Source organism: Rousettus aegyptiacus, unplaced genomic scaffold (genome assembly GCF_014176215.1).
Source record: "Rousettus aegyptiacus isolate mRouAeg1 unplaced genomic scaffold, mRouAeg1.p scaffold_m13_p_10, whole genome shotgun sequence".
Classification (NCBI taxonomy): Eukaryota; Metazoa; Chordata; class Mammalia; order Chiroptera; family Pteropodidae; genus Rousettus; species Rousettus aegyptiacus.
Genome location: NW_023416285.1, coordinates 44,068,002 through 44,644,717, shown reverse-complemented (window position 1 = coordinate 44,644,717; position 576,716 = coordinate 44,068,002). Strand labels below are relative to the sequence as shown.

General features: G+C 38.3%; 9 protein-coding genes, 2 long non-coding RNA genes and 10 pseudogenes across 64 annotated transcripts; 8 read left to right on the top strand and 13 right to left on the bottom strand.

Moving 5' to 3' along the window:
- Window positions 1–701: 701 nt before the first annotated feature.
- LOC118609248 lies at window positions 702–819 on the bottom strand (annotated as a pseudogene).
- Window positions 820–5,908: 5,089 nt separating this feature from the next.
- HNRNPDL (heterogeneous nuclear ribonucleoprotein D like) lies at window positions 5,909–11,651 on the bottom strand. 2 transcript variants are annotated; one of them, XR_004953085.1, is made up of 9 exons: window positions 10,415–11,651; window positions 9,511–9,679; window positions 9,248–9,409; window positions 8,671–8,802; window positions 8,420–8,534; window positions 7,741–7,911; window positions 7,311–7,405; window positions 6,834–6,938; window positions 5,909–6,174 (listed from the first exon to the last, which is right to left on the bottom strand). XR_004953085.1 is itself a non-coding variant. In XM_016156185.2 (8 exons), exons 1-7 carry the CDS (start codon window positions 10,855–10,857, stop codon window positions 7,335–7,337), a joined length of 1,263 nt encoding a protein of 420 aa, XP_016011671.1. In that variant the 5' UTR covers window positions 10,858–11,032; the 3' UTR covers window positions 5,909–6,174; window positions 7,311–7,334. The 2 variants fall into 2 exon arrangements, 1 of the variants encoding a protein (XP_016011671.1); XM_016156185.2 differs by lacking the exon at window positions 6,834–6,938 and having other exon boundaries at window positions 10,415–11,032.
- Window positions 11,330–36,294, top strand: ENOPH1 (enolase-phosphatase 1). Its single transcript, XM_016156186.2, has 6 exons — window positions 11,330–11,461; window positions 24,355–24,456; window positions 25,916–26,118; window positions 27,910–28,042; window positions 29,940–30,063; window positions 35,231–36,294. The coding sequence occupies exons 1-6, from the start codon at window positions 11,360–11,362 to the stop codon at window positions 35,368–35,370; spliced, it is 804 nt and encodes a 267-aa protein (XP_016011672.1). The 5' UTR covers window positions 11,330–11,359; the 3' UTR covers window positions 35,371–36,294.
- Window positions 36,295–39,843: 3,549 nt separating this feature from the next.
- Window positions 39,844–39,962, bottom strand: LOC118609130 (annotated as a pseudogene).
- Window positions 39,963–45,173: 5,211 nt separating this feature from the next.
- On the bottom strand, window positions 45,174–113,839 carry TMEM150C (transmembrane protein 150C). Of its 4 annotated transcripts, none has more exons than XM_016156249.2 (9): window positions 113,551–113,839; window positions 77,387–77,639; window positions 63,252–63,341; window positions 62,313–62,366; window positions 62,153–62,185; window positions 60,321–60,388; window positions 54,601–54,728; window positions 51,812–51,989; window positions 45,175–49,323 (listed from the first exon to the last, which is right to left on the bottom strand). In XM_016156249.2, exons 2-9 carry the CDS (start codon window positions 77,410–77,412, stop codon window positions 49,115–49,117), a joined length of 786 nt encoding a protein of 261 aa, XP_016011735.1. In that variant the 5' UTR covers window positions 77,413–77,639; window positions 113,551–113,839; the 3' UTR covers window positions 45,175–49,114. The 4 variants fall into 4 exon arrangements, with proteins under 4 accessions (XP_016011737.1, XP_016011735.1, XP_016011736.1 ...); XM_016156250.2 differs by lacking the exon at window positions 113,551–113,839 and adding an exon at window positions 113,319–113,366; XM_016156251.2 differs by lacking the exon at window positions 77,387–77,639 and having other exon boundaries at window positions 45,174–49,323; window positions 113,551–113,665.
- A 49,881-nt stretch (window positions 113,840–163,720) lies between these two features.
- Window positions 163,721–291,014, bottom strand: SCD5 (stearoyl-CoA desaturase 5). Its single transcript, XM_016156212.2, has 5 exons — window positions 290,439–291,014; window positions 210,785–210,915; window positions 194,239–194,444; window positions 168,600–168,832; window positions 163,721–165,226 (listed from the first exon to the last, which is right to left on the bottom strand). Exons 1-5 carry the CDS (start codon window positions 290,668–290,670, stop codon window positions 165,036–165,038), a joined length of 993 nt encoding a protein of 330 aa, XP_016011698.1. The 5' UTR covers window positions 290,671–291,014; the 3' UTR covers window positions 163,721–165,035.
- On the top strand, window positions 197,978–198,096 carry LOC118608878 (annotated as a pseudogene).
- Window positions 238,918–239,245, top strand: LOC118608553 (annotated as a pseudogene).
- On the bottom strand, window positions 244,100–244,219 carry LOC118609032 (annotated as a pseudogene).
- On the bottom strand, window positions 251,388–261,895 carry LOC118608667. Its single transcript, XR_004953084.1, has 2 exons — window positions 260,910–261,895; window positions 251,388–257,264 (listed from the first exon to the last, which is right to left on the bottom strand). It is a non-coding gene; the product is annotated as an uncharacterized LOC118608667 (long non-coding RNA).
- Window positions 291,015–302,287: 11,273 nt separating the features above from the next.
- Window positions 302,288–362,220, bottom strand: SEC31A (SEC31 homolog A, COPII coat complex component). 40 transcript variants are annotated; one of them, XM_036227786.1, is made up of 29 exons: window positions 362,005–362,178; window positions 352,663–352,745; window positions 351,805–351,928; window positions 350,326–350,524; window positions 348,809–348,904; window positions 347,891–348,031; window positions 346,546–346,688; window positions 343,137–343,236; window positions 340,975–341,136; window positions 340,625–340,777; window positions 335,986–336,222; window positions 335,082–335,156; window positions 333,972–334,010; window positions 333,405–333,482; window positions 331,031–331,106; window positions 330,418–330,596; window positions 329,031–329,157; window positions 328,339–328,484; window positions 326,889–327,062; window positions 324,657–324,830; window positions 321,802–321,894; window positions 321,001–321,127; window positions 318,839–319,177; window positions 311,731–311,769; window positions 310,175–310,233; window positions 308,903–309,163; window positions 306,476–306,595; window positions 303,961–304,032; window positions 302,288–303,141 (listed from the first exon to the last, which is right to left on the bottom strand). In XM_036227786.1, exons 1-29 carry the CDS (start codon window positions 362,118–362,120, stop codon window positions 302,962–302,964), a joined length of 3,912 nt encoding a protein of 1,303 aa, XP_036083679.1. In that variant the 5' UTR covers window positions 362,121–362,178; the 3' UTR covers window positions 302,288–302,961. The 40 variants fall into 40 exon arrangements, with proteins under 40 accessions (XP_036083679.1, XP_036083683.1, XP_036083685.1 ...); XM_036227790.1 differs by having other exon boundaries at window positions 318,884–319,177; window positions 362,005–362,177; XM_036227795.1 differs by having other exon boundaries at window positions 302,962–303,141; window positions 362,057–362,196.
- On the top strand, window positions 340,050–340,168 carry LOC118608883 (annotated as a pseudogene).
- Window positions 362,221–366,323: 4,103 nt separating the features above from the next.
- LOC107516467 lies at window positions 366,324–374,546 on the bottom strand. 2 transcript variants are annotated; one of them, XR_004953083.1, is made up of 6 exons: window positions 374,043–374,546; window positions 370,841–370,911; window positions 369,874–370,094; window positions 368,986–369,135; window positions 368,547–368,627; window positions 366,324–367,502 (listed from the first exon to the last, which is right to left on the bottom strand). It is a non-coding gene; the product is annotated as an uncharacterized LOC107516467 (long non-coding RNA). The 2 variants fall into 2 exon arrangements; XR_001598309.2 differs by lacking the exon at window positions 369,874–370,094 and having other exon boundaries at window positions 374,043–374,541.
- Window positions 374,547–374,681: 135 nt separating this feature from the next.
- THAP9 (THAP domain containing 9) lies at window positions 374,682–394,607 on the top strand. Of its 3 annotated transcripts, none has more exons than XM_016156198.2 (5): window positions 374,682–374,854; window positions 382,044–382,239; window positions 383,612–383,915; window positions 385,130–385,280; window positions 388,892–394,607. In XM_016156198.2, the coding sequence occupies exons 1-5, from the start codon at window positions 374,775–374,777 to the stop codon at window positions 390,870–390,872; spliced, it is 2,712 nt and encodes a 903-aa protein (XP_016011684.1). In that variant the 5' UTR covers window positions 374,682–374,774; the 3' UTR covers window positions 390,873–394,607. The 3 variants fall into 3 exon arrangements, with proteins under 3 accessions (XP_016011684.1, XP_016011686.1, XP_016011685.1); XM_016156200.2 differs by lacking the exon at window positions 374,682–374,854 and adding an exon at window positions 374,863–375,215; XM_016156199.2 differs by lacking the exon at window positions 374,682–374,854 and adding an exon at window positions 375,224–377,184.
- Window positions 394,608–394,688: 81 nt separating this feature from the next.
- Window positions 394,689–453,140, bottom strand: LIN54 (lin-54 DREAM MuvB core complex component). Of its 5 annotated transcripts, none has more exons than XM_016156203.2 (13): window positions 452,988–453,140; window positions 440,106–440,821; window positions 436,088–436,211; window positions 430,782–430,924; window positions 410,253–410,469; window positions 405,631–405,704; window positions 405,286–405,483; window positions 404,156–404,247; window positions 403,271–403,342; window positions 402,420–402,522; window positions 402,124–402,261; window positions 399,178–399,380; window positions 394,689–397,768 (listed from the first exon to the last, which is right to left on the bottom strand). In XM_016156203.2, the coding sequence occupies exons 2-13, from the start codon at window positions 440,787–440,789 to the stop codon at window positions 397,567–397,569; spliced, it is 2,250 nt and encodes a 749-aa protein (XP_016011689.1). In that variant the 5' UTR covers window positions 440,790–440,821; window positions 452,988–453,140; the 3' UTR covers window positions 394,689–397,566. The 5 variants fall into 5 exon arrangements, with proteins under 5 accessions (XP_016011689.1, XP_016011692.1, XP_016011690.1 ...); XM_016156206.2 differs by having other exon boundaries at window positions 440,769–440,821; window positions 452,988–453,138; XM_016156204.2 differs by lacking the exon at window positions 452,988–453,140 and adding an exon at window positions 452,242–452,378.
- On the top strand, window positions 411,187–411,303 carry LOC118608950 (annotated as a pseudogene).
- Window positions 448,448–448,566, bottom strand: LOC118608899 (annotated as a pseudogene).
- Window positions 453,141–463,815: 10,675 nt separating the features above from the next.
- On the top strand, window positions 463,816–500,259 carry COPS4 (COP9 signalosome subunit 4). Of its 3 annotated transcripts, XM_016156208.2 has the most exons (10): window positions 463,816–464,436; window positions 472,361–472,440; window positions 474,466–474,617; window positions 475,152–475,255; window positions 479,854–480,007; window positions 480,177–480,327; window positions 488,615–488,785; window positions 492,766–492,881; window positions 494,398–494,482; window positions 499,735–500,259. In XM_016156208.2, the coding sequence occupies exons 1-10, from the start codon at window positions 464,363–464,365 to the stop codon at window positions 499,866–499,868; spliced, it is 1,221 nt and encodes a 406-aa protein (XP_016011694.1). In that variant the 5' UTR covers window positions 463,816–464,362; the 3' UTR covers window positions 499,869–500,259. The 3 variants fall into 3 exon arrangements, with proteins under 3 accessions (XP_016011694.1, XP_016011696.1, XP_036083678.1); XM_016156210.2 differs by lacking the exon at window positions 494,398–494,482 and having other exon boundaries at window positions 499,735–500,255; XM_036227785.1 differs by lacking the exons at window positions 492,766–492,881; window positions 494,398–494,482 and having other exon boundaries at window positions 464,223–464,436; window positions 499,735–500,255.
- Window positions 469,659–469,777, bottom strand: LOC118608962 (annotated as a pseudogene).
- A 31,443-nt stretch (window positions 500,260–531,702) lies between the features above and the next one.
- On the top strand, window positions 531,703–531,821 carry LOC118608738 (annotated as a pseudogene).
- A 2,539-nt stretch (window positions 531,822–534,360) lies between these two features.
- Window positions 534,361–544,904, bottom strand: PLAC8 (placenta associated 8). Of its 2 annotated transcripts, XM_016156257.2 has the most exons (6): window positions 544,877–544,904; window positions 544,718–544,759; window positions 542,782–542,910; window positions 541,115–541,239; window positions 536,366–536,482; window positions 534,361–534,755 (listed from the first exon to the last, which is right to left on the bottom strand). In XM_016156257.2, the coding sequence occupies exons 1-5, from the start codon at window positions 544,887–544,889 to the stop codon at window positions 536,378–536,380; spliced, it is 414 nt and encodes a 137-aa protein (XP_016011743.1). In that variant the 5' UTR covers window positions 544,890–544,904; the 3' UTR covers window positions 534,361–534,755; window positions 536,366–536,377. The 2 variants fall into 2 exon arrangements, with proteins under 2 accessions (XP_016011743.1, XP_016011742.1); XM_016156256.2 differs by lacking the exon at window positions 544,877–544,904 and having other exon boundaries at window positions 544,718–544,829.
- Window positions 544,905–576,716: the final 31,812 nt, after the last annotated feature.

The following is a 576,716-nucleotide window of genomic DNA, read 5'->3' as shown; positions in this document are numbered from 1 at the left end:
GCAGTAAGGGAGCCTGGGATAGTGATTTTTAAATTTCTGTATATTAGAAAACAATATTTGTAGAAACAATCAGAAATCAAGAATGAAGAAATGATTTTCATTTGTTTCTTTCAAGGCACTTGAGGCCCTTGCCTTGCTAGGACTATCTTAAATTCTGAGATCGAGGTTCCCTTACTCTGGGTTATCTTGTTTTGAGAGCTCCTTAATGGAGTAATTGGGTCATCAAAATCTCCACTTGGGGTTGGACCTAAGCTTTTGACTTCCATGTCCTTATTTCCGTAAGATCATCAAAACCCAGCTTTAAGTGCTAGGCTTACTTTTTTAGGTTTCACTTTTCTCTTAGATTTTAGCCCAGCGGATTTCTCATCTTTTAAGGCTCTTTTAGTTGTTTTTTAAGAAAATTAAAAAAATCTTTTTCGTCCTGCATTGTCTTCAGGATTGGTTTGAATTACTCAAGCCATATTTGCTGAAAGCAGAAGCAAGTAAATACTTTTTGAAAAAGTACATATATACCTTTACACAGGTATAGGTATACACCTGAGTATATACTCTAACACTATATGTAGGACTGTGCTAATACATGGAAATGTGAATATATAATGTGAAATACAAAAATAGGATATAATTTTAGGAGTAATTCATGGAATAATCTGAGAAACCCTTGGTTGACCTCACAGATTGCAATCTTTTTTTATTTTTTACACCTACAGCACCTGGTCTCCTAGGTGGTCTCCCATCCAAGTACTAACCAGGCCCAACTCTGCTTAGCAGCCAAGATCAGACAGGATTGGGCTTGTTCAGGGTAGCATGGCCAGACATCCCTTGGTGTTCTAAATGAAGAAGTGATTTCATTTCATCAAGGAGCAAATTTTACACACAGGAGAATTTTTAAAAACTCACATTAAAAAAAGGATTCTAGCCTAGTAACACTGTGGATCTTGACCATAGGTCAATGGCAAATCTCTGTACCTGCCAACACCAAGACGACCTTCCTCTCTTAGGATCGAAGATTATATATATATATTCCCACCATCGGCAGAGAATCAAGTGGAACGGTATGTCTGAATTTGTCATCTGCATCTTGGTGTTCCATAGAAACTGAAGTAACTTTAAATTGAAATACAGGAAGACCTAGACCATAGTAAAGTTTCTCTTAGTTTTGACAGGCTCTAAGTCCTAATGTTTACATCCATTTTTAACTAAAAAATAAATATATGAAAAAAATAGAACTATGTGTTTTAAATGAGACCAAAGGTACAATTTGGGGGTCTTTTTACCTCTGAAGTCATTTAACTGCATCATTTTTAAAAATTATAATTGTATCCATTCCATAAGTATTTGAAAATACTTTTTCCAGATTATGAAAGTAATGCATACTCTAAAATGTCTTTTCTTTTCCTTAACTTCGATGATATGCTACGTATAGTTCTAAGGTCCTAGAAGTTCTCCCTTTTCTGAGGATACATTCCAAGACCCCAGTGGATGCCTGAAACCGTGGATAGTACCTAACCTGATATTTACTGTTTTTCTATACATACAAACCTATAAAATGAGGCACAATAAGAGATTAACAGTAACTAATTATCAAATAGAACAATTATCACAATATACTGTCATAAAAGTTAATGGGAATGTAATGTTTCTCTCTGGCAAAAAATTTTTTCCTTCACAATTTCACGGATTACTGTAGATCTTAGCAACTTCAGCATAAATTTTTTTTTTTTTTTGAGAACTTACACCTTTTCACTTAAAGTACTAAGTGACTAAAGCTTCTCTTTGGCATATCTGAACTGCCAGTACTGCTACTCTGAGTTTTCGGGCCATTATTAAGAGTCACTGGAACACAAGCATTGCAATACTGTGACGGTAAATCTAATAACTGAGACAGGTACTGATTAACAGGATGGGAGTGTATACTGTGTGGACACGCTGGACAGAGATGATTCACGCCCCAGGTGGGACAGCACAAGATTTTATCACGCTACTCAAAACGGTGCACAATTTAAAACTTATGAATTGTTTATTTCTGGAATTTTCCATTTAATATTTTTAGACCACGGTCGACTGTGGGTAACTGAAACTGTGGAAAGTGAAACCGCAGATAAGGGCCTATTGTAGTAGTGAACAATTCTTGGGACTTATTTTCAACATTTTGAAAGTCTGGTAAAGATCACATATTTAAAAAATCACAACTTAACAAAATCGTTTTTGATTTTAACTGGTATTATAGTAACTTGGTGGCACGATACTAACACATACTGTAGAAGTTCTGACTGACAGCTATATGCCTTTAATCAAAATATCATTACATAATGAGCAATATATTTGACAAGTACAGCCATTCAAAACACATAGTCCATGGGGAGAAAATATTTAAAGGTTTCCTGGTATTAAAAAATGTTGGAACTACCCTAATACCACAGAACCCCCACTACAACACCCCCTCATTTCATCCCTCTGCTTGCATGATCTATGAAAAACCTGTGTTAATGTCTCATAGTTTAAATAATCAATCAATTCAATAGAGCATTTTTCTCATGGAAACAAGTAGTTGCTCTAGATAATCGAGGCTTCATTTTCATCAGAGGAACACGAATTAATCAATTGTAGTAAAATCTTACTTTCCTGCAAAAGATATCAGCACTCAAATTGTATTAAAGACTGCTAACCAGTCTTAATGCTTAAAATTCATTCCCTGAACAAATACTTTCATTCAAAATCTAGGCCTCAGAGATGCTTGATAGTAGCAGCTTTATAGAAATTTAATAGTATCCAAAATGTAATAAGTTGGTATTTTCAATTAGCGGACTTCCTCAACTTGAAAAATCGGGGACAGATCAAGGTTTTTCGCATAGCACCGTTTGTGGGATTGGCCATTACTGTCTCACCAATAGAACAATCACCCTACATAAGTATTCTGCAGCCAACACACACATAAATACAAGTACCATATGAAGAAACTCCCTTTGTGCAACCTCAACGCCAGCAAATTCAATAAATTTTAGTCAGTTACCATAAAAACAATTTCGAGCCTTTAAATGGCTTTTAAAGAAGTCTATAATTTCCTAGAAATTACATTTAAAAGACATTTTTTGTCTGAAGAGAATCTTTTGGTATTTCACAAGATTACCATTGAAACATGAGAAAACTTGCCAGCAGGATAGTTTCTCACATAACTTGTGCTGGTTTTTGATAAACTATTCCTACATTGCTTTTTGAAATTCCTAAATTTTAAGTAACAGATTACTTTGACTACCTTTTTTCAAACAGCCCCACCACCTTGAGATTGATCTCTCTCCTCTTAAATGAGAGGAATCAAACCAGAGATTAAACTGCCACTATCAAGTTAACCTCAACTAAATCTTCAGAAAGTTCAGCATTACTCTATGATCCCCAGAACATCACTATATTCTTTCCTAGTTTATAAAAAGCAGTGGTTGAGCTGTCAACCAAAACTTGCCAGAATTCCACATCCAATTTTACTAGGTACAAAAACCCAAAACTTTCCCCACAATTCTACAACAGCCCATATTTTTATGGACACATTTTTTTAGTTTATAGGTTTCAAGTTTTAATGCATCGTCTCTTAACAGTCAAACTCATTAAGTCAGTTAAGAATCGACACCACCTTGACTGGAATCCTGGCTAATACGCTTAAACGACTAGTCCCACTGATTTTGCTCAGTAAATTGAAACCACAGATGGCACTTCTATCACGTTGGAAAGTTTGAGTAATTTTTGGAGAATATTTCCCAGTTTTACTCAATGGTAGGATCAATTCAAATGATATACATTTATCTGTAACTAAAAATTATAGATACCTCTAGCGTCCTTGAATCACCTTTTTAATCAGTAAGTTTACCATTTGTGGTTGACTTACCAAATCTTGGCAATGGGAAGTGAAATTTTTCAGATGTCTCTATTAAAATTTATGAAAATTAGCATAGGGCCCACGGTTGACACTATGGAATTACTAAGGTTTCTGTTAGGATGAATACCACCACACAGAACTTGGCTAAAACAATTCAGGAATACTCAAGACATATAAGCTAGTTAGAATGTTTGTTACTACAGATTTTCTACCTCCACCCCTCCTTCAATTGTCTAATAGCTTAGTGCTTGAATACTTCGGAATGAAACCTTGACGCTAACTTTTTTGTTCATTCAGATTGAAGTGTCTACAGCACTTAGCCTTGGCATATTTATTTCTAATTTATTTCAGTTGACATTTAATATGCCTAAAATCTAGTTGTCTCCAAAGCCCCTGGGTGTGTGTGTGTGTGTGTGTGTGGGGGGGAATACCTTCTCACTTCCCTTTCAATTCTTTGTAAGAGAACTAAATCATCTCTAGATGTAGTGTATTTCTTAAAAGTCATATATATCAAGACTTGATTGAAAAGTTTGGATTTTGTTTAAAAAGCCTTTATTCATTTTTGATCAGGGAAAGGACAATCTCAATGTCAACTTGTCACCTAATCATAAACTTCAACTTACAGGATTCACTGCCCTAAAGACACTGTACCTACTGACTTTGACAACATAACCTAATATGGAAAGTATCCCTTCTGTCCCTTAGGGTTAGGTTGAAAAGAATAGAGAATCCCTTGCAATAGCCAACATTGATACTTGGCCTAGATTAAGATGAAAACAGCAAAACAGGAGCAAAACAAGGCCAAGAGTATTTTAACTTGATAGTCCAGGGAGTACAAACATCATTAACAAAGAAAAGTTGCAGGCACCCAATAAAACAAAAAAGGCAGGTTCATCAGCATAAGTTTACACTTGGTTGAAAAGTGCAGATCAACTACCCCACATATGAACATGTAAGCCAATCCTAGTGACTAAAAGAACCAGAGGCAAACTTAAAAACCTTATTAAATCCAGTTAACTACACTGAATACAAAATTCAAAGCTTGGATTTACCCAGGAAATCCTCCAAAATCTATAGCTAAAACTGCTTTTTAATGCACCAGGAAGAACTGCTTTAATGACAGGACTTGGTCACATCTAGATTTGCATTAACATATTTAAGATTTAAAGCATATCTTTTCCTACTACTCCTATGTCTGATTATGGATATGCTTAGCTACTTGGCTCATGCACTAACTGCATTAATAATGATGAAATCTACTATGGCTTCTTCTAAAAGCTCACACCACACAACAGTTAATATCCAACATAGCTTCCTAAGAACACCCCAAAAGAAAACACTATTGAGTTTGGTGCTTGCTGTGCCATACCAAGAATATAACAAATTTACTCAGCCAGTACCTCAAATATCTCAATCTAATAACTCATATCCACCTGCCAAAATCCTTAACTATTTTTCATACTTTCAAACTGTAGCTCCTACACGTTTAACAGTGCCTTTTCCCTGGGTATATCTGAACCTTTTAATCTAGATTTAAAATCATGGTATTATAAATACACAAGGGTGTTTTTAGCCTACCAGTAAGAAATATTTATCAAATCATAACAAATGGCTTCCCAAAGACCAGAACAAAGCAGGATCTTTCTGTTCATTAAAAGGAGCTACCAACATGCTTTGTGCCATTAATGAGGGTACTTCTCTTCAGAACGTAATTCAGAAGACTTGTGGTCTACTAGAAAGCTTCCATTATCACAACACTATGACTATAACATGGAGACTTTCATGACAAAGACTCTAGATATACAGAGGAAAGCACATTTTAAGTATGGTGAAAGCCTCAGTTAACAGGGAAATGAAAACTGAGAGCATAGAATACATCTAACAAAAATGGGGAACAGGGTGATACTGTAAAGCTGGCTATTCACAAGGACCAGTTTCTCCCTAAAGACCAATACCCCTTACAAAATAAACTGTGCCTTAATTATTGCTTATTTAAAATTACACTTTTACAGAGCTATTTAGTACCTGACGCAGAAAAACAATTACATAAGGAAGCATTTATTTGAGGTTTAACATGAAATCATACAAATAAAATTTGTATAAACACAAATCCACATTGAGTCGTAACACAGATAGCAAAAGACAAAAAGTAAAAACAAAGAAAACTAATTGGCGGCTATATACAGTTGGACACAGTTGTGTCTTGTACACTAGAAAGTCTTTTACAAAATAATCATCTTAGATCAACAGAAGACCAATCTTCAACGTCGTCCTGCAAGATGGGTTACTTTAGCAATTTCCTCCTAAAAACAAAAACAAAATAGCAATTAGATTTGTACAACTCTGACAAGCTTTCAAAGGTCCATTTTCATGAATTGTTTTAAGTCCTCAATTTATTCTTTTCTTCAATAATTAAAGATCACATGCATATCCATTGGCAAAATGCAATTTGGGTAATCAATAAATTCACCCTGGGGTTCCCAAATGATAGAAAAGAACCTGGGAATTGAATCTTCCCATTGAATTATGGCTAGATTAAGGGCTACAATAAGCATCTCTGGTAAACCAAGCAAAAATGCTTTTATAAATATGAATTTATAATGGCTTATTATAGTGCAAGAAAACAAATTGCTCTGTGCATATGATCTTTAATTTTTGTCCCAGATTTTAAAGTTCTTGTTTTGGTTTGTAGATTTCACTATTAGCTATAAAAAGAAAAAGCAAGCATTAAATCTTAAAGAATGAACACTTAAAATGAGGCTCCACAATTGAAATACAACACTAAACAGAAGACCAAAATGATTAAGCTGTAAAAAGGCATTTATGTACTTTAACTCCTGTAAAAAACCATTTAAGTTAAGTTTAGACACTTAATCTTCAAAAAAGATTAAAAAAGAAGCCAAAGTCTGAAGTTTTCCACTTTAATCTTTACGCTGGTACATGAAGTTGGAAGAGACCATACCACAGGACAGCGTTTTCTGGTGTATGCCTTGCGCTCTGCCCGCAACGTGCGACCCCCAGAGATAGACGTGGTCAGGGTGACACACGGCCTGCAATGAAGTTCCCGCTGGCGGGTACAAACAAGGTATAATGTCAGAGTTAGAAGACAACATTCGTGTTTTCCTTAAGTTGTACCCATTTCAGTACTTTACCTGTTAATAGTTCTAAAAAAGTTTAATTATTCCTCTAGACCACCTGGTACACAAAGCAAACAGAAAAACTTGTAAGTTTTTCTGTAATACTAAAGAAAGTGAGGTAAAACTTTAAAGTTAAAGATCTATAGACACTTTAGGCAAAACAGGCTTATAAAGCAATTAAAAATTAACAATTTAGTAAAAACAGGCTACATAATATTTTGTTTTTACTTGTTTTTCATTTGTCTATTGATCTTTAAATTAAATTAGACAGTTCCACTGGTGTCTCGTACTCTTATACACACCTGTTTTCTCCCCAATGTCCTCCTTTAGTATGGCTGATAATTGTTTTGGTGATTGCCACCCCCTCGAGATGCCTTGCCATAAGTGCTCTGTTGGCCTATTTTATAAAACAAAAGTTTTTATTAAAATTAATTTTCTATGAAATGGTTTCACTATATAAATATACCCAGAAACTATGAAATGCATAAAACAGCATGCCAACTATAAAAACATTTTAATAGCCATTATAAACTAGCCATATCACAAATTCTTGAATATTTGTAAACAGTTTCTCTATATTAGTATAATCACCCTACCAAATGCCTCAAAAACTTAACTCTAAACACTTCAAAACATAGAAAATCCACAGACATAATCAATTTTTGAATGGGATTGTAATTTAACACTGAATTTTAATATCATTGGTTATAAAATTAAGTTAAATATTCTTACCACTGTAGTCTGTATATCCCTGTCCATATCCATAGTTCCCATAGTTATACCCAGTATAGTCATAGCCGCCATAGCCACTATAGTTTTGATCACCACCATAGGCACTATTGTAATTTCCGTATCCTTGATCATAATAGTTATTAAATCCTTGGTTCCAGTTTTGGCCCTGACCTGAAACAATGCACAATGATTGTTAGGAAACAACTTCTGACCTCCAAACCTGACATTAAATGATGCCTTCCTGTCTTTCACTCTGTGTATTTTAAAAAGGCAGAATGGAACTCTATACTGACATCTGAGTGTTTTAAAAAAGGGGGCAGATAGTTCATTTGTGCCAGAATCAGGCTTCCTAAATTTAATGGAAAATCAAGACAAAGGTAAAGACAAGATAGACTGTCTAGCTTTATAACAAGGACTCATGCCCAAGAAAACTCAACACACCAGAATGTATCATGTAATCGTAACTATATTTAATGCAATTATTTTCCCATCAGTGATGACACTGTCACAGTGGTCATTCTTTGGAAAGGCAAAATCAGTAAACTCAGTATCAATGCTAACAATTAGCATTTTCCATGTTGCAACAATTTAAATTTGGCTATACTTTCTTATGGGCTTATTCATATTTAGCAATTTACAGCTTAAACCACTGAGTCATTTCCCAAGTATTAAATCTCACCTCGGCCTCGACCCCTAGTACCACCTCGTCCACCAGCTGCAGCACCTCTTCCTCCTTTTTGTTGTTGCTGTTGCTGCCTATATACCTCTTTGGGTTGTGCAACTTTGATTTCACACTATAGACAAATTTTTAAGAGTAAACAAAATTGTTACTGAAGTTCAAGTGTTAAGCCATTTTATCCTCAAAACGGATTGAGAAATTCACTAATAAAACCCCAAAATTTCCACTTAATATAACTTAAATAGCTTTACCTTCCCAGAACCAATTTGATGATATCTGCTTTCTAATAATTTCTTTACTGGCTCTTCATCTGTGTATGTGATAAAACAAAATCCTCTTCTTTCATTTGTTTTTGTATCCATGGGAAGTTCAATATTTTCAATCTGAAATCAAGATGAACACTCATCTAGTAACGGTAAAAAGCTACCAAAAGGTTTTAAATACCACAGGTCCTTTTCAAGCTTCAACATAATCACATGACGTTTGTATAGGAACTGCTTTAATAACTGATCTAATTTGTTTCTTCTGTTAAGCATTTAGAGGGAAGAGGAAAACCTCATTATCACTATGTACCCAATAAATGCCACACTAGTTAATAAGTCCAAACACCGACTACACCAAAGCACCCATGTTTTAGCCAAAATAAACTAGACACTGGTTTCTATTACAGCACAGAAAGCAGTGATTAAAGCATGGTGACTGGAAGGAACCTGAGCAGTTATTTAATCCCACCCTCACCTGACACGTGAATGTTTTTTAACATGTGGGCCATGGATGAACGGAACAAAAACACATCAAATATAAAATACACATAAACACAGAGCGCACCTCTCCAAAGGCTCCAAAATATTCTTTAATTTGTTCTTCGGAAGTATCTGGGCTCAATCCACCCACAAAAACCTTTTTGGGGGGTTCCTTCCCCTTTAAAGCTTTAGCCCTTTTGGGGTCTATCAATTTGCCATCCAGTTTGTGTTCCTTCAATTCCAAAACCTAGAAGAGATTTTTATTTAGGCTGACAGCAATATACAACCAATCCTCTGAACAATTTGCAAAATGCACACAAAGCAGCACAAAGCAAAACACAGTCATACCTTATCAACACTAGCAGCATCTTTGAAAAGCACAAATCCAAATCCTCTTGATCTTCCGGTGACTGGATCTGTTTTAATTGTGCAGTCTACAACTTCCCCAAACCGAGACAAATATTCAGTCAGATCTTTCTTGCTTGTATCCCAGCTCAAGCCTCCAATAAACATTTTACTAAAAATAAAAGTTATTTTTTTAAAAGGTTAGCTACAGCTCAAACGATTACTTCGATCCTGATTACATTTAACTATTAAGTAAACACGCAAGTTTAACCTCTATACTCATGTAATTTAATCCATGTTTTCAACAGGCCACAAAAATCCCAAAATTCCATCGAGATCACTTATTCAAAACAGTGAACAGCTTGCTCTTCACACTGCCTAACGCAAAATTTAAACGAGACCAACATGTTAAAACATTATCTTAGTTTTGAAAGTCCAACCTAAATAATCTCTCCACAATTTAGGACCACCCTCTTCCTCTGTCAAGCCAACGTTCCATCTAAATAACTCATCATAACGCTTTCTGGATTCTGGGTATTTGGTGCCCAAACCATGAGTTGTAAACACTTTCCAAGAAAACTGCGTTGAGCTCTAAGAGACACAATGAAGAGGCGGCGGCAGCTGCAGCATGTGGCGCAGCGAGGCCGGCCCCTCCCCCCTCGGCGCCTGCGCATTCGGGCCACCGACGCCGCCGCCCTCCGCCTCCAACTCCTCCGCCCTTCCCCCACCTTCCGCGGGCCTCTCTAGTCACCCCGTCTACTTTCCTCTTTCCTCCAAGCTAGTGGGGCTCAGCGGGCACGCGAGGAATCGACTCCGGGCAGGAATGTGGGCAGCGCGCGGCTCTCGAGGGACCAAGGGCGCGCATGGCGCGCTGGGGGACGAAGGGGAGAAGAAAAGCGTGCGGTACCCGTCATCCTGCTGGTTTTTGCTCGCGTTGATCTTGGATCCCTCTGCGAATTCCTCTATGTTGCTGTACTCGTTCATGTCCTCCATGGTGGCGGAGTTGTCGGCCGGGGTGTGCTGGCGCGCAGTCCGAGTCCCGGCAGCAGCAGCGGCGGAGCGTTGTATGGAGCTGGATTTAAAATGGCGGCGGAAGAGATCCGGGCGCCGCCTGCGCCCTCCCTTTATAGCCGCCCCGCCCGCCAATCGGGAGGGCTGCTGGGCGGTGACGTGGCGTTGGGCCCGGCGCGCCCCCTGCCGGGCAGAGCTGGGAGCGAGCGAAGGGAGGAGTGGGGCGAGCTGCCTCGGCGCCCGCGGCCGCCAATGGGAAAGGCTGCGGGAGGCTAAAGTAGCGGGAGCGGAGGGGAACAATGGCGGCGGCACATGGGAAAGCCGGGGCGGGACCTCCATCGCGGCCCTCCGGTGAGGAACGAGGTCGCGGGTGAAAGGGACGCGGGCTTGGGATGAGAGAAGCGTCAGAAGAGAAAAACGAAGGGGAGAAAAGTCCTGGGGTCAAAAATCCCGAGCAACGCCGTCGCAGGGCCAAGTCCCTCTTGCCTTGAGAGCCTTTGTCTCTGGCGTCCGGTCCAGCCCACTTCTAGCAAAGAGCCGTCAACCCCGCCTTTTTCCGCCCTTGGTCCACCAGTGCGGAGCTGCTGCAGCGGCTGCTATCGATTAGCACCGTGGCCGGGCTGCTCCGGAAAAAGGCGGACTGCACTCAGCACCGGCAGCTGAGGCGGCGAGCGCGCCTGCCCATCCGCCGCGCGCACGCGTGTTTTGTCCTAGAGCTAGCTGGAACCAGCCGAACAGGAAGCGGGCGCGCGGCAGCCCCTCCGGGCAGCGGCGCTGCGCGGGCGCCTCTTCCGCTATCGCCGCAGGCGCGCAGAACGAGGGGGAGCGAGTTTCCTGGGCGATGAGCCGGAGTCAGGCCAACGCAGTCAAGCCAACCAGGATCCCGCACGGCCGCTTTTGCGGGCTGAGAATGGGAGGAGGGGCGCGGGCCGATCAAATTACTGTAAATATGCAAAAGCGGAAGCATTGGGCGGGGAGGGGGCTAGGTGTCGTAGGGGGCAAGGGGCACTCACATCCCCGGCGCGCCACTCGCGGGGCTCCCGTCTGCACGTGCCCCAGGCCTCTCCCGCTCGCTCAACCAGTCTGCGGAGAGCGCGCGCCCGCCCGCGCACCCGGCTCCCGCGTTCGCTTCTTTGTTCCCGCCCACGCGAGGCCCATTTTGACGGATCGGGTTCGAAGCCCGCTGGCGGCCAATCACTGTCGGCGCTTTTACCTCCTCCCACCCCCTCGGAGCCCCACCAGGGCCGCCCCTTTTCCTACCCACGTGGTCTCGGCCTCCAGCCCTGGGCAGGCTCTTCAGCTGAGGTCGCTCGCTCGTGTGGCCGCCTTCTCCAACTTTAGGGGCGTGGAGGTGGCCTTTTCCCCTTGTGCTTCCGGCCGCACGCGGTTGTCGGCTCCGAGATTGTTGCCGAGCTGTCGCAAGCCCGGGACCGTGCTGGGGGCGCAGTCGGCTCCGCCCTCCGCCCTCTCTACTAGTAGGCCGATTCGCGTAGTAGCGTCCGGTAGGGAAATGGTCGTGCTTTCGGTGCCCGCCGAAGTCACTGTGATCCTGTTAGATATCGAAGGTACCACAATCCCGGTTGCTTTCGTGAAGGTGAGGGACGGAAGGGAGCGGGGAAGTTACTTATGCTTAAAAGCAAAGAAATTTTTTAAGTATTGCAGACCTTGCAGTAGAAACACGCGGGGTAAAAGGGGTGGTGTGGCTTTGTATCCGCTGTGGAATGGAAGGAAGTAGAAAGGCTGCGGCGGATTGCAGGAATGTTTTTCCTCACGGCACCATCTTCACCCTCCCCATCCCTGTCTTTGGTTAGAGATAAATGGGTAAGAAAGGATGGAGGCGGTGGCAAAAAAAAAAAAAAAAAAAGCGAAAGAGAGATGGTTGGCCGTGGCAGAGTGATGCAAAGTGGGCGCCTCCCGCCAGGCAGGTGTGCGCCGGGTAGCCCCCCTAGGTGAGCATTCACTTTGTGCTTGGTCTGACCTGGCCAGGCGGTCGCCGCGATCTAGTTAGTGGTCCTTGAGACGCCTAGTTTCGCAAAAATGGAAGACTGAAGTGTTATGATGACTTTTCAGATAGCCCTGGTTTCTTGTGCCTTGTCCTATAATCTATTAATTATTTTTATTAATGTTAACTATTAACCTAATACAATATTAACTTGTTATTTTATTGTATTAACTTATCAAAGCAGTGTTACTAAGAGTGTGTTCATCTAAAAGTATGTTCAGAAAAGCATTAGATCGGATCTGTGTGGATGTCTATAGTAATTATACAAAAAAGGATTCCATTAGTATGCACTTTTGGGAAATGTTCTGTACATGTTTAACCAGATTTATTTATTGCACTCCTCAGAGCCATGAAATTATACACACACGCACACATATCCTCGTGAGTCTTCAAGAGAGTAGCCTTTTACAAATTTATTTGAACATAAAAATGAGTATCTTTTGATCACCTTTTAAAGAGATGTTAAGTTACATTCTTGAATCTCTGAGCATGGAGCTGGGAATTGGAAATTAGTCACATTAGGTGTGTGAACTTGTAGCCTCATTTCCTCTTGAACAATGAAACTGAGTACATGCATGCGACTTGAGTCATCCTCAAAATCTGAGTATGCATTGTTTGCATTTTGCTGTTAGGAAACCAAGGCTCTGAAAAATTGAACAATATGTCTGGGTTTGAACTCAAATTGTCTTACTCTTTCTATTTATTTTACTTCATCTTGTAAATGAGAACCACAGTGCTTGTTCTGTCTTTGCGTCGCTGCTGTGTATGTTAAATGACACAGGTAATGAGAGCACTTTAATATGAAGTATATGGTAACAAAATTCACTTTATACTACTTCTTAGTGATAGGAGTTAAGTACAATTGAGCCTGTATTTTGGAGATTTGGTTCTACAGTCAGTGTGAAAATTGAATATTGTCCAAAATTGTCCTTGAAATACCCTTAGGAAGTCAGTCCTCTTTAGATGCTGATTTCCATCTTTCTGTAAATCACATTAAGTCATTTTTCCTTTAGGATTGAGACAATACCTGCTTCTTTCCTTGAGCACCAGAAGAAGTAGCTTATGATTAAATGAGGTACATGAAAAACCTGTCAAACATTAGCCTCACACTGAGCCACTTATCCCAAGAGACACAGGGGGAACTGAGACTGTCCCAGGGAATAGAACACCTTCATTTAATGGACTGGCAGGCAGATTGCCAGCACTGGTTATGGTTATTTTTTTCCATTTCTCCCTCTTGCTTGCTTGTTGAGAACTTTCAGTTGAATGTGTATATGATGTAGCTTAACTATATAGCACTAACAGTCTAGGATCTCTTCAAAGATTCCCCTACCTCATCTGAGAAGTTTTATTCTTAGACTCCAGGCAATAACACACCATGGTTTTACTTACCAGTTATTCTGTCTTTTTCTGAGTTATAGAATTGTCAGATTTCTAGAGCAGGAAAGGCTCCTAGCTCTGGTAGTCTAGTGAATGTTGCAGCCAGCTAATTAATTTCTCCCATGAGTTAGTTGATACCTGGAGGGATGTCCTCTGTGAGGGTAGTCACAAATTGTTGGGGGCAGAGCAACAGTAGAACCCAGATTTTCTTAGATGTTCTCATTCATCTGAGTCTTCAGGGCCAAGGCTCCTGTCTCTCATTGCAGGATACATGCCCCTGGAGTTTTTCTTTTTTGGTATTGACTCTGATTCTCTGCAGTGGTGCTCTCCCAACATTTTTTGGTTATGTATACTATGAGCAGAATTGCAGCAGGCACTACCAGTAGAATTTATAAATTATGTACACATATTATTGTGCTATTATTAAGTTATAAAGTAAATTGGAATTTAAATGTGAGATTAAAATAAGTGTAGATGAATGTTATTATATCCTCTTCTCTTACCCCACTGATTCTTTTGCTTGTCCCTGGTGTATATGAACTTATGGAGCCACCTATTGATCTTTGTCTCTGGTGATGTAATATTCATTTTATGATTTTGTACATTGTATTTTAATGTGTTTAGTCTGTAAGCTATGAAATAACACCATCAGTCCCTGTGGTTATCCTGTCAGGAACCTTCAACTGCTGTTTCTGAGTTTGGGGAAAATGATCTCTTGTTCCTGAAAATGCTTTAAAATTTGGTGGCTTTCCTGTTGTTATGTGTCCAGTTGTTACCTGTAACAGCAGTTGCAGTAATATTCTGTAAAGTCACTGAGAACAACACCACATTAGCAAATACTGAATCATTGTCCATACAGGGATAGATTCCTGTGAGCCTGTGGTTACATTTTCATCAGGTGATCAATACATAACCCTGTTTTATGTGTGTTTCTATTGTCTTATTTAATATATATATTCTTGATTCATTAACATTGAACTCACAGCCAATGACGCTGTAACTCATTCTTTAACAAACCTTATTTAACACATTTTCTCCATAAGGCACATCAGAGCTTCCTTAAGCTTTAGTAACACTAGACAGTGTGACAGCACTTTGCTTGGCCAATTTTAAACTGCAAAATCGACGAAAAGCATAAATGTGAAAAATGTGGCACTAAATAGAATCTGAAAAGGACATTTGTTTAAAATATGAGAGTACAAGCATCACCTTGTACTGGCAATGTATATATCTGGTGTTTCAAGTTTTTTGCCACTCTGCACATGTACCTGACCTTGAATGATCAGCAAAGTGCAGCAAGTATTGATTTTGGGGTTACAAATTAATTTTAGTGAGTAGAATTTGAAAATACAGAATCTGCAAATAACGATGATTGTATAGAGTGATATTTACAAGGATGGTCTGGAGATTGCAGGTCTGGATTAGCATTCTGGTTCTTCCCTGCATGATTTACAGCAAGTTAGTTAATATCTCTGAGTCTAGGTCCTTTTTTCCTCAGCTATACTGTGAGAATCTCTACCTCATAATGCTACCTTGAACATTTAATGAATGCTTAGCTCTTGAAAAAGCTTTGTAAAATAAATGAATATACTTACCTATTTTATCAACCTTCCCTACAAATATTGTCAGGTAGTAGTGTATGTGTGTGTGTGTGTGTGGGGGGGGGGAAGGGGCGGGTGTTTCATGCTTGAGATAAACCCTTTGCAATAATTAAGAAGCTTCCATTAACTAAATATAAATCTGATGAGACTGTTTGTTCCTAAAATATATTAAGTGAGGCATGGTGGGTACTCTTGCCAGTGGCTCTTTATAGCTGTGTTTCTCAGATTTTAATGAGTATACAGATCTTCTAGGGATCTTACTGAAAAGTGGTTTCTGATTCAGAAGACGTAATATGGAACTTGATATCTAACAGGTTTTCCTTGAATTTCTAAAAGGTTCCCAGGTGATGCTGATGCCACTGGTCCACGGACTACACTTTGAGTAGTTAAGCTTTACACAAATTTGTAAGTTCTGCTTATGCCTGTTAGTGTTGCTCTTTTCTAGTGGCTTGTGGAGGTGATAAGGCAGATCAAGCAAGAGGGGTAGATGAATTAGAGGTCTGTCATCAATAACAGAACCAAGACCTCTCAGAAGTCAAGTAAATTGATTATGGAGCAGAGAGGCTCTATACAAAAGAAAGCAAAGTATTGAAATAAGCCTGGTAGACAACCAAAATTAAGCAAGTGGTCATTTCCCCGGATTTTGTAAATTATCTTCTAGCAATGAACTGTAAAGCAGAACATCTTTCTTAAAGGACAAATTGAAAAGAGTTAGGTATATTTGTAGGAAAGCAGGATAAGAGGCCTAAAAATTTTTGACAGATCTGTCAAAATTCCTTTGTGGATCTTTCCACTCCCTAACTACCACCATCTTATATTGATTACTAGATATCTGTGAAATAGAGAACCACGTAATAAGCCTTGCTTTTTCAAATTTCCTCAAAATGGTACATTTGGACAGCATGCAATTTAACTGAAGTATTTCTAGAGTGGCAGAGAATTTTCATTGGCCTGACATTTCTAAAACCTATGCATTTTAGAGAAGTTAGCTAATAATGGAAATTTAAAACCATAAGAGATAGAAATTTCATTAATTGAAATTAAGTTGAAAAGTTAATTCAATGTAAATATATTCTGTTAATGTGAAGATAGAAGAGTGGTTTTTTTAATCGAAAATTAATTTACACTTGTTACAGAATTGCAGACATAGAAGAGCATAATATGAAAGTGAACCCCCACGCCCCCATATGCTCCTACCATGCAGAGATAACCATTAAGAGTTTGGTGGATATTCCTTTTGATTTTTTTCCTATGCACAAAGCTTATTTTTCATATAAAACTTGATTTTCACATTTATTAACTAATTTCCACATTAGTTTGATGGAGGTAGGAGTCTGAAGAGGGGTAGAAAGCAACCTGCCCTGACCCATCACCTTTCTAAAGAATCACTTGGAAAGTTAGTAACCCTGTCCTTAAAGGCCTTCCTGGGACTTCTCTGGACCCTTCTTGGATTTCTTTTCAAATACAGACGTCTTAACTACAGAAAAAGTGTTTTTGTCTTCTAAGTGAGGAGTTTATTTCTTTGATTTTCTTTTCAGTGTTTCACTATGTGACCTAACAAGTTCCTTTTCTTAAGCCTTAAAAGAGTGGTGCTATCACTCTTCACTGAGTTAAGAGAGACTAAGACACACGGTTTGGAAACTAGTGGTAATCCCAGTGAGTAGGACTTTGGAAAGGAGCTCCTCCTGGTCACACCATTGTTTGGCAGTTAAGCTGGTGTGCTCAAGAGGCTGGCCAGCTCCCGGACTGTGCCTTGTGTTGGTCAAGCCATCGTAAGTTCAGTAAACTAATTAGATCTCTTCATTGGGGATGATCAGACATTGGGGACCTACCTGACTCTTCAAATTAATAAAAGACCTGATAAACTGTAATCACTGCTTATTAATTTATACTTTACGTCTATGGAGAAAATAATAGCACTTTTTTTATAGGGTTTTTAAGAGAATTGAAAATCCATCATTCAGGTTATTTGTGTCTCAATTCATTGAATAAATTCGGAGTCCTTGGTAGCAGTGGCAATGGTGAGAAGTGTTAGATTTTGAAGGTAGGACTGATGAGGTAAATTGATTGGATGTGGAGTGTGACAGAGAGGAGTCAAAGGTGACTAAGGCTTTTGGCCTGAGTATCTGGAAAGATGGAGCTGCCACTTACTGAAGTGGGGAGATGTGGGAGGAGTGTGATTACGGGGTAGAAGCTGGAGTTCGGTTTCAGATATCCACGTAGAGATTTGGGGTAGACAATTGGAGAAAATCAGTTTGGAGTTAAGTGAAGAAGTCCAGGCTAAAGCTATGGATTTTGAGGTCATTAGCAATAGATGGCATTTAAAATCATGGAATTAGGTGAGATCATGAAGGAGTGTGTCTGTAGATAGAGAAGTGCCTAGATTAATAAGGGCTGAATAAATGTTGGTAGTTACTCCCACTATGACTACAACTACTACTATTATTATTATTGGAAGTATTACAGAACTGCCAAGTGAACCCAGATCTCTCATTTTCTTAGTACAAATCTGAGAAATCAAAGCTGTATTAGAAATGTCTATAGAGAATATAGTATCAGGATCCAGGGAGTTGGGTGATTCTAGTAAGTTGTGCTCCCCAGAGTCATCCACCCACAGAGCTGGATGGGTTCTGGCATTGGGATTTGATAAGCCTGGGTTTGAATCCTGGCTTTACTTTGTACCAGCAGTGAAACCTTTTTGAACTTAACCTTCTCCATCTGTTTAAAGGGGTCACCTTGCAGGGATGGTGGGCGGATTCAAGGATATAAATGTCAGTTCTTTTCCTTTCCCTGCCACTGTTTGGGACAAGAATTCTGGGCCAGTCAGGATCCCCTCTCTGGAACTCATGAGAGAGATTCATATTCTGTCTCTTCTCTGCCTTTTTTTTTTTTTTTTTTAAGTCTTATCTCAACTACTAGCTCCTTATAATGATAACTTCCCCTGTGCAACACCATTCATTGCAGTTAATTAATTAGATTACAGTTTATCTTTACAGTTTAGTGTCCTTAATGGGATTTAGAAGACACTTTTGTCTTATCAACAACACATTTATTAATTCATTTTGAATGCAAATGATGAAGTCTAATTTTTTTTCTTAAGGGCTTCAGCTTTCAGAAGAGAATGGTTATATCCCTACTTCCCCCATGAAGATAGGAACAGTGAAGTTATAATTTCTGAGTCCTTGTAGCCTTATGTAGTAGCCAGAGCACTGGCACTTCTCTTAGTAGTTTCTAATATAGTCTTCAGGAAGGATATTTAAAGAGCTACCACAACTGCTGGAGCTATCTGACAGATGGCATGGACCACTTACTCCAAGAAGTAGTAAGTTCCTATCATTAGGAATCTTCAAGCAGGTTTAAACTTCCATTTATAAATAAGCCCTGGGGATGTAATGTACAGCATGGTGACTATAGTTAGTAATACTGTATTGTATATTTGAAAGTTGTTGAGAGTAGATCTTAAAAGTTCTTATCACAAGAAAAATATTTTAACTATGGTAACAGACGTTAAATTTCTAGTGATCGTTTCACATTATATACAGATGTCAACTCATGTTGTAGAACAGAAACTAATGTAATGTTATTATCAATTAAGTCTCAAATTAAAAAAGGATTATATAGTAGATATGCTGAAAAAAAGGGTTTTTTTCCTTGTAATCTCATGACCCAGAGAGAACCTTTATAAACATTTACATCCACATTCTCCTAGATTTTGTTGTATGCATTAGATATTCCCCCCAATAGGATTATGCTTTATGTGCTATTCGTAACCTGTTTTAATACTTATTTAGAGAATGTGATTTAAGACCCATCAAGCCACTTAATTTTTCTTTGCTTTGTTTTTTTTTTTTCATCCTCTGAGATGAATAGAGAAATAGTAGCCCACCCAAAATTGCTTCTGTGTTAATTTTATGGCTTAAAAAATTTTAAGTTCTCAGATGCTATAATTCATTTGCAATATGTGGTTCTTTTGGAAGATTTTAAAAATTGTTTCTTTTAAAAGCTATACCCTATTACCCATTACCTTTTTATTACCTATTTTCTTTAAAAGGAGAAATATTATAACATTTTATTTTAGTAAATATTATAACAATTTTATTTTTAATGATTCTGTGACCTTTCCATTAAAACAACCACTTAACCATAAAGTATTTATGAGGCAACTTCTTTAATTAAATCTTTAGAAATTTCGTGGCCCTTACTGGAGCTCTTTCAGAAAGCTGCCATTGAGCCAGATAGAGTAATATACACTGCTGCTTGCATAGTATCCCCTCCAGCATTTAGCAGAATTTAATCATAGCCCCCTGAAAGACAAATACTCTTTATTTTACTTCTATTGCCTTTTGTTGTATGTACTAAACTGTAACAACTCCTTAGGTACCTGGCGGACTAAAAACTTTCACACATCTGTAGAATCCTGGGTTTATTTCTACATTTTTTTATCCTATAGTATTCTGAAATGATCTATAAATAGATTATAACTGAAGGTAAAACATTTTTATCACAGTTATTTCTGGAATTACTTTTAAAGCCTGAAATCTTTTTAATGGGCAAGGTTGGGCAATAAGCACTAGTTTTAAAAAGTGTACTTTTAGAGCTTTCTTATATGGTATTATAGCACGTGTCAGGCTATGATATAATTACTGGCTTTTTAAAATAAGCAATTTGAGGAATTTTATTTATTTTACATAATAGATGCCTAATAAGTATGTTGAAAGAGATAAAATCTTCACAATGTAGTTACTATACTTTTATGTTATGCAGTAACACTTTTGCACCACAACATCAGTCTGCTAACCTGCCACCCCCAGGTAATATTGTTATTCCAGGTGTTCTAGCTTCATTGCTTAATTTTGTGTGTTTACTCGGTGCAGAGGGGAGTTTTGTGTGTAGGGGGTGTGGCTAATTGAACGGTTAAGAATTCTAAAGTAATCTCTAACTCCTAAAGCTTTTCTTAAAAGTTTAGAAATGTTAGAAACCTCGCATGTTTTATTTCTGTGAGTTCTCTGAGAAGTATCATAACTTTGTTATCAGAAGTATCTGGCATTCAGTAGGTTTTTAGTAAATGTTGACTAAGTGAGTTGGTCGTGCTTATGATTTATCCTCTGATAACTTTTCTGTTTATCACTAAATTGCGTCAAAGGTGATCTTTGCCCAGTTTAAATATTTGTGCTAGAGAATATAAGTGGTAAGGTAACTGTGTTGCCTTTGCTTGGTAATAGTTTTGTATACCAGATGAGAAAACTGAGGCTCAGAGACGATAAGTTACTTGAACATAGCTAATAAAAAGCAGAAGTAGGACCCCAGCCTGGCATGTTGCCCAGACTCTGTATTCATCTCCTCTCCCACCAAGGTCAAGGACCTGGGCTCTCAGTATTCACAGCTCTTCGTGAATTGTTCTTGGTACCAGTAAAGCTGGATATAGGAAACTGGACTTTTTGAAACACAAAGTGGTATAGCGCCACATGAATTTTTATGACTTTTGAGTACTTCAACTTTTCAGTTACTGAGAGACCCTGAATCTAACCAACAGGTTTTTCCTGGGATGTTTCTAGCTGCTTGGGAGCTGGGAAATAATAGAGGCAGGACAGTGGTGGAGGATGACCAAAAGGGAAAGAAGCAGGTGTAGGATAGGGGATCAAAGTTGGCTTGCTTGTTTTTTAATTGTGAAACATTTACAATAAATAAGAAAGTTTAATGTAATGATCATGCACACACCACAAAACTGATTAAATTTCAATGTTATGTTTGCTTTAGATCTTAAATAAAACATTACAGATATAACTGAGGCCCTGAGTACATCCCATTTTGTATTAGACTTTTATTTGTACTTTGGCGTTTATATTCACATTGATAAATATAATTTTAGTACATTCATGTCTAACTGCTTTATAATGTTTTATAATATGAATATACCCCAGTTTATCTGTTCTCTAGCGGATAAGATTTAGGTTGTTGCCAGTGATTTTGTGTTATGCCCAGTGCTACAATAAACGTTTTTCACTTCCCTCTTTGTGCACGTGTGTTAGAGCTTCTCTATGGTATATGTCTAGGAGACGAATGGCTGGTGCACCTTCAGTTTTACTATATCTTCTCAGGGAGCATTCTCAAATGGGGGGCGAGTTTGCATTCCTACCTCTGTGTATGAGTGGGGAGGAATGTTAATTAGAAGAAAGGAAGGAATAAGAGGGGCACAATATAGGGCATAATGGGAAAACTAAGTATTTAAAGAAAATCAGAAGTATATCAGTAGGGTAAGAGGAATCTCTTGCAAAAAAGAAAGCTGTCAGTCTGAGCTCTTCATTTTCCTTCTCTTAGATCAAGAATGAGTTTTTATTGAGCTTAAACAAGGCTTTTCTGTTAAGTATGCTGAAAAATTTGCCAGATCACACTGTATGCTTCTAAATCTGCTGAACGAGACTTATTGGAATGCCACAGGAGAACAAGCAAAATTGAATGGCTTCTTTATTTTTTTCTAGGGCAGGTGAAATTTGAATAATGTATTATGAAGACAGATAAACACTTCAGTTCTACCATTTAAAAAAAAGGCCACAATAACTTTCTTGTGTATTTTCATTTGGGAGTGCACTTTAAGGTGAACTTAGACTTGGGTCTTCTGAAATATTTAAAAAATTCTAATTATGTAGCCAAACCTTTGTATCAGTCAGGGAAGCACACTAAAAAAACATAGTTTTGTTCCAATCAATCTATTAACTATGTCCTAACCGTACCACGCCTCAGGGCTGTTAGTGAAAAATAAAAAATTTTCTGCCAGCTTCTTTCTCCTCTTTTTGCTCTTGTTTACTCTATTGTAATAGTATTTAACAAAAGGTCATGGTCCAGAAGCTTGTAATAAAGAGGAGTCCAAAAGAGGAAAGAGAAAGCATGTATCAGTGGATTTCAGATGTTGCCTACACCCCACAAAGCTGAGCTGAGAGCCGGTTCTGGTTAGTACTGATCAGAAGAGGCGGGTACTCTGTTTGGCACACATGACCCTGTGATAGCACATGCTGGTGCTTCATGAATTGGAGCCTATTATTACATTTAGTGAGCCCTCTTTGCAGGGAATAAGATTGCTTATCTTCAGGTACTTTTTGCACACCTTGTGATGGTATGGAAACATTTGAAAACCTGCAGCTTATGTCTCTGGCTTATACGCTCCATAAATCAGATGACCCTACCGAGAACCTTTCCCTGTCCACACCATTCTCTCTGGAACATTCTCTCTGGTCTCCAGGTGACTCCTCTTGATCCATGGTGGTTCTCGGACTCTTTGTTCTCAGGATCCCTTTACACTCTTAAAAATTACTGAAGAACCAAAGAGCTTTTCTTTATGTGAATTAAATTCATTCAATAGTTACTAGAAATTAAACAGAAATTTAGAAATATTAATTGACTTCAAGCAATAAATCCCCTTTATTAACTAACATAAATAAGATATTTTTACAAATAATTTTGTTTTGGAGAACATGTTAGAAGAGTGGCATTTTTTACTTTTTTGCATGCTTCTTCAATGTATGGATATTAAAGACAGCTAGATTGTCTTATTTGCATTGGGACTCTTGTGATATCATGCATCAGTAAGAAGCCTCTGGAAAACTCTTCATTGTTCAGTCCTGAAGGGGTGAAAGTGAAAAAGGCAAATAACATTTTCGTATTTTTATGAAAGTAGATTGACCTCAAGGTTCCCCTAAAAGAGTCTGTTTCTACTCATTGTTACTGCTCTCAGTTATATCTTGAGCTCTTAGCAAGGGCCTTCCCTGTACTGAACATTCAGGAAATACTTGAATAAGTAAATGAGTGACTGAATTTGAATAAATAGACTTCTCACATTTAACTTAAAATGTAAGTCCTCCTCTGAAATGTGTACTTGGGGTCTACACTCCCAACATGTTATTTTGGACTCTGGTTATTCCTAAAACTGTTGGAGAGCCGTTAGACATTCACACAGCAGTCTACTCATACTCTTCTGGTCTTACCCACTGTACTGCATTACAATTCTGTTAACCTCCCACCACCACCCCTAATAGATTCTTAAGCTATTGAGAATAGGGACTGTGACTTATTTATCTTTTCAGTCCCCTTTTCCATGCCCCACTCAGTGTCTAGCATATCTTGTTTTAGAGTAGACAGTAAAAAAAAAAAAAAAAAAAAAATGTTGAAAAGATACGTGCAATTGCAAGTAAATGTAAAAATTTTGACCTAAAAGAAATCATGTTTCCATTGCATAGATTACTGACCTATTATTTTATTTCTGAATTGTTTTACATACTTTCTTCTAGGGCATTCTATAGGTAGTCTGATTACCAAGAATAAATCATGGTGCTCAGGTGTGTTTTTAAAAACATTTGCCATGCATGGACACCATTCTTTCAGCAGATATTGAGTTAAGTACATGTGCCAAGTAGTGTGCTGTGCATCGGGGATACAGCTGGGAACAACCTATACTTGATCCCTGACCTCAAGGACCTATAGTCTAGCAGTCTAGTTCAGGAATCTACAGACTTTTTCTGTAAAGCTCTGAATAGTAAATGTTTAGATTTTGCGGGCCATACTCAGTGCTGCCTTTGTAGACATAGACACTCTGTAAACCTGAGTGTGGCTGTGTTCCAGTAAAACTTTATTAGCAAAAACAGGAGGTAGAACAGATTTGGCCTGGGGGTTATAGTTTGCTGCTTCTTAATGTAGTTCATTTATTGCTTGGTCTCTGTCACTGTCTCACTCATTTATCCATAGCCGAAATTTTCCGCGGCTTATTTGCTACAATTAGCTTAGGTGACATTGTTGAAGAACTTGATCTCTTGCGAATGACTAAAGCTAATTCCTGTTTTTTCTTTTACAACTTTTATCCAGGACATTTTATTTCCTTATATCAAAGAAAATGTTAAAGAGTATCTGCAGACACACTGGGAAGAAGAGGAATGCCAGCAGGATGTCAATCTTTTAAGGAAACAGGTTGGGACATTTCTCTCCCATTGCTTCCACATTCCCAAGAGTCTTAGAAATGAGGATGCCTAGAGACTTAGACTACGCTCTGAGCAAATTGTAAAATAAGCGCTCTGGATTCACAGGACATAGAAATTGCAGTGACTTGCCTGCTTTGGAATTTACAGTACATAATTAAATGGCCAGACCATGACAGTTTATTGTCTCTACAATTGCCTCTTTCTGGAGCTATTTCAATTGTGTAAAGATATCACATATTTATAAAACTGAGCTCTTTCTGGGTGGAATACAAAGGTTTCATGCCCTCTTTTCATGTTTTTCATTAATGTTTCCAAATGAGAGCACCTCATCATCTTGGTCTCCACTCTCTTCTGCCTTCTGGCACGAACCCCAACTGACCTGTGCATGTGCTCCTGGACCCTCACGTCCACATACTGCCCCCACACCTCTTATCTCAGCTCACATTTGGCTCAGCGCTCATATCAGCCTTAGTCTCATGTGCTCTGTTCTCTGTTCTCCCCAGCTTTCAGTCTTTTTTTTTTTTTTTTTTCCACATGGGTTCTCTGGACCTCCTATTCTGTTGTTTTTCTTATTAAAATTGCTTTAGTCGCAAACTTCTTAAATGCACAGAGCCAACTTTTTGGCAGTTATTTTCTAATTAGTTTTCTAAATTTTCTACATTGAATAATGTGGAATGCTCTCTGAATTTTTTAATGTTAGGAATTAGGATTAGAAATATAGTTACATCCTTTGGGGCATGGGTTTGTTGAATTTTTTGGGGTGATTCATGGTTAGTCTAAACTACTCTCCTCCTTGCCTTTTTCGTTGTCTCAGCTCTTCTTGAAACATGTTCACATATTCCCTCATTGTAGGATATAAATCATTGAGTCTATAAAGCTTTAGAGCTTGGATTTGAATAAACAGATAATATGCATTGTCACAGGGTCATTGTTCCAAATAGTTGCTTTTGCAAGATGTGGGAGATGGCGGGAAACTGAATATGAACTAACCCTAGACATTACTTCACTCGCATCTTTTCATTGAATTCCAGGCATAAAATAATTTAAGAGGGTTTCGTTGTTTTTCCCTCAGTTATAGTACAGAGAAAATGATCAGATTTCATTGAAGTCCTAGTTTGTTGATCCTAATAAATGAATCAACAAACCAGGTCTTACTATATCATTTTATCATTCATTATGTAATCCCTCTGTTTTCACATACAACATGCCTTAGTTTAAATATCAGCCTTAGCAATATATGAAAGGTAATGTAAATTTATTAATTATAATCCTGTTTCTTTAAAGAATCATTCAAATCAGCCCCAAAGTGTAGGATACTTTAATTTATAACAGTGCTCGATTTAATGATAGTTGGAGAAAGTTAGTCTGCTTGGTTTTCAGGTCTCATTTTAAGTGTTCTTTTTTAAAAGTATGTAAGAAACAAACTTCATGTTGTTTGTGACTTGCAGGCTGAAGAGGACTCCCACCTGGATGGGGCTGTTCCAATCCCCGCTGCATCTGGGAATGGGGCGGATGACCTGCATCAGATGATCCAGGCTGTGGTAGATAACGTATGCTGGCAGATGTCTCTGGACCGAAAGACCGTGGCATTGAAACAGCTGCAGGGCCACATGTGGAGGGCAGCATTCACAGCTGGACGCATGAAAGGAGAGTATGTAGCTGCTCAAGTGACTCTGAACCTGAATATTTCACTAGCTTCAAAACCAAATTCATTTTCCACTAGTCCTCCTCCAATGTTGTATGATTAGTAAAATAGATAAAATCAACATTTCATTTATTTGAACAAGTGAGTGTTTTATTTCAAAGCTGGGATAAAGCATTTCACTCAGCTGAATTTCCCAAACCTGATGTTTGGCTTTGTGAGATGGTTGAAGGACTGTTAATCCCAATTTTAAAATAGCTTCCTAGAAAATGATGACTGCCTTGAACCGAGTCTTATTTGACCCTTTGCATATAGGTGATAACACTGTTGGACTTCTTCCTAGGACTATTAGATTACTTCCTTTCTCCTCTGTTAGAGAAGTAAGAACACTATGAAATTATGCACCCTGTCACTTAGAGCATCAGCAGTGCCACTCTGTTCTTTGCTCTTGAGCAACTTCTACAGACCCTTTGAGTCTTGGTTGCTGAAAGAGATTCATGAGTCCTGTGTTGCTAAGAAATTCTAAGTAGGACACTGCCACTGAGGATTTTTGGTCATTGCCTGATGTAAGTCCTAAGATCCAAGACCTATTTCCAGCTGTCTATATATATATATTTTTTCGTAAATGAGATCCCATTCCTTATTAATGTACTTTACAAGGGGCTTCTACCTTTTAAAGGCTGCATTGGAATTTCAGAATGGACCAATAGTGTGGGAATATCAGCTAGATCACTTTATAAAACACTTCAAAGAGTGGAGCCAGGAGACTATGCTCAAAGTACTTAGCCTTTCCTTCTCTTAGTGTTAGTTCCTTAATCATAAAACCAGGACTTGAAATAACTTATCTTGGACTTCTGAGCCTTGCTTTGGAGCCAAAACAATCTACACATTCAACGCGGAAAAGTCCTGTCTCCATGAGTGCAAAGCAACACACAGGCAACTCATAATTTGTGTGCTGTTTTTGAACTAGTGGATCTCTTTCATTCAGTTAGTGCAACATATTAAACTGTTTTACCTAGTAGAGAACTTTTGATGTTTTTCAGTTAATCTTTTAAAGATGATTGGCTCTACATCTCAAGTTCCTTGTGCTTCTCTTTTCACCCATCTCCTGTGATATTTCCACCACTGAATATAGAAGATACCGTAGAACTGGTATGCAAGACTGAGCATCAGGAATCAGACAACTAGAAACTTTGCTGATTAGCAAGTGTGAGATGGTACAAGTCTCCTAACTGATTTGTTACATAATTTTTTTTCTGTATAGTAAAACTTTAGGTTTTCTTAGTTCTCAAGAAATATAATTCTGTTTTCTAGGTAATCAGTGATTAATAGCATTGAGCCCCCAAACATTTTTTTCTTTTAATTGTGTGGGTGCAGATCTTTTTAAAAACATTTCCATGCTTTCTTAAGGCACAGTGGACATAATTTAACCTTTTCTTGTCATGAATTACATCAAAGATTATGTAATAGTACAATATGGTCATTTACATTTCAGAGTTCCTTGGGAATTTAAAAAATCACTTTCTTATTTCATCCCTTTATTTGTAATCACTTTTGTCTGTCATTAGTAGAGCTGTCAAAAACTGTTCACTCCACATAAATTGTTGCTTTTAATCTTCTTTGATCCAGGAACTCCAGTGACACATGTACTAGATTTACAGAAGTTCACAGTCTTATGGAGTTGCTTCTTGTGGAGACCATTCGAGCACAAATAGAGAAACTTGTGGCAACTGTTTTGACTGGTTTTCATCTGGCTAGATTATGTGTTCCTGCATTTTAACTTGGTAATCTTTCCTCTAGGGTTTTCGAAGATGTAGTTCCAGCAGTCAGGAAGTGGAGAGAGGCTGGAATGAAGGTGTATGTCTATTCTTCAGGGAGCGTAGAGGCACAGAAACTAATATTTGGGCATTCTACAGAGGGAGATATTCTTGAGGTAGGTTACCTGATTACTATCTTTTTTGACATGATCAAAGCATGAAATAATGAATGTTACAGGAACATACAACAGTTATAAGTTAAATCAGCATTCAGGTCATTGCATTTATTTTATATATTCTAAGCACACTGTAAAGGGAAATGGAAAAACAGTAGAGGTGGGGCACAGTATAGGCAAGGGTGAAATATTTCTGTGGTACTAATCTTTGCATCAAAGGTTCTTAAACTTTGTTATGCATAAGGATCACCTGAGGAGTTTGTTAAAAATGTAGGTCCCTGGGCCCTGCTTCCTAGCAAATCTGAATAGTCAGGTCTGGGGTGGGGAGGCAGGTATCTGCACTTTAAAACATCTACCCTAAGTTATTCTGATCACAATAGTACTAGAACCGTATATAAAATACAAGTAACAAGATAGAGCAAACTTGTAAATCAGCTATTTTGCCAATATTAGAAAATCGTCAACCCAGAGGAAACTAATGGCATGCTGCTTTGGTTGTTTGAAGTAGCAGGTAAATGTAAAATAGTGACAGGCCACTATTCCCCCCAAAATAACAAGACTTTTTGAATGTGGCAGAGTACAAGGTGAATTGTTAGTTTCTGGTACTTTAGAGAGAGACAGATTTTATTTTAGCAGAACCAGTATTATTTAAGAGAACTGGGGACATTATTATACAGTGATAAGTTAAGGCCACTTGTTATGTTTCTTGTATATGAAAAAATTGCTGCTAACCCCTCTGTCCTCCCAACCCTATGCCCCCTGGAAGACAGAGTGGTCATTGGCAAGAGGGAATACATTTAGGGCTTCAAAAACTCAATTCAGGCTGAACTTAGACACATACAACAGTTCACTCAGCCAGCCGTTACTTAAAATAAATATTTATCGATTCTCTACTATGTACAGAGAACATTTTGGCTTTGGAGAGTGTAATCTCATTTTAGTACTTTTCTGCTTCTCATCTTAGTTTTAAATCACATATTGAGTAAGTAATAAAGTCCTCCAATTACTGGTAACTGTTGTCCTCTGAATATAGCTGTAAGCTGCTTTTTTGCTCTTTGCTGTAACAGACAATAAGGTGAATACAGGTATGATTATTACCTACTGAATTAAATAATAAAAAGTTTATTCTCTAGTTACTGAGGCAGATTTGACAAAAAGAGTATACAAGACCAATCTTTTTAAAAGTTAAAAATATCATTAATATTACCTTAATTTGTCTTTGAATGATTATTAGGCTTTCAGTTTGTGAAAAGTTCTGAAAATATTACAGAGATCACATTGTAAAAGTTGATCCTTAATGTGGACTTACTTTAATCACCGTTTGATAAAATATCAAGTTATTCATTTGACCCCAATTATTTCTAAGACAGCAAGGATATATACTAGCTCTTGGGTAGAATTTCAAAATGTTTTAATCAGAAAATGAAAGTTTCTTAAAAGGAAAGTAATAACTTACTAATTAGGCAGGTTAGAGAAATCCGTTCATTCTGGTATTAAAAGGACAATGTTCAGAACCTTTCAACAGGCATGAAACTTTCAGTCCAATAAGTAGTTTGAGTGCAAATAGTGTTTCAAGGATAGAAAGTAGGACATTTATATTTTAAAAGATTTTGGATATAAAATTAATGGTAATGAAAGAAAAGTAGATTGTAAAATGATCTTAATATATGTTGAATTGGTAGTTTTCTTTTTTCAAATATTTATTGCTATAAAATCTTTATATTTACTGTTTGTAGCCTCCATAAAGTTCTCTATTAAACAGATTTTCAGTTATTACATATTGAGTGGGTAAAGTCACTATGATTGTCATATGTTTCAGAGATAAGGGGTGAGAGAAAAAGGGGTCCAGGTTGCAAGTGTGTTTGTAATGTCATACTTTCTCCTTCTCTGTATTCAGCTTATTGACGGTCACTTTGATACCAAGATTGGGTACAAAGTAGAGAGTGAGAGTTATCGAAAGATTGCAGACAGCATTGGGTGCTCAACCAACAACATCTTGTTTCTGACAGACGTTACTCTAGGTGAGTGATCTGACTTCTTACTCCAGATGAGTGCTGAGCCTGGCACTGCAAACACGTTGGGTCTTTAAAGAAAGTTTTTGTGTGGACCCTTGAAAAATAAAACATTTTTATAAAAAGGAATAGTGAACAGCCAGCCCACCTCCCTCTCCATTTATCCATCCTTGGGGGTTGTGTGTGGGGAATTGGCTTTGGAAAAACAAATTATTCTCATTTTTACTCCTTGTCCTTGGTTCCTGACCCATCCCTCTGTACACACACACACACACACACACACAGGTGAAATGGGAAAATAAGAAAAGATAACTTAAGGGGTATCATTGTGGAGAGGAGCATGCAGGCAAGAATTTGAGGGTAGGTGCATGGCTAGCTAAGAACAATAAAGTCACAGACCTGCATGAGAGAGAGAGAGAAAGAAAAGACAGAGAGACAGAGAGACTCTGTAGTTTGAACAATTTTGCCTCGTCATTCAGATTGGCGAGCACTGTGAACCTCAGACCTCTGTGTGCATGATTCAGTTGTTTAAATATAGACGTCTTTTTTATCCAGCATGGCCCTCTTTATTTTCTAAGGTACATTAGCAGATGCATTATCACTTTAAGGATTAAATGCACAGAACATATATACTGTACTTTATTGACAATTTAAATGATTTCAAGTTTAGTTTCGATTGATAAATTGTGGTTCATATATATAGTGGAATATTACTCAACCATTAAAAAAGTGAAATCCTACCATTTGCAACAACATGGAGGGACCTAGAGGTTATTATGCTAAGTGAAATAAGTCAGAGAAAGATAAATACCGTATGATTTCACTTATATGCTGAATCTAAGGAACAAAAAGAACAAACTAATCAAAAACAGATTCACAAATACAGTGGATGTTTTGAGGAAGGACAGAGGGGAGGGGGATTAGGAGGCTGGGAGAATGGGGTGAAAGGTTAAAGAAGTACAAATTAGTAATTGATAGTTGGCCACGGGGATCGGCATGGCATCGGGAACGCAGTTAGCGTTAATATGATGGCTATGTGGAGGGCCAGGGGTGAGAGGGAGCAATTGTGGGGATCATTTTATGAACTATATAGATATCTAACGAATGTATTGTATACTTGAAACTAATTTAAATAAATAAATTTTTAAAAAGAGTAGTTTTGATCAAAGGTAAAACACTCAAGTGCTTGGGCAAGAATATAAATCCTCTGGAGAATTGCAGAGGGAAATGTTAGCGAGTGAAGACACAGGCAGGGGCAGGTGAAGAAGGTGCTGGGGGAAAGTGGTCTCTGTTATTCTTATCTGAAAGCCACTGGTTGGTGAGGCTGTCCCACATTGCCCTACCTGGCCCTGGCTTTTGATTGTGTGGTCATTCTCCTTAGAGATATGCATCTCAGGAGGCCTATTTTTGGTGTGTTTTTGTAATTGTACCTGTATTTGAGGGCAGTTGCACACATTTGTGTTTCTTCCGCTTCTCTTGGATTGTAAGTTTCACCTTCCATTTACCCCCAAAACAGGGCTTTGTGTACTGTGCAGGGGCTCTAGCACACTCTGTGCCAAAGGGCTGGGCAAGGGCGTTGGGGGAAAAGAGGCAGAGGGCAGGGGGTGCTCTCTTGCCTAGTTGACTCCATGTGGCTCCTGGGCCCCTCGGAGGCAGCTTTAGCATCTACAGGAGATACTTCTCTCTCCAGCCCTTCTGGCTGTTATTACAGAACTAGAGTCACCCCTGTTCACTAGGACTTTCAGATATGGGGCCCAAGGGCAAATCCAGGCTGCTGGAAAACACGTCTTACCTGTGGTAGTACGTATAAGTACTATATTTTTTCTACCGTCGGCCCTTGAGATTTTGTCTGTCATGCTAGGCAAGAGTTGTAGGTATATAAGCTCATACTGATATGCTAAGCAATTTTGAATAAAACCTTAACCAGCATAGATCATCTAATGCTTTCAAGAAGTTATAATACATTATCCAGAGAAAGAGATAAAACAGACTTAATTTCACCTACATACAGTAGATGTTCAGTAATTGTTAATATATTTGTTAAATTTCAGGAGTTGGTGAAACTCGACTGGAAAGTATTTAGTGGGGTTCAGCCTCTGCCCTTCAAGTTCTGGCTTGGCTCAGTTCGAGTCCAAGGTTTTCTACAAACTGGCATCGCAGTTTTTCTACATCTCAGAAAGCTTTACATTCGCATGTCTGAGTGTACTGAAGATGAGACAGACACTGCTTCACTGTAACTAGGTAGCCAGGCCACTTAAATAAATGTACCATCATCAGACGTTAGCCTTAACAACACATGTTTGCATAGCCTCTACTTTGAACTTTAAATGTACTATAAATGTTTGCCTATTGTATTTCTGTGTAGAAGCCTCTTACTGATTCAAAGCGACAATATACCCTCTTCCTAGAATGGCTTTCGGGGGTTAAGAGTGATGGGGTGAGAAGGGTACTTTACTGTCTACGTAAGTCAAGACAGGCCTTGTTCTGGTGAGTGTCTGGTTTAATCTGAATTGCTTTTCTTTGACCATTCGCATAAAGGGAGCTATTAGAGATAAAAATCTGTGGTTTGCTCTATATTTAATTTCCTTAGCATTTTGCATTTTGAATGGTACATTTCTACAGGCTTAGAATTATAGATCTGTTTTGTGTCTGGAGTCCCCACGAAGCCAACCTGTCTGAGCATTTTGTGAGACCCAGATCCTTGCCTTATCTCTCCCATTTTGGTTACTATTAATAATTATATCTACCCACTTACAGTTTCTTCGTAGTCTTGTCTTGAGCCACATTTTTTTTTTCTTTTTCACTTAAGCCATTTCCTTAGGTTCCAGTCCCAGAAGTTATTCCTGTTCTTTTTAGAGACTAGAGATAATCCCCAAGTTGGCCTCATAACAAAATTGGCTCCCTCAGAGGCCTCCACAAAGAAGTTTTATTCCTGCCGCTCATCTTCTACCAGTCCTACACCCAGCAGTAGAGCCAGAACTGGTTTTATCAGTAGCTTTCTCTTTGTCTCGTTCTTGTATATTATCTCTGATCCTGTGTTTTGGTACCATAAGCCCAGACTTCCATTGCCAAGGCAGAGTGGAAAACTTAAGTGATACCCATATAATACCCAAGTATAAAAGAGGGAACTGAAGGACTTTTTTCTTTTGGAGGAAAGGAAAGTGTCCAGAGTTTTAAGTCAATAAATATTGTTTCAGTATTATACAAATAGAGTAAAAAGATGCTTAGGGACAAATCTTGCCCTTCGGTGATCTTAGTGAGAGGCTGAATGTAGAACAGTCACTAGCTAGTGTCAAGTCCCACTCATGGGACAAGTGACTCAGTTTGATGGAGATCCTGGATTGCTTGTTAAGAGGAAAGATTTACATGAGGCAGTCATGCTGGGAACCAGGGTGGAGAAATGGAAGCCAGCTAGCTGCCTCTTCGCTAGAATGAATGGTATCTGTAGAGTTTGCCTGAGGAAGGGATTGTTTTGCACTTTTTTTGCTCGGAGACTGTCAAAGCCCTTTCAAAGGAAGAGCAGAAGATAGACATTTGAGGAGGTGGGTATGAGGAAGAGACAGCTCTGCTCCACTTACTCTCTCTGGAAACTCCTTATCTCTGAGCACTGCTGCCCTTAAATTAATCCATTCAGATGCTGCGACTTCTTTTCTAAAGTTGAGACACTACTGAGGTTTCTTACACCAAATCTAAATACCATAGAATGTGTTTCAAGTTCTTCCCCAGTTTCTATCTGTCCAAGTATGCCCCACCTCTGACCTCTATCCTGCCTCCCATACTCACTTGCTCCTTTCTTCCAATATTTTCATAAGTATTTTATGTTTGCTTAGACCACCTCTTCTCTTGCCAATTTTCTTTCCTTGAAATTTTAAAAAATCAATTTCTCCCTCTGTCCAGGAGTCTTTTATAAATATCGGATCCTAATTCAGTAATTTTACACTAGGGACCTGAGATTCTGCATTTTTAACAAGCTTCCAGGTGATTTCCACACTGCTGGTCCATAGACCACACTCAGAGTAGTGGTACTCTGTGGTAGGTTTTGACAAACTTGTTCTGTAAAGGGCCAGATAGTAAATACTTTAGTCTCTGTCACAACTATTCAGTTCTGTCCTTATAGTGCCAAAGCAGCTACAGATAATACACAGATGAACAGGCGTGGCTGTGTTCCAGTAAAACTGTGTTTACAGAAACAAGTGGTGGGCCATAATTTTCTGACTCTTGGAGTACAGACCACAGAGTCAGACTGACAATTTCAAACTTTAGCTCTACCACTTGCCAGCTCTGAGAATAGAGATAATAATAATACCTCAAGGTTGTTGTGAAAATTTAGATGCGAACAGGAGTTTCATGAAAGCAGAAGTTTTGTTCTCTTCCTCGAACAGTACCTGGCATATAGTAGGTGCTAAATTAATATAAAACATTAGCTGTTAGCTTTCAGATGGAAGCAATGGAGAGAGGAATATAGCCAAAGACATTTTAGAGATATTCCCTAAGATAACCTAGTCCTGTTTTTACTTCTACGCACCATGCAGTCACTGATCTTAAGGCACTCGCAGTCTAATGAGAGAGACAAGTAATAGAGTATCAGTTCATATTGTTGTGATATAGCTAAATACAGGCTATTAAAGTAGAGCACAGGGTGCTCTAGTACATGGTAGTGGTTTGGGGAGATACTTGAGCTGAATTCCAAAGAGTAGGAATTTTCCAGGCAAAAAAAGATAGTCTAGCCAAGGATTGTGACATGTTTGGGCTCTGGATCTGAGAGCAGGTATTTTGTCCTGAGTAGATCCTAGGTTTCCATTTGTCCCATATATCCTCAATTGGTGGTATTATTGACAACCTGGCTGTTGGGAAATAGCTCATTTCTCTGTAGGACTCATGCATGGGAATGAAGGAAAGTTGTGGACAGAGCATAGCTCTGTCTTGCATTTATAAGTACTTAATAAAGTTCAGACACCTAAGATACACTGTCATTCTAGTCTGTTAGGTACAATTATGTATTTACATTTTTTATAACAAAAATTAAAAGCTGTGACAATAATATAGTGAACTATCTTCCAGCTCCAACAATGACCAAATCCAGGCCAGACTTGTTTCTTACGTTCCCACGTGATTACTTTGAAGCAAACCTCAGACATCATCTTTTGACATTTCTGATACATGTTTTGGTTTTCAGAGGCCAGTGCTGCTGAGGAAGCGGACGTGCACGTGGCTGTGGTGGTGAGACCCGGCAATGCGGGACTAACAGATGATGAGAAGACTTATTACAGCCTCATCACATCCTTCAGTGAACTGTACCTGCCTTCCTCAACCTAGAGGAGGATTTCTAAGAAAGCCCCAACTGTCTTCACAGAGCTGTCCCTGTAGTCTAGTTTTATTCTAATGGTAAAAGTAATTTACTTAAAAAATATACATAAACACATACATGTATGCAAGTATATATATGTGTGTGTGTTCACATTACCTTTCACAGGCACATAAGTGGGAAAAAATTTCAGTTCAGTGAAAAGGAAACTTATTTAAAGATGCTTTATATGTAGAAATTGTTTGAAACCACAGCTCTAACCCATATTGCAGGTAAAATGTAATTGATAGAAGAATCTACAATACAGGTCAACTGTATTATGTTTATCAAGTTGTGTACCAAAATGGAAAGGTAGGTTCAAGATGTTATTCAGAAGCCTTGTTATTTTAAAAACTGGAAGTATTCCAAAGACTTACTCCCTTTTCATTGTAAGTTAGAAGATTACAACAGTTGAATTTCAAAATATTAGCCTCCCTACATACAAAAGACAAAGCTATTTCTGCTCCAAAAGAGAGCAAAATTGGGAAAGGAGCTTATTTGTTACTTAAAAAATTTGCTAATCATTGTGGCACCCTCAACAAGCAGTTGCCTTACCAGTAAAAAAGGTGTACTGATATAACAGTAGATATATCAGTGTGGTTCTTAACATCTTAACATTCTTAACAAAGCAGTCCGAATCCTGCCAGCTGTTATCATTACAGATTTTACAGTTGCCTTTCTAACTCAGCACAGTTTGAAAGTATATGTTCATTGCTATTTACTGTTTTAAAAACGGTTTACCGATAGCAGTTTATAAGACCCAGAAGACCCCTAATATGTACTATTTTCCTCTGAAATGGATGTGAGAAATGTAAATTTTATTTATCCTGGTTAAATTCTAATGGAATGTTATGTTAATTTCATGTTACGATTAATAAAAACATTTTCTTCACTCATTTTGTGTGGGTCCCTCAACTATACCACATAACTGCCGTAAATCCAAAGAAAAACTGTAGAAATTGAAAAAGTAAGAATTTTAATTTTTGCCTTAATCATTTATGTATGTTTTAATGGAATGCCATTGGAAAAACATTGACTATTATTTGAGTTCTGTATACAATGCTTATTGGTTATTTCATCTGGATAGTAAACATTCAGGATATGAGTAGGCTTTTTTAGATTTTTGGGACTCTTACACTTCAGGGAAGCAATTCTTCTAATTAAGAAAAACTAATGAATACTGGGGGAATAATTTTGAGAATACTTTGAACAAGGAAATGAAGTAGCCTTGCAAATATGAGAGGACAGGGAATATAAAAGATTTTTTTGTTGATAATTATCTTCTAGTAGCTAATTAAGAAATCTAAGTACTATGAAAATACAGAAGAGTAGTAAGAAGGAAATTAAGTAAATCTTAGGGAAGTAATTTATAAATGATGGTGAAACCACAGATTGTAATAAAAGGTTGAACTCCATATAATTTCTGAAAAAGCTCATGAGAAGATAACAGAAAAGGATGTCTCTTAATGATAGTAAAGGGATAATTGGAAAAGTAAGAAAGAAATGAGAGAAAAATTATGCACCAAGGTCTAGATTGGAAAGGAAAAGGAGGGTGGGTGCTCATTGTCCAGCCAGCAGAGAATTGAGGTGGAGAGGTGTCTTAGTCCATTCAGGTGGCTATAACAAAATATCAGAGATCAGGTAGATTGTAAACAAAATTTTATTTCTTACAGTTGTGAAGGCTGAGAAGTCCAAGATCATGGTACTGGCAAATTCATTGGGCACTAATCCTATTCATGAGGGTTCTGCCAAGCCTTCCCACTTTCAAATACATTACTTTGAGGGTTAGATTTCAATATGTGCATTTGTGGGGGACACAAACATTTCAGTCTATACAACAGGATGTATTTACTGTCCATGATAAAAAGGGTACCAGAAAAACTAGTTAATTATTTTGAATAGTTGAGGACAAATAGATTATAGGAAAGAGGAAGTTGCAGTGTCATTCAGTTTGTCAAAAGGGGTGCAAAAGTGAGGGAAAAGGTGAGTATAGTATTTCTTAGATTCTAAGAAATTCACACAGTGTGATAGAAAAGGGTCTTAGGAACAACTTGTAGTGTAAAGTAGACTGGTCATGAAGGAGGAAAATGCCTAGAAAGTGGGTAGTGAGCTAGGAAGTAAGGTTTTTTCAGCATCCTGTTAGAGAATACAGGGAACAAATATCTCTTGAAGTTGTGGCCGTTTTAATTCCTGTTTGTTAATCCAGAACTACCTCAGTTGTGTTCTCCCACAATGGCACTCATTTTCAATCTTGGGTCAAAACCCAAGTTGGTTTCTTAGAAAAGAAGCCTCAGACACTTTTAATCTTATTAGCAATTCTGGAATTGCAGGGCTTCCTGTTTGGCTTTCTGGAAGGCTGGCGTTAGTTGCTAAGCCTACTGGTCTCCAGTTGCAGAAGGAAAGGTTGAGAGCCACTGGTCCCTATTGCCAGTACAGGCGCACAGCCCCCTTTGTCCAGCAGATGGTGCTGTTTCTCCAGCGACCTCATCAAGTGTGAGGCCACCAGATACAGCAGATGGAGCAAAGAGGTAGCATTAAGAGAAAAATGCATTTAATTCATTTATCCTTAAAGGGCAATAGCATATTGTAAGGATCAGAGTAGTTTGGGAAAAAATGGTTGTAATCCTGAGTGAAATCTACCCACTAATCTTTCTCTTCCCCCTTGGCCCCCGAGTCACATTTTAAAAAGTAGGTGATTTTTGGATGGCCAGTTTTTTTTAGCTGCGATGTTAATAAAAAGGACTTGTTTCAGGTTTTAAGAATTCTAATCAGTGCACAAAGTTGAATTAATATGTGCCCAAACAATTTATTACCCATGCCCAGATGGTAAAATGCTATTATTTTTAACCTAATTTAAGAATAATTTGTTGTTTTTGGTAACACAATGGAGTAATTCTAACAGAAGTAGAATTTACCTTCCTTTCAGATTTAAACCAGACCGTTCATTCAAATATTGACTAAGCATCTATAATGTGCCCTGGATCTGCTGTAAGGGGCACGGTCCCTCCCCTCTTTTATGGTACACACATTCTTAGAGGAGGCAGCCAACAAACAACAAAAAATTAGCAGTAAGTGCTATATAGAGAAAATAGAGTGGCTTTTTACAGTGGGATACTAAGAAGGTAACATCTAAACAACATGAAAATGTAAGAAGCTAGAAGAAAGAGAATTTTATGAAGATGGAACAGTATATTGTAAAGATCTAGGTCAAAGCTTGAACTATTCTAGGAACCGAGAGAAGGCCAATGGCTAGATGCCATCAGAGAAGACACCAGAGTGTTAGAGCATGGTACCACAGTAGAGTTTGAGTTGTATTCTAAGTATGGTGGGAAGCCATTGGAGAATTTTGAACAGAAGATGACATAATATAATTTACATTGAGAGTTCTCTCTCTGGAGAATGGGTTATAGGCAGGTAAGAGTAGATGCAGGAAAACCAGTTAGGTATATCAGGGTTGAGTGCCAAGTCAGAAACCAGTTGAAGTATTTACAAAGTTAATGGCAAGCACTGGAGTAGTATTTGCGGGGACTGCTGCTGGACTGTGGAGTTGAAGGGTACCCGTAGTAGTTGAAATCCAGAGTTCAGGAAGGCTGCCGCCCCTGACACTACTACTCAGTCCAGGAAGCTAGCCAGACACCGGAATATGGAGTCCAACCACTACAACTTCCTCTAAACACTTGCACTCTCTGACCATGCTTCTCAACACCAATATCACTGGGAAGATTGTCTCCCTTGCTTCTCTTTATAAACTTTATACTAGTGCATTTAATTGGCAGTATCTAATTCCAACCCACATCTCTACATGGGAGGGTCTCTGGGACAAGTTTTTAGGTTTCCAACTTCTTCAATTAGCAGATAAAATGGTTCTCGAGGGAGCCAATCTGCTAAATCTAAGAAGGCTATTACAGTTATAAAAGTAAAGAACGGTGGTGGCTTGCCTTAGGATGGCAGTATTGGAAACATGGAAGTGGACACATTCAAAATACATTTTTAGAGGTGACAATAGTAGCACTCATTTATTGGATTCGGAAGGGTTAACTCCTGGATTTTTTGCTTGAGCAACTGGATAGGTGGTGCCACTGGAAAAACAGTGATACCATCGACATAGCGTGTAAAGGGTCAAATTGCCAGTGTACATGCCAGTATAGACATGACCAAAATGCAGTTGTCTTTAAGTCTAGAGTTCAAGGCCTAGATTTGGGAGTTCATTTGTCTAGCAATGCTATTAAAAGCTGTGGGATGTTTTCACATAAGAAGAGTCTGTTGATAGTCTCGACAGAGCCCTCGGTCCAACATTAGAGATCAAACTAAGGAGAGAAGCCAGCAAAGGAGATGGAGAAGGATTGGGCATCGAGGAAGGAAAACTGGGAGGGTGGCAGGAGATCCAGATGAAGAGAGTGCTCAAATGTGTCAAGTGCTGATAAGAATTTTTTTTTTTGTATACATGCCTACAGCACCTGGTATTTCTAGGTGGTCTCCCATTCAAGTACTAATGAGGCCTGACCCTGCTTAGCTTCCGGGATCAGACGAGATCGGGCACATTCAGGGTGGCATGGCCAGAGACTCACTGACAAGAATTTAAATTGAGATTAGCAGTGGCCCTTGGATTAAACAAGTGCAATCTCAGTGGAGTGGTGGGAACAAAAGTAAGATTACTTTGAATCTGAGGTCTAGCTAAAGGTTTATCGATTTCGTTGATCTTTTCAAAAAAACAACTTCTGGTTTTTTTTGATTCTCTATTCTATTTATCTTCACATTATTTCCTTCCTTTTGCTTGCTTTGGGTTTAGTTTCCTCTTCTTTTTATAGTTCCTTAAGGTGAAAGCTTATTGCTTTGAGATCTTTTTGAATGTAGTCATCTATAGCTCCAAAGTTCCCTCCGAGCACAGCTTTCACTGCATCCCATAGACTTTGGTATCTTGTGCTTTTGTTTTCATTCAGCTCAAAGTATTTTCTGATTTCCCTTGTGATTTCTTCTTTGATCCATTGGTTATTTAAGAGTGTATTGTTTTGTTTCCACATATTTGTGAATTTTCTAAACTTCCTTCTGTTATTGATTTCTAAGTTCACTTCATTGTACTTAGAGAACATATTTTGTATGACTTTTATCTTTTAAAATTACTGATACTTGTTTTGTGTCCTAACATATGGTCTATTTTGGAGAGCGATCTTTGTGTACTGGAAAATGTGTATTCTGCTGTTGTTGGGTGGAATGTCCTATAGATGTTTGCTAGGTCTAGTTGATTTGTAGTGTTGAGTATTCTGTTCCGTTGTTGATCTTGTAGTTGTTTTATCTGCTATTGAATGCAGAATATTGATTTCTCCATCGATTATTGTTGAATTATTTCTCTCTTCAATTCTGTCTGTTTTTGCTTCATTTATTTTGCTGCTCTGTTTTAGGTGTATACATTTTTATAATTCTTATGTCTTTTTGATGGATCAGCCCTTTAACATTATAATGAATGTCTGTCTTTGTGTCTTTTAACAGTTTTTTGTCTTAAAGTATATTTTGTCTAATATTAGTAGAGCTACTCCAGCCCTCTTGGTTATTATTTACATGGCATATCTTTTTTCATCCTTTTACTTTCAACCTAATTTTGTCTTTGAATCTAAAATGCGTCTTGTATAGACAGTGTGTAGTAGATTATGTTTTTAAGTCCATTCTGCCAGTCTCTGTCTTTTAACTGAAGAGTTTACTCCATTGCATTTAATGTAATTACTGATAAGGACTTCCTTCTGTCATTTTGCTACTGGGTACACACTTGAAACTAGCAAGTGAAGAGGTTCTGGAGATCCGATGCACAGCATAGTGAATATAGTCAACAATATTGTTTTATATACTTCAAAACTGATTTTATATCTTTTTTTTATCTAGTCCTCTGTTACTGCTTTCTTTTGTGTTAAATGTATATTTTCTACTATACCATTTTAATTCTTTTGTTGCTTATTTTAGTATATATTTGAGTTATTTTCCTATTGGTTACTCTGGGAATTATAAATTATCTTAATTTATAATGATCTAGCTCTAATTAATACTACCTAAGTTTTAACAGGATATAAAACTTTGATCTCCCTACTCATATTGTCATAAATTACATTTTTATACATTGTATGCCAATTGACATAGATTTATAATTATAGCTTTATGTAGTTGTCTTTTAAATCAGATTGAAGGGGGAAAAAAGGAGTTATAAACAATACATATATTTATATTTTCTTTTACTATTTACCTTTTATATTGGTTTCCTAGGTTTGCAGAGTACTACCAACTGGGTGGGTTAAAGCAACAGAAATTTATTCTCTCACAGTTCTGGATGCCAGGTCTGAAATCAAGGTGTTAGCAGAGATGGTTCCTTCTGGAGGAATTGAAGGAGAATCTATTCCAAGCCTCTTAGCTTCTGGTGACAGCTGACCATCCTTAGTGTTATTTGGCCTGTAAAGGCATTTCTTCAATCTCTACCTCCATCTTCACATGGCAATATCCTTGTATGTCTGTGTCTTCACATGGCTATCTTCTGAGAGGCATACGAGTAGTATTAGGTTTTGGGCCTAGCCTACTCTAGCACCACCTAATCTTAACTAATTCCGTCTACGATGATTCTATTTCCAAATAAAGTCTCCTTCTGAGATTCTAGGTAGGAGCTTATGATAGCTCCAACCGAAGAAGGGCAACAGAGGTGATGCTTTGTGACTTTCCAGGCTGCGTTACAAAAAGGATACAGCTTCTACGTCCTCTTCTGGGATCTGGGTGTTGGACACTTGCTCTCGGGAAGCCATCTACCATGCCGTGAGGGAGCCCATATTAGCCCAGGTGGAGAGGAACGGAGGCCCCAAACTGAAGGCTAGCCTCAATCTCCAGATATATGAATAAACTAGCCTTCAGATGCCTCCAGCCTCCAGCTCTTAAGTCTTGCAGCTAAGACCTCAGGTGCAGAATAGAAATAAGCTTTCTCCGCCATGCCCTCTCCAAATTCTTGACCCATAGAATCTGTGAGCATAATAGTTTTATGCCACTACATTTTGTGGTAATTTGTTAGGTAGCCACAGTAACTGGAACAGTAACCAAGCAAATTAAATGGTACCAAGCAGTGGATAGATTTTTCACCCCTCTCAGCACAGCTAGGCTTTTTGGGGGCCTGTGCTGGACTTTCCAGATAAGAGCATCAAGATTGTCTCATTATTCTCTCCATCCCTCCAAACAGTCTCCCTAGATTTTGCAAGTGTCGCATTTTCCCAATGACCCAGGCTTCCTCAGAATATCTAATTTCCCCTCCTTATATAGCCAACAAGTGACACTCATTGTCTTTTTCATAGTGCCTCACTCATTCTTCCCATTCCTAACAACCTGTGCTTGAACTTTAGCTCATTATTATCTACAGAATAAAATGCAATGGAGTAGAAAAAGTCTACCAATAATAGGCATAGTGCTTTCAGGTTTCATAGTAGAAAGAGGTTATACTTAAAGCTTTCCAAGGGCAAGCAATGATAATGTTTATAGATATGATGTGGACGTCCACTGAAAGATATCTTCCTCCTACTAGGGCAATGCAAACAGCAAGTCGCTGGCTAGTCTCAGGATTATACCTAGTCCCTGAATTGACTTTGCTCTGTGTTTAGTCAAAGCCCTTTCTTTCTTCCTCTTAATTATACCCCTGGCTACAAATCTAAATTTGGTTTACAAAAATTCAGAAGTATTAAATGTTATTCTAATATTGAGTGTTGAATGAATCCCTTAGTTCTTCTTTCTACAGAAGTATTCATTCGACAGCCTACATCCTTTTCTTCATCCTGACCAAAACAGCATTTGTAGGGAGAGTTTATGATGAGTTAAATTTAAGAATCTGAGTATAACCTGTAGGGTCGGCTCAGCATCTTGTCTTAAACACATGAAATACATGCAATTTTCCTTGGGTAAGGACACAGTTATCTCCATAATTTATTTTTGGAGCTACATTAGAGGAAATCAGGTACTGACACAGTTTGCATAAGGATCATTTCAGGTCCTATTTAGAACTCGGGTACATAATGTGTACTAGTTGCTGCAGATACCATTAAGAAATAACTGTTTGCTATAAGAGCAAGAGGACAATTGTATCCTCTGAAATCTGACATTACCATTGTTTCTTAAATGACTTTTTTGAGCAGCTCATATTTAAGAGACTAAATCTTTTAAAACAAGAGGAAGAAGAAAGAAAAAGAGGGGGCCAGTTACCTGTCATTCATTTATTTAAAAAATATTTATTAAGCACTTAACTATGTGTCAGGCACTGTTCTAGGTGCCAAGTGCATGGCAGACAAAAATCCCTGCCCTCAGGGAATTTGCATTTTAGAGGTGGAGAGAATAAGATAATAAAATCATTAAAGTAAAATGTGTTAGACTGTTATGCATGTTAGAATTTTAATCACAGGACCATGTTTAGAAAATGCTGTAAAGTGAAATAAAGCTGGAAAGAGTAATAGTGCTGGGATGGGCCTGAAGGAGTTAAATTTTAGAGATTGAGGAGGTCTCAGAAGGTAACATTTGAGTAGATAAGGAAGGTGAGTGTTTTAAATTTTGGGAGAAGATGGACCAGGCCAGTAGTTTCAAAAAGTACAAAGGTCCTGAGATGCAGAGTATACCTTGCTGTTGGAGCAATGCAGGGAGGCAGAGAGACTGGAACAGAGGGAATGAAAGGTAGACAGGCAGGTCTAGTTGGGCCTTGTAGGGCATTTCTGGGATTGGGGTTTTTAGTTTAAGTACAATAGAAGCCAGAGTTTTGAGCAGAGGAGTGATGATGGTCTAATAACTTAACGGGGTCATTTTGACTGCTGTGTTGAGGACAATTTGAAGGGAGCAGATAATGGAAGCAAAGAGACCAGTTTTGTAGGAGAGATGGAAGTGGCTTGACCAAGTGGTAGCAGTGGATAAATTCTAGTATAATTTGAAGATAGAGCAAACAGGGTTTGCTTACAAGTATGAGGTGGGAGTGAAAGAAGAGATAAGGATTACTTCAAGGTTTCAGTTTGAGCAACTGAAAAATGAGTTGTACTTAGATGGGAAGACTTCTCAGGATGTGTTAAATTTGAGATGCTCTTCAAGTGGAGATGTCACAAAGTAGTTGAATATACAGGGCTGGCATTTAGGATAGAGGTCTGAGCTGGAGAAGCTGGGAGAGATCAGCACATGGCAATATTTAGAACTAGAAGACTGGATGAGGTCGCCAAGAGGGTGGGTATAGATAGGAGGGGAGAGTTCTAAGGAACTGAATCATCCGGCACTCCAATATTAGGATGTCAGGGAGAAGGTGGCCCTGGCAAAGGAGACTGAGGAGAGGACAGTGAAGCAGGAGGCAACTTAAGAAGGCACAATGTTCTAAAAGCCAAGTGAAGGTGTTTTAAGCGGGGAGGTGGAGAGGGGGATGATGTTGTGGTGTTGCGTATGGGTCTAGGTGAGGTATTAAAAGAACCACTTGTATTTAACATTACAAGGTCTTTAGAGAACTTGAGTAAAACGGTTCCAGTGGAGAGATAGGAGCAAGTGATTGGAGTCAGTTCAGGAGAAAATTAGGAGAGAGGGATTGGAGACAGCAAATATGGACTTTTTGTATTAAAGATAGAAGAAAGTATATTTTATGTTGACAGAAAGATCTTTGCTTTCCAGTGATGGACGTAGCCTTCTCACCCACATTCCCTTCTTTGGATTTCAAATTTGGATATTTGCTATTTCTTGGGACCCTCACTTTGAGAGTGTTAATAGGAAATCTGAACTGATATGAAGCTGAGGATTATGAAAATCAACTTATTTTATGTGTAGAATTCTTCTTTCCCCCTAAATTGCTGGTTCCCACTCTTCTGGGGGAATATAACATATTTTAAATGTGGCCAAGAGTCCTTAGGCTTAGAGGAATTGCATTGTTCTTGCCATTATTTGGATTGTTTTTCATATTTGTAATTTGGTGCTCTATCCCAGCTTTATTGACAAACCTTTTCCTCTACTTCTGTGTGATGATGGGTTTTTTACTGATTCTTTGGAACTCCCACTTCAAAGGAATGACAATGACCAAAAAGTCTGAAAAACTTAATATGAAGCCTTTGGTGGTGACCAGGCTGTTCACAAATGTTTCTCCCATTCTGGGCACGTTAGGAGTGCCGCTCTCAGAAATGGCCATGTGAATTGCCCTAGCCAGTGAAATGTAACCTAAGTGATGTCTGTCACTTCCCAGCAGAAGCTTTAATGACCAGTGCACAGTCTCACATTTTCTTGGCTGTCAGCAATTGTGGAAGTGTATGTTGAGATGCCTCTATCAGCCAGGGTCTGAAGCATAGCAATGAGCAGAGACCCCTTGCTAATCCTGGAGAGACATCTAGTGTGAGAAATGAACTTTAATTTTATTAGTTTTATCTTGGGATGGCAAAACCCAATCTATCTTGACTGATACAATACCCAAGGACAAAAATAAACAGTGGTGTTCCAGCTCCATTATAACCAATGGATTACAAATTTTAGGATACAAAGGTTTTACTTTCCCATGCCAGGGGCACGCAAAAAAACAAAACAAACAAAAAAAAAACTCAATTAATAACACAGGTAATAAAACTTTACCTCACTGTCAGTTCTCCATTAAATACAAAACTACAAAACCTTTAAAATGTTAACATTAAAAATATGTTTCTCTTAACCAGGAGGGGAACTTTTCTTTGACAGCTGGACTACCAAAAACATAGGTTAGTGTATTTCAAACTTTGTTCTCTAGGTCATCCACATTAGGTCCTCCACGGCTGGTCATTATAAATGCAGAGTCCCTAGTCTTGGCCTCTTACAAGAAGGCTGTGGTTCTTAACTCCTAGGAGGTTCTGTAGTCTTTATCTTTATTTATATGTGTGGTGTAATACAAAAATATATTTGGCCTTTGTCCTTACTTCCTGCTATAGAGCTGCTAAAACTCTTGGAATTTCCTGAGTGATAGAAGTGTATTTTGCTCTTCATAATGAGCCCCTAAGTTTATGCTAATGAGGTCACTTAGGGTGGGGTTCCTAGATGGCCTTAGGATGGAGCTGGTCAACGGAAAGACCAAGTGATTAGACTTCCTGACCAGCCTCCAGGAAATGGGTGGGGAAAGGTGCTAGAAATTGAGCTCTATAAACTCCTGAACGATTTAGAGAGCTTCTGGGTTGATAAACACATCAAAATGCTGGGCAGATGTCATGACTCTGCATCCATCCCTCCCCTTCCCTGCCCGATGCAGCTCTTCCATTTGGTTGTTCTTGAGTTATACCCTCTATAATAAACAGGCAAATGGAAGTATGGGTTTTCTTGGGTTCTGTGAGCCACTCTAGCAAATTGTTGACCTTAAAAGGGAAGGGAGTAGTGTGAACTCCCCAATTTTATAGCCACGTTGGATAGAAGTGTGGATAACACTTGAAGCTGGCATCTGAAGTGAGGGCAGTCTTGTGGGACTCCCTTAAACCTGTGGAGTCTGATAATAACTCTGGGTAGTTAGTATCAGAATTGGATAAAACTGTAGGCCATCTAGTTGGTGTCCAGAGAATCGGTTGTTGGTATTGGAAAACACCCTAGAAATATGTTACCAACACAACGCTGAAGTTCATTTTCAACATAGTATCTCATTGAGTTTACCTATGCTTCAATATTAGAGAAGAGATGTTAGTGTACGAGACAAATCACAATTCTGCATAAAAGAATTTTATTTAGTGGTCAGATCCCAATGAATAATGCCAGTCACTGCTAGATTCTGCTGTAATGTGCTATTAGGTATGCTCTTAAGAAAGTGTATAGTGCATCACCAAAAGCTGTTTAATTTGGAGTGTGTAGAGTAAAAGAAAATTTCATAAATCTGTCTGTCCTCTGATAAAAATTTTAAAATATAAAAATGAAAAAAAATCCAAAAGCAGTATTCCAAAATAATAAATGTTACCTTAGACTATTTACAATTAAGATGCCTTTTAATAGAATATGCTCTGCTTGATTTTTCCCCCCACATTTTACTTAACATTTATAAGTATTCTCACTCCTCTATCTGACCCTTATTCATGATTTCTTCCATTCTTGTCTTCCTTAAAATAGTCATCTTCTATTCTCTCACTCACCTTTGAGTCTTTCTCTGATACTCCTCTTTCCTACTCTTAAATCACCAATAATTCTGTTCAACAGCGTTTGTTGAGCACCTATGATGTGCCAGGCACTGTGCTAGGAGGTGGAGATAAATACGGAGATAAAAAGTCATTGATACCTGCCCCCAAAGAAGCTGAGTTTAGGTTGAATTTAAAAACAATGTTTTTTCACATTATATTCCATGAAATCCCAGTCCCCTGTAAAGTAAATTTGGGAATTTCTTGAAACACAGTGTACTCATGGAGTCTGTCAACTGACCTACTCCAACACACGTTGAATTTAGGATTCTGTTCTTTTCTGTGAAGCATAGCCTCAAAAGCCCAGGTCTACAGTTTGAGTTCTAAACTCTTAGCAGGTGGGAACTATGTGTTAGGCAGTAGGGGACAGCTATGCCAATTCGTTTTTTGGGGAGGGTAATCTTTTGATTGGCTTCTAAAAATTCCAAATATGAAAAGCCCTTAACCTCCCCCAAAATACTAAATTTGAGCTGCAGACATATATTAAGAAACTCTCCTCTGATTTGGACTTGTAACAAGATGCTCTAAAACTCCTATATTTTATAAATGTCAAGCAGGAGCTCTTTTTATTACATCCACATGTTTCTTTGTGCTTTTTCTGTGAACATTTAGCTTCAGACATAAAAGCAGCAAATTAAGCCTGCAGGTCACCTTTTTTTTCTCTTCTATCATGGTTGAACTTAAAACAAGCTCATCTCTCACATGTGGCCTACATCTTCTTTGTCCATGAAGCCTTAAGAGACCCTTGGTAGTTACTTCCAAAAAGGCAAGCCATGAAACATAAAATGAAAGCTATAGATAGCATACTATAAAAGCAAAAACGAAATGACACCCTCGCTGACCCATCTGTTCCATGCCTGGTAGGCCAGGTCCCTACAAATACTCACATTTGGAAATATTTCTGTCACAGTAAAGTCCAAACCATGGTGGTGGGCTCCACTCTCACAGTTTGTAGCATATTCTTTTCACTGAATCCTCACAGCCAACCACTGAACAATGATGGAGTTTTTGTGGAAAAGTGCTATCCTTGGTCCCCTACCTTTCTACGGGTTACACAGGGTCACATTATACAGTTTATATCCAATTAGATGATACTCTATACATTCAAGAGTATTAGTGCCAGATTCAGAACTTCCTCATGAGCTGCTTCCAAGCCCTTTGGATCTGAAGGCACCTTTGGGAGTTGGCGTTATTCTCATGTGACATTTAGCCTGCCCTACCCTATGGCAGGATGATCACGATGTCTGAAATATGTGAAGAGCATGAGAAGAGCAGGGAGTATTGTGGAAGGGAGGGAAAACAGGTGATCACGCACAAGCTTTTTGCTCTGTCGTGCATACATTTTCAGTGTAACAGGGTGTATTTCAACACATTAGGGCTTGTGCTTTTTTGTTAAAAGAAATAACTCGCCCTGAAAAGCTCATTTGGCAAATGTGGCCATGAACGTGTGTGTGTGTGTGTGTGTGTGTGTGTGTGTGTGTGTGTGTAAAATGTGTCATGAGGTTATATGTCAAGTCCTATGAGTGTGTCCTCCTGGCCCCCTCCCTCACTGTCACACCCGCCTCCCCAGTGAGGAAAAACTGGTCGGTTACACCTGGTCAGTTTGATATTCAGAAGCTTCAGACAGGCTTTCTGAGAAGCTTAGAAAATTCTCCTGGTACTCAGAACAAACAATCTCGTAACGGTAATGCCGGAACTCCACAGCAAACGTGCCAAAGTATGACAGAAAGCACATGACCAGGCCCCACTGGACCCTGGCTGCATACATGTGGATGCCTTGGGCCATGAGGATGAAGTCTGGGGAGGAGCGGTCAAGGAAAGAATTGGGTTCTCCTCTGGGCAGACAGGTTATAGGAAAAGTTTGGCTCTCCCCCTCACTAGATAACATTATCTAACTCTTACGTTGTTCCAGACATGCTTCTAGGTGCTTTCACAGAAAATGTAACTTAATCTTCATGACAGTCCTATTATCATTATCGGTTCATTTAAAAATAGGAAAACTGAGGCCAAATAGATAAGCAACCTGTCTGTAGTCACACAGGTGTTAACTGATGGAACTGGGATTCAAACACAAGCATTCTGTCCCAAGCCATGCACTCAACCACTCCACAGCCACCTAATAATCTGTGAGATTAGCAAGAGAATTACAATTCCAAAGTAAGTAGTTGGACAGAAAAATAAAGTTATCTGTTTAAAAACCACTGCAAATGACTATGGAGTCATAGTCATCACTCTATCCTAGAAACAATTTTGAACATATCAATTCTCTAACAACCTCCATATAAGCTGCATTTGTCCCTGTAGTGCTACCAATAATGTCTGAAGTGGTCCCTCTTCCACTTCGGTCTAGTTTTCAACACTGTCTTTCAGACAATACTTCACGGGCTAGTTTCATTCCTAGTGTCACATTTAAAATTGTGCCCAAATGAAAAAATGCATTAAAAAAAAAAAGCAAATAAGACTCCTACACCTAATTATATGTGTAGTGTGTGTGTTGAGAAAGGTTCATGGCATGCTTTAGTGAAAAGATCAAGAGGCCAAGGACTAAATACACTTATTTAGAAAAATCTGAAATGCCCCCTTAGAATGTTCTATCTTCAGAACATAGATTTAAAATCTTGGGAAATTTTCAGAGAGAATGTGAAACTACTTCAGCCAAACTTTGCTCTCTGGACTAGGCCTGGACCCATTCACCTGGAAACCAAGAAATGGTTCCAAATGTTCAGAAATAAAATGGCAGAATAGTTCGGTATAAGCTCAAAGCTCAGAACAATTTAAAGTCTGTACATACTCTTCTGAGGGTTCGAAATACTGCCAAAGCAATATTATCACTTAAGATAATGGGGAAGAGATGAATCTTTAAATCTCATACTGGCAGAATTTTGAGCTTTTCACTCATAAAATATTTTATCAGGTTGCTAGCAACGAGAAATTTTTCTGGCTTGATTTTCAAGTCCTAAAGTGTGACAGCAGAACTTGAAAAAAATAAAACAATAAAATGATTGCATGGCAGTTGTGAGGGAAGAAATAACAGACTCCAAATACTTTACTAACTAGAGACTATTTCCGAGTGCCAAATCTTTTCATATTTTTAAGCCACGTTCTCTACAGAAAGACCATGTACTGTTAAAAGTGCAAGAACTGAGCCTGAGTTTAAATCGAGATCACATACTGTGTGTGATATGGGGTAAATTAACCTCTGTGCTTCTCTGTTCTTACCTAAGGAAGCTGATACAACTAAAGTGCTTAGGATAATGCCTCGCACATGTAAGTGCCCCATAAATACTGGCTATTACATGACCGAAGATGTGTGATTATGTTAGCTACGCAGTCTACCATCTAGGGACATGATCTCCTCTTGTTTCCTGAGAAGGACCTACGAGAGTGACCATTTATGATCGCTCTGTCCATCGGGACGAATGAGCAATCTGATTGGTGGGGCTGGAAATGGCTGGCTTCCGCGGCCATACCACCAGCAGGTGGAGTCCCTGCGCTCCATCCTAGACTACCCTATGCGATATCTGAAGGGTAAAGCTGAGCGAAGCGCTCTCCTCTTCCTTTCCCTGGTTTCTCTACTTGTTACTGAGTGGGTAAGTTTAATTCCAGGGTGTGAGTGAGATAGGACGCCTGTGGCATTTTCCTTTCCAAATTTAGCAGGAATAAAGGCTGATTTCTTTATCCCCATGTGGTTCCTTGTTCTCCATTGGTTTAAACTGGAGGGTGGAAGGGAAATAGGAGCGCTTCTAAACCTCAAAAATATTTGTTTAGGACAACTATATATGCAGCAATACCTAATTGTTGAATTTTTTTTCCAGAAAAGCTTATTTTCCTGAATGTTATAAATGTATTTGTCCCTTGAAATTAATTTTAGAGTTAATAAATTAAATGAAATAATAGGATGATTAATAAAGTCACAATGAATATATTTTTTTAAGATGGAGGGAAAAATCATAATTCTCTTGGTTATGCATTGCATATGTGCTTCATAAAGGGGAACTTTTACATTATCAGTGATAAGGAGAATGCATAACATCATTTCTACAACTGAAACAATCTTGAGAAGGCAGAGCTTGTTTTATTTTTAGTTCTCTATCTTCTCTTTGACGTGAAAAATGAGTCTGAGAGTTTTTATTTTTATACCGATTTACTTTTCTGTTTTGTCTAAGATCAGGAGATGGTCTGAACTATCCTAATTGAGAAATGGCAATTTTCTCATCTTCTATATACATAAGTTACCTGTGTTTTAATTTCACTGGTAAAGAACCCATTCACATTCAAAGGATACAGAGGACTACACAGAGAGTGACAGATCCTGAGAGAATAACTCGTGGAATTCCAACTTTCCGTCCTTCATTCTTGATGTTGACTTTGAGTGTCAATGCAGCCTGGATCCAGCAGGTCAAGGTGCCAAATCCAAATGTCAAGGAGGTTCCAACGTTATGGATTTCTTCATCATTTGTGAGCTAAGGGATGAACAGATAATGAAGTGTGGAGGCCCATTTAGAAAAGACATAAAAGCCAATGGAGTATGTGAGGGAGAAAAAATAGGTCAAAAACCAGATATCCCAATAATGGGATGATAGATTTTAGGAAGATTAGCCCTTCATCTCCACTGGCTTATTGTGTCGGTTTGCAGTTGGTTTGAACTCTGAGGGGAAGAAGGGAAATAAAGAGTACCCCCAAACCTCAAAACAGTTGTTTAGAAAAGCCATACAAGCAGTAATAATCTGTTCCTTGAATTTATTTTCCAGAAAAGCTTTGTGGAAAAGTAGAAGAAAAACAAACAACTAGGAAAGTTACACAAAAAAATGTCAAAGATTCTACAAACATACACTCCAAATTTTACTTTTCAGACTAAGATGAGACCTGGGATCTGGCTGTGCATTTACTGATTGAGGAGGACCAGTTCTAAGCAGTTTAAGAATTTATTGGCATAGACAACTAATAAAACTGTTCTTTACTCCTACAAAACTGGCTCGTCTCTGTAGTGTGACCAATTCATTGTTAAGGGATTTTGTTTTGTTTTCCTATTATAATAAAACTGCCACCTATGAGCTTTTGCCATATCTGTAGACCCATTAGAAGTGTTTGAAGATTTCTGGTCACAGTGTTTAGAGAGTGAATGGGTCAAAGGAGACCCATCTGGGTTATTTCAATTGGGGGTTGGAAATGTAAACACCCCCAAATCATTATCCACTGATTTAAAAAAAATTCATCACTTAAAACACCTTCAGTAATTACACATATTTTAAAATACCAATATAGGAAAATAAAATCTATTTTGAGGAGATGGCTTTTAAAACATGGTGAAAATATATTTTTTGAATTGTCATTGCCTGCAGATGTTTTATTGTTTGACATTATTGTGAATAATGGTTGTATTAAATCAATATTACTTTCCTTTTACATTTGCTCTGGTTTTTTTTTTTTTTACTGTGGGATCCCCACCCCACATCTTCTTTGGAAAGAAGAGTGCCAGATACATTTTTCTCTTATAGTTCAAAAGACATATTTCCAAGCGTATTTTAATTAATGATTCCTCAATTCAAATTTTACTTCTAGGAAACTGGTTTTCTAAACCTTATTCATTTATTATTTTTTAACCTAATTAAAAACATAGATAATAAGTTACATGGTTCAAACTTATAAAAATTATAAAAGGAGTATACAGATTGGAAAGTCTGTCTGCCATGCCAGATACTAGCCACCTGGTTTCTCCACAGGCAACTAATTTGTTATTTGTTTCTTGTATACTCTCTGTGGACAGTCCAGAAAATGTCCTTCAGATATCATTCACGGCTTCGACCAAAGTGACCCAATCTCTGAGTTTCTCCTGGGACTTTAGTAAAGAGTACAGCGCCTATTTACTGACTTCCATCTACATCTGAGTAGAGAGAAATGATAGTTATTGAGTACTTTACGACATGCCAGCACCTGCAGCAAAGACAGGTGAGGGAAAGACTCCCACCAAAATCTCAATAAAAATGCTCACTGCCCTAACATTTTGGAGTTTAATAGGATAAACTCTCAAATATTCTGATAATTTACTGTCCTAGTCAATATGATCTATGAATGCAGCTTCCTTGTTGTCTATATGGGATGAGACCTAGAATAGTTAGAGGAATTGGTGGGATTGCCTCTGTCAAACAACTGATCAAGTCAAAAATGCTTACTTAATTGCTACTCTGTACCAGGGACAGTGTTGGGGAATGAGTTAGCATGTTTTTATGAATTATCAGGACTGAGGGTTAGGACAAGAAACAGTCTTAGAAAATCTACTATCATATTTTCTTGAATGTCTTTGCCATATGGATTTCACTCAACAGAAGGAAGAGAGGTGTCAGGATCAGCGTTTGATTATAAAAAGGAAGTTTCTAGCAGCAGTGTAAAGCATAGTTTAGGGGATGCTGGGGAAGGGAGGGAGGCAGGGACATCAGACAAATACTGCAGGGGTCTCCTTGTCTGTTTTACAAAGGAAGTCATTCAGGTCTAGAGTTGAGCGATGGTATTGGCAAGAGAAATTTTTCTTAAATGTTGTAACCTTAGGCTTCTAAATCTCTGGGAAGAAGAGTCAGTACTAGTGTATCTTTGTACAAGTCACGGTGTTCCAGAGAAGTTCTGTGTTTTCATACTTAACTCCCACGTGAGCTTGCTACTCTGAAGTGCAAGCTTTCATCCAGAAAAAATGTTTAATTATAGTAAGGCCATAATGATTCTATTAGTATTCTAGAAAGGTACGTTAGGATACAATTTATTAGGAAAAAAGTATAAAGCACTTTGAAATCCTTTGCAGAAAATATACAGCTGTTTTGGTAGCTACTTTTCCTAATAACCATGCTGTAATTCTAATGCCTAGTGAACATCCTCATGTGTGTAATGCAAACTTAGGTAGACCAGGCTGAGAGACTAGAAAGGCTGATGCCTGGAGAACCTGTGCATGTTAGGAACCACTATTAGCAGTTGCTTTTAAGATTTATGCAGAATTATATGGGTCATACAGTGACTATCTCTCAGTAGCTATGATAATGTACAGGTAAAGTGTGAGATGGAGGTGAAAAAGGCCAAATGAAGTACCTGAAAATTACCGAGTAAGGTCATTCCAAAGGAAGCCAGACACAGCGCAACCAATCCACTAATATTCAGCCAAGGATTTAAAACCTTTGGTTTCAGTTGTATGAAGCGCAGAACAGCTACCACAAGAGCTGGGGAAAAAACAAAATGTTACAGTAAAAGCATTTAAATCATATATCCAGACTATAAGACAGAGTTCTAAAGCCACAATGTACAAAATCAAACTTTTCACCGCAGTGCACTTTTAAATCTCTGAAATGACAATTTTAAAAAGAAAATTTCCATGCGATGCTTAAGATTATTTAGTTGTTTTATTACATCTAACCTGGGGGGAAGCAGAGCAGAGTTGAAGCAGCAGTGCTGTATGTTATCTGGAGTGATGCAAAGATGACAGAACAGTTAATAGAGTTGTTCTCAAGGAGTTTTCAAAACCCAGGTCAGCACAGGGCAGACTAGCTTAGGAGAACACAGCAGAGGCTTGACACACAACAAATAAAATAGGGATAAAGACAGTCCATGATATGGAAAGTCACCGGTTCAATCATCCTTTAGCTTAGAACAGTGTTAGAACAGAGAGGGCAGGAAAACACGGGGGAGAAGACAAGGTTCCACGTCTAGACAAACCTGTTGGTCCCTGTGCCAGAAATCATTCCTGGGGCTAGGAAGGAAGATAAAGGCAAGTGTACAAATCCTTTTATTACTGGTTCACGCCCACTTCCCTCTGATTCCACCTGGAGGTGTGTTCTTATCAAGGACAATGATAGTTAATTCAAATTAGAGCACTTACAATGACCTAATTATGAAATCTGGATTTTTAACAGCAGATTTTGGGGTCTGGTATATATTAAAAATCAAGCTGATTATATTAAGGAAGCTCAATTCTTCCAAATGATGTTAATTACTTATTTTAAAAGAACCACTCTATCTTTTGAAGCAAATTGTCATCAGAGAATGTGACGAGAGAGTGAAGTTACCTAGATTTCAAACCTGACTTCTAACGGTAACCTTGAGGATAGTCCATATGCAAGCCACTAACCTAAGAATCCCCTTTTATTAACTGCCTAGTCTAGGGATAATTTCATATTTATACAAAAAGCTGAGGAAGTTGGGTTACAAATGACAAAAAAGGTACTTGCAATTAATATAAACTATATCTACATAAAAGGAAATGCACTTATACTACTTCCTAAGACAATTTATTTTGACATTCAAGTTTAGCAGAGAAGACAATTGGAAATTCAAAAATTACCCTATTTATACAGCAATTAAAAGCAGGTAATTATTTGCTAAAGGTTTTACCTTGATCGCAGGCCATTATTACTAACCATTAATAAAGAAAACCCAACCATAAATTTGCATTTCCCGAGTATGCTGAATTTCATAGTTTCAAACTATGAAAATAATAAGCTCAGTGAGTTGACATCCAGGTCCAAGTACCTCTGTTCAAAGAGTGATATACAACTTGGTTAATATTTAAATTTTGGAAACAAAAGAGAAATAAATCATAACTTACAAAATTGCAAGTTATTCAGTTCAAATTTAGCTTTTGGTATATTTACGGTTCAGCTAATGCCCACTACTGATCATAAAATTAATAAATTATACTTGAATTGACAAGAGTTTCCCAACCTACTGGTTTGAGGAACTTAGAAGTTATAGTATGTCAGAAGTCCATTAATAATGACAGTAACTACCCTAAAGGATGAAAAAATCTGTGTGACTTATTAATTTTTAGGATGGGAATAGGAGAGGAAGTGGGGAGAGAAGAAATTCAATATAAGTATTGTATACAAAGTGACCATCAGATAAAGAAGCCAGTAGATTAAAACCAGAAACCTCAACATAGGGCACCATGGGAGACATGTGCTAACTAACAGTGTATGGACATTAGGGCATAATAACAAAACACCAAGACAGCATATTTCATTTCTTCTAAAAATAACTAGTGAAAAGTATTACTCTGGGAGCTCTGTGGTTGTCACGTAGTATGGAGGATCCTGCTGGAACCTTGGCCTAAGCACTGAGCTGCTGCTGAAACAGACACTGAAATGGCTCTTGATGTCTTTTTGCACCATTTGCCCAGGAGGAGAGAATCAGTTGATGGTCACTCTCTGCGTTATCTATTTCTCTCCAATAAAAATGGGACATGTATCATTCTCTTTGTCCTAGTATTGCTAGCCTTCCCATTTGTAATAGCAATGATAAAAATCATTTTTTTCATGAGCAGATGATGAAATTAAGCAGGTAGCAAACCTACTTGATGAAAGAAATTCAACCAAACACTCTGAACTTCCAGAATTACATTTGAAACACTACGATTTGCCCTTTAACCTATTAACTCTATTATTAATCAGCTCAGACTAGGCATGCTTTCCTTTTAAAATAGATTCTAGTTGAATTTTTAGGGTGGTGGAAATAGTAAAGATTTTGGTCCTTTAACAGTTTTGTTAGAAGTAGGTTTAAATAGAGGCAGATTCAGACTATCTGTTACAAAGACCATTTTCAACCAAGCAGTGGTTTAATTATATGTCCTTGAAAAAGACTTTCAGGCAGTACGGCAAATTCAAAGCCATCTTTATATATGCTAACCAATTTTTACCATATTAATGTTCTGCTCAATAGATATAACTTTTAGGTTCACTAAAAATTTTAGATTTTATTAACAGTTTTAGAAAACATTTTTTAAAACCACCTTTTTTTTTGGTATTTAGAATAGTTCTTTTGCTCTATAGGTATCCCTTTTTAATTTACCTATTTTAAGAGGACACAAAATATTAAAACAATTGCTTATTGCTTTATTACATTTTTTACTTTGAGGTTGACTTCGTTTTTAGAGTTCAAACTCAAAAACAAAACAAAACAAAACAAAACAGCTCTTAATTGCAGTTCTAAACTGGTGCCTGGCCAAATTCCCTTTGTTTAGTTTAGTTTTATAGTTTATGCATCAATAATTCCTATTTATGACTGCAGTAGAACACGACAATCAATATGTTTTGGCTGAAGGAGGGAGAATGGCTGCTTTTAGGTGACTGAAATCATTCAGCTATTAGCTTTTATCCTCGCCATCACCCAGGGCAAAAAATAATATTCCCTTCAAAAAATTTGTCTTAGATCTTCACCCTTATCCTCCAAGGAGAAATAAAGTGTTGACTCTGGACAAAGAGCATAACTAATTCTGTAAAAAGAATAATTGAGCATTCAATTTTTGATTAGTCCATCAGAAAGGTAAAAGGTCTTTGGTAACTAATTTTAATAAATGCTACACAAATTCATTTATAGATTGTAAATTACAATCTATACATAGGCTGTCAAAAAGCAGTGACTTATAGGCAGTGCAGGTTGTTTCTGAAAGTCAGTTATGCCATCTAAAGTAAGAGTCTGGGGCAAAAAAAATTAAAATAAAGTAAGAGTCTGAGGCTAGACAGGACAGGCCTGGGGAGATAAAAACATCCACAGTTCAGAGCGAGAATCATTAGTAAACTAACTTTCCTTGCAGAGTAGACAAATAATTGTTGGTTTGCTCCCATTGAACAGTAATCTTAATCAGTTTTGTGTCCACCAGATGGCACCAAAAATGATAAAAGATGATAAAGAATCAACACTGGATGCTGCAGTATTTTAGGGCAGGAAAGCTAATAAAAACTTAATTGCTTCTTGGTGGAGCAGGGAAGGACTGGAGTGTAAAATGATGACACGCGTCGTCTGGAAGAGGGGAACTTGTTTTCATTTGTTTGGGGAAATGTTTTTATAATTAATTAATCATAAGCTCTATAAGTGGATAAATTTGTGAGCTGTGCAAACTGGTATTTTTTAGATTATACACTAAAGACTACTTGGAAATACTGATTTTTCTTAAGGATATGAAGGAAACAGTATGCAGCTTCCAACATGTTAATTGGTTTCTTTAAAGCCCAATGGAGGGCAGATAGCTCGTGACAGCTTTTTTATAAAAAGGGCAATCTCCTCTGTATTGTGATTAGATGGGGTAGCATTTGCAAAGCACTTAGCATTGTGCCTGGAATATAAATGACTGTCATTAATTATTGTTATTATTGCTCCTGCGGGGATGATCTTATGAGTAGGTATCAACCCGCAGGCATACGTGGTGTGACTGCAGAGGGGCCGGGGATGGTCTCTGACCCTGCAATTTCAGATTCACTCTCGGGACTTTGTGCTCCATTAAATGCAAATATCTCCTTAGCAGTCATTTATGCCTTGGTATGAATAAGTTTATTAGATCTTTTCAGAAGAGTGGTGTCAAGAGTAGAAAAAAAGTTTAAGTATAAAGTTCCTGGCAGCTCTGAGGGTGAAGGCCGGGAGGACAAAACCTGAGTGACTAGGACTGGCCTTGCTGCCCACATGTGCACCAGCTGCTGAAAGTACTACCTTTCTCAGAATTTGGGACTATCTGGGACATGAAAATACTACCTGCCAGGGGCATGAAGAGAAGAGCTTCATTAAAGAGTCAGCAACCCCAATATGGAACCTGCTCTTTAGTGCTAGTGTAGCAGTCCATTCCTTCCAGAAACTTCCTGCTTAGGTGAACTGGAATATGCTTTGGGGAAGCTTGGGCAAGGAAAGTTAGCTCCAGGGAGCAATCTTACTAACTATAGAGAAGTCCCCAGTGTGCTTCTCTTAGAGGCCTCTTGGGCCTCACAGGGAGCGTTCTCTGTTTCTCACTTTTTGAGCTTTCTGAACCAGTTAAGACTCTGCCCGTGTGGCATGCTGGACCAACCATCTCCCTTGATTTTCCAGTGAGGTTTACAGGTCTTCCCTTTTCTTATAGGAAATATTTAAAAATAAGAGTGAATAGAAACTTTGTGTGTGTGTGTGTGGGGGGGGGATTATACATAGATGAAATAACAGGTCTCCTCTTGGGGGGGTAGATGCTATGAAAACCATTTACTCCCTCAGTAATAACATCGTCTTTATCTCTTACTTTATCTCTCACTTCCAGAAAACCACTGCTGAAACAATTAGTTGTCACTGGCCAGTTCCCCACAGCATGGCAACAATGATGGTTGGTTGACCCTCTGAAAGTCAATGGGGAGGCCGGGCCATGAGGAGATGGTACAGAAGGCTGACTGGAAAAGGATAGAGAGCATGGCTGGTTCCCGTGACCCCCGGAGGACCACCAGGTCATGGAGGCACTCACAGAATACAGGGCACAGGATATTAAATGAGGGCCTTGGGCCCTGAAGAAAAAGTGGGGGATTTAGGGCCAAACATGAGTATGAAAGTTGTTTAATGTTTTTTTTTTTTTTTTTTTTTAAACCTATATCTCTACTTGCCAGCTCGATATGTGCATTGGCACAGGGGAGAGAGTCACCCTAATGCTAATGCTGACCTTTAGATGTAAAAATGATATCCACACACATCAACAGTTATCACAGAACCCATGCATTTTTTTCATCTTTTCCACTGAAGGAATAAATAAGGCTTTCTTTTTAAAGCAAACATATTGTACAATATTATGTTCTCAAGCTGGGTTTTATGGTATGTGATATATATTATTTCATGCAGCAAAAGAAATAAAGTCAAGAATACACTGAACTGATAAAGATGATAAAGGGAAGACAAATTGTAAGATAACACTCCAGAGTGTGGTCTCCTCTCAGAGGCAGAGAGTGAGAGGGACCCCACCATGCTTTTGATATGGGTTTGGGAGAACTGAAAATATATAGAAAAATACCAAAGCACATAAAAAATTATTATTGTCTTACCTAGGAATGCTGCCATGTTCATAACTTGACTAAACACACAGCTTGCAGGAGGTTCATCACCTGCAATACTTGAAAAATATGAAATGTTTTATCATTACTATATTAATATCTATAACCCTCCATAGTGGAATGAATGTTTGCCCCCTCAAAATTCATATTTTGAAATCTTAACCTCCAGTATGATAGCATTAGGAGGTGTGACCTTTGGGAGGAGATTAGGTCATGAGGGTAGAGCCCTAATGAATGGCGTTAGTGACCTTATAAAAGGGGCCTCTCTCCATCCCCTTTCCATCAGGTAAGGAGGATACAGTAAGAAGTTGGCAAACCAGAAGAGGGCTCTCAACAGAACCCAACCATGCTGGCACCTTTCATCCTCCAGACAGTGAGAAATAAATTTCTTTTGTTTATAAGCCACCCTGTCTATGGTACGTTTATTTAGCAGCTCACATTGGCTGAAACAGAAATGGAGGTACTGCTGTAACAAATACATAAATATGTGGAAGTGGCTTTGGAACTGGGTAAAAGGTAGAGGCTGGAAGAGTTTTGAGGTACATGCTAGAAAAGCCTATATTACCATGAATTGACTTTTAAAGGCAATTCTGGTGAGAACTCAGAAAGAGGAGCACTGTAGAGAAAGATTTTGTCTTCTTAGAGAATATCTAAGTAATCCTAAACAGAACTTGGTAGAAAAATGGGCAGTAAAGGCCATTCTGGTGAAGTCTCAGATGGAAATGAAGAGCACACTACTGGAAACTAGAGTAAAGGCAGTGCTTGTACAAAGCGGCAAAGCCCTTGGCTGAATTGCATCCGTGTTCTCATGTTTTGTGGGAGGTAGAACTTGGGAGTGAGGACATTAGATATTTAGCTGACGATTTCTAAGCGAAATGTTGAAGGAGCAGCTTGGTTCCTCCAGACTTACAGTAAAATGTGAGAAGAGAAAAATGATCTGAACATGAGATCGTAAAGCAAAAAGGAGCCAGGTCTTAAAGATTGGGAAAATTTTCAGTCTACTCATATTGCAAAAAAGTGAGAAAATCAGAGTGGCTCCATAGTGTAGTGGTTAGCATGTCTGCTTTACACGCAGCAGGTCCTGGGTTTACGCCCCAGGTGGAGTCGCGGTCCATAACCCCCGGATGCACACCACGAGCGTGTAGGAGATGCTCCCCCTTCAGAGATCCAGTTCAAAGCATGTTTGGAAGAGAACAACACTGAAGGCGTGGCCAAGCAACTCTTTGATAAGGAGATTAACATGTTTGTAAAACAAGGATTTAACCAACCATCTTTAGAAAACTAAGAATAGAGATGGGGTTGCTCATCTAGGCAGTGCTAGCTAGGACTGAAGGAAACAAAAAATGGGGCAAAATGAAGGAAGACTGTTGGATTTCTTAGACCTCACTGGACAGGACCATCACCATTCTGGCTGCGATCACACACTATTCTTTAAGACAAGGAAAGAAGGATCCCCAAAGCTGATTCAGCGATGGCCAGGGCTGCCACTCCCACCTAAGGACCAGAGGCCCAGACCTTGGGAGAAGGGCTACCTCCACCTCCATTTCAAAGGGTGAGATCAATGCCTGACAGAGACCTGGTGCCCCAGAGAGCTCTCTGTCTCTCTCTGCCTTGTGAGGATACAATGAGAAGATGGCGGTCTCACCAGACCTCCACCCTGCCAGCACCCTGATCTTGGACTTCCAGCTTCCAGAGATGTGTGAAATAAATTTCTATTATTCATAAGCCGCCCAGTCTATGCTACTGTGTTAAATAGCCCTAACTAAGACACCCTCCTAACTTTTCCTAAGATCTAACAGATTGGAAGAAAATTATCAAATTACCTTATATATGGTGCATGCTTCACACCAGGTTTCCTGGATAAAAGAAGACATAGAAGCTCAGGTTAAAGCACAGTCATTTGTGCACAGTTTAACCTCACCAGTGACAAAGTTTTTGTTAGGCCTATTGATGAACAATTAATTACCCAGAGATAAACTTTACCTTTCAGCTGAATTTAATGGGAAAATTTTGTCATCTTCCACAGCTATAAAGTATCTATAAAGAAATAACAACAAAAGTTTATAAAACAAAGAAATTTTTTAAAAAAGAATTATTTGTTTCCCAGTTTTATTAGACTAATCACATTAAATCATATTCGTTTTCTTCCCAAAAAGGAAAATGCTCTTTTACTGCAGTGCTTTATCTATAGATAATTCAGCTTTTTGAAGCTCAAATGTCATTATTAATAATATTTCTTCAGTTTTCAAAACATCCCTCAAATTAATGACAATCTTTATAATCTAAAAACTAGAAAACAAAGAAATAAGACCTTAGAACTTTGGGCAAATTGAAATCTGAATTAAAAATCTCTAATTTCTCAAGAACATGTGCCCACCTTTCTTAATGAACTACAAGGAACTAAAATAATTTTCTACAAGTACATAGTACTTGAAATAAGCAAATATGAGAATGTTTTGTGATGAGCCAAGACTTCCAGTGTAATGATATCCATTTTATAAACACAGCAGACCCAGTCATGCACACGAGAGAAAAAACCTGGACTATGAATGGAATCCTTAGCATGTTGGTGTCAAATTAGCAAATCTTGCAAATAATGAACCCATACCACCAGTTTATAGAATGTTCATTACTGAAAGAACACAGGAACACAAAATAAATCTAGTATTCTTCACTATCTGCTTTGCATAATTTATTACTCACTCTTGTTATTTACTTTGGGTAATAGAAGAAGAGAAGAAATGGGGACTTTAGCAAGGCTGAATTCATAAACATTATTTTAAAGGACTTATAAATACAGACATGCCAGGTACTATCAAAACTTAACATTTTTATCTACAGTGAACCTCCCTCCTTAAATAAGTAAATAAGTAAATAAGTAAGTAAGTAAGTAAGTAAATAAATAAATAAAAGCATACTCACACTATCCACAATCCGGCTGAAGTAAACAGAGTAAACACAAGAGGTAAAAACATCCATACGCTGCATTTCTTCCCATCCATGCCTGTACCCCTGAAATAAAACGAACAGGTATTGGTGACAAAGGCAGAAATGAGGATTAGCTGAAAAAGATTACATTTTATGAAACCATGATTCAAATCAGTATCATTACTGCCACCTACACATGTGGGAAATCCTTGAGCAGGTAACATGGACGACTGCCATCTAGCATTAGCTCAAATATTCCAGAATCCTAATTAAGAACTGATGGAAAATTTCTCATAATGACATTTAGTCTAATACAAGCATTGACGTATTTAAGAAAGGACAAAAGGGTTTGGGTTAGAATTTTGAGAAGAGCTAGATTACAGAGGCAAATGCCAAACTACTTTTAGTGCTTTTATAAATATTTATAGATTTATGGATCTATGGATCCAGCATGTACCTATGTCTACAGCTTGGCAGACAAGAATGTTAGAAACAAATGGTTACTAAATAAATTAGCAATGCAGGAGGAAATGACAAACGCTTGGCAGATCTGAACTTTTCTCATGACATGTTATTGAGCAACTATCTCAGAAGACTCTAAAATGAATGCCCTGGAAAACAATGTGTCATGTATACCTTTAAATTAGCTCCAACAAAAGCACAATGAAAAAAAAAAAAACAGATGTCAAGTATTTTGGATGTTATATGTGAAAGCGAAAATACATAGATAAAAAATTTTCCACCAAACTAAAGTGAAAAGCAGAAACTTCAGAAGTGAAAAATTATTGGTACAGAAAGAAATAACTATCACTTTACTTTTTTGTCCCAAACCATCATATGAAATCTTTTTGAGACACTGGATGCCAACAATCCTTAAGGCAAAAAAAACACCTGTTCCATCCATGAAAATAAAGTGCTGTGGTGACCTCCACGGGTGACCTGACAAGTAGAAGAATATGGGATTAAATGGCACCACGAGGGAGAAAGTGCTGCTCGTTAATTTGAGTTTTATAATTAACTGCAAAAAGTTGTTTACTGCATTTGAACCAGCACTGTCACATTTCTGAGCACCTCCGTGATATCTGCTTTCATATTGCTGACATTCCTTGGGCCTTCCAAAAATTGAGAACAGAGAGAACAGGCCCTTCCTTTAGCATGGTAGCCTGCAAGGTTATCAGGAAGGTCTCAGTTCCCTGATTAGGTAGATCTTTCAGGTCTGGGGACAGACACTTTGACCTAATAATGTGTCTTAGAAAAGTCGTGCTATAGTCTAAACTCCTATCTGGGTAGGGGTATTAAATAAATGACAGACTCTGGAAGTTGAAAGATATTAGAGACACTTTAAATAAATTTAATCCAATCTAACCCAATTGAATCCAATCCAGTTCAAAAGTATTGACACCCACTTGTGCCAGGTACTATACCAGGTGGTAGAAATATCGAGGTGAGGTCTAATCAATAAAACTATCTTTATGTAACAGTTTATACAAAATATAAAAACTATTGTGTGAACCAGTGGTACATGCTCATTCAGCTTATATAGTATGGGAGAATGATGCGTATTTTAAGCATACAGAATTTGTTTAGTCAGTGTCCATTTATTTATGTCCAGAAAACTGTGAGCTCATAATAAAGCTATCAATTATGCTAACAAAAATAATTGCATTAGCAGTTAAGTTGTAGAAGGAGTACAAAAAATAAAATAGGGATATTGAGCATGTAAATCAGATTATGCTAGCTCTGCCCCTGAAGCAGGCTGCAGGATGAGCATAACCGAAATGGTTTCACTGGAATAAGAGTCAGGAGACCTAGTTCTCAACCTTAGCTTTGCCAATAACTGACTCCATGGGCTTGGGCCAGTTACTTAAAGCTATAACACCATTCTCCTATCTTGCTATGTGAAGATTGCTGAATTCGAAGAGAAGGAGAAGGACATCAAAGACTGAGGCCCTACAGGATGGTAGTACCTCGGAGGTTAAACCAGCTCAGAATTACCAGTCCCAGAAGCACTCAGGACTATTAGCCATTTTAAAAATAGACTGGTGAATAAGTCATAATGCCAACTTATTCATGTACACAGAGAAACACAACTCCCCTTTTAGAAATGTCTACATGGGAAATCAAAATTTGGAAGCAGGAAAGTAGAGTGAAAAGAGTTAACAGGATAATTCTAAGACCATGCCCTCAAGCTACAATAGCTTTATGTGCTAATATCCTTTAAAGAAAGGTAGTTAATGGAAACAGTATGGCAAATAGTAATGGAAATAGTATGGCAATGCATAGGACTGAAACCCAGTTCTGCCATTCACCAAGCTGGCTGATGTCTGGCAAGTTATTTCATGTCTTAAGCCTTAGTGTAATTATGGAGGTAACTTCTATTCTGTAGGGTTGTGTTAAGGATTAATGATGATGCAGGTAAAGCACATCACACATAATACATGTTCTGTAAGTGGCAGCTGTGCCAATGAGATCAATGCTTGTGCTAGAACAATGTACTCTCCCTCCAAAGCAGGGCTCAGGACAGCTTAACTCTTTCTTCTCAGGGCTCCTGCGTTTCTAGAAGGATGCAGATGCCCTTCCTGATAGGAATAGTTTCTTTCTTCAGATGGCTCTCCAAAAGCAATAATTAATACCTTAACCATGCACACATATTGAAGGCCTACGTTCCTGAGATTCCAGTCTTTGGTTATCTTTCACTACGTATTGCTCTTCTTATTTTGTTGTGGAAGCATCTAAGGTGGCTAACGGCTATTCTCCTAAATTATTTTATTTTTACTAGTTTAATTCTCATAGGGCAATCCAAATTCTGGGAAAATCATACTATATTCCTTGACTAATGATAGATGAAATTGCCTTTTCTTAACTCAAAGAGATGCCTTGCGAAGTGAAAAGAACAAGTCTATAGATAGTTGTATTATTAGCTTCCAGTGGAACTACTTTGGTGCTTCTTCAGGGTTTTTACATTGGTTAAGCCCTTTTCAGGGGGACAAAATCACAAATTCACGTGCTGTTGTAGGAAATAATACAGATGTCCTTCGGTCCATCTCCCCACAGGTAACATCCTGTATAACTGTAGTATAATGTCAACGGGACACTGACATTGATACAATCCTTTGACTTCGTTCCGATTTCATCAGTTTTACATGCACTCCTTTCTGTGTGTGCATTTAGTTTTATGCAGTTTTACCACATGTGTAGATTTGTGTGATCACTACCACAGTCAAGGCACAGAACACACAGACGTTCCCAAAAGGGGAACCCATGGGAGGTGAGTTCCACCACCACGGAGGTCTCCCATGTGGCCCTTTCAAAACCACACCTACTTCCCACTCCCGAACCCTCCTTTCTAACCTCTGGCGACCACTAATCCTTTCTTCAGTTCTATAATTGTGTCATCTCGAGAATGTTACACAAATGGAATCATAGAGTACGTAACCTTTGGGGTTGACTTTTTTATGAAGCATTCATCTAAGAATTCCTTGGAGATTCATCACAGGTTCGTGTTCATCAGTAGTATGATTCCTTTTATTCTTGGGTGGCATTCCATGGTATGGATGTACCCAGTTGGTTTATTTACCGATTACAGGATATCTAAATTGTTCCAAGTTTTTGGCTATTGCAAATAAAGAAGCTATGAATATTAGTGTACAGATGTTTGTGTGGACATAGTTTTTATTTCTCTGGAATAAATTCCCAAGATTGCAATCGCTGGGTCATATGGTAATTGCATGTTTAGTTATGAAAGAACCAGATGAGCTGTTTTTTCTGAGTAGCTGTACCATTTTACATTCCTGCCAGTAAGGTAGGATTGATTCAGTTTCTTCACATCTATTATCACTATTGGTGATATCGCTATTTGGTGTTATCGCTAAGTAATTGGTGTTAATTGGTGATAATTGGTGTTATCATTATTTGTTATGTTAGCCATTCTGATAGGTATGTAGTGATACAACATCTGATATAATTTAATTTGCATTGCCCTGATGGCTAGTGATACTGAATATCTTTTCATGTGCTTATTTGCCATCTGTATATCCTCTTCAGTAAAGTGTCTGTATATGTCTTTTACTCATTTTCAATTCAATTTTGTTTTCATGGTTGAGAACAAAATGCAGTTTGAGAGTGTTTCATATATTCTAGATAGTAGTCCTTTTTCAGATGTGTGGTTTGCAAATATTTCCCCAAGTCTGTAGCTTTATCCTCTTAAGAAGGTCTTTTTAAACAAAATTATTTTTATTTATTTTCGTGTGAGGTATAGTATATATAACATAAAATTTTTACCATTTTAACCATTGCAAGTGTACAATTCACTAGTATTAAGTACATTCATATCATTGTGTGACCATCACAAGTATCCATCTCCAGAACTTTTCATCATTCCAAACTGTGCTCATTAAACAGTAACTCTCCATCCCCTTCTCCCCTTAGCCCCTGGCAACCGCCGTTCTACTTTCTATATCTATGAATTTGACTATTCTAGGTACCTTAAATAAGTGTAGTCATACAGTATATGTCTTTTTGTGTCTGGCTTATTTCACTAAGCATAATGTCTTCAAGTTTCATCCATGATGTATTGTATGTCAGAGTTTCATTTCTTTTTAAGGCTGAATAATAATAGTCCATTGTATGTATACACCACATTTTGTGTATCCATTCATTGGTCGATGGATGATGATTGTGTTGTTTTTACTTTTTGGCTATTGTGCATAATGCTGCTATGAACACAGGTGTGCAAGTATCTGTTCAAGTACCTGCTTTCAATTCTTTTGGGTATATTCCTAGGAGTGCAATTGCTAGTATTTGGTGGTCACATGGTCATTTTACGTTTGCTCTTCTGAAGAACCATTATGGCAGCTGCACCATTTTACATTCCCATCAGCAGCGCACAAGAGTTCCAGCTGCTCCATATCCTCATGAACACTTGCTTTTAAAAACTTTTTTATTTATTTTTATTTATTTATTTATTTTTATAGTAGCCATCCTAATGGGTATAAAGTGGTATCTCATTTTGAGTTTGATTTACATTTCCCTAATGACTAGTGATGCTGCATATCTTTTCATGTGTTTATTAGTCATTTTTATATAGTCGTTGGAGAAATGTCTTTTGCACAATTTAAAATTGGGTTGTTTGTTTTTTATTACTATTGAGTTGTAGGAGTTCTTTATATATTCTGGATATAAATCTCTTATCAGGTATATGATTTACAAAATTTTCTCCCACTAGGTGAACAGCCTTTTCAGTCTATTGATAGTATCTTTTGATGCACAAAAGTTTAGTTTTGATGAAGTCCAATGTATATATTTTCTTTTGTTGCTCATGCTTTTGGTGTTCTATCCAAATAATTATTGCCAAATCCAATCCACGAGGCTTTAATTCTTATGTTTTATCCTACACATCTTGTACTTTTAGCTCCTCCCATTTAGGTCTTTGATCCATTTTGAGTTAAATTTTATATATGGTGCTAGGTAACTTTGCTTGCATGTTCATAACCAGAACCATTCATTTAAAAGACTCTCTTCCCCACTGAATAGTCTTGGTACTTAACACGGTTTTTTGTAGAGCAAAAGTTTTAAATTTTGATAAAATCCAACTTACCAGGTTTTCCTTTTATAAACTGTGTTTTTTGATGTCAAGCCTAAGAACGCTTTGCCGAGCCCTTGATCTTGAAGATTTTCTCCTAAAAGAATTTTCTCTAAAAGAGTTATAATTTTACTTTTGACATTTACATTTGTCATCTGGTTATGCCTTTTTAAACTACAGGTCTCTATTGTCTTATTGGTTTAGACCATAAATAGTTTATAAATTATTTTGACAAGGATCAGGAAATTTATGGTGCTCTAAAGTTAGTCTTCTGAAGTGGTAAAAGAAGAGTCTATAATGAAGAACATATCTTTCTCCATAATATACCCTCCCATGCCAGGTTCTTTTGGTATCTGACAAGTATGAGCCTAAGAAAGAACAACGAAGGGGGTGTGTGTGTGTGTGTGTAAGTGCATGTGTGTAGATGGGGAAAGCTTCCTTACCTTTACCTACTTCACATTCCTATCCACATTTGAGTTATCATGGAAAAGAGAAGATTACAGCGAAAAGTTCCTTCAGGACCAGTTTCTGGTTTATGTGCACCAGTGCACCAACTGATATATCTTGGTCTTTTTACTTTGTTCTCCCTCCATGGTAGGACTGAGTTAACCAAAGAAGGGACTCTGTTACACATACTTTTCTTGTCCAAAATAACCTATTTGTCCTTCTTTTACACATACTCAGCTTATAATGTGACCACAGAAGGTGCAGTAGAGAAATGACATTGGTGTGCTTCCACTCTTTGTGCTGGAGGAGGATTCCTGGAGGTGCCAGGAGATGAACGTATGATTTAGGTTTGGTTTCATAAGACTCTCTCAGCTTTCTGACTTGACAAATTCAGATATTCGACCGGAAGTACTTCTGCAAAGAATAAATGAATAATCTATTATATTAACTCTCGACTGCCTCAGAGTTATCTGAGAATTAAAAATTAAAAGTGAGAAATAGTTCTCTCTCTTCCATCCTTTCAGATACCACTAAAATAAAGTGGTCCATAGCTTCCTGTTACATTAGAAAGTGTCATCCAAATTTTACTTAAATTTCCTAGTAAGGACAAGTTCCACTTTTTCCCTTATCAGCATGGTACCTACAAGCTAGGAGACTACATTTACCTTTTCAAGGAAAAGGGGAGAAGGAAGGAATATTCTATACTCCCAAACAGTTTTACCTTTGCATTCTGAGTTACATTTCTTTTTTATTCTGTGTAATATTTACTCCATTGTTGTTAATCCTTCAATAATATTTCACAATAAAATACTTAAGATAATTGTTCTCCTGTCCCAAATGGTAAACTATATCTAAAACAATATTACCTAGTGAGTTTCTGACAGAAGAAGGAAAAGAGCCAGAATTGCATAAACCTACTTGAAAGGGTTAAGGCATTTAGATGTTGTTTGGAAGACTCTCATCCAAATGTTATCATTTATCCAAACGATCTGCAAAGCTGTTATCCAGATGCTTAAATCCTCCTAGACAGCCAATACTGCTAACTCTTTGTAGATTTCTATCTTGTGTTCTTCACTTTTAATAAATATCAAAGTTTGAGGAATTTTCACTCTCTTTTACCCAATATGTGGTAGGAGTGAGACTGCATAGTGAGGACCCCTCAACACTGAGTCAGAGGCTGAAAATCCCAGTCTTCACCTTGCTCCCTTTGTGGCCTACATTCCTGAGGCTCTCATTCCTCCTCTGAGAGAAAATGAACTGTATCAAAGGTTTGCAGTGGCTCCCACTGTTGACATTTGTTTCTCTGGGAATGCCCTAGAGAATACCTGGATGCTTGGAAATTTACAATCTCATAGAAGCAAATGAAGTGTTACAATGAGCCCACATTAGCTTGAGGTCATATAATTATTTATAATTTCATCTTCAAGTGTCAAACAGATGGTTCTTATAGTAGAAGCTAATGAAGCTACTGAAGTCAAGGAATATAGCATATTGTTATCAACGATAATCCTTAAAAACAAACTTTCTATTCTATTAGGCAATGGTAAAACTCCTTTAATTTATAAATAGAAAGAAAAAGACTATTTGATCATCTTCATATACAGTTTCAAAAACTTTATTAGTGAGAAATTACTTATAATAATGACTGTGAAAAGTCACAAAGATTAAGATAATATTTTCTGGGGCTGGAAAGGCTTTGCTTGTTAGGAATTAGTAGGAGTTTGTACTCCCTACGGTAACGGTGAGAGGCAGCTAGAGTTCCTAAACTCTGGAGCCAGATTACCAGGGTCTGGAACCCTAGCTCTGCCACTTGCTAGCTGTGTGATCTTGGTTACATCCTCTTTGTGCCTCAGTTTCTTTATCAGTAAAATGGGAATAATAATGGTAACCACCTCAGAGGGTTTTATGAAGGTCGAAATACATTTAAACTGCTTACAGTGCCTAGCATTTGATGGCTTTTCAATAAATGTTAACTATATTCCACTGCAAGTGACATTTGGGGTCTTTAGTTATCTTTTTTCATTTTGCAATTTGTTAGGAAATGAGCTGCCTGCCACAGCAATTTTTCATTCTGCTCTCAGGGCCAGCTGGAATGGAGTCACTCACTAATGATCATGATTGTCACAGTGTCTGTGAACCAACAGCATTCTTGATTTTTTTTTTTTAACCTTCTGGGAATCTTAAGTTATTTTCCATGTGTGTCATGGGCAAATACGAATGGGTTGTATTATTCTGTAATTCATTTACAATTATAAGTAGTAATGACGAGAACTATTTGTTTTGTTTTGTTCCTAAAATGTTTATAGGCTCTCAGATATAAACCATCATGGAGACATCTGCAATACAACAAACTCATTATGCTGATAGTTAAAATTTTGCTTTCATTGAATGCTAAGATTGGGAAAGCATGATGATTTGAGTGACCTGATATCACCCTAAGACTATATGGCTTCCTCTAATAATATAAACAATATTATTTAATCCATGAGGCCAATGTTGCCCCAAAATAATTTTCATGAGCACTATGAAGATACAATGTATTAATTAATAAAAGATTCTGTAAAATATCACCATCTCTAAAAAATATGATGATGAACCAATAGTGACTGGGTTTTTCCTAATATTTTCCTGATTTCTAAAATCAATCACCTTCATTCAATTGACAGGTGACTTAGAGGGATACTTTCAAGCTAGTGGCCCAAAGGATTCTTTTTCTCAGAAATAGATGGAACACACTGTCCTAACATCATTCATGGAGTAATCTCAGAGGGAAGTCCCTTCTACCAGGACTTCAAAATTTGCTATCTTCTTAGAGTTTCTATGCCAAGGTCCTCCTAAATAATATTAAAAAATGTTCCCCACATGTGGCAGATATAATTGCCAATCTAATAGTCATTTTTCCTCTTCTTCTTAGCTAACAGAGTCTAGTTTTATTCAAGGCAGCAGTGTGTTAAGCCTAAGGGCACACATGTCATGACTAGTGTAAGTCAGTCATGGCCATCTCATTTTCCTTTGTTGAGCATCTTTCCAGACTCTTTTGCATCTGGCCAATGAGACACAAGGGGAAGTCTACTAAGTAACAAGGGGAAGAATTTACATCCCTAATAACAGAAAACCTCTTTTCTGCCCACTCTCCTCCTTTTCACTTGGAATACTGTTGTGAAAATCTGATACCCAGTATTATGGTAGCCATTATATAACCACAAGACAGTATACATGAGGACCCAAAGCCAACATACTGAGGATGGAGGAGCAGAAGGTAGAAAGAATAGACTCCTTGAAAACATCATTGAGAAACTATACCAAATTCCTGATACTGCCAGCCCCAAACTTCTTGTAATGTGAATCAATTAAATATTTATCGCTTTAATATTGTAGGTTGGTACAGCATCAAAATCCATTCTCCTTTCTTCCATTATAACTAGGCAAGTGGTTACTTAACCATACTATAATTAGCAGCCTCCCTTTCAAGTATCTGTGGTATTGTGCATAAGTTCTCTTCACTGGAATGTGACTGAAGGCTCACATGATAATAGTATTGTATATTATTAGGAAAAGGTCTGTATTTTCTAGAGATGCATACTGAAGTATTTAGGGGTTAACTGTCATAATGCCTAACTTCCTGTTAAAAACTTCATCAATAGGGTAATGAAAAGGTTTTAGAAATAGAGTGGTGATGGTTACATAACACTGTGAATATAATTGTACACTGAATTGTACACTTAAAAACGATTAAAATGGCAAATTTTGTGTTATATATATTTTCCCATAATAAAAAGTAAATTTAAAAACTCATCCAAAAAAGATGAAGTATCACATCACACACATTAGGATTTCTATTATCAAAACAAAACAAAATAAACAAAAAATAACAAGTGCTTGTGATGATGTAGAAAATTGGAACTCTTGTGCACTGTTGCTGGGAATGTAAAATGGTACAGTTGCTGTGGAAAACAGGATGGCGGTACTTCAAAAAATTAAACATAGAATTACCACATGATCCAGTAATTCCATTACTGGATATACACTCAGAAGAACTGAAAATGGAGATTCATAGAGATTTCTGCAGACCCATATTCATAGCAGCTTTTTTCACAGTGACCAAAAGGCAGAAGCAACCCAAACGTCCATTGATGGATGAATGGATAAATAAAACATGTAGTATCGACATACATGGAATATTATTCAGCCTTAAAGAGGAAAGAAATTCTGACACATGACATAACATAGATGACCTCTGAGGACATTATGAGAAATGAAGCAAACCAGTCACAAAAGGACAAAAACAGTATGATTCCACTTATGTAAGATACCTAGAGTAGTCAAATTCAGAGAGACAGAAAGTAGAATGGTGGTTGCTAGGGACTTGGAGGAGGTAGAATATGGAGTTATTTTTTACTGGGTACAAAGTTTCAGTTTTGCAAGATGAAAAGAGTTCTGAAGATGGATGGTGGTGATGGTTGCAAAACAATGTGAATATATTTAATGCCACTGAATTTCACTTAAAATCACTAAAATTATCCATTTTAAGTTATGTTATTTTACCACAATGTAAAAAAAAAAGCATAAACACAAGGAAAATGTCTTATGCAAATCTGGTCTGTGCTAAGAAAGACTCCTGATTCTTTAAAAAAGAAATAAAGAAAGAAAGGAAGAAAGAAAAAGAAAGAAGAGAGAGAGAAAAGAAAGGAAAGAAAGAAAGAAAGAAAGAAAGAAAGAAAGAAAGAAAGAAAGAAAGAAAGAAAGAAAGAAAGAAAGAAGAAAGAAAGAGAGAGAGAATAAAAGAAAAGAAAGAGGAAGAAAGAGAAAAGGAAAACTGTCACCTGATATATCTGACTTAGAAGGTGGACCACATTTCTATCGAGCCTCTAATTTTAGGAGAAATGATCAAAAGAGGCTGTATGTTAATATGAATTGGCTGTATTTGCTGTTTTTATCAAGGTGTTATAAGAAAGAGACTAGCCCAGGTCTAAATAGGCTGATCTGCAAAGAGAGGTGCAAAAAAAGAAGAGTTTAGAAATTTGGGGCCTTGAAGGTTTGGAAAAGCTAATGGCTTCTATACCTCAAACAGCACAAGATCAGAGGCCTCAACACAGCCAACATCACATTGAGAGAGAGAAGCACTGCGGGCAAGGAAGCAAAGAAACAAAGCAGGCTCAAGACACATGTCTTGGAAAGGACTTTGGGAGAGACTGCTAGCCTGTGAACTGTCTGGAAGTTAATAGATCAGAAGCCAGCTGAGTTTCTGAGGGAATTGCATTAGTAAAACCAAGCCAATAAAACCTTGTGACTGTTATGGGCTTAGGCATATTCCCAAGGTCCCCTTCAGATTTGGCTAAAGAGGAAATAGAACAGGAAGACCCCACCCCCACCTCCTTCCCACAAGGGCAAGGCTAAGGGACACACAGAGGCATGGACGAGGGGGCACTCCTGAAGAGCAGAACCTGGATCCAATGAGGAAATGTCCTCCTCTGCCAGGCCTTCTCACTCTCCCAGGATTCCAGCATCGCTATGGGCCATGAGCTGCTGTGTGCATTTCTTTCTCCTCTTTTTTGAATGGGAGTTTCAATTGTGACTTTCTACTCCCTCTTCCACCACTGTATAGCAAATGTGAGTAGGAATGTAGAAGGAGAGAGAATTTGCCTTTCAGTTCACAGATTGCTATACCATTAGGAACCACATCCAAACCTGATGGAAAAGACTGTGCACACCCAGAAGTCATGGACTTACAGGTGGTACATTTGCTGGATGGGCTTTTGTCTATCTTCCCTTTTTCCATTACGTTAGAAGGATGGCTAGGTACCTGGCTGCCCATTCTCCTCTGCACTGTGAAGTAGCCATAAACTCCTGCCAATGAATGTGAGCAGAAGAGTTGCGTGCCACTTCCTGGCCTGGCACACACATCTATAAAATATTCATTTCCTATGGGCTGAGGTGGTGATGATCAGAAGAAAGAAGCTGTGTTAAGCATGCCTGGCTGTCATGAACCCCTCCTCTCCCACTGATACGGGACACCTACCCTGGACTATCACATGAAAAAAAAATTAGTTTTTAAGCCACATTATTGTTGGGTTTCTTGTTACAGCAGCTGAACCTTTTACCCTAGCTAATAGATTCAGATACTCAGTCGGTTGCAGCCAAAACATCTCTGATACCTCACATTATTCCCTAAAAAAGGGACAAAGTTGCTCTGTCCATGAGCTACTTGAGAGGTACTTGGATGCTTAGGTGACAATAAGTTACAGAATCCTGTCCTAGTTCATCAGATAATAATACCTAAGAATACCAAGTGACAAGGTGTTTTCTCTAAGTGTGTGGAAGAATTATGGCCAGGAAATGGCTTCCTCACTTAGCAGTGACCAATCTTTTATATATAATTTTTACAAAATTTATATATATATATATGCACATAACTTTTCCCTAAAGAGTTAGCCTTATTTTACTTCACAGCATCCTGAGAAGTATAAAAAAACTGGGTAATATGACTAATTTTATTTTATAGATGAGAATTGTTATTCTCAACATGCCCGATTCAGCAGCTCTAAAGAATCTTTTCTGGATCCTTTGCCATATGCAATTTTTTAATGTGCCTTCCTATCCCTAAGGCCAAAACAAACACACATAAAACCTTGTAAAGCAGCCTGACTGGGAGCTCATTGAAAATGAAATCCTTGTACGTGGAAGTCTCTGGTCTACAGCTTTGAAATTGCATCACACAACCTTTTTTGGCTGACAATCCCAGCAATAAGTGCCAAAACAAATGATGACTCCTCATAATGCTGACTCTCCCTTGCTAGATCCTGACACCAACACCTCAGGCCTCGTTCCATGAAGGGAAACAACCAAACATGAAAACAATCAGAGCAAACAAGAAATTCTCAAGGGACAGATAAGTCCAGTAAGTTCAAGAGGTGGGGATCTGAGAAGGGAATTCAGGTAGAATCTTATGTGACAAGTGCTAGAACACTAAAGCTGAGAAAAGTTAGGCTAAAGTACATGATCCAAACTCTGAACCTGGATCTCCTCATCCCACAAACTGGCAGTTGCTCAGTGGATGTGTTATACCAGAGACGATGGCCAAAATAGGAATTTTTCCATTCTCCATTATAATGGGAACACAGAATGGAGCTGGAACCATGAGCACATGTCTTAGATCCAGAGTCTGTTTCAAACCCAGGCTCTGCCATTTAGTTGCTGGATGACACTGTGTAAACTGCTTACCCTCTCTAAGCCTCAATTTTCGTATCTACACAATGGAGACCATAGTATCTAGTCCCTAGGGCTTCCATGAGGATTAAGGAAATTAATACATAAGGCTTTTTGATAAGCATAATGGCAAGTGCTCAAAAATTGGAAGTCCATCATTATAAATGACTGTCTTAATATCACTGATCCCTGCTCATTTGTGGTCCTCAAAAAGAAAGCAGAAATGCAGATTTATTCCAGGTTAATGGTGACTGCTTAGGAATTAAGTGAGGAACCCGAAAGAGAATGCAGACTAGACTTTTAATGTTCTCTCGGTGAAGCAGGATATGACCTTGTACGGAAATCCTTCAGTCTCTTAGAAATTATGCTGATGACTTCTTTGGAAGGACAAAAAAAAGTCATGATGTATATCAGACCAGAGGTTTCTTTGTGGAGTCCAGACTAGCACTGAAGAAGGTCGTACATCAGCCTGCATCCTTCCCATGGCCGGAAGAACCAATCCACAACTCAGAACCCAAACCCCCTGAACACCCAGAAATACTACATCACAAGAATGAAAACCACAGAAACCGGGGACTTGTAAATGTAGTTAACTGCCTTCTGCACACCTGGTGAAAGGTGACCTAATGCAGTTTCTCATTTCATACAGCATCCTGTGCAAAAACCATATGGAACAGACCTCATAGATTATCAATTTTCTCTACCTTCCTCGACCCCTTGTTCCCACAGTTGACATCACTTGATGGTAATTTTAAGCACTTAGAAGGCTGTAGGGCATTAATAAGAGTGTGCCTGCAGAATTAGAAGCAAACTTAGGAAAATTACCAATAAAGGTGGCCGTAAGTTAACCAATAAAATTAAGCATGCAGAACTGTAATGCATCTGAATGACTTACAAGTATGCTGCTAAGAGGACTGGCATGTTTCCCAAGTCTCAGAAAGTAGTGACTGGCGGGAACTCTAAACTGCTCAGTGTGCTGTCCCCAGGCCGTCGTGCCCCTCGGTGGCTCTCGAAAGGCTCCAGTGTCTTTCAACAGACCAAGGGTGCTTTGGCTTTGGTCCTGGGTTACCTCTTCAGGGCACTGTTCTCCCAACTCTCCCTTTCACAGCTCAGATGCCAGCTCCCTTCTGTGGCCCATCTCTACTTCCCTGTGAAGATGGATCAGATGTTGACACCCAATTCCCGAGGGTGGAAGGGAGGGGCAGGATGGAGGAGGGGGAAATCATTCCTTATGACACACATGTCGTCTCTCCCAAGTGCCTCCTTCTCATTCCCATTACCACACCTAGACCAGCAGTCCCTTCCTCACCGGAATCTGGCTGCCCGGTTTCTGCACACTGAGTGCTGTTCTGCCTTTCAGGACTTACCACCTGCCGACGCTCCTTCTCCCTTCCAACTATGGTACCTATAATTCTCCTTCACAGTTCTTGGTCCCTTACAAAGAACAGACTGAGAAAATAGTTTTCTTTTAGAAATAGCTCATCTGCAGATAATGAGGTTATAGCATATTATTTGAAGTTTCAAATCAGTTGCACTCCCCCTAATATCTTGAATTGTTCCTTGCCTGGTGTGAATTAAAAGCAGATTCACTGACTGAGAAAGTTGAACCATTAGAATTCTTAATGTGTCTGCATAGTGCTGGACAGGGTAAAAGTTGCTTTGATTCTGAGGATGAGTGTTAGTTTTCTGGAAAGAAACAATACAATAGCAAAGAACAGCAATTCATCAAACTAGTCTTGCTTGACAGAAATATCCTCACTTGTAGCCTTCTAAATCTATATTGGCCAGGTCACTTTTGGCCTATAATATGGATTTCTGAATGAAGTTACTTACAAGAAAGGATTTCCCTAAGCAGATAATTAATGTTATTTTAACTCCATTGTGAATACATTTCTATTTTATTTTAGAAATGTCTTATGAAGTTGTTATTATGAGTTAGCACCTTCTGGTGAATGATGAGAGAAATCTGCAAAGCCGAGAGCTTAGACGTTGAATCTGGATAGACTCACTGGGTGCGACCGCCTTACCCTAACCAGCTATGCTCTTTGCCTTCTTACACACACGGGAGGCGAGGCCAAGTCTTATGCATTTTCATTCCCCTCATGTCACTTGGACTTATGAATTGTATACACGTGGAACTAAAAATTGGAAAGTGGAAGGTGAAAGTCCCCAGTGATGCCGCACCCTAAACGGTTAACTGTCAGCAGTTAGATGCATGTCTTCCCAGACTCCCTCCACATATGCACAAGTGTGAAATTTTTACTTAATATTTGTGAGTCTCTTTAAATGTCAGCGGACACGGATACCCTCTTGATCTTGTTCCTTCAAACCTGCATCTCTACTTCTCCATTAACTGAAGCTCCATCCTTCCTGTTTCTTAGGCCAAAAGCCGACCTTAGACACCTCAATTTCTTGCATACCCTACATTCAATGTGCTAGGAAATCCCGATCCAAAAATGATCTTAAACCTAGCCATTTCTCAGCACAGAGGCCAGGGACAGCCTTTTAAAGCACAGATCAGATCATGGCATTCTTTAGCTCAGCTCCCTGCTAAAGGTAACCACCCAGGCCCCCACTGCAGAGCACTTGACTCTGTCCACAACTCCTCCCTGATTCTAGCCACTCTGGACCTTGATACACCTGGCACCTCCCTTTGCTCTCCCCCGGAATGCACATGACTGCTCCTTTACCCCCACAAATCTGCCTTCCCTGAAAACCCATTTTATTTTATTTTTACTTTTTATTTATTTATTTTTTTAGGCGAGGCAACCTTGGTTGACTTCACAGATTGCAAGGACCTTGTCAGCTTACAATCCTTTATTTTTAAATTTTTTTTTGCCTATAGCATGAAAACTCATTTTAAATCACCTTCACCTCTTATCTCCAGAATTCCCTGCACCGTCCTAGTACTATATTTTACCTGTTTATTTCATTAGCAGACTTTCTTCTTTCATGAAATGATGGTAGGGATTTTTATCTTTTGTTTCCTGTTTTATCCCAGTGTCTAGAACAAGGCCTGGCCTATAGCAGGGTGCTCAATGAATATATGGTGAAGAATGAAAAGCACTGAGCTAGGAAATGGGAGATATAAGAAGTAAAAAAGCAAGGCCAAAGCAGGAATCTTGGCTCAAGGGAACATAAATGTGGACACATATAACTACAGTACAAGAAATAACCCTGATGATTGCTACACATAAATTGAAAACAAAGCTCTATGTCTATACTATAGTAAGAGTGATTAATTCTGACCCTAGGAAGTAATTAGGACAGGGTCCATGGAGAGGGTGGTATTTAAGTGTGGTATTAAGGGGTCTTAGATGATGAACAGAATTGCAAGATGCTGAGAGGAAAGGAAGGCTATCAAGCAAGAGAACCTGCCTAAAAAGGAAATAAAAAATATCTGTGGAGAACCGTCCCTGAGGCAGCGGGGCTGAGGCAGCAGGGCTGATGCACGGGGCATTTATTCGATTGCAGAAATGTGAGGTGGGAGGTGACACTGGGGAGGTGTCTGCAGCCAGGCTGTGTGGGGTCTGGACTGCACACTCAGAAAGGGGAATGTAGGGGACTACACTCTTGGGTAATGGGGAAACACTTTATTAGTGATAACGTATAGATGATACTTTAGGAGGATTAAATTTGTTATTTGTTTATAGTATTCTCCAGAAATGTAAGACACAGAAGGACATGAAACAGGTAGGTGGCCACAGGAGGGGCCACCATCCTCACATTCTTATCATACTCCCCTTTGTGAGTTCTCTCATCGGGAATGGTGAGCCGGCCTGGGGAGCCCTGCCCTTGTGATCTCACTAAAATCCACAACTGACCAAGGCCAAACAATGGGGAGAGACCACAATGTTGAATGTTCTTAAAATGGCTGACATGATGGCAGTAAGCTTCAATAAAACACCACAGGACATATTCTGGGAATCGGTCATGGGTCAGTAGCACTTAGTATTTTATTTCCTGATGAGTTAAATGATAGATTTACAAAGCCAAAGAGGCACTTCTAGGTTTATTTGGGGTACAAAGAAAATTTGGTATCTTACTGCATGAAAACAAAATGTGTACTGTCTGGAGAGGCATCAGATAGTCAATTGAGTGGTCCTGAAGCAGTCTACACGATGTTAAAGGAATGAAAGGAAAGAGTGTGTCGGATCAAAATGACCTACTTTATTAAATACAACAACTGAAAACATGACTATAATTCAAAATTAGGTTGCAAAAGCTAAGGTTATCTCAGAAGTACCACTTTATTCTTTGCTCCACACACACACACATATCAAAGATGATGTACGTATGGTGTGTGTGTGTATGTGTGTGTGTGTGTATCTCAAAGAAAAAAATTTGTCTTTGACATGCATTGTACATTTAGGTAGACACAATACATTTCTAAAATGAGAGAAGTGTATCTTGGGAGGCCTGCATTTCATCCTCTAGCTGTGAATAAATAGCCCATTTCTTTTAAATTGCACACAAGTTACTTGCAGCCTTCTCTAGTTTCTTCAGAAAAATATCCAAGTAATTGTCTTCTTTATTATGTCTTTCCTTCTTATTTATATACCTACCTTTAAAAAGAATATTGTATTTGCATTCACTCAACAAGTATTTACAAAGTGCGTTCCCTAGTCAGCTATTATAGTGTGTGGTGGGGAAGGTACAACTGTGAAGAAGGCAGGGATTCTGCCCTCAAGTTGTCTAGAGGAGGAGACAGACACAATGAAATAATTACAAACGCCTATGTAATAACTTTCATAATAAAAACAAGCTCTACCCAGGCCAAAGTAAGGAGTGAATAATCCCACATGAGGAAACTGGGAAGAGATTAATAGAGGAGGTGACATTTAAGATGGTCTTGAAGGAAGCCACCGGGCAGACAAAGCTAAAGACCATTCCAGGTGGAGGGACAGCGTGAACAAAGTTATGGAAATATGATGGATGATGAACTTCGTTTACCAGTGAAAAGGATTTCAGTATGGTGGTGGTACTGGGGGGAGTGGGAAGCTACTGCAATGTTCCTGGAGAGACACACTGGTATCCTGAGCCAAAATGGTAACAGCTGGGACATCATGAAACAGATGAACTCAAGAAATATTTTGAGGGTGGGAGGTGAAAGCAGAAAGAATGCTTGATACATCTCATTCTTGAAAACATAGCTGAGGTAGGGTCTGCAGTTCACATCTTTCAACAAACAGAAACCCTTTAAGCTATTCCAATGAGGGAATTTTTGTATTTGGAATAGCCAGTTTGAGTTTGGTAAAGGAGAAAAGAATTATTGCATTGATAGGATCCATAGATTTTGTTTTAAAAGAGGGGTATGTCAATGAAAGTACGTCTGGGGATCTAATCAATACTGAAATTGAGTAATAAAACCAGAAGGGACTACATTATTTCCAAATTCTACTTCGGTGATTTTTCTCCAGTTAAAGTGGCCACAAACCAGAAAACCTAATTAAAGATGGAGAGAGAGAGAATGAAACTGAAGATTTATAGGAGATAAAGATTTATGAAAACTCAATGATAATCAGGATAAAGAAAGAGGTTAGATTGGCTCATTAATGAAAGGATAACATTCTGTTCTTTTTTTTTTTATTGTTTAACAAATATAAAGAAATATCCAGTCCTTTTTCTCAGGCAGTAAAATGCTCAACAGCTTTGGATTATGGTTACAAAATGACTCACATGGCTGTGGGTGGTCATCAGTCTGTTTTGTCATGGCTCCACAAAACAAGTCCCTAAACTCTACCATGGGAAAGCCATACGTTCACTTTCACCTCATCCCATTCCTTCCTGCTAGGACCTGAGAGTGGGCCAAGCGACCACCTCACGAACAGGTACAGTGTCTGGGGCTCCAGCCATTGCACCCTGAGCTCTAAAATCACCTTTGCTCAAGGCCTGGTAGAGCAGATAGTAGAAAAAAGCTGCAGAGCCCGCTTCTTAGACAAATGAAAGAGAACTTTTACAGGAAATGTGCAGGAATGTATTTGGGGTTGGTCTGAGGAGACAAGGGATTAAAAACAAGTAGGGCAAAGTTCTTCTGACAATCACTGCTAGATCCTAGCTGCTACACTGGTCTGCTGCTTTGAGTGGTCAAAGGTAGTAATGAGCCTTTGGAATCAACTTGCCAGGAAAGTATTTCCTAGGAAAATAATAATAATAATAATAATAATAATAATAATAATAGCAACAATGGTAATAACCATGATGAGATATTGGCAACAGTTAACTACTATTGCTTAGTATTTTGGTGAATACTCTACATGAATTCTCTGATAAAGTCTTACAACAACTCTATGCAATAAAGAGTATTATTGCCAATCTGCAAATGAGAACACAAAAGCTTACAGAGATTTAATATCTTGCTCAAGGTCACACAGCTCGTAAGTGGTCGAGCCCAAGCTCTTGCCTACCACATTCCACTAAACTCCATTATTTTATATTACACTCACTACATACAAAACTCCTCAACAATAATGCATGGATGATGCTCTAATTAATTACATTTAGATGGCTTTGCTTTTTAATTGTTGCAAATAATTCTTCTAAAATCTATCTTACCTCAGTAAAGACAATATACTCAGCATAATTATGCCTCTCACTGGTGATTGAGGGTCTTCTGTTGAGAATCATGATTTTGCTTCCCCTGGGATGTCTTAGTGTCCCGCATGTAATTCTTATCCATCTTTCTGGAACCAATTCCATTGCCAGCCAAGCTATGAAGGGGTTTCTCTCAACTTCTAGCCCACGGGGGGTTTTGTTTGTTTGTTTTTGCAAAATATTGTCCATATCTCAGATTTTTGAGTTCAGAGAATAAATCTTAGGTATCTCAGAATTAGATACATGGATATTGTGGTGGCTTCATAATGTGTCAACATGGCTAGCCTAAACTAAGTTCACCAGAATTTCTTTCTCTGTATGTTTCTGGTGAGATGAACCGTAAGAGACATTTTCACATGAGATTTGGAGGTGAAAGTGAAGCAGCAGCCACTTAAAAAGAAAAAACAAAAAACGTCTGTTTTGAAATAATTTTAGATGCTCGGAGCTGTTTTGTTTTACACTCAGAAGGCTGGGGCAGGCGCTTCTGTAGCTCCCACACATGGTTGTTTATCTGCTGGCTCCTCCGTCAGTGTGGGGCAGCGCTGGGTCTGCAGCTGCTCCCCCTTCCCCAGATCTTCCTTCAGCTCCTCCAACTGCTGGGTCAGGAGAGTGTTTAGCTCCATGATGGAGGCACCTGCTTCTCTGGTGGGACTTCTACTTCATCAAGGTTGGTGACAGAACTGACTTGGTTCCAGTTTGTCCTCGTGGGTTCCAGTTCATGCTCGTGAGTTCCACTGTGTGCTTGTGGGATCTAGTTTTCCTTTACTAACCCCTCACGCCCCCTTTTCATCTATCTTTCCCTTCCCAAATGTCTTCCTGGTGGACTTCGAGTTCTAGCATAGCAGTGAAGACAACAGCTTTGCGCGGATGGTTTAGCCAGTTTTACAACTACATAAGTTTAAATCTCCATAATCAGTTATATATATATATATTCCTCTTCTCTCTTTTAACCCTGAGTGATAGATATGAAGAGGCTGAAAGCTTGAATCCAATGAAAACATTGCTTTTGGATGGTAAGATCTCATTCTGATGATTTATTCATACCCAGAAGCCAGGTTCAAGGGAGAAAAAGAAAGGGTACGTAACGGGTGAAAAGGGGTCATGGGATCAGAAAAAAAAAAGTAATTTGTGATAATGTAACATGTCTACTTCATGCCAGGCACTGGAAACACAAAGATCAATAATAACCCTAGACCTTATAATCTATGGGGGAGGAAGGACTTTGAAAGAGCTAGCTATAATAGAATAAGTGCTATATAATTGGCATGAATAAAGTACTATGGAAACACAGACGAGGAAGTCATTAATTTTGTCTGAGGAAATTGGGGAAGGCTCTGCAGATGAGGTAACATTGGCGCTGGGCCGTGAAGAATGAATAGGAAACTCACTAGTGCAGGGATTCTCAAACTTTAGCAGGCGTCAGACTCACCTGGAGGGCTTATTAAACCACAGATCGTTGGGTGTCACCTCCTAGTTTTTGCTTCGGTAGGTCTGGGGTGGGGGCTGAGAATCTGAGTGTCAAACAAGCCCTCAAGTGATGCTGATGCTATTGACCTGGGGAACCACAGTCTGAGAACCACAGCTCTAGTAAAGAAAAGTGGGGATGGAGGTGGCAAGTGTCCTAGACACAGCTGGGGCAAGGCGAGAGAGGCATAAAAATTCATTAACAATTGTTTTTTCCCTTCTCAAGACCCGCCTCCCCTCGCTTGTTCTCCTTTCTCTCTTACTATTTCTACTTCCTTTGCCGTCTTTGCCCATCTTGGACGAATCAAGTTTTAAGGTGCCTTGGAGGCACAAAAGTGGGGATGCTTAGAAGGCAGGAAACTATCCAGGACTGGAGTTCAGGAAAACAGTCAGCCTGAGCATATTGATTGGGGAGCATATTGAGTGGTGATAGAGGGAGCCATGAAAGTGCAGGGGAGACATCACTTAAGGAGAGTGTGCAAAGAGAGGAGATGAGCAAGCAGGAAAGAAAGAGAACAGAGCAGAGCAGAGGTCAGCAGGGCCAAAGACAGAGGACTGAGGAACACAGGAGTAGGGGAACAAAGGAAATGCCACAAAGGAGATTGAGTAGGAATAATCATCCAGACAGGAGGAGAATAAGACAGTTTTATTATAGAAGCCAGGGAAGGGTTTTGAGAAAAAGGGAATGGTCAACCATCTCAAAGATTGCAGGGAGGTCTAGTTGAGGGCTGAAGAGAAGCCACAGAATTAGACAATTAGTAGATCTGTGGTGGCCTTTATCAGAGCAGTTTCAGCGAAATTGTGGAGGTAGAGATGCCACTGCGATGATGTAGACTGGATGGGTGGTGAAGAAGTAGAAAAAGTGAATGTGAACTACTTTCAAGAGAAGCTTGGCTACAGCAGAAAGGAAAGATAGGAAGTCATAGGGAAAGGGAGAGCTAGATAAAGGTCAAGAGGGAAGTATGTTTTTCAAAAAATGGAGAGTCAAGTCAATGGGAAAGAAGTGAGAGGTTGAAAACACGGTGAGAGGGAGGAAGTACACAACGGCTCCAGATAGTGCAGGAGGCAGAGGGAACTGGCTCAAGAGTGTGGTGAGCGTTATCCACCACAGGAGGGAGGAGGCGAAGACAGGAGAGTGAAAATTTCAGTTCATGCTTAATAACCTCTTCTTCTGTGAAAGGAAAAACAAGAGCAAAGAGAGAAAGAGAGAGAGAGAGAGAGAGAGAGAGAGGAGAGAGGAGAGAAGAGAGAGGAGAGAGGAGAGAGGAGAGAGAGAGAAACAGAGAAACAGAGAGAGAGGGAGAAAGAAGGGGGATATAAGGGGCTTGAAGAGAGTAATCACTTTGAGGTTTGGGGAGAGTAAGCAGACTTATCCAAAACCATCCTGCTCCATGCTAACAGCCTAAATTAGGCTGGAGATCCTAAATTTGTTTCCAAAGAGTTGTCTCTAGCAGTGATCAACAGCCAATATACAAGAGCATACAAGAATGATGGCTGATGGATCCAAGGCAGGGCAGATGCAGTGGAACTTGAGGGAGCAGAGATAAAGACTTAGTAACAAGTAGGGCTTTATTGAGATAGGAATAGCAAAAGGAAAACCAAGATACTCAAGGAAACAAACAAGTTTGACAGTCTGGATACACTGCATTTGAGATATCTTTGGGACATTTTGAAGAGAAGTGCACAGTGAGAAATGTAACTGGTAGCTCTAAATAGAGGGTGAAGTTAAACAGAAGTTTCGGAGTCAGATGCATAGTGGTTTAAGCCAAGATTCAACATTCAACATTCAACATTCAAGCCAACGTAGCCATTGCAATACCCCAGATCAATTGTGTAGGATGTGAAGAAAAGATGGAGCCAAGAAAACAGTCGTGTTTAGAGGGCAATGGAGGGAGGAAGGTTGAAAAAATGGAAAAGGAGGAAAGAATACTGTCATGCAAGCCAAGGAAAGAGTTCTAAGACAAAAGAGATAATGAACAATATCAAATGTTTTGAGGGTTCAACAAAGACCAGAAATGAGATAAGATCATTGGATCTGGCAACTTGGATGTCATCAGTGACAGTGGTATAAACAGTTTTTGTAGAGTACTGGGTCAGAAGCCAGAGTTCAACTGGGTTGAGAAAAGGATGGGAGGTACTTATGCAAGAGCTTTGGCTGTAAACAGAGAGACGGAGCAATAGTTTGAAGAAGAGTCAGGACCCAAGAAAGATCTTGTGTGGGAATGATGGCAAAATTGAATGCAGTGGTATGTACAAGCTGATGAAAAGAAGCCAGTGGAGAACCTATAAGAGTATGAATAAAACAATAACATGTTTGCTTATCAATTCAGCAAAAATTTGACTAAAAATGACAATACTCAGTGTAGGTGATAATGCATATTGGTATAATCTTTCTGGATTTGTCAAATACGTAGGAAGATGCAGCCCAACCTATATTTGTGGTCTTAAAAATTTTCATTATAATAAAGGGAGGAAAGAGGGAAGGGAAATAAAGCATTCTTTTTGCGAATTTAGAAAAAAAGACGACTATAAGAAAACTAAGAAGGAAGAAATAATAAAGTTAAAAGTAACAATAAATTTTTAAAAAGAGCAGATTAACATAAAGGAATTCAAAAGCTAGTTTTTAAGCCACTCTACCACAGAAAATTTGGCTAACCAAATGTCTTCAAAATAAAAATCTACAAAAAATACTGTTAGAAATTATCTATATTATGTATTTACACTGATTGGTATGTATATGTGAGTATGTGTATCTATATACTGATATACACATAAAACAATATATGACTACATACACACACACATAAAACAAATAGTAGTTACTTGGGAAGAGTGAGAATTAAGCAGATGAGGAAAAGATAGATGTATATTTCACTAAATAACAATGATTTTTGATATTGGAATTACAGGAATGCAAAAACAGTTTAAAAGAATGTTCTAGGAAACACATATATTTTTTAAATCATAAAAGAACATTATAAGCAATTGAATATTATAAGCTAATACATTTGAAAATCTCAATGAAATAGACTATATTCTGAGAAAATGTGAATATCTAAAATTGATGTTAAATGTAGGCAGTCAAAATGGTTCAAATTAAGAAGAAATTGAAACTTACTTAGCACTGAATAGAAATCCAAACTTTTATTTGCATGAATGAATGATTTCTTTAGCTTTACTAATATATCATTTCTGTAGGAAAAAAGTTGTATTCAATTAAAACTATGCTTCACCTAGAGACAGTCTTCCAAGTTATTTGATTCTGAGGGAGCTATTTTACAACTGTAAGATATAGGTAACTGAGAGCAATGCAAAAGAATTCTTGTCTACAGAGGTGGCAAATTCTGTTCCATCTGGAAGAAGTTCTATTGATTCCCTCCCTTCCCTGTGAAAAGACTATTTTGCTTCCATTTGCACATTTATTTATTCATTTCAATACTGATTTTCTATAATTCAATACCTATAAATGTGTCAATTTTTAAAAATTCTCTTTCAACTGATTATAACATCTGCCTGTTTCCCTCACCGATTGATGAATACAATAAAGTCTAAAACGTATGTCCATTTTTATATTTGTTTGAGATTCATCAATTTACCTTTTTCTGAATATTTTCCTTTAACAGTTTCAAACTTTTAATGAAAAATTAATTTCAAAGATACATATACTAGACCATGAAAAAATACGGGAAGCTTCTAAATTTTTTTGAAAATAGAATATTTCTGATACCAAAACCTAATATGCATATTTCCAAAAAATGAAAACTACAGACCAATTTTATTTCTGAACAAAAGATGCCAACTCTCATAGTTTCCTTACCAAAAATTACAAATTTTTGATTTCTTTTATATATACATAGTTTATACCCTTAAACAAAAACAAGAGGACAAGTATTGCTGTTCTTAGATCTTGAGGGTAGGTCCACTGAGTGGTTCAGAAAGGTCTCTTTTGGCTCCATCTTCTCAATATGAAGTAATCATCAGGCAGTCTCCCAAAACATGCTAGCAAATATTTTGATGATTTTTCTTAAATGACCATAGTTTAAGGGGTATTTGGTCAAAATGTAAAAACAAACAAGGGAGGTTTTGAATCCCAAGGGAGGTTTCAAGCCCAAACAACATTCGGTCTCTCAATGAATTATAAAACCACAGAAATATTTTCTGGTCAAATAAAGAATGTGAATCAGGGAAATAGTTTCCTATCACAGGTTTTAATATCGACAAATCTGATTTGTTTTGGAAGAGGTTAGGACCACCTAGAACTGTCTCTTTACTAAATTTAGTTACATGTTCCAAACTGATATCATTGCATTACCCCAATCTCCTTTAAAAAACTTGGTTTTGACAACTGTAGTTTTGCCAGGCAAGCTACTTTTTAGAACTAAAGCTCTCACGTTTGGTGATAGATTGTTATTATAGGGAATAAAGTTCAAAATATGTGAAAAGAATAGGCTATAATTAAGTACATATGAGTTATTTCAGGAAGGCAAGGCTGGGTTAGGAATTTTATTAATATACATATTTTATTTTAAAAAAGGAAAATACTGTCACTTAAATAGACACTGAAAAGGCACTGGGTAAAATTTTCAGGAAATAAGGATATGCCACCCCAAAATATGTTTCTTTGATATGAAAGTTATTTTGAGGTGAAGGCATTAGAATTCCTGAAACCCCTTATCTGGCTATGAGAAGAGCCTCCCAAAAGATCTCGATTGTCATAAATACTCTCCCCAGGGGCAATTCTAGTCTACTCAGAGAAGAAAAGTCAGCACCATGCCTATATAGACATTGTTACACACTAACTTCCTGTCCATTCTCCTAAGGGCCTATTCAGTTTTTCAAAAAGTCATTTGCTGGGGGTATAGCTCAGTGGTAGAGCATTTGACTACAAAAAGTCATTTGCTTTTCCATAAATGCTCTTTCTCTCCTTCACCTAGGAAGTTAGATATATAGATCTCAAATTCTTTCTCTTTTCAAATGAGGTATAGTTGAAATACAACACTATATTAGACCCCAAATTCTAACTACCCTTTTGAGTTACTCATCTCTGAATGCTCCCAGGTGTAAGTGAGATGCACTTACTAATAAACTTGTTTTCCCTTGTTCATCTATCTTTGCCAGTCCAATTTACAGGGTACCAGCAGAGAACCTAGGAGGGTAGAAGAGAAAAGAACATTTCTTCTCTACAGATTCCACACTCATTCCTTTTTTTAAAGCAGCTTTAAGAAGACTATGAATAGAAAACTATTTTCTTAACATATTTTTTAAAAGGTCTACCTAAAATCAATAGCCAGAACCAGTTAACCATGAAACCATAATAAAGGCATTCCCTTTAAAATCTGGAACAAATTAAGGGCGGAGCCTATGAATGTTTACTTAGCAACATTCTGGAAGCTTTGGGCAATGCATTGACATATAAACTAGACATAAAATGTATAACGTTGTAAAAGAGGGGGCAAAAATCAAGGGTTCCTATCGCTAGACTGGTTTACCAATCTCCTTACCTCATCCATGCAGAAGGTTTAACTGAAAAACTATTAAATTTAAAATAGAACTCAGTAAAGTGTCTGGAAAAAACAAACATCTAAAAATCAATAGCTGTCTTGTGTACTAGCAATAACAATTACAAGATAGAATAGAAAAAACCCCACAATGTACAAGATGCAACATATGGAGGGAAAACTTTCCTAAAGGATAAAAATAAGACCTAAATAAATGGAGACACAGTAAAAAGTTGTCAATTCTGGGCAAATTATTCATAGCAGTGTATCTCTAAATGGGGTCTAGGGATTACTGCCTTAAAATCCTTTGGATACTTGTTAAAATGCAGATTCCTGAGCTGAGCCCAGGCTTATGGGAATCACAGAGGGGAAGGGTAAGTTTGCAAGAAAATCATCCTCTTACCAAGCTTCTCAAGTTAATTCTAATATATACACATTAAAGTTTAGCAACCACAGCTTTATATAGATTTCATAAAACTTCAATAAGATTCCAACTTCATCACGAATGAGAGCCAAGAAGGAGGTGGCCTTAACATATTTTTAAGTAGATCATAAAGTATATACATAATGTCTATCACAAATGTCAGTAGTAAAAATAATGTGGTCTTTTGCAAAAACTAATAAATTATCCCAACAGAATAGTACTAAGACAAATCACCACATTAGGTTGCAGAAGTAAAACTGTTTCTGTGTGTCCATTCCTGCATCTCCAGAAAACTGCTGCATCTTTTTCTTACGCGATTTGGAGGGTTTGTTTGGAAAGATCTGATGCTACACGCAGTTGGAGCAATTTGGTTGGGGAGGCCACAGGTATATATTGTAAAGAATAATTATGTTACTTAAAAATTTTTTTTTGATCAGTCTGGTGGGGACCCAGCATAATACCATGGACAGGTATATGAAAGTGAGAGAGATTGATTACACTCCCAGGTCCCAGAAGAGGGAGGCATGCATGACATACCACTCAGGGGGCCACAGGAGGTGGGCTCAACCAAGCAAGTGAGGAGGGAGGGAGGGAGACAGACAGACAGACAGACAGACAGACAGACAGACATGCCCTGGGCTAGGGCACAAGAAAAAAGTGCAAGGAGATTGCATTAGTACTTTCGAATGTCACAGGGTCACAGCCAGGGGAGGGCAAGAAAACTTGTGTTGTAAACCAGCCTTATCACACTAACCTGGTCACCTGGGCAGGGAGCTCACAGCCTGTTTGTGGGGATGTTGAGGCCGCAGGAAAATATGAAGTTTTTAAACTCTGTCATGCAATCAACCCTGCAATGCCTCAACATCAGTAACAATGCTAATTGGGACCTTGCCACCTGGAGTGTGGAGATGTTAAAGGTGAGTGGGACACTTTGACTTAGCCACTGGACGGTAAACTTTGATAAAGGTGACAGCTAGTAAGAGTCCTAGTAGGCCTATGACAGGAATATGCACAACCAGGCACCCCACTTTGTGGGCAATAGCTAAGACAGCAGGCCAGGCTTTCTGATTTAAGGGACTCTGTTGGAAGATGTTATGTTGGAGACATCTTTACCTCTTGGCCCACTCTTTAGAGTTTGGCCTGTACTTGTCCTGAGTTAACAGCAGAAGGGACCCTGAATGGACAAACCTCTCCTTCTCTGGCTTGTAAGTAGTCAAGAGCCAATCTGCTGTCCATTACAATCTGGGCTAGAGACTCGTGGGTTTGTTGCATAAAAAACAATGTTTTGCGCAGCCTCCGAATGATCTCAAAGGGCCACGGAAAGGTGCTGGTTAGCAACTACGACTTGATTTTGTTGTATAAAAACCACTATACTGGTGCCAACACTGGCTGCTCTTGTGGTTATGGCAAGTCCTAATATGATAGGAATATTTTCTGTTTTGCCTGGCATCCTTGGCTCAATGGAAACAGGGAAGTACCTGGTGGATAAAGAACTATGGGAATCCCCAGTGTCACCACTGCACACTGGGGTATGGTTACACTAGGGAAAACATGTGGGAGTCAACAAAAAGAAATACATGAGGTGCTATGCCTATGAATGTGGGCCACAATAGTACTTGAAGGTGCCACTATTTCAAACATAATGAATCTGTGAGAATGTGGTGTTGTGTTTAGCCAAGAGGAAAGAGTGGTTACATGGTTATGGTCATGGACACAAAGCAGAAGATGGTGGTGGAGAGCTGGGGAGGGGGTCTAGGAAAAACTATCAGGGAATGGGTGGTCCTCTCCCCAAGAGGTCGAAGGGTTAACCAACACGAGAAGGTGCCTCTTGAGGGAAGCAATAATCTCCATTAATTTTAGTAACCTCTACCAGATTTCCCTTCAGGCATGGGAGTGTAGGGTGTAAGTTTTAGCAGAGAGCAAGGAGTATACTGATCATGGGCTAAGCAAACAACAACTCAGGAATAAAAGCAAAAAAAGTCTTGTGTGCACTTTGTGCCACGGGAGAGGTGATCCATGGCTTTCCTAGGAGTGGAGATTTTAATGTAAGTGGTGAATTTATGTCCAACGGTGAGGTCTTGGGTTGAAATGATGCTTCTGAGTCTAAGTCATCTCCAGCCATGAGATTTTGGGGCAGGGCAAGGTTGTCTCAGATGTGGGATTGGAGTATCCTTTCCCAGAGGATACTCACTTAGCTGCTGTAAGCCTCCAGGTTAAAAACCAGTGAAAGCTCCCAGACCAGTAGTAATAAGGCCATGCCAACAAGTCAACAGAATGGCGTGTGGCCGCACCTGACTGGGTTTTTGTTTTAGATTTTGGTGGAAATCTAGGTTCAAATGGGTCCCACATCAGATGAGCAGCTACAGGCCTGTGGGACAGCCTGAGGTTAATAAGTCCTGAGAAAGTAGGTGCCCTTAATCTGGTCTCCAGCTCTACAGCATTGGGGGTGGAGGGCGGGTAAGATTGAAAATTTATAAAAATAAGGCTTGGGGCAAGATAGAGAACTTTAGTTTGTTATACCATAATTTGAAAATGAGTTGTTTTAAATGACTACGTCTCTCAAATGGATTAGTTATCTGGGACTTACCAGGGACATGAAGGTTCTACCTACTGTGTACCTCTTCCAAGAGCCCAGCATTGAGCATTTTGAAAAGTTTTGGAGCTTGAACTAATTACGGAGGGACCCTGGCCAGTGCCTTAACTAAGACACTGGCCAGGGTTCCTCCCTAATTAGTCCAAGCTCCAAAACTGTACTCGACATGACAGCCAAGGTGCCCAGTGGAGATGACTTTCCTCCTGTTTCCAGGCTCACGCTGGAAAACAGGGTCCTGGGACGTTCTATTAGGGTTGGGCAGGGCGTGCACTTTAGGATGGGGAGCCCGGGCAGCGCTCCCAGTGGCAAGGCAAGCAGCGCAGGTTAACCGGACATTGCTTTCCAAACACTGGAGCCACAGGCAGCTTGTCAGCCATGAGCAGTCCAAGGGCATTTCTGTGGGGTTTTCTGTAACTTGGATCATCCCATCATCCTCTTCAACTACATTGCAAAGAATAATTATATTACTGAAATTAGGTCTTTCCTTCCTTCCTTCCTTCCTTCCTTCCTTCCTTCCTTCCTTCCTTCCTTCCTTCCTTCCTTCCTTCCTTCCTTCCTTCCTTTTTCTGGATGATCAGTCTGGTCCGGACACAGAGTATCACCAGGAAGAGACATGAAAGTGAAAGAGATTGATTATACGCTCAGATCCTAAAAGAGGGAGACGCTCAGGACACACAAAGACCACACCGGGAGGAGCGCCCAGCGAGTGGCCAAACCGAGCACGTCGGAGCAGAGAGAGTGAGGACCCGGGCAAGCACCTCGACTGGAGTGAAGCGGGTGGGGCGCAAGCCAAAGGTAAGAGGAGATTTCAGTGCTGCGTTTGAATGTCACTAGGTCACAGTCAGGGGAGTGTGAGAGGAGGACTTGTGGCAGGGACCAGCCTTATCGCACTAAGCTGGCTGACCCGGCAGCAGTGCTCACAGACTGTTCGTGGGATGTCGAGGAAGCAGGAAAATAGTGAACATTAAAAAACTTACAATACCATACACCTCAGAAGTACCATGAAAAACAGAATAAGGTCAGGCCATGCAATTCCCAGTCAGGAGATGCGTTCCAGATGTAAAAGGATGTAAACATCAAAAAGGGCCCCCACCTTGTGAGGGAGGGGAGAAAGGCCAAGGAAATGTCGGCCATCGCCCACATGGACAGCTAGGTCTATGTAGTAGGTTCTAGAGTGAGTAACAGCAGCAGCAGCTTATGTATTTCACTACATATAACATGGGGAAGGTCTGCCAGTCTAAGATAAACTTTACAATAGTGTTTCTCAAAAAATAAATAAATAATAAATAAAATAAAATAAAATAAAATAAAATAAAATAAAATAGGGTTTCTTCACAGCGGCAGCATTGATATTTTGAGCTGAATAACTGTTGTTGGGGGACGGACCTATTGTTAAGATGTTTAGCATCATCCCTGCCTCTACACATTAGATACCCATTATATGCCCATGACTCTCCCATACCTGTTATGACAACCAAAAGGTCTACTAACATTGTCAAATGTCCCTACTGCCAAAAATCATCTCCAGTTGAGAACCATTGCTTTAAAGGAATCAATGAGGAATACAGAAATTATTTAATAAATGTGCCAGGAAAATCAATTTTAAAATGTGGGGGAACCATCTATTAAGATCCTTATATCATACACATAAATAAATTCCTGGTTAATAAAGAATAAAATGTAAAATTTGAAACTAAAACATGACTAGGAAATTTAGGTAAATATTTAGCTAATGTTGGATAGGGAAGCATTTCCCGAAGTTTATAAAGGAAGCAATCATGAAGGAACTACTGATAGCTTTGACCACATAAGGCTAAACTTGTGTAAAATTAAAAGATATGAGACAAACTGGGAAAATATTTACAAACAATATGACAAAGAGCTAATGTTCTTCGTGTATAATAACAGTATCAATAAGAAAATGACTAACGCATTAAAAGAAAAATGGGAAAAAGATGCAAATATTTTACAACAGAATAACTACGGATGTTCATACTAAATACACAATAATTTTGTCAACTTCACCAACAATTAATGAAATGAAAATTTTTAAAATAATGAGTTTTCATTCTTGCCCTATCCGAAAGACAAAAGTTTATTTTAAATAGTAATACTTAATGCAAGTGAAGCTATAGATAATGGGTATTCTCTATACCACTACCAGTAGATGGGCCCTCTTACACATTTTGGAAAACAATTTAGTGATAATTAACAAGAGCCTTAAGAAGGATCCTATCTTTTGACTTCGTATTTCTACTCACAGAACTTATAGACTTACAGTGGGTTGAATTGTGTCCCCCTTCAAAAAAGATATGTACAAGTCCTAACCCTGGTTACCTGTGGACCTGACCTCATTTGGAAATAGGGCCTTTGCAGATACAATGAGTAAGGTATCTTAAGAAGAAATCATCATGGATTTAGGGTGGGTCCTAAATCCAATGGCTGATGCCCTTATAAGAAAAGGAGAGGACACAGAAAGGCACACATGGAGAAGGCCATGTGAAGACAGAGACACAGATTGGAGTTATGCTGCTACAAGCCAAGGAATGCCAGGAGCCACCAGAATCTGGAAGAGGCAAGGAAAGATTTTCCTCCTTGAGCCTCCAAAAGGAACATGGTCCTGTCGACAACTTGGTTTAGAATTTCTGGCCTTCGAATTGTGAGAGAATAAATTCCTGATGTTTTAAACCATTAAGTTTGTGGTAATTTTTAGTAATTAAAGTTGTGGCGGCCCTTGGAAACTAATGTTATGGAAACAATCAGTGTATGAACAAAGGGTTAGATATAAAGATGTTCATCTTTGCATTATTTGTGACAGCAAAAAATTAGGGAAAATTTAAAGTAATGAAAAATAGAAGATGGGTTAAGTTATAATGTATACGAATATACAGCATAGCCATTAAAAATACGTTTTGAAAATAATACCATAGGAAAATGCTTATGATACAGAAAGTAGAAAATTTAGGATATGAAAAAGTGTATTTACAATGTAACCCCCAAATGCAACTATATATAATACACATACTTATTGCCCTGATGAATAACATGAGTAAAAATGTCCCAAACAGAAAATAGCACATAAAGCCAACAGTGTACTGAAAGAGAAATAAGCCATGACCTAGGAGAATTTATCCTAGGAAATATATAATTATTATTATGAATATAATGTAATACATTAATAAGTCAATTAAATGAGAAACCCTAAGAGCATGCTGAAAAGACATTTGATAAAATTCGGTGCTCATCCCTTACAAAATATGTAAGAAAACTAGAAACAAATTCTGTAATGAGTGTCTCCTGCAAACCACCAACCAATATTATTTTTTGGTGTGAATAGCTTTCCTATAAAACAAAATCAGGTGAATGAATACTAATGCCATGATTATTAACACTGTTCTGGCAGTTTTTACCAATTCAATTAGACAAGAAACAGAAACAAGGGGTCGAGTTATAAGAAATAAATTTATCATCTGCAACATTAAGACCAGAGGATTAAAATATTATTGAAACTAATGAGTGTTCATATAAAGGGTTGAATAAAAGATAAAAATGCAGAAAAAATGGAACATAAAAGCCTTACAATAGCAAGAAAATCCATAAAATATCTAGGATTATCTGTAATATGAAATGTACATTACAAAAAAACCCCATAAAACTCTGAGAGACAGAAACTTGAATAAATATTCCTAGAGGGTTAATTAAAATACTGTGAAGAAGAAAGCCACTCTTGCCAAATTAACTTAGAGATAGAAAAGAATTAAAAAAGAAAAAAAACCTCAAAGGGATTAATTTGGGATTTGACAGTGTTTCTAATATTCATTTGGAATAACTGTTGAAACACACAACTACATACAAATATTTGTGTCTAAGTCGGCTCTTTACAACCTACTTAATTCTAAAGAAAGTTAGTTTTATTTGGAGATTCACAAAGTAAGTCATTCAATGTCTCTACCTGTTCTTTTAGCAGTTAAATTAATAAAAAAAATTTAGCATTTATTACTTGGGAGGCTTCAAAACTGAAGAATGTTTTCTTAAAAAGTTTTTTTCCCCTGCGTATTATTTCTTTTGTACGTTATTACTTTTTATCCTGGATAACTTCCTCTAGAGAAATGTGAATCCCTGCAAAGCTCTGTGTTTTTTTTTAAAGTACCCACTGAAACCTTTCATTTACATATGAAACTAATTTTTGTACTGGCATAAAGATAGATTGGTATAATAAAAGAGTGGTAAATATTTGAATCCCAGTTCTGCTTCTTTCAGTGTTCTAATTTTTTTTTTAAGTAGATTAATATACCTACCTCAAACATTTGTTGTGAGGATAGTCACATAATTATTACCTAGCACAGAGCTTGGCACATACTAGAAACTTAATAGGTATGATTTCTTGTAAGTTATATTATGTCCCCAGCTTCTTCTTTCTCTTTATTTTCCCCGTTTATTTGTATAACCATTTACCTTTTTTAAATTCATTCTTTATTATGGTTAGAATATAGTTGTTCATATGTGAGTCTCCTGTGCTAGGCTGTGGTTTCTGAGAAGGAAATGTTCCACTCATCCACAAGTCTGCACAGCAACTAGTCCGATGCTCTCCTCATTTTTATCCCACTGATGCGAAAGAAAAGAAAAAGAAGGAGGAGAGGGAGGGAGACAGGAAAGGATGATGCTGATTCTCATGATGCATGTAATATGTCTGTACTCCAGAAACAAATTTTATTTCATTATATCTTAAGTTTAATAAAATCTAAGTACAGAGAGGTCCATTGACATGTACAAATCAGACTAAATCGGTGAGGAGCCAAAAATGAGCCACAAACTCATCTGTCCACAACATTTATTGAATTCCCACTATGTACTTAAATAATTTCAGGTTTCTGGTTCTTAATTCTATAGTCCATTCACAGTTTAATAGTGAAGAAATGTTGATATACTGGAGCAGCTGAAGTCTCATGTATTATAAAAGTCAAAAATAGACTTATGAGTCCCATAATAGCAATAGCAGCTTTGCCTTGCTCTACAATATTATTTTGTTTTACCGCATATGGTCTGGACTCCAGGGCTTTATTTATGTGCAGTGTGGTGGAATTATAGCTGCCAAGAGGACAATGTTATTATTATTATTTTTTACTCATACATATTAAACAAGTACAATTTTCTTGAATACCTAACTGGTCACTTATAGTAATTTTAATATCAATTTAACAATCTGAGTCTTCGATGAGAAGATATTAATTTTTAAAATGGTACTTGATAAAACTCTAAATTAAATATAACAAATGCAAAAATATAGGAAGAAGCCAGTCAGGAAGAGGTAGGATTTATGAAAAAGGTGGACCTTAAAGCTATGGGCAAATGTAAAGAAATAGAATGGGCCAGGAAGGGCATTTCACTGTGGGAACCATGAAAATGAAAGTAAGAAGACAAGACTGGATCCAGGTGAGTGAGCATTAAACATCTACATCAGAGAGGAATTGGAAGAAAAATGTGGATAGATAAAATGGGTTCAGATTATTCATGGCCTTGAATGCCAAGACCAGTAGCTTGGATTTGGTCCTGCAGATAAGATACAATCCCAGGGGTGTTCCTGGGTCAGGGAGGCCTTATGAAAGTGAAATGCTGGGGAGATGAGCAGACAGCACTGTGCACCCAAGTGGCCAAGAGGCAGAAGGCAGGGAAACCAGTATGGAAACTACTTCAGTGTTTTTGCATATGAAATCACTGTGATTTAATATAATCTTAAAAATGTGTCATGTCTGAGAATTGACCAGAGTTATTTCCATACAACAAACAATGGAGAAAAAGAGTAGGCAGCAGTTCCAGGCTGAGGCAGCCCAAAGTCAGCTTTTTTGAACTTACACTCTGCATCAAGGTGATCATGGGGGTCAGTAAAAAGGGTCCAGGTAAAAGATACCCTAACTAGGCTTTGGAAAATATGAAACAGAATGGAATCACCACTAGACGAGACAGGGAAATACACAGTTCTGAAAGTATTTCACAGTGTGTCCAATACTTGGCAAAACCTTATCTTATAAATATTACCTTTTTGTGAATAGCACTGTGCAAAGCCCTTTCACATGTGATATCAATAACTGGTATGTAAACTGCACTTACTATGTGCCAGGCACAGCTAATACTCACAATACTCACAACAAGATAGGAACAGTCATTCACTTTGACAGATGCACAAAGGATAGTAACCTACCCAATGTCATGTTGCTGGGACTGTTAAAGCTGAGATTGGGACCCAAGGGGCTAGCACCAGAGCCTGTGCTCTGAACACTACACTTGACTGCTTCTCATTCTACCTGCTCTTCAAGACAACTGCTGAACCAGTAAGATGAATCTGATTTGTTTGGCAAATCTTTACAGAATTCTTACCTGCTGGGCCCATCCTATGTATTAAATTTCCAATGATAAACTCCTATTCTGAAGAAGCTTATAGTCCAGTAAGCAAGACAGACAAATCAATCCACATTTTACTGATGAACAACAGAAACTCTAAGCTTTCATGAATTAAAAAACTTTATCCAACCACACAGCCAGAGGGTAGTTAGGCCAGGACTTAAATGCTGACTTTACATCTTCAAGTCTCATGCTTATTCCAAGTGATGTTGTTACTTCCTTTTTGGCCTATTGGGCAAAACCAAAAGAAAACAAAACAACAATATCATAACCAGGTCTATCTAGTCTAGCCAAACTTCTACAAATAGAACCTGATCTTGGTAAGAAGAAAACATTAAATGAAGTCATTGTGATTCTAAAGCAAACAGCACAGTTGATTTAAACTGATATACCACATGTTGGTTCAAAAGTTGAAAAATGTACCATTTCAAACATCAAGTGTTCTGCCATCAATTTTCACTAAAATTATTTCTGATGCTTTGAGTGAATCACTCACGCTGGGACCTTTTTCTCAAGGAAAACCAAGATAAATCCTTGTATGCTGAGAATCTAAAGATGGCCTCAACCAATTAAGTTCACAGTAATCAAAAACTATTTTCTTCTTTTCTTCATGCCTCCTTAATGCCCCCTAACAGAGACCTAGAATCCTCCTCGAATATGTAAGAGAATTGTCCCAAACTACCTAAGTATACCAGCCTGTGAAATTTGTTTTATCAAATTTGTATGGTCCATTACAGCTCTTCAGTGTGAACTACGATTCCTCACAAGGTGATGTTAAGCCCCTCTCAGTCCAAGGTGTAGCTGGCAACATCAAGGGCACCAAGGGTTCCTAAGGTGCTTTACCTACCAGGTGCTTCAATGCGCCACTCAAAGCCACGCCAGTGGTACATCTTTTTACTTCTTTTGTATTTTTCAAAAAGTCCTAATTGGGATCTATCATATATGTAGTGCAGGCAGCTAGCTAGTCACTATCATATGATGTGGAGGGTGATAATGAAGGCCTCTAGTGCCCCTATAAATCTTGTCCCACCCTGTCAAAGTAGCTGAATTTAAGGAAGAGAAGTTTGATCATACACAGTGATACCAGGGTTGTTAAGCAGGTTAACAGGTATTTATCAAACATACGTTATGAGCCCAGGCATGCCCCACGTAACCAAGGATAGGGGCGAGAGTTCACCAGTATCATTAAGATAGAAATGTAATCTTTCTTGATTAATTTAATATCTAATACATTTTCAGTAAAATGTAAAATATTTTTGAATTTTTACACAGCATATTGCAAGGGGCAGCAGGGTGTGGTGGAATGAAGGAATCAGGGTAAGTCTGCCATCTACTTTTCCAGCTTCATTTCTGAGCATCCAGTGATCCAGCCTCTCTGAAGTACCAGCAGCTCCCCAAGCTGCCCAGCTCTCTGCTAAGTGCTGTGAACACAAAGTCGAAGGCACAGTTCTGGTCCCCAAGCAGCTCACAGATAATGAGGAGACAAGTGCAGCAACAGAGGTCGGAAGAGGAAATGAGCGAGCTCCAAAAAGATGAAATCGAGCTAGCACTGAGGGTAGGTGGAGGGCACGCAAGGAGGAAATGACCCTGGGCTGTCTTCAGGGGTGTGGAGGCTTCCCAGGAAGCTGGGGATGTGGCACGGGCAGGGGCTCCATGGTATCCAGCCATTGTGTGTTGGAACCATCTTTTATGGTGCTCAGAGCATAATGGGTAAGGCAGAGTGTGGAAAAGGGTGAGGAGAGCAGGGGCCCGATCATGAGGGTGACTAGACCGTAGCAGATGAGGAGCCACTGGAGGTTTTTCTCCTCAGGTTTTTATGACGGGAAAGTGTGCTCATTGTAAATACGTCAGGAGATCAAGCAAAAGAAGATGACAAGTATTTAAATCCCACAATTTAGAGATAATCACTGTTAATACTGTGATGTATAGTCTTTTATATGTGTACATTTATATATTTTATATATATCTACATATACTATTTACATATACTAACATATTTTTCTTCAAAAATGAAATCATTTAAAATGTGGTACTATTTACATACAAAGGGATATTATTTAGCTTTAAAGGGGAAGGAAATTCTGATTACGATGTTAAGTTTCATGTTATATGTCTTTGGGCAATTAAAATAAAAAAATACAAATAAAAATTGGAAAAGAAAATCACTTAATAAAGATGTTTTAATACTTTTTTCACTTATTTCTGTGATCATCTTTCCATGTGAGACACATATACCTCCATCAATATTTCAGATAACTGCATGGTCTTCTATTGAAGAGCTCTACCTAAATTTATTTAACCTAGGAGAATTATTTTCTAGAATGGAAGAAATTCGCAAATACTTAGCTGATGGGAAGGAGCTAGTAAAGAGGAGAGAGAGATACAAGACCACCAAAGAGAGAGGAATAATAAAAGGTTCTGAAAGGAGGCATAAGGAGACGACATTCAGGGTTCAAGTAACGGGCCAGCCTTAAATGGAGAAAATGGATACCACATTCTCTGAGGAAAGGAGATGAAGACGTATGTGAATATATTTGCATGTGTAAAGGGAGAGTTTGGGCAGTTGAAGGAGGTGAAGAGACCGGACATCTCAGTAAAGTTAAAGAGGTAGGGGAAGTAGGGTATGAAAGACTTGGAAGGGTAAACAGCTATGTTTAGAGAATGGGGCACTTGGGTTAAGATTTCTGAGGTGAAGAAGTACCAGCTGGTCAAGAATTCGGTGGAGGATGGGGAATGAGTAGCTGTGGTTTAGTGGAGGTGAACTCATTAATTAAGAGGGTCCAATGAATTCTGATAATCTAGGATGGTGCTGTTGCCCAGGAAATAAACGGAAGTGACTGGGAACTGGAGGGAGGGTGGAGCTGAAAAGGGCAACAGGCAGTTTACCACAGTTAGCCTTGAAGTTGGGGGTGACAAGCTTTTCATACGACGACCCATAGAGGAGGGTGAGACAGCAATCACAAAAGGCCGAGAACTTTATTAACCATGGATTCCCTGTGGTGAAGAAGAAAAGAATGTGGGAAATCAACAGAGGACTAGAAGTAAAAACGTTAAGAGGGTGTGAAAATACAAGATATGATACATGGGGGTAGGAAGGTGGGTATGAGAGGTCGTGTTGGCACAAAGTCCTGCAGGAGGTGGGAGGACATGGGGTTATGGACACAGGTGGATGGCTAGGCTTGACTAAAGGAAAGAAAATGACCACTGGACCCAGGTCTAATCTCAGAAAAGTAGTAAGAACTGTTAGTAAGTTTGCAAAGAGACAGCAGTAAAACTTCTAGTTCTCAGAGTACATTTCCTAGGACCTCCAAATTCTTTTATCATGATTTATTTTTCTCCACAGCCCATTAGCCACATACTATACTATTTCCTTGTTTATTTCTGGTCATTCTTCCCCACTAGAATATAAAGCTCCCCGAGGACAAAAACACTGTTTCGTCCACTGCTCTATCACCAGCACCTAGATCATGTCTGCATATAGTAATGCCTCAATAAATTACACCTGTGGAATGAATGCATGAGTGAATGAATAAATAACGAAGGCCAGCTAGGATAAGGATATGTTGGCCAGGGCCTCCTCCCGCGTGGTACCTTTTGTTTTTTCCATTTCTCCTTCTTCATGGGACTTCTCCTTCCGATCCTACGAAACTCAGCTTGGGTGTCACCATTGCTGGGAAGTCCCCCTGATGTCTCTCCCTCTATCTAGGACAGCTGCCTCCTCTTGGGTGCTCTCATGGCACCCTCGGATTCTTCCCTCTATTATTATGCTTACTTGGCTTTGTGATAACTGTTTACATGTCAGTCTCCTCCACTAGACTGAGCAAGAACAGCATATCTCAAACACACAGTAGGAACTCCATGAATGTTTGCCGAAGATATAAATGGAAATCATTGGACATGTGAGTTGGTCAATAAGAGCCAATATTTTCACTTCTTTGAAGCTTAAATCTACCACACAGAAATTTACATTTGGCCCCACTGAGCAAGGCGGACCCTGTTGCCAAGGCAAACAGGTGGGAAAACAGCTCGGCTCCTGACAACCTATGATAAGCTGGAGACCTTCTGTTTAAGATACAGTAGGGGCTCACTGTCTTTCACACGCCCACTCCCCTGCCTATCTGCCTGCAGGCTTGCCTGTGATGCCATGATGGAGCATCAGAGGACATGGGAGGCCTTGTCCACCTGTGATGCTGCGCAGCCTACAGAGTGTGGCAGAACACCTGGAGAGCTTTTAAAAAGTGTCTGATTATTGTGGTCTGGGGTGCAGCTTACACTTTTATAGCTCTTCAGATTCTATTGCACAGCCAGGGTTGAGAACCTCTGTCCCTTGGCCTCTTGCCATTTTCTCCTGGCTTGTGGCACTGTCCAAGGTAGTAACTCGTCAAGCACTTCTTTACCCCAATGTCTGCCCAAGCCGACCATGGGCAAGAGTCAACGGTTGTTTGAACAACTCAGTGGAAGGATGCTACACCTTAGGGTATTACCAGAAGCCAAACTATAATTGTACTGGAGGAAATCGCACCTTTGTGTTCAATGTAAATCTGCACTGTCCAATAGCCAAACATGGCTATTTTAATTTAAATTAATCCAAATTAAAATTTTTTTTAATTAAAAATTCAGTTCCTAAATTGTGCATTCAAATGCTCAATAGCTAGTGGCCACTGTAGTGGATAGTGCAGAAATAGAACATTTTCATTACCACAGAAAGTTCTATTGAATAGTGCTTATAAAAAATAATCTTTCTTCAGAAAATAATCTGGAGTGGTTATATTCGTTTTCGGCTAATCATGGGCAAAATGAGCTACATGGTATGCAGAAAGTAAACAAACTGATTCTCTGGTCATTTTTTCTTAGCAGTCACACCTAGATGAGTGAGAATGGCCCATTATACCCCTCTGCATGAAGGAGAATAAGAAAGGAATTCTGTACTCCCATGCACAATTTTTTTCTGAATAGTATACAGATGTACATGCATATAACTGAAACTAAAAGTTTTACAAATCAAAATTTAAGCTGACTATATATTTTGTACTTGGATATTTTCTTTATTATTCTATTATTTTGTTTCATTAAAAAAAATAAACCTACTTAATTGCATTCAAAGCCCTGGTGAAAAATCAGTTTGAAAAATCAGTTGTCCACACAAAACTGGGACTTAACTTCACACTGCAGAGTTAATAACCAGCTAGATAATAATTAATAGTCAGCACTTATTGGGTACTTACTATATGCCAGGCACTGTGTTAAATACTTTGTATTTATTACTTATCCAAGTCTCATAATAAGTGTATAGGATAGGTATCCTAGAACTGTGAAAGGTCTGAGATTTTATGCTATTTGCACGAGTTAGCCCGCCATAGTTTCCTGAATGCTGGCAGAAGACACAAGACTCCTGGGTCAGAGACAAAAGATTTTATTACTCACAGCAATAGCAATAGCATATTCATATCAGCATGTTCTTGCACCAGTCCCCCAGCTCCCATACCCACAAGGTATCACAAAGAGGACTACGTAACACCTGCACATGCAGTGAGTAGCCTAACTGAAAAGGAACTCTGACCTGGGGAAACTCAAATCTATTATACTGGATATAAGCACGCTTGCCCTTTACTTCTGAGGGCAATACTGTCTCTATCATTCAAGGCCGTTCACTACAAACATCCTTGAAAAGACAATCCAGAACAAAAGGGCAATTAGTGCCTCTCTTTGCAAGGTCTGTCAAAATGCATGGAACGCATGGAGAACTTTCTCCTAATTAGTAGGCATCATACTTATCCTCGTTTTGTATATGAGGAAGCAATACCTTAAAAAGCATTAACTAATATATTCAAGGTTACACAATTAGTGACCCAGATCTATATGACACCTAAGCCTATACTGATGACACTTTCTTTCCCAACCAACAGACAGTGCAACAGGAAGAAGACATTTATCATTCATTTTGTCATTCAGATGTGAAATCTGTCCCTATAGAAAGCAATTAGCTAGACATAATTTGCAACAGGCCATTTTTTTTCCACATTTTTTTCAAGGACCCTAAAAGAAGAGTGTCATAGGAACAGAGGTCAACAAACTTTTCCTATAAAGGGACAGATAGCAGAGATTTTCAGCCTTACCAGCCAGTTGGGCTCTGTTTCAACTACTCAACTTTGTGGTGGTAGTGCAGAAGCAGTCACAGGGAATGGGTACCAATGGGCACAGCTGTGCTCCAATAAAACTTCATTTACAAAATAGTTTGCCAACCCCTGTCCTCAGATAATCCGGCGAAATACAAAAAAAAATTACATAATATAATTTCTACACACAAAGAAACGACGATTTAATTGGAGAGACAAGGTAAATATACTGCAAAGCAAGCAAACCAGGAGATGTATGAAAATGAGGGGAACCTAGGTTCAACTTCAGAGTCTTATTAAGTCAGTCTAGATAAACGAAATGCCAAGAACTAATGTAAAATATTCATAGGCTAAAAGTAGAATGCAGTCTTCACAACATCTTTCTGTGATGACTGTGGTCATGCCAAGACTCTAAGAAATAAATGATGTGACTTTCAAAGGCTTTTTCTAGCCCTTAGATGTTCAAGAGTGGAGCCCTTATTCTTATCTTTAATTTCCCGTGATAAAATGAGCTAAATCCTGTGTGATGAATAAGGAAAGAGTAACAGTGAAAAAAAAAAAGTTACTCTGGCCAGGGACTATGCTAGGGGTTTCACAAATATTGCCCTATGGCTAATATAAACACAATTTCTGAATTGTCAAATTTATGGTAAGTGAACATTCACTGGGTTCAATGGCTTGATCTTAAAAAAGCACAATATGCCACTATTTGATTACAACAGTAGCCTTTTACCAAATCGGTTAATGGAAAAATTTTCTTTACTTTTATACCCATATGTATAAAAAATAAAAATAAAAACTTTTGTATACAAATGGTAACCCATTCCTTCTCATATAAATCAATTTTTATTCCACATGCAAGCTCAAATTAAAATGGAAAAACACCAATCAAAATGTCATGGGAAAGGCAATCAGCTTTCTCAAGAAAAATTCTATTAGCTGCTAAAATTACAAGGAGATAATACGGTTCTTGTGAACACCAAGCTGTCATTGAAAAGACTGGAAAAATTTAAAAATGGCATATTTTTGAAGTCTACGCTGTGTGGGAACAAAACACTGCATGGAAGAAAATCTGTCACTGTAAGTTAATATTCCTGCTATTACATGTAGGCATATTTTAGTTACTAGTGTTTCTATGTAAATATACTTTAAGTTTTAGTGAAAAGAAGAATTCAGAAATTTCAGGACAATTACTTTAAAAAATTCTAAGTCTAATTTAAACACGCCAAGTTCAGTAAAAATTACATTTTTATTTGGAATGCTTTTCAATGGTATTAACATTTCTTAATTAATACCATTTCACTCATGAAGCAACAAAATAAAAAATAATTTGAAAGGCTATGTTATTAAGCAGCCCAGTTAAAAAATATAACACCCTTTTAGCTATGTACGGTTTTTATTTATGCTTTAAAACCCAATTATTACCATTTAAAATATTTTTCTGGCAGCTAAGTCATCGTAAGTGTTAAAAAATACCAGGAAGTCTACTTTGTTAATAAATAAAATGTCTGATGTGTAGTAAGGCTATGCTATTTTTGGAGACATTTATGTTTATATTTAGTTGAAAACCATTATTTTATTCATTATAATTGCTTCAGAGTTAAATTATACCATTTAAACTACAGGCTAGTTTCCTCTACTGCCATAGTTAATCACAATTACTTCTTAAGCTTTGTCTACATTTGCCTAAAAGTATTACATGATTTTCAATGTTTTTTCAAAGACATTGTCACTCCTTTGTAGTCCACAGATAGTCTATATCACTGTCCTCTGAGATGACAATTCTGCAGCCTAGAATAAAATCTGAATATCTTAAGGATTTTTAGTATGGTAGACACAGCCTCTGTACTTTTTAAAGAAGAAAAGTAAACAAGATGACAAGCTGTTGCCTCTTCTATTCTATCTCACAAAAACTATGGGCAAGTGATGGTTTATATTTAGTTTGACCTTTAAGGAAAACTGAAATCTACTTCCACTTCCAAAATGAAATTAGTTTTACTTTCTAGATTGCACTGAAGGAAAAAAAAAAAAAAAAGGATTTCTAGCCTGAATTCAAAGACATTTCCTTTTATATCAATTCTTAAAAACAACAGTGCTTTCCACTTCTTAAAATTTAAATTAAAAGGTATAAGTTTCCCATTATAAAATAAAAGTCTTAGGGATATTATGTATGCATGGTGACTATAGTTAGTAATACTGTATTGTATTACTAAAGTTGTTAAGAGAATAAATCTTAAAAGTTCTCAACTCAAGAAAAAAATTTGTAACTATGTGGTGATGGATGTTAACTGGACTTATTGTGGTGATCATTTTACAACATATACAAATATTGAATAATTATGTTGTACATCTGAAACTAATATAATTATATTGTCAAATATATATGTGTGTGTGTGTATATATATATTTCATTATATATACATACATACATATATATAATCTCGTGAAGCACTTAGAGGCAAGCAGTAATTTTGGAAAAAAAAATTTAGAATGTAGTAAAAAAAAAAAAGTGGAGGATTTAGAGGATGGACATCTGTTTAGACCATTTGTCACTATTTGCTACAAACCAGTATGCAGACATTAGTAGTGGTTAGGAGGGAGAGACTGAGCTCTAGAGACACAATTTGTTGATAGTCTGGGATATTAGGGTTTTCTCTGGGCATCAGGCTGCCTATCTAAGGGCATTAACCTTCAGAGGCCACAGGCTGGCAGCAGTGAGGTCTCTTCCAGCCTAAATACGCAAGACATCTCTCTCATTCATAAAGCCTCATCTCACACAGAAAACAACTATCATCACCTCATTTCTGTACTTGTGCCATGCTGTGCAATGTTTGAGTCTTACAGGTCTGCAGATGTCCATCTATGTATCGCTATCACATTGCAATACGGGAGGGGAGATAGTTGAACTCACAGGCTCTGTCAGCAGACTGCGGGAGTTCAGATTCCGCTCTATGACTTACTGGGATGTAGGTACTATGGCCATGATCATGGCAGTGCCTATCCCTACATCAAAGGACTGCTGTGAAAAACAAACAAGATAATACATGTAAAGCATGGGGTCCTCTGTAAGTACTTAATAATGCTACATGTTGTTATTAACTATTACATGTCTCGGATCAGTGTTTGCCATGTTGGGTCCCAAGCCTAGCTTCAGAGGCAGTATTTTACATCATGATCCAGTATACAAACACACATTTTATAATAATAATACAAAAAATGACCATGCTTATATAGGGCTCACTATAAACAGACTCGGCAGCGTTGAGTCAGGATTTGAACACAGGGGTTCTATTTCTGTAGCGCTCTTAACTACCATTCTCTACTACCTTGTGGCCTTGTACTTGCTACACATGGGAGAACTAGGAGTTTCATCAAATACTAGCAACCTTTACCAAGAGGGATGCACAGTGATAATCCCTATTCTACTATATATCCCATTTCATTAAAAAAAAAAAGTTGATCCTAACCTGTTAAATTGATTTCATATCCAAGACACATAGTTTGAAAAATACTATGTTATATAAAAAATTTTAGAAAAATTAATAAAAAAGTAAAAGAAGTATATGTATCTCATTCTACCATGTATCGTACATTGTAAATCTCCACATACACATACAAAAGAATTGTGTGGGAGCATTTCCTAAATTTATTCAAGTATCCCCATCCCCTTGTGGGATGGATACTAATTTGGGAAATGTTCTCCTAGGGTGTTAACACCTTTAGTGCAGAGACAATTTGGAGGTGAATTTAATTTATATTTTAGTATGCACAAATGCATTTGACAGATTTCTAAATAACTGATTGAGGGAGAGTCCCTCCCAAAGAAGGAAGACCCCCCACCCCAAACCCCGAGACCTTAGCTCTAGCCTAAGGAGAGGTATCCGACATACTTAGGCTGAATGAGGGACAGTCACATGAAATATGAGAGTCAGTATCTTGTGAAAAAGCCTAATTAAAACTGTGTCCTTCTCAATGGTCAAAATAATGGATTTAACCAAAACAAATTAGTTTAAAAACTGAAACAACTTGGTACATGCTAAAGAAAATCCCCTATTAATGATTTTATCAAAAGTAATGGTAGGTTATTTTTTAAGTGGACTTGCTCATCCACAGGGTCTAGGCTGAATGAGAGGATCTGGGTTTGAAGCCCAAGGGAAAGAAACCAGACAAGAAGGGCCCAGAGGAGGCAGAGGTTTTAGCCACTCCTTGGAGCAGGGGCACTCACAGTGACAGGAGAGGAGGGAGTAAATGGTTGTGCATTACAATGATTTCTACTTCTCTCTCTCCCTCCCTTCATAAAATTAAAAAGTGCAGAAACTGACTCTAAGAATAAATGATGCTATAATGTGCAAGAGAGTGAATTCAAGCAAGTTCAAGAACAGAAACACATGGGGCCAAGCATCTAAACAACTCTAGGTGATGCTTGTTTTTGTGGCTAGCAGATATATGGAATTCAAAAAAGGGAAACTTTATTTTTAGAGTTGGACTTCAGCATAAAGCACCTTCTTCAGAGTAAATGAAGTTTTTTGGTTTTTTTGTTTTGTTTTTTATAAGAACAGCATTAGGGTCAGATCTTCATTCCTGGTTCTATCACCACCAATTTCTACTTTCTTCTAACTAAAGAAATATTGCCATCAAGCATTACCTCTGCAGGAAATGGGTGGAGAAAATTTAGAACTGCACTGTCCAGTATGGTAGCCACTAGCCCCATGTGGCCATTTAAATTAATTAAAATTAAATAAAAATGAAAATTCAGTTCCTCACTTGCACTAGATACTTTTCAAGTTCTCAATAGCCCCATGTGGTTCTTGGCTATCACATTGGGCAGCTTATAGAACATTTCCATCACTGCAGAAAGTTTTATTGGACAGCACTGATCTAGAAAAAGGCCATTTACAAGTGCTAAAGTAAAAACTGTTTATTTCTCATTTGGTAAAAGAGTTCCAAATCCTACTCAGTAGAGCTGGCTTGACTTAGAATATTGTGGGGTTGAATTTAAAGGCTAGTGCCAAAGATTCCATTATTATCTCAAAATATCCTTCCATCTGGCCTGTCTAAAATCTCTTTGCATTGACTTTCTACTGCGACAAGCTGTCTTTCAAAATCCAAATATACCAGGAAATGATATTTGGTGATCACAATAACTTGTTAAAGTTGCACTAACTTATGAGCTAGTTTGAAAGTGCTTAGAGCACTTTATCAAAAAACATAAAGATACATGGTACCATCAGCTCCAGGAATAAAAGTTTATGATTAAAGTAGGGACCCAATTCTGTTGTTATCATTAGGATAAGGAAAATATCTCTTATACGCCTGGGTCTGTCCCTAGCCTTTTCATGAACTTAGATTCAGTAACACCTGGTCTTTGCATCACATTTTGAGGACTTCCGGACATATCTCATTCGAGTGTCACAGAACCTAATCACCACTGTAGTGTGAATTCTGAGCATTACAGATCCTTCTGAAGGGGAAGACTAAGAGGGAATACATTATCTTGTCTGTGTCTGTCTTGCTTAATTGGTTACTGAACTAATCCCTTGTGGCCAGATTATAGTGAAACGAAGTGATTAGGATTGCCAAAGCCAGCTAGCTTTCCCTCTATCATGAATCCAGGTGCCCAGCTAATCTGGACACTGTTCTCTAGTGGTGTGTCTAGGCTGCAAGGGAAACAAAGCGGGAGGACAGACAAGAGTGTAAAGCAAAGTGATCACAAAGCAGGTAAAGTGAGCAAAGCAAGCAAGCAAACAAACAAAAAACCCTGCAAGGTAGTTGTAACCATGATTGTGGTAGTTCTATAACAAAGCCTAAACAAAAGGCATTATTGTGTTCATGCAAAAAAAAAAAATTATTACACAGAGCAAATCTCTGCAAGGAAACCTGTAAAAGGTTATTGATGTGAAATACGTGAATTAAGCTATTGTCATAAAGACACTTTAATGTTCATTTAAATAATCCAAACAGATTGCATTTTCCAAGTACTTTGCTCAATGTCAAAACATCTGCCATCTAGTTATTATTGTTAGCAAAACTTCTTCATCTTTTGTCCAGTTTCTGAGCTTCCAAATTGGGGAGCTTGCAAAACATTTATTGAATAATGCATAAATAAAGGATATGCTATTAAAATTCCTAAGTTTATGCCTTGAAGATTAAACTCACATTTCTAGTTCATTAAGATATGACAGCTATAGCCAATCTTGGAAACATGGTATCTCTAGGACATGTAGAAGAAAAAGTTTGGGATTTAATGCATGAGAGCTGAGACTGTTAGATTCTTTGATCTGTAAACATCACATATACGAGCCTAACAATTTTTCTTTGAAAACTTTAAGTAGGTCAACTTATTAACTGCTACCATGGAGTTTATACATCCACATTCACCTATCATTTTGATGAACTGCAGCCCAGAATGGCATTACAACCCAGCATTATTAAAAATCTGTCTTTGATTCAAGCAGAGAAATGAAGAAGCAGAAACTAACATTATCGTTTAGGCTTTGTTATTGTAATACATCCAAGAGCTGTGTGTGTTTTTTCAATATACATCATTAGTCTATTTGGTTTTCTAACAGGACCTCTAATGTAGGAAGTGGGAATGTGTCCATTCAAGGAGAGGGGTTTCCATCCTAACTAGGCTGTGTTCTTACATTGATAGTTACGATCCTGGCTCAACTGTGAAAGACAGAACAAACCTGACAAAGGAATAAAAGGAAGGAAGGAAGGAAGGAAGGAAGGAAGGAAGGAAGGAAGGAAGGAAGGAGGGAGGGAGGGAGGGAGGGAGGGAGGGAAGGAAGGAAGGAAGGAAGGAAGGAAGGAAGGAAGGAAGGAAGGAAGGAAGGAAGGAAGAGAAAGGAAATCAGTGAAGTGTTTGGAATATAAAAAAGTGCAGTGGAGGTGAGGGATGAGCCGAGAGAAAAGGAATATGAATTTAAAACGGGAAAACCCTCTCATTCTCGATTTATTTAAGGAGGAGAAAATCACCAAACAGGAGCTCTTTCCATAACCCAAGCTAATCACTTTTTTATCGTAACGTATGACCAAAAACAGCCTCGGTAACCCACCACCGCCACCTCCCCAAATAAAAAGAAAATCCCATTTCCTCCCCAGTGTGCGCTCTGGAAAGGAAAGCAAGACTGTGCATTTAGAGTGGAGGGCAGCGCAGACGGCGAGGCAAGTTGGTGCCTCCTTCCCCATCCCCAGCTCCCCCAGCCAACCTGACTCGACTAACGGAAAAGTGAACGGCGAATGGCAGTGACACTAGGAGGCCAAACTTGGGGTCGCTTCCGACCAGAGTCCACCCGACAACAAAAGGCCCGAGGTGTCCAGCTAGGCAGGCGGGTGGGGACACCTGTCAAAGGACGGGACCGGCCCGGCAGCCGGCGGGCGGCGCAGGGGCTCGGCGGCCAGCACTGCGGCGGCGGCGGCGGCGGCGGGCACTGGGGCGGCCGCCTCGGCGCTCCGGGAGCCGCGGGGCGCGGGCAGGGACTCAGGACGCTGCCTCGCACCCGCGCCGCGCTCGGGGCGGGCTGCCCAGCGCCCGGAGCGCTCAGGGGAAGGAGCCGGAGCCGAGCAGCGGCCGGAGCCGAGCAGGGGCCCGCGGCCGGGAAGCCCCCGCCGAGCCCCGCTGCGGCGCGCGCCGCCTCGCTCTCCGCCGCCGGGCGGGGCGCGGAGCCCGGCCCGACGCCCCCTGGCTGCGCGGCGGGCCCGGGCGGAGGCGGGGGCGCCGCCGGCGCTGCGCCTACCTGCTCCGGTGCGGCGGGGCCGCGGTCGCCTTGCGGGGCGGTGACCTGCGGCGAAGGCGGCAGCGGTCTCCGCGAAGAGGGCGCTTCTTTCAGGAAGGGGTGGGATCTGCCTGCCCGCCGCGCCGCGGCCCGCCCCCGACTTATTCTGGGGTCCCCGCTGCGAGGCCGCCCAGCGAGCGCTGCTCTGCCCGGGCCTCGGCTTCTCCCGCCCCTCGGGGCCCCGCATAGTTACCTGGGGCTGGAGCCGAGTGTGGACGGTCGAACCGCTTCTTTCCAAAGCCTTTGTGGATGCGATTGCCTGGCGCTCCTCACCCCGCAAAAGGAAGGACGGAATCGGATCCTCCGCCTGGTGGTTATTTATTCCTGACCTGTTGTAACCTTCTGGCTGGCTCCCTTCTGTCCGTACACCTAGGATTTTTGCACATAACAGCTAAAATTCATTTTCATGCCCATTGGCTGAATGCAGTTCTCCGCCACTCGGCAGTCTCCCGCGGTTTTCTTTCACCGTAAAGAACAAACACAAGGCCAACTTCTGACCCTGGCAATAAATAGCGGACTCCAAGGCCGCCCTCCCAGCGCCGGCTTGTTTTCTTCCACCCAACGTCTCCTAAGGGTCTGTTACAAAACTGTATTCATCAGCATTTTAATGGTTTCCCTCACCCCAGACCCCAACCTACCAGTGGCACCCTGTCAATGACCTCTAGCAGCGACTGGATAGGGGCCATTTTTATCACACGCTCGCCACTAACTTCTATTCCAAACATAGCCTTAGGGGGTCCTCCTTTATCAACCTGTCTTAGGCTGACCTTTATTCTTGGGGGGTGGGGCTGGGTTTGGGGGGGGGCCTCCGTACCTGTCTCTATTAATCTGTTGCCTCTCAAAGCACACGTTTCAATTTCTCCAGTTTAAGGTTCCGGAACTCTCCTTTCCCTGATAACTCTTGTGATTATTGTCACTTATGTATAATATTAATTTGTTGTTACTGTTTTTTTCCTGGTTACTAGACTGTGACCTTTTTGAGACTAGGAATCTGACCTCTTCTATTGTCCTTACCTTAACAAAGGGACTGTTATCTATCCAGTTAAAAAAAAAAAAATGAAAACTTAACTCTGATCTAGAATCCCCTAAATTTTGTGAGGGTTAGCCCATGTGTATTTTTCTGAGAAGAGTAACTATAGCTTCCATCAGACTCAAAGTGATCTGCGATTTTCTCTAAGTTAAGAATTGCTTAAGGCCTGTGCATGAATGAACACAGCTCTGATGTGACACCCTCCCACCCACACCACTCCCCATCTCTTCTATGCCATTAATTTCTCTATGCACTGACTGAAGAAGCCCTCCAGCTGGGCCTTCCTTCAATCCGTTCTTTTAAAACTTCTGGATCCATCCAAACAATTAGTGGTCCCTCTCAACTGTCTGCACATCAAAATCACCAGTGAGGGCTTTAAAAGAATACAAGTGCCTGGTTCTACCCCAGAACCCTGAGTCAGAACTTAGAGTAGGGGGTGAGGGGAGAGGTGGGGCCAGTACCTGGGTATTTTTTACCAAGAGCTACAGGTGATTCTGACATGCCCATGACTAAGACACAGCCTCTGTGGGGAAAAGATTCCCTGATCTGTAAAATGCCCTTACTTCTCCTTTTCTCTATGGAAGGGCTGAGAATCCTTGCAAGATGTTTAATTTATTTGAACATTTTCATTTTCACTTAGAGCTAGGCTCACTTTGGCTTAAGAAGCCAAGCTGAATTTGTGAGGATAGCAAGCTCAGTGCCATTTGTCAGCAGCACTAAATCGCTGCCACTTTCACCTCCAAAATGTCTATCCAAATAAACCCAAAGACTGAACTAAATCACATTCCTGACAGTGATAGTGACAGCTAAAATATTATATTAAAATGAAGGACAGTTGGTTGCTCTAAAGAGATTCTGTTAATGTCATGAGAGTTCTGGTGAAGTTTCAAGAGAACTTAAGACAAAAAAATCATAAATTCAACTGTGCTTTAGTTTTTCTTTTTATAGGTCTTAGTATTTCACCCATTAAAATTTGTTCATCATGTATTCGATATGACCTTAGCTAGTTTAAATCATGTTTGGGTGTAAAATTGAAATACTATCCCAGCTCTGGTTGTCTTTTTTAAAAGTGTATATAAAGAGTCATCCTATATTCTTAAATGATCTGTTGATAGTGTTTCAAAATGCTTCAGCCTTTGAGGAAAGGGCCAACTATTGAACAAACAGAGTTTAAGGCCTGGAGATAGATGCTAGGCATAAATTTTCTGGGGTAGGAGGGAAACCAATACACTATATAGGGATATAATCATTCCACAGGAGCCCAACGAGGCACTAGGATTTTGACAACCATGTTGCCCTACCAACTGTGCTGACCTGAGTCTGGTGAATAGCACAGGCGTCCATCCATCTGAGTAGGGGCAATAGGTTTTCTGATATGTGAACTTGTTACCTAACCAAAACAACTAGACCATTTAGAATTACAAAGAAATTCTATATTCATGCTTGTTTTCTTTCTCCTAGGCAGCTAATTTGTTGTTGTTTATGATTCAAATCACTTTATTCAGTTGGAAAAACAGACTTGAGAAGCACCACTCAAATAACCCTTTTAGGATTCTGGGAGTCCCTGCCACCGGTCAAATTGTGATGAATCTCATTACAATAAAAATCTCTGTATAAGAAGTAGTCGCCTAACCTTCTCCAACCACCAACAATTCAAGTCTTCTCTGATAAACAACAAAACCATACAAAGTTCTGTGAAATGACATTTGATTTTTACTTATTAAAGAAAACCTTATAGATGTAATTGGAAAGAGAACAAAAATACATTGAGTAACAGGTTATTAAATGTGAGCTATTATTTTATTTCCATTTCATCAGAGGCTCTATTTAATAGTTGTCCACCATTCTTATATTCCGAGCAAGGTGCATGGCCACCATAAAGGACTTACAAAAGAGTGTTCTCTAAACTTTTCACTTACCTTGAAGGTATAAGAGAGTTGAAGTGGAGGCTGAGGAGACTGCTGTGGATTAGAGAATGGTTTCTCTAGAGGACTTGTAGGTGTTCTAAGAGGTCCCTCCTCTGCACCTTTCCCCCGCCCCCAAAGGAGGAGGGAATGGCAAAGAGGGCTTTTCTCTCACCTTAAGTCTTGATGAGAAGGACTTCAGGCAGACTTCTCAGAGAGCTCAGGATGTCCCCTGCAGTTTGGGAACACCATGGACTGGTGTCTGCCTCATGCTTGAGAAATCTAAAGGGCCAGGGTTGGCAAAAGTAGCCTGAATACAGGGTAGGAATTATGGTGGGAAAGTAATTTACTCCCACGGAAGACAAGTTTGAGAGCGTGAGACGGTGTGGGTTTGATTTTGATCCTACCCAGGAGGACGGCTTAGAAAGGCAAAGAGACCTCAGCAGGAAGAAGCCAGAGGTTTCATTCAGATGCCCAAGGCCCCCAGTGGGGAAAAGCCAAGGCAACCAGTCAGAGGCAAATGAACTTGCCTGTGCCAAGGAAATGGGTGGTGAGAGATTCCCTAGCAGGGTGCTGGTGGTGAGGACTGTTCTGACGAACCCATAAAAGTACACATGAGAGGAAGTGTCCGCTGGAAATGTCCTCCATGGCCAGAGGAAGAATGCAGCTAGAGCTCCCCAGAGCCTGTCTGCCTCTCTTTCTTTCCCACTTTAATCCTAGAGGACTAGGGCAACCCAGTGAGTGTGGAAGAAGGAGAAAAACACCAACCAGGGAGAAATGCAGAGGAAGCCCACCATTACTCCCCTTTGCCACTGAAGTACGGAGTACTTAATTATTGCATTATTCCACACATATTAATGCCTGATGTAAGACTGTATTACTACTGATACAAGACTACATTTTTGACTAAAAGTAACCAAGGCCTTTTATTATTTGAGAGTGACCCAGAAAGTCATAGGGCCTATGCATTAATTCATCTGAGCAGCAGAAAACAGCCCCACAAAGCAGGTTTGAACAGACATGAGATAAGAGAATAAAGCTGTTTTCTGATTGTACTGTGAGTCCTACTTGGTCAATGTATCAGCTATACATTAAAATATAATGCATTCCATTTTATACCTTACAACCTCTGAAGATGTCTCATTCTGGCACCTTATCCGATTTACAAATAAGTGATATGTATCAAGAACCCCCTTTCATATGTATATAAATTATAACATAAGTTTTCCAGTAATAAAGTCAGAAGCAAGGATACTAGATTAAAAACCCAAATGAATCTAAACGTTGGCTTAAACTTCTATTAAATAGCTGGTTGCCATGGTTTCCTCATCTCTAAAGGGCTGAGATTAGATAGAAGTCCTCACTCAGTCAGTAAATTCTGTTTTGCAAAAGCTACAGCCACATATAACATGTTCTAGATTGATGACCTCTTAATCTTTCAGAGTCTGCTCCGCTGGGCCAGCACGCATCACAGCATATCTGGTGCTAGAGTACTGCACTGATGAGGCTTTGGAGTGATGAGGAAGAAATATTTCCAACATGTGAAATGCCAAGTACAGGGGTGCCTTCCTTTGCTGGCAAACATGTGGCTGAGGTTGATATGATCACCTTGGTGACAGTTTCCATATCATGCACTTGGCAATTGTGATCTGGGAATCCCTAAGCACTTTCCTGTATTCTCTTGAGTGCTAGGCATGATGAGCTCACTCTCCTCCTCTAGTGGGGAGAGCAGAGTTGCAAAGAGGTCCGTGACTGGTGCTCAGAGGGAGAACCTCAAATAAACACCAGATTCCGTGTTCTGACACTCACTGGAACCCCATTGTTCCTATTTGAACTACAAGAATGTTGTTTGCTGCAAGACAGTAGGATGAAAGAGTGCGAACAGATTTGATTTTAGTCCCCTCCTCTTTGGACCCTTGCCAACATGCATTAGGCTTATGGAAGGTATTCATTATTTATTTAATTTTAAAAATACCTTTTAAAAAGGAGAGCTAAAGATGAATATAGTATAATTTTCTTTTTGTCACAAATGACTGTTTTTGAGGAATTCAGATTACTCTTTTTCAGTCTTTTAAAGTTCTAGCTACGAGACGTTGCTTCAGCCCTATAGTTTTGTTGCCGCACTCTGCTGTCTGCCCTTCAGCCGCCCTTCAGCTGTCCTGCCTTCACCTGGTCCCCGCTTTGCACTGGTTGTTAAGTATTTTAAATATCACTCCTGGATGGAGGCTTAAATTCTCTCCACCAAAAATATCTAAATATCTTTTTATCTTCTGTAATTCATTCTCTCTCTCTCTCTTTCTCTCTCTCTCTCTCTCTCTCTCTCTCTCTCTCTCTCTCTCTCTCTCTCTCCTCTCTCTCCCTTTCCAATGTCACTCTTAGCGGTTGAGGATCTTCACTTTATTTTTCAACCTCTTAACTCTACCAGTTATTATGCTTCATTCTTCTGTCCTCTCCCAAGACTCTTTCTCAGAATATCTAATCCTTACCTCTCAAGTGGCTCTTCCCCTTAGCCTATTAACATGGGCACATTTCCTTCATCCTGAAAACATCTTTTATAGCTTCTGTTTCATTACTTCCCTTCCTTTCGTTGAGAAATTTCTCAAAAACATATTTTTCATTCACTAACCTTCTTTATTCTGGTCTTTGGTTTACCTTCGGGCCCCGGCAATCAGATTCCATACCTACTCTGTCAAAAATATTCCCTTGCAGATCCACAAGGAATCACCTTCCAGGCACCGAGTTCCACCGACTGCATTATGGACTTTTACTCCACCTTCCTGTTCTCCTCGAAACTTTCTGGTCCTTCTCTTCCTGGGATGTCATCATAATCTCCTGAATTTCCTTTTTCCTCTCTGACTGCTTCCTCTTACATTCCTTCACAAGAATGTGGTCCTCAATATCCTACCCCTGGTCTCTCCCTCTGTGTAATGTTATCTCTTTCCAGATGACTCCCCAGACCCACTCATCCATCAGCAGTCTTTATCTGATGAACCAGCCAGTATGCCCAATTCAAAGCCAAATTCTAAGAATGTCTTTTTGTAGATGAGCCTGAAATCTTGGATTAGCAACAGCTTTTTTTCTCTTCAAGTGATCTCATCTTCACTTAGTAACTAAGTTTTATTTCTTGCTCCTACTTTTACTTTGTCTTAGGAGTCTGTCTCCTTTTCATTTTTACTGCTTTAGGGCAAGCCCTCTTCTACAGCAAACCTGATTATCTCGTTTCCTTTTCTCTGCCTTCAGTCTCTTTCCTACTCTAATTCCCTTTATTGCCCAGTCTTTTTAAAATAATTTTCTCTTCCTTTTTAAATTATTATTATTATTTAAGATACATGGTCCTATATGCACAATTAAAAAGTAAAAAAAAAATATATCAAACTATGTATAAAGAAAAAGTTAGTAGTTTCTCGCTGGCTCTAACCCCTTCCTTCCTATCTCCCAATGTTAACAGTCAGGTATATATCTTTTGGAAAATTTTTTATGCTCACACAAACATATATTCACATTTTTAACATCAAAATGGAGTCGTAGTACATATATTACTTTAAAATCTCTATTCTCACTTCAAAATATATCATAGACATCTCTCCAAGTCAATAGATATAAAGCTAACTCACTTTTTTAAAAAAAATCATAGCTCTATTTCACGACTTTATTGAAATATAATTTATACGCCATATAATGCATCCATTTACAGTATTCAATGATTTTTAGTATAGCCACAATTATGTGATTATCACCATAATCAATTGTAGAACATTTTCATAATGTCACAAAAAAATGTCATACCCAATTAACAGTCATTCCTGCTTTCCCCAAGACCTCTCCCAGGCCTTTGCAAACACTGACCTGCTTTCTGTCTCCTTTGGTTTGTTCATTTTGGATATTTCATATAAATGGAATTATACAATATATGGTCTTTTTTGCCTGGATTCTTTCACTTAGCATGTTTTCCATGTCATAGCATGTATCAGTACTTAATTCCTTTTTTTTTTTTGCCTAAATAATATTCCATTGAATGAATATATCACATTTTATTTATCCATTCATCTGTTGATAGACATTTGGATTGTTACCACATTTCTGCTATGATAAAAAAAATAGCTACTATAAATATTTGTGTACAAGTTTTTGTGTGAATATATATATTTTTTATTTCTCTAGGATATATACCTAGGATTGATTTTTTTTTTTTTGATTATGGTAACTCTATATTTAATCTTTTGAGGAACTTCCAGACTGTTTGTAAAGTGACTGTACCATTTTACATTACCACCAGTAATATGTGAGGGCTCTAACTTTTCTACATCCTCGTCAACATTTGTTATTTTCTAGGCTTTTTTTTTAATTGCTTTTTAAATTATAGCTATCTTAGTGAGTGAAGTGAAGTATTATCTTATGGTTTTGATTTGCATTTCTCTGATGGCTAATGATGTTAAACAACTTTTCATGTGCTCATTAGCTCTTTGAATATCTTCTTAGGAGAAATGTCTATTCATCTCCTTTGCCTGTTTTTATTAAACTGATAAGAACAGATACTTGATTTTAGCCAAAAGTCTGAGAAGCGAAATCTTTGCCTGTTTCTAAATCGGGCTCTTTGTCTTTTAACTATTGAGTCTTAAGGGTTATTTATATGTTCTAGATCAGCCCTCCCCAATCTTTTTGGCACCAGTGCTCCTATGAGAATCTAATGCCTGATGATCTGAGGTGGAGCTGAGGAGGTGATGCTAGCTAGCACTGGGGAGTGGCTGCAAATATAGATGAAGCTTGGTTGTCCACCAGCTGCTCACCTCCTGCGGTGTAACTCGGTTCCTAACAGGCCATGAACTGGTACTGGTCAGTGGCCCGGGGGTTGGAGATCCCTGTCCTAGATACAGGTCCCTTAGCAGATACATAATTTGCAAATATTTTCCTCCATTCCATTGGTTATCTTTTCACTTTTTTTTTTTCACGAAGGTATCCTCTGAAGCACAAAAGTTGTAAATTTTAATGAAGTCCAAATTATCTAATTTTTTCTTTTGTTGCTTGTGCTTTTAGTGTTACATAAAAGACTGCCTACCTAAGCCCACAAGATTTGCTCCTATATTTTTTTTTCCCAAGAGTTTTATAGTTTCAGCTCTTATATGTAGGTCTTTAATCCATTTTGAGTTACTTTTTATGTATAGTGTGAAAAAAGATCCAACTTCATTCTTTTGATTGTAGGTATCTAGGCATCCCAGAATCATTTGTTGAAAAGACTGTTCTTTCCCCCATTGAATTGTCTTGGCATCCTTGGTGAAAATTGATTGACTGTAAATGTGAGGATTTATTTCTGGACTTTCAGTTCCATCCCATTAATCTATATGTCTACCCTTATGCCAGTACAACACTTTCTTGATTACTGTAGTAAATTTTGAAATCAGGATGTGTGAACCTTCTAACTTTGTTCTTTTTCAGAATGGTTTTGGATATTCTGAGTCCCTTCTATTTCTATAGAAATTTTGGATCAGCTCGTCAATTTCTGTAAAGAAGCTAGCTGCTATAATAATAGACATTGCATTGAATCTATAGAGCAATCTGGGGAATGATTGCCGTATTAATAATATTTGGTCTTCCAACCCATGACCATTGGATGTTTTCCCACTTATATTTTCATTTATCTAAGTCTTCTTTAATTTCTTTCAACAGAGTATAAGTTTTACATTTCTTTTCTTTATTCCTAAATATTATATTCTTTTGATGCTATTTTAAATGGATTGTTTTCTTAATTTTATTTTCTCTTCCCCTTTCATCCTTTCTGTTACCATACCACGTGTTTCTGTGAGCCAGGGCCAGTCCAGCAAATTCCATCACTGACACCAAAATGTAAAGGAAAAGCACAATCCATCTGTGTGTGTCCTCTGCTTTCAATACCCTGCTATAACACTACTTTGCTTGAGACACCAGATGTGTGGGTTTTGCACAATCAGACAAGTCTCTGACACCAGCGGGGTATCCTACAATTTAACTCAATTCTGACAGGTTAATATACCTGGACCTAGCATCAGATCCCACAGGTTAAGGGTTTAATCTTGTAAAACTGCCCCAGACCCTCATTTTCACTCACAAGCCCAAGTTGTTACCTGTGCTTCTAGCTGTAGCTTGGAGGTTCCAACAATTCTCTTCTCAGATTTAATTTGCTAGAGCAGCTCTCAGACCTCGGGAAGAGAATTTACTTACTAGATTATCAGTTTATTATTAAAGGTTATAACTCAGGAATGGTCAGATGGAAGAGATGCACAGAGCGAGGTGAGGAGGGGCGTGGAGCTTCCGCACCCTCTCCAGGCACCCTACTCTACCAGCACCTTCATCTGATCACCAGCCTGGAAGCTCTTGAAATCCTATCCTTTTGGGATGTTCCTTCACAGGCATGATTGATTATATCATTGGCCATTGGTGATTGAGTCAACCTCCAGCCCCTTTTTCCTCTCCAGAGGTCAAGGAGATAGGACTGAAAGTTCCAACCCTAAAGTCACTTGGTTGGTTCCCCTGGTAGTCGGCTCTCATCCTTAAGGGCTTTCCAAAAGTCATCTCATTAACAAAACTAAGGTGTAGTTGAAAGGGACTTGTAACAAATACATCTCTATCACTCTTAAAACTTGGGAAATTCCAATGATTTTAGAATCTGTGTTCCAGGAATAGTGGATGAAGACCAATTATATATATATATTTCTTATTATAAATCACAATATCACTGCTAATGTATAGAAACACAATTGATTTGTATATTAATCTCGTTACCTGCAACCTTGCTAAATTTATATATTAGTGCTAACATTTGGAGATTTTTTGTTTTTGTTTTTGTGGATCCTTAGTATTTTCTATATATAAGATTATGTCATCTGCAAATCGAGATATTTTTCACATCTTCCTTTCCAATACGAATGACTTTTATTTATTTCTTTTTATTGCCTAAATAGCCTGGCTGGAACCTACAGTACAGTGTCGAATAGAAGTGGCGAGACAACCTTATCTTGCTCTTGATGTTAAGGGGAAAGAGTTCAGTCTTTCATCATTGAATATGATATTAGCTGTTGGATTTTTGTAGATGGCCTTTATCAGATTGAGGTTTTCTTCTGTTCCTAGTTTGTTAAGTGCTTTTGTCATGGAGGGGTGTTGAATTTTGTCAAATCTTTCTTCTCTATTGAAATAATCACATCAGTTTTATCTTTTATTTTATTAATATGATATGTTAATTGATTCGGGGGTGCCAAATCAACCTTGCATTCCTGGAATAAATCTCACATGGTCATGGTGTATAATCTTTTGAATATGTTGCTGGATTCAGTTCGTTAGGATGCCGTTGAACATTTTTAGCTGTATTCACAAGAAAGATTGGTCTGTAGCTTTCTTGTGATGTCTTTGTCTGGTTTTGGTATCAGAGTAATACTGGACTCAAAAAAATGAGTTAAGACACTTTTAACAGCTTATAAAATATTATTAAAATTACTAAATATTTCATAATTTGGATTGTCAACTAAAGAAGTATATTAATATTTGGTCTTCCAATCCATGCAATAGAATTTTTATGAGTTTATTTGAGCCAAATTGATGACAATTGCTGGGAAGCAAAACCTCAACAGACTGAGAAAATGCTCTAGAGAATGGCAGTTTTGCAGCTTATTTTATACATTAGAATACAATGAGATATAGGGAGGATTACATTAAATCCATTGATGGTAGATTAAGGGAGCAGGAGAAAGCAAAGCGGAGAAATCGCTGAGATTGCACAGAAAGTAAAATGGAGAGACACATACTTCTTTTTACATTGGTGGATACAGGATAGTTAATAATTAATATTTACAGCACATAGAGATGGTATGCGGGTACAAGATAACAATGAATGGTTGTGTGATCTCGTGCTCTGGTGGGTGGTTGTGCTCTGATGGGTCTGGAAAAGATTACTCTGACATTTTAAAGGTAGTTATCTTAGATGCAAAAATATAATAGACAGGTTCACTTAAGGTAAAGATTGACCTATGTCAAGGCAGCTACAGGCCTAGGATGTTAACTAACAGCCATGACCCACTTTTAGTTAGGAATTTTTATGTTCAGACCATCCTATGTAGTTACTTTTGGTCTCTAAGTTTGTAAGGACTGCCATGCTGGCCTTCCTTGAGCTCGTCAGATTTAGTATATGGCCCCTTTTTCGTTCACAGGATATATCACAATTTATTTATTTATTTTTATTTTTAATTTATTTTTAAAAATAGTTTTTATTTTTCAATTAGCGTTGACATACAATATTACATTAGTTTCAGGCGTACGACACAGTGATTAGATGTTTATATAATTTACGAAGTGATCACCCCGATAAATCTAGTACTCATATGACATTATACATGGTTACTACAATCCCCCTACATCCCCATGACTCTTCTGTAACTACCAATCTTTACCTCTTAATCCTCTCCCCTTCACCAGTCTCCTTAACTTCCCCTCAATCCAGTAACCACCAAAATGCTCTCTGCATCCATGAGCCTGTCTCTGCCCTGTCTATTTATCCATCCTGTTCTCTAGATTCCACATATAAGTGAAATCATGTGACATTTGTCTTCCTCTGTCTGACTTAACTCAGCACCATCCATGGATGGATTTACTTCAGGTCCACCCATGTTGTTGCAAATCACAAAATTTCATTCTTTCTTGTGGCTGAGTAATATTCTATTGTATATATATGGTGCCTCTTCTTTATGTATTCATGTATTGATTGACACCCAAGTTGCCTCCATATCTTGGCTCTTGTAAATAATGCTGCCACAAACATATGAATGCACATATCCCTTTGAAGTAGTGTTTTGAATTTTCAGATAAATACCCAGATTTATCCGAAGTCCTTCTTTGTCTTTTGTTATAGCTCAGACGTGCATTGGATGTCCACCCCCATGGAATGGCCTGTGCAAAGTGGTGGGGATACAAACACGAGTGGGAGACGAATGCTACCTTAAAGGAACTACTGTGTGGAGCAGAAGTGAGACTCGCAAAAAGGTCATTTCGATGTGATGAATGCTCTCATAGAGACCTGTATAAAGTCTTGTTTATACTAATGATGAATAATAAGTATTTATTAAACAAAAGGAGATTGAAAGTCACATTACCACAAACATGGATTCTAGATCCATAAAGTTATATATATGTGAAATAAACTACTGTGAGAAAAGAAGAAGTAAACATGTGAATTTAACAAGGCTTTTTAACGAAGTCTAGTCATTTACAGATCTATTGTGGCATCTTTGATTTGGGTATCAGGGCAATACTGGCCTCAAGAAAAGGAGACTTGTGCTAACTTATGTGTAACAGTTTTGTAACATTCCATAATTTATCAGCACAACCTCCCATGTACCCACATACACTGGGGGCCATGGCAGGCCCCAGGCTGCTGAAGATTGAAGGAGAGGATGAGTAGAACAAGTTGGTACTAAGAGCAAGCTTCAGACACACATACCCAGAAGGGAGTGAGGTGAAAGGGGGGCCTCTGCCTTACCTTAGTGACCCCAGTCACCTTAGATACATTAGTACTTTAGCATCATTCCTGGCACACAAGACTGGCACTCAATTTTTGCTTACTGAGTTGCAAAAGCAATCACCACTTTCCCACTCAAGAAGCTAGGGCGGCCTCCTTGCTAACAGAGCCCAATCTTATCTCCTGGCTATTTGTTTCATTTTCCAACACCTTTTCCCATCCTTTCCTTAGCCTCCACCTTTTTTTGAACCACAGTGACCTATGAAAGAAGGTAAGCTGGTCAGCACAGGATCTGATCCATCTTGGATTCTAAACTCACCTGGAGCCCACCTCCCAGGACAAAGTTACTAACAAACTTTCAGTTATTCATTTCTAAAGAACAGGTTCCTGATAGCCAGGCCCTGCAGTCTCAGACCACAGCTGCCACTGTGTGAATCTATCAAATTTTTATATGCAGCTCAGTACTGCATATGCACACTTAGTTATCTACCTCACTTTTTGCTTCTTCAAATGCACGAATTGAAATGTAAGCATCCAACACCACCGTCTGGCAGTCCTGGCCCCTGGCCTCTGCAGATCCTCTGCCCACAGTGCCAGCCCTTCAAGCTCCCCTCAAGCAGCCCTTTCAAACCCACAGAGCTCTGAGTCCTGAGGAGGCAGGCTGGCTCCACTTTCTCTGGGGATGCTTGCTGAACCCTCTCCTTGACTGTTCTTTGTTAATAATTTTTGTCATTATAGGAACAGTATTAGAAAATGATAGAACAATCTTTGTTTTAAAGCCTTCTGTAATGCTTTTACTGGCTCGATCTGCTCTCCCCACAATTGTGAGTTGACGAGACTAAATTTAAGCTCAGAACTTCACTAGCACAACTTTATAAGAGGCCATTTTGTATTACAAATAGGCATGACAGGCCCCCAAATACTGGGTGAGGAGAAAGTTCCTGTAGGAGTCAAGTCAAACCAATTCAATTAAACTCCACCCAACAACTACCTGTTGGGGAACTAAGTTAGTCCAAGATGGTTCTTGGGCCATTAACTGGTTATGTCACCTTGAGCCAGCCAAATTCTCTGAGCTTCAGCTGTGAAATTCAAGTCCCCGACCTTAGATGACCTTCCAGCTCTCATAGCCTAGGATTTTAGATGCAGGGTCACCTGTGCAGGGCAAATCACCATGGGATCCGCAGTCCTTCCTCATTAATAGTTTTACACAGATGAAACTTGATTAGAAATAACATTAAGAGCAGTTTGGTTGATGAATTAAAGCTTCTAAAACTAAAAGAGGAGGGAGCAACATGGTTGCTAGACAACTAGTCATGGTCTTTTTGGACAGAGGGGTGGGGCTGGTTTGGATCATTTTAAAGATGCAATTGGCAGGAGTGTCCTATGACCTTCTTCCCAACCATTTAATACTCTAAAGCTCCACACAAACCATCCTCATGGGAGATTAGGAAGAATCCTTCCCCCTCCCCGTTCCCAAAGTTTGCAGACTAGGACAACAAAACCATTTTCTTCTATAAGAGCAGTACTACCCAGATTCCTATAGTACATACATGCATGTATCTGCTTAATATTTGAAAAAATTAATGAAACCCTCCCCATCTTAAGGAATTTTCTCTCATTTGCCTCCGAGGACCTGGCACTACCCTATACAGAGACAAGAGCACTCACTTCAGAAACGAAAAACCAAGATTGCAAATGCTCAGTTATTAAGTCCTCTATAAAACAGAGATATTCAGGTGAATATTTGTAGAGCAAGTTTTTTCTCGCTACTGTGAGGCTGGAGGAGAGGAGGAGAGGAAAAGGACAATGAGGACAGAAGATTTTTAGTCTGAGACATGTCAAGCTTCTTCCAGAGGAAATGTCATTTCTCTCAGCACCAGTGGGCCTTCAAGTCAGTGCCCAGTCACTGAGGTCCACTAACATAGTGATCAGCACGTGCCTGTCCATCCTTCAGCCTATGACACTTGCCTCTCCTCTAACCTCCTCATGTGGACACCAGCCCCAGACCCTTTCTCACCACTCAGAAGAACGACCTAGAGATGAAGTCGCTACCTCAAGGAATGCTGGTGGAACGGAATGGCAGCCTGTGCCCCTCACAAAGTGAGAAGACATAAAGCAATTTGCAATTTCTCATCGCACCAGTGCAGTGGTGGAACACATGGCCCTTATTAAGCACACACACATATATGCACACACACACACAGAGATTGTTTCCCGGACTCCTCTTCATTTCCTTTGTATTACTCTCATTAACTTATTATTGTTTACAATTGGCCTCTCTGCATCTACTCTTGTCTCCCTTCTATCCACACAACAGCCAGAGTGGTTAAAATAAACACATCATACAGACCACTTCTCTCTTCAGGGGCTTCTCATTACACTAAAAATAAAACCCAAGCACCTTCCCACTGCCTACAAGGTGCTTAAAATCTTGAGTTTGGACACCTGCTCGGGCTTACCCAGGCTCCATCCCCCTTGCTTACCTTGTTCCAGTGACACTGACCTTCTCCACCAGTCTAGAACAGGCCAAACTCTTTCTTCTCCCAGGGTCTTTGCTTTAACTATTCTCACTCCTTGGAAAGTTCTTCCCTTGGCTGTTCATGGGACTACTCTTTTTCACTGGTCAAGTCTCAGCTTAATTATTCCGACTGCCCTATCTAAGACAGTTGCTTGCTCTTTCTATTCTTTATCTCAGCACTGTTAATTTCCTTCACAGCACTTAACATAATCTGTAGTTATTTTGTTTATATATTTGTTGACAGATTTATTATTGGTTTCTCTCAACAGAATACAAGATCAGGAGGCAGCCTATCTTGTTTATAATTTTATCCAAGTGTCCAGCTTACTGCTTGGTACATAGTAAATATTCAATAAATATTTATTGAATAAAAGAACAACAATGAATAAAGGAGGTACCAAGATGACACATTTACTACATATAACCACACACATATATCCTAACATCACTCACACAGTACTTATTATATGCCAGACATTGTTCTAAGCACTTTACATGTGTCAATTCATTTAGTTCTCACATAACTCTAAGAAGTAGGTATTATTATTATCCACGGTTTACAGTGAAGGAGACAGAGGGACAAAGTGGTTAATGAACTCCTCTATGATCTTATAGTGACCTGGAAGGGCCTGGGAGTGAAACCCAGCAGTCTCTCTCCAGATTCTGTGTGCTCTTAATCATGCTATAAAATCTCTGAACAAATGATAACACATTTCGCACATTTTAAATTTCCTGGTGTGGGAGACACTTTTAGCTGCCCAGTCAATATTCATCTCACCCTCTCACCCCTTTTACTTGCCGACAGAACCTCACTTTGGTTCAGGGAGGCAATGTAATCAGCCCCAGCACTAAGCTAGTCTTGATAAGTCCACTCCATTTGCTATTTGCTCACATTCTCAGCCTTTTTTGGTTATTGGGGTGGCATATGACCTGGTTCTGCCCAATGAGAGACTAGGAAAAGTCAATTGAAGGACTTCCTCTTATAAAGGAGACTGGCAGGAGCTGAGAACTCACTGACACCCTTTTCCATTTTGTTGTGTGTATGGGCTTGATCCTGAAGCTGCACCAGCCATCTTGGGACTGTGGGAGCATGAGCGTGAGAACAGAGGTCCACATGCTCGGGGTGAAAACACAGCAAGGACATGAGCCTGATGACACTGTGGAACTGCTGAACCGAGCTGGGAATCACCTACCTCGAACATCTGTTGTAAGAGATAATTAAATATCTGAATGCAACTGTGTTTTAAAACAGCTTTATTGAGGTATAATTTAATTTAGGCACCATAAAAAGCACCCACGTTGAGTGTATAATTTTAGAACATTTACAGAGTTGTGCAATCACTACTACAATCTGGCTTTAGAACATTTTCATCACCCTAGAAAGATTCCTTTTGCCAGTTTGCAGTCAATCTCCATTCTGAGTTACTTTCTGTCTCTATAGAGTTGTGTTTTTTGGACATTTCATAAAATGCTCTTTTTTTGGTAGCTGAAAGTGTTCCTAACTGCTTTTCATGGCATATGGATATTCAGCTGGTAATGGAAGCTACATTCGGGCGACAGCAAAATGAAGGGGAAAGGATGGCCAATAATATAATGCGGTGAAAAAGGTGTTACGACCAGGAGACCCGGTTCTGGTCTCAGCTTTTCTCCTAACCAGCTGTGTGCCTTTGATGAGTTTTTAAACTTTTCTGAGTTGATTTTTCTCATCCATGAAATGAGAGGATCCAAGTGAATAGCTTTTAAGCTCTCTTACATACCTAAGATTCTAAACTATTTTCTTAAGAAATAAAGGCAACATTTGAATTATTTCAACTCTCCATCATTCAACTAAAACTGTGAGACCATTCCATGCTTCTATACATCTAAATGGTTAGTCATGTTAAGGTGGATAATTCTACTAATTGAGAGAACTGAGGTTGTTAAGAAATATCTATCAAAGAAAGAGCAGCAAGGTTATTGTTTATTGGCAGCAAATAAATGCATTGTTACAAAAAGGGTCATGTTTGTTTGGCCTTCTTGTCAGAAAGAAAGGTGAAGGATACTTAGAACATGTTCTATTCATTGCACATCTGAATGCCTAGAAACGAGCATTTCTTTTGTAAAAGGGACACTGTGAATTGGACTGTGTTGTCTCACATTGTAGAGAAATAGGATCATATTTGTCTTTAAAAGTCTTTGTTCTCGTCAATTTTTAAAAGATGTGGTAATGGTATTGAGCCCTCTCAGGTGATTCTGTGTCATGATTGTTATGACAATTACATGAATCTATAATGTGTTAAAGCTCATGAAACTATAGATACCATAAAAAAGCAGTTTTACTGCATATTAATTTAAAAATTAAAATGAAAGAATCTTTACCTTTTAGAGGCACATATTGAAATATTCATGGACAAAATGATACAATATTTAGTATTTGCTTCAAAATAATGTGGGAGGGAAGGAAATGGTGGAGTATAGATAAAATAATATTGGCCATGAATTGTTGATTGTTGAAACGGGGTTCATTTTACTCTCCAGAAATTCATTGTACTCTCTTCTCTCCTTCTGTATATGTTCAAAGATTTTCATTATAAAAAATAAAAAGTGCTGGTGAGCAAGAATACAGTTTCTTTCTGCTTGCATGCTTAAAAGAAGCTTATTTTGGATTTTAAGACTAATGGCTCTCTCTAAGGAAGAGTTGTCCACGCAGGTGAAATGATATGAAAAATATATCATTTCTCCATATAACATGCATATTTCATGGTATGAGAAAGGATTTTTTATGCATATGATCCAGCTCAGCTGACTGCATTTTTAAAATTGTCAGAATATCAAACCCAAATTAATAGCTACCATTGATTGAGCACCTGCTTATGCTAGTCATCAAAATAATCCTGCAAATGAAATATCTTAAATCTTTACACCTCTCCCAGAAGATATTATTCCCATTTTACAAAGGCAAAAACCAAGGCTTAGAGTCAGGCTATATATCTAGCATAGTCAAGTTGGAATGCAAAGTCAGATCTACTTCTAGAGACTCTGCTTTTACCCACTGGACAATAGGAAATTTAGGAGTGGCACTGTTCCCAGCAGGATTCCTTTACAGGTACCGCGTGCCTATCCCCCACTTCTACCTGCTTCTCCTCCAGCATCTCACATCTGCGACCTTCTTCAGAAGATTCCTGAGGGCTACTGGGATGGCCTTGCCCAAGCCCACAGAGCCAAAAGTGCACAGACTTCACATGTCCATAAACTGGCCCAAGACCAGTGATCCACTGCTTTGACTGAGACAAACTCTGAAGTATAATTAACACTCCAGAGCTCCCCTGGAGATCAAGTAGAAGCAGATCCTTCACCTAAAATGCACCCTGGCCCAGCGCCTCCCACTTCCCTGTCCTACTCCCTCCACTCTCGCTGGCTTCATTTGGGAGTGCTTCCTTAATAAATCACTTGCTCGTGAACCTCTGTCTCAAGGGCTGTTTCTTGGGATCCCAATCAAAGCCAACTTCTTATTCTTATTTGGATGCAAGTTTGTTACTAATAATTCCTTACCTAGGAAACATAATGAGAATGTTTATGTGTTTCTATATAGGTAAGTTCATATATACTTATATATTTATTTATGCAATTACTGCAGTGACTGGGAATAGAAATGTTAGAGAAGGAGGCACAGGTAGTACCTTCTATGAAGATCACCTTGACCTAAAATAAAAAGCTAAAGAATGTGCTCTTCCCTGCCACAGCATCCACGTAAGTACTCTAATAACAGAATGTATCAGAATGGGCTTCCAAATGATTATCCAAATATTCTCTGCTCAACCAATATGACTTTAAACCATAAGGTCGGCAGGAGAGTTGAAAAGAGGGCCTGAAAGTATGGGTTGAGGAAAGAGAGACTACTTTGAATAGACTTAAAAACTGGGTTCTCAGGGCTTCAAGAACAACTCGGGGCTTTCCAGTTAGCCCCTTGCTGGAAAGCAGGCATTGCATTTACAGAGACTAGAACCTAACCATGCATCATCCCTGGTGAGAAAGGCATTACAGTTCGAAAAGGATTCTCCCAGCCATGGTGTTGTGTTATCCATAGGAGAGTATATGATTCAGAGTGTGATTCGGTATCTAAACTGGGTAAATTCACAGACAGGCTCCATGACTTTCTAGTTGAGAGAAAGTAATTAGCTGGCAAGTTGCTTCACGTTTTTAAGCCTCTATTTCCTATTTTGTAAAATGGGAAAATAATAATAACTACCTCATATTGTTGTCAAGGGAATTTTATTCAATCTATACATTGTATTGAATACCTAAATCACTGGTACATAATAAGAATTCAATAAATGATCATTATTACTATTAGGGGAGCTACAAATTTCCTTCTCTAAATGTTTTTGGTAATGATGCTGGGGATAGAGAGATTGCAAGGCACACATGCCCTGCGGGGTCAGAGACCACATGCATCCTTCAGAAGAAAGACAGCAAGTCAAGGGACCCCCTGCTCTAGATAAAGTCACTCCAGGCTTCCGCAGCCATTTGTTCTTATCTATGCTATAGTGTTTTACTGTGGTGAATTCTAATTCTTCTGTTACTATGTCTCTCTTGATCACCAGGGAGAAGACCCTTTGAGGGCCAGGACATCGTTTTCATCATTCTGTCTTCAGCATCTAGCAGCTGAAGCAGTAGATGCTCAGTAAATGTTTGTCGTTGAATGAAAGCAGAGCCTTATACCGGTAACTCAGCTTTGGGCTGAATTATCCTAAAAGTATCAAGCTAAAATGAGAAAAGGATTTACGCAAAGATGTCCAATGCAACTGTATTTATAATAACAAAAGGAATGGAAGGAAAGAATAAAAGAAGGAAGGAAGGAAGGAAGGAAGGAAGGAAGGAAGGAAGGAAGGAAGGAAGGAAAGAAGGAAGGAAAGAAGGAAGGAAAGAAGGGAGGAAGGAAGGAAAAAGGGGAAGAAAGAAAAAAAGAGAATGAAAGAAAGAAAAAGAAAATATGGATGGCCATAGTAGAATTTAAATAATTTAACAAATATCTAATCAATTAAGGTATTATGGAGTTATTAAAACTTAGAAAATCTCTGTAGCAACACAGAAAAATAATTATGTTGAACTATTACGTGAAAAGGAGAACATTTTTTATCAGAATGATGAATACAATCATGTAAAAGTTATATAATGCATACAAACAAGGACTAGCAGGAGATATGAACATATCAAAACAGGTTATTTTATTGTAATAATGACATTATAGATGATTTTTTAAATTTAGCTTTCCATCAGTATTACTACAATATTTGTGTGTGTGAAGTTAAATAACGTTTTTAAATAAAAGAGAGTGGCCAATCTTTCACTGCAGAACTATCTCAGGTTTTCATAGAATAATATTCTATAAAAGATTCCCTCCAGCCCAGGAACCTAGTATTTTCCAGCTCCTGGTACCACATTTCGAGACTCCCAGAACAGCCCAGAAGATGTCCCTTGTGTGTAACATCTATGATCTCAAAACCTAGTGAAAAAATTGAGTTACAATAAAGACAGAATCAATACAATTTGTGAAAGGGTTGACCCCTAACAAAGTATTCTTTAAAAATTTACTGCATATCTGTTATTTGCCAGTCACTCCCCTAAGTGCTGGGGGTATGAAGGGCGAATAGGACAAAGTTCTTGCTCTCAAAGGAGCTCAAAGCCCAGGAAAGGGAAACAGCAAATAAACAGCTGCAGTATAATATGGTAAGTGCTAAGGCAGAGCATGGGGCAAGGAATAGGAATGATGTCACTGGCTGAAATCAAGGAGGGCTCATTATAAGGATGTAGAGAAATGTCATGGAACCCAAGGAGGAAGTGCGCCCTGTTCCCTCCAGATCCAGGAACCATAGTTCCTAGATCTGAAATACATCTGGAACCAGGGTAGCTAGTAGTCTTGCCACCTCTCTCCCTCTCCCTCTTCATTTCCCTCTTACCCCTTTCCCTCTCCCACCCCCTCCTTCCCCTCTTCTCTTCCTCTCATTCCTTCTGAGGTAATGGGGACTTTCATTTCTATTTCCTTGGGTACATTTATTCCTCTCTCTCTCCAGAATAATTTCATTGCTCTGTTTCATGTGGTTCACTGTGGGGTCCTTCAAAAGGTGCCAAGCTCCAGAGTCTATACAGTCTTCAGATCCAACACATAACTAATTGGAGTCATTGGGTCTCAATTCCAAATTCCTGAGAAAGAGAATATGATAGGTGAGTCTCGATTCAGGTCCAAATGTGGTTGAGGACAGGGTCACAAGGCTTGATTTCTGTCCGCTCAGAGAGTAAGGTCCATGGGGATAAGCTTGCTGGAAAGGAGGCATCATGAAGGCAAACAAATCGACCAATGTATTCCCTCCGCGGGAAACCAAGAGATCTAATTCTGACCAATGACACTGTGGTCAGGAAGTGGTTTTGAGTTGAGTTTTGGGGTGACAGTGAGGGGTTAGACTAGAATAGCATACAAATTTCAAATATAATTAGGAAATAGAATCAATAGACTTGATTGAATGATAAAAGGAGCGTTGTAAATTGAATCTGTCAATCACATAATCGCCTTAGCTCATTCTACTTGTTAAGGAACATTTTAATTTCACTGTACTTGGAATTGTCAAAGTCTTTTCCAGACAAACCCAGCGAACTCTCACCAACTTGGGCAACAGTCACTTGTATTCACCACCAACTCCAACTGCAGTAGGAGCAGAGTTATGGGGAACAGTTTGACTCCTCAGAGGAATTTGAGAACTTCATCTATAGCTTAAGCTTTTTGCTGCATACTGCGTTCCATGTCCACAAGCTCACACACATGCATTCACACACACTCCAAGCATTTTCATAGAATGATGCAGAGCATTTTTGCCTGACTTTATTTATTTGATTTGTTTTGCATACTGTGTAGAATAAATTCACCACTTTATTAATTGGAGAGAATTACAGCCAGCATTGTGTGTTGTACTCTGTACATATATAAACACAGCCCATTTATAAACACAGTGATTGTGTGCATATGCATGTTTAAAAATCTTTTTAACAGAGGAGGCGTCAGTTTGCAGATTCTTATTTATGTTTTGCACATAGTTCTTTTCCGTTCCCACTGGCATCAGTGTAATTCAGGACATTATCAACTTATCTTAAGTTATTGCAGCAGCCTCCTAACTAACCATTCTGTCCATAGCCACTAGATTTAGCATCTTAGAGCATCACATGCATGATGACACTCCCTGTTCATAAACTGGTGTTTCCCTATCACCTATACAAATAAAGTCCAAAGTCTATCTCCTAGTATGAAACACCAGTAGAATTTAGCACCCACCAACCTTCCGAGCTCCTTTGCTACTCCTCCATGCTTCAGCTTCTTTGAACTACTTTACTTTTAGATTCCTAAATACACATGGATCTTTTCAATCAGTATATCCTTTTCTTTCTGCCTGAAATACCCTTTTCCTTCCTCTTCTCTAACGATTAAACTGATTCCATTTCTTCCACTTCATCTTTGCTAACCCAGCAGCAAGCGCTTATGTCTTCCTCTGCACCTCAAAATATTTATCATGCACTTTCCCCCGCCCCCTGCTATCGCATATATATCTGAGTATATCTTGTCTCTTTTTCTAGATGGTACCACAGGCTTGTACTACAGGCAGGCTTTCAGGACTCTCTGTCTTTGCATGTGCTATGATTCTGTTACACCACTCCCCTGCCCAGACAACTCCTTTCTCAGTTTGTTATTTCAAACAACAGAACCCAAGCTTGGCTCTCCTTAAGGAATTTGTCAGAAGGGTTTGGGGGACTCGCAGAATAATAGGAGACCAGAGAACCAAGATTAGGACACAGACAGGAACAGGGAACCACGACAAAGAAATACAGCTGTTTCTAGCAGGACGCTTCCACCACTGCTGTTGGGCGCTGTTGTCTTTAGCTGCCGCTATCACCACACCGCACCCCTCCAGTTTTGCTGTAGATGAATTCTACCCATCCTGTCTTTGCTCTTCTAGCACAAGATTCAATACCCTGGTCGGGGAGACTGATAGACTGAACTTAGGTCTTGTACTCATTCCCTGGATTTCAGGAAGGAAACAAATGCTGTCTCTTATCTCTCTGACTTCCCTTGAGGGAACAAAGCTCTCCAGATCCAACAGGACCACACACAATAATTTCCCCTAGATAAGAGGGTTCAGTAAGGCTATACCACCTCCACCAAAAGACAAATATCAACCACAACTTCTATTCATCCTTTAAATCATGATTGATATCACCTCTTCTAAGAAGCTGATGTGAACTTCTCTCTTCTCCTTCCAGAAGGAGCTCGAGACCCCCTTTCAGCTCTCAGAACAATATGCACATTTCTCTACTAAAATGCCATATTGCACTTAAAAATAATATATATTATTTTTTCTATCTTAAAAGTAATTCATTTTTGAAAATATTAAAGTATAAAAGAAAAAAAGCACACCCATAATCCCATCATTAACATTTTAGATTACGTATTTTCATTTTTTCTTCTATAATACACATGTATAATTTATCATTTACAGAGCCTGGGTCATTGATATCACATGACATTGTAATATTTATGTCCGTATGTCTCTCCCTCATTGGATGATGAACTCCATGAAGGCAGAGGCAGTGGTGCTTTCTGTCTCGACAGCCACCAGCTGGAAGCACCTAGCACAGTGTTTGGCACATGTTTGTCTAATGCTACGTCAACTGAAAAGCTTCTTGAGGACAGAAGCCATGTTTTGTAAAACTTTATAAGTAATATAAGACCGGTTATATTGTCTGATACATAGTAAATAGTTTAACTTAATATTTTTGAATTGAATAATTTGTCATATGTCATTCTTAACTTATGAAGCTTTTAGCTGTAGATATCTATTTTTTGTCCCCCCAGCTGCCCAAATTTAGGAGTAAGATTAGTAGCATGAATTACAGTAGCAATGAAAACGAAAGTGGCCTTTATATTTTCTTCCTCCCAGCAAAGCACTAGGAATATTTAACTTCCAAAATTTATTTTTCTTTCCTTCTCACAGGATCAGAATACTTCCTCATTGATAACCTAGAAGTTCTACTTTGATAGCCATTTGTTCTGACATTTTATGGCTAGCCTTTTCCATTATCCAGGGAGTATATTGAAGATGGCAGCAAATTCTTTTTCACTTTAGCTACCAAGAGATAGGATCTATTTCTCCACCTCTCTTCATATGTACTGGGCCTACAAATTCACTGAGCAACAGAATATATAGAGAGTTCCAGTTCTGAGCCTTGCCTTTATATAAGACTGTCAGCTTCCTCTTTGTTCCTCTTGAATCCAGGTTCCATGCTGTGGGAGAACCTAAGCAGCTACTTGGAGACGTCCATGTGGAAGAGAATCAAGGCCCTGGCTGCCAACCAGCCCTAACTTGACAGCTATGGGTGGAGGATACCTTGAAGGTAGGTCCTCAGTCCCACTGAGGCCGTCCCAGCAGATGCTACATGGAGCAAAGATGAACCATGTCAGCCTAATCCTGACCTGATATCAAAATTACAAGCAAATAAATGATTCTTGTTTAAACCACTAAGTTCTGAGATAGTTTGTTATACAGCAATGTGTAACCAAAACAATTCCCAAAGTAGACCCTGTTTTTCTCCTAGAGGGATAGGAGAGATCTCTGGCCTCTGGGGTAACAGCAAGAAACTTGCTCTTCCAATTTCTAATTCCTTCTTCAGTTGTGCAGAGAACTCAGGCATTTAAGTGGAAACTTCAAGTCTTTCTAAACATCTAAGGCATTGCACGAGAAAGCAAGGGTAGAGTGAATGACCCTTTCCTCAAGGGCATCCTGAATGATCCCTTCCTGTTTAGAAGTCTTCATTACAGCTTCCTGGAGCCCAACTAGCAGTCCTCCAAATCTTTATTTTTCCCCCAAGAGAGTCATCATATCTCTGTGAAATTAGGATTCCACTTGGCTGCCCTGGTTGGCCTTGGCTAGGCTGCTTTCATACCCACATTTTAGCTACTTGCATGATATTCAGAGTGCCATGCTAATCCCAAGCAAGCTTCCATAACCTTCATTAACTCATAGTAAAGCGACTCAATGTCTTTCCCTTGGTTTTTGTTTTCCCTGCCTTTCAATTTCTTCTTCTCGATGCTTCAGCTATCTGATTCGAATGCCACTTCAGATGCTCACATAAAGGCTCTCTTATCCTTTGGCAGCCCCTATGGTGTAATTTCCTCTTCCTATTCCACAGGGCATTATCAGAGAAGCCTGGGGTTGGGGAAATCCTTGGGGGAATCACTTAGATCATGTCTACAGGTGACCATCACTATTTAAAATGTTCTTCAAACACTTTCACACACAGCTCAGCCACAGGATCCTCCAGAGGGGACATAAGAATGTGGTATAATGCAAATACAAAATAAAAGCTGAACGGGATATTGTTGGAGAAGTACTATTTATGACATGTGGGGTGAGAAGGGAGGAAGGGATCAATGTATACAGTATCGTTATGGCCAGAAGAGGAAGAAATACTTAAATTGGGGGAAGTTAAAGCCAGAAGGAGACCCAGAGAGTTTATGTCAAAAGATGCCCTGGCAGGAGAAGTTTGGGAAGTAGATTGCTATTGCTTAATATCTCTCAGGCTTACAAAGCGTTCACTGCACATGATGGCATTTTCTCTGATTCCTAGAAGCTGATCTGTCAAAACACAGATGCTGGATTAGGCTGCTTTGCCATTTAGAGGGCAGCTTGGCACCTTATGTTAAAGACTTCAATTACTTGGGAAGTCTTTGCAGAGGAGAAGATGAGAAATTAAGAAGTGCGTGAAGCTGCGATTTTTTTTTCTGTTGAATCATTTTGGAAATGATTAACTTAGTTCTTTAAAAATGTGTGTATTGCTTATTTCCCTCCCCACTCCATCCCTTCTTTAGAAACTTTGCTCCAGTCTGAGTTGTTTCTTCATGTTCTTGGTGTAGGAGTAATGATATGTTAGAGAATTTTGAAATCCAGACGATGAAACAAAAATATTCTGTGGTTAAACCACAGTGCCAATGGGATAGTGTCATTGAGGGTGCCACCAACCAAACAGCTACACATACCAGTATTTACTTTCTGAGTATACCTTGTTCTGCTATCTCGACATTCCAACTTACAGTGGGAATAATAAACCTGGACAAACAATTCAGTGGTGAGATCCAGAGTTAAGCAACTGATACATTCTTGGTAGACATGTACAAATAAACAGGATCACTCTTGGGTAAAATTACAAAGAGGACAATATCCCCTTTGGAGCCATCCAGTTTTCTTGTGTATGTCTCTATTCTCTGCTTCCTTTCTCTTCTGTTGATGAGATAATAAGAGTGCTCCACTTCTAGCATCCTGGAGTTCTCCTCCCCTCCCACTCCTCTTTCCCCCCCCCCCCTGCCTGTTCCAAAATTATCACACGCATTCTATCCCCCTTCCTCAACCCTCAGGACATTCTAGTTCAGCATGGTGGATCCACATCGGGTGTTAGTATAGAGTAATTAGTAAATCAACTTACTTTAAAGCATGATGACTAAAGATATTTACCATTTAAATGAGATGATTTTAACCCAAATGAATCTGTGATTGGTGGAATTTTAGGCAGTGACTAATTGCAGTAAAAGTGAAGACTTTCAGGCAGTGGCAAAGAGAAGAGAGCTGTAGAGTTCTAGCGATGTCTTTGATATTATGTACCTAAGCCACAACAAACTCAGCCTACTTAACTAACGTCAGCTGTGGAATCACCTCCCATCTGGGAGAGAAGTGGAAAAGGAAAGCACAGAGAAGGTATTCTTCCAAAGTCATGAGGTACCTCCCTTTTTGCCTTGGATTTTGCCTCCTACTCCCTCTTTTTAGGTCAGCCAGTCATGGATGTCTCTGAGTCCTTAGTCGACTCAGGAGCAATTCTTCTAAGATACCTAACTTTGGACCAATCTGTTCACAAGGTTCTAGTCGCTTAGGCAGTTTTAAAACAAGCAAACCCAGACAAAACTGATAAAAAGTGACAATGGTAATTATACATCTGTGGGCTCTAATTTTCAGGTCCCTGGGGATTCCCTGATGAGAAGACTCCAAAAGAAAGGATAAATTTTTTACGTTAAGCCTGATGAACTTCTTCCTGAAGTAAATGTCAAAAATGAGTAAGGAATGACAGCGCTGAACAAAACAAGGAACTAAGAAGTTCTCCTACTGACTGTTTCTCTCACAACATATGCACAAAAATAAAGCTTTGTCTGTAATAGCAAAAAACTGGGGAGGGGGAATCTATTATTTTCTTTCTTTCTTTTTGTTTTTTAAACACCTACAGCACTCAGTCTTCTTAGGTGGTCTCCCATCCAAGTACAAACCAGGCCTGACCCTGCCTAGCTTCCAAGATCAGACCAGATCCGGCATGTTTAGGATGGCATGGCTATAGATAAGAGGGAGAATCTAATATCTGTCAATTGGGAACTTGTTAGATAAATGGTAGTGCATCTACAAAATCAAGTACTAGATATCTATTTGCAGGCAGAGGAATAACTTCCACAGAGATCAAACTGCTACTTTTCATGTAAGAAGAGGGAACAGAGGAATGTACATATTCACATTTGCTTATTTGCATAAATAAATAATAATTAGATGCTTACTTGTACAGAAAAAGTGAATAGGGGCATGAGATAAATGGAAACAAGAGTGTGAGCCAGCCTCTTCACTACTTTATATTGTTTGGATTTTTGAATCATGAAAATATATTACCTATTTAAAGGCTTTCATGACTGGCATTTGCAATATTTTCAGAGTTGTTTGTTGAGCCTTTAATATACTATTCCCCAGTGAACAAGGTTGAATTTGGATAATAGACACCATGTGACAGAGGAAGAAATGGGAGCCTCGAGGTAATTTGAATAAGATCCTACCTCTGCCATTCTTTGATCCTGGGCAAGTTGCTTAACTTTTCTAATCCTATCTGTAAAATGAGAATAATAATAGAATTGAAACAATGAATGCAGAGTAGCAAGTAAAGACTCAGTAAAAGTTAGTTGTGATCATTTTTATTATCATGTAGCTGATCAGTGGCTGAGGTACTAGAGAACCCAGGTTCCCTGACTCTGAGTCCAGTTAGTGCTTCCCCAGAAGCTACATGGGAAAGTGGCTGTTCAAATACTTAAAGTTTTTTGGAAGGAAGGCATCTTCTAAGAGGTAAGAGCAGCTTGGTATTAATAAAAGAAAATCTCCTGAAATGAACAGATATTTCCCTCTAAAAATTGTTCTGTCCTCTGTTCATCATAGCACTTTAAAACTTATCATTAATGGAAGAATTAAGATGAGGTTTGATTTAAAATAATATAGGGCTAGAGGAAATGGATAGGGAGTAGAGATGAAACAAACCAGTCATGAATTGAAAACTGTTAAAGCTGGATGATAGGTTTATATAGTATTTTCTCTACTTTAATATACATCTAACATTTTTCATAATAAAAGTTAAAATATATATATATATATATATATATACTGTAATAGATCAAAGATCAAATTCTCTGACATCCCTCCTATTTGGGGGGGGTGTCTATGTCACCTCCCCTTAATCTGGTCGTCTCTGTGACTGTTCTGATCAATAGAGTACAGTGGTGGTGACCCTGTGCTAGTTTGCTGGCTTTGTCCTTATGAGACTGGCAGTTTCTAGCCCTTGTCCCTTGGGACATATGCCTGGAGTCCTGAGATGCCATGTAAGAAGTATGACTGTCCTGCTGAAGAGCCATGAGGAAGGGCCTTGAGACTATATGGAGAGGGGAGGGGACACGGCTTCCTAGTCATCCCCTCCAAGGAGCTAAATATGTGAGGCTCTCTTGGATACCACTTAGTGACCTATTTGTTGTTCCATAAAGCACAAGAACTGCCCAGTCAAATCTTGCCTAAATTCTTGACCCACAGGGAGTAAGTATAGTGAAATGATTGCAGTTTTAAGCCACCAGGTTTTGGAGTTGTTTGTTACACAGCCTAAATTGATAACCAGAACACACACATACGCACGCGCGAGCGCGCGCGCGCACACACACACACACACACACATTAAAACTCAAGTTCAGGACATCTGGCTTCTAAAATGTTGCAGCATGAAGTATGGGATAGTGATGAGCTTGGTTTTCAGAGTGACAAACATAATTAGGTATTTGAAATTTAGGACAATATTTTAAAGGCAACTCACTCTTTTTAGTAAGTAAATTGTGATGATGGGGTGTGAAAAAGTCTGAGTAGTTTGCCAATTTTCATTTGGTACCAATTTTGATGACAAAACTTTGAGGGGCAAAAAATTGTCAGATCTCTGAAAACAAAAAAAACACGTTACAAATAGATTCAGTTGTATCTTAACTGAAAGTGATTTGGTGGCCACTTTTTATAGTTTTCGATGTTGCTCTTTCAGTTTAGTAATACATATTTCATGGAGTAGATATAACATTAATCGTAATTTTTTGAGCAGCCATTGATTTTTTAATCTAGTTTATTCATCATCTGCTCCTGCAAATTGCACTTATGTTGATTTAAGTGATAATGTCGCTTCATGGAGAGATCTTCATTTTATTTATATTCATATGTGATATAATTAGTGAACAAACAATAAAGACAAAAAAGACAAAACTTCATGTGAGTGCTGTATGCTTTATAAAGAACCTCTCCAGCCTACCATGTTGGGCAGGTTTGTAACAAACCTCTGCTTTTCAGTTAGGCCCCTCTCACTCGTTGCCCTAGAATGGGAACCTCTGTTACTCTATCACCTTGCTCTGCTTTCTTTAATTCATTGTAATTATGAAGGTATTATATTTTACATTTGCTTGTTTGCTGTCCTCCTTCATCTCTAAAATGTAAGCTCTTTGAGAACAAGACCTTTAGACCCCTTGAGCCTAGAACGTTGACTAATATCTACTGAATACATAATGAATATTTGTTAAGTGAATGGGGGTTTTAAATCCCACTTAATTCATGATGGGAAACACCTAAATGTATTAAAATATGGGAACAGTTAAACAAGTTATAGTCTAGCCCTGTGACAGGATAGTATGCAAATCTTGATGCAATGCTAAGTTTCAAAAGAAGCCCCCACTGGGGGAAACTTAAAAGGATGCCTGAGACCCCCAGTTCTGTAGGAGGAGACCCCGAGCCTCCTGACACACACTTTTCTTCTTGAGACAAACATTACTTAATAGCCATTAACTTGTTCTGAACCATATGAAGGCAGTTAAGCATCTGTTGCCTGAGGGAAGGACAGTATATTTTCTGCGGTTGAGCCAAGGTGTCCTCCCAGTGCTTCCTAGTGCCAGTTGTCCCAGGGAGGATGAGCTCTCATTTGCATAAGGAGCCTAGGGGCCTTCTGAGGGGAAAGTGACCCAAACTCTAATAATTTATTCCTGAAACCCAAATTTAGACTACTCTTTAGGGGTGGATTGGGAAGGCTCTGACTAAGGCTCATGGTCAGGATAAGGCAAGTGGTCTTTCAAAATAAAATTACTTTGAGGGTGGAAAGAGATAGGACTGGTAGTCTATTGTATCTTGAGACAATAAGTGTCAGTGATAGCCTAGGCCCATGGCCATGAAAACATGAGTTTATGCTAGGGTAGCACCTTGGAGACAGGTATGTGCTCTGGGACATGGCTGTGTAAATGCTGACTTTACAAAATGGTCAATACAATGGCTAACTCCCTTCATCCTGGATGATGTCTAAAGTACTCCACCCATACCCCAGTAAGTAAGCAGATATTCTGCAGGGCAAGTATGGAAGGAAGCTAGATTGAACTACCTGTGAATCTTGATTCAAATATTTCACTTTGGGACACCATGGGTTGGAGAGATAGTATTGTATCTTACACTGTAAAGTCAGATATTTTCATTACATGCTGTATTGGGTCGAAAGGTGTCAAATATTCATGTTCACCTGGAACCACAGAATGTGACTTTATTGGAAAATAGGATATTCGCAGATATAATTAGTTTAGATAAGGTCATACTGGACTAGGTTAGGCTGTAAATTGAGTGACTGGTATTATAAGAAAGCTATGTGAACATACAGAGACAGAAATACATAGGGAAAATTTGGCCACATGAAGAAGACAGGCAGAGATCAGAGTGATGCTGCCACAAGCAGAGGAACGCCAAGATTGCTGGCAATGACCAGAAGTTAGAAGGAGCAAGGAAGGCTCCTCCTCTAGAGTCTTCAGAGGGAGCATGGCCCTGCCAAGATCTCAAGTTCAGACTTCTAGCCTCCAGAACCGTGTGAGAATAACGTTCTGCTGTTTTAAGACACCCAGTTACTGGTACTTTGTTATGGCAGCCATGAGAAACTAATACACATGCACTTGTAGAATGATCTTAATTTTGAAAAGATAGATAAATAAATAGATAGACATATAAATGTGTGCACACAGGAGAAAACATACAAAAAAAGTGGCATATCGCATATAAGAGCATGTAGCAAAATGTTAGTGGTGGTTATTTTTAGTGGTATGAGTATGAATAACTTTCATTTCCTTTGTTTTTCATCTTCAGTTTTTTATAACCAGCAGTTATTACTTTAATAATCAGAACTAAATTAAGTTCTCATCTAATTGATGTTCTGATGGATTAACACCCAAAGCTGTAGGTCAGATAGTTTTAAACCCCATTTTACAAAGTATTTATGTTGTTGTATTTGACCTGTATTGCCCACCAAAAGAATTTGTCTCTCTAAGCATAGTTCTGGTTTGACTTTATTTAGTTTTTTATTTCTTTGTTTAAATTTTTGTCAAAAGATAATTCTCTTCAAGTTAAAATACTTTCGAGTCTGCCACAGTACAATGTGGTTTTGAATCTTTTTCAATTCTCCCTTTCAACCACTTTGGCATTTAAAATCAGTTGGTGGTTCTAGTCTTCTTAGGAACAAATGAAAGCATCTCAATAATATTAATAACCAGTGTGCCAGTCACATTCTAAGTACTTTGTACACATTGACTTAGGCTAATACTCCCTTTGTCTCTAAAATGTCCATTTGAATTAATTATGTGGTCACCCTGTCTATGAGATCCTATTATTATCCCCTATTTTATAAATGAGGAAACCAAGGTGCAGAGAAATTAGGTTACCTGCCCAAGTTCACATATGAAAGTGGCAGTGCTGGGATTTGAACCCGAGCTCCAGAATCCATGCTTTTCTGAATACTATACAATTCTGCTTACACGACTCTAGTAGGAGAATATGGAAGAGTATAGAGAGCTACACGTGACATATAACCTTTTTTTCCCTAAGTAATTACTGATTAGTTTCTTGAGGTGTTATTTAAAATCTATTTTATATCTTACAAATAAGTGCGAACGAGAATAAAACAGATTTAATGAGTTCCCTTAAAAGTCCTGGAAAATGAATCTGGAATGATTCTTACATAACAGCATAGCAATTAATTAGTCAAGGACATGGTCAGAAAATCAAAAGCCTGCAGAAATCGACTGACCACAGGGCACAGATCAAACTGACCCCTGACTTAAACCCTTCACTGCCTTCCTTTGCCCTTAGGATCAAGTCCAACTGTCTCCACACCCCAACCGACTCTGAGACAGTATCTACCTTTCCAGTCTTATGAGTTTTCTTTCTGCTTCTGGAACATTTTATCCTTCGTGACACTTCGGCTCTTTCTCTGCACACACTGTTCCCTCTGCCTGAAGAGTCCTCCTTCTCCACTGCCTTTGCCAAAAAAACTCAGAGTGTAGCCCCACTTCTCAGAGAGCTGTTTCTTGGCGCTTGCCCCAACCCCAGGGACCCTCTGCAAGGTTAGGTCCTCCAGTCACATGCCATGGGCTCGCTCTGCTTGCTTTCACAACACTCGGGGCTCCTGTCCAAACTCTGTCTTCTCCATCATGCTGGAGGCCCTTGTTCAGCTTGCCCAATGATGTGTCCTCAGCATCAACACACAGGGAGCCATCTGGAAATGATTCTGGACTGAATTCCTGACTGCCACACAGGCTAAGGGAAATAGAAGATTCGCCCCCCTCCACACACCCATAAGCTTTGGCCTTGAGAAGTTTATAATTAACGAAAGCAATAAACAAGACTACATAAATTATAATACTGTAAAATTAACGGAATGGGATTACTGCTGTGGCTGAAGCCGTACTGGTTAGTTATCCAGGAAATAGTTTAATTCATTAAATAGGATTTTGAGAAGATGCCTTGCCTGTCTTAAATTAATTAATTATAGTATGTTTTAATTTGCACATAAGAATTACATTTCCTACATCCCACCTTGTACAGCAAGACCCAGTGTCCATCTGTCACTGAGTTATGATCCCCATCAGTAAGACATAGAAGACCTTGAACTAACAAATGATTATCTTTCATAGTGGCTAATTGTTTCTCCCTTCTGGAGATATTAGCATGACATAGATAAATATCAATTATAGCTATTTATGGAGAGAGTGGTAACTAGAAAGCAAGAGAATTGATTTATTAATGACATTCATGAATTCTTTAATTAGTTTATATAATTCAGAGATCAACTGCCTGGGTACTCCCCAGGCATTCCAGAGTTATGGGGATTTTTCTTTTACACGATATTTAAATAAAAATCATCAGCTAGTACATAGGGTATAAGATAGTGATAGGTCTAGAAATGCTATGGAGAAAAGTTCAACCGGAAAGAGGAATAGGAAGTGAGGGAACATTGCGATGTTAAATAGAACAGACTAAGAAAACCTCACCGAGAAGATGGCTTTTGAGAAAAGACTTGGAGTTGGTGAAAGAAGGGTGGAAGTGGGACAGAGAAGTGCAAGCCTTTCCAGGTGAGGAGAACAGCAAGTACAAAGGCCCAGAGGCAGGAGCACGCCTGGCGGGCTCAGGAACAGCCCGGAGGCTGATCCGGCTGGAGTGCAACCGGCAAGGAGGAGAGAAGTTGAAGATGAAGTCTGACAGAATGGGGCAGGAACGGGAGGAGGGGGCCTCGAAAGGCTGTTTGTAAAGCTTTTGTCCTAATGAAATGGGAAGTCATTGGAGGGTGTGACAAGAGGTGTGATACAATCCAACTGCTTGTTGAGTATAGGCTGAAGGGTCAGGGTGGAAGCTTACTGGGCAATCTGGAGGCTTTTACAGCAAAAAGGTGATGGTGGCCTGGACCAGAGAGGTGACAGTGACAGTGGGTGATGGGAAATGTCAGATTATAGATATATTTTGTCTGGTTACTTCCTTTTAAATGTTGATACACATAACCAGATTTTCTTCCAGAAAGTTTGTATCAATTCACACTCCCCACTGATGATTAGGCAACAATCATTTCTCCATACCTTCACCAACAATGAATTAATTTGTTGCTTAAAAATATTTAAGCAAAAATAATTCAAATTATTTTTCTTTGGAGGCAATCAATCATTTCCTGAAATGGCCAAACTGCAAGAAATGCCTTTAGAGTTGAGTTCTTTTCTTAGAAGGCAAAGGTTGTGAGCTGTGCCGTTACTATATACTCATATTCAGACAGGGAGTGAGCGCCTCTGGCTGAGATGTGATGGCATGATGGCCAAACAGCCAGGCTGACCGAGGTTATTGCATGCAGACACATCTCTGGCCTCTCCAGCCATATGAGAGAGGCATCAAATCACACAACTCAAGTGGCTCCTACTAGGACGTTTACACTTGGCCGTCCTGCAGTGAAAGGACTGTAACTTCTCATGGATTTGCTGTTGTTGAGAAAAAGTGGTCTTCTTTAACATAAAATAATTCAAAGTGCTTTTCTTAGGCTCAGTGTTTGAAGGACCTGTTGAATTTTCTGCATTATAGGCCACACAGGTGACTGGGAAAGCGGGCGTCTAGCTACTGTCTTTCAGCCCTTGATTTCTGTATCTGCTCTCATCCATTGCAAAACGTGTGCACCGCAACTTCATATTTTATTTCTTTCTGCTGAGATAATTGCACATTTGGGGAAAGACATCTAAAATATCAGTAAGAAAACAAGAAAAAAGAAAGGCAATTTCTTAGGGTATTTCTGTTCATTTAAATCTTTATTTTGGTTTGCTTTCCCTCTGGCTTCTTATTTTATATATTCACTCCTAAAGGTTGGAGTAATTGCATTTCTGGTCTCTCTTATTTGGGTGACCAGAATTGGCTTAGTAATGCCATTATGCCACCTCGAGGGTTTCTTTTGCTCCAAAGCATTGAGGTTCTTCGTGTTGTTTATCCTCACAGTCATTCGTGGCATCTCTGTCTCCACCCCTTTCCAAAGTCTCTACTGTGTGCATGCGGGTTTTTCTCTGCACTTGGAATTGCTTGCTGAGATGTCTCTGTTCTGTGAGCCAATGAGAAAGAGGCCGATAGGAGAACTGTCACCTTCTCTTCCTCAGAGTATGCTCGTGTTTTTGTGACAGTTTGTGCTTTGGACTAATTTCCTGGTGCTTTGGCAGTACACCAGGATTGCTGAGGTATCCATCACACCCGCACACACAAGGAGATTTTTAAGAGTATTGGTGAAATCCCTCAAAACCACCTCCCACTTGCCGCTCACTTTTGCCCAGCTTACCTGCTGACCCTTGGGTGGGACTGTTGGTTTTGAATGAGAAATAATGATTTTCTAGGTTAGATTTTTCCAAGATAGCAATTTAACTGTGGTTGTTATCCTTTTTATAAAGGAGTTTCTGATTTTGGAACTGAGAAAGACAGGGGAACTCCACGAAAAAATAACAGTGAAGGAAGAGAAGTGAGATTTACAACACATATCCACCTACGTTTCCATTTAAATTCAGGAATAGTTCACACAATATCATCAAATCTCAATGCTGTCTTAGATATGGGAGCCCGATCATCAATTAGTTTTCTTCGGTGCTTTGCTGGAACCTATCTTTGAACACTGGTTCTTTGGGAGCGGTTGTCAAGGAAACCTGGACTGCAAGGCTCTTCTCCAAGTTCATTCTGCCACCACCATTCTGAGAGCACGAGGCCACGGCGGGGACTTTTGTCTGTAGCTTATTATAGTTTTATCTCAATTAATCTGAATAATCACTTGGTGACTCGGGGAAATTCCTTACTTCTTGTGATGGGGTATTGAAAAAACGATGCTGTCATTTTGTTCACCAGCTGAGTTTTAACTGATGTGCCACATAACAAGTCACTAGTATTATGTACAATTTACCACCCCCAAATACTTTTATATGTGGATTTAAAATGGTGTCTTAATAAAAATATGAGTCATGAAAACTACCCAGATTTTCAATTCTGCAGAAATGAAAATTGTGGTCTAAATATTATTCGTGGTCTTCATTTCTCCACTGATGTCAATATAAGACTCATGGATTAAGAGAATCTTCACCCTCTTGGTATGAATCTTGAAATGTTTCTTTTAGCACAGCTTTTAAATTTTCCTTTGCTTAAGTCATTGTCTTCTAATGTAAGGGGTTTTAAACAGATAATTTCTCTTTGTTTTGTTAAGGGAAAATCCATAATACTCTATAATTTGGCTCTATTCTGAATTTAGCTATTCCCTAAAGTCATCTTTTAAATGAAATGAGGAACTTAGAAAAAGGCTTTTGTTTCTAATACAGTAAGAAATTAGTAGATCATATTTCCTAGCTGTCTTAGTCCATTTGGGCTGCTATTACAAAATACCACAGGCTGGGTAGCTTATAAACAACCGAAATTTATTTCCCACAGTTCTGAAGACTGAAAGTCCAAGATCAAGGGACCGCATGGTTGGGTAATGGGCCCTCTTCCTGGTTCATAGTCCAAAGACTTTCTGTCTCCTCAGATGGTGGAAGGGATCCTATTTCTGAGGGCTCCACCCTGACTAAGTACCTCCCAATGGCCCCACCTCCTAATAACATCATCTTTGGTTGCGGGGGGCGTGGGGGGGGAGTGTCAGGATTTTAAATATAAATTTTGGGGGAACACAGTATTCAGACCATAGCACTAGCTCTTTAAATTTGTACTAATACCTGCGAGCTTTTAAGTTCAAAGTCAAAATTAGATAGCTAATATTTATTCACTCACTCTTCATTGATGCATCTATCCATTCAACATTGACTTTGAGGAAGCTTCTGTGACAATGAACTAATGAAAGACTATGTGGTATAGCAGGTTAATGACCCAGTGTTGTGAAGAAGTTACATTTTTCTGGATACCTGTGCTTGTGTACATACACTTATGTACACATAACTTTGTTAGTAGATATTCATTCAGCTATCCACACAGCTGGCCTTGTGGTGACAGCTTGAAAGAACCTTTATCCAGATAGCGTTATGCCATAGGAAAGGCTGGCTGAGTACCTGCCTACCAAGAGGCCTCTGTGGTTAGCATTTTTACAATGCCATTCTTAGGTGTTGCTCTCAGGTCTAGGCTCAGAAAGTTGACTCTGTCAGTAATCCTGGAGGTAATACTCACCGTAGCTTAATTCACAAAAAACTGAGGAGAGAATCAAAAGGCTGGGGTATTAATGACAATGAGAAAGGCAATTGACGGATGGAGTATAATACTCAATGGGTTTTCATCCTATAGGAGAAATCAAACTACAATTAGAAGGGCATGTGCTAAGCATGAATCAGAGCAAAGGAATTAGAGATCATATGGCATCAGGCTCTGACAGTCTAATCACTCTTGTCTACTGTAGAGATATACTGGCCCCTGGGACTGCACGGGTTAACAATGGACCAGGGTACCCACAATCAGGGCAGACAATACAGGATCCTCACGGCAGACCCTCTGATTTATGTTGTTCACCATCTTTTGATATATACCCCCTCTTTTTTTTTTCTTTTTAGATACACAAATGCCTTGCAGAGTGTCTGTATCAATTTTACACATGAATACAACCTGATTTCACCCAAGGTGATGCCGTGACATTTTGACAGAAAGAAACTCTCAGTTCCACCCTTACAAGATGCATTTCTATGGTTCTGTTCTTAAAACTGTTCCTTATTTCTAAGTTCAAGGGAGGACTCCTGACGATGGCCCCCCGTTTACTGCTCGCTCACCCCTGAAGTCTCGATTGTTTTCTAGATAATGCGTTGTGCTTTCGCCTGCAGCAAAGATCTAAGTCTTTGTCCATAGTTTGGATCTCTACCAGTTCCTGCAGCTTCTTTCTATAGGTGCCCAGAGCCCTGGACTCTGAAAATCAACAACTGAAGAGAGAGAGAGAGACACTACGATCTGATAGCATGCACCTCTGTAATATCCTGTTGGTTATAATTAGTCCTGAGAGCAGCACAGTGTATTCATAGGCTAGATAACATTGTTGGATCTGTCAGAGGTAGGGAAGTAGTTTAGGTTGATAAATCATCACTTTCCCCTTTGCATTTCCCTTTGTCCAGTGCTGTTAATATGCATGTGATACCCAGAGAGCTGAAAGGTTCATTTCCAATTAATTAAACAGGCATTTATCAAACACTTATTGTGTGACAGGTTCCTTACTAGGCATAAATGAAATGAGAAACTTGGAAAAGTAATTTTGTTTCCAATACAGTAAGAAGTTAGTAGATCAACTTTCCTAGCTCAGTAACTTTGAAAAACTACCTGCAAGTTATTAGGGAGAATAAAGAGATAAATGTGACAGAATAGACAAAATAGGTATTTATTTACACAATAAATAATTATTGAGCATTTATTATGTGTACCAGGAATTATTCTAAGTCCTGGAGATGCATTAGAGAAACAAAATATTCATGACCCCTGCCTTTGTGGTTGGGAGGAGTAATTATAACACAAGGTAAAATGAGCAGAAGTATAAAAAAGACTTCAGAAAGAGAATCTGAAAATGGCAGGTTTTTAAGAAAAAATGAGAGTGCACTAGGATTGTAAGGAAGATAGGGACGCTGGAGATAGAGAGCTGAGCATATGAAAAGAATGAAGCTGTGAGGAACAACACAGGTATTCTGTCACTAGAGCACAGCACTGCAGGCAAGAGGAGTGGGCTAGAATCTCCAGGGGCGTTCTGCAGCACGGCGGCGGGAGGTCTTACGTGTAAGAACAGAGCTTGGTTGTTTTTCTTGTAGCAAAAGAAAGCCGTTGAAAGATTGAAATCAGGGGAATGGCATACAGGCATACCTTGTTTTATTGCTCTTCGTTTTAATTATGCTTTGCAAACGTTGTGTTTTCATCAACATCAAGGCGAGACCTCCACCAGCAAAAGGATTATGATGCGCTGAAGGCTCAGGTGATGGTTATATTTTTTAATTAAGTTATATACAGTGGTTTTTTTTTTTTTTTTACATAATGCTATTGCACACTCGATAGACTATAGTATAGTGTAAAAATAATTTTGCATGTACTGAGGAACCAAAATAATTCGTACAACTCACTTTACTGTGGTATTTGCTTTATTGCAGTGGTCTGGAACCGAAACCACAGCATCTTCCAAGTATGCCTGTAAGCCATTCATAGCAATGTGGAGGATGAATTGGAGGTGGAAGAGTAGAGGCCGGGAGACCACGGAGCAGTGTACCATAGTGGTCCAGCCAAGTCAGATCTAAGGACAGAACAATCAGGGTGGGGACGAGGAATATGCTTTAGAGATGTTTATCAGGTAGAATTGATTGATTACCCCGGAGGTACAAAGTGGGGTGGAGCTGACTTTGACATCCAAGCAATAGAGAATATTGGAGGAGATAAAATTGTCCATTTGGGAGGTGCTGGATGTGAGCTGCCTGAGGGGAAGCGAAGAAAAATTCTGCAAAAGCTGAGCCCGACTTTCAGGACATCTAAAACACATCCTAGTGTCCACTTCCCATTTTCACTTTTGTTTGCAGGTCTCTTCTTTACAATCTTTATTCTCACTTTCCCAGGCCCACTGTGCCGATCTGTTAATGGGTCTTCTCCAGGCCTTGGCCCAATTTCTGCTCTATGAAATTCTCTCTTATTGCTGCCCCCAGGCAGCGTGATGCAACTGAAATGCTAATCTGTCATTTCCTGATTAATTCCTTTCAGTGGCACACACCTCCCTGTCATGTGATAACGGTCCAGCTATTTGGCGGAGCCCACAAGCCCTCTTGCCTACAGCGTGAAGCATTCCCTACCTCGCACATTTTGCTCCAGCCTTAACAAACTCCTTGCAGTTTCCAGCCCCCACTGTGCTGTTTTACAATACTGCTGTTCCTTCTTACTGGTAGGGTAAAGAAGCAAGAACAAATGGACTAATTAATGAGGCAAGGACCTGGAGGAAATAGAAAGCAAATAATAAAGGATACGGGAAGGAAGGCAGAGAGTTTCTGCAGAGATTCCAGGAGAGGCATATGCATTGAAGGGCATGAAGATAAAAGTGTGGGTGGTCAAAAAGGGAAGTAGAGCCCAGAGGGAACACTGGATCTGGGCTGTTTCTCCCAGCACGGGATCCATCTCATGGGCAATGCTGGCTCAGGGACTTTCCAATGACCTGACTGAGATTTTCTCAAAACTGTGCTGCAGTCAGAGGCTCTGCCTTTTCACGCCACTTCCCTCTCTCCTTGTACAGGTGTAAGACCTATATCATGGTTCCGAGGCTCTCCCTGCTTATTCCTGCTCCCTCCTCCTTTTACCTCCACAGAATTTCCCTCAGTAAGCTTCTTGTACATCTAATTTCATCTTGGTGTCTGGCTCTTGGAAAACCTAAACTGATATAACATTTTATCAGTGGTGAAGAGGAAAATAGAAGGATCAAGGGACTTGATTTGATGTCTCCATGGGATAAAACGACAGACGTTGCAAGGTAGGTGGTGAAAGTCAGAGAGCAGAATGTTAGAACTTAATAAATAGATCAGAACATGAAGGGTTTCAGGGTAACAAAGTTCATAGAATAGCCAAGGGAATAAGTTGCTGAAGTCGAGTAGAAATGAAGGTCAATGATATTGGACAGGAGTCACAGGGCAAGAATGTTAGCTGCCATACAATACTAATATTACCTTGACTTTACTCAGAAGAGCAATGAGACCAGTTAAAAGACTAAAATTCTCAGCTTTCTTTACAATTATGGTGGCCAAGATTATATGTTAGTAGATGTCATTGAGTGGGGGCGGGATCTAGGGAAAATTTTGAAGCAAGCAATCACCTGGAGGATACACCTGTGTGCCATTTCTTTTCCTCTCTTTTTCTTTCAGTGAGTTTGGACCATGAGACCATTTTAAGGATGAAAACCAAGGCCAGGATGGTGGAGCAGAAAAACAGAAGATGTCTCCAGCAACACAGACTCACCATTCCTGTCCTGAATTTCCTAGTTTCTAGGCTTATTTTAAGTGAGAGGACTCTATTATTTAAGCCACTTATCTGGGTATTTTATGTACAGCCAAACCAAGTCTAACTAATACGCATGAGTTTTTCACATGGACATAACGATAACTTCTCCTGGGAGTTGGTATAGAGAGAAAGTACATAAGCAAGATGAAAAAGTACTTCATGTATAAGAGGGAAAACTTGGAGACTATAGAAGAAGGAACAAGAGGGAGGTGGTGGTTATGGGAATGTGTGCGCATTACAGGAGGGGGAGCAAAAGAGTGGACATTTTTCGAATGAGACTGGAGGAGTAATGGATTGGAGGTATCGGTGGGAGGTAGTCAGTAGAAGAATATCCACCTCCCCTGCCAAGCCCCAGTAATTGTGGGGTGATGGAGAAGAGCAGCTTCCACACTAGAAGGCCAAAATGGAAGAGTCTGTTTCCAATGGGAGTTTTGGAAAATAATTGAAATAGATAGGGGAACTCTACCAAGTGAAGGGGAAAGTCTGAGGAAATAAATCACAAAAGAATATTGAGGGGAGAGGAGAGGATGAGGGGAAGAGTAGAGAGCTGCCTTCGAGGAGGTGTCTAAGGATTTCAGAAATAGAAGCATGGAGAGAACGACTCGCACCAGTGTTTCAACCACTGAGAGAGTCTCCTGTGGGGTTGGACCCAGGTCTCGTGGGAGAGGGATGGGGAGGGAGGGCAGCAGGGCCATTCGGGCTTGACCTGGAGCCTGAAGAAATCTTACATTTTTGCCACTATTCAGGGACCAATTTGTGCAAGGCAGCAAGAATGAGTCCTGATCACAAATCTTGATCTTGACTCAAGTATAGTACATGTGACAGCTCAGTCCAAAGGTGGAAGCAAGCTCCCAGGTGAAGGGATTCAGAATCGGAAAGCTGCCTGAGGCTTAAATGCTTGGGAATTAGGGTTACCAACCTGCTATTTAGTGATTGGCAATTTTTCTTCCTTAGTTGGCATTTCCCTAGGCCCCATTGCCCCCAAAATCACAAATCCAAGGAAATAATCACAACTCCAAGGATTTGGAGGAAGGGACACTAGTGGAGAGCAATTTGACTTCATTTATTACGTGAAAGAACCAATTTATTACATGAAAGAACCAGTCCTTACATGATATGATAGGAATGAATCTTACCATTTTGAAGTTCAAGAATATTACAGCCATACGTGTCCTTTCTCCATCTCTTTTCCTCTCTTGAAAATGCTGCATGAGCAATAGGACAAAATTTCTGAAGCTCAGAAAAGATACACAATCTGATCATAAATGTGTTTTTGTTAGCCGGCCAGAATTCTTAAAATTAGAAGTGTCCCAGAAAATGTAGGCTGTATGTTCAGACTCTCTACAACATATTCACTGTTTATAGCTAAGCTAATTTTGTGGTACTCATCCCATCTTGAGAGAATTAAAAAATATGCAGAGTGTTGCAAAAATAAGAGTAGGAATTACTAACCTAGATATTTCCCACAAAGCGCGTTGGCATCCCACAACCTAACCTAAGCATTCAGAGTCATCCTGCCCACAAAGAACCCCTATTTCTTAATCTCTTCTTTATAGCACAGATCAGGCCCAGAAAGGCCAACTAGCCCACTCCCAGTTAGTAACCCGTTTGTGTTCCGGGGCTAATGAATGGGCTATAGACCTTGCTGATATTATTTTCACCTGGCTACTTCAATGACTTTGGATGTTTTCTGCCAATTGGTTAGGATTAAACGCACTTTTCTAAGGTTCTGTTGAGGAAAGTCAGAGACCTGCACTTCTTGGTACTGTCTCTGCTTATTTCCCACAGTCCAGCAGGTTCTCCCCTTGTCTCCAGCCTTCCTGTTACATCTTAGGCTCCCACGCACAGGTCTGGATGAGTCCGGGCGGGAGCGCGAATGTGGATGATGAAGAAGCACTGGTGGGAGGCGGGGAGGCGAGCAGAGGGCAGGGTGGAGGGGCGAACAAAATGTGTGGAGCATACAAGGGCCGCCACAGAGGAGAAACAAAGTCCCTAAGAGAGAGATAATCCAGCCTCGGAGAAGGCATGAGTCAGGGAGAAGCATGGCCTCCTGCGCCTCTCCCGGGCTGCTCACACCCCAGAGTCACTGCCCAGCCTCTAGACAGCTGGTCTTCAAGCCTCAGCAGCTCTCACTTGTCAAAACAAGAGCCTTAGGAAGAAGTGACAAAGCTATTTCTTGGAGGTGGAGGAAGGGAGAGGAGAGACTGAGAGTACTCACTCGCTCACACATACCACCCATGCACACACACCCTGTTCTATTTCCCTAGATCTTACACCTGAGTGTGAGAGGGGACCAGAATCTGCAGTGAGTGACACTCCCTAGACTACACGTAAACCTGTCTATGCGGTCCACATTCCCCAGATCTGACCATCTTTTGAAGGTCTTGGTGTCTTGCAGAGTGGCCTGTGACCGACCATCTGTACACTTGGCCACTTAGGTCTTTATCACTTCCTGCAGAGGGCTCCTCTCTGTTATCAGCTCGCTGTCTCCAGCTGCCTGTAAGCATTTATCTTGTGATGTTATTTCACAGACATTCACAGTTGCAGGAAACATTAGTTCTGCTTCCGAGGAGCGGACAATGCTAAGCAAATTACTTTTGGCAGTGAACAGTTAAGATAATTTTTTAATGATACAAACAGGCTTCAGCCAATGGTGTTCAAAACAGGCTTGATGGAGCTGGACTGGGAGCTGACAGATGGTTTCTCCCCTAACTTAGTTTGATTGAGTGAGACATTTGATTTGAGCCTCTATGAAAGGGAACCAATGTTTTTAATTGTTTGATGATGCTTAGCCTATTTTAAGTGAAAGAATGTAATTTTTTGTCTATAACATTGACCAACCCCCCACCCCCTGGCCCTGCCACCCCTTAATATATCCTGGACAATGGGATGGCAGATGGGGAAGGTTTGATTCCTCCCCTTCCAGGTGAATTTACATCCTTTTCTAGAGTCAGAAACAATGCCCACCTTCCTTTCCACTAAGCTCAGTACTATGTCTTACCCACAGTAGGAACAAAGTAAATTCCTGCTGGTTGTTTAAAAAAGGGGAAACATTTTCCAGTGCTCTTTTCTGTTAGGAAGTGGATGTGATGCTGGCTCCGTAAGGCAGCCCTGTCTGTGCGATCACTGCTTCACCCCTGGGGAGACGATGGTCTTCGTGCGAAACGCAGAGAAAGACCCAGCCGAAATGCTTCCCTTGGTCACCTATTCAAAGACTCAGTCTCCAAACAGTCACATTCTGAGGTGCCGGGGGTTGGGACTTCCACAAATTTACAGGGACAAAGTTCAGCCCGTAAAACAGTCTTTGCCTGTTCCCCTTCCCAGCACAATCTTATTCTTATGGCTTAGTGGGTGACCTTAAAGAGGGGAAGCGCAGCTTTCTGTCACAAAGTGACCTTGTGATTGGACAGGCCTCATAAGTTGAGGTGTGTCTTGCATCCCACACCACATGTGCTTCTTAAAGGGTGGTGAAGACTTTTACAAGTTGAGGTTTGTTTTTAAGTTCTGCTTATGAAAGCAAACCCTGTAATAAACACTTCTGCAAAATTAAGAATTATCTTCTAATTTATTTACCTTCTTTAAGTTTGGATTTCTGGGTCAATTGTTCCTGAAAGTACGGTTTAGTTGTATTCATAAACAGTGTCAGCTCGACAAAAATTTTCAAGGCCCTGCTACATGGTAAGCTTACTGCTGGGAGCTTAAGGGGCAACTGCACAAGACAGACATGGGCCTGTCTGCTTGGGGTTTCACATGTAACAGGGCAAATGAAGAAAAGAGTAACAAAGATGAGACATGGTAATGCTAAATAGAGTTTCTTTCCGCACTGTAGTACATTGCATCCATCCAACCATCCATCCATCCAGTCGGTCCAGTGACATTTATCAAGCACCTCTCCTCTCTGAGGCCCTGTTCTGTGGGGCTGGGAAACAATGGTGACTGAGATCAGCATGGTCTGTTTGGCTCTCAAATGGGAGTAGTGAATTATTTGCCTGTCATTTTACAGATGCGGCTGTAACAGAGTCAGAAAATTGAGCCGGATGTGGTCAAAACTATGTGGAGTTTGGGAAAACAACTTTCTAGTGAAGATTTCGCTCTCCTTTTTTTTTTTTCTTTTTTGAGTCATTATTTTTTCTAGAGGTGGTGTGCTGAACAAAATTTCAGGGATCCGAGAGGTCATTTTTAGACTGGTTTTCTAAGTTTTTGCCGTGCCGCCAGTGGTCTTTGAAGCCTAATGTGTTTTCATTTGATTTCCCTCTTGATGTAAAAGAAAAAAATTTTTAGTGGACTACAATCAGTGGCCTAGAAATTGTAAAAAGGATGTTTTTATCAATTAGAAGTAACCCATAAGTGCTGTATATCCGCAAGCAAGGAGCATTCATCTAGTTAGGGCTGGAAAGAAAAGCAAAGTGGGGGTAGCAAAACACAGAAAGATAGATATGCATACTTCGAAAAGAGTAATTGTATGTTTACACCTATTCAAGTTTTTCTATTTTCTCTTTCTCATGTGTCAGTGCTAGCTTTAAAGTAAATGGAAAAACAACAGAATGTTATCATAAAAGACATTGTATCAATCAGATTAAGGAAGACGAGTGTGTTGGGGAGGTTTAAGTCACCTCTCTGAGCTCAGTGCACACTCGGCCTGGCTCTAACGTGGTGTGTGGGACTTTGGCAGCCAAATTATATGACATTTGATGATTAGTGACTTTATTTTGAAGCATGTTATTGCTGCCAAGTATTATAATTCTGCAATTTCCTGGACACGGCAATACTCACTTTAAGGACATCTCTTAGCTGCAAACATGAAAAAATCAAACAATACAAAGCATAACAAAAATGAAAATATGAGATTGTTTAGAAATATCTAGCCTTTGCAATGATGGCCTGTGAATATCAAACAGCCTTATGATTCTTTCTCCACTGACAGCTGTTTACATAAATGTCAACAGAGAGTCAGTTTTCTGGCCTTGAGCCTCTTCCCTTTTTTTTTTTTTTTCTTTTTTTTGTAGAGGGATACACGACTAGAATGGCTACCAATCACATTTTTTGCTTGGGGAAAGTAGAACCTAGTATTTTCTAAGCTTGCTTGCTATTCATTCCTGTAGTTTTTGATTAAGAGGGCACCTAAGCAATTGTTTGTTCTAGTCTTTATATTATAGGTGAAGAAGCAGAGGTTTTGCATATTTTTCCTTAAGCTGTTTGTCTTTAGTAACACTCTAACCATCCCTGAGTCAAGGAATGTTTAAACAAAATCACATCAAAATGGCTTCCATTTTAGTGTCTTAAAACTGATCTATGCCCTGGCTTCAAACTGACTAAGAAGGTGGTTGCAAGGGTCCAACACATCATTGCTTAAAAATTTCCACATAGAGACAAAATCAAGATCTTCACTTTTAAAATAGTGTCCACTTTGAGATCATTTTTCAGTTTTGTCTTGGTTGCATATATTGCAACAGTGTACATATTCTAACAAGCTCACTCTAAGCTTTTGGGTTTAGCGTGTTACAAATGGTTCAGTCCCACAGGAGCTGCAGAGAGCAGTGCTCATTGGTTGGCTCATCTGGAACAAACACTTCATGATGCCATGCACTTAAGCGCCTTTTCCTTTAGAGAAGGGTGTGGAGGAAGCCCACTCAGCTCTAACAGAGCCTTTCTTATGTCCATGGGCAGGAATTTCAGGGCCAGGAAGAAACTGAAATGGGTCTTCCCTATCCATCTACCACAGGTGCGAGGAGCCTGTTTGCTGTCATCACCTACACTGATCACTTACTCTTGCTTTGAGACACTGGATATCCCTGTCGGCAGCACAGTTCATCCATCTTCCACCAATGATCACGGGGATCACAACATGTACCCAGTAGGGGCCCTGGCCTCTCACCCTGACCCTCACATGGAGTTGTCATACAGCCCAGAATAAAGAGCAGCCTCTACATGCAGCTCCTATGTTTGCAATCCACACACTGTGAGCTCAGGCTTATGTGAAATCTGATTATGAAAATACAAGCATACTGCGCGCAGTGGGTCCCAGTTACTTTGTCCACAAAAACATGGGGAATAGTGGCACTGCACACAGTTCGTGCATCTTTCAGAAAAGCAACTTTGGAGATTTCTCTCAATGACATGAAAAGTAGCCTTGTAGAGGATTGGGACATCGATGTAGTAAATCCTCGGTTGTAAGGATTTGGACAGGTGGTTGAAGGCAAAGTCACCTTCTTTTTCCATAATAACCATAGATCAAGAAGGGTGCTTTTTCAGTAAGAACTGCAGGGAAGGGTACCTCCTCAGGGCAAAGCCCTTACAGCCCTAGCCAGCTCAATGCTGTGAGCGGGTCTTTTCCTTTTGGATCTCGTGGGAAGTCGCAGCAGGATGCAGCTGGCTGGTCTTCCAGATGAGGAGGCAGAGGTGCCACGGGCGGGTGAAAGGCTGCCACAGAGCCCACAGTAGCTGCTCGGATGCAGGCTTGTTGCATTGCAGGTACATTGCAGACAGTACTTCCCTTCCTCTTGCTTCCGATGCTGCAAATTTAGAATTCAGGAACATTCCTCGGGTGGGGCGGGTGGTTATGAACCTTACATCCCACAAGGAAAACAAGGAGAGGCGTTTCCGGGTCATTTATAGTACTTCCTTGACGTGGAGGAAAGGGAAGGAGAGTATTTAGACTAATACCCTGAACTAAAAATGGAGAAATTAAAAAAAGGATTAAAAGGTTAAGGTAGGGTATTCCTTTTGTTTCTTGTTTTTCACGTGAGCAGCTTCTGAGAACACAACTGGCTTTCAGCATCTTCTGTTACTGTGGACAGGATCGAAATGGATAAATGAACCTCACAGATAATCCCCTCAGCTTATTCTTACCCATTAGCTTCAACCTCTTCCCTCCATGCATCTATCCCAGCTCCTGATGAAGGAAAAGAATGAGCTGAGTGAAGCCTGAACGACCTTGCGGGGCAGACTCGCCCTCTGATGGAGGTGTGAAGGCACAGGAAGGAGGCGGAGGTTCAGAGCACTGGATGGAGCCGCAGGGCTGCAAACGCTCTGCCACCATGCGGGGGGCTTCTCAAGGGGGAAAGACTTCTAAACTGCCAGGGCTGGGCAGGATAACCCAATCTGGCAGGTTCCTGTGCAGAAGGGGATACCAAAGCTCTGAGAGGCTAGGGCCATCACAGGGAAGGCAAGACTTTCCCTAAACCACTTTATGGTCTTTGGCTGTGCCTGAAAATTAAGTTGACCTAAGACAGATAAACAGAAAAGCATACAAATCTTATTATTACATGTATCACCAAAAAATGAAGACCTTAAAAATCATCTGGGCCTAAATGCTTATATGTTAGAATGACCAAAAAGTAATAATTGTGAAAAAGTAACAAAAATATACGGGAAGGCCTAAAGGAAGACAACATTCTCTAATGAGGTTTATTTGTACTGATTTCTCTCCGCCCCTCCTGCCCATCTCCAGTAAATGGTTTTTTTCCTCTTACAGAGAAGGTATCTTTCCATTCATGTGGGAGTTTCTTTTGCCTTTAGGAGGAAAAGGGAAGTCGGAGTTCCTTCTTGCATGTAGTGTTTTTCGAATGCCTCTAATAAAATAATCCTTATGTCAAAGTGGTGTATTTGGGGCATATTCTGCTACCCTTCACCATCCAGTTAGTTGCAAATGAGAATGAGAAACTGGTCCTTCTCGCTCATGTCTGCGGTTATTTAACCACCATTTTCCGTCTTGTGTCTGGGGCACACCGACGTCTCCTGCGGATCTGTGCACCAGGCTCTGTGTTCGAGGTCTCCAGATTTATTTGCATCACACAGGCATTACTGTTCCTATTTTGTGGGTGAGGACACTGAGGTTCAGAGAGGCTCAGCAGGTTGGTAAATGGCCCTTTGATATAGGGTGGTCTGAACACATGTCCTAAGTAACACAGCAATTTAGATCAAGAGTCTGGTTTCATCCATCCTTTGCAGATGAAAAAACTGGCTCCAGAATGACTGGTTTTCTCAAGGCCGCACAGGTGGACGGGGGGGGGGGGGCACAGCTGGACAGGGGGCACAGCTGGACGGGGGGGGGGCACAGCTGGGGACTGGAAGCGCCCTTGCGCTGGCACCGCCAGCCCAGGCTCGCTCCGCGTAGCTGCCATGACACACGTGGGATAAGCACTGCGGGAACGGCTTCCCCTTGGCCCCGCTCACCTAGAAGCAGGGGTTGGTGTTCCGGAAATAAGCCTTGTAGGACACAGGAGACTCAAGACAGGACGTTCCCTTATTTTAAACTGAATCTTTCAAAAAATGTACCAACCTTTCCAGGGCTACCTTGGGAGATGCCTCCCAGGGCTGCTTCTTCCCTGAGGCGCTGCTGAGACATGCAGGGAACATTAATATGAAAAACTCTAGAGTGATCTAGCCTTCACCCACTGCCTCATCAAAACCATCCCGATCCTTACGTCACTCATGGCGCTGCCGCAGGTAAAGACGTGGTACCCGGGTTCGGAGGAGCGCGGTTTTAAATTTTTTTGGACTAGCTGGGAAATACCCTCCTTTCGATTCTAAATAGCCATTCCAAATGTAATTTTTCTATTATTGGACAAAAAAGTAAGTTAAGTACTTTTAGGGGTCGAACTTTCTCAATCAGGGCCACTTTAGGTCATGCTGATACAAACTCATGTCCGAATACAGCTACACTCTACCAATACCTCATACAAGGTCTTAGCAATATGTGACTGGAATATGAAGCCACTACGGTCGTATCCAGAGGGTCCTTGCTAGATTAGATCTGGTCGGGCACCCATAGTGGAATCCCACTCAGCCGCGGGCAGGTTCAGAAGTCTTTATCTACCAACAGTGTCACAGATGCTTCTGGGCAAAAATGGACAGAAGCTGAGGTAGCACAAGGTCAAAGCTGAGAGACTGGGTTCATTGAGTTCACCTCCCCCAGCTCTGGTCACCACCGGTGGGGCTGGCAGGGCTCAGGGAAGAAAATGTCCTTCACGCTCTTTTGAGTGACACGTAGGAGTAGAGTTCCTATTTATCAGCTGGAAGTAGTATAAAGTGACAGTGTTAGCGAGTGAGAAGTGGGGAATGGCACCAGTGGGGGGTCTGCATGCAAATGAAACTTGCTGACCTTCCCTCTGGTTATGCCTATGGCAGATGGGACCTGAGAGGCCTGGTATTAGGGGCTGCTGTTAGCTCAGAGCCCAAATCACATGCGAAACATACGGTCATCATGAAGCATCAGGCACCTTTGAGAGGACATTCTCTAAACAACGCTTAGGTATTTGGTCAAGAACACCAATGAATTCATAATCATTTATTGTAAATCACTCATAGTTTACACATTATTAATGACAAAATAACACTGTTAAACACCTGCTGGATGAAGAACTTCATTATGACAATTTCCTATTGTCTTCACTTCTTTTTCAAAAATTAAAAGTTTAATTTTTAAATCTTACATCTTTTCTAAAAAGATCTATCTTCGAAGGGCTCCACTGCCAACACTACAAGCCTTTCTCTTGCTCTAACATCTAACACTAAGGGTACACTGTCCCATTAATTCAACATGCTCTTTACAAAGCAACTTAATACACAAAATTTTTTTAATCCAGAAGCTACATAATGATCACTTTATATTTTGCTGCAAAATCAATGAAGGCCTCATGCAAGTGAAACATTAGTAGAAACTGAGTTCTAGATAACTGTTAGTTATTAAGATCTGATGGACTGGTGTGGAAAATTAATATGCTTATTTAGCAAAAGCAGCTAAAGTACATGCATCACTGGCTGGGTCAATTAGAATATAAATTAGTATATAAATATTGAAATGAGAGCTTAATTTGAGCTTAATTTGATGTCTGGTATGTCTGAGTTAATATACCTTTAAAATGACAATAGCAAAGAGAACAAAATCAAACACCTAAACAGGCACTGACTTATAGGGTTAACTGGGAGTAGAGCTCAGGACACACAAGTAGCCGGGCAGCGAACAGATCTCTTTTGAAACAAACACCATGTAGCATTAATAAGCTGTAAACAGGGGGGGAAAAAAAACAACCAAAAAAACCCACAAGAGACCCATTTTCTATATTCTCATTCTAATAAATGTTCAATTTTCTAATTTAAAAACAACAAAACACACAATAACTACGAAACAGAAACATTCTTTAGTTACTACTTAGACCACTGCTTCTGTCTTCTACCTGACTCTCTGCTCCTTCAGATAGTGTGTTTAAAAATAATGCCGGGTTAGTTGGTAGAAAAAAAAGAAATGCTCTTCTGAATCACACTGAAAGAATATTAAATTCCTTCATCCTGTCAGGGTTAACATTATGTACAAGCATATGAGGATGTACATTTGACATATTGTAGCTACAGCGATTAAATCACATGTCCACATTCTAATGTTAAACTATAGTTACATTGACTTAAAAATTTTTTTTTCAATGATAGTTGTATCTTGGCTTTGAGAGAAACAAAAAATTCCCATCCCACAGACTCTATTCCCTTCTATCCTCTACCCCTTCCCACCATCCAATGGATAAGAGAATTATAATAACAGAAGGCATGAACCAAGGTGTCAAGGGCAGACATGTTGGATGGCGGTTCCAGGTTCAAGCACTGCCATCTCCAGTCCTGGCTTTCCGGGCCTCGATCATTGGCTTGGTTGCCCGTTTGCGGTCAGTGGCCAGCCCCAGCCAGCACATGATGTCAATGAACCATGTAGTTGGGTTGAAATTTAAGCCAAATTCACTTGCAGAATAGTCAAAGGGAAAGGTGTGATGGTAATTGTGGAAGCCTTCTCCTGGAATACAAAATGAACATTGAAATATATCACGTGCCGTCTCTCTGCATAGATTTTTTAATTACTCTTTTATTGAGGGTCTACCACGTGCAAAACACTATCAGGCTCTTTGGAGAGCAAAAGACTTGTTTCTTGCCTTAAGGAAGTGTTTTCTTAGTTGGCTAGTAAAACTAGATGTGAACAGAAAATAACAAAAAGGTTATCGGCAGAAAGTCACAAGATAATTTTCCTGTATGAACTGGAGACATGGTACCATAACTTCAGCGCTGTACTTCCTGAGCTAAATGCTAAATGGCTGGTAACATATCGTCATTTTGATGTAAGTTCACAAAAGGAAAATAGTCTCTGTGGACTGGAGTGATTAGAGCAAGACTTCCTGGGAGAGCTTGAAAGAAATGAGAATTACTCAGATAGGTAAGTAAGTTAAGGAGTTAGATAGTGAAATATCCAAAGTCTGCCTATATTTTACTCTGTCCCTTCCAGTGAACAGCTTTTCCTTTTTTAAAAAAGGTGTTTTCAGGAAGGAGAGGGTCGTATCTCAAGACTTTTTTCATTTGGTTTTTAAAAACAGCTTTATGGAGATATAACCCACCATATAATTTACCCATTTAAAGTGTACAATTTAATGGCTTTTAGAATATCCAGAGTTGTGCATCCATCACCACAATGATTTATAATATTTTCATTCTCCGAAAGGAAACCTCACACCGCTTAGAATTCACCCCCACCCCATCCCCTATCTCTTCCAGCCATACTTGCTATCTCTGTGATGATTAATCCTATGTCAACCTGACTGGCCGAGGGGTGCCCATTAAATATTATTCTGGGTATGCCTGTGAGGGTCTTGCTAGATGAGAGTGACATTTAAATCAGCCGTCTCGGTAAAGTCGATTGCCCTCCCCAATGTGGGTAGGTTTCATCCAGTCTACTAAGGGCCTGCATAGAACAAACAGTGGAAGAAGGAGACACTTTTTTCCTGACTCTCTGATCGCACTGGGACAACTCTTGTCTCCTGCCCTCGGACCAGGACTTACACCACCGGCTCCCCTGCTGCTCCAGCCTTTGGACTTAATCACACCACTGACTTCCCCAGGTCTCTGGCTCACAGTCAGCAGATCATGGGACTCCTCCCTAACGGTGTGAGCCAATTCCTCACAATAAACCAGTCATTCTATTTATCTACAGAAACAAGAGAATATATCTATGTTTGTACAGATATCCAACTATTTCTATATATGTGAAAATTTATTATGAGGAATATATGTAATATGTAACAGTATACATACTGAGACACACAGTTTCTGTTTCTCTGGAGAACCCTAGTATTATCTCTATTTGCCTATTACGAACATTTCATGTAAACGAAATCATGAAATATGTAATCTTATGTAACTGGTTTCTTTCACTTAGCATAATGTTTTCAAGGTGTAGCAGGCATCAGGATTTCATTTCTTTTTACTGCTGAATGGTATTCTATTATATAGATATACCATCACTTACTATGCCATTGTATTTTTACAATTGTGTTTATCCATTCATCAGCTGATGCACTTTTGGTTTATTTCCATTTGTTAGCTATTATGAAAAACGTTGCTTTTTGTGTGGACATACATTTTCATTTCTCTTGGGTATAAACTTAGGAGTAGAACTGCTGGATCATATATAACTATTTTTAACCATTTGAAGAACTAACTGCCAGATTCTCCCTTAAGTGGCAACATGTCATGATATAGTTCTTTTATTGACCACATTTGAAGGATTCTGCTCTACAATGAGTACATCAGATGGATTGATCTGTGGTCTGCAATTTTCTTACTTTAAGTCTTCTCTACTCTGCCCCTCCACCCTCATCATTTTTAGTGTTTTTTCTTAAACTAAGGTACAGTAAAGAGAAGTTTCCCCCCTATTTTCTAAGAACTCTATCTGTATCCACCATCTACTTACTGCACAGTTGGTTGAAACAGAGCCCTCTAAGGACCTTCATGAAGAAGACTGACTGGGAGTCCAGTGCTGACCTGAAAAGACTTAAAACCAGCACCCCGCTCTTCAGGGCCTGTGCATGGTCACACTCTTTGGGTTTCCTGGATCTCCATCCAGGAATGGTAACAGTCCGTCCTCTCCCCACACCAGTCTGCTCTCAGAGTCAACACTAAATGTGGTTCCCCTCACTAGAGTTCTAGAAGATGAAGGGTGAGAGGAGGAGAAAGCAATTGGTGGGTCAGGAAGCTCTTTCTTCTGTCTTCCAAGGCACCGTTCTCTCTGCTTATCACATTATCCCAAAGCTAAACTTAGTGTTTATTCCACCTTACACTGCTCTTGTCGACAAAAGATCCCTGGGGTCTCAATAAATGGGAAACCCTAATGAAGTGGTGGCAGAAACTCATTGTTGAGTGACACAGAGGCCATTTCTACTTAAGGTAGAAACTTCTCTTCCTGGGTTTGATCTCTGTGCTCAAGGTTCAGCTTACCAAGAAGCCTGAATTGCTTTTATAAAGCTATAGTTACTATTTATTAATTTCTTACTATGTGTCAGCCACACTGCTAAGTGCTTTAATGAGAATGAACTCCTATAATCCTCACACCTCTGAGCTATGATTATCCCCATTTAAAAATGAGAATGTAAATTCACAGAAGGGACAAGTAACTTGCCTAACACCATATGGCTAGTAATAAAAACAACATCACTGAAGGCTTATTTTGTGCTAATTACTGCTGCAGACACTACGTATTAACTCATCTACCTCTCCAAAACCAGAATGAGGTAAATGTCACTATTATCTCCACCTTGCAGATGAGGGCACAAAGTATGGAGAAGCCAGATAACTTGCCTAGAGAGTAATTAAAGGTACCAGGGCTCTACCAAACTTGTCAGACTCTAGAGGTCTTGCTCTTAGCCATTTTGTGGTACCATGAGATGCCGCCATCTCGTTTCTTCCCATCTCTTTGTTTGAAGGCCTGTTTTCCTACAGTCAGCCAAATGATTGGACAGCTGAGGCTAGAGTGGTCAGGACAGTTGGAGAGACAAATCAACTGCTACTCTCCTTTAGAAAAATTTCCATGGCAAAAATAAATAGCTACTAATTATGTATCACCTACTATGTGGCAGGTCCTATACCAAGCGATCTACATATACTAGTATTTTACTTAATCCTCACAACATCCCTATGAAACAGGCATTGCCATTCCCATTTTACAGATAAGAAGACTGTAAATCAGAGATTAAGTGACTTGCCTGAGAGCCGAATTTCTAACACCAAAGGCCAAGTTCACTCTGTTCCACTCCACTGCCTCTTTTTATAGATTCTACAAAACCACAAGAAGCCAAGAAAATCGAGCTGCCATTCTCTCCACTGACTCTCATACCCCTACTCACCAATGGCACCCAGAGTGACCAGTGGGTTCTGCCGAGGGCTGATGTGCTTGTCATAGGGTCGGTTTCCATACATGTGGGCGGCACTGTTGACCAGCCAGGTGACATTGAGAGAGATGGTATAGCGGAGGATGGAGGCCAAGAAGTAGGAATTCCACAGACTCTCTCCCCAGATGCACCAGGGCACCAGCGTGGGGACCACGAAGCACATGAGCACCACGGTGATCTTATAGTACCTGGAAGGAAGGATAATATGCTATCATTGGGCACCTGTTGATGACGGTGGGAAAAGGCTGACAAAGCTATAGGAAAAGTCAGGAATTGTGCTGGTCAGCAACTCTTTCTGTATAAGGAATACCCTGTTGCATGTCACTCTCTGAAGGGGTCATAAACGCATTTACCCACAAGGGCTAGGCAGGTAACACAAATTGGGGAATTAGGACAGATAGCATGTTATAGAAAGTAGTAGGGTCTGCAGCATATTTCAGAGGAATTTTTATATAAAATGATTAATATTGTGCTGGTGTCTTAGAGCTGCATTCGTCCTACGAGCCACCAGTGCGACAGGTCCTAGCTTTCTTTAATCAGTCAACCAACCTGCTAATCAGGTTTTCTTGAATAATTTCAAGAAATATTCAGTATTTCTGGAATAATTTTCAGGCACACAATTCTGTGCTTACTTAGCTTAGTAAAAAAGGAAATGACCCACTTTCAAAAATGTTATTTGTTCATTAAAGTTTACATTCTAAACCAGCATAAAAAATAAACACTAAGTACAGGAACAAGCATGGCCACATAAAAAGTAATTGTTAAAAAGAAACCATTATTGTTTGATTTCTGGACTTGTGTATCCAGCAAACATTTACACAGCGCCTACTATATGCCAGGCCCTGAGTGCTGGTGATACTAGGACAAATTTGACCCACTCCCTCCTCCCAGCTTCAGTAAAGGAACCACTGTTCACCGCCCTCTGCTGTGTAGGAGTAGCTTTATGCGGAGACAGGAGAGGAGCTGTGACATGTATGTGTCCAAAGCCACCTGTTCATAGCAATTTTGTCTCTGGCTTCCCATTGGCTAATCAAGCTTCCAGGCCTCTGTTAAAGTGCGTAGGTATCAACCGGGAGGTGGCCCAGTGTGAAGGCATGAGAGTCCCAGGCAGAAGGCTTTGATTCGAGTCCAGATCTGATTCTGGATGTTGAACAGGGCTTTTAAAATCCTTTCACGTGCACAGTTAGATCATGCCCCCAAAAGCAGAGCATGAGGCAAGAGCTTGTGTATGGGTGTTATATTTTGGGAAGTGAGATCATACTACGAGATTGGGAAATTGAGAAGAATGAAACAGGGAAGGAGGCAGAGCCAAGCCAGGGGTGCCTGCTGCTGTGGGCAACTGAAGTTGGGCCTTGAGGAGGCAGGTTCTACCTCAGAATTATTCTCTCGAGAGATCAAAGAAGGGACTATAGGGATGCCCCGCGAGATACTACCTCCCTCACACCTCCACGTTTGCTTGGGTCTGAAAGGCTGAGTGCATTCTATAGGCATCTCAGGCAGAAGTGGCAAAGAAGCCAGGGCAGGAAGTAAGAAATAAACAGTAGGGCTGAGGAAGGTGCTGTTGGGTTACACTCATGTCAGCAGGCGGCTGTAGCAACGGCTGGAATGAAAAAGTGGGCCGAGAGTATGAGGCGGGACACTAGAGGTATCCAACTCAAGCAAATAATTATACCTCACGGGGTTCTTGTGAAGATCAAATACTAATAATATATACTATGTATTTACTGTGTGTCATGACTATTCTGAGACCTTTATTATACTGATTCATTTCATTCTAACAAAAACTCTAGGCCGAAGGGGCCATTACAAGCCCCATTTTACAGATGGGGAAGTTGAGCAACAGAGAGATTATATAGTTGGCCCAAGGTCACAAGACTAATTAGTAGGACCAAGATTCAAATCCAGGCAGAATCACTTCAGAGACCATAGTGCTATTCTGCTTGGCAAATGAAATCAGGTATGCAAGCGTGCTTTGTAGATTGCTAGGGGCACATAAGTATCAGTCCCTATAATAACTATTTTTATTTATTAGACAGCATATTAACCCACCAGCACTTGTTTTCCAGTCATTGGGCAACCAGATGGCTGTATTTTAGTGGAAAGAGGGTTCCTGGGAGATCAGATGAGTGGCTGTAGTTGGAGAGGCGAAGACAACAGACAACTGATGGTCTTAGAGTGGGCTCCCCAGAGTCACAAGCAGAAGGCTCTGGGGGTGCTCTTGAGAGATACCTTTGGGAAAGGGAGGAAGGCAGGATTGGGCTGAGGGAGAAGCTCACCCACAATGAGTTTCAGCAGATCCAGTCAGGAGCTCTGAGGCTGGATGACCCTGTACCGTTGTCCCAAACAAAAAGGTATCTGGCATCGTGCAGCCACTGGCCTCAGAGTGCCCGATGGGAAGTGTGAACCTTCGGGCAAAGCAGTTCTCTGTGGGCATGGGCAGTTCCCAATAAGGACAGAAGCTGGAGGGTAGAAGCAGCAGCTGAAGGGGGGATCTGGGCGAAGCACGCAGGCCCTCGCTGAGGGCCCTGGGACCGCTGCAGGGCATGTCAAGAGGCAGGATGCTCTAACGGGAAAACAGGCCCGGAGCCCAAGATTGCTACTGCTGCTGCTCCCGGTTTGCACCTCTGAGGGGGACAGCAAGCGGCTGAGCACTGCCAGCAGAAGGCATTTTACAACTTAAGCAGCTTTGTCCCTTCCTCCACTTTCTAGGGAGGAACCAACCCCTCATTTTGCTCCTAAAAAAAAAAAAAGAAAACACGTATTGAGGACTTGCTCTGTGCTAGGCACCAGGCTAGGCATGTCAGAGGCCTTCTCTCACTTCTCATAGCGGGCTCGGGATGGACACATTCTGCCAGTGAGGACCCCTTGCTCCGCCTGGTCCTATGGAATCTGCCTTTTCAGTCTGACCTGCCCACAGGACTAACCTTTTAGGAAAGCCACCTGCCTACCTGGGCTCTGGTTCCAGAAACTCCACTCCCGCGGGGGGCTGGGTTCCTGTGGCGGGACGGCGCCAACAATGTGGCTTCCCAAGTGGGAAGGAAAAAAAGCCTGGACTTCACCTCCTGGCACACCACTGTCCAGCCAAATTTCCTCTTCTTCAAAAAAAGATGCTCCTTAAAAACCACTGGCCTCATACTAACAAAGCGTTAGCAGAGCTAATCATGGGGCTGTTATCTGATTGCTCTTCCTATATTTTGCTAGGATTCCTCTTTGTGTGTTCAGTGCAGTGGATGAAAGAGGAATTTTTAGGAGGCATGGCGAGTCAGGATGGGATTGCTAGTGAAACAGGTATTGATGCTGATAAACGTAAAAATTCTCCCCAACCGTTTCCAACAGACTCAGCATATCCTCCTGTGTAGCTGATTACCCCTTCCTTCCCCCCACCACTAACCTTGAACAGCTGGTCTGCATATAATCACAGTCACTGGCCTTCTTGCCTCAAAACAAGTGCTGAGATGGCTTCCCTTCCTCCATGCTTAGAAACATTAAAATCTGAATGCCCTAGTCAAGGGTCCACAGAGCGACGCCAAAAAGCCTCCAGCACCTAATCCCTACTCATTTAAAAGATTTCTTTTCTTCACCCAGTGGTAGAGAGGAAGACTGGAGAGGAGCCACTGATATTGCACTTTTTGATATTGTCTCTTTGCTAAATGGATTTTTTATGTCGTAAAGCATCATAGAATATTTAATTACCCAGCTCTGCCACTTCTTCCTAGCTGTGTGATGTTGAGTAAGTTATGTAATTGCACTGAGCCTCAGGTTTCTCTTCTGTAAACCGCTAATAAATTTACTGAATGCCAACTATGAGCCAGGTACTGTCCTAGCACTGGAGATATAAAATGAACAAAACAGACAAAAATCCCTGTGGAGAGGTATTCTCATAGGGAGGCTGTATTTATATATTTTTTTCTGGCAGGGAAGACAGCTAACAAACAATATACATGAGCAAAATATGGAGCATCTTAGTGGTAAATGCTAAGAAAAAAAGCAGAGAATGAGAATATGAAGTAAGGGTAGGGTATCTAGGGAAGGCCTTAGTGACACAATAGCTTTTGAGTAAAGACTTGAAGGAAGTGAGAAGTTAGTCATAGGGCTAAATGCAGCAGCGGATTCCAGTCAAAGGAAACCATAGGCACAAGACCCTGAGGCAAGAGTCTCCCGTGTCTGTAACTGTCTTCCCCAGCCTGGCTGACCCGACTTTTCCAAATATCAGTCTAAACATCATTTCTTGGAGAATTTCCTTTGTCTTCTTGGACCAGGCAAGGTGCCCCAGCACAGTGGTCCTGTAGCATTTTGTACTTCTCCACTCTCAGCAGCCATATCTGCTAGATCAGTGGTCTCAACCCTGACAGCATATTAGCATCAACTGGGCAAACACTTAAAAATGACTGATGTTGGGAACCCACTGCAGACTAATTGAATCCAATAGAATGAGAATTTCTGGTCTGGGCACTGACATTTTTAAAGCTTCTCCATTGCAAACATTGGTGGTAGCCTCCCTAAACCCACCCCATCCTTTCTTTCTTTCTTTTTGTTCAGATATCTATCCGTCCTCCTTGCATCCATGTTTTTCAGGGAAATGCATCCTACCCAGGACATGGGTCCTGACTGGTTTGAGGCAATCATGGTGATCTCATTCACTTTACCCATAATTAATGTACAATTTGGCCAATAGTGGCCAATAGATATGAGGAAAAAAATGGTTATAATTTTTAAAAAGTGAAAAAAATGTTGGTGAAGGTATAGAGAATTGCTGATGGGAATGTAAAATGGTTCAGCTGCTGCAGAAAACAGTTTGGCAGCTTTTCAAAAGGTTAAACATCAAATTACCATATGACCCAGCAATTCCACTCTTAGGTATGTATTCAAAAAAGAAAGAAAGAAAGAAAGAAAGAAAGAAAGAAAGAAAGAAAGAAAGAAAGAAAGAAAGAAAGAAAGAAAGAAAGAAAGAAAGAAAGAAAAGCAGAGACTTGGACAAATATTTGTACACAAATGTTTGTAGAAACATTATTCACAATAGCCAAAAGGCAGAAGCAATCCAAGTGCCCATCAATAGATGAATGGATAAAAAAGTGTTGTCTATAATACATACAATGGAATATTATTCAGCCATAAAAAGGGATAAAATTTTGATACATGTTACAACATAGAAAAACCTTGGAAATGTGCTTTGTGAAATAAACCAGACACAGAAAGACAAATATTTTTATGATTCCACTTATATGCAGCACCTAAAATAGGCAAATTCATAGAGACAGAGTAGAATAGAGATTACTAGGAGCTAGAGGGAAGGGAAAGGAGAAAAGGAAGTTATTGTTTAATGGACAGAGTTTTTGTTGGGAATGATGAAAAAGCTTTGTGTGTAGATAGTGGTGATGGTGTACAACACTGTGGATGTACTTAATGCTACAGAACTGTACACTTAAGGACGGCAAAATGATAAATATTGTGTTGTATATACTCTACCTTAATAAAAAGAGAAAGGGGGAGAGAGAGAGAGAAGAGAATATTTTCCTCAACAACAGAAGGGCACACAGAGATGGCTTCTCCTCTTTCACAGTGACATCCAGACCTGCTACAGTCATCTTGTAACTGTGACAGGATGAAGGCTGAGAAACAAAGCCAATCCCTGAGGCCGGCAGAGCAGAAAGATGGAAAGGTCCTTGATTATGCTGTTGAGCTGTTGAATTAACCAACCCTAGATTTGTTTATCCATGATGCTCTACTCTGGGACAAGCTAGTCGAGTCAAGATCTTCTGTGGAGCAGCTGAAAGCATTCAAATATACCCAGTGGACACACTACAATGTGCCATCTGGATTTCCTCAGTACCAGAGGACTTAATCTCCCAGTTGCTGTCAGTGCTGCCTCTGCTAGAGGGAGGTGCCTTGCCCTAGGGCATGCCCTCTTCTAATAACTGCATCCAGTGGCTGACCAATAAGGGGAGCTGTCCATTGTCAAGGCCTGGTCCCATTGCTCCAACTCTCAAAGACTCTGAAAAGTCATCCCAGTTTCAGCATCCAACGTAGGGTTGGCTGAGGCCTCCACTAAGACGCATCAAAGACCACATTCATCCCTTGCCTAGTCCTGTTTCTGTCCCTTCTTTCACAGTGTCAACCCCAAGGAGTCCCCAGTAGACATCCTACAATGTAATGTCCATCTCAGAACCAGCTTCTGGGGTAACCTGACCTGGGACATGGATATACTGCTGGGCCAGCTGAGTCCAGCAGAAAGCCAGACTCTCTAGCATCTAGCAGAAACTTGCACCTAGTAGGCATTCTTAACTATGTGTAGAATTATTAAATGAATGATATTTTGGTTAAAAAATTATGAGTTCTCAGCTTCTCAGGAAAATAAAGTGACTTTAGTAGAGCAAAGAATATGAGAGAAAAAAATGCCAAGGTTTTCAAAAAACACAAACCACACAATAAGTGTGCAGCCTACTTTTGGGTTCTTCATTAGATGCTCATTGCTTGGATTGATGCCAAAGCAGGGTTGTGGCTAGAAAGCCAACAACTTGACTAAAGACATTCTTGCTCATCAGGACCTAACCCCTGTGAGGCCTCCTATCTCTAGTTTAAATAAATGATTTCTGATCATGAGCATCTAGGTCATTTTTTGACCTGCCAAACATAGTTAAAAATTTGGCAGTCTTTCAGATTTACAGCCACTCTAACAGGTTTGGTCTTGGTTTGGAATGTGAGGGACTTTCTCACTAGACTCCAGGAATGGAGAAGACTCCTAAAATCATCAAGATGCAAAAAGAAAAGGTGTAAGGACTAGAGAAAAGTGGTGGTATGAATCCAAGAACGACCCAAAGAAGAGTAGCTCTCCTCTACACACTGGAAAACAGAGGCCCATATTAAGCCAAAAACACAAAAGCCAAAGCACTCAAGCTCACTTTACAAGTAACTTGAGAGCACGTTTCTATAGTTCTAAGGTGATAGCTTATATGAACAAGTCCAAGACAGATGCTGGAAACCTTTCCACACAGTTCTTCATCATACCAATACCACGACCAGGAAGATGCTTTTCAGCATTTAACTAATGACAAAGAGTCCATTTCATACAATCGAATGCCATCATATACCACGGTGCCCCAGCCAAGTAGCTTCGTCTATAGGACACAAATATAGATATGGGCCCTAACCTTCCATCGTCTTCAATGATTTGAAGAATATCCTCATTCCTATAAACTGGATCACGATAAAGAGAACTGAAACATTAAAAATAGTCTTGAGACCAAAAATTTGTTCTACGGAGAAGAAAAGATTTGGTATTTCATATATATTTTTTTTAAAAATATGGGTGTGATAAGCATCTCAAAACTCTCATTTTTCTTTAGATGAAAAAGAAATTGTTGTTCTCTGTAAGTATTTTCCTTTGCTTGACTAACCATAAGCACAGCGGTCCAGAGCTGGTGGTGTGTGAGATGTCGAGAGTAAAATCTATTAGAGCATGAAGCAAGGGGAAATGACCTGCTGACTTTGAAGGCGGGGGCAGCCTCAGGAAATGTGAAAGAAGCAAATACCACAACGGGTGAGAGAGAAATCGCAGCTCCATAAATGTATCGTAATGATGAGCAATGAGCTGTCACTGGCATCTTGATTAAACATGTTTGATTTTATGATTTCATTTAAAGCCTAGCCAGAAATTTATTTTCCTTTCAATTTTTGCATCTTGGAGGGGATCAGGCAAAATCATCTGGATGCCTACTCTAAACATTTATTTAGGGGACAGATGACATGCTCCGGCAGTTTGTAAATGCATGGAACATTTTCTCCTCCTTCCTTTGTCCCATCTGGTACTGCCTACAAGGAGGTGGACTATGTGGTTCGTTCGGATGCAGATGTGAAGATGGAAGCCCACTGATGGAATGAGTAGCTCTTTGGAGTTTTTTAGAAAATCTTCCGGACTCTTTAAACTGTTTAAGTTGAAAATGGGTTTTGCTGTCGTGCTCTTGGTTTTGCCTCTCTGGTGCTGCAGTGTCTTTATGTGAAAGCGGTCATGTTTCCTGCATTAGAAGTATTTTCTGAAACTCTTAATCACTCCAGATTTGTCTTTGACCCTCAATTAGTCTTGACATCACTTCCCCTGTGCTACTTCATGGTAAGCATTCCCGTAGAAGAAAATCTATTAATTGGACCATCTAGATGCATAATCTTCATCTTTTGGATGTTTCTTCTCCCCCACGAAGGAAGCGGACGGCAAAAGGCTGCTCCATGACAGCAACTCCTTCGGAAGCTTGTAATGCGGGGGGAAAAAGACATTTTAATTTTCTCTCCAGATTCTGCTTTATTTGCTGTGGAGGTCTGAGTGTGGAGGTCAGTTGCATCCATCCACTTGAATTTAATTTCTCTTTGTACAAACAGCTTGCATTGATTCAGTAAGCAGTGGTTCAAAAGATAAACACAATCATTTCAGAATTTCAGCACAAAGTACATTATTTCTACCTCATTAACAGTGAAGTGCTTAAAGAATATACCCAGGCATGCTGATGGCTATGACCATGTAAGGAAGTTTAAAAGTCCCTTTTCCTTTTTCAAAGCTTTGATTTCATCAGAGTAAGCAAGGGCAAGTTTTTTGAGGGCAGGATTTATCTTAATCCAATTCACATCATTCACAGTTCCTTGAACACAAAATGCTGGTTAGCACAGTAGGTGCCCAGTAAGCAGCAGAATTGTTGATGTGCACTAGAAGGACTAGAGGGTGAGGATCTATCTGCCTTTGGCAAAAGCAATTATGCCCGTTAACCCTTATAAATGATACTTAGAGCTTCTCTAGCCCTCTCAATAGAAATTAAAGTTGATTAGACCAATGTCATCCTAGGTGTCTCTCGAGGATTCTGTCTTTGTCTGTCTCTATCCTTCTTCCCTCCCTTACTGATTAGTTATCAATTGTTCCAAATAAGTAATGGGAACAACAGACTAACTCCTGATGGTTTGTAGAATAGCATAACAAAATGAACAATTAAAATCATTTATAAAATAATTTTTAAAACAAAGTTGCTGCATTTCCACTTTCTTGCACCCTTAAAGCTGTGTTTCACTGTCACCCTTGCTATGAGAGATAAACCAAACATTGCAGGAGAAAACATAACCATTTGTCTTAACCTGAGACCCATGAAATTGTATGCAGACTCTTGTGTGTTCCCATTTTTTCTGGGGTTCAAAGTCCACAGTTTTCATCGCACTCTCAAAGAGCTATTCAATTCCCAAAGAAATGAAAGGCCAATATATTTGAAAGGTAACTACATTTTTCTTTGATGATGCTGTTGTTATTTAACTTTGATTTTCTGTGTTTACTTTAGGATCTAGGCTAAGATTTAAGTAAGAAAATGTAACTCAATTTAAAGTGGTCTTTTTAAAAATAAGATTGTCTGCCCTACATTTTTTGGCAGTAAAAATTTTAAAGGAATTACCATGACACTAGATAGCAGTGTGTGTGTGTGTGTGTGTGTGTGCGCGCACACACACACACACACACGCACACACACGCACACACACACACATTCTTTTGCTAATTCTAGCTTACATACATGTGGACCTTGTGCTAAAAGGGCAATCGCCAATGACAGAGTACAACCTCCACCCTACAAGAGAACAAATTTAATTCCAAAATTCTATCAATGGTAAACTATTCATCAGCAGCCAATCTGTGCAGGAAAGGAGCCAAGGGAGTCATTTAAACCACCTTCATGATCAAAGCAACTGCTGCAGCTGAACTGATTAGGTAGGCTGACCATTTCGCACAGCACGTGCTTTCTAGCCGAGGGTTTCTATTCCTAAATTAAAGGTTCACTACCTTTCCAGAGCTCCTCAGGCCTGCAAAACTCAGCTCAAAATTGAATTCCTCCAGAAAGCCTACCTTGATAAATCTCTCAACTGTGGTTATTGTGTTATTCAATACCCCTTCAGTACAACTGTGCTGTAAAGACCCAAGAAGACAACCGTTTTAGATAGCTGAGTTTTCCTGCCAGCTGGGATACCATGTTCAATTACCCCAACTTTTTAAAAAATTGTCTGTGGAAATCATTACTCATTTTTGTCTTTTTTTTTCTGTCTTCTTAATGAGAGTTCATGGAAAAAAACTTGACCATCTTTGATAGTGATGGGTGTCTTAGTCTGGGCTTCTCAGAAGGCAGGGCTTTAGGCAAAGCTTACATGCTACTATTTTATAAAGGGAGTTCAGTCTAGGGAAATGGAATGTGGGAGGCAGGAGAGGTATGGGGGCCAGTGAAGGGGTGTTACTGAGCTGGCCAATGCTTCATATCTCAGTCTAGTGGGATCATCTTCCAAGAGGCCATATGAATGCTTAAGTTTTGGAACATTTCTGCTGGGAGGAGGATGGGGAAAGAATGTCTCTCTCAACTTTCCCCTTCATTGCCACCCTCCCCAGAAATCTGGATTATGATTATGAGTGTTGAGAGGTGTCTCAGGCTCTAGAGCCGACAGAGGCACCCCCAGGCAGGAGGCACACGCAGTGTAGGCATGAGGAAGGTGCTGTCAGAATAAACCTACCCAAAGGCAGCTGGAGCACAGAGGGCTGCGCAGGACGAGCGGCCAAAGGTCCCAGGACACAGGAGGTCCAGAGTCTGCAGTGGTGTCTAACGGGTGTCTGATACGATGAGAGTAAGTTTAGAAACCTCAGTGGGTGCTCTGTGTTTTGCCCACGGTGTCTGCTGAGGTGTGAAGAGCTCTTGGTCTAGACTGACTGAGTCACTGTGACTCATACTGAGAACTGAGTTCCTATATTTACTTTTTTTGAGGTAAGAGTGGTACATATCATAAATTTCAGGTGTACGGCATTATAATTTGATATCTGTATACACTACGAAGTGGTCACCTCTAATTACTAATTAAATCTTGCTGATCCCTCCCTTATTTTCAGGTATGCCGAGAAGCTATTACAACTATTTGTCGGTGTTCCCACATGCAGTAACTTCTAATTTTTTTTTTCTTAATCTTTGAAGGGATTGAAAACCAAAGAGCCGAGCTTGTTCAATTTGTGTGCAAATGAAGAACACACAGGCTCTGGGTGAGAGCTAATAAGCCTTTCCTGTGCTGAGATTCAAAATTCAAAATTATTAGGATTATGACATTTATTCAAATATCTCTGTGCTGGTAGAGAGTGGAATGTGCACTTTGGAGTTTAGAGGATTCTGTGGAATAATGTGGATCTGGCACTGAGCATCTCTGTGATGACTCTCTTTGTTTATGTACAGGTTCTTGGCTTTATTCCAGTGAAAAGAAATTATCGAATACCTGAATTTCAGAGAAGTGAGACAATATTCTATTTAGTGTTCACTACACTGTGTATTTGAACTTAATGATATTGTTAAACTTCCTGTAATTTGCTTGAATATACTGTAGTATAAACAGTGTTGTGAAGTAGGGTGTGTGTGAGTGTGTGTTATTTTATGGACAGTTCATTAACATTGAAGTACCCTAATAAAGAATCTGAACTTCACACATGCTTAGTTAGCATATGACAAATTCCAATATTTCATAAAACAGATGTCTGTTACAGGTTTCAACTATTTTTATCTCCAATGAGCCCTAAAGGGTTTGTAATAAGAATAAGGGAAATGAATCTTCACTAGTAAAACAAGTGGTTGAAATATGTGAATTGGCTAGAAATCCTACACAGGTACCTCCCAGCAGCATATATTCCTCAGAGTGGCAGCACCTAAGGCTTTGCTCCATCCTGTGCCCAACCACCGGCAGAAGCCAACTGCTGGATTCTGATGAGATGATACTCCTACATTGTGTCTTCCATGCAGGAGGCTTATTGGGGTGTCCAAAAGGGCAGGAGGCAGGGCTTCATCAAGTTTACAGATATGTTCACAGCTGTTTTTGTCTCTAATTGCTAATTGTGGTAGAATTTGGTCTGATACGGGATCATGTTGTATGAAACACCCGTCACCTTCCTCCTCCTCTCACACTGGTCTTGGACGAGGTCAGTTCCCAGCAGTCTTGGCCAAACGTCTTTTGTTGCACCATCTGTTTTTGTCGTCCTCTCATCGTACCTTTGAGAGTCTGAAGCACCATGAGATCACTGTTGATGTTAATGATACTGTGCATGACTGGGCAGTGGGCTCCTTGCCTCACCCCAGGAGGTAGGACTCCAGGCCGCTGAAACGTACTTGGGGAAAGTGGAACCCCACTAGTGCTGGTGGTGGTGTCTGTGTGCTGCTTACTTCAGCAACTGAGGGGGTTAAAGCATCATACACAATTCATTACCCCTAAAGCTGGTTCTCAGGTGCAGGTTGTCTAGTGTTCTCTATAAACAGGGTAGTTAACACGCTGCTCCATTCCAAAAGTATTTGGGGAGGTGCTAGGTGTTTCATTAATTTCAATAAGTAGAAAGATGACTAGGACATAGGCACAGCCCTCGGGGAGCTTCTGTTCTAATGAGAAAGATTTAATACAACACGATAAGCATGAAAGCAAGGTAAGCCCACGAGGAGAGACACTTAGCTCACCTATTACAATGAATCCCACACTCTTTGGTCTCAGGACACTTCTACATTTTAAAAATATTCTTGAGAACTCCAAAGACTTTTGTTTATGTGGATGATATCCATCGGTATTTACCATAAAGAAAACTAAAACTGAGAAGTGTTTTATTAATTCATTAATTATTAAATGCTAATAAATGTTAATATAAAACTACCTGTATTATATAGAAAATGTATTTGTTAATACCATAAAATATTAAATAAATTTATTTTTTAAAATACCAATAATAAACCTATTTCATGTTAACATAAATAACATCATTTTATGAAAAATAACTGTATTTTCCAAAACAAAAAAACGTTTTTATGTGAAGAATGGCATCATTTTACATAATTGCAGGTCTCTAATGTCTGGCTTAATAGGAGCAGCTGGACTGACACATCTGCTTCTGCAGTCTGTAGCAATATATACTGCTCAGGTTGAAGTCTTTGAAAAAAATTTGCTGCACACAGATGTGCAGCTGGAAAAGGAGGACCTCAAAGACCCCCTAAAAGGCAAAAGCTTATATGCTATTTATAGTACATAGAAAGCTTATATGCTTCGGGACTTCACACTCAGAAGGTCTTTGAATTGCTGGCTTCAGCTTCCTGGAGGTGAGTTTTAAAGAATAACTAAGAGGTGTCTAGGTAAAAACATGACAAGAACATTCTAGGTCAGTGCTTCTCAAACAACCACTGCGCATCTGTTTCACCTGGGGTCTGGGGTGAGGCTTGAGTTCTGCATTTCTAACAAGCCCCAGGTGATACTGATGCTGCTGGTCCCAGAACCACACTTTGAGCAGCAAGGCTCTAGGCCAGAGAACTAGCAGAAGCAAAGGCACAGTGGCATGGAACAACCTAAAGCATGAAGGGAATGGCATGACTAGAGAGTGAAGTACAAGACGGTAAGTACCAGTAGAGAAAGTACTCCATGCCAGGTCATGGAGGTAACAGTTATCACTTTTCTCCAGGAGACGTTATGAAAAAGTGTTAAATAGGAAACAGCTCTGGCTCACCGGAAAGCAAATTTCTAATTCTGAAAAACCCCGAATGGCAATAAATATAAAAGATACAAGCAAAGTAAGTGGGCGATAGAATGATATGGAGGAGGAAGAAAGATAATATTCTCTATGAATATTATTACAACATAGCTTAGTAGAAAGAGTAGGTGCTTTGGATTAGGACAGAATTTGCCAAAACTCTAGCTCTGCCATTTATAAGATGTCACTGAGTCAACTTCTCAGAGCCTCAAATTTTATCACATGTACGGATATGATAGACGAATTATACGCACAGAAAACAAGTGTGGTGCATAGTAGGTACTCAAAACACTCAAATCAATATGATAAAAAATGCGATAGACATAACGACTGGAAACTATTATTATTATTCTAAAATTAGATGTGGGCTTGAAACGAGATAACCGAGCTTATTAAAATTTTGCATTTTCAAGATCAAGAAGACCTTGGGTGAGGGGAATCACCTAAAAGTAAGTATTTTGCCTGTTCATATGCTAGACAGTGTCAGCTCATAGCTGTCCACGGTAATGGAAGAGAAGGGATGTGTTAGAGGCTGACAATGATTAGAAGAGAAGAACCTCAGGCCTCATGTCAACCATCCTTCTTCCAAGACAACTTGAACCCAAATTTTCAATACAAAATTTGAACGGCTTAAGCCTGTTTCTCGAGCCCCCTTCTCTTTTCCTGATAGTTAACACAGATAATAATGAGCAAAGGCACTAAGAGCACAGAGGATAAAAATTATGTTTACATGTTAAATTGAGCCATCATAGTTTTTCTATCTCTCTGTGCCTGAGCACCTACATTAGGTCTTTCCTAATTTCTATTCTTCTTCTCTGGAAACACTTGAGTTTCAGGATCCAGAAGTTTCACCACCACCACCAGAGATTCTAAGACTCGTCATAGCCCATTCTCGCCTGAAGTGTTGGTTAGTACAGCCACGCATGATGTGCTGCTTCTCAATACACCAGAACAAATATTGGCTCTGATTGTTTGTAAATGAAAGTTTTTATTATCCAAAAAATCCTGGTTCTTAGTTGGGCAGAATTCAAAAGGCTATTTATCTTAAAAAAAAAAAAGCGTGTGCGTGTATGTGTGTGCGTGTGTATGATTTCTCTAAATCTCTTGATAGTTAAGACGCCTGAGTAATTGCTTTTCTCTACCCTAAAATGAAAGACAAGATAAGAGTAGGTTTATAAAAGAACACCAATGTCAGAAGAGACAGTACACTTCAGCTGAGTCCACGGGCATGTTGTGACAAATCACATTATCTCAGCACTAAGATTCTTAGTATTTGTGTGACAGATTTGTCATTGTTTTACATGAAAATAGGCAATGTGGGAAGTAAGTGTCTTGGACAGGGAGACAGTTCAAAGCCGATTTCTGACAAAGATTTCTTCAACCAGTGGGCTAAGCGATTTCTTTGGTCTCTCCTTCACTAAGAATTCATCCCTTTTAATCTTTGTGATTTCAGTATTTTAGATTGAGAATTTGAGGATTAGAACACGCTTGGCAATCAGGTCCTTTCCTCTGGAACAGAACATTAGCCTATGCTCTCACTCACTCATGCATGCATTTAAAGAATTTTCTAAATCCATGAAAGCATTTCTTTAAGAAAAGCAAGGAAAGAAGAGGGTGAATTTTTAATTTCTAAAGCTGACTGAGCCAGCTATCTCCACGGTAGCTCTGTGTTGAGAGCCTTCTGCCTCCTGCCAGCTGGCCTTTGGGCAACAATCTTGATGATATCACCTCCAGGTGTGGTTCCCAGTGGCATCCTGTGAAAAGTCTGGGCAACTTGACAGATCTTGCTGTTCACCTGGGATATCTAGGGAGGTAAAACAAGGTGCCTGAGCAAGGTGACCTCTCTCACCGGGATTAAAAATTCAGTGATTCCTATTAACAATAATAAAAATTATAGAATGTCTAGAAATAAACTGAATTAAGAAACATGTCAGACCTACATTTAGACAACTATAAATATTTACCAAAGGATGTAAAAGAAGTAACAGAGGGATAGACTGTTCTAGGAGAATGACAGTATGAGAAGGCTCTTGTCTTGGCACTTACCAAGAACCATCACTTCCATGCAGACTTCAAGGACCTTGTTCTGCCCTTCTCTCCTTTACTGTGAATTCCCTCAGCTCTTAATATAATCGTCTATAGCAGTGTTACTTTCATAAGTAGTGTTACCTTTATAAGTATATGTCTTTTCTTCCTTTTAAGTATAATAAAAGCAAGTACTAGCTCTTTTCTTCCCTTTAGTATGCCTCTACTTACAAATTTTCCATTTAAGAAAGTTTGCAGGTATGAAAAAAGTAGGATGGAAAAGGGGCATGAGCTCTGCCCACGTCCAACAGATGGTATGAGCAGCCAGAAGCAATCATTCTGCCACACACTGTTCCAAGGCAGGGGAATGTCAGCTGGGTTTGTGCTCAGTTCTAAGATATTTTATGAATATAAGTTATACCATCCGTTTGAAAAGTATAAAAGCAGTGACTACTTTTTAAATGCTGCAAAAAGAGACTCAGTTATGATGGAAATGAAAGTTGAAGTAATTTTTCAAACCTGGAAGTGGTGAGAGAATGCCAAATGTTGCAGAGAGCTCATGGCAGGAAGAATTCGTAAGGCCAAAGTCCAAATAATGATCAAAAAGGAAAGAGCAGGGATTAGTGAAATGAAAAAGGTAACTTTTTTAGGTTATGGCTAAATGTTAACAGCAATGAACAATGGCCCTTGGCCTAAACTTTGTTAAACTTTGTGAAGGCCAGGAGTTTATAAGTGAACTTAAGCCTAGCATGGTGAAGAGCTATTGATGAGTCTGCTGTAGACAGGGTGGCTCCATAGGTTCAAAGTCACTGGGTTCAGGGCTTACCCAAATCAGCAAAACACCAAAAGGCTGGAGAGGTAACAAATAAGGGTCCTTATAGACGTAATAGGTTCATATTTGGGGGAAGACAGTCAACAGAATATATGAAAGAGTACTCCTGGTTTTAAAGCTTTGAAAGACCCACCTATATTTTTATTTGTGGAGATGCATCTGGAAACTGGTAGCTAAACTTCTTAGTCACTTTGAACTCATGAAAGAAAGGGACACCTGAACACACTTTTAGAACCTAAGGTCTTCATAAATGGAATGGCTTCCATATAGTGCTGCACATCTCCTCTGTGATGGACACTTTCACATAAGTTAACTCATTTTTTCACCCAATAATTTTGTAAAATAGACATCATCCCTATTACCCCTTTATGGATGTGGAAATAAAATCTCAGAGAATGGCAAAAGTAGAATCTTTTGATTCCAAGACTGTATTTTACCTCTCCATTGCTGCCTCATTGCATTGAATGAATAAAAAAAAAAACATAACCCAATGCTAACAGAGACTATAATTCTGCCTCTGCTTCAGAGTTAAAAAAAGTGGCTTCATTTCTGAGTGCATGTCTGTTACTTTATATAATGTCATCAATGCACATAATACATACAGTAGTCCCCCCCTTATCCATGAGGGATAGTTTCAAGACATGGATGCTTGAAACTTCAGATTGTATTAAACCTTATATATACTATGCCTTTTCCTATATGTATATCCTATAATGAAGTTTAATTTATAAATTAGGCACAGTAAGAGACTGACAGCAATATCTAATAATCAAATAAACCACAATGAAAGGGTTACTTGAACATATGTACTGCAATGCCATGATAGTCGATCTGATGACCCAGATGGCTCCTAAATGACTAACAGGTGGGGTGGGGAGCATCTATAGCTTGGAGATGCTAGGCAAAGGGATGATTCACTTCCCAGGTGGGATGGAGCAGGACGGGGCAAGAGTTCATCACACTACTTGGAACAGTGCACAATTTAAAACTTATAAATTGTTTATTTTTGGAATTTTTCATTTAACATTTCCAGACCATGGTGGACTGCCGGTAACTGAAACCACAGAAAGTGAAACTGCGGATAAGAGGGGGGAATGCTGTATAATATATATATATAACCCTACCACTGCTGTGTGTCTCTCTTCTGAACTTCAAAATACCTCCAAGGACATAAAAGGGGGACGGGGCCTCAAGAAGCACTTTGTGGAGTGGTTTTAGTGAGTACATAACAAAGCCAAACAGCATGCTCCAGGAAGGGTGCTTTTCAGTATGCATCCTTGGTGGCGATTCACAAAGCATCTTGTAGTGCAGCCTCATGGTTGAGGGCCCTTCCTTGTCTCTGGACATCCTTTCTACTGATAAAGAATAGAGAGAATGGCTGAGAATTCTACCGAGGTTAGTTCAGCAAGGTTTAATTCCTCCAGCACTGCCGTGTAGATCGTGCCAACAACAAAACCTCATATCTCTCACACTAATCATTCCAAGACACGTTCAAGAGGACATAACGCGGTGAGGTGGGGCCTGGGGGATTTGAATAAATTATGTCAAAGGAAGAGCTCACTGGTAGTGCTGACATGACAGCCTGCACATGACGAATCTAAATATTCATTTTGGGTAATGAAACAGCTATCAACAAATTCATGACTTAAGACAATATTTTCACTTCAGATATCAAGTGACAAAGGGTCTCCATAACACATTGCCATCAGCAGTCTGTATCAGTAAGACAGAAAATATACTTGGATTTCATAAATATGTATGAATCACAATCTTTCTATTTTAAAAAGAGACTTAGCCTCATTCAGAATTTTCACAAAATAGTTATCATAAGGACGTTAACCTCACAAATCATTTCACGGTGAGAACTACCTATTGGGTAGTAAGTAATGAATCTGTTTTCAGTCAGCTGGTCTACTTCTTACTTTCCATATATGCATCTGTGGCTTCAGATGTTTAGACAACTTCTATATTACTCTCTTGCTAGCTTAGTAGTTGCTGGATAAATCTAGAGAGTCTCTGGAGTAGTAGCTGAAGAGTCTTGCATGAATCAAACCAGCACTAAAAATGACCATTATTACCTATGGAGTAATATATCCCAGCTCAGGGCACTGGGAAAGAGTGAAAAAAAGAAATATGTAATATATCCTATGTCTCCATTTGCCTGTTTATATATTAGATTCATCTTTTACTGTTCTACCTTCTTATTCCATGAGTGGCAGGAGGATTCTGGGTAGGAAAGTGGGCTTTGTCATCTCACGTTGTCAGATCTTTCTCTTCAACCAAAAAGGGAGAGGGAGATGAAGAGACTGTATCTTTGTCCTTATCCAATGGTAGATTTAGAGTTGTGAGGACAATAACTGTATGTCTCCTTTAGAAGGCAAATGGCCAAAAACATATGAACCTATGTTTAGCCTTGCTAGGAATCAAAGATTTGTAAATTAATTGTTACAATGAGTCACAAAAGCTGAGAGTGTTACATATTATTTGACTCAGCAATTCTGACTTTAGCCAAAAGAAAGTATCATTACTATGATCAAAGATTTATGTACAAAGTTGTTCATCACAGCATTGTTATGATTTTTAAAAAGGGATGAAAATCCTTTGATGTTCATCAGAAATAATTGTAATACATCTTCACAATGAAATATTAACCAGGCATTAAAACTGGAAAGATTTCACAGTACTCTGTTAACTGAAAGTGGAAGGTAATAAAATAAGATGTAGAGTTCTGCTCCTACTTAGGACGTAGAAAGTCATAAGAGAATGTTTTCCCTGTCTGAACAATGAGAAAAAGCTGGACAATACACAAAATAAAAACCTTTCTTGAGCCCACCAGAGAGTTGAGGTCACAAGGCAACTAAGTAAATTGAATTCCAAAGAGTTGATAAGCCCATTCATGAACTTTTAGCAGAGCACAAGAGAAAGAGGTGGCCACCATAAAAGTAGATAAGAAGAAATTAAATCCTTAAAGGCCAAGTGTGGGTTAGTGTGTCAGTATGGGATAGCTTAGAGCCTCAGACACAAGGAAGTTTGCATTCACCCTCCAACTCTTTTCCAGTTACCTCTACTAGGTGTTCACAAGAAAGGTTAGAGGCAAAGTAGGAGACTGGAGAGAGCCTCCCCATGGCATAGACATGCAGGAGGTGACCAGCTGCTGCTGAGTGACAAGCAAAAATCCTTGTCTTCTTCCCCAGAGCCTTCTCTCATGAAGCAAAAGTCTTAAGCTACTAGGGGAGCACAGGAAACTTTTTGCCTCTAGGACCAGGCAAAAATCCATTTCTTCTAGGAGAGGAATAGAAGTAAAACCTACCTGTCTCTGAGGGAGGGGTAGAGAACTCTTCTTGCCTCCAGACGCAGGCAAAGAGCCATTGTTGCTGAGGGAAGGGCAGAAGCAAAAACCTTCTTCTCCCTGGCTTGGGCCCAGGATCCTGCACTGTTCCAAAGCAGAGGCCTCCTATTTCTGGGGGAAAGCCTTAGCTCCAAGGCTCAGGTACACAGGGTTTGCCTAAGACTGATATAGGACCAGGACAACAAAGAAACCCCAAACCCCCACAACAAGCCAGAGAAACAAGGACTAGAAGCACTTCCTACCCCCACCTTGGGAGCTTAGGGAGAGATCCACTTTGTGGTGCAGGTGTGCAAAGACAGCTGAAAGCTTGGCGTAAAGCATTAACACTCAGAAATCCCCTTTGTCACCCCAGGCTCCGCTCTCAGCACACATAGTAACAGCAGCCATTGCTGAAGTCTGTGGTGCCCTAAATGTAACCACAGTAACAACAAAACCCAAATCCAGCTCAGCTCCTGATTCCCTGACTCATCCTCTTCCCTCTCCCACACTACCCCACACTAATGACACTAATGATGGCTACTGAAGTGTATCAAAGATGTATGAAGATGCCTTCATCGCCATCAACGATGAAGCTAAGACAGAAGTTCCAGAATCCACTAATACCTGTTAATTAATATGTCTAATATGCTAGTAAGTGAAATATTCAGGTTCCAGACATTTGAGAAACTGTCTCTTTATCCTGCCAGGGGAATTTTGTACATAGAAAAGGATGGTTAGTGTGGAGGAAGAAAAATGACTACTGATGCAGCTGAGGTATTTTATACCCACACACAGACAAAGACACACAGAAAGGCATAGCTTCCCGAAGTTCTGCTAAGAAAAGTACCTCTTCAGAGGCAAACAAATGACATTTTGACTTGGAAATTTTTAAAAAGTCAAAACAAACGGTTGAATTTTTATGTCACTCTGGTTTCTCCCCTGCTCAGATTTTTAACTTACTAAAGTAGGGAAATTTGGGTGTTGATGATGCAACTTCAAAACTGATTCATCTCTGTCCTGTACTCCAGGGAATAGATCAGCTGTTTGGCTATAGCAATCGAAGTTTCTTTAGAACTTTGAGTAAGAGTATTTTAAAGGTATTTTACCTCTTCTAGTGATTTTTAACAAAAGGAATCTAATTAAACATAGTTCATACCTCTTTAGTTGATTTTTATCACATCCTTTGAACTTAGAGTTTCACATTTTTTAATTTCTAACAACAGCAGCTGGATGCAGGGGAAACTATTCAAAGAAAAAAAGTATTTCATTCTCAAAATTTTTATGGAGCTAAGATAAGATGCGACAATTCGAGGGGAAGGCAGAACGGAGAGAAGATTCCAGGGCTCAAGCTGTTGGCCAAAGATAGACTACCCCCTCAAAAATAAAAGAGAAGATTCAAACGGAGAGAATATTTACATATACAAAGAGCATGTGAAAAAAAGTAAATCAGAACAAGACGATGAAGTGAGGAGAGACTATAAGACAACAAAACTCATATCCCCATCAAAAAAAAAAAAGTCTGCCTGAGTAGTAGGCTAAATGGCTTTTGTTCTCTAATAAAGGTGGGCGAGAGGAAGAACACCCTGGCACTGAGAACACGGTGTGACAGATGAGGGAAAATGTCCCCGTGCATGGAAGGCATAAAGGAAGGAACAAAGCCTTCTGGCAAGTGAACAGACAAAGACCGTGGGGAAAGAGGCAAATAGACAAGAGGAAGTGAACCAAAAACAGATTCATGAGACAGGGACTGTGTAACAGGAGAGATGGAAGGGGGAGCAGCAAAGGCATCTGTGGAGAGAGAGGCCCTGTCAGGCAGGGGACAGATGTGTGGTGGGGTGTCCTTCCTCTCATTCCCAAACCTAAACAGGGGAGCTCCAGAAAGAGCGAGTGCCTCCAGAATCTGGTTCTCCTGCTCACTGTCCAATCTCCTGCACCTAGAACAATGCTTGGTATATAGAAGGTGCTCGAAACATAGATGGTAAATGAAAAGTGGTACAACATAAAAGAGAAAGAAGCTGAATCCCCTGAGAAATGGCATGTGCCTTGTGGCTTCCATTACTGAGGTATGAGGTCACAGAGAAGATATCCAAGAGCTGGGCTCTGGTTACAGCATGGCCAAGTGATACTCACCTGGGGCCAGTTTGGTCTTGCTTTTACAGCACCATCAAGGACCCAAGTGAAAGAGGCAGTGGTCAAAACAAGAGTAATTGATGAGCAAGGGAGTGGCAGAGGGTGGTCACATGTAAAAGGCACTGCCTCCACGTCTGTCCCCAAATCTCACTCACATGTTTAGATGTCTAGATGTCTCATCATCCAGGGCCACTCTTTTGGGGATTGTTTCTCCAGAATTTTCCATAAAATACAACTAAAACACCAAGGCCTATATGGCCTCAAACGTTCAAAGTCACTGATATCTAGACTAGAATTGTTCTATCAACTTAGCAACATGTAGGGTAGGGGCCCAAGGAAAATGGACTCAAGACAGAGAGACTCCCAAGAGTCCAACCTAGAAGACTGATCAAAGAGGCTGGGTCAAGGGAGATGGGGTCACTCCGGTTGTGAATCCCCAGATGACTCATCCTACTTTCCAGGGGATCTCCCAAGTGGAAGATGAAGCTGAGGGTGGTGTGTAGACAAATGAAGATGAGTCAATTGCAGACATGACTGATGACAGGATGCACCCTCCAGCTTACACGCCTAAGTGCAAGGACTCATTCCTTCAGGAATCTGTTTCCTTCAGATGGCCTTACTGGCAGGACCGGTAAAGCTGGCTTCGGGAACATGAAAATACTCAAACCACTGCTGTACCTTCTTTGTGTATCTTGGACACTCCCTTCCTTTAGTTCAGTGACTCCAAGCTTTGTTTTGAATTAAAGATCTCTATGTTCTCTGGGCTGGATAATTACTAAAAGATTTGAGTGCTCACCCGCACTTCAGAGAACTGGTATAACCCTTTTCGACCAGCAAAATATAATCGAAAGAACAGTCACCAAATAATCTGCGATGTAAGTATTTGCTACAGACTGAATGTTTGTGTCCACCCCAAATTCATATGTTGAAACCTAATCCCCAATGCAGTGGTATCAGGAGGTGGGGCCATTGGGAGGTGATTAGATCTGAGAGGAGAGGCCTCATGAATAGGATTAGTACCCATAAGAAAGAGACTCCAGAGAGCTCCCTTGGCTCTCCTGCCCTGTGAAGACACAGCAAGAACGTGGTCATCTGTAACCGGGAAGAGAGCTCCCACCAGACATCAAATAATGCTGGCATTTTGATCTTGGACTTCCCAACCTCTGAAACTGTGAGAAATAACTGTTTGTTGTGCAAACCACCCAGTCTATGGTATGTTTGTTACAGCAGCCCAAACAAAGAAAGTCCTTCTGTCCCCAACTTTCGACCTACATTTGTATATTAGTTTTCCCATAGGAAAAATGGAAGGTATGGGCTAAATGATTTCTAAGGTCCCTCCTAGCTCTACAGTTCAATGGCTCTATGTAGCCCTATGAAGTGACAAATCTTTAACTATCCTTTCCCTAATCCTCATCTACCTTCTTCTCAGCTTTCCGGTCTTGGGTGAGAAGTTAGTTCCTTCCACAGGCCTTCTTTCACCCTCCTCAGCCCGCAGCGTGGGCTAGGAGACCCCTCTCTGTGTTCCCATGGTGCCCAGACTACTATTATAGCACTCCTTTCCCTAGGGTATAATTGTCTAAAAATTACTTTGTGGGTTCCCTGTTAGCCTGTAAATTCTGGGGGAGACAGAGACCAATCTTTAATTCTTAGCAGGAGCTCAATGACGTATATGAAATAATAATACAAGTGGAAGGTTTCTGATAGTCACAACCCGCTTCGGACACTGGACTGGGGATGAGAGATGTTCTCAGATAACTATTCAGGGAACATGCTGAACAAATAGTCTTTGTTCTTCTGCCTGCATTTAGAAAAATTTCTTTGGATATATGTACCATGAACACACACCTAATGAATCAGGTTACCACAGTTTTTTTAAGGGAAAGAAGAAAAAAAACTTCCAATTTTATGGTCAGAGAAACCCAGACTATTATATTCAGCTCAGTTCTCACTAATAAAATGGAAGATCCTTTGCCTTCTCATCTTGGCTCTTCAAATTAATATAAGGTCTGATTGCCCCAAAGCATTATTAATTGTATAGTAACATCATTTATACCATGAATTGGAAATGACATACATATCCAGTCACAGAATGGTGGCTAAATAAATGATGACACTCAACCGGTAAACTCATGCAGCACTTGACAATGTACTTACAATATAATCTAAAGTTAAAGGTGAGACACAAATTACATGTGCGGTAGGACTGCCATCATGTAAAATACATTAAATACAGGCATAAAACATAGAAAGAATTACTACAGAATATTAATAGTGGCTGTGTTTATGTGTTAGGACTGTGGATGATTTCTTTCTGTTTCTGAATTTTGCAGGTTTTCTTTGATGACCTTTAGTATTTTACTCTCATAGTGAAAAATCTAAATAAATCATTCAGCTGTTCATTGAAAATATCTTGTTATTTTCTCTTATAAAACTTTTGGCTGTTGATACTGGGTGTGTCCACCTGAAAGAGAGAAGACCCTGTGACGCAGCAGGTAGAAGCCGGGGATGGAAACACACGGAGCCCTCTGGAGGAGCAGCCACCTGGGTAATCATAGTAATCACTGATCTAAGCCCTTGCTGTGTGCCAGGCAGTTCCCAGACTTTTTCTTCATTATGTCCTCATAAAAACTGTAGGCGACAGGTGCTGCCATTACTCCCATTTTACAGCTGAAACTGAGCCTCAGCGTGGCCAATTCTTTCGCTAGTGTGTGGAGGAGCCAGAGTTTGACTCTGGGTGGTCTGTCTCCATGGTCTGCCACTTTCTCACTATGCTCTGCTGTCCCTTCCGATGCAAAAGGAGAGGCTGAGGGGGAAACAAGCATATTTCTAAGCCATACTTCACTTCATGCAAGGATCTCTTGTGTTGGCCTCCATTTTCATTTTTAGGAGATTCTATTTAGATAAGTCCTCAAACGACTCTTGCTTGTCAGTGGAAATGGTCTCTAGTAACCACTTATTCACCATATTATCTCAAGGCTTTAACCAAAAAGTGATCCATTAATTGTCCCTCTTCGGAATACACTCAGCTTTGAATAGAAAACATAAATTCATTGCTTTAGGGCAACAGGCCCATTTATAAATGCTCTCATGGTGGCCAACTTTACAGACCCAGACCAGCACAGACACAGTCCGTGCCAGCTTCCTAGTTACAAGGTGAACAATGGTATGGTTGCTATCTCCTTGCCAGCACAATTAGAGGCAAATGACGGAATATGCCCCGCTGACGACCGTCAGTGCACATAAGCACTTTGAGGCTCTCTGTTACATGGTCACATTTTCTCTGCACAGAAACCTACTGATGTAACATCTCTAGGAGTGAAGGGAGAAGAAACTTCACTGCAAACGAATCCCAAGAGAACAGTGCAGGATACCCGGGGAGAGTCCAGTCTTGTTGGAGTCAGGTGTTTCACTAGAATAGCGCACGTCCCGAGCTCCCAGCCACCCCAGGGAAGCGTGAATGAGGGAGCGGGAACTACAGAAACAGATTCCATGAAATCAGCCATGCAGATTGAGCCAAAGGAAATGACACGGCTTGAAGGAAATCCATTTCCAATTCAAATCAAATTCAAACCAAATGTGTGAACAGAAATCAAAAGGAAATGAATAAACAGAAATCTTAACAGTAAAACCAAATCACCAGGGTAAGTGCTGTAAGGAGAACTACTTGGGGATGTGCCCATCATGCTCTCTGTCTCGTGGTCCTGTCCCCTGAGGGACAATTCTGTGGTGTCCATTCACTTACTTTCTCTGGAACCGGACCACAGGATCAGCCAGCAGGTCAGTGAAATCAAGCTTTCTCCCCTTCTCGATAACATCTCGATGCTTGCGAACAAATAGCCACCCGATGTGGGAGAAGAAGAAGCCTCGGCGGGCATTGTGGGGGTCAGCGTCGGTCTCTGAGTACTTGTGATGGACCCTGTGGTCCCTAGACCACTCGAAGATGTCATTCTGCAGAGAGAATGCAGACCCTGAGTGAAGACACAAAGCACCCTGGCACCTTCTTGGAAGCTTCTCAGCCTCCCCTGCCCTCCAACCCCCATCCTCGCCATTGGCTTCCACTTTGTCCCCACCCTCAACCCACAATCTTTCACCCTCGAGTTTAATCCTTGGAGTTGGTCTCAGGTGATTTACACCAGAACAAGAGGAAATCCTCACTTAGTAGGGATCTTGGCTTGTGTCTGGGACGAGCCCACTGCAAGGAGGCTCAGGCTTATTGAGTGAACTTGTGGGGAAACCTGAAAAAAAGTTCTGGTGGAGGTTCTTGAAGTCTCCTGGGAAATCATTCATGTCAAGAAAGGAGAGATCCAGTCTCAGGACAAAGGTGATTGTCAGAATGAAGGGGGGATCCTTGAGTATGAAAGGGGGTTGGTTCTTGGACTGAATCTCCCTGCCATCCTTTCCCACTCAGTGGCCTTCATGTCCAACTGATGGAGAGCAGGAAGCCAGACAGTAAAAACCCAAAGAGCAGCTTCACCAAATGTCTGCAAAATACCAAGTCACAAATAACACTGTTTGAGGACTGCTCTGTGTCACAGAAAGGGAGGGGAGGCAACTTCAGCTCCTTGGGGAATCTGGTGTACTTGGCTGTGTCCACCAGTGAAGAAGTAGCATTGCCTGAAGGGCAGGCAGCACTCTCTGGATACCAAGAAATATGGCTGCCCAGGGAGGGAGAAGCATCAGAGTCCAGCAGGTTCTGCCAAAGCCACAGGCAGGGTGGGGCTCAGGCACACATGGGGAACACAGCCTGTTGACCCTCTTTCGTGGCAGGAGATCTGGGAGGGCGTCAGGGGTCTGAAGGTCCTGGATGAATTATCAAGGGCAAGAATCAATGGCATTTAGGCCGTTATTATTAATGAAACCTTATCTATAGCCATGGGCCAGTGAAATCTATAGACTTCCAATTTATGCTGTTTTGTTTGCATCTGATAATGTTTTTAAAACATTGAGAAGGAGAATTAGAAGTAATGCTTTTGATAGGAAGATTAACCTGAAAAAAAAATAAATTTATATAGTATATAAGATCTTTTAAAAAATAGTAATGATTTTTTTTATACCATACTATTCAGTACTTAGTCATGTTTTCATTAGGAATCTGCCCTTTCACAGATACCGGCTTCATTCTGCTGATGAGAAGAGAGGGAACTGTTTTATTATAAAAGTTCTAACAGTTCTTTTAATCAAAATGGGGTTTGTTGAGTTTTTGGTTTCTCTGGCTCACCCAATGCTACCCCACCTTGTTTATTTGTTTAACCCCTGGAAAATGGGACAGAGAAGGGAGAAGTAAGAAGACCTTAAGAAATATAAGCTCAGCTTGACTGTAAAGGGAAAAGCGATGCTTAGCAGATCGTGTAAGGCAAAAATTATAGCCTGGCTTACTGTAATAAGAAAGAGGTCTTTAGATTTTACCAGTATATTTAAACACAGTAGTTGGAAACAGTAAAAGCATTTATTATTTATAATCACAGAATCTGGAGGTGGGAAGGAATTTCAAATGTCAGTCAAGACCATTGCAGGCCGGAATAATTGGTGCCTTTTGCATTAGTTTGCTGCTTTTACTGCAATGCCTATCTGACGTTGGAAGAAAGGGAAACTCTCTCTTCTCAATTCACAGATGGCAACATTAAGACTTAGAAGACATTTACTCAAGTTCATCTAAGTCAAAACAGTAATGGAACAAAGATGGCACACCTTCAGTTCTTAGTTCACACTCCTTTCAATGAGATAATTACCTTACTCTACAAACTTTTTGATGGGGGGCAGGGTGTTTTACAGAGAACTCTCATTTTTCCTGTGAAAAGGTTGTACTGACTCTTTAATTTATCACAGTACAATTTTATTAAGAAACTCTTGGAGAGCTCCAAAGGGCTAGAAACATTAGTCTCACGAAATTAAGCATAATACAACAACAAAAGAATGATGAAGACAAGCTGGAACCGAGATATTTATTTATTTTAATTCCTCTTACCTGGCTACCTTCCCAGCGGCAGCCACTGTGACTGCAACAGTGGAATGAAGCAAGGGTTTGGCCACATTCCAAAAAATCGAGCACTCAATAGAGCCCCAAATACTTTGCTTTGTATTATTTAATCTTTCGTTATTGTCGTTTTTAACTCTAAAGCTGAATCCCATGAAAAAGTGACTCAGAACAAGATGTGAGCCAGAAAAAGGGAACAAGTTTCATATGCTCCCCCGGGGGCATTTTCTTTCTATTTATCTGCATTTTGCTTCTATCGTGCAGTGATTGGGAGTGAGAGCCAATCTGTGCAAAGCATTTGATGAAAACCTGTGTGTACCTAGGGTGTGTGTGGTATAGTCAGTATATGCGGAAGGGAAAGCCGAGGGCTAATGAGGAGGGAGAGATGGCCAAGCCAACATCTCGAGGCGGGGGAGTGAGAGAAAACAGCCTGTAGCTGCTGTCACAGCCCCAGCAACATCCTGGTCTTCGAGCTTCCTCCCCGTGTTTACACAGTGCTGATTGCTCCTGTCTGGAGCTATGTGCACCACTCCATCATCCTCGCTTCATAGAACATTAAAAAAATATATATGAAGCACAGAGAGATGGTGAACTTTCATCAACGAGCCGGCTTTCAAGTATGTGTGTTCTATCTGTTCGTGCTCGGTGTGCATATTTTGACAGCGGCCATGGTGCTGAATTCAGCAGCAACTCCTGAAGCCTAAAGACTTACACATTCTGACAAATCAATTAACAAATGGTTCAATTTGCAACCTAGAGTTTAAACGTAACAGTCGATTCTGATACATCACAGTCTTAATGTGCAACCCCATTACCTTCAACAGTGGACACTCACCACATGTTTATTGATTATTCCTGACAAAGAATTGGGGTGGTGAAAGGAACTATATTAGTTCTAAGAGCACTTGGTATAACTGAGGCACAGGCAGGTGGGGGAGCAGAGGAGAAAGAGGAAGAAAGCAGATTAGGAGTGTACAGCTCGGGTGGTAGGTTTTATTACCTGAGGAGGCACACCATGTCCTACTCTGCGCTGTCCAAGAGAAATATATGCCACACGTGTAATTAAAATGTCCCTAGTAACCACATTAAATAAGTGAAAAGGAACATGTAAAATTAATTTTAATAACTATTTTACTTAATATATCCAAAATATCATTTTAACACATAATTATCATAAATTATAAATGAGATATTTTACATTATTTTTTTTTGTGCCAATTCTTCAAAACTGGATGTGTAGTTTACACTTCTAGCACACCTCGATTTGGACTGGCCACATTTCGAGTGCTCAGTAGCTACATATGGCCAGTGGCTACCATACTGGACAGTGCAGGTCTAACTCATGACTTATACACTTTTTTCATGCGCTTTATACTTTTTAAAGTTTTTAAAAATTCAATGTTGCTTACTAGTGAGAGCGTGAAATTGGCACAAACTAATGAAAGGGCAAATAGGCTGCATATATCAAAAGCATTAAAACTGCGCGTATCTAAAACCTAGCAATTTGGTCAATGGCCATGCCACCCTGAACAAGCCCGACCCTGTCTGATCTCGGAAGCTAAGCAGGGTCGGGTCTGGTTAGTACTTGGATGGGAGATCACCTAGGAAGACCAGGTGCTGTAGGCGTAAAAAATTAAAAAATAAGAGATTGTAAGCTGACAAGGTTCTTGCAATCTGTGAGGTCGACCAAGGGTTGCCTCGCCTAAAAAAAATTTTAAAAATAATAAAATAAAATAAAATCTAGCAATTTGTTTTCTTCATCTTAAGGAAATTTATCTTAAGGTAAGTTAAAATAAAAGGAATTTATCGTGGTTGTGTGCAAAGATTTAACCCAAAGGATGTTCACTGCAGTGAAAATGTGGAAAAACCCAAAATTTCCACACAACAGGATGTGATTGAGTACTTTGCTATATATTAATTAATTGAATACTATCCCTGTGTGTGCGCACATGTATATAGAAAGCTTTGGGAGGTAGGAGAACAGAAATACTTTAACATTTTATCTTATACTCTGAAAATTTTAACAAAAGCATTTGTTAGTTTTGTATTTAAAAACTAATTATAAAGGATATTGTAGTATTGATATGAAGAGATGAGATGGAAAGTAGTTAAGTAAGAAGTAGTTCTAAAAATAATATATAGTATGAACTTATTTTTAATAAAAATATGTATTTGAGTATAGGAAAAATGAAGTATATAAGTCAACCCTATATGAAGTATTTAAGTCAGTTTACAGTGTTTCTCTGTAGGAAGTGAGATGGTGGCGATTTGTTTTTTCTTTTAGTTTATCTGTATTTTCTAAACGTTTATAATAAACAAGTTTTTCTTTTGGATGTAGGGGAAACAAAACTTTTTTAAAGTTTCTATACTCCCAAATCAAAACAGCCTAGCTTCTGCCATCAGCCCCATATCAGGAAAAACTCTATGAAACAGTAAGATTCATCTAATAATCTAGTTAGTTAGTTACATATATATTTACGTCACCCTTCTTCCATCTTTGTGTTTACTAGCACTAATCAACCAATCATACCTCAACTTGGGTGACAGTGCCCTTGCTTAAACCTACCCCGTATCTGTCCTTTATTACTTCATAGATAATCTCCCTAAAGAGTGTTCCTGCTGAGACTGTAGAAATTGAAATTGATCATGTGGTGATTTTTCTCCATAAGCACAGCCTTTGAGTATTATCTGGGACTTGAGCAAAACTAATCAATCGCAAAAACTCCACTGAAGCAGATTATGAAGCCACCTGTTCTGTCAGTAAATTTCCCCTGCGTCCTTTTATGTTCAAAAGAAATTCGTGAGTCTAATGGCCATAGGGAAAACTGTCTTTTAAGGCCACATAATTTCCACTAGTTAGCAAGATGAAGGCTAAATGTAAACAGCATTTAGCTTGTCGCATTCAACAGATCTGAGACCAGAATCATTGATCGGCTTTTCTCCAGCCCAGCTGCAAACAGATGCTTCTTTCTGACCAGACACCAGTGTGCTTCTTATCTCTCCTAATTCAATGGTGTGGCTACTTGAGGTTCCAAAAGAGGAAATTTACCAGGTGGCCTCAAAGCCAAAGGGATTTCCACTTGAATTCATAATACATCTTTGTCTCTAGTCAATAGCGAAAAAGAAACTAGGAGCAGGAATGACAAGTCAGCTTGAACAGACAGGTTTTAGGGTAGAACGTGTGCGTGCGTGTGTGCGTGCGTGCGTGTGTGTGTGTGTTGTGAGTGAATCCTGTCAGGGAAAGAGCCATTCCATTAAGGGTGTCAGAAGAAAAGACACTGCTGCTCCCACTCCGTAGGGACTGTAAGACTCATGTGAAATAGACCTGATCTCAGTCTCGTAGGTCTGAGTATCGTCTCCAGTTCATATGCCAACACTGTGCTATTCAAACAGTGAAGAACATTCGGTGCTTTCTCCACTGTCACTACTGGGTCAGCACTGATTTCCCTCCAGATAACACTGACAATCTGTGAGAAGAACCCAGAAAGTCCCCCAAAAGGGCCTGGCAAATTGTAGCTTCAGAACAAGTCCCCACCTGCTGCCTAGTCTTCATGTGGCCCTTGGCCTCAGGAGGTTTCAGGTGGGCAAGTGTTGAAAAGCCAACTTTAGTGGTTTAAAAAGGATTACTGACTACACGTAAAGACTTCAAAGAAGGAAAGGGGTGTTTCATATTTTCTTTCATACTCAATTGTTTAAATATCTTACGATGAAAATGTATTTGAATAAGACTTTTATAAAACATATTTTTAACACATATTTTAAAAATGGCTTAGGTAGTCCTCTTGGTAGACAAGTTAGCCTTCTGTAAATCTTCCCAGTTTGGGTTTTGGAGGGTTTTTTTGGTTAGTGATGCGATCATGGTTCTAGTCTCCTGAGCTAGGTTTCCTTCAATTAATGAGTCAAAATTTTGGGGAAGAAAGGGCCTGGAAAACAATGACAGCCCAGTAATGGACCCACTGCACTCCCAGACCTTGGTTTTTAAATACCATTCCCCACTAAAAGGAGTCAGAACTCTTTGGTTAAAAGGCTGAGGCCAGGACTAGGGCAGAAAAAAACACAAGAGGAACTTGATATATTTTGTGCCAGAAACTAAAGAACTGCTCTTAAAATGATGGCAACTTGTCAAAAAAGACATTTGTATTGCCTTCTATAGACAAACTGAGGTAATTTGATTAAAAATTGGGGGCATTAAGATGGATAATAGCAGTAATAGACTAAAATCCATTTAATAAAATGAGAATCCATGAACCCATAATAAACAAACAAAAAAAATGCCAACCAACAAATGTAGAAGAAATTATGGAGTTAGGAAATCATTATTTTGTGGGTGTCATGGCAATAACTGATTCAGGCAAGAATCACCAATGTAGGCTAAAACTACTGTGTAAAAGGCTGGTGAAGAAAAAATACATAGGAATATAACATCTCAGCATAAATCACTCTTAATTACAAAAGGAAAAACAGTTGCCTTACAGTGAGGAAACTGAGTAGATACCACCTGAACCAAGTGATCAAAGTTCATGTCACCAATAACATGACAAAGTAATATCGTGAGTCTCTTGTTTGATGCTCAGGACACAAGATCATGAATGTAAGCATTTCTGCCCAAAATGCACAATCTTAGCATAGTTGTGAGAAAATGCAAGCAAACCAAAAATGAGGAGCATTTGACAAAATAACTGGTCTGTACATTTAAGAAAAAAATGCCAATGTTATAAAATCAAAGAACAACTTAGGAACTATTCCAGATGCAAGGAGACTAAAGAGATATTACGGTTCATTGTAAGGCAGGATCCTGAACTGGGTCCTGGACTATGATGCTGAATATAGTACTGTATCAACATTAGATATTTTGATTTTGGTACGTGTATTGTGTTTATGTTTCTAATTTGGAAATACACACTGAAGTGATCAAGAGGTATGATGTTTATCACTCTCAAATGAATCAGAAAAAAATAACATAGATGAATGCATATACACACATATGGAGAGAAAAAAAATAAAGTAAATGAGGCAATGTTAACAATTAGTGGATCTGGGAGCAAGTATACAGTTCTTCATGGTATTTTTGCAACTTTTTGTAAATTTGAAATTATTTTAAAATAGTTAAAACTAAAAAGAAAAAAGTCAAGGATATCTTTCCTTAAAAATCTCAGATTTTCCCTTCCACTCCATTTCTAACCCCATTACTCTTGTTCGGGCTTTCATCAGTTGACCTGGATTCCTAAAATAGCTTTCTAAAGCTTCCTGCTTCTAGTATTGTCCCTTCCACATTACATTTGCTACACTGAGACCATACTCACACTTCCCAAATATCCATCACTCCTTGCTTATTATCTGACAAACTTTCCATACTACTTTTCTCATCATGTCTAAACACTTCTTGGCAATTGGAGAGCTTCAGCTGGCCTGATTATGCCCACTTTGTTCTTTAATTTAACAAATATTTTGCTGACTGTTGGTATGTGCTAGGAGATAAAAAAGAAACAGAATGGTCAAGGTTAGATCCTCAAGAAATTTACATGTTACAGAGGAGACAAACATGAAGTAAATGAAGTCAACATCATTTCATACTGGGATTAGTGCTATGAAGTACATAAGTATATGGAATAACAAGGGGGACACTGAGCAAGGCAAAGACTGTCTAATCAGGTCATCGGGTTACAAGGAGTCTGGTGGGAGTGTGGGAGGAAGACAGGAGTTGTCTCCGGTAGAGGGATGCACTTGCCACAGTCCAAGAGCTAAGAAAAGTCCAGTGTGTCGGGTATGTGGAGCTAGGGCAGGAGGATGCAAGGTGCGGTCTGAGCAGTATTACGGGACAGTAAAGACTACATCTGGTCTTTGTCCCTGGTAGTTCCTGGCACAGAACTTCAAAGAACATTGGAACTTCCTGAGTGACAAGAGTGTCTTTATTATGCTCATGAGGTCAGTTTCAGGATCAGAAAGACCAACCAGGTGAACAGAAGGTTGGCACTTTGGGAGGGGAAGGGGAATGGAGACTGAGTTCAATCAGATGACCAGTCGTTTAATCAATCATGCCTAGGTGAAAAATCTCCAGTAAAATCTCTGCACACTGATGTGCAGGGAGGATAACCCACCCTGACTCCACGGGGAAAAGGCGAGGAAGATCTGCCCGAGGGATCCTCACATCTTGCCCTATGTGTCTCTTCCGTTTGGTTGGCTCTGATCTGTATCCTTTATAATACAACTGTGATAGTAAGTATAACTTCTTGGGTTCTTTGAGTTGTTCTAGAAAATTATGCACCCCGAGGGAATTGTGGGGACCCCTGGTTGATCAACAGTACAGGTGGCATGGAGACCCTATTTGTGGCTGGCATGTGAAGCAGGGGTGGTTATGCAAGGACAGCAAGGACTGAGGCTCTAACTTGCAGGATCTGACAGTAACTTGGGTGGTTAGCATCAGAACTGTATTGAAGGACATCTACTTGTGAGAACAGCAAAGCCTGATCAATCAAGGCCTTCGAGGTCATGATACCAAGGCTAGATTTCATTCCAAATGCAACGCTAAGCAGCTGAAAAATTTTCTTCTTGCTAGACAGTGGTTTAATTTTCAATAAGTTCTGTCTGGCTGCAGTCTGGAGAGGGGCAAGTGTTAAAGGAGGAAGACCGGTCTATGAGGCTTTTTCAGTAATCCAGGCAAGAAATGATCATGGCTTGGATTAGAGGATGGCAGAGATGGCAGGCATGCAGATTCAAGATATAACTTAGCAGCAGAAGAGCTTGGTTAAAAGACTGAATGAGGGGTGATTAGAGACAGAGAAACTGTAGATGACACCCAGATTTCTGGTGGGGAAAAGAAGGAGAGAAATAGTTTTGGGTGAGTGGGTAGAGTCACAACTGTGGGGCACACTGAGATCCAGTGAGAGACGTCATGCAGGTACTTGGATCTGCACCACGACACTCCATCAATATCCTTCTTCAGTCAGACTGATTCTCCGCTATGCAGGTTCCCTACACAGTATGCCATGAGCATTCTTCTCTCTCCACCTGTGCTCAAGTGCTTCCCCCAGCTTCTCCCCTTCTTCCTTGCCCATGCAAATCCTTTTCACATTTCAAGTCTCAGCTCAAAACTCTTACTGCAATAAGCTTCATCTTCTCTAGCCCATATTCATATTTCTGCAGCGCTAAAAGGCAGTATGAAGCTTTTGAGCAATTTAATTTCCCATTGTATCGTAAGAGTCCTTTATTGTACATAAGTCTGGCCAGCTCTATTGGACCATAAGCCCCCCATGACAAGGGTCATTTTTAATATGTCACTTGTGTTCCTCATGAGCATTAGTGGCTTATGCACCTTTACATTCAAGAGGAATTAACTAGCAGATTTATGCAAAAGCTGTAGAAGAGTCAATAGGAGAAGATGAAGATAATAAAATGTATCTGCCTTTTAAAAGAATTTTTATAAGCAGGGCTAGAAATTACCTCTGGCATATGAAACTCTGTAAATTTTACCATTAATTAAAATAGTTGTTTCAATGACTCCTGGAGCTGTTGTATCTTTGGAGCTTAATTAAGTATCTAAAATAGCATCCCTGAAATATTCCTGTGACAAGACCTCTGGTTAGCACTAGTAGGAATTAGGACAGGATGATTGAAAAGCCTAAACTTTGATAAATAGGGATCAGGAATGAAAAACAGCTCAATATCTAGTGAGGGGGCTGGGGCGGAGGAGGCAGCCAATGGAAGGCCCCACCCTATCTGTTAGATCTAGTAGTTTTATTTAGCATCTTCATTAATGACTGAGAACAAGGCGTACACATTTTGTTAATAACACTGTTGGTACCAAATTAAGAGGTGCTGCAGACATCTTTGAGAACAGAGAAATAACACAGATGGATCTAAAGAGATTAGAAATATGAATAGAAATTACCACAATGTGGTTTGATTTAGGAAAAATGCAAATGAAGGCAGCTGGGAGAGAAATCATCCAAATGCAAAATAATCGGTGGGCTGGGAAACCTAGAAAGCAGCAACATAAGAGTATCTGGCAGGAGAGCAATGAAATAAAGAATGAGCAGTGACAACATGCTATCTCAGCCCGAATAGTTGGTGGCAGGTACAGGAAGAAATAGCTTGTCAGAACATTGCATTGAGACAGTCTCCTTCAACACCTATATACATTTTTGGAGACATTGTGGGAAAATGAACAAAAATAAGCATAAGCTCAGACATTTGGGCCTCAGTTTCTTTAGTTGTGAGAAAAAGAATGACACTTGGCTTCTAAAGTTCCCCAGCTCCAACCTTCTGCGGTCCTAGGAAAGGAAGAGATGGACAGGGGAGAGGGCAAGGGGAGAGAGCAAGGTCAGAGAGGTGGCCTGCCTGAGCACTTCTACAGACTTTTTTATGAAAAGAAGACAGAATGAAACATCTACCTTAAAAATATGCTGCAAAATAGCTTCCAAAGTGACAGGACCGAATGTGGAATTCATCTTAAACAGCGTTATCTTTCTTTCAATATAGATGAGGGGCCAAATTAACATATAAAATCTAGTAGCTATTTATTTACAAAAATACCCCCTACTAAGTATTTCTTTAAATAAAAACTCTGTGTGCCTGCACAGTATATGTTTTTTGCTTAGAAAAATTTAATTGCTTTACAATGCTAAGGATACATCTGTCTTGCAGAGCGTAACACTTGCATGTTTCTGCAGTGTTTGTGGAGGGTGACGTGAGAGGCAGACCACCCTCCTGGCTGCTGTGTCCATCTATAGAATTACTCTCTTTTCCCAGGCCACCCCAGGCTATCACCTTTTCATTCCTTTGAGGTGATTTCACTCATCTCATCTGCTTTCACTGACCTAGATCCACTACAAAGAAGGAAGTAAGGCATGTTAGGGAGGTGGGGCCATTTAAATCTCCATCAGACAGGAAAATACTGTGCCTCCTGCAGCAGCCTCAGGAGAATTTCCTCTCTCTCTCTCTCTCCCTCTCTCTCTCCACCCTCATCTCGCTCTCTCTCTCTCTCTCTCTCTCTCTCTCTCACACACACACACACACACACACACACACACACACACACACACCCCTCCCACTTCCACGCTATCATCTATCAGATACTGCCAATACTGGAGTTAAAAAGAAGTAAGCATATAACATCAATGCTTGAATAAATCCATAAATCACCACTGTCACAAGCAGAGAAATTGCTCAAAGATGGCCCAGCCATTTGCCCTTTCCAGTTGACTTCCAAATGTGCCAGGAGGGTAAAATGCTGTGGGAAGAGACATTATGAGGCATGGCATGCAAGCTACCTTCCAAAACCACACTGGGAGGGCATGATGGTCGGGACCACTTCTGCTGTGGCCTGTTTACACAGGAGGAGGAAACCAGTAACATCCATCCATCCTAAAAAGAGGAAGGCAAACCCGTCTCTGACATGCAGAAGGAAGACTGTACATCTGAAACCTAGGCTTGCGGTGAGAAAAGGTGGCAAACACTGAAACAGGATGTCTGCAGTGAGTCGGAACCTGCAGAGGGCCACCGAAGGTTAAGGATTCTCGAGCCTGCAGTAGTGTTCCAGTGTTTCGTTCTCCTTCTAACCAAATGCTACCACATGCTGCTGCTAACACCCTGAGCCGTCTTCAAGAGCACCACCTCATATCCCAGTCTCCCTCCTCGACGTGCACACCCACAGGACCCCGTTTTGGGGGCTGGTCCAGGATGCTGAATCTGGCCCCAAATCTCCTGGGTCTCACGACTGTGGTCTGAGTCTTCCTTGTGCCACTGAAATGTATGAGGCCATGGTGCGCCCCTGCCTAAAATCTTGCAGTGCTTTCCCATGGCTTTTAGAAGAATACCCGAACTCCTCGCTATGCTTGACAGAGACCTGCACTGGTGTGGCCCCTGTCCCCCTCTCCGGCCTCTTCCGCGACCACCTCGCACACGCACGTGGACCAGCCACGCTGGCCATCCTCCTCCTCCCTGAACACGTACTCACTCCCACTTTGCTCCGGCTCCTCCTTGTGTCTGGAACGTGCTTCCCCCACCTGTTCCCCCCCGCAGGTCTCAGCAGTGATGTTCCCTCCTCGGCGATGTCTTCTTCTCAGATCCCCTCTCTACAGAAGCCGCCCCCTGTCTCTCTTTCTCACGTTCTTCACATTCTTTTGTTCACTTATTTATTGCTCTCTCTCTCACTGTAATATACACGTTCTGAGGACAGAGACCTTGTCTGTCTTGTTCTTCAGTGATGGGAACAATGCTTAGCAAATGTATTTGCAAAATGAAAGGATAAATATACACTTTGATCCTGGGAGAGGCATTAAGCATCAGTGAGAAGGTAACCTTTGGAGTCAAGCTGCCTGCACTCGAATCCCCTTTCTGTCCCTTAAATCTGTATATTCTCGGCCAGGTTACTTACATAGCTTCTTTATTTCAATTTTCTTACCTATTGAAAGAAGAAGATAACAGTACCGACTTTGTAGGGGTATTGTCAGATGGCTAATGTACTTAATGAAATGCCAGTGTGTGGTTAGCACTCAAAAATCATTGTGGTTTTTCTTGTGATATACCTGTCAAAGTTCACGGGCCATGGCCATGTGATTTACTTGACATATTTACAAATCGTACTGTCATCTCCACTTTCTGGTCTGACACATAAAGAGCTCGGAAGAAGTCATTCCTACCCTCATGATAAGAAATAAAAACTAAACAAACTGAAAATCAACATCTCTTCTTAGATCCGTCAGAGAATCGAGGTCACAGGCAAACTCCTGCCCTGAAAACCAGAGAGAGAAACAGGCAGTTACAGAGAATCACAGCCTGCTGGACACAGAGGCCCAGGAGCAGAGCCTGCAGCTGGCCCCAGGATGAAGAGGACACTTTAAACTGTAACTGATGAACTGCTGGAGGTTTGATTTGGACCAGCTTGAGAATTAAAAATTTCTAGAGGGCCCAGTCCTAGGGGGCTGCACATTTTCATGAATTTTACCTCTAGGAGCCCTACCAGGTTCTTGCCATGAACAAATGAGAAAACCCCCCTTACTCTCCCAGAAGCAAAAGGAGAGAAGTAACCATTTTTGAAATGTAAGCTCTGCACAAAGCTCTCATTCTCCTTAGCAAGATCTGTCCTCGAGAGAAACTATTAGTGGTTACCAGAGGGAAGAGGGGAAAAAGGAGGTAGAGGAATAAAGGTAGTCAATTATACGGTGACAGAAGGAAATTTAACTTTGGCTGGAGAACACACAACGCAATATACATATGATGTATTATTGAACTGTACACTTGAAATCTATATGATTTTATTAACTAATGTCACCCCAATAATTTTAATTAAAAAAAAAAGAAAAATATTTTACCAGAGTCTAATCAACTGGATTTTACCAAAGCCTAAGTAACTTAGGCTTTGGGAACAATGCTTAGCGCATGTATTTGTAAAATGTATGTGCAAAATACTCAACTCAGACTCGCCAGAAGGCTGAGACCTAATCACAGGACTACAGAATGCTCCCCTCTTATCTCCATGTCAGCAGGGGATTTCAACAGAAAAAATCAAAGGTCTTAATCCCCATTTAAGAAGCAGTCTCTAGGAAAACCTAAAGACAACAGCAGAGAAACATCTTTTCAGACTACCTCCATCTCACCCTGCACAGTACATACATCCTCTACAGAAGAAAGGAAAAAGGAAGTTGCAAATATTTAAGTCTCAATTTTAAGAAAATTGTTTTTGATGACTGAGATCTTACTTGCAGCATCTAGCAAAAGCCCTTGCTGATCTTCAAATCAAGATAACTAAGCATGATTTGTTCATTTTGGCCAAAGGCATGACCATTCTGATGGAAGAGAGCAGAAGAGAACCCTTGAAACTATCTTTAAAAATCCTGGGGGACATCAGAAGGAAACTAAATCAATGGCTCTATATTAAGTCAGGGCTGTAGGTCAATACCCTAGACTGGCAGATCACAGCACATTTTTTACTTTCCCAGGTGGTTCTCTTCCTACAGTTAAGTGGTCTGGATTGACTGCATTCTTTCCCTCTGACACAGATATGCATTGTATGGAAGCTGGCCCTATGCTGATCTTGTAGATACCTCTCACCTAGGTCTAAGTGAGATTGTTATAAAACCTCAGACTCATGAAGCACCTGACATTTCCAGTGGGAAACTGTGGGAATTCTAATACTCCATTAGATGAAGGCAAGGACTGAGATTGTGTTTGTTAATCATTAAACTCACTGTGCTTAGCTTAGTGCCTGCCACATAGTAGGTGCTCAATAAATATTTGTTGGATGAATAAAAAAAAAATCCACCACAAATGTGGGCCTGGAAGAAGTATGCATAGTTCAAATTTGATGACTTCTAAAAATGCTTTTTAAAACTATTAATTAATTTAACAATCATTGAGTGTTTTCTATATGATGGGCACTAAAATACAAAAATGAATGAGATTGTGTGCCAATTCTCATAAAGAAGAGGGGGAAGGATATTCACTGAGTGCTACTATAACATGGGCACTTTGTATTCATTATTTCATCCTCCCAACAAGTGTGTAAGGTAAGTACTATTATCACCTCCCTTCGCAGATAAAGGAGCAGAAACTTGCACAAAGGCCCAAACCTAGCAAAAGGCAGAGCCAAGAATTTATTGCAGGACCTGGATCTACAATGTACTTTCTCCCCAAAGTAAATTTGAAATCACAGTGTGATGTTCTGTTATGTGAGGTTTTGTTAAGGAAACTTAGGTCCTCAAAAATTGAGTTACAAACAAATAGTTTCACTAGGCTCTAAATCTCAAGTTATTTATGTTAAAAAAAAAATTCCAATAACAGAAGTGCTCTAAAACTACATGAATGCATAATTGGAAGCTAAAAATAATAATTTGCTTAACAAAATACATGGAAATTACCAAGTTAAGTTCAAAACAGCATCTAAGAGCCAAGTCAATGGGTTTCTAAATTATCATTATCATAACTCATTGTTATGATAAACAAAGCACAACACTGAACTAACATGGCTGAAGTCAAAATAAAGCGCTGCACAATTCACACTGCCAACTGTGGCAAAACATGAAACCAAGAAGCTGCTGACTCTTCTGTGCATAAAAACTTCTTCCCTAGGACCCTGTCACTAATCCCCGACTATGCTGGAATCATAACCAGTAGGTATTCAGAATATGAATTGTGCTGCATAAAAATCTATTGTGTTAGATCCTATTTGCTTTACTGATGCTCAAACGGTAGGAGGGAAGCCTGAAATAGGCATCTGAATTTGTACAAAAGAGCAACTTAGAGAAATGCACACAGTCAGGCTGTCTTGTAGGGATGGGAGCCCCATTGTAGAGGTGGCCACGTGATGTCTGAGGGTCATAAAGGGGCTACTGAGTCACTTCTTTCTCTGGACCCTAAAGCAGTTTTGGGAATCACCATTTCTTCCCAATGGGTGAAAATACACAGAGCCTGGAATCATCTGCATTTATAAACGGGCAGAAACTTTGAAAACAAGTTGTTCTCATTTAGCCTGCCTGGATCAGATGAGGAATTGGAAAAGCCAAGATCCATGATTAAGCCAAAATTCTGGCAGCTCAGAAAGTGCCCAAGTGGTGGGAAATGGTCTGGACTGGAATAGTCCTAAAGGATGCAGTCCAATCCTAGTGTAATAATGGTGTTCTCTTACATTTTTATACCTCCTTGCAATTTTCAATGAATTCATAACAACTCTGGAGTGAAGTCACATTCATATTTTTATAGATAAAGATGTTGGAGATGAGTAAGTGATTCACAGCTAGCAACCATCAGAGTAAGATTCGAACACTGAGTCTTCTAGCTCCATATTAGATTTTCCACCACAAACTTATAAGGTGCCCTCAGGAAAATGTTTTATGGGAGCAATGACTTTGTATCAGACCTGCATTTGCCTACTCTAAATGGTCCACTTTTAGTTATATAATTTGGGTAAGTTCTATAACTTCATTAAGCATTAATTTCCTCATCTGGGGACACATATAACACATAGCATGTAGGGGGATCAAAAGCAATATGTATGTAGCATGTTTGGCATAGAACTTGGCCCTCATTAGAGCTAGAAGGATGTTGAGGGTTTCAGGGCATACTAAGGGCATGAATTCTGGAGGGAGGAATCTCCTTTCTTCCTTTGTAGCTCAGCATGCTTTGGGCCACAAAATCCCCAGGTGACATTTTACAGTATGAAAAATTACAAGAAAATACAACTTGGATCAGGCAGGGAGTGCTTGGGGTCTGAGCACTGAGCCTAGAATGAGTGTAGAGGAAAGACCATTCCGCAGGGAGCATGTCTGTGCCTCCTCCCACGGTGCCACCTGAGGCAGAGAGGGCCCTCCATCCCCACCTGGAAAGCCATGGAGTTGGCAGCAGCCAGAAATATCCTCAGAGGCAGCTTGGCCTTGTAGGACCTGTGGCTCCACAAGCGATGGGCACCAGCTGTCACACCCAGAGCAGTCAGGAGGAAGCAGAAGTAGGCTGCAAGACACAAGGAGAATGTCAACAGATGTCACAGAGTTTCTAAACATCTCCCATCCTTCTTTTCTCTCCTGAATACGGACCTGTGTGAAATGGTGTCAAGGGAAGAATCTGCAATGTGAAGAATCAGTAACTTGAGCAAATGCAGCCTTTTTATTGATTTATAGCTTTCTAATACCAGGCAGAAGCAGGGAGAACTTTCCTCAAGAAACTTTGACCTTCAAACATTACTTTTTCTATATCAAACAAATCTCCTATTTGCTAATGTTTCTTGCTAGTCTTGATGCAAAGTTACAACCATATTCCTGTACATTTATAATTCAGCCTTACACGTCCACTCACTCTCAGTGGGGCTGAGTTTGAGCTCTATGTTGCCTCTTAATTGGCAACCATGCCAGGATGAGTTATAAGAAGAGCATATTTCTAAGTGGTAGTGCCCATTATCATGGCTCCACAGACCTTGGTTTGAAAAAAATTAGGCCAGACCTAAAAGCAATGAAGTCTGGCTAGGATAAACTGACATCAGGGACCACTGATACTTGTCTTCTGGCAATCTTCACTTATACCATCACTATGACCTGGGCTGGCAAAGATGGCCAGATGAGGAACATTAAAGAGCTAACCTACAGTGAAGCTTATTATCTGCCACACATTTAAATATATTAATCTAAACCTTAAAACATGTGTTACTGTCTCTTTTTTCAGTTGAGGAACTGGATCTCTGAAAGTCGAATCTTCCACATAAACTCAACTCAGCCTGGTTTTAAAGTCTGCCAGAGCCCCATGCCACCCCCAGGTAGTGGTGGTAATTTGCTCTGTGTATGGAAACTGCATGGTAGAAAGGGGACACACGTGAACCAAAAATATCATGATTCCTGAGATTATTACAACTATCAGAGTGGTTTTAAAGCAATGTGCCCACATAATGCTAAATGTCTTACTTGGAATATCTTGTTAAAACATATCAAACAATACCATTGGGTTTGTATTATTATTAACCCCATTTTACAAATGAGGAAACAGAGGCTTAAAGAAGTAAATTAATTTCCCAGTGCCACAAAGTCAGGAGGGGTCTTTGCTAAGAGTCTGAACCAAGAACTGAGTTCCTGCCCTCCATATGCCCCTTGGCATTTCCGAAGCATCAGGTAAGTTTAATCTTCACTTCTCCAGACCCCACTGTCATCCGTAATATTGGATCCCAACCTAAAAATAAAAGTGAGCTGCTTCCTTAATTGGGGGTAGAGCCCTAACCCAGGCTATAAGTAGGTAGGATCAGGCAGATTATCTGACAAAATTGCTTCTAGCACTTAGCACATGCAAGGCCACCCATTAAAAACTGCTGAAGAGCAAGTGATCAGCTGTGAGTACATTCCCAAGCAATTGTGAATAGTCCCAGACCAAGACAATTTCTTAGTATTTCCTGTAGAACTTCATTGGAAGAACCTCAGTGACAATACATATATTTAAAGGGAGTGAAATATTGTATTTTCCAAAAAAGTCTGACTGATCTTGATCTCAATCCAAGATCAAGATCCAAGATCCTTTGGGTCTACAAACAGGACTTGCCCTTGGCACTAAGATTAATGAGTCTCTGAATACATGAATTTGACAAATCATTCCTTACCCGAAAGATTCAAAACAAAAATCAATAATCTGCCCAAAAGTCACAGAAAGTGGCAGTAAATAAAAAGTTTTGGCTTCTTATTTTATTGTAATGTAACTTTGGTCATGAGTCCGTGAAATGGACAGCTATTTTCCATGTCATCCCTGACCTTCACATCTCTATCAATAATTTTCCTCCAACTGTCAAGTAGTTAGGGAACAAAGGAAATCTATACAGGAAAAATTCAGTGTGACCCCATTTTGCCAGCAGGCTGAGACATTGGACCTTAGATGCAATGAAAGGAATTCTGAGACTCCGTGAAAAACACTGGCCAAGAAAGGAGCTCTCTAGTCCACAGTTCCCAGGCAGGGTCTTAACACAGACTATGGCACTATCTTGTCCTTTTGGGATCTCAGGTATTTCAGGGGTCACTTACATGGTTAGTCCATTCATGCCTGGGTGGGGGTGGGATGGTGGGCACTGACAGTGGGCTCGAGTCAAAGCCTGTACTGGGTAGTAATTTTTCATGGTCCTATTTCTGGCAATAAGAACATGGCCATATGGCCAAGGCCTGGCCTAGCATAGCATCCTATCTTCCTGGCATTGGGAACGAAAACCTGACCCAACCCTTCTCCTCTTCTGCCTGGAAGAGACTAATGGTCACATACCAAGGCATGATTGCAGTGATGAAGACCGAGACTGAGAAAGGGAGACACAAAGATGATGGAGATGTCAACGCGAGCTCGAGAGAGAGCTGCCTGCACGGAGCCACTGGTCACAGGACCTGAAGCTCTATAGTTCTTCCGAACCTGTGAGCCTCCCCACTACTGCTCTGAGTTATATGAAACAACAAATTCCTTTTTCTTGCATAAGCTAGTTTGCACTGGATTTCTGATACTAAAATTCTGCAAAACCTCTAGGGCAGAAAGTAACCTTCTGGTCATAGCCCAAATGAGAAAAAAACTACAAAAACCCTGGGCTGGATATGTAAATTCATGGGCTGTTCCATTAACAGGACTCAGTTTTCCTGTTTTGATAAGGCTAATTTGAGAGGTTCTTAACCTCTCTTCTATAATTGTTGTGGAGATTAATATCCAAATTAGTTTTTGATGGATGCTGGCTAGCTAGCTCTCAGGTAGTAAAGTATTCAGAAAAAGAATTGATAAGTTTGCAAAAAAAAAAAAAAACAACACAGAGTAATTAGCAGTGTTAATAACTCACAGAGAAAGGAGCTATATTAATAGACACCAGATTCACAAAATTACAGAACAGTAAGCTAGTATAGACAGTCCCTGACAGACAATGTTTTGACCTATGATTTTTAGACTTTACGATGGAGCGAGAGCGGTATATATTCAATAGAAACTGTACTTTAGGTTTTGAAGTTTGGTCTTTTCCCCGGCTGGCGACATGCAGTAAGACGCTCTCTCCGGCCGCATCTCCCAGTCAGCCGTGGAGTCGCAAGGGTAAACCAATACAGTGTACTGTGTTGCCAGCAGTTTTTGGATATTGTTTTTTAGTGTGTTTTTGCATCTCGTCATGTCTACAAAATGCCCATCTATGTCTCCTACTTCTGGTCAGTAGAAGGTGAGGAAGGCAATTACTTTTGAGATGAAATTCAAGTTGCCCAACTGTAGGCTAAGCTATGACACTGAGTTGGTTAGGTATAGTAAATGCATTTTCAACTTATAATTACTTTCCACTTATGATGGACTTAACCCCATTGTATGTCGATGAACATCTGTATATTGGTCTGAACACAAACAAGCGTCACCAATTCTGGTTAGCTCAAGCCAAAAAGAAATGTTTTATGAAAATACTGAGTAGCAGACAGAACTCATGGAAGGGTTGCAAAATAGATTTGGTACACAGCCTCTAAGATGGCCCAGTGCTCCCTGTCTCCTGGTATTCACGGCCTTGCATAATGTCCTCCCCTTGAGTAACTTGCTTCTAACCAAGAGCATACAGCAACACTGAGGAAATGTCATTTCCATGATTAGATTACAAAAGATTGTGACTTCTGTTTTGCTGGCAGATTCTCATATTGGCTCTGATGAAGTAGGCTGCCATGCTGGGAAGGCCCATGGGGCAAGGAACCGAGGACGGCCTCCAGACAACAGCCAGCACAGAAATGAGGCCCTCGGTCCAACGGTCCTCAAGCAACAGTGTAAGTGAGTTTGAAAGCAGATCTTTCCCCACTTGAGCCTCCAGGTAAGACCACAGCCCCGAGTAACACACTACTGCTGCCTCATGAGAGGTCCTGACGCAGAGGACCCAGCTTAGCAGTACCTGGATCCCTGCTCCATAAAACCTATGAAAACATAATGTATGTTGTTTTAAGCTGCTAAATTTGGGGGTAATTTGTTCTGCAGCAATAGGTAACGAATGCAAGCCTAAAGTAGGAATCTTTCCCCAAAGGAAGGAAGGTACATCATCCCTGAACACTCACATCACACCACGGACCCTTGAACTGGCCACAGCTACCAAGAAAAGTCTCTATTGGAAGCTACGCCTATCCATGAATCTCTCAAGACCCAAGATTCCAAAGCAGAAACACCTAATTGCCCATGTTTGGCTCACAAGCCCAGCTGTAGCTGCCTATAACAGAAGAGGGATAATCCACAGGCCCTTTGGCTTCCGAGGGGGAAGGCAGAGCTTCCCATCTATTTTGAGTCCCCTATTGGAACACTATTTGGAGAATAACTGTAGTGACCACCTCTGGACTACACAACCAGAGAACATTTTTGGAGAAATGCTAAGAACCCAAATTTAAAACTCCCTTAATCCTGGACCTGATCAGAGAGAGAGAGAGAGAGAGAGAGATGGACAGCTCCCTTCAAGCCCCATCTCTGAGCTCTAGACAGAGAAAGCAATTGGCAGGGCTCTTTAACCCTTTCTTATTACCTACGTCTCTGTAGCATCAGAATGAAAAGTAATGAATACTAATAATAGCTACTGTTGACCGAGACCTTTCTATTACTTTATATGTCAGGCTGTTCTGAGCACTTTATACATAATAACATTAAATATTCACCTCAAGTCTAGGGGGTAGATAATATTATGATCTCCATTTTACAGATGAAGGAAACGAAACAGAAAGTGACACAGCTAGGACACAATCTAAGGCCTGGAGAGCCCATCCCCTGAATACCCCTGCTGGCTGCTGGACCACCTAGAGGCTGCCTTAATTCTAATGGGAGGAGCATGAGTCCATCATGCTCTAAACGCAAGCTGAAGGTCAAACGCAAGCTGAAGGTCAAAATCCTTGCTTTGTGTTTTGCCTTTCCCAGATGGCAAGTTTACTTATAATAATACCTTTCCATTATTCTACATCCAATTCAGCCTCAGCATGTCATAAACATGAGCACCAGGCAAGCCAATGCTTCAGTTTGTTGAGCTCCCATTATGGACCAGGCACTGAACTCAGAACTAGGTTCACAAGGTGGCCACACAAACATGGCCCCTTCCCCCCTGGAGTTTGAAAAAAGATAATTTACTATATAATTACAAGGTATGGCAAGAACTGTGAACGAAATGAACAGAGTAATATAAGAGAGATTAAAGGGGGGACACTTTAGCTTGCAGGAGCAGAGATGACTGCAGAGGAAGTGAGAATTAAACTAACCTCTAAAGAATGAGGAGGAGGCAAGACTCAGATAGAAGGACCAACAGATGCAAAGCCCTGCACTGGAGAAGAGAACTGGATTTAAAAAAAATAAAAATAAAAAGCCTGTATCTGACCACCTCGACCACCTCACACCCACTAAGACAGCTACTATAATGAAATAAAAACAAATAGAAAATAACAAGTGTTGGTGAGGATGTGGAGAAATTGGAACCCTTGTGCACTGCTAGTGGGAAAGTAAAATGATACAGATGCCACCAAAAAGTGTGGTGGTTCCTCAAAAGTTAAATAGAGAATTACCAGTTAATCCATCAATTCCACCTCTAGGTGTACACCCTGCAGGGGTTCAGAAGGAGTCTCCCCAGAATGTGTCACCTGGCATGCGAATTCTTTTGAGCTGAAGACAATTGAGGCCTAAAAGTCTCAAGAACAGCTTTTTGTCTCCCGCTTAACTGCCTAAAAGAATTTAGACAAAGAGCCTGGTCCAGGAAAAACACTATCATCAGAGATATCTACAAAGAGCATGGGTTAGGTGTGGTGAGGGAACTTGGCAGGGCGTGGAGGCCAGAGTCCTCTCTGTGCCCCACTGTCTCTGCATCACGTGGCAGACACTCGTTTTTCCATCTCTTTGTGAGTGGCCTTTCTCCCCTTTGAAGCCCCAGACCCCTGACCCCTCTCCTTTGTCCAGAATGGCATATAAGCCCCAATTGCCAAACTGCCTGCAGGTCTTCATGTATCTACAAAATTAATTTTTTTCTCCTGTTAATCTGTCTTATGTTAATTTGATTATTATACCAGCCAAAGAACCTAAGAGGGTAGAAGTAAAATATTTCCTCCCCAACCGCCCCAAAGAATTGAAAGCAGAGACTCAAATAGACTCTCATTCACCCATGTTCACGGCAGCATTATCCATAACAGCCAAAGGGTGAAAACAACCCAACTGTCCATCAACAGATGAGTGGACAAACAAAATGCAGCATAAACGTACAATGGAATATTACGACCTTCAAGTGGAATGGAATTCTGACACACAATACAGAACATGGATGAACTCTGAAAACATTATGCTAAGCAAAATTAACCAGACACAGAAAGACAAATATTGTATAATACCACTTACATGTGGTACCTAGAATAGGCAAAATCACAGGTACAGAAGGTAGAATAGAAGTGACCAGGGGATGGAGGGAGGGGGAAATGGGGAGCTGTTCGATGGGTACAGAGCTTTTGTTTGGGAAGGTGGAGAGTTCTGGAAATGGATGGTGGTGATGGTAGTACAGCATTGTGTATGTACTTGAAGCCACTCAACTGTGCACTTAAAAAACAGTTAAAATAATATGTTATGTCTATTTTACCATAATTTTTTAAAAATTGTGTTTTTGAAGCCCAGGAGGAGGGAGGAGGATCAAGAAAAGGTTCAAAGGGCTTCCACGTAGGGCTGGTCAAGCAGGTTTGGGAACCCACTGAGACAAATGGATGCTGTGCTCGGCCATGGGAAGCCGTTAAAGGATGTTAAGCATGGAAGGATTTAGAAAATTTACGGAAAGTAGAGAGTAGGAAAACAATCACCACCCCAAATCAATCCCTGTTAATATTTTGCTATAAATCCTACTAATACCTCTTAAAACAATATTCTTTTGTCCACTTTCAAATAGGTTGCATACATAAGATCATTACAACCCTTATTACGTATGTGATAAGATGAAAAGATCGATACTAATGAGGAGTACAAAAGGAAGTTGGATCCCTTGATTTCTTAACCAATGCACAGTAAAATTCCTCTTAAAAACAAAACAAAACAAAACAAAAAGCACAGCACTACTTGACGGAATGTCAGAAGAGAGGCTGGGGAAGGGAGCCTACCCTCACTGAACACCTGTCATGGGCTGTCACTTTACCAATGTACCTAATTTTATTGTTTTACTCCTAGGAGGTAGGTATCATAATCCCCATTTTACAGATGTGCAAAACTGAGGCCCAGAATCCTTAAGTAAAATGCCTTGAAATCTCACAGTGACAAGGCTGGGGCCCAAACAGCAGATCAGTCCAGCCCCGAGCCCTTTCCCCCGGTACAGCAATTCTTAGCCCTGGCTGAGCACCTGGCGGTCACCTGGGATCTGAAACAGAGGCTGGGGCTTGCAGAGTGGACTGGATCGGAGGTGAGGACCTGGAGAGCAGGCAACCTTCTCCACAGGTGATTCTGATGCACAGCCAGGCCCTGGAAACCACTGCCCTATAAGGTATACCCTCTTTTAGAGACCATCTGGTCCCATCCCCTCAATTTACAAATGGAGAAACTGAGGTCCAGAGAGCACTGTGCTTTCTCCAGCCCAGCCAGACCAGGACCTTTTGCTGCGCTCCAGGCACCTGGGGCTCAGGGTCAGAGAGACCAGGCCGCCCTTTTGTGTCAAGTCTCGGTCCTATTGGCAGTCCCCTCCCAGCAGCTCCTTTTGATGATGCCAGCTGCTCTCCAGGCGCTGGACAGTGGAGCGTTTGATATCCAGGCACCAGTGTGTGGTGCATGTTATTGTCCGAGTTTCTCTTTACTATTAAAACCTTCTAAATTCTATTATACTTAACAATAATCCTTGGCCCTCCTTGCAATCTCCCCTCCTTCCACTAAGCCACTTTCTATTGTGCTGCATAGGGGCTGTAAGAAGATGTGTTCTCTCCTCCCACGGTATGACTCTTCAAGCAACTGCCCCGTCCTCTAGGAAGATTCAGTGGAAAAGGAATGGAATGAGAAAGAGAAGATATATTTCATGCATTGTACACTTACTGCCTATCTTCCTCAAGCGTCCTTCCTGCTTTCAGTTAGGTCCCCTCACACAGCTCTGAAGTCCTGGACAAATGCTACTTTTTCTGGTTGAATTACAGCTTCTATGACAATTAGAATGAAAGTCACAGCAGATCACAAAGATACACAAAATTATACATAATTTGTTACTACTCTGCTATTGCAACACACTGTTTGTAATTCAAACAAAAAAGGAGGCAAGAATTCGGGTCTTTTCCAGGACCCCATTTGGTACAGACAAGGCTCACTTCAGGCACTCAGGCTTGACCAGGCCCCCCTCTTAGATGCTCACTAGTCCTCTGTGTTTTCCAAGATGGCAATATCCACATTGTATTTAAATAAGAAATTATTGGTCTAATTCCAGATTCGCTTCTAAACCATAATCTCCAGGGGGGCAGGGATCATGTCTGTCTTTACATGTATTCTCTGCTGATACCTGTGCAACTAATTAAGCTAGCAAAAAATACGCAACCATGTTGATTTGTCTCACTTTAAAATTCATGACCGCTAACCTCAGTTGAGCGTTAATGTTATTCAGCAATCATATTACATTTCTCTGGTCCATAGGCACTCCCTCTCTTCTAAACTTCTGTTTCATAGCTGCTCCAATTGTCTCACCCAAAACATCTCCTTCTCCCCTCATCTGATAACTTTGCTTCTGATCTCATTGAGAATAGCAGGACCTCCTCAGGCTCCTCCACCTCTACCCACCCTCCAGCATCTGAGCCTGTATACCCTATGACTTCTCCATTACTACAGATGGCCAATCTGCACACGCTTTAAGGCTGGTCCTTCCTTGAGCATCCCATCCACTCCATCCTACTCAACTGCTCTGCCATTTTCCCTTCCTCTCCATATCATTAGTACCCTCCCTCCATATTATTCCCACAGCCTAAAAACACACTATTATTTCTCTCATGTGAAACAACAAAATTTAAAAACCTCTCCTGAGCCACTTCCTCATCTAGATCCTGTTCCATTTCTCTGCTCCCCTTTATATCAAAACGTCGTGAATGGATTGTCTCTTAACTGCACATTATAGTTCTTCACTTCCCATTCTCTTTTAAGCCCACTCGATCAGGTTTTTGCCCTTCTTCTCTCATTCCCCACCTCAAACAAAACTGCCCTTATCCAGGACTGGACAAGACAGAGGTCCCTTTACTAGTGGGCAGTCTCTAGGTGCATGTTAAACAAACCTTTATGTGGGTGATGGGAACAATGAAGGAGAGGCCCAGGTGCTACAGGAGCACCTGAAAGATGCGCTCATGAAGGAGGAATGGCATTCTGATAGAGGGAACAGAGTGAACAAAGGCAAGGAGGTGTGGAGGCTTTGTGTGTTCAAGCAGTGGCAAGTGATTTGGTGTGGCTCCTGGGAGGGGGTGTGGGGTAAGTGAACTGAGAAAAACAGGCAGGGGCCTGACCAGGAGGGACTTATGATACTAAGATATAAGATATACTTGACCTTGAGGACAATAGGATACCACTAAAAATTTTCATATGATCAGATTTAGAATGACAGGCGTGAAAACAGATTCAGTGGGCAAAACTGAAGTTGTGCTGGATGTTCGCTATGTGCCCCTGTGGACACACGAGCCCCCTCCTCGTGCTGCTCAGTGCCCCAGACACCAGCCTCTGGGGACAGCATCAGCCAGTGCTTCTGGTGCTGGGCTAGCTGCACCAGAATAACTTAAGGAGCTTTAAAAGCTATGCACATATTCTAGAACCTTATGCTGAAAAGGCAGGGGTTTGCGACTCTGGGACCCTGGGTGACTCGGTTACTCAGTCTGTATGGGAGTGAGTGATGGACAAAAACCGTGCTTCTCAAATGAATGTCTCCACAAATCACCTAAGAACATTGGAAAACTGCAGACACAATCCTGTAAGTCTGAGCAGGGCCAGAGATCCTGCATTCCCAAGGGGCTCCCAGGTGACTACACAGCCGCTGTCCCACAGACCACACCTGGAGTTGCAAGGCAGTTAGACTCATTAGGACCAGGGAAACCTAACTTCTCTTGGTCTGTGATGTGGGCAAAGGATTTTTGGTGACAGAGCCCAGGATGGAAGTTCCATCTCCCTACACGCAGCGCTGTGGTTGTCCTTCCTCCCTTCTTCCTTCCTTCCCTCCCTCCCTCCCTCCCTCCCTCCCTCCCTCCCTCCCTCCCTTCCATCCTTCCCCGCTTTCTTTCTTCAGGTATGAAGTGAAAAAGTTTATTTCACATAGATTTTAAAATTTAGAAGATGAGACAAGGGCTTCCTTCAAAGCATCACGGAACCAATTCCAGAATATAATCACACAAGAACTGCCAACAGAACCACCACCGAAGATCATCTGTGCCTGGCAGGTGGTACCACCTTCACACCTCGGCAGTAAAAGATCCCTTGACAGGAACAGAATTTGACATAATTGCAAAGAGCTCTTAATCGTCACAGAATGGTGTTGACAGCCTTTCTCCTGAGGGCAAGTATGTAAAACAAGTTGACAGAACTGAATGATTGGGGGCCAGGAGAAGAGTTTTCTTTAGACTAATACTGTACTGCTTTCAGTCCACTTTTGAAAATACTTGTCATCTGCTGGGAGGGGCCATGCGTGTAAGAAGAGCTGTATTTGGAGCTGCCAATCACTTAACATTTTACCAAAAATGCAAAAAAAAAATGGTCAAAGTTATCTTATTACTTTATTATCTATCAATATTTGTTCAGTATGACACCAAAGCAAATCCTTGAGAGAGAACTGTTCTAGAGCATAAACTCGTTCAGACTGGGCTCTTTCCGCCTTGGCTTCCCGCTGCCTCTGGGCCTCTTGCTTTCTTCTTCAAAGACTCTTCCTCTCCCTCAAGACACACAAGGCTTCTCTTGGGGAATGGGGAGAAACCATTTATTAGGTGTGGGAATCAGAGCTCCCTGGAACAACCCACGGAGAACACAGGCTCCTTACACGGAAAAGAGAGGGGTGCACAGGGTACCTGCCTGCCATATCCCAGCTGGGGGTGGGTGTGGTGTTGCCATTTTACTCTTTCTTGGTCTCAGTTCTCCTATCTGTGAAACAAACATAAGACTATCTCAAACGGCTGTTGTGAGACAAATGAAAATGTATATAAGGTATTTAGCAAACAGCACTCTCTCCATAAGCATTACTGAAAACATCATTATTCTCATCACTAGGCAGCCACTGCTAGGCCAAGGCTGGGTGACCAGGAAGCAGGGCCTTCAGGCGAGAGGATGCCCCAGGTCGCGAAGGCGGCTTTTTCTTACCCTGATCCTCAGCCCTCTCAGCTTCTCTTAGGTGAATTTGGGAAGAGCAAGCACAGAGGTCATGATTCAGGAATAGTTCCACCATCCATCTCTCTCTCCAACTATCAAAATCTAAACACAACTACCAAAATTAGAATTAGAAATAATTGAGTACAAAGAGAATAATTTCCTGCACTATGGGTACACTAAATTTCCTTTTCCATTCAGTATTCAGTTTTGATTTTTCTCTTGGTCAGTGTATGTGTGGGGTGTATGTGTGGGGTGTGTGTGTGAGATGTGCGTGCACATGCATTTTATATTGCTAGCTATGTATGTCTCATTAATGTCTCTGACCATAAATGGAAAACTCTTATTTCAAAAATACTGGTCTCTCTGAAGGAAAACTGATTAAAAACAGCACCCAAACTGGTCAATTTGGGGAAGTGAGAAAAAAAGAATAATTTTGGTCCTTATCATCTGAATTATCTGAGCAATTATGGGTCATCATTTCTCTCTCCCTCCCTCCCTCTCTTTTTTTAAACAAGCAAGTTCCTCTAACAGACTCCAGACAGCTAGTGGCTGAAGCCGGACCCGGAGGTTAAGCAGGGGCTGGCAGGCACCTCAGCAGCAGTGAAGCATGAAAGCTTTTGGATACTCAGATCTCAGAGGGCTGAGCGCTGAGCCCTGAAGGGGCATCATGAGGAAAAGTTCTGACAAGGGAAGCCCTAGGGACCACTGTCACTTTTATGGCTGAGACAAAAGAGCTGGGAATTATTGGGATAAGTCAAGGGAAAGCCTCTGGGAAGGCACTGCTTTCTCTCTCTCTGTCCCCCTTCCTCCCCAAAGATCTCCCCATCCTCCTCGCCCTCTCCTCTGGCTGGGGGCTCGGCACAAACTCAGTGGGTTCTGACCCCACCTTCCATCTAGTAACCAAAGGCCAAGGACACAATAAAAATATGTGAACGTCTGGCAATGAGGTATACTTGGTTTCCCCAAGGGGAAAAAAAAATGACAATATGCAGTCTTTGCAAGGATGATTTTTAATATAATAATGTTTCTGCCTTAAATTTTAAAGAAGTAAAAAATACAGTAACACTGCATTCTATCAAGATACCATAAAATCCCCTTTGATTCTCTGAATGGTGACAGTTTGACCTAGTTCACAAACTCTGGTTTCAAGGGTTTCCTTCACATATTTTTATTCCTGCCAAGTCTCTGTAAATTGCTATGAATAATCCAAAGCAGGTTTTTTTTTGTTTGTTTGGGTTTTTTGTTTTGTTTTGTTCTCTTTTCTTTTTTACAGCACAATCCAGGGCCTAGTTTTTAAGCCTTCACTGATTTTGATGTTTTAAATCTAACCTAATTTTAATAAATTGCCTATTCATTCATTCTTTCCTCAGCAAACATGTACGAGCACCTTCCACGTGCCTGGTTTTCTGCAAGGTACTGAGTATGAGAATGGCCAAACAATCCTCCCCTGGAAGACTCACGACCTCCAAACCCTCAGGCCGTAATCAGCCCACAGATTTTTTTATTTTGAAACTGTGGATTAAAAATAGAGGATTTCAAATTTTAAAATCTCTGTCTGGATTATTCTGAAAAATGAAAACATCATGCAATACCTGGCCATCTTCCTTTTCTGCATGGTAACTGTCTGCTGAAGCTGAATGTCCCTTTAGACAGTCACCCACTCACCTCTTACGCATATACACACTCGGAATCAACCCTCTTCGTTTATCGCCTGCCTGGCCCCTCATCTGGAGCATAACTAGGGCTGACTTCTCCATTAAACACTGTACACGCAACACCAAAAGCCCACAGTATATTTTCTTCAGAAGAAAACAAATAAGTAAACATATAATAATCCAATCTAAGCTATATTTATCTTTATACCTACACAGTTGTAAAATATAATATCTAATTTTTTTACAGAAGGCACTCATGATGGCAAAAGTAATAATGTGACCCTGAGTATGGCTGCATAATACCAACTCCTTACTTGGAAAATTGGTGGAAGGAAAAGATTTAAACATTGTCTTTTTAGAAAGAACTATAATTCATTCCAGTTGATGAGGAAAAACTTTTCCTTTTGAAAGTGTGGCAACTAATATTTGGGGGGGAATCACCCTTCTGCAATCCTCAGGTGTCCAAATGGTGTGGTGCCGCCCCACCCCTCCCTTCAGGACCCAGGCATTCATTCCCACAACTGCTGGCACTGTTGGTGCCTAACAGCTCACATCTGAGTCTCTCCCCAGACATTGCTCTCCACAGAAGCATGCTGCCAGGCCCAAGGTCTTGCCTGCTGCCTAGGAGCAGCCTGTATCCAATGCAACTCGATAAACGGGTTACAAAGGCCTGGCCCTTTGCCTCCATTTGTAATGTCTCTGAAGGACCATCCAGTTCCAGAGCCGCCTGCAGGGTGGGCCAAGGCCTGTTACAAGTGCATCGCAGTTCGATCTCTCTTTCTGCCCAATCCTACTTCTCTTAGTCACTCACGGATATTACCAAGCACAGTCCCTGATAAACCAGCACACAAATCTGTACCTCGGAATCTGTTTTCCAGAGAACCAAACTAAGACCCTGATAAACAATGGGTTCTGGCAAGAATCATCAATGGATGCTGTTACAGGTTGAATTGTGTCCCCCCAAAATCCAAATTTTGAAGTCCTAACTGCCAGTGCCTCAGAATATCACCTTATGTGAAGAAAGGGTCTTTATAGTTAGAAGGAGGTAATTAGGGTGGGCCCTAATCCAGTATGATTGGTGTCCTTATAAGAGGAAACTTGACAGGCAATGTAAAGTGACACAGGGAGATAGACATCCACACTCCAAGGAGACAGGCCTAGAACAGATCCTTCCTTCACAACCCTCAGAAGGAACCAACACTGCCAACACCTTGATTTGGGGGCTTCTGGCCTCTACAACTGTGAGACAATCAATTTCTGCTGCTGAAGTTACCCAGTCTGTAGTACGTTGTTACTGCAGCCCAAGCAAACTAATACAGATGCTAAAATCATAGGTCAAAGGATTGTTGGGAAGCAGGATATCCCCATGGTGTCAAAGCATCACCCATGGAGGCATCCAGCACTTAACCAAGAGATGAAACTTAGCATCAGTAATAGTAAGTGGAAGATCTTGATATTAGTTGCATAGCATCACCCTTGAGTCATTCTTGCCAAACATGATTAACTTTAATCTAAATATGCTTTTAGACTCAGCTCCCAGTTTACAGAAAATAGAGGAAAAAAGGAAACAATCAGACAATTCAAAACACGGGATGTTCTACAGAAAACTGGCCTGGTCTCTTCAAAAAGTCAATGTTAAAGGCGAGAGTCTGTTCTAAAGACAGTACAAATAAATAATAATCAAATGCAATGCAATGAGCTTGAGTAAATCCTGGTTCCAAATAAGTCAACTATAAAAGGTATTTTGAGGACAACTGGAGAAAATCTGAATGTAAACTAGACTTTAGATTATTATTAAGTCATGATAATGTCTTTATTTTTAGGGGATGCATATGGAATTATTTAGGGATAAAGGGCCATAACATGTGCAATTTATTTTTAAGTGACTGAGAAAAAAAGTTATAGATAGATAAAACAAATATGGTAAAAGGTCAATAATTGTTGAATCTCGGCGGTAAGTAGATACACAGGTGTTTAAATATTATCCTTTAAAATATTCTGTGTTTGAAAATATTCATATTAAAAGTCTGGGGACAATAAATGTCACGGAGAATCAATACACAAATACTAAATTTCATCTTTCTTCTTTTGCATCACACATGAACACATCAACCAAACTTAGAATCAGGATGCAAAGGCCCGACACAAGACAACGTGGATTAGGTCATGCCTTGTGCTGGCTTTATGACACTACAGTGGTTAAAGTTAAACATGTGCATACTTCTCCTTCCTGCCTACCAATAAGTAGGCCCTAAAACAAGTTGGAGAAAAAAGGTCAGACAAAAACTAATGTAAAAAGATATACATGCGGCTTTGCATGGCTCATCTCTGACCCTGAGTCTCACCTTCCTCAGCTAGGAAATGGGGAGAACAAAACAAATCTGGAAGGACTATTCTTAGAATTAAAGATGAGGAATGTCAAGGCCTGACACTCCGTGGATAGATGATAAATGCCCTTCTATAGGCTGTCATTGTGACCATGAGCGGTGGGAGTAGCCAGTGGCAGCAGGAAGATAAGAACCCTGAGCCTGTCCTGCCCCTGTGGCATTTTTTTCCCCCAATGAGCACAAAAATGAAAACTGAGAGGGAATTTTTGCCCTCTCCCTTACAAAGAAATCGATGGACACATTTTGTTCACATGTCAATTGTGCACTCGTATTTAGGATAATAATCAGGAAGAATTCAAGAGGGGTTTCTTGAAGGCCTAAGACAAAAAAAAGAAAAAATCAAGTCAGAATAGTTCCACAATAAAGAGGCCAAATTTTTCCTGTAATCCATGTCAAGACCTAGGCATATTTTACTGCTTAAAAAAAATAACTTCCCGGAGCTTTAGAAATAAATAAATCCTTCCATTTCACATGCAATGTAGTTGACATTGGGCTTTCTTCCAAGGTAAAGGGACTCAAGGGCAAAGGCTTTTTTGAAGTTTAGAATAGAACCTTGAATGCAATTCAAACCCCAAGAAAGCTATCGCTCCTGTCAGCCAATGTGAACTTTCTGAAGATAAAATCCGTACTTGGGTTTTATTTTCATTTCATCATCAACTACTCACAGTGCCTCAATGGCATCTTTTTGTCTCACCAAACGAACAAAAATGACAGTGTTGGGTGGCATGAGTGTATATTTTTTTTCCCATTTGTTTTTGTGATGCTCATCCATGGAAAATTTAAGACATGATACCTCATGAAAGTAAAGCACTTGATTTTGGCCCACACCTAAGGGAAGTAGCAATTCCAGTGACAAAGTGAGTCACAGGAAAGATGTGAGGGTGTCTGGGCTTCTGAGTCCCCAGACGCCCTGAATGAGTCCAGGGGATACAGTGTCCTTTCTGAAGGCTCTTAGACAAGCACATGCAACTACTTCCTGCTACCAGCACATTTGTCACTAAAAAATAACCTTGAATTTTTACAGCCAGGCTACTAGGATTCTCCCAACTGGGTAAACGAGTTACCTGGTCATGGAGATGGAAAAGACTATCTGTTTTTACCCTGCTTGTTAGGGAGGCAGCCGTTTTGGTTTTTTTTGTTTTTTAAAGAGAGACTTGCAATAAAATATATTACACATAGCAACCTCAAACACACACAAATATAACAAAAATTTCAGAAAACAATCTTTAATCTTTACTATATACAGCACTTTGAAATTTTCTGCTCTATTTTATTTTTTTTTTTAAATGTTGGTCACAATCTAAACTAAACTATTGCATACCCACTAATAGGTTACAATCTGTAGTTTGAAACATGCTGGGCTAGAGGAAGCCTTCATTTCTTGGCACATTCTAGTCACGTACATAACCCTCCTCATTCTGTTCCTTTACCTAGAAACCGCCACAAATCAATCTTGATTGGTCAAGAAAAATGGATAGCTTTTCTTTTTCTCTCATTATCAAAGTTCTGAAGGGCACCCATCATTGCTGCCAGGTTCGTCCTACAGGGTGAAGGTTGTCCCAACCCTAATGGAACGGGGTCTGTTTACTTATACAATCATCACAGGATAAAAGAGGGATGTGTTAGGGGCACCCCATCTCACACCTTGAGGCTCCTGGATTCACATTCAAGTGAGGAGAAATTTTCCCATACTCATCTGATTCTGAACTCATCAGCCTTAGATTCAAGTGAACCCTGAACCTGTGTGGGTGTGGGGATTTGCATGCAACAGTGATATTCAGTGGGCAATGCTGCAGTGCTGCTCAACTGCAGAGGGTACAGCCTGCATTGCCGCTGGAACAGTCCACAAAGGGATGCCATCCACCCAGAGCACAGGAAGAGTGGCGCCCTTGGACTTGTGCACCCTGGCCCACCAGCCACAGTGTTGAATATATTCCAAATGCTCAGAGAGGCACTCGTCCTCACCCTCTTTGAATGTGCAGGCCCCACCCCTGGATTATGGTCTCCCCAAATCAGAAGTTACAGCCCACTCACACACTCCCATGCGAACATTCTTTTTTGCGTCTCCCAGGGGCAGATCTGCTCTGGGCTTTGGTTCCTCTGAGAACAGTCTGTCCTGCCTGCCCCCTGCACGCCCCCACTGATAGTCGAAACTGTTCTGACTCCACAGGTAAGTCCCTTACCAGCCAGTGTTTCCCTGGGTCTGGGAAGGTCCAGCTTTCCTCTGCCTCCCCTCTCTGGCCTCGAGCTTTTCAGTGAGTAAGACTATCTCTCTTGTCATCTCTGCATCTTTATCCTGTCCTCGGCTAGTCCACTAAGTTAGGCCATTTAAAAATCATCACCCCGAATTTACTTGTGCAGGTCTTGTTTTTGCTACCTGTCCTTTTCTTTTCCCCCTTTAACGAGCATATTTTAGTTCTCATAATTCTTTCCTGGCACTGCCTACCCCTGGAGTTACCAATCAGGGGTCTCCTCCTTCCTGCAGATAGTCATCAGGCAGCTCCTCTGAGCGTGTTCTCAACCTGGGTGGCACATTTGAAGCACGTAGGGGGCTTTCAACAGTCTGGAGCCCAGGCTGCATCCCAGACCAGTTAAATCAGGACCTCTGAGGGCAGGGCCCAGCCATTGGTATTTTTAAAGCTCTCCAGATGATTACAAAGTATAGGCAAGGTTGAGAACCATTATTTATTATTACCACTTAAAGCACCTGTCCATGTTTAAGACACCTCTCCAACCAGTAGAGAGCAGAAGCTTCAACTTCCTCAGTGAAGACTATTCCCGTCCCCTTTGCCCAGGATGCTCCCTTGCAAAATTCACAATTCAAGCCAGGACTCGTATCTCTGAGAAAGTCTTTTAAATCAAAATAAAACCAGTCATTCGCCAGCGCAATGCAAGTATGAGGATCTCAAAGGAGCCCTAAATTGCACACCAGCACTAAAAGCTCTGACCCTGGGAAGAAATACTGAGGGGGATTTTGTCTCTGATGGTAAGACCCTCAGATGTCAAACCAAAAGCGATGAAGACCTACAGGCAGTAGTGACTGCATCTGTCTGGAGGAGTCAGGAAGGCTACAAAGAGGATGTGGTTTCTGACCTCAGTGTTTGAGAAAGAATGCAAATTTTTCAGAGAGGAGGGAGAAAAGCATGGAGCGCTTGGAGAAGGGCTGGAAGCTCTATGTGGCTGAGGTAACCAGGGACAGCTCTTTTCATCCCAATCTCACCAATCTACCTCGTAAGTGAAGAAGCCAGCTCTGAGCCTCCAAAAGCTGAAACAGCACCACTAAAGTGAAAGAATCCAAAGCCACGAAGAGGTATCCGATGAGTTGCCAGGTCTGTGAAGATGAGTAGGTTGCCATTCAGAAGGCAGAGGGATCTGTTTGGGGCTGGGAGGGTGAGGTAGGGGGTCCCAGAAGAGAGCAGCTGTGTACTGCAGGTGGCGAGGGGGGGAACACGGAGGCCAAGCCAGAGGTGGAGGTTGGGCGGGTGGCTGTTGAGCACCAGGTTAGGATTGCAGGGGGTCCCAATCAGTTACCTTCTCTGGTATTTATACCTTATCTGATAAACTCCACTGTAGGCTCCCTGAGAGCAGCAATCAGCCCTGCATTCCACCCCGCCTCGAGAGCACCAGCCCACAGCTCTGCAACCGATGGGTCTGGGTACAGAAAACTTTGTTAAAGGAACAGGAAACATCTTTGGAGTTATCAGGATGGGGAGGGCGGAAGGGATAAGGCTGGGTCGTCAAAGTGAGTCTAACTGGTGGAAGGCTAGAGCCATCGACTGCCAGAGTGCGGGTGCTCCACCCCATTAGGATGTCTTAGTGCTTTTCAATTCCTCTCATTTCATGACCATTTTCAACTCTGTGACTTATATGCAGACGACCGACCAAGTCTGCCGTTCCTGAAAGCGGAAAGCTGGAGAAAGCAGAATTATCCGTGGTGACTTCTCCGGGCAGCCAGCTGGTTGTAGCTGGAAACAGCAATTATTTTGCCTTTGTCAGGAATCCCAGGTGCGGACCGCAGCTGCTGGGCCAAGGCCTGGCGTGGCTGCAGCTTGGCTGCGGGAGCTCTGAGAGCCCGCAGGGCCTGTAGCTCAGAGCAGGCCGCCAGGAGAGAGCACCAGCTCCCTCCTTCTCCGTCTCCCTCTCCCTCTCCCACTCCAGAGGTAACTCTCTGGCAGCCCTCCTGCCTCAGGGCAATGAGACTTGCTGTGAACCACCCCAGGACAGGGCTTGGGTCTGTGAGGCCCCCCACGTACAGCCACCAGCACAGTTGCAGTAACCAAGAGCACATAGCATACACCGGCCACAAGTCCCCGAACTTGGGGTCATATCTCTGCTCTCGCAGCCTAGAAGTGGAACCCTTATTTTCGAAGCCTATCTGCATCCTGCGAGGAGCCTCTCCAGCTGCTAGGAGGCATTGCAGCTCGGATGAGGGTGGAGGGTATGGTTTAGGGTCCTGGAACGGGAGCATCATCACACTCTGCTCGCTAGGACAGAGAGTGAGCTGGACAGAATTCAGACCTCGCAGCCATGCAAATCCAAAAACCCAAAACAGCCCCATCTCCTCCTCACTCCCTTCCCTCCCCAGAGGTGGGAAAATGACAGCAACTGCCACACATTTACACGATATCACCATTCACTTTGGGAAAGGCAGGTCACCATCCCCCGCACCAGCCCCATGTGCCGCCTCCAGCTTTCGCTCCTTACAAACCCAGTTCCAGCCACGAACGCTGCGATTACGGCCCCTCTTCCTCTCCTCACGCTCCTTCACTGCCTGTCGCTGCTCAAAACACATAGGAAGAGAGAAGATTCTTTTTCTCTCTTCCTAGTACTTCCAAAACCCTCTGCTGTTTTATTCATGAAGCCACGCAGTCAGGTGGGTTTCTGGGCCTACCCCATGTTTAGCATTTGCTGGGGCTGGTCTTCTCAATGGCTTGAGTCTCCCTGTGGCTGAAACTGCATTCTCAGAGCCCGCTGACACCCAGGTCCCTGGCTAGGTTCTGAGATGGCTTCTCTCACTGATAACTGATGGCCCTACAAGCGGGGGCACAGTCCCTGGGTCTTCTCACAGCAAGTAATGACAGGAAGTACAAATACTCCAGGGAGAGAGTTCAGGGGAGGAACCGAAACCTGGGCTGCTGAGAGAGGGAGAGCCTCCCGATCATCTTCTTCATCGGTCTCAGAGTGTAGTTCCAAGACTAGAAGCAGCTGTGGGTCCCGGGAACTCGTCAGAAATGCTATTTTCATCACCACCTGTCTAGGAGAAAGAGGTGGGCCATGGTCCTCAAATGCTGGTGTGGATGACGATAACAATGATGATGATGATGATGATGATGATGACGGCTGGTACATAATAACTATTCACCAGCCACTGATTGTCCTAAGGACTTTATTATCACGTTTAATCATCAAAACAAACCTCTAAGGAATTAAGCACCTTTAATGTTCTTGCAATTTTACAAGTAAGAAAACTGAGAAATGGAGAGGGTAGTAAGCAGATGGGTATAAACACAGAGTAAATGACAGAACAATCAGTCAGGGGCCACACACACACACACACACACACACACACACTCTGGCTTTGGTCTTCTCTTCCCAGAGTGTGGGCGAACTCGGTCTGGTTCACTGTCATGTGGTAGTGTAGCTCAACGGCCAAGAACCTGCACTTTGCGCCAGTGGCTTGGGTTTGCAGCTTGGTTCTACCATGCTGTGAACTTAGACGAGCTACTTTGGCTTTTCGTGCCCATTTCCTCAGCCATCGAGTGGGGATAATAACTTTGCCCATCTACCACATACTGTGGTTGTAAAGATTAAATAGGTTAACATATGTAAGCATGTCTGATGCATAGCACATATTCGAGAAATGTTACCTTATTATCTTGAAGGCTTCTAATTTGTGGAGGAGAAAAAGGAAGAACACGGGAAAGGGAAGAAAAAATTTGGAAACCCCAACCTGAAAATTCTGTGACAACTTCTCAGGTGAAAACTCAGGAAGGTCCCTGCCCATTCTCCCCTCTGCTGACAGCACTGCTAATGATGCATTGTTGGGCTCCCCTGAGGGTGAAAATGTGACTCTCTCCATTCTGGGTCTTAGGCACATATTCTTATGGTATTGACAGGCCCACCACCCTCTGACTTTGAGAACCACCTGATGTAGGCAGAATTCTGTGTCTTATTCACAAAGAAGCAAATAAGGGTGGGACCCATGAGGCTTAGTGCCCTGCTTCCACAGGCACAAGGGTAAAAAGAAAAATGGCCACTATTAAATAAAATGAAGTCGGTGTTTAAACCCTTAAGGACATCTAGCTACTTGAAGGAAATGTGTGGCTCTATTTTATTAGGATGATTGTTGCTGTTAGAGGTGGATAAAATAGCAAAAATAACCCCTAGGGTGCCAAGCTTGTGCAGCAAGAAGGAACAGACCAGAAGGAAAAGGAGGCCTATGGTGCGAAATGCGGTCCTGGCTTAATGAAGGAGGAAAGTTCTTATGAATGGAGAAAGAAGCCCCCCTTTGGTCCCCTTCCTCTCTCCCATGGCCTCCCTCACTTCTGAAAAAAAAAAAAAAAAAGAACTAAAACAATGCAAGCACCAGATCCAAGTAGATAAAGCTCTGGCATCAGATGAGACGACCAGACAGCTAACCCAACATGCTTTTCTCCCACAGCCACTGAAGGCTCCTTGTGACCACACAGTCCCTCTCGGTATGACCAGCAGACAATTTGTGCAGCTCTGAGATGCTGCTTCTACGCTATTCCAGCTCACGTTTAAGTAGTGTGCAGCTGTCAGACACCACGTGATGAAATGTAGGGTTTACCTCTTTTCTGTCCTTGACGAATTACAATAGACAGTCTTTAAAATCATGTTTTCAACCAATTTTGTATTGAGAGATGAACACAAACAACAAAGCAACAGAAAAATCAAATTCTCTTCTTACTCTGCCATGTAACAAAACTGAATAATCTCTTTTAGCTTTATTATTACTTAGGCTTTTGTTGTTGTTGTTGTTAACATACCTATAGTCAATATTTACAAAATTTGAGCTCAGCTATTTTTCACTTAGTATTATAGATCAACATTTCCATTGGTTTTCACAATACACAAACTTATTATTCTTAATAGTAATATATTTCATTTTACACTCACAGTATGTTCTATTTTATCATTTTAAGTATTTTTTCCATTTTTCTTCCCCCCAGCCCTAATTTTCTTTTATTTTTCCAGGATATGGTCTCAAACGTATGTTTTGAAGCCCAAAGGATGTGATATATCATGGCTCATTACACTTTGCCACGTTGCTTTCCAGAAACTTTGTACTAATTTACATCGGTATGAGAATACAGCTTCCTCAAAAATCTTGCCAGATTTTTATTTTGTAATTGTAATTTACTTTTATCAGTTTAACTGGCACTGCATGATTTTGTGTTTTAAGTTCTTATAATTACTAGGGAGGCTGAATCCTTTTTCAAGGGTTTGTTTTCTATTTGTGTGGCCTCATGCGAACGATGCGTTCAGAATTTTTGACCATGAAGGCAGTAGAAATAGTATTGCCTTTGCAGATTTCGTTTCATTGCCTAGGGATTCTGGTTGTTCATTTCTTTCATTCATTCTATTTATCACAAGCAATTCCCCCCCTAAGTCACTTTGACTCTAGAAAGTTTGGCTCAGTCCACGCAGGGCCCCCTCAGGAGGCAGATCATCCATTCAGCCCAAGTTCCTGGAGTCCTCCTTGCTGGTGGTGGCTGCACACAGTAATCCCCTCATCAATTTTCCTGAAGGCAGCCCGATTTTTAAGTTCCCCAGCTCCCTAAAGAACTCTATTCTCAATTTGTCAAATATACCTAGCAATTATTCAATGTTGTATCATGTGCTACTGAAAAAAAAAAAAATCAGGGGCACTATTTTCATGCTTGCCTTTCTAGCCTTCTCTGATTTATAGTGTGTCTTTCTGTTAAGGCAGCATTTACATATTGTGGTCTCAAAATATAAAAAACCAAAGTCAAGATGTTAGCGATGGCATAATGCGGTAGGAGAGATGGGTAGGAAAACAAGGTCATGGACAAGACAGGATAAATTAAATCAACTGAAACAAAACTTAAGCATTTAAGAGTTAAGTTAGTTATGGTTAATACTGAATTGTGTATTTGAAAGTTACTAAGAGAGTAGATCTTAAAAGTTCTCATCGCAAGAAAAAATAGCCATGTGAGGTGATGAATGTTAACTAGACTTATTGTGGTGATCATTCTGCAATACATGCATATATCAGATCATTATGATGTACACCTGAAACTAATTCAATATTATATGTCAATTATATCTCAACAAAACCCTAAATAGTTGAAACGTTTACAGAATGGACATAAGGCCACTTTGATTACCCCAAAGAATAACCACCACCTAGAAATATATCTCCCTTTTGCAAGCATCACCCAAAATTGTAAAACAACAGCGAAAACTAAGAACCGTAAAAGAAATGCTAAACATTGCACAAATTACTTGATTAAAAAAACGGCCAAAATTTTTCTTTTTAAAAAATGTTATTGTTGTCCATTTCCTGGCTTTTTTTTTTTTTTTTCCTATAAGAAGGACTCCAAGTTGGGGGAGAATGCATGCTTCATCTCTCACTCAATTCTTTCTTACTCACAAGCTTAGACCACGTAGCCACTCACTCACCCTTTCCACCCCTCCACACCCACGCCCCATTCCCTAACCCCAGCGACCTCCTGGTCACAGCTTTGGTCTCTGGAGAGGCTACTGGTAGAGGGTAGTTACTCTGAAGAGCTACATATCCAATGAGTGAGAAGTGGCATTTCTCCACTGTGCTCAACACAACAATATCTGCAGTTCCAAGTTATAGATGCCAAACAGCTGCTACTGCTATTATTATTAGTGGTGGTGGTGGTGGTACTTATTGAGCACTTAGAATATGCCATCACGTAAGATAAGCACTTTAATGCCTCATCTCATTTGATCTTCACCAACACTATTATCTCATTTTACAGATGAAGCAAAGTGAAGTTTAGAAACTTGGCCAAGACCACCCAGCTAATAACAGAACTGAGGACTGACCCTATATGACAGTATACTGCCTCTAGCAGTATTGTAACTTTCTGGTGATTTGTAATCAAGTATAATGTTTCCCACAGTGTGTTATTTTTAACTATAATAATTTTTTTAAAACACATTTAAATCTCATCCCTACTAGTTATGAGTTGACCTTTCCTATGAGGCCAAATGCGAAAAGCCCCAAACTCTGATTTCCCAGGCAAATAGCAGTAAGCACCTTTCCATCTTCTGTTCTTTTCTAATAGCTCCGCATGCAAGTCAACACGTGTTGCATGTGAGTATTTGGGATTATACAAGGGGATGGGGTGGGGGAGCGCTGAGGGCAATGGGAGGGTGGAGAGCCCAGCCTGGAAGTCAGGAGGCCTGGCTGGGTTTTAGTCCATTTTCACCACTAAGTTCCCTCTCTGGACCACAGGCTTTTCATGAGCAAAAGGGTGATATGGTCTCTAACATTCCCATCCTGCTTTAAATTTCTAACAATCCATGAAGCCTGGTAGGGTCATCATACTGGTGCCTCAGGTGTGGATGCAACGCCCCCTACCGGCAGCTCTCGGCAGTGCGGTCGTGGTCCCTAGCTCAGCACTGCCACCTGCTGGTGCTGCTGCTAAGGTGGCCCAGCTGTGGGGACTGGGAAAGGGGGAAGCGTGATTCAGGCGTGCTCCAGACTCAACCCATTCCTGCTCTATGGTGTATGTGCCATGTTTCTGCTGAAAGAAACGTGCTTAGGATTCAGAAGGGCAAACGTTTTAAACAGGACAAAAGGATTACAGAATGATTTAGGAGGAAGCCGGATAGTGGAGCAGTCTGTAAATGCTTGTGCTTAGCCTAGTTGATAATGAAAAGCCACAATTTTAAAAATGCTTTTTTTCCCTTAGCATGGAATATCCTCGTAAAGGCCAGCATATACCTATTCTGTGAAAGTAAAAAATAAATTCTTCTATGGCTTTTGTGTGTTTCTAAGCGTCCCCCTCCAAGAGTGCTTCTCAGCTTCAACAACCTGCTGTTTGAGTCTGCTCACCTTTGCCAGCTGAAAAAAAGCCCCAGGCACTTCATTTCTCAGCAACTTGACCTGCCCTTCCCATGTCACCAGCCTCCACTCCCTTCCCCCAAAGGGCATTTGATGTGGTACACAGGTCCTTTCAACTTAGACTCTAGATAAACACACATAAAACATTCACACTTTAAAAAGCCCATTTAAAGCCATTTCTAAAGGCTTTAGAAAGGGTTTAAAATGAAAACCCCTGAGCCTCGAATCAATCTACAGCCCACAGCTGAGCAGAGCCACTTTGCTTCTCTCACTCACCTCTTCCTGAGACCTCACACCCAAAGACAGGGTTGTTCGGCCAGTACACTCTGCACCTCTCCTGTGTCACTTACCTTCCCTGCACAAAGTCAGAGGAGAAGGAGGATGGAAGCAGGAGACTGGGGGGTGGGGGGGGGGCGGGGGCAGACTGCAGGGGTGAAAAGGCCCCCTGTGCTGGGCCTGGGCATTAAGGAGTAAATATCAGGATAACATCCCACAGTGTCCGCTTAAGCCAGGCCCCCAACAGAAATCTAAGTTATGGTACAGTCCATTTTCACAATAAGCTCCTAAAGATCCCATCCCCCCAATTCACGCAAAGATTGACCTGCTCAAACCTTCATGAATGGAAGACCCAGTGGGGCCTATTCTCTAAACCAAGGGCTCTCAGTTCCTCACCTGTGGTCCATAACCCAGGATGCTTGCCCAGAGACAGACACAGCTGGCTTGGTTTTTCTTCTCCCTTCTCACCCTTCTGGGTCTTTTCTTTTCCTTTCTATCCTTCCAAGTGTAAGCCAGTCAAAAAATATAGACTCATTTTAGTTACTCTCCTAATCTTTTACTCCAGATCTGTCCAGAAGGAGTCTAGAATCAGGGTGGCCCAGGCAGAATTCTCGTAGTGAACTGGGGACAGCCAGGCTGAAATGTTAAAGGTGGAGTCTTTTTTTCCCCCCACCTCCTGAATTCAGGTTGGTCACGTCATTTTGCGGTAGCCAACAGAATGTAGGAAAGTGACGCTGTGCACAGAGCTTAGGCCTCAAGAAGCCTTATGGGTTCTGCTTCAGTCTCTTGAAATGCTGCCTGGATCACCACGAAGGGTAGCTGGTTTAACCTCCCAGAGAATGAGAACCATGAAAATGAGAACCGAGGCGCCCAGCCCGCAGTCAGAGCCAGCTGCCAGCCGTGTGAGTGATGGCTGCGTGCAGCTGCAGGAATGAGCCCCGGTGAAATCAGCAGAGGAGCGGCCCGGCCCAGCCAACCGCAGAACCAGGAGAAATGATGTATCAGTGTTGTTTTAAGCTACTCAGCTCTGGGGTGTTAGGCAGCAAAAGAAAACGGAAATACATGCTTTTTCCTTTTTTTCTATTGTTTTTGAAATAAGATACTAGAATGGAATTTTTTCTGCCTCTACTTTGACAGAATAGAGGCATCAATATGATAGATATCAGATTCCCACATGACTGCGAAACAAACCCCCTCATGCAGTATTCACAAAGGAAATTATGGGGACCCGGCTCCACTACCCTTGGACGCCTCGTCCAGATTAAGGACATGAAAGGGATCCAAGGGCAGTGTGTGGGGGGAGGGGAAGGTAGGTAGAGAGCTTTTTTTTTTGGAAAGCTGTTCGTGAGTTAACACCTATAATGGAATAGGAACTAGAGGTGTATCTTCTTCATCTCAAATCCAGTGAAGAAGGTTTACGTGGATCCCTTGGAGAATTTGGAAATACTGCCAGGAAACAGCCCATACAATGGATCTGTATCCTTGCCTCAACACCCTGAATGGGCTGTGACGACAGAATGTAGGGGCATATGAGGATTGGTCTGCTCTTGTGGGGTTTCTTGGGTCAAGTGTGTCCTGTGGACCAAATGTAGTCATTCAGGAGAGAGAGCTGATGTGGGGTTAGCTTGAGTCCTGTCTCATAGGACATGTAGAAGGGGAGAGAGACCCTAGGAGCAAGAAGCTAGAGGTGGACACTGGATTGCTAGGGTCTTAGAAAAAAATCCAAAGGGACCTCCTGGCATGAAGATGCATCTCCTTATGCCCAGAGGATTGTAGGAGAGAGATAGCCAACAATGGGCACCATCTGAAGAACCCACCGCAGTGCAAGGAAGGAGTCCACATCCAACACTGGCTTGGCTCGCAGAGTGGGAAACTGGCCTTTCTAATTCCCTTGTCCCTAACTTCCTACCCAATCTTCGAGGTTCCGAAAATAGCTAGGAAACTGAGACTTGCGGGCAGGAAAAAAGCATTAAGCAGAGACCACAGAGAGGCCACCATCTACCCACCAACTGTCCCAGGGCTGACTCCCAGCCTGGTGCAGGTTTGAGATGGGGGAGAGGAGGAGGGTCAGCAGTAAATCAGGTTCAAAGGTTTGATTTTCGTCTTGGGCTGCACGTTCTCATTTCCGAATTAAGACAGTGCAACTTAGGATGACATGAGGACAAGACAATGAAATACCTTTCTTAAGGAACTAAATGTCACAGGATTCAGCATGAGCGGAAAACAGTCATAGGCTGAGTTTTTACATCAACCTACCCCTCTTGGACAAAATTCAGTCCTCTTTCGGCGACAGTGTTTGCAGGTGTTCAGAATGGTCCAGGGTGTGACCTGCCATCAAAGGCTGTCCTACAGTACGGTCTCTAACAGAACTCTAGGCTGTCCCAAACCCCTGGTGATAGAATTGTTTACCTTTATACCAAGAAGGATGGGAAAGCACTAAAATCTGTGTGTGGCGTGTGCCCAGGCCGACTTTGCAGGGCTCGTGCTGCGAGACCTGCAGCGCTAAGGAAGTCAGCAGGGCCGGCGGTGGGTCCGTGTGCGTTGCCTGCGCCCAGGCCCGTGCCCAGCGCACTTTCCTCACCGCAGAGCAGAAAGCTGTGCTGAAAGCACTGAAGGTGGAAGCACGGTCAGAGAGCTAAATCAAAACGTGAAGCTTGTTTTGAGTAACAAAACAATTACAAGGCAAAAAAATATATTTTAAAGGGCAACAAGGAAAATAAATACCATTTCGATTGTATCGCGTATTAATTATGTTTGTCGGACTTGACAGTTACGTTTATTTTGTTTATTCACTATTTTTCCTAATATACTTTCAAAAGACAAGAAAGTTCTCTTTGTGCGGTCTCTTTCCTCAGACAGTTACCCATATTTCTCCTTGCTCACATTATCCTCCCACTCATACAAACTAGGTGGGCTTGTAACTTATCACATGATTACATTTATCCAGGTCCAGAAAGTCCCTAGCTGTTTATCATTTAGGACACGGCAGCTCTTGAGGCTATAAACTAATAGGTTTCCCCAGGTGCTTAAGGCCTTGGCAAGCTTTACCCAAAGTGACTGTGGGAGGAGGTCAGTACAAGTGTCTATTGGCTTAAGGCCAGTCTCACTTGCCTGGAAGACAGGATTTCATCTGCTCACCTGCCTAAGAGCTTTCAGAGATTGAAATCTGTAGGCAGGTTTTAGGACTTCATGCTGGGAAGTTGAAATCTAATAGGGAAGATGGGCTGGCAGAACCTTTGTCTGAACTTCCAGCAAGTAAATTTTTATAAATAAAAGATGCAATCAATTATTTAGCATAACCAAACATGCTTGAAGAATATTGGTATCACTTGCTAGTTCTCAAGAATCTAATGCGTAATCATAGAGATACATAATGCATGAAGACACAGACCCACTGGATACCATCTTAAGAGAGAGAGAATGGCTGGAGTGGGAGGGAAAGGCATTGCATTTCAATTATTTGCAGGTGACGTGTTGCAGTTATTCATGCAGTAAAAAATAAAAGATCAGGTGGAAAAGTGGCACCAATGTCTTCTCTGCGGAAAGATGGGCACGTTGATGAGGACTCGTACTAGATGAAGAACAAGGGCGCTGAGTGGTTTCTGACTGTGGAACAAATGACACTCGGTACCGTGCAAGTTTAAATCGTGCTCCCACAGTCACTCCTCAGTGTCGGAATCGGCGCCCCAGGAAGACGTCTTGCTGGCTGTCCTACAAAGACATCACAGGGTGGACCTTGGAGATCTTGTCACGGTCCAAGGCATGACCCTCAGCAACACTGGCTTTAAAGACTGATTCAGAGACTCCATTTCCCCAAGGGACCCATTTTTTTTGGAGACAGAGTTACATGACCCAGCCTCCCACCCTAAATCAGAGAGAGTTTACTAATTCACTGGGAACTCCAAGTCCGAGTAACCAACGCATTCCTTCGCAGCAGGCAGACCTCTGTGGGAGGCCAAACTCAAAGTACTGGGTTGCTGGGGCAGCGTGGCATCACAACAAGGAGCGATGTGAGCAGCACGTTTCGGGCAGCAGGCTAAGGCAGCCTGAGGTGTCCATCTCACGAGAGAGAGGGTCTAGCCAGTGGTGTTCGAATTTCATGTCTATACACATAAGAATTGTGAAATCGTTTTGCAAGTCACCCTCAGACACTAATTTAAAATAAAATAATAAAATACAGAGTAGAATAGAAAGCATCGAAGAGTACTGCATGTAACAGGTAGGTAAGAGGCAGTACAGAGTGATGGTTAAGAGAACAGAAACTAAATGCAGTTTCTGTAGGATCAAATGCCAGCCATCCAACGTGGGCAGGTTACTGAATCTGTTCCTCAGTTTCTTCTTTTGCAACCTATTCCATAAGGTTCTTGTGAAAATTAAATGTCTTAATACCTATAAAGGGCATATAACCGTGTCTGGCTATAATAAGTGCTATATGAGCTTTCATTATTAGTAAGAACTGGTTTGTGAAACTATTGCTCCCAACCCAAAATACCAGAATTGAGTTTCTATGACAACTTGGAGTCAGATATGCTGAGCAGGACATGAGAGAAATTGGGGGACTGAGTGGTTTCCATTATATTTGAGTTAGAAAACTATGGAAACAATATCAGATTATGGGAAAATGAGAACCAGAGAAAATTATCCAAAAGAACATCCCAGATGACCAGGCAAGAGCTCTCCAAAGCTGAGGAGTGTTTTTTAGTGAATTAAGATGAAAGTGCTTTTGTTGAGATGAGATGCCATAAATATCTCTTCTCATTCTCTGATGTGCACTTTGCCTTTTTTTTTTCTTTTTGGCTTTCATCTGAGACCATGATGACATATTTTGATCCACTAGAATGGATCATCAAGTTTAAATTTAAACTTGAACTTGAATTTCCTCTCTTCAGATCAGTCAGGTTCTTATCTCAATCTTTAAGAGTATCAGCCATACTGATCGATTATCCCACCCCACACCACAAAGTCCTTCTTTCATATATTTTTCCAAGTCAAGAAGAAGATATATCTTTGGAGAAGATATGACAGAGCAAATGAGGGAGAGTTAGAAATATTAAAGCAGAAATAAGAATAATTATAATATTTACCGTAGACTGAGTATCTACTTTGTGCCAGGCACAGTGCTAAGCACTTCAAAACCATTAATCATACTTTTCATAATGACTTTGAAAAGTAAATGATGAAAAGTTGTTATTTACAACTACAAGTAAGGAAACTAGCCCCTGAGAATGTAAAGGCCTGCCTGCGATTCACTGCCAGTAAATGTGCGAGCCAGCACTCAAACCTGGATTCTCTCACTCCAAAGCATATGCCTTTCACTTACATACTGCTACAGGGGTTTTGGAACTAGACCCATTGGATCTAAATTCCAGCTGTACCATTTACAAGCTATTTAATTTCTCCAAACATCACTTAATTTCCTTACATAAAATGGGGGTGGCAACAGTAACTTCCCCCACAGGATTTTGTGAAAATTAAATTAGATGTTTATTAAAGGATTTAACATTGTGGCTGGCTCATCGTAAATGTTCAAATAGATGCCAACTACCATTATTGTTATGTCAGTCCTTGGAAGGCTGGCTATAAGTGCAAACATTACATATGGATAATCAGTGGACCAGGCTGGCCAATAATGTGTCATTTGGCCAACTGTCTTTGGACCCCTTTCTCTATAAAGGCATTTCTCATGGTACCTCATTCCTGCCACTGGCACAAGGAGAAAACAAGACATCACTGAAGACAAAAGGATAGAGTACCGAGGTAAAATAAGGAAACTGCACCCACCTGAAAGGTTTTGGTTCAGGCCTATGGAATCAGGAAGCGAGAAAGGAAGAGCTGATGTTTGAGACCACAGTTGAGCTAGTCTCACAAAGCACAAATGCAGTACACTGTGGAAGGCAGAAAGACCACCACAGGAGAGAAAATGAATTACCTCTAGGGGTTGGAATGGAGGTTTTTGCTCATGTAACTGTGTAAAGAAATACTCTCATTGAAGAGCGAAAGATTTTAGGCTGAAAAGAATTTAATCAGTTTCTCCAGCCCATTTAAACTTAAAAGAGAAGAATTTAACTTCCAGGTCTTAAATGGGAACCAGAATTTAGACAGTTAAATTAAGGGAAGAGAGAAAGTGGGGAGAAGGACCCATCCACTGTCCAGAAAGTAGAAGGAAAGCGCCTGCCCGTGGAAGGATTGACCAGGCTCAGATTTAAGGGCTAATTTGACTCCGCATGGGGAGTTTGACTCAGTAGAGGGAGTGAGGTGGAGGACACAAAAATTAACCTTTGTTATTTCCACTCGTATTTTTTGTGTTTTTGTTTTTTGTTTTGGATCAGCTAGATGAGGACATCAAATTCAGCTGTGTTCATTTCTACTTGGACAGGCCAAGGATGCCAGGACTTATTTAAATTTAAGTTTAAATAATCAATAGGCAATGACATTTATTTTTAACAACTTCCCCGTTGAGAATTGCATCTGCTGCAATTCCTGAGGTGCATGGGCAAAAACGTTGTAAAGCACCTTTGTTGTTCCAGCAAAATGGAATTTAAAAATGTTATTAAATCTGCAGGTGGTTGGAGAAAGTATATAGTACAGATCCTACTACAGAAGGCCCCAAACAACTTCGAGACTGAAGAAACAGTATGAGTGAATTTACAGAGGTTGGTGGAAGAAGAAAACCAAATGTGAAGAAACAAAGAGAATTCGGTGTGCTAAATTTATCATCAGACTGCGGAACTGGGCTGAGTTAGGGGGCTGCTAGTCACATACTCGGTAAACAATTCTCTTCAGTGGAAAAGGCCAGGGGGAGGAGACAGCAGTGGCTTCTGTTTTTATCACCACTGTCGTCAATAAGAATTATTCACTACAAGTGAAGGACATTTTTCTCACGAAGTTTACAGTCTATTTAAGAAAACAAAATGTGTACATCAACAGAAAAGTAAATAACAATAAAAGCTATGCCAAATGGGCAATGTTTCATCCTTAGAAACTGCTGAGTGTCTTTGTAAAAACCTATATCCATCTTGCTGTGTTGAAGTCACATCATGATGCTAGACTGAGAGATAGAGCTCCATAGGCCAACATCATACAATTTCGCTCTAAATTATCCAACAATTAAAGGACAGCTATGACTTAACGTCTGAGGAATCACTGCTCTAGAAGTCATTAATAAACTGCCTATGTGCTGTTTGAAATTGTCAATTTTAACCACATGCTGATTTGGAATTTATTCATATGAAATGACTTTAGGCTTTATACCCTAAGTATGTATGTATATATGTATGTATGTATGTATGTGTATGTGTATATGTGTGTATGTGTGTATACATATATATGTATATATACACATACATGTGTGTGTATATATACACACATACACACATACACACACACACACATACACACACACTTTTTTTTTTTTTAGGCAAGGCAACCCTTGGTTGACTTCACAGATTGCAAGGACCTTGTCAGCTTACTATTCCTTATTTTTTAATTTTTTACGCCTACAACATCTGGTCTTCCTAGGTGGTCTCCTATCCAAGTACTAACCAGGCCTGACCTTGCTTAGCTTCCGAGATCAGAAGGGATTGGGTTTGTTCAGGGTAGTATGGCCCGTAGACCCCTAAGCATATTTTATATTTATTTTGGAAGGCAATATAAATGTGGCAGCTAAGAGTAAGGATTCTGGAATCAGACTTCCTGGGTTCAAATCCCAGTTCTACCCATATCAGCTGTACAACTGTGGCAAGTTATTAAACTTCTCTAAGCCTTGGTTTCCTCATCTGCAAGTGGAAATAATAGGACTTGCCTGACATAATCATAGTGAGGATCATATAAAATAGTGCATAAGATAACGCAGCTCAATGGAGAGCACGTAGTCAGACTACAAAACTGTTTGCTTTCATTGCTATTAACACCATGGAGACTGAGAGAGCCTGAGCTGGTGTGAGTTGGCCATCAGAAGGGGCCAGGAAGCTGCATCACCATGATCTCCCACACAGACATGTTTAAGATCTATTCTTTAATGGTAGGGGAGTGCACAGGAAGAGGTGTCTAACAGTCTGAGAGAGCAACGCATGAGGAAATATCATATCCAACAAGTCTGTTTAAAAATAACTGGGTCACGTGCACAAGTGGGGATAAAAAGAGATTCGAAATTAGAAGCAAATAAGCACACCTTGTGAAGATTAAGGATGCAACGGGACAATGGGCAAGAGTGTTCACTGAGGCTAAGAAAATTACTTGCATAAAAATGTTCCTCAAGCTCCAGAGAAGTCATGAAGGCCCTTTTAGGTCCAGAGAATACAGCTTTATTTCTGCCTAGCACCAGAGAGCTGTTTGTAGCAAAAAAAAAGAAAAAAGAAAAGAAAAGGAAAGGAAAGGAAAGGAAAGGAAAGGAAAGGAAAGGAAAGGAAAGGAAAGGAAAGGAAAGGAAAGGAAAGGAAAGGAAAGAAAGAAAGAAAGAAAGAAAGAAAGAAAGAAAGAAAGAAGAGAGAGAGAGAAGAAGGAAGGAGGGAAGGAAGGAAGGAAGGAAGGAAGGAAGGAAGGAAGGAAGGAAGGAAGGAAGGAAGGAAGAAGGAAGAAAGAGAAAGAAAGAGAGAGAAAGAAAGAAATTATGGGATCAAAAGGAGCTTAATTATGTCTGTTTTAAGGGGAAGCATTGCAGTTGAAAAAGAAGATGTTCTGATAAAAAAATCTGGGGGTGGACAGGGAGAGAGGGTTCAGAAGCCCATTTTACATGCAGTGTTAATCTCATGTTAAAGGCTCAAGTGCAGTTGTTTGCCAAGGGCTTTGGGGTACAAAGCTTCGTAGCAAATACCAGAGAAAGTGTCTTCCCCAAAGGTCCAGACTGTAGTAAGACAGTCACAGAGGGCAGGCTTCGCTCTGTGTCGGTGTCTTTGTTCTGCGCTTAGATCTGTGCTCCTTCCTATCGTACTTACAGTTGTCTTATCACTATTTATCTCCCTCACCAGTCTTCGAGCTTCATGAGAACAGGGACCAGGCCTGTTTTTGTTTTCCACTGTATCTTAAGCACTTAGCAAAGAGCTGTATAAGCACAGCATTAAGCATACAGCAAACCCACAATAAATGTGTGTGAAATAAATGCACGAGCAGATGAACAAATGTGTGCGAGAGAAGAGCAGCCTGCGGACTGAATACTTGCATTCTACATTGTACAGGGACATTTACGCTGGGTCTGATTATTAGTATTGCTTTAAATATTTTCTCTCATAGAACTGAGAAAAGCCAGACCCTACAAACACTAGTCAGGGAGGTAACTTTCCCTATAATGCAATTTGCAAGTTACAAATGATTGTCTCAGGGTGCAAAACCAAGTAAATCTTTTGAAAGTTGTACCTTCTAAAAGGAAATCAGCTATATTAGCCTAAAAAGTATCTTTCAAAACCAATTTAGTAGGTTAAGATGTTTTAAACTCTATCATTAGCAAATAATAATAACTATATATGCTTTTCATTATAATGAGGTTCTTTGTTAATGGAAAAACTGTAATAAAGGATGTGTGTATCTGTGTGTGTATGTGTACATGTATGTGTACACACACACCCCCTCCCATCTCCTGGGGTTAGTCACAACTGAGAAAGCATTGCCTTTTGGCTCATTCAGTTAATAACCAGGGATTACAATTCACCTGCTGGAAGCTACTGTTATTGCTCGCATAGCGCTTTTATTCCACAGGGATGGCAAATACACAGACCCTGCGACCTATGCCCCTGCTGAAAGTCCATGACAAACACTGCTAATCCATATGGCACTTTCTCTCTGGGTCTACATACCACCCCTGAACTGTTTTCAATACAGTACTCCAGCCGACCACTACAAATCAATTAAAGTTGGATACAAGACAAAGTATCTTTGCCTTCTTGGCCTGTGGCCATACAATCTAAAGTATTTCCAATTCTCTTTCCATGATCCATAGTAAAAAAGGATATTTGTATTGAGTACACACACAAGGTTTCACTAAATAATGCTAACCCTCATTTGTGTAATATGTTTTGATTTTCTATTCTATTTTTTATTTTATTTATTATTATTATTATTTATGCCTACAGCATCTGGCCTTCCTAAGTGGTCTCCCATCCAAGTACTAACCAGGCCCGACCCTACTTAGCTCTTGAGATCAGACATCAGGCTTGTTCAGGGTGGCATGGTCATAGACCATGGACTGTGGCTCCACTGGGACGTGAACCTAGGACCTTCTGCGTGTAAAGGAGACGTGCTAACCGCTACACTATGGAACCATGTCCTCTGATTTTTAAAATGCTATTTGCAACCTACTGACTTTATAAGCTATATAAAATATGGGTTGTGATCTGCAACTTGAAAAATCATGTTATAAAGGAGTACCTTCACAGACTCCAAATTCTAAGGTCATGGCAAACAGCAGGAGGAACCTGTGTTAGCTTTCTCAGAGCATTGGGCTAATGGAACCACGGTCAGAGGCTCAGTCTCCACCGAGGCCCATTAGCTCTGATGTTCTCAGCCATCGGCGAATGCCTAACTCTGAACATCTCACCAGAGCACATCCTGGGCTATGGCTAGGAGGTAAATCTCTTACTCTCACATAAAGAATAATTGAGAATAACCATCCTGCCACAGTGAGTCAGAAAAATCACTCATACCATATGAAAGACAAACTCAAAACTCCTGCGAGGATTCTCATTATTGACTGCTTGGTTCCCACAAGAGCCAGCCAAACTATCTTCAGTTTGCTGAGATCACACGTCTGCTCACTCCTGTGTTTCCATGCTTCTTCTGTCTGGCTAATTCCCACTCGTCGTTCATCTCCGTAAGGTCCCCTGACTGCACCACGATCCACATCCCACCTCCTTCATCCATGCTGAGGCTGTTAGGTGCCTCTCCTCTACTATCTCATTCACTACTATATTTAATTTACTGACCATCTCCCCATACATCTTCCTGGGGGCAAAGATGGTCTTTCAACTCCATGCTCAGTGCGTAGCAAAAGCCTGGCCTCACAAGTACTCAGAAAATGTTTCTTAAATGATCTAATGCCTGATTCAAGTGCCAAGGAGGACAGTAGTTATTGTATTTGAGGAAGAGAAAGAAACCAGAATTAAAGGAAGGGAAAGAGAAGGAGAAGACATATGAATAACGCTCTATGCCTTAGCATCAGTTTCAGAACTCTTACCTCACCTGAACCTCACAACAGGTGAGGCAGAATTCATACTTCCACTCTACAGGTGAGTACATTGAGGCTATGAGGAATCCTTCTTTATAGAGAGGAAAAGGTTAAAACAAAACTATGGAGAGAAAAAAAATTTTCTCTAGATTTGGAAAACGTCTTTATTAGAAAAATATTCTTCTCCCCTTAACCACAAGTTGGAGAAATCCCTGAAAATAGGACTGTGAAAATTCTCAGATCGTGGATTTTAACAAAAAATACTGCTTTGTTAGAGATCTGTTCTAAAGCAAAAGAAATCCCCATAATTATGTGGGCAGGAGAATCACTATCGCAAGGCCTGAAGTGTTGAAATTTAATTAAATATAATTTTAAACCAAGAGAATTTGTTCACATATGGAAATTTGTCATTCCATGAAGATTAGAAAAAAACAGAAGGCAAACTGCAGGCAACCCCTCTCTAAGGCTGACCTCCGCTTTAAAATCTATACTTAATTGTGCAGCGATCAGGCAGAACCTTGACACTCCACGACAGCGTCCGCGGGTAACAGCAAGCGGATGGGTGAGGGAGATGGGAAGAAGTGGGAAGGAGCGAGCCTTTTAAAAGCAGCCAGCCGAAATGTTCTGACCAAGAAAGGCACAATTCTACTTCTGCGCCTAAATTCAGAGGATTTGAAGCCCTGCATAAACCAAAATCTGTCACTATAATTCGAGAATAATTGGAGCTAATGGCTGCTTAGCACAGAAAAAAAGATAGGGCTGAGGAGATGGAACCTGCCAGCCTTTAAGCTGCTCTGGGAAGCAAGATCTCTTTAAATCCCAGCGAGGAAACTCTGCCCCCTCTTTTCATCCCCTCACCATAACTGGACCTAGAGAAACCCAGACATTTGTTGTCCTTTGATCTTCCCAACCCTAAGATTCATTAACATAGAATATTCACCCCATGAGCACTTATATATTCATACATTCTCCCTCATTCTTGCCCTCGCGTGCTCGCTCGCGCTCTCTTTTCCTCCTCAAATAAACCTACTTCTGTGTTGAAAATAGATACAAATTGAACCCTACCTACCAAATACTGTATCGCATTTTCCCAGATGATGAAAGGAAGCTCATCCTCACTACCATCAAAATGTCTCTTCGACTTATTCCCTGCTCTCTCCCTGCGAAAAATAATTAAGAAACCCTATAATATCAGAACTACCAAGACTGAACAAGATCCCACGTGATTCACGTGCACACTCCAATTTGAGAGATACTGGTCTAGACAGCGCTTCCCAGCCCTGGCTGGATCATCTAGAGAGCTTTAACAGCTACCCAAGCCAGACCTTCCTCACCCAAGAGCACATAAATCAGGAACCTCGAGATGCTGGTGGGTTCAAGGCTCCCCAGTGACTCTGTTGTGCAGCCAGAGTTGAGCAGCACTGCTCCTGCCCAACTCTCACGCCTCACAGATGAAGACAGGAGCTGCATGGGGGCCAAGTGACTTGCCCAAGGTCACAGAATAAGCGGTGGGAAGGCTGAACCTACAGAATGATGCACCCTAAGGCTCCTGAGGAGGACGGACTCCAGCAGTGGGAGAGTCTCCTTCCTGCGCCCTCAGAATTCTGACTCTTCTTGGGCCAAGTGATGGGTGGAGAAGGCTCTGTTCATGTTCACAGAGGGTCATCATCTCACTGTTTTTTGAGTCCTCCTCTACTCTCAAAAGAAATCATTTAATTTGGCCTGCAGTATAGCTGGCTCATGTAACTCATTTCTGTTTGACCCACCAAATGCGTATCAAATGTACTGGTATTTGCCCATCCCCCTCTCAGCTGTCTTCCTCTCCCCACCCCGCCACTCCTGTTTAGAGGAAAAGCGGCCAGCGCACACCACCCAGACAGAAATCTCTGAGAAAATCCAACTCAGAAGGATGAAAAGACAAGACAAGGTTCATTCCATTTCCTTGGACCCTTGGAAAATGCTTACATTGGAGACTGACTGGGACCTGCCAACTTGGACAGTAAAAGCAACGTTCGGTACCAGCTGTGGAAGGAAGGCAAAAGCTGGTTTTGAGATTTACCCGGGCATTGCAAAGATGGCTTATAAAAAGCCCAAACGTCAGTCTCCTTGCTCCTTCGGGTCCTAGCACAGACAATGCAGTTCCTGTCAAGCACAGACCAGCCTGAAAAATGAGACTGGAGAATTGGGCGGGGCGGGGGGGGGGGGGCGGATCTATTCAAAGACCCGAATTGCCAGAGGCCCATGACTTTTACGTGAAGGATAACTTATCTTCTAGTTTTGCAGGAGTAAAAAGAGCTAAAAAGGAATGAAGGCAAAATGACATAAATGGGGAAATCAGAATAGAAGGAGAAAGAGAAGGAAGAGGGAAAATAAGAATAAAGAATACAAGAGCAGAGAAATGTGTAGTTATTACAAGTAACTTTAAAAGCTCTGTGTTTTGCTTCCTGAATTTCAGTATCACAGGAAAAGGGTTGAATCTTCTGAGATAGCTCAAATGCAAGGACTAGGAGTGAGAAAGGTGAGACTGGAGGTCCTTTCATCAAAATTTTGAGGAACTGCACTGCCTGGTCCCTTGGCTGCCACAGGAGAGGCGTGCTGGGTGGTCCATGAAGACAGAGGAACCCCTCCCAGGCTCCATTCCTGGCTCACTTTTATAGAAAATAGGACAAAACCTCCTTCCCCCCTTACCAGCAGCCAGCACTTTTCACGCCACAACTGGAAGGAAATCTGCTCAGTGCTTCTGTTTACAATTTCCATTCAGGCAACCATCACATTTTGGAATGGAGTCTGCCGAGAGAGATAATTTCAGCTCTTCTTCTATTTTCAGGTTTCCTTTTAGTTGGAGGGTGGCATCAACTAAGCTCCAAGAAGCAATTTAAAAGTGGGGGTTGATGAAAGGGGAGAACCCATGCCAATCTACAAACCTGCAGAGCCTGGGGAAGAAGCTTTTATTTTTAACACTGGGATCTGTGAGGCTGACCTATATTTCACTTCTTATATTGACAAAAATGACAAGCCTCGAAGGCCAGGGCACAGAACTGAGGAGATGCCCTTTGAAGGCTTTGCACAGAGTAGCAGCCACAGTCAGACACCAAACTTCCCCCTTGGACAGAGACACGGACTAACACAAAGGTGCTGGAGTGTGTCTGAGTAAATGATGCACTCAGGTAGAGGGGAGGGGAAGAACCTGATCTTAGTTTTACCATCAGATCTCAGAAATTAGTCCACAGCCAGGCTGAACTATGCAGCCAACAAGAAAAATACGGGTGGAGGGGGGCCAACTGCAGGTTCAGGAAAGGAGAGAGTGGGTGTTAAATTTCTGGATTTCAGTGGAAAACCCGTCCAACACATCAGAATCCCTTGGTCAAGTTGTCAAAAGAGGAGGTGATTTTAAACAATGTGACCAAACAGGTCTCCTTAACACCTTTGGATATGTGTGTTGTTGTTGTTTTTTTAATATGTCATCTCTACTGCTATTTTATTCTATATTTTATTTCTCCTATTTTTCAAAACCTAACCCTCTAAAACCTATTTGTCTGGCTAGCCTTATGATGACAACTCTTCAAATGTGTAATACAATGTTAAATTTAATTTTATGCCTGAGACACCAAAAGTTGACAGCTACATTTTTTTTTTTTTTTTTTGTCAAACCATCACATTTTAATCTGCCATCCAGCCAATGGACTGGAAACAGAGTAGAATCACTTCAGATTATGAGATATTTTAGACCTTGTACCACCAATCTTTTTTTCTTGTCAATCTGTCATCTAAATGGAAAGCAGCATAATAATTTAATGTAGGTGCAGAAGCCCCATAGCTCAGTGACAGGAGCCTCCAGGAGGAAGGGCACAGGCCTGAGCTGGATTTTCCTGCACGTGGTGTTCCACAAACGGCTCACTCTATACACTATAATGCAGAGCCCAATATCGTCCTCTGCTCCCTTCCAGAATCCATGATCAATGGCACCACCATCCACTTGTCACCCCACAGCGGAAGCAGTGATGGTGGGGGTAGTCATTAGATGCCTTCCTTTGCCCCCCTAGGCTCACTCGGGAGAGGCACAGCACGATGATGAAGAGAGGACGTGACAGAGCCAGAGTCCCAGTTTGTCACTTGCAAGGTACAAGAGTGCTCCTGGGCCAAGTCACTACGTCTCTCTGTGCCTCAAATTCCTCACCTGTAAAACATCTTATAGTTGCCCCGAAAGTAAATGAGTTATAATATGTCATACACTTAGAACCATGCCTAGTACATAGTAAGGGCTCAGTGTTGGGTAAGACTTCCTGTCCCTAACCACATGTCCACACGGTATCAGGACCTGTCAAATTCAAAATCCTCTCCAAACCCTTAATCTTTTCTATTTGTTTGCAGCCCTCACCACCTCTCACCTGGACTAAGAGCATCCTCTTCGGTCTCCTCATCTGCACTTGTCTGTATTCTCATCGCACCTTCCCACCCCGACAGCCCTCAACCGTTCTCCACAGAAACACCGCACTGATCTTTCTAAAACATGAACCCGAACATATCGTTCTTATTCTCAGGTCCTGCAGTGGCACCTCGCCCTGCACGGGGGGTGGGGGGGGGACACCTGGACTGCGTGCGTCACACGTGCCCTGCTCCGCCTTCTCTCCATCTCAGTTTGCAGCCATCCTCACCTATCTCCTTTCGCTGCCGTTCGCCCCCCGCCCCCGGCTTGCTGTCTAAAGCCTCCATGCCTGTGTGACTGACTCCTCTGTGGAAAAGTCCGACAGGGCCCAATTTAGTCATCGTGTCCTCCAGACAGCCCTCCCAGAACCCAACCCTGGGCGAACTCCTCCTTCTGGGCTCCCAAAGCCCTGAGCATTTCCTGCCCCACCCTCCCAGGTTACACCGGAGTTCTCTGGAATTGGAGGGTGGGACGTAGCCCAAGCACCTTTATGGCCCCGGCACAGGTGTTCAAGCCCAACTTGATGACTCCGTGGTGCAGTGGTTAAGAGCATGGACTCCGAAGTCAGAGTGCTGGGCACGTATCCTGATTCCAACATTTATTGGCTATGGGACCTTCATCAAGTCATGACCTGGTAGAGCCTCATCTGTAAAGTGGGGATGACTGCAGTACCTCCATCACAGAGATATTGTGAAGAATGAACTAAATTAACATATCATCTTTAGCTTGGTGTCCGGCATGTAGTAAGCACATTATATATACTTCAGGGGAGGAAAGTCCTAATAAATGAAAAGTACTAACAGGATGAAAATTAAAAGTATATGCACGAGCTTCAAACTCTTTTGTAGGCAGAACTCATAGTGGATGGATATGCCAAGATAATCATGGATATGGTAGTCATTTGGCTGCTTCTGAGACTTTAGGAAAGTAAACAAGAAAATAGTTGAACCAACTGGTAATTGTGCCCCATTCCCGAGAGACTGGGTTAGTGAGAGCCACCCTGTCAGGAGCAAGTGGATACGTTCTGGAGGATTCCGGAGGATGACGCTGAATCCAGAGCAAGCTGTTCCCCACCCCACCCCTGCAGAAGCAAAGGAGTGGAGGAAGAAGGGAGCCAACAGAACCCTAGATCGCCCTGCCGGTCCCTACAGGAGATCGATGCCTCACAGCTAAGCTTTGCCAAAATTCTTTCTAACAACAGGTTATTGATCCACACTTTGCCCAGATGACATGCTTAACTAATCTCTGTTTCCATGACTTCCTTGCCCCTCAGCGCCAGCAGAATCAGCTGCTGCTGATGGTAATCAAAAATGATCCTCTGCCCTTCTCGTCAGGAATTTGAGTGAAAACCCTCTCAGCTCATTAAAATGCTGTATAACCTTGTAAATCCTACCAAACGCCACCATAAACACAGGCTGAAATTTTCTTCTTTAACTGACCTCGCAAATCTAACACTTGTCCAGTAGGGCATATCCAGAGACTTGACTTCTTTTAGTAACGAGAATCCTCAGAAAAATAAATGGAGTTGAAAAAGATGGACACACACATAGATTGACTGTTTCTCCAAAGGAACTGAGCGCCAGTCAGTCACAGTTTAACTTATGACTGAGGCGCTCAAGAGCATGTACCCATAACACTGATTTTGACAGCACCCGGAAGGGACCTGCCTATGACAGTGTGGCCGAGGGCAACATTGGAACAACCCCAAAGGCTCCTGATTTAAATGACTTCACAGTTACTGACTCACAGAATTAGTTTGCTAGGGCTGCCATAACGAAGACCACAGACTGGGTGCCTTAAACAAGAAAAATTTATTGTCTCAGTTCCGGAGGCTAGAAGCCCAAAATCAAGGTTTGGCAGTGTTGATTCCTGTTGAAGACTCTACAGGAGACTCTGTTCCGGGCCTCTCTCCTCGGCTTCTGGTTTGCTGGTGATCTCTTCCATTCTTTAGCTTGGAAAAGCATAATCTCAATCTTTACCTTCTCTTCACATGGCATTCTCCACATGTGTGGGTCTACTTCCAAATTTCTTCTTTTGATAAGGACACCTGTTATGTTTGATTAGGTCCACCCTAATAACTTCATTTTAATTTGATTACCTTGTAAAGACCTTATTTCAAATACAGTCATATTCTGAGGTATAAATTTGTGGAGGACATACAAACATGTCATATAAATTTGTGGAGGACACAATTTAACCCATAACACCCACTCTCTCTCCAAAGATCACTCTGTAACACCAGTAATTAAGCCTTGGATCAGTGTGACCGGATTTGAGTACTGATGGCAGGGACACAGGTTCTACAAGTATGAGCCTGAGGCAGGAGAATGCACAGCTCACTGGGTTGTGGTGGCTCCATCGGCATTTGAGGAACACGCAGTGAGAAGCAGCAGCACTTGCAAGAGCCCAGAAAAGAAGACTAGCAGACTGGCTCCACTGAGAGGAAGCCCTAGCAAGCATAAAACACACAGGCCACACCTGCCTGGCTTTAGCTGTCACGGCTGCAAAGATGCCTCCCCAGTGATCACAAGCATGTCACTTCACAATCACTTCACAGTCACGAGGCGCACACGGACGTCTGAACTCATCCCGCAGTCTGACTTGACCCTTCGCTCCAGCTCCCGGCTAACATCTCCCACTGCTGTTTACCGAGGCTGCCAGCCAGCCAGTCCCCTCACACTTCCTGAAAGCACAGACCTCCCCAGTACCGTCCAGTCAGAACCCACCGTTCCTTTTCTCTACACCTACAGCACTTTCCCTGAACCTGTATTTTTTCCCCCACTTAGCCTAATTCTGCCTCTTTAAGTTCTTAACTAGAATGTGACCTCCATGAGACTAGAGAATTTAGTCCATTATGCTCACTCCTTCATTCCCAGCACCCGAGGTAGCACCTGGTGAGCAGGAAGCAAAACGCATATCCTTGGATGCTTGGATGAATGCTGTCTGTCCCCCCAATGAGAGAGAGGGGGCTCCTCAAAAGCAAGGAGTGAGCCCTGTTCACCTCTTTAGAGTTCTTCCCCCTGGAGGCATATAGAGGTCTCTGCATAAGAATGAATCGAATGAATGGATGCTTCCCACTTAGATGTTTTGCTTCACCTCAAACTAAACTCTGAAGTCAAATAGAACCCTTAACTTACCACATTTCTTCTCAAACAAGCTCCTTCTCAACACTCAAGATGCTCTCCTACAAAGACAACCCCCCTCCTTCCTCCTCCCAGAAGTGACCACTCCTTCCTGTGAGCCCCTCACGCGCTGTACATGCCTCTGTCCTCGTATCTATAATCTCACTTGTTTTCTCCTACTAGGCTATGAGCTAGCCAAGGGGAAGGATTTTCCTCTTATCTTTTTAACACAGGGCTTTGTAAGCCTCGTTTCTTGTAAAGGAATAAATTACTTTCCTGTTGACACAAACCCAAGCCTGACACTCTTCCTTGCCTCCTCTGCTAGACCAGATCCATTACCTTCTCAGTATCTCTGGGGTCTGTCCATTCCATCTGTCCATCCATCCCATCATGCATCCACTCACCCCTTTCTTTACATTCCTCCAACCGCCACCCATTCTAACCCCATTCAATCTTTCTGGCTCTTTCTTCCCTCCTTCGAACCAGCCTATACAGGGCTGCCAAATTAAGAATTTGAAAAAAAAAAATCCCAGCTCCTTAGCTCTAACACCTTTGATAACCCTTCACTGCTACATTATAAAGTCTAAACTCCCATGCCCTTCGGAATCCTGATAACCTGAGTCCCCAACTCTCCCGTGCCAATTTTATTTTCCACTCTCCATGTCATGAACCCCTCTTCTCAAAACATTTGCTCCTTTCCCCTGAACAACTGCCCACACTCGCTCCTGTCTCAATACTTATGCTGCTTTCCTTGCTTATTTAGTTTCAAAATCCTTCCTGTTACCCAAGTCCTGCGTTTATTCAAGCCCAGTTCAAGTCTCACCTCCTCCATGACCCTGTCCCTGATCACCCCAGCCCTAGGAGACTTGCCGTCCTTTGAATTTCTATGGAGCTTATTGTCTACACCATTAATTTGCAGCACATGCCACCTTGCACTATCATTTATTCTTGCCATGCCAATGCACATCCCAACCTATCCTATAAGCCTCTTGAGGGCAGGACCTGTGCCTGGCTTTTTCATAACCTTAGTACCTAACATAGTACTAAGCACAGCATACACACAAGAGTGTGGGTGAAAAGCAACTGGCCATTTGGAGGTTTTGGAATATTAGCCTCTACTGCTGCATATCCATCACTGGCGATGTAAGCAATTGACATTCATTGTGATGGGCATGCATTTCACCAGTATGATGGATTCTTTTGGCAGAATTCAATGCTAGATATTCTATATTTTATCAAGTGAATGAATTACAGGATGGCAAATGTCTTCTGGTTATCAAAGCCTAGAGGCAGGAAGGAAGGTGCCATAGCCATTCTAACCAAAAACTGCTGCCGCCACTCTCATAAAAATCATTAGACAGGCAACTTCTGACACCTGTCCTGGTGACATTAGGCCTGACTCTCAGGAGACTCTTCTTAAGGCCCTAATCGCTACCCCAAATTGTATCTTCTCCCTTCTGGGTTAGTCTGATTTATTCTGTCTTGGGTCCTCTATCTCTAGTTGACACCAAGATTCTGTCCACATAGAGAGGAGAACATTTTATAGCAACTGAGAGTCAGTTGAGGTGTTGCCATGGAAACACAGTGGTGATTTCAGGAAATCCATCTGTTTTTAAATTGCTCCATAGACTTCTTTCACAGATCGTGTGGCTCAGAGTTCTTGAAACCTTCACTCCCGCAGGACCTTTCTGCAGCTTCCTTCTTTTCCTCCCTTCCAAATTTCAAAACTCACCTAGAAATCTTGCACCTTAGGGGCTAAATTGATGAACTAGGTCTTAACATTCAACAAACTGAAGCTAGAACTAGTACCTCCACTTTAGATGAAAATCAATGTTGTCATGGCCACAAAGGCAGCTTGTGGTGGGTGGGGAGAGTTGGTGGGCTTCTGGAAGGATCAGCATTTCGACTGGTTATTCTGGACGTAGAAGAAGCAATGCTGTTTACTTGAAGGTTTCCTTTCATTAATTCCAAAGAAAAAAATATACAGTGATACTTCAATTAACAACAACAAAAAAATGCATCAAGAGGCAAACTTGTTGTCAGAAAGTTCAACAGAAACATAGAGGCAACACAAGATTCTGGTTAGACAGCATTGCCCTCCTCCCCATTCGATCTTCCTCCACTCTCTCTTGAGAGGTGGACAACTGCCCAACAATCTAGGCCCTGCCTCTCCTGGGTTGGTCCTGGCCCCGCAGTCATCACAAGGTAGTTATACTGAACTATGGAAGCCCAGGGACACGCTCTTTGGGAGGAGAGTTGTAGTAAATAATGTCCCTGATGGCTGAATTGTGTTCCCTCCCCCAAATTTACATGATGAAATTCTTAACCCCTAGTACCTCAAAATATGGCTATACTTGGAGACAGGGCCTTTGAAGTGGTGACTAAGTTAAATGAGGCTGTTACGGTATCTTTAAAATAAGAGGAAATTTGGACACACCAAAAGATGTCAGGGGTGCACGTGCATAGAGTGATGAGCATGTGAGGAGGCAGCAGGAGAGTGGCTTCCTGCAAGCCAAGGAGAGAGGCCTCAGGAGGAACCAAGTCTGCTGGCACCTTGATCTTGCACATGAAGCTTCCAGAACTGTGAGAAAATTTGTTATTTAAGACACTCGGTCTAGAGCATTTTGCTATGACAGCCTTGGCAGACTAATGCACTGCCCTTCCCTCAGCTGCCCCACCATCAGCAAGTTAATACCAAGGACGACCAAACAAAAATGTTTGTTTTCAGGAGAGTTACATCCTCTTGATATCTACTTTGATTAATCTTTGTATGATATATCTTTTTCCATCTTACTTTTAATCTACTTGTGTTTATATTTAAAGAGAGTTTCTGCTGCCAGCATATAGTTAGGCCTTGTTTTTTAGCCAGTCTGACAATTTTTGCCTTCTAATTGAGGTATTTAGAATTGTGCTGTCCAATAGATCACTAACCACATGTGGCTATTTTAATTCAAATTAACCAAAATTTAATAAAATTTAAAATTCAGTTCGTGAGCTACATTTCAGATGTGTGATGGCCATGCGTAACTAGGTATTAGCACAGATGAAGAACACTGCCTTCATCACAGAATGTTCAACTGGGCTGTTTACGTTTGGTGCTATTATTAAAATGGCTGGTTAAATCTACAACTTTCCTATTTATTTTCTATTTCTCCAACTGTTCTTCGTTTTCTTAATCTTCTCTGCCTGCTTAGAATTAATCGAATATTTTACCTCATTCCATTTTATCTCCTTTGTTAGCTTATTAATGATAACCGTCTTACTTTGTTTAGTGGTTGTTTTAGTGTTGTTCATAGTACACGTTGTCTGCCTTCAAGTAATATTATACCACTTTACATATAAGAATTTAGAATGATCTATTTCATTTCCCCTTTCTAGCCTTTGTGCAATGATTTTCATATATTTTATTTCTACGTATGCTTTAAATCCCAAAATAGTTATTTTTGCTTTAAACTACCTTTATCTTTTAAAAATATTTTTAAAATAAGAAAAAAGCCTATTATATTTATCTATATTTTTCCCATTTCTGATGCTGTTTACTTTTATGTTGATCAAGACTTCCGGCTGGTAGATTTTCCATCTAACTAAAGAACTTCCTTTAACACTTATTGTAGTGCAGGTCTGCTGGCAATGAATTCTCTGGATTTTTGTATGTTGGAAAAAGTATTTTATCCTCATTTTGAAGGATATTTTTGTTGGATATTGAATTCTCAATTGATATATATTTTTTTATTTAAGTGCTTTCAAGGTGTTGCCCCCACTGCCTTTGGTCTTGCTTTGTTTCCAACAATGAAGTTTGCCATCATCTTTGTCTGTTCCTCTGCAGGTGATATTTGCTTTTCTTCCTCTGAATGTTTTTTAAGATTTTTACTTTTTAAGATTATTACTGGTTTTAAGAAATTTTATTTTGCTGTTTGTAGGTTTTTTTTTTTTTTTCATATTTCTTGAACTTGGGCTATGTTCAGCTTCTTGAATTGGTGGATTTTCATTTTGATCAAATTTGAAAAATTTTGGCCAGTATTTCCTTAAATATTTTTCTCCTATCCCTACTTTTTGGACTCCAATTACATTTATATTATGCCACTTTAAATTGTCTCACAGCTCAAATATTTGTTCTTTTTTTCTTCAGTTTTTCCCTTTGCTTGCTTTATTTTGAATAATTTCTATTGCTACATCTTCGAATTCACTAATCTTTTCTTCTACAGTGTCTAGTCTGCCATAAATCCCACCTAGTGTATTTTTCATCTCAGATATTGTATTTTCCATCTCTAAAAGTCTGATTTAGGTCTTTTTTTATATCTCCCATGTCTCTACTTTTCATGTTCGACCTTTCCTTTTCTTCTTGAACATATGGGATATAGTTTCAGCATTCTTATTAAATTCTGTCATAGGTGTTATTTTGAGGTCTGTTTCCTCTGATTGACTTTTTGCTCATTATGGCTTGTGTCTTCTTTCTTCTGGCTTATCTTGTAATTTTCAATTAGATGTCAAGCATTGTGAATATTGCCTTGTCGGGTGCTGGATATTTTTGTGTTCCTATATGCTTGAGTTACTTGGAAACAGTTGGGGTTTTTTTAGGCTTCCTTATTTTTGTATGCTATTTTATTTTTCATTATAGTGAAACACACATAACATAAAACCTACCATCTTAAGAAGAATGCAGTAGTGTTAAGAACATTCACATGGTTGGGCAACCAATCTCCAGGACTCTTTTCATTTTGTGAAACTGAAACTCTGTATGTCAAGCCTTCCTTTCTTTAAAAAAAATTTTTTTTGGTGGGACTAGAGCAGCCTTTAGGCTAGATCTACTTTGACCCCACTAATAGGGTAATATCCCTCTAAGAATTCTACCCAACACCCCATGAATTGCATGGTTTCCCACCATGGCTCGTGGGAACACAAACTATTCTCAGCCCTGTGTAAGCTCTCCGGATTGTTTCTTCTCCTTTTAAGTCTTCCTCTGACCTTGGGTAGTTTCCTCAAATATATGCACTGATCAGTACTTTGCTAGGACACTTCGGGAGGATTCCCTGCACATTCCCAGAGCTCCCACTCCCTCTGTGCAGCTCTCTTCTCTCTGGTACTCTTCTGTACAAACTCTAGCTACATTGACCTTCCTGAACTCCCAGCTCCATATCCTCAACTCAGAAGATAGCTACACTTCACCTGGGTTCCCACTCCCTGCTCTGCAGCCTGAAAATTCTCTTTAAGCGGCAAGCAATTATAGGGCTCAGGGCTCACCTCATTTGTGTATCCTTTTTCAGGGACCTCTGTCCTGTACTGCCTGATGTTCAGTCTCTGAAAACTGCTCTTTCATATATTTTGTCTGTTTTTTCAGTTGTTTCAATCAAACAGGTAAATCCAGTTCCATCTTGACTGGAAATAGAAGTCTTACTATATTCTCTCCAGAAGATTTGCTAGGGAGAGTGTTTCTACTTTTTTTTTTTTTTGGTCAAGTGTCTGGCTTTCTCTTTTCCTTACCCCTCCCCATTTTTGTAAAAATAGTCTTTGGCACATTATCTTTTCCTCTCTGTTCTAAAGATACATGGAAGAAGGCATCAATCTAAAAACTCACATCACTAGATAATGATGGAATTTACCAGAAAAAAACGTGAGCAGCAATGATCGGTCTGCCAAGTCCACACGCACAGTTACAGAAGATCCTCTTGTTCCATCAGGTTACTCACAGCAGCTGCATAAACATTCTCCCATATGTCTACTTTTTGAAGAGAAAAATAATTCTAAGTATATTATAGGATTCAAATACCAAACTTACAAGGAAAAAAAAGCCCTAGATTTTAAAGATGAGATCTTTCTCATTTATTTGACTGAGATTAACCCAAATTTGCTTTTATAAAAAATAAAAAATATTCATTACATACAAGATACTCTTCTTGATACTTTGCATAAATTGTAACATAGCAAAAACTATATAGTATAATTATCACTCCATTTATAAATGAGAAAACTAAAATTTAAGATTTGCCAGGGACATGTGCTAGTTTATGGCAGAGCTGGAAACCTAAGTCTATTTGACACTAAAACCCTTATCATATGGGAGTGGTTTGGCAAGACTCTATTGCCTGACTGAGGAAAAATAACATTGGCTAAAATATTGATTAGGATAACAATTCAAATAAAGGATAATATTCTCTATTAAGTAAAAACAAAAAAGTCTAACCAATAAATAGGAAAAGGTACTGAAAAATAAAGGTAGTTGGTGAAAGGTGAAGGTAAGCCTCCCAAAGATCAATGGTTTGGCATTATGAATCAGAGAAGTAGTTATGTGAAGTATCTGTAATGAAATGTCTTAGTATAAAAACACCGTGATAGAGAAAAAAAAATGGCGTGGATGATAGAGGCTCTCTTCATCCCTCTGTGACGGAAACAAGGAGCAGCAGCAAGGAAAAATCTCTGGGATCTAGAGGAATAAGCCATACAACTAAGGAGAAATCCAAGAAATCGTCCGGCAATGGCAGAACATAGGATGGGAGAACCCGTCTCAGGACTGTGCCACTGGACACCTACTTCACAAAGCCACACTAATAAGACCAGGAGACTTAAGAGCTTTGCTTAGTACCTAGAAAGAGACATGGAAAGGCAGCCAAAATGGAAAGACAAAGAAGCAGAAACCATATGAGAGAACGGAACAGAGATCCAGATATAATGGAGTCAAGTAATCTAACAGATGCAGAGTTCAAAACACTGGTTATAAAGATGCTCAATGAACTTTTGGGAAGTGTAGATAAATTCAGTGAGAATTTCACCAAAGAGATCGAAAACATAAAAATGGAAATGGAAATTATAAAAGGGAACCAGTCTGAAATGAAGAACACATTATCTAAGATGAGAAGTATATTAAATGGAATAAACAAAGTGAATAAGAAGAGGATCAAATGCCCTATTTAGAGGACAGGAAAGCCAATCAGGACACTCAATCAGAATGGCAAGAGATAAGATGCCAAGACCATAAAAATAATTTAAGGACAATATGGGACACTTTGAAGGGTCCAAATTTCCATCTGATCGACATAACTGAAGAAAATCGAGATGCTAAACAGCTGTTTGAAAAAATAATGATGGAAAACTTCCCTAACCTGGTGAAGGAAATGGACATAAAACCCCAGGAAGCTCAGAGAATTCCAAAATTCAGGGATCCAAAGAGGCCCACACCAAGACACATCATAATTAAAATGCCAAAGGTTAAATACAAAGAAAGAATATTAAAAGCAGCAAGAGGAAAACAGATAGTTACTTATAAGGGAACACCCATAAGACTGGCAGCTGATTTCTCAAAAGAAACTGTGCAGGACAGAAGAGCTTGACAAAAAATATTTGACAGGATGAAGACCCAGCATCTACAATCAAGAATACTTTATCCAGCAAAGTTATCTTTTAAAGTTGAAGGACAGATAAAGAGCTTCCCAGACAAAAATAAGCTAAAAGAATTTATCGCCACCAAGCCAGAATTACGGGAAATGTTGAAGGGACTTCTTTAAGAAGAAAAAACATGTATCAAAAACAGAATAAAGAATGATAACAACTACATTCCTATCAATAAGTACCTTAATATGCAAAGAATTAAGTGCTCCAACCAAAAGATAGAGTGGCTGAAAGGATAAGAAAACAAGACTCCTACATATGAAAAGGAAGGGAACGGAAAAAGATATTGCTTTGATGGACCTAGAAGGTATTTAAGTCAGATAGAGAAAGACAAATACTGTATGATTTCACCTATATGCAGAATCTAAGGAAAAAAGAACAAACTAGTCAAAAACAGACTTACAAATACAATGGATAATTTGGTGACAAACAGAGGGGATGGGGGTTTGGGGGACTGAGAGAATGGGGTGAAGGGCTAAAGGAGTACAAATCAGTAGCAGATGGATGGTCACGGGGATGGGGAGCACGGCATAGGGAATGCAGTTAGCATTAATATGTTGGCTACGTGGAGGATCAGGGGAGGGAGGAAGCAATTTGGGAGACCATTTAATGAAATATATAGATGTCTAACCAATGTACTGTATACTTGAAACTAAATTTAAAAATTAAATTTAATTAAAAAAAAAAAAAAACTACTGTGATAATATGGGGGGCGGGGGAGAGTAAGATTAGTGTCCTGTCTCCAGAAGCATGTCATGAGAGTCCTGGTACCTCTGAGTAAAGGTACATGTGGAAGAAGAATGAATGGCAGACAGAAGGTTTAGAAAAATGAAGTCATCTTTTAATAATATAAATCCTTTTTTTAAAATGAGTTTTGTTTCTTGATCTGCAAGGGTAATGATTTTTCCTTTGAAAAGAAGAGGTAAAGCAAAATTGTGATGTAGAGGTAAAACTGGACATGTACTAAACAGAAGTGGAAGGCTCAGGTCCTGGCCCCAGCTCTGGTATCAATGTGCTAGGTAATACTGAGCCCATCTTTAAACCTTTCTAGGTTTAATTTGCTTTTAAGTAGCAAGGCCCTTAAAAATCTAATGCAGAAGCTTAGTACAAAAACAGAGGAGAAAACAGGGCTATCTGATGGGAGCTGTAAGTTGTAGGCTGGGGTCTCAACTGTCTGTACCCTCTCTGGATCCTGGTTGGTCCCAAAGAGCCCCTGGGCTCTCCTCACACATACTGGACTGATTCTCTCTGAAGGGCCTTTCAATTCCAGAGTCAACATCTTTGTGTTTCAGTCCCAACCACTGCCCTGAAATTGTCAAGGCAATGCCCTTCTAGTCCCCAGTCTGCTTAACTGTAAAGTGGGGCTAGCAGAACCTCTAAGGTCCATTCCAGCTCTAATACTGTCTCTTAATAGAAATATGATGGTTAATAAATTAGTAAAATACCATCGCATTGAAGCAGACTATTAAGGGAAAAGGATATTAGCCAAGTAGGCAGTGTTTCCACAGCCCATAAATGTTTCACCACTTCACGAAGGATTCAATTTTTGTTTTAGATTGCAATAAAAATCAATAGCATTTGGAAGCTCTGTGAGCCTTAACCTGTATTTCAGCATCCCACTAGGTAAAGCTTGACAAGCACACCAATTCAACCCATTTCGACACTTTTTATTTATTTATTTTTTTAGCAAAGGATTTTTTGTGGTAGAAATTGCTTTAAATACTGCAAAAGCAACTTAAAATGCTCAGATATAATTGAGAATATCCTTGTTCTTAGGAAATACACATGAAAGTATTTAATGGTAAAGGGGCCTAATGTCTCCAGTTTATTCCTGAATGGTTTTAAAAATGTGTATTTATACCTATGTATTATAGAAGGAGAGAAAGGAGGGGGGCACAATGTAAACATATGGTTAATCTCGGTAAAGCGTATACAGGAATTCCTTGTACTATTCTTACAACTTTTCAGTACGTTTGAAATTATACCAAAATAAAAAGTTACAAAAACAAAAATATACTCAGAAAAATACCTAACTGAAATGGATTTGTTTTTCCCTCCAATACCCTTACTGTCATTTTCAAATATAAAAGAGAATATACGTGAAATTTTCCTCCACATAATTTTCTCTTGCCCTGCTCCCTTTCTCCTTGCCAACCCTGTTTGTTGGAGCAAGGGCGCCTAAAAGCCCTAAGGGCGAAAGAGTTGCAGCTGAGAGTCTGTTTAACCACTGTTCACAGTTCTTAAGCCGCTCTTACTGTATTTCCAGGGTACAGTAAGAAAGCTATTGAATTTCTAGAGTTCTCGCCCACCTATACTAATCATAGAATGCGATCTACTTGTATTTTATCCCCAATCCTCCTTATTCAGTAAAATATTTTCTAAGTACAAACAATTATGAGAATAACTATGGGAATTCAAAATACTCTTTCAGTGAAAAGGCAGTAAAGCCAGCACCTTCAGTGAACTGCATGTCCCCTTGGCTCTCACCATTCACATATGTATCAAAGGCTTCTTACTGCAAACCGCTCTGATTCTCTGCCAGAGCTTTTCCATGTGTAGGAGGCAGAAGAGAAGTGCTGGGTGTTAATGACTGAGAGCTTCCCTCAGCCAATGATAGACAGAGTTTGGCGGATTAATACCCACTACTTCCTCACCCTCTAAGGCATGTTCTAATCTACACATTCTCCCAGATGTCCCCAGAGAGAATTATCCAAGTCATCGATTTAACAAACACTGGATTAATTTCTTTCTCACTCCTATCTCACTTCTCTCTTTCCTGAGATCACTTCCCAAATAAACCACTTGCATGCAAATCTTTCTCTCGGGATTAGCTTCTGGAGGAACCCACTCCAAGTCAGGAAGTATTTCAAGAATGAAAGAAAAGAAACTAATGTATAACGTATATATAGCTCTGTGTTGGATGCTATCATACCTATATGGTCAACTTTTACAACAATCCCACTAGAAAGACAGAACTACCCTATTTTTGCAGAGGACCAGTGACTCAGAAAAGTAAACAATTTGCTCAAGATCACACTGACTGGGGATGTTGGGGAAGAACTAGCTTTCAAACCTACACTCATCAGACTGCAAGGCTCTGTGCCTGCCTCTGCATCATGCTTCCTGAATCTCTTCATTAATCTCAGCCAGCCACTACTGACCAGCTTTTCCCCAAGTCCCTTGGAAGCAAAAGGCTTTGAGTCCATTCTTTCCGGAGTCTAAGTTGATAAGGGAAAAAAACAGCATTGGAGGAGTTTGGTTCAGTTCTGCACACCAGTGTTGCATGATCACTACGACATCCTGCCACATTCTGTGAGCAGGACACAGTCCCTGCCCTCAGGGAGCTTCCAGTCCAGAAGGAGTTAAGACATAAGGCACCAATGTGCACTCAGGAAGGTTATTTAACCCAATTAGGGGTTTCGGGAAAGTTTCCTGTGAAGGTAAAGTCTAGGCTGAGTCTGGAAGGATGCAAGAATATCCAGAGACATAATCAAAAGACATTTTGGTGGTAAAATCAGCAGAATGTAGTGACTGAATGTGGAAGCTGAGGGCAGGAAAGGAGTCTAAGGTGATACCCAGACTTTCGGCTCGAGAGCCTGGTTGGCAGGTGGAGCCATTAACCACGACTGAGCACACAGGTAAAGAGCAGGTTGGAACGGGCTACACCATTTCTGTCGAGGCCGCTCTAGAGTGTCCAGCAGCAGGTAACCTTTAGGTCTGCTGGGCAAGTTTGGATCTGCCAATCCAAGCCCAACTAACTGTAGCAGCCCACACCATTGTCAATAATACTTGGGCAGGTACATCACCTGAAATCATTAGCTTTGGCTGAATAACAAACCACCCTCCTCAAAACTCGGTGGCTTAAAGCAACAACAATTTATCATTTCTCACAGTTCTGCAGATTGTGTGAGTGGGTTTAGGATGATCTAGGATGGCATCGCCCATGTCTGGGTCCTCAGCTGGGATGGCCAGGTGTGTTTCTCCATACGATCTCTCATCTTCCTACAGGCTAGCCTGGGCTTCCTCACGTGGAAGCAGAACGGTATCCAGCAACGGAAGCATAATTCTCATGCACAAGCATTTTTCAAACTTCTACTTGTGTCACATTACCAATTGGCCAAAGCAAGTCATCTGGCTGTGCCAAGAGATTGTCCCTCAACAGGATGAGTGCCACATGATGTGGACAGCTCTTTCATTCTACCACATGACCCTAAAAGGGCAATCGGAGTCCTTTCCTGGGAATAAAACTAATTCTGGGAGAATGACTTCTCTTTCTGCTTCGGTCGCTAAGCTGAGAAGATGCAAATTGGGGCTACCAAGGGCCATTCTCCCCACCACACAGAGTACCTGTCTGCAGGATAAAATCAAGCAGAAATAGCTGAAGCTGAGAGATGTTAGGGAGCTCTGATGGCCTCAAGGCTGAATCCCAGGGTCTGAAATCTTGGTTCCTGAAGCACTTCCATCTGTCCTGTGAGACCTTCCCAGCTACTTGAGCTGATACGCACCTTTCTGCTAAAATTGGTTTGTTTTGGTTTCTGTTACTCAACATGGAAAGAGACTAATTCAACCACCTTCCCTCCTTTCCTTATGATGAAAGGAGGGGCCTTCCCCCCCCCACCCCCCCACCACCCGGCTCTGTAATGCCATGCCCCATAGGCAGGTCCTTTGTAACACCATCTCAGGGCTCCTGGAATTCCTCTCAGCACTTGTCAAATGAGGCCCAGCAAAGGTAGACTGGTCTAGATGCAGCCTTGATAAAAATTGCTGTACAGACCTTGGCTTCAGACTGTAAAGTTGAATGTCCTCACAGCTCATGGATGGAACAGGGACTATGAGGCTAATGTTTCCTCCTCCCTGATGGTAAAACCCATACCATGCAAGGCAGCCCTGCCTAGGCAATCCACTCGGACTTACAGTAGAAGAGCAGTAATGCTGGACAACGAGTCCGGCTCTGAGGACAGTGCGGCCTCTGTCACGCAGCCTGTGGTTAGGGCACACTGCCGGTTTGGCAGCAGGCAAACCCAAGTGCGAGACAGCAGGAGCTCAAAGGCCGCCTACCCCAAATTCTCTGACCTCAAGGGAATTTTCTGGGCCTCCTCTTGAGGTTGGATCAATTCTGCCGGAGTCAAAACCATCCCCTCGTGGCAGGATGTCTCAAAGGCACCTTCCACTTAGGCTGAAGCTCTTATCATCATCACAAGCCAAACCACAGCCTCCAGACCAACGCTCTTCCTTCTTCTGTAGTTTTCTTCTCAGTTCATGGCATGAGTATCCTCCAAATGCCTAAATTAAGAACCTCAGATGCATCTTTTCTTCTATCGTTTCTGCACAGGTCGGACAAGTGGAGAGATGAAGAGTGCAGAGCCAATCTGCCATTTTAACCCCAGGCAACGTACTCGGCCTCTCTAGGTCTCAGTGACCTCACCTATAAAATGGTAACTAACATCAAAGCCATTATGCAAGGGTTAGAGTGAATGTGTAAAGCACTTAAAACAGATTGTAAATGGTCAACAAAAAGATGCTGTTCTGAAATCATCTTCACGACTTTTTCCTCTTCTCCACTCTCATCACAATTGCATCTCATCTGGTTCTATTGATCTCCTTCTTGGATTATTGAATCATATTTGTTATCATTCAGGGTTACAGCAAGAAACGGATGGTAGAGTTAAAATGGTGACCAAGAAGACAAAGGTGTGGGCAGGGCCAAGAGAGTCAAGAGGGGGTGCTACAGTATCATGAGGGTCAGCGAGGTGGGCAGCCATTGCACCCCAGTCACAAGGGGCTACTGTAGCCCAAGAGAGGAGCTGCCTAATGAGCTGTGGCCTTACATGGGAGCCATGGCTTTGGTCATATTGCAGTCCAGCAGAGAGGGAGCCATAGGACTAAATACCCTGACTTCTCTCTCTTCTTTCTAGGGCTCTGTAATCATACCAGAAGCCCAAGGAAAAGGAAACCTTTGCTGTAGTCCACCCAAGTCAGTCTCCAGGGCTTAAAGCTGGATGGGTAAGGATGGAGAATGGGTCTAGAAAGACAAACAGAAGATATCCAGGATGACTCCCAACTACTCTTCCTTCTTCCACTTTTCATCCCCTACAGTCTATTGTCCACATTACTACCATATCTATTTTTGTAAATCTGATCATATGGTTCTACTGCTTAAATTTCTTTAATGGCTCTCATTCTTCCTGGCTTCAATGATTCCATCCCAAAGACCAAATCCAAACTCTTTAGCATGATGTGCTCTTTGTGGTCTGGCCCCTGCTTTTTCTTTTGGTTTTACTTTACCCTATACTCCCTCCCTGAAACCAGAACAAACTACTCGCTGCTGCTTAACGCACACAAAGCCTTCACATCTCTATGAGTCTGCTCACACTATTCCCCATTCCTGGAATGCCAGTGCCTCCTTCGTGAGCACGTCCTTCAGGCGCTCCCTGTACCCCTCCCACACTCTCCCCATCACCCTGGGAACGATTTGTTGAATGTCCTCATAGAGACTGCTCACGTCTATGTTGTTCACTGCTTATCCTCAGGACTTGGCATAGGGTCTGGGTCAAAGTAGATACTCAATAAGTATCTGTTAAATGAATTTTTGGACCATCTATGAATGTATCATTAATTTCCTCAGCACTTAATTTTCTACAGCACTTAGTAGGTCACTCAACTACAGTACTTACAAATACCTTTATTATAGGTATTTGTGTGTCTGCTTCTCTCCCCAGAGAGTTAGCTGCTCAAGGTCAAGGACCTATCTTGACTGCTTCTAAGTTCCCAGGTCCTAGCATGATCAAAGTTGGTCGAATGAAGAAATAAATGGATGACAAAGCTGGGTGTTGGGTCTGAGAATTCATTCATTCAGCAAATATTTACTGAACACGTATTGTGTGCTAAGCACTCTTCTAGAACTCGAATGTGAACAAAAGAGAGAAATCCTTGCCCTCATGGAGCTTATATTCTTAAGGGTGGAGGGCATGGGAGACAATAAACAAAATAAGTAAAATATACATTCATGTTCACTGGTGATAAGTACTAAAGAGAATAATCAAGCAAAGAGAGAGGACAGGGAATACGAGAGTACAGACTGGGGTACAATTTTAAATACAGTGGTCACATTAGCTTCCTATTGCTGCCACAAACATAGTAGCTTAAAACAACACAAACTTATTATCTTACATTGCTGTAGGTTTGAAGAAGTCCAGTATGGTCTCTCTGACCTAAAATCAACGTGCTGGGAGGACTGTGTTCCTCCTGGTGGTTCTAGGGGAAGAATCTGTGTCCTTGCCTTTTCCAGCTCTTGGACACTGTCCATATCTATTCCTTGTCTGTGGTCCCCTTCCTCCACCTTCAAAGCCAGCACCAGTGGGTTGAATACTTCTCATACCAAGTCTTTCTGACCCTTCTGTCTCCCTCTTTCACTTATAAAGACCCATGTGATCACACTGGGCCCGCCTTCGCGATCTGGAATGGTCTCCCCATCTCAGAATCCTCAACTTACTCACATCTGCAAAGTCCCTGTTGCCACATATGGGAACACATTCATAGGTTCTGGAGATTAAAATGTGGACATTTTGGGGAGGACCCTTTGTCTGCTTACCAACATGGTCTTCAAGAAAGACCTCACTCAGAAGGTGACATCTGAGTCGAGACCACAGACTAGGGGGTGAAGCAAGTCTAGTGGTTATCTGGGAGGGGAGTGTCCCAGGCAGAAGAACAGCCTCTAATGGGACTGTGCCTGGCAGCTTGTGAAACTGCAAGAAGGTCAGTGGGATAAAGTAAAAACGAGCTCAGAGTGGTCGCAGGGCAGGGAGGGGTATCATGTAACACTAGCACATAGACAGAGATGAGAGCAGTAGGAGGACTTTGAGCAGAGAAGAGAAATGCTCAGAGCTACATTTTAACAGGACCACTCTGGATGTAGTATTACAAATGGATTAACAAGGGCAAGGGCAGCAGCTGGGAGACTGCAAGAATCATTCAGGGTGTCTTGGACCAGGGTGGTAGCAACAAAGGTGTTGGCTATATTATTCCATTTCACCTTTCTATATGATGGAAATATTCATGACAAAAACAAAAAGAACGATGTACAGCTAAAACTTAATGGATTTCGTTAGCCAATGTCACCATAAAAATAGATAGATAGATAGATAGATAGAAAGATAGACAGATAGATAAATAAATAAATAAATAAATAAATAAATAAATAAATAAATAAATAAGATGAATGAAAGGAACTTGATTTTTAAAGGCACATTTAGTCCAACTGTGTTCCTTCAGAAAGGACCACATTGAAATGGTCTTGGGGAGACCAGAACCTTTTGTATTTTCAAAGACTTATAGAGAAAAGTCTAGGCTTTTCTGCTTCGGATGAACTCCAACTGGTCCTTTAGTTCTTGATGTAGACATCCTTTTAATGAGAAGTTGTCCTGACACCAACCTCTCTCCCCTGGTGGGGTGCTCCCGCTTTGTGCTCCACAGTACTCTGTACATCCCTCTTCATGGCGTTTATTCTGCTTGATGCATTGTTGGAGATTCTATGCTCCATGGAGGCAGGGACTGTGTCTGTTTTATTCATTGCCTCTCAGGGTGTCTTAGTAGGTACTTGGTAAGTATTTGGGTTATGAAAAATAGCTATACCACATTCAAAGATGAATAAATGAAGTAGGCAGTTTCAATGAGTGTCATTGTTTTTCCTAAGAAGGAGCCTTCATGGATAGAATAACATTTTGGATCTCACAGCACTGTAATATATGGTGTGGAGAACACTGCTATTTTTCATTCCCATTGGGTAGGCTTTGGCCAGAACCCTAGGACACAGGACTTCACACTCCCTATGCCAGCTTCAGGGGAGACAATAGAGGCTTTCTGATCTGCGGCCTCCTGCATTCTGCAACCGCATGCATTCTCCCCGCCCGGGTCCTCAGTGCCCGGAACTGGCCTTCAGGTCCCTAAAGAATACATACAATCCTCTTTTCATTGCAACAAGGATTGCATTGTCCAGCACTGCCCTGCCCCCATTCCTTCTCTCTCTGCCCCCCTCTCTCTTCTGTACCTCCTCCCAGGGCATCCTGCCCTTCTTTCTCTCCTGGATGCAAGGACAGGCTCCAAGTAGCTCACATTAGCCATTTCCCTACTCCAAAACAGCGTGGGCAATCGAGTCCTTCTGCAAGTAGAGGACAAGATGGGACTGGGTTGGTTTTGGTTGAGCACCAGTTAAACTGAATGCCCTGACCTCGTTTTCCTCAGAGACTTAGAAACTCCAGCATCACAAATGTCACCGAGAATAAAAATAGCACATGTATGTGAGTGTGTGTGCACGTGCACATCATGGAATATTATCTAGCCATGAAAAAGAATGAAATCTTGCCGTTTGTGACAACTTGGATGACACTTGAGAGCATTATACTAAGTGAAATATGTCAGACAGAGAAAGTCAAATACTGTATGATATCACCTATATGTAGAATCTAAAAATGTCAGGCAAAGGAACAAAGATTAGAGTGGTGGTTACCAGGGACTAGGGGGGTCGGGGTGGTGGTGGTGGGGGCTGGAATGAGGAGACGTCGGGCAAAGGTGCAAACTTCCAGTTACAAGATTAACAAGTTCTGGGAAACTAACGTGCAGCATGGTGATTATAGTTAATTAATATTGTGTTGTGTACTTGAAAGTTGCTAAAAGAGTAGATCTTGACTCTTCTCACCACAAAAAAGAAATGGTAACTCCGTGAGGGGATGGAGGCGGCAGCTTATGCTGCGGGGGTCATCATTCTGTAACCTAAAAATGTATCAAATCAACACATTGTACTCCTTAACCGGACACAACATGTGTGTCGATTAAATCTCAATAAAGCTGAGGCAGGGGAGAGTCCATAAGCAGTTTCTCAGCCTGGGAGCCAATTAACATTTTGGACTTGATAATTCTTTGATGTGGGGGGCTTGGCTGTAATTGTAGGATGTTTAGTAGCACTCTGGTTTTTATCCACTAGATACTCCTCACCAAGATAAACCTCCCCTCCAGCTGCGACACCCAAAAATGTCTCCAAACGTTGCCAACTGCCCCTTGCTGAGGGGTGTCACCCTTTGCTGAGAACCACTGGTCGAAAGCCTTCAAAATGCATATGGAAAGGTACCCTATGAAAATGCGTCTAGAAATTCATTCTGAGGAAACAATTAAGGATGTGCATGAAGAGGAAGCCAGTAGGATGTAGAACGGTTGAAAAGAGTGACAACTGCAACGAAGAACCACCTCAATTTCCAACAATAGGGAGTTAAGTACATCCAAACTTTGGAATACTGTGCTGCCATTAAAAAAAACTGTGATCCACATTTATGGACGTGAAAAGAAGTCTATGATGCACCAACAAGTGCGAAAAAGCTGACGACAAAACAGTATTCTATTACAATTGCAGACGGTGAGACAATGGCTATGCATAGAGAAAAAAGTCAAAGAAGATATAGTCCAGAATGTTAACAATAGGTATCTCTAAAATGGGGAGACACAAGTAATTTTTTTCCTTTCCACGGTTATGTTTTCTAGGCTGTCTATAATGAACAAGGATTATTTAATTTATAAGCTGTAAAAGAAAATTCTTCAGAAAATTGAGAGTGGCCCCAGGTCTCCGATGCTCCATCCACCCTTTGCAGTCTTCGATTCTGTTTCTCCCCCCACACTGCCCACTTCTCTACTCGCTCTGTCCTCCCAGGATTCCAACTAAAATCGAGAATATCAGCTTTGAGAAGGGAGGAATTTGCTGTTCAACCATCAGCGAGGCTTTAGAGGCAGCGCCCTGGGTAGGGCTGGAACTGTCCCTAAAGTCTTGGGCTCTAACTACTCCTGGCCAGGCCTGACTGCCCTGGGCTGTCCATGAGCCCCTCTCTGCAGCAGCTGATATTTCCTCTGGCACATTCCACATTCTCTAGGCCTCCCTCCCTCCCACAGCCTGCCACTTCACTGCTAATTAGCACCTCAGGCTCAGCCAGGGCAGGGTGGGCAGAAGAGACGGACACAAAGCCATTCCTTCCGCTTCTTGCCAGCAGTGCCAGTGAACTAACTGCTGGGAAGGCAGTGGCAAATACTGATCAGGATGAGTTTGTGGCTGTCCCCAGAGTTCACCAGGCCACAACTGTCTATATTCCCTCCCACATGGCTTCTTCCCTCCACATACCTCTTTCTCTCCCTTAGTCCTGGCTGGAAGCCGCCTGAAGGGATGGATTCTGGGTAAGTTGGTCTTGTGAAAGCTCAGGTCTCTGGCTCAGTGGCTCTGGGGTCCTGCAGGGGACAGCTTCTCCAGAAGTGTGGGTGTGGGTGTGGGTGTGCTGAGGGCAGATAATGCAAAGTAGGAGGACGAGCCATACTGACCTGGGTTGGTCCTCAGCAGCTATGCCCCATGCTCCTCTGTGGGCTTCAGGACAATTAGTTCTGGCCAGAGACCTGAAGGGAGTGTGGGGCCAGAGAGTCCTCCTTTTAACTCCTACATGCCAGGTACAGTCTTGGCTCTCTCTCAGAGCACCTGGACCAGTAAGCCTCACGATGCCTCTCTGGCATCAGTGGCATGCTCTCTAGTGCACAGATGAAGAACTGAGGTGAGCAAAATCTAAATTGCTTGTCTGAGGTTACAGAGCTGGAAGAAAAGGTAAGGCTCTGAGAAAGCCCTAAGTTTCTCCTCCTTAGCCTCGTCTCCATTCCTGCCCCTAAAATGCAGGTTTCCCCCAAAATAAAGCAAAGTACCTTTCAAGCGGCCTCAAATATCCAGTGCAATCAAGACACGCACGTTCTGTGACAAGAAAGCGAGTCCTCAGGACCAAGGCCTATGGTCTTGGCAATTTCCTGGGAAACAGGTGTCAAATATTATTCATGATATCCAGGAGTGAGCAGGACACACACAGAGTACACTATTCTGGGCAGGGCAGCTTTGGGCGTATATAACCAGTTCAAGAACACAAGGCCTCATGCTTAGAAGAGGCCCATGCTTGATTAAATACTCTGCTATCACCATCTTGAAATGTTTAATAACTGTTAAACAAGGGCTTGTATTTTCATTTTGCACTGGGCCCTGTAAATTATGTGGCTGGTCCTGCTTCTGGGAAAGTTTCTTGGACACCGTCTCCCTACCTTCCCCTCCCCCGTCTCAGAGCCATGACTCTACACAGTCACAAAAAGGGTGACTGAAACCAAAACAAAACCAACAAAGGCTTCAAACCTTTGCAATTAGCCAATAAAGTCTATTCATCAAGACAAAGCCCCTCTCCTTCGAAAGCTGATGCTGCCCCCGAGATCCATTTTCCCCCATAAGTCTTAACCCTCCCAGGGTCTTGCTGCCATTTCGATGTGACTCACTAGTCACACGACTGGGGCTCTTTTCCTCTGCGTATTTTCTTGCATAAACTTGCACCTGTTTATGTTGCTATTGTCATTGTTAGGTGTTCTGTTTCCCCGTCTCTTGTTTTCTCATCTCCGCTCACATGCTGCACACACACATTCATAAGGAATATTCTGGGCAAGCCAAGGATCTCTCCTCACCCCATACCAAATAAAGTGCTTATCTGATGGTTTCAAGACCCTAAGCTGCCTCCAGCCATTTTTTGCTAACGTATGTCATCCCAGGACTGGGCAGAGGTGGGCAGTCAAACATTAGCACCAACAAACATCCTTTTGGAAGGTCCTCAGGAGAATGGCTATTCCTGGCAAATGAGCCACAACCTGTGAGGCCAAACCGTCCCCCCAGGAAGGAGAGGATGATCCTTTGATATCCCCTTCAGAAGGATAAGTTCTCCTCAAAGGAAGGTTATACATAACTGAACATTTCTGTCCAGCTGGTACCAGAGGAATTAATGCAGGTTAGTTTTCTTTGGGGTCTGGGTGTGTTAGGCAGAATGATGGCCTACCAAAGATGTCCACGCCCTAGTCCCTGGTACCTGTGAATACATTACATTACAAAGCAAAGTGGAAGTAAGGTTGCAGATGGAATTAAGGTTGCTGATCAGATGACTTTAAAGATGATGAGATTATATCAGATTAGCCAAGTGGTACCAATAAAATCACAGTGGAAGAGTAGCAGAAGAGGAGGTCAGGGTGATGCAAGAAGAATTTGACTAGCTGTTGCTGGCTTTGAAGATGGAGGAAGGGGCCATTAGCCAAAGAATGCAGAAGCTGGAAAAAGCGAGGAAACAGATTCTCCTCCTGAAGGGAATGTAACCCTATTAGTGCTTTGATTTTAGCCCAGTGAGAACTATGTCAGATTTCTAACCTACAGAACTGATAAATTTGTGTTGCTGTAAGTCACTAGCTTTGTGATAATTTGTTACAACAGCAACAGAAAACTAATGCACTGGGTCCTTACCAGTGCTTTTAACAATCAGAGCTAAGCAGATGCAGGGAAAGGCCCTCCGGGTACCACCACTACTCCCCTCGTGATGAAGAGACTATGAAAAAAGTGTGAATTAAGTAAAAAAGATGAAAAACGCCCTTTGTTTGTTGTCCTGTGGTTATCCTGTAATCCAAGGGGATCCCTCATTTGAGGGGCTCCATGAAGAAAGGCCTATTGAATCCAGAAGCTCCCAAGTTTTCCCTTTATCCTATCAAAGCTTAATTATCCTATCTATGAATAAATTCTGAAAGTGACTATACTGGCTATAGATACACTAAAAGATAATAGATGGTAATATATAAATGAATATTCACCCGTTGTTTATTCTATTAGGAAATGCTAGCCTGTTTAAGGTGGCTTCTTCCAGACCAGCAGTGCTTAACCTTTTTAAAGACACAGCCTCAACTAAGAATTTGATGCAAGAAATATATCAATATACACAAAATCAATTTCAGGGGGCTCATGAACCCCTGAAGCATCCACTCCAGCCCAGAACCCCTGCTGCCAGCGCTAAAACAATTGAATAAGGTAATTTGAGGGCTGGTAGAGGCCGGTGTCCTTAAAATCACTTCTCGCTGTTGGATGCTTACTTCCTGCCTCCATGTAGGCTGACCCTGGCTCCAATCTACAAAACTCAAGAATTATTTATAAGCACATCTTTCCCACTGGTTTAGGAGACCTTAGGGGTTGCAGATCCACAGTCAGTGATGAGGATAAGATGTGAGGAGAATGAAAAATAGGGAAAAGGAGCAGTGAGAAATGACCCAAGGGGGCGGTTTTTTGACAAGGCAACAGATCTTGTAGGTTGAGAGGAACAAAATCATCATTTCCTATTAAATAGAACCTGACAACCGTAACAGTAAGAGTGCTGAACCCAGGCCAAGGAAAGAGATTGACACCGTATCCCTGTCGCTGTCTACCAGGAGAGTGGATCTTGGCACCGGGGGCGCGTCCGGGAGCAGTGCTCTCTCAGTCCATCCCCACTACAGAGCTGCTCACATGTCTAGTGCCAAAATCACTGCTGTGTAGGGACTCAGTGCCTCTCGAGGTACTATTATCTGAGGGGGCCCATCAGAAGGACGTTTATAAAAGCCCTGACTTATTCTGGGCAAATGTGCCCTCTCTGCACCCTGCTTCCACAAATGCAAAATGCAGATGATATCAGGACAGGTCCTCAACCCCCTGTCAAAACCTTATGGTCAGATGTGCTCTGAAATTCAGAACTTTTTAGATTTTAGAAAGGTAACAGAATGCCTACGCACTGTGCTGATGTCTGTCATCAAACACATTCATATGAATAGTCAGACTAAATAGGAAAAATAGTTCAGGTCAGATTTGCCACCCAATGAATTCACTGGGTCAAGTTTCCCACCAAATTAGTTGTGAAATAATTCTGTTTTCAAAGTTTTGTTGTTCAGAACTGCAGTTGAGACACACGGTCCTGTAATCACTTCATTGGGTTACTGTTATGCACATTACAAGAATTACGACGTTCCTTCCTCTAGCCATCCGCCCCTCAAGCCTCCTTCTGTCCAGTCATTTGTCACACTGAATTATAACTGGCCTACGCTTATCTCCCCTTCGAGACTACGAGCGTCTTGTGGGCAGGAATGCTAGCTTGTTCACAAAGGTGCGGAAAATGGAATTTCACCAGACATCTAAATCCCTCAGCCAGACTCTAAGCAGCTGGGATCAGCGCTTCCCAGAAACGCTCCCTCGCTGCGCCTGAACCTGAGCAGAGACCAAAACTCGAAGCCGCCTGTTCAGTGCGGGCACGGTGGGGCCTGGAGAACTCCTTTTCCACTTCAAAATACCTCCTTTTCAAAAACCTGATTACTATCCACTAGCTAATCAGCAAAAATTTACGAGTCCAAAATCTTCCCTCCTGCTTTTAGACTGAAGAAGCTCCCAGCAGCCCGAGGGGGCCCTGGGAGGCCAGTCTGAACCTCTGCTTCTCCAGAGGCTGCTCCCACACATTGGGGCCGTCTGAGCACAGGGCCACAGGAGACTCTGCTTTCAGTGCTTTGCATCTCTTCCTCCTTGCTAGGGTTCTGTCTGGCCGGGTTTGGAAGGTTCTCTGCCCTGCCCCTTCTTCTCTGTACTGGTCATCACTGAATGGGAGAAACCCAGCAGGACTCCCCTCAGGCCAGAGATCTAAACACACACCAGCTATGGCTTGCCAGCCACTGAGGCTAAAAGAAAAAAGGACTTAGAAAGTGAATCTCTCTTCCAAGGAACAGAAGGGGGAGATTCAATAGCGGGAGGAACTGAAATATCCACTTGGAGTACTGTCAGAAGTGAGGGTGGTTACTAACCCGTCAGCCCTCGGGCCAGTACGGCCCCTTATGTCAAGCCGCTGCGTTGACAGAGTGCAGGCTAGGGTTAGCCCTTCTGCTGCATCTCCGACACACAGTTAATTCTTAGAACCTCATGTCTTCCCATGCGTCATCACTGTTGGTGAGTCAAAAACATTTATAAAGGGCCCTTGTGTTTCTGGTGGCAGAGAAGCCTGGTCCAGGATGCCCTCTAAAACGTGTTTTGTCCCAAGAAGAGCTGCACTGTGTCCCCACCAGCCCAAGAAGCTGGAGACATGACTGATCTGAGAAGTGTCTGCTCTTCAGAAAATGAAGATGATTATAGAGCCATCGACCCCGAGATGAAAGAGTCCTTAGAGCAAGACCCCCTCAACCTCCATATTTAGAATGAACACATTTACTGGACTCAAACATATCTCCATTCGGTGGATGTAGGGCAGAAAGGCACGGGGGTCTGCCTCTGGAAGTGATAATAATGACACTGTGTCAGGCTGGTCCTTCCTTGGAGGGGGTGGGGTTTGCTGGCGCTGGGCCCGGGCTGCTGCACCTAAGTCAGTCCTCACCCCAGTCCTAGGAAAGGTTTCAGGGCTCTCTCCAGGGTGGTGAAAGGAGGTTTCTGCCTAGGGCTATTCTAGGCTTTCTCGGAGGTTTTGTTTCACCAATTCTGAACAGCTTTACCTCCAGGCATGGAAGGAGTGATATAATCACCTTTCTGCACCCCTCCCCCCCCAGAAAACAAGCACTGCTCCATCTCCCCATCCCCCTTCCCCCCCCCCTCATCCCCAAAGCATTCCAAGTCTGTTACCCTCCTTCCTCCAGTGAAACCCCCCACTCCTTCAGGTATCAGCCTGTGTTAGAAGGGAATGTCTGCCGAAAGCAATTCACACCAACGTGTGGATTCCTATTAAGGGCAGCCCCCTGCAGCTATTCACTTGCCAAAAATACTGCCTCTGTCAACCCCAAGGAACCTTGGGCTGCTGGAATTTCAGGCAACTTAACAGAGTCAAACGATAAATCTGAGACACCTGCAGGGGTGGGTGGTGGAGAGGCATGATGTTAAGCTGCTGGGGAGACAGCCTCACTCCCAGGCCACCTGCCTGCCCCCCCCACCCCCATCCCACGACAGCCACAGCGCCTCCAACTCACAGGATGTAAGAGCCTCCTGCGGTGCCTGTTAAACACGGATTCCCGGGTCTAGCTTCAGGAGGTTCTCAGTGTGTGGTCTGGTAAGGTTCTCAAATCTGCTGAATCTGAAGGCTCCAGGAATAACAACTCGATGACCCTAAAGCAGTGAGTGCGTGGACACACTGAGGGGTACTGATTCCCATCACCTCTGCCTCCTCCTCGGTTTTGACCCCTTTTCTCTTTTGAAAACAGCCTCTCAGTTATTTTCCCCAAAGAGTTGGAGTCAGTAGGTAGGGGAAAGGTGGCCCCTATGGTTTTCCATGTGGAGGATGTAGCCAAAATTACCCCCGCCGATACTCAATACTTAGCTATTTACAGATGCGACTATCTGGAATTTGCTTCAACCTAAGACGGAGGAGAGGAGGAAGCTATAAAGGACATTACTAGAATATCTGATGACATTTGACTATCCACTGTGGAGTAGATAATACCAAGATTAAATTCCTGGTTTTGGTAACTCCACAGAGGTTATATTCTTATTCTTAGGAAATACATACTGAAGTATTTAGCGACAAAAGGCCATGATGTCTCCGACTTATTCTCAAACGGGCTCAGAGAAAAATAATACATACATATGTGTATACATATACATAGAGAACGTGATAAAGAAAGTGGGATGAGATAAAAATCGTTGAATAAGGGTAGAGCATGGGAGCTCTGTATACTGACTACTATTCAACTGTCCTAATGTGTCTGAAATTATGTAACAAAGTAAAAAGTTACAAAAAAAAAATCTCCGGTGAGTAGAGGGTATGAGAGTCTATAAACTCCACCATTCTCTTCTTTACCTTTGTGTACATTTGAAATTTTCTACCACTGAAACAATTCCATGTAGCAAGCTTCAGGTATGGCTTGGGTGGCACTGACTTCGGGCTAGCACAGAGCCTAGTCAACGCTTACATTAGGGGCCATGTGGTGTGAGCAAAGAGTCCCACCTGACTCTGTGGTGCCGTCCTCCACATCTTGGCCTCCCAGCTCCAAACACCAAAAGGAAATAACTTTTTACGATCTTATTTTTATGGTGCTGGTGTTTTTTTCCCGATGGTAAGATTAATAACAATTCTTTCAGGGGGAAAAAAAATCTTATATAAAGGCAATTATAAACCAGAAAATTAAAATTGCCTTTCAGACATACGTTGCTTCTATCACAAAAGGAGCTTTTAATAGAACAGGTGAGTTACCCACAATCTCAGAATTTAGAATAGGCTCTAATACTTTTCCTTACGTGGTTTTGGGGATATAAATTTAAGCCAGAAAGGTAGATTGATTTTTTAAAAAAGTTCTCATTCAATTTGAATGAAATTATGAAAGAGAAGGCGAAGATTATATGGATTAGATAGATAACAAGGGGAAGCATATGCAGAGGTGATATTAAAAATATCTGACAACCCACAGGGCACCAACCAATCAAAACCAATCAGAACGGACAGGGATTTAAGCCCTGCAGCTGATGGACCCTTTAGCTCCTGGACTGTCAGGAATTCCAGAAGTACCTGGGAAGGCAACAGCTATTCAATATTTTAACAACTGATAGTCACAGTGGTATACACTGACTGAATACCAGCTCTGTGCATGAGGGAATATTAGCTCTAATAACTGTGGTTTATTCCAACCCTCAGGGGAGCTATGCCAAGTTTAGGTTCATATCCAGTCTATACCCAGAGGGTAGTGACTTAATTCTCCCCAGAGCTCCAGATGGTGTCAAGACTTGAGAGTAATTTAAATGTAGCTCAAAACTGTTAATGACTCACCCATTTTTCAAGAGCTACTGAGTGAAACACAATGGATTTGGGGGGTGGGATGGAAGGGGGAATTATCCACACTGGCTAATAAATACCGCCTTTTGCTTATAGAGACTTCAGGGTAAAACATGCATTGGGGACACTTGACTGAGTCATAGAGATGGGCTTCATTTTAACCATCTGTAAAGGCTTCTTAGGAACATATTTATTAGACAAGCAGCTCGACAAACTTCTCCACAAAATAGTTAAATTTTAGAACTTCATTTCTAATTTCATGCATGTAACTTTTAAAGAAGAGCATTTTCCATTGTCTACCCATGCCAAGAGAACACTGTTGGTTACAGTACTGAGGGCACAACACAGCTGTTCCTTTGAGTTATAAAAGGTAGGAGGATAGAGAGTGGGTCTTTGTTTTTTTGACATAGTGCCTGACTCAGGACATAAGTAATTAATTGCTTGCTTGATATGCGTTTTTTGATGAGGAGAAGGAGGATGCTATGGGAGATGGGCTTGTCCATTTAGGTCGCAGGCTGCATTTATAAGCCATTGTCTCTTTAAGGAACCAAGCTGAAACTAACAGAGTCAAAATGCAAGTATGTGATGATACCCATACAACAGACAGTGATATAGGAAGAAAATAAATTTAAACCTGAGTTCTAAATTCTATTCTAGTCTTGCTTCATTTCTAAGTCCATTAGTATTTGATTCCCGCCCCTGCCCCTGCCACTTCAAGGGCACTCTCAGGAAATTTCCCTAACCCTGAAGACCTTGATTATCACATCAATATCACCTATGAATATGGAGAGTAATGACCAGCCCTAATACAAGCTACCCAATAACCACCCAGAACAATATCTTTGACCACTTAAGCAGGCACTTCAGATGCAGTATTTGACTCCAAGACTTTACACAAATGGCTATGCTGCAATCCTGCTCTACACATTTCCCCCATGTCTAAACTTTAAAATACGGTTTTCCAGAATCTCTAGCCAAAATCTATTGTTTTGTTTCCCTGATCACACAGTTAACAACTTCTTCCTAAGGAAGTTACTGCTTCCTAGGTTGTTTGTGCGAAAACAAAAATACCTGCTTGAGGTTAAGTGGACTTTTAAATGCCCCACAAAGCAAAATTTGAGGCAAGAGAACAGAAATTTGCCATGACTTCATCACTGAGTTTCTGTGTCACCTGAAAAGATGAAGAAAATGACCAACCAAGAAAACTATCCGTCCGAGGAAAGTACATCACCACAGAGAGCTTTGTGGAAAAGGCAGACAATTATTGCTCACTGTAGAGACATCAGGATAAGAGACAAGCATGGGAGTAGGGAGGAGAGAAGAGCACACTAAACATGAAACCAGTCTTTCCAGGGAATGGAGGGAAGGTCGTGGGAGCAGATGAAGGACGCCCCTGGAGCAGTGGTGTGCGCTGTCTCAGCAGCCATGCCCACCCGCTTCTTCCTTGGAGCAGAGCCTAGGTTTTGTTTGGCTCTTCACCCTGTCCCCACACTCACCTCAGGCGACTCGGCAGCCAACCCTGATTAGGCTGAATTCCTTGCCAATGAGTGCTTTAACAAGGGACTTGGGACACAATCCTGCAAGTGAGACTTGAGAAGACATCAGCTATGGGGTAACCAGGAAAGGTTTTGCTCTGATAAAATGAGACTCCAAGGGCAGCCCCTTCCTTCTTCTGTAGGACACGGTTGTCATTCCATGTGCTGCCTGGCACTGGCCACCATCTTATAACCAGGAGGAAAACTAAATTCAACAAGACCACCATGGCGGAAATGAAACACACTCTTTGATAACATAGTTGAGTCATCCCAGAAGTGCCCTACCTCGGAATTTCTTATCAGTGACATCAGAAATTTTACCTATCATTTAAGCCATCTGAACTTGAGTTTTGCGGCCAAAAGCATCCTAACTGATAAAATTTGCTTCACAATTCTGTGAAAGACGGGTCTCCCCTGAGACTTCCTCACCTTCACCAGTTTATCTATTAAACAGACAAGCTGAATTCTCAAGGGCCATGCACAGAGCCTCTCTGTTATTTTTTCATAGCTCTTTTTATGAAAACAAAATTAATTTTCTAGCCCATGAATTAAATATTGCTGCTCTGGCTGAAATATTTTAGCAACAGTCTTTTGTAGGCAAGAGAAGCAGATCTCAACATGTTCTAAATAAGCTACAAGGAAGCAGAAAGGTAGGAAGGGAGGCAAAGGGGAGGTGGCCGTTAAAAGGAAAAAGGGATCGTTGCCAAATCTTACTCAAGTCCAGCTTCCCTGTCGGCCTGTGGCTGGATGTCAGGCTGGGGAGTGCGTCTCTAATTTTAGCATGCAGATGCATCATCTAGAGATCTTATTAAATTCAGGTAATGATTCAATAGGTCCAGGATGGACTCTGAGAGTCTTTATTTCTAACGAGTTCCCAAGTGATGCTGATGCTACTGGTCCGTGGACCACAGCCTGCTGGACCCACAGAGCCCTCCAACCTTTCCTAGCAAGCACCAGACCTGCAGTGACCCCAACAGCTACAGAAATGGGGAGAGGTGACCATCACTGAAATGTGGGCTAGTGAGAACTAGTTGTTTAAACTCAGGCTCATGGGAGGAAATGAGGTGAGAACAACCCCCCTATACATATACCTTTTAGAAACACAGGAAAGAGCAGAGAATAGGAAAACTGTGGAAGAGCAGTCTGGGTTTGGTACGGGTACTGTTACTCTTGGGTGGTTTTAGTAATTTAGTCCCGGAACAGTAGGTCTGTGTCTGTGACATCAAGTGCCCTACTGCGACATTATTCCTAGCCTCCCCTCAGCTCCCACCAGCCTGATGGCCTCTCCTGAAACCTTTAGACTCACTCACCCCTCCAGCAAGTGTCTGCTCTAGAAACTGGGCTCCAGACCTTTCTACCATTGTAGAAATCATTGGTGCATGTAATGGGCTGAGAGGAAGAGGTGAGTCGGGCAGAGGCTGAAGGGCAGCCTCTCCATAAGCCTGATCTCGTCCCTGTCCTGCTGGTCCTGCTGAATTCCTGGCCCAGGATCTGGGCCCTGGTCACCTCCAGCCTTGCTGAACCATCAGGTCCTTGAACTGCCCTGCTCTCTGCACTGTCTCTCTCTCCTCAGGAGCTTTGCTCATGCTGTTGCCCAAGGCTGCAATGCTGTCTCTCCCAAACCCCTGGGCCGGCTGGTCGGCCATGGGCCTCCTGCCAGGTTCAGTCCGGCTGCCGCCTCCTCTGGGGAGCTGCCCCAATTCCCCAAGCTGGCACTCTGTAACTAATACTGCTTTGGCAGTTATCACCTGTGCACCTGTCTATCTAAATGGCACCTAAGTGCCATGAAGTCAGGAATGGTGCCAGTACCTGGCAGGTAATAGTTGAGTAATAAGTATTATTGAATAAGAAAATTAAATCACGGTTCTTAACTAGCTGTGCATCAGAAACACCTGAATGGCTGGGGCGGGGCGGGGCGGAGGGGAACCAGGATATCACTCATGAATTCCAATTCAGTACATCTGAATATGGGCCCAGTCTTCTGAAAATTTTAAAGGCTCCCCAAGTGATTCCAATGTGCAGCCACTTTTGACAATCATTGGAATGAAAGAAATGAAAGAATTAGTGGATGAATGAATATGCGACTACACTCATCCTCACAGTTGTGAGGGTCTCTCTCGTGGCCACTCATGCACATAATGAACAAACGACAGGCATGCATAAGGGAGGACGGCTGGTACCTGTTGTGATGGCCAATTCATTCCTAGGAGAAACGAAATCGGGGACAAACTGCCTCGACCCCTGGCCAGGGCTTTCTGACAACCAGGGATCAGGCTGGAACGAATCTCAGCCTCCAAGGGATGAGCCGAACGGAGGGACGGCACAAAGGGAAGCATCGAGGGGACACGTGACTGGGACACGAAAGCTAACAAACACTGTGCTAGCTTCCAGGCCAACTTCTTTACTGTATTGTTTAGTTTCCCTCCAGTTGCTGGCTGTATCGTTGTCCTCATAGTGCAGCTTGGGACGCTGACGTTAGGAAGGGAGAGTGATGTGCAGAAGGCTGACCCTGGGCTTTGGAACCTAGACCCTCTGACTCCAAAGCCCACACTCCTAATCCCAAAGTTTGTGGCACTTCCATAGAAACATGACATGTTGCAGCAGAGGGACGGACAGACTGCATGCCAGAGACAAAAGAATGTCAAAATAAATGCTCAACGAGAATGCCACCCAAAAATGATGTTGCCTTTTGTAAAACCTTAAAGAAATCACCATGGTTTTGCCATTCTTTCGTAAACATAGCAATGGTTTTTCCAAACGATTAGTATAATTTTATACAATACATAAAACCAGATAAGGTGAGGACTAAAATGTTAAAACAAAGTCATGATCAAATATTTGGGATTAATGGCTGTGCCTTCTACTTGAACCCCAAGTGCTACAAGTCACAGCCAATAAAGCCAGTGCAGGTTTCCTGACGCACACTTCCATCACGGGAGGTGATACCAGCAGACAGCACTGAGCATCTGCTCTCTGGCAGCCCCTTTGTTATATGCCTCAGTTCTTAACACAACTTTCGGTTCAGTGTTACTGTCCCTATCACAGAAGAGGAAACTGAGGCTGACAAACCGGAAAGGGACATGAAGGCGAAGTGAGTGGCGATGCCGGCATTCCAGCCCTGGTTTCTACTCCGCAGCACTGTTTCTCATTTCACAATCACAGTGCAGTCTGCAGTGACTCTGACCAGTTTTAGGAAAAAACTGAAAGAATAATGTTAACCTCAGCCTACATTTATACATGTTGAAACTATAAAGCCTGTAGAAGCACACTGTTCTCTTGGTTTTGCTGCATTCCAGCCTTGGGTAAGGCTCTTAGTGCTTGCCCATTTATTAAAAATGCAAAAGTTGTAACAACAATAGGCTAGAAACACAGGATTTAAAAGGAAGATTCACTTACATTTTTCAGTTCTTTAGTAGTTTAATTGAGCATTAAAGATTTAAAAAAAAAAAAAAGATGATTCAAGGAGACAGGGAGGGGAGAAAAATCAAAACTGAGACCCTAAGAGCTTTAGAGAAATTATCTGGCCCTGTTTCTACAGCAATTGTCCCCAAAGAGAAATGCTAAAGACCAGGTGAGTTGTCAGATGAACAAAAAGATTATTATCTACAAAATAGTGGCCTTTTAGAGGAAAATAGAATGAGAGAAGGGACTGGGGGAGGGAGAAAGGATTGTGTTCATTTCTCTTTGGGGACTTTGAGAGAGAACGCTTGTTTCCGAAGCCAATGCAATATTCTCCATGCAAGAGAGGCAAGGAAGTCACACACTGTGCCAGCGCTGTCGAATGCACTGTGCGGCAAGACGGCTGCTCTTCCATCCACTTAAGAAAAACAGCCAGTATCAGAACGAGTGATAATGATGGCAGCTAACAATTACTGAACACGCACTGAGGGCCAGGCGCTGTCCTAAGTGACTTACACATATTATCTCATTTAATTCTCATAACTTCATGCGTAAGTAGCATTAAATACCCATTTTACAGTTTAGAAAGCTGGGGTTTATAGATATTCATTTGTCCAAGGCCATTCAGTTGATAAGTAGGAGATCTGTCTCTCTCGAGCCTAGCTCACCCCAGAAAACCTGGAGGCAAGAGAGAAGTCCACAGCCACACATTCTTGGAGCTCCTCGACAACCTTATGGACTTGATGGAAAAGGCAGCAGAACCCAACAAAGACATTGGGGCCATCCTGAGTGGAGGATGCAAGTTATCCAATGCTTGGCAAAAGATAGCACATCTTAGGGCAACTCTCAGAATTGGACAGAATTTGGTGGATCAGCACTTTTCAAACCCCAGCCTATCCCTAGACTCTCTTGTTAATCCTTGCCACCTCTCAGATTCAGTAGTCTGAATCCTACTCATAATGGTGCAGATGCTCCAGCAACCAGAAGGACACCAGAGAATCCTGTATCGGTTTAACAATGGGTCATGTTTTCCCTGGGATAGGATGGATGAAGGGAGCAGGGCAAATTACTGCTTTTCATGCCTGGTACTATCACTGAAATTGTCCCGGGAAGGAAATAAAAACCCATATCATCACCATGGGAGACATTGAAGGGACTCAGATGACATTTCAAGAGAAACCAGAAAGGTCTCTGACATTTCTGAAAACGCCTGGAGACGGTCAAGGCAAAGCTTTCTGGAAAGGAGCTCCAGAAATTCTACTTTGACCTCATGACTACTTATTCCCTTGTTCTACTCATCTTGGGATCCAGGGCATGGGCTAACTTTCCTTTGGCCAAAACCCCTCAAAGCAAGCACTTGTGTAAGCTCAAGCCTTCAGATGAAGATTTTTCTTCCAGCTGGGGTTTGTATTCTGTCCTTGAAACTCATAAACTCATCACTTAGGATCTGTGGGCACCAAGAGCATTCCGTTCTAAGCCTGCCCACTCAGAACATTGCAAGGATAAGAAGGAAAAACAAACTGCTCTGGCCCCAAGGGCAGTCACGAAAAGGCGAGGGCTTAGGTACTGGAGGAGGCTAGACTGAACAACTTGATGGATCTTTCATGGATGACATTTTACCACCATGCAAATTACTGTGCACACCGCACACCTAACACATCCTCTGCTGGGCACACAGCATGGATGCCTCTTGTTTCCAGGGCAACCTCGCCTAGAGTGGAGGGCAGCAAGCAATGGACAGACAAAGCCTAGTATTTCTAAAAACTCAGGTCCCAGAAGTGAATGAACAGTCCACTGGTACATGAACTCAGCCCTACAGCTAGATCAAGCCGGTGAGGGTGAGGTACCAGTGGGGGGAAATTTGTGGGTTAAGGCACTAGAGCTTTCACTGAGTTATGGTGCCCTAGCCTTCCAATTGCCCTAAATATCCTACTCACAGCACAACGAAACTTAGCTAGTCTCTGTTCCTCATTTCTTCTCTCACAAGATATCTATTATATAAAATTCATTTGTTTTAAATGTTTCTAAGCCACAAGTTTGGATCTTGAAACTACAACATCCATCATTACCTGCTCTCGCTCTCGCTCGCGCGCGCGCGCTCTCTCTCTCTTTCTTTCTTTATGGAGGCATGGAAGCACCCATAGGGAAAGAATCAAGATTCAGAGAATGGAGTTGGTGAAAAGTCGCTAAAGCAGAAGACTATGCAGGGGGGTACAAGAACAAGGTTTGGCAACATCACCCATAAAGAGGAAACCAGATTCCTGCAGTGTGTGTACTTTTCCTGGGGAGCTGGAGGAGTTTGGGGCCGAGGGAGGTATCCTCTGACCAAGGTCTTTCAGAACAAAGATTTTTTCTTCACCACAGAGAGCAGCCTGGATAGGGCAGAGGTGACTTGGCAAACCTGAAGAGGAGGCCTTGTCCTTGTGGCTCCTGGTGGGGTGCCAGGGTCAGTAGGGTTTGATGGCTGTAAGGAGTAGAGCCTGTGGGCCCTGTGAAGCTCCAGACATGTAAGATAACATTGTAAGTGTTCAGTTCTCCCTGAGCTCTCTCTGCCACTGCAGCTACTAAGGCTAAGCCCCAATCCTCCAGAGGCAGGTGGGCTCTCAAGTCCAATGGTGCAGTCCTCCACTAGAGTGGGAGGGAGAAGCTCTATGGAGACTCTGGGGCAATGACTTTGGCTGTCAGGGTAAAAGTGTGTTCATGAATTAATGGCTGGACATCTTCAATGTATTCCTTTGGAGATAAGAAGGAAGGCAGACCAAAATTAAACTAACACATAATGAAGACCATGCTGAAAAGGACATAGAATTGAGGAGGGAAGGGTTACTAAGCAGGGAGGTTAACCAAAAAACTTTTAGGGGAATTTAAAAGACTTCATGATTCTCAAAGACCCCTGTCCCCACATCATTTTTCAACTCCACAGTCCCTCCCTCAGCCACACCCCACTAAATGGTACCCACGGTCTTTATGGGTTTGCTTCAAAGAGCAGGGACTTCAGGATTTCAAGGAAAGGCTAGGAACCCAAGCGGCCCCATTACCAACCTAGGCATTTGAAGCTGGCACTATGTCAAATAAAAGGCTTTGTAGAAAGAGGTCTTATTTTCTTCCTTCCTCTTCTGGAAATAAAAGTAGGTTGTATTTCTCCTACCCTGTTCCTTGGTGATCTCAAAAAAGGCACTGAAAGAGCTTCTTGGATCACCTTGTCAAATTCTCAGCCTAGGATACCAATGCCTGTGCCTTCTGTCCTGGCTACTGCTGCTATGGTGACTGAGGCCAAAATCAGTTACTGGGGCCAGGGGGTCTTCCAAGGTGGTTCAGAAGTCAGCGACCGGAGTCCTGCAGGGAAGACACTGAGCCCCTGGGGCCAGGGGAGTGAAAGGGACTGGGGTGGTCGACTCCTGGGCCCCAGCAGGGGTGGGGGTGCTAGGAAGGAGAGTGGCGGGAACGCCACAGGTGCAGCAACAGACCCGCACAGGTTAGAAGGGGAGAAGGCCTGGAGGGGGCTCCGCATGGCCAAAATCAGAGCTTTGTGTTGAGGGCAGAGCACCCTCAACGTGAACTTGGTGTGCTCGCCAAGAAACTTCTGGGATCATAAAAGTACCACTGGGCATAGAAGATCACAGAGGGTTCAGGAACAGGGGGACTTTGCAGGGGTGGTTTCTTCCACCTCGTGCGCGAAAATCAAGACTGTTCCTGGGCCAGGTGTCTCGACCCCTCTCCATTTCCTTTCTTGTCCTTTAGTTGGCCCCAGCGTCCGAGGCCCGCGAAAGGACACCGAGAAGCTGAAAGGCGGCAGACAGAATCCCCGGGACCCGCACGGGCAACACAACAACCCACCTGTCTTCCATTCCCCCAAGCCCGATTCGGCCAGTACCCAGCGTCTCCCCTCGCGCGCCTCTGCGCACAGCAGTGGCGCCGCAGGACTCAGGGTCCCTCCAGCTCTCCGTCAGGGAGCTGGCAAATGCGCCTGCTCCGGCAGACTGAGGGGAAGGCAGGAGTTGAAAATATGTGGACAGAAATACCTGCTCGTCCCAAAGGGCAGGGAACTGCAGGCCAAGGAGGCCGGGGAGAACCGGGGGAGACGAGCGGAGAACAGAGGCGGCTCCGCACACGCGGCAGCGGACCCGCGACCCCGCTCGCCCAAGCGCGGACTCACCACGGCGCCCAGTGCGCAGGCGGCGCCGGCGGGACTTACCCCAGAGCAGAGTGAGCGGCTTGGCTTTGGGGATGAGCACCAGGGAGTACACGGCCGCCAAGTGGAGCAGGCTCATCAGGACGACGTTCCTCCAGACGATGTCCTGCCGCTGCCCGCGTGCGCCCGGCCTCTCCAGGCCGCCGCCGCCCGGCGAGCCCTCGACCCCCGCACGGATTCCCTCTGTGGCGGGGCGGAAGGGGACTTCGCCCCCGTCCGCGGCCCGGCCTGGCATGGCTGGGGAGAGGTGGGCGCGGGCGGCAGCGACAGCGAGCAAGCTGAGCTCTGCTGGCGCGGAGCTCTCCGGTGGGGGCGGGGGCTTCTGCCTTTTAGGGGGGATCTCAGCACCTCCCGTCCCGCCTTCCCGGCGCTCTTCTGGTTCCTTCTCTATTCCGCAGGCGTTCAGCGTGGCCTAAGGATGCACATCTGGGAGCCCGGCATCTGTTGCTGGCGTGTCGCCCATGCCGCTGCCGCGCTGAACTCGGCTGCAAGGAAGAGGGGGCGAGCGCGAGAGGAGGGAGGGGCGCGGAGGAGCTGGGGGAGAGGGCGTGGAAGCAGAGCCGGTAGAGCGGCGGGGGAGGCAGCCCTCGGAGGGAGCCCGGAAGAAAGACCTGCATAGCTAACAGCCAATCACGATCGCCTGTGGAGCTCTTAAAGAGAAAGGCGCCCCCTTGGCCTCCGCTACCCGGGCTCCCCAGGGCTGTACAACCGAGCCACCTGGGCAAGCAAGCGGTTGGCAGCTGGGCCCGGCGATGAATGAGACGGGGCTCCCCACACAGGGAGCCCGCTGAGCGGCTCACAGCACTTCTGCTGTTGTCGTGTGTTTCCGTTCCAAAAAAATACCTTTCCCTTTTGAAAAGCTTTTTCTTTCTTTTTTTCTTTTTTTTTAACCTTTGAAGTCATAGGCCAACCATGCTAAAGAATTTAAAACACTTGCCCGGAGTCGCAACACAAGTTAAGGCCGGATACAAGATGAAAATCAGGAGTCCCTGTGTCTGCCAGTTCGTTGGGCCTGTGGAGGGATGGAGAGCAGCCGCACAACTCGTAGGCGGCTGTAGCGAGACACACAGTAGGTGCTCAGTTAGTGTCTATTAGATGGTACATAAATGATTTGGGCGGCTAGTTAGTAGCCAACAATTGCCCTTCCCACCGTGCAACCTATAAGCCTGTCAGCTTTGTTCACGGCAAATTATCAGCTAACCCCACACTTGTGGACTCTCTTTAGCAAGCATCATTGAGAATGGGGCTTTAGAAAAAAAAATCACCCAGAATGTCCCAAGGAAAATTAACCTGTGAAAAAATCATGTCTGTTTATTCTTCTCCTCTTAACGCAGATAATTTAGAGCTATACAGAGGGAGCCCTAATTGCATAGAATGCAGAGAAGGGTGCCCTAGATGTGTGGCAAGCAGATGTGGCTGCACCTGCAGGCAGGTAACAGGAAAAAAGGGGCTCAGGACTGGAAGCCAGAGGCTCTGAGTGCTAGTTCTAACTCACTGTGATCCAACTCAGCTATCTAGGCACACATTTCCTTACCAGGGAAACAGAATTAATCTTTATTCTTCCTTCCAGCTTGTAAATTCTATAAATATGAGCTTTAAGGGGTACCATTATGTCGATAAATAGAGCTAATTTTTTGGATTACCCATTCCAGGATTCCAGGAGAGGGGGTAAAAATTACAAAGAACTGTCTGCGTGGAAGGGGCATATATAAGCATCTTATTGTTAGCAGACTTTAACCAGTCCAATTAGCCAGAGAAAATAATCTCTAATTTAAAACTGAAACAAGGTATATGGCTGTGGAATTGTGGCCACTAAGCCAGTGTTATGGTAGTGCTTCAGATAGAGCTGAAATTTTAGAATGAAAGGAAATTTGCCTGGGGACCAGACAAATGTCGGCACAGAATAATGACCAGTGAGATAACAGAACGTGAAACTGGAGGGTATAAATTCCAACAGCCTGCTCAGCCTGGGCTTTATAATGAACCAGTTTTTCTTCTCATGCTCCCACTGTTGCCCCTACCACCTGACCCACATACTCTCTGTGGCCCTCAAGTTTAGACTGTCCTTTCTTTCTGGAGTAGACTAGTTGCTTGGCCAAGACCTCTCTCTGGGTTATTGTAATGACTCATCCCATCCTCACTCTAACCATTCAATCATTTGTTTGGCATTTATGGGGCATCTGCTATGTGCCAGGAGTAGTGGACACTGAGGATACAAGGATGAAAAGGTATGGCCCTTGCCCTCAAGGAGGGAAGACAGGTCAAACAAATGTAACCTCTTTGCTATGACATTGGAAGGGCAAGAAGGTCCAGTCCATTACCGGGGGCGGGGAGGCGGGGGGGATATTCTTACTAGGTATCAAGAATATATACAGAGTTTAGAGAAGGCAGAAAAATAGTTCTTTACTTGGGCCCTGGGTACTTTATTAGATAAGCTACTATGTCTTGAATTTATCTTAAATGAACGTCCTCCTCTTGTCCCTTCCCTGGGTCACACTGGGTTGGGCCAATCACTTCAGCTGATTGGACTAAGGGTGGAGATTGAGATGTTATTTTGTGGGTGGGGGAGAAGGGAAATGTTCTTTAGGTCTTTCAGACCCTACCTACAAAAAGATAACTGAAAGAAAACAGCCCTTCCAGATGTCCCCTCAGAGTGAAACCTCTACAGATATAAGATATACTCTTGCTAATAATGACTGTTCACTGTAGTGTATTATGCTGTCAGGGCTACTGTTTCTTTTCTCATCTAGGGTCTTTGCCAAAGACCTTAGTATATTTTCTTAGCTTCTGGTCAAGACCCCAGAAGTGGATGAGTGTTCATCTCTCCCCCTGATGGGGCAAATGTAATAGTAATCCTTAACCTGTCAACCAAATAATGACCAAAAACGTGAAAAGAGCCCTAATATTGGTATGTGGAAGACAAAGTGGAGGCATAAAGGAGGGAGTAGTTAATTTGCACTAGAGGGGGAGGAAGAGAGGTAACGTCTGGGTAAGATTTTTTTTTTAACTTGATTTAAAATTGTAAATTGTGGTAAAATATACATAATTTTAACCAACTTACCTATTTTTAAGTGTTCAGTTCAATAGTACATTCACATTGTTGGGAACAAATCTCCAGAACTCCTTTTGCAAAATTGAAACTATACACATTAAACAACAATTCCCCATTTCTCCCTCTCCCTAACCCCTGGCAACCACCATTGTACTTTCTGTTTCTCCAGGTTTGACTACTTTAGATATCTCATGTAAATGAAATCATATTATTAGTATTTGTCTTTTTGCATGACTAGCTTATTTCAGTTAGCATGTCTTCAAGGTTCATCCATGTTGTAGCATGTGTTAGAATTTCCTTCCTTTACAAGGCTAAATGTTTCATTGTATGCATAGAACACATTTTGCTTATCCATTCATATCACAATGGACACTGGGTATTTTCTACCTTTTTGCTATTGTGAATGCTGCTGCTGTGAACATAAGTTAACAACTATCTCTTTGAGACCTTGCTTTTAGTTTTTTTTGGATATGTATCCAGAAGTGGTATTACTGGAGTTTATAATAATTCTACTTTTGATTTTTTTATAACTTCCATACTGTTGCCCATAGCAGCTGCACAATTTACATTCCTAGCAACAGTACACAAGGGGTCCAACTTCTCCACATCCTAACTCTTCTTATTTTCTGGTTTGTGTGTGTGTGTGGGGGGGGTGTTTTTTGCTTTGATTTGGCTTATAGCCATTCTAATAGATAGATATGAGATGATATCTCATTGTGATTTTGATTTGCATTTCCTTAATGGTTATTGATGTTGAGCAACTTTTTCATGTGCTTGTTGGCCTTCTATATGTCATATTTGGAGAAATGTCTATTCTAGTCTGTCTTTTAATCAGGTCGTTTTTGTTTTTGAGTTCCAGGAGTTTTTTTATATCCTTTGAATATTAGTTCCTTATTTGATATGTGGGTTACAAATATTTTCTCCAACTCCATAGGTTGCTTTTTCACTGTTGATTATCTTAATATAGCTTTAATTTTTACATAGTCCAATTTATCTATTTTTACTTTTGTTACCTGTGCTTTTGGTGTCATGTCCAAGAAATCTTTGCTAAATCCAATGTTATGAAGCTTTTCCCTTATGTTTTCTTTTAAGAGTTTTATAGTTTCAATAATTACATTTAGGTTTTTGATTCATTTTGAATTGATTTTTGGATGTGGTATAAGGTAAGAATCCAACTTCATTTTTTTTTGTATGGGGTATCTAGTTTTCCAAACACCATCTGTTAAAAAAACAAACAAACAAACAAACAAAAAAAAAACAAAAAAAAAAACCCTCTCCTTTCCCCATTGAATGGTCTTGACATCCTTGTTGAAGAGCATTTGATCATATACTCCAGGGTTTATTTCTGGACTCTATCTATTCCATTGGTCTATATGTCTATCTTTATGCTAGTACCACATTTTTTTTGAGTACTGTAGCTTTGTAATAAATTTCAAAATCAAGAAGTAGGAGACCTCCAACTTTGTTCTTTTTCAAGATTGTTTTAGCCATGCAGATCATTAAGATTCGATATGAATTTTAAGATGGATTTTTCTATTTCTGCAAAAATGTCACTGGGATTTTGCTAGGGATTGCATTAAATCTGGAGATTACTTTGGTTGGTATTGGCATCTTAACAATTTTAAGTCTCCAATCCATGGATATGGGATGTCTTTCCATTTATTTGTGTCTTCTTTAATTTCTCTCAGCAATATTTTGTAGTTTTCAGTGTATAAATCTTTTGCCTCCTTGGTTAAGTTTACCAGATAATGATTGCTCTGAGATATACTAAGAGAAAACCATCACAGCAAGAATGCCTAGGTTCTGGCCATCAGTATGTGCCTTGGAGAAGAAGTTGCTTCAGCTAAAGAGGATACAATGAAGACAGAAGATAAAATGTTAGATGGTAATACCACCTACAAAAACTGTGTGTGAGAGATGCTTGGTGAGGTATGTGGTCTGCCATGGTCAGGAGGCTTCATGGAGGTCACAGTAAAAAAAAGCCCTGAAGAAGGAATGACCTGGCAGAGACTCTTGGATAATTGTGTAAGAAAAGACTCAGAGATGGGAGTGAGCCTGGCAAACTATCTAGCTAAGGCTGTAGTCCTTCAAAGGATGAATATCAAGATTTTAAAAAATCGTATAAAAATATTTATGGAGAATATGCTGGTAATAGAGATGAAATAAAGAGGAAGAAAATATCCATTCTCAAAGTTAGAGATTTACAGTGATTCTCACATCTATGTTTTTCTTAAGGAAATTTAGATTTTGGTTACAGGGGCTACATGTGAAATGACCCTGGTTTGGCATCTGACAACCTGGGTTTGAGTGTGGCCCCACCATCTGATTTAGCAAGTCTCTGTGATTTGGAAACAATGACAGTCTCTTAGATCTTTATTTCCATTCTGTGTAATCTAAGAATTCAGACAGCTCTATGCTGGGAATCCTCTCCATGCAATTTGCCTAATAATCTAATTTCAGTTTTTTTCATGTATGAAATGGAGATGATACTGCCTCCCTCACAGGAATAGAGCTTGGTACAGGATTTGGTACCTAGTAACTACTGAATAATGTGGGTATTTTAGATTGTTTTTTAATCATCCTAGAGAGATGGACTCAATGCAATTATAAAACATGCCTGGCCAGGAAGCCAGAGTGCATCCCAGATTGGGAAAACAACTGGGTGGGCTGGAGAGATTCAGACCTTGAAAGAACGAATTCTAGCGGCACCAGGAAACTGGGAAATAAAATCACTTGCTCTGCTTTATTAGCGGTAATCATCTAAAACAACTCCTTTGGCACAAGGAGGGGATGTGCTCTGTAGCTCTAAGGTATTTAAGGGAGGAGGGAAGAGAGGTTGCCACTTGGATGAAGTGTAGGGACAATTATTTCAAATGTAATTATTTCAAATTATTTCAAATGTAAACAATCTTTGTGCTCCTAGAGTGAGAAAACTACTCACAGGAAGATTAGTTTTGAGATAGAGCAACTCCATGGCTTAACAGAAAGTTCCTCCAGTCACAGGAAGGTTGGTTTCCCCTTTTCTGTACTAAATAGATTGGAAAATTTTCCAGTTGAGATTTTAAAACAATGAAAGGGTGACCTCTTCTTCTGAAATGAATGCTTCTATTGCTTTGGGTGTGAAGAGAGCGAGGGGTTTTCTTTTAACAAAATCCCAACCTTATTGCTTACGACCCGTCCCATATTTCCTGACCATTCTTAATAGAGTGCTGCAGTTTGGCAGCAGGAAACTGGGCATAGGAGATGGCCAGATTTGCAGACCCTTTCTTCCTAATTCATAGATAAGAGGATCTACTTAATGAAAAACCCACTAAAGTACTATAGCCAACCCAACCTATCTCTTCTGTCAGTGATATGCTGGCCTTTGCGTGTTACCAGGTTACCTTTGGTTTGAATCAATGAACAATCTTTCATTCAACACCTATGTATTGAGTGTTTTCTAGAAGCCAAGCATGAGCTCAGCTCCATGCACAGAAGTATATGACTGTGTTCATGGGACTCACCGTCTAGGAGGGGAGGCAGAACGTAATCAAATAATCACTATGAGAAGTGTGTACCACAAACTCTAGCAAGTGCTGTGAAGGAATCGCTAACCATTTCTTTTAAAGACCCAGTCAGGCACGTTAACATTTGTTTGTACCTATACCACATCCTTGACCAACATCTGGCTAGAATAAGGTCCACCAGCCACACTCCTCCCCTCTCTCCCTACTCTTAGTTTCCTGCCTCTCTGAAATAAATGAACAATCCCTATTATTGTTGCAGAAGAAAGAAGAGTATTGACATGGTTTTCACCCACATCTCTTCCAGCTCTCTAGTTCCCCTCCCCCCACAACACCCACCCCACTTTCTTTTAGGATGGTTATTTTGGTTTCCAAGGGCAGATAAACGGATAGCTTTCTCAGCATTAGCTGCTGTTATTGTTTCTGTTTCAACGACCTCTTTCTCTTTCTGCTGTGTCAATTACCACAGGCTGCTCTTAAAAGGCAAAGGCCCCTATTGCTCTCTAGCTGGGAGGGAGCATTTGTAAATAGAGTTCAGGAATGTCAAAAGGGTGACCTAGATTTGCAGCACCAGAGGAAAAACTAGTTCATTTGAGTACCCATGTAATCAAATGTAGCCTATTCGTGAGATGTAGGGAACAGGTGTGTAGAAAAGTTAATTTCATGGAAATGTGTCATTCCTGAGGGGACGCATTCCTTAAGGACCTCAAGACCAAGCAGATATTTATTCCTAAGTCCTCATATCACAAACTGTTTCTTTAATGCCTGCCTACTCATTTTTAATCAAGGAAAGTGCTGCATTGGTTTTTTTCCAGATTAGAAATGAAATTAACTCCACAAAAGGTATCCAAATATAAACAGGCCTCAGTGGTTTCTGTCATTTTTCCAAAGCTCTGGTGCTTACCCAAATGTTTTGGATTCCTTCTAAAGACTTGTAGGCATATATACAAAGATGCTGTGGGAAAGAGAGATGGGTTACAGAGCTAAAAGTGAAATTCGAACCATCTAGTCATACCCGCCTCTCCTCATTCTATAGATAGGGAAATGGGAGACAGAAAGAGGAGACATGATTTGACTAACAGTAAGTGGCAGAGAAAACACTAAAACCCAGTTCCTTGACTCAGATAGGTGCTCTATTACACGGTCTCCCATGAAGACATAATTTACAGCAATTGGGAGAGAGTGGGCTCCCCAGAGGCATCTTATTGTTACTACCCAGGAGTCTGGCCTCCTGGACTGTTCCCTATTGCGATCTACAATACAGGAGGTACTGGGTTGCTCCGGCCCACTCTTTTCTCCCTTCTTCTCTAAACTGCACCCTTTTCATTTGGGGAACCATTCCATGTGGTTCTGGTGGGGCTTAAAAATCACTGTGTTGGCATCAGGTAGGGTGGGCACATGAGCTGGGCCAGCCAGTTCCAGCACCCTACCTCTCTGGGAACAAAACTCAATCAGGTAGTGGGCATGGGACTCAAACAGAAGCAATCAGAGTTGTCTGTGAGCCACATGTGGATATTGTGAGAGGTTTTCTCTTCCCTTTGTATATCGCAAACAGTGGAGACAGAGGCTTTGGGCTGCCAGGGCCTATCTTTCCCACCATGTAAAGAGAACCTGCCTGAAAAGAAGCCAACACATAATGCTCAATAAATTTACCCATTAATAGTAACTGCATTCCTCTTTTGTGGGAAATACCAGGTCTCTGAAAGCTATTAAGATGCGGGAAGTCAGAAAGCAAAACTCAGATTTTTGTTGTTTCAGCAGTCATCCTTACTTTGCGAAAAATACAGTTTTGTGGGGGAAAAAAATGTGCTCACTAGGCTGAGATGTGAGTTCGAATCCAGATTCTACTGCTAACCAACTGCGCCAGGCAACTAGAATTAATAGCTTGGCTCCCTGGGTCAGCGTGAGGACTGAGGGTGCAGGCACTCGGTACCTAGCTCAGTGCCCAACTGGAGTAAAAGTCAGATCTCCTCAGTGTGTCCAAGAAGTAGGTCTCTGTGGACTCGACTTTGGACTGTTAAAACTCACTTGTTCTCTCCCAAAGACTCCTTCAGGCAAAAAAGGCTGTCAGAGGAGGTCATCTGTTATTTGGAGATACATCCAGAGAGCAAAGAAATTACTTTTAGGTCACTGTTAGCAGATGGTTGCTTTCCTTTTTTACTATTGAAATCTGTGATATTTAATTCCATTGCACTTGGAGTGGGAAGTTCCTTAATTAGACAAGGTATAAGATGAAACGATTTTTCATCATTAACCAAATCATACTCACTGGTCATCCTTAATGACTTCCTTAAATTATATATTATAATCACCATTCTTTTGCTATTCAGAAAAAAGGTCTGAAACTTCTCTAATCAAATTTGAATCCATTCTCCTATGATAAGATCCCTACTGAACCATTTTACATTGCCTACTGGAAGCACATCTGTTTTGACATGAGGTCTCTACTGAACTGCATAAAGCACTTTATATTTACTGACTTAAACCAAGTTAGTAACAACTCTTGGATGCTACTATCTAGAGCTGGGAAATGTTATAGCCTTTAAAGGTATAAAGAGATAATGGTAGATGTGTTTGAAATACAGGTTTCGTAAGGTTTAACTGAACATGTAAGAACTAAAGCCAATAAGCTTGTATATCTTTTTGAAATAGGAAGGCTTCTTTGTACTACCCCTTTCTATTTGCACAATGTGAACCCAGTGATATACAAAAGGTGGTTTTAGAAAGGTCACAATTGGGAAATTATAAGGCACCAGTAACAAAGCAGAGATGGGCCTACCTGATGAACAATAGGCTTCTAGGCCTATGAAATGAAAGCCCAAAATCAAATTCAGATTTAACAGGGAATGCAGCTCCATTAAAAAATGCAGACATTACAGAGTAATGATGTTTGTACAAAGTCATTCTAGGTGTTTCATTCATAACATTAACACTGTTTGTTAAATAAATACATTAGCAGATCTCTGGAAACATAAATCCAGAGTGCAAACAATATACGACACAATTAAATCAAAGTCTATTTCCTTTTGTTTGATTTTATTAGCTGTTTCAAGATCTACTCCAACCACTTGAAACCCACACATCCCCTACCTCCCAAAGGGGAAAAAAGGCAAACAGATGGAAATTGAAGAATGTTACAGTTTGATGTCAATCCGGTTTATATGCACACTAAGCAACCTGGGTCCAAAAGACTTGTATGAATACCAAAGCACTGAGCAGAATAGATCCTACAGAAATGTAGATAAAACAAATAGTATACCAGTAGAAGTAGAAATATAAAGCTGAATTTGATTGCTTTTTCTTTGCAATCTAGATTTGTTGGGGGTTAAATTTAAGACTGCTGCCACCACAGCAATGGAACAAAATACAGAGGGGAGCACACGTACATGTGTTATGTATGCATACAGAGATGGCATACTATTTGCTGAATCTTCCTGAGGTCTCCACCATGGCAGAGGGATGGAGTTGCATGCAGTCATTCTCAGGCACACTCATATCTGGTTCAGGAGACAAGTGGTTATCAGAAAAGTATCAACCAATCACCAACCCTCTCTTTACCTTCAGGCAAGGTACCTCTGGCTGTTAGGAATCCCCTTGCATCTTTCTGTCCCCTAGGGTACATGGAATTTTCTGAATCCAAAGGACTAAATAGTAAATAGGCTCATTCAAGTCTCAACAGTTAGGTGCACAGTAGTTATTTTCAACTTTTTCCTGATGCCACACTAGTCAAATGAACTACCTTCATCAGCTATGTATCCCATTACACATAAAGATTCTCAAATGGAGGTTATGGGTGCATCCAGCCCACCCAGCCCACCCATCCCACAGGGTAGTATAAAGAATGGAGGAGAGGAGCAGGTGCAGTATGAAAAAGTGCCACTCCCAGAGATATGGTATGTCTCCTGGCCCACACCCGACCCCACCTGCCAGTTTCCCTTATGCCCCTTTTCCTTGTTTTAAAGTTAAGTAGGTTAAAGCAATAAGATGAATACAGGAATCATGGAAAGGGGTACAGCTATAACTTTCCAAACCAAACAGCAATCAGTTCTATCATCCCTTAGATCTTTACATAATAGCCTAATACAGGGGTGCCTGAACTGTGCAGGTGTACAATGTAAATGTCTTCAGAGTTGAAAACATTAACAACAGACTCATTTACAAAATGATGTTAAAATTTTTTTCTACTTGTAAAAAAACTTTCTGAAAGTTGTTTTACTTTTCTTCAGGAAAACAAACTACTCTCTTTCTATAATCTCCTATTGTCTTCATACCTCAGAGACAAAAAAAATATTTTGGGTTCAGCTCTTCTTATCTCCATCTTTACACGAAACAACTCCAAGGTTATAAGCCATTTGGAGAAATGTCTCCACGGTGGGAAAAAAAAATCACAATGCTGTATTGAAAAGAGATAACAGGTGCCCAGATGTGAGCAACAAACAGTTTTTACACTCATGCTTGTAAAATCTTTGGAGCTGGCCAGAGCTCTACTGCCACCTACTCTTATTTTTCATCTTTTGAGAATCGGCATTTTGTTGTTGTTATTGTTAAATGCTAATTATACCACTGTTACATCAGGATATATATGCAGCCATAATACAAATCCTAACTATAAGATGATGAATGAAAAAAATTATGAAAGGCCAGCCTGTTGCTCTGATGGGGTCTTAAGCTGATACTACACTTGAGGTCATGAGGTCAAGTTGCCACTTAAATGAGTCACAGAAGTGACTCAGACTAACAAACTTGTAGGAGGCTGATGGCAGGGTGCTGAGACATCACCCATCCCTAAGGCTCCAATGCTCATACATGCTATCATCCTTTTTCTAGTTAAAAATTGAGCTAAATATTGAGTTTGCTAATTTTTAAAAAGGGGTTTAATTTGGTGAATAAGGAATCTCAGCAAAGGAAATTCAGAGGTTCTTGCAAACTTTTTTCCTCGGGCTGCAAAAAACCTGACAAACTACTCTTAATTCCTTGGAACAGCACTTCTATCTCCACAATTGTTACAGTGTTTATTTTCTAGTTTTCCAACCCATTTAGGTGAAATTGCATAGATAAAGAAAAAATATTAGTATATGATTCTCAAGAGTCTATGGGGGCCATTATCTTTTATTTACCACACTGTAAGACAGACTGTAATAAAATCACTTGACAGAAAAACTGGCTGAAAAATACCTGTATGATTCAGGGGATTGACAGAAATTAAAGTTTTCTTTCTGAACCTAAACCTCAGAGCCATAGATAACTTTTTCAAAATGGATAAATGAATTTCTAAATATAAAATGGAGACGATTCGATTTTAAAATTCAAACAGAATACTGAAAACATTTATTAATAAAGTTCAATGCATTCTACAGAATGAAAATGCTCAGTCTTTTCTTATAGATACGTAAAGCTAACAATCTCACTTTTCATTAATATGGCTAAAATCTATGCAGCATCCTCTAAATTTAATTATTTGTTCAGGACCAGAGTGAAGCCAAAGACATAAAAAATAAGGACTGAACTAAACTGTGAACAGCTTTTTGGAAAAAAAAAAAAAAAGACTACATACACTTAAAATAGGATTATACACTTTAATCTGATTGACATAAAAGAAATAGAGAGGACATGAAAGAAATTTAGTTTTAGCTCTGCTTTATGCATAACCAGATGCTCCTTTTCCAAAAAGTACACAACGGTTTTAAAAACCACATTTTATCAGAATTCTTGAGGAAAACATACTATGTGTAGTCCAAGAAATACATTATTTGCAGAATAGGAAAATCACTGTGAGCAATAAAAGATTAAAACAAAAGAAAGCACCAGGGTTTAGAGCAGTTCTAAGATGAGTGTATCTGCAGAAATAGTGTAAATGCTCTTGACTGGCTGCTATGGAAACATGCTAATGAGAATTGGTCCATATCTTATCATTTTTAAAAACATGTTTCTTTTGGAAAATGGCAATACGGCTGGGAGAAAACCTGTCCTTTTAGACACCCAGCTTATTGGCCTGGGTGAGAACAACTTTGAGAACTGGCATGAAAGCAGAGGTCTCGCTGAAGTTGCTGGTACTAACTATGTGGGTATGGGTGGCCAATCCTTCTGAGTAGTTTCGCGTTTCAATGCTCCTTGCAATGTTGTGTAAACCACTGATGATTGTGGGTGAAAGCTGAAATAAAGGTGGAACCAAGAGAAAGAATTAAATTAAGGGAAAATTTCCCATGAGACCCTCTATATACATTAAACCTCAATATTTAAAAGGAGCTTGAAATAAACATTACAAAAAAGTATAAATTATTTAGCATTTCTAGAAATAGTTTGACTAAGCAACACTTAAGTTATAAAACAAAACTATGACAAAATGTTAGGTAAGAAAATTATTTATGAATTAAACATGCATAATAAGCCAGATATTTTCTTGATTTCCTCCCCCAAGCTGAAATGATAATGTCTCTCACCACTTAAGAACTTTAATTCTGTCATCTCTTAAAACCATAAAACCTATAGTTTTCCATGTCATTATTTGGTTTATATTGCCCATACTTTTGAGGGAAAACTTTATTTTGGATCAGTCCCCGAACCATACCACTTCCACTGTTATATCAACTTCCTTTGGTTTGGTTCTCATGAGATAAAATCGTTATTTTTATCTGATGGGACCGACGTGGGGAATGGGGAAAAGTAATGTTGAAATGCGAAAATATAAAAAGTCCCAGTTTTTATTCTCCTATCCTAGTACTTTCATTAATAAAGCAAAAACTCTGCTAGAAAGAAACCTCCTTCACTCCCTCTCTTCCCCCAGCCCCAGAGGCTCTCCTCATCCCCGAAAAATGAAATTTAAGATTCAGTTAGCGCAAAACCCATTCTATAACTATCATGACAGTTTGGCCTCCAACCACACTACACTTGAATGCTGATGGAATGCTTATTTTATTAGCAACTAGGAACAAATGTTTATCATAAATCCTTCTTTGTCCCACAAACTTACTGTCTGTTCCCGAAGTTTATCATATAGAAACTCCAAGCGTTTGCTGGCATCATCTAGTTTCCTCTTGGTTTGCTGCAGGAGAGGAAAATAGATACACTGTATTTGAACCTAAACTTTTATCCAAAGAATTTTTCCTATCTCATTTCACTAACCTTACACTCATGATGATGAACAACTGCATTTTATAAAAAAACGGAGGCAACTATGGCCAAGAAACTTGAACAGATTATTAGGACAGAGATCAGTAATCTAATAACAGGGAGAGAGCAAGATAATGAGACTCTTTCCTTCCACTGTGCAAATGGAGTACTGGTTAGATTTCATGTGGAATGCAATCTCACTTGACAAGGTATGCACATGTACAGGTGTACAATATCCCTAAGCAACAGGCAGTGCCATCTGGAGGCAGCAATGAGTCAGTGTACTACAGGAAAGAAATTCTAAGTACAGTTATAAATCATGGGTAGGTGTCAGAGGTAAACATATAGGTGAACTGGAATTTTGTTTTACCCTTTCAAAAATATTACTTACACACTTAGTCTATTTGGTTTGTTTAATTCTGCCCCTTTCTGAGCCTTTAAAACGCCTAGGAAAAAGGTGTTTCTGGTGACTTAAGACTAAGAGGAAAGTAGTAAAATGAATTCTTAAATTAAAGAGATCTCCCCACCCCATCCTAGTTCTTTAGGTATAGTGAGGGAACACTATTCTAAAACCAAAATGAAAGGTTTGAAATTACAATGTGATTAACATAATGATCTACATTATGCAACAGCTTTAGAAGTGACGGTGTTCTTTAATATTTATTGAGTGCCTACTATGTGCCACGCTGGGGATACTGTTTGTGTCACATGGAGCTCATATTGGGTAGGAAAAAGATCTAACTAAACAATATGTTCTATGTCAGATGGTAATGAATGCCACGAAGAAAAGTTAACAGGGTAAGAGGGCTAGAGGTGTTGGAAGTGAGAGTGGTAAAAAAAGGCCCGATGGCTAATGGGACATTTGAGCAGAAGGCTGGAGCAAGTGAGGAGTGAGCAACACAGCTATGCGGGGGAAGAGTGCCAGGCAGAAGGAACAGCAAGTACAAGTCCCTGATGCTGATGAGCTCTTGGTATGTTTAGGGAAGAAATGTAGGTATTTCAGAAAAGAGAGGAAGAAATAAAGCTACCAAGGATAACATTATGAACTGAGTTGTGCTGCAAAAGTACTTTGTGTTGTTTGGCCCTAATTAAAGTGAAAATAGAAATAAAGCCATACTATAAAAGTGACTGCATCTATTGATTAAATGGACCATTTGAAGCTAATATCACATAGCTACCAACAGGAGCTCTACTCCAAGAGGCAACTGGGCAGGAGAAGATATTAGAACTTCTCCGCCAACGAGTTACAGGAATTAGAGGACCAGTTTGTCTTTTGTGATTCTCTGCTGACTCCTGTGGACCCAGAAGGTAAATGGTATGGTGACCTAGAGGTGTTACACTCAACAAAAATTTATTGAGCTGGACAATGACTTATGTGTCCTCCCGGCCTCTCTGTACTAACTCATCATGCCTGAAGGACTGGAGTTTTCCCACATTTCTATTGGGACTCCTCTATTTCTGAATGACGGTGGCCTGTCTATTTAAAGGTGTGCATAGGAAATGGTGTTTACTGGGCTATCAGCTTCATTTGCTCTCTACCCAAGACTGGTCTTTCCATCACCCCCAGAATGTCAGGCGCTAAGGTTTACGTTAACCTTTCCCTGGCCCTGCTTTCTCGACACTTTTGGTACAGGGAACTGCTTTCCAGAGACCAGCAGAAGGCTGCACATATTAATACTCAATGTTGATGAAACAACAAATTCCAAGAGTAGTTTTTCAAGCAGACAAGTAGCCAGTGGGTAAATAAGTCTATTCAATGTTTGCTGGCAGAAACTGAAATTTCATCTAAAACAAAACCAGCTTTGTGGAATTTTTCTTGTTGCCAATACACAGACATCCTCTAAGTAAACTAAGTAAAATAAGTTGCCTTAATTATGAATATGACTCTGATATCTAAAACATTTAACTGTTTTTAAGATCTTTGCATATGATTCCTACTTTTAAAAGCTTCCATGTAAGCTCAGAAAAAAACACCAAGTCTGGATTTCTTGCATACCACTATTCTGTTCTATTTATGTGCCAAACATGAGGTTGGCTGATAAGAAATGCACACAGTGGTTGAGAGCATGAATTCTGGAGCCAGACTGGGTTTGAATGGTGCTCTGACCCTAGGTGTTACTTAATTGCTTTATGCCTTAATTTCCTCATGTGTAAAATAAAGATGACAACTTCTGTGGGATTATTGTGAAGATTAAACAAATTTATATATAAAAAGTAATTAAATATTTTTGTATGTACAGCAAATTACGTAAGTGCTAGCTTTATTACTTTTGTACAAATTTTTAAAATATATCTTGTAGGGCTTCAAACAATAATTATAGAAGAACTTCATAAAAATTATTTTAAATAAGCAAAATATGAGAAAAAATACATACAGGATCTGTGGCTGAAGAGAGGCAGCGCTGAATAAGATCTTCAAATGTGGTCTTCAGAATGAGGTGTTCATCTGGAATAGGTTTCTTGGTAATTTTTTCTGTTGGCAAAGACTGCACATGCTGGAAGAAACAGTACCATAAAATGAACAGAAATGACCAGAAGCTACCTATACACGGAGACTTAAACTCTGTGACACGGAGAAACTAACTACCTTGTACCGGCTATTCAAAACCGAATGAAAAATAAACATAAGAAATCACTTGAGATAAGTAAAAACGAAAATCAGATATCCAGTAGAAGGTACAGCTTGTATTCCACAGCTTGTATTCTCAATAACAGGATAAGATATCATGTATTTAATTAATTATGAAACATATGTTGATCCCTCTTGTATATAACTGATGGGAAAGAGACCTGTGCCAGTAGGAAATAAAAAGAACAAGGCATTTATAAGCTGGCTGGTTAGAGGGGCTGCTCACTCTGCTTTTTGCCCATTTTTGTTTATCCTGGCACTCTTCTATTCTTTGATTTACCTTGGAGGTTGTTAACTGGGCTATTACCAAAGGTTAGGGTAGAAGAGACCATGATGTTACCGTGTGTAAAGATGGAAAAACAAAAAAGGAATGTTTAAATTTTTTAAAGTTTTGATTTATTAGTTCATTCATTTAAAAATATTAGGCAATTATGGACCACGCACTGGCTATGTACTGGTTAGCCAATACAGGAATAACCTCTTCCCTCAGGGATTTTACAGGCTAATGGAAGAGAAGGAAATATTTTAAATGGAATAAATGCACATAAAATAACTCTGGTAAGGCCCTCTTAAGGAAAGTATCAGAAGGATAAGGAGGAGTTGAGCAGTTAAATGGGAAAGGAAAAGTATTTCAGATGGAAGAAGAACATACAAAGGAAGGATCGTGATATAAGGGGACTAAAAGAAAGCCAGTGAGTCTGGAGCAGAGAGCAGTAGGAGTGAGCTGAAGCCTTCCAGGCAATGTGAAATATTTTGTTCTTTAATCTGAGAACAATGGGAAGTTGTAATGGTTTAAGTAAACAGAAGACAAGACCATATTAGAGATGGATCAAAGTAGATGCTAGCAGAACAATTAGAGACTCTTGTACTGCTGAAGACTGCAGAGGAATGAAGCATGGACCAGAGTAGAAATGTAAAGAAGGGATCTGAGAGAGATTTAAAGTAACAGCAACAAAATTTAAGGATAGAAATGAAAAACAAGGTTAAAGGAAAAGGAGTATAAAGATGTTCCCAGGTTTTTGGCTGGATTGAATAGAAAGGATTATGGTACCATTCACTGATACAAGAAACACGAAAAGACTAGGTTTGAGTGGAAGATTATGAATTAGGTTTTGAGCATGTTGAGTGTGAGGTGCCTCAGAGACATCCAAGTGGGCTAGTAGCCGAATATTATGGCCGAGCTGAACACATACATCTATGCAGCTCTCCCTTTCGATGTTAACTGAGGTTCTGGTTTAGATGAGTATAGCATGAGCAGCCAGGTCTAAACCAAAGTGAGTGGTTGGGTAACTTTCCAAACTAATATAAACTTGTAATCATTAAAACAAAAAAAAAGTTAACAACACATCTTTATCATTTATATTCTTGTGGAAAGAAGCAATTCACCCTATCTCCATCAAAACTGTTTTTTATAATGCAACTTAATATTTAGAACTTCCTTAGGCAGAACTATCTCTTAACAACAAAGCATACTCTTGTGATAGATACAATCATCACAAATTTGAACTCAATGAGTCAAAAACAGAGAACTATTTTTATATTTGGGCAGGAAACTGCTTCATCTTATGGTAAACTGTGGCCCAGCTCTTTACTTTTCATGAATAGATCAAAATGTTTACCTGTGTATATCTAAGTCAGTTATATGGAAATGTAATAGATTTTTCATCATCTAGAACCTTTCCAACTAGCAGTTTGTACGTAAAAAGCAAGAACAAATTTATATATCTGAAGATAAGGTTATATGTTATTAGCAAATACATGTACACAAGAAAAAATATAACTCATTACATTTTTATTTTACATTTTAAAAGGAAAAACCTCTGGAAGCAGCTTCTGCTTAGCAACCCTGGAAGCAAATATCGGATTTAATTAATCTTAAATTGTGACTGCCAATTAAGCCAAGTGAAATACTACGATTGCCAAGTTACTGTAAACACATACTAGCAAATATGTGAGCCTCTTCTAGAAAGTTTGTATGTGACCATGTAATTAAAAAATAATATGCATACATGACCAATCTTTAAAAAAGGGTTACTATCTTTTATTCAGTTTGTCTAAACTGAAACCAAGTTTAGATATTTGTTAATTAAGGTATAACCATAAAAGTTAACACATTAAAAATTTACTGAAATAGAGCCATCTCCCCATTTCACTTCCACAGATTTACTGTTACCTGGATGGTATTTCCAATAGGAGCCCCTGGGGCACCTTCAATATTGGGCTTTGAGAAAGATGGTGGCATGCTTGGTTGACCAAGGGGTATGCCATGGAAGGAAGGCTGGCCACCTGGAAGATGTGGCTGTGGGAATGAAGCTTGGCTGGACAGTGGTACTGGAGCTGAAGGCTGTTGCTGCAGCATCTGTGACTGGGGGTCACCCAAGGGGTTCATGATTGGTGATGTGATGGGAACAGGTGGCATATAGTTTTCAGGCATCTTTTAAAAGAAAATAAGAGTAAGAAAAAAATGATAGCGACGTTTCCTCAGCTTTAACTAAAGGAGTTAGGCTATTCTATGGTTAAAAAAAAATTGTTTTTTAATACTAATACTTTTCCAATGAAATTTTATGAATGCCAAAGTAAAACATAAAAATAGAGCTAACCTGGCTAAGAGGGATGGAGAAACTCAAACTAGACTTCCCAGTTTCCCCTTTGCTTTACACACTTACTCCCATAATGAGAAGCCCAAACTGTGATGTTTCCGAAAGATGTCATGGTCTGGAGAATTTTATATCTAGCAATATTAAAATCAGATATGGTGAATGTGTGCTTGTGTGTTTAATATGATCACTATACAATACCCATTTCCTAGATCATTAAGTAGATGTTACCCATGAATTGAATCATTAGTAGATTACGTTTCTCATTATTACTAATCTAAATTTTGGGTTTTCTTGCTCATTTAGTGTCTCTCAATTTTATGTTATGGCCTCTCATTACTATATTTGGGGGAAGGAGATCACTAGGAGTAGAAAAAAAAAGTAGACAATAGCTTGGGAGAAAAAAAGAATCTTATCTTGAGCTTTAAAAGCTCTTTCAACAGTTATGACATCTAAACAATACTCTGCTACAAGGCTATTTCTTCATTCATATTATATGTGATAGACAAAAATAGTCTAAAATATAATGATCAAATTCATGATTACCACAGTAACTCAAAAAAAAAAAATTCATTTGAGAAGCCTACTCTTTGAGTTTCTTACTCTTTAAAAGAGATCTAGAGAGAATTTACATCTTGTCTTCTAAAAGAGGTTTAATTCATACTACCATACTGTTTTCTACTTTTTTTTCTTCATTTCATGGACTAGAAGATTTAAGTTGAAATACATTTTAAATATATCAGTCAATAAGCTTTGCCTTTAAAAGGATCAGTGAAGTATGTGCGCCAGGTGGCTACATGATTAAAAGAACACCCGTGGGCAATTGGATGGATATCTTTTTCCAGTACCTTCTTCTTCTTGGGTACTCTGTTCAAAGCTGGAGGATCATTCCAACCATTCTGAGGACCTGTAACAGATAAGAGAGGGAATTTTCCTTTAGAATCATGAAAAGAAGAAAACTAAATTGTATTTATCAGAGAACACCTTCAAATTCTGCCCTAACCTTGAGATAACTGTCACAAGAGTTCTACCAGTTGAGCTGTGGGAATCACTCTGTAGGTCGCCCTGGATTCTCAACTTATTACCCTTAATAAAGGCCTTGGCTTAGTAGGCAAGATACCTTGATATTAAGGTGAAAGAACTGTGCTAAATTTAAGGATAGTGCAGTTTTTATGTCTGTATTGGTATATAGCCTTCCTAATAAAATAATAAATCTCTTAAGTCTGCTTTAAAATAGGCTTCTGACAGTCAACACACAGAAAAAGAATAAAAGCGGCAATCTATTTCCCAAGAGAAAAATTTAACATAAGCAATTCAACTAAGTAAACATGGTAGAAACATTGCTTAAAAAAAAAAAAAAAAAAAAAGAGCCCAACTACTTAACATAAGTAATTTCTTTCATCTTTGCCTTAGAAATTACTTATAAAATATAAAAGAGCATTCAAATATTAGTGATGATTTTTTTTTATGCCATACAACAAATTCCAGGCTGGGAGCAAATATAAAATTAACTACTGTCAACTTTTATAACTTTCTCTAAAAAAACAAAAACAAAAACAAAAATCCTGTCATCCCAAAGTGAGAAATGGACATAAGAAGCAGAACTCATTAAGGACCCTAATGCCAGTATCTTTAAAGAAAAAAAGGAATAAAACACGCCAGAAAGAAGACAGAATAATTTTTAAATCACAATATAATCATATTACATTTCACTGAGTTTTGTATATGTGTATATGAAAAGACAAAAACTTACTCCTCTTTCAATAAATTAAATATCCTTTTAGTATTTTACCTTTTACTTGTTTTGATATCCACGATATTAAATCACAAAATTGCTTAGCAAACCAAAGTATCTGTGACTCATTTATAATGTCACAGAAATTTTTTTAAAACAAGTTCTTCTAACCAGCATGGAGTAATTTTCCTTGATTTTAAAGATAAAACTAATTTTCTGCAAGTTTGCTAGAAGATGGAAAGCCAAATGACCTTCAAGACACTCAAGAGCGAATCACAAAATATTAAACCACATGCTGCTATTTGCTTAACAAATTCTTAAAGTTCTGGTCATATATTGATTAAGCATTCAAATCTCTCTCACCGAGAAGAAAAAAAAAAAAAAGAAAAAAACAAAACTCTCCCATCACCTTGCAATCTTATTCGTAAGAGAATCTTGGTATAGTCATCTTTGTGTTTAGATGACTTTTATGATTTACAGCTATTTTTGTCACCATGTTAATTCAATCAGTTCTAAGATCCAATTCATTAAGCCAAATAAAAAAATGATACTGATCAGATTTAGGATATCATCAGCTTTGAAGTTCACATGCATTATTGTGAATGTCCAATCATTAATTGCATTCAGTGATTCAGTGATTCCCAGAGGTATATTTTGTAACTAATTCACCTTCCAACATAGGTGCCTGGTCTTGCATAGACTGATTTTCTGTAGACAAAATGTAAAAGTCACTTATACAGTATTATTATCAAAGACATTCTAAACTCTACTTTTCATTTTATAATTGTTTCTTCTCCCTCTGTTAACTCTCAGAAAGAACAAACTAATTTTATAAGGGAATAAAACTTACTTTTTAATCAAATCATGTGAAATGTCTTTTATCTAATTAAGAAACAGTTGAAGGGTAAAGCAAATTCATTTGTGTCAGTTCAATTAACTCTTAAATATTTTTTTCTCTTATTGTGTGCTGTCCCTTTTCAAATTTTGTTTCTTCCTATTTAAAATAATTTTTTCCCTGTTTGCATGAATTGTTCTTCTACTATTTGATCAACGAAGCTTGGAAATATCACTGGAAGGAGAGCACTTTCTAACATGTTGTAACTAATGTGACCATTTTAGTGTTATCTAAAATTGTGAAACCAAATCAACTGACGATCTATTTATAATGCAGACTCTAATTCACAAGTATAGTGTAGGGCCTGAGATTCTACCAATCCAGCCAGCTCAGGTAATGCCAATGCTGCTGGTCAAAATCCTTTTTTATTATTAGCAATTTAAAATAAAATGGGAGGATTTCTACACTGGCCCACAGACTTCAGCACTGCACTTGTTAAAGATAAACATGTCAGACAATCTTTACAAGGTGGTGCCACCTCACTGCTGGATTTTGTAGTCCTCAAGTGTCTGCATTCTGGAAAAACTGTAATTTCTGGGGTCATACCATGAATATGAGCATACATGAGAAAAGGCCCAGGAAATATTTAACCACCTCATATGGTCTTTTCTATAAGAATATACAGAATTGCAGACTGTTTAGCACAAGTCTTCTGATATCACTACTTCTCTTAAGAGAACTTGTTTCTAGCTGTGGACAAGAGGAAAGAAGGCTGAAAAATAATACAGCAATTCAAAAATTGTCAGATATTCAGGGCCAGGCTAGGTCAGGCCCAATCTCAAATTAAAAGCATGTGGTGGAGGTATATCACAAAGAACTTACGAGAATTCCACTATCTTCACTTGGAAAGAGAAGAATCAAGAAAACTGAGCAATTATTAGTGAGTTCAATCTGTTTGAGCTCTACTCAAGCACATGCCTCAGAAAAACTGTAAGGTGGGAGAGGTAATCCCATAACTTGAAATCTCATTGTATAGAGTTTATGAATAGATGCTTTTCTATCCAATATGATTCTTAAACACAAACCAACTTCTTCAACAAGGCCTTAACTGAAAAGAAGAGTGATCAATAATAACTGACTGTGATTTCCCATTTTTGCTTTAAATGATTACTTTACAATTTAACGTCCCCTGCAAACATGACCTCACAGCAGTATAGTTAATAAACCCCTGGGAGTCGTATGTGTATTATAACAGAGGATTGACCTGATTTGTAACTACTGATGTACTCTCTGGCACCAGACTTCTGCTTCTGGACAGAGGGGTTGCCATATTACAAACTTAAAGTAATGAAAATACCTTGGCCTTGACCCTTTTTTTTTCTAGGTAGTGCTCCCAAAAGCATGCCCTCTTTCCTTGCCCCATGAGAGGCAATATCAGAAGATGAGAGCTATTTTCCCTCGCGCCTCTCATGGCAGTGACTTAAACCTGAAACAGTATCCTGATTTCAAAAACTATCAGCAGCATAAAAAAATGTGTGGAGCAATTTCTTATGTCCCTTTGGCAAAATGATAATGAAGTTATAATTTGCATCACATCAAGTTCAAAGTTATGACTGAAACTAAATCAAATCAGAAACAAAAAGAACCTCAACGGAACACAGAGCCAGTGGTTAGCCTGCATAACTTGAGGGTGGGAATGTCTGTTGAATAGAAAATAACAGTTGTACAATAATCAAAGTTCTCCCCAAAATACATGCCTGACTCCTTCTAACCTCAAACCATGCAAAAGATTTAGACCATGTTTTATTTCAGCCAAATATTACTTGTTCAAATCTCTTACCAATTTAATGCAGTTTTGTCTCTGCTATAATTCTAACCCCTTTCAATCTTTTTGCTTTTCTGTCTTTAAATTGTTTAAATATGATTTTTTAAAAACAAACTGACTTCTCATTTATAGGGATACACTTCAATAGCAACATCAGGTAAAGCAAGCTCCATGAAGAACACAAATATCTACAGAAGAAAGTATCACGAACGTTCATTAGAGAAGTACACAATGATATTCCTGGTCAACGCTGAAAAAATCAACACAACACAGTCTAATCTGGAGCATTAATTCTCTCATAAAATTATGAAGAGGAAATAATCTCTTTATTCTTTCAAAAAAACTATAAAATGGTGATACGTCTCTTTCATAACTCTTTAAATGATGGCATGACTAACTGGCAAAAGAATGGTTCATGGTGTAACATTAAGAACAAAAAGATGTAAAATGATGTGTGTGTTATGATCTCAATCCTTTAAAAACACATGCACATTTCACAGCTATTAGAATACTATTTCTAATACTATTGCACGGCTATTAGAATAGCCAGAATCAAAAAAGAAAAAAGAAAATATGGCATTGCTAGTGGGAGTGTAAAGTGGTGTAGCCGCTATGGAAAACAGTCTGGTAGTTCCTCAAAAAATGAAATATTTAATTACTATTTGATCTAGCAATTCCACTTCTGAGTATATGTCCAAAAGAACTGAAAGCAGAAACTTGAACAGATATTTGTATATCCATGTTCACCCCAGCTTTATTGACAATAGCCAAAATGCCCATGTGCAGATGAATGGATAAACAAAATGTGGTATAAAAATACAGTGAAATATTACTCAGCCTTAAAAAAGGAAAGAATTATGACATATACCACAACACTGATGAATCTTGAAGACAGTGAAAACAGCCAGTTACAAAAGGAGAAATATTCTATGATCCTTATATGATGCAGTCAAAGACACATAGATAGATAGAAAGTAGAACAGTGATTACCGGGGGCTCGGGGAGGGGGCAGTTATAATTTCACTAAGGGATGATGAAAAAGTTCTGTAGATAAGCAGTGGTTATGGCTGTATAATAACGTAAATGTACTTAACATTATCGAACTATACTCTTAAAAAAAATTAAAATGATAAATTGTATGTTATGTATATTTTAACATTAAAAATTTTTATTACATGCATATACACATGTATATGTGTGTGTATATATGTATATAAAGAGAATATATAAACCTAAATTATTAGTGGTTATATTTGGGTGGTAGAATTACAGATAATTTTAATTTTATTGTCTAGAGTCTCTCAAAATCCTACAGTGAAAAATTAATAAAAATCAAGAGAAAGGTAATTTAAAATCTGAGTATGGCATGTCACTGGAGCCCCTTATCCATGTTAACATAGGCATCAGTCCTCCACAGGTCTTTGGGGGAAGGAAGAGGAAACTGCTAGGCCTTACATGCAGGAGAGGAGCTGCATGCCATCTTTACTTGAATCCCACTTCTCACTGGGAACCTTCCTAGGTATTCTGGCAGAAACATAATGATAGGATCTATGTACTGGCTGAGATACTTTTCAGTGGATTCACAAAATATTAGCACTGGTGGTATAGAGAACTTTGGCTAGAAGGTAATTTGAAATGAAGAGAATAGAGTATCCTAGTCAACAATATGTATCTCCTTTCCACTAAAGGCCTAACATGTCACATAAAAAAAAAGGTGACAAAATTAAAAATTAAAATTTAGAAAGACATGAACCTTTGAGGTCATTTCTAATGACATAAAACAGAACTTTCCAAAACAATTTTTAAAAAGGAAGGCTATTATGCTTCTTTATTTAAAAGGTTAGATATAAAATATAAAAGACCCTTATAATTTGACTAAGAAATATTTGTGAAAATTTACAAAAAAATTTCAAAATACTGTTTCATAAATATATGCAATATTATGTCCCTTCAAGACTCCTCTATGTAAAGAAGTCCAAGATTATACACCTAAATTATCCATTGTTAAATGAAATCAACAAGGTTGACCCAAAGACAGTTTCATGATAGCTCGAAGGTCATTTTATCAGAAAATAATCTGAGTAAAATTCTAGGGCCTTCAAATTGAAAGTGCTCACCTTTATTAACAAGCTTACATTAAACCAGGGACGCACACACACAAAAGTGACAGGTAGTATCCTACTTAACCCAGCAAGTAAAACGAGGAAAACTTCCTGCTTTTTGTGCTGCCACCACTAAACCAGTATCTCACTACCCTAACTGTTAGCACATTATACCTAGAACTGGGAGACAGTCTGTTTTCCTTGTCTAATTCTGCCATGCTGCCCACAATCTCTTTTGTAGGATCACCTTCAGATTAACTTCTCAAGTATCGACTCGACCATGCTTCTGATCAGTTCAACTTCTTCACTAGAACTTTTCTTCTTACCATATGAAGTATAAAATTCTTGGCCTGGTATTTAAGGCTTTCCAAAATTTGGCCCAACTGTAAATTTTATGTTCCAATTGATAACAAAGCTACATGCTGTTCGCTAGAAATATAGTGTTTTTCAGCCTCCCTACCTCTACTTAAATTGTGATTATAGACTGAATACTCATTAAAGAATTTACCTAATTTAAAAAAATTACTGAATGAATATCTTGATGATTATAACATTAGTTTCTCTGAGTTTGGGCACAGGATTTTGTGGTCTCCTAATAGTTAGAGGGCTTGAAAATTCTAGTGTCCGTCAAGAATCATCCACTGCACAAGCAGAATTTCCAAGTCCTACAGAAAAACCATGATATGATCTAAGACACATTAGAACAAAGATAAAATTTTCAGTCACAATTATTTGTATAACCTAAGCAAAATTTACAGGAAATTAAAAAATAGAATATGATAAAAGCTACAACTGTTAATTAAAATATAAGGAAGTATTAACATGCAAGAAGTAACAAAGCAGCTAGCTTAGTGCATGCTAAATACTGAAAATGTTTGGCTGCTTCTTCCTATTAGCCGCTCTGTTTCTCAGCCAGGTTAGAACATTGTTACTTTGTATAAAAGCAAAGACTGTTATCTCATGGCCAGCTGCAGTTTTGCTTAAGAAGAAAAAGATACCCATGCAAATATTTAACTTAGATGATGTAACAAATGCCTAAAACAATGTTGCTAAATTATTTTTCTAATTCCAACACTGATAGCTACTTTTATCACATCAAAATAAAACTATACATAGTAAAGAAGAATGAACATGGGCTCTGAGTTTGTATCTCAACTTGGAGATTGTCACAATGTAAATGTAAAAATCATGAGAATATAATAAAACTCCTAGGAAACTCAGGTTTCCTCATGTCAATTTTTAAAGAAATAATTATTCCTATTTTTTATGGTTTAAGATTTAAATAAGAAAATACTTGTCAAATATTAGCACATGGCCAATATATGTTCAATAAATGACAATTCACTTTCCAACTTCCCTGTATCGCCTTTCAAGTGGGGAGTTACTCAAATCCATCTTTCAGTCAGGAACTCTAGTATCCAACTATTCACTGAAACAATGTTGATACTGTCCTCACCCAGGTTTTAAATTCTACAACTTAATTAGCACTCCTCTCTAAAATATCAACCTATTGAAGTATTTGTATTGAAAATTCAAGAAATTTTATTTATGCAGCAAATGATGATACATACATAATGCGTGTGTGTGTGTGTGTGTGTGTGTGTGTGTGTGTGAGAGAGAGAGATTTTTGGTATTCTGGGCTTTAATACTGTATATTAAGGAGGAGGAAATATGTCTATAATTCTGGATCCATAAGTCTTTATTAGAAAAGACTATTTCCTTAACAGATCCAAGTTTTTGATATTTTTAGCAATTAAAGCTTCTGCTGAGGACAAAAAAGGATAAAAATATATACTGGACTCCCCAGGAGCAACTTCAGTATTAGGAGAAAAGCAAAACTCACTCATCTTTATGTCCCTATAATTCAAAATCTTCAGTTATAATCTGAAAAAGAAATTATTTTCAAATACTAAAATGCACAGAACTCTGAGTGAGGTTTTGTGTAATCAGAGATAATTTTGCAGTCATTATCTCTAAATGCTTTTAATGAGCTAATGCATTCAATCCTTTTTGTAAGTCATGAGTAGGTACTATTATTATCTTGAGGAAACTGAGGCTTACAGAAGTAACTTACTTAAGGGTCACATAATACTCAAGGGTCACGGATAGTAGTGAAGCAGGGATAAAAAAAACCAGGAAATATAATTTCAAAGCCTACATTCTTAACCACTACATTAGTGGTTTTTAACCCTGATTCATTGATCCCTTTTTATAGTGCATGCTTCTGAGGCCCCTTTTACTATCCTAAAATGAAAATCAGATAATATAACCTAACAAATAAAAAATTAATATATTGCTCTAATTGTAACATGAGAAATAAAAAATTTATAAAACATGTATTTCATGATAAAATTTTAAATGATGATTTTAATTAGAAAATCTCAGGCACAACTACACTACCAGACAAAAAAACAAACGCACCACACATCTAGAAATTTCCAAAATGTTTGAGAGGGTAGTATAGCCCTAATGGAGAACCAATACACTATTGTATACTGATTTCTACTGTTAGAGATTCTGTTTGTTGTGTTCTCTCACTTTTTTCCTTTAGGTAAGCATTCGAGATCCCTCCTCACCTTTATGAGCAAATGTAATTAAAAAATTTGTACAGCCTCACTAAGATCCTGTACTGTTTAATCTTCATGAATGAGTTTAAGGCATAAATAATTTTAAAAATTTAAAATTTCTCAGTGAGAACAAAGAGTATAGTTTTGCTCTAGTAAAGAAATTGATGTCAATTAAATCTGGTTCCAACCACCACTTATCTTGCAGATTAATTTCTAACCACTTTAAGTTCAATGTAGACCACACACTCTTACTCTTTTGAAGCTCTAAAGCTTTCATTTAGCAACTAAAGCTCATTATGGGAGCATCATACTTTTAGAAATAGTTTTAGAATTTATTGTAAAAATTCAATACCTCACATTACCCAGGATACAAAGTTAGAAATATCCACCCACGTGTTCATGAAAAAATAAAGAAGGGAGCCAAACCAAATCCCTTTCAAGCTCAGACCTGTTTTTTGGGACGCAGGCAGCTCACTGGCAGCAGGCAGTATACCTGTTGTTCCAGGAGGCAGTGCATAAGCTGAAGATGGTGGAGCTCCTGGTCCGCCATGCTGGAAGGATGCTCCAGAGGAAGGGGAAGGGGGAAAAGAAGCAGTAGGACTGGAGGCAGGTGGAGAAACCTGGTGCTGTGCTGCGTACAGTTGAGACTGCCCAGAATAGGAAGAAGCAGAAGATATGTAAGGGGTGTTAGGGTAAGCATTTGAAGTAGAAGGAGCAACAGGTTGCTGAGGTCGGTATGTTGCTGACCCCCCTGTTCCGAAGGAATACTGCTGGGCTGGTTGATAAGCTATACCAAGGAGAAGAAACAAAAAGTTTAATTAGTTACAAGTTCATTCAGACAGCAACAGAAAACCAAAGTTACCTCATCTCATAGCAACTGTTTTCATCATTCTTTTAACAAGAAGTTATGACCAAACATGGTATGCTTTTGATAGCTTAGATGCCCGAAATATACTAAAAGTCATTGGATACTGTATTTGAAACCTGTCATCTCCAGATACTGTGGACTATGAAAACCTTTGAATCGTCAGACCCCAAAACTGCCAAGACTAACTCTTTTCTGCACTAGACTTTCCAGAGATCACTTCATTAGGTATATAAATGTCTAATCACTACGTTGTATTCTTGGAACTAATACAAAATTGTATGCCTACTATAATCGAAAAGTAAATTTTACAAAAAGAATGAACCTTTTTTGAGACTTCCTATTTCCGTGAAAAGACTGCAGTGACAGCCACTAGCCACCAGGTGGAACCATGGAGGAATTACATATACAAAGAGGTATCACACATCCTTTACAATAAAAGTTATAGGGAGTTTGGTGGCAGCTCAAGATCTTCCCTACCATAAGAACTATAGAATGAGTACTACTGTTATGAATCAAATCTTCTCTCACATCTAGTAAAATCATCAGCTATTCAAATTCTAAGTCAAATTCTAAGTACAGTTCCAAATTAATAGTCAACTCTCTCTGATTCCTGACAAAACAATTACCATATAATATTTAGTATGCTGCACATAGTTGGTTAGTAAGCAATCAGGCAGCCACCTAATATTTTAATGCAAAGACCTGAACTCATAACAAAGATCTTAATATCACCACATTCTGAGTGACCAGGGGTATGAACTTCTACAGAGTAAATCAAGTAGAATGGTTCTTCTTGAGACAGTACTTTCACATTGAGCATTTGAGTGAAAAGTTGTATCAAGTTTGTATTTATGTTAAGAATATCCATTATGGCATAGAGCGTGCTCATAAAGACTAGTTCCTACTAGATAATGGCCTCTTGTTTTTATAATAGTTGTTTAGACATATAGTTTGCCCCTTTGAGATTTTTATTTTTTGCTTTTCATTTAATTTTAAAATAGTGGTGATATTTTGCTAAGTACAAATATTTTCTGGAAAAAAACAAAAGCCAATGGTGGATATATGTCATTATCATACATTTGTCAAAATTCACAGAAGGTGCAACATGGAGAAAGAACCCAAGTATGGCCTTTGGATGATAATGAAGTAGGGGTGTAGGCTCATTGACAGTAACAGGTGTACCACTGTGGTGCAGGGTGTCAACACTTGGGGAGGTTTGCAGGGAGGGCAGGAGGTATATTAGAAATTCCAGTACTTTCCATTTTGCTATAAACCTAAAACTACTCTTTAAAAAAAAAAAAAAAAAAAAAGCCTGTATCTTAAAGAAATAAAATAAATGGAAAACAACAAGAAATATCCCTTGGAAACAGTTTTTCAAAAATAGTTTGTGTCATGCTGCCAGAAGGAAAAGAATATGTACCAAATAATTTCTAAAATTCTATTGTTTTATAACCAAATCATGGGACAACTTACTCTCTTTAATAGGTCTTAGTAAAGGCGCAGGAACAGGAGCCAAGTGTTCTGAATGGATCGACATAGGAGCTGTTTGTTAGCATGCTGACTCAAGATGCTTCCCAAGGAAACCATGTCTCTGAATAGCAAGGACTCGGGCTCTACACACCTTGGCTCTTTCTTTACTTGTTAAAACTGATTTAATCATGGCTTTGGAGCTTCAAAGTAAATAGTTACTACACTAGATAAGACATGCTGCTGTGAAAAGACTTCACGGTCACACTACTTACGCTGTGGCTGTGGATAAGGTGGTACCTGGGTGTGCATATGACCTGGAGATGTGGGAAGCTGAGCTGCAGCAATGTTTGGATTAACATTTCCATGCACTAAGAAACCTGGAGGTGGAGGATTTTCTCCCTAGGAAATAAGAATATGGTAAAAGGAGGATTATTTGGAATCAAGAATCTTACCTGATGGATTTATAATATTCGAAGAGGAATTCTATTAAAAAAAAATTATTATGTAAGAAACATTGCATTTTGCACATTCTATCTTCTCCAGAGTGCGTTTTCTGAGCAACTATTCTTAGTGATTTAAAGATCAGACAGGTTCAAGGTAATAACTGCAATGAATGACAACAGATGCTAATAGCCTCATGAAACAGTGTCAATGGTATTTATAGTAAATCACCAGGATTTTCCATCTTTACTAAATTCCATCCACACTTTGGAAATATAGGTATAAATGCTACAAGGGAAGTTTGCTTCTCTTCAATTTCTACAATGCTCAAAAAAAAAAAAGAAAAAGAAAATCTCTAGTGAAATCAGATTTAAACCATTGCTAGAACCTTGGCTGATGTTTTTCTAGCTCAAGTCAATTTAGAACTGCAAAGGATGAGAGAGGGATAAGAAAACAAATTAACTATGTTAAAAACTGCTTCTTGCATCCTAAAATCATTCAAATGCAATAAGCAGGCAGACAGATGGGTGGATGGGAGAAAGGGAACTTGAGAAGGAGGATAGAGAATACACAACTACATATATATTTAAGTGAGCAAAATTCTGCTCGAAGAGGAATAATGAAGGATATACCTGTGTGTCAGAGGGAGAGGCTGCAGGTGGATGGCTGGGAAGGGCGGTAGGAGTTTTGTTACTCCAGGTAGTGACAGTAGGGGCAATTCTAACCTGAATCGAACAAAGAAACACCAATCACAGAAAATAAAAGATGAAAATGTTAAAAGAAGGAAAAACCCAAAAAGGAATCAATGGCTGTAAGCAAAGCAAAAAGTGAGAGCAGCAAGACACACAGGCAATTGCTTTCAAGGTAACTGGAAATTTCAAAAGAAAAACACATTCACAATAAAACAAAGGGAGAGAGGCAGTAAGAAAATTAATATGAAAACCTGATCAAAGCACAAAGAACAATGCCATTCAAATGTCAAGAATAAGGGAGTGGGGTGGAGTGGAGCTAGGTACTGTAAGTAGGGAAGGAAAAACATTCAGAGAAAAAAAGGTAACTGCATAAAAAAGTGATTTTTAAAGCATTAATAGTATTCATGCTATTAGAAAGATAAACATATTGCTTTAAGTTCCCTTTTCTGGATTTCATTACAGCCATAAATATCAAATTAGTCTTATATGAGGCTTAGAATCATACAGAGAATATTAAAGAACATCCAGTCTAATCCCGCCCTTTACCATGGAGAAAACCAAAGCCCAAAGAAATAAAGAGGTTTACTAAGATCCATAAACTCTGTGGTAAAGGAACTAGAAATAATTTCAGGTCTCCTAATTCCCAGGCCAGTGTCTGTACTCTACACCATGTTGCCTACCCTGGAGTTCAGAGGCTTTCAATTTTTTTTTCTAAGCCATCAAAGTCCTATCTGTAGAACTCCAATATATAAACAAGTAATAGCAAAGATGTGCTGGTCAAAGTAGAAGTGGAACAAATCTGGCCTCCCTTTCATTCCCTTTACTCCTGCTTGTAAACATTCCTTTAAAACCACAAGTCACTGTCCTCATTCAACATATCATAATCTTTAATCAAGAAAATCACTGCCACATAAACACAGGGTTTCAGCTCCTGGATAACTCAAAAACTGCTGAATCACCTACAGATATCTGACTCTTCAATGGTCATCTTAAGTCACACTGTGGTTCCCAAAGAAGGACCCCCAAGACAAAAAGTTCTAGGGTGCATGTGGTAATTCCTAGACTCTTGGCTAGGCAGTTGTTTTGTTCCTTTCTCTTTTCTTCTAATTTTTTTTTCCCTTATGAATGCCAAGAACCGCCCCCCCCATAGAATATTTACGGATTTAAGCTCTTACAATCTAAAACTGTGGGCACAGAATATCTCTGACTCTGAATCCTCATTACCAAAAGAGATTAAGATTTCAAATCCATGTTGAAATAAATATGTGTTAATCTTTAAATAGTAGCAGTAAGGAAAGATGTCTGATTTCTTGCCACTGTTGCCCTAAGAAAAGATGCAGCATGGCCTAATGACAGCCATGCTAAGTTGCAGAAACTTCACTAAAAGCTGGGAATAGGGGAAAAAAAGTAAAAGAAAATCACTGTTTAATTTATGGTTGAATTTGTTTTCCTTTTCTTAAAAGTATGAGATTGTTAAATCAAAGATGTTTTTGCTTTCTCAGAAAGACAGATAAACCCAAGGACATAAAGAGCAAATACTCTCTTCTCCCAATGCAGAGAATGCTTTACTACTTTAGTACCAACTCAAGATGCTCTAAAGTTCTAGCCCCAAAATGCCAATTAACTAACCACACAATGTTTAAAATTCCAAGCTCTATGTCTTAAAACTCTGGTTGGTTGCTTGTACACTCTACGTCTCAGTTTCCCCAGCCATTACCTATGTCATAGACTTCTAAATCTCTACAGGATTTGGGAATTTAATGTTTTCTCTACCAATATACCCCAATCATGTAGGATAAAGACAGGCACTCACAGCAGGCTCTCAATAAAAATTTGTGAAATGAATGAAAAAACGAAACAGAGTGTTCTCTTAGAATGTTAAAGTTATATTCAAATGCAATCTATCCTGATTCATTACTAACCAAAAGAATAGATAAAAAGTATGATTTGATTTTTTTTAAGTTTTTCGTGATTTTATATTTACTTTGTTAGAATGAAATATAAGAAAGATCCTGTCAATTGTATCAGCAATTTGTTCTGTATTAAAATGGGCAGAGGACCTGTTAAACTGTTTTTAATCAAGACCATTTATTACTTATAAAAAAATATGTACTTTCCCTTTAAAAACAGGAAGGTTATCTGCTGGTCTAGAAACATAGTTTCCACATGAAATAGTAAAAGACAACAAGGGCCACATTTTATGCCACTACATATTTTAAAAATTGAATTAATAAAAATTAGTTAATCATCTTCACATTCTCTTTGACCTGCAATTTTATAAACCTTTGATTATTCACTTTTCTCTAATATCCAAGTTGTCTCCCCAAAAAGTTTGTATTCTCGATACTCTTTATGGTATGGATAATGAAGATATAGTAAACCTACACTAATTATTCAGAAAAAATTATTCAAAAAAAGACTATTTTTAAAAAATATTTTATAAAATTAATCAAATAACCCACAAAATTGTTCCCGTTGCTTTACTTCGTTTGTTAGATGAATCAAATCTAAAAGTTTCAAGAACAGATATACATGCGTAAGGGAAGCTTAAGTGATGATGAAATCTCCTTGGAGAGCTTAAATGAATTTACATCTAAAACATAATCTATTTAACAAGATTAAAGGGATGATGTTTAAAAACAGATCTTAAATACCACTTTGAAAAATATAAAAAGTACAACTATTAAAACAATGTTGTCTAGACATCATAGCAGATGTCTCTAACTGAACAAATTAAAACTAATTTGAACAGAAATACATAAATGTTCCTACTTAATCTGGACCATATTACTCACATGGGGATAATATTGTTGAGTTGGAACTCTCGGCATCTGCGTGTGGCCAGCAACTGGTCCAGGCCTGCCCTTGGGCAGCTGCTGCCTCTCATAAGGAACTTTAGTTGATTCCTGTCCTGGTACAGGCTCTCCTTGTGCTTTATAAAGTCTGTCACGAAGCTGCACAATATTTGGCTATAAGAAACAATGGATTAGACAAAGTAAGCTGTTACGAGTTCACCCAAATATATGACAGCATGTTGACTTTCTTCAAGTAAGCTTGATCATTCATATATTTGTGCGTATACAATTGACTCTGGCACATTAGGGTTTGACATGGTTTCTGACACCAAAGGTCCATAATATATAATGTAACTTGTAATTTAACTGAGGCAGGGATTTGAATTATGCCCACTACATGGTAGCATGCAAGATCAATGTCACTTCTCAACACTGCTCTTTTGTTTTCTTGTAGAGTAATTCTCACAAATCATAAAAAGGTAGTTAAGAAATATATAACATTTTTTGTAGGGAAAAAAGGCCCTAAAAGAGAATTAAATGCTAAAGACGGTGATGGAAGAAAATGGTGATCTAAGAGAGAGATAAACTCAAAGAAGCTTATATAGATCTATAATTATATAGATATATAGTGAGAGTTGACTATATGCATGTTCCAGGTATTCACAATAACAAAAAAGCAATGTTGAAATGTTTTAGCAAGAATTCATTTTAATATCTTTAAAATTTATATATTTCTACAAATTCATTAAGGATTGAAGATGTCATTTAAACTTTTTAGGTATACTTTATTGTCTTTCATGGAGGAGAATTATATACCAGAATGATATCACAAAGTCTCAGGACATATTTCCCAGAAAATACTAAGCGTCTACTGAGACATACAGGAGAAAGTAACATCAAAATCATGGTATTTTTGTAAAGAATATTCTTTAAAGTCCAAAAAAAAGCATGAAGAATAATGTATAAAAATATATGTGGTTATAAGTGGTATTGAAAAGAGTTTAATTCTAAGGCTGGATCTAAAGGTCTTAGATTAAGTTAGTCTTAAAATAAAGTTTTATACATCAATGTAAAAATGAGACCTTATTAAGTAAAAATTCATATAAAACTATTATGCCAAAGTGATCATAAAGACTAAGTTTCTATTCTACCTTTTATTCTCAGTAACAGTTTAGAAAGATATGAGCTGGATCCTGCATGTAAGTATATACAAAACCACCCAGAGTCATACTATGCTCTCCAGTCCTGGTACACAGATGTATTTTTACTCGATGAAATTTACTGATACTTCTCGAACAAACAAGATGCGGAAAAAAACTTTAAAAAAAAAAAATCCATCCAAAAACAGAAGAAACTTTACAATAAAAAGTATAGAAATAATGCAAGGCTAAAAATTAAGCTCTGTCAGACACACACTGTAGACATAAATACCCTACTTGTGGAAAACTTTCCTAAAATGCCACACCGACTTCCACCTGTACTTCCCTGTGGGTTTTAGGTTTCCCTCTTCTGTGCTCCCACAGCACTACCTCTTATCAGTATTTTGCACTTCTGGAATCCCATGTTTACTCATCTACAGTCATTTTGAGTTTGGAAACTCCCTCAGGGAAAGGATCTTGGCCATCTCGTTCATCACTGTATACTCAGCACTTAGTGAACTGAAACCAATACCATGAAAATGCCTGAGTTTTACTGCACACCAAATAAAGATACGATACTAAGAATGTAATGTGGTTCCTTCGGCCTTAAATACTTTAAAAATATACTTGCCCAAAGACGGCATCAGACTGAAATGTTATATAGGATGAGCTTCTTCACTAATATCTGGGATGGCACTTGTGGGAATTATAAAATTATAACCCAATAGTTTAAGTATTAACATTTATAGTTTTTCAACATCGAGGATTCCTACAAAGGACCTTGTAAACAAATTAGCATTTGGCTTAAGTAATAAAAAGTTGGTCCTTTTTCCAATTATTTTCCTCATTTCCTCAAGTACTATGTCTCTCTGTACAAAGGGATCTATCATACTACAAGAGAATACATACAGCGTGAGTACACCTAAAATGATCCTGAAGAATTATCAATAACATTCACTTATAGTCAGGTGATAAAAATTCAAGACTCCAAAACATTCCACTTACTAGTATGTTTAAGTTTAATACTGAATGCTATCTACTGAACTCACCTTACTCATATGTTAAAAGAAGAAAAATGGCCAGTTCTAATTACCTGGTTGGTACATTCAGGAAGAAAAGCCAAGGCTGCAGCAATACTGCCCTGGGCTGCCAACAAGTTGGCATACTGACTCATCTTCTCAGCCAAAAGAAATCCTACAGCATTAGTGTCCACAGCTTGTGTAAGTTGTACAGCTTTTCGTAGGATGACAACTTTCTCAATCAGATCCTAAAAGAAAAAAAGAAGGGACAGTAAAGGAAAAACAGACAAAGATACCAAGATATGTATGAGAAGAAGCAGGAAAAGATAAAGAGTTACTAAGATTTCTAAAACCTACTAAAAGTATAGTACCTATTATTAATTCTCTTAGAAAGGTCTAGAATAGTTGACTACCATTCAGGTAACTGAAAAAGTAAGGAGGAAGAAGATCTCTTACCCATGGACAGGGCATAGGTTACCACTTTCTCCTAAACATCCTTAAACTGCCAGATACTTGTGAGCTAAAATATGCAAATATCCAAAGTGAAAATAGGCAGATGTCTGAAGGCAGAAACCTGAGTTCCAGCAGGTGCAGGAAAAACTATGAGTGAAAACATCATACTATCATTATAAAAATAGTACTACTGTGAGCTGACCTCCAAATAGGTTTACTATTCCAACCTAAAGATTTTCATGTTGCTCTTCAATACCAATTCTTTCAATAATGGGAAGCTATGCTTTAGGTATAAAGCATATAAAGAATATCCTACCCACCTGCCCTTCATAAGTACACAAATCCAGAAGCAAAACAAGTATGTTTTCTCTCAAAAGCACTTAGAAGGGGGAAACCTTGATTTCCTATCAAATTTTCAATTTCAACAGAGTGATCAAACAAGCAACTACCCCACTGAGAAAACCTCTTTCCAGGGAGAAAAAAAAAAAATGAGACTGAAATATCATGAGAGTCTTGATTAAATGCTTAGGAAAAAAACTTAAATATATAGTTACTCAGTGCCTGAGAAATGTCCCATTTTTTACTTCCTTTCTTGCCTGAGTATTGGTGCTACATGGGATTCCAATGACCTTACTTTCATTTCCCCTTAACGATGAAGATTCTCTATTGCTATAGGGATGCCTCCCACTCCTTACCCCACATTGCTTTTTTTCTGTCCCCAAGGCAGACAGGATCGCTGGAGGCAGAGAGGAGCAAGAGGAAGAAGTAAAGCCAAAGGCTGTATTTATACTCTGGCCTCCTACGTCCTGGCCTCCTATGTCCCCTAGTCAACTACCAAATCACAACCTGATCTTACAAACAGCTGCAACCCCATTTAACTATCCTATCATCTCAAACTTTGTCCTTCCAAATATAGCAATAAATACATATAATTATCCAGCAAAAGAACTTCTAAAATGTAGAGTAAGGCTGAAAGCAATGAACTTCTAGAACAAATCAATTCTAGAATATAAACAGAGTGAAAGACAACAACACTATGGAGAAAGCACCCTTTGTTTCAAAGATACTAACCTGAAGGGATAAAGGGTTGCTCCCATCTTGAGCTTTAGTCCAACATGCAACTAATTTCTCTACATTCCCTGCACAAATATAGCAGAGACAGGCCTGAGTCTGCAAGAGGCTATCACCTTCACTTTCAAGCCTGGTTCCCAAAAGATCTACAGATAAAGAGGAAAACAAAATAAGATTATACCCAACACAATCTGTATATGAGGTTGTAAGCAACCCAATGATATTTTCAGAAGGATAGATTAAACTTCACAACCAATGAGTAGCAGGTGGAAACAAAATCACTCTGTCATGTGGCAGAGACAAGATTCCTAAGTCCATGTCAAAACCAAAATCATTAAACAGTATTATTAAAAATAATAACTAGGTATGAAGAAGTAATATAGTTAATAATTCTAAGAGAAGTAGTCAAATAAGTACTTTTTCTTTTTTAATTTTTAATTTTTTTTCCAATTACAGTTGACATTTAATATTATTTCATATTACTTTCAGGTATATAGCATAGTGGTTAGACATTTATATAATTTACAAAGTGATCCCTCCAATTAGCCTAGTACCCACCTGACACTTCATAGTTATTAAGAGAATTCCTTTATCTTATTTGAGACTAGTAGGTTTACAAAAATTTCTAATATCTGTCAATTTTATTTACAACATACCATGCCATATACATAATATAAAGTTCATTTTCTTACCACAAAGGGCTGAAAACTCATCAAGTTTAGCATAAGTCAATACTGCAGCTAAAGCCTCTTTCCAATTTCTAAGGTCACAAGACTCAACAATCTCTTTCCAGTTCTTCATCACCACTGCAGTGATTAGCTTGGAAAAGGGAAAGAAAGGGAGAATTAAAAGGCTTTGGTATATTAATAAAAATTAACTCTGGCTAATGAATCATATCTTTCAAACTACCATTATTCACACTAGTTTCATGTAGAATAAAGCAATGGCAAAGTGAAGTTTTTCCTTGAACCAAGTGACACAGAAGATTGTATTATTTTTCCTCAAAATTAACATAGGCTCAAATAAACTCTTATAAAAATTCTGAAGTAAAAATTATACAAACATACTTTATAAAATGCTGAGAAAGGAAAGTATGGAGTATTATCAAAACATTTAACAGGAAGACATAATGGATCTAATAGATCAGAAAAAACTTTCTGAGCACATATACAACTGAGCTATGAAGCCGGAAACAACTTCATCAAGAAGGAAAAATACATTCCAGACAAAAGGAATACTATGTGCAAAGTCCTGAAGGAGAAAGGCACATGGAGTTTGTGAGGAACTGAAAGGCAACCAAGTGTGACTAAAAGATAACAGGGGAGGAGGTGATGAGACAAGGCTGGGATGAATGATAGCAACCAATGCTGGAAAAACTGGGATAACTTTTATGAAAAGAAATTTAATAACATCAAAATGTTCAGACCTTCTGCACCAGAAATTTCTTTCCTAGGACTACAGCCTCATTAAACAATTAGAAATTCGAACAAGTCTTCATCAGGCATGAGGAGAATGTTTATCACTAACTTATCTATATTAGGAAAATATTGGAAATACCTAAACACTCCAAAAGAAGGGAAATAATATATCCTTGCTATAGATTATAGAGCAATTAAAAATTTTTGTAAGAATCTTTAAAGATATGGAAAAATGTTTGCAATATGTGGCAATATCTATAAGCAAAACCACACATGTATGATTTTGATTGTTTTTAAAAGTTCTACAAATACATAGAAAGAGATATGAAAAAATGGAACCAATCTCAGGTTAAGAAGTACCAATCTGTCTGATGAAAGAGCTAGGGGGTGCTAAATTTTCTCCTTAAAATTTTCTATATTCTAACTTTTCTACAATAAAAACACAGAAAGTATTTTTTGCTTAAAAAATTATATATGCAAAAAACAAGAACTGGAACAATCATACCACAAGCTATTAACAATAACTATTTCCGAGTCAAGGAATCATGGGTGGAGTTTTTTCACTGTTTGCTATTTCGGCATTTCAATGATCTATAAGAGTGTGTTGCTTTTATAATCAGATAAATGTTGGGTTTGTTTACCTATTTTTAAAATAACATACCCTGGTAATTTTGCTTTGGGATTTTGCAAAGTATTTTTTCTGGGTTCGAGCCAAGAGTTCTTGTCCACCTGCTATTGCCAATATAATGGCATCAGCCATGCGGTTATCATGTAAACAAAGGTCAACAGCACTCTCAAAGTTACCCGTCAGCAAAGCCTGAGTGATTAAACCATCAATATCTGCAATAAGAAAATAATACACTCAAGTTACATAAAGCTTTTTCTTACAAGAAAAAATACTTCATGTACCAATTTTTACATGTACACACAAAGGGGGGGATGCTAATTTCTGAAAATTACTAGTGATTAATTTCTAACACAAACTTTTGAGATCTACGGAAATATACTGAGATGTACACAAGTAAAATAAGGCAAGATAACACATTTTCCAGATTGCCGCAACTAGAATAATAAAGATTATATAGTTTCTATCATATCGGTGTCAGAACATTCCACCATTTCCAAGGCACTGATGACATATACTAAATGATAACTGAGTACTTCTTTACAACCCACTACCATCTGTGGCAATACATTTTCAAATGAAACTTAGGGACTATTTGCTTTCAAATGGTTAAAAAAAAAATTCAAAATCAAAACCAACAGATACTTACCCCCACTGATGGAGATGTTAAATGTTCCTCTAGCTGAAGGGAGAAATTCCGACTCTTGTTTTTCCTCTTTAATACGCTAAAGAAATAGATAGGGCAATGACTTAGCCAGAATGAAACTGTGAAATAATTTACTGGCAAAACAAAATGTATATATGATTATTCGCCTAGTGACTAGATGACATGCCAAATTATTCCAGAAAAGTTCTCAGATCCAAGTTTACACTAAGATCTACAACTTCCCTAAGAATTAACTTCTATTATACAACCATAAATAAAATCAAGATTACTAGGAATAATGTCAAACAAATATAATTCATTACTGGTAGCTCAGAAATTATTGAAGCTGAAGAATCTTAGTTTTCTTAGATACCTCAACTAAGTGTAGCCTGAAACATGCAAAAAGTTTTTAATCATATTCTAGGTATTAAAACAACCCTGCTTCTACATATCTAAAAATTTCTGTCTACTGGGGTTAGTTACATAGTTTTTCTGGTTTTGATTGAATTAATCATGAAAAAAAAAAATCACTTGGTATCCTTAAATGCAAAATAAACAGACTGTTTATGAACAAACTATGATTATAGATTTTGTGCTCTATTCAACTTAGGCATAACTGGAACAGTCGATTAGTCTGGTAAAAATATATATAGTTCTGCTATAAATTTCTGAAACTACCTATAAGACTGAGTAAAAATAAATTCAATATTTTCTTTCTTTAGAAGGAAATATACTAGAGGCATATTGCTAACAAATGCTTTAAATGGCTTCTCTTCCATGCATAAAAATTCAAAAGAAGACAAAAAATAAATTTCTGCACTTGTTACCTGCACATCTGAATGTAAAAAGCACCCTAGTATTCAAAGTCAGGGGCATTTTTTGGATTGAATAATCTAAATGCACAGCAGAGCATAGCATCATACGTAAATAATGCTCATTAGTTAATGCTGACTATTACAGGAGACTAATTATAACTTTAATTCTTTCCCCAACTAAACAGAAGCATTTTAGAATTTAAAACTCTAACAAAAGACTTCAGAACTTAAGTTATTCACATTAAGGAATAAACAAGAGATGCAACTGATTAGAGTCACTAACAAACTTACCAAAAAAACCTCTTTATTTAACTCAAATTTTTCAAATTTGCTTTCTAAAAACTATTGATATACTTTTATTTATGGACTTTTGAAATATACATAGAACAAAAGATGCATAATTTATTACATGCTGAGTACCTTCAATGTGTAATCTACTATGTTTGAAAAACAAATAGCATCAGCAAGATAAAGGGGAAGATTATACCTCCTCAAAGTTTTTTCAAATTCTCTGAAAGTATCCATTGATGACTACTGTTTTGTTAAAGACGTATTATTACCTATTAATTCATGATTGTATTTCCAAATGGTCCTCTACTGGGTAACGTCTAGTTATGAATAAGTGAAAGTACATTTCTTTAATGCATCCTACAATTTTGTCTGGGTATTCCCGAAATTAGTTCAAAATTTTTGTAAGATTTCACACTCATAACCCTTTATTCTCAAGTTAAATAATGGCTAAAAGACCCACTTCTAAGAAAAATGTTTTTTTCATAATCATCTTCTAGTAGTCTAAATTTATTGATGAATTATGTTTATAGTTTAGTAAAAAGTTGTAAGAAACAATCTATAGTCAGAATATCCCCATATCACAAAGAACAATGAAAAAGTCAAAGATGAGATGAGAAACAGTAACTTATTGATTAATTTTCTAAGATGAAATATAATTAGAAAGAAAAGTAATCACAGAATTATTAGTGGTTAAAAAAAAAAAACAACAGAAAATTCAAAGGAAAAAGTTAATGATACAACTCTGTGTTCAAGGACTCTTTTAAACCAGTTATAAAAATTGTCAACTACAATTTGGAATATGTTTCCAGTAAATCACGACAATCAGTTTATTAAATGAAATATTCTTTACTTGGACTCAAAGTTCAAAAGACTAATTCAGAAGCCTACACCACTGATTGTGGAACCTAAATATTAATGTGCCAAAAAACATTAACTTTAGATGTGATGCAATGCAATGTGGATTTCCAAATAAAATCTCTTTTCAGTTTGACATCATGATATCCATTGGACCAAATGAAGTTAATCTCACATCAATTGTTAATTTTAAACCATATAATCCGGAAGCTAGCTCATAAAACTAAAGATTTCAGAGATGATACCTCTGTCAAACTAATAAACAGACTCCTACTTTTATCATCTCTAAGAAAACAATGCCCTCCAACTTTACTCTGGAACAAGTAGTCAAGAAAATTTTCCATATTTCAATGTGAAATAAACAAGTATCACATAACTTCCCACTGTAATTAAAAAATGAAAAAAAAAATAAGTACCTCTCCCAAGAGCTGCTCTTCAGCAGCAGGGCTCTCTTCCCCATCACTCTGTGCTACTTGGTCAGAGTCTTTAAGAGCCTTTGGTACACAAAACAATTACAGAGGAAGTTGAAGAATACAGCATTAAAAGGTTAATAGTGAACAAGGAAGATAAAAGAACCAATAAACAACATTCAGAGCTAGTTTAATCACAAGAAGGAACACTAAGTAAATTTATTTGAGAAACACCATTAGAGGAAAAGCAAAGAGCCATTATTGCTGAGACTTTCCCTTTCTTTTCTACCATATGTCCCTCAGCAACAACAACCTTAATTTTAAGCATCTGAATAGTCATTCATTTCATTTTTCTTATTTTGGGAAATTCAAATACCATCAAGAAAAATGAATACTGTACCAGTTAAATTTATACTAATTTAAAATGAGGATTTATTCACATATTAAAATATCTACAACCAGCATTTGCTTTTACACCATAAAGCAATAAAACAAATTTCTTAGATTACATTGCCTTCCTTGTTATCACCTAAACTAAAATTTTAGAAGGTAGCTATTTAAAGGCCTTCTTACCACATCGGGTCCATCCACTTTGTTCAAGGCCAAAGCAATCTGAAATAAAAACAATAACTCGCCTACTAAATGGAATTCTATTTCAAGGTATTTAGCAAAATACCTCTTATTCCATTTTCATTGACAAAATCCACAAAAGGTTAGATTAGGGATAGTATGTTTAAGAAAAGAACAAAATCTGTGTAGAACTAATTCTCAGTGGTTCTAGTGTCAATCACAAGGAGTTCCACTGCTCATGTGTCATCTCACAAAACTAACCTCAAAACAAGCATGTTTTCTTCTACTTTGTTTCAAACAAAATAACCATAATTAATTTTTAAGAATATTTCTTCAGGTACTCATTATAGAAAAGAACTGCTATTAGAAGTAGTTTGACAATCAAATTCTATTTCCTCATTTTTTTGCTATCTGGTAGGCAGTAAAAAAACTTTCACATTAATCTCTTGCAAATCTAAAGAAGTTATAACATCAAGAAATTTAGACTAATAAAGTTAAATATAAAAAAATCTGATGGAGTGATCAAAGACATATAGCCAGTAAACAGTGGGGCTGTAACGTGACCCCATGTCTGACCTCAAAGGAGCACCAACTTTGATATGCTCAGTACACCTGGAGTGTGCAGTATACAACCTGTACCACACATGCAGCAACATTACAATGCTACAGGAAATTTGAGTCATTTTCAAAAAATGGTAAGGGCTAATATAAATTATACAATATTTCTTTCAAAGTCTCCAAAGTCACTGAGTTTTTACTGGCATTCATGTCAACACTGTAGAATAATAAAGCCCATTTTTGAGAAGAAAACTATAAAACTGGAATATAATTTAAAAAGGAATCTTGTGTTAAGATGTTAAGCAAATCATTTAGATTTTTTGTTTATTCAGGTTCAGTGCAATAAATCGTCCTTGTTTCAAAATATTTCCTAGTTACTTGTTAGCTACACCAACTCAACACACAGTTTGGGAATTGTGGGCTAAAGGCATAAATACCTAGGATAGAAAACTGTGATAACTTGAAATAGTACCTTATTTTTCATTATTTAAGCTGTAGTGAACATGGATGATCTTACTTGTATAAGCACAACCTTTAACTTTTATAGAAGTTTACCTTCTTTCCCAGGTCTTCTTTTCTGTATCCTAGAAGTTCAAGGTATTTTCCACGAGAATCATCCTCAAAGTTTACCTTAAAAAAAATACATATTCTTGATACAAAGACCTGATTATAAAGGCCTAATCTTTAATTGATCAAATTTCGAGTAGAATTATTAAAAATGTCTAAAGTCTACTATATCAACTAGAAGGTTCACTACAAGAATCCAAAGAATAGTTTTTTTAAAAAAAATAAGTTAAAACCATAATTTTTGCAAATACGAACTCATGTCTAAAGGTTATATGAACGCAAAATTCACACTATATGGAACGTTCAGTGTCTTAAAGCTCTTACCCAAACTAATACTTAATTATATAACTCTTGTAATTTTACAATTTAACCTAAGTATATTTGAGATCTATTTTCTTTGGAAAATTCAGTATCAAGAAATAGACATTCCAGTGGAGGCAAATGACCAACCAGATAATTCTGCTTGTTATTCTACTGTCATAAATGCAGCTCAGTAAAAGGGATGAGAAATGCCTCTGACCTCTCTCCCCTCTACTTCTTCATTTTTTCCTATTTTCCTTAACTGGATCTACTACAGAAATTTAATATTCTATTTTGTATTATACTTTTTTATTATACTAAGCTCTACATTCTAATTTTAAAATAGGTCTAGCAAATATTATCTCTCTTAAATACATTTATTATATTGTTTTTTAGTGATTAAAAAAGTGCTTCATATTAGCCTTTTCAAAACAGAAATAACTTCGGGCACAAACAGTTAGATCTGCTTTTCATAAGGTGTAATTTCATCCTGAGGTTCCTGATATCACATTCTTCTAAACGTTTCTTTAATAGGAAGACAAATTTAGAATATAAGGGAACAGCTAAATTTGTAGATAAAATAAAACTTTACCTTCAAAAAGGACCACACATTTTTTTCAAACTCTGTCTGAGAAGCATCAATTTTCTTCTGACAATAACTGACAAATCCTTGTGACTGTACGACCTGCTGAAGCTGGTCCGATCGACTGAGAAATTCCTTTTCTGTTACAACCTGACTAATGAACACGTGTTGCTGTTGCTGCTGCTGCTCAGCTCCCTGCTGAGACTGCATTTTGACATTCTCAAAGGTAACCAGTTTGCCTCCAAACTATAAAAGAAATAAACAAAATCAGTTTGAACTACAAGGATGTGGCCAAAGAAAGTGCTTATTGTAAACCTGCTAATGGAAACAATTGTGGCCTAAACATATACCACTTTGGATAAAATTAGCTGATACTCTCCCATACTCCACAGTCTGACCCTAGTCTTCAATTATCATTCCTCTTCACACCACTCACTTCCTAGATAAAACTTACTATTTACTGTACTCCACAAGTTCTCAGTTACTTGATTTTACTAACTTCCACATACTCAATACTCAAGGCCCAGGCAAATGTCACCTTTTCTATCCCAGATGCCTCGTTTCCTGTTCTAGGCTCTAAGTTTTAAAGGATGGCAGAAAATGCCATTCTTTCAAATTATGCCATCTGACATAATGATTATTTTGAGCTAAAGATTACTTGAAAACTAGCAGAAGCAACCAAGTCATTCTGAACTCTTTTCTTCCTGAAAGCAGGAGCTATAACTCTCATGTGAGAGCTGCTCTGCTATACCAGGTGGAAAGAAATATTCTTATCACAAGAAATGGAAGTCAAAGCCAGAGAACTCTGTACAAATGAACTGGTTAAATAACAATTATCTCCCTTTAGTTCCTCTATATATTTTATTTACTTTTCTACAATTCCCATTTGTTCAACTTAGTATATAAGCGCTTAGGTTTTGCTACTTCCTTGGGTCTTTGTTTTCCCACGAGAGCTCTTATATACATGTAAAAATCTGTATACTCTTCTCCTGCTCATCTGACTCACGTTAATTTAATTCTCAGGCCAGATGAAAACCTAGAAAGGTAGATGTAAAGCGCTGCCTCTGCTACACTTAAAATGAAGGCTCTGTATCTACTTTATTCTTCTATCTCCTACAGTACCCAATATCTGCCCTGCAATAGCAAGTAGACAGTTATATATATATTAATAAAAAATAAATATAGGTAAAGAAACACAGGACCAAATTTGGCTCTTTATAATCAGTAATTTTCGTACAAGGATTATGGTCTTTACATAAACATATCTTATTGTCTAATATATTCAAAGTGTTGATTATGTCAGGCATTGTAAGAAATACCAAGACATAAGAATATACAAATCACTATACTTAAGAAACTTAACCTGAAAATAAAACTGGATATAACAGGCAAATGCAGTGCAGATAATACCATGCATGATATGAAACTTTATCGAAGGGCAAAACCACTGGATTTCTCCAAGTTCTAGAGAAGTATGGGAAAACTGCACCCAGAAGAAAGACCTAAATTGAGTTTCACAAGATGATTAAGTTGATTTATTTACTGAGTTCTAGTAATATTAATGTCACAATGTTACATAATTAAAATAATGTAAATGCTGTTTATTAATCATTTCTTAAATCAATCAAAGTAATGAAAAACTTAAATAATGCTAGTGAACACAGTAAAAACATTGTTTAAATCTTAGTAACATATCCTGGAAGCTAAGCACGGTCGGGTCTGGTTAGTACTTGGATGGGAGACCACCTAAGAATACCAGGTGCTGTAGGCAGAAAAAAAAAAAAAACACTTAGCAATGTAAAGACAATAATGTAATTTTAAAAATTAGAAAAAACGGTATGGTCCGTGGCTCCACCTGGGGCGCAAACCCAGGACCTTCTGCATGTAAAGCAGACGTGCTAATAACCTCTATACTATAGAACCACCCCCAGAAGGAAGTTTAAATGCAACTAATTTAATATTGCATTGAAGAGTTTCAACTAATAATATGTAAAGTTGATGAAGCTACACATGGACATTTAGGTAAATCATTTACATTTCTAAAGATAATTACAAAAAGAACCAAAATCTAAAATGTCAGTAATTGTAGCCCAAAGATATTTGAGGAAGACGTTGACATTCTACCCCTCAGCCATAGAGCGGGTATTTTCATTGTACTTTATAGGAGGGAAGAGCAGAACAACACTTCTGGCCTCTCCCTGTCTTTCATACTCTCTCAGGAGAAGACTGATTGACATTGCTTTTCAGGGAAAAAAATGTAGCAAGCTTGCATGAACTCTTAAGAGCTTCTTTTCGTATTTGTCTTCCTGCACTGAGTAATAGTCCACATAGACAAGTTGCCTGCACCTTCAAAGGAAGCCCCACAGTACTGAGATCTGCCTGTAACTATGTTGATAAGGCTTCCCGATACAGGGGTGAAGCTAAAAAAAAAAAATGTTTATTGAATAATATTATGGACATAGATGCAAACAAAGCAGACTAAAGCGCCTCTCATAGAGCTCTATTCTAGATCCACTATATTAGGATATTTAAACTATAGCCTCCAATCTAGCTTTTGGCAGCACTAAAGTTGACATTTTGATTTTCCATCTCTTAGTTCCAAACTCACACGGGAAAGAAAGGAGTATTTATTGTCTTTATAATACTCCAATACTAGTGAGTGGAGGTGGGAAAATGGTGAGAGAAAGATGTTCACTTTTCATTACAAAGATAAATATATACTAAACATCTTCTATTTGTCAGCCACCATTCTAATCAATGGAAACATACCTGTGAACTAGACAGTCTCTGTCCTCAAGTAGCTTATATTTGGGGGCAGGGAGGGTACTTTTCTGCACATTTTGATTTTCTTTTAAATCTTATACATATATAATTTTATAATAACAAATGTTTTAATTACTTAAGGAAGGAAAGAACTAACTAGATGGTTGGTTAAAATTCAAAGTGGAAAGTCACAAACAAAAGCATAAATTTCAAAGAAGGAGTACAGATAGAGAAGACCAGATAGGAAAGATGAGAAGACTAAATCAAAAGAATGGATTTATGAGGTACATAGTCAAAAGTCTACTCTAGGAAGATTAATCAAGAGTATGTAGTACAAATTAGAGGAGTGAAAGACAAGCAATAGATGGAATCATAAAACAATTCAGTGTGAAAAGATAAAAAAAATGCCAGGATAACAGCAATATAAATGGAAGAAAGAAATCCGAAAGATACATAGAGAGACCAATCCCGGAACCTGGGAAATAAATATGAATGGGTAAAGAAAAAGTTCTGAGCCTGGTTAGTAGAAAAATGATAGCAAGAGCTCAACAGTATCTACAGAAGAGATGATTCATCGGTTTGGAGAAAAGTGAGTAGACAGAATTCTATGATGTGTATAATTCTGTTATGATGATAAAAAATGTGATAGGGAACAAAGTAATAAGTTTACTATCTTAATTTTAGGCATTATTACTAAGAGTCACTTTCATCATTATATACAATAGGCATTTGATTAGACTGGCAGTAGAATACATAATAGCTTCATAACTGTAAGATCAGACAAGTTATTTAATTTCTCTGTGACTTTTTTACCTGCAAAATGAAGAGTAGCTATTTTATAAGGTGGTTGTGAGAATTAAATGAGTTACTATATGTGGTATAAATATATTTATTATTAATATTACTATTAATAAAGTCTTACTATACCTGTAGGTTGTAGGAAGAGAGTAACTTAACACTAAACAAATGAACTGCTTTATAAAGATTTTTAAAAACAGAAGTGAAATAAGAATATTTAGAAAAAGACTTTCTTCTTTCTACAGAGATTGACAGCATTTTTGCATCTGAAGCTTGACATTAATTTGGTAATAATTTCTTGGATATAATAGCAAAAGCATAGGTGACAAAAGCAAAAATAGAAAAATGAAGCTTATGTGTAGCAAAGGAAACAATTAATGGAGTAAAAAAGCAACATACAAAATGGGAGAAAACATTTGCAAATCATTTATAAGGAGTTAATATCCAAAATATATAGACTCCTACAACTCAACGACAAAAAATAAAAAATCTGATTAAAAAATGGGCAAAGAGTATATGGCCATGTCACCTTGAATGTGCCTGATCTTCTCTGATCTCAGAAGCTAAGCAGGGTTGGGCCTGGTTAGTACTTGGATGGGAGACCACCTAGGAATACCAGGTGTTATAGGTGTTAAAAAAAATTAAAAAATGGGCAAAGAATTTGAATAAACATTTCTCCAAAAATGACATACAAATGACCAATAAATACATAAAAATATGTTCCACATCATCAATCATTAGGGATATGCAAGTCAAAACCACAATGAGATTATTACCTCATACAATTACCATCTTAATAAGGTGGGGTGGGAGGGTGGATGATGTGAAGATTACACAATGTCAACATACTTAATCCCACTGAGCTGGATGTTTTAAAACTGTCAAAATACTAAATTTTGTGTTATGTATATTTTACCACAATTTTTTTAAAAGGGGGGTAGGTCCCATTTTTCCTGAGAAACCATTTTAAGTGATAAAAAGCCACAGACACATCTCAAATTCAATCTTATTCCATCCGAGTGATCCTATAACAACACGTTACTTCGTAAATCCTTTGTGATTATGGACCAGAAAACAATCCACCTACTGAAAAAGAAGCACCAACAGGCCTTCGGATCCACTTAGGTGGCTTCTTAAGAGGCAATACTATGCTATGCTGAGCAGTCTGCTGAGGAATTTGTAATGGAGGAAGGGGCTGTCCTGTGCCAAAGGGATCGAGATTCCCAAAAGATGATGAAAGCTAAAAGAGAGAGAGAATTTGTAACTTATATAAGACAGACTATATGACACGTTTTCAAGTCATATTCAAGAAATTTGTTCATCATAATTATCTAATTGATCAGTATATTGATCGGTAATGTCACTCTCAAAATAATTACACAATAAGATGATTTTTTTTCAGTTGTTATAATAAAAAACTTTAACATTTCCTATTACCTTGTCAACTTGTTTCTGCCTTAAACCATCTGTGCTCCCTCCCATGATAGAATAAACACTGATACGCCCATCAAAGGAAGCAGCTGATAAGACAGCAGGATTTCTAGGACACCACTGAATATCAAAGCACCACTGTGTATTGGTGGGAAGTTCATATAACACCTAGGCAAAAAAAAAAAAAGTCAGAAAACAGTATAGCCACTTTATACTCAAAACACCTGAATGGATACAATCAACAAGTAGAGCTTAAACATTTTCTTTTAGAAAGTATCTCTAGCCAGAAAAAAACAATTATAAAAATTTCTTGAATTAACTTAAACTCTAAAAGATCAATTGGGTCCTATCCAACTGCTTTTCCTTGCCAAGATCCAAACACCTATACTTTGACTATTTGAAGACCAAACTTAAAAAATTATCTTGAGGAGGAAGAATTCACTGAGAAATTTGGATTTTAGTCCAGAAATAAAACAGGTATACCTACATCATTCTTAATACTACAGAATCGAAACATAATTTGGCAAAGAAATTTTCATTAGAAGGAAAATATGAAAAAACTAAGAATAGCTGATATAAAAACTTTACAGTGTAATAATTATTGCTAACTCAAAGTTAGAGTGATGGCAATTGATGCTCATAGGAGCACAGGTTTTGTGGCTTTAAGAAATTAGTCAATATTACATTGGGGGAAATCACTTTATAAATTATATAAATTTCTAACCACTATGCTGTATACCCGAAACCAATGTAAAATAATACTGAATGTCAACTGTAATTGAAAAAAAAAACTTAGTGGTTAAAAATAAATAAAATATAAAAGATTGTGGTAATGGTTGCAAATATCTGTGAATATACTAAAAACCATTAAATTGTACACTTTAGATGGCTGAATTGGATAGTATATAGATCATACATCAATAAAGCTGTTTTTTAGCTTTACTTTTGCTTCATGTGACATTTACAATCATGTTTTACTTTATTGGAAAAACAGAATTAAGCAAAAAGGTATTTCGCCTGCTTATTTCTGATGTTTACACATTGATTAAGAGTCAAAGCTTCATATCTGAATCACTTGTCTATTCTTAATTTGCACTTGAATAAAAGTTTATTAAATTTTTTTAGTTGCACTAAAAAAAATCCAAGCATACAAAACTAATCATATGAAACAATTCATTCTATTAAATTACATAACTGAGACTATTAGAACTATAATTTTCATAAATTTTGAACTCACCTGGGAGGGCACAGTGTAAAATGCAAGACTTATTATTTGGTTTACAAATCATGTGAGGCAAAGCTTAATAATTTTTTCTCATCTCCTATAACTTTAATGTTTCTAAATTCTTATAGACATCACTGTATCTGAAGACTTGAAATCACAAATCAAATAACAAAAGTATTTTTATTTTAATATTATAGATTAAAACCTATTGAAGACATTTTATTTTTATGAACATTCCATCATGGTAACTAGCAAAACACTTTCATTAATCTAAAAATTTAGAAAAGGTAAATATTTAAATGCTATAACTAAAATCGGTGGTCTCTTGTTCAATACTAAGAGAGGAAAATCATTCAACTACTAAAAATAATAAAAATAGTTAAAATCAATTCCACAACCCAAAGCAAATAAAATTATGTTTATCTAACATTTATATTTAATAAGGTAAAATTTCCTACATCCAAATTTCTATGTGTGGAACATGAGAAATATATTATAAAGCATTACATTCTTGCTAAGTGGTTTAGAAGAGAGAGTAAAAACCTACATGTACTGATCTCCAAAAGTCAAAGAGGATTTTTAAGAATAGTAAAACAGGAAAAAGACTCAAACTTTGAACACTTCTACTCTGAAGGCACCAGTTTCCAAAAACCATATGTTAAATAAATCAAACTAAGTATTTCTGAATGTAGGTAAACACCTTATGGGGTGATTACTAGTTTCAAATATACTATTTCAATGACTGATTTTCCAAGATGAAACAGCTGAGCTTAGATTTTTCTGATAAAAGTACTGCTAGATTAACATTTCACACATACCTCCATCTAGGGCATCTAAGGATGTACTTAACTGTAAAAATGCACTAAAGAACCCATATGAAAAATTTTTTATTCCGCTAAAATATTATGATAGCTGTAGTCTGAAGACCATTTCCTCCCCATACCTCTCCTGTGTTTGGGTTGGAGCAGAGAATCTTAGCATCTTTTCCACAGCTGAGCAACAATTCAGGGTCTGCCATGCTCCAAGCAATTGCCAAAATTCCCCTTTTAAAAAACACAAAGAGATGGAGAAATTTTTAATCTTGAAAACACCAAATCTCCAAATTATTTCTGTCTAAACTTTAGAGACTGCTAATAGAAGAATAATTGCATGTAATCTTTCCGTAAGCAACTGAGTAATGTGTATGCTCTTTGATCATTACAAAGATATCCTGTATAATGTGCAGTGTTTGATAGTAAAAACTAAAAACAAATGCCCAACAACATGAACTATGTAATAATAAATTACAGGTCATCTTCAGATGAGAAAATGTGTAATTAAAAATTATGTTATAGACAAACAAAAACTAATAAGCTCATAGACACAGACAACAGTACGCTGGTTACCAGAGGGGAAGGGAAGTGAGGAGGATGGAGAGGGTTAAGGGGGCCAACTATGTAGTGATGAGACTTTGGGTGGTAAGCATACAATGCAATATACAGATGATGTATTATAGAATTGTACACTTTAAACACATTAATCAGTGTCACACGAATAACAATTTAATTTAAAAAATATTTTGTAGACATCTATTTCTTACTGGTACATGGTGTTTACAATTCATAAAAAATGGTCAACTGGATTAATTCGCATAAAAATATATAATCAAACATTTGTATAAGTGGGGCTGTGTGTATATAAAGATATGCACAATAAAATGTTTTACCTATGACTTTGTAAATTAAACAAATGTCTAACCACTATGCTTGCATATCTGAATCTAAAATAATATTAAAAATTAACTTCAATTGAAAATAAAAAATTGTTTATCTCTGGATGGGTAGGAAATTTAACTTTCATATTTTCTACTTTTTGTTTACATTTTCTAGCTTTTGTTATAAGAGATCTAGCATATGAAATATATGAAAAATCTGATTTTACAGTTCTTTTTGTGTTTTAATAACTTTTGATTTCTCTAAGTATTACAAAAGCAACATTTTTGGTAAATGTTCTGAAAATTCATATTAGAATAAAGAAAATAAAAATCCCCTGTATCCCACCATCCAGAAAAAAATATTAACAGTTTGTCTTTTCTGTATCATGCCTTTGTTGTTTAGAGATAGAAAGTTAACACTCCATGTACAATGAAGAAAAGTACTAGAAACTAGCATTTAAATACCAGATACTAGAAATACTACCACAAAATACTGGATACTAGAAAAAGCTAGAGATTAGAAAAATACTAAAAATCAGAATTATGTTTGCATATTTCTTAAAAAACATACAAATCACTATACCTCAATTCTCCTGAAAATGTTACAGTAGTTCTAAGATAGTTATTTTTAATTTCCAAAATAAAGATAAGCCTCATTATCAGTGTATATTTAATGGTGTTTTTCTTTCCCCAAAAAGCTGTTTTTGATATTTCTTAACATCTAAATCATCTCAGAATTAGGAAATTATGGTATAGGAAAATGACCCAAATTGTTTAAGAATGACTTTCATTTCCCACAGTTTATTTTTAAAAAGTTAAAATATTATAAGGCAGTTTGATTGATGTATATACCCTTATACTCCTCACTTAGATTCATCAATTTGACCACATTTACTTTACTGTCTCTTTCTTCATCTCTCTCTCTCTAATTATACACTGACTGACCATTTGAGAATTTATTGCTGATATCATGACATATCACCCACGTACTCAGCTCCAGGGAAAAGAACATTCTCTTATATTACCATAATAATGTACTAAATATACTTATTATTTACATGCAATACTTTAAGATACACAGTCCATATTTAAATTTCCTCAATTGCATCAATAACATACTTTTTATAACTGCCTTTCCCCTTGGGGATCCAATCATGCATGTCAAGAATTTCAAGGCATATCAAGAATGCCTTTTTAAAAATCTGTATCATATTTAATATCACATTTTAAAGAACATTTCGATTCTGAGTATTAAAAAACAAATCACGGAATTGCAGAATTGGAAGGAACTTTTTTTTGGAAGGGACCTTAAAGGTCATATAATCCAACTCTTGCATTTATTAGAGGAAGAAAATTGAGAATAAAAAGTTGGTCTGCTCCTGGCACCCTGTATAGTTTTGTCTTGCCAAATTATGACCATTCTTCAAACTGGCAGTAGAATATAGTTTTAAGAGTACAGACTCTGAGATCAGAATGTTTGGACTAGAAGTCAGCACCTGACTAGTTATGTGATCCAGGCCAAGTTTAACCTTGCTGAGCTTCAATTTCCAATCTGTAAAGGGGATAACAGTATCTACACCACAGGCTATAAGGATTAATCAAGCTAACATTTAAAGTGCTTGTACACTTTACATGTTATATAAGTGTTGGTTATCTTCCCACTACAATGTAAGGTCCCTCGGGGCATGGATTTTTGTCTATTACATTACTGAATCCTAGTACAGTACTTGATGGAGAAATGTTCAATAAGTATGTGTTGAATGAATAAATAAAACCTTATCTAACATGAGAAAAATATTAAAACTTCTCAGAATCACCCTTTCTTTACTGGAAAGCTGACTGAAGCATGTCATCTGAATAGGATTACATTTTGACCAGACTTTTTTCTCCTTTATAAGAAGCTCAAGGAGAGGTCACAACTTTAAGACTTCTTAGTGTGTAAATCCACTACACAAGGGAAAAGGGTATCTAAACTTTTAGTTTATATATCCCTAATTAGAAAAAAGAAAAAAAAAGCCCAATATTACTTTAAAAATACTATAACATTATAAAGAGTTTGTTTCTTGTTTAAAAACATTGGAAGAATATATATATAAACTCCCTGGGTATATGAATATCAATGATAGGAAATCTGCTAAATTACTAATTAAATTTAATACTACTAAAACTAACATGAGAAAACTCTTAACATTTGAGAGCATCCTCACATTTATTAAAATTGAAAGCAGAATGAACCACCTAGTTTCTCAAAAATGTTTGCTTTTAAATTGAAATAAAAACTTAGAAATAAAACAAACTTTTCAACTGCTGCTTAACATTGAATGTTATGGAAGACTCTAAGTATGATGACCGTAATAAAAAGCAAATTGTATAATGTCAAAATTTGTCCCAAAGTGTTGTGACATACTGAAATTTTGATCTATTAATTATTACTTGAAATAAGTAGTGAAAAATCTGCTACACATTTTCATGTTGTTATGATATGATCTGGCTAGAGAACATCAGATGACTAGTACTTTAAATAAAAACCAACCATTTATACAAGATAGAGACAAAGTAGATTCCCCAACTGAATAAAAATCATCTGATAATTCAAGTAGTAAGTAAATATGTTTTAAAAAATAAACAAATCAAGTTCCTTGGAAGAACAACATGATACCTGGCATGGTTTTCCAGGACATGAAGTGGAGAGGAGGCAAAGCGAAGATCCCACATCTGGACCACTGGTAACCTATCATCTTCAGATGCAAGGACCATCTGAGTAGCAACATCAGGATGCCATGCCAACCCAGAGCAATGCATCTGCAGATAGTTAAGGCTCACATTTTATCAATCATATTACCTTACAAAATGCCAAAATGACCGTAAGAAATACGCTTTTGTTGAAACAAACAGTAGAACACATCAGCGCAGGCTTTAGTTTATTTAAAAATCAACCTTCTAAAACCATTAAATTTTATTAAACAGTATTAAACAGTAGTCTTTAAAGTGAAAAATTTAAATGTTTTCAATTCATCCAGCTATTTGATGTATAAAATCTTTCTGAGCCAAAATAATTCTATGCCAAAAATACGTTTTCCTGTCAAAATTGTAACAAGGAGGAAAGTTTTATATGCTTAAAATTTAACACTTTCAAAAAAATGAAAATAAAGATTTTGATAACAAAGAAAATCCATACCTTCTATTTTTATGAAAAAAATCAAGAGAGACTGTCTAAATCAACAACTACCAATTAAATTTGCACTGGGGGGTAAATTAACATTGAGAATTATCTAGAAGTATTCTAGAAGATGACTAAAATGCTTATTGTATGCTTTATTCCACTGAAACTTATTTTAAAACTCCTGAGTCACTGAAAAATAATACCCTGAAGAAATGTTTCTAAATAGCTTTTTGTAGTTATTATTATTTTAAAATTATATATGACTCTGATTTATGCAAACTTGTTTGTGAAAATGTAAAACTATATCATGTACTTAAAAACTAACAAAAATAAGACCTTAAATGTGTCTAAATTACCTTATAGCAAATGATGAAACAATATTAAGAAATTTGTAAGTTCAAAACTTAATGTGCACTGGGCAAGTGAGAGAAGAATATTAGCTCACTTTACAGTATTTAATCAGAAGAGATGAAGCCAAGAGTTTGGAAACTACATGTCCACAGCCATAAAATTACTAGCAGGAAAAATCTGTACTTCTAAAAAAAGCCAAAGATGAACTAAAAAATTGCTGTAATGCTTTGAAACAATGAGCAAAGCAAAATCACCAGTGCATCATGGAATAAACCCCTTGATTAACCAACCTCTCATCATTAATAATATTCAATATAGTTTATTGAGAATTTTATTATTTTCCTCAAGGAAAAATCCTCTCATTCCAACATGTTTGGTCCAAGACAGGATTTGACTTTTTAGAAATCTGATTTGTTGCCAAGTCTGACAAACAATATAGGAATACCTACAGCAGAAATACGTGTTCATCACAAATCAATCACATACTTACCCTGTTACTATGATCACTGACTTTAATGATAGGTTCATTTTTTCTAAGATCCCATACAGTGGCCCGGCCACTGGGACTGGCTGATGCTAAAATATGCTGAACTTGTCTGTTCCATGCAATGCAGCTGATATCTTCTGGGGGCTATAAGGAATAAACCATTAAAATCCATTTCTTAATTATAATCAAGTTTAATTACAAAATCTGATCTTTTTTTTTAAAAATGGAGTACTTAAAAATTTGATCTATTCATTCACAAATTTGCTTTACATTCCTAAATTCTCAACATATCTAAGAAAATCTATCTGTTTTATTCACTACTACATATCTAGTACATCAGTCTCTGGCAGATGGCAGGCACTGAATAAAAATTTGATGTTGAAGGACTTCAACTGATACTTTGAAAAAACATATTTATTAAGACTTTACTACACTGAAGGAAAATCAATGACATCTAAACATTGATTTTACCTTTTTCACCCAACTCCCCTCAATCCTCCTCCCATCTGTTAACCATCAGTTTGTTCTCTGTATCTAAGAGTCTGTTTTTGTTTTTATTTTGTTTTTTTTTTTTCATTCCATACGTAAGTGAGATCATATGGTATTTATCTCCCTCTGTCTGAAAAAAGGTGAAGAGATTAAGAAGTATAAATTGGTAGTTACAAAATAGTCATGGGGATGTAAGTACAGCATAGGAAATATAGTCAATAATATTGTAATAGCTAAGTATAGTACCAGGTGGGTACTATAGGTCTAGTAGACTTATTGAGAGGATCGCCTCATAAATTATGAAAAAAAATACAAATAAATATTGATTTTTAAAAAGTATTTTGTGTGAAAGAATATTTTGTGTGAAAAACTGAAATAATATAAGTGTAGAACTGATTTTGCTCTTTTGATTATATCAAAATCAAGTAATACCTGTGTTTTGGCTCCTGGTGTCATTGGAGCTGCAAAATTGTTTAGATCCCAAATGTAGATTTCAGATTCATTAGCACCAGAGGCTACCAGATTAGTCTGCAATAAGAAATAATTAATAACTAAACAGCACTTACAAAAGACCTGTCAGTTTTAGGACATACAATTTTTCTATTTAATTAAAAAAGCAAAATGTAAGAATTCCTACATAATACACATAACAATCTAAAATTTAAATGGTTTTTTAGAGAAACGTATTATTAAATTCTATTCTACTTAAAAAGATAATATGTGTACTGACATTTTAATACAAGACATTAAAAAATAATTACATGGATAAATTCTTAAACAATCATGCAACCATTCGGGGATTATCATTAGTGATTTTGCATCTCTGGAAAGAGATCTGACTGTGAGAGAAAGAAAGAGGTCAGCAATTATTGCTTTCAGACAAATAAATGAATCCTAAAATAACAGCATCTATCTCAGGATACTGCAAAGCCAGTTTCTAGAGCCAGATCAAGATAGGACTAGTAAAATCTCTTGTCTTAAATCCTTATGTAATTCTACCCCATTTATACTCAATCTTGTTTCAGGTAGCAATATTTATAAGTTATCTCTGTTGCATACTTTTACAGACAAAAAGATCCTAAAATGAGCTTTGTGTATTAACTTTCATCCTTTATTGTTCACTCTCATAAATTCCTCTTTGATCAACATACAACTATGAAAACGGAGGAATTCTATGGTAATAGCCACTTATAATCTACAAGACACTAACCGAAATATAAGTAGCTGTTTAATCTGATTAACAAAGGAACTAGTTTTCTATAGAAGAGATACCATAACATGTAGAAATTAAGAAGTTTGGGTTTTATATTTTTATACCGTAAGTATCTATTTGTAATGCAAGAAAAATAACTAAACTTTCTTAAGATAATATTCATTTTTTGGTTGTTATACTCTAGTATCCTATTAATTAATTCAAGATATTTATTAACCTACACATTTATATAATTAACATTTAGTAATATTTATGATGGCAACAGTAGACTTTAATTGCCCATTAATTAAATTTGCACTATATCTGTGTATATTTCTAATTATTTGATAGAACCGTAATCTCTCTGTCACAAAACTACAAAACTTCTCAATTAGCAAAACAGTGGATTAACCCAAACACTACTGCACCAATCTAATGCTGAACAAGCACAAATTTTTAAAAGGCAAGGTTTCCAACCTTTGGGGTTCCTAACGCTTAAAAAATGTCCAGTCAGATGTGGTAATATAACCAGGCTTCTTGAAATTAAACACATCAGCCGGATCATGGCGTTAATATTACCTATTCTGAACCCAACTATGAATCTTTCATTCCTCAAACAAATAGATTTACTCATCAACCTACACAGGCACATATTTTTAGCTTTTGGTTCCAAGACGTAGGCATAGTAGGTTCATATACTTATTTCACATAAGCAGCACATGTCTCAAGAATTATGAATAAATGTCAAAAGTCTAACCTGGAAAATGTTCACATCCAAGGCTCTTACTGGGCCGGTATGTTTGTCATTCTGGGCAATCACTACTTCCTTATCTCCGGCTAAAATTTTAGAAGGATCATAAAGAATAATATTTCCATTTTCACCACCTGCAATCAGAACTCCAGAGATATTTCCCTTGGAATCCATCTTATGAGGCCCCCAAATCAACTTGTGGTACCTGTAAGAGAAAATAGGTAAAATAACTCATTTTGAAATCAAATAAATGTAGAAAAGAATTTGAAATTAAAACATTGCTTCTCCTCTATTCTTGGTAACTACAAAATTTAGTGAAATGGCATTTTAGTTATTTATACTTGTATGTGCATATTTGATTTTGTAATCTTAAACGAATAAAAAAACTCTTTTGTATAGGTAATATAGTGTGATTACACATACTTGATTTGTGTGTCAAAAGATATGGGCTTTTAAATGGCTTTACCATTTAGAAACTGTGAGACCCTGATGAAGTTACTTAATCTTCCTAAGCAGCTTTTGGTTCATCTGAAAAATAGAGCTCCTTCCTTAACCATTTCCTTAACTCTATTTGATTACAGAAGTACTCACCAACAAGTGGTCTGTCATTTTGTAAGAAAAAATAATGTATTCTGACAGTAGAAAAGTGACATCAAAATTACGACCAGTACCTCTACTAGTGGAGAATAAAAGATTATGATTTGACATAGAGACGAAATATGAAGGTGGCATGGAGGTATCTGATGACAGACAATGAGATGGTGGTGAATAGAAAAACTGCTAGACAAAAAGTATCTGGGATTCACATCACAGTGGAAGGGCTCTGAAGAATATGAGTGGACCCTTAAGATTCCACATTTTAGCTGTATTATGTTAGCTAAAGCACAATCTCTTCACCAAAATCTGCCAAGCTATTGAGGCAATAAAGCAATGTTACTACTCAAATGAAAGTGTATTTTCTCTGCATTACAAGGAGTAAATAGTGATTGGAAAGGTGATCCTGATACAGGAATCATGTTAGTAAAATTCTCTGTGAAATGTATTTTCATATCTAGGTTAAGTTCAAAAAAAAAAAAATTAAAATAACCTACCATTTTGAGATAACCACTATTAACATCTTAATGTTCATATCCAACTAACTACTTTTTTCTAGTCATACCTCTTTTTTGGTAAACAGGAAAGATAAAGGAGTTAAAAGAAAGTAACTCTACTATATGCATCATGAGGAAAAAAATACTAGAAACTAGAGCCTTTCCTTCCTGTCCTACACATAACAACCAGCAATAAAAATAAAATAAAATAAAATAAATTAGTTGACATAGACTCTTCTTCCATAGAAATTCACTCATATATTTTTTCATGAAATATTTCATATCACTGATGGTATTCTTTGCAGTTTCTAATGGCATATTTTTAGACAAACTAAGCATCAAACACAACATATAATTAAATATCATTATGTAAATTTAAGGTTGAATCTCATACCTGTGAGAAGAAGAGAAAGTGGCACAAGATTTCATATCCAAGGATGGATCAGAAAGATCTAATTCAAATATCTCAAGAGAAGCATTAGTACTAAATGTTGCATCCAACTGCTGAGCAGATGTTCCTACAGAAAATACATTTATGGTAACTATGCATGCAAAAATAAAGACTCAAGAGAAAACTGTACAAAATAGAAATTAAATGCATGTTTTTCAATTATCTCACTCATGAGTGCTGTATTAGTGGCTGATATCTCAGCACATATGCCACTGAGATGTTTAAATTACTACAGCAATGAGATCCTAACACGGGGCTCAGAGATGGTATCTGTTAAGAGCAGGTAGTGCAGACAATTTTTTAAGCCTGTAGATATTTTTGAAACTTTCTGCAAAAACAGTGCCATGATTTACTATATCTGTTCACAGTCACTAATGATATAACTCTAACTTTATATATATCACTTTATATATGTATATATATTTATATATATAATATATATAAATGCTAGCATAACAATTGTTCATTCATTCAAATTGACATTTATTTTATTAACTATTTTTATATGTTATCTATTGTGCTTAATACTGGAGGAATAAAGATAAAAAAAAGATAAAATAAAATTCTTACTAAGTGGTGAAGATACTCTATCATGATTAATGCTATGATGTACAGGTGCTATGGGAACACAGAGGAAGGTCTCTGAACTCAAATGGCAGGAAGAAGGGAAGTATCCTGCCAGGGAAAGAGATGCTTTCTAGAGATGAAGATTTAACTGAATCTTAAAAAAATAGGTATGAATAAGTCAGATGCGGAAAAGAAGAAATTTGGTGACTGTCCTATTTTCTCTGTTAACCTTACCTGTAGCTAAGTAAATGGGATGATTCTGGGCAGGGCTCCACGCCTGCATGGCTGTAAGATCTACTTCCTTTAACTTCATCCTGCTAAAGAGAATACTTTACATAGACATATATTGAACATGTATATGTAACAGAGAAATATAATGGACAAACCACTACATCATTAGTAATGTCTGAATACCAATAACTCAAATTAGGTATCGTGTGTTGAGAATGTTCAATATTAGAAGAGAAATGTGTTAAATTATTTTGAGACAAATATAAGGCTATTCTAATTGTTCACAGATTATAGTCCTTCATCTAAAAAATCGGTCTGGAAAAAACTTGCTTCACTCTATGCTTCTCAGAAGTGTATGAGGAGTAAGAGAAGGCACATAATAAAGTGCATCTTCCTGGAGCAGGATCACTCAATGACAAGTTTTTAAAATTAATTTCACATTAAAAATAGACTTTACTACAGAAGAATATAGTAAGCCCACAGGTTTTAAAGATAAAGTAGAAATTTTTAAAAAACTGGTTACTACAATCCTCTATATTCCTAGTTTATATATTCTTTCTGTTAAAGTTACTTTGGTAAAAAAAAACTCAGTAAGTATTGTGCTACAGGTTAAAAAAAAAAAACCTGTTATTTTACATAAATGCATTCACATGACATAGTATTCTACTGTGAAATGTACCATAATCCATAATTTAATTACTTAGTCCACTATGGATGAACACCTGAGTTGTTTCTAATCTTTGCAAACCGTGCTGAAATAAATGGCTATTTGTACATATTGTTTCATTCATGGGCAAGAACGGTTATGAATTTCTAGAAGTAAAACTGCTGGGTTAAAAGATAAACGCAACTTTACTTTTGGGGGATACTGTCATGTTTCCCTCCACAGCAATGTACCTTTTCACATTTCCAAGAGTAATTAATTAATAATTCATGAGCAGCTGCTGCCCTAAGGCCTTACCAGAGACTTTTTTCGGTAACATTTTTAGATTTTTACCAACATAATTGGTAAGTGAAAAAATGTTGCCTTTGTTAGGTAATTTGCATTTCTCATACTATGAATAACATTGATCATCTTTTTAAAATGGTTACGAGTCATCCATATGTCCTTCTCTGTCACCTTTTCTGTCTATTCTTGTATCGCTTGTCTATTTTTCTATTAGGTTACCAAACTACCTCTTGATTTTGCTTATATACTTTTACCTTTCACAAGCTTTTTATTTTCATTGTGATTCTCTAACAAAAGGGATTTTTATTTTTTAAAAAAGATTTTATTAGAATAGTTTTAGGTTCACAAAAAATTGAGTTAAAAGCATATAAATTTCCCACATACATCCCTCCCACCCCCTCAACCACAACCTCTCCTACCATCAAAATCCTGCGCCACAGAGGTACATTTGTTATAATTGATGAAATCAACACTAACACATTATCACCCAAAACCCATAGTTCACATGGGGTTCACTCTTTGTGTTGTACATTCAGTGGGTTTTGACAAATGTATAATGACATGTATCCACCATCACAGCATCATTCACAAGTTACCCTGCCCTAAAAATTCTGTGTTCCACCTAGTCATCCCTTTCTTCCTCTTTCTCCTATCTCCTTCTGAGGAACCACTGCTTTTTCACTGTCTCCATAGTTTTGTCTTTTCCAAAATGTCAGTTATAATCATACAATATGTAACTTTTTCAGATTGGCTTCTTTCACTTATCAATAGGCATTTAAGGTCTTTTTTGTGACTTCATAGTTCATGTCTTTTTAGCACTGAAAAACATTCCATTGTATGAATGTACCATGATTTTTATTTTTCAGTCAAATTTACCACTTTTAAAAAAATGGACTCTAAATTTTGATTAATTAGAAAGGCTTTCCGCATGTCAAGATTATGAAGAAATTCACCTGTTTTCTTCTAGTGAATTCATTTATGGCTTAGTCTTTAAATTTTAACTCATGTGGATTATGTCCTAGTATACAATGAATATTCAAAGTTTATTCTTTTATTACTCCAAAGCCGTTTATCATTTTCCTACTAATTTCAAATATCCCCTTATTAATGTACTAAATTCCTATATTTAGCTTTATTTCTAGATTTACTATTTAGGTTTATATTCCTGTAGGTATTAAGATGTAAGTTAGGATTTCCATTCCTATATATATTTAGGCTTATTTCTAGATTTCTATTGGTTATTTATTTACATACTAGACACCACACTGTTTTAAATACTGAGGCTTGTCTATGGATATGCCACTGTGAATGTGCCCAATCCTGTCTGATCTCAAAAGTTAAGCAGGATCAGGTCTGGTTAGTACTTGGATGGGAGACTACCTAGGAATACCAGGTGCTGCAGGTGTAAAAAAAATTATAGCTAGTAAATAAATAAATAAATAAATAAATAAATAAATAATAAACATTGAGGCTTTATGTGAGTATAATTTCAATAACCCCTATCCGCTGCTTTCCTCTTAACCTGTTTTCCTTGTTATTATTGTTTATTTTACTAAATTAGAATAGTTTTTATGGTCAATTCTAGAAAAAAAAATTATGTATTTTTATTAAATCTGCATCAAATAATTTACGGAGAATTCAACATTAATGCTGAAACTTCCTATTGAGACCATAGCATCTTTTAAATCTTTTTTTTAAATCTTTCAGTATTTTTTTTGACATATTGGGTTTGCTTATTCCTAAGTATTTTATCTTTCAGTTTGCTTGTAAATGTTACTTTTTTTTCTTCTGCGATATTCCCCATCTTCTTATTGTTGTATGAAGGCTAATGATTTAATATTAATTTTGTATCCTACTATCTAATTGAATTCTCTTTTTGGAGTAATTTTTCCGTAGATTCTGTTGGGTCTTCCATATATTCACTCATATCACATGCTAACAGTGGCAGTTACCTTCTTGTTTCAAACTTATTATTTCTCTAAAATTTTCCTCTTGTCTAACTGAATTGGCTAGTATTTGTAGCACCATGTTAAAGTTAACAGTGACATGTCTTGCTTTCTTCCTTTCTTTGGTGGGAAAGACTAGTCTATCACCATTAAGCATGACTTTGGGATTTGAGATACACATATGTATATACAGATATGTATACATAATGTAAGGAAATAGCCATTGATTACTGTTTTATTGAATGCTATTTATAAAAATTCAGTGTTGAATTTTGTCAAACACTTTTCGTTAGATAACTGAAGATGCTCATATAATTTTTCACCTTTGGTCTATCAATAAAACAAATTATACTAATAGATTTCCTAATAGTGAACCATCTTCTCATACTCTCAATTAATTTCTTTTGATCATGATGTATTATCCTAATGTGCTGCTAGATCCCATTTGTTTAAAAGAGTTTTGCTTTATAGTCATAAGTGAGATTTATTCTTTTGTGTTTTCTTTTGTGCAATCTTTGTCAGGTTTTGATATCAATGTTTTACTTGCTTCACGAAAAAAAAATGTGGGAGTTTTCTTTCTTTTTCTATGTTCTGGTACTTTTGGGGTGAGTTTATTCTTTGGTAATTTTCTCCATTTCTTCCATGGAAACTAATCTACTTCAAAGGTCATTTTTGGTAAGTTATAATTCCCTAGTGTTTTCATTACTATGGTCGTCTATACAGTCTACAATTTCCATTTATATTCTCCACTGATCCCAAGAATTGTTTGAATATTCAAGTAAAGCAGCCTTTATTTTTACTACATTGTGATTTTTCTATAATATTTTTCCTTTATGAGAGTTATTGAAGTTTTCTTTGGGGCATATATAGGTGTTTCTGTGAATGTTCCATGAGACTTAATAAAAGGGGTGCTCTGTTTTCAGGGTCAAGTTCAATATATATTCATCAAATCTATCCTATTACTTATTTTAGGTCTTCCATATCCCTATTTTTTTTACCCTCATTTGCTTTGTCTTGAACCAAGAATTAAAATTCTTTTATCACTAATGCATTTATGCCTATTTCTCCTGGTATCTCCTAAAACTTGCTTTATGAAAGTTACTTTGTTATTTAATACATATTTATTTAGTAGAAAGATATTCATAATGTTAAATGTTCACTTTCAAATACACATTTCAGCTTTATGAAGTATTTTTCTTGGTCTTAAATAATGCCTTTGGGCCTGAATTCCACTTTGTCTCATGTTAAGACTAACATCCTAGTTTTCTTTTTATTTGCCTTTATGTATATACTTGTGCGTTTTCAACTTTTGAAGCACTGTTTTCACTGGCTGCCTTGAATACAGCAAAAAAAGAAAAAAAGGAAAAAATATCAGACTTTGGTGATTCAATCTGAAAATCTTTTCAATAGGCTAATAAGGCCATTTAAAATTTATTGATATGACAGATATGGTTGCTCCTAGTTCTATCTTACTTTGCTATGTTTGGTTTTATACTTAAAAATACTTTCACTATTGATTTTTTGTGTATTTATAATTTTTCAGATAATTAGGATGATTTGCATTTTTGTTCTGTTTCTGATTCTATCTTATAACCATAATTTTAAATAGTTCTGTTTAATACCATTAACCCTCTATTTTACACAATAACAATGAGCACTGAAGAAAATTAGCTTGTGTAATCGTACTGACCCCCTTGCACTACACAACTACAGTCAATAGTATTATCTTTCTGTGTTTACCTTTGTACTGTTAAGTATGCTTATACTTTGACTAATGTTAGCTTTAAATGATGTCCTTTGATTTCCAGCCATTACAGATGAGGCAATTTGCAAACTTATTCTACCTCCAATTTTATACTTTCCAGTTCTTTTAATTTTTAAAAGTTTTATAACCAATTCCTACATTGTCAGATATTTAACGTGTACATTTTATTCTTCCATCCTAATTCCTTTTGTTTCGTTTAGCTATAAATACACTCAATGCTCTGCCACAGTACTTTTGCCAGTTCTCTTACTCAGCTCTAAATGAAGTTCGTCCTCTACTAGTCTCCTTAAGAGGATCTTAGACTAACAATATGTCCTGAGTCATAGGTTCAAACTGTTTATACTTAAACATTTTATAGATGATAAAATTAAGGCATAGAAAGATTAAATAATTTAAACATGCCAGCAAGAGGCAGAGGCAAGATTTGAACTCAGAAGTTTAGCTCGAGGACATGGTTCTATTGTGCAGCGGTTAGCATGTCTGTTTTATACGTAGAAGGTCCTGGGTTCGCACCCCAGTAGAGCCACAGTTCATGGTCTATGGCCATGCCACCCTTAACAAGCCTGATGTCTGATCTTGGAGCTAAGCAGGGTCGGGCCTGGTTAGACTTGGATGGGAGACCACCTAGGAAGACCAAGTACTGTACACATAAATTAAAAAACAAAAAGTTTAGCTCAAATCCAAGCTCGTACTTACTTCAATAAGTTCAGACATTCATTTTGATCATCGAAGAAATATTAACATTAAGAAGAAATAATGGTAAAAACTATGATGCATAATGAAATTATGAGATGAATGTATTTCATAAACTGCTAGGTTAAGTAAAAGTGGATTACATTGAATCGCTCGTGATTAAAAGCAGGGCCTCTAAATTCAATCTTCAATTTGAAAATTGGCTCTTCTACTACTTATGATACCTTGGACACATTATTTAACCTCTGAGACCCAATTTCTACATTTGTAAAATGGGAATAAGAGTGACTACCTCATGGGATGGTGAGAGATTTAAATGAGATAATGTATTTTATAGAGGGCAAAACGCAATGCTTAACACATACATTATCAAGTGTTTTAACATGCTAACTACTTTTTAAAATTATTACTATCATGAGCTTAATCAAGAAAACTATACATCTAATTTCCTAAGATTATTCTGAAGAAAAAACTCCCAATTTTCGAAGTGAAATAGCCTATTTTCTTTACATGAAATGCCTTCTTCCTCTCAGCCAACTGTCAAGTCCAAGTTCTAGCTCCTTCATGAAAACTGCCCTAAGGACCCAATCCATGATGATATAAATAAAGTCTTACTGTTTATATTTGTCTGTACCACACTTTAAGCATTTTATAATAAAGTGTTTTATTGTATCTTAATAAAACTTTAAAACATTCTATTAGTACATATTGTTTACATATTTTCCCACTCCCTTTTTACCAATAGTTTTATATATTATCTTGTCTCACTAACTAGACAGTTTTTTTTCAATCAAATGTTACAGGTTTTACCCTTTTGGGACTCAAAATTACTTAGCACAGGGTGAGCCACACAGAAGTTTTGTTTGTTTGATTTTGAATATTTATATTTAGAGGAATTCAAATAGACTGATGTGTTAGAAAAGCCAATTCCAGTCAAAACATTAAAGTTTTAAATTCTTTACTGTTTTGAAAGATTTTTTCTTATTTAAAAAATAGAAGTCTATGGCCATGCTACACTGAATAAGCTGATACAGGGTCAGGCCTGGTTAGTACTTTGATGGGAGACCACCTAGGAAGACCAGATGCTGTAGGTGTAAAAAATTTTTAAAAATCAAATAAAAAATAAGGGATTGTAAGCTGACAAGGTCCTTGCAATCTGTGAGATCAACCAAGGGTTGCCTCGCCTACAAAAAATAAATAAATACATATATATACACACACACACACACATATACACACACACATATATAAAACTACACACACACATATACATAAATAAAAGTGAAAACAAAAGAGCTATATATTTTCTTTTAAAAACCCCAAATGAATTACAGTATCTCTAAGAGCAAAGGTATATCAACAGCTACCAAATTCATGAACACTTAGTTAATGTGTAACATTTAATGAAAAAGATATGAACTTGCAAGAACATAAAATGGTTAAGTGGGAATTCAAAGGATTTATAAAAGTCTATTTTTTGTCTTAGTACTCAATGTTCCATCAGAAGCAGTTCCACTTATTAACCTGTACTGAACTCAAGGCATCAATACCATCTGTAAACACAAAACAAATCAAAAAAGAAAAAAAAAAAAACCCTATACAACAATGGCCTGAAACTATATTGTGTGGTCTAAATCTAATTAAACAAGACTACCATAATCTACCTATTGTAATTATTCTCAAAACTACTAAGAATGCTATGGAAATACTGTTTCATCAGGATGTATGTATCTTTCTTTCTCTTATAAATGATCATTCATTAGCTGTAACTAATATTCTTGAAAATACAAACAAGTCTTAAATCATGTGTTCTTCCCAAGTAAAACTTGCTTTAAAATCTGCCAGTAATTTTTTTTCAATATTATGTGTAATTAGAATTCACATTATGCAGACTTTTTCATTCAATTAATTCAAGACTATTTTACATGGAACATAGTCATTCTGAAAATATAAAAAGGTGTGAGGACAGTGGCTTGTTCCATATGCCATCTACAGGACAATATCTATACCACAGCAGTTAAGAGCATGGAATTCAGAGTCAACACCCTCAGTTTAAATCCCAGCCCCACCATATCCTATGACTTTAGGCATGTAACATTACCTATGTGTATTTTGGCTACTCACTTGGTAAAATATGTATAACAAAATTATAGATACCATAGGGTTGTTGAAAAAAATTAAATGTGGTATAACACATAGTGCTTGCTGAGAATAGTACCTGGCAGGTAGAAAATAAATACACATAGATGAGTTGTTACAAAAGTAACAATTTAAAATGTTTATCCCAGCAAATCTTTAAGAATACATCTACTGAAGAGAATTTATGTTCTAGACTAGAACTTATTTTTTCATCCAACTTTCTCTCCATAAACGCATGCAGTTAAGCGGAAACTTTTTCTTTCTGCTCATTTTCTAAATGATAATTTTGTGACACAATTGTACAACCCAATAGTACTATTTTCTAAAAAAAACGAACAACCTTATTACAATGCTATATACAGAGCCATACCTCAGAAACTAAAACGTGAAGGAAGTTAACCGAATTGGAAATTTTGATTCCCAAACTAAAAATACAGTCCCTAACTATTAATGCCTTGAGCAAAAATTCATCTTGTGAGAGCAATATATCTCACTATCGATGGGCACATCTGCTTTACAGGACTTATTTAGTGTTATCAATGTTCTATGCTCATCTCACTCAACCGTAACCAAATCAAAGAGCAACTGTGCTCTGGTTACGGAACTAAATGTTGTCATACCTATCTGGAGTCTAATAAATAAAACTTTTTGAGCTGAAATTAACCTACGAATGACGTTTCTAAAAACAATGCAAAAAAACAATTTTATAATCTCATCTTACAAGAGTTTTTAACTTAGGACTGGTAAACTTCATGAAATTATATAGAAAATCCTATACGTGTGTGCATTTTTTTAGGGAGATGATTCAGTACTTTCATCAGGTCCTCAAAAGGGAGTGGAATTCCAAAAGGTTAAGAATCACTGCTCTTTACAGTTTACGGATTTCTTTGTATTGTTATTAGTTTTAGAGACGACTCTATATAAAATTAAGCAGTATAGTTCTAAATCCATTCCAAATCTCAAATAAATGTTTAGAGTCTACAAACCTTTCCTAGAGCTGTAATTATGAGACAATTAGAAACAAGGAGCACAGAAGAACCACTAATAAAAGATGGGTATATTTTAGCCAACTCTAGAACAATCGGTCTATACAGAAAACGTAGGATAGTAGGATACAAGGATGAAGTTCTAATTATCAATTAGTTACAGTTACCAACAAAGACAATCAATTTCAGTTTTCTAAACTTAGAAAAGGCAGTTTAGGAGGAAAAATTTAATCACAGATCATCAATGTAACTTCAGAGAAACCTATGAGTAGACATAAAAGTTTACAATGCCCACAAGCCCAGAAAACATATGATTTTACACCTGCCCCGTAATTTATCATCGTATAATTTATTAGGAAAAACACACAACAACTAATGAGACTTCTTTCGAAGCATAGGCTGAAACTGGCTATCACTGCCTTTAAAATAATCTAATCCTGGTTAAACGACAGTAGCCTTTAGTTAAAATCTAGGAACCTTTCAACGTGGCAATAGTTAAAATACAAACAAAAACTCCTAACCAAACTAAAGTCAACCAAAGTAATCCTGAGGTTTGTTTCCTTCCCTCGCCCTCAGAGACCGCACCTCTTTGTGCACAAGGAAGGGTGCGAAGGTCTCCTAACCTCAGACCCCGGTTACCGGCCCAGGCAGGACAACCCGTCGCAAGCCTCAGGGGAACTCCTGCTCAGCAGTGGAAACGACGGCAGATTTGAACCAGCGCGATATCCAAAGCAGCCGTGACGCCAAGCGTTGTCCCGCTGGGCCCGAAACCAAGACAGGGGCGCGCCGCCACCGGAGGCCGGGCCGCAGGCTGGCGGAGACGAGCGAAGACCGAGGCCAGGGTCCCAACTTTGGCCTGTACTCTACCTCAAGGCCTGAGGGCTGGCGAAGAGGACAGGAAGGAACAGAGTGGACACACCTTGCGGGGACCCCAGGCTACCGGTTCCTGCGTTAGCTCGGCGCCCGTCAGGCTCTTCCAGCATTCGCAGCCGCCCCTCCTCCCGGCCCAGGGCCACCTCCACGTTCCGCTTCAACGTGGCAGCCGCAGCCCCGCCCAGCCGGCCGGCGAGCTTCCGGGAGCGATGCCTGGCTCCACCCACTCCAGCCAGCGACCTTTACGGCACTTCCGGAAGCGATCCCTGGCTCCACCCACTCCAGACAGCGACCCTCACGGCACTTCCGGGAGCGGTGGCTGGCAGAGTCGGGCAGGGCAGGGCTGGTAAAAGAGTGGGTACGCTTCTCCCCTCTGTTTAGGAGGTTAGGGCGCCTTCTGAGAGGCGGTTCGCAGGAACGACACGTAGCAGTAGTCCTGAGACGTCAACAACCCCCGCGACTGTCAACACCAGAGAAATCACGTGAAAACGGGGCTGCCAGGGCCTTATTGTAGTAATAGTAATTTGTGACTGGGTCCTTAAAATTACTTACTTGCTTTTACAGTATTGCGTTTTGGAACTTCTTTATAATTAACCCATCTGGTACCGCCCAGAGGCTGTTGTAGACACACTTGATTTGATTTGTTTGTTCCTCCAAAGAGGCATTGTGTGTAAGGTATTCCAGTTAGTGTCCTATGGTACTATTTGAGAACTATTAGCATTTGCCTTCAGTTAGTGAAACTTTATTAAATTTTCTCCAGAGCCTGGTATCTAAGTTGGTTACTTGGATGTTGTTTTTAGGTTAGGAGGCAGTTGTTTTCCAGTGAAGAAAGTAAATAAAGCCTGGGAAAAATCACTAAAGTACCAGAACCTGTATTCAACCTAGGTCTGCCAACTTATAGACCAGTTCTCTTCCTACTGCACAGAGGAGTCAACTAGCTCCTTCCTAATGCCTTTTCTAAGTGCCTTCATTGGAAGTAATGTTTGTTGTTCACAAAAAGTAAAATATGGCTGTCGACATAAGAAATGTCTGAACCTGTAGAGAATTTTTATATGTTTACTTGAGCCAAACTGATGACCTATGCCAGGGAGCAAGATTTCAAATGCCCCACAGAATAACAGTTTTGCAGCTTCCTTTATGCATTTGAAAGGAAGACAAAGAGCAAGGTGGGGATTGGATTACAGGATAGTTAACAAGATTATGTGCTTTCTTGAAGGTGGTTAAGATTTATTTCAAAAGTATGTTAACTTAGATGCATAAGAACAATGGATAAGGCTTGCTTATGGGAAAGATACTTTACTAACAAAGTCATATGCCGGGGTCAGGACCACCCACCACGACCTACCCAGTTAGGAATTTAGATCTGAACGCTCTGTGAGGTTACTTTCCATAGCACCCCTTCTTTTGTCAGTGTGGCACACACTCCTATGTAAGTGCTAGAGGGTAGGCACATTTTTTGTACTCTCACTGCACTCTTTCCAATACCCTTTTAGTGTCTTATGCTTTAATCTAAAAAGCAAGTTTATTTCTGTGGGACTGAACTAGACCATCTTAAGCAGATTACTTAGGCTACAAGAGCTAATTTCCAGTGTTCTAAAAAAGTCTTGCACTTTTATATCTCCAAGGACTAGTTTTACCTAAAGAGATGCCAATAACTAGACATAAAAGAGACAATCATTTGAGTCAACAGAAAACACTGAACTTCCTACTACCTAGAAGTGTGCATTGGTGTGAAAAAATGGCTCATAAGAACAACTTTCCCAAAATTTAGTGACTCCAGCAGTGGTTACATTCTTTGATATCACTTAATACAATCCTGAGAGGCAGACTTCCAGTGGCGCAGGTAGGCAGTGGGGCATATGAAGAGAGAGCCAGGCCATAGACCCGGGCTGGTGAGAGGGCAGCTGGCTGAAGCCAGGGGTGGCGCCAGGGGTGGGGGATGCCCATGGAAAACCGGGCTTAGAGCCCCCCCCCCCCCCCGAGCCCATCTGCAGACGGCTATCACTGGTTTCCATGGACCCATCCCTGGTTCTACTATACTCAGTGTCGCCAGGCCTGTCGAGTGGCAGATTGACCAAGTTCAACCTACAAGCTACTCTCCCCACTGCAGCACCAACCTGCTGTGGCCCCCAGACAACCTGGAAGCGGAAGCAGCGGGCTGGGTCGTGCTAGAGGAGACAGACCTGCCGTGAATTTGACATGTGATTACATGGGGGGAAGAACTGGTTCCTCAAATTGTCTAACACCAAGAATGTTGCCGTGAAGATGAAGTATCCATCCCCTCAATCTAGCAGAACAGGAGTTGATGAGTCTGGAAGAACAATTTGGGGAGGGATGCTCATGTCCGGTGACTGAATTTGGTGGTGGATCTCATGATCAGCAGGCCTCAGCCTACCAGAAAGAGAATGAGAGCAGTAGCAGCGTCGTGTGGCTAATATCATGGGACTCAGAAGCACCTGCCACTGGAGCTTCCTAATGATCCAGCTGTTCTTCTCCGAGGTCTGATGGCATTTGTAGTCTGAACTTTGGCTACCACCACTGAGATTGACCAAACGCCTTCTGTGTGCCAGTGCTGTAGACTTAGCAGTGAGCCAAAGGAGGGACCCCAGTGCTCAGAGCCAGACTGGCTTCTCAGTTAAAGCTTGCATTTATTAAGCACTTTGTGCCAGGCGGGGCTTTGGGCACTGTACATTCTCATGTGAGGGAGATTCTCGTATCCCTATTAAGAGTTCCTACAAGAGAAGTTTTGGAACCATGTCCAACACATTAGAAGGAATCTGCAAAAATTAGTGGTTATTGCCATTATGATTCTACAGGTAAGGAAACAGACTTAAAGAGCTAGAGGAAAATTGGGGTAGTGATAGAAGAGCTGGGGTTGGAAGAATTGCTGTCTGGCTCCAGAGGCCACACTTGTAACCACTGGGTGGTTTTGCCACCCGCCCCCACCCCCTCCCCAGCATACAAGGGCAGGTGGTGTGAGTGAGTCCTCCCCTGAACTAGGCTTTGGGAGGCTTGCTGTGTCCATTCTTGGGTGGAGTCTCCTCTGGGGTTTGCAAAGTGAGGATATAGATGTGTAAGGATGGACTGAGGCAATGCCTGTTGTGCTCAGAAGTGATTGGCACAGCCAGTGCTCTTCAAATGTTAGCTCTTGGAGGTGTGATTCCAATTTTACTATTTTATCAAAATCACGTTTTCTGATAATAGAACTGACAAGGGAGCTGGATCCTGTAACTTTAAAAAGCAATCTTTCTTCCTGTATCAAAGGTAATCCTATTACAGCATGTGCCTTTGCAGTGGAAAAAGAAGCATACGATAAACCACTTGTTCCTACTACATAAATTAAGCTACAAACCTTCCTATTCCCAACCCTTTTGTAAGGCCCTGTGAGCTCAGAAATACAATTTGTGAAGGAAAAATTTGTGAACAAAAGCATTTCATGACATGAGAAAGTTATGAAATCCAAATTTAAGTGTCCATCAAGTTTTAGTGTAACCATGAAGATTAATCTACCTACCCCTCATAGTCAATTACTCCAAACAGGAAGAGAGGTACTTTCCAACAAGATGTGTTTTTACTCTACTGCGCCAGATGAAGTAGGATCTCCTCCTCCCCAGCACTCAGCTAATAAAAAGCCACTATACTGCAAATTCTGCTTTGTTTAGAACAGCCCCTATGAACTCTTCCCCACCCTCCTCTATATTCTTCTCCTTTGTTCTCTGGATTTGCGCACTGTTCGGGTTCGCCATTACGTTGGAATGTCTCAAACTGCAATTCTTGGTAGTTCCCAAATAAACTCATTTTGCTGGAGAAACTTCTGGCTCTTTAAAGTCAATAGAACACAGCCATGCTCAATTATTTATATATCAATTACGGCCATTTTGGTGCTATAATGGCAAAGTTGAGTGGTTCCTACAGAGATCAGATGGCTTGCAAAACCTAAAATATTTACTATACGGTCCTTTACTGGATTTGGTCCTTTGCCAAATCCTGTTCTATTACACAGGATTGGCCTACCAATGGAGTCAAAATTTGAGACATTCAGTATTATAAATTATTTTAAAGCCTTGAAGCAATATACAAAGGCAATATGAAAAATGTCAACTATAACTGGTTATTGTAAGGCTCAAATATAGCTATTTCTAGACTTAATGCAAGCAGTTCTCCCTTTGACTAAGCAAGCTCAAACTGTGTAAAGTAATCTTAATCTATGGGATTAACAATCCACTATTGTGACCTTAAAATTTGTCAAAATATTAAAAACTCTCAATGTGGGTTATAAGTGTAAAAAAATAGTAAAACATCTACAACATTAAAAACTTTGAAAATTATAGTGTTTTATTTCTTTATAAAATGTATCAAGAGTAGTTGGAATAAGGCTTGCTTTCTTCTCATATAATTTACCATAAAGAGTGAGCATCTTTTCTATGCCTTGGCAAATCGTCATACTCCTAAATTTAGATCATCTTCCAAAATTTTATCCTTTGTGCTTTCAACAGCATGCAATATCTCTTGAGTTCCTTTAATGTGAAGTTTTCATTTGTATGACTTCTTCCGAGAGTTCATCCTTTATGACACAACCACTTTCTTCACTTATGACTATGTTTGCCTTCATTAAATTTCTCTGGCTGTATATCTAGAACTACTTCTTGAATCAAGGCAATGTTGACATTCCCATGGTCATTGACATCTTCTATAATTACATTTACATTCCATCCAAATCCTGCAAAGTTTTTGCACTGTTGTACAAAGCCAGGACTGCTGAGAATTCCTATAATTCTTGGAATCTGGCTGCAGATTTCACAGTAGCCTCCTTACCTGAGCTTGCAGTTTCACCAGATAATGTTGATGAGTTCATGCAGACTTCTAAAATGATGAAACTGACCTTTACTAGCAGTAAAATATTCTCTTCGGTTTCCCTGAATTTACTATTGCCTTCAATGCAGCACCTAACTTCGATGCATTGGCCTAAATACTAGCCAAACTGATGGGAATTATTTTTGATTACAGTCCTTAATCCAAAGTAGAAGTAAATCTTCCATTTTACCCATAAGTACCTTTCTGTTTCTAGTACAATTTAACTTATAGCTTCATATAGGCCTTGGTCTCGTTCTATCTTTGCTTTGCTGTCACCATTTTCAAATCTAACCATATCCAATTTCATTTTCAGTTTTATCACTTTTTGTTTCTTTGCTGCTGTCATCTTTGTTAACAAATGTTGCATACACTATTCTATGTGTGAACCAATAGATATATTCAGTGACCAATCACCAACAGAGTTTGAAAGAAGTGATATAACTGGTTAATGATCATGATGCACACCTTTGATTTGCGGTATGATTTGTACAATAAAGAACTAGCAAAAAAGTTTATGCAACAATTCAGTTAATATTGTGGTAACTAAAATTTCAACCATGTTCTTGAATTGGCGTTCTTTACACTGAAAACTGATATTCTTGCATGTTGGAATGATACAAAGTAAGGATTACCTGTATCTGAAAAGAAAAACATGTATTAGTTCACAAATAGTCAATTTTTAATCCAATTTAGTTAACTATTAGCCAAGCCTAATCCTAGATCAAAAAAACTGAAACTTCTCAAAGGAATGGTAATTCCAAGACTGCATTACTCACTGAAGCTGGAAAAATGTTTGGGAATAGTGTGATACAGAATTATTCCTATTAGAATTTGCAGACAGTCCAAAGGTATTCTTTTGAGAATTTAGGCCTCTTCTCCTCATTTAAATAATCTTGAGGCTTGCAAAAGGATTAAAATCTGGACAACTTTAGTGTTGCCTAGATTGCAAAACTTTACAATCATCACCAAGACTATGTTTTTACAATGCATTCCATAGCAACCAGGACCATGTTTACTGCTGTAAAACAGTAGATTCATCTCACTAATGTTTTAGTTTTGTTTTTAAATGTATTTATTTTGTAAATATTTTCATTAAGAGCCATAAACAAAGTTTATATCAATGTTTATGTTTGTAGAAATTTAATAGAAAAATAACTTAAATCAACATTAAGTAGCCATAATTTTTTTCCCCTTCATATTACTCAAATTTGAGAAACATCCCAAGACAACATGCCTAATTAACGACAGATTAATCTGGTTTAAGTTTGAGATTCCCGGCTTCCAACCACCTGCCTATCTACTATTTATGAACAAAACTTAAGTTAAAGGATGGTCACCTACTGGCATATCGAAGGGTATTTACAGAATATCCAACAGTTCAGCCGATTTAAATCTGGAACATATGATCTCTAAGAATTTCAGAGGCTGAAAGGATTATGCCATTATTTTTTTAAAACAATGACTTTTAAAGTTAAAAGTTCTTCTCCCAACCCAACCAATGGCCTATTCTTAATTCAATCTATTGATTCAGAAAATTATATTACCTTTGAAATCACATTTATGTTATCTTTGAAAGCTGACAAAGGAAAAAACTGAGTATAGAATCCAAATTATGCTCAAATATCAATTTTTTGCTCAGTTTTTGCATTTTATCAAGACTAATAAATTTGTAAACCTCTTACCTTATTATACACATCTTTGAATTCTTGATCAAATAAATCAGATAAATTATTTTCTAAGAAAAACACCCTTCGATTTTACACCTAAAAGGAAAAACATTTACAGGTAAATTAATATACAAAAACTACCTATCTGTAAGCCTCGCGATTTTTTCCCCATTATGTCCTCATCCACATACATTAATCACAACAAATCATGATGTGAACAGCAGTGGAAAAAGTTTAATCATTGGACATTTATAAATTCTTATTTTCAACTTATGCTTTAGTTATTAAGGTTTTCATTGCATAGTCCCTCTTAAAAACACATAAACATGCACATTTCTATTCATTTCGATTCTTTCATGTAGAATAGATTACACCTCCAAATTTATTAGGATTGGAAAAAACCCAAAACAAAGATAATTTCAAGGATATTGTTTATCTACTTTGCACAGATTACCTTATGCTAACTTCCAGATGTCTTCTCACCATCAGGTGATATGGAAAGGGTAATACCTTAATATATTCCAAAACTGGTTATGCCATGCTTGGTATGTAATGCTTTTGTTATTAGACAAGGCTTCCAAAGATCAGAAGTACTCTAATAAATCTAAAAGACAAGGGGGAGAGTTGTTTGTGTCAACAAAGAACTTTTAAGTAGTGATAAAGGGAAAAAAGATTACAAATTTCAGAACTAATTAGAATTCTTATTAAGTTGCTTATTAAGAAGGGCAACAGCAGAAAGAAAAGGAAGTATACTAACCATATTGGATAAAAATCAAGCTTTGGGAGAAGAGGGCAAACTGCTCTAGTGCTGCTTCTGTATAATTGCATCTTTACTCATCCTATGTCAAATATTTGTGTAACTGTCTAGAAGTAATTGGACTATCTATATTCCTTAAAAAACTCTAAACAGAAATTTTAAACTTTCTGCACCCCAAACAAAATACTAGGAGTAGGAGTACTCAAATTTCCATCTATAGTATAGTTCCAACCAGCTTTTCTCACCGCCTCTACCTAGGAGGAACTGGGAAAGGGGAAACAGGTCCAAGAATATTTATGATCAAGGTAGTATTCTCTGACTATAAAATGAACTTTCTTATAAACTCCCTAGAAATTTTCCAAAGGAATGTAGCATCACTTAAGCAGTTTATATACATAGGCAAGAAAGAAACTGTGCACCTTAGAAGAGAGAGCATTTATTTGGATATGTAGATACTCAGATGTTTAATTATCTGACTTGAGGGTCAAATATTATATCTCTTGATTAAATAAATTTAGAGTTAAAAAAAAAAGCACTTGAAGTGTCAGCCTCCAAGATGGTCCCTAATAATCTTATAGTGCCCACCTAAGCCATACCAGGATTAGTCTCAGTGACCAATAGAAAGGGACAGTCACTTAAAGATTAACTTTTAAAAGACAAGCTTCCATCTTGGCCTTTCTCTCTTGGATCATCCCTCTGGGAGAAGTCAGCTATCATGTTGTGAGGACACTCAGACAGCCCATGGTTAGGGAGAAGTTCACATGGTGAAGAAGTACTGAAGTCTTCAGCCAATAGCCACCAAGAAACTGAGGAATGCCAAAAGAGAGTTTGGAAGCTGATGCCACCCACCTCACCCAACCATAAATGTTTGTTGTTTTAAACTACTAAGTTTTGGGTAATTTGTTACATAGTAATAAATAAGTAATATAGAGGATCACAATCCATATTCAAAAAGTAAAATATACGACTTATGAATTAGTTGAAAAGATCTGAAATTTTGGGGGAAGGATCAGATCTAGAATTGTCTTTATATTTGGTCACAAATAATCTCAAAACCCCAAGGCTTTCTAAAGCAAACATGTCCAGAGAATTGAAAGGATGAAAAATTCACCAAGAATATAAATTGGTTACTAGATTTATTATCAAGACAACAAAATAAAGGTTCTAGTAGAACTAAGTAAGAATCTGACAAAAGGATAAATGATATGTGTTCAACAAGGAAGATACTAGTCCTATAAAGCAAAAAGTCTATTTGCTTTCATAGAGTTGTTATGAGAAATAGATATTGTTTAAAAAAAATTAGTGTGTGTGTGTGTGTGTGTGTGTAAAATGCTTAGCACAATGTCTGGCATATAACCATTCAACAAGCATTAGCTGTTACTATTTTTCCCCCAAGTGACCAATTAATGAGCTTCTATACCATAAAACAGGCTATTAGATTTCACCAAAGCCTTTATAAATCCATTTTTTACTTGGACAAGCCTCCATTTCCAATTCAGTGCTATTGTTCCAGGAACACTCAATACATTTAACACAGAAAGACATACTCTACCTCCTCTGCATATTTTGAGTCATGTTCCAAGACCCAGGAATCTTTTCCCAATATCTCCAAGAATGTAATTCCTGAAAAAAGATATTTTCTCTTAAATTACTTTGTGCAACAGTCAATGCCTTTTGCAAATAACATCTTTAATAGTTACATATCCTCATTAACATATTCAATAATCACAATGGTTCATTATGTGAACAGCAGTGAAAAGGTTTAATCATTGGATATGAAATTATTAGAGGAAGCAAAGATCTAATTAAATGATCAAAATGAGAATTTCACCAATAAAACAGTAAAAAATAGCAACAATAAAGCATATAAAAGTTATAAAGCAATGTAAAGATACATAAATACAACTCAAAATAATTCCACTTATAAGGGAGGGAGGGCACACTTCCTTACCCAAAAGTATACTAAGACTACCTAAAGTGGTGACCCCTTGTGACTTCTGTACAGTGACTTATTTTCATTTAAGCAGTCTATAACATTTAAGTAAATCTGTTCTGCAGCATAGCAGTTTTCAGTAACTCACTTGTAATTAGTAATTAGTAGATGTGTCAAAATAATGTGAGAGCCACATTGTTTCATCTTTCTTAGGAGAACCCCAACATTAAGCAGAAAAAAAGCCTTTTCTCTGTGTTCTGATGCTGAATGGTAGCATGTGTACTTTTTCCTTTTTTGCTTTCAAAGTTAATTCCAAACATTTTTTTCCTTTCAGCAAATAATCTCTGCAGTATTAGCCAAAAATTTTTATCTACTAATATCAGAAAATAAAACCAGCTATTAAGACGCAACTTGAAGTTAAGAGGTAGCAGCAGCGTTAGTCCCTTCAGGGGCCTCTATTTGCTTTGGAAATTGTTTCGCGCAAGACTCTCTAGCCTCCCCCTGTAAAGATGTATAAAGCCAAGGGCAATTTCCAGCTTGGGTTAAGGAGGATGGAAAAAAACCCAAAACATCCCATTCTATAGAAGTGACAGCTGAATCAAGAATCTGCTCCTAATACTTTTGGGTTAGGCACCAGGAGCTTTTTACCAAATGGTGGCAGCTTGATTGCACATATTTTATGTATGTTTTAGGGAGAAGATCCTCAAACACAGGGCTTCTAGCAGGTTATATTACTTCTGAACCCATTTTAACAACAGCCTATTATTCACCTATTTGTAAAGTCTTTCACCCACCAGCCCTGCTCTTTTGATACATCTTAGGGCTGCCTCCATTTAAAGTTACCATTAATGGAGTGGGAAGGAGTAAGTACTCCCATCACGAATCATTGCTAACTTTAGAAATTTTCGAATTGCATAGGTTTTGAGTAGTCACACAACTATTTTTCTCACATACTCTGCTTCTTTCAAATGCACAATTTTGCTGAACATGAAGTTTTTTCCAGGAACACATATGACATTAGAACAAAAACATTTACCTATTTGTATGCCAGAGACTAAAAAAGACAAATTCAATTTAGACATTGTCTCTACACTCCAGGAGCATCCTCTAGTGCAGCAGTCCCCAACCTTTTGGCACCAGGTACTGGTGCTCCTATGAGACTAATGCCTGATGATCTGAGGTGGAGCTGACAAGATGATGCTAGTGCTGGGAGCAGCTACAAATACAGATGAAGCTTCGCTGGCTCACCTGCCACTCATTTGCTGTATGGCCCAGTTCATAACAGGCAACGGACCAATACCAGTCCCCGTGGCCCTGCTTATGAAATTCCTTACAAATTTTAAGTGCTTAAAAATAGGGCAAGCACCACAGTGAGATACCACTTCACACCTAGGAGAATTTGGAGAAATTGGAATCTTCATCTACTGCTAGTGGCAATGTAAAATGGTACAACCATTTTGGAAAAAGTCTGGCATTTTCTCAAGAGATTAAACAGAAGATTTAGCATATGACCTAGCAATTCCAATACCGTAGGTATATGTACTCAAGAGAAAAACATATTTCCGCACAAAAAATTGTACACTCATGTTCATAACAGCATTATTCACAATAGCCCCCAAAGTGGAAACAACCCAAATGTCCACCAATTGATGAATGGATAAATAAAATGTGGTATATCTATACAATACATTATCTTTTGGTAATAAAAAAAAATGAATTATCTATATATGCCATGAAAATGGATGAACCTTAAAAATATTCTAAGTGAAAAAAGCCAGTCAGCAAGACCATGTATTAGTTTGATTCCATTTATATGAAGTGTCCAGAATAGGCAAATCTACACAGATAAAAAGATTAGTTGTTACCAGGGGCTGAGGATAGGGAAGATAGAAGTGATTGCTAATGAGGACTTTTTTTAAATTTTTTTTTTTGGGGGGGTGGGTTTGTTGAAATCGTTCTAAAACTGTGATGATGGTTGCACAACTCATGAATATACTGAAAACCACTAAATTGTACACTTTAAGTAGGTTAATTGTATGGTATATGAGTTAAATATTATAGCTCAATAAAATTTACAAAAACAATAAGTCAGACAATTTTTTCCTTAAAGATAATAAAAAACTGTTATTTCTATTTAGCCTCACTCAGGTATGTCTCAATTGGCTGAGTACTAGAAAAGTTTCTAATAGTCTTATTAACTGACAGGGATTTAAATTCAGGTCCTACATCTGACAGCCAAGCAAGCATGTCCCCCATGAACCAATTTTCCTCAAATTCATGGACTATATCTTTAGGCCATGTGACCTTTAAAAAAACTACATAAGCAAAACCTGTACATTTTATTCAAATAAGATGTAAGCATATTACAATTGAAGTAGATGTGAGTAACACCTTGAGCTGAGTCTTTTGGGGTAGAATCTGAACAAAGTAAACAAAAAAGGGGAAAAAGAAGCAATCTTTCTTCTCTGATTCTGAATCATTCCTGTGAGCTAGACAAAGAAATATAAGTTACAAACATTTGATTTTTAAAATGGGACTCCAACGTTAAGGAGAGAACGTAGCCATTTAATATGTTAAGGATCTCTTCAATGACAAAATAGAAACTATGCCTACGTTGATTCCACTGTTTTTCTATGAAAATTAAAACATCATACCATAAAAATAAAAACATCGTCCTAAAATCTTCTCACTCCTGAAAGCTATCCACGATGTCTATACTTCAAACAAAACCATTTCATTCCCCCTTGTCTCTTGCCCTTACTACTGCTATTGGCAAGTCCCCACTAAACCGTGAGCTTTCCCAGGTGCCCATGATCCTTACCTCACTTTCTTCTTAATTCCCGCATAGTGGCAATGGGTCTTACAGAAAAGGGTTCGTTGAATGAAAAGTCGATGTATGTCATATTACATTGTCATTCAAGCTTCTCTGGGGGCACATATCTATGGCGGAAAATATCAAAAGCTCCTACATTATCTCCGCACCAGGGAATTACCTGATAATAAAATGCAAGGAAATGACATGCCTCTCAGGAAAAATTCGCTTCTGGCCCAATTTTGTCTTCAGTATTTGTAGGGCCCTGCGTTTCTCCCTCTTCCCATTATATCTTCTATTCACTTTTAGACCTCGCAACCGGAGACTCACGGATATGGCCCTGGATTCACCTCAACCTTGGTCTTGTCTCTTCGCTTCGCGTTCTCAATATTGGCCTCATAATACAGCGATGGAACTGGATTTAACCAGAGCGGATAAAAACAGGAAAATAAGCCTGTTACAGCAAAATCCCTCAACCACCCTGTGAAAGAGAGGGAGGAGCAACCAAGTGCTCGTCTTAATGCCCCTGGCCGTTTCGATTGGCTGATGCGCACGACGTGGCCTGTGATTGGTCATAGCGTCAAGTGCAGCGTCCACGGAGAGGAAGAGTGGGAATCCTGCGTCTTAAGAGCCCGCCCTCCCGACAAATAAAGGTTGCAGACGCCTAGCGGGCGGAGCTAAGTTTATCGTGATTCATATCGTCGCGGGAATACTGATAGAGGATCCCCACATAGTAAGAAGATGACCCGAAGTTGCTCGGCAGTGGGCTGCAGCACCCGGGACACCGTGCAGAGCCGCAAGCGCGGCTACTCTTTCCACCAGTGCGTGAGAGCAGCCGCCAAGTTATCTTAACCCCCTAGCACTGCCAAGCCGGCAGTAGGCCAGGGTGGGGTGGGGCCGGCCACGGTGTCGTGGTGTCGACGTGACGTACTTAACGTACGTTACGTGGGACTGGGGAAGCAACTGGGGAACTTTCAGGGTTAAGGTCATTCCAGCTTTTTCCGCTCAGTGTTTACCTCCAAATTGCCGATTGTTTCTCAATGCCTCCCGCTTGCCTAATAGCTTTTAACGACAGTTACTGAAAAGGAGTTGTGCTTCCTTTCTGTTGTCTTATTTAACATAAAGAGACGGGAAGGGAGGGAAGTTTGGGGGAAACTGTTGAAGGCGACCGCTTCCATTGGCGTGAGTAAGCTGCTCATGAGCATGAGTACAAATCAGTTTTTTGTCTGTCATTGCAAGTTGTTCAGTAGTATGAGCAGCTGTAGAAGGCCGGTCCTGTTCTGACTGGATCTGGTCATGGGAAGGAAGTTCCTTTAGCTCAAGAGGAGGGCAGATCTTCAGATCAGTCTAATTTGAACAGGCACGTATGGTCCAGACTGGTATATAGATCATTCAATTAATGTTAAAACCACAATGGGAAAGAGAAACGTAGCTAAAATATCCTCACAAAAAGAAATGTACTTCAAAAAGTGGTAAGGTAATATGGGATATAGTTAAACCATTAACAAAACTTGTATGAAAACATGAAAAAGAGCTTTATGGGACAGGTGATATTTAAGTTGGACCTTGACACTTCCTGGATTGGAGTGTGAGGGTGGGAGGAGGATAGTGCTTAAATAGGAATAGCATGGAAAAATGTAAAGGGATGGAAAATGTAGATTCAATGTACAAGAATGGAAAAAGTAGCTTGGAAACTTTTAAAATTAAAATGTCAGGTTAAGGAGTTCCAAACTATATGTGGTAAGCCTTTTGTAGTCAGTGTTTTTGTTTTTTTCGGAATAGGGCTGATCCTCCACCTAAGCTGTTTTAATTATATTCTTTTCGTTTTCCTCTGGGTTTTTCCCCCTAGTCAATTAGTTTTTGTTCTCTTTTTTTAACTGCTCTCTACAGATAACTCACCTCAAGTGAGTGAACATACTTGATTGAATTACAGCACCCACTCTCCCATCTGAAACTAGAACATTCCTATGAAATCTTTTATAAGCTGAAATGGCATAAAGTGAATAGTATGCCCCGCTTTAAGAAAGTTTATATTCCACCACATCACTTTTATGAAAGACCTTCTTTAGTACCTGTTTTCACCGACTGAAAGAAATCTGGAGGATTTTTGCTTTTACGAATGAAGCCCTCACCACGCTAATTTGGTCTTTCATAAAGCGAAGTGGCTTAATTCAAACTTTAGAACGTGGGAGATACATGTACTTACTTTTTTCAACACAGACACACAAACTCTTGAACTATGTGCTCCTCTACACTACCCAATCACTGTAATTCCCTTATAACCAGGCTTTTCAAAACAGGAACATACATACACCCACTTCCCTAAGTTCCATTGACTTTTCAACCTACTGCACCCAGTTACTTGTAAGCACTGCTCTAATGACAAAGGGTCACTGGTAATGTTTCCAAATTTAAGTGAGTGCTTTTAAGTCTTTTGACCTCTTTTTTAATCATATTGACTACTCGAAACTCACTTCCCTTGGCTTTATTGACACACACTCCCTGCTTCTCTTTTCTCTAATTTCCTCCTCAGTTTTTGCTGTCCTGCTTTTCCTGTGCCTTCTTCCTACCTTCCTTAAATTGGAACGAATTCATTTATTGCTTTTATTTGTTATATTGAGGACCCAAGTAAGACTCACTTAATATAAAAACAAAGATGCATTATAACAAAAGTTATTACAATAGTCTGCTATGATTCTTCCATCCTGATTTCTTCCCTATTCATTCCATTTTCCAGGCAATGATTTTTATGAAAATGCATATTTTATCATGCTGATTCCCTGAGGATTTTTGCTTTTTCGCGTAAAAGTTCTTAGTTTATTTTTCCTCATGATAAATCTATACAGTCAGCACAGATAAAGTCACTGATGAATCTTTACTCCTTCTTTTTGCCAGCACCAACAGTGGCCTTTGCAGTCTCCCTTACTTACTTCATTCTGTTCTTGTGTTCCTTTCCCTGTTTTCTTGAGGTGTTTTTCTTCTCATACAGGCCGTGTCTTGCAAGTCTATGTTTGGGTTCATTTCTCTTTGTGTAACCCAAGGAATCAAATCATGTCTTGCCACCACCAAAATGAATTCTGAATCCAAAAAGAAAGATGACATCTGGTGTAGTCTTATACATTTTGGCAAGTTTTTCCCGAATTTCTGACAGGTGCTTTTGCCTTCCCAGGTGAAGGATGTTGATAACTATTTGTTTCTCCTGTAGTAGTCTATTAATCATGGACTTCTTGGTCCAGATGGTTACTGTGTTGTTCATGATGGCATCGACCTTCGAGCAGCCAGCGGGGAAAAGATCCCAGAAGGAAGGATTTTAATCCCTTGGGCTATTTGGTGCCTACTAGAGTCTAGGCTTCTCTGTAAAGCCATCCTACACCTCTCTTCCAAACTGAAAATAACAACATTTCTATTGTACATGTGCTCCGAATTAAACACATGTCTTTGTATACATGGGAAGCAATCATCCAAATTTGTCTTCCTGACACCTAGGAAGTTGTAAGGAAGGAAGGAGAGAATAGAGACAGGAAAAGAAGTGAGAATACTATGGTATCAGTCCTAGCAGCAACAGGGTAGTATTGACCTGAATTTAGGGCTCAGGAAAAAGCTAATATGAGAAGGAGAGAATTAGTCAACTTGCCATTGCCTAAAACTGCCATCTTTGCACTTTTTGGTCATGGAATTCTCTTCATAAAAACAATTTTTAACTACATTCCCCTGAGATGTGTATAGTGATTTATAAATTACAATTATGAAGTGACGTGCTACTATATTTTGGAACACACAAAGGATGAGGCAAAATTTATAATAGTTTTAATATTTTCTTCAAATCTAAGTAGGTGAGTGCAGACTCCTGTGGTGGCCACTGTTCTGAAGGATGGATCCAAAGCTTATTAGTATAGTAGACTCTGTGATGTAGCCTTTAGCTACCTCTCTAGTCCATCTGTAACCACTCCCAGCCACCTCTGTACTCTCCTTTTAACACTCTAAATTAATTTATTTTTCATTGCTTTATCAGCCAGTAAGATCCCAAGTAGTTATTTCATATCTCCATGATTTTGCATCCGCTTGGAGTGGCCATTAACTTCATGGCAAACTGCTATGGACACTTCAGCTCTAGCTCCAATGTTCTCTCCTCTGAAGCTTTCCCTGGCATCCTCCAGCTCCATCACCAAGTTGTGAGAAGTTGCAAGGACACAGGAAAAGGCTCTGGTTGAAAAGCATGAATTAAAATGACTCAAAGGTGTGGAAACTGTTGTTATAAGAATATCGGTGTTCTGTCAAACGCAAGTTGGCTAAATGTGAAGTGGGATTGGCAAGTTGAAAATTAAAGTGACTCTTCGGTTCATTTTCTTTTCGCTGGTATAAAGAGATTTAGAAATTTCTTTCATAACCAAAAGAATATATGTATGATAATTTGGAAGAGTTTTTGCCCAAATTGTAATGAATTCTATTTTAAACTTTTATTATGAAATGTTTTAAACACACTAGCAAGCACAAAATAATATATAACAAACACCTATGTACCCATCACTAGGATTAAAGACATATTAACATTTTCCTAGATCCAGATTTTTGTTTTCTTCAGACCATAATTAAGTGATATTTAAAACCCTACCCCTCAATCCTTTCTCTACCTCTCCAGATATAACCATTGTAGGGGGGGTTTTGTTAGTCACTTTTCTGGAAAAATTTGATGTGCAGGGAGCCAAAGGTAAAATCCTGCCATTATAAAAAGGGCATAGTCAACAGGAAAAAGAAAATGGATTCTGTATTACAGTATAAACCAGTTCGTTGAGATGGTGATTGGTTTGGGATGATGATTGGGATTTTTCTTCTACCAAGGTGGCTTTAGACTAGAGAGAGAGGAATTCCAATTTCAACTATTTACTAGTGGCTATACTTGGTTTCATCTTTTATAAAAGGATAAAAATCTATCTTGCAGATTTTTGGGGGGTACTAAAACTAAGATTTTAAATTATATATGTGTCTGTGTGTGTGTATGATAAGGAAAATGCTTTAAAAGTAATATCTAAATTATTGCCAATTTAATTTTGTCCGAAATTCAAATTAGTCATGCCGATTAGACTACAGTATTTCCCAACTATTTTCCTGTCATTTTACACATAGAAAATATTTGTTTAATACAAAGCTTTTTGGGACTGGCTTGATGTAACTACTTCAAGGGATCCAGGTAGTCTACGCCACCCAATGGGCTAAAGGGTTTGATAGCAGTGCTTACCAGGCATACCAGTTAGGAAGCTTTGTATCAGAAGATCAGGCTAGTAATGTAAGTTAGAGGACTAGCCAAATTTTGATGGTCCTATGCATGCTTAGCGGCTACACACAATCTGTAGAAATGCTGCCTCACAAACATATGCCATTAGTTTAGAAAAGAACCTCGTGAAAAGGTATAGATTTGCCTCTTTTTAATTGGAAAAACTCCCTGTACATTCTCTCTTGATCAAGTAGCATCATCTTCTTTGAACAATTGAAAAGAACTCCTGAGAGTGGAATTAGTTGCTCCTAGGAAAGAACAAACTTTGGATAGTTCTTTACCATTTACAAAGTGCTTTGTTTAATTATTGCTATTTTTATTATGGTGACATTGGTTAACGAAATCCAGTAAGTTTCAAATATACAATTCAACAGTAAGGCATATATATATATTGCATTGTGTGTTCACCGCTTATAGTTTTCTTTCTGTCACCATGTATTTGACCCCTTTTACCCCATCTGCCTTCTGGTAACCACTAGTCTATTGTCCATGTCCATGAGTCTCTGTCCTCTTTGTTGCTTTTAGGTTTATATGCCACATATAAGTGATATCATGTGGTTTTCAACTTTTTCTGTCTGGCTTATTCTGCTTAGCATGATGATCTCAAGGTCCATCCATGTTGTCACAAATGGCAGTATTTCATCTCTTCTTGTGGCTGAGTAACATTCCATTGTATATATGTACCACAGCTTCTTTAGCCCATCATCTATTGTAGGACACTTTAGTTGCTTCCATGTCCGGGCCACTGTGAATAATGCTGCTATGAACATCGGTGTGCAAATATCTTTTCGGATATGGGTTTTCAAGTCTTTGGGGTAAATACCCAGTAGAGGGATACTTGGATCATATGGTAGATCAATTCTTAGTTTTTGGAGGAACCTCTATACTGTTTTCCATAGCGGCTGTACCAAATTGCAGTCTCACCAGCAGTGTGTGAGGGTTCCTTTTTCTCCGCATCCTCTCCAGCATTTGTTATTACTTGTCCTGTTGATTATAGCTATTCTAACAGGTGTGAGATGGTATCTCATTGTGGTTTTGATTTGTATTTCCCTAATAGCTAGTGATGTTGAACATCTTTTCAAATATTTGTTGGCCATTTGCATGTACTCTAGGGAGAAGTGTCTGTTGAGATCCTCTGCCCATTTTTTAATTGGATCTTTTTTTTTTTTTTTTTTTTTTGGTCGTTATTGAGTTGTGTGAGTTCTTAGTATATTTTGGATATTAGGCCCTTATTGGAGGCGTTGCTTGCAAATATATTTTCCCATTCAGATGGTTGTCACTTTACCTTGTTGACAGTTTCTTTTGCTGAGTCAAAGCTTTTTAGTTTGATATAGTCCCATCATTTATTTTTGCTTTTACTTCCCTTGCTTTGAGTTCAAATTCATAAAATCCTCTTTAAGTGCTACAAAGTGCTTTCGAATACATTTGTATCCTTATGCACTCTTACTACAGCCCTTTGAAGAGGCTCTAGCATTGAGAGATTTATCTAATACCATATGACTGGTAAAAGGTAATTGAGGCTTAAATACAGATTTTCCAATTTAGTGTTTTTTCTCAAGGTGGTTGAGAGAGTATCTCAGAATTATGTTTTCCCATACTGCTATATTATTTCTCTAACAATTAGCCAAGGAAATTAAAATTTTTACCGGTTTTAGTTTCTAACACCTATATGCTTTAAAGCTTAAATTATAATATATAAAAGTCATACAGCTACCTTAGATCTATCTCCAAGATAAATCAAAGAAGAGGGTGCAGAAAGAGTAGTCTTGTGATTTTCATTGTATAAATTTCATAAATTTTTTTCCTCACTCATTTCTAAACATCATAATTTGGCTGGGATTGAAAAATAGAAATGGAAGATAATTTTTATATTCAAGGTAGGAAAAATGGTGACTTTCAAAACACAATAGGAAATTTGAGTATAGGTAATATATACTTGTTTTATACTGCTGAGTAACAATTTTCCTTAAAATTCAGTGGAAACATTACCATGCATAATCTCTGAGAGTCGGGAATTTGGGAGTTGTTATAGGGAGTCTCATGAGATTGCAGTCAAAATGTTAGCCAAGTCCACAGTCATCTGAAGGCTTGACTGAGGCTGAAGGATCTTCTTTCAAACAAGCTCACTCACATTTCCTTTGGCTGGAGACCTCAGTTTCTTGTCCAGTGGGCCTCCCCGTAGGGCTGTTTATGACATAGCAGCTAACTCCGCTCCTGCCCCCTCCCACTCCCCCGCCTTAGATAAAACACTCTATAGAGAAAGAGGAAGCCTCAGTGCCTTTTATGATCTAGCGTCTTCCACTAGATCCACTGTCACTTCTGCTTTTTTATATTCCTTATGAGCAGATCACTAATTCCAGGCCATACTCACAGGAGGGGAATTAGGCTCCGCTCTTGGAAGGAGAAGTACCAGATAATTTGTGGACATTCTAGAGTTGCCTCAGGACAGGAAGACACATATTAAATTTGATCACATTCTGTTAAATGTAGGCAGTGAAGACAAAATGTGGTAGGATAGTTAATATAAGAATTGCCCCCATACAAATTGAAACAAGCTCACTTAAATATTGAACTTTTAGATTAAAAAAAAATTGAAAAATGAAATCAGATTAAGTAAATTAAACATTAACTGTACTTAAATGTTTATATAAAGCAGTTAAATAATAAATAGGTTTCTGTCTATTGTAGCATTACTATAATATTTTTATTTTAATGGAACTTCCATTTGATTGCTATAGATTTCCAACTGATACTATACAGCGCTCAAAATGGATCAGAGCTGTTAATCGTGTGGACCCCAGAAGCAAAAAGATTTGGATCCCAGGACCAAGTGCTATGCTATGTTCTAAACATTTTCAAGAAAGTGACTTTGAGTCATATGGGATGAGAAGAAAGTTGAAAAAAGGAGCTGTGCCTTCTGTTTCTCTATACAAGGTATTTAAATCTAAGTGTAAACAAAACTAAATTTTATAGAGCCTTTTAAAATCAAGATAGTTCACATTATAGCTAAAATTTGCATAGATTATAAAAAACCCTAAGTCTTAAAATAAATTTAGTAATTGATTTTAAATGCTTAGAAAATTATTTATTTTTAAATCTATAATGTAATAGTAATTCAGCTTTGGAGCTTTTTAAAAACTAAGGTGTACAAATGCAAAACATATCTGTAGATGTACATAAATGTTACCAAACTGATCATAAAAATCAACTAGTCGATATAAATGGACTTAGAATTCAGGTTTTTAAATATGAGACAGTTTTCAAAATACTTTGAAATTATCTACCACTTTTTTGGCTTCTCTCAATACTGTTATTGATTTTGACCAAAAATATACCTAATTATTAGTATTAATATAGAGAGATATATACAGAAATAGGAGATTATGAGTGAGTCACCAGTATTGATGTTAACATTCTTACTGTTTCTTTTCATTGTTTTTATTTTATCCTTCGACCCCTTAGCCACACTCTTGTACATGACTCAGTGATGGTCTGCAATTTGCAGTAGTCAACTGTTCTATCTTGCCACTACTCTTACCTTCTTCCTTTTATTCAGTAGAGTCTCCTGTTGGCATCGTTTTATATTATTCCCCTATTCAGAAGCATAGAGTTGGTGTCAAATCCAAATTCATAAATTCCAAGAACTTCCTATTTAACTTATTTGTGTGTTTCTAAGTGCTTTGAACTCTCTTTTTGAACCACATATACTTACCTACTGTATATGTAGTAAATTGACTTGCTTTCATGCTTTTGTGTAAAATAAATAATAGTTACTGTTTATTGAGACCTACAGTGGTTCAGGCAGTGTACTAGGAGTTTTACATAAATTATCTTCTTGTATCCTCAAAACAAATGAGATGAGGAATACTAGCACTTAAGTGACAGCTAACAAGTGAGGGAGCCAGAATTCAAACCCAGGTCAGTCTTAATTCCAAAGCTCAGACTTTGTCCACTTGCACTGCTAACTTCCCTATCCTCTCCATTGAACCTCGTTATTGCTCCTTCAAAGAACTACTCAAAACATATATATGAAACCTCCCCAAATTACCACCTTTCTCTAGTTACTTTAAGCATTTCAACAACTTTCAGCGTCATGTTACTATTTCTGTATAGGTGCAAAGAAAATAAACCCTGTTTACATTGTCCTATAGACTATATATTAAAAAAAATTCGAGGTTATGATTTTTCTTTAACTAACTCTCAACAGCAACCAGGTGAGTGCTTTGCTTTTAGTGCTATTTTTATAGATAATTCTCTATTTGATAATTTCTAAAATTACCTTAATTTTTTTTTATTTCTCTCATAGGTTCTCCAAGGTGTACACCTTAAAGGTAAAGCAAGACTGAAAATCCTAAAAGAGCCACTTGCTGATGATTCTGAAGAGTTTGCTACTGAGGATCATAACTATAGTTTAAGGAGGCCTTTGACAATAGGTACGGAGAAACTGGCTGAGGTACAAGAGATGCTACCAGTGTCCAAAAAGGGACTTGTTCCTGTAAAAAACTACAGGATGATCAAAAAGAGAAAGGGCTTACAATTGATTGATACACTGGTGGAAAGGAAACTACTTTCTGAAGAAACAGAGTATCTGCTACGAGCACAATTTTCAGGTATGTTTTCATCACCTTTACTATTTACAAAATAGCTCTTAATTTTTCTGAAATATCATTAAATACTATTTTGCTGTTGCCTGTGCAAATAAGCTTTTGGTTGAGAAGTGAAAAGTCTTGTTAGAGTAAACAAGAATGAAATGTAATCACCAAAATCCTTTTATGGTTTTCCAGTTTTGAGAGTAATATGTTTATTACAGGAAAAGCAAAGAAATATATAAATGATAAAAATAACACATAGTCCTACTACCCAGAAATCAGATTATATGGTTTATACAATATACTATACTTTTCATTTTTATAGGAGCACTTAACCCATGTTACTATAAATTCTTTGTAAATGATTTTAACTGCTACATAATTTATCACAAAATTCTTTTTACAACAGAGTTGAACTAGATAATTTGAAAATCCTTTTGAACTTGAAAATTTTTTGTGTCTCCAAGTTTTTTTTCTAAAATATTCCAGAGAGAGAGAGAGAGAGAGAGAGAGAGAGAGAGAGAGAGCGCGCGCGCGCGCGCGTGTCCATTGAAAAACTACCTTATCTTCTTTGTGAATCAGGATGTTTGAAGAGGGGCAAAATAAGAATTGCCGATTTAGTCTTTGATGAAAGAAGCAGAGATTTTTGGATTTACATTCTGGTAAATAAGAGGCATGTTCTGTTTCTAGAAAGAGGAAGTATCTCCAAAGGAAGAAAATATTTTGTGTTTTTCCAAGAGAAGAATAGAAATAATAATAAGGGTCCCCACCAGGAACAGAGGATTTTTTTTCTCTCAGTGGTAGGCTGATTTTCTGTTCAATCAGAATAGTGCACTATCTCCAGAAATGTTTCTATGTCTAATTTTCACCCTCAGATAAATGGTAGCCAGGGAACAAAATAAATATCTCCATAATCAAGAGACTAATTTTATCCAGTTATTTCATTTTCTTTTCTATTTCCCTAAAAATGTACACTCAGGCTGCCAGTGAATAGTAAAACATAATAATTCAAGTTGAAATTTTTTCTTCTTTCTAGTGAAATGATCCAAAATGAACAGGATAAATTGGTCAACAGGCTCAAAGATTGGATCTTAATCTCAGAACAAAGTCGGTTAAAAAGAGATTGTATTTGAATTTTGGTGTCTAGTGCAGTTTATATTCAAATGCTATGATCTATACCTGAAAATGTTAACTGTACACATTTTTCATCACAAAGAATAAATTTATTTTAACAGATTTTAAGTGGGAATTGTATAACTGGACAGAAACATCTGAGTACTCCACAGAAATGAAGCAATTTGCTTGTACACTCTACTTGTGCAGTAGTAATGTCTATGATTATGTAAGAAAGATTCTTAAGCTGCCTCATTCTTCCATCCTCAGAACGTAAGTGAATTACTTTTTAGATGTTAAATAAAAAAAAAAATTTTTCTTTTATTACATTTTAGACATTATTATTCATACTCAGTCCATTTTCTCTTTGTAAAAACTTGTAGGTGATATTTGCATATTACCACAATTGATAATTTTGCCAACAAAATGAAGACATAGTCTGACAAATTTTTTGCATCTTCTAAATGGTAGAGACATAATGGGTGATAAAATTTGAATCTTAAATATCGGAATTTCTAATACACTTAGTAGCTTTAATGTCTGATTATCTTTGAAAATCTAGAACAGTTCTAGATCAATACCATTTGTTTGAATTTTTTGTAAGCACTGTAGTTGATGGCAGTGCAGGTTGTCCAGAGACCAGATTATGATAAATACATTTTTAGGATTGTGGTCAAAATACATAGATATACTTAAAATTCTCTTAGTGTGAAGCAAATAACATGGTGGCTTTATAGTAATGTCTTACAAATTTAATACTCAGTTTTTATTTTTTTTATTATTGGTTTTATAGATTCCTTTTTACTCACTTTTACTTGTTTGTTTGTCTTAAAAAACAAAAATTTACTTTCTCACAGTTCTGAAGACTTGAAGTCCAAAATCAAGGTGTTGACCAAGTTATTTCCTTCTGCAGGCTGTGAGTGAAGGGTCCCTCTCCCTGGCTTGTACATGGTGGTCTTCTCCCTGTGTTTCTTCACGTCATCTTGCACTATACATGTGTGTTTCTGTGTCCACATTTCCTTTTTATGCGGACACCAGTCATGTTGGATTAGTATTCATGCTAGTGACTTTGTTTTAACTTGATAACTTCTATAAAGACCCTGTCTCCAAACAAGGTCACATTCCGAGGTACCAGGGGTTGGACTACAATATATCCTTTTTGAGGAACATAATTCAACCCCTTCCAGTCACTTTTCCTGCTGCTTAAGCCTCCCTCTACTTGGGGACTAAAGGCCAACTCCTTTCTGTGGCTTACTGAGCTTCCCATGATGTGGCTTCTGCTGGGCCCTGCAGCCGATCTCTTGTCCCTTCCCTCTTGCATTCCATGCTCCAATTGTAAGGCATTTTTTGCTGCTTCTTGCTTTAGGGACTTACTCCTCCATCTACCTTAAATGCCCATTCTCCCTATCTGTTAGTCCTGGTGATTAGTCTTCATACTTCAGGCTCAGATTAGATTTCTCATCCTTTTGGAAGCCTGACCTGCCATTCTTGCACCAATTATGGATTAGGTGCCCGTCTTGCATTCACAGTATGGAGCAGAATCTTAGTACTTACAACACTGCCTATCCCACTGGACTGTGAGCTGCTGAAGTATGAGGCCTGTGTCTGGTTCATTGTTATGCATACACACGCTGACCCCTGAGTGGTGCCTGGAACGCAATAGTCCCTTGATAATATTTGTGGAATTGAAATAATTCTTGGATGGTCATTTAGGATTTTGAACAGATATAAAGAAGAAATGCAGTGGACCCAAAGTTGCTGTCTCAATAGCAGCACTGCAAGAGCATTTGAGACCTTATTCCCTGGCATATGTTGTCAGTTTGGCTCAAATAAACCTTATAAAAATTCAAAAAATAAAAAGCAGCACTCTATCTAATTCACTGAAGTTGGGGCAGAGACTAGCCAGGAATGGCAGGAGCCATTTCTTTTGGAAGGTGCCTCTTGGTTTCTTATTGCTTCAGCTTTAAAACAGATTCATAGGGGCTCAAAGCTGGAGAAACTATTAGAGATCATGGAGTCCAACCCCCTTCTTTTATAGAATGGAGAAATTGAGGCCCGGTATGAGGAAGGACCTTAATTATCATTTTTTTCCCCATTTTTGGGAAAACATCTTTAAAAAAATTGAGATGTAATTGACATATAACATTAGTCTTTGTATATTAGTATTTGTGTACACTGTAAAATGATCACCACAATAATTCTAGATAATATCCATCACATACTTTTTTTTCTTGTGATAAGAACTTTTAAGATCTTGGCAATTTTCAAATAAACAATATAATATTATTAAGTATAGTCACCATGCTGTACATTATATCCCCTAAAAAAAGAATGAGACTTTTCCTCCACACTATTAAAACACTACAACTAATAAAAAATTTAGAAATGAGAGAAAAGGAAGGAATATTCATTAATTGTTCTACATTATATATGTTAACAATCATTGTTAACCTTTAGGGAATTTTCTTTCAGGCATTGTTATCTGTGGTTAGATTTACTAGTTTTTTTACATGGTTGTGATCTTTAATATCAGAGAGTTTTACCTCATTAACTCGGGTATCCTCCAACTGTTAAACATCAACAGTTTCCATTTTTTGGTTGTAATTGCGATTTTTCATATTGAGATGAACTTTTGTGTATAGGCTTATTCACTGTCTTTCATAATATGATTTTACCATTTAGGCTAGATACTATACATATTTATAAATATATACTTTCTGCTATGCTAGAGACATTTTCATAGACACCGTGTTGATAATTCCTCCTCCTACACCTTTTTTATTCAAGTCCTCTACAATGGTTTTAAAACATACTGGTTTTAAAACATATGGTTTATATGAGACATTCTCTCAGTGACACACACATGTATATATATTTACATACACATACACATATGGCATGTAGTGAGGGTAAATTCTGTTTATGAAAATTCTAGTTTGCAGCAGAATATTTGGAAAGGCCTGTCCTGAAATACTTAGGAAAGTACATTAAAATTTCAATTAAATGGAGGTCAGCTGTTCAGGAAGAAACCTTGGCAGCCTAGAATATAGCCCCCAAATTAGAAATTTAACCCCAAAAAGTAATTGAATTACAAAAGTACATTTCAGTGAGATGAGCACCTCAGTCTACCTCAGAATCCATTTAGTCTTATTGTAGAAAATTATTAAACTTGGCTGTTTCCTTTCATGATCTACAACAAACTAGAAAGAATAAATTAGAACCAAGTGAGAAGAATTCTGAAGACAGACAGCGATAGTAATAGGAAAGAATAATCAGCAGTCTGGAAAGATCAGGGATACTACATAAGGACTCCGAAGATAGTAATGAGGGTACTTTGTATAGGAGCAAACAGATGCAGACACCTTACTTACCATAAGGTCATACTTTTGAGGCTGTAAGGAGCAGTGAGAAAAGCTCTGAACAGGACATCAGCAAAGCTGTGTTTTGCATTTGTGTATAACTAGCAGCACAATATAGGCCAAGTAGTTTAACCACTCTGTACCAGTTTCCTAATTTTAAAATGAGATAGATTTACTAAATGTTCCCAAAGTTTTTTTCTCCTTCAACAATTTTCTCATTTCAGTGAATTTATAGGTAAGACTGGTTTATGATCTAAATTATAAACACATCATTTAGAATAAACTGGGTAATTGATCTGTATACTTTAAAATAAATGAAAAAATTTATTTTGTGGTATATTTCTAAGTTTCTTACTATTTTATGGTAACTGAATATTTGCTTGAAAATGTCTGTAAAATTTGGCTACTTATATTTGGCTTCATTACAGGAATTACAGTCTACTTTAGTGCCATATAAGGCATTTTCCACTTTTAAAATTTCTTCACTTCAGTTTTGTATTTTTCATTTTTTTTTACATTTTCTAGATGGTTATCCAAATGCAAATCAAGTCCAGGTTTCAACAGCAACATTTTTTCTTTACTTCAACAAAGAGTAGAGAATGGAGACCAGCTGTATCAGTATTGTTCACTGATAATAAAAGGTATCTCTCTCAAGCAACAACTTCAGTGGGACCCCAGCAGTCACCATTTGCAAGGGTTTATGGACTTTGGTCTTGGCAAACTTGATGCTGATGAAATGCCACTTGCCTCAGAAACTATTTTGTTAATGGCAGTAGGTATTTATGGTCATTGGAGAACACCTCTTGGTTATTTTTTTGTAAACAGGGCATCTGGATATTTGCAAGCTCAGTTGCTTCGTCTGGCTATTGGCAAACTGAGTGACATAGGGATCACAGTTGTGGCTGTTACATCTGATGCTACAGCTCAAAGCGTTCAGATGGCGAAAGCACTGGGGATAAATACTGATGAAGACAACATGAAATGTACATTTCAGCATCCTTCATCTTCTAGTCAACAGATTGCATACTTCTTTGATTCTTGCCACTTGCTTAGATTAATAAGAAATGCATTTCAGAATTTTCAAAGTATCCAGTTTATTAATGGCATAGCACATTGGCAGCATCTTGTGGACTTAGTTGCACTAGAGGAACAAGAATTATCAAATATGAAAAGAATCCCAAGAAAACTTGCAAATTTGAAAAACCACGTACTGAAAATGAATTGTGCTGCCCAACTCTTCAGTGAGAGTGTGGCCAATGCGTTAGAATGTTTACTATCATTAGGCTTGCCTCCTTTTCAAAACTGTATTGGTACCATCCATTTTGTACGCTTAATTAATAATCTGTTTGACATTTTTAATAGTAGAAACTATTATGGAAAGGGACATAAAGGACCTTTAATGCCTGAAACTTTCAGTAAAATTAATCACGTGTTAATTGAAGCCAAAACTGTTTTTGTTACATTATGTGACACTAGCAATAATCAAATAATTAAAGGTAAGCGAAAACTAGGATTCCTGGGATTTTTGCTAAATGCTGAGAGCTTAAAATGGCTCTACCAAAATTACGTTTTCTCAAAGGTAACGCCTTTTCCATATCTTCTGACTTACAAATTCAGTCAAGACCATCTGGAATTATTTCTAAAGATGCTTAGACAGGTATTAGCAACAAGTTCTAACCCTACCTGCATGGCATTCCAGAAAGCTTACCATAATTTGGAGACCAGATACAGATTACAAGATGAAGTTTTTCTAAGTGAATTAAGCATCCTTGACATTTCAATTGCTCGAAGAACAGACTTGGCCCTTTGGACAGTTCAACGTCAGTATGGTGTCACCATTATAAAGACTCTCTTTCACAAAGAGGATATTTGCCAAGAATCATCATCTAATTGTTCGTTAAGTGAGGCATTACTAGACCTGTCAGATCATAGGCAAAATCTCACCTGTTGTGCTGGTTATATTGCAGATAAGTTATCATCTCTTTTAACTTGTGAGAACTGCATCAGTGCATTGTATGCATCGGATCACAAAGCCTCTAAATTTGGGTCACTATTATGTGTTAAAAAAAAGAATGGTTTGCATATCCCTTCAGAAAGTTTATGTCAAGTCATAAATATTTGTGAGCGAGTTGTAAGAATCCATTTGAGAATAGCAGTTTATGAACAGCTTCCTAAATGGAGGGAATTTTATCTTCAACAGAAAATACTATGTGAGCTTTCTAGTTATATTTATCTTTTTGTCGATTTAGATGAGCATCTCTTTGATGGAGAGGTGTGCGCCATCAATCACTTTGTAAAGTTACTAAAAGATATAATAATCTGTTTCTTAAAGTTCAGAACTAAAGATGTAGCTCATTTCCCTTTAAAACACCATTCAGAAGGAATTGAAATGAAAACTTTGTCAAGGAAATACTGGTTATCTTTACAGGATTACAGATGTTCAGGTTTTGCTAATACCAATAAATTCAGGCATCTGCTACGTAATGACGGATATCCATTCAAATGAGGTACCTAAAATATTTTAAAACTTATATTAAGAACATTTATTTTGAAGTTCAAGTTTGGACCATATGTTATAAATAGACATTCTGCACAATGGACACATTGGCATTTGACTTATTAGAATTTGTAATTTACATATTTAAAAATCATTTTGAACTTTGGTATGGCTTGTAGCATTTCATCATTAGCCAAACTAGACAAAGAAGTCAGTAAAAGCAGGCTAGCCACTGGTGCTGTCATTGAATTTACTGAGACTGAATATCACTAGACATACTATTAACTTGTTCAACCTACTTTAAAAACAGGAGAGAATAACAATGAGGAGTCACCAAAACATTGACTCCTTTTATAAACATACTATATTCACTACAAGAACTCTTTGATTTACAACTCTTAAGAATGTTGACAGAATACCTATAAAACCTTGAATATAATTTTTACTTATGAAACTTAAGGTGTGGTTTGAGAAGTAGGCTAAATTAAAATATCAAATATCACAAAAATCTCTTTGCCAGGGTAGGTACTAAAGTAGGTACTTATGCATTATCAGACATAAGGTAAACACATGAGCCACGAGATGCTTTCTTGTGCTGCAACTACGCTGGGGAATGTTGTCTGGGAAGTACACAGGTGATGTAATTTTCATAATCCATTTTCTCTGGACTTCAAAATAGTACTTATGAATAATAGAATGCATACTTACTTGACTCCTGTTGGAAGATCCCAGTGCTCATCAGTGAATGAATAACAGAATTTCATGTGAGTGATTAATTGAAAAAAGATGGTCAATTGAGACAATATGTATGAAAAAAAAAAATCAGTTTTAATTATATAATGAGTTTTTTCAGAAACTTAGGAGCTCAATCTACAGATGGAAACGTAAGGGCAATTTTCTCCATTCTCACATCCCCATATTTGAAAAGACAAAAAACAAAAAACATAGGTATATGGACTTTCACAAATGGGAATATTTTAATGGATAAAAGAAACAAGCACATATTCACCTGTGTATGTAAACTTTCTTTTTGTCATTGGGTGAATGTTCACATAGTTAATATTAATACGAAAACTGAAAATTGCAAAAGATTTAACAACTGGGTAAAGTTTTTTATTAGTTGAAATTCACTTTAAATAGTATATTTTGATATATTTCTATTCTACCTCAAACGAAGGCTTGTTTTGAAATGTAACTAGAGCTGTACTGCCTTTTATACAAGAGCTATTGCTGAGAAGTCTGAATATTGTGGTTTTTGTTTGCAGTAGAATGACTTGATGCACCAAGATAAATCTTTAAGGAAGTCTCTTTTTAAATCACCTTTGTTTATATAGATCCAGGTTTTATACCTGATCTTTACTTAAAAATAGATTTGTATCTGTACTGTCTTATGTTCTTTGTTATTACATTTGACTGATATATTCCATATTTTAAAAATTAGTGTTTTGCATTGCTCAAGTGCTAGATAAATTGGACACTGGAGATATTTTCATCACTGCCCTCAGCGCAGTTAATTGCTCTTGCCCTTGCGAAAGTGTTCCAAGTCTGATATCAGACTTACTTTATATGATATGCTTACATTGAAAACTTTTTTATATTTACGGATATTTGATAAGGGTAATTTAGTTTATAGATTTTACTCAGCACCTTTGTCCTTTTTTTCCTTTGGAGAAAACTAACATTCCCTTCAGAAATTTATCCTTCCTACTTTTCAACAAATAGTACTGAAACAACTGGGTAGCCACATGCAAAAGTATTAACTCTAAATGGATCAGAAACCCAGATGTGTAAGAGGTAAAATTATAAAACTTTTAGAAGAGAGTAAATCTTTGAAACTTAAGATTAGGTGATCATTTCTCAGATGTGACACAAAAAGCACAAGCACCAAAAAGTAAATTGGACTTCATCAAAATTAAAAACTTGTGCTTTAAAGAATACCATCAAGAAAGCCCCCAGAATGGGAGAAAATTTTTACAGATCATATTACCTGATAGAGGACTTGTATCTAGACTGTAAAGAACTTCTGAAACTCAACAATCAACCCAGTTTTAAAAACGAGTAAAACCTGAGTAGATACTTTAAAGGAGATACACAAAGGGCCTATACACATATATGTGTTCAACATCATTAGTCATCTGGGAAATGCAAATCAAAACTACAGTGAGATGGCACTTCACACCCACTAGGGTGGCTATAATAAAAAAAAGACCTAACAAGTGTTGGCAAGAATGTGGAGAAATTGGAACCCTGGTAAGCTGTTGTTGGGAATGTGGTCACTTTGGAAAACAGCCTGGCAGTTCTTCAAAAGGTAAGTGAAAGAGTTACTGTATGACCCAGCAATTCCGATAGGCATATGCCCAAGAAGAAATGAAAGTACATGTAAAAACTTGTACACAGATTTCATAGCAGCATTATAATAGCTAAAAAGACTAAATGTCCAGCTGATGAACAGATTAAAAAGTGTGCTGTATCCATATAATGGGTCACATGGTGTTTTACTTGATAACTGCCAGAACTGTTTTTTGCAGTGTACCACTCTGTATTTTCAACCAGGAATCCCTGAAAATTCCACTTGCTATACTTCATCCCCAGTACTTGGTATTGTTAGGGTTTTGTTTTGAATTAGCTATTCTAAAAGGTGTGCAGTGATATTTCATTGTGGGTTTCATTTCATTTTCCTAATAGCTGATGAGCATCTTTTCATAGGCTTAATTTGCCATTCACATAATCTTAAGTGAAATGTCTTTTCAAGTCATTTGCCCATATTTCGGAGGGTTGGTTTTTTCTTGAACATTTATTTTCTATTCTAGACATAAGTGCATTATCAGATGTTTTGCAAATATTTTCTCCTAGTCTGTAGCTTTTATTTCTTAGTGTCCTTTGAAGAGCAGATATTATTAATTTGGTAAGTCCAGTTTATCCTTTTTTATTTTTTAGGGATTATACTTCTTAGTTTCTTAGTTTTGTATCTAAGAAATCTTGCCTAACTCAAGGTTGGAGATTTTTTCTTCTAGGTATTTTGTAGTTATAGGTTTTACATTTGGTTATGATCTATTTTCAGTTAATTATGGTGTGTGATATAAGTTGTTCATGTTTTACATATGGCTATCCTAGTACCATTTGTTAAAAAACGACAGTATTCTTTCTCCAGTGACCTTTAATCCTTGTCAAAAATTGACTACATCTACATCAGTCTATTTCTGGGCTCTCTCTGTTCTATTGATCCAAGGATATGACATTCACCAACCAGTGTCTTGATTAGCCTTGAAATCAGTTGGGAGTCCTCCAAATTTTTTTTTCAAAAATGTTTGGCTATTTTAATTGTACCTTTTCTTGTACATACATTTGATGGTGGGTGGTGTTAACATTCCTATGATGTTAGCTGTAGACTTTTTGTAAAAGCTTTTTGTCAGGTTGAGGATTCCTGCTATTTCCAGTTAAGTTTATTTTATTTTATTTATTTTTTTAATAATGATGAGTGTTGAATTTTGTCATGGTTTTTCTATACACCTCTTTTGGGGGGAGAAATTTTTTGAGATAAAATTTACATACCATTATATTCACCCTTAAAAAAATACAATTTAGTGGATTTCTGCAGCTTTTGAGATGGTCACATAGTTTTTCTTCTTTGGTATGTTGATACATTTTTGTTTTTATTCCTGGGATAAACCCACCCTGGTCATGATGTATTGTTTTTAAATATTGCCGGATTTTATTCGCCAATAAAATTACAGTTACATTAAAGTCTGTGACCTTATATTAATAAACATTACCCTGGACATTATTTTCTTACTGCTTTTGAGTAAAACTCAAAAATGCCTTAAGTACTTTCATAAAACAAAAGTAAAATTTTATTTTAATAGTTAAAAAAAATTTTTTAACTTTCTAACTTAGATTTAATAAAACCACCTGGATCATAAAAGACTCACATTTGATCTAGAGATAATGACAAAATGAGCATTAAAGAAGTCCTAACAACAACAACAAAAAAGACCTACATAATTTACATAATACTACATAATAATAGGAAGTAACTACGAAAGGCTTTCTAGTTGATTGGCTTTCTTTTCCTTGGGTTGCTGCCACAAGATTACTACATAAAATGGTTAAGGGATTCAGTACGATCACAGGTAGGGTAAGAGGGGTCCTGGTTTGAAATAGCATTTACATAAGTATTCATTTTCTTAGCTATTAGTGTTACAAAACAAAAATAGACTTTTCTAAAGGCATTTTTATTCACATTTTTACATAAGAATTTAGAAAATGTCAGTTGTCCATATCAAAGGATGGGGAAGCTAAAGCAGGAGTCTCTTCAAAGTTGCTGCTCTAAGTGTTTTATTACCTGTAACATTAAGGTTCTGGCTCTCATAAGATCCAAAGCCAAGACCTATAAGTTGCTTTTAGTTTCAGAGAAAAAGAAACTAAGAAAGGTGCTCACCATAAAACATCAAACATTATAAAGGAAAGATTTTCTGCCCTTAAACTGTGGTGGCGGGCGGGGGCGGGGAGAGATCTTGTTTCAAAGCATAATTGTGTAAAAAGATAGGTTTATCTGTGTGCTTTCAGAAGTAAAGTTAATTTACTTAAAATCAGGTATTTTAAAGGTTTCTTGCATGTTAAATGGCTAAAAGTGTTATTAAAGAAAAAGTGCAAAATCTTTTTTATAGAATAGTATAAATGTTTATTTTTTGTATGATTTACTTTGCTGTCCTGTTTTTACAATATAGAAAAGTGTATTCTTTGAATAGCTCTAGTAAATATAAATTTAATCTTTCTACTTTGGGATGTAAATAGAGCTAAAAAATTATATACCCACCCCCCCATAGTCTTTTAAAATTGTTGAATTAATGTGGATATTAATCTTGTTCAGCAATTTGATGCAAATGCCTAAATACAAAAAGTTGTTTAGTAAGTACTACACACAAAGGAAAAGGCTTAATACTTTAGCTTCTTGAAAATCAGAAAACCTAGTAGCATTTGATTGCACCTTCAAATTTTTACAAGCAAAACATTCTCAAGCAATGCCGTTATACATAATCTATAATTGTTATCCAAATTTCACATTTTCTGCACACTGTATATAAATACACATCACAAAGGTGCAATTAGAATTAAACACAATATGTACAAAATGAACAAAGTTTAGGTTTAGACCAAAAAGGTATTGTAATCTTCTGAAAAATAACTTGATTAGATATTATTTTATCCTCTTACACTAATTTACATTTATACAAATTTTAAACATACTAGATTGAGGTGCTAAGAATACACTATCTACATTTAAAGTGTACTGCACTATAATTTTATAAATCCAAATTTCAAAAGGAAGATACTTTAATAACGGAATCTTCTTTTGGATTAATTTCTATTGCCTATATCTTGCATGTTCATATGAACATATATACATACTGAGTACATACAACTATAGATTCCTTGTAGGAAATGTAATAATCACATACTAATAATTACTGAGGATTATGGTACCTAACAAAATGCCTGAATTCCAACATGGTTTTCTCTTGTCATAAAATCTAGCATCCTATTATAACAGGCTCTTAAATTCATAAAGCTTTTGAATTTCTGAAAATGATTTAGATTACTTTAGTATTACATGAAAACACTCATATTTTGAGCTTACCAAATCACTGGCTAAAAATAATGCTGTATTAAGCTTCCCTTATAAAAAACATCTCACTACAATTTTGAAAACTTTGCTAGGAGGCCCATTTCAGTAAATCGAGTCATATATTGGTTGGAAACCTCTAGGTTCAAAGTCTACAAAGAGAACTATTTGTATAGATGAAGAATCCTTCCCTAAATTCATCTCTTAAGAGTTCCAATATTATTTCTCCATCCAAGCCAAATTTGACACCTGATCATTTTATGTTTCTATTTTATCACTACATGTTTACTTATATTTATATACACTTTTCATTTTAATAGTGCCCAGTAATCACACTGACAATTTATTATCATTTCAAATACATACCACCTTCCTTGAAAATGGAAACATTCCAAAGCGTTTCTTAATCATTCATTATAAAAACACATTGCCCATCTTTTGAGAATTATTTACTATCCTTTAATGCTTTAAAAAAAAAAAAAAAAAACTTTATTTTAAATGTGTGGCTACTGATTTCTTCCTCTTCTGACATTCCCAAAGTGACATCAGGATGTTATTCCAGAATCTGCCTTAAAAAGTTGATTTTTCTTAAAAAGATATTGCTTTTCTAAACATGAAATATCATTTGAATTTGTTTCATAAGAATTTGTTTATGTAGACATTCTCTCTGGTTATATTCTAGGTCTAGAACCAAAGAATGACTGGGTAATACCAATGCTTCTTTGGCTTTTTCTACTGAACAAAGTCATACAACACCATACATTATAAATTATAGTAATTTATAAATGTTTTTTGTCAATAGAGTCGGAAGGACAGAATATCTAATTCTTAAACCCAAGCAAATTAAAAATCTATATAATACAATAAAGAAAAATTCAATTTAGTAGGGGCATAAGCAAACTTAACTAAGATTTAAAATATACTAATTTCCTCATTTAAAATCTCTTTCAATATTATAATTTCAGGTCTCAAGAACTGAAGTAAAAATACAATAATTGTTAAACTATCTTTCAGAAAATCAAGTGTCCCTGCACCTTCAATTTTCTGTACAGTTCCATTTATCATTCTTTTGTGCAAGAATTAGCAATTCATGGCACAAGGGTCACTTTTTGCTTTTCCAGCAGAGTTGATGACGCTCATCAAACATCGTCCGAATTCCTCAAGTATCATCCGTTCAGCTGCTGCTTTTGATTTTCCCTTCTTGTCTGCCTGCTCTGCCTGGGCAAGAAGGCAATTACACGTGGCTTCAGCTACTTCCTTAGTTACAAATGTAAATGGCAATCTGAAATGATTTTTGAGAAAGAGAGATGATGATGGTGTTGAATTACTTCAAAGTGGATGGCATTCTTTCATTTGGAAATTTCTATTGACATTTTCATGATTCATCAACACGCTGTGCATCACTATCTGGGCAGTGAGCACAAGCACATCCTGAAGAACTTTAAAAAGTTAGAACTGCTTTTATGATTGAGTATACTTCTTAAATATCATTCAGCAAGTATAACATTTTACATAAAATATATCTTACCTAGACAAAGTTATCTAGTTAACTAAAAGAGGTAATTCTACATGACTGGATATTTCTGTAACAAAAGTCCTCCCAATTCATGAATGTAATAAGCTTCATGAGTGCAATTGTTTTATTTACTGCTGTCTTCTCTGCCTAGAACAGTCCTGACATACAGATACTCCATGAATATCTGCTGAATAGTACTGGGAATTGAAAGCATTGTCTCCTGGACAACACTGAAAATAAAGCACTTTCCCATAGTCCCATGTATTTTGGGAGGAAAAAAACACACCAAAATTTTGTACTGTTTTATCACAACAAACGAAATGGGGAAACCAAAGACTGTTCTTTACATGGAGTTTCATTCATTCATAAAGATCTGAACTATTAATTATTAAATTAAGCAATCCATCTTGAGGCTTGCTATATGTAGCTGATGTTAAAAGCCTTCAAGAACGGAATCAGGCAACCTAAATCTCACCACTAACTCAACAACTGGTAAGCAGTTACATATAGAAGGAAACTAAAAAATATATGAAGTCTTTAATGCCTGCCATGACAAGAGAGGGTAGGTAGTTAAGGATTTAGGCTGCTATACAATTGAATAGAAATCTTTAAAATACAAAAGCATTTTAAATTAGAAAAGATTATAATTAAAATATAATAATACTGTATAATAGTGCTCATTATATAAAATTTAGAAACTAGAAAAGTAAAAGGAAAACAATTCAAATTTTGCCATTCAAAGACAAAAGTTTCATGCGGGTATAACTTTTAATACAGTTTTTCTTTTATATAGTTTTGATTATAGTGTGTAATTTTGTGTTCTTATAATACAAATATTTCCCCATAAAAAGTAATTATAAAATTAACTAAGTGATATAAAAATTTGGCTTTCTTAGAGGTTCTTCAAATTACTTAATTGCTCATCTTAGTAGGGAGAAATCCGATGAAAGCAGTGAACTAAAGCATTACTGTGCATTTTAGAACTCTGTGATATATCTTACAGGCATTTTTCTATTATCTTAAATACCTTTACAACAAGTAACTAAAATTAGAAAGAAAATACAAAAATCAGGTTTGCAAGAACCAGAAGTATGAACTTAGTTTTGTCTAAAAAGAGAAACTTTACCAAAAATGAGTATTGATGTCATAATATAAGAGATAAAAAATTGACTTACTTTCCTCCTCCACTATTCAAAGCTGGTGTTGGCCTAGTAAGCAAGTCCGAAATTTGAGAGGATAACTTAGTCTTTGCTGCTGTTTGTTGCTGTACCCTTACTTCAGCTGCATCTGCCAAGTGCATTAAGGTCTTTCTTTCTGGGCTTTCTTCAAAATTCTTACAGCCAATACATTTGCATATTGAGGAACACATTATTTTTGCCTAAAAAATTTACAAAAGAAAAGCTTCCAAATCAAACCCAAAAATCATCATTATAGGTATACTCCATGATTAAATCAACAGATAATAGAATTAACTGGTCAACTGATGGAAACATCTCTTGCTGACAAACACTAAAGGGATTAACTGCCCATGTGGATAGGGAGGTATTCTTAAGTCTGAGAGCGGCTATATAATGCTTGTGTTTTAGCCCTCCCATGTTAATTTTTCCTCCACTATATATTTTCCTCCTGGTATGTATAACGTATGTTCTTTATAAAGAAAATAAAAAATAAGTTACAATATTAAAAAATAAGGGTCACCCAAAACTGAACCACCTTCAGTCAAATCATCAATGTTTTGGTTATTTATGAGAAACATAGATCTTAGGTACATATATATTTATTAACTAACAAATACAAGTCTTTCTTTGTGTGTGTTTACAAAATCATATTTCCACTTATCTGTATTTTCCTTTACTCACACTAAAAGCTCAAAGAATCCATCCCTCTAAGTCATCTGGCATAGGTTAAATTCATTCTATTTAATGGCTGGAAATTAATCCCTGGTATGGATGGGCTACATTTTATTTGGGTATTCACTTCCCTGATAAGCATTTATTTTGTTTCCAGTTCTTGAGTATCATAAACAATGCATAAAAAGAATTTTCGTATATATTAAGATTTTATTTCTATGAACTAGATTTCTTGAATTTGGCTCGCTAGTCTAAGGAGACATGTATTTTAATTTTAATAGAGGCGATCAGATGCTTTTTTCAAAAGGCTATATATAACATCTCACATCTCGTCAGCAATGTATAAAGGAAGCCTTTCCTACATTCCATCAAGATATATTATAGCTCCTTTTAAGATTTACCAATCCGATTGGGAGAAAGACCTACAGTGAGATGTCACTGTTCTTTAATTTACACTTTCCAGATTTCTAGTAAGTCTGAGTTTATTTTGTTGGGTGCATTTTCTTCAGCAAATTCGTGTCAATTTAAATAATTTCTCTCTACAGCATGTAGCAAGATAAAGTGATCATATTATGAACACATTTTACCTAATAAATTCTGTTTACCAATGGAAAAAAAATGGAGATACATTTTGAGTTAACAGTGTTATGATGAGCCAGTCTGGAACTCCTTAACTAAAGCAACACTTAATAAGTATCTAATGATGAAGGGATAAAAATCCCTGGGGTGGGTGGGTAGGGGAATCACATTATCAATAATTAAAATTTGGATTAAATTTTTTAGAAAGGTACTAATAATGCCTAATGGTAACTCATGAGAGAAATTAAAATGACAAGGCATCTATTTGGCTTTACTAATTCAACTTTTGTGGCCAAAAAAAGGGAGTGGAGAGGTCACAAAAAATGGCACAACCATTTAAATGTGGACAATCATTCAATCAGCAAGCCCTGTGTGAAAGGAACATGAATGTGTTATCCAATAGAGACAACTGGACCAAAAAAAGCCAATTCAATTAAAAAGATCAACAATTCAACACAAACTGTCAGAGAACACAGCAGCTAATTCATAGTCAGCCAATTAGCCACTGTTAGTCATAGTTAGCATATTCCAAGTTTTCTATTTCTTGATTTCTTATAACAATAAATTATTAGACGCTGTATATGTCCTGAATGTCAAGAATTTTATTATAATAGGGTATCTTTCTTTTAGCATATTTCAACTAGTCTACTGCCTTTTCTACTTTTGTTGATTCACAGATCTGTTCACCAGTTCAATTAAATTATTAGTTCACATATGTTTGAATTTCAGATGCCTAGTATTATTCAATACCATATACATGAGTTTGCCCTTTTGACCCAGCTTTACATTAATTTCCATTTTCTCTCTTTTTGTGGACTTGGTTTTATAGCTTACGTTTTTAAATATTTGTGACAATTTTTATATGATATGGCTTATGAACAGAAGCTACCTGTTTCATCGGGTATTTAAACAAAAGAGTCAATCTTTTCTAACACTGGATAGAAAACAGACTTGTTGGACTCAGATATTTAAGAGAATTTCAAAAATAATCTTGATTATATGCAATTTTCACTCCTACTGCCTTTAGGACTAATAAGATGTTACTTTACTATACTTCTTGAGAGGAGTAGTTGACCTTAGCAACACATAAATTAAGAATTCATTACACAGGGAATTCAGTACACATTTTGTACGGGAGGGGCCACTGAACTGCAGGTACATGCTCCTGGAGCAGAGTAAACCTTAACAGAGTGTGTAATTGCGGTGGTATTACCAAGGACAAAGCCAGCCTTCTGCCAAAACTAAAAATAAAGTCTCCTTCTGAATATAAAATTTGAAAGAATGAAAATACACCAGATGAGAAGAGCCAACTGTAGAAATGACTCGACCCCAAAGATTGTCAGTAGAGTTTCAGGCACACCAAGAAACCAATCACAGTAACCTAGGGTTAATCTTGGGCATAACTAAATTGTTATATTTAAGCTTTGAAATAAAAATAACAAACTATATAATACTTTGTCTGAAGTAAGACAGAGTTGATTTACATGGCATCAATTAAAGCAGTTTCAACTATATTCTCCAGAAAAGATGCCAGAAGGTCTTCCTCGAACTAGGGCCCTTGGGCTACCTATGCATATTTTCAAACTGCTAAAGCAAAGCAATCTCCCATTTTCAATTAAATTTTTATAGTATACCCTTTCTAAAGTTATTTTCAAAAGTTGGTTAGATTATTTCCCCCAACCAGCATCTCACCTCATAGCATTCACAGTAGTTTTTAAGACATCCTGATCGTTTGCAATTACATCCTTTGCTGTGACGTCGGTCTGATTCTCCCTCTTTTCCTTTCCCTATCTTAGGCTTAAACGCTTCTGGATTTCTGTCAAGGCATGCCTATCAAAACAGATCAAATGATAAAAGTGAAGTTAAATCACAGGAGATTAAATTTAAATACTGCAAAGGGAATTAATTTTCTTTGTAAAACAAAGAGTTCTACAAAAAACAGGTGAAACTGGAAATTTTTATCAGTTAAATGAAATAAAAATAATCACCTTTATTGCTTTTTGCCTTTCATTTTCATGTTCCAAATTATTATAACAATTAGTACAATTGCAGTTGTTGCAAAATTCACCATTTGCAAAGCAGTCACAATACCTGGAATATAAAAATCGGTGTAAATCATATAAAAAAGACATTGTTAAAACAAACTAGAAATTATCTGGTGTAACAGCATTATATATGCAGTAAAGTATTTTAGAAATGTACTTAGGCCCACCTAGTTAGAGGTGACAGCATCTACTGATTGTCAATCATGTCACACTCAAAATTAATGTCACTGGCTGGCTCCTTAGAATTTTGGTTTAGATACTTAGTTTCAGTAGTAATAGCTGTCAACACAAGAGCTATGTAATTTTATGTGCCCTCAAAGTAAGTTTTTTCAAAATCATGAAAAAGGAAAGATATAGGCTATATTCTATTAGTGGAACCTGCTCTCTTGAACCACAATCATGCTTCTTTGAATGCCAAACTCCCATAAGACCAATGCTTTTCATCTGTTTCATGTCAATTCTCTTAGTTGAGTACTAGTAAGCAAATTAATCATTCAGCAATTTTGAAAACTCGTACCACCTCATTCAGGAGACCATAAATAAGATCAAATTTATTATTATTAAGGACAGACTATGTTGCCTCCTGCTGCTATGTCCCAGTGCCTCTTCTATAGTAAAAGCTCTAAATTTCTTTCTGAAAGAGTATTTTCATACTGTCATATGTTCTCAAACATGCACATTTGTATGTTTAGTTAAATTAGACTTATATAACTGGTCTCCTCAGAATTTTTCGTTGATTCTATTTTAAAAAGCATTTCAGATATATCAAATGAAACAATAGCAAAAAGACTTACAGTTTCAAACACAGGGATTTTGTACAATTACAGGGCTTTCTGGGCCGGCTGGCTGACTCTGATGGGATTATGCTATACAGACACACAAATAAAATATACATTTTAATCAATTAAAAGTAACTATTTAAAATTAGTCTACAATTTTTAAATTCCTAAAATAAAGCTTTAACAAATGTATCCATCTCTAATAAAAGTTTGCTATGTTGTTCCATTTACATTAAGTTCAAAAACAAGTTGTAACATGAAAAGGCAGAGAGCCAAGAGACAAATTAAAAAAAAAAAAAAAAGGAAATTATTAATGGTTTCTACAGAACATTCCATAAAAAATATTCTTCCTTCTGAGAGAACCAAAATTGAAATCTCCTCAAAACATTTTGGATTCAACTGTAAAAGGAAGTGAGTAGAAAAGGTATGTGGGGCATGGGGCTGCGTTTTGGGAAGTGAGGAGGGGTAGACTGGTCCCATGCAATTAACAAAGCACTGCCTCTTAACCAATACTGCAAAGGTCGCAACTGACAGATTAAAAAACAGGCAAAAAAAGCAAAGACCTAACATAGCAATTTAAAAACTAAGTAAAAAAAAAAAGACAAAATAAAAACTAATGTCATTTAAAAAGTATATTTGTGGTGGGAGAAGAGGAGAGGAAAGACAGAATAATAAAACAAGTGGCAAAATTGGTGAATCCAAGTGAAAGATATTTGGGAGTTCTTTCATCTATCTTGTAACTTTTCTGTTTAAAGTATTTAAAAATAAAAAGTACCATAAAGGATTGCTCACGTGGCTTTGAAGGGGAAAAAATGAAATACACGTATTTGAAACATGTATGTTTGATGCTGTATTTTACCTGATCTAACAATTTAACTTACATATTTTCAAAATACTCACCCATTGAATGGAAGCCTTGCCTGAGTCTGGATACCTGGAGTTCCAGTAAAGTTAGAGTTGCTTGCTATAGACACATACGAAGACTGCTGTAGCTACAAGTAAAGAAAGGTAATTTTAGACCATATTTACAAAAACGGACAAAACTCTGGGATATAATGATCAGTAAAAAACACAAATTCATCTACTAAAATGGGAGAAACAGAATGGAGAATTTCATACGAACATACTACCACATGGAACTTTTCTAATGGCACAAATATGAGACATTTTTTCATAGAAGAGTATGTTATCAGAATTAGGAAATTCTAGATGAATGCCCTGAAAGTACTGTAATAATGTATATTGCCTAGAAAAATGCAATGTGTCTACCTGTGAATAAAACAGGTACTATACTGATCATTCATCACATGGCAAGTTATAGAGAATCAGAAGTTACACACATAATTAAGTTTCCACTTTATACTGAAAAGAGATGCTTATGATAAAAATACCGAACATTAATTTTTTCATCAGCAGCCACATTAACATACTCCAAAGTACATTTCATTAAAGTACAGATAGGTTTCTGCTTTTCTCTTATAATTTGAGATCACTCAAATAGCTTATAACATGGTGGTAATTTGCTTCTTACGTGAAAAAGGGAACTTCTATCTTCTTCCTAGAAGCAACGGTCCTAACCCAAGCCAGACAACTGGATAATCTGTGGCTTTCATCTAAAGATGACCAGATGAAAGAGTCTGGACAGATCACTCAAAATACATCACCTGGAAATGCATCTCACAGTCTATTTTCCAAGAACAAGTCAATGGCATCACATTCAGAGGTGACAGAGAACTTTATTAGAGTCACAGTCCTTTCTAAATTCATTTGGACTCTGTTGATTTTAACTTCAACTTATTTTTTCACCAAACTGCCCTCAGCTCCAAATTATCTGACTTGTATTTTTGGCTTGTGCTATATATTTCTCAATGCTAAAGATAGATAAAAATAATCTCAGTTTTCATTAACATTTCAAGATTGTGGAAACACTGAGTTAGATGAGTTTGAGTAATTTCAGAATGTGATAGCTCTAGATATCTTAGACCCAGTTATCTTTTTGGAAATGCAATGACTTTATTTTTGCCTCATACCTGAGTAACGTACTGAGCTGGAAGCACTGCATAACCCACATTTCCTGTCCCTGGGGCTGGGGCCAGCACAGTGCCTGGTGGCAGGTTAGTGAGGTTTGGCTGGATCTGTGGCAGTGGGGTAGCAGGCATGATGAGCCGTTGCTGTGGCTGGCTAGTAGTAACTATTTGTGAAGTTGGGTTGATTGGTTTTGGAACAACCTAAAAAGAAAGTACATTCAATAATTACAAAAATAAATTTTACAGTTTCTCAGTTCAGTACACATCTCTAGTTCTTAAATCTTACTTTTCAATTTTAAAAGTAAATTGTTTGGGAGAAACTGAGGAAAGAAATTATCTGATACTCACTTGTTTGACAGTCTGTGCTGGGACAAGTGGAACTGACATCCGCACTGGAGTGGTATTAACGACCACAGGCTTTGCTTTTTAAAAAAAGGGGGAGAAGGACAATTTACTTACAGAAAATAGTATTTAAACATTTAAGATACTTAGTTCTCTCAAGATATCCTCATGAAAGAGCTTAAAAAATCCCATGTGTTCCTATTTGGAACAATCTTTAATTAGGATAGTTACCTTTCAAAATTCGTTAACCTATCTAACAGATAGGTGTAGTCTACCCACATTATGAGGGAATGCTTGTGTTTTAAGAAATTCTACTAAAAACACTTCAATTTGTATTCAGATGACATATATCCATTACCAAATCCGGTCTGGTAAAATGTTGCATAAGTAAAAAAAAAAAAAAAAAAAAAAAATTGCCATCCAGCATCCAGGAGCTCGGGTGAAAATGCTCTTCTACACAATTTCCAATTGTTTTGTTTCTATTTAAATGAGAGAAAAATATCATTCTTGTATAACTCACTATTTACAGAGTACCAACTAAAAGGCAACAAGGCAAAGGCTAATAATACGGGCTCTTAAATCATCAGACCTCGGGGTTCAAATCCCAATTCTGCTGCTTTCAAACTAAATTCTCTTTGCCTGTATCCCCATCTGCAAGATGGGGATAGTAACCCCCATTAAAGGGTATCAGAATTAAATATGTTAATTCATAAAAATTTATTAGAACAGTGCCAAACAAATATTAAGTGCTCAATAAACATTAGTTATAACAAAACAAAACAAATAAAACAAAATCCTACCATTTGCAACAACATAGATGGACCTAGAGGTTATTATGCTGAGTGAAATAAGTCAGACGGAGAAAGATAAATACCATAGGAAGGCAAAAATAGAAAAAAATAGAAAAAAATAATGTGTTGCCATTATTGTTATTGTTATGCTTATTACAAGTACTACTATATAAAATGACACTGTGGACAGTGTTCCAAGGAAACTACAGTACTAAACACACGCTCAAAGAGTTTGTATTTAAGTAGAACAGATTAGACAAGTCTCCAAGTAAAACAAATACTGTAAAAAAAAAAATGAAAAAAAGAAAAAAAAACCGGAGAAAATGCTGTGGGAGTTCGAAGGAGACAGAATATACATGTGATTGGTAGAGGATGGGGAGCACGGAAAGAATGCATTGAAGACACAGTGTCTGAGATGGGTCCTGATCAGTGGGGGCACACAGGATGCAGGAGCACATTCCGCGCAGAGGCAGAAGCATGAAAAGTGGAGGCTTGATGCTGGGAAAGAGTAAAATATTTCACAAAATGTTAGTGAACAGAGCAGTTTGGTTGGAATCTAGGGTTAAAGTACACAAGCACAGACAAAAAGGCAGATTGAGACCGTTGTGTTGAATGTTATGGTAGAAATCTATCTTTTTAATTCAGTAAGCCATGAGATGAAGATTCTAAGGTATAGAAATATCATTAGAACAGCAGAAAAAGAAAACTATTTGGCAGCAGTGTGTAAAACGGAATGGAACTAACAGCACTGGGAATGGAAAGGAAAGAGCAGTTATAAGAGATACAGTAGAAGCGAAAGGAACATGAATTATCAACCTTTTGGATGGCAACAATTTTAAGTATGAGAGGGAAGAAAATTTAAGCCATTGAGCAACTTTCAAGTGACTGGAAAAATGACAGCCATTAAAGCTAAAATTTCAAGAATAAGCTGATTTTAAGGGTGGATAAAATGTGACATAAAGAAGTGCTATGATGAAATTCAGGAGTTTCGTATTAGACCTATTATGTTTGGACCAAACGAAATACAAAATTTAATACTACCTCCACTTCCACAGTCTAAAAAAGGGGATATAGGAAGCTAGAAAGGACATCCCTTGGGGTTTTATTTATGCAAATGGTCTAGAGCCTGGTCTGAAAGAGAGAAGTTGAGATAATGAGATCTAAACTGCTCTGAACTATGAAAGAAAAACAGACTTCCTTGGATAGGAAGGCTGGGAGGTTTGATGACTGAAGACCAAAAAGTTGAGAGTCCTGGAAGAACATTAGAGTACCTGACCCAAGAGCGAGCAGGCCTGCAGCAAGGTAAGTAGGGAGAAGGGGAAGGCAAGAGACCTCCAGAAAGTGTGTGATTAGTGGTGAGGATTGCATATCTCTGAATATACTAAAAACCACTAAATGGTATGTTTAACAAAGGTGAATGTGGCTGTAGATATGAATTCTATCTCAAAAATATGGTATAAAAAAGAGTATATAACCATGAATTACAAAAGCAGTGATATCTGCTACCTGATTTCAAAACTGTTTCCTGTTCTGTTTGAGTCTTCTCAGTTACTTTATCTTTAGTAAAGTTATAATAACAATTGTAGACTGGTCTTAGCAATACCATAAGGAATTAAAAGGTGAATTAAACGGAATTAAAAGCCTGAATTCATACTTGGGACACAGAAGAGTGGACTCCCTACACCATTTGTTCCTTGTAGAGGAGATCCTGGTCATCATTCCATGAACACATAGAGCAGTGATTCTGAAGTGAGTGCAACTAGAAGGATGTAAGAACTTCCTAGGAGTCTGTAAAATAACGGGGAAGGAGTGTGTGGTCTGCCCTCAGACTCCAATCACTCCTATGTGATAATAAAAAAAGGGATCCCATGTGTTTGCTTGCCTGCTTGTGCTTGTGTGTGCAAGTATCTGTGAACACACACAGAGCCAGAAAATTTGGGAATTCTAGTTTATGTTAGCTTGGTATCAACATGCTGAGTTTTAACTGACACCTTGGGAATGATGAAAATATAAGATAAGTGGTCAGAAAACAGAACACTAAATTGCCTAGGAAAGAGGGCTCATATTGATGTTACACAATAAATGAGTTTGTACTTCTTCTCAACTTTTAGGCAGTCCCATATTACTACTACTGCAGTTTTCATAGAAGCTGGCACGAGGTTTTATTTTTTAGTCTTTAACTAGAATTCTAAACGATCCTTTTAGAACAGCCCCTTCCAATTACAGAAACCAAACCTGAAAGTTTTTGAGACTTAATTTCTAAAACTGATTTCCTCCCTCACCAAGATGGTAGGAGATTATATTCTAAAGAGGTAAACCAAGAACTCTATGGGTATTCCTGCAGTGCGCCTGCCATCCAGCCAATAGTTAACAGCATGGAACCACTGAATACTAGTTTTCATATGGCTTTGATGAGAAAATACGCAAAATGAGCCCAATTTCCTTTGGTACAGTAAATGGCTCAAAGGAAATTAAGCCCTTAGAAAGACATATTATACATTTAATGAACTAAAGCAACTATTTAGTGTATCTCTAATAAAAATGATAAACTCATTATTCCTGTGAAATAATATATGTTATATATACCCAGATATTTTATGGGACAGTAGAGAAAGCCAAAACATGTGAGAGGATTTACAGGAAAATGGATGGGTAGTAAGTGTATGTGAGTGGGTGGGAAGAGAATACATGTATAGAAGAGGAGCCAGTGAGATAGGAGAAAAGAGAGAAAGTTCAAAATGGAAAGCAAAAAACAAAAGAGGGAATGGGAAGTGGTGGCGGGGGAGGAGATGAGGGATTTCCAGGAGGCAAAGAGAATAGAGAGGTAGAGAGAGACAGAAAGACAGACATGAAGTTGGAAAAGAAGGCACCAGTAAATACACTAAAATTATGAAATGTTCAACCCATCCCTCCACTCTTCCTGGATCTTCAGCTCCCCCTTCTATTTACACCAAAGGTTTATTCTTGATAATGAGTCCTCTATTTTCTCTCATCAGTAATTTTAAAAAGTTTTTTTCCTCTACAGTTTTCCTTAAATGAACTAGCTATCAGCAATAGTAAGAATAAACAAATGCTCTTTAATTCTTCTATTTACATCCAGGAAACAATAAATCATTCACAATTGCCATCAACTGCTTTTTGATATTTGAATATACAGCAGTCTTTCAAGGAAAAAAAATAACGCCCTAAACTATAAATTGTCCTGATCTTTTCATACTATTTGATTTTTTAACAAGTAGATAAATATGAAGAAAGGTTGTGTGTGTGTGTGTGTGTGTGTATGTGTGTGTATGTACCAAGTGGTAGGAAAGGTTAAACACGAACAGAAAATGGAAGGACTATAAACAGGAATATCCTCCAGGAAAAATACAACTGAGCAAAATAACAGAACATTTTAATGGCTTTTTATTAACAATTACAGTTTAAAATAAGTAAAGAATGAAAGAGACATAAATTCTTATCATTTATACCTTGCCTACTGGTCATTTCAACTGACCCAAACCCTATCAAGCATCTTCATAATTTAGAAAATAGGATAATTTGGTTCCATCTAAATTTATCCTACTAGCATCAATAATAGGTTTTAAAACAGTAATAAAATGGCTACCCACATGTTGATGAATAATTATGCTTATCTGGTAGTATAGCACACTGTGTACCAACTTCTACAAGAATGAAATACTATAGCTATACACAACTATTTTATTTCATGGCTTTCTGTAACAGCTGCTGATTCAAACTCTCAGCTGAAATGCTATAATCAGGATTTCAGCAAGGACCAGTGTTCTTGAATAATGTTCAAAGCATAATTACTATTTTTAAAAAATGGTTACTAACCTTGCTGTAGAGGCTGAGTGTTTGTACTGGGATTCTGACTGGCTGGCTGAGCTGAGCTACTGGCTGTTGTGGCAGTAACAAGTCGGACATAATGAAACTTGCTTCCAGGCACTTGGATCTGTTGGACGTTGGGAGCAGTTGCCAGCGGAATAATTGTCTTAAATTGTGATGTGCTCACGCCTCCAACAGTGATGGTCTGCACAGCTGATTTCACTGCCTATTAAACAATACAATGAGGCTCTCATTAAAGTGGTATTTAAGTTTCCTACACCTTTTAACTTAAAACAATCACTCAAGTAAAAATGTCTGCTCTTGTATTTCATCAAAAGCTGTTGAAAGAAACAACCTGTTTAAAGAGAAATCAATAGTAACAAATACAGGAATGAAACCACAGTTAGAGTTCTAGCTTCCATCTCTAGTAGTTAAATTCCTTGAAAGTCTGGGTCAGATGAATTGCTATGAAGAAATTATTACTTGAATTACAAGAACTTATACAGTTTTTGTTAATATCAGGTAAAAAGTATAAGAAAAGGATTATTTTAAAACTCCCAGAATTAAGCCTCATACAAAAAAAGGATTTATTGGCTTTATTACTACCCACCAAATTAACTGACAAATTTCCCCAAGTTCTAAAGGATGAAGAAAGCCAAAAGAAAAGCCCATATTATATCCTCAGTAAATCTAGTCAATTCTGAAAGGCTCAGAATACTCCACAGATACAAATAAGCCCACTAACATTTGGGTAGAAGACCAAATTCAGTCGAGAATTATACCAATTTTGACTCTCTAGGGAAACTAATTTTGGGTGATTCAGATCTGAGTCAATACAATCATTTTTAATCATGTTCTTTAGTCCTACAAAAAACAGTGTGACTTCGTAAAAAGCTAAATGAAACGTCAGAGGCAGAACACACAAGTCTTTTAAGTTTTTCCAGTCTATGGCCATGCCACCCTGAACAAGCCTGATCCCGTCTGATCTCAGAATAAGCAGGGTCGGGCCTGGTTGGTATTTAGATGGGAGACCATCTAGCAAGACCAGGTGCTGTAGGTGTAAAAAATAAGGGATTGTAAAATGACAAGGTCCATGTAATCTGTGAGGTTAACCAAGGATTGCTTCACCTGAAAAAGTTCCTTCAGTTGATGTTTAATTAATGTACAACAGACTGTCAGACAAAGCAAAGGTCCAGAGAAGATTCTCTAACTAGTTATATAGTATCACTTTATAAAAATTTACATCTCCACCTATTCTTTAAAAAGTTCTCATGATAAAAGACAACTGACATGATGGAGATCTATATTCATTATGAATCATAATTTATGAAAGAATAATTCCGAAGAATTTAAACATTTTCATAAAAGCCCAGAAAAGAGAGAGAGAGAGAGAGAAAGAGAAGGCTGTCATTTAGTTTGGAAACTCTACAGGTAAGAGTCAAGATTACTTCAACATAAAATAATTCACATGTTGTCATTAGGCAGAGGCACCACAAAGCAAATTTTAAATAAAGATAAGAGATAACAACCAAAAGAGTCAGTGAGTTAAATGAAAATATAAAGCTTAAGGGATAAAATGTGTACATATGGAAGCTATGAAAAATCAAGCAACCTATGAGACAAATATGTACAATGGTACAAGAGGCATAGTCCCTGCTATATCAGCTCAAATAGAAAAAAAAAAAGACTATCTTAAGAAACAAGGTACCTCAAACATAATAGTTAAATGTATTAAGTACTTAATATGTATACAAGACAGTGCTTTAAAAAACGCTAAGTAAAATTATCTGATTTAAATCTAGCAAGTACATCATGAGCTAGATGGAGCATGGCATAAGTACGGCGGGGGGGGGGGGCGGGGGGCTAGTTTAATTAAGTTTGCACAGTACTGTATCCCTTTTTCCCACCTCTTTATTTTCAATTTCTTTATATCCTAAATTTCAAGCTATAACTCTCACAAGCTGTACATAGATTTTTTTTAAAAAATCAGATTTGACTATATGTTTAATCAGCATGTGTCCGTTTACATCTAACATAGTTAATTAAATGTTTGAATTTAAATCTACCATTGTACTTTTTTCCTATTTGAATCACATATCCCCTTCTTTTTCACCTTTCTTGCCTTCTTTTAGGTTAAATATTTTGTTATTTCATTTCCCCCCTGTACTAGCTTGTTATTTATACATTATGTTTCTGTTCTTTTAGTGATTACCCCAGAGATTACAACATAGGAATTAGTACTTTACACATCACCCAGACAATGAAAGAACCAGATAACACTAACACCATTTAATCTTGCCCCATCTTTGTGCTACTGTTTGTTTTAATTTTACATATATTTAAACTCCACAAAACATTCATTTGTTTATCCCACAAATTTACCCTTTCTGTTATTTGTATATCTATGCTATTCCTTTTGGGATCATTTTTTTCTGCCTGAAGAATTTACTTTAGAATTTCCTTAAGTGTAGTGCAGGTCTGCTGATGAGAAACTCTTCACTTTCATTCTCAAAAAATAGCTAATCTTTTATCTGTATCTTATTTGCTGATAAACTCCGATTAAATTCTTAACCGGTTTAAATTTTCAGTTTGAAAATATTTATCTGATTCCTTTTCATAGTTTCTACTTCTCTGCTGAAATTCTTCATCTTGTTAAATAAAGTTCTGAATATTTTAAAAGTCTGATGTATTTTAAAAGTCAGAGTCTGATAACTCCATTACCTATATACCTTGGTTTTGAACAATTTGATCTGGTTGCCTGGTATGCCTAATAATTTTTAACTAAATGCCAGACATTATTTATGAAAAATTAAAAAGATAATTTGAAACACTAAATATTATATTCCTCCAGAGAGAATTCACTTTGGCTTCTGGCTGGCAGTTAAGACTAAGATTATCCTACACCAATCACAAATTGAGCTGATTTGAAGCTGAGCTTCAACCTTTGAAAGGCATCTATTTCTGGTTAAACCTTTTCTGGTATCATACTTCAATGGGCCCACCTAGAGCTTGGGTTTTTACAAGGTCCTCCTCCTTGTTGGGGCCTGAACCCAAATTTTTATACACAAGACCTATAAGGCTGACATATCACCTCAGCTCCTCATCCTTTCTATGGCCACTTTTTGCTTACCTTCTCAGTCTCAGCCATAACTTACAAGTCAAAAAATCCCCTAGGGGGAAGTGTCACAATGAACATCAGGTGGACTTTCTTAGGCTTCCCTTTACTTTAGGATGGTGGCCTCTGACATCCTGGTTCCCTTGGTTGGACTCCAATGCCTTCAAACAGATTTCTAAAGTATATTTTGTGCTGCTTTTTAGTTCTTGGTGGGATGGGTCTGCAACAAGTTAATTCTATATACACAAAAATAGAAAATCCAGTTTCTGGGTTTTAATCTAGGTGACAACATTTTGTATTTGTGGAACCTTGTGCGACTAACTAAACTTCTCTGTGCTTAAAAGTTTCCTCATCTGAAAATGTGAAAATGGTACCTTTCTCAACGGACCATTATAACAATTAAATGAGTTAAATTATACAAAGTACAAATAACTCATCACATATTACAATGTCCATAAATGTGAATTACTACTTGTGTCATCATCATTATGCCCATTTAGATGGAGAAACTGAAACTCAAGAGAGCTAACTTAACATTCCCCAAGGTCACACAGCTAAAAAGTAGCAGAGCCAGAATGAGAACCAGATCCAACTCCAAAGCCCATTCTCTTAATTAAGAGAATTAATACGTAATTAATACTACAATTATATATTTCAGATTAGTTTCTTTATCATTTTTCATTATAATTCCTCCTGCTATAGAAGCTTACTGAATAGTTATAAATGATAGAATAAAAGTAAATAGCATCTAAGAATTGTTAAGAACTGAAGTTGCACATCTGTCTCTAGGAAACATGAAAGTATTTTTAATTAATTAGTGTACTGAATGGAAGTATAAATAACATTTTAAAAACTATTTAAAAGTAATTTTAGACCCACAAGAAGTTGCAAAACTAACAGAGTTCCCATGCATGCTTCTTCCTCCAACAGAGTAACATCTTACATAACCATAACACATCAACACCAGGAAACTGACATTTGGTAGAATACTATTAACTGAACTACAAAACAGACCTTATTCAAATTTCACCAGTTTTATATGCACTTTTTAAAAATGTACATTACATATGTAAAGATTCTTCTAACTAATATCACCATCAAGATACAAAATTCTTTGATCACTGCAAAGAAATTGGCACTACCCTATATAACCACTCTCCTCCCAACCCTAACCCTTAGCTACCACCAATTAAACTGAATTTTTTTAACACATAAAATACTAAGTAACCTAAAAGTTACTGCTTTTGCCAAAGGCAAAAGCATTCAAATGTTTAACTGCTTGGATAATTCACAAATTGGTCCCTTCCCTAGAGTACACTGGCCTGAGAAAGCCCATGTGGTGCCTCTCTGAACATACCACGTGACCAGAAAAACAGTTCATGTGCATCCAATAAAAATCTTCAGTTATCACCATTTCCTGATCAACATCCTTGATAGCTTCAAAAAAAGCAACTATCTTAATTTAAATTCAAAATAGCTACATTTAACATTTATTAGTGGCTGCCCTCAAAATCATAAACTCGATTTTTTAAATTTGTACTAGCCATTTCTATTTACAGGTTAATATCATAATTACGTATTTTAGATAAGTTTCTTTGATCATTATTTTCCAATAAGCAATTGCCAAAAGTCACTGCTTAATTGAAGGTTTACTTAAGAAAAGAAAAGAAAAGAAAAGAAAAGAAAAGAAAAGAAAAGAAAAGAAAAGAAAAGAAAAGAATGAAACACTCTATTTTGTTCTGCAAATGAGAATTCTTATTTTACTTGAAGTTGGAAATAGCTGGCTGGTTCAAATGATACACAAAAACACTAAATTTGTGTTTAAAACCCATATATGTCTGGGTTTTTTTTCCTTTTACACAATTTGCAATTCGGTTCTGTTTGTAAACACAGCTTAAAAATCATTGTTCAGACATACAGGCTTTGGTTCCAGTCTGTCTCAGTCTTTCTCTGGCAAGAAATCTAATGCTTCTTTATACCTCTGTTTATTTGTACAGGGGGTAAAATTACCACTAAATGAAATTCATACAGTGCTTTAAGACACCTGCACAAATTATGCTGTTTCAAACATATATTATGATGGCATTTGTTTAATCTACTACAAAATCAGAGCAGTTTCTTTAATGCTGGTTTAGTGGTGTTTACTATAGTGTGTTTATTTCACTAAACATCAGCTCTTCAAGATTAAAATACATGAAATGGCGTATGTTTGTCAAATTACCGTATGAAAGCCTAAGGTAAACACAGCTAAATAAAGGCCTTTGCTGTGGGACTGCTCAGAGCCTTTAATATGCTAATAAACACTGTAAATTTCCTATGTAATATGGTATACAGTGTTTCCCAAACTTATTTATAAATAACAATAGCATTCTGGGAGGAACTTTTTAAAAAAAAATATGTATGTAATAGATTGATGCCAAGAGAAGGGCAGATAGTAATGATGTCAAGACATCCTACATGAAACAGCTTTTCACCTAAGTTATAATAAAGAATGGTAAAACAGATACAATTAATCTTAAACAACCTGAACCATAAAAGTCATATTTGTAAAATCTCTTAAAGTAGCAATTCATATTCATTTCTACATGAAATATGACTTAAGACTCAGTTTTGAATCTAGGTAACAGGTAGATAATTTTGGCATAACTTTATAAGAGGAAAGAGCTTTTTTTTTTAAATTGAAATATAACTGACATGTAACACTGTATTTTAGTTTTAGGTTTATAATATAATGATTTGATATGTGAATATATTGAGAATTGAGTACTACAATAAGTTTAGTAAATATCCATCATTGCATACAATTAAGTTATTTTCTTATGAGAACTTTAAAAAAATCTACTGGCTTAGCAACTTTCAACTATATTCTTAACTACAGTGACCAGGCTATACATTACATCCCCAGAATTTGTTTATCTTACAGCTAAAAGTCTGTTCCTCTGATCACCTTCATACCCTCTGCCTCTGGCAACCACCAGTTTGTTCGCTGTAGGGTTCCTTTTTTTTCCTTTTGATTCCACATGTGAGATCACCCAGTATTTGTCTTTCTCTGTATGACTTATTGCACTTAGCATAATGCCCTCTCAAGGTCCATCCATGTTGTCATAAGTAGCAGGATCTCATTCTTTTCTATGGTTTAATAATATAGTGTGTGTGTGTGTACACATACACACCACATTTTCTTATTCATCTATTGATGGAGACTTAGGTTGTTTACATGTCTTGGCTACTGTAAATAATGCTGCAATGAACATGGAGGTGCAGATATCTTTTCGAGATGGTAATTTAGTTTCCTTTGGGTAAAAACCCAGAATGGAATTGTTGGACTATATGGTAGTTCTTTTAGTTTTTCAGAGAACCTCAACACTGTTTTCTATAGTGGCTGCACCAATTTACAGTCCCACCAACAGTGCACCAGGGTTTCCTTTTCTCCACATTCTCTCCAACACTTATTTCTTTTCCTTTTGATAACAGTCATTCTAACAGGTGTGAGGTGATAGCTCATTGTGGTTTTGAGTTGCATTTCCCTGATAAAATACCTTTTACTGTGCCTGTTGTATATTTGTATGTCTTCTCTTGAAAAATAATATTAGGCTCCTCCGCTCATTTTTTAATTGCTTGTTTTAAAAAACTCTGTTGTATGAGTTCTTTATATATTTTGGATACTAACCTCTTATCAGACATATGATTTGCAAATATTTTCTCCCATTCCATGGGTTGTCTTTTCATTTTGTTGATGATTTCCTTTGTCGTAAGATGCTTTAGTTAATGTGGTCCCACTTGTTTATTTTTGCTTTTGGTACCCTATCCAAAAAAATCATTGCCAAAACCAATATCAAGGCGCTTACCTCCTATATTTTCTTGTATAAGTTTTATGGTTTCAGATCTTATGTTTGAATCTTTAACCCATTGACTTGATTTTTGTGTATGGTGTAAGATAGTAGTCCACTTTCATTACTTTGTATGTGGCTGTCCAGTTTTCCCATCATTTATTGAAGAGACTATCCTTTCCCCATTGTATACTATTGGCTCCTTTGTCATAAATTAATTTACCATATATCCATGGGTTTATATTTGGGCTCTCCATTCTGTTCCATTGATCTAGTCATCTGTGTTTACGCCAGTATTATACTATTTTGATTACTATAGCCTGTAATATAGTTTGAAATTAGGAGTTTGTAGGGTTCCATATTAACATGCTTTTAAAAATTTTGTGACAGAATATTTACAAAGCTAACATCATGGGAAAACTACGTTTACATTATCGTAATTCCCAAGTTTTAGGTTATAAAGATAAAACTACCAAGAAACAAATTTGCAAGCTTTAAAATGCTTCTAAGCTAAAAGAGATAAATGAGAAAATGAAGAGATAAATATATTATATGACTAATGACAGAGTCAAATCTTGAGATGGATACCAGAACTTTCAGCAGCACTGATTTACTGAATGGTAAAATATTATTAACTAGGTGTAAGGCATTCATTTGTTAGGGTTATTAACTCAACTTATATTTTATTCACAGTTATGAATTGTAGTGGTGAGAACAAGTAATTTAAATGTGGTGTATTAGAAGCATTCAAGGAAATAGTCAAATAATCTTATCAGGCAAAAACAGACAATCTGCTTTATAAGGCATCAGCCTTATAAAAATCAGAAACCAGCCACATTAAGGATTTAAACATATTACTAAGAATAGGGTAAATAAATAGTATGGGATTGGTCTAAAGATCAAAGGAATAATAAAAGAAACCATGTATGGAAAGTTAATGATGAAAGCTGGCTTTTCTAAGCAATAGAGAATAATGAGCTAGCTATTCAATAAATTCTATGGATTAACCATTTGGTCTGAAGAAAAAAAGCTGGATGACTATCACCTTTTCCTTGTAACGAATTCCAAACAGATCAAAGATTTAACCTAAAATATATAATCAATGCTGGCATAAGGCCAGATATATATACCAATGGACTAGGATAGAGTCCAGAAATAAACCTGAACATATATGGTCAAATGATTTTCAATATCTGTGCCAAGACCATTCAATATAAAAAAGATTGCCTTTTTAACAAATGGTGTTGGGAAAACTGGATATCTACATGCAAAAGAATGAAGGTGGACCCTTTCTCAACATCATGTACAAAAATTAACTCAAAAAGGATCACGACCTAAATGTAAGACTTAAAACTAGAAAATTCTTAGAACACATACAGTGAAGTTTCAGGACATTGGATTTGGCAATGATTTTGTGGATATGACACCAAGGGCACAGGCGATAAAAGAAAAAAATTGAATTGGATTTCATGAAAATTTAAAAATGTTGTGCTTCAAAAGATACTGTCAGAGTAAAAGAGTAACTCACAGAATGGGAGAAAATATTTGCAAATTATATGTCTGATGAGAGATTAAGATCTAAAATATATAGAGAACTTCTAGAACCCAAACGAATCAATTAAAAAAACGGGCAAATGACTTGAATAGACATTTCTCCAGAACAGATATACAATGGTAAATAAACACATGAAGAGATACTCAAACATCACTAATCATTAGGAAAATGCAAATCAAAACTACCATGAAATACCACCTCATATCCATTAGGACGGCTACTATCAAGAAACAGTGTTGGTGAGGATATGGAGACATTGGAACTTTTGTACATTGTTGGTGGGAATGTAAAATGATACAGTCATTTGTGGGGGGAAAAATGAATGGTGGTTTCTCAAAATTAAACATGGCATTATCATATGATTCAGAAATTCTACTTCTGGGTATACACTCGAAATGAGAACTGAAAGCAGAGTCTTCTAGAGATATTTGTACATCTATGTTCACAGCATCATAATTCACAAGCTAAAAGTGGGAAAGCAACCCAAGTGTTCATAGACAGATGAATACATACAATTATTCAGCCTTAAAAAAGGAAGGAAATTCTGACATATGCCACACCACTGGTGACCCTGAAGACATCATGCGATGTGAAATAAGCTAGTAACAAGAGGATAAATATTATATGATTCCACTTGTATGAGGTACTTAGGGTAGCCAATTTCAGAGACGGAAAGTAGAATGGTGATTGCCAAGACTGGAAGAAGCAAAGAATGGGGAGGTGTTATGTGATAATGGGTATGTAGTTTCCATTTTCCAAGTTGAAAAGAGCTCTGGAGATGAATGATGAAGATGACTGCACAACAATAGGAAAACACTTCATATCATTGAACTGCATACTTAAAAATGGTTAAGACAGTAAATTCTATATTGTCTGTATTTTACCACAATAAAAGAAATAGATTTCCACCTTATAAAATGGGTTATAACAATCAGTCAGGATAAAAATGATATAGGAGCTATTATTAGTTTAACCATTTCATAAAATTTAAAAATAAAAATAAATCTATCTGTTCTTATACTTAACTTATAATAAAACTTACATGTAAAATATATAATATAAAAACAAATAACGATTTTTTAAAAAATGAATATATCGCTTAAAACATTGGAGTAAGAAAAACTTGTCTAAGCATAACTTAAAAACTCAAAATTTATACAAGAAGATGCTAATATTTTGGCTATTTTAATGTATGAAATTTCTGCAAGAAAAAAAGACAAAGCTAACTGAGGAAAATGTGTGTACCCATTTTAATAACAAAGGATTAATTACCTTAATATGCTGTGGCATTTTTATAGCTCACAAGGAAAAAAAGACAAACCACCTAATGGGCATCAGAGTTCACAGAAGAAGAGTCCAGAAGACACAAACACATGAATAATTTTTTGAAATATAAATCTATGTGAGATCTTTTAATCAGTTAAACTGGCAAAGACTAAAAATGGCTAATTGAACAGAAGAGCACAGAAACAGACCCACACAAATATGGTCAACTGATTTTGACAGAAGAGCAAAAGGCAATTCAATGAAGTATAGTTTTTTTGACAAATGGAAGCAAAACAATAGGACATCCACACAAGCAAAAAAAATCAATCTCAACATGGAATCTTAATACCTTTCCACATATGGATCATGGACCTAAAACTATAAATCAAAACTATAAAACTCCTAGAAGCTAACACAGGGGAATATTTAGGTTACCTTAGATTGGTTGATGATTTTTTTATATACAATACCAAAAGCACAATCCATGAAAAAAAATTTGGTAAGTCAGACTTCATGAGAATTAAAAATTTTTGCTCTCAAAAGACACTGTTAAGAGAATAAAAAGACAGGCCATAGACAGGGAGAAAACATCTGCAAAATATATGGTAAGGTCTAAAGATACAGGAGCTTCTAGGTTCCATTCCAGAATTGCTTGAAACTAAATAGTGCCGCAGGGGTGCAACCAACAAAATTCAGGGAATGAAAAACAGGCTATAAACAACAATTTTTTTTTTCCTAAAAAAAGACGAAAGAAAAAAAAAAGATGAAGAAATTAAGAGAAATATAAATAATTCACAAACTTGTCTAAATCCCAAATTCGAACAGTATAAAATAAAGATGACTGGAGAAATGTGAATTAAGTAGGTATTTAATGGCATTAATTCAAAGTGAGAGGAGGATTATAGATGAAAATAAGGAAAATAATCCTAAGGTTTGACAAAGGGTACATGGGATTAATTATATTAACTTTTTAACATATTTTTAATTTCTCTAGAAGTTTTTAATAATATGGCTATAGCATCCCACAGATATTCAATCAGCATAATTATAAAAGTATAAAACAAAACCAATATAATAACACAGGAAACAGAATAAATTCTGTCATTTATTCCTTCTGCTCCTTTATCCTGAAAATGAGCACTGGTATGAGGAACTATATAAAAAATAACAATTCAGGCAACAGAACCAATTGCCTGAACTCACCTCAACTCTAACTCATTAATCTTACAACAATCTATACCAAAGTTTATCAAGAAAACAAGATTCTCTTCACTTCAAATTGTGTTAATAACCACCATGACCACCCCCAACCCAAACACGTAAGAGCTTCCTAGCAAAAGCAAAAGTTATCACCTTCTGAAACTTGTCCTAAAACTGTCAACTTTCTGCTATCATCACTTATCTTATACATATGCAAAACAAATTCAAAATCAGCTTCATGATTTATCTTTGCCTGCTTTGAATCCATATAGACACTACCTAATTTTTTTGTAAACTCCACTTTCATATTTTTATTATATCTCTTGTTGCCTCAGAAACATTCCATAAATCTCCACTTAATGATAAAATTAAGCCTAAATTTGCTTTGTTTAGAAAATTATCATAATCTAACCCTATATTTATATGGTCCCTACTCCCTCCAAAGCATTACTGATTCCAATCAGAATAGCCATCTTTCTGTCCCATGTTTTATCTATTTCACTTTTAGTCCTTCACTTTTGTGGCTGACATTCACTTTAATTCATACCCGCACAAAACCTTAGTTTAAGGATGCTTTCTTTCTCTAATCATCCCAACTGTGGATGAATCCACTTATATAGGATCTTGTGTTAGCACATGTCTTTTCTTCGTTTCGCAATTTTATATGTTTATATAATAATCTCATTCATTTCTGTCACACTCCCTCCCATACCTCCAGACTTTAGGTTCCACTTCTCATTTTTTGCTCTCTACTATTTCCCCAAAGAGCAGAGCCCCTAATATAGCAGGCATTCATAAGGACCTGCTGATCGGTGAATAAAGAAATATCAGGATTTACCTTTCTCTTTTCTCTTTAATTTCATATCAGTCTATACCACACAATTCAGCACCTATTTCATTATTCATTATTGTCTTACTTGCATTTGATTTTGTCTGCCCAACCACTGTAATAAGCATTTCTGTAGTTCCCATGGCCTTAGCATTTTATTTTATTTATTATAGTAAATACCGATAGCCACTGATGAACACAGTATGGATAGCGTCTCTATTACAGGAAACCTTCATTATTGTTCAGGCTCCCAGTTTCTAACTAATGACAATTACCTGTGCTAACATAGCACTATTATGCTATATACAGACAATTATGCTGTAGACTGCTTGCTGCTAATAATCAAAATGCATATTCTCTTCTGCTTCCTCAGCATATAGCCAGATTACCTTTCCTAGCTTCCCTTGTAGTAAGGTAAGGCTATATGACAGAGTTTTAGCTACTGAAGTGAAAGAATGTAATACATACACTTCTATGTCTGGCCCATAAAACCTCCCACATGTGCTTTTTCATGTATTTTCTCTTTCAGGTGCCTGGAATGGAGATAACCTTCAGGGTGACTGATAACATCACTCAGTTTATTATAATTTGTAGTTTGTTATAAATAATAGCATTTTAAAATAAAATTGTGACATCACTTTTTAAAATGTATTCTGTGGGCTCAAATCGACATAGTGATTTGATACTCCGTAGTCTTATATTTTGAAGTATACAAATAAACCATTCCCTGGTATTCAGAAATATACATTATTCCTTTTCATCTGTGAATTTATATTTTAATTCCCAATCCTCTAAAATTTTTATTTTAATGTAACATTAATGCCTTAAATTCTTTTACCATAATTCTCTGAAAGAAAAAGATGTTTATAAATTGAAATTTTAAAAATGTTATTCTCTATTACCCTTATATAAAGCTTTAAGTTTAAATAATTTCATAGGACTGAGTTAATAATACAATTATTATATATACTTAAAGCAACATATTACAAATTATTATTATTACAACATAAAAGGATTTTATTGGAATGCATATCCCAATAAGATGAGCTCATTTTTAAGATTATTTCCTGTATTCATAGATGAATATTACATATTGCTAGAATAAGAGTTCAGCACCAACACTCTTCCCATTTTTTATATATATAAATGCTAAAAAACATTATTTTTACAAATATATATTAACAAAAGGATATTAATTATAATATACATTAATACTTTGAATTCCTTCTGAATTTTATATCAAAAATCGCATTCTATTCTACCATCAAAAATTAGTTTTAATGAAAACTAACTTAACTGAAAAATCAAGTCCTTCTTCAATTTAGTAGAAAGAAAAAAATGATATCTATCTGAACTGCAAGCAAAAGAATTTTTAATAATCTGAAGCATTCACTTGTATCTTAATTTCTAGGAAATATGTCAAAAAGGCTTTTCACCAAAATCTATCAAATGATAAGTGCCTTGTTTATCCTGATATATTCAGAAATAGGAAAAATATTTTTCGTTAATTTTCTGCAGTACTAATGTTCTTTGTCTTAACAGAGGTTCAGGTTGCATAGATGTATGCATTTTATTTGAACTCATCCAATGGTACCTTTAAAATCTGCATATTTCAGTATATGTAAATTTTACCTCAAAGGGAAAAAGAGCCCTCTAAACAAACACTGACTTATTGGTATGTTAGAAGAAATATTTGGGGAGATGTATACCAAACATGTGCAATTTACTTTGAAATGCATTTTAAAAATAAGATGAATAAAGAAAGGGATGGATAGATAAATGATGAAGCAACTAGAGTAAAATGTTGAATCTGGAATTTAATTATCGGAACTTCGCAGAATTCTACCCAAGCTAGAAGACCCAGAAGTAGAAAGAATGCAAGAAGTTACACTGGTCATAGAAATCAAAAAAACAAGAAACTTTTTCTTAAAACATCTGTACGTAGCTTATGCTCTGTAATTCCTCACACGGGAGTCAAGTATATTCTGCATTCTAAATGGCTATGTGATGGTTTAACCACTTACCACAGACAGGGTAAATAATAAAGATTTGTTTGCCAAACAAAGGCCAAAAAAAAAAAGGCACTCCTCTAGGTAGGAGAGCAAAATTGACAAGAAGTGTATGTAAAGGTGAATTCAAGGATGTCCAGGATAATTTGCAGACTCTCAAACTAGAGTATTCTGAAGAGTAGGATATTCATGTTCATCATAAAGACATTACGGAAGAAAAAAGTACCCGTCAACATTACGTAAAGTGTGACCAGCCTTTACATTTTAGGAATATTTACTAAGACCAATTAATGGGAAAGAAAGGGTTTCAAGGTTTCTAACCCTCATTTCTTTGACCCAATTTTACAGAATCCAAGCTCTGCACACCTTTACCTTTCTAGAAATTTAGTTATGCAAGAGTTTAACTCTCCTGAAGTCTTTCTGATCAGATTTGCTGCGAATCAAGAGCCCAGCTTCACTCTTTGTGCTAAGCGACCCACCTTTATTAGAATATAGTTTCCCCACCCTAGATGTATAAACTTAAAAATGAAAAAAAATTTTTAAAAAATCCAGATGGCCCTTCCATTAATGAGAAGCAGACTTAGAGATGACCTGGATGTTACGACCATCAAATAAAGACTTTAACTACAATATTGTGTTAACAGACCTTGTGGGAAAGAAAGACAACATGCAATTAACAGAGTAACTGCAGCAGAGAGATAGAAACTACAAGAAAGAGTCAAATGGAAATGTTAGAAATAAAATAAATACGATTATGGGAGATGAAGAAGTCTTTCAGTGGGCCCATTAGTAAACTCCACACAACTAAAGAAAGAATCAATGTACTTGAAGATATGTCAACAGAAATTATCCAAACTGAAACACAACACACAGAAAAAAAAAATGGGGGAGGAAAACAGAATAAAGCTGTGGAACTGTATAAGTGTAACATCTTTGGACTTTTAGAATGAGAAGAGAGAAAAAGTGAGTCAGAAGAAATATTTGAAAAGATAATGGCCAAGAGTTTTCCAAAAATAAAAGACAGTATAGATACAAGAAGTTTGAAAAGATAAGTATATATTTCTCTTTTGGCTGAAACCACCAACTTCCAGTAATTCACCAAAATGACCAACATAAAGAGAAAGAGGAGAGGAATCTGCTGCTACAGGTTCCCTAGGCCTTCTAGAAAACATGGAGTTGTTCCTTTGGCTACATACATGCAAGTCTACAACAAAGGTGATATTGTAGACAGCAAGGAAATGGGCACTTTTCAAAAAGGAATGCCCCACAAATGTTACCATGGCAAAATTGGAAAGGTCTACAATGTTACTCAGCATGCCATCGTCATTGTTGTAAACAAAGAAGTTAAAGGTAAGATTCTTGCCAAGAGACAATGTACTATTAAATATAAGCTCTCTAAGAGCCGAGATCTTGAGCATAGAAAAGAAGAAAGCCAAAGAGACAAGTACCTGGGTTCAACTGAAACGCCAGCCTGCTCCACCCAGAGAACCAATAGAGAGGAGCCTGAGCTGCTGGAACCCATTCCCTATGAATTCATGGCATGATAGGTGTAAAACAAACAAACAAGTCTAATGGAGGTGTCCCCTCCCCCAAAGAAATATGTAAAGAAAACTGTCCTATTTTTAATAATAATAAATATATATATTTTAAAAAAGAAAACAACAACAACAAAACACCATCTGGACACATTAAAAACTCTTGAAGGCAACTAGGAAAAAATACATTCCATACAGAGGGAAAACAAGACAAAAATTACAACTTTACTTCTTGTCAGAAACACTTGAGAGACATTTTTAAAACACTTGCGGAAAATGGTCATCCCAGAATTTTTTTACCCAATGAAAGTATCTTTCAAAAATAATGGCAAAATAAGACTTCTTCAAGCAAATAAAACCTGAGAAAAATCTCTTATCAGCAGATTTTCCTTAACATAAATATTAAATAAAGTTCTTTAAGGAGTTTGATATCAGGCTGAGACCGGGGGGCCACATAAAGAAAGGAAGTATGTAGGATATCGTTAAAATTAAACTAAAGACTTGTTTTTCTTATTATTAATCACTTTAAAAAGTAATTTTGTATAAATCAAAACAGAAACAAGTATTATGAAGTTTATAACATTTAAAAGTAAAATGTTTAACACAAAGGATGGGAGGGAGGAGTTGGAAGCATTCTCTTGTAAGGTTCTTACCCTCCAAGAAGTGATATAAATTTGAAGGTAGAATGTGATATCAAAAAATGCATATTTGACTCTAGACCAACCCCCCAAAAAATTCAACTAGAATGAGGCAATAGAGGAGATAAAATAGAATAATAAAAGTATAATCAATTTGCCCCAAAGAAGGCAGAAAAAGAACTGAAGAAAAAGAACAGATGAGACAAAGAGAAAAAGTAACCACTAAGATGCAAGATATAACTCCGATCATAACAATTGTATTAAATGTAAATGGTCTAGAAATAGATTTTTTTATATTAGCCATGTATCTAATTTATACAATAGTATATTCTTAAGTTTTACTTGCGTATAATTTAATATGTAAATCATAATTTTTTACTTTCTTTTGAAGTCCTATATCATTTATTTTTTTCTTGTTATTGCATTAACTCAGACCTACAAAACTGAACGAGTGTTGAAAGTGGGTATTCTTGATCAACAATGCACCATGAAGTTTGCTATATTTTTCCTTCTAATTTTATTGTTTCAAGTATTTTTAACCAAAATGAAAGCTGACTACCAGCAGGAATTTTCTGTGTGTACTGAGAGGCACCGTATATATTCATATAATTATTCTCCTTTTTCCTACTAATTCAATGGATAGATTGTTGAATATTTAACTACATTGTATTTCTGAAACAAACCCAAATATCCCATGAATAAAACAATACTAAAAGGTAAGATAAGATTATAGGACAAAAATACATTAGATGTCAAAAAGTAGAAGATAACAGCATTGCTAAAATCTAAAGTAAGAAGAAAGTAAACCATGCAAAATCACGTTTTCATTAATTTAATGATTATCTGCATGTCTAATAAAAACTTTTAAAAAATGAGGATTACTTTAGAAAATAAGTAGAATGGAAAAAAAAACCTGTCCTACAGTGAGACAACTATAATATGAAGTAAATTAAGAAAACATTAGACATGTCTGACTTCTCACAACGAACCTGGTTAACATTAGTTTCAAGGGTAGAGAAGAGAGTGAGAAAGATCTGCAAATTTTAATGAGAAGCAGCAAGGAAGACACTTATGCTCCCCACGCTCCCTTTTAAGCTCAGTGGTATCAGGGCTGAAGGGGAGAAACAGCCATCACTTAAAACGAAGTAGAATCCTCCGGGAGAGCCAGTTATCCATTAAAACAAGATTTAAAAAATAATTCAAGGAAGAGATTGAGGATTTAAGGGATTATTCTGATTACGAACTTCAGAGAGGGCACAGAGGAAAGATTTCAAGAGTTGGGGATGATTGGGAAAGGAAGCAGAAGATACTGAAAGCCTTAAGGAGATAAGATGTGGGAGACGAAAGATAATCTAGAATTCTGAGCCTTTTGATGGTACCCAACATAGGGAGGGTTAAATGATGAGAGAAGTCCTGGCGGATCCAAGGTAGATAGATGGTAGTCACATTGTGAGTGTTGGCAGCTAGGGAAAAGGTGAATGCTTGAGGTTTCCTCTGACCTCTTTTGATCAATGGAAGCAAAAAGATCTCCAGCAAATCCTTACTTTTTAGTCTTTTTCTTAATTGACTTTTTTAATGGCATTTAAAATTGTAACCGAGTATCATTCTTGAAATCATGTCCCCTGTCTACTTTTTAAAGTTTCTCCTACTACCTCATTTCCAGTCCTTCTCTTCCACTGGCTCCTTTTCTTCTACTAATACTTAATACGAGCATTCAACTGTAATGGACTGCAGGGTGGACTACAAGAGGCAAGGCTAGGAGGAGACTGCCAAAGGTAGCTGGAGTGTGCACCATACTTAGACATGGATGGAACTGGGCAATGGGGACATACCCGTATGTGCTTCCCAAAAGCTTTCTAAATGCACAACACGTATGGACACCTGCCACAAGAGGGCATCAGTAGCTGGATTATAATCATCCCAATCATATAAAACTTTATCTTTTCTAATCTTCCCTCCAATCAGAAGCCAAAAGCAGAAAGGGAGAAGAGGTAGAAAGCCAAAAAACAGATCACACCTCTCTTCTCCACTACATGATCCCTGAGCCAACTAATGTCTGAAGTGAGAAGAAAAGCTTTCACCTGGATGTAAACTGTTGCCCTGACCTTTTAGAACTGTAAATTTAATCATCAAAATAAGGCTAGTTAAAAATGACCTCTGGCAAGAGGCAGGGAGGAAGAGCGAACATGGCATGGCTAAAGTCGAGGATGAGAGAAAAATAAAGCTAGTTCCTATTTGTATGCTGTAAGTTACAGCCCATACGCCAGTCATATCAGTCTACAGTGCCAGCATTTACTGTTATTCAAACCAGGAATCTAGGAATCATCAGATTCTCCCCTCCCTAAGACCCTGACGTCCAGTCATTATGTCTTAAACCTCTTTCAACATCTCTGTTCCTCCCTAGCCCCTTAGCTACTAGTCTAGCTCATAAAGTACTATAATAAATCTTAGTGATTTTCTATGCTGGGCTACAGTTTAGAATTTTAAAATATTAAATCTCATACCTGAGTCCCAGTCTAGAAACTCTGATTTAAATAGCGTCAGGTAGGGCCCAACCATTAGTTTTTTCAAGAGGTCTCCAGGTGCTTCAAAACTGCAGCCAAGGTTAAGAGCTGCTAACATAACTGGTTTCTCCCAGAATCCAAGCTTACTTTCCTCAAACTACCTTTTATAATGCCACAAGAGTCATCCTTTTAAAAATACAAACCTCTTATTATCCTAGAGGAGTGGTTTTCAATCTAGGCCACCCATCAGAATCACTTAAAGAGCTTTAAAAAATCCTGATACAGGCCAAACACCAGGCCAATTAAAACAGTCTCTGGGGATAAAAGCAAGCATTAGCATTAAAGCTCCCGATGTGATTCCCATGTGCAGACAATGCTGAGAACCACTGTCCCAGCAGCAGTGGAAAGCAACACAAAGCCTTTAAGAATGACAACATCCAAAACTCCCCTGAAGGTAATGAGGCCTTCTATTAACCTTAGCACCCTTGGCTTTTAGCACCCTTAGCACTCAAAGCAATGTAGCTCCCTGAAAGGGCCACACTTTTAGATTTTTGCTCGGCTCACCCAAAGCTAAGACCCAAACCACCTTTAAAGTCAAGACCTTTCAAGAATAGCCTCCTCTGTATAAAGCTTACCTGATACACACACCAAATGTGATCATTATGATTCTGTAGGGCAATTTTTAATGTTTAAGTCTCACTTTCCTACTGAAACTACTTGAAATTAAACACTTATTCAAACTTTTATTCCCAGTGCCTATCACTATGCATAACTCACATAGTAAGCACTCATATATCTGTTGCATTCCATTTCAGTAAAAAAATATATATATTATTATGCAGGCAGAATCCTATTTCAACAAACTTTATGAGACATATTAGAGTTCTGGTCAAGATGGCAGGAGATATTGGAAAGCTTTTATTTTTGTAAATCATTTGGTAAGGTGCCTGGCACATATTTATCTTTCAATAACTATTAGCTATTATTATTGTTTTCATTCTGTAACTTGTACGACTTTTCTATTTCATCTGAAACCTCATACCTTGCTTTATTCTGAAACATGCACAAACCTGCTACAATTCTTTTTTTCTTTGGTAGAGGTTCACTTATTATAAAATTATTTTGGAATAGCACTTTGTCTAGCTGAGGAATTAAAATAGTTTGAAAAGAAAAAAAGAGACATCATATTCATACATTATATTCAAGTCTCATTAAAATAGAAACCAACAGCTAGACTTTTTAAAAATATAAGACAAATGTTTAATGTTTGTTCTATTTATGAACAGTAACAAATTAAAGAAAAAGATGGGTACAAAGGGCAGGATTTATCCAGAATCAGAAGGGTGGAACCTTACAGAATAATGATGCTTGGCTTTCTACCTGAATATGTCCTTTAAAACATACCTTTTTCAAAACGTTATGCTGATATAATGACATCCATATGTTTTAGGTGAGTTAAGACTACTTATTTGACCTAATAGTAAAATGATAGGTACTTTACCACCTTAAAATGAAAAGAAATTATGAAAAGTTTTCAAATGCTTTGAATGAATTGTACTTAAGCTTAAAAACTCTGATAATATGATTATCAGCCTTTGATGGCAATTTCTAGTACTCTGGGATCTATTACCCAAAAACTCATATCTCCATACCCAAGACAGCTTAAGCAGAAGACAAAAAAAGTTACATTTAACATTTTATATTTATACAGTCATTACATGTGTGACTTACCCAAAGACAGTATTTTTGTACAAATATTAACTGAAGAACTAAACAATTACATAATGTAACTCATTCAAAAGATTTTTGTTGTATCCACATTCATATGGGCCATGGAAATCATCTTAGCATTCAAAGTGATTACTATGTTACAATGTGTTTAGCTGAGTTTTTTAATCTGTTATATATCCTTGATTACTAAATTAATCCAGTATCTACCGAATGTCTATTAGTTGCTTGGGAATATATTAAAACTGGAATATCTGAAGTGACTAGTAAGAAAATAAAGGCATTAACCACAATACTTTGCATTTGTGGCTAATTTTTTTTTTTTTTACCTTATTTGGCGATTTCAAAGGTGAGATGGCTATTTTATTTGGTGTCTGTGTTGTAGAATTTAAAGTTGATCCAATAACACCACTTTCAGATATTGTTATAGTCTTTGATGGAGTCCCAGGAGTAGACTGTGAAAGAACCCTACCTGCAAATGAGAGGCAGCATATCAGTTTGGCTTTTTAAAAATAATAATATAAAAATGTATGTGATCTACACCCACAAGGACTGTAGTATACATTTACTATTTTATATGTACCACATATGAACTTAAAACACTTGAGTCCCTAGCTTGAACTACGATGACCCTCAACAAACAAAAAAACAATGTTTCTTAGTAACACTTAGTACCTTAATACCACTTTACATAAAGTTCATGAAAACACTTCTGCTCACAGTTCTAGTCAAGCTTGTTATATCTACCAGAAAATAGGCTCAGGATAACTAAGTGACGTATCCTGTGTAACACAGGTCCTGAAAGTCAGGACTTGAATCAAAGTCTTAAAATTTTAATCTCTGTTCTCTACTACACTGCAGCTGTCTTACTCTTTGAACTTAAACCACAGGATACAATTAAATCCACATCTATAAAAACATAAAGTTACTGAACTAACTTGAACACTGTCTGGCTTAATACTGTCTGATTTTAGACTGCCAAAGGGAAAAAGAAATGCATTCCTGGCCAGATCCCAAAAGGAATATTTAAATACTGTATTCCCTTCTGGATAATACCCTTGAGGAACAACACAGAAAACTGTAGTGTCTGGATGGCTTAGAGAACTGGAAATCATATTATAATGAGTTAAAATATTGGAATTTTTATTCCAGGTAAGAGAGGAATACAAGGACATGACACTCCAAATTCTCAAAAGACTGTGTGACAGTCATTTGTGCCATTCATCCAGTATTCTGGTTCTCTTCCATTCTAGGCACTAGAACTGTACTTCTCATCCCTCCGCACTCCCTGTGGTTAGTTTAGGTTAGGGCTACATGACTAGTTCTGGACAATGACTTATGAGTAGAAGTGATATGTGTCATTTTTGGGCCAGAACATTTACTGCCTATGCAAGGCCTCCCAAAGCTCTTCTTCTCTGCCACATCTGAGATGGTGGCTCCTGTCAGCCTGGGTCCTTGAGAGACTGATGATAAAAGCCCTCTTTCTAATCCACAGTGGACATGTAGATAATCATGAAGTATCAATAAAAAAATAAATTTGGGGGATTTTTTCTAATTTCTGAGATTTGGAGATTGTGTTTATTATGGAAAGAAGGCCAAGATTATCCTGACTGATTCAGGCTATCAAGTTGAAGGATTAGAACCAATCTGTATCACATCAGTTGCATAGCACTAATGCACAGAAACAGAAAATGTTCAGTTCGACACTAAGAAAGAACTTCTAACAAAAATTTCCAACTGAAATGACTTTCAACACAAGTGACTTTCCAGTCACTGAAGGTGTTTTAAGCAGAGGCTGGATAATCAAATCCACTGTGAGATCTGCTTGTTTTTCTCCAGATAGCATCAGATTATTTAATCTCCAAATTCCTAGCCTTAGCTCTGCAAATTTAAGCAAGTATGCAAGTTATAAAATTTCACCTTGAAATCAATTTATAAGGCATGTACACTCTACTGTCAGGTGCCCTCAACCTGAATCAAAAGAGACAAACCCCAGAAAGCCACAGATGGGACAGGCTGGGGCAGGGAGTCAACATATCTGAGCGAGGACTAATTCTATAAAAGACTAATTTATTGATGAACATTTTCATACTGAAGAAGTTTTCTCTACTGTAGCAACCTTGTACCTGGGGAGATCTCATAACAAGGAACTCTGTATCTCATTTAACCATCTCAACAGTCTTGTGAAGTGGTTGACATCAACATTTTACAGAAATAAGATGAACAGATAATGTATTTACCCAAGATCACAGAGAAAAATCAATGAAAGAGCCATGACTAAAACCCAGTCTCTCAATAGTTCCTTCCTACTACACTGCTTCCATGACATATTCATTCAATGATACATTCACTGAACCACATCTGTATGTCAGAAACTGAACCAAATATTAGAGAGAGAAAGATAAAAGAACTACCATCAATGTACTATATAAGTACAATGGAATATTGTTGATCCTTAAAAAGGAATTCTTACACTTGGACACAGATGAACCATGAGGAAATGAATAAGCCAGACATAAAAGGACAAATACTGTATGATTCCACTTATATAAAGTATGTAGAGTAATCAAAGTGATAGAGACAGGAAGTCCCTGCTAGGGTTCGGGAGTAAGAAGAATGAGGCATTATTGTATAACAGGTACATAGATTCAGTTTTGCAAGATGAAAAATGTTCTGGAGATGGACAGCGGTGATGGTTCTGCAAAAATGTGAATATACTTAATGCTAATGAATAATAATCCACTTAAAAATGATTAAAATGGTCTGGGTGGTAAACACAATGCAATATATATATCACTTACTACTGAATGATACACTTAAAACTTATTTGATTTTGTTAATCAGTGTCACCACAATAATTTTTAATAAAAGATAAAATGAAATGATTAAAATGGTCAACTTTATGCTATGTATATTTTCTACAATTTAAAAAAGTTAATTAACTTTAAAAACTAGATGGCAAACAAAAAACAAAAAAACACCATTTAGAAAAATGAGATTAGTAGAGGAGACAAAAAAGCCTTGTATTACAATACAGTGTGACTAACAGAAATTTTAAAAGCTAATGTGAAATTTAATAGAAGTCTAATTAAAGTTAAGTATTTGGTAAGTATAATTAAGTTTTACAGAAATACATAGGAGATGGTCAGAAGAAGAATACCTGACTATACTGTGGTATCAAAAGCTTCCAAGAGAAGTGAAGGTAATCCAAAGAGAAAACAGATGAGTTAGTCATGAGGAACAGCAAAGATATCTGAGGTAAAAGAAACAGTGCCAATATCCTGAGTCCTGAGAGAACATGGTCTATTTGGTAATCTCTTAAAATAAGTTAAATCAGTAGGTCTGGAAAGGATAGAAGGTGAAAATGAAAAAGATATGTATTAGATCATAAATACCTTTAATGCTAAGAAAGCACTGGCATTAAACTTAATCCTAATAGATTGAAGCCCAGAAAACAGATATAGCCAAGAAAATTTTAAGCAAGGATGTGACAAGATCAGATTTCCACTTTAGAAGAATCATTTATATTAATAAGTTTATCTTGACTGAGAGACAGAAAAAGTTATCGGTTTTCAATGAGAAGCCCAAAAGTCTTTAAAAAAACAATCTAAATGTACTTTGAAAGATCATTAGCTACAATATAAAGACGATGGAACCTCCTTGTAGTAAGACAATTCAACAGGAGAGCTACTTTGGTGGTTTAAAATTTAGTTTACATGAATTTAAGAGGCTATAAAGAAGTAGTTAACATTAGAAATTATCTCTCAAAATTGAATTTAATGCCAACAATTCTAGTAAATTTAATAGAAGTCTATCTCTATGCATTTCACCATAATTAAAAGGTGAAATTATGATTTGTGTGCAATACATTAAAAATGACCCAAAGACCCAGCAATGACCTCCATTATAGTCAAATATAAGAGGTAAAATCTTGACATTAAGCAAAAATTTATTCAGACACTTCTGTAAATGCCACAACTGTTAGGCATACAATTTCCCCACATAACTAAAAAATTTCAGGGACTCTCTCAAACTGAAAAACAGTGAAGAACATTGTACTGAGATATTGCTCTTGGTTAACCCGCCTCCACCTATCCAAAACCTCCCAGGAGACTGGCAGCCCCTTTTTCACCAATACATCCAAGCCTTGCTCACTTTCAGCCAACTGAAACCCACTTCCTGAGCCAGCTCCTTTTCCAAACCCTTTTCCAATCTTTTCTCTGGGGCCTTTCTTGTCTCCCATGACAGCCCTCAAGACAGCCTCCTATAACCATCACAAATCTCTACTGAGGACAAAAGAAAACGTTCGCTTACCCAACACTGCCCTTAAATCACAATCTTTTCATCCCTTCTCTTATTTGCTAATATGAGAAGCCTCTCTAAGTACTTACTATTTGACGCCTCAGGAAAATGGTTAAGTCACTGCCATTGACTTCAGAGTTGCTTACTATTATCTGTAAATGTATCAAGACAGCAGTAGCACTTTTTAACATACATTTCCTCACCCACCCATGGTTAGGTAACGTCTGAAGTATACTCATCAAGAATACAAGTAGGAATGAGTAATTAGTATTTAAAGTCTAGTCAAAGTCTACTATCCAGAGGTGCTTCTATAGCCCTTTAGCACAATGGAAATTAGAAATGAGTTCTGAATTGCTGAAAAAGGCAATGTCAGTTTAACTATGAATTAAAGACCAGTCACTATGGCTGCCTAGAGGTATGGAGCTGTACTTCTAGAGCGGGAAAAGATAATCGTGTTTAATGCGAAGCGATATTGATGGATCACGGACTCCATGTTGAGTAGGGAAGACTTTAAAGACAGGAAGGGGGTGATTATTAATGAGTAAAGGAAAGGTTAATGGATCAGAGATTTCAAAGTCAAAGAACTGCTAGAATGGGGGAACAAAGATAAACTAGAATAAAGAGAATAAAATATATCAAGTTTTGATGATTACAAATTTTAAAGTATACAATAAAAGAGAACTGAGTCGCAGTACAGAATTTGTTGGTAAAAGTAATAGTGAAAATTCTGTTATCACTTAATTACTATCATTGTGACAACTTTCTATCCATGGAAAACTGCATAAAGAGCATATTAAAATACTGAAACCAAAAATTCAAACAGAAACCATGAAAATACTATACTCCCATGTGTATTAATTTAAACCTATTAGATTTAGCACATGTGCTCTAGAGACAAACAGCCTGGGTTCAAACCCCAGCTCAGCCACTCCTACATGAGTGCCTCCATTTCCACATTGGCAAATGGGGCTGTTATTAGTACCTACCTTGCAGGAATGCAGGAGGATTATATAAGTCACTATATGTAAAGACCTAAGAACAATGTGGGCACAGAGTAAACACTTACAAACGTTAGCTAGTATTATCAGACCTTACGACTGCTATTTTCACAGTAAAATTTTAAGAAAAACTAAGGCGACTAAAATAATGCACTGATTTTGAGATAAGACATTTTGTTTGAAGCACACATTTATTAAGTGTAATATTTTTTATTAACTGTTTTGGTTTATAATAAGCTATACTTGTGCCACTAAAACATTTCAAAATGGCAGAACCACCTTTTTTAAACCTAAAAGGTAAACATATAGCTTAATAAACTATAAAGAAAAATAACCTGTAATGACTGGTGGTGATACTTGAGTTGTCTGTCCTGTAACTGCTTTACTATTAATTGGTTTTGCAAAGATCAGCTTCGTGATTACTGGACCAGAGGTTGGTGTTCGAGGCTTCTTAGCAATCTGAAATATATAAATAACTATGAAGACCATTTATTTCTATAAAACACCTATTTGATCAAAATTAGATAAAAGAGTGATATGCAGAAGTATATGTGAAACCAGCTTATTTAACAAAATATATCTAAATATTAACGTTAAAAACATTTAAAATGCAGCCATTCATTAAAATGTTAATATGATCACATCCTTAAGCCAATATACAGTAGTATCTTTGCATTTCATTGTATCTCTGGAATATATGAATATGATGAAAATCAAATTAATATTTTTAAGTAATGATGAATGTTTAATAATAAAGTTTATTTAATAAACATTTAATAATAAAACACTATGGCACAGTAACATTTTTTTAAACAACAAATATTTAATAAAAAGATGAAGTAGAGTAAATTAAGAAAGAATAGTGCAAATGAAAAAGCCACCTGTAAATATAATAACATTGACCCTTGGAAGCAAATATAAATACATAGTAAAGATAGGCTTATGATTAGATGTTCAGCTTTATATCTCTATATTAGGGGTAGATAAAGGCAAAACTGAACAAGTTAATACCCTAGGATACAAAGAGACAAGTTTAGCAAAACAAAAGGTTTTTCTAAAGGCAAATATTATTTACTGAAATATTATTTACTAAAATAATATTTAGGAAAATTTTATTTACTAAAATATGATTTACTAAATACTGTTTACTAGACTATAAATTCCTCAAAGGGAAAGTCAATATTTTACTCATTTCTCATCTGTTGACTTGAGCTAAAATTCTCCACAAGTCAAGGAAGGTAGAGTTACCAATGTTTTTATATTGAAATTATCCATGTACGCAAAGACACAACTTCTTCTAAAAGTCAGAAGCAGAAATTTAGGTACGATAAAAATCAGACTTTTAGAGCAGGAAGGACATTAAATATTAATTTTTATATTTTGGCAAATATAAAAATTGAGGCCCTGAAAGTACTAATATTGGAACTAATAACTCAAAAGGAATAAACATGACCAACTTGAATGACAGAAATATAACAGAAGCTGTGATAGATCACAAAATTAGATGAATATTAGCTTTGGGCTCAAACTACAAATTATACATTTTCTTTCTTAAACTTATATTATTTCTTACACTCAGAACACATTACTGACAAAACAAAATTAAATGAAATACAAATCAATTTTTAAAGAGCAAGATCCATTATATTAAAAATACCCAACTTGCAAAACTCTTATACGGCCAAATAAATCCATAATTATACTTAAAGTACTGATGCAATTAGAGAGATAAAAAGGGAATACATCTCCCAACTGTGTTTACAGCTCTAAAACTCTAAAGTAAGTTAGAATATATCATCTATTGACTTAGTATTAATAATCTCAAGAGGCAGAAGTATTGATGTTCTTAACATCCAAGTTTCAGATAATCCTAGCCATAAAATAAAGGTTAGGAACTTACGGCATTCCCCATTTTTAACTGATTTTCACAATCATATGACTATATGAATACTTACCAGTCGGGAAAAAAATGTAAACAATAAAACTGAAAGTACATTAATTATTCTAATGAACAATCTCAACTTGCCCTTGTAGTTATGTTTCTTTAGTAGAGCTTTGCTGAAAATAATGATTTCTGATTGTTAAGAAACTCTGATGTTTGCATTATGAATTCTAAACTACCCTAAAAAAAATTACTTCATTAAGTAAAATAAAATATAAAACATCATTTATAAAAAAAACTTATGTAATCAGCAGATTAAGACAAAAATGAATCAAAAAAGTAAATTTACAAATAGGATGGGAAAATATGTGATCAAATAATACATGCAGGTAATTTTTGGCACTGTGTTGTACAGATTTAGGAACCAGTAACGAGTTATGTAGTTCCAGACTGCTAGTTATTTATTACTCTTAAAAACTATGCACAAAAAAACATAGGAAAGGGTTTATATATCTGTAATTAAGTGGAACTATACCTCTTTGTTATTGCCTCTGGCCTGAACTGTCACCTCTTTCCTTCATTTTTCAAGATGGATCTCCTTCTTCCACCCTAACCTGCTGTCCATACCCTAACAGTTTCAATACTCTGATTAAACTTAAGACAATGCTGAGGACTGTCTAGGAAAAAAACCAGAGAATCATATACACCATGTAAAAATAAACCAAATATTCTGGTGCCTAAGAAGGAAACAAGATGTGTAGCTCATTGTCTTTTCTGTACTTCGAGCTTTGTAGGTTACTTTAGAGTTAGAAGGATTTGGGGCCTAAAAATTACTGGACAAGTAGAACTATATTCTAAATGGGGTTTCTTTTTTTGTTATTGTTTTTTTTTTTAGTATATAATTTTTTTTTAATAGTATCAGGGTTAATAAAAGTAACAACAATAAAAGAAGTTATAAGAATTAGATCCCAGTCTTTGTTTTTATTTTCGGTATTTATGGGATTATAGTATGAAATTAGTGGATACATGTAAACCAGTGATTCAAACAGTATGTATACATTGCTTGTAAATAAAGAAAATGACATTTTGATGTACATTATCAGTTTCTTGTGACATGGTTTTGATCTACATCCCCAAAGCCAGATAAACTCTGGTAAACCAATAAAAACAAGTTTCAAACCTGATTAAAAATACAAGCGGAGGAAAAGATGCTTGATAATGATAGCGCATCTCATTCAAAAGAAGTAAAAGGAAATCAGAGATAAGTGAGATGATAATGAACAAGAAAGAAAAACACTGAATGTTTAATAGTGGCAGAAGAGACATAAGCAAATTACAAGGTTTGAGAAATCTTACAACGTTCTTAAATAAAAAGCCCATGAAAATAAGTTTCTATTTTGCCAACATAATAGCCAAAACATTATGTCTAATATCAGCTAAGAGTAAATAGTTCCCCAAACCTTCCTATTTCTTATACACCTGCTTTAGCTCTCTAATGCATGCCTTCTTTATTTAAAATGTGACTCTCTCAAATAGGAAATGCATTTGTGTTCCCTGGTCTTAAGTGGATCATTGTATTTCTAAGAGTAGTGGTGACCGAAAAAGGCCTATCTGGGCATGAAAAACCAGGAACCATTTAATACATGTTCTGTTAACCTTATATGTTATTTAAGGTCCTATTCATATTAATAATAGGTACTACTTTGAAGGCTCTTCAAAGTTTTGATAATTGTATCAAGTACTATGTGTTACTATGTATTTCACCACGATCAAAGAGCTATCTTCATCTAAAGTAAAACACTCAGAGATGACAAGTAACCTATCCAAAGTTCCACAGGTGGTAGGGTGGCAGGGAGGTGACTCAGATCCAGCTGATCCAATTCTAAAGCCTATGTGTTACCTTCCATCATTTGGCACTGCCTTTTCTACGATGCAATCATGAATGATGACAATGGACAGTAAACTCCAAAGAAAAGCACAAACTGGCTAGCATGTACTATTTCTGGCTCCAAGGATTTCTCAGAGCAGCAAGTTTTCCTAGACTTTGGCCATCTGTTAAACCGAAAAAAATCATGTCTGAATGATTTTTTGACAGACCAGCAGCAACTCTGGCATCTTTATACCAGTAGAACATCCTTTCAATTAAACTACTACTAAGAATAAAATGCATTTAAAAATGAGTAAAAAGCTATAAATACACTCATTTGGAATTTAACCAATATTAAGTTTGCTCTAAGTTCTCTAGAAAAAAATTTTCAAAGCATTAGACATCCAAATTTACCAAAAAACAAAAAAACAAAAAAACCCAAAAACAAAAGAAAAACAAAAAAACCCACACAATTTACTAAAAGCAACATTCAAAAGAATTCAGTAACAACTAAGCATTTAATTGCCTTACAACCGCAACTACGAATCGATTTAATTTTTAACATGCATTTTAATTCATAAGCCCCCTTTTTTTTTTTTTTTACCTGTACTGTTTTTAACTGTTGGGTCTGTAACACAGAGGGCTGAGTTGTAGTATTAATCAGTTGATTTCCTGGGGTCAATGCTGAGACACCAATGACAGGTTTCACCTCTGGCCTCCCTCCAATGGTAACTACTTTAATTTGCTGCGGTGGTAACTTAGCATCTCCTGACTGGGCCTGAGTTGTGACTTTCTGAGCCTGGGGTAGTTGGCTATGGGGTAGTGCTAAAACAATTGGTGAACCAGACTTGCTCAAAGTTGTTAAAATTAACTTCTGTCCATCTGGTTTAAGGGTCTGATTGCCAAGTTTAAGATCAGATGTCTGTGATACTTTGTTTAAAATAATCTGATTGGCTGATATTGTCACAGGAGTCTGAGCACCAAGTTTTTGAAGGCCACTTGGAAAAGCTGGTTTCACTGTGGTATTAGAATCTGCTTTAGTAATTGTGGTGTTCACTGCAACTTGGTTAGTGTGGTTACTGTACACTGTGATTGGTTCCGTGGAAATGGGCGTGGCTGTAGAGTCACCAGTAGAGTTTATGTTGACAATTTCTTCCAGTTCTGTCTCCATGGGAATTGGGGATGAAACAATAACAGCCTCAATACTATCATCATCCACTAAAGTTATACCAGTGTCCATTATCTCCTCTGGAAGCAAACTATTCACCTCAGCTGGCACCACCTCCATGATCGTTCTTCTGCTAGAAAGTTGATCAGGCGCTGCAATAAAATTTGAAAAATAAAAAATTACTAGGTCTCAAAAATAGATTAAGAAGAAAAAATTATTTAAGAAAAATTCAAATAACTAAATGACAAAATTTAAAATGACATTTTTGATTGCTGTATTATTGAATGAAGGCTATTCCTGATGCAGATTTGGGTTAAACCATTTTATCATATCCTCAGCCTTCAAGAATCTGAAATATAAGTCATATGGAACACAAAACTATAAGGATGCCTCAATCCAAAAGCATACTCCATTCAGGTTAATACCAAATCACATAATTACAGGAAATTCCCTTTCCATGTCCACTCATAAAACATTTTAATCTTTGAAATGTCTGCTTATCTTATTCCTTCCAAGTTACGTTTTTTTCCTATTGACAGACTCGAAAACTGCCGATTCACACACAGAAATAAAGATTTTAAAACATAAAGATATTGGAAAATATTTCAACTCTCCAGTGAGCTGGGTCCTAAAATGACGGCATTAAACCATTTATAAAAATCAATTAAATACTCAAATTAATGTTAAAGGAGTATCTAAAGTAATCCATCTCGGCAACTGCAGATCAAATAGCTTATTTGGCCCAAGTTTGATCAATTAGCTTCATATCAAAGAAACTTTAATCTGGAAAGAAAATTCTCAAATCCTCCTCAGCCATTTAAAATGTCAAAAAGGGAACCACTTAAAAGGTATACACCCAGTCCTCATAAAGAAGAAGAAGAAAAAAAGAGGTAATAATAAAGCAGATTATGAACAAATTGGAACTGTGATGCTTTTAGCCAAAAGTTACACAGAATTTCCAAGAGTCAATATCATCTTCACTTATTAAAGAAAGTACATCTTGTTTATGACTAAACAGCAATGTTATTTGCCCATAGACTACCGAAGACCCACAGTAACCTAATCAATAATTTTTTTCTTCCCTTTTAAAAAACATAAAAATACAATAACCATTTCAAGATCAACAGTAACACAGTGGTAATAAACTATAATTATTAGGATTGACAAATACTAATACTGCCAAAACTTATCATCATTATTGAGTACTTACTATCTACCATAGATGGCATAATTTAATGTACCCTCACAACTCTGAGATGGTATCATTATCACCCCCATTTTACAGATGAAGAAACTTAGGTTAAATAATTTGCCCAAGGTCATACAGCTAGTAAATGGAAGAGCCAAGATCCAAACTCAGGATATGTTTCATGACATCGAAGTTCATAATTTTAATCACAAAATTATACTGGCATTTTTTACCACTGGCATTTTAAAATGGACAAAAAAATAAATCTACTCCTTTATAGTCAATCCCACCCTACAGAATGACTGATCTGTTCTATTACTACAATTTTTTTGCCCTTTTGCCCATTTTAGAACTTCACATAAATGAAATCTCATATTATGTACTCATGACATAAAGGAGTCATATCAGGAGCTTTTCTCCTGATTTATCTTTATTCTGGTACTTATTAGTACTACTGTTCCTTTTTATTGTTGAGTAATAGTCCATTGTATAAATTTACCATGATTGGTTTATCCATTCACCTGCTGATGGACATTTGGATTGTCTCCAGTTTGGGACTTTTATGAATAACACTGCTATGAACATTCAAGTTCAAGTTTTTTATGGATGCATACCTTTGTTTCTTTTGAATACCTAGAAGTGGACTTGCTGGGTCATAAGGTAAAAATATTTTCAACTTTACATGAAACTGTGAAACTATTTCCCAACTTGGCTGGCACCATTTTATACATCCACCAGCAATGTAGGACAGTTCTACCTGCTCTACATCCTCACCAACAATTGATATTTTTGGTTTCAATTTTAGCCACTCTAGTGGTTATGAAGTGATATCTTCTTGTGGTTTTAATTTGCAATTCCCAGATGATTAATGATGTTAATCATCTTTTCACATGCATATTTTCTATTTGTATATTATCTTTTGAAAAGTGCCTGTTAAAATCTTTTGCCATTCTTAAAAATACTGTTGTTGAGCTTTTATTTTTGTCTTCTTATTGAGTTGCATGCATTCTTTATACACTGCAAAATCATCAGTCACAATAACTTGTAGCTCAAACGAATCACTAGAGTTTTGGGATCCCAAAGAACTAGCACTTCTCTACATGTGGCTCTTCCTGATCAGCAGAATCTCCTTTGGCTCCTATGGGTATTTACAATTACAGTACAGGTATGTATAAACATCCACAGCAATTATATCTTAGCAATGGAAGCCAGGACAGTATATAACAACAAAGCCCTCCCCACCCCCACAGTGTCACATTAGCTTCCCTACTGCAATCTTTGCCCCATCGGTTACATCTGAATATTCTATCTCCCACAAAGTTGGTAGGATGATGACTTGGGCGCCGGTATTCAACAAAAAAGAAACCATAAAAGGTTGACTCTCTTCTCTCCCTGAAGTTCCTTCAGTATATTTAGACATGCGGGTATGATCTTTGATCCCCCTTAAGGACTGGGAGACTTCAGCTCAATCTCTATTCATCATTCTCCTTACAGCACCAGAAGTCAAGGTATAAAAAGGAGCAGTCAGGCCATGAAGGGAGATAGTGGCCTGATAGTGCATTTACTTTCAGTTTCAAGCACCCACACTTGCAGCTCAACTAAACTTCTAATGTTTTCAATCCACCCAAAGCTCTGTATCCTATTTTTCGACACCATTTTCTCACCTTTGGGGATTCTTTAACTCAGCAGCTATAGTCACAGTGCCTTTCATCTGGGGCCATGGGGTTGAGTGTACAACAACCAAAGCACCATTTGGGCTACCTCTCAGCTCAGCCCCTAAATATTCGTGAAGGGGTAGAACACTGGAGGACTCTTACTCACCCTGCCTCCGCCACCCTTGCCCAACACTTGGACAAGAGCATTTGCTACCAGATGCCAGTCTTTTCCTAGCCTCTAACCCAGTCCGCAAGGCCCTCATCCTTTCTTTCAGAAAGCCAGGTCTGTCAACACCCCATTCTTAACAAGCAGTTCATCTTAAGAACTGCAAGGTGTCTGAGATTTTTGACCTACCGAGCAAGATAACAAAGTAGCCTCTTACTATTTCATAGATACTGTCAGACCACACGATAGTCCTAGGTCAGAGACACAGGACTTGTTATTCATAGTACAGCAAGGAACATGAGCACCATGTGTACTATCAGTTCCCCCAGTGCCCCCAAGATCCACAGAGCAGGCATGGAGAGGCCCAGGTTAACGCTCTGCAGGTTTATATACCAACTGAGGATATTGCCAATTTCTATTTGCTTCTATTTTGTTAAGCATTTTTTGTCTACACTCACGAGATATTGGTCTGTAGGACTCTCCGCCAACTGGCCCCCTCGCCTGCTCCCCCCCCCCCCGCCACACACACACATCCCTGGCAGTAGCTGTCTGGAGATAATGCTATCCTAATAAAATGAGTTTGGGCATGTTTCCTCCTCTTCAATTTTCAGAAAAAGTCTGCATAGAATTGTTACTATTTCTTCCTGAAATGTGTGCCAGAGCTCACTAGTGAAACCACTTAGACATAAAATTTCCTTGTGAAAAAGTTTTTAACTATAAATTTAATTTCTTTAATAGATGTAGGGTTATTCAGGTTCTTTCTTTCTCTTGAGTGACCTTTGATCATTGATAATTTGTGTCCTTCAAATAATTTGTCTATTTCCTCTAAGTTGCTGAATTTATTAGCATAAAGTTATACATGATATTCTTCTATTTTAATGCCTGTAGAAATGTCAACTCTTCATTCCTCATTTTGGTAATTTCTGTCTTTTCTCCTTTTTTCTTGATCAGTCCAGCTGGAGATTAACCAATTTTATCAATCTTTTCAAAGAACCATTTTGGCTTCATTGCTAGTCTCAGTTGCTCATTTTTTATTTAATTGACTGTTATCTTTATCACCTTCCTTCTACTTACTTTAGGTTTAATTTGTTCTTTTTCTAGATGCTTAAGATGGAAGCATATAGCAAACTATATAGCCCATAGACCAAATCAGGCACATGGTCTGTTATGTATTATTCTCCAACTAAGAATGGTTTTTACATTTTTAAATAGTTGAGGATATAAATATATACATATATACATATATAAAAAAACTTACATGACATGCAAAGCCTAAACTATTTGGCATCTGACCCCTTTGTCAAATTGATTTAGATCACTGATTTTAAACTTTTCTAAAATAAGCACTTAGCATTACATTTTTACTCCAATGCTGCTTTAACTTTCTACTAATTTCAATCTCTTTATCATTCACTTCAAGTATTTTCTAATATCCCTTATGATTTCATCTTTGACACAGGGAAAATAAAGAAGTGTGCTATTTAATTTTCAAATATTTGGGGATTTTCTATTTTATTACTGATTTTTAACTTACTCCATATCAGAGGATGTAATACTCTAATATTTCCATCATTTGAAATGAGACTTATCTAAGGCTCAGTCTATCTTGGTGAACACTGCATGTACACCTGAAAAGAACATTCGCTACCAAATGCCAGTCTTTTTCTATCCCCTAACCCAGTCCACAGTGTGTTCTGCAGTTGCCAGGGTAGTGTTCTATAAATGTCAGTTAGGTCAATTTGGTTGATGGTGTTGTTCTGGTCTTTTACAGTCTTCTTTTTTCCTCTTCTATCAATTACTGAGAAAGGCTGTTAAAATCCCCAAATATGATCGTGTATTTGTCTATTTCTCCTCTACTGTGCATTTTTACTTCATATATTTTGAAGCTCTATCATTAGGAAGAACATGACTTTTTATTTGTCCTATTAAAAAAGACTAGTAGTTACAGGACTAGGAGTCTCCCTTTGAACTAGGAATAAAGTTCAAACTTCTAATAAGAAAAGGTCTGATTGGTTTGGCCAGTTTCTATGTAATATGGGGGCTGTGCAGAGTTCTGGAGTCAGCACATCTCATAAGCTACTGAGCAGACAGTGATAACTGCTTTATGATTAGGCATCCATATCTGTTTCAATCAGGGTCATAGGCAGGGTGGCCTATGCTAAGAGAAACTCTCAAAAGGAGCTTGTGGGCATGGCAGGAAAGGGTATGGCCATCTAGTTACATGAATCATCACTCTAATTTTATCCCTTAGGAATGGAAGATATGTACAACCACATGCGACCTCATCATCACTGTGTGGAGGACCACTCCAAGAAAAGAGAATATCTTCACAAGCTAACAGGACTGAGGAGCTTCTGTTTACCTCCGCTCTACAAGGTATGGTAGGAAAAAAATACAGAACATACAAGGTATTCCCTATTCCTCCAATATTTTTTGCTCACAAAACAAATTCTAAAGGCAAAGTACGATCCTGAAAGTCAATACATTGAGGTTTCCCGTCACAGTCAGAGTTCAATGATTTAAGACAAATGAGACTTAAAGATTGACTCATCTCAGAAAGTCCAATGATTTTTAAATTTGTCTCAACTGTATCACATTTATAAGATCTATCTAAAATAGCACCCCCAACTCTTATCTCCACTGCCTTAGGCATTCTATCGCATTATCCTGGTATTTCCATCATAGCATCTATCAAAATTAGACTGTACCTTTGTTTATAGTTTGATTCTCCCTCCCCCACTTCTTTACAATGCACATTCCATGAGGAAAGGGACTTGTCTGTCTTTAACACCACTGTATCCTCTATCCCCAGTGCCTAGAACAGAGCTAGTGAATAATAACCTCTCAATACAAACCTGAGGAATGAATAAATTAATCATGGAGAAAAGGTATCATCTAAAACTAGCATTATTTACACTGGGCTCTGAAAGATAACTTTGGGTTGTCCATTTGACTAGAATAGGTTTGTATAATGCTTTGAGACATCACACCACTTCATATGAAATAAACATTGTCACAAGGAGTACTAACAAACTGAGAAAATCCTTTCCAAATAAGTTTTTAAATACTCAGATTTAGCTTTTAACCAATATACTCTCCAGTAACATTCCATCTTAAAATTTTTAAGTTTCTCTTACCTTTTAACTAGCTTATGATTTTTATCAATCATTTAATTAGCAAATACTTATTGCTTCCAACTTTGTGGAGGGCATTATGGAAAATTTACTAAAGACCTTGCCCTGACAGACTTAGAAATCAATAAAGAATGGCGTGATCACAGCTGTGCTTTGGAAAGATTAACTTCATATCAGTATTGTATTGGGCTGGAGGCAGGGAGACCAATTAGAAGGCTATTACAGTAATTAATTCAAGACAGAGGTAAATGGAGGATCAGATTTAGGATAGAGACAATTAAAATAAATGAATTAAATATAACATGAAAAAATAAGAAATGACAAATACTCTACATTTTTACATTTTTAAAAGAATTTCTTATAGACTATTACCAGTGCTGAACCACTGTTCTTAGTTACGGCTGGAGGACAACTTGGGCGAACAACTATTTTAATTCTTGAACATAATATGACCTGTCACCATATTACAGATGAGTAATTTGCAGATGTTTAGACAGAAATATCTGAGTGTTTAAGAACTATACTTTTGTACCCAGAGATTAACACCAGCACTAACTGGTTCACTATACCATTTGGATCTCAGCTTTGATTTCTAAAATTAAACATCAGCAACTCAAAAACTAGATACAGGACTACATTTCTCAAACTAAACTGGGAGCAGTAAACTGTAAGCCATGCGTCCTAACAAAGATTTGAATTTTTCAATTTTGATAACATATGTTTTGAAAGCATATTCTGGATCATCTGGATAACCACCTCATATCCACAATCAATGACACTAGAATTAGGGTAAGTTAAGAAAAAGGCACAGAAGGATCTTATAAGGAAAATGATATATCTATGCCAAATGAAAGCCAATCCCCCTAATTTGTGATTTAGGAAAGAAAGCTTTGGAGCATTCAAATACAGAAAAGTGATATAGGAATTGATTTATCACAGGATATATATAGTACATAGAAAACTGCATGTCTTTCCAAGGCAGACAATGGTATATTCACTATGCAAAGAAAAATTTTGTTTCAGCAAAAAATCATCATCTATCACCCTAAATTTAACTGTTTTACTGGTTTTATAATTTTGTTTATATTTCATTCATAAATTTACTTGTTTTATACTTGCATAAAAACAATAAGCATAAGGACTGTATATACATCTAAAAATTAAACATTTTAATAAAATAGAATTATTTAGACTAATACTGGGGATCTGCAATATTTTTTCCCTTTTAAAGGGGGACTACACTTTATTCATGCTTAAGACTAACATGGTGGGAAATTCAAATCAGAAATACCCATTACCAAATCTTGGATCTCCTAATTGTTTAATGTGTAAACCTAAGCAATAATCTAAGCCTCAGTTTACTTGAAGGGTTACTGTGAAGATAATTATGTGGTATACTATAATTCAAATAAAAATTATTTTCCTCTTTATCTAAATTACCATCTTCTGATTTCTCTTTTTATTTATTTTTATTATTTTTTTTAGGTGAGGCAACCCTTGGTTGACCTCACAGATTGCAAGAACCTAGTCAGCTTAAAATCATATATGTGTGTGTGTGTGTGTGTGTGTGTGTGTGTGTGTGTGTGTATATGTATATGTATGTATGTACACAGACACACACACACTTTTTTTTACACCTACAGTACCTGGTCTTCCTAGGTGGTCTCCCATCCAAGTACTAACCAGTCCCGACCCTGCTTAGCTTCCGAGATCAGACAGGATCAGGCTTGTTCAGGGTGGCATGTCCGTAGACTTAATTTCTCTTTTTAAATGGCATTCAATATTCTATCAAACAGCAGGGTTTAAGGTCTTGTCATCTTGGATGTCTGTCTCATGCACATTATATCTTCACAATGTCTCCTTCCCACTGCCACCAACAATTTCCAAATCTCCAAAGCCTGTAGCCTACTATGGTATTTTTACCTACATCTCTAACCTACAACAGATCCTACATAAAAGCTACAGGATTCATCTTTCCAGTGCATCTCTGAGGCTGTCACTTATTTAAAAATTGTCTCTAATTCTTGAGGCCTTAAAGCCCTTAAAGCCCTACTCAGCTCCATATTTCTAACTTTACCTTCAAAAGTTCAAAACTGAAAGTTCCCTGAAGCAATAATATTGAGGCCTCTTAACACTCTCATCCTCAGAACAGTATGTAAAACCATATATATATATATATCCAACAGTAATACTTAAAAGAAGTAATGAAAATGTGTGATCACCTCCCCACCCCCCACAAAAAGACACCAGACTATCTCCAGTGGCATAACTCTTTCTTCATTTCTTTCTAACACACTTCTCATTATTAAGAGAAAATTTTTCTAACCACAATCTAAAAACTGGTCTTTAAAGACAAGCAAGAAGAATCACAAAAAGACAATAGCCCTCTGTGGTTGAAAGAAAAAAAAAATTCAATGAAAAAGCATTTTAATCTCCCTATTTTAATGTTTTTAAAATTCTTAGTCTTACTATTAATTTGGCAGCTAGATTGCCACAGACCAAATAATTGCAACATAAAATCTACAAAGAAAAAAAAATAAACAGAATCAAATTCCTACTGGATATTATAAGAACATCGGACAAATGATTTTTAAAATCATTTAAAATCATTAAAATTAACTAAACCTTCTGAGTACCTCTCAGTTAGTTCCCCTAAAATTTTTGGTCTCTTATTCTTCTAATGGGTGAAAGCCAAAATATCCAAGCTATATACACACATACACAAAAAATATTTCCCCTGTGAATAAAATACATGATGTATGATGCTTATGACATACCATGACATCATCTCTTTGTAGAAAGCTTGGATAAGAAAATTATTGCTAATCATTAGATTATCAGTAGGCATTTCTTAAATATTCACCTCTCTGTTCACTCTCATACACTCAGTATCACTGACCCAGTCTCCCACTACAAAAGCTGGAAAAAAACAGAGGGCTCAAAATTAATACATAAAAATTGGATTCACACGTAACTTTTCAGTAACACAACTGTTGTGTTTAAGGAGACAGAAACCTTAGGGATCTGCAGCACAATCTAAAACATATATGGATCTTTAGGTAACCTAACAAAATTAAACTATAGCTGTTATAAAGTCAATCAATCCAATTCTCCAGCTCTTTAACAAAGGGCTCCAGTATCTAGAATAAGAGTTCTCAATTCACCTTTATCAACTTAATGTACTCACATCAGAAGCATGCACCAAGCCACCACAACTTCCTATTTAACAATAAAGGTAAACTTGTGAACCAAAATAGGGCTCCCAGAGACGTAATTCACTTGGATTATAATATCTACTGCAAAATTTTCTATAACTTTACTCTCCGAATTCATGAAATAGATAGGGTGGGGAGACATAAATATAAAACATGTCTGACAGTATCTCAATTGTTATTTCCCAATGGCAGGGGCAAAGGGGTCACTCTATGAATGGCAGAGTCATAAAAGAAAAAGACAACATTTCTAACTGTTACAAAACTGGTCCATATGCTCAAAAATGTGAGCATCCACACCCCAACAAGTTATAGACTACGATCTAAGACAAGAGCTTAACTGCAGAATAAAATGCCAATGCTCTGCCTCCCTAAAGGAACATACAACCCCATAAACTGCCGAACATCATCAAACCAATACCCACCAGAGTGGATATTCTGAATATTAAATCAGAAAATCGGGATCAGTGCTAGCGGTTCTCTAGGCCTCAGCAGCAGCCTTAGGTATCAAAGCAAACTCGAGCCCTCTTAACACTCAAAGAATAATGTTGATGTCATTACGAGGCTACTAATTCTTCGCACTCTGGGCTAGTCATTCCTTGATCCACAACGAAATTCTTTCCCCCACTCCCAATAAATAAAGAGATCTCAAGACAGAGAAGCCCCTTCGGCTACCCCCTTCTCCTCTACCTCCAGCGGCTGCTGCTTTCTCCTCCCTCCGGCTCCGAGGTGGGGGCTCCAGAAGGTCCGGAGCAATTCCAAGCCCGGGCGGTGCTTGTTTTGCCTGTGCACGGTAGCTCTGGCCAGCTGTTTCTTTTCCCAGTTTGCCCGAAGTGCGGCGCTACTGGGGACCCGGCGGCCGAGGAGGGAGCCCGGGTGGCTACGCCACCGCTGCCGCCGCCTCTGGTATGTCAGGGGCTGGGATTGTATTTCGAAAGATCCGCCATTTTCACCTCGTCATCACCATCACAGCTCAGCAGCTTCCCCGACAGCCCAAGACCCGGCCGCCGCAGCCGCCGCCGCCAGTAACCTCCCCCTTCCTCCTCCTCCCTTCCCCAGCCCTCCCCTCCCGAGAGGCGCACACCCACATATCCGGGGAAACCTCCGGCCGGCCCCGCCAACCTTCAAATGCACAGGGAGATACAAATGCATACACAGCCCACGACGAGACCTTTCACCCTACAACGAAAGACGGTGTTCCTGTGGGCCCGACAGCCACGCCAAAGGAAGTCGCGCTACCTGCGGGGTCCCCCGTCCCGCGTATTTTTTGTTTTGAAGAGCAAAAGCCATGGGGAAGGCAATAAGGACAATAAAGAACCCAAATTCTTTCCTTTTCAGAGAAGCAACCTGACAGGTGATGGAATACATTTTATTCACTATACCCACCTCAGACACTGAAAACATGATCAAGACCTTTAATATCATTCACCAAAGGTAAACATTTTCCTCCACTACTTTGACAGAATGAGCTATTTCCATATACACGTCTGACATCTGACACGTTTGTAATTACAAGCACTGATCCTCATGCAGATACTGGGTCAAAACATCCAATTTTAAAAATAAAGTTCTGAACTATTTACCTCTCCACTTGAGTTCATTTGATCATTAAAGTCTATGAACACTGTGCCTTTCAATTTGTTATTGGTTAAAGACAATAAATTGCTACTACGTTTAAAATATATTGATCCTATTTATAAATGAACGATTTCTAAAATATAGAAAATATACCTATAAGCTAAAATTCCTTGCCACGCTTTTAGGATCTAAGTCAACAAATTAAAATTAAACAAACAAACCATCTACTGCTGTTCAATACAATGAAACTTAACAGCTTGCTTTACAACAAGAAGACCCCAGAGTTACCCACCAACGCCCACCAGCTCTTCTCATCATGGTTTAATAACTAAAAGAGAACATAGGTATTTTTAATTATCAAAAATAACAAGAAAACATAAGCTTCAAGGTTTCTAATGAGACCAGAATCTTACTAAAACCCAAATTTACTACCTTGTTAATTTCAGAAATATCTGATAATCACCCATTCAAAAGCTGCATTCTATACCTGCCATTCAACTACGGCACAAGCTATAAAAAACCTATCTGCAATGAGCAAATTGAATTTCAACGTTTGGAATAGGGCCACTCTACTATTTTTTTAAAAAAAGTTAGTCTAAGAAGAGGTGGAAGTTGAAAAAGCCATTTCATTTCCTTACCTTGCTTGAATGACACCTATATTATAAAGGTCGGTAGATTCAGTATTAAACGAGTGTTGTTTACCACCCAACCCAATCGCCGCCTCTACATGCAGCCTGCTAGATGCTGAGAATATCACGTCTTCCCACTGTCTTCATCTTTAAACTTTATTTTCCCACCACCAGCCCCGTCCACCCGCACTCTGATTGTTTACCGTTGCTTGGCCAAGCTAAGCCCCGGCCCGCTCCCTTCCCCCGTGCACCTCGGGAACATTATGACATTTGGCTGGTGGGCTTCGCGAGGAAAACGGACACTCACGAAGAAGACACCATACAAAGGGGCGTAGGAAGAATGGGGCGGCGGGCAGCAGGGAAAGGAGGGGCTGGTACAAAATGACACAGCAGCAAAACCGGTTCCCAGAAACCCGGGGCCGACACGGCCGGATTCTCGGGCCACGCACTGTGCGTGTCAACAGCCGCGGGAGCCCATCCTCCAGACCGCCAGGAAGGGCGGGCTGCCGGGTGACAGCCGCCCTCCCGGGTGCGGGCGGGAAGGGGCCGACCCGGGAGGATACTCCCGCCCCCTGTGGCCCGGGGGTGGGGCGCGAAGACCCCCAGCTAGTAGGTTCCCGCTCTCTGCCAGGACCCACTAGCCCGGCTCCGGGAGGAGGCGGTTCAGTGCCCTCCGCCCGCGCCAACACCCGCAGTGGGGGCTGACGCCCTTTCCCACCCGCCCAGATGCCTCCACCCCGGTGGCTGACACTCACCAAAGCCGGCGGCGCCGCCGCCTCCTCGCGCCGCGCTCCCTGGGCTCCCAGCAGCCGCGGCGGCGGCGGCGCCTCCGAGACACAGACCCGGGTTTGTTCAAAATCACGCGCCCAGCGCCATTCCACCGCCGCATCCCATAATACGCTGGGCCCTCCCCGCCCGCGCGCCCCTCTCCGCCCACCCCTCCACTCCGCCCGCCCCGCCTCCCCGGTCGGCTTCCTCCGCCCCGCCCCTTCCGCGGCGCCTGGCCCTCCCCTTGGCAACCCGAGCTCGCGTCATTCCGCTAGGCGCGGTGAGTAAGCTCCAGCTCCACGTGACTGAGTGGGAGCTCTGTCAAAGCTTTCGTACGGAATGTTCCATCTGGCAGAGGCTGCGAGGGGGATCACGCCCGCAGTTGTGAGGGCCTGCCTCATCTAGCGTTCCTTGTTAAGAGGTCCGTCGTAGGTGAGATTTCCAGCATCCTGCAGCTGTTAGATGTGCTTGGGTGAGGAGGTGATCACTATTCACAAATGCCAAATCTTTGCGGTTTTTAGGCACCGATTTTGTAGGGGTCGCTAAAAAGCCCTTGGGCGATCACGCAGAGTTAAACTTATTTTGAAGGGGACTTTTTTTGCGGTATAAAGCTAAGACCAACACAGTCAAAATTATTTATTTAGTCACCTTTTCCTTTTATTTTTCTCGCTCTTTTATTATAAAAAAAGACCCAAATTTGGAGTAGGATGAACAGGAACTGAGAGATTATTTAGTTAATAACTGCTCTGTGTGAGACAAGAACTACACAAATAACAATAGAAAATACAAGAGTGATGTAAAATAGTGTGGTACAGTCTGTAATTGCTAATGGAGCACAAAGGACATACAGGTCAACGTGAGGGCCTGGAACACAATGGAGGTGAGAGGCAGTGGAAGCAGCAATCACTTTGGAATCAAGCAGTCCTGGTTTTAAATTCTGGCACCTCACTTATTAATATATAACGTTTGTCAAGTTTCTTTTATCATCTACAAAATAAAAATACAGCCCAGGATTCTGAGGGTTAAACAAAGAGAGGAGTGTCAAACAGCTACACAGTCTCTGCTGCAAATGATCTTTTCTGTCATAAGCGACGCAACTCCATAACTCCCACCTCAAACTCAATGGTTAGGGTTTAGCAAGGTAGGGGACATGAAGTTAGCAAAGGCTTGAAAGTGAGAAGGTCCGCTGCCTGTGCAAGGAACGTGAGAAAACTGAATGATACACAGGCTTCGTTGGGATCAGTAGGTGAACCTTGTTTACGAGGAGCCTTGAGAGCTAGTGTGAGAAAACATCTATCCAGGGAAACAAAGAATCCCCACCAAATGAAAAAATTTCCCAGTTTATTCCACAAGGCTAACATTACCCTGATACCAAAAACCCAAAGCAAACAGTACTAAAAAAAAAAGAAAAAAAAAGTGGGAAATTCTTCTGTTCTTACTATGGTTTTGTTACAAAGACAAAATTGAGTATTAAGCTATGAAATCCAGTATTGTGGTAATACAAAAGAATTCACATCATGACAAAGTGCAATTTATTTCAAGAATGGTTGTTTAAGAAATCTGCTCATATAATTTATTAAAGGGCAAAAGCAAAATGATATTCTATAGAGATCCACCATATTTTAAAAATTCTTAGTAAACTAGAAATGAAAGATCCATTTTCTTAACTGGATCAAGACAGTCATCAGAAAACAACAGTAGCATCATACTTTAAATGAAACAATAAATATTAAAGTCAGGGGCCCAATAAGGATGCAAGGCTTTAGCAACTATTATTTAACATTTTTCAGGATGTCCTAGCTAAATGCAATTAAATACAAAAAAAAAGGTTTAAATACTGGAAGAGAGAGACTAAATAGTCTTTATTTAAAATAATCACAAAGAGCTAGCTAGTGGTTAATCACTTGGCCTCTGGAGCCAGACTGCCTGGGCCCAAATTCTGACCCTCTTGCTTAATAGTTTGTCATCTTAGGCAACTTACTTTCCTCTTGCATCTCAGTTTTCTCATCTGTAAGTTAGAAATAGTGTACATATAAAGTGGTGTGAAGATTAATGAGGCAGCATGTGTAAAGCATTTAAAATAGCACCTGGAATATGGTAAGTGCTCAGTGACTAAAAACTATTAATAATCAAAGCTACATTACAGCCTAAAATGTAATCTAATCTTTTACTTCTTCAAAGAAAGGATTTTCACTCTTAAGACCCACAGCTATTCAAAACATCTGTATTTCAAAACTTCTTCTTTTCTTTTCATTTACATGATGGCTTTTCCAGATGAACTAAAAACATTTATTCAGCAAATATTTTTTGGTCGCATCTACCAGAGCCCAAGCACTGTGCAAAGGCACTGGGAAAAAAGTGGTGAGCAAGACAGAGCAGCTCTAGCCATAGTAACTTTCTACAGTGCTAGAACTCTTCTATATCCACACTATCTGATATAATAGTCACTAGCCACATGTGGCTGTCAAGCAACTAAAATGTGGCTACTGTTCCTAAATAATGGAATTTTCCATTTTATTTGTCATTCATTTAGTCACATGTGGCTGATGACTATAGTAGTGGACAACACAGTTCTAGAGGAAGTGACAATAAATATGTAGAAAAAATAGAGCTTTTAAAATAAATAGCGGGGATAGAAAAAAATGAAAAAGTAATGGTACAGAGGTATGAGTTGGGTAGAACTATCGATAGACAAAACAAAATGTATTACTGGTTACCTATTACGTACCAGGCATACTGCTATATACAAAGTATACACTAGTTAATAAAAATTTCTTAAACTAGGTTAGTTTCCAAGAAATTATTCAGAAGTTCCTTAGTTCATGAGTCCATTTGTTATAAGTACAGCTTTAGGCCTTCTGTGTTCCTGCCACTCAGAGAGGGTCACTCTAAGCTCATGCCCTTCTCCCAGCAGTAAATTGCTTGTTACTTGGTGCTTGCTAGTCTGATTTTGGGGGTGAGTAGTAGGAAGACAGCTTCTCTGCAGTCCTGTTTCAACTTAATCTTAGGCAGGCTCTGTGGCCCTGGGTCTCGGTGATCCTGATGCTCGCTCAGTATTATGACCTCTTAACGATCTAGGCCCAGTTTCCAGTCCTCTCCAGGATTAGAGGGTGTTTTTTCTTTTTCCTATTCCTCCAGCTGCAACGGGTCTCCACCTTTTCCCTTGGGGAACAACAGATTTGTTGCCATCCTTTATCATTTAAGTCTTTTGTTCCTTAGGGTAGAAGGGTCTGGGCTTCTTACTGCCTTTCTTGCAGTGGCAGCTACTCCTCTCCTCTAGGCCGGTACCACCTGGCAGTCTTTCTGTGTCTGCCACCCCCACCCTGCCCCCAATCTTTGTCCTGGGTGCTCAGTGGAGGTCCTTAGAGTAGAGCCTGGGAGTGGATGTGAACTCCCCTTATGATTGGGATTCTCATGGCAGCCCACACTCAGTCTTTAGCAAGTTATTTAACAATTTAGCAAAATTATTCTTTCCTGTTTGTATGGCTGCAGTATCTTCCTTCCCATGCTTTACCACAGGTGGCCCAGTTGCTTGCATCTCATCTGTGTTTAGAAATACCTGTCTTTCCTTAGATTTCAGGCTTCTTGTTGCTTGGTGACCTCAGCTCTCTGACTGGCTCAGTAAAAGTTATGATTTCGTAGATTACCTAATTTGTTGTAGCAGTGGGAGCAATGCTTTTACTAGCTTTCTACACTGAGGCAAAAGCTGGAACTCCTCCAGGTATTGTTATTAAAAGAATTTGAGGGTCTCTGTTGTTGGACCACAATTCTCATCACAATTTTACCCAAGACAGTCAGTCCTTCTACTTACTCTCTTAACGTACCACTTCCTACATATCTTTCTATCTCTCAGAGCTTCACAACCCAAGTTCCGCTGTCTGATTCTGGTTGCGGCCACGGCCGGTGGCTTTTGAACCACCTTCTTCACCTTACTGACATAAGTTCCTACTCAGTCTTTAGATTCGTGTACTCCTTGATTTTAGTGTCACCCCCAGAGAAGGGAGAATTAGATGGACACAACATCACATTCATGATGCTGGGATTTTCTAGGGCTCCTATTTACACAACTATGTTCTTTACTCAATTTAATAAATATTTTTTGAATGCTTACTAAATACAAGGCACACATCTTTGAGTTCCTTGTTTATAGAAATGAATCAAGCTATTACATCTTTTTCACCCTTCTCTCCACTTCCAATTCAACTATATGACTCCACTTGAGTATACGGGAATTAGCAGACAGTGAGTACTAGGTGGCATGAATGAAACCTAAGGTTACAGTAAGTCTAGAGAGAGATAAAAAGGGAAGACGATCAGAACACACTGGGAAATGGAGAGTGTAGCCTGTGAAGATCCATGGACCTCCAAGTAGAAGAATAGGACTTGGCTGGACTCTGTTCTTAAGTGGAACTGTTGGCCATCCTGACACCAGAGGAGCTTTGGAGAAGCGGAACAATTTAGTTGAAACTTCTCTTCCTCTAAGGCTGGATAAGCATTAATCTTTGAAACTGCTAGAGAACATAACTTAAACTATAAATAATATATAAATACATACATAAAGGCACTTCAGACTAAATTCAATACACACAAGACTGAGGAAAAAAAGTATGGGTTTATTTTCTTTTTCAGTTTTTACATTCAGTGAAATGCACAGATCTTAAGTGTACAGTTTGATGAACTTTGATAAATCCATACACCCATATAATCCACACTCCTACTAACATATAGAACATTTCTATTACCTAATATACTTCCCAGTAAATTCCTACCCTTAATTATATACTCTTTCCCAGGCAATTTCTGATTTTCTATCACCATAGATTAGTTTCATCTGATTTTGAATAATATGTAGATGAACCCTAATGTCAACCTCAAAAATAAAATAGCCAGTTATATTACCAGCAAATTGAGTTTATTCAGGAATAGCAGAGAATTGCAATTTGTGACAGTCAAGCTATGGTGATCATAGGCAAGTCTGAAAATATTCAATGGAAAATTTCAGAAATAAACAATTTATAAATTTTAAATTGCACACATCATGGTTATTGTGATTAAATCTTGTGCTGCCGTGTTCCATCCTATCCAGGATCTGAATCATCCCTTTGTCTAGCTTATCCATGCTGTGTATGCTACCACTCACTAGTCACTTAGCAGCCAACTAGGTTACCAGATTGACTGAGATGGTACCATAGTGCCTGTGTTCAAGTAAATCTTATTTTACCTAATAATGGCCCCAAGTGCAAGAGTAATGATGCTGGCAATTAGATATGCCGAAGAGAAGCCATAAAGTGCTTCCTTTAAGTGAAAAGGTGAGTACAGTACACCAAGATATTTTGAGATCATATTTACATAACTTTTATTACAGTATATTATCATAATTGTTCTATTTTATCGTTAGTTATTGTTAATCTCTTACTGTGCCTAATTTATAAATTAAACTTATCATAGTTATGTATGTATAGGAGAAAACACAGTATATATAGGATTATGTACTACCCACTATTTCAGGGGTTTTGGACCATATCCCCCACGGATAAGGGGAAACTACTATATGTATATATATTTTTTATATGTCTGGTGCTTTTCACTTAGTATATTGTTTTTGAGATTCATCCATTTTGTTGCATGTGTTAAAAAGAAGTAAGAAACTCAAAATGGAGCCATTTTTGCTAAGTCTCACAAAGACTTAATACCTAACAAAATTGCAGTTTCAGCTTCTCCCAGGAGTAGAATTTTAAATCAATCAGTCTGGAATTCCCTGGTCAGCACTAGTGGGGTAATCTGCTTGCTAAGACTTCACCTAAGGAAAGGTGACCTTGCCTGAAATAATCCACTCTTTTGATTTTCTTGTCCCACCCTCTTTCTGCCTATAAAAATCTTTAATTTTGTACAACTCCTTGGAGTGCCCTTCTAGTTGCTAGATGGGATGCTGCCTGATTCATGAATCACCTAATAAAGCCAATCAGATCTTCAAATTACTCAGCTGAATTTTTTTTAACACGTGTCTCTGCAGTTTTTTGTTTTTTTTTGTTTGTTTGTTTTTGTTTGTTTGTTTTTTACTGCTGAGTAGTATTCTATTGAGTGAATATACCACACCTTATTTATTGACTTTCCTGATGATGAACATTTGGGATAGTTTCACTTGTGTCACTTATAAATAAAGCAGCTGTAACATTTTATACAAGTAAACATATGAAAATCATGATTTTAAAAACACAATATTGAAGCTATATTGAAAGAGGATGATTCAATCTTGCTAGGTAGCCTCAAAAGTGGAAAAGAGATCTCAAATCACAGGGCAAAAACTACAGAGAAATTATGATGCTAAAGGCAAGTCGCTTTGAAGATAAATCCGAAAGACCTGATATATGACTCTTTGGAGTTCCAGAAAGAGAGAAAGGAACAGGTAAAAGAAAGGTAACAATTAAACAATGATAGAATAGTTCCCTGACCTAACCATAGACTTGCATTTGCAGATGAAAAAGGTCACTGAGTTTCAGGTAAGAATAATGAGAAAAGACGCACTGAAAACCTCTATAAAGAGATCTTCAAAACTTCCAGATGGAAAAAAACAAGTTACCTCTGTAAAGAAGAAGAAAAGCAAGAACAAAGAGGACAGGGAACTGGAGGAGGGAGAAGTAGTTGAATGGAAAGGGGAGAAGGAGGAGGAGGAGGAAGGTATGGAAATAAACATGAAGACTGACCAAATGGGAACAAGCAAAAGCTATTTATTCAGAGCTTTCTATAGCAATGGAGTCTGCCACTATCACTGTGTTTAACAGTGAGTCAAAGGCAGGCAGAGGAATGGGGAAGCTTTAAAGTGGTAAATGGGAATTTAGGTATGCCTAATTAGAGGCTGTTGGCATGGGGAAGCTGTCAAACAGCCTAACTTGAAGTGAGGTATCTTATGTGATTGGTTACGGGAGCATATTTGGCTTCCTCTGGTTGCTACTAAATTAGGAGTGGGGGCAAAAATTCAAGAATATGTTAGTTTTAGTTGACTGCTTCAGGAGTTGTTTGGCTTCCTGGGATGGGTGCTGCAGATTGTGGGTCAGAGCTTTGTTTTTATATATGGTCTTGCCTTGTCTGTTTGCATATTCAGTGTCTAAAGAGAAGGAAGGAAGAGGGAGAGGGAGAGGGACAGGCAGAGAGAGAAGGGGAGGGGTAGAGAGAGAGAGAGATAACTGGCTGGACTTTTCAGCTAAAATCGTGGAAGCTAGAAGACTGGAGTAATATTTACAGGGAAAAGGACAGCCAACAGCTCAGCCCAAATCTCATTCAACAGTTAGGATGATAGAAAGACATTTGTGGATATACATGGATTGAAAAATATATTACCCATGCACAGAGTCCGAGGGATCACTTAAGAGCGAATACTACTACCAAGCAATAAAACAATCAGAACAGAGACCACCTATCAAGACAGGGAAGATGAAGTGAAGAAAATTTGTGTTAATTTCTTTGAATTTTTATAGTAATATGAGTTAATAATGATAACGTAACTGGGAATTATAACACGAGTGGTGAATTAAGGATTCCTAAAATAGAAGAGACATACCTCAGAGGAAAACCAAATACTTTGTGAAATGGAACAAAAGTACCATTTTCTTAGTAAAACCTAGGAATTATGTGGGGACAGAGGGGCAGAAGTAAATAGGTTCTAAAGATCACACATTTGTCTAAAGATCTCAAATAAAACTAATACGAAATGTAATAAAGAGGCAATGGGGTACTATAGTGTCTAGAAGGGAGGAAATGGCTGAATACCTGTTCTTACGCTCTCACATATTACAGAAAAAGTGTTTGATAGTGAATGTCACAAAAGGGAAGGTAATCACTAAACTGAAAATATGACATACTTTTTAAAAAACCTTAATACAAATTTCACACTAGTTAAATTGAAAAGAAAATGATACAGGGCATGACAGAACAACATAATAAAATTAGAAACACCCAGAATAAGTGGCAAAACTCAGGAAAGAATTAGAAATAGAAATAATATTTTAGGAATGAAGACTAAACTAGAAGGAAAAAAAAGGAGTAAAAAAAAAATAGCAAATAATGCCTTAAGAGAATTAGAGAGGTAAAGGGAAAAAAATATTTAAATAAAAGAGATGTGAAAAAAATAAAAAGATTTTGAGGAAAGGTAACTAATATTAAAGATAGGTAAAGAAGATCTAACATATAGATAATAGCAGTTTCTAAAGAAAGAAAAGGAATAGAACAAGTACATAAAACATAATTAAAGATGTTTAAATAAATTACATATTGAAAGAATACACTGTGTACCTGAGAATATTGACCAAGAATGACCAACACCAACACAAAGTCTATTAAAATTACCCGATGTTAGAGGAGAAAAACTTGGGGACCATCTAGGTAAAAAGAGTAGGTGATTTATAAGGGAAAGAAAATTACACTGATATATTTTTCAGCAATGCTTTCTGTCACAAGAAATTGGAGTGCCACACAAGATTCTCAGGAAAAGTGAGACAACAAAGCTAATTTTCAAACATAAAAGACACAGGATGTTACTATCATACAAGAACATGCAAGAATATTGTTTCCATGAGCCCTTCCAATTAAAGAATTAGCTTCAGATAACCAAGAGAGCTAGAGAGATATCAATACAAGAGTTGATGGTAAACATTAAATATGTATTACTTACATAACTAAGATGAAATGAGGATTAAAAGGAAGAAAGTGTTGTTTGTAATGGCTATATGTGCTCGCAATATAGACATAGTACAGTTATAAAATGAGAGAAAATGGGGAGAGAAATAGCAGGAAAACAGCGAACTCTTTTTAACAATCATATTGAGGGTGGCAGTATTAGTATTGCTACACTGAGGCTGTTGTGTACATAATGTGGGATGAATAAAATGAATTATTATGGAATATACTGATTCTATAATCCTCTATGTACATATGAACTGGGATTCTGGGTGTGGAAGGAGATACAGATGTAATACAGAAGAGGTTAAATAAAATCACCTAAATTGGATTTGGAAGTATCAATATATTCATGAATTATTTTATCCTGAAAATATGTAGATATTTCCTAGTTTTGTCCTATGAAAAGTTCCCCAAATGACCAATGCAGTAGCACTGAGACTCCCTAGTACTCAGACTGCAATCTGTAAATGTCAACTCCTAAAAGGAACTAAAGGAACAAGGGCTTCTTGAAGAAGTGGCTAATTCTGGGTTTGGCTAGGAAACACAAGATGACTCTAGAACGAATTTGTCACATAGCACTAACATGTGGAATAAATGCAGAGTAAGTGATGCAGGACGTGGGTGAATCCCCCAAGCGGAGATTCAAGTACTGCACTGAAAGATGGAAGGTTATTGTCTGAGCACAGGAAAGCATTCAAGCACATGTCAGAGTCAGAGACAAAGTTTATTACAGAAGGAGTAATGCTCCACAGAGACATAGTCTCCTCTCAAAGACAGAGAATGAGAGCCGAGAGGGCAGAGAGATATGACGAAGAGAAAAAGACAGATCGAGAGAAAAAGACAATGAGAAAAAAACAGACCCCAAGTGTTTGGGGCATTCAGTTTATATATCATTCTTAATTTCTATGAATTACAGGTTAAAGACTTTGGTTACATATTTTCCTCTGATGGTATGAGTGAGTATACAGTATGAAAGATATGGGTATGCAATGTGAAAGATATGGGTATGTAGCGAGCATGGGCATGTAGCATGAAAGCATGCTAGCAATCCCCAGCCTTTGTTCCATAGGCTCCTCATGGTTTTTGGATGTAGTGTTTATTTTGTGTAGGGTATGACTTAAAGACTCTATTTTCCTTTCACTGTATTTGTAAATGGTTTGTTAGTAATCCCAGCAGGAATCTTTCTTTGTTGTGTAGGTTTCCCATGGTCTGGCAGCAGAGGTGATATAGAATCTGAATAAGAAATTGAACTCTGCTCTTTAACTATGAGAGTGTTCTACAGTTAAGAAGGATACAAACATATTTAGGTGGTCAGATGGACCCACTAGTAGAGACTGCTGATTGTCCCTCTAAAACTATCCTTTCCTTTTTCCTGGGCAAAACCTGCCCAATTGGAAACTAAATTTCCAGTCTCATTGTTGCTAGACATGTTCTTTTGCTGAAGTTCCCGCCAATGGATATGAATTGGTGTGGGCAATCTCCAAACCACTTTCTTAAAGGATTTCCTTGTTTGGTCTTTTCTTTCCCCTTCCCAGTGGAGGGAACATGTTATTTTTCACATATCGAGATGGCAACAATTCAAGAGTTTGACATCCTTTGTAGGCAAGGCTGTAGAAAATTGCACTCCTACATATTGCTGCTGGTAAGGCAAAAATGCTATCATCCCTGTAAAGTGCAATTTGGCAATATCTATAAAAACTGGAAGTATATCTACCCTTCGAGTCTCTTCTTGAAATATATTCTACCCGTACACACATAAAATGATGTAGAAACAAGGTTATTCATTGCAGCATTGGTTGACTGATTAAAAACAACTTAAGTATCCAGCTATAAGGATTAAATACACTATGGCATCCCCTCATTACATCTGATACTCTTTAGCTCTAAAACAGAATGAGGAAGCTCTCTGGACATACATGGTAAGATTGCCCGGAAAAGTGGAAAAAAAAAAAAAGGCAGAAAAATGATATGGTATGTTATCTTTTATGAAAGTAAGAAAGGATAAAAATTTATACTTATTTGCAGGAACAAATTCTGTAAGGATATATAAGTAACGAACACAATTACATATAAAGGTAGGGTAACTGTATACGTTGTCATCCAAATGTACAGTTTCTAGGGTAAAAGGACGTGTTATTAATAGGCAGGTACTCCAGGGCAACAGACGTAAAATAGCACTGTCTTGTACTAACTGGGATGTAAGATCAATCCATAAAAAGGGTACAGATTAGGAGGGAGGATGTGGACATTTTAAACTGTATTTTACAAAAGTACCCGTCTGTGGTGAACTTGCAATAAATCAACTCGTTCTTTACCACAGATATTTTAAGTGCTGTCTTAAAGAAAGAGGAACGGTAAACTACAGACGTGAGACCGGAACTTAACTAAGACATGGTGGTTTTGCGTACCCGGGACTTACTGTAGTTGCACAAACGACACACTCCTTGGAGTTTATTCGCCAATCCGAAGTGGGAGCGTGCGAGTCTGAGCCTGTGGCAGAGGCCTGGCTGGCCTCGGACTTAAGGAGTGGAGCTTTATGTCACTCAACCCTGGGGGCGGACCCAGCGCAGGCTCACACACCGGGCGCTCTGGCCCACACACAAGCTACTCTGTGGCAGCTCGGGTTCCCTCTGGCTGCACTGTGGAGGACTACACTCGTTTTCTATTTGGCTGAGCTGGAAGAAAGATGGCGGCAGCCGTGAGACAGGATTTGGCCCAGCTCATGAATTCAAGTGGCTCTCATAAAGATCTGGCGGGCAAGTGAGTATTTCTCAGATCCATGGGAGGTGGAGAGGGAAGCCACAGACTTGTTCTCCTTGGGTTGACGGAAGCTTTCGGATGTGCGGCTAGGAGCCGGCCAGAGAATCAAGGGGGCGGGCCTGAACTCGGTTGTGGAGGCAAATGTTGGGAGCAGCAGAAAGCCGGAGGGGACCTTGTGCAGGGAGCTCGTGGGGCCATAGGTCTGGGGTGACTGTCAACTTGTTCAGCGCATAGTCTCTGGTCTCTTAAGATTTTGGAAGCGCGGTCTGAGGAACGACTGCGCCCACGGCCTTCTCAGCCCTCTCTGGTGCCTTTTCCCATCGCTGGCTGGCCTCTCGCACCAAATTCTGGCTTCTCTTTGGCTTTTTCCCCCTTATAATTGAAGGAAATTTGTATTCTGGGACCTCGATGTAGAGTTTTTCAGAGAGATGGCTTCTTGAGGCTGTCGGGGGTTGAGGAGGTATGGCCGCGCGGTATCATGTCGTCCAGAACCACTCGGACCATCTTCTGTGTGTCCTTGTGTTTTGGGTCCTCTCTCCGCCACCAACTCCGAAGAAGTGTACACGGTCGGAATGTTCTCATAATATGGATCAGGATATCGAGAATAGTGATGTTTGCAAGAATCTGAATTGTTGAGGAATTTCGTCTCAATTTATGTAGAAGGCTTAGGTCCACTCCTGGTTAAAATTTGTGACATGTCCCTTGCCCTGCAAGCAGTTATTCAACAGTGTTAATAATAGGTAGATAGATATTTATACCCTGACAGCTGAGATCACTTTGATCTTATTAATGAGATATACCTACTGTTATGTGGCCATTGAAACCTTGACTTTTATGTGGGTTGTGCTGCCTTTTTCTGATGGTAAATCTACTTTTATCAGTGAGAAATTTTGCTGTGTATCTTGGGATTTACTTCCTACTGCAATTTCCCCCTCAGGAAAATGGGATAGTTAGAGGACTTATTCCTGTTTGAGGAGAAAATGAGTGTATGTATGTATATACATACACTTAATTAGAACAGTATCTGACACTAAGAAAGTGCCACAAGATTGTCATTGTTGCTATTATTATTAATAACAGTAAATACATTTTGGCTTACTCCACAGGTCGGAAATAAGTTGAATGTGTCTTCATGGTTCAGTCTTTTTTGCATGTAGTTTTTATAGATTTGGATGAAAGTAAAACGAGCTTATATTTTCCCCACACTTGCTTTCCTTTTGTTTTGTTGAAGAAAGTAAGTATATTAGTTATCAGAAGAGATATCGTTTTCATGTCTTTGCAGAATTCTGAAGCTTAAGCTACGCATTTATTCACTTTTGCAGATAAACAGTAGTACCAGTCTTACTGAGTGCTTCAGTTATTTATTGCTCTGTAACAAACCAAAAACTTAGTGGTGTAAAACAACATTTTTTTTTCAGGATTCTTTGGGTTGACTGGGCTGTTTCGCTGGCCTAGTCTGGGCTCACTCACACCGGTGAAGTTAGCTGGGAGCTCACAGATATATCTGGATGTCGACTGGTTCTCTTTCTCTCTCCCCATAGTCCCACATTCAGTAGTTTAGCTTAGGCTTCCTTACAGGACCAAGAAGGTGAGAATAGAAGCTGGAAGGCCTCTTAAGGCTAGCCTTAGAAGCCTCACAACATCAATTCTCAAGTACTGGTCAAAGTAAGTCACAAGACTAGGCCAGATTCAAAGGCTGGGCAAGTGGAGTTACCTCTTTGTGGAAGGAGTGGCCAATTTACATTGTGCATGGTCAGAGGGAGGCATAATTCATTGGAGGCTTTTATTGTAACAATTTACCTCATGGCATTATTGTGAAGATAATATGAAATAATGTACTTGATAACTGATAGTGCTTTCTGAGGAAAGTCTTGGTCTTGCCTGCAGGTATGTATCTGGTCCTATCTGGGCAAGAATGTGTCAGGATATTTATTTTCATAATGAAACAATTCTGCCAGCTACATGCTTTATGAGAGTAACACATGAAATCTATCAGTAGTTTTGGGTTTACATTAGGAGCTGAGTAACAAAGGATTCTGTATTAAGGAATGGTGGAGCAGATTCATTTCTAAAATACTGATACTGTGTGTTCCCTGCAATTAACAGGATAGCTATGACAGAGTAGTCATTCAATAAATATTGATTGATTCAATGAATAGCTAGGAAAGTGCAGAGCTTATATTTGAATCTAGGTTAGTCTACTCTAAAAAGTACATTTTAACCTACCAGCCTATGTTACTTTTCTTGCTAAAACTTCAATTAGAAATGCTTTCTCATAACTATGAATTAACATAGCAGTGTAAAATTGTTATAAGAAATTGGCTGTATAAGAAACATTTTTGCAAATTTTGTAGACTGCTTTTGTACATATGTGCATTATGTTCATTTTCTTACATAAAGCTTTAAAGGAGGAGGAGAGCCTTGAGAGGCAACATTTGAGTAGGTAGCTGTTGTGATAGCCTGTCTTAATCACTTAGCTAAAACCTAGTTGGTTTTTTAAAAATCAGTTCAGATGTTATTTCTTTCAGAAGCCTTATCTGAATAACTACCTACATAAACACATACCCACCCACACACAGGACCTGGTTAGTTGCACTTCTTATGTCCAGTGACATTCCATATTTACATCTACCAAAGCACTTAGTTATTTTGGCTGTTTGTTTATCTGCTGCTTCAGTCAGAATGTGATCTCTTTGAGGGCAAGTATGAGGTTGGATTATAGATTTTTGTTGAGTTAGTCCTCTATAGAAATAGTTGACTAATTTTTCTTTTCTTTCTAGTTCTGGGGTGTAGAGGGTACCCAGAGGAAGATATCGGACATTTGGAGTCCAAACATTTCATTTTACAAGAAGCTCTTAGCTTGGAGAAAGGAAAGTAATGGGAGACTTCCTAGTTGTCTTTGACTAATTGAAAAGCTGTTTTACAAAAAGAAAATAGACTCCTCTGCTTTACAGAGGTAGTCTTTAGAGTAGAGTGGAATGGAACTATCAGAAAATGGAGGACACACACACACACACCCCGAGGGTAGACTGTATAACCTCATAGGCCCCTTTTAACTCATTCTCTGGTTCTTAATCCCACACACAACAGTTATAGTGGTTCCCATCTCAAGATTGAAGTTCCCTAACATCTAGTGTTTACTCTGTGCCAAGGAGAACTTTACTTACATTTTTAATAATCCTTAACAAGTAGTATTTACATTACATATGAGAAAACTTAAGTACAGAGGTAAAGTACCTTGCTCCAAGGTCATGTAGCCAGCTAGTAGCAAAGCTGGAATACAGTCTGCTTGGCTCATAGCCCTTACCTCTAAACACATCTACCTTTTAGCCTTATATTATTTTCACCAAACTGGACTGCATTTCAGATAGTTTCAGATAGTGATTTTTTTTTTTTTTTTTTCGGCCTGGAATTCCTGTCTTCCCCTACTCTTTCCCACCTAACGCAAAATTGAAATATTTAGAATGCTTAAAGATCAACCTCCTTAGGAAATTATTTCTCTTAAAAAATATTAGCAGTTAACCTATTTTTAAAATTTTGTCTTTTAATTTTCTGCAACTTCATTTCAGTGTGAATATGTGGATATGTTTTTATTTATCTATGTCAGTTAGCTTTTGCTGTGAAATAAACTACTGTAAAACTTCGTGGCTTAAACAGTCATTTATTTAGCTCATAATTCTGTTTGTTGGCAGTTTGGGCTGGGCCCACCTGGTTAGTTCTCTGTTCCACATGCTTTGGTTCCACATGGGCTCCCACATGTGCTTGTAGTCAGCTGCAGCTTAAGTAGGCAGCTCTGCTTCTGTGTTAGCTGGAGCAGTAAAGGTGACTGAGATACATATTAATTATCCAATAGGTTAGCTAGCCTTCCTTGTTCATGTGGCAGCAGTAGAGTTTCAATAGATAAAGATGGTCTAGGTTCAGAACAGGTACTTCTGCTGCATTCTGTTTCAATAGATAAAGAGGTCTAGGTTCAGAACAGGTACTTCTGCTGCATTCTGTTGGTCAAAACAAGCCTGGATCTAAGGGTGGGGGAAGTAAACTACCTCTTGATGTGAAGAGCTACAAAGTCATATTGCAAAGGGAGGAACATACAGAGAGTGAAAGAATTGTGACCTCCCTGTAAATGCTCTACTGCATTATCCTGGTTGAGCTTCATTGCATTTCTTAAATCAATATATTGAATTATTTCATTGTCCTAAGAAGTTTTCAGCTCTTTCTCTTTAAATGTTGCATCCATCCCATTCTGTTCTCTCCTCCAGTGAAACCTTTTAGGCACTTTTACTGTGACCTCTGTATCTCTTACTCTGTCTTACCATTTCAATGCTTTATTCTGGATAAGTTCTTCTCATCTGCCTACTAGTTTATCAGTTCTTCATATGCGCTGTTAAGAACTCAATTGAGTTTTTAAGTTTGGTAACTTTTTTTTTTTTTAGTTCTATTGTTTTTGTTGGTTCTTTTTTTCAAATGACAATTTTTGTGATTCCTTGTTTCTTGTTGAAACTTTAAAGTTTGTCTTTATCTCCATAAATCTGATAAGCATAATTATATTATAGCCTTTCTGATAACTGCAGTATCTGGAGTCCCTGTTTGTTGTTATTGTCTGTTGCTTTTGTTGATTGTAGCTCATATTGTCATGTGCTTTATAATTTTTATTTGTTGGGCAACTTATTTAAAATATATATATTTAGAAACAATTGGAGGTCTGGGATGTTACCTTTCAGAGAGGATATTCATTTCCTTCTGCCCAGCACCTGACGGTGCTAGTAGCTTCTAGGGCTAAGACTTCAGAATTTTTTGGTTTACCAAGTTGATCCTTGGAGTAGATTTTGGAACCTTCCAAAGTGGTAGTGTTTCCTTCTCTGGCCCACAAGGAACTTAGATCCTGTTTTTCTATCTCTACTGGTTTGTCAGAAATTGCAACTTGCTTCTCTGTTTTTCTAGCAGATGGCAGAATGTCCCAAAGCAAGAACCCATTCCCTGCCCACCAAAGTGCTACTCTACCTGATAGCTGTCTTTCCACAGTGAGCAAATGCATTAATCTCTTATTCTCACTTGTTTTTTCTTTACTATTAGGATTTTATGCTATTTTCTTTTTTACATTTCTTTTAGCTTTTTAAAAAATGTAAATTTTTTTTTTAGTCGCGTCAACCCTTGGTTGACCTCACAGATTGCAAGGACCTTGTCAGCTTACAATCTCTTACTTTTTTATTATTCTTTTTTTATGCTTATAGCACCTGGTCTTCCTAGGTGGTCTCCCATCCAAGTACTAACTAGGCCTGACCCTGCTTAGCTTCTGAGATCAGGCAAGATCAGGCTTGTTCAGGGTAGCATAGCCATAGACTTTTTTTTTTTTTTTTTTGAGATAGAATTGCTTGAGTCACCTAATTCACCATTACTGTAAATGAAAGATCTCATTAATACATGCCTAAATAGTGCCTGTGGTACATTTTCATGTATGTTTTATTTACTTCCAGATTCCATTCAAGTGCTGAGAAATCAGGAATTGACATAGTGAACTTTAGTTCATAAACATATAATAAATGCTCAATAAACATTGTTGGTGATTAATGGATAAGACAGAGGCAAGGGACCTTAATTAATGAAATTTATTTTTCTCCATAATGTTTTTTAAGGAAAAAGTATTTGGTCATACTCTCCATATCAATTACTTTTCCATCTTTACTACCGAGTGCTCAATAAAAAACTGTTATAACTTTCCATGAAACCTCCTCTGATTAATCTAACCCATTTCACTCTCATCACTTGTCACATACTTATACTGTTTAGTTTTATTGTAACTTGTTTGTTTTTGTTTTTTTATAATTTAATACTTGATATTTTATTTTATTTTTTTTATCTTTCTTTCCCAGCTATAAGATCTTTAAAGACTAAGGTTATTAAAAAAATTTTTTAGTGTCATACACAGTATCTGGTATAGCATCTTAAAAAGCCTAGGTGCTCAGTTAGCATTGTTGGATGATTTTAAATAGCACTATTAAATGGCTGTTTAAATCCCTGATTTAAAATAGGTTTATTATTACATGTTATTGTGAAAAGTAAGTGCCTGTTTTTAGATACTAGAATTTACATATTAGAGAAGGAGCAAGTTGGCATCTAGCCCCATCTCTGTACCTTACTCTATAAAGTCAAGAGTAGTTTCCAAGGCCCTGGCAAATTATGTGGTTTGGTAATATAAAGTTTTCATCACTTTTTAGATGTATTGTCATGTGTTCTCAATACACATTAGTTAATTGATAAATTATGAAACTGTATGTTAAATCTTAATCAGCAAATTTCTATACGCGAGACATTGTCATCTTTGAATGTAATATTATTAGTATAAAATAATTATTGAAATGTAAGAGTAAGAGGGCTTATCCATAAGTCTTGATTTAACTGAATATGAAAAGTAAGCCAATCAAAAAAAGAAACAAACCATTGACTGTATTAACTAAAAGCATGCACAGGGCAAAAAAGTAAATTATATAAATATAAATATGGAAAATATTATATGTGCATGTGAGTGTGCATGTGTATAGGCAGAAAGAGAGAGAATGAGATAGATAACTGAATTTCGTGCCTCAAAAGTAGCAATTTTAAAACTAACAATTTTTATTTTAAAGCTTAGCAGTATTTCCTTGCTTTCTTAGATCATTTCTTTTGGAGTTTGCTATCTTTTCTGTCAGTATATCTACTTTCTTACAAAGTTTGATTCATTGCAGTTTTGAGAAATTATATAACTAAGGTTGTGAGACTATTGTGTGAGCTGAGAATCTATAAATGCTGCATGGTAGCTTGAGGGTGTACCTATAAAATAAAAGTCATAAATTTGAATGAGTTTGGATCCTATTTGTCTATTTTTATCTCCTGACTGTATTCTTATGACATTCCGAATAATTGCAATGCTGTTAGGTTTATAAAATGCATTAATTAATGCTTTTAATAAATATTAAGGCACACAAAAGAGATAAAAAAATAGTGTAATCAGTCATGTACCCACCACGTAATTTAAGAAATAAAATAATTACCAATAAATAAACTGAAATAAAGTAATAAAATGTTATGATACTGTTGAATATTTGAGTGCATATAATGTGCCAAATACTGTACGAGGCATTGTACATATAGCAGTGAACAAAACAAAAAAAATTCCTGTCCTCGTGGAGTTTATATTATAGGAAGGAGTTTGCCATTGCCTGGTAGTTGTCATTGTTCCTGTTTTGAGTATTTCCTCCATCCTTTTCAGAATGTTGATTTGAATCTTACATGGTCATCAATATTAGGCATAATAATTATTAGCACTGAGTGCAAATAAATAATTAATAGGCACTGACTGACAGCATAAAGGATGTTCTCTCAGTGAATTTGGCTTGGCGGAGTTTATTTTGTACACACTGAGACAGTCTATCTCTAGTAATTGGTTTTATTGCCTACTTAGCATTATCCTATTGTTGGTGACCCTAAATTCATTAGGTCATCAAGACAAAGGGGTTCTAGGTCACGTCAAATAATGTTTTTGTGTGTCTGTTTAATACGTAATTGAAGGAAATATGGCTTATATTGAAAGACATTTGAAAGAAAATTGACTTTTTAGTTAAAATTCAAAACAAAAACTTTCAAGCACCTAGATCCAGTAACTTAGAGTTATATATTCACCCTTTATTATGATGGACTTAAAAACTTTTTAAAAGTTGTGATATACCATTAAGAAAACTAGAAGTGTCACCTTAGAATTATAATTAAAGGTTTAGTGTTTCTTGTGATGGACTGGGAACTTAAAATAAAAAGGTCTTTAGTGTACTATAAAGAAAACCAGAAAAGAGCACTATGAAAGAAACCAGGGTAAACAAATAAATAAACATCAAAATTAGCTTTAGAATATACAGTGCCCTCTAAACATTATTTTTATTTGGTATTGTTTTAGGTATCGTCAGATCCTGGAAAAAGCCATTCAGTTATCTGGGGCAGAACAACTAGAAGCTTTGAAAGCTTTTGTGGAAGCAAGTAAGTGGAATGAAAATTCCATGTTTGCCTTGTATTATTGAGTAGGACTATAAAGCTTGCTCCAAACTTGTTTATGTCAAATTCTCAATATAATTTGCATGAGATTAAATATACATTGAGATTGATGGATTGATTTTAGATTTAAACTATTTAAAACTTGTTTTTTTTAGTGAATTGTCTTCAGACTTACATTCTCAATTCAGATATTGTATAGTTATTGATATAGTAACTGATGTGAGACAGTATAGCATAATATAGAATAGTCTGGATTCAAATCATATTATACTGCTTTATTAGCTCTATCATCCTGGATAAGTTATTTCCTCTTTGTGCCTCCTTTTCCTTGTCTATAAAATGAGGATATGATACGTAGCCTATGGAATTGTTGGGAGATTAATGAGTTAATACATAATAAAGTGCTTAGCATAGTACCTGGCATGTAATAAGTGCTCGATAAGTGTGAGCTGTTATTAATGTTAATATATCTTTTGAATGGGGACTAGAAATTTCCATTTTTTGAGACACTCACTCTCCCCCCACTCCCTGACTTTAAACAGTTATCTTGAAAATTACTCAAAATCGAGGCTGGAATTTTTACTGAGTTAACAATATTAATGATACGTGATAGCGCTTTACAGTTTACAGTGTGCTTTCACATGCATTATCCATCAAACAGGTTCCTTTTTATATCTGACTAGACAATATAGATATCCCTGGGTAGTATATTGTAAAATGAATCTTAGGATGAAGTGGCTTTTTTACCACAAGGACATTCAGTCAGTGGCAGGGCCCAAACTGGAAACTGACTTTTCTGATTTATAGTCCTTATTTAATTATATTTCCCTGAGAAGTGCTAGTTTGTATAGTCATTTTCTAACAGTTATAAGTGTCTAATGGCACTTGATATAAAACTGTTTTCACAGTCACATCCAGTATTATCCAATAAGGAATTCCAATTAATATAAACTGATTAGTTATAAGACCAGTAAATTACTGCCTCAAGAAATTAGGGCCTGCAAAATGTGAGACAAATGCAGTGGTTTCAGAAAAACTATTAAGACTAGCTTCATTGAGAGCGTTGCACTGAAGTAGCAAAAGAATAGTGCTTTTTATAAACTTTGATCTTTATATAAACTTTGAATCCAGTGAAGCGTCAACAAAAGCAGTCTACTGTTAAAATGATTTACATCAACTGAACAGTGTTTGAACCATTCTTTTCACAGTAACTGCTAATTTAAGACAGCTTAAGCAGTGAGAATGCATTTTTTAAAATGTAATGGTGAAAATAACATTTCTTGAGTACTGTGTGTCAGGTATTATTCAAAGTGCTCTATATAGTCATATTGCACTTAAGCTTCACAACCTTATCCCCATTTTACAGACTAGTAAACACAGAGAAGTTTCTTGTGTGGGATGTATAATCGGGAGTGGTGGAAGCAGTGAGTCTCCAGAGCTTTCATTGTTAATCACATACAATAATGACTACATAAGTGTTTACAGGTGTCATAAAATATATCAATACATTTGGTACTGGCCTGAGTTCTGATGACTTTTATTGGGGAAGTACAAGTACAGTAACTGTTACTACTTGCTTTATTTGAATTGCATGAAAACTATTTCACCGTTTTCTTTATAATTCCTTTTTGTAGCTTGGTGGGATATAAGTACATCAGTTAAAAAATGGGTGTTTCTGTGCCTTTACTTTGAAGAAAAATAAAGGAGAGAAAAGAAGAAATTTTTAACTGTAAAAAAATTTTTTTCTGACCATTTCTGTTTCTTTGAAGAGTTATGGTATATTTACTTTTTTGGTATCGTCATTGTGTAAACAAATAATTCAGTATAAAGAAAACATATTCTGTAATATAAGATGATAAGATGATAGGGATGTGAAACTCCCTCAATAATGCATTGCAGGTTGTACTAATATATATTGTTTTTAATATTGATTTTAGGTAAAGATTGATTGCTTAATAAAAAAACTTATAAATTACTCATGTTTTCTTATCTCTTTTTTTTTTTAACAAGTGGTAAATGAAAATGTGAGCCTCGTAATCTCTCGACAGTTGCTGACTGATTTCTGCACACATCTCCCTAACCTGCCTGATAGCACAGCCAAAGAAATCTATCATTTCACCTTGGAAAAGATTCAGCCTCGAGTCATTTCATTTGAAGAGCAGGTAAAAATCTAGAGTAGTGATTTTTGAACTTAAGATAGCAGCAGTTATTTGGGGAGTTATTATTACATTTTTAAAGGAAATTATTCAGTTTTATTTTGCCAAAACAGTGTTGCAAACAGCATTTTACAATATAAAATAAAACAAATATTAGGATGTCGTAACTCTAGTTGACATATGCTCCTTTATTACAATTTGATTTTAGGCATCAAATATTATTCTTTAGACAATTTTTAAAAATCAATAAAGTTGTTCATTATACTGAAACCATAGGAAAACTTCAACATTATATATGCATTAAATATTAAGCAAAACTTAATATTTAAATTAAGTCATTGCCATAATCCACATTACAGAAATGGGTTTAGTTTTCTGCTTTTATACTGTAAAAAATTTGAGTGGTCTAGATAAACTTTTACTATTTACTTGCCAGCTTAATATGTTGAATGAGAACACTGTTGAAGTAGAAAAACTTATCTATTTATTTTAATTATTTACTAATGTCAGTTGATATAACATCTATACTTATTATTCTAGGTTGCTTCCATAAGACAGCATCTTGCTTCTATATATGAGAAAGAAGAAGATTGGAGAAATGCAGCCCAAGTGTTGGTGGGAATTCCTTTGGAAACAGGACAAAAGTATAGTAAATAGTGGATATGGGATGGATGTATATATGTGTATGTTTGTGTATATATATATATATAGGATATGTATAAATGTTCACTTACATTTTTTCTTACATTCTAGTGCAGGAAACAGATAAACAATATAATAATAAATAAATTTTGCAATGTTAGAAGATGTTTATCACTGTGGAGAAAAGTAAGGAACAAAGTAGGGGACAGGTTGTATTATTAAATAGGGTGATTGAAGTGGTAGAGTGGTCCTGCTGTCACCACCTCAGATACTTGAAGTGGGTAAGGCAGTGGTTACGAGCTATCTGAGGGAGGAGTATCAGTAGATTCTCTTAGACAGGATAGCTAGTGCAAAGTCCCTAAGATGGGAGCAATCTTCGAGTGTCTTAAGAAGAGCAAGGAGACCATTGTGGGTGGAATGGAGTGAGCAAAGGGGAAGAGTGATAGAAGAGATAGAGGATGAGATCAGAGAGTACTAGGGACCAGATTATGTGGGGTCTTGTAAGCCATCGGCTTTTCTCTAAGTGAAATGAAAGAAAGCTATGGACCATTTTGTACAGAAGAATGACATAATCTGACTTCTATTTTTAAGAACCATTCTAATGACTAGGTTGAGAATAGACTGTAGGCATGCAATGATAGAAGTAGGGACATCATTAAAAGGCTTATGTACTACTGAAGGTGAGATGGAGATTGTGAGAAATGTTGGATTCCGGATGTGTTTTTAAGGTAAAGAGCTAAGAATTTCCTGACAGCTGGCTAGATATAGAGTGTAAGAAAAAGAGCCAAGATAAGTCCTGATTTTTGGTGTGAACAACTGGAAAAGTGGAGTTGCTATCCACTCAGTGGTAAAGAATAGGTTTTGAGGGAAGATTGAGTGTTGCGTTTTGGACATGTAATAACTAAGTGCATATCTAGTAAGGGTTGTATATATTAGAAGTTTAGAAAAGACGTCTGGACTAGAGATATACTTTTGGAAGTCATTGATATATAGATGGAATTTAAAGCCATTAGATTGGATAAGATCTCCAAGGGAGGGAACATAGAGAAGAGGACTGACGGAGTACCAAGGCTTGGAGCACTCCAACATTGAGAGGACGGGGGCAGGAGGACGATATAGCAAATGAGGGTTGTCCTTTGAGATTGAGGTAAGAAGAAAACCAGAAGAATGTGGAGTGTGGCGTCCCAGAAGCCAAATGAGGAAAATGTATCAAGAAGGAGCAAGTGATCAACTATGATATTAATAGGTCAGGAAAGATGAGAGCGGGTTAACCGTAGGAGTTAGTAATGTGGATGTCATTGGTGACTTTGGCAAAAGCTATTTTGGCGAAATGGTGAACGCGAAGGCCTGATCGAATTTGTTTAAAAGAATGGAAAGGGAAACTGGAGATGGTGAGCAATTGTCGTGGGCAACTCTTTGGGCAAGTTTTTATAAAAGGGAGCAGAGAAATAGGGTAGATTAGGACAGCAGAGGTTAGGTTAAGAGATTTTTTTTTTCTTTTATGATTCAGTGGGTAGCAAAATTTGTGTAAGGGAGTAGTGGAGAGGATTCTTACAGAAGTAAGCAAGAGGAGAAGGAGTCTAGTGGAGAGATAGGCTTTAGGTAGGAGCATAGATAGTTCATCTTTGACAGAGTTTCTCAACCTTGAACTATTGGTATTTTTTAATTTTTAAAAAATTTATTGAGGTGACATTGGTTAATAAAATTATATAGGTTTCATCTGTACACTTCAATAAGACATCAGTTATATGTTACATTGTATGTTCACCACCCAAAGTCAAATCTTCTGTCACCATATATTTGACCTCCTTTACCCTAATCTATCTTCTCCTCTACCCCCTCTTCCTATGGTATCTACTGTACTATTGTTTGTGTCTATGAGTTTTTGTTTTTTTGTCTTGTTTATTACTTTCAGTTTTCTATGGTTCTCAACTTATTTCACTTAGCATGACAATCTCAGGATCCACCTACATTGTTGCAAATGGCAATATTTTATCATTTCTTATGGCTGAGTAATATTCCATTATACATATGTATTACATCTTCTTTATCCGATCATCTATCAAAGGACATTTCGCTTGTTTCCATGTCTTGGCCATTATGAATAATGCTGCTGTGAGCATCAGGGTGCATATATCTTTATAGACTATTGGTATTTTAGATTGGATAATTCTTTGTTGTGGAGGCTATCCTGTGTTTTGCAGGATGTTTAGCAGCATCATCAGCCTCTACTTACTAGATGCCAGTAGCACCACCATTCCTAGTTGTGGCAATCAAAAATGTCTGTAGACATTGCTGCATGTTTCCTTGTGGGCAGAAGAGACCGCAGTGATCTACAGTAACAGCCAAGAACACAGAGTATCAGAGTGCAGGTATTAGTGATGTGGTGGTAGAGTTCATACAACTATTCTTTGATCGTTTCAATGTTATTACTGAAGTTGGAATCAGAGTCATCACCTAGACCTGTAAATGGAGGTGGGAGCTGTGAGGTTGAGGAGAGACAAGAATATAAGAAAAAATTCTCTAGGAGAGAGGGAACAATGAATGGACCAGGAATATATAATATACTTGGTAGTATTAAGGGCTGATTTAAAGGTTGTAGTGATTAAAATGAGATCAGTCAGATTGGTTGGGTATTTTTCAGCATCATGGTTGCAGGAAAGGAGTGGGTCAACTGCTAGGTTTAACCAGAGTTATGATTTTGTCCAACAAGTATGACAGCATGAGAGAGACAGGGCGGATGAGTGCATATGCAGTTCAGTGATTATGATTGACCATGGGAGTTAAGCTAGGTAAAGAGGGGAGTCAGGCCTTTAAGACAGTTACAGTGTGATAGGATCAGTGGTTTCGAGGTCACAACAGGTTCAATGAATTGTTGAGCTTGGGATACTAAAGAAAGTGAGATGGAAAAATAGTTAGAAAAAATTAAGATGACAGTTTGTAACTCTTGGCCAACCAATCTAACCTTTTTTGGGGGAGTGAGGGGCAAGTTTATTAAAAAAGGCATAACGCTCCACAGACTGAGTGTGATCGTCTCTCAGAGGCAGAGAGCGAGAGGGACAGTAAGAAAGAGAGGAGACAGAGACAGAGTAAAGGCACTGAGAGGGATCCCAGTCTAACATTTTGATGGGTATTTTTAAAAAACAATTATTGTTCTTTACGAAACATTCATCCAAAGTATATGTACAAGAAGGGTGAAAGATATGAGACTCTTAGTTGTATTATTAAACACACTTCCCCTTTCAGTTGACAAGTGTAAAAATATCAACTCAATGACTTAAAAATATTTTCGACTGCTTCTCTATTCTTTTTCCAGGTAAATGAGAGATTCTTTTTTTGTTGTTGTTTTTTTTTGGGGGGGGGCAGATCATAATATTTGTGATAAGGCAGACACTACTTCAGGCATACTGTCTTTTGGGTATTTATGAAATTTTTAGTCAGTGATGCTCTGAAAAAGCAGCCAGTATATGAAATAGCCTTCATATGTAGATGTTGAATTTTGCTTTGTAAGGCCTCTTGGTAATTCATTTTTTTCTTTGAAAATTTTAAAAGGGCAGCCTTTCTTAATTGCTTTGGTCTTATTCTGTCTGCAACATTTTTTCCCTAGCACAGAGCAATTTATTTATTTTCAATGGTAGTTAAAATAAATATAAAATTAGATATTACTCTTTGCAGTGGTGGTGGCTATCACCATTTTGATAGTAATGTAACATTATCTGAGGATACCAAAGAACTGAAAATTTAATGGTTCATAAATAAGTTAAATTAAAGTAAAATTTATTAAAAATAGAATTTAGATAAGTGAGAACTTTTTAAAAAATGATTCTGATTGTAAAAGTAGTAGATACAATAGATACATTGGCATGAAATTAAAAAAATTCAAAAAAATATGATGCTACTTTAACAGTTTAAATAAGTTTGAGTCGTGAATGAAAGTAATACAGTACAGAATAATAATATATGACTTATGGATGAAATTTGAATTAGTGTAAAATTTTAAAGTAAAGAATTAATTTCAAAGCTGGGGCCAAGTCACTTGTAAACTCTGTTCTTGCCACATGGTGGCACCGCTTGCTGGTAAATAGGATTAATTTTCTGTGAGAATTAATATTGAATTATATGATTTTGGGGTTTTGTAGGGTCTTTACATATATGCACACTTCCAAGATTATTTTCTTAGGATTTATTTTCTAGAGGTAAAATATAGTGAGTAAAACGTATATGCAATTTAAAGGATTCAAAGATGGTTGGAAAGCATATTGCCAAATTTTTTTCCAGGAGAGTTGTGCTTATTTATAGTTTCACTAGGTGTATATGATATATCCCTGAATTGGGCATTTTTTTCTTTTAAGATCTTTGATTTGTGAGAGTATCTGAGGATTAGAAGAAGCTAAAATAATATGAACAATGATGATAAAAATTAATATTCAATAAAACTTTGGAAATATTTCTTTGGTTTTCTATAATATGCAGTAAAAAGTTGATTCCCTTATATTAACAGAATTTATATAATGAAAAAATAACATATTTTCTACCACCCCTCTTAGTTTTCTTGATAAAACAATTAGTCATTCTGGGTTTTTTTTTTGTTATATCTTAGACAGTACAATGTAGATTATAAACTGGAGACTTACCTGAAGATTGCTAGGCTATATCTAGAGGATGACGATCCAGTCCAGGCAGAGGCATACATAAATCGAGCATCATTGCTTCAGAATGAATCAACCAATGAACAGTTACAGATACATTACAAGGTAACAGATGAGCTGTTTGGAGTTAATTTTGTGTTGGAGAATCTTACTATACTAAGAATCTTATCATAACATCTGATAAATGCTATTATATATTAGAAATTCTTTAAAAATTTTTTTTGCTTTTGTTTTTTAACTTTTCCTCCTAATTGAAACCTTTTGCCTACTATAGGTATGCTACGCACGTGTTCTTGATTATAGAAGAAAATTCATTGAAGCTGCACAAAGGTACAATGAGCTCTCTTACAAGACAATAGTGCACGAAAGTGAAAGACTAGAGGCCTTAAAACATGCTTTGCACTGTACCATCTTAGCATCAGCAGGTAAACATGTCATTTATGCTTTAATGAACAGTCGATTACCTTTGCTTAATATTTTAGATTCATTACTACTGGAAGATTTAGCAAAGAACTGTTCTTCAAGGTTATGTCCTATTAATACAGTTACGATAAATTTAGTTTAAATATTTAAACAGAAACTACTGTTTAAATATTGGATTGCTAACTTAAAAAAAATTGTAAATATACGTGTATCAGTCTATTACTCATAGGTATTAGAAATATTTAAGAGAGATTATATGGAGTTTAGTTCTCCTAAAATATCACTGAAAGAATGGATATGAAATTGAAAACTAAACAGAAGGAAACAAAAATTAAAATCTAGAGATTGGTGATATGATAATGTGCCACTTTTGGGATTTTTTCAAACCTTCAAGCTTCAGTCTTAGACCTGGTATTTATCTTTTTTTTTTTTCTTCAATAAATATAAATAATAAACTATGTTTGTCTTACTAAATTATAGCATGTAAATCATTAATAAAGCAGAAAAGGCATTGAGAGGAAATGCTGATAATACTAAGCTATGGCTTTTCAAATCATTTCAGAATGTTTATTCTTGAATTATATTTAGTTGCGAGCCTAATAACATGTTCATACTACACATTTCATTCTTTATGAACCAGTAATCTTATTTTTAATTTTTGTTAATGAAAAGGTAGTATATAAAATGGTACTACATCCTGTTCTGAAGAACTATTACTGCTTTGTTGTATTTCCTTCAGTATAAAAATGTGTATGTGTTTGTATTCTTTTTTTATACATAAATGATAGCATGATACACACATGTCGACAGCTTGCTTTTTTTATGTAGCTATATATATCATAGTGTTGTTTATATATTAATACATGTAGCTCATTCTTTTTGACTTTCTGTTATTTGGCTTTTTATAATTAGTCAATTACAAGCAGTGCTATAGTGATTATGCACATATATGAGTAAATGTGTAAGTTAAATTCTTGAATCCAAGGGCACATACTTTTTTTTTAATTTTTAAAAATTTTTAATTAGTTTCAAGTATACAGTACATTGGTTAGACATCTCTATAGTTAGTAAAATGATCATCCCAATTGCTCCCTCCCTCCCCTGACCCTCCACCTAGCCAGTGTATTAATACTAATTGCATTCTCTATGCCGTGCTCCCCAACCCTGTGACTGACCATCCATCAGCTACTAATTTGTACTTTAACCCTTCACCCCATTCTCCTAGCCCCCGAAACCCTCCTCCCCTCTATCACCAAATTGTTCACTATATTTGTGAGCCTGTTTTTGATTAGTTTGTTCTTTTTCTTAAATTCCGCATATAAGTGAAATCATATAATGTTTATCTTTCTCTGTCTGACTTAAATACCTTCCAGGTTCATCAGAGCAATATTTTTTTCCATTCCTTTCCTTTTCATAGGTAAGGATCTTGTTTTCTTATCCTTTCAGCCCCTCTATCTTTTCATTGGAGCCCTTAATTCTTTTCTATTTAAGGTTCTTATCGATAGTAATGTAGTTGTTACCATTCATTCTTTATTCTTGTTTTTGATACATGTATTTTCTTCTTAAAGAAGTCCCTTCAATGTTTCCTGTAATTCTAGCTTGGTGGTGATAAATTCCTTTAGCTTATTTTTGTCTGGGAAGCTCTTTATCTGTCCTTCAACTCAAAAAGATAGCTTCGTTGGATAAATTATTCTTGGTTGTAGATCTTGGATCTTCATCCTGTGGGGTTTTGCCAAACCCTTCTGTCTTCCATAGTTTCTTTTGAGAAATCAGCTGCCAGTTGTATGGGTGTCCTTTATATGTAATTATTTGTTTTCCTCTTGCTGCTTTTAATATGCTTTCTTTGTATTTAACCTTCGGCATTGTAATTATGATGTATCGTTGAATCTCTGATATTTGGAATTCTCTGAGCTTCCCGGGGTTTTAAGTCCATTTCCTTCACCAGGTTAGGGAAGTTTTCCATCATTATTTCTTCAAATAGCTACTCAACATCTTGATTTTTTTCAGTTATGCCAATCAGATGAATATTTGGAGCCTTACGGGTGTCCCATATCCTCCTTAAATTATTTTTACAGTCTTGACATCTTTTTTCTTGCCATTCTGTTTGAGTGTCCTGGTTGGTTTTCCTGTCCTCCAAATAGGGCATTTGATCCTCTTCTTTATTTACTTTGTTTATTCCTTTGTTTATTTCATTTACTATATTTCTCATCTCAGATAATGTTCTTCATTTTAGACTGGTTTCCTTTTATAATTTCCATTTCCATTTTGATGGTTTTTTATCTCTTTGGTGAAGTTCTCACTGAATTGATCTACACTTCCCAAAAGTTTATTGAGCACTTTTATAACCAGTGTTTTGAACTCTGCATTTGTTAGATTACTTGACTCCATTCTATCTGGGTCTTTGTTCTGTTCTCTCATATGCTTTCCGCTTCTTTGTTTTCCCATTTTGGCTGCCTTTCTGTGTCTGTTTTTATGTACTAAGCAAAGCTCCTAAGTCTCTGGTCTTATTAGTGTGGATTTGTGAAGTAGGTGTCTAGTGGCACAGTCCTGAGAGGGGTTTAACTGCAGGCCAAATTTAGCCTAAGCCTCTACTCCTCCGGGGCCACCCATTAAGATTCAGTAAGTAATCCACAGATCCTGTGCTTATAGTTGCCTCAAAAGGCCACACCAGAAACCAAGACTGGCTGCCTCCACCAGTGTGAGTCTCAGCAAGGAGCATCTGGCTCACTGAGGATATACCTGGATGTAGCTTGGGTAAGGCTTGAGTTGGGGTAGGCAGGGTTTCAGAGAATTCACTGGGCAGAGCAACCTTGGTTATTCAGTGTGATGGTGTCACAGCTATAGCAGCACTCTGTCCTGTGCACTGGTAGGGAGGAGGGCTCAAGAGGGAACAATGGATACCGCTGGCACTTCTGTACCGATTGAGTCTCTCCTAACTCCTCACTCTGACAATGTATCCTTGTTAGTCCCTCGTGCCCCTGGCACACAGCTGAATCAGCACTGGTGCTCAGAGTGAGCAGGTCCATCACTGCAAAAATCTGCTAGTGGACGCAGCCCCTTTAAGAGGCTTCTGCCGCTGCTGCTGCTGCAGCCTCCGTGTCATTGAGCCGCTTGAGACCGGGTAGCACCCTGTCCTTGCTCCATCCTACTTTCTGCCATTGCAGATTGCTTTCTTGGATTTCTCTGTAGTTGTATGGCTTGTTCATCTAGATCCCAGGTGATTTTTCTTGCTGTTGCTCCTTGTTTTCATCACAACTTTGATTTGGTTGCCAGAAGGATGAACAGAGCCTCTATCATCTACTCCATTCTCCCTCCCTCCTCATACTTTTAAACTTTTCATAGAACTTATATGTTGCCCTTTAATGTTATACTCCAAACAACAGTGTCCATATGTACCTGATTCCTCACACATATATTACCAAGTTTTTTTATCCTCGCTAATCTGGTAGTTTAAAGACAGTGTTTCATTCCAGTTTTAATTTGCATTTCATTTATCATGAATGGTTTTGAGCATCTTTTCATGTTAAAAAAATAACTGTTGAAAAACCTGTTTGTTTTTAATGAATTATCTGTTTATGTCCATTAGCCTTTTTTGGTGACTTATAAAAGCTCTTCTCTTCATTTATGTAAGAAACTAATTTTCTTCCCAGTTATCTCTTTTTTGGCTTTGTTTGTGAAATTTTTGTTGTGCAGAAACTTTAAATTTTTATGTAGTTAAGAATACTAATCTTTTCTTTTATGGACTCTGGGTTTTGTTGACTTACTTGGAAAGGTTTTCCCTATCCTTAGGTTTACATATTTTATATTCCTCCATGTTTTCTTCCAGTACATTAGGTTCTCAAATTCTCTGGGTTTAGGACCCTTACACTGAAAAATTTTGAACTTGAGAGAATTTTTGTGTCTATAGGGGATATCTATTGATTACTGTATTAGAAATTGAAATGAGAAATTAAAAAAAAATTAATTTGTTTAAAAGTAACAATAATAGATCTATTATATATAAACATAAATGACACATTTTATAAAATAACTGTATTTTCCAGAGCAAAAATGTTAGCATGGAATTGTTTTACATTTAAAAAAAATCTTTTCAATGTCTAGCTTAAAAGGCAAAACTGAATTCTTAAAGGTATTTCTACATTTAGCCTGTTTTTCAATATGTTGTTTTAGTGAAAGAATATGAATAAAATCCAGCCTCACACAGCCGAGTAATTAGAAAAGGGAGGCATAGTTAATGGCATTTCCAGATAATTATGTTCATTATTCTTTGATACTACACTTAACTTGACATATGATATAGTTTCTTATAAATTAGTAGCAATGTGGCATCTGAAACCACATCAATGAACTTTTTGCACTCTTGTGATAAAATGTCGGTCTGTCTTGTACTTGAATGGATCTTTTACCCATGCAAGATTTCATACCATCATGTATTGGCTGTTTGGAAAATATTGGTTCACTGAGTTATTCTGTGCTTCCAAATATTGATATGCTTTGTGATGTAATATACAAAAATAATATTCACCTTTATGCCACTGATCTCATCAGAAGAATCTTTCATTATTGGAAAGCTGTCAAATTTATGGTGGAAGATGGAAGTTTTCCAAAATTCTAATTTTTTTCTTGAAAACTCGAATTTTATCAGAGGCAACAAATATTGTTGGTTATAGTAACAGGCTTACTTTGTTCGTTTTTAAGAAAATGTCTGCCAATTACCCAAGTCTGAAAAACCATAATTTGTTAGTCATTATTTTATGTAACTGGCGTTCCATGAAAAAAGAGACTAGCTCAGCTCGCAGTGTGTCCTGGGGACGATCATTGTACTTCAATTTATAGCAGAAGTGCTTTATGCATGCGCTTTATGATGCCATTTCATCACACAAAATATTAAAAAGACATGTTCTCAAGTATCGAGGTTTAATGAAAACAATGTTTTACTTCAAGGATTTTTTAAATGAACCTATCTTTTTGTTTCAACTGTTGAGTATGTGGCACAATACAGTTTGGCACCCATGTCACTGCCTTGATTTGTGCTATGGTGCCAGTAGTTTTAGCTACCATTGCTTTTGCACCAACAGTGCAAATGTCAGCAACAGTGAAAAGGGCAAAGAATGTCTTAATGTTGTTACAAAAAAGTGTCAACTTCACTGATCCCTTGAAGTGTCTTGGGGACTCCCTTTGAGAATTGCTGCTTTAGGGTTTCACTTTTCACCTTTATGCTTCTTCCTAATCACTACCTCCAAGTCCTGCCCCCAAAGAATAATCATGAGTATAGATTAGTTCTGTCTATTTCTTACTTAACTTTACCTATAAATCCTAATCTATTTAGATTTATTTTAGTGTAAGGAATGAGATAGAGGATTAACTTTTTTCCCCCCAAATCGCTAGTTGTTTGTCCTAGCATCCTATATGGAGCAATTTATCATTTTTTCCTTATTGATTTGATGCACATTATAGTAGATTTCTGGACATAGTATTGTTCATTAGTTTATGAATATGCTACTACTATGCTATGATTTATTATAGCTTTATAATGTTTTATTATCTAGCAGTTATTCTTTCCCTTCGTTACTTTTTCTAATTTTTTTCTGCATCTTTGTCGTATTTTCTTTTCTCTCTGTCTCTCTCTCTCTCACACACACACACTTTATGATGTATCATTTTAAAGTAACTTGTAGGCCATAGTGACACTTCTTCCTTATATACCATGATGTATCTCATAAGAATAGGAACATTTTTCTACGTAACTGCAATAACATTATTATCCCTACAAAGAATTAATAGTGATTTCACAGTAGAATTTAGTTCTGGTCCATAATGTCACTGTCCCAGTTGTCTCATTAATATCTTTCATATCTGCCTGTTTTTCTCTTAAACAAGGAACAAGTTCATGTGTGACATTTGATGATTATATCTTTTTAGTCTTTAGACTTTTTTAGGCTGGAATAGTTTCCTCACTACCCCTCTCTGCTTTATTTAATGATATAATTAACATATAACATGGAATAGTTTCCTCACTTAGAAAAAATACTTTCTGAAGTTGTTGTGTAGAATGTCCTTCATTCTAGATTTGTTTGCTATATATGGTTTGTTTGTTCTTTAATCCTAAGTATTTCCTCTAAAATGGAAATTAGCCAAAGGTTAGATTAGATTCAGGTTAAAATTTTTCTAGCCAGAATACATCATAGCCATGCTGTGTACTTGAAGTTGCATCACATTAGAGAGCACACAATGTTAGGTCATCCCACTGTTAGTGATGGTGAGTTTGGTCATTTGGTTAAGGTAGAAAAGACTCCAGTGTAAAGGTACTTGTCCTCTTTGTATTTCATAAATAATTTGTGGGGTGCTGCTTTGCGTCTATAAAAATCCTGTTCCCTAACTTCTTTTCACATATTCCTTTTGATACTATATTATCTATTAATAATTCTTGCCTGGATCATCCATTATATTGTATAATATAAAATGAAAATGAAAAATAGTGATTTATTCTATTCTGCATTTATGAGCTACTATGTTAGCTTTTTTAGTTTTCCTTTTTCCCTCTTTTTTTAGTATCACTATGGGCTTTTTATTTCCAGCTTATTTTTTTGTGTATAATATACACACAGAAAAGTACACATATCAAAGATGTATGGCTGATGAATTGTCATAAATGAACACAATCTTGTAATCAGTGTCCAGAACAACAAAAGATATTGCCAGCACCCTAAAACCTTCTGTCATGCTTTCTCCTAGCCACTAGCTCCAACCTCCACCCCCAAGAATAATCATTAGTATACATTAGCTTTACCTGCTTCTTATATTTATATTAATGAAATCATATGTATGCTCATCTTGCTTCTTTTGCTTAACTATAAAATTTATCCATATTGTTACATATGATTGTAGTTTCTTCATTTTTATTATGTAGTATTCCATTGTGTGAATCTGCCGCAATTTATTTGTCCTATTGTCTTCGGTTAGTTTCTTATTGACTATTAGAAAGAGTACTGCTATGAACATTGTTATGTGTTTGAGTCATTTTTTTAACTTAGTATGTTTTTATTATAATTATTTTTTTGTTGTTATTCTTTTTGATGCTCAAATTATTCCAAATATGACCAAATCATGTCTTTTTTGACATGGCCCCATTAGTTTTTCAATATTTGCCTACATTATAGCATACAAAGATGCCTTATCTCCATACCCCAGACTTTGAAATCAGCTATTTTTCAAAGATCCCTATTTTCTTTTAATGAGGATACCAAAATCAAGGTGCTAGGTATGCTCATTGCTACTGGGTGTCATTGTGGTTAGGCTCTTTCTGTATACAGAGCCAAAAATATATTTAAAAATAAAGCTTGTTCATAGTATTCTTTCCATTAGTTCAATTTTTTAATGTTACCAGTTGTGTAATTTTTCATCATTTAAATATCTTTGAAAGTATAAATTGAAATTGTGCATATTTTTATCAGAGTAATATTCATTCATCTTCTATAAATTTTTATTATTACCAAAGGAATGCTTGTTCATTGTAGAAATTTAAATAAGCAAGAAGAAAATAATGGTTAGCTATAATTTGAACTGCTTGTAACATTTTAGTGTATACCCTAGTCTTCACTAATGAATATACAGTTGATCCTCATTATTTATGGATTCCATATTTGTGAATTTACCTACTTGCTAAAGTTTATTTGTTACCCCAAAATCAATACTTACGGTGCTTTCACAGTCATTTGCAGACATTTGTAGAGCAGCAAAAAGTTTGAGTCCCCCAGTGTATGTTTCCAGCTCTCATACTGTGAACAAATGTCCTTTTCGTGGTCTGTTTAATCCCATGTTTTTCACATTTTTGAGCTTTTTGTTGGTCATTTTGATGTTTAAAGTGGCTTGTAAGCATGGTACTGAAGTACTGGCCTGTAAGCATGGTACTTTAGTCTGTGATGTGACTGACAGAGAAAATAAATGTGTTAGAAAAGCTTCATTCAGGCGTGAGTTACAGTATAGGCCATGAGTTCATTGTTAATGAATCCATAATATATATTAAATAAGGTGCCTTTAAACAGAAACACACACAAAGCAAGGTTCATACTGATTAGCCGACAGAAATATTGTGGCCAGAGGCTCATAGTAACCTATCCTTATATGGTCCCCTAGGAAGAGCAGTTGAGTATTACTAATTAGTGTTGACAGCAACTTTTTAAAACATAACTACTGCAGATAATGAGAATTGACTCTATATTGTAGTAGGCAAAAATGGGATCATGAGAAAGATTTTGGGAATATTTGATGCTCATTTGTTTCTCTTAGGACAGCAGCGTTCCCGAATGCTAGCTACTCTTTTTAAGGATGAAAGGTGCCAACAACTTGCTGCTTATGGGATCCTAGAGAAAATGTACCTGGATAGAATCATTAGAGGAAATCAACTTCAGGAATTTGCTGCCATGCTGATGCCTCACCAAAAAGCAACTACAGCTGATGGTAATGATCATGTTTTATAAGTATGTGGTAGAGAATATTTAGGTACATGCTAGTGGAATGTATGTTAAACTTGAAGCATCTTGATAGCTTTCTGTAATGTTTTTATGTATCACTTGATTAAAAAAAGAGTATTATATTGACTGAAGATGAGTATCATACACAGATGGGGGGTTGAAGTATAAAAATAGCCCCATTGGAAAGCATTTTGTGGAATTATACCTCTTTCGGAAACTAAGGAAAGAAAAATTATAGGCTAGTCTTACAGTGCCCGGTTTTTTAAAAAAACTCAAAGCCATTTCATAAGTACCTAAATTAATCTTAGTATCAGTTTAATAGTTATCCAGTCTAATTTTAGATACAGCAACATTTGGCACACTAGCTTGGCCAAGGTTATTCAGGGTAAAATTAGAAATTGCCAATAAGAATAGAACTTGGTGTCATGTATTCTAGTTAAGGGATGTATTTGTTTAAGTCAGACTGCCTTTGCTAGAAAAGTTTTTAACAGGTGCTCATTCATAGCATCAATTATTTTACAGTTTTTAAGGTAGCTTATAACAATAACATGATAAAAATGTAGATATAGACCATTAGAAACGTGGAAAAGGTTAAAATGAACATTCAGATCTGTTCAACTCATTGCCTTGGATTCAATGTCATTCAATATTGAAGACAATTTAGCTGTAAAGAGTTATTTATGTAGGATTTGGCTGAAAGGTGTACATTTTATCTAATCATACTACCCTGAGTTAAACCAGATCGATGAAAGGATTATATCAACCTATTGAATTTCTTTTATTTGATTGCATTTTAAGAAGCAAACTGAAAAAATAAATAAAAATTAAAAAGATTGCCAGATATTAAAAAAAAAAAAAAAAAAGCAAACTAGTTGATTCTTATCTTTTTGTCTAAAGGAGTTATTTTTTTCTATCGGTGTTCTTTATTCAGATCTTGAGAAATTTCTTTTCAGTTTTAGAATTAGTTGTGATTTTCCTCAGAAGCTGGTATTTGTCTTTATTTAAATACATTGTGAGATGATAAAGTGATTGGTTTGTTTTCTTACTTTGGTTGACTGCTAGACAGTTTAAAATTAAATTTGTAGCCCACCTGTAAATAGTGCGTATATATTTTGATTATTGCTACTCTTGTTATTCTTTTTACTTTTTTTTAAAATTAAATTTATTGGGTGGACATTGGTTAATAAGATTATGTAAATTTTAAATATATAATATTATAATACACTTTATATTATATTATAATCTGCATATTGCATTGTGTACTCATCACCTCTTTTTTACTTTTAAATTCTCTTCTGTGCCTTCTTCTGACCAGCTTTTTTATTGCAAGATGTTTGATCAACAAGTTAAAAATTAGATAAATAAGAAAATGTTTCCAGAATTGATATAGATTTAACTTTGAGCTTTCTGGCCATGGAAAATAAAAGATATTATCAGTTACATAATTCTTTTCTAAAAAGAAGGTTACTCTACTAGGATCTGTGAGAATAAAAATGATTCTCAAATTATTCACATGGGACTATATAGATAGTCGGACAGATGTCTCATCATCTTCCTTTTTTAGACCTTATCGTTTTCCTTGGACATTTTTTTTTTTTTTCATTACAACCCTAGGCTAGCGATCTTGAGACAATATTCCCAGAGTTGTGGAACATTACTACTTATCTGCCTTCTGCTGTATAGATTTGCCTATTTTGGTTATTTCATATAAATGGAATCATATAATATATATCCTTTTGTGACTGATTTCTTTCATTTAGCGTGATATTCTCAGAGTTCATCTATGTTGTAGCAAGTACCAATACTTCACTCCCTTTTGTTGTCAAATTAATATCCTATTAAATGAATGTACCACATTTTATTTCTTTATCAGTTGATAAACATTTAGGTTATTTTTCACTTTTTTGGCTTTTAATAATGCTGCTATGAACATTCATGTAAAAGTCTTAGTCTGGACTTAAGTTTTTAATTGTCTTCTATATATACCTAAGAGTGAAATTATGGGTCATATGGTAGCTATGTTTAGTTTTTTGAAGAGCTGCTAGATTCTTTGCCAAAGTGGCTGCTCTGTTTTACATTCCTGTCACCTATGTGTGAGGGTTCCAATTTTTCTATATTCTCTCTCACACTTATTATCTATGCTTTTGATTTACCCATCCTGTTGGGTATGAAGTGGTATTTCATTGTGGTTTCAATTTGCATTTCCTTGAGGGCTAATAATGTTGAGCACTTTTTTGTGTGCTTAGTGGCCATTTGTGTATTTTTAGAGAAATGTATTCAGATGGTTTGCCAATTTTAAAATTTGTTTATTTGCCCTTTTATTATGAATTATAAGAATTCTTCATATATTCCAGATCCGATCACTATCAGATAAATGATTCACAATTATTTTCTCACATTCTGTGTGTTTCTTACTTAAAAAAAATTTTTTTTTTTTACTTTTATTTTTTTAAATTAAGTTTATTGGGGGTAACATTGGTTATTACAATCATAATTTTCAGGTGTACATTATGTTTCTTTTTTGACGTGCCTTTTGAAACACAAAAGTTTTTAATTTTGATGCAGTCCAATTTATGTTTTTTTTCTTTCTTTGTTTACGCTTTTGTTATTTAGAAACCATTGCCTAATCCAGAGTCCTGAAGATTTACTTTGTTTTCTCCTATAAGTTTTATAGTTGCAAGCTTTTACATTTAGGTCTTTCATCATTTTGAGTTAATTTTTATATGTGGTGTAAGGTAGGGATTTTACTTTATGTTGATATTAAGTTGTTGCAGCAGCATTCGTTGGAAAGACTATTATTTTCTCATTGAATTGTCTTAGCATCCTTATTGACGGTCAGTTGGCCATAAATGTGAGAGCTTATTTCTGAACTCTAAATTCTGTTCCATTCTTCTCTCTGCCTGTGCTCATGCCAGTCCCACATTGTCTTGGTTACTTTATCTTTGTGGTATGTTTTAAAATCAGGAAGTGCAAGTCTTCTGACTTTGTTCTTTTTGAAGATTGTTTTGGCTTCTCTTAGTGCGTTGAATTTCCATGTGAATTTTGAGATCAGCTTGTTTATCTCAATAAAACTAGAAAGAAAAAAGAATTGGGTGAGTCCAGCAGTCCAGCACCTTCAGGATGGGCCTTAGGTCCAGAACTTTGTCAGGTTTTTATATTTGAAATTTGCTAAGAGAGTAGATCTTAAAAGATCTCATCACAAGAAAAAAAATTTGTAGCTAAGTGAGGTGGTAGATCTTATCAAAACTTACTGTGGTAATCTTTTTTGCAATATACATATAGATCAACTCATTGTATTGTACATCTTAAACTAATACAATGTTATATGTCAATTATATCTCGGTTAAACTGGAAAGAAGGAAAAAAGAATTGTGTAAGTCCAGCAGTCTAACATCTTCAGGGTGGGCCCTTACCCAGGATGTTGTAAGGCCCAATATTATCCCACTTAAGGGAGGATGCTATGCCTGATCTCTCCTAAAGGTTAGCTGTTCCTGTATTCTAGACATTTCTCACATTTGCCTCAGAATAAGGTGCTTGTGGGTACCAAAAATATAGAGATCTTTCTGTTGAGCTATAGGTATTGACTTTATTAAATTTGCAGAGCAGGTTTCATGATTGTTTTGCTGCTGCTTGTTAATAAAAGTTAGCTTATAGCAAAAAAGTTGATGAATCTGATAGCTAGCCCAAGGAAGCAAACCCTCCAAACTCAAAGGGTTAAATTAAATCTATCCAGCTAGTTAGTAATTACTTTGCCAATCACTCATTTTTAAATTATGTTATTTGTATTTAATTATACATTATTCAAGCTATATTATCAGATAAAGTACTTTAGTTTTAAATTTTGATAGGACTAAAAACAATGATTATGAGTTATTACATGCTTAGAAATTTTAAGGAAAAAAAATGCATCTTTTAAGATTATAAAACTAGGTTCAAGTTTATAACGTTTATTTATATTTATTTAAGGTTCTAGCATCTTGGACAGAGCTGTTATTGAACACAATTTGTTGTCTGCAAGCAAATTATATAATAATATTACCTTTGAGGAACTTGGAGCTCTTTTAGAGATCCCTGCAGCTAAGGTATTTTCTTATTTCCAATACATAAAAAGGAAGTTAAGAGACTAAGCCATTGATGTAATGAGAAAATAAAATATATAATTTTATTAATATAATATTGGCAACTACAACAAAAATACACATAAAAATCCTCAGGTAAATAAAAATAAATTATTCAAATGTTAAAATAGTACTGTAATGTAATTGTCTTTGTTTTTTGTTTGTATTTTGTGATAAAATGACCTAGAATGGAAATCTTAAAGGGGTTTCAGGTTATGATACACATTTTGTGAGAATATCTTTGCTTAGAGTCTGTTTAAATCCACTTCATAGTGGTTTCTGATTTCTGACTAACTTGAGATGTCGATACATGCCTTACTTCTTTTTTCTGCCCTAGATCGACTCAAAGGTTAAATATTTCTTCTCTTTGAGAGAATGACTATGATAATATGCCAAGTTATTTTATTGTAACTTCTGAGCTTGATTTAAGAAGTTGTCTGAGTTATTAGGGAATTAATTTCATTCTTTGTCATGAAAAAGATTTAGTTGACTATGTATAAATCCCAACAAAGTACCAATAGTATTTAGAGAATATTTCAGGCATTGTATATTTATAAAACATTCTCTTAATTTTAAATAATAGTAAAAGCAAGCAATTAACTATACTTTTACCTAACTTGCAAGCCTTAAAGTCATGTAGTTATGGGTCATATTTCCTGTTATATGTTAATGCATTTTTAATTTAAGATTTTCTGACACAGTTCCTTTACATGTACACATTCAATACACAGTAAAGGAAGTGGAACAGTTTGGGAACTAAAGCCTCAGTTGCCATTAAATGATGCTTTCTTCTTAGGCTTCGAGGTATGATCCCTTTCTGAGACCAAGGGAAGTAAATATATTTTTAATAATAAATGCTAGTCACAGTCTATTCAGAAGTGATTTGGGATTGATTGTTAATATGGTCAGAATTACTGAAATGTCTGAGTCACAAGCCAGTTTGCTTACATAGTAGTACTTGAACTATGTCTTTAGGAGCTAGGTAGAGAACCTTTTGCTCTCTTTTGTCTTTCAAATCCTCTCATTTCTCTCTTAAATAGGAACATCTATTCCTCTTTTCATTTTTTTCTTCAAAAATATTGTTTTCTTAAAGAGTTTTGGAGTGATAAACACTGAAAATTGAAATTAAATAAGAAAAACTAGAGTTTTGTTTTGTTTGAGTTGTGGATCCCAGTGAGAAAAAAAAATTGTTAGTTTGATTTTAAACAGAGATAATAATTAGTAAGAAGGCTGGATTTTTGTCCAAAATCTCACAACAAGCAAAACAGATCCCAGTTAACTTAAAATATGACTTGTAACCAGAAACATTTGAGGGGATATATAGGCAGATTTACAAGATTTATTCTTATAACAAATGCAGATAAACACATAGATAAGCTTAGTGATGTGTAGCTAAATTAAGAGCTTTCAATTGTCTTATATATGAATATGTTAGATATGATAAAATGTCTGAGAATCTATTTTTTTTTTTTGTAAACAGGCAGAAAAGATAGCATCACAAATGATAACAGAAGGACGAATGAATGGATTTATTGATCAGATTGATGGAATAGTTCATTTTGAAAGTAAGAGGTTTTGCTTATTTCTAACCTAATGAAATGTCAGTGAGGTGTTTTACATTTATTATTGTTTAATATTCCTCAGCCGTTATTACTACCTCATTTATACTGTGGACCTTGATGTGCCCAGAACCATTCCATTTGTGAAATTTTAATTTGAAATATCCTGCTGTGACCATAACCATTTTCCTCTCTTTCTGGTGGTCTGTCTCAGTTACTTCCACATCAGCTTTTCCATGACTGCTTTGATGCCTCTGGTTCTTTGACTCTTATTTTCTTTTAGTTGGTCCAGCCTTTTTTTGTCTTTAATGCTCTTCCTATCCAGCTTGGATTCCATGATTGATTGATTACTCTTTTATAGTTTCCCCCAGGACACTTGTTTGTTAACTTTTTGTTCCACCTATCCAGCAAAAGTTCACTTTGAGTGAACTCATTCTCTATCTTTTCCATGCCTGTAATGAGTACATAACTAATGTTGGAGAATAGTCAGAGCATCAGACAAATTGATATACCATGCAAGTTCAAGGTCATGGGTCTTCAACACTACCTGGGATTCTTGATGTATTTCTTTAGTTCACTCTTCCTATTCTGCAATGATTTTTTCAGATTTAATTTTTCTTAATCTCTGACTTTTCTCCTATCTCAGTAGAAGGCCTTGTTTTTTATTTCACAGGAGGAATAAAAAAGCTATCAGTGTGAAATTATCTTCTTTATCAGATTCATAAACTTGTAAATGTTAAATGTAGATCTAATTCTTTCTTCTTCTTTCTTCATATTATACTGGAGATGGTTTCTGTCTCCCTCTCCAGCTTCTCCACATGTACTTCGGATCCCTTTTCTGCCACTCCCTCTCCAAAACAAACAAACAAACAAACACATACATTTTTAGGAACCTGCGTTTACCAGTTATTTTGTCTGTTTTTATACTTTCTTTTTTCTCTTGGCTTGTTTCCATCAATATTTAAATGTACTTGGATCTCTTCCATGTTAACAAAAATCCCCTTATCTTTTAGGCCTCATCTTGATTTTTCAGCATACCAAATGTGGTTGATCAATCACTCCTTTTTAATACTTCCCTCCCTGCCCCCTTCATCTTGACTTCTGTCATCACCCTATTCTTCTGCTTTCCCTCCTACTTATTTAGGTACTTTTCCCAGTCATCTTTGTAGATTTGTATAGTGCCTTTAAATTTAAATATTAGGGCTACTTAGGACTTATTTCTAGGCTTTTTATCCTCACTCTGCTAAGTTTCCCTAGGCAATCTTATCTATTCCCATCGATTCAGTTGCCATCTCTGTACACTCAATGCTTAGATTTACCTTAGTGTAAGTCTCTTTTCTGAGTTCCAGACCCGGTGGCTGTAATTGACTGCTAGGCATTTCTTACCTGTTTGCTTTGTGGGTATCTCAGAATGAACATATCCCAAACTGAATTCATTATTCTCATCCCTGCCTGCCTCCCACAACAACTGATCATCCAACCATCCAAAAACCACATTGTTCACTTTATCTAGCATTCTTTGTCTTTGATCTCTCCTCTTCTTTGATGTCCAGAATCCTTTTAGTGTTACCTCTTAGAGGTATCTGAAATGCATGTATTTTCCTTCATTTCATATTGTCACCAGCTTATTCTGAACCCCCATAACTTCTTCTAGGCTTGAAAAATAACTCTTTACTTTTTTTTCTTATATCTATAATTTCTCCTTTCTAGTCTAGTTGCCCTAGTATAGCCAGATTGATTGTGATCTTTTAAAAATGCAAACAGAAGACATGGTTCCGTAGCTTTACATGCAGAAGTTCTTGGGTTTGTGCCCCAGTGGAGCCACGGTCCATAGTCTATAGCTATGCCATCCTGAACGAGCCCGATGTCTGATCTCCGCAGCTAAGCAGGGTTGGGCTTGGTTAGTACTTGGATGGGAGACCACCTAGAAAGTCCAGGTGCATAGGCATAAAAAATAATAAATAAATAAAAAGAAAATTTAAAAAGAATAAAATAAAATGCAAACAAAAAAGAAATAAAAAGTAAATTATTAAATTATGTTACTTTCTTCCTTGACACTCTAATGAACGACTTCCCATTGCTTAAGGAACAAAGTTCTACAAAGTCTCCAACAGGTCCTAATGATTTTTTATAGTTTTTGCTTTCCAATACAACCACACAGGTCTTTTTGTTTTTTCCAGCATTGTAAATTCTTTCCCATCAGACATTCTATCCCTCACTGCAGCCAGTTTCTCCAGCCATTTTTCGTTTGTCCCCCATCTTAGTTTGAACAATATTAATCAGTAATGATTTTCCTGACTTCCTAGGTTAGGTGTAGTTTTAAGTTATAGGTTCTTATCATCCTGAATGTCTTCCTAGCATTAATCAATTTTCCCCCTTTTTAAATTAAAATTATTGGGATGACATTGGTTAATAAAACGAAGTAAGTTTCAAGTGTACAATTCAATAATATGTCATATGTATATTGCATTGTGTGTTCACCATCCGAAGTTAAATTTCCTTCTACTATCAAATATTTAATCCCTACTCACCCACATCTACCTCCTCCCTTCCAATTTCCCTCTGGTAACCACAAATCCGCTGTCCTTGTCCATGAGTTTCTGTTAATTATTTTCATTCTATAACCATTTGTCTAAATGTCTATTTTTGCTTCCTATTTAAGCTTTCCAGTGGTAGATATTAAGTCTCTCTTGTTCTCCATGGTATATCCAACATCTGTTCCAGGGCCCCATATATTGTGAGAAAAAAAGTATTGAATAAACAAACATAGTATATGATGAATAGTATAGCAGAGGGATCACCAAGTGAGAAGACAACTTAAATTAATGTATACCAACTTGACAGACTATGGAATGTTTTTCTTTCTAATTTTCTTAGGTTTAAAAAAATTATGATAAATATGCTCATAATAATAAATAAAAGCATTATAAGAATAAATAAAGAGTTCATAATATATTTCCACTTCCACTTCCATTCCTCTAATTGCACATCCCTGGCATAACTAATATTATCCTACAGTCTTGGGTATCTTTCTACATGCTCATACAGATAAGTAAGTACATGTAGAGTTTTAATACTATTGTATTTTTCAAAGTACATAGTGTCCTGCAAATTGTTTTTAAAAGTTAGTGTACCATGAGCATATTTTCAAGTGAGTAGATATAAATCTAATTTACTTGTTTTAATAGCTGTATAGTATTTTATAGAATTAAGATATTTACCTGTTGACGAACATTCACTTGGTTTTCTTATGCATATCTTTATATACTGGTACACTTAGCTCTGTACAACAGAGTCTCAAAAGTTGCATCCTCTGTTGCATCAAAGGATATATGTATTTTGATTCTTAATAGCTACTACCAGTTTGCTTTCCAGAATGATGTAGCCATTTACACATCCCCGGATGTGAGAAAATGAATCTTCAGTAGCTAGATATTATTCCTCTTTTTATCTTTTGCAAATCGATAGGAGAAAATATTACATTATTGTTTTATTGTGCGCTTCTTTGGCACTAGCGAAGTTTAATATCTTTCCATGTGTGGGCCATTAGCATTTCCGTGAATTGATGTTACTTTTCTTGTTTATTTTATTCCTTCCTCCCACACCTTTCCCAATATCAGTTTGCTGTAGCTTTTGGTTTAGTGATCATTTTAACTCTGTGTTTGCTGTATGTGTTACAGATATTTTTCCTATTCTGTCCTGTTGTTTTTCTGTAAGGTAATACATACCATAAACTCATCAAAAAATTTTTTTGGCAGCCAAATATGTCCATTTTTAATTTTACAGCTTTTGAGTCTCCTGTGTTAAGAAAGTCTTCTTCAACTCAGTGTAAAACTAATATTTTCCTAAAATTTTTTCTAATATTTTTATTTATGGTTTATGTTTAGAAATTTGACCTGTGTGCAGCTCATTTTTGTGCATAATTTTAGGCTTTGGTCTAGTTGGTTTTTGAAAGAAGGATTGCCAATTATGCATGTGTCATTTATTAAATAAAATATTCTTTCTGATTTTCGACATATATTAGGTTCCACATATATGTTTGGATTTATTTCTGTGCTCTCAATGGTTCTACTGATCTGTAACAATATGGTAATAAACAAATTTATAGTAAATGTTACTATTGGTAAATCAACTCTTAACCTTCCACTGCTATTTTTTTAATCAGGTTAAAATTCACATAACATGAAATTAACCATTTTAAAGTGAACAATTTAATGTCATTTAGTATGTTCACAATGTTGTGCAACTACTCTACCTAGTTCTAAAGCATTTTCATTTCCCCAAAAGAGTTTTCATCCCATGCCCATTCATTTGTCCCTCTCCTCAGCCCATTGCAACCACCAATCTGTATCCTGTCACTATGGATTTACCTGTTCTGAATATTTCATATAAATGGGATAATACAATATGTGACCTTTTGGCTTCTTTCACTTAATATGGTGTTTCCAAGTTTCATTCGTGTTGTAGTATGTTGTCAGTAGTTCATTCCTTTTTAAGGCCGAATAATATTGCATTATATAAATATACTACAATTCTGCCACTGTGCTTAATTTTCAAAATTATCTTATTTATTCTCAAACATCAATTCTTTCATATTAACTTTAGTAATTTCATCCTGTTTTAGAAACCAAAACAAAGGGGAGGATATGTTGTCTTTGTAATTTTTAAATTACATATCAATGGGATATTGCATCTTTCCATCTGGGAATGCAATTTGTGTCTACTCAAGTAATTTTATGTTCTTTATGAGGATTTATAGTATTTTTCTTCATTAATTCGGTGCCCACTTTTGTAAAGTTTGGTGATGTTTTAAATGGGATCCTCTGTTCCCCTGTTTTTTATTTCTAACTGCATATTGCTGATATAGAGACAAACCTTCTCTGTTTGTGATGTTTTTTGTTTCTTTGTTTTGGATTTAAATATTAAAACATTCAGAGTCAAGTACATCCTTGAATAGATGAATAGAGTTACTTTCCCCACAAGATGGCAGTGTCTTACCAATCATTGGGGATGAGACAACGTCAGTGAAGGTGTCTTATTGTGGTTATGGTTGAAGTTGGTTGGTTTTATTTTGTTTCTACAAATAATAATCTGTGTATATATGTCTTTTTATTTTGTTTATACTTTGTGCTTAATTTTATTAGCCTAGATTTTTGGAATATACTTTTAAAAATTAATGCTACTGTATCTTTTAACTCACATTTGCCATGAATATAAAAGTAATTTCAACTTTTAACATTATTCCTTTTTTCTTTTAGCACGAGAAGCCCTGCCAACATGGGACAAACAGATCCAATCACTTTGTTTCCAAGTGAATAATCTTTTGGAGAAAATCAGCCAGACAGCACCAGAATGGACAGCACAAGCCATGGAAGCCCAGATGGCTCAGTGAACCCTTATAGAACTTCTGTGCATATTACAACTTTTTCCATGTTGTACAGATTAATTTCACTATCTCCAAAGCATTTACATCATGACCTTACATATTTCAACCCCTTTTATGCTGGATTCCATTTAAAGAAGACATTATTAGAGCAGAAAGTACAAGCATTTAAAAATATGTAGTTCCCATATATTCAGGGTTTCTGTGTATCAAGCTAACTCAGATGTTTTGAAAGCTTTTCTTTAAACAGAGTAAGTGAACTATCTGTGGCTAAAGAGTTTGGGATTTGTGATAACTTTGTAGTCATGTAAAACTTAAGTGCTTTGTGCCTCTCCAAATATGATTATTCTAATAAATGGAGAAGTGAGCCAAATAAAAGTAGTTCTTTGTTTTTAATTAATGGACAGTATTTTTTCCCTCATTTTCTTTTCAATTCAGCTGACAGTTATGCTATACACTAGAAGTGCAAAGATAAGTTATAATACCTGTTCTCTAGGTGTTCATGGAGTCACAGAGCTGTAGTTGTGCCAATACTAGAGCTCACGGGGAATAGCTTTTCATTTAGCAAAGAAAGATGAGGGAAGGCTTCTCAGGATTATTTCAGCTTAGCTTTATAGAGAAAATGGGGAAAGGACTTTCAAAAAAATGTATAGGTGACTACTAGTTTCAACTCCAACCTGTAAAAAGTCACCACTCTGTCCTCACAACAAGAAAAAAGCTGAAAAAGCTGAAAATCAATAGCTTTTCTTAGCTATGCCAGAGAATTGAAGTCACAGAACAAACCAGCACTCCAAAAACTGGAGAGAAAGGCAAATAGAATCACAGTAGATATCAGCTTTCCAGGAACAGAATCTACTCAAACATAACTGATGTGAACAGTGAAATGGTAACTTTGACAAATTACTTGAGGCTGAATGTAGACTACCTTGGCAGTTAAAAACTCCCGAGTTCCCACTCTTAGGGAAGCCCTCATGCTCTCTAGGATTTACCCCCAGAAACCCTATCAGGTTCTCATGATTAAGACCAGGGATCTCCTTGTGTTTCAGGCAGGGCAGGGGAAGAGGAAGTAATTATTTTGAAACACACTCAGATAATTTTCCATGATAAAGGCACATCCTCTAAGGGAAACTGCTTTCTTAGAGCTTTGTCTGACCTGGGGAAAGGGCAGTTAGACAAGTCCAGTCCCAGTTAGCCTTTTAGCCTTTACGTATTATAATAGGAGGCGGAGAAAAAGGGCTAGGGAACTCTTTCGAAGGTCACAACCCAGGGACTCAGGCCAAATAAAAATATAAGATCATATAATGCTTCCCAAATAACCACCAGTATGTCAGTGGATTATGACAGACCTGTAAGACAGACCTTTTAAGAAAGATTTCTTAGGGAAATACAACACAAGAAATGAGAAAAAGTTCCTATTACCTGATATGTCTGGCTTTAAACCAAAGTATTACAAGGCATGGTACAAAGCAAGAAAAAACACAATTCTAAGGGAAAAATTAAGCATCAGGACCAGACTCAGCTATGGCAGAGATGTTGGAATTGTCAGACTGGGATTTTAAAACAACTGTGAATAATTTGCTAAGGGTAGAGTGGAAAAAGTAGACAACATTCAAGAACAGATGGGTAATGTAATCAGGTCAAAACTAAGAATTAGAAGGCAATGCTAGAATTAAACACAAATGGAACTGCCTTAAATGGGCTCACCTTTAGACTGGACATGCCTGAGGAAAAATCGGTGAGCTTGAAGATATGTGAAAAGAAACTCCCCAAGCTGAAATACAAATAGGAAAAAATTTTTTTAAATGGAACAGAATATCCAAGAACTATAGGACAATTATATAAGGTGTAACATAGGTGTACCAGAGGAGAGTAAAAAATAAAAGGAATAGAAGAATATTTGAAATAATGCTAATGATGTTCTAAAATTAATGATAGACCCCAAAGCATAGATCCAGGAATTAACCATGCATGATAAATACCAAGAAACTACACCTAAGCATATTATATTCAAATTGCAGAAAACCAAAGACAGAAAAATTTTGAAAGAAACCAGAGGGGATAAACACCTATAGAGGAATGTGGATAAGAATTACATTATTTTATTATTTTTTTTATTCTTGATTTCTGTCAGAAACCATGCAAGCAAGAATAGAGTGGGAATATTTAAAATGTTGAAAGAAAAAAAAAGCCAACAATATACGATTTTATCTAGTAAAGTTATCCTTCAAAAATGAAGGAGAAATAATGACTCAACAAAAACTCGAGAAATTTGCCTGGAAAACCGCCTTGCAAGAAATGTTAAAGTAAGTTCTTAAGACAGAAGGAAAATAGTGCAGGTTAGATACTTGGATGGATGTACATAAAGGAAGAGCTTCCTTTGTGAGGGTCAAAGAAAATTTTTCTTATTTTTAGTTGACCTAATACTTTTGTTCGAAATAATAATAGCAACAACTTTTGGATGCTTATAGCATACGGATAAGTAAAATGAATTACAGCAATGCAGGAAGAAGGAATTGGGTATATTCTACTATAAGGTAGCTATACTACCCATGAAACGGTATATTGCAAACTCTAGGATAGTTTGTAAATGTAAATTGCAAACTCTAGGGTAACCAGTATAAAATTTTTGGATACAATTGGTATGCTAAGAGAGGAGGGAAAAAATGGAATCATAAAATGCTCAATTAAAACCAGAGCATCAAAATACATGAGGCGGAAACTGATAGAACTGCAAGGAAAAATAGATGACTCCACTATTACACTTGGAGACTTTATGACCCTTCCATCAGCAATGGACAGATCCAGCAGGCAGACAATTGGTACAGACATAGTTGAACTCAACCGCACCATCAATCAACTGGATATGATTGACATCTATAGACTACTTCATCCAACAACAGCAGGGAACACATTCTTCTCAAGTTCGCATTCACCAGGATAAGTTACATCGTTGGCCATTAAGCACACTTTAACAAATTAAAAAGAATAGAAACCATACCATGTACACTCTCAGACAACAATGATATTAAACTAGAAATCAATATCAGAAAGATAGCTGGAAAATCCCCAAATACTCAGAGATTAAACAATACACTTCTAAATCCACAACATAACAATGAATCCATCAGGTATGTGTAAGGAAGCAGAATACAGCATGCTGTTGCTTTGTCAGCATTAATAATACATGAATAAGAACAGAAGTGTTGGCTAACCATATCATGTGTCTTAAAATAGTTATCTGTAGTGTTTTCCTGTTTTAAAGTTCTTAGGTAAAAGAGAGCTGTGTTGCTGTAGACCAAAATCTTAATGAACCAAACTATGAGAAAAAAGTTATGAGACTGACCCTTGAAATTAATGACATAAAGACATTTGAGAGCAAAGAAGCATAAAGAATCAATCATATTAGTAAAATCTTTTATTTGCTTTATATTTTAAATGTAATATAAAATTTATAAGCCAGAAAATTTAATAATGTGAAAGCAAGAAAAAACTAAAGACCATTTAGCAAAACTGAGGGACATTTATTTAAAATAAATCAAAATTTTATTTATTTTACCCTATTGATTGTAATTAAACATATCAATTATATTTCAGTTGCAAAGAGTGAAGATGTTCTCAAGCTGAAAAGGTTTCCGCTGATTTTAATTCTTTCAAGAGTTCTTCATCTATAAGGGACACAAAAAATAGGTTTAAATTTTCTCAATATACTTATTTATTTTGAATAAACTTATAATTTTAGAGTTATTTTAAATTACAGAAAAGTTACGAAGATAGTATAGAAAGTTCCCATATGTCCTGTATGAGTTTCCCTATTGGTTAATATCTTACTATGGTGAGTTTGTCACAACTAATGAATCAATGTTGATACATTATTATTAACCAAAGCCTATATTTAGATTCCTATATAACTCCAAATATAAGCCTATATTTGACTTAATGTTCTTTTCCTGTTCCGTGATTTCATCTAGGATAGCACATTCTGTTTAGTTGTTATGTTTTCTTAGGTTCCTCTAAACTGTGATTGTTTCTCAAGACTTTCCTTGTTTTTGATGACTTTGCTGGTTTTGAGTACTAGTAAAGTATTTTGTAGAAAGTGCCCCAATTTTAATTTGTCTAATGTTTTTCTCATGGTTAGACTGGAGCTATGGGGTTTTGAGAGGAAGACCACAGAGGTAAAGTGCCATTCTCATCACATCATTTCAGGTGTACAGTCTATCAACATGACTTGTCACTGGATGTTAACTTTGATTACCTGGCTGAGGTAGTTATGTCAGGTTTCTCCACTGTAAAGTTACTCTTTTCCCCCCTTTGTCACGTTATACTCTTTGATAGAAAATCACTATGTAAACCCACACTTAAGGGGTAGGGAATTATGCTCCATCTCCATGAGGGGGAAGTATCTGCATAAATTGTTTGGAATTCTATATTCCCGAGAGGTTTCTATTCTGTTTATTTGTTTAAATTTATGTACTTATATTGGTATGAACTCAAAGATATTTATTTTACGCTTTAGATTGTAATCTAAATAAATCTAAAATACTACCTATTTTGTTGCTCGAATTGTTCCAGTTTTAGCTATTGGTAGCTTTTTCAGTTAGTTCCTATATCCCTTTGTCTCTTTTAAAAATATAAATTATCTTATTCTTTGATCTTTGTTTCTTGCACTGTCATTTCAGATATTTATATATCTATAGTTTTATCATCAATGAATAATTTAGGGTCCAAGTTGATAAGCACAAGTCAGGACCACTAAGATATTTTATTTCAAGCCAATTCAAATATTCAGTGAGATAATTTCCCTGAGGTAAATAAGAAAAAAAAAATGTTCAAATGTCAAGATTAGTTATTATGTATGTGTACATAGATATTTTATCCAAATTGTCTTATGTATCTATTTAAATAAACATTGTTGAAAACTGTCTAACTTCACATCTTTTCTTTTGATCTCATCCTGTCCAGTCTGTGCTATATACCATTATCAGATTAATTTTTCTAAGATATAGCTCTATTTATGTTACTCCCTTACTTAAAGCCTGCAATAATTCTCCACTGCTTACCAAATAAATGGCCGAATCATTGGCCTAGTACTCATGACACTGCATGCCAAGACCTTAACTCACTTTTTAACATTTTTCTTTTTCATTATTTTCCTACTTAAACTGTGTGTTCTTGCCAAGTTGGACCTAAGCTCATAAGGATGGTTTTTCTCTTTTTGCCTCTATAGTTTCACGAATGTTGCTGATTAGAATCAATATCCATTTCCACTCATTAAAAGCACTTTCTGTGTCAGAGACACCTCTCTGCCCCATTGGATCCATTCCCACCCTCGTCGGCCCTGGTCTGTGCCCTGCATGGCTGATATCCTGCCTCCGCCTTCCTGATGGGCTCGAGCAATGGGAAGGAAGCCCAGAAGGACGTTAGAGAGTGAGGTCTGGGTATTTTTTTCCCTTGGCTTTGTCCTGAGGGGTTGCCTCAGGCTGCTCATGTTCCTCTATTGAGAGGCTACCATTCCTCACAGAGTAGCGTTCTTCACAGAGCTCTCTCCTTTGGGATCCTGTAACTGCTCCCTCCTCGCCTCCCTGAGACCTGGGCCTGGTAACAGTCTACCAGCTGTTGCTAGCCCAAGTTACCCACCATCCCTTGTCGTTTCCCTACATCTACTTTTATAAGAGTTTTCATTAAATTCTTGTATTATCACAATTTGAGTGCCATCTGTTTCCTTTTGTGACCCCAGTAGTCACTTCCTCTTTAGAATTGAAAACCACTTTTTCAAGAAACTATCACTCGTACATCTTGAGAGAATATAATCTTTTCTTCCTCTGAACGTAAAATAGCACTTTGTCTAAAGGCATTATTCAACTTAAGGGCTTGCCTAATCTCTTCTTTTTGAATATAAAGACTCTAAAGACAGGAGGTCACACTTATTTATTTTTGTCTTTCACAGCACCTAGCAGTGTCCTGCATAGTACCAGGTACTTGATACATTATTTGCTAAATAAATGAATATTTTTTACATATCTTCCAAGAGTTATTTTCATTAACTTACACAGAGTTCTCAGACACTTGAGAAAGGAAGTGGAGTATTGCAAAGGATATTAAAGGACACAAATGACCAACCAGATGAAGAGATACATAGGGCAAGGTTAAGAATCTCTGGAATTTGAGGAGATCACCCTCCCAGCACTCCAACCTAAAAGCTCTCAGAACCCTGTCCTTAGGGGTTTTCATGGAGGCTTCATTATATTGGCATGATTGATTAAATCATTGGCTACTGGAAATTGAACTCAATCTCTAGCCCCTTCTCACCTTCTTGGAGATCTGGGAAGTGGGGTTGAAGGTTCCAATCCTCTAATCTCAAGATTGGTTCCCTGGCCACCAGCCCCTATCCGCAAGGGCTTTCCAAAAGTCACTTCGTTAACATAAACTCTATAGTCAAGAGAGGCTTGTTATGAATAACAAGACAGCTTTATTGCTCTTACTACATAAGAAATAATAGATTTTAGAAGCTTTGTATAAGAAACAGGGATAAAGATCAAAATATATATATAGACACACACACACACACACACACACACACACACACACAGTCTTATTATAAACCACAGCGGTCCTACTCAATCTCCCTGTATTTGAGTTGGTCCTTCACTTCAGATTTACCTGGAGCCTGTATTCCTATGTTGGTGTTGGTTTGACAGACCCATGACCCATGTTCAGAGCTAGCTGTGTCACAGTTTATTATGAAGAACATTTTCCTCCATCATGAGAAGCATTGTGGTGGGGTCATGGAACATGGATTAGATTTAGAATGAGAATATCTTTGCTGAAATCCTGGTTTCCTAAAATGTGCAATTTTGGATTAGTCATTTAACACCCCAGTCATTTAACCAGCCATTTAAATGTCTGCTTATTAATTGTTAAGGGTGGAAAATTTTCAGGAAGAGGCACAACATTCCAAGATACAGATAACAAGACTGTCTACCAGGCTATGTTCGACCTAGCAATTCCCCAGATACATTTATCTTTGTAAAGGACATTAACGGTTAACTTCTGCTTTCTGTAATTTCCTTACTCTCTCTCTTTGTTCTAAGATGTAGTCAGAGGCTTCATAAACTGCCTCAAACGAAGACCCCGGGCTGATCTCCTCTAATCCTGCGCGGTAGAGAGTCAGTCACGGGCTGGCTAATAAAGGCTCATAATTAATCTCAATTGGCTCTGTGGGTCTTAGATTTGAATACACTACAACATAATCTGTAAAATGGAAATGGTTTCTGACCTGCTCACTTCCCATGATTAGTCAGATTATTAAATGAGATAAAATCTAGGGATGATTTTAATGAACAATAAAGAATCAGATAAATATAAGGGAGAGTTGCTGTAATGTACAAAAATGTAGCAAGGATGTTTCTTTTGATGATTTTCATACACATTTATTGACAATAATATCAACTAATAGTCATTGAGCTTCTACTCTATATCAGGCATTGTACCAGACTCAGACTGTCCACTTAATCTTACAACAGCCCTGCAAAGTAGAAATTATTGGGTTGATAAGGAAATGGAAGCTCAGAGAGTTTAAGGAAATTGTGAAATACAAAAAAACCTCTGGTTAACTCCACAGTCCCTATTTCTTTCCTTGTCCCTCAGCTTTAGAGCCCTACTGCATCACAGCACCTGTTACAGTGTTGTGCTGTCATTGGTTTGTTGTGATCTTGAGAACTGAAACCCTTTTATATTGATTCCATTAGCGCCAAGCTCAACGTTAGGCTCATAGAAGGTACTTTTTATTGAAATATGTAGTTACAATATGATTGATTCACTTACAGTGTACTAGGTACTGGGATACAATACATTTCCACTTCAGAATTCAGGACAGGTTTAAAAAGCACTAAAGAAAAACACTGAAATTGAAATATAGTACCTCCAGTACTCAGGCAGTGTGGTACTATTCATATATATATATATATTTATATATATATATTTATATATATATACGAATAGTATATATATAGTTCGTATATACGAATATATATATATATAGTTCCCTCATAGAGCATTTTCAAAAACAAAATTACTTCAATTGTTCCATATTATTTTACACTTTTTAAATTTCTTGAATTTGCCGGTTTCTTTCTAGGCCTCATTGCTTACTTAGTAACACCTGGCTAGTTTGGTGGTTCCCTTGAACAAGAAGAGAGAGCAGTATATGAAACCAGGAGCGGTTTTAAAAACAGGATGTCTTGGATATTTCTCCACACAACTGAAGGTGTATCATGCAGGAATGCTTCAGCTGTTACCGAACAAAAAGGGATCCACCTGCCTGCGTGGGAGTCAAAGGAAAGATACGTGCAGGTTTGCAGCAAAGAAAGTAAGGATTTATCCTAGGGAGTGTGGCAAGTCCTGGGAAACACAAGCAAGCTAATGCTCTCAATGACCTGGCCCCCGGGGTATCTCTGGAGTTCACAGTATAAAGGGAAAAATCAGTCATCATGGAAACTAAGTGAGATGCGGGTGAGTGCTACTGACTGGAAGGGGCTGGGGTAACTGATCATTGTGTTGGGTTCCGGAATCAGCCTGGGGCCATCCCAGCTAGTCCCCTGGCCGGTAGGTAGTTCTGACTCAATGGACCTGGAGCTGAAACAGATCTAAGACTGAGATGTTATCCTTAGTGTAACTGAAACTTACTGTTACCATGATTAGAGACCTAAGGCTCCATAAATCTTATGTCCTAAGGCTTAATAATTAAAGGAGCAGGCGTCCAAAGGTAGGGAGTGGAAAAAGCAAGTGAGTCACAGTGCTATTATCTGGTCAAAACCAGGTCAAATTAGAAAAAGCTATATTAAAGAAAGGAAATGAAGTTTGTGTGAGGTTACACAAACCTGTTTAAACCTGCCCACACTTCATCACAGCTAATTATAAACAAATCAGGCCTCCCCTTTAGAGAGGGTCCCCTGAGTCCTAGAAAACAGCCTCATGCAAAGGTTACGCAGTTATTTTGGGTGAGGATAAAGTCAGGTTGTTTGTTTTTTCGTTTATTGTTTTTTAGAAAGAAGAAAGAAGCTTAAAAATGTTCCTTTAAATGTTTGTATTTGTTGAACATCGTCACCATCAACAAATAGCTCTGGGTAGTTCCCTTCCCATTAGTGAGTGTAGCAAATAAATACCACATTTTTTTCAGTGTTAGTAAAATGATAAGAATCCAAATGAGTACAAAATTTGACATTATTATTTAAAGAAAAGTCTCTAAAATGAGAGACATTTAAAAGCCCTAAAGTTGAGAAAATGGCAAAAAGGCAGGAACAGATAATTCACAAGACAGAACAATGACCCGTAAATATATTTTTTAAAATGTTCAAACTCATGAAATGTCAAAGAAATACAAATTAAACACATCAGATTTGCAAAAATTCAAAAGTATGCAACACATTTTTTTTGACAAGGCTGTGGAGAAATGGGCACTCTTTTAATATATTGCTGGCGGAAGTGCAAATGGGTGTAACAGTTCTGGAAGGATCTTTGGCAACATTTATCAAAACTACATGTACATGTGTCATTTGACCCAAAATCCCACTTTTAGAAATTTGACCTGAGGATATACTTCCAACATTACAAAAATATATATGCAGAAGTTTATTCTTAGCAGCATTGTTTGTTTTTCCAAAATATTGTAAACAATCTAATTGCTTATCTTTGGGAGAGTGGTTGAATAAACTATGGTATATCCATACGACGGAGTGTTATGCAGCTATCAAAAAAATGAGAACGATCTCTATAACCTAATATGGAATGACTTCCAGAATGTACAGTTATCTTAAAAAAAGCAATGTATAAAAGCATATTATATTGATGCAACACAGGGCAAATTTCCCCGAGTAATGGGGAGACCCGGCCCTGAACCGAGAGAAGAAAAGGGTCCTTTGGCAAAGAGTGAGAAAGAATTTAACAACATGACAAAGTTAGAGTCAAAAGGAAAGTTTATTAGAAAAGGGGTAATATTCCACCGACAGAGTTTGGTCTCCTCTCAGAGGAAGACAGTGAGAAGGACAGTGAGAGACTTGGAAAGATAGTGAGTGGTAGGCAGGGCAAGTGTTTATGGAATTCAGTTTATATGTCGTTCTTTAGTTCCTGTGAGTTATTGTTTAAAAGACTTAATTAACCATGACCTACAGTGAGGAAGGGGAAAGGGTATGTAGAGTGAAAAAGTAAGAGTATGTAGAGTGAAAGGCCTGCTGGCAGTTCCTAGCTTTTAATCCATAGGTCCCCCATGGTTTTAGCCATAGGGAATGACTCTTGGTTTCTGCGTCCACTTCACAGGTGTGGAGAATGAGTTGATAGCAATTCCAGCAGAAATTTTTTTTTGTTCTAAAGGTGTCTTCCTGGCCTGGCTACAGGGCTGATGGGCACATTGTAGTCTCTGAATGTGACTCGATGAACATTTTAAATTATCTTCCTTCCTTCCTCCATTAATGTGACATCCTTAGTGTAAGAAATAAAGGGATATAAGAAAACATACAGATATCTGTTCAATTGGGCAATAAGAATTACAGGAGGAATAAACCAGAAAGAAATGAAATTTGTTCTGTTCAGAGTCAATGGAATGGAAAGAATGGGAGTCAGGAAATAGAGTAGTGAGAGTGTGGGTGATACTTCCCTACGTGTAACTTTCTGTATGGCTCTGACTTTTTGACCCACGTTAATATTTCACATATGAATTCAACACATAAATAATTAAAATCAAACAGAATGTGGAAGGAACACAAAATGTAATATAAATAGTAACTAATGGACCTAACTGTATTACAATTACTATAATAACCAGTTGAAGGGAGTGGAGAAGAAAAAGGTAACCCAAGTTATATTATTAGGATGCCTAAAAATGGGACAATGGCCAAATCTGGGACAGTTTGAGCAACACAATAATATTAATATTGGATTATAACTCATAGACTAAAATAATTATCAATAATTCCATACTGATATAATTTTTAAAGGTTTAAAAAGGAGAGAGAAGGGATAGTGCTTTCTTATGGTAGAGCTGCCATTAGTGAATGTAGGAGAGAGGAGTAAGGAAAGTACAGGGTCACCATTTGGCAAACACCACAGTAATAATTGTTGTAGGCAAGACTCACAAATGGATGTGAAAATTAGTAGACTTTGAAAGTATGAGAAACAAGATATTTACATGGTCTCAAAGTATCTCTCCACAGGCTACTTACTAATTACAAAAATAGCAACTTTATAGTGCAAAAATCTGGCAAACACTGTGTTAGCCAAGTGAGCAAGCTTAATATTATCAGTAGAGGGACATATTAACATCATGCACCTCTTTATTATCAGGCACTGAAGGATGCAACATCGCTTCTGCGTTATTCTTGCCAAAAATGCATAATTGGAATTTAATCATAAGAAAGTATCAGACAAATAAAAAGGAAGGGATATTCTACAATATAACTGGCCAGTACTCTTTAAAAAAGTGTTCAGATCATGAATGACCAATAAAGACTGAGAAAATATTACAGATTGAAGGAGACCAAGGAGACATGTTGACCAAATGCAGTTTGGGATCCTAAATTGAATCCTGAACAGGAAAGGGACTGTCAATGCTCTCCAGCCAGAGACCATCAAGAACACATCTGCAGTTGAACGAGTTGAGTTTATTAATTGTAGCACAGGAACTGCAGGGTGTTTCATTAGGAATGTGTTAGAAAAGACTTTTTTTGGTTGGGTGATTTGGAGGAGGATCAAGGAAATGAAGGTGTTCCAGAAAGTGGAGACAGTTCTATGATTTAGTATATTACTATATCTTATCTATAGATGGGGCTGATTAGAGCAAGGATAACCCTACAATAGCCAAAATATCAGCTGTCACTCATATTAGTCAAGAAAGGGAAATGTTTGGTATTTTGTGACTTGGAGAATGTTTAAAGTTCATCTGCGTTTAGATATAATTATAGGGTGCTAGAGTTCTTATCTTAATCCATCATGGTCACATAGTAGCCTTATCTGATGCTCTGTGAAATTGTATATGTGCAAGAGGAGAACAGCAAGACCCAATGTGTCTGACAACATGGATGGACTTCGAGGGCATTATGTTAAGTGAAGTAAATCAGACAGACAAAGAAAAATACAGTACGATCTCACTTCCATGTAGAATCTGAAACAAACAAACAAACAAACAAACAGATACAGAGAATAGATTGGTGGTTGCCAGAGGTGGGGGTTAAGGGGTAGACCAAGTGGTGACGAGAGTCAAAAGATAAACACTTCCAATAATAAACTAAATAAATCCTGAGGATGTAGTATACAGCATGGTGACTACAGTTAATACTACTGTATTGTATATCTGAGAGTACCTAAGAGAATAAATCTTAAAAATTCTCATCACAAGAAAAAAATTTCTAGCTATGTGTGGTGATGGTTGTTAACTAAACTTATAGTGGTGGTCATCTCTCAGGAAATACATATAACAAATCATATGTTTTATACTCGAAACTAATGTAACATTATATATCCAATATGCCTCAATTTAAAAAAAGAAAGACCTGGTATGAATGAGTGCCAGGCCAGCTTTTAGCAACACTAGCTGACGGCACCAGGCCAGGTCCTGGATGGCAAGGGCTGCTTTTCTCTTCCTTAAGACATTAGTGGAATAATTGGCAAAATTTGCAAAAGATCTGTAAATTAATAGTTAATAGTAGTGTATCAACATTAATCTCCTGATTTCAATATTTGTGCCATAGTTATATAAGACATTAAGAACCCAGAAAGCTGGGTGAAAGATATATAGAGATCCTGTGTGCTATTTATTTTATAGCTTTATTGAGATACATTTTGCATACTGTAAAATTCATTCATTTAAAATGTACAGGCTAGTGATTTCTGTATAGTCATAGTTAAACATCATCACCATAATCTAATTTAGAATATTAGACTATTTTAGCACATACCCCCTGAAAAAACCCATATTAATTAGCAGTCACTTTCCATTTCCATTCCCCTCTCCCGACACCAAACAACTTCTAACTTGCTTTCTCTTTGTATTAGTTTGCTTATTCCAGATATTTCATGTAAATGGAATCACAGAATATGGTCTTTTGTGACTGGCTTCCTTCAGTTAGTAGAATGTACTTAAGGTTCATTCATGTTATGGCATGTATCAGTACGTTTTTTACTGCTGAATAATATTCCACTAAACGGATATACCGTTTTGTGTTTATCCATTCATTGGTTGATGGACATGTAAGTTGTTTCTAATTTGGTTATTATGAATTATGCTCCTATTATTATTTGTGCATAGGTTTTTGTGTGGAAATTTGTTTTCATTTCTTTTGGGTATGTACCTAGAAGTGCTGGGCCAAAATGTTACCTCTATGTTTAGCATTTTGGAAGACAGCTACGTTCACCATTATTACCACTAACACCACGTTTTGAAGAACTGCTTCAAAGTGTTTTTGCAAAACACCTGAATTTTGTATGGAGGTTCCTATTTCTCCACATCCTGATCAACAATTTGCTATTGTCTGTCCTTCTGTGTGGTGTTTTTCAACATTTTTTTGCAACTATAAAAGTCTTTCAAAAAACAACAAAGTGAAAGAGGGGAGTCTCCAAAAAAATTTAGAGTGAAACATATGAAAATAATGTGTTACAAATGCTATAGAAATATATTCCTAAATCCAAGTAGTATGTAAGGTACATATGTCTAGCCATTATAAGATTTTTGAACTATGTTTGCATTTCTCCTTACAATTCTTAGAAACTGTTCTAAAATTTTCTCTTTTTAGTGTAAAACACCATAAAATGCATTCAAAACAGTTGAAGCTTATTTTAAATTTATCAGGTTTGCCCTTTTATATGTATTCAGTGGCTTTTTTTTTTTAAAGTAAGTTTATTAGGATAACATTGGATAATACAATTATGTAAGTTTCAGGTGTACATTATAATTTGACATCTGTACATTCTATTGTGTGTTTACCACCAGAAGTCCAGTTTCCTTCAGCTACCACATATTTGATTCCCTTTGCCCACTTCGCCCTTCCTCTACCCCCTACATTTGACCTCCTTTACCCCATCTACTTGCCCCTTCCTCCCTCAACCCCTACCCTATTGTAACCACTAATCTATAGTTCATGTCCATGAGTCTCTGTTTGTTTATCCTGTTCATTTATTGCTTTTAGGGTTATATCTCACGTATAAGTGATATTATGTGATTTTCTACTTCTTCTGTCTGGGTTATTTCGCTTAGCATAGTTATCTTGAGGTCTATCCACGTTCTTGCAAATGGCAGTATTTCATCTCTTCTTGTGGATGAGTATATACCACAGCTTCTTTACCCAGTCAACTATCGTAGGACACTTCGGTTGTTTCCGTGTCCTGGCCATGGTGAATAATGCTGCTATGAACATTGGTGTGCAAATATCTTTACGGATATGGGTATTCAAGTCTTTGGGGTAAATACCCAGTAGAGGGATTGCTGGATCATATGGTAGATCAATTCTTAGATTTTGATGAGCCTCCACACTGTTTTCCATAGTGGCTGTACCAAATTGCAATCCCACCAGCAGTGTATGAGGGTTCCTTTTTTTCCCCATCCTCTCCAACATTTGTTATTACGTGTTCTATTGATTATAGCCAATCTAACAGGTGTGAGATGGTATCTCATTGTGGTTTTGATTTACATTTCCCTAATAGCTAGTGATGTTGAGCATCTTTTCATATATTTGTTGGCCATTTGTATGTCCTCTAGGGAGAAGTGTCTGTTCAGGTCCTCTGCCCATTTTTTTGATTGGATTGTTTTTTTTCTTTGTTATTGAGTTGTATGAGTTCTTTGTATATTTTGGATAGTTGGCCCTTATCAGAAGCATTGCATGCAAATATATTTTCCCATTCTGATGGTTGTCCTTTACCCTGTTGATGGTTTCTTTTGCTGAGCAGAAGCTTTTTAGTTTGATGTAGTCCCATTCATTTATTTTTGCTTTTACTTCCCTTGTTTTTGAGGTCAAATTCATAAAATCTTCTTTAAGTAGAAGGTCTTTGACTTTAGTTCCTATGTTTTCTTCTATCCATTTTATTGTTTCAGGTCATATATTCAGGTCCTTAATACATTTTGACTTAATTTTGGTGTGTGGTGATAAACAACAGTCTAGTTTCATTCTTCTGCAGGTGGCCTTCCAGTTTTCCCAGCACCATTCATTGAAGAGGCTTTCCTTTTTCCACTGTATGTTTTTGGCTTTTTTGTCAAAAATGATTTGCCCATATAAATATGGGTTTACTTCTGGACTCTCGATTCTCTTCCACTGGTCTCTGTGTCTGTTTTTCTGCCAATACCATGCCATTTTGATTACTGTTGCTTTGTAGTATAATTTGAAGATGGGCAGAGTGATGCCTCCAGCCTTGTTCTTTTTTCTCAGGATGGCTTTGGCAATTGGGGGTCTTGTGCTTCCATACAAATCTGATGATTTTTGTTCTATTTCTTTAAAAAATTCTGATGGAATTTTCATAGGGATTGCATTAAATCTATAAGTGCTTTAGATAACAAGGTCATTTTAACTATGTTGATTCTTCCAGTCTAAGAATACAGAATATCTTTTCATTTTTTGTACCTTCTTCGATTTCTTTTAATAAGGTCTTATAGTTTTCATTATCTAGATCCTTCACATGTTTCATTAGATTTATTTTTAAGTAGTTTATTCTTTTTGTTGCAATTGCAAAAGAAATTATTTTTTCCACTTCTTTTTCTGACACTTTGTTATTAGAGTACAGGAATGCTATGGCTTTTCGAACATTGATTTTGTATCTGGAAACTTTACTGTACTTGCTTGTTGTTTCTAATAGTATTCTTGTGGAGACTTTAGGATTTTCCGTATAGAGAATCATATCATCCTCAAATAGTGACAGTTTGAATTCTTTGTTTCCTGCTTGGATGCCATTTATATCTTTCTCTTGTCTGAATGCACTTGCTAGGACCTCCAATGTTATATTGAATACCAGTGGCGATAGTAGACAGCCTTGTCTTGTTTCTGATCTTGGAAGTTTTTTAGTTTTTCATCATTAAGTATAATGTTGGCTGAGGGTTTGTCATATATGGCCTTTATTATGTTAAAGTATTTTCCTTCTATACTGATTTTGTTAAGTGTTTTGATCATAAATGGGTGCTGTATCTTGTCAAAGGCTTTTTCTGCATCTATTGATATGATCATATAATTATTATTTTTAAATTTTTTATGTGGTGTATCACATTAATTGATTTGCATATGTTGGACCATCCCTGTGCCTCTGGGATGAAGCCCACTTGATCGTGGTTTTAATATGTCGCTGTATTTGGTTCACTAGTATCTTATTTAGGATTTTGCTTCTGTGTTCATGAGAGATATCGGTATGTAGTTTTCTTTTTTGTGTGTTATCTTTAGTAGGTTGTGGTATCAGGGTGATATTGACCTCACAAAATGAGCTGGGAAGTATTACCTCCTCTTCGATTTTTTGGAAGAGTTTGAGGAGAATAGGTATTAAATCTTCCTTGAATGTTTGGTAGAATTCACTGGCAAAGCCATCTGGCCCTAGAATTTTACTTTTTTGTAGGTTTTTGATGATTGTATCAATTTCCATACTGCTTGCTGATCAGTCTATTTAGATTTTCCACTTCTTCTTGATTCAGTCTAGGAAGGTTGTATTTTTCTAAGTAATGGTCCATTTCTTCTAGGTTATTCAATTTGGTGAAATATATTTTTTCATAGTCTTCTTGTATGATCCTTTATATTTCCTCAGTGTCTGTTTTAATTTCCCCTCTTTCATCCCTGATTTTGTTTATTTGTGTCCTTTCTCTTTTTTCTTTAGTGAGTCTAGCTGGGGTTCATCTTATATTAACCTTCTCAAAGAACCAGTTTCTTGTTGCATTTATTTTTTCTATTTTTTCTATTTTTTTATTTGTTTTCAATTTTCTTTATTTCTACTCTAATTTTGAAGATTTCTTTCCTTCTGCTGACTTTAGGCTTCATTTGTTCTTTCTTTTCTAGATTTTTAGAATGAAGCGTTAGGTTGTTTATTTGAGCTTGTTCTTGGAAGAAGGCCTGTAATGATATGAACTTTCCTCTTATGACCGCTTTTGCCATGTCTCAAAAGTTTTGATATGTTGTACTATCATTATCATTTGTTTCTATGTATCTCTTGATCTCTCTTTTTATTTCTTCTCTGACCCAGTTATTCTTCAGCAGCATGTTGTTTAATCTCCATGTATTTGTGTTCTTTTCCACTTTCTTTTTACAGTTGATCTCTAGTTTCAAAGCATTATGATCAAAGAATATGATTGGTATAATTTCAACCTTCTTATATTTGTTGAGACTATCTCTTTGTCCTAGTATGTGGTTGATTCTTGAGAATGTTCCATGTGCACCAGCTGTTTTGGGATGAAAGGCTCTGTAAATGTCAATTATGTCCAGTTGGTCTAATGTGTCATTTAAGGATGTTATTTCTTTATTGATTTTCTGTTTGGATGATCTGTCCATATCTGACAGTAGGGTATTTAGGTCCCCTACTATGATAGTGTTTTGGTCTGTTTCTCTCTTTAGTATTATTCCCTGATTGGGAGCATAGATATTAATAAGTGTTGTGTCTTCTTGGTGCATGATTCCCTTTTTCATGATGAAGTATCCCTCAGTATCTTTCTTTACATTTTTTATTTTGAAGCCAATTTTGTCCAATATCAGTACTGCTACTCCCGCTTTTCTCTGAATGCCATTTTCTTGAAATATCATTTTCCACCCTTTCACTTTGAGTCTATATTTGTCTTTGGAACTGAGATGTGTCTCCTAGAGGCAGCACATGGTTGGGTTTTGTTTTTTGATCCAATCTGCAACTCTGTGCTTTTTTATTGGTGAGTTCAGTCCATTTACATTTAGGGCGATTTATTGAAATATGAGGCCTTCTTATAGCCATTTTATCTTTTGCTTTCTGGTAACTCGGTGTTTTCATTGCTTCCTTGTCCTTATTATCATTTTTTTCTTTATTCTGGTTGGCTTTTGTGGGTTTTCACTCTGGTTCTTCTTTTTTATGTTATATACTTCGGTTCTAAATCTTCTGTGTGTGGTTACCATTACGAATATGTAAAGGATAGTGTGTGTGTGTGTGTGTGTGTGTATATATATATATATATATACACACACACACACACACACATATAGTAGTCCATTTTCTTCTGAGTGTGCCTTATCTCCACTCCCCTTTGCGAATTTGGATCTTTGAACCCTCCCCTTTTCAGTCATTGTTGTCTCATTTTGTCCCTATATATGCTGAATGTTCATTACTATAGCAATCTTCTTCTTAATGTTTAAGCTATAATGCCCTGTTCATAGTAAAGGTTGCACTCTTCTGTTTTTATTTGCCTGATAGTCACCTTACTCCTAATTATGTATTTTTTTTTGTTATTTTGTTTTAGGTGAGCTGACCCCTTTCAGTATTTCCTGTAGTGCAGGCCTTGTAGTGGAGAATTCTCTCAATTTTTGTATGTCTGGAAAGGTCTTTATTTCTCCTTCATATCTAAAGGAGAGCTTAGCTAGATACCTTATTCTTGGCTGATAGATCCTTTCATTTAATATTTTGAATATTTGATTCCATTCCTTTCTGGCTTGTAAGGTCTGCACTGAAAAGTCCAATGGGTTTTCCTTTATAAGTTACTGTTTTCTTCTGCCTGGCTGCCCTGAGAATTTTGTCTTTGTCATTAATTTTTGATAATTTTAATACAGCATATCTTTTGGTGTTGAGATAATTGGGTGTTCCATTGACTTCTTAAATTTTAAGCTTCAGCTCATTCCTTAGATTTGGGAAATTCTCGTCCACTATTTGTCTGAAAATGCTTTCTAGTCCCTGCTCCTTTTCCTTGCCTTCGATAATGCACATTATTCTTATGTTTCCTCTCCTGATGGTTTCAGCTAGTTCTTGTATTTCTCTTTCATTATTTTTCATTCCTAGGGTTCTCTCTTCTTTCTTCTGATTTATTTCTAGATTTCTGTCTTCAATATCACTGGTCCTTTCCTACATTAGGTCAACTCTATTTCTCAAGCTTGTTATTTCATTTTTCAACTCGTGCAGTGTGTTCTTTATCTCCAGAAGGTCTGTTTGGTTCTTTTTGAGAGTTTCAATCTCCTTGCTAAAGAATTCATTTTGCACATCTAGTTGTTTTTCCAATTTCTGAAATTGTTGATACGATTTGTTTCAGAACTCACTCAGTTTTTTCCGAAGTATCATCCTAAATTCCATTATTTAAGTCACATATTTCTATGTCTGTAAGCTTATTTTCTGGAGATTTTTCTCTTTCTTTCTGAGATGCCTTGTCACCTTGGTTGTTCATGGTGTTTAATGGACTATTTCTCTGCCTGGCATTAAGGAAAGTGTGTTCTCCTTGTTTTTTTTTTTTTTTTTCCCTAGAAAGAAGATTTATTATATAATAGTTCCTAACTTCTTGCAAAGAAAGTGTTTTTCTTTTTGTTTTTAGTAGGTGGTGTCTAGGCCTCTTGGATCTCTGCTTTATATAACGCCTTAGTAATGTCTTTTTTTTCCTCATTGATGTTTAATCATGCCTGCTACTGTCAGTCTCAGTTCCTGTCAGTGTTAGTGACAGTTTTGGTAGCATTTGCTCAGATTCCCCTGGGGCTCCATGGTGATTGGTCTCAGAGGGTATGGGGGGGAGGGGGCCTCTGGGTTGGGAGATAGGGACTGCAGCTCAGCCTTGGTTTTGCAACCATGGCTGGTAAAAATCAACTGTTGTTTCTCTGGTCTCCCTGCTTTTCTGCCGTTCCTGTTTCTCTGCCTTCCGTCCTGATGACCAGGCACTGCTGCCGGCCGCATGGAGCTCACAGTACTCCTAGGCAGGGCTGTTCAGGGAACTTGCCACTCTTTCTCCCCTCTCTCTTCTCTTACACGGAGCTCGGCTGCCAGAGGCAGCTTCTTTATATCTCCCAGTTCACCACCTGACACCCAGGTTTCTGACCTGTGGTAGCTCTTATGCGCAGATCCCACACTCAAATGTGCTGGTGTACAGTTTGAGTGTTTTTTGCTGAGTTTTAGATGTTCAATTTATTGTTGTTTCAAGGGGAGAGATCCAAAGACGTCTCTTACTCCTCCATGTTTAATCCAATCTCCATTTTGTTTTTAATTAAGCAAAAATCAAAACCAAAAGCCACTGGGTGGAGAAACATGACATAATTGCCTTTTACGCCTCCTTTACAATAAAAGAGAGAGCGTAACCAGTGTGAATCTCACAGAAAACAATGCAAAAGAAGGTTCTGGTAAGTGAAAAAATAGTGTGTATGTGTATGTGTGTGCACGCGTGTGTACATTATTTGTGGGTGTCTATGTTGGGAGGAGGGATCTTTGTCGAAGGGTAGAATCTTCAGGTGATGAAACAGAGTGATTGTGAGCGGGCTATGCTCTGGCTCAGGAGGGACAAGGAGGCAGAGGCGAAAGCAAGACATTGTGCTTGGGGAAGGGCGGGTCTGCATTAGGCTGAGCCAAGCGGTCATACAATCATTGCCCATCAGCAGCCTCTGGTTTTCTCTTTAGGGATGCACGAGGAGTGTAGCCTCCTCAAATGAGGGGACAGGCAAGCTTCAGCCAAGCCAGCAGAGGATAGAGTGGGCTTCTCACCTGGCGTGACTCAGGATGGTGGTGTTTTCCACCAGACACCCACATTTTGCTTCCCAATGATGTAGGTTATGTACCTGCTGACTCCTCTGCTGGGACCGAACCTTGGGTGCCTTGGAATTCTCCAGGGCAGGCAGCACAGAGCCCAGGGTAGGACTGGGTGCAATTAGGAGACGCCCAGCTCCAGGTGGCTGCACCGCTTGGGCTTGAGGAGAGTCTACAGGGCTGGGACTGCAGCCGGTTCCTCCTCTGGGACAGAGTGGGACACAGGAAAGGTGCTAGGGCAGTCGTGCAGCTCAAGGGTGTGGGTCAGTGTCTGGGCGCCACTCCCTTCCTGGCACCTGGCTGCAAAGCCGGATCTGGCCTCCTAGTCTCACCAGTCATTTGTAATCTTAAAAAGTTATCAGACCATGTGGGCTGATCAGTTTCTTTCTGACGGGGAAGTGACACAGAAGAAAACTATCACTTCCCACTGGTTTTAACACGTTTTGTGTGGGTACTGGAGTCTACTTCTTATTTTTCTTTCTACTAAGAAGCAACCAAACTTCTAAAACAAAACAAAGTTTTTTTTTTTGTTTTTTTTTTTGTCAATCTCATGAAAGAGGAAGTAAAGAAATCGCAATTATTTCATTTCTATTGCTCACCCCTTTCACAATTACTAGCTTGGCTTTGGAAAAAGTAAGCCCCAATCTGGAATGTAAGCAGGGCATTTTCTGGGCTATGTTCGCTGAGGTACAGCACATGGCCTCGCACACAGTGGTGCCCACCTAACAGGCCTGCTACCACATCTCTTTTGCCCATCTTGACAAGGCGATGGTGATGCCAGCTGGAGGTGGTACACAGCAGACGCTGGCGAGTGCCCACCCCTGGGAACCGCGTAAGCAATGACATTCCTCCCAGGGCTCCTTTAGATCGCCAGACATGCTAGGACCCAGTTCTTCCCCACATTCCAAACTCTAGTACTAATTGACAGACTTTTATTTTGGGGTGATAGTTTTCCATACTTGAAGCCTGAGAAGAAGTATTACAGGAATTGCTAAAAAATGTACATTTAAATTTTCTTTTGTATTTCTTCTTAAGAATCAAATTTTAGAAAAAATAAAAAAGGCTGTGCAATAAAATGTTGTCTGGGAGATAGGCTGATATTTTTTATCTTTCTCTATAATTTAGTGTATCATCTGAAGATTTTTTTTGTAATTAACATTTATTTCTTTTATAATCCACACAAGAAATATCCATTTGCGAAACAAAAAACAAACTCATTGACTTGAAAAATATATATAGAGGGGTCATGTTGATTATCTTATAGCTGCCTGTATTTTTTTCCCTTAGCCACTGGACAATGCCTGGCACACAGCTGGCATTCAGTAAATACCAGTTGAACAAATGAATAAATATCCGTTCCACGATCTCTCTCAGAGGAAAAACATGTTCATTTAACTTGCTTATTTTTCAATAAGTCTATGTCGGGATGTTTAATATAATGAAAACCTCCCTGCAATTATAGAATCATCTTTTCCTTCAGCTGACTGTCTTCACTCAGTATATGTATTTGTGCATTCAAATTGGCTGCTTATAATCGAATTGGCTACTATTAGTTCTTATAGCAGCTTGAGACTTGATTACTCTCTGAGTGCCTTGAAGTCCAATCAGAGGTAATCTGTATATTCTGTAGCAAGCAGCTTCATCAAAAATATTTGTGTGCTGACTGTCAGTTTGTATGCAAGTTTACTTCCTCAGCAGAGTGGCCTAAATAGTCTTCAGCCCTACAAAGCTCTGGGTTTCTGTTTCTTTCACTACTTTCGATTTCCTCTTTTGAATATGGAAAATTCAAAAGAGGTGACTCAGCTGCCTCTGTGGACTTTAGCACAGAGCAGTGGTCTCCAACCTTTTTGGCTCCAGAGACCCATGCTTCTTTGAGAATCTAAGGCCTGATGATCTGAGGTGGAGCTGAGGCAGTGATGCTAGCGCTGGAGAGTGGCTGCAAATACAGATGAAGCTTTGCTGGTTCGCTGCTCACCTCCTGCTGTGCGGCCAGGTTCCTAACAGGCTGTGGAACAATACCAGCCCGCAGCCCAGAAGTTGGAGACCTCTGGCATAGAGAACTGGGCAGAAAGTGGTGGCCCCGAGAGGTTTCTCACGCTATTTAAAACTGAGGTTCCTTTCTAGGGACGGTTACCTTATGGTGGTGGGAAAGGCTGCTTTTACTGAGCCCAGCCCAGAAGGGAAGCATGAGAGGGAGTCAGCATCCCAGACAGACCAATTAGCTTATTCAGAAAAAAACCTCTCACCTGAGATTTCTTACTTGAGGGGAAAAAAATATTCAGTAGTTTTTAACCTTAGCTGTACAAGATTAAAGATCAATAGCAGGAGTAGGAGGAAAATAACAAAAGACAACTTCCCTGAAATCTTTATAGTGCCCGGTGATGTTTCTAATAATTTTTGAGACCTTATGTACAAGCCTGTCTCCCCATTCAGTGGTCCTTGACATTTACGGTTCATGAAAGCCACTTGGAGAGCTTGTTTACCATGTAGATTCCTGGGAGCTATCCTCTGAGACTGTGATTTAGGTGGGATGTGCCAGGGTCCAAGAATCTGTACCAAGCACCCGTGGGGCTGCTGCCCCTATACTGTCACATGAAGTAGAGAAAGGTGGCTCTTCTGAGTGAACATGGCTCGGCGAGAATTAGCATCCTTTCCTCCAGGTAGATAAAGCCCATGCCAGGGCCTCCAGCTTGTCTGAACTAACCCCACTTGTCCCTTTGTTGCCAACTCACACAGAGCCCTGGCATCCCAGGAGACTCCAGTGCTGGCAGCCTTGCAGTGCACACGTTGTAAGCCTCAACACTGGGCTTTTCATTTCTCTTCTGTTACGAGTAACTATAGACCCAATCCAATCTGGCAGACTTTTATCATGCACCCAATGTGTGTAAAAGCCCAGTGTTAGATTTGGTAGAGGTTCTGGAGATGTTCTTAGTTTGCTCTTCACAGCCGGCAGCTCTGCCCATCACTGAGTGACCACACAGCTATTCGTTTCCTGTTATCTGTAAAGCCACTTTACAGATCGTAAGGTAGATATGTGACATATGTCTATGTATGGGTTTTCTTTTTTGTTATTACAGTTTCTGAATGGACTTACCAAACCATGCAAAAAAAAAAAAAAAAAAAAAGGAAAAATAAAGGATCACCAATGTGGCAGTTATTAAACACTTCTAAAATGCTTCGATGCTCATTCCATCTAGAGGTGAGGTCTGTGTTCTCTCTCACTTGAATCTGGACTCTGTGATCTTCTGACCATATAATATGACAGAAGTGACTTTGTGCCTCTTTCTGGGTCAGGCCTTATGAAACCGGCAGCTTCTATTTCCTATCTCTTGTGATGCTGGCTACTGAGACCCAGTAGCCCATTGAGAGGTCCATATGAAGAGGAACTGAGACCCAGCCCACACTTTATCTGAACTCCAGTTAGTACCAGCTTGTCAGCCACCTTGAAAGAAGAGCCTCTCTGTTCAGGACTCCTCCACCGAAGCCATGAGGAATAGACATGCCATCTCCTCTGAGCTCTGCACTAATTGTGGACTTGTGAAAAAAATAAATGATTGTTGATACAGCCACCAAGCATTCAGGTAGTCTGTTCCCAGAAATACATATCTGATAGAGCGGAGGGCAAACAGTATACTATGTATGGATTAAAAAAGTTTTTTTCATTATGAAAGGGGGGAATTTGGCACTTGAACAAATTTCCTCCCTGACTCCAGTTTCCCATGAAGAACAGCCTTAAGAAATGACATGAATTCTGATCACAAGACAAAATAATTGTAAATATGTATGGTTACAGATGTTAACTAGACTTTTCGTAGTGATCATTTTGCAGTATATACAACTATTGGATCATTATGTTGTACACTTGAAACTAATATAATGTTATAGTCAATTATACCTCAATAAAAATAAATAAATATAAACAAGTCAGCATGGGGGGGGGGAAGAAATGACATGAAAATTGAAAAGGGAAAAAATTCACCCTATACCATTACCCATTCATTTCTAAAGAAATAGTAATATGTTCTTTATTCATCATCTATAACCTGTGGCCTATATTTACATAAAGAATTTCTACACCATCACAAATAAAATTCACCTTTTCCTACTCTGAGTGCGATGCCAGAGTATGGCAGTTTGCTGCTGTGTTCACATGCTCTTTTCTATTGTACTTTTGTTCTTTAATTTGTTGTCTTGCTTCTTTAATTCCGTTGTCTTTGTATGTGCCCCTACATCTAGTGTACTCTTATAATGAGTACGTTAATAATTGATAATAAAGGTGTTAATAATTGATTGTTGAATGGTGAAGGAATAAATGAGTAAATATTACGGTATTTATTATATGTATTAGATATATATATGACAGCAATTTATTTAATTCCTTGGTTTCTAATTTACTGCAACCTGCTACACACATATAAACATATAGTGCTAAATTTGGTGGTTTATATGGAATAAGAGAAAATTCAAACAAAGCCGTGAGTTGGGACAGAAAGTAAATTAGTGGTTGGCAGGGGTTCAGGTGAGGAGTTTCTAAAAAAAGAAAATTTTCTAGAATTAGTGGTGATGGTTGCATAACTGTGTGATTATACCAAAAACCATAGAATTGCATTTTAAAGGTGAATTTTATGGTATGTGAATTATAACTTAATTTTTAAAAACTGTGAGTTAGAAATACTTTTTTTTTTTATTCTTAAAAAGAAAATTGGCAGCTGGAGCTAAACTGCATTCAATGCATTTATCTAATTAACATCTAGAGTAAATAGAGCCGTCATTCATATCAAACAAAGGGCCAGCTTATTGTGAAATTATAAGAAATTAATAGTCTTCTAAGGAGAAAATTGGCCTTTATAGAAATATTTTCACAAAAATGTAAACATTTCCAGATGTGAATGAGGACAAAACATTTATATTTTTCAACAGGCTTTTATCACATCATGTGTAAATGAATCTTAATTTCCTTTGCTTATACTCTGAGCCCATTGCTATAAACATTGTTTGAAATCATGGTAGCTCTCCAGATGAAGTAATATCCTAAAAGAATTATTTATTTCTCCTTGTTTTTTAGTGAAAGCAAATAACCAAATACACAGCATTAAACTCAATGGAAATAGAAGAATCTATGCCCTCCAAATAAATGTCGAAGACCCAGCTTTGACAAAAGCATGCTACAGAAAAGTAGTCCAACTTTCATAGTTGTTTTCCTAACCAAACATTCTCTCAGGTGAGAGAAAATGAAGTGAATTAAGACCAAACGATTTGCCACTCACTTGGTAAATGAGGAGGTAAAATTATGAAACTAGTTTCTGTGGACCTCTGTGATTACATCCTCATCCACTTCCAAGTTACAACTCATGCCAGTAACTTCTGTCAGTTTACGTCCAGTTAAAATACATTCCCAGAAGGTTGCAATTGAGAATATTGCTTTAGGGTAAAGTAAGTGCTATGGAAGAGACTGTGACGTTTATTTTCTTGGGTAAACTATATCTTTATTGTGAAGTTCTTAACTGCAGATTAAATTCCGGTTCTTCTGCAGCAAAAGACTATTTCTGGGTGGAATACTGTCTCCATACTCAATAGCTACAGACTTGTAGGTAGGTTCAGCTTTCTTTATGAAATTTGATAACGTAATGATCTGATATTTACACATATTTCAAAATGATCACCATAAAGTCTAGTCAATGTCTGTCACCATACATAGTTACAATTATTTTTTCTTGTGATTGGAATTCACGTCATTTCTTAAGGCTGTTTTTCATGAGGAATTGGAGTCAGCAGGAGGACATTTATTCAAGTACCAAATTCCCCTCATTCATAATGAAAAAAATAAATAAATCCATCCTTATTATTTGCTCTACTCTATCTGTTACCTATTTCTGGAAACAAACCACTCAAACATAATAGGGAAAGATCATGTGTAGGCTGCAGTTAACAGAACTCACTTACCTGCTCCTCTTCCCCAAATAGAACAAAAAATAAGAAACAAGAGCATGAGGGTAGGGTCAAAAATAGCTCTTAGAAATAACCAGAACCAGGTACTTGAACAGGGTTGAGATCTCTTCTGTGTCTCATTTTTGTTCTCTTCCATGGCAGACTGGCCTTCGCTGAAGTAGAGAGTGGTCACATTGCTCTAGATAGACAAAATTATATCAGATGATGGGGTTCCTCTCTGCAGGCTGGAGCAGAACCTGCAAAGATTTAACTTGTAATAGAACAGGCTTGCCTGGCATTCGACAGTATGAGGAAGAAGGCACAATTGCCCCAGTGTGTCTTTTGGTCCTGTGTAATGGCTTAGTAGATATCTGTGTTTAGTAGTTCTTGTTCTTAGTGGAAAGCTGTGTGTTTCTTGTTTCACTGGCATCACAACATTCTTAGATGTTCTAAGACTGTTGGACTCAGCGTTACCCAGCTCTGGACTCCCAAGAGATTTTGAGGCTCCTCCCCCAAATCAAGGAGGTCTACTGATTTCTCTTAGCTTCTTCCTCATCCTAACCAGAAAGAAAACTAGGTTGTATATGAGAAATTGTAGCTATGTAGAAAATGGAAGCTTCTGGAGCCTTTAGACAACTTCAATTATTATGCAAACCTGCCAGTTCTTGACCAAGGGCCAAAAAAGAATACATAATTAAAACAGTGAGACTTCCTAGGAAAGCTAGTAATTTGTACTCATTCAAACGCAAAATATTTGTTCAACATTCCAACCTTTTCCTCACATCATAGAGAAATTTAATCTTTATTTAGGAAGCTGGAAACAGTTTAAGAGGTCAATGATGGTAAATTATAGTAACCACTTAAGAACTTGACAATTGCAAAATTTTCTCAAGAAACTTGTAAATTTATATTTTAAAAAGTTTTTATTTTTCTTCAAAGTAGTATGTGCAAATGATTAATAGTTTTCACATAGTCCAGAAGGGTTTACAATGAAAAGCATGTTTCCTGTTCCACCCTTCTATTGTTCCACAGAGGTATACAGTTTTAACTCAACTATTTCTGTTTCTGTTTTTAGTTTGTTTGGGACTTATCTCCATATCTCTGAATAATATATTATACTTTCATTTCTTGATTGATAGCTTTAGACATTGTCTATGACTTTTTGCATCATAGAGGAGCATTACGCATTTACGGCTTTCCCCTTCCTCTGCACTCCCAGGACAGCACCAGCACTATTCTTAGTTCCTACTGTGATTCCTTTATTACTTTAAATGCTATCCATGGACACTGGTATTTGGTTCTCAACCTTAGATATCCCATTTTGTAAGATTGGAAGATCAGTGTCCTTACCACTCCCTTCTTTTCTCCTCCCCATTTCTACTTCTCAACTTCTGGAATCCTATTTTTACTTTTTTTTTCAGAGTTAATAAAATATACATTCTGTTCTGTAACCATAATTAGGTAATCTGTACTTTTTGCCTATTGGTTGACTCTAAATAATTCAAAAAGCATATTAACATGATCGTGACTATCATTAAGGGCATAGCCAAGCTTCACTTTTCTTTACCCATTTAATAAACCCTTACTAATTGCTGGACACTTTTCTAATCACTCTACATTTATTAACTAACTTAGCCTTATGTGGAAGCACTATTAACCTTATTTTATGAGTGCTAAAGCTTCCAGAAGAGAATTTAAGCAACTTGCCAAAGGTTACAGAGTTAATTAACTGACGAGAGTCAGAAATTAATTTTCCCTTCGAAGTTTCTTTGCCTTCTTACCTTCCTGCTTTAATCATTTCCTCAATGCTAGCTTCAAATCTTTGGAATTTTGTTTTCCCTGGATAGCTCCTTCCTGAAACTTCTAACTTCTTTCTCCAATTTGGATCGATTGCTCTCTAGACTTGCTGTGTTTCTAGCCATCTGAAACTTTTTTCCCCAGGGATTTTTAGTTTTCAAGTCATCTTCTTTCATAGTTTACTCTTTCATTTGGCTAACTCAGATTGAATGGGACATCCTTAAGCTTATACTATGTTCTGTGTGGCTTTGAGAGCAAGTGCTGCACTGCTTGGTGTCTCTGCTGAAATCACATGGTCACCCACCTGCTTACGTCCCCAGCTCCAAGGCGTATGATTCTGCTGCCATTTCCCCCGTGAGGGTTGCAACTTTGTGAGAGGAGAAGCAGTCTGGATTCTCCTGCAGATACAGACATTCATCCCCCACTCTGACATCTTTCACAATTTAATTTTCTTCCCTTCCACCAGCCCCAAATCCTTGAAACAATCTAATAGATTACTCTGCAGCCAAAGTTCACCATGCTGCCAGGCCTCACTGCTTCCTGAAGATATCACTTGTTAATTGTTTTTATTCAACATGCTAAACAGATTTCTGGCTACATATGTGGCTGTGTTATTATCGTCTTCTTTCCCCTCTTGGCAAATGAATAAGGTCAGTGCTTACGAAGGCTTTTGTAATGCTCTGTTGTAAGAACTGACATTAAGGAACATAGTTCCTTTTCCCATTCACAGTGTATGTGACCAAGCTCAGGTGAACTTTTAGACCTGAGAAATTACTGAGACTTATGTGTATTACATTTATAGTTGAAAAACCATATTCCTTTACCAATACATTGTTTCTTTTAAACCTTAAAATTTAGTAAGTACTAGGAAAACCATATCTTCATTATAGAGGTGAGGAATCTAAGGCTCTGAAAGGCCAAGTGATCTGCTTAAACTCACACAGCTGGCAAAGGTATTGTTGGGCTTGGATTTCTTTCTGGGCTGCTCTTCTTTTGCCAGCCCCTAAATATTGACAGCACCTCAGCTCTGACCTTCAGTCCTGCTCCCCACACTCTCCTCATCCCCCAGGCAATCTCATACTCTCACTTTCAACTATCAGCGGTATGCTGATGATTTCTAAATCTACATCTCCATCCCAGATCACTTTTTTGAGTTCATACACTCCAATGCCAGAGAAATATCTCCACATGAAGGTCATGGGCATCACAAACCCAACATATTCTCAATCAAATTCTACTTCACTCAAGCCTTCTCTTCTTCCCATCTTTCTCCCCTCTTCAATTCTCTCACCCTCACCCTTGCTTTTTCCTTCCTTCCTTCCTTCCTTCCTTCCTTCCTTCCTTCCTTCCTTCCTCCCTCCCTCCCTCCCTCCCTCCCTCCTTCCTTCCTTCCCTCCCTCCCTCCCTTCCTTTCTTCCTTGCTTCTCCTGAATTCATGTTTTTCTACTTGATTATTTTTCTTAGTTTCAATTTTGGGACTTTAATACATGAGAAAATACATAATTTAGAACTTATTACTTACTTTCCATTTAATAATGGTAAAAGAAGAAAATGGTCATGCAGAGGGGAAAAAATGGCGTAGATGATAGAGGCTCTGTTTATCCCTGTGGCAATCAAATCAAAGTTGTGATGGAAACAAGGAGCAAACGACAAGGAAAAATCACCTGGGATCTAGAGGAACAAGCCATACAACTAGGGAGAAATCTAAGAAGTCACCGTGCAATAGCAGGAGAAAAAAAAAACAGTCATGCAGATGTAAAGTAAAGCATAAGGAATATGGTCAATAATATTGTAATGACTATGTATAGTGTCACATGGGTACTAGACTTATCGGGGTGATCACTACCTAAGTTATATAAATGTCTAATCACTATATTGTATGCCCGAAACTAATATAATATTGTACATCAACTGAAATTGGAAAGTAAAATATATTTAAATAATTTTTAAATAATTAAAAACACTAAAAAAAAAAAAGAATGCTAGAAAGGATACCCATCCATTTGAGAAAAAAACAAAATAATCAAAACTATCAAGACCAAAACTGATTGCAGCTCTGAAATACTTTAATAAAAAACAAATCAACCATGAAATTACTAACTTTGGTATTTGAATACAAAATTCTTACTAGGGTGAACTATTAGAAAATGATTCAATTTATATGCTCCATTTAAAAATGTCTGTGTGTCCTTTGTGTAGACATGTCCTCTATTCTGAAGCTGCTGGAAGAAATTGTCCTCTTTTCAGCAGGAATTTTGTTTTGTCTGATTTTTCATTTGTCTTACCAAAAGGAACTCTTTCTTCCTTCTTGTTGTTTTCTTCTGACATTTCCTTTTTAGGGTACAAACTTCACTCAGACAAAAATCCAAACAGTCCAGCTACTACTGTCTGTTTCAGGAAACAAGAGACCTGGGTCTGGAGGCTAGGCCTGGGGCAGATACAGCGAGCGAGACCAGACAGACCAATGTACATGCACATTGGACAATGTAATGTACAGACCAATGGCCATGGAATCTGGGTCATGGCATCATGGATGTAGGTCCAGAGAAAGAAGGCAAGGATATGGTCGTAGGGTTGGGTACGTGAGTCATGTTGGGCATTGGTTGGCAGCTTTGTGTTTACTGATCTTCCCTTCTTATAAAAGTTCCATGATGGTTGTGGATTCTGGCGACCCAAATGTAAATTCCCCCATAGCAGTGTAGAGTTCGATAATAAACCAAGAAAGAGAAAGACACACGAAGGCCCTCCACTGTATAGGGATTGTGTCTTCTTCTGAATTGAAGGTAAAATATGATTTGCCTTAGTCTTAAACTCAAACTAAGGAAATAAAAAAGCTATGCTTAGAACACTCCAGTTCTAGATATTAGGGTTTTGTTTTGTTTTGTTTTGTTTTGTAAAACGCCAGTGAAAGGGTAAAAAAAAAAAAACTTTCAAAACCAAGCCCAATCAAAGATTTAGAAGTGAGGTTGTTTGATATAAGAATATTTTGTGACTTGTTCTATAAGTCAAAACAATTAATCAAACAAAAAGTTCTTTGCTGTGTTATATTAAGAATCTCTTAATTTTTTGAATATTTGGGGAGCAATATATGACAAAGAATTTTATATCCTTTGTTATACTTGCGAGTTTTCTTTACAGTTGTGTGCAAAATTCTTATCTTTCCTTTATTCACTCTGCCCTCATTGGGCTCCTTAAGCCAACTATAGGCATAAACTACCTAATTTAAATGTTGTTTATCTCTTCATAATTCAAAATTGTTGCTTAGGCTTCAAAAGAAAGATCCAGAAAATAATGCATTCAAGTGGGTTCAGTTTTTCAGCTTTATAATAACCTTGCAGTCAACACACGAATTATAGATAAATGAAAGACAATGTAGTGATTCAGCCAATGATTCAGCTTTATATGTTGTAAGGAAGAACTGAACTAGTTTAAAAAGTAGGTTGGAGTCTGTGGCCATGCAACCCTGAATGTGCCCCATTTCATCTGCTCTTGGAAGCTAAGCAGGGTCGGGCTTGGTTAGCACTTAGATGGGAGACCACCTTAGAAGACCAGGTGCTGTAGGTGTCTCAAAAAAGAAAAAGGAAAAGCAGGTTGAATTGAAAAAAAAAATAAACAACAACAACATTTGGTCCTGCACGGACCATCAAAGAGAAGTGGAGATAAAATGCTAAGAATAGGGAGGGTCCTGACAAGATGGCAGATGGCACCAGAAATCTGTCTTCCTATTTGGACAAGAGTAACACTGGCCAGAAAAGAGAAAATATTTGCAAATCATTTATCTGATAAAAGACTAATATTCAGAATGTATAGAGAACTCCTTAAACTTAAAAAAATTAAACAATCTAATTCAAAAGTCCTTGAGGCAAAGGACTTACATTTCTCCAAAGACATACACAAATGGTTAATAAACCCATGAAAAGATGTTCCAAATCATTAATCATCAAAGAAACACAAATCAAAACTACAATGAGATACCATGTCACACCCATTAGGATGGCTGTTATTCAAAACAAGACAGAATATAACAAGTGTTGGTGAGGATGTGGAGAAATTGAAACACCTGTGCACTGTTGATGGGAATGCAAAACAGGACAGCCATTGTGGAAAATAAGATGGCAGTTCCTCAAAGAATTAAAAATAGAATTAACACATGATCTATATACTGTGAGTATATACCCAAGAGAATTGAAAGCAGTCTTGAACAGATATTTGGACACTCATGCTCATAGTAGCACTATGCACAATAGCTAAAACATGAAAGCAACCCAAACTTGTGAATGGATAAGCAAATGTGGTATATACATACAATGGAATATTATTCAGCTTTGCAAAGGAAGGGAATTCTGATGTATGTACAATGTAGATGAATTTTGAAGATGTCTTACCAAGTGAAATAAGCCAAGAAGCAGCACTGATTAGCTATGTGAGTGGATCATCTTGAAAGGCTGCCCTCCAGCTCAAGTAGAACTACCCCAGTTTACACTGCATGAGCAGAGACAGGGTGTTCTGCTCAAAGTCTGAAGTGACTGTTGTTTAAGCCACTAGGCAGCGAAGGTGTCTGATACATCATTCATGAGAGGTGGGATGTATGGATAATCATTCCATACCCTGGAAAGGTGAGGTGAATGCTCTTCTGCTGTTCCTTGCTTTGCCAATTTGTAAATCTTCCACGTGTCTCCTTTCCCTCATCCCCAACTTCCTTCGAGGAGTTACTGCTTCTTGGCTCTTGCAACTTATTTCTAGTGTGCAGGAGCATTTACAGGGGGTGGGGGAGGGCGGGGTGTTGATTTAATTGAGGATAGTAGTCTCGTATGAGGGGGACACGCATTTGGAATGTACAGGAAAAGCATAATATCAAGAGTGGGAGAATGAGACTAATAACTACTTTCCCTGAATCAAAGGCTTTTTTTAAAAACGAACCTTCTTACTTATCGTAACTTTTATGTATAAACAGATACAATATATGTTACAATTTTTTAATAAGCTAGATGGAAAGCATTATTTTGCTTAATAACAGAATTCCACCCCCTTCCTGTACCTTTGGGGCTGTGGTTCCTGGGACTAGAAAGCTGAGATGAAATACATTGCTCTGCATAAGAAAAGTGTGTGAACTGAACCCCCAAGTTCACTGCAGTGTTCTTTACAATAGTTAAGACATGGAAACAGCCTAAGTGTCTATCAACAGATGAATGGATAAAGAAAATGTTATGTATATATGCAATAGAGTATTACTGAGGCTTAAACAAGAAGAAAATCCTGCCATTTACAACAACATGGAGGACCTTGAGGGCATTTAAGCTAAGTGAAATAGGTCTGACAGAGGAAAATAATCACCATATGACCTCACTCATACACGGAATCTAAAACAACACCACACACACACACACGTACACACACACACATACACCTGAGCTCATAAATATAGAGAACAGATTGGTAGTTGGCAGTGGAAGAGGGTGGGGAGTGGATAAAATGGGCTAAAGTGGTTAAAAGATCCAAACATCCAGTTAAAAAATAAGTGAGTCCTGGAGATGTAATATACAGCATGGTGGCAATAGTTAATAATATGTATTGCATATTTAAAAATTAAGAGAGTACATCTTAAAAATTCTTGCCACAAGAAAAAAATTATAACTGTGTGATGATGGATGTTAACTAAACTTATTGTGGTAATCATTTTTCTATACATATATATTGAATCATTATGTAGTATGCTTAAAATGAATATAATGTTATATCAATTATATCTAAATAAAAAATTGATAAAATGCTACATTAACGTGGAGCGGTGGGGGTGGGAGAGAAAAGTGTGTGGAGCTTCTGTGGCTGACTTGCTGCAGGAGAGGACTTCAAGGAGTATAGAAATGTCCAATGGGAATTAATTAGACTTGTGACAGAAATCCTTTCTCATCTATATAATCTACTGTAAACTCTGCATTGCTCAGCAAAGGCTTCCTGGAGTGAATTTACTTCATGGGGCTGTAAAGAAAGCCAAATGCCAACTGGAGGAAACCATACTTTCTTGGGGTGAGGGACCACGCAGGGTAACACCTGGCCTCTCAGTGGAAAGGCATTTCGAAGTAATAAAAGCTTTTGACTTGGCGACATTTAATAAACTTTTTATTCTGAAAATTTTCAAATCTATAAAGGTACATAGAAAGATAGAATAAAGAATTTTCATCTATCCATCATTCAACTTCGACATTTTGACAACCTTGGGTTCATTTTTAAAAGAAACATTGTAATTTCCTATGAAGCAGGATTTAAAGACACAAGAATTGTTGTGGAAATTAATTTTTTTAATGGCAGTCATCTTAGAGAATGGTGCTAGAAATATATATTTTTTTAAAGAAATTGGAAATTAAAATGTTTTGAAGCCATTTGAAATCATATGATTAGTAGAATTTATAATTAGTTCCTAAGATTTGAGGTGCTATAGCACTTAATAAATGCAGTTTTTCATTCCAGCATTTTCTTTTACCACCAAACGAATTTGACCTGTAGAAAATCGGGGGGGGAGGGAAATAAATGAATGAAATAATTAGGACTTACCAGTTCTATTTTTTTTTTACATTATCTTGTTCCAAATATTAAAACTTCCATTCCACCCCTATACTACTGCCAAATTGCTACATATTTAAAATCTACATCAAATAATGACCCCCTTGTTCAGTACAATCTATCAGAAATAGTTAAGATTTGGATGAGTCTCTTAGGTTAGGGCCTCAGTTATGCTTCCTAGCTTGGAAGTTGCATTCATTTATTCATCTACAATATTTATTAAGTGCCTGCTACGTGTCAGGCACTATTGCTAGGTTCTTGCATGAACAAACAGAATGCTCTGCAGCTTGCCAGAGTTAACTCCAGTCACCAAATGACAATGAATCATCAAATATACGAAGGCGAGAGCATTCAAAAGGCAGAGAATCCAAATAATATTTTTCAATGACTAAATAACTAGACTAGTCAACTGCCGTAGTCTAATTCCCTCAGGGCTACTTTGACATCAAATTCTGAGTCAAGGTGGTAACACGGGCCTTTAAAAAAACATCACTCTTTGGGAAGAGAGACAAAAGTTAATTTTTAGGAAATAGGGTATAAGGAGGAAAAAGACTAATAAAAAAACTCCCTATCTTGACTCCGCTTGAAAGTGATTTAAGCATTTCAGTCATTGAGGGAACCCATTTAAAACAAGTGGAAGACTAATACTAGGATATGAAAATGGTACTAAAAAGGCAACATACTGAAGCATGTTCATCAGAGGGCTTTATTTTGTGCTGCATGTGAGAGAGACAGATTGCATTAATGTCAACCAGTCAGACACATTAATGCATCATCCTGATCAAACACTCTCAAAAACCTCTTGAGAGATAAGAATTTTATGGAGAAGAGTCATTTCCATGTGATATTTACAAATCCATGGGGACTGGCAGGAAGAGACTGAAAGACAAGACTGAGTAAGCCATTGCCCTCTTGCCTGAGAGAAACAGGAAGAACTGAAATTTAAAATATGATCAAGAGAGCTTAGAAAATTAGGTAAACAAATAGCTGGCCAACTTTGATAATACAGCCACCAAAAAGTCTAATTATTTTTCATAGGGGGTGTTTTGGAAATTTTGGATAACTGGGTAAATTGTCCAGACTTAATTTATAGAGACTAAAATAGCTTTCCACCACTTTGAAAAATAAATTATTGTTTTAATATCGTGGTGTTGACAAGAGCATACAACTAAGTACATTGCATAGTCACGCTGAGATCGGGCTTAGGGAAGTCAGTGTCTGGTCAAACACATACCTCTACTACCCTAAATCATGGCAAAGTTAAGATAGACATAATTGACATGTCGCATGTTTATTTGGTATATCACATGACCACTCCTGCTGTGGCAGACATCCTACGAAAATCACAGAATTCTTTTCTATCCAAACAGGCTTAGTCCTTTTAACCTAGATTCTGGGAAGCTGACTATCAATCGATTGGTGTAGGCTGGCAATTAAAAATCATTTGCTCTCCATTTGTTAAGGTATCTGGGAGAAAGTACCAAGGAAATAGATGTTTTTGGAATTTGTTGCAATATTCATAAATTAAAGAATTTCCCTCAACATACCAAGCATCTCTTTTACAAAGCATTCATTTCTTTTCTTTTCTCAATATCTCGCTTGAGTTGACAAAGGGCGCAGAGAGGGAAAAAAGACAACAACAGGAAATCGCGGCAAATAGATCCCTGTTAAAAAATAGACAAATGAATCAACACGTAGCCTATAAATACAGTCACACAATTTCTTGCATTTGTATAGCTTTTCAAACCTCTTTAAAATGTACATTTTACGTCACTTGTTTATCATGAGAATTCTCTGGTATTATCTCCATTTTTCTGAAGACTCAGTGAAATCGAATGATTTGCTAAGATCATAAAACACATTGGTGTCATGCTTGGTCTATCTCTTCTCAAGCTGGTGCCCTTTTCATAATATTACATCACCTCAAATCATCTGCAGTTTACAGCTATAGTCCCAGCCCTCTATCGCCTGTTCTGGAATGGTTCCCTTTAAAGCCAAGTGTGTAATGCGCCAATTTTCTATAGTTTGTGAGTAGTGCCAGATCAGGCCTCACCTAGTATCCCTCTAGCCATTTTCATTGGCATCTCTCATGTTTGTTTTGTAAAGGAGGAGGCCCAGAGCACGAGAGGGACATGTAAATCATAAGGAAAAGAAGAAAGAAGAGATGAATAGTGTTTGGAAAAGCCATGGAATGCGCTACTTTGCAAAGTTTTGAGGGCCCCCTCCCTGGAAGAATCCAGGTGGCCTTGAAGGGCATCTTGCTCTGAGCAGGAGGCACTGGCTGCTTCAAGGGGTCTAGTCTGACAACCAGATTCTATGACTTTGTGTCTTGATAGGCCGAAATAATTCTGAACTCCGGTTTTTAATAGCACTAATTTTTTTTAAAGCATTGAGCAAATACAGTTCCTAATTTACACTGTAAGCAGAGAGAGAAAGAGAGAGAGAGAAGGAGAGAGAGAGAGAGAACTAGGGTAGATTCAGTTTATAAGGGTTAGGAGCACTTATGTTGAGATTATGAGTGATTTATTTTTCATGAACTTTTTTATTGCTATTGTGATTTTGATTCTCATCTGACAGAGTAAGCATGTGAAACAAAGAATGGACAAATGAATAGCAATGTTAAAAGTCTTCTAACATTGTGACTCTCATCAGATAGAGGAATGGATATTTAGCCTGAATTCAGCCTGTAGCCTTCTCTTTTTCCCTGAAAAAAGAATCCATATTCCTTTAACTCTTTCTCATAGTTCTTGTGTTTTTGTCTTTATTATTTACTTTTTATTTTTTTTAGTTTTTAAATCTTTACTAAACTAACATTTATTGAATAAACATAATATGCCACAAAGAATAAAATATTCTTATTTTACTTTTCTGTTCCAGCATGTCTAAAAACTACCTCAGGCAGTTTTTAGGAGAAAAAAAAAATCCCACTATGATTTGCTGAGAAATCTAGGGAAACAAATAGAAAACACACTTTGATTCTAAATCTGTTTTGTCCTATAGAGATGAAAAAATTTTTTTCTATTTCACAGAGAGAAGAAATGAACTACAGGTTTATATCACGCTGAAATTAATAAGAAACATAAATGCCTTGACCAGAATAGCTTCTCAGGAAATGGATGCCAGAAGTAAAGATTCTGTATTCATCGATCTGTTTGGTTAAATGGGACTGGTGTTTCACTGGTTAAAAAAAAATAATAAAAAAAAGTCTTGTTATGAGCACTCTTTATAGAATCACTGACTCAGCAAAAAAATGAATGTCTTGTGGTTTATGGTTGAATATACATCTACTCAGGAAGGCAGGATAATCAAGTGAGAAAAACCAGACTTCGGATTTAGAATAAACCGAGCCCACTTTCTGGTATGTCTGTGTTTGTTCTGTGACCTTCATTAAGCCTGTGTCCTTCCTGGTTTCCATATCTATAAGGTGGCAATGATAATCCTAGTACCACAAAGCATCTGTAAGTAGTAAGTGAACAAATATATGTCAAAATCATATTCCAGCACAGAGTTCAGTCGGCATTTGTTTCTTTTCTTTCTCCTTCTCTCCTGCAAAGACTGAGCCAAAGGGATGCTCTCTTGTTTCCATGAAGGGAGGGGCGGAACAGAGAGGCTGCATTGTAGCAGTTCCATGGAAGTTTGCATAGATGTGAAAGGGAAACAAAGCAGAGAGCCTGTATTACACAAATTAGTCCCAGGAATTACTTCCAATTTAGAGGTCTATTCTTAGGAGGAAGGATAGAGATGCACTGTTTACAAATATACTTTTACTTAATGTTTGCCAAGGAAACTTTCTATATCATAGAATCCTAGACCCAGAAGTGACCTTAGAAATCATCTTGCACAACTTCCTCATGACAGATGAGTAAACCAATGCCATAAAATAATTTATCAGAGTCAAAAAGTTCGCTATTGTTTGAGTTGTTCCCAGAACCTTTATCTCCAGAATCCAGCTAAGTGCCTCTTCCTTTATACTATTTTAGGGTCAGGGATCACTTTGGGAAACTGGCCTCACACTCAAATACAGAACCACATACACGTGACGCTTTGCGTAGTTTCAGAAAGTTCATGGTGTAGTTACAGAGTTAAGAGTAGCATACATGAGAGAAGCTGGGTGAGTAGCATACATGAGAGAAGCCAGGTGTGTTGAGAAAATCAGGTCCTGAGCAAGCACATGGGAACAATGAAGCCAGGGCCCTGAACATACCCTGGCCTTGAGAAAACAGTCACATCATTTTCCGAGATAAGAACAGAAATAGTAATTATTTATTGAGAATTTATCACTTGCCAAGCCCTGTGCTAAGTAAGCCATTTCCATGCATTATCCAAGTGATTCTTACGATACCACCATAGGTGACGGAGCTGAGTCTTAGGTAGTTTAATTACTTGTGCTCAGTCACATGGAAACAACGAGTCGGGTAGAGGTTAAATTTCAAGAACAAGTATCTATCATGTAACTTCTTTGTTTAAAAGATTTAACGGCTTCCTCAAAGTAAAAGCTGGAGTTCTTATAATGGTCTGTAAGGCCCTCGTCAGTGCTCTGACAGCATCTTCTTTTATCCCCTACCCCCCATTCCTGCCCTCTCCCCGTTGTTTCTGCAACGTTTCAGATAAGCTCTACTTTAAAGCCTTGATTCTAGCTCTTTCCTCTACCTGGACCTTCCCCAGGTGGGTCACGCTCTCATCCTTTTGGGTCTTTACTTTCTGACTGAAGTCTTTCCTGATAGCCTTATTTAAAAATAGAAACTTAAACACTCTCTTCTTTCTCCTTGTTTTATTTTTCTTTGTAGCACTTATCATCACCCTATATGTTATATTTTTACTTAGTTATATTATAGCCATCTTCTCCCAGTAGAGTGTAAGCTCTATCATTGGCAACTATCATAGTAATAATTGCTCCGGTGAAGAATCTTCAATGGATGTTAGAGCTAGTAGATAAAGGTTTGATGAGAAACAAGATAGTTATATCTCCTTATAAGGTCCTTATCCATTATAAAAGGGAAAATAGCAACTTTATAGTGGAGAATTTTGGCAGACACTAAGCAAGCAATCAAAGTTAACGTCATCCATATGTGATAAATTGATGTCATGTGCTTCCTGAGATGATGCATGGCAAACAGCATTGCTCCTGTGGAGTTTCTGCCAAAATGTACAACCAAGGCTAATCATGAGGACATGTTTGACAAACCAAGGTGAAGGATCATCTACAAAATAACTGACCTGTGTTCATTAAAAAAAAGGAAGACGAGGAAAGACTGGGAAACTGTTTCATATTGTAGGAGACTAAAGAGGCATGACAACTGAACATGTGTGACTCCAGATTAATTGTATTTTCCTCTAAAGAATAGTATTGGGATAATTGGTAAAGTTTAAATTAAGATCCATAGATTAGCTAATAGTATTATATCAATGTTAAATTCCTGATTTTGACAATTATATCATAGCTGTATAAGAAAATGTCCTTGTTTTTAAGAAACACACTGAAATAGAGGTAACAGCACATTATTTGTAATTTACTCTCGAATGATTCAGAAAAAAATAGAACAGATAGAGGAAAGAGAAAACAAAGCAAGTGTGACAAATTTTTAATATTTGGGGAATCTGGGCAAAGAGTATTCAGGAAGTCTTTGAACCATTTTTGCAACTTTTCGTTAAGTATGAAATTATGTTTAAAAGAGAAAACCGTGTAAGCTCCAGGAAGACAGAGATTTCGATTTCCTCGTTTTGATTGCCAACGTGTCTCTGGTATCTGCCATAGTAAGTGGCATAGGTACGCGCTCGATAAATCCCCGTAGAGTGAATGAACACCAGCTTATGATTTAACAAGTTTCTAGGTGCTCAGTAGTTCCTTTTAAATCAATCAATGAACACTGGCTTGAATTACCAATGAGGCAAATGTGCCAGCTTTGAGGGGATCTACTACACACGCATTTTTACCTAAGGCTTTCTGAGAAACTGTCCTCTCTCCTGAAGATTCGAAGGGTCCTGTCTGACTCTGAATAAAGCCAGGAGAAGGGCTAAGGGCTCTGTGCTGACCTCCACCCCTCACCTACTCACCTCCAGGAACTTTTTCAGAGATATATCTATTAGATCAATAAAAGATTTTTATTACTAATATATTCCAAAGTGTAGCTAGCTGCACAGCCCCTGTAAATCACTTCAAAAGTAGGATGATGGTAAAGAAAAGACTAGGTCAAGCCATGAAGGTGAGGAGGGCAGTCGTGGAAATCCAGTTAGACTGAAGAGAAGCCCTTGGGTGTGTGGGCTACCACCTGGTGGGGGACTCATGGGCGACTCACCGGGATGCCGTATCGGGTTCGATACATGGTTCTCATGGCGACACTTGATCCACAGAGGCAGCATTCATTCATGTCAGAGGCAATCTGACATGAAAGGCACAGGGGAAAGAAAGTCCCACAGAGGCCTGAGTTACAGAGAAAGCACACAGAGGAATTAGTCAAAGTCAGCATGGTTTCTACTAAATTACACTACTTTCAAACAGATGCTCACTCAGGAAACGGCCTTAATGGACCATCTGAGAAAACAATGTGGTCATCTGACTCTTTAGGCCTTGCTTCTGGGAAGTTGGGAAAAATTTGCATGTCATTACATCAGGTCAGATTTAATTGGAAAAGCTTCTGCCTTGTCAATCTGTGCATGTCTAAATTATCTTTCTTCCTTGCCCTTGTTCACAAATTTGGGCCATGCTTGCATAGGAAGTTTGTGCTGTCAGGATGTCTGAGAAGCTTTTTGAAAACTATGGGAGAATGTTTAGGGTCCGAAAAGGCTGAGTGGAGAAATCTTTGGGGCCAAAATGGAAAAAAGAAATAGGGAATAGATTCCTGATAGTCGTTCAGGCAAAAAGTAGAACCTTGTTATCAGTATGAGGATGGAAGCAAGTAAGTTAAAGGATATTGGTATCAAACGTTTAAAAAGCTTACTGTAATTTCTCTTTAAAAACTCTGCATAAGACAAAAAAGGGCTTACAAAAATGGCAATAAACAGGAAATTGTTCTCAAACACGCTGAGTTCAAGCCTATTTTGAAAAGCTCTGGGATGGAGTTTTGATATGGCTGTACCCTAGATAAGATCAGAAGAAAGTCCCAGTTTTTGATTTTTTTTTTTTTTTTAGGAAGAACGTTTCATCAAAGAACTTGGAACTTCCATCATATACAAAGAAAGGAGGCTGTTCTCTCAAAGACACTGGAAAGACGAGCTGCGCAGAGTGTCTGCAGCTCACACAGCAACGGACTCGGAAATAAGAAAATTTTTCTCACATAAAAGTGTATTTGGTTGTGTAGAAGAATCAGAAGTCAGTGAAGTTAAAAACCTACAATGCTTCCTGAAATGGAACAGCCATGGAGTCTCCCTGAAAGCTGAATAAAACGGTCAGCACTGCAGCAAAGAAGAGACATAAATAGAAGACTTGAGAATCGTGTCCAGAACATGTGAAATTTTAAAAGAGATGATGGATCTGGACAAGGATTACAAACCCAAGGCCAGGCGGGTAAAATAAGCGAGTGAAATAGGTTGGAAAAAAAACACAAAATAAACATTGGTGGATGGAGGATGTAAATACGGCAAAATGCAGGGTGACTATCCTTTTTAATGGGGTCAGCTCATACACTCAGCAGCAGCTGACCTCTGCCACTTGAGAAGGAGGACTCATCTTTCCTGATTTTCCAAATCTTCAGGAAAAGCTGGAAATCTAGGTTGAAAAGCTAGATTTTTATGTGAAACTGATTTTTAGATATTTCCTTCTACATTAAAATTAATACATCAAGAGGACTCATTATGTATAGGACACACAAAACATATCGGTGGCTAAATTCAGCCAGATTGTGACTTTTGAGTTCGACAGTAAAACGTGGAAATCAATGAGAGGATGAATAAACAATTTTTATGATGTTACCAATCTGCATTACTACTAGTAGTCAAGGAGAAAGCAACTACTATATGTACTTACAAATCCCTATGCTATCACAGCAGTCAAAGGCGCCAGTTTGCCAGTCACTGGCCATTGCTCCACCTGCACCATGTCTTGGCTGCGATACAACTGGATTCATTTTTAAGGATAAGTTCAAAAGAGCAGTGCCTGTGAAAATAAAGCCAAAAAAGTATTAAACACCTAACTGTATTGGTTGGATATCATGTAGATCCCAGCAGAGAAGACATTTCATCACACCTCTCCTGATTAGGGATGCTCATATTCCACTAACTTAGCATAACAGTTTTAGACTATTGTCACTATTTGGGAATTAAATACATAAAAAAAGAGATGAAGGTTCCTTTTTCAGATTTTTCTTTTTCTTTTTCTTTTTTCTTTCTTTTGCACCATCCCGAAAATGTCTATTTTGCATTAGAAGTGTTTCTATTTAATGGCAATTATAAACAATTTTTACAAAGCTATTGCACAGACAGTATTTAAATTGCTTCTTGAGAGGACTCTGTGAGATAGAGTTCTTTACTTTTCTACCAAATTGATATTAAAACGGATACTTCTTGCTAATGTCAACATTCACGGCGTAATTATTAGTGGTATCCTGGTAGGTAAAGTTTTCATAGAAGACCTGGGTTACTTAAAGAAAAAAAATTTCAGATTTCCTTTGGTGAAAGTGTCGGGTCAGAAGCCTATAAAAAAATAGGCTTCAAGGTCACACAGAAAAAAACCAGTGGTTGCAAAACCACTAGGAAATAATATCCTTTGAAGTGGCACCTACACTTGTTTTATTTCATCCGGGGATAAAGTCTCATGAGCTCCTACTCAATCAGAACTCAAGAGAGAAAATGTATTTGGTTTCACAATTACGATTGTTAAAATTTTCTTCTTTATTACTTAAATTTTCTTCTTTGCTCTGTAGTCTCGGTCCCTGCTCACGTCCAGCACTTTCCATGCAAAGCAACTGCTGTGTCCTCCGCCCCATCACCCCTCCGCTTCGCTGCCTTTGGTTTTCCTCGACTGCGCTGCCAGGGAAGGCCCCAATCAAAGACTCTATCGCAGGGCTTTCTCCTCCTGGCCATGCACTAGCTTCTTCCTTACTGCTTGGTTAAAAAGCCAGATTCTTGCTTCTGATTCACTAGCAAGAAAAGTCATGAGAATGGATATAGTATTGCCTTGCCTAATCAAGTGAATTTAAACTTGTGCAGGATAGGGCACAAACTTTTTAGTTTTTGTATAGGAGTATTTTGCGATTCTGGAAATAATGGGGTTTTGTTAATTAAAATCTTCTACATAGCAGATATTTTCCACAGGTTTCTGTCTATAGACATTTTGTCTTAGAAAAGCACTGCCATGTTGCTAGCTAACATTTGTGGTATAATTTTTAAAATACAATAGAAAACCTGCTTATAAATAACAAATGTTCCTTTTATTTTTCAAACTTTAGTGTGGGTAAGAATCACCTTAGGGGCTTGTTAAGAATGACATACCCCTAGAAATTTGGATTCAATAAGTCTGGAAAGGGATTGAGGGATTGGTATGTTTAATAAGTGTTTCCTAAGGGAGAGGGGTTGATAAAAAAAAAAAAAAGTGAGAGTGGTGAAGAGGACCACCACAACAGTATTATTGCCTAATCTGACTGCTTTTAAATCTAAATTTTATTTTTTTCAACTTTTTCCCCAAATATTGATTCCTCTGAGAACCAAATCAAAGTAGGACGAGAAGAGAAAAGCATAATTCACTCAACATCTGTATATCTGGCAAGCCTGGCTTCATTTTGGTATTGGGTATAGCTACAAAGCTAGATGGACTGGAACAGAAATTTGAATGAGAAGGAGAAACTAAGAAGAGAACTCACAAGGTGGGAATTTCCAGTAGTAAAATGAAGAACCTAAAACTGCAGAGACATTTGCTTATCCCCAGAAGGACAGGTATAACCCGAAGAGGAAGTGGTAGTATTTACCTGCAGTCAAAATAAGTCTGTACTGAGAATGTCCTTGGCTCCCTGGGAAGTATAAGGGAAGCATTTTATCCAGGGTCCTGAGCAGAAGTTCAAGCATATGCTCCAGGAGCAAATCCTCCCCATTCCACCCTCCCCCAAACCCCCCGCAAACTAGCAGACCTAGAATTATCATCTGGTTCTAGAGAAGTTGAGAAGTCTGATTGGGGGTCATAGGATTCTTGTCTGGGCACAGAAAGTAGAGCATTCTAGGCCTGGAAATAGTGTGAGGAAATGCCTAGGGGAAAGAAAGACAGGGGAATACATGAGGAACAGTGGGAAGAAGCTTTCTGGAGCAGGAGGTAGGGTCGAAGCTAGCGGGCAATGTGCAGCTAGGTGAGTATCAACAGCGCATTCCTACACCCACAGGAGACATTGCTAATTGATACCCGAACGTGGGTTCTGTCTTGCATATGATTTATCTAACTGATCCCAGAACGTAAGATTTATCTCCACTGGACATATCTTAGAATCCCAGAAAGGACAGTTTGTAGAACGCTACTATCATTTGATCAGAGTTAGCACATGATGTGAATTCAATCTACTATCCAAGAAATAGTTGCAAATACAAGAAGTTGTACATGTAATTTGTTGTTAGACATTGAATGTTATGGCTGTGCCTCTAACCTCAAGGGTGAATTATCCATTATCTTTTAAAAATACACTGGGAAAACCAGAAAATAAAAATGAGCAGAAAACTCCTGCTGCTACTGCTGCTGCGTGTGTACACAATTAAAGAAGGAAAAATGTACCAGTGAGGCTATATGCTTAAAAACATGCTATAGGGAAAAAAAGACTCAGTAGAGCCAATCACGATGAGTTTAGCCAATATATCGAAATGAAAAAATCGAAATGAAAAAATACCGAAGTTCTTTTCAAGAGAACCCTAAAGCTAAAAATTACTTGGGCAAAGATTATATCTTAAATATTGTTTCGGTTCTTCATAACTATTTGCACTGGACATATATACTGGTTGGTTGAGTATGTTGGAGTAAGGATAAAATTCGCTGGTTTGATGTAAAGAAAAAAAATACCAGAGAATAAGTTTTGAGAATAGGAAGCTCTGAAATAAATCCAGGAATGAGAGCATGCTGCAATTGCTATATATGCAAATCACATGTATCCTAATATTACTGTATATCTGTTAATTCGATTAATTCAGTTTCTCATCTAACATGGACTCATGCCACTTGCTTTTAAATCCCTAAATTCCCTTTCTTAAAGTAAACTGTTTAGAAGTATATTTTTAAAACACACTACAATGTATGTATGTATCAATGTATACATGTATTTATTTTTAGAATTTCCACTTCTTTGTATTGTAGATAGATCTATAACTGAAGGGCAATCGCGATCAGTGGTTCTTAAATTATAATGTGCACAGAACTAACCCAGGTGCCCTTTCAGCATGCAGATACTGATTCAGTAGGTCGAGGGGAGCCCTGAGACTTGCTTTTTTTTTTTTTTTTTTTTTTAACAAACTCCCAGGTTGTACCAGTGCTGCAGATGTCTAGCCCACACTCTGAATAACCAGAGTCCAGGTCATAATTAGGAACCATAGAAACAAATAAACCTGGATTCAAATCTATTTTCCACCCTTTGAGTGTCTTTGGACAAGTAAACTAACTTCTCTAGAGCCTCAGTTTTGACACCTTTAAAATGAGCATACTATGACTTTTCTCATTGGGTTGTTGCGTTAACGTGATGATGAGACTACGTCTACTTAGTACTGTGTCTCCTCTATGTCAATGACCTGACACATGCACTGTTTGTCTATTTTAAACTAAATGTTACTAAGTAGTAGGGCCCATGCCTGATTTATTGCTATGGAAAAGTGCCTGGGAGCACAGCACCCAGAAGGCTAATGACAGAGGGGTGATAAGATGACCAATGGGTTAAGATTCAGAAGACTTGGATTTTAGTCATTGTTAGTTTTTGGGAGGGTCAGATAGCTCAAGTATGTGAAGACATTTTTTTTTTTTTTTAAATGCCTATAACACCTGGTCTTCCTAGATGGTCTCCCATCCAAGTACTACCCAGGCCTGACCCTGCTTAGCTTCAGAGATCAGACATCAGTCTTGTTCGGGCTGGCAAGGCTGTAGACGATGGACCATGGCTCCACTGGGGCGCGAACCCAGGACCTTCTGCGTGTAAAGCATATGTGCTAACCACTACACTATGGAACCATGTCCGTGAAGACATTTTGAAAATTGCAAATCATCACATACATGAGAGAGAGTCTAAGTGCCAGTGAATGATGATGGAAAAAAACCTAAGTGTGGTATGTTGCCAGTATGACAATGGCTTACATTCGTATAAAGCATTATACTCTTCAAAGTGTTTTCATGTTTAATTTCTAGTTAACATTGATATCTATTTAATATTCAGAGCAGACCAGAACACTCAGGGAATTAAGGCTGATAAGACTTTTTTTTTTACTGCAGAGAAGAAAATCGAGGCAAAGAGGTTAAGTGCCAAGGCCAAGGAAAAAAAATCATGATCTCCTGTCCATTCTCTTTATTTTACAAATGAGACAATGAGGCTAGTCTCAAAGACTGAGTGTTGGTGCCTTGTCCTCTTATTAGTCTCTTCAGGGAAAAGACACAGAGAGCACCTCACAAGAAATGCCACAGAACCAAAGGATGAGAAAGTGAAAGGAGCAGCACGATCTGGTGGTTAAGATCATGGACTCTGGCCATAGGCTCCAGCTTTCCCAGCGACTACCTAGATCACTTTGAACAAGCAATTTCACCTCTCTGCCTCAGTTTCCTCATCTATGAAATGAGGATATTAACAGTACCTAGCTTATAAAGGAGGATTAAGTGAGTTAATATTTGAAGAGTCCTTAGAGTAGTGCCTGCCATGAGTTAAATGCTTTATAAATATTAGTTAAATAAAAGAGGATACTTGGCCCTAGAGGGAAACATAATACTACCTCTTCCCCTGCTCTCACCCCAGATCCACTTCCTTGTCACTCTCATAGATATTGTAAGACGTGGGTAGTTCTTGCACGAGACTATAGAAGACAGGGAAGGAAACAGAAAAGAAATCTCATGTCCAAAGTGACAGAGTGGCAGGATTGGGACCTGAATTCAGTCCTACGGGACTCCAAAGCCTTTATTCTTCTTTCCACTGAACTCCACCAATCAAGAATTACAATTCTTGGCTGGAAGAAAGGAGCGAGCCCTGTTCAGTAATAAAAGTTAAGCATTTTCCTGGAGTGTCCCTCCTCAGGTAAATTTTGGGACTACTGGAGTTTGTGACCAACTATGCTTTCCTCTTACGTATTAATTTATGTCTGTCTATCTGTCTGTTTCTATGTATATATATATTTTTAATATCTTGAATCCAACCACTCAAAAACTTGTCCTAGAATTCCACAGAAGAGGTTTAGATAACTCGTTCTCAACCGGAGATGATTTTAACTCCCAGGGGATATTTGGCAATTTCTGGAGACATTTTGGTTGTTACAACTAGGGATTGGATGCTATTGTGATATAGTGGTAGAAGCCAGAGATGTTGCCAAACATCCTGCAAAACACAGAACAGCCCCACAACAATGAATTTTCTAGCCCCCAAATGTCAACAGTGCTGAGGTGAGAAACTGTCATTTCAAGAACATCAAGAGCATCGTGAAACATGAGCGTCTGGAAGGATTCTAAAGGCTGACATTCAATTTCCCAGAAGATGCAAAAGTTGTGTCTACAAAAGACCTGACAAACAGTCCTTGTGAGGAATAAAAGCTAACACATTGCTTCTCAGTTCAAAAATGTTCAAAATGCAGGCGCTGGATCTCAGGAATCATTATATCACCCCAGGCTCCCCATGGATCTGTTCACATCCTGTTCTGAAATTTCCCTTCTGTGTGGCAAGTCCAGTTAGGTCCCCTGACACCATCTCCAAATGTGCCTCTTTTCTCTTCCTTCTGTTTACTGTTCCTATGTTGACAGTTTAACCTAGCCAGTTCTATTACTTTATTTCTCTTTAAGTAAATTTCTAATCGAGGTAACACACACACACACACACACACACACACACACACGCGCGCGCGCGCGCGAGCGCGTGCGCATGCACGCGCGCACGCACATATATATATTTACACATTAAAGTGCAGAATCATAAGCATGATTAATGAATTTTAACAAAGTGAACAGTTCTTGAAACCACAACTTGATTCAAGAACTGGAATATTACTTACACCCCAGAAGCCATCCTTGCCCAACTTTGGCACCTAACCCTCACCCAAACGCAACCTCTGTGCTGTCGTCTAACACCAGAGGCTCTCTTTGCCTGTGTTTCAGCCTTAGATACATATTGAATTATGTAATTATTTATTTTTCTGTGTCTGGCTTCTTTTGCTCAAAATTACTACTGTGAGATTCAACCATGTTAGATTTAGCAAAAATTCATTCATTCTCATTGTCATGTAATATTCTGTTATGTAGATATATCACAGTTTATTCATCCACGCTACCATTGTATTGCTTTCATTTTGGACGATTATGACTAGTATAGTGCTGCTATGAATACATGTCTTCAGGAGGACTATGTATGTATTTCTATTATGTCTATACCTAGGAGTAAAATTGCTGGGTCCCAGGGTTAGTAGATAGTGCTAACCAGTGTTCTGAAGTGGTGGTACCCATTTAATGGTGGTACCATTAGTGATGTACAAGAGTTTCAGTAACTCCACATCCTTGCCAATACTTGGTAATGCCAACATTTTTTTTTACCACCCATAGGTTGCTAAAGAACCTGAGAAGCAGAAGCCTAGGTTTAAGATCAAGAAAAAGAGAAATTATGGTTAAACGATTAAATATAAATGAACTAGTTAGATATGAATAAGTATGTCTCATGCAATATTTGAAAAAATTATTCAGTCTTTATTTGAAATCCAGATTTCACTGGACATTCTGTATCTTACCTGGAAGGTTGGGGGAATGACTTTAGTATTAGATACCAATGTGGGAACAGTGGATAACTGTTCCCCACGTTTACAGGAATGGGCAGTGGTGGGAAGGAAGCAAAACCAATGCAGCTTCTTTAACAGGAAGCCCGTCTTCCGTTCTTCAGATAGTGATCAGAGGCCAAAGGATACCAATATTAGCAACGACTGATTTCTACCTAAATTCTTGTAAGATTTATTTCCTCTGGACAAACACAATTGTTAATTCATAGATAAAGGAAGGAAAACTGAAAGTTTCTGAACTATTTCTACTGTCAGTTTCCATGTTAAGCAATCTTCCACGTGCTAACAGATTCTAGCTTCATAATCTTTTCTGTTATTGTGTAATCTCATACTTGAAGAAGTAAAGCAGCTCAGTCAAGTTTAAAGCCAGGTGAACTATAGCCAAAGCCCACACACACTCTTCTATTCTGCCAAGTCTTCTATTTTTTTGGAAGGAGTTTTATTGACTAGCCCAGGTCCTGCATGGCTCTCTTTCTCTTAATACTCTTTTCCCATTTAAAAAAATAAGTGCAGCTCACTGCCAGCGTTTGTTTAACATCAAGTATAGGAACGCTACGTTTTCTAGGATTTGACATTTTTGGCGATGGAGAATTACTATATTTTGTAAATGGAAATACCATTACTAAAAACAGAATGATAAAAATAGGAAAGTTGCCACTTGTTTCCAAAGATTATCGATATACTAGAGTCATGCGAAAATAATAATAAAAGCGAGATATTTTGTGGCAAACTTTGGCAGAAGGTTAGGACTGTAATCTATGAGTTATCTCAGGGTAGACGCTGCCGCCATAAGAGCCACTGGCGAGTATTCTTGGGCAAACAGGAAAAGGGTTAACCAGTCTGAGCTATCCTGATGGAATCAGGCAAAACCACTATGGCTCGTCTTACGCTTCTCAGGACTTTTAATTCCTCCTGTTTTCATCTCTTCCTTTTTCCTCTGTCCTCCTCTTCCAGTTTTCAGCTTCCTACCAAATAATTCCATGGATTATATGCAACCCATTTTTGGAACAAGAAAATAAAATGAAGTCAATCGAATAGACTATGTAGATATAGATGTGAATAAAAATAACTTCACTGCCGTGTCCTGGATTTTATTTTTTAAAATTTTATGCTATAATCTCTGACCAAACTCACTGTCCTTAGCAAGCATATCCGAGTTTTCTAGTTGATGATTATTTGTGTTCCTTAAAATGTAACTATATTTTTGTTAGTAATAGCCAGAATGGCATGACAATTGAAGTAAATACCAAACTGGTAATAGTGTTGATTATAAACAATCATCTATCACAAGCAGGAGGTATGGACAAAGGAGCTACAGCATTCGTTGTCCCTTTGTCTTATCAATCATTAGTACCTGAGTTGTACTATAAAAAACAAAAAAACATTGGAGCAGGTCTGTTAGAGGAGAATAACACACAGACTGCTGAGTCACCTTTTCAATTTTGATCCAATTTTTCCCCGAAGTACATTACCCTATAATAAATTCTGTTCTATTCAGTGGAGTTACCTGCTTTGTCAGTCTTAAGCTACCTTCTCATTACAGTGGGCATTATACCTTTGCCCCATCGCCAGACAGGAGGCCCTGCTTTTTATTTTATTTTATTTTTTTAAATAACTTTGAGCTTCTTCTCCAGTACCCAAAATCCCACCACAAACCTGGGTCTTTTAGTCCTGGGTCTGAGTATGCATCTGCAGCCAGCTGTCCCCCTCCACGTCCTTAGTACCTCTGCGTCTCATACAGAAATCTGTAGTCTCTGTATCATGCTTAGGTTCTGCCTAGTGTACCACTTATGTTGTAGACCAGAAAACGCCATCCTAAAATATACCTCTTCAGCATAAGAGTTATTTTGATCTGATTATTTTGAGAAACAGCAGACATAAGAGGAACTCTGAAAACAGAGTAGAAGCTACCTTTTAAGGGAAGTTTACACTTGTAATAGAAACCTCCGTTTGTCAGGATGTCTCCCTCTCTGTAACACCAAAAGAGAAAGAAGACTAACTCTCAAGAAACTCTTATCAATGGACAAGGTGCCAGACTGCAATAGGCAGAATGAACCCTACTTTTGTTTACCTGGTCACCTCCCCGTAACTAGCCTTTTCCACATCTTTTACCTGTAGCTAAAGATGGTATTTAAGCCTGATTCTAAGCCATCTCTGAGGGTTAGTTATTTCCCTGGGTATCTCCTATGTATATGAGATATACATGTTAATAAACTTCTGTTTGTTTCTTCTCTTATTAATCTGATTTTGGTTACAGGGGCCCTAGCCAAGAGACAAGAAGGGTAGAGGAAAAATTATTTTTCCTCCTCTATTATGTCATTTTTGAAATTTTATCCAAAATGATGAAAATTCTGAGTTGTAAAGATATTTAAAAATGATTATGCATTCTTGAAGGTATGGCATTTCCTATTTTGAGAAAAATGATTTCTATAAACAAAATGTCACTCCTAAAACATTTTTCCTCATGTTAAAAATGGTGTTCATGCCTGATAATGCTTAAATGAGAACCCTCTGAGGAGTATTTGTATTTTTGATAGTGCAAGACTGAGAATTTTTCTAACACTAGGAAAGTCTAGTAATCCTTTCATTAAAAAGTAAAAGACACTTTGTTCTCTATAAAGTTTAATTTGAGGTGAGGGAGGGGATAAATAGCATATGGTAAATTGGGTCCTTCCATATCTCCATTGTCATTCTACCATTACTAATCTCTGGTGAACTAATTAATTAAGCTTTTTCTCTACCTTTATCTTATAATTTGTTAAACTAGTGTCAGGAATATATGTTTCCATGGGAAGACTACCTTTTCACACCCAAAGTGTTTAGGCTTCAGCTCAGAAGCTCTTTAAAACATGACCCATCCTAGTTTTCCAGTCCTTGATTACCATTTTCTTCCCTTATTGGTCAGGCCAAATTCCTTATTACTCTGCAGACATTTCCTCTAAACTGTTTCTGCTGTGAGTTCCTGCCTCCTTGTTTCCCTAAATATATGTTGACATTTCACCTAAAATACCACCTTCTCCATGAAACTATTGCTAATCCTCCAAATTGGATTGACCTCTCTCCCACTAGGCGACAGGAATTTTTCAACTCCATTATATGGGACCACTATCATATATGTGGTCCATCGTTGACTGAAATGTTATGTGACACATGACTGTACTAACTTCAGATATGAGATTTAGATATATACATTCTAAGTATTTATATTTTCTTTGTTTTTGACTTGTCAGCCATTTTTTTTGGGGGGGGGACAATTTACTGGGCTTCATCATCTTTGTGTCCCCCAAGTATAATAGCCTGCACTAGCTTAGAAAATACTTAGCCTTTGATGGGGCTTGGAACATGCCACTGCAAAATGTGACACCTTGGCATGTTGAATATCTTAAGCTGAGGCCTCTGAGAAAAAACCAGAGGCCTCTCTCCCCTTACCCTTCTTCTCTGAAAACAGGAGATAAATCTCTTTGAGAAAGGTATCCTTATACCAGCAAGAAGGGAGACATCATTATCACCAGAAATAGGAAATTCAGGGCTGAGGATAAAGAAGTCTTGTCATTTCTTTACCATTTAGTACCACTATGGCAAAACCCCTTGTCATGTCAATTCTTCACAAATTCGTTTCTTTGTCTAAAAGGTATAAAAGCTTTCTGCCCTGATTACTCCTTTGAGTCTTTATTCTCTTATGAAGACTCCTATGTACATATGAAAATATAATAAAATTTCTGTGCTTTTAGGTGTTAATCTGTCCTTGTCCCTTTAATTTTCAGACTCAGGCAGGGATCCAAACAGAGGTAAGGAAAATTTTTCTTCCCCTACATGCTTAATACCAGTTTATTTATTCATTTATACCAGTGATTTTTTAATCAGGGTGATGTTTTTTTCCCCCCAGAGGACACCTGGCGATGTCTGATGACATTTTGGTTGTCAAAGCTTGGAGTAGGCGAGGGAAGGAGAACTACTATGGCCTCTAGTAGGTAGAGGCCAAGGCTGCCTCTCCTCAATTTCTCCCCCAACTCCTCCTCTCCCAACTACCTGCCCATTCCAATAAGAAATCCGTCTTAATAGCATCAAGGCTGAGAAACTAATTCATACTGTCATCTTGCTCTTAAGATTTGAGAAGTTTACAAATTTAATATATAGTAATAAGATATGAAGTGAAAAATAAAGAAATCAGGCACAGGGAAAATAAAGTATAGAGCACTTTTAGTGCATGCCTCAAGGTTCCCGTACAGTGTCAGATATGGGCTACAAATGAGACTCTAAACTTCCTACCAGGCAAAACGAAGAGGGTACAAAACCATTTAGGAGATTGGCCATGTCCATAAAATAAAAATAGATTGAGACCTAGAGAAATTTATCATCGAGGTCATAAAAAAAAAAAAAACAATAAGTGACATGGAATGGTCAAGGCTTTTAACAGTTTCTCTGCAATAAATAGAACAGTGACTTTCCTGACCCTATTTCCCAATTAAAGGTAAAGCACAAGGCTGGAGTTGAATCACTGAAAGCAATCTATGAGAAGCTAAAATAATCCTATCTAAGTACTTACCTCTCTGATGATCTGGGATGATTCAAGATTAAAAATCAAGTTATTTAGATTATTCAGAGACACACTTGGATGCATATTTGTTGACATTCCTCCATGAATAATATTTCTGCCAGCTGGAGTTTGATAATAATTGGACAGCAGTGAGGCTGGATTAGAAGTCTTTGACAAGAACTAGAGTTCAGATTCCCTACTAGGGCTGCTTATTATACATAAGAGCAGGTATGCAGAAGGAAAGGCATATAAGGCAAATGCATTGTTACGAAAATAAAAATAGACACTAGGTCGACATGCCTGAAAGGAAAGCCACCCTAGTAAAGGCTATCCTAATTCAACATGGAGATAAGCTAAAGGCATACCTGCAGGAAAGCCTGAATTCCCCCCAGAAACCAATTCTGGGATTGCTTTAGCAGGTGACCAGTGAGAAAGTTTAGAAAAAAGAATTAGTCAACACAGGCTATAACAGATATTTAAACAATAGATTTAAAACAAGCTGATAGTGTTTTGTTAAGCAGTACATCTTATGTAGGCACTAATGAATTACATTTAATGATCAAAAAATCCCAAGCTCTAAACCATAGGCCCTGGAAAACTTTTATATCATGTGTTCTCAAAACCTACCGAGTGTGATAATAAAAGAATGTGGTAAAATACATGGAATCCAATTTTAGTTATATGTAACTTTCTGGTCAATGCTACAGAGACAAAAGAATTACAATATGGAAAGTTAGATACTGTAATGAGTTTGCCTTTGCAAAATACTAACAATTTGGCTCTATTTGAATTCTGATCCATTGATCTGGTGGTAGGGGGTTAGTGGCCTTGGAATTAATATTTTTAATGCTTCCCAGGAGATTACACAAAAATAGTTTTCCCCAAACATGTATAATTTAAAAACCGTAGCCAAAATATCAATAAAGACAATCTTAAAAAACCCACAAAAATGTCAAAAGAAAAAAATCTCTAGTAAATCTACTCTACAAAACTAACTGCTATTGACATTTGTGATTATATGTCATTCCATTTAGTCTAATAAAAGAATTTATGCACAGGACCACGTTTTCTTGAGGATATTCTTAAATGTGGCAATAAAACCACTTCTACTACAGTGTAGAGAAGGCTGTTTCTCTTGCTGTTTGTTACAATTGGGGAGCAAGCATTCATTTCTTTTAGAAGTGGTATCCAATCATTGTGCTCCAGCTCACAATTATTATGATTAGTTGAGACCCCTAATATGAATCTTGAATTGGCGTAAAAGAACAGAAAGTGTCTTTCTTACTATGGAAGAGTTTAATTTGTGTTCCTCCAGCTCATCTGACAATTTATTTGTCTGCAGAATTAAAGGTTGAAATACTGTTGGTTGAGTGAATCTTTTGAGTTACCTTAAAAGTCCCTATTTATGTGCAGATATCTTAAAAATCCTCAACTAAACTCACTTAGGCAATTTTTTTTTTCCATAGGCTCATGTCTTGCCTTTATCTGCATCTCTCTTCACATCTGTCTCTCTTCACTTTGTCTCCAAAAGGAGCGCAGCAAAGAGGAACCCCCAAAGGTGTCACCAGCCCTGGGCTTGCAGAGGTCTTGGCTCTACCCATACTCAGCATATCTGGTATCTGGTCATACTGACAGTATAGCAGGCCAGAAGATGTCTCAGATTTTAATATCTTGGCTAAAAGAACCAGAAGATCTATGAAGTACAGCACTGTATTTTAAATCTTGCTGCAACTCAAATGTGAATTGGAATTACCTGTCCTTTGAATCGTGTGGGCTGAAGAGCACTTACCTGGTGATTCAGTATGCTAAAGGCTATATCCACCTTGGTACAAAACATCTCAAAGGAACTTGATTTTTATTTTTAACTCTTTTGATAAAAAAAATGTTAAATGATTTAACATTTTATTTCAGTGTGTATTCCAATGACTTGTACTGGTGATGGAAGTAAAGAGAATAAAGATAGTGCTAGTTTTCAGCCATAACATCAATGATCAAAACCTCCAGAATGCTGAATTTGGGTGGTGTCTGTAATCTACAGCTTGAGCAAATCCCATCCAAGATTTTATAGGAAGATAACAAAACCATTTGTAAAAGCTCTAGTTGGTATAGATGGGGCTCAAAACATCAACGAAAATACAATTATCTGTTAGCTATTAAATACATAAACGATGGCAAATTTAATTCAGGAAAAAGGCAGCAGCCTATATAAATATTTGGTTATAAATCGTTTTCCCCAAAAAGCTTCCAAATGTTTTCTTCCAGAACATGGTTCATGTGCTAAGAGGGGCAGCTAGTATATTGATACACATTGGTCCCCATTTTCACTCCCCCAAGAAAAGTCCAAATGAGTTTCAATGCAGTGTTAAGTGCTAATTTTTCAAAAAATCTAAAGGCTAACCATGGAGTGCCTGCTTAGGCTTTGGGTTTCCTCTGCATTTTGCTGACACATTCAAGTGCTTTCGGGTTGCTTCCAGGTAAACTAAGCACAGCCTTAAGACACCGATAAAGCTGGAGCAATAAAAGAAAGAAAATTGTGGAAAACATTTAGCCTCCCTCTCCAAATAAATGTAATCCTGAGGGAAATAACTGTAATAATATTGGACTCCTTTATGCTTATTTATTTATGGAGGGGTGTGGATCAGTAGCACACATATGCATTTAAGGCTTCTAAAGTCATTTTTCTGGTTCTTGTTATGTTTTAAGATCATCTGTTTTCAGGTCCCTTGCCTCTATCAGAGTCTGAGTTCCACGGGTGCTGGCCATTCATTTTTTTTATCCTAACACAGTGCCTGGAATGGAGTGTATGCTCAGTGGGTATTAAAAAAATAAAATAAAATAAATGGACAGATGCATCCATACAGAAACTGTAGGATTCAAACACAATTTTGGAGTCTCTAGGCTATATATCCAGACATCTGAAATATCACCTCTCAAACCCACCTCTCTTTTATCAACCATCTTTAACAAATGTGTTCACCTTAGGAAACTGGAAGTTAAAGGGAGGGAAAGAACTTATTTTTTCCCTTTTATTTAAATCATGCAAGTGAGAAAAACTAATTATTCTCTCAACAGTGAAAACACTGAGAAGTTCCTTGGAAATATTGCTGATAATAAAAGCATTACAAATCAAGAAAAGGTAACAAGTGGCCAGATCATGATGATTTTAAAAAATTGTTTTTGTTATATAAAAACAGGAACATTTAAAATTAACTTCTGACAATAAAAGAATAAGACCTCAAAATCACTGACACAGAAATAGTGGGCCCCCCACTAGCAAAACCAATTCCAACAGCGAATCTTGAAACCAGTTACAAATCAAGAGAAAAACTTTCTGGAAGGAATTTAGAATACTCTGTTTAAACACACTAATCTTGATGGTGATAACAATAATTTCTTCTTTAATGATGAACATTTTTTCTCTTAAAAATGTATCTTCTAGTGGCATATCTTAAAGATAAAGTCATGATATATATATATATATACACACAGACTTTTAAGAATCACTACTGTCAAATTTATTTTAAAAGACAATTGCATGTTACAGACATGTAGGTTTTTAAAAGATTTACCTAGATTAATACCTACCCATTCGATTCTGCCTTGGCTTGTGTTAGTTACATGATAAGATTTTACTGGCTCTATAATTTATTATTTTTAAAAAGATTTTCTTTTAAACCAAAGGTTTGTAACGCAGAAAAGGCATTCTGTATTGCAAAAATACTCACCACAGAAAGGTTAACTGCAGAGGATTGCTGGCTGGGTAAACCTTGGGAAGGCTCAGGAAACACTGAAGGCTTTGCTGCTTCAGCCTAGGGTTATAATCAGCAAGGGTGGGGTTGGGGGTGGGGAAAGTCAGAAGATAGGACTGGAGGAAAGAAATCTGGCCAATGTTGTCTTTATTTTTCTAGGGGACTAGTGGGTTTTTGCTTAAGTAAGTAGACACTGCATTTTTATCTCATTGCACGTATTTTATGTGACATTTGTCTGACACCATTGTTCTCTTAGACAGCAAGATTTGTTATTGACTGGGCAACAACACCTTTATGAAGGTCCAAGACTTGTTTATTTAGTTAGTTAGAATTTCTATAGTTCAGTTACCTTCTACGGCATTTAAGGATCTTGAAAAGTGTTTTAAAATAAGAACTGGCTAGCTGGGCTTGGGCCTCAAAAATGCTAAAGAGATATTGAGACTTTGTCTTGCTAGGTCATTGGGACTTCTGTTCCAAGTTAAGGCACTGCACGGAGTAAGCAAGGGAAGATATTGAAGGGTTCGGGGCAGAGCCAGGACGCAGTCAGTGGAATTTTGGAGTTACCTGTCTGGTGCCCCCATGGAGCCTGGATTCTAGAAGGCAAGAAAGACTCACATCAGGGAGCTCCCTGTAGGGGCAGTTTCATAGTGAAGGTTGTAGAGTGCCTGAGCAGGAATGGAAAGCAAGAGGATGGATTTAATAGAAAATCATAAAAGGAAATGGCAGTTCTTAGGATTTGGGCAAAGAGAATGAATCATTTAATGAATCATTATATAGACGCATAGCCACACAATACCGTATATAAAAACTTTAATTATTTCCAGGTTGCTGACAAATATTTGTTCTTTTAGTTGAGGTTAAAATGTCCTTTCCTCTTAGTGTGACTCTTACAAGTTGTATTTTCTTTCATGGTGTTTGAACATAAAACTCTAATTACTCATGTCATTAAAATTTTGTTTTTTTATTCTCCTTGGTTAGATGTGTACAGAGGGTGTTGTTCCTGGAGGTAGAAGAAAATGGAATCGGGATCCTGGGTGCTTTCTTAGCTCAAAGGGGCATTTGCCTAATCTATTAACACACACCTTTGAGTAGAAAAATCAATTTCTGCATAATAAATGCTATCTTATTTCCAGAGCCTAGCAAGTGAGTAGTAACCACCGTACGGTCCCCTAGATCAAAGAGGTAGGTGACTTCACCCCTGTTCTAGAAGAGCTCACAGCCTAGGAAGTAAGACAAATCCCCAGCTTGTATAGAAACTATCTTTAGGATCTTACAAAGCAAGAGGTTATCAAATTCCAGGCCACTTACTATGGAGATCTTGGGCAAACCTCTTAGATAAAAAAAGCTGTGATTTATTGAGTACCTAATATGCACCAAGCACAAAATCATTTCATTTTACAAAAATATCAATATATATCATCACCATTTGCTATTCATAGCAACCCTAGTTATTATTATGCTCAGAATAAAGGAAACTTAAGTAACTTGCCCAAGGGCCCTATTGTGGATAATTTGGGTGGGTGAAATTTTAACCCTGGCCTTCCTCAGAACAAATCTCTGTTTTTAAGGTTCTTCCAGAATCCCCTATGTACCTCTCTCCTCCACTAGAATATCTTACCTGCCTTACTTCCCAGCTGGATGCTGAGCCCTTGGAAGAAGTGTAAGGGTTTGTTGTTAGCAGTACTTTAACGATGGGGCCAAGCCAGACAACGGCATGAGAGAAGTTCAGGATCCCATGGGATAACATTAAAATGTCTTTAGAATTATATAAGTATATAACAAGTATTCAGCAAATATTGATTTTCTTTTTTCTTCCCTGAGTTAGGGAAGTGTAAAACAAGAATTATCATGAAAAGAAATTTAGGCAGTAGAATGTGCAGCTTGACACATAGGATGTGGACAGTGAAGGAAGAGAAAGAATTGAAACGGTTCCCAAATGTCTCACCCAAGACACTACTTGAAAGTTGCATCATTTAAGACTCTAAGCAACACAAGAACAGGAAAAGAATGCAGAAATCATTCAAGGACCAATTGAATTGTATGGAAAAAAGAAAGATCTCGTGTTTGGGAATTTTTATCCATTTTTCCCATTTATAGCAATCAAGTAGTTTGAAAGGGCACACCAGGCCATCTGCAATGGAGTGAAATCAGCCCTCCAGATCCTATGTGATTCTTCTTTTTTTTTTTTTTCATCTGACAAATATACATTGAGTACCTGCTACACGTCAGGGCCTCTGTGAGCTACTGGGGACGCAGCAGAACAAACAGGTTCCCTGCTCTCAAGACGCCCATTCAGTTTCCTTTTATTAAAGGAGAAGGACAAAAGAAAAACATAAGGAAACACAAACAAAACCCAAGTAAACACACATGCGAATAAAATAGTTGCATGTTGTGCTAAGGGTTGCAAAGACCATCATCAAGGGCCTGAGATGCCAAGTAAGGGGTGGTGGGAAGGGGCGCCTACCTTAGAGTGGGCAGGAAGGGCCTCCCTGAAGCAGAGACCTGGGAGAGGAGCAGAAACTGACTGAGTAGAGAGGGGTGGGAGGAGCTTCTCAGGAGAGGGCTAGAGCTCAGCATGAGTTCAGCAGATTTGAGGAACTGAAAAGGGGCACCCGTAAGACAAGTAACAAATATACTAAGGGATAATGTGAGGAGCCGAGGAATGAGGTGAAAATAGTTTTACGGTATTGTTTAGAAAGGACTTCATGGACAGCTATAGTTTTAAGAGGATGGATCATGTTCCCATGCATGTGTGTTCCTGCATGTGTGAACGCATGCTGGGAAAATCACCATGTCATTTGTTTGTCTTTATGTGATTGGAGGATGTGATGTGGCCATGATGTACCCAGTGTTGCTCCTCTCTTTGCAAACAGGCTCAGCAAGCTTTGGGGCTGAGAAATGGGTAGATTTAGTGGTTGATGACCAGTTCTCAGAGAAAAGTGGTCGAGACATGTATGTGTGACTCCTGACATTGAACAGAATGCTTTAAGGTCATTGTCATTTTCAAAAAGGACTATGTAGCCACTGGCCTATGCCAAGTGGGGTACTGTTTGGAATGAGTTCTATAAGTATTGCTCCTGGGGTTAGCCATTTAGCAAATGTTTTTTTTGTTTTTATTTTGTTTTCATTTTCCCTCATCAAATGTACCTTTATTTATTTATTTTTAAGTTACGGTTGACATACACTATTAGTTTCAGGTGTTCAACACAGTGATTAGAAATTACATACCTATAAGTGATCACCACAATAAGTCTAGAACCAAATGCCACCACATTCAGTAAATGTTTATCAAGTCAGAATGACACAGTGGTGCCAAGTGTGGCCCCCTGAGTTGGAATTACCACTGGCTGACTGTGTGACCTTGATCATTATCTCTGTGCTTCCAGTCCCTCATAAGGTTGTTGTCAAGATTAAAAAGTGAACATATCGTAGATATGTTCAGCAAGTATTGATTTTCTTTTTTTTCTTCTGAGTTAGGGAAGTGTAAAACAAGAAATTGAAGAAGTATAGAATGTGCTGCTGGACACACAGGATGTGGACAGTGAGGGAGAGGGAAGAATTGAAATGGTTCCTAAATTTCTAGCCCAAGACACTACTTGACAGTTGCATTTTTTAAGACTCTTTCTGACTTAAGTCAATATTAAGTAAAAAAGGGTTTTATTGCTCCATGTCTGAAAAATCCTGGGGACAACCAGCTTTAGAACCAATTTGTTCCAGGGCTCAACCCTGTGATGAGGGCCCAGGTCCTGTCTTCTCTTGGTTCTGTTCTCCTTCATACTGACTTTGTCCCTTCTCAGACTTCATGTGTCCTGTAGTGACATGGAGGCTGCCAACAGATCCAAGCCTGTCCTCTCAGATCCTGGGCAGGAGAAAATAATAACAACAGTTAACACCCATATTTGTTTACTACATCATAAGCACTGTTCTAACTTTTTACTGTTCTAACTTTTTACGTATACTGACACTTGTAATTTTTACAAGAATGAGGTAGGTAAGAAAACTGATGCAGATTAAATAACGAGGCCAAAGTTACAAATAAGAGACAGAGACAGCATTTGAACCCAGGAATACTGATTTCAAAGTGTGTGGTCTGAAGTGCCTTTTCTGAAAGAGAGCCACCACTTTTCTGGATCCAGTTGCACTGCATTAGTTCTGGTTGAATCCCTAAAGCTTGAAGAAGGTGATCTCAAATTGGCCAGGGTGCAGGCACATGTCGGCCTGAAGCAGGCAAGAGGAAATGCCATCCAGAGCTCCTGGGTTGGGGTGGAGGTGGGGTGAAGTAGGGAGGCACGATACAGCAGAAGGATATCTGAATGCTTTATTCAGAATAAACAGCAAAACGGGAGCTGTTCATCACAATCAAAATGGAAAATAACGAAGAGAGAAGGGTTTAGGGGGAAAAGGATAAGCTCAATGTTAAAAGCTAAAGTTTGAAGTGCTAGAAAAAGATCAATGTGAAGATCTGACTCATTGGACATACTGATTTATACTTGAAACAAGGTGATGGTAAAAGGGTGAAAATAAAATGTTAGGCAAAAAAATTGGGCAAATTAAAAACAAATGAAAGGAATGGTAACGTTAATATCAGAAGAGAAGGTGGAACTGCAGGCTAAAAGCACTTAGAGTTTAAGGAACATCTTTATACAGTATTATTAGACAATCAAGAAGATATAACAGTCATAATGCAGACATCGAAAGATGTCCGTTAGCAGATAAATGCACATAAGCAAAGAAAACTATAAATACACAATTACAATGAAAGACTTTAAAACACCTTTCTCACAGTTAGCCAGAATCGACAGTCAAAAAATCATTCATTATGCTGTACACTTTAAATTTATAGAGTGTTATATATCAATTATATCTCAATGAAACTGAGAAAAAAGTCTTTCAGACCAACAACAAAATAATATAGTACTAGTCAAAATATTATTCAGTTGAGTTGAATTACATAATGAAATAACTTGATAGTACATAGGACTACTTACATCTCACAAATAAAGAAAATTTTTTTTCATAAAAATGAAAAATTATAAATACATGATAAAAGGTGATCTAAAAACTGTAAGTAGTTAAAAATTGAGGAATAAACTCCTAGGTAAGTCTTGGATCAAATAGGAAATAAAACTCTCTAGAAACCAACGAAAGGGAAACCACCTCCTATTGAAATGTGCGGGATCCTGGAAGCAGTACTAAGAGGAACATTTAGAATTCTAAAATGCTTTTGCAGGTCCAATAAGAGAAGGAAAACATGAACAGACTAATGATAAGGTGAAACTGGTTAGAAATGCAGGTTTAACTACTCCAAGCCATAGAAAAATTTTTTAAATTTATGTTTTGAAGCCGATATAATTTTAATGCCAGAATTTAAGAAAAAATGCTTAGATGACCTAAAATTATAATTATAATTATAGATTAATCTCATTTATGATTTAGAAAAAATATAAGAAAAAGTTAGCTTATAGAAGCCTTCATTATAGCAAAAGAATGAAAAAAAAGTTATTCCAAAACTGTAAGTGATTCATCATCCAGATCCATTAACATCATTCATTACATTGATAAACTAAGAAAGAGAAAGCATCATAGCTGTTCAAATGACACTTGCTAAAATTCGGCAGTTATTATTACTAATAAAAATTCCAAGTAGGTATAGGAGCAAATTATTTGAATAGGCAAAAGACTATTTAACAGAAACCAATAGCAAATATTATCTTAAGAGAATGTGATAAGGTGGATGGATAATATATAAATATGAGGCAGGACAGGGTGAATCTTTCTGAGTGGAGACTAGAGTGCTATACCGAGAGAGAGCACAGGAACGAATTCGAGCACTTGCTGGAGTCAGAGACAAAAGGAAGGTTTCTTAAAGAAGGACTAATGCTCCACAGACAGAGCATGGTCTCCTCTCAGAGACAGAGAATGAGAAAGACTGAGAGAGACTGAGAGGGACAATGAGAGGGGGCCGACAGAGACAGAGACAGAGACAGAGACAGAGACAGAGACAGAGACAGAGAGTGCCCCCACTCCGTGTTGGGGGAATTCAGTTTATTTGTCCTTCTTAGTTTATATGAATTAAAGACTTTGTTTACTTATTTTCTTTTGATGGTATGGGTATGTACCTTGAAAGGCTAGCAATCTCCAGCCTTTGTTCTATAGGTTCCCTATGTCTAGCTGCTGGGAATGAACTGTTGGGGGTTTTGTGTGTGTGTGGGGGGGTACTATTTATAGACTCTCGTTTTTCCCTTCATGATTTGTTAGTAGTCCCAGCAGGAATCTTCCTTTGTTCTGTAGGTTCCCATGGTTTGACGACACTTTGCAAGCTTTGAATACTGTTTGGTTTAACATCCAGTTTTCATACCTCCTCCTTACATCAAATATATAGAAATCAATAGGTTTTTTTTTTTTCCTGCTCTAATGAGAGCAAACTAAAAATAAAAACCAGAGCATATTTTTCCATGTATAATAGTGACAAAACCTATAAATTACTTAGGAATAATTCTAACAAAAAAATAACAGGAAATATTGGCAGGGGGCGGGGAGGAATCTCTTATTATTCTGTTAAAACACAAAGAGAAGATTTAAATAGCCGGAAAAGTCTTTCATATTTATAACAGAGTGAAATGTTCAATCTCTCTAACTCTATCTTGTTCAAGCCTGCATTGTTCCCGTGGCCTTTAGGTTAATGGTCCTGCTTTGTCTTATATATAAATATGCTGATCATTAGAGGAATTCTGCTTGTACCTTGAGTTTTACAAAACAGCTCCTCCCATTTCCACCCTTTCCCTGACCTAAAGGGGCCTGAACCCTGTACTTTCTTCAGACGGATTTGAGGAACTACTAGGGCATCTATCTTCTCAGCTGGTTCCTTCTCAATCAATAAATCTTTCCTTACCCCAAATTCTGATGTTTTGAGTTTTGGTTTTTTGAAGCATTGGGCCCGCGGACTTTGGACTGGTAACATATTTTTGGTTTGGAAGTCTTATATTATGAAAAAGTCAATTCTCCTAAAATTGATTTTTATGCAGTTTCCATTAGAATGAAAACAAGGTGGTTCCCCCCCGCCCCCTTGGAATTAGACAAAATGATCATACAGTTAATTGGGAAAATAAATGTCCAATATTAAGTTAAGAAAACTATGAAAAAGCAAAACAGTAAGGGGAGGCTTGCTTTTTTAGATAATTAGAACCTAAAACTACCATAACCCAAGATTTTGGCATGTGGACCAAAAAGGGACTGTACGCTAACCCTGACAAGCTCAGGAAAGGCCAGCATGGTGGGCCCTACAAACTCAAGAGACCAAAATTAACCACACAGGATGGTCTGAACATAAAAATTCCTAATTAAAGCAGGTCATTGGTGGGTAGTCATGTCCTAGGCCAGTAGCTTTCTTGACAAAGGTCAACCTTTACCTTAAGTGAGCCTGTCTATTGTCTTTTTGCTTCTAAGAGAACATACCCTTGGAATGTCAGAGGATTCCCTTTTTCCAGACCCCTCAGGGCACAACCCACTGCACCAGAGCACGAGACCAGAGAACCCCTCATGGTTATCTTGTCCCACGCATACCATCTCTATGTGCTGTAAATGTTAATTACTAACTCTCCTGCACACAGCAACATAAAAGAACTATGTGTCTCTCTGTTTAACTTTTTACGGAATCCCAGAGATTTCCCTGCTTTGCTTTTTTCCTGCTCCCTTAATCTATCACCAATGGATGTCATGTAACCCTCCTTACATCTCCTGCTTTGATTCTAATGTATAAAATAAGCTGTGAAACTCACATTCTCTAGAGCGTTTTCTCAATCCATTGAGATTTTGCTTCTGGGCAATCATCATCAGTTTGGCTCAAATAAACTCATTAAAATTCTCTACAGGTTTTGATGTTTCTTATGTTGACAGGAAGAACAATATTATTAGAATTAATGTAAGAAATTTTAAAGCAAAACTAGTTTGTAGAAGTGCTATTTTATTTAGGTGATATAGTTGGGATGCCCTCATGGATATATGCAGCAGCTAATGTGCATCTAAAGAGAAGGTGCCCAGAGAGGAGTGTGACAGCTTTCTATTGCGGTCTTGAGTGAGGAGGGAATGAGTCACCAGAAAGAGAGATTGGAACTCCCAGGACTTATGATTGGAGGTCTACCTCTATGGTCAGTCCAGTGGGTATGCCCTGTAATGGCTCTGAACCTTGTGTCCTCAATTACGTGAAGGGCTAATAACGCCTATCCTACCCCCACACAGAGCATCAGTGTGATATGATGTATGTGGAAGTGATTGTAAACCAATAAGCACTCTGCGAATCAAGAACATTGGTGAAGAAGAATCTGCCTGACATTGAATGTTAGGGTTATGGCCTTGCCTCTTCATCTCATCCACAGGCACCTACTCACCCTGCAGATCTCAGCCCCAGCAACCTTCCCTGATCTCCCCAGGACCCAGAGCCCTGGCCTCATGGGCTGTCATTACAAGTCCACACTTGTTGCTGTGATAAATTGATCTACACTGTGTCTCTGCTCTCAAAGCACCCCAATGGTGTGGGCTCCACATTCGTTTTGCTACCTCTTGGTAGCATGGTGCCTGGTACATTCCAGTCTCTCCAGAAAGATTTGTTGAGTGAATAAAGAAGAAAAACAAGTGGACAAAGCCGGAAGAGTAGAGTCAGGGATGGAGAAAGAAACCAGAGAGCCACAGCTGGGGGCAGAACAATAAAGAACTTTACTCTTAAAGTAGATGAGGTCAATATGCTGAATACTTTAAGAAACAAAAGTGAGGAATGTGAAAAATGCCCAGATTCACCGCAGTTTGCGTGACTGGAATGTTGCTGCCATTTAAACAATGGTTTAAAAATGACCAGTGGCAAAGCTGTTGCATAGAAATAGTCTATGGGTTTCTAAAGAAGGTAAATGTAAATATAAAAAAAAAACCTTTCCTATTTCTGCTTGACGTGTTACTCTAGGTAAACTTGACCTGTGAAGCGAGAAGACAAGAGGCATGTGTATTTAGCAGAATAACTTAAATGGAGCTGAAGTATGTAAGAGCTGAAAACCTAGCGTGTTTATTCTCCTCCACAGCTCTGTAGTTGTTGCTAGAAAAGTTTCTAATTACTAAACTTTTGTTCAAACCCGGAGTGCTGTTAATAATACTGTATTATGTAATTGAAGGTTTCTAATAGAATGGATCTTAAATATTCTCACCACAAGAAAGAAATGGTAGTTACGTGACATGATGTTATTGCATAAGGTGATGTGAAATCTAGCATCGCCCCAGTCGTGTGGAGGGTATCCTTGGTCCTTCCCAGCCAATGTGGTAAAGAATTACAGGTCAGGGAAATTTATAAGAAGTAAGATTTTTTTAAGCATTTTATTTTATTTTATTATTAGTTTCAAGTATACAATACATTGGTTAGACATTTATATAGTGGATGAAATGATCCCCCTGGTCACTCTATCTTCCCTCTGGCTCTGCACGTAGACATTACATTACTTCTGACTGCATTCCCTATGCTGTGCTCCCCATCCCCGTGACCAGCTATCAACTACTAATTTGTACTTCTTTAATCTTTCACTGCTTTCTCCCAGACCTTCCACTGCCCTCCCGTCTAGCCATTACCAGATCGTCCTCTATATTTGTGAGTTTGTATTTGATTAATTTGTTCTTTTTGTTCCTTAGATTCTGCATATAAATGAAATCATATGGTATTTATCTTTCTCTGCCTGACATATTTCACTCAGCAAAATAACCTCTAGGTCCATCCATGCCATTGCAAATGGTAGGATATTTTTTTTTATGGCTGAGTACTATTTCATTGTATATATGAACAATAACTTCTTTATCCAGTTTTCTGTTGATGGTCATTCAGGTTGCTTCCCTATCTTGGCTATTGTAAATAGTGCTGCCATGAACGTAGGGATGCATAGATTTTCATGAACTATTGTTTTGTTTTGTTTTTTTTGGATAAATACCCAGAAGTGCAATTACTGGGTCAAAAAGTATGTCCATTTTTAATTTTTTGAGAAACCTCCAGATTGTTTTCCATAGTGGATGTAATCCCACCAATTTGCAATCTCACTAACACTGTATAAGGATTCCCTTTTCTCCTCATCCTCACCAAAATGTGTGGGGTTTTTTTGATTTATTGACGATAACCATTCTGATAGGTGTGACGTGAGATCTTATTGTGACTTTAATTTGCATTTCTCTGATGAAATTTCTATTGAACATTTTTTCATATGTCTATTGGCAATCTGTATTTCCTCTTTGGAGAAATATCTATTCAGGTCTTCTGCTCATTTTTTAATTGGATTTTGTTGTTGAGTTGTATGAGTTATATTTTGGATATTAACCCCTTATCAGATGTATTATAAGCGAAAATCTTCTCTCATTCAGTATGTTGTCTTTTTGTTTTGTTGATGGTTTCCTTTACTGTGCAAAAACTTTTTAATTTGATATAGTCCCATTTGTTTATTTATTTATTTTTTAATTTTTTCCTTGCCTGAGGAGATATATCTGAAAGGAAATTGCTAGTAGCAATATCAGAGAGTTTACTGCCTATGTTTTCTTCTAGAAGTTTTATGGTTTCGGGTCTTACATTTAAATTTTTAGTCCAGTTTGGATCTATTCTCATATGCATTTTTGAAGATGGTCCAATTAAATTTTTTGCATGTCTCTATCCAATTGTCCTGTCTCTACCTCATTGTATATCCTTGCCTCCTTTGTCATATATTAAATGAGCATATAGACGTGCATTTATTTCTGGGCTCTCTATTCTGTTCCATTGATCGATGTGTCTGTTCTTACGCCAGTACCATGATATTTTGATTACTGTCATCTTGTAGTATAGTTTTATATCAGGTAGGGTGATACCTCCAACTTTATTCTTCTTTCTCAAGATTGCCGTAGCTGTTCGGGATCTTTTACAGTTTCATACACATTTTAGGATTATTCGTTCTAGCTCTCTGAAAAATGCCATTGGTATTTTGATAGAAATTACATTGAATCTATAGATTGCTTTGGGTAGTATGGCCATTTTAATGATGTGGTCCTCATTGGGTTCATCTTTGTTGGGACTCTCTGAGCTTCCTGAGCTTGTATGTCTATTTCTTTCATCAGGTTAGGGAAGTTTTCCATCATTATTACTTCAAATAGATTTTCAACTTCTTGCTCTCTCTCTTCTTCTGGTGCCCCTGTGATGCAAATGTTGTTACATTTGATGTTGTCCCATAGGCTCCTTAAATTGTCTTCATTATTTTGGCTTCCTTTTTCTGATTGCCGTTCTGATTGGATATCTTCTGCTATCCCATCCGCCATACTGGTGATTTAGTCCTTGATTCATCCTCTCCTTTGGTTCCCTCTAACATACTCTTCATCTCAGATATTGCATTCTTCATTTCTCACTGGTTCCCTTTTATAATTTCCACTTTTATAATTTTTCATCTCTTTGTTAAAATTCTCACTGAGTTCATCTACTCTTCTCAAAAGTTCATCGAGCATCTTTATAATCAGTATTTTGAACTCTGCATCTGGTAAATTGCTTGACTCCATTTTTCCTAGAGCTCTGTTCTTTTATATGGAAATTTCTTCTTTGTCTCCCTGTTTTAGCTGCCTATCTGTGTCTGTTTCTATGTACTAAACAAAGCTCCTAAGTTTCCCAGGCTTATTAGTGTGGCTTTGTGTAGTAGGTGTGCGGTGGCACAGTCTTGAGAGGGGTTCAGCTGAAGACCAAGTTTAGCTCCAGCCTGTGCCCCTCTGGGGCCACTATCAAGATTCAGCAAATAATCCACCAATGTTGTGCTTATAGTTACCTCAAGAGGCCATGCCAGAAACTGAGGCCAGGTGCTACTGGTGCAGGGCTTGAAGTACAACAAGGGGCACAGTGCACTCCAAAGACATCAATGGATGTAGGTTGGGTAGGGCCTCAAGTTGGTAGAGGTGGAGTTTCAGTGAATCCTCTGGGCAGAGAGATTTCTATTATCCAGTTTGATGGTGTCTCAGTTATGGTGGCGCTGTGTCTGCACACTAGGAATGGGGAGGGCTCAACAGAGTAAAAATGGATGCCACCAGCACTTCTGCCCAGGAGAAAGCCTCAGCTCCAGCTCTCACTCTGAAAACTCAGTGTCCCCCTATATGTTCCTGGCACCCCCTGAGCAGCTCACCTGGCACTGATGTTCAGAGTGAGCAAGTCCATCACCACAAAAGTTCAGTTTCAGTTGTGGCTTCTTTAAGAGGAATGTCTGTACCTGCTGGCTGTACCTGCTGGCTGTCTCACTCAAACGCTCAAGACCAGGAAGCTTTGCATCTCTGCCTCCTCCTACCTCTTACTGTTGTGGAGTGATTTCTTATTCCTTGCTTTAGTTGTAGTGCTTCTGTTCATCCAGACCCAGGCGGCTCTGCTTGCTGTTTGCTCTGTGTTTCCATCACAACTCTGGTGTGGTAGCAAGAGGAGATGTACAAAGCTTCTACCATCTACACCATCTTGCCTGGTCCTGCCTCGGTTCAATTACTTTGATTTGCCTCTAGAGAAAATGTTTATTTGGATCCATGTATTTTGTGAATTTAATAACTTTCACATTTTATTTCACAGTCTGGATACTCTAAGCTCACTTTTCAATCTGGCAATATGAAATATTTGGATGACATTTCATTCCTGTTTGGTCTTACAGGTCAGTTCTTAGATTTGCAAGAATTCTGGAGGTGATAAGGACAACCTTAAGCTTTCTTATGATTCGTCATAAAATAAAATGCAATATTTTTATCCCATAGGGATTTTATCTTCTTCCTTCTGTGTATGGTAGAAGTGTGTGATGTTTACATTTTTTAAAATTGTGGCAAAATATACATAACATCAAATTTACAGTGTACCCATTTTTAAGTGTATAGTTTATTAGTGTTAAATAGATTCACATTTGGTGCAACAAATCTCCAGAAATTCTTCATCTTGAAAAACTAAAACTATACCCGTTAGACTACTTCCTATTTCGCCTCCTTTTAGCCCCTGGCCACCACCCCATGGTAACTTTTTTTTATTAGGCCAGTTTCCCAGAAGTTCCACTTGAGTGGGTATCCTTAACACATCACTGAGAAATTAGAATCTGTAAGTACCCATAGAAATTACGATGTCATTTGGCTAAGCCAGAGAATTAGTAATTAGATATGATCCTATGCCAAGAGGAAACAAAATTCAGGGGTGGATTCATAAACATTAAAAGATGGATAGAATTGGTTACCGGTAAAGCAATTGAGTTTTCAGGCATTAGTCACAGGCCTTGTGCATTAAGGAAAGGGTGGGTACAACAGCTGGAGGAAATGTAGAGCTCATTTAGGTTAGAGAGTCATTCTTTCAGTAAATATGTATCGAATAGGCCTAAGCTCAACCCTGATCTAGGGTTTGGCATTCAATATAAATAATCCAAGATTCCTGATCTCAAGAAACTTGCAGTCAACTAGTTTTGACAATGTAAGTAAAATAATAAATATGTGTTTATTTTCTGCCACATCTACAAGTTCCTCCATGCTATCCTTTTACATCAAATAAACTGTCTATAGGTGGCAAAGATATAGATGATTATATCCTCAATTTTTAAATTATTCATCTTATCTTCTACCTTTAAGTTCTTTTAGTACATCAACTTTAAAATGTGTCACCACTTAAGTGAATCTGGCCTATTTACTTTGAATATCTACTAAGCACTTCCAAATGTATAATCACATTCACCCCTAGAAAATGCCCCCACGGAGGAGGATATTATTATTATTGTCTTTATTTTGCAGATGAGGAAACAGAAGCTCAGAAAGGCTGGGTGACTTTTCCAGTGTCACCAAGCTAGGAAAGGTAGAGTTAACACAGGACTCAAGTGCTCAGCTAAATGAGATGCTCTTTCTGACTTCCCTATGTGTTAACTGCAGGTAGAAGTCTGTCAGTCATCAACAAACATACTCATTGAAAACTTAACAGTGCCAAGTATTTGGGATACTGTAATGAATATCATACAGTCCCTTAATAGGCTGAAAGACAGATAATTACAAACAACCACAAATGCTAAGCATTGCAAAGGTGTATTTTGGGAGAATAAAACATGGGAACCCCACCTAGGCTGGGGTGGGGGGTGGGGGGGCTGTCACAGACAGAAATTTTCCTTCTGCAAACAGAGCTTAGGGACTCTGCCCTTAACTGCTATTAGTTGCAGCCAGACATGTTCAACTTTGTTTTGTTCTGTGGGAGCATTCAATTACCACATAGGTGGGTTCAACTCAATTGTTGGTAGAAAGTCCAATCCCCACCCAGACCAGCTAAAACTGGTTTTTCTATTTTCTTGGTCTGTGAAATATACACTCTGTGAAGTGTCAGTTGATGTACACTCAGTTTGGAGTAAAAATTAGAATTAGCCCCTGAGTGGAGAAGTAACATGTAACTCATCACTTATTCTTAGTGCTACTTCAATCGAGAGAAGGACATATCTTTGAGAGTAAAAATATGTTGTTGGATTGGTGTAATTTTTGAAAAAATTCTACTTGTTCTCTTCCTTCAGATTAACACGATCATAGAAAAAGTTGACAGGGAAGTACTAATGAGACACAACTGCAAGTTGGCACTAACACTGGAAGACACTCACTTCTGTTAAAACAGAAAAAAAAAGGTAGAAGTTTCTTCAGCTTTTTGCATATTTGGTTATTAATTAAGTAATGTTCATTTTAATACACTGTATGAACTTTAACCATTGTCATTGATTGTTGCCAGTCTCAGAATATGTCAGACTCAACACCCAGAGTACATTATCATACTGGCCCCTTGGTTATAAAGATGCAGCAAAGACTTTATTCTTGCTTTTTTTTTTTTTTTTTTTTTCAGATTATAGTCTAAAACCACAATAATCTGCTTTCTGGACTTTCTGGGACTGTTCTAATTTCAGATATAATTTAGTTTCTGCTAAAACCACAGCTCCTTGGAAACAAGGGACTCCCTTGTCTCATATGTTGTTGAATGTCTACTTCCAACAGAATGTTTGCAAATCGCATGTACTTAATAGATGGATTGTATGTCTGATTATAGAGGAATCATAATCATGAGGCCAAAGATGTTAGATTATCAATAGAAAATTGTTTATACATACAGACCCAGAGAAAGTCCCTGAGACTGAAATTTACCTCTGTAAGAGGAAGGACGGGAAAGACTGAACAAAGAGGCTGCCACTCTAGGATGGTGACCAATACTGCTCATTAAGGGAAACTTCCAAACAAGTAATGGCTTGGGTGCCTACAGGACAAAATGGATCCTTGTGCCATTTAGCAGGCACCAAAAAATTATATAGGGTAAAGGGGGGGTGTGTGTATAGTTACTGGTACTAGTAGGTGAATGCTGCCTGGTATGAGAAGTTACTTTACATGCTTGACCAAGTCAGGACAAATGGAATCTTTTTCGGACCCAGCTTTACCAGGAGGCAGGGGAGGAGTCCTGATTGATGTCAGAATGAAAACTGATTATGATCAGACAGAGTCTAAGGGAGGTTAACAGTAAGCAATCTCCTTCCTGGCCTAGGTCCAACTCATGGGTCAGACAGCAGTCATGTCATAGAACAGTCTCTCCTCCACAAGAATCACCACTCATTCGTTACTTTACCGATGTATTGAACGAACAGTTATTTAGTGCCTAGTCTGTGCACATACTCTATTGTAGGTCCTAGGGATACAGATGTGAATGAAACAGGCAAAAATTCCTGCCTTTGTGGTGCTTAAGGCCCAGTTGGGAAGACAGATGAAAACTAAATATATGACATACATTAGGTGGTAACAGAGATGTGGAGTGAAATAAAGTCAAGAAGGGGAATGGAAACTATTAGAGTGAGGCCGTTTGCAGTTTTTGATAGAGTAGTCAGGGCAGGTGACATCTGAAGGGGTTTTGGAGTGAGTCATGCAGAAAGCTGGAGGAGAACCTTAGGGGCAGAGAGACTGCAAGCCAAAGGCCCCGAGGTGGGAGTGTGCCGGGTACTTTCCAGGAAGAGTGAAGAGGTCAGGATGGCTTGAGTCATGAGAGAAGCAGGAGATAACTAGGGACAGATTGAGTAAGTGTTTCATAGGCCATTGTAAAAAGCTTTTACTCTGGGTCAGAGGGAAAGGCGTAGGAGAGTTTTGATTAGAGGATATTAAGGCTAATAATAGCCTTTGATTTACTAAGTGCTGGGCACTGTTCTAACTACTTTTCATATAATAACTCATTTATTCCATATGTCAATCCCATGAGAAGGGTATTATTCTTTTATACTGATGAGGAAACTGTGGCTCTAAAAATTAAGTAATTTGTTCAAGGTCACACAACTACTAAGTGAGAACCGTAATTCAAACCAGGCAGTTTGGCTGTGGTCCATTTTCTCCTTTCCAGGCCTCACAGCAAGAGTATGTTTTCCAGCCTCCCTTGGAATTAAGTGGTGGCCATATGACCGAGTTGTGGGCAATGGAATTCGAGTAGAAGCGAAAAGTGCTACTTCCAGCCTGGTCCATAAAAAGCTTTCACGGGCAATCCTTCATCCCACTTCCTCATCTTCTGGTTGAATGCAGAGAACTTCAAGGCCCTAGGGGAAAGTGAAGCCACAAGATGAAAGGAGCTTGAGTTTTTAAATGACTATGTGGAAATCCTCCTGCAGATCAGGAATTATCTCTTGAAATTCACAATAAGCTTCTATTGCATAAGCCACTGAAAATCAGGTATTGTTTTAAAAGTCTTGAATTTAGGGTTGAAAGTGACCTACATACTCTATTGTAGGTCCTGGGGATACAGATGTGAATGAAACAGGCAGAAGGGTACACAATTATTGTAGTTGATGGCAGTGCAGTCCTCTAACACAGGCTTTAAGAGAGAAGTCTGCCACTCAGAGAAATAAATTTTAAACACTATCTAAGAAAGTAGAGATTACCTCTATCTAGTGACATCTGAATAAAGCAATGGAGGATGCACAGGAGTTTGGGGTGGTGAATAAGAGCAGGGCCATTTCAGTGACAGCTTGTGCAAAGGCATGAAAGGGAGAGGTGTCTGGGAAGAATGAAACAGTGTGTCACTCATCTTATCTCATTTTGTGCTAACTCCTGCTCTCCTTACTCATACCTTTGATTCCTCACACTTTCCACCCTCTGACCTGAGGAAGCATATTGGGTATGTTAAAGAAAAATTTATTCCTACACTTGTTAAAAATGGTAAAGAAGACTTCATTCAAGACTACTGTGAATCACAACAGAAAACAGAGATGGGGCTCATTCTGAATATAGCAAAGACATTTGGGGGTGTATTGCCAGTGAGCAGACTGAAGAAGTCAGTGGATGGAAAAGTACTAGGAGAATACATTAAGGCTAGAGGAATTCTTGCTAAACCAACTTAACGGGATTCTTAAGACAGTCCAGGATAATGAGATATCAAGGTTTGAGGATGAGGAATTTGATCAGATAGCAAGGAGGATTAGACATCAGGGGTAGGAGATTCTCTCTAAACTGATTCAGACAGATTCTTTTTACAACTGGACTTAGCAATGAGAAGGAGGAAGAAAAGGCATGGCTTAGTGGGAAAAAAAGGACTCAGAGGAACCTGACCAAAGTTTGCTGAAGGAGCAAGTCTTTATCAGGTACTTGGGCTCTTGAACTGGAATGACTAGATCTGGATTTCCAGTCTCATCTTGAACTAGTTGCTTGATCTCTCTGTGCCAATTAAATAGAGATTATAACAATACCAACCTCATAGGGACTCTGTGAGAAATAAGTGAGTTAAATATACAAAGGACAACAGAGCCCGGAATAAGGTAAGTGTTCAATAAATGTTAGTGGCTGATGCTGGTGTTGCTTCTTCTTACTACTATTATTAACTTCTTTAACCATAGAACAAATATTCAGAAAGCAAGAGAAGTGAAGTTTAGTCAAAGGCCTTATTTGAATCTCAGAAAGGCCATTAACTTGGGGTTGAGAACTTGCCTGACCTATACAGTTTTACCATTTTTCAAATGAGGTCATTGCCTACTAATACTCATGTGCTTTCTTGCATGGTTCTGTGAGAGACCATGGAAAACAACTTTTATAAAGTTGTAAAGCTCTATTTGAATGGAAGGGATTCTAAAAGCCACCACATCTACCATTGCTTCACTTCCTGGCCCAACCAACATTCCACAGACCTCCCTCCAGTACCCGCTTTCCCTCAATCTTTGGACTTTGCTGGAATCTACATCAATACTCACTTTAATAGGCCTCATTCTACTGTCCCACCCATTCCTAGCTGCTGCCCACATGCCCATCAGCCACAACCGAACCTAAACATCAGACTGCCCTGATTTCTGTTCTCTTATGTCTCCTTAGAATTATGAGGAATTCAGACTGAAAGAGCCCCTTGGCAGCCTTGCCAGATAAAATACAGAATGCCTAGTTAAATTTGAATTTCAGGCAAATAATGAATATATTTTTACTACAAGCATGTCCCAAATATTGCATGAGACATACTTATACTAAAAATGTATTGTTTATCTGAAATTCAAATTTAACTGGATATCCTGTAATTTTATTTGCTAAATCTGGTCATGTTACACCCAAAATAAAGATATATGAAAATATATAGGAGGAAATTAAATTGGGATGGTGAGTGAGACGAGGGACAGGAAAAGGGAATGAGAGACCTCCTATTCTCCTCCTCTTACAAAATCCAAGGCTCAGTGGCTCAGCATGTTGCAAATGTCTTTGAGCTACTCC

Bases quoted from the DNA above. Each gene is read 5' to 3' on its own strand.
- HNRNPDL (XM_016156185.2), bottom strand. From the start codon at position 10,857: ATGGAGGTCCCGCCCCGGCTTTCCCATGTGCCGCCGCCATTGTTCCCC. The intron at 8,535-8,670 runs GTAAAGCTATTT...ATTTGTCTATAG, and splicing joins ATCAAATTGGTTCTGGGAAG to TGTGAAATCAAAGTTGCACA. The intron at 7,406-7,740 runs GTAAGAATATTT...TTTATAAAATAG, and splicing joins GGGATATACAGACTACAGTG to GCCAACAGAGCACTTATGGC.
- ENOPH1 (XM_016156186.2), top strand. From the start codon at position 11,360: ATGAGCCGGAGTCAGGCCAACGCAGTCAAGCCAACCAGGATCCCGCAC. The intron at 28,043-29,939 runs GTAGGTTACCTG...CTCTGTATTCAG, and splicing joins CAGAGGGAGATATTCTTGAG to CTTATTGACGGTCACTTTGA. The intron at 30,064-35,230 runs GTGAGTGATCTG...TTTGGTTTTCAG, and splicing joins TCTGACAGACGTTACTCTAG to AGGCCAGTGCTGCTGAGGAA.
- TMEM150C (XM_016156249.2), bottom strand. From the start codon at position 77,412: ATGCCAGTCCTCTTAGCAGCATACTT. The intron at 63,342-77,386 runs GTAAGTCATTCA...GTTTTATTTCAG, and splicing joins GTCCTCTTAGCAGCATACTT to GGGTACAGGCATGGATGGGA. The intron at 51,990-54,600 runs GTACTTCATTTG...TTCATCCCTTAG, and splicing joins CCTTACTCGGTAATTTTCAG to CTCACAAATGATGAAGAAAT.
- SCD5 (XM_016156212.2), bottom strand. From the start codon at position 290,670: ATGCCAGGCCGGGCCGCGGACGGGGGCGAAGTCCCCTTCCGCCCCGCC. The intron at 210,916-290,438 runs GTAAGTCCCGCC...TGTGTCTTGCAG, and splicing joins GCCGCTCACTCTGCTCTGGG to CCTACTTCTGCTTCCTCCTG. The intron at 165,227-168,599 runs GTGAGTAGGGGT...TTTGTATTCCAG, and splicing joins GGTCACTCTGGGTGCCATTG to GAGAAGGCTTCCACAATTAC.
- SEC31A (XM_036227786.1), bottom strand. From the start codon at position 362,120: ATGCTGGAAGAGCCTGACGGGCGCCGAGCTAACGCAGGAACCGGTAGC. The intron at 334,011-335,081 runs GTAAACTTCTAT...TTTTTATTTCAG, and splicing joins AAGAAGACCTGGGAAAGAAG to ATTGCTTTGGCCTTGAACAA. The intron at 310,234-311,730 runs GTGAATTAGTTA...TATCTGTTACAG, and splicing joins CCAGGCACCTATGTTGGAAG to GTCCTCAGAATGGTTGGAAT.
- THAP9 (XM_016156198.2), top strand. From the start codon at position 374,775: ATGACCCGAAGTTGCTCGGCAGTGGGCTGCAGCACCCGGGACACCGTG. The intron at 382,240-383,611 runs GTATTTAAATCT...TTTCTCTCATAG, and splicing joins CTTCTGTTTCTCTATACAAG to GTTCTCCAAGGTGTACACCT. The intron at 385,281-388,891 runs GTAAGTGAATTA...TACATTTTCTAG, and splicing joins CATTCTTCCATCCTCAGAAC to ATGGTTATCCAAATGCAAAT.
- LIN54 (XM_016156203.2), bottom strand. From the start codon at position 440,789: ATGGAGGTGGTGCCAGCTGAGGTGAATAGTTTGCTTCCAGAGGAGATA. The intron at 430,925-436,087 runs GTTATTTTTCTT...TCTCATTTGCAG, and splicing joins ATCACCACCAGTCATTACAG to GTAGGGTTCTTTCACAGTCT. The intron at 399,381-402,123 runs GTGAGATGCTGG...TAAATTTTTTAG, and splicing joins ACTACTGTGAATGCTATGAG to GCAAAAATAATGTGTTCCTC.
- COPS4 (XM_016156208.2), top strand. From the start codon at position 464,363: ATGGCGGCAGCCGTGAGACAGGATTTGGCCCAGCTCATGAATTCAAGT. The intron at 474,618-475,151 runs GTAAAAATCTAG...TTATTATTCTAG, and splicing joins TCATTTCATTTGAAGAGCAG to GTTGCTTCCATAAGACAGCA. The intron at 492,882-494,397 runs GTATTTTCTTAT...TTTTGTAAACAG, and splicing joins TAGAGATCCCTGCAGCTAAG to GCAGAAAAGATAGCATCACA.
- PLAC8 (XM_016156256.2), bottom strand. From the start codon at position 544,814: ATGCTTGAACTTCTGCTCAGGACCCTGGATAAAATGCTTCCCTTATAC. The intron at 542,911-544,717 runs GTAAATACTACC...TTATTTTCACAG, and splicing joins CAGACTTATTTTGACTGCAG to GCACTGCTCTTTTGAACTTA. The intron at 541,240-542,781 runs GTAAGTACATAT...TCTGTAACTCAG, and splicing joins CTGTGATAGCATAGGGATTT to GCCTCTGTGGGACTTTCTTT.